The sequence below is a fragment of the Eubalaena glacialis genome, chromosome 13, assembly GCF_028564815.1.
Source record: "Eubalaena glacialis isolate mEubGla1 chromosome 13, mEubGla1.1.hap2.+ XY, whole genome shotgun sequence".
In the NCBI taxonomy this organism is placed as follows: domain Eukaryota; kingdom Metazoa; phylum Chordata; class Mammalia; order Artiodactyla; family Balaenidae; genus Eubalaena; species Eubalaena glacialis.
In genome coordinates, this window is record NC_083728.1 from 68,697,062 (window position 1) to 69,273,777 (window position 576,716).

A 576,716-nucleotide genomic window follows, 5' to 3' on the forward strand; every position below is an offset into this window, starting at 1 on the left:
AATTGTTTTTAAGTAGGCACAACGGACATTTCTGAAACTACCAGCTGCTCACTATTTCCTGTTGCAAATTGGGAGAAAAACAAAGCATATATATTTTAAATCTAGACATAGTTTACGATGCAATAGCCGAATGCTACGTAAAAGATTATTTCTGAAGTTTGCTAAGAAACAGGTTAACTTTGCATAAGGATCAGCAAGTAAAAATTGCCACAAGAACTTTTTTCCCCCTGAAGTCTGTACTGTGAGGCAACTTCATTAGGCAATCCACATTAAGTGGGGGAGATTTCAGGGGAAGCTAATACATCCGTGCAGACATCCTTGTAGACAGGTGTTGTGGAGGGCAAGATCAAACACGTAGCTGAAGAACCCTTTGTGCTTGTATTCCATTTCCAGAAGGCAGATGACAAGTCCACACATCATCTGCGTGCTTAGGTATTTATTACTGCTGAGTAAATCTTCATTGTGTCTGTGTGTGGGTAGTATTCTCCAAGTGGGAATTAGAGCAGATGAAAAACAACCCTGTTTCTAGCGTTTTGTTTTTTTCACAGTACCAAAAAATATGCTTCTCTTTAGAGATGTTTTTTCTCTCCTTTTCATTCTAGTTGAGTATCTCTGAACACAGACAGTACTAACTAAAAATATAAAAAGGAAACAAAATAATTGTGGATTTTAAAATTGCTTTTTAAAAAAGGTTGTAGCCATAAAATAAAGATCAGATACATTTTGTTTGACATTGCTTGGTGTTCTTTCAAGTCCAGAGCTGTGCCTGGTGTCAATAAGTAAATGAAGTAAATAAAAACGTTATCAATCATACTAAATGGAAGGCTAATGAAAAGTTTAGTGTTTTGAAATAATAAATTATGATGGAAGGATTTAAGCAAGAGAAACCCAGCTTTCTGCTCATTAATATCTGAAAGCTGCAAGGAGAACAAATTGAATAGAGAGAAAAAAAGTTTTAAAGTATACCAAAATTTCCCTTTCATTTTTTTAAGGTTTTATCCAATAACAAACCCATTTACCTAAACACCTATTCCTGAAGAGGAGTTTAGATAATCATTTCAATATCTTCTCCCTTTTATTTTTAATGGAAAAATGAAGGAAATTGAAAATCAACTGGTTTAAATGACTTAATGTCATGTAGTCAGTACTGATAGCTCATCAACTTGTGGTTCAGTTTATCTTTTAACTGGGGTGATTATTCTCTGCCCAGAAACCTCACAGAATGGTGAGGCTCTGGAAAGTGTCAAGGGGGTGCAAATGATTTATTAGCATTTGGGGCCAGGATGGAAGTTTCCTAAAAGACACTTTGATACTTTCCTTAACCCCGTTGATGTAAGTGGTAGTTCCCTTTTGCATCTCTGAGCTTCTTTCAGGAAGTAGCAAGGAGTCGAAGTAGAATTAAAGGCCATTCTTAACCATGGCAGGGATGCAGGAGGGATTCTATGACTGTGGTTGGAGGCCTCAAAGCAGCTAAGATCTCTGCCTGTAGCATTGTGCTGAAGAACACCGGTGTAGGAGTCAAACAGACCCAGGTTTGATGTCTGATTTGTTGTTTATTAATTATGAAACCTTGGGCAATGCATTTAACTTCCTGCACCCTTTTCTCAGCTTTAAAATGAGAACCATAAAAGTGCTTTCCTGTGGTTCTCATCATCTGGGTCTCAGCTCCATTGTCACCTGGTAGAGTGGCTTTCCCTGACGTTCTATCTGCAGGGACCCCTCCCCAGCCCCTTTCTATCACGTGACCTTGCTTTATTCATAGCACTTATTAGCATCTGACATTATTTCACTGTTTCTGTTTGGTGATTTAGTGTCCTTTCTTAGTACTGTAAGCCCTTTGAGGACAGGTGTCTTGTCTGACATTTATTTTGATAGAAGTGAGTGCTCAATAGATATTCGTTGGTGAACATCAGGAAGTTAGCATTATGCCTGACCTAGATAACCAATTGAAAAATCATGATCACTACATAGATTGTACTTAACTATGTGCTTAGGCACTGTCCTAAACGTTTTACAAATGCCGAGTTGACTCATTTCGTCTCTGCATAACCCCATTTTATAGATGAGGAAAGTAAGTCACAGAGAGTTATAGTAACTTGCCCAAGATCACACAGCTACTAAGGGACAGAGCAAGGATTCAAAGCCAGGCTCGAAAACAAACTCCTGTAAAGGAGTTTTGCTGCCTTTGAAGAAGAAGATAATGATGTCAAAAATGTTATATTGGTTGTGGGACTTCCCTGGCAGTCCAGTGGTTAAGACTTTGCCTTCCAATGCAGGGGGCGTGTGGGTTCCCGGTTGGGGTTCCATCCCTGGTGGGGGAGCTAAGATTCCCACATGCCTCCCAGCCAAAAAACCGAACATAAAATAGAAGCAATATTATAACAAATTCAATAAAGATGTTAAAAATGGTCCACATCAAAAGGTCTTTAAAAAAAAAGAAAATTTTATATTGGTTGTAAAGTTGTGGGGAGGACTTGGAGCATCGCTTATCCTAATTGGACCTAGATCTTTGTCCTTCTATCTGCTTTGGGGAAAAGCCAAGAACAGGAAAATGCAACCGGTGTCAAGGGGAGGGAGTCATATTTTCTTGAAGTGCGTGGCCCGCAAATCCCAGCCCGTCCCCCCGGTGTCCAGAGAGCTCCCTGCAGCCTCCAAGGCGGGCCAGAACCCTGCCCAGCTGCGGGAGCACTCCCAGGGCCCCTCCCGCCAGCCCTCCCAGGGCCGCCGCGTGGCCGCGCCGCGCCCGGGCCCTGGGAAAAAAGTTTCCAAAAGGCGCTGCTCGGCGCTGATTGGCCGAGGCAGACGCGGTCCCGTGGCGCGGCAGCCAATGGGCGGCGCCGGCCGCGGGCGCGGGCGCGGGGGCTGGGGGCCCGGGGCGCACCGCCCCCAGCCGCTACCGCAGCAGCCGCCGCCGTCGCCGGTCCTCACAGCCCGAGCCGGGTAAGTGCGGTGCTGCGGCCCCCGGATTGGGGGCTTCCCGGGGACTGCCAGCGCCACCGCCACCGCCACGGCCGCCGGGAAACTCTTCTGCCCGCCCCGGTGCCCGCCACGCTCTCGGGACCCCGGGCCGCCGCCGTGCAGGGGCCCTGGCGCGCCCCTCACTTGCGCGTCGCTTCCCGGGTGCTGGACTCGAAAATCGCGCTTCCCTGGAGCCTCCCTTCTTAACTTTGTGCCTTCACACCCTCGTGTCCCTCGCGCCTGGTTCCTCACCCTTGCCAGCTTTCTTTCTGTTTCTGCGCTCGCCTCTCTCCGACCCCGCTGCCCTCCCCCTCCGTCCTAGACTTCCTTGGTCCTCCTGCTCTCCTCGTCCCGGGTCCCCGCAGCCCGGCGGCTCTGCCCTCCTGTTCCCTCCCACCCCGACTCCCCTGGTCTCCCTTCTCGCTCAGTTTTCTGCTCCTCAGTCCTCGCCACCGCCTTCTGCTGCCCCCACCGCCCCTCATTCCTCGTAGCCCCCCTCCCGCCCACGTCCCCACCCGCCTCCACCCTCGGTGCAGGCCTCTTTCCGAAAATCTCCCTCCTCCTCGGCACTTCCCTCCCTTTGGGGACGTGTTTGGAGCGGTCTTCCTCCCTCCGCTTTCCTCAGATCTCTGTTGCAGGACGGTTCAGATTTCCCCTGACAGCACTTTGGGGAAGGATTGGATAAAGGATGAAAACGCTTATTCTACAGCTTGAATGCGGCGGCTGGGCTTACCTGCCTCTCTGAGGTCATAGGAAACCCCGCCATCACCTTGATACTGCTTTTTGGGGAAGCTACATTATCTTCTCCAGTCATCTCAAGTTCGCTGTCTCCTGAGGGCTCGACCTTCCCGATTTCTTTGTCCAGGGTTTTATCAGGTTGTGCCCCTCTCTACCTTTAGGCCCCTTTTAACTTCCTTTCTAAAGAAACGACCTTTGCAGCACGCGCCGGACAGAAATTTCTCATTTTCTATGCGAGTTTTGTTCATGTATTCTAGGATAGGATGGCATTTTTAGGACATGGGTAAGGTACTTTGAAGAGTAATTGGATCCCAGCGACTCCCAGAGCCACTTGTTATCTGACCCCAGCGTTGGTGTTTAACCATTTTTGAAACTTAAAAATGCAGATGATCTATGCTCCTAAAGTGTCAGAGGCCTCTGATTGGTATATTTCATCCCATTTGGTTAATAGTTTCTTAACTTGGCTTATTCTGTTAGGATGTTATTTTTGTTTCCAGAGTGTGTTCTTTTGCTTTAGAATGTGTGAGCCCAGAGAGATTACACTTCCCTTCCTCACAAGATAATTCCCTGACACGAGCGTGCCTGCATATGGAAAGTTTGTGCCTGCAACTGGTACTGTGTTTGCACCTAGTCCTGACATAGGTGCTTTGTGTCTGCCTCGCTCAGCAGTGCCCAGCACTTAGTAGGTGTGGGGAAATGTTTGAAAAGGAACGGAGGAGGGGAATGCCACAGTAGGAAAAGCCCCTTCCTTGGCCTCTTGGTTCAAGAAAATAAAAATTATCCTTGGACAGGATAATTTGTTTTCTTTTCGTCCAAGTTTAAGCTTCTTAAAATTTCAAAAGCAATATGTGCTTACTGCAAAAAACAATATATATCTTAGAGAAGTGTCAGGTACAGGTTCGAATCTCAGTGTCTGCCTTACCCCCATACTGGTATATCCTTACAGACCCTTTTCTATTTGTATACGCAGAGGGAGATACATTTGCAAACAAAAATGGCACTTTCTTAACATATAAACTTTCTTCCATATCAGTACATTTACTTCTTTTTTTTTTTTGAAAATTATTTATTTTATTTATTTTTGGCTGCATTGGGTCTTCCTTGCTGCGCGCAGGCTTTCTCTAGTTGCGGCGAGCGGGGGCTACTCTTCCTTGCAGTGCGCGGGCTTCTCATCGCGGTGGCTTCTCTTGTTGCGGAGCACAGGCTCTAGGCGCGCGGGCTTCAGTAGTTGGGGCACGAGGACTCAGTAGTTGTGGCTTTTGGGCTCTAGAGCGCAGGCTCAGTAGTTGTGGCGCATGGGCTTCATTGCTCCGCGGCGTGTGGGAACTTCCCGGACCAAGACTTGAACCCTTGTCCCCTGCATTGGCAGGCGGATTCTTAACCACTGCGCCACCAGGGAAGCCCAGTACATTTACTTCTTAACTGCACCATTTTCTGATCAGTCCTCTGTCAACAGTTAAGTTCCTCCAGTTTTCCTCTCAGTCAATGATGGTGTACACCCTTGAGCATATGTCCTTGCATGCCTACTGAGGTATTTTCGTAGGTAGATCATTACAGACTTTGAAAGCACCGAGACAAGTCAGACTTGCTGACTCTTGACTAATTTTGCCCCAGTAATGTCACTTCTGCAAAATGCAAAGCCTGCGTCATAATGTAGAAGCCGTGGGAGCATGTGCCAGTCTCTGGCAGCTTCTTTCTTTTTCTCCCTTTCCCTTCCGCTCTTCCATGTGTTTTGATTGGGAGAGATTGGGGTCGGGGTGGAGAAGGGCTGTTAATTCCTGATGGTTTATATGTGTGTGTTGCTCCTGACCAGCTGTGCTGGCTTTCTTCACTCAGAGGAGAGCTGAGAAAGGCTTTGTTTTTTCTAGAGTTTTGAAATCAAAGGTGTGTGTCTCAAGTGTGTTTTCAGACTTTCCTGTTAAGTTTGATCATGGAAAATACCCGCCCCCCAAAAACTTGCTGAAACACTTTTGTAAGAGTAATAGATCTAAGTTATCCAAAATAGAAAATAAGTACTTATTGGACCACTTGATCCTAGTTCTTGCATGCTGTAGCACATACATTTGAGGTGCCCATCAGGTTTGTCCACAGAGCTACTGGGACATGACGGCATGATGGTGTATTGAGAACGCAAGTTAGGAAGACATATCCCTGTGGCTCGGATGCAATAAATGCATGCAGTATCCACTTTTAAGATAGTGGGTACAAAGTTGTGTATACTGTGCCCAAGCATTAACACCTGCCTGACACAGTGCCTTTCAAAAGACTGCGTGGACCAATGAGTGAAACTGACCTCCAGTCTATTGGCAACCCCAGGGAGATCTGGAATTTGAATTCAAAGACTCCCTTGCACTTGGGTCTGGTTTGCCAGTCTGTTGCGCCTATGCAGATGGCCAAGGCATACAATGTTTCTGCTTCAGCTTCCTAAGAAACCAAGTGATTGCCTTGCCTACCTACCCCTTACAGTTAAACAGCTTAAAGAGGGTCAAGTTGTTTGGAAATAATGTATTAAATGCCTAACACACCACAAATAGAAGGTGATGATAAAATTCAGTAAATAATGCTGGAAAAGGGGAACCTTTGCCAGTTGTCTTACCTGCTATCTGTGGCAGGGAGTAATGCACATTAGAACTTTCTGAGACATTTTCAAATGGCCAAAAAAAAAAAAGTCAGGTTTTTAACTATGCTGTTTCATAAGAAAGTGAAGTTCAGCTGTTACTTCTTTCCTCTTAGCCTCTAGCATAGTTTTTCTCTTCCCTAGGGGTGTTTTTAAAATGCAGGGGCTGTAATTAGAGCCACAGTGGAAGCGCCTCCTAAAACATCTCAATTTCATTTCTTTACTGAGGCTTAAGTTATAAGCCTCACTGGCTGTGATAAAGAGTCCTTTTCTAAAACTCATCTGTCGTAAGATTGCAGGATGAAGGTTATTAAATTCCAGTAACTGTATCAGATACTCCTTATCATGTACACCTGGGGAGGGGGTAGTTTCCAACATGGCACCCTGTCCTCCAGCCCCTTCCCATTAATGAGATGCCACTCAGGTGCTGAGGGAGAAAGGTTTTCCCCATCCTGTTAAGTATCTTAGGGATTTACAGAAGTAAACTATAAACTAGCCTTCAGAGGGTCTCTTGCTTCTTTTCCTTAACCTCACATCCCCTTCCAGCGAGTGGCCAGTCTCTATCTTTCCCTGTGTTCCTTCCTTCCACAAGCATTTATTGAAAGCCTGTTATATGCCAGGCACTGTTCAAGGAATTGGGAATAAAAAAGCAAGATGGTGAAGGTCCCTGTGTTCAAAACTGACATTCCAGTGGGGGCAGATAAAACAAAAACAAAACTCATAAAGTGATGAAATAAAACAAAGCAGGGGTTAATATGATAGTGAAGGGCTGGAGGAGGTATTTGGTGGGATGTTCAGATAAGGTCTCTCTGGGGAAGACAGTTCAGCTGTGATCTGAACAGCAAGAAGGAAATCTGCTAGCAGAGATCTGAGGGAAGAGCATTCCAGGCAGAGAGAACAGCCAGTTCAAAGACCCTGAGTGGGAGCAAGCTTGGTGTGTTCAAGGAACAGAAAGAAGGCAGTGTGGCTGCAGCGTAAGCGAGTGAGGGGTAGGGCTGTAGGAAATGTTTAGAGAAGTAGGCGCGGACTCATTACGTTGAACTTGGACGTGATCTTTTTCCAAACATCAGGAAAAGTCAGTGTACATTCATTGTTCCTAGTTCCTCACTTTCTCACCCTCATGTACACAGAATTCCTCCCATGCCGTGCAGTTGAGACTGTCCTCAATATGATCATTAATGGCCACACAGCACTCAGTTACAGTTGCATGGGCTCTGGGCTCTTAACGCTATAGACATTGGTTTGGTGACCCCACACTAGATGAGCTCTGGGCTCATTAGAGCTTGCGGCTTGAGCAGGGATTACCAGAATTAGGTTTACCCTTACCCGTCACCATGGTAATTACTGTTATTTACACTCTAGGTGCTCTATCCTTTGTACTTTCAGCAAACAAGATCTTTCACTCCAAACGTTAATTAGGCCTCTCTTGTAGCAGAAATCCAGACCTAACTGGTCCAACCAAGAAAGGGAGTTGATTATCTCTCCTAACCTTAAATCAGGAATGACTGGACCCAGGTGTCCGAATGATATTGTCAGGACCCAGTCTCTCCACTTCTTGGCCCTGCTTTCCTTTGTTTTGGCTTCATTCTCAGGCAGGCTCCTCCCTTGTGATAGCAAGATGACCACCACGAACCCTAATGGAAAGAGTTTCTTCTCCCCCCTCCCCCCCTGGGCTTTATGGAGATATGATTGACATATAACGTTGTGTAAGTTTAAGGTGTAGCACGTGATGGTTTGAGACGTATATTTTGTGAAATAATTACTACAGTAAGGTTAGTTAACAACTCCAGAGAGTTTCTTTCTTGATAGCTCCGCGAAAGGCCTGGGCCTGGACACTCATTGGCTCAGCTTGAGTTACATGCACCCCTGAGCCAATCATTGGCTAGTTTGGATTAGGCTGATCCTTGTCATTGGTTCAGCTTGGGTTAGGCCCACCTCTGAGCCCGTTACCGATGATGCTGGAGGCATGAGTTCTCCCAGATGCAGAAGATGATGTCAAGTCCATCTGAGCCCCATGGAAGGAGTGTAGAATTGGTTTCCCCAAGGGAATGTTAGGGTGCTGTTACAGAAAGATGGAAGAAGGAATGATGGACTGGGGAAAAAAAAATCAAATTAACAACTTTCTACTCCATCCAGCTTCTCTGCTTTAGTCAAGCTTTCAGAGAAACTCTGTTCCCCAGAAGGGAGTGGGTGGGGACATGGCATGTGTTCTCTGAATTAGGGAAGGGAGAGAAATTTGGAGGAAGACGTGTGAATACAGGTCCTAACAAATGTAGAGTTATCAGTAAGTACTGTGCTCGGATGTAGGTATCATTGTTCAGTTTCTACCAGGGATCCAGAAGTTGGTGATTGTGTCCATGTCAACACTGACATATTTAGCGGAATTATTTGTATATTTAGCCAGATATACAGCTTGTTAGTTATGTCTTGCAGAGTGAGGGGTTGTGTTCATTCTGTTGTCCCCAAAGACAGAACCATGAGCTAGCTTGAGGGGAAGAAGGGACTTTGGAGAGATCTCATTTGGATTCCTAATGACCTTTTGACAAGCTCAGAGTCTTAAATAAATTGAGAAAATAAGCTGTTACATTGAGAGGCTCTATCAGCCGGGAGTCCATAGACTGATAACTGTTAATAGAAATTTGTTCCCTAACCTCTGCTCTGGATAGCTCAGCATCCTCAGAGTCCAGGCCCTTATCAGCACTCCCCTCTGGCTACTGTCTAATGTGTCTCCTTTTCTTCTCATACCCAGTTCTCCAAAATCCCATCTACTTCCTCTTCCTCACCTCCTAGTTACTCCTCCTCCACCCTGTTTACCCCTCCTCCCTGTGTTGAAACCATTCTTGCTCACATCACCAGTGACCGACATTTTGCCAAGTCTTGTGGGTGGATATTTCCCAGTCCTTACCTTACCAGCTTCTCTGTTGCATCTTGGATACTGTGGAATGTTCTCTTTTTTCCCCTTGAAACCGTCTACTCCCAGGACAGCTCACTCTTCTGGTTCTCATCTCTCTCACCTGTTTCTCCTCTGTCTCTGATCACTGTTTCTCTTCCCAGCTTTCAAACACTGGCACTCCTCAGAGATCCATAAATAGTTCTCAATTATCTCGTGGTTCTGTCACAAGAAAAAAGGAAGAACCAGCTACAAACTCATGATTCTTAATTTTGTATTGTTAGCCTGGACTTCACCCCGAGTTTCAGATCCAGTGTTGCATCTCGATGTATCACACGCACGTCCAATTAAAAATGTCCCAAGCTGGGTTCAGTATCCCCTCACCCTAAAGACTTTTCCTTCTGATTCTCTGTCTCTGGTGATGGGGATGGTGGTGGCACCTGGTTGCCTAAGTTAGAACCCGTGAGACATCCTCCCCTCCCCCCCAAACGTAATAAATCAGCAAGTCCTGGTAGGTTTTTTTTTTTTAGTACATTTATTTTATTTATTTTATTTTTGGCTGCGTTGGGTCTTTGTTGCTGCACGAGGGCTATCTCTTGTTGTGGCGAGCTTAGTTGCGGTGCATGGGCTTCTCATTGCGGTGGCTTCTCTTGTTGCGGAGCACGAGCTCTAGGCGCGCGGGCTTCAGTAGTTGTGGCTCGCGGGCTCTAGAATGCAGGTTCAGTAGTTGTGGCGCATGGGCTTATTTGCTCTGCAGCATGTGGGATCTTCCCAGACCAGGGCTCGAACCCTCGTCCCCTGTATTGGCAGGCAGATTCTTAACCACTGCGCCACCAGGAAAGCCCCCTGGTAGGTTTATCCATGGAATGTAATGTGCAGGTGGGCTGTATTTTGTCTGGGTTTAGTTTTAGTTTTTTGGCAAATGTTTTTTGCCACATTTAATCCAGCATAAAGTCTAGGAATTTTTTTTCCCCATTAAAGATCAGCTGTTTAACCAGATGTGGGTAATAATTTTAAAACTTTCTCTTCTAGACATCATGAGACAAGAATAATAATCTTTTCCCCCGTTTTCACAATGGAGGACTCGGGAAAGACTTTCAGCTCCGAGGAGGAAGAAGCTAACTATTGGAAAGACCTGGCTATGACCTACAAGCAGAGGTCAGTTCTCCAAAGTTCACCTTGCTTTTTCTTCCCATAGTGATGGCAGCAACCATTTATTGTGGGCCTACTATGTGCCAGGCACTGTGAAGGGCTTAACATACATCTCAGTTAAATCTCAACAGTGTCCCGTGGAGAAACCATTCTCACCCCATTTTACAAATGAGGAGACTGAGCCTCAGTGAAAGCAAGTCAACTTGCCCAAGGTCAGACAGCCAGGGGAGTAACAGAGCTGGAATTTGAACCCCAAAGCCTACGGTCCTAAGCAAATGGCTCTGCTACTTCCCAGCTTATTTTCTCGCAGGGTTTTATCAGCTCCTGGATGCCGTATCTGGTCTGCCCTTCGTGTGTGGGGAAAGAACTTCTCCCTATGCCTAGCAAAATGGGTTGTTACAGATTTTTAAATTTGAAACCAGTGTTTCAGTGCCCATATCTGGGAGCTGTGTGTGTGTGTGTGTGTGTGTGTGTGTGTGTGTGTGTGTGTGTGTGTTTAATGTTGTTTCTTTTTATTTCTCATGGACTCTTGTAATCTACACAGGGAGGTCTTATTCCGGCACCTCTAATTTCTTTATTCTTAGTTTGATTTAAAGAGAATTTAGGCTTGGTGTTAAAAAAAAAAAAGATATCCTTTGACTTTTAAGGATTGAGAAGGTAGAATTGGGCGTTTGGGATATGGGGCAGGGACCCATGATAGTGGTGTGATAAGTGAGCATTTGTATTATGTCCAGTTTGTACTTGCAAATAAATCTGCAGAGAATACACAATCCAAAGTGTGTTTACTACATGTTGGGCTCCAAAAAGTACAAGTGGAATGAATGCGTGGAGAGTGAATTGGTTAAGAAAGGGCTATGGAGTCAGGCACACCTGGGGGCAGGCCCAAGCTCTGTTTCTGACTTGTTTGACCTCGAGACAAGTCACCTCATCTTCTCATCTGTATAATGAGGACAATGACAGTTTCTGCCTCAAAAGGCAGTTGAATAAAGAGCTGATACATGTATAACAGCAGCATGTAAGTGCTCAGTAAATGATCAGCTAACATCTGGAAATTCTGTAGGGCAGAGAACACGCAAGAGGAACTCCGAGAATTCCAGGAGGGAAGCCGAGAATATGAAGCTGAATTGGAGACGCAGCTGCAACAAATTGAAACCAGAAACAGGGACCTGCTGTCAGAAAACAACCGCCTTCGCATGGAGCTGGAAACCATCAAGGTGAGGGGGCGAGAGGAGACGCATGCAGGTGTGGATGGCGTCCAGCGTTGTGACTGGAAAAGGGAGCCTGCAGACTTGGCCCCGGGCTCACTCCCACCCCCGGGCCTGCCGGGCGCGTGTGGCACTTGAACTCTTGATGCCCCTGATGGAGGCGCTCTGTGAGAGGCAGGTCTCACACATGTCCCACGGCCATTCTTGGCTGTTGGTGACGATCCTGCAAGGCACGTGGAAGGTAGACCTTTCTAGAGTATGGAGTGTCTCTGGAATTGCTGATTGTTATATTGTAAGGCCCAGGGTTATGCTGTCCAGAATGGTCGCCCCTAGCCACGTGCGGCTACTGAGATTAAGTTAATTAAAATAAAATAAATAGAAATTTAATTCCTCAGTCATACTAGCCAATATTTCAAGTGCTCAAAGGCCACACGTCTCTAGTGGGTGTCACTGTGGGACAGAGAGGCTGTAGAATGTCTCCATCGTTACGGAAAGTCCTGTTGGACAGAGCAGATTCCTCAGCCTGGGCACTGTTGACATTTGAAGGCAGCCACCTGATTCTCTTGTGGGGGCCGAGTTTCATACTGTGGGCTGTTTAACAGCATCCTGGTCTCCACCCACTAGATGCCAGTAGCACCCCCTCCCCCAGGTTGTGACAACCAAAAATATCTGCAGACATTGCCAAGTATCTGGGGAACCACTTCTCTGCAGGGTAAAGAATGCCTTTTGGACACTCTGTAGAGCTTAGCAGATGATCACAAAGTGTAACTCTCTGCCCTAGGGACAGCTCTCAGCCCTCACTGCCAGGCAGGGTCACCTGGCCAGCCTCATAAACATCAGACAGGCCTGGACCCACCCCGCCCTGAGATTCCCATTCTCAGGAAGTCTGGGTGGGGCCCCAGCATGTCTGCGTGTCTTGTTTTTTTTTTTCTGTTTAAAACAAAGCTCCTCATATATATTTTGATGAGCCACTGGGAGAACTAGCCAAGGCCCTGCAGTGTGAGTCCCGGGCTAGGTGTGATGCACAGTGGAAGGAGATGTGTCCCTTGCCCTCTGGAAGCTTTGCGGGGAAGACAGACCTAACAGCCGGAAGCACTTAGCGAAAAGATGCTCAGTTATGTGGTACTGACCATGAGATCCTCCTGAGAGAGATTTGGACGGGTTGGAGACAGCGTCATGGAGGAGATGGGAGGGACTTGAGCTGGTGTTTGAAGGTGTGTGTGTGTGTCTAGCCAGCAACTTGGTGTACAAGGGTTTGATGAAGAGTTAATATGGAACTGCCACAGACATGGGCAAGAATGACTGTCAAGTGGACCTTGGGAATCTGGCTTTACTAGCACGTGGGAGAAAGCGGGGACAACAAACGGATTGGGGATCGAGGGGTGAGGAGTAGCAGAGGGAGGACCACGCAGACCGTAGAAACTGAGCAGTGGACTCTGAGCTTTTACTGCGTGGACCACAGAGCCCAAGCTGGCCACCCACGGGTCAGTCTGGCCCATAGATGCTGTTCGCTTAAGCCTTTAGTTGTTTTCACTCAACATTGTATCATGAAAGTTTTCAAGCACACAGGGTTGAAAGAATTTTCCAGTGAACACCTGTATCCACCACCTGGGCTCTACCAATGACCTTTGCCATACCTACATACTTTATTATATATCTATCCATCCATCAGTCCATCTTCCCAATGCATTTCAAAGTGAATCACCAACATCTGTACACTTCCCTGTAAATACTGCAGTAGGCTGTTAACTAGAGGTGAGGGTTTGCTTACAGTTTATTCTTTTGATAGTAAAATTTATATCTTTAGTGGGTTTGTTTTTTTTTTAATATTTAGTATCAACATTCAGAGTTGTGAGGCTTCATGTAAAAACTTAGATTTCCGACTTCCTTTGATCTTCCTTTGGTGGATCTGGCTACCCCAGGCCGGCCTTCTTCCACACCGGCAAAAAGCTGAGTTGTGGTTGCTTAGACAGAGCAAGCCTTCTCCAGTTTGCGCCAGTCCCCACTTCTGTCCTTTCCACCCCAACTCTGACACCGGGGACTGAGTGTCTTTTGCTGCTTACACGTGGCCCACGTCACTCATTTTGTTAACAGCCTGGCCCCTGCCCTTGGCACTGGGGAATCTTTACAGCCCTTACACTGAAGGGGGCTCAGGGATGGGAAGACTAGTGGTATGAACCATCGTTTGGAGAGGGTAGGAGGACGTGCTGACTAAATATCATGCAGTTGCTAAGTAATTAACCACTTCCAGACTGAGCCACTGAACCGGCAGAAGCCCTCTTCATTACAACCACATGGCAGGTTCACGAGACACAGGGTGTGGAGCAGGCGAGGAAACAGAACTACCTTGGAGTGAAGAACTGCCCCCAGCACATATTTCTGTCACCTAAGAGGAAAGTCTTCAACTGAGTCAGACTCCTTGACAAGTGGCTTATTCATTGCAAGTTGAATAAAAAAGCTTGTAAGGGATCCAACAGAGCATCTATTGATGCCTCCATCAGCTGACAGTTTATTATAATTAGCCCCAAATGAAAGCGCAACAGCTTTTCATGTCCCCAAGTTCAAAGGACAACATGTGAATCCTTATGCTGGTGGACAAGCCCAGTAGCTGCGTCTTCTTGGAACCTGTGTTGGAATTTAGGTTAATGAGCTAGGATCCTGCATCCTCCTGTTTTATTTGGGGAGGCACCCAAATCAAGGGTGGGAAGTCATCAGAGCCATGCCTGGGAATTCACCCGTACCTGGGCCTGGTCTGCCCCTGCTTGTCTGAGCCAAGACGCTTCCTGTGCTCATAGCCAGGAAACAGAGTATCAGAGGAGACCGAGCAGAGCAGCGTGAGGATGTGACACCCCTCCCTGTCCTCGCCCTGTAAATAATCTGCCTGTTCTGTGGACCTTCTTCTTTCACCGTGGCTCTGGCCACGCCTCTCTGGCCCGGTCACCATTACATCACTCTCCCCAGTGCCTCCAGACTGTTTCTAGCAACAGCTTTGTTTACTGGACTGACTCAAGAAGAGGAGTTGGCCTGTTTTTCTAACTTTCTAATTAGACTTGGGCCTTTCCTGTGGGAAGTGAGTGTTTTCTTTCATGTTTGTAGATGAAGTAAAGGTGGTAAGGGTGTTTGACGATGGAAAGTAATTTGAGAGAGGAGCCAGAGCCGGAGTGAGTGAGTGAGTGTGTGTGTGTGTGCGCGTGCGTGTGCGTGTGTGCGCACACACATGTGATCGGTTCCTATGTGACCTGGATGGAAGTGGTTGAGGGCAGTTTGGCGTAGTTGTTCTAAGAGCGCAAGCCCAGGTGGCCGGGATGGATCTTGGCTCAGTCATGTGCTTCCAGTTGACTTTGGGCTGACAAAGTGACTGACCCTCAGTTCCCATGTCTCTGAAATGGTGTTAAATGAGGCAACAAAAACAGCCTCCTGAGCCCAGAGGCTGGCACAGAGTAGACCTGTGGTAAATGTTAGCTGCCATAGCTGGGCAGCAGCAGGTTGGTTGAGACGTCATGTGGGCTGTGCCTTGCCTTGGAAAGCACCGGCTAGATAACCCTAAGCTTCTTTTGGTAAAAACAACAGTTTTGTTTTTTTCCTTCTTCCCTTCCCTCCTGCCTCCCTTTCCCTCCCTCCCTTCTCTCTCTCCCTCCCTCCCTCCCTCCTCAGAGGCCCAGAAGTTCCTAACTCCCCCATGCCTCAGGGAGAGTGTCCTGGGTCACAAAGTCAAAACAGTTGTCAAACTGAGTCCATGATCTGACTGTGAGGCACAGGCAACAAAGTCGTTGTGATTCCTGCTATTCTGTCTGTAATCCAGGGATATCACGTGAAGTGCATCGGCATTGCTCTTGTGAATCAGGCTCGGAGAGGTTTATGAGGCTTTCTGTGGCTGTGGACACCTTGCACAAAATGATTGCTTTGAAGATTGTTGGGGGCTGCTTGATACCAGAGGCTGCAGGGACCAGTGTGGGAGGAGGCAGGGTATAAGATGCTCAGGAAGCACTCGGGACTTGACAGCTTGATGGCCCCCTGTTCCCCCCATCATCCCTCATTTGCTTACGAGTCCATGTCTGTGGACAGAAGGTTCTCCTGACTGAGCTTAGGCTTGTCCTCTGGCATCCTGAGTGAGTGTGATGGGAAGGCTGGTCCCACAAAGATCCTAGAGTAAGGGAGAGAGAAATCCCCTAAAGAAATTGGCATGGGACTTCCCTGGTGGTGCAGTGGTTAAGAATCCGCCTGCCAGTGCACGGGACACGGGTTCGAGCCCTGGTCCGGAAAGAATCCCACATGCTGCGGAGCAACTAAGCCTGTGAGCCACAACTACTGAGCCTGCGCTCTAGAGCCCGTGAGCCACAACTACTGAAGCCCGCGCACCGCAATGAAGAGTAGCCCCCGCTCGCTGCAACTAGAGAAAGCCCATACGCGGCAACGAAGACCCAATAGCCAAAAATAAATAAATAAATAATAAAAATAAATTAATTATAAAGAAATTGGCGTGCCGGTGGGCTGTGCAGAGGGGGAGGAATGGATGCTCAGCAGCTAGGGACAACACACATGCGCTGCAACGGAGAGCGTTATGTCCCAGGATTAACCTTCAGTGTCCTAAGGAGATGACAGGGAAGGCAGATAAACATCCTCGTCGGGAGTCTTAAATCATTCACTCAGTGTTGATTCTGTCCTTCAGGAGAAGTTTGAAACGCAGCATTCTGAAGGCTACCGGCAGATCTCAGCCTTAGAGGACGACCTTGCCCAGACAAAAGCCATTAAAGATCAACTTCAGAAATACATCAGAGAGCTGGAGCAAGCCAATGACGACCTGGAAAGAGCCAAACGGTACGTTGGGAAGGAGAAAAGAGGTTTGGGAGCCTTTTGTCTCTGGGTACCAGGCACTGTGCTGAGGGTAGAGAATTCAGCAGTGAGCAAAGCCAGTGCCCTTGTGGGTCCTACAGCCTCATAGGAAATGGGCAACAGGCAGCAAGTGCTGCAAGCCCAGGGTGCTGTGGGAGCATGTGATTGGTTATATTAATTAGTCCCTTGCTGGGAGAATATTAGGCAAGGCTTCCCAAAGGAAATGCCATTTAGGCTAAGACCGAGGGATGCCTAGGCGTTTTCCAGGGGAAGAGTGTGGGGTGAGAACATTTCAGGCAGAAGGACAAGCGTGTGCTCAATAAATAGGCCCTAAGATAGGACGGTATTTCTTAAACTGATGTTCTGAAGTTTAGCAGAATACTAACAATAATAAGTAAGTTATTGAATAACTACTCTGAGCCAGGCACTTTTTTTTTTCTTAAGAAAACGTTTTTTTTTAAAGATTTAGATATAAATTACATACAGCGATACGCACAGATCTTAAGAAGTGTACAGTTTCATCAGTGTGGACAAATGTGCACATGCCCCACACTCCTGTTGAGACACGGGCCCTTGGCACTGCACCCACAGCTCCTTGCATTCTTTTTTGCGGTTGCTTTAGGGACCCCAATACACACGCTCAACTTTTCAGTCTACTTCGTTAATAATGTACCAAATGCAACGGCCTTGCAACCTTAGAGTTTCACTTACCATCCTTGAACTTTATGTGATAGCTGTAATGCGAGAAGGTAAGAGAGTAAAAAGATAGCCTTTTATATTTACCCACAGATTTACAGTTTCTGGTTCATTCCTTCTTGAAGTTTCCCTCTGGTTATCATTTCCCTTCAGCTTGAAGAACTTCCCTTAGGGTTTCTTGTGGTGCAGGTCTGCTGATGGTGAATTCTTCTCGCTTTAGTTTATCTGAAAATGTCTTTCTTTTGCCTTCATTCTTAAAGATATTTCCACTGGATGTGGAATTCCAGGTTGACAGGTTTTTTGTTTTGTTTTTTTTTTCTTTCAGCACGTTAAAGATGTTCTGCTGTCTTCTGGTCTCCTTGCTGGAGGTCAGAAGTTAGTGGTCATTTGAATAGTCACTCCCCTGTATATAATATGGTGTTTTTCTCTGGCTGCTCTCAGAATTTCTCTTTATTTTTGGTTTTTAGCAGTTTGTGATGTGCCTAGATTTTGTATGTATTTATCCTTTTAGGGGTTTGCTGGGCACTTTGGTCTGTAAATTTGTCTTTCGCCAAATTTAACTTTGGTCATTATTTCCTCAAAGATTTTTGCTGCCCTCTTCTTTCTCTCCTGCCCTTCTGGGACACCAACTACACACATGTTGTGTCCCATGTCCTTTTGATATTGTCACACAGGTCTCTGAGGCTCTGTTCGTATCTTTTCCTAATTTTCTTTGTCTTGGTTCCTCAGATTAGATCATTTCTATTGATCTGGTTTCAAGTTCACTGACTCCTTCTTCCCTCCTCCAATCTGCTGTTAAGCCAGTTCTAATAATGTTTTATTTTAGATATTTAAGATCTAGAATTTCCTAGTCCTCTACTGAGATTTCTTTCTTTGCATCCTTGAGCATAGTTATAACAACTTTCTTTAAGATCCTTTTCTGCTAATTCTAACATCTGGGTTATCTCAGATGTTAGATGTTCCAGTGATTGCCTTTTCTACTGAGTTTGGGTCACATTTTCTTGCTTTTCACATGTCTAGTAATTTTGGATGATATTCTGGACATTATGAATGATGTGTTGCAGAAACTATGGATTCTGTTATGTTTCTAATTTGTTTGTTAAGTAGGCTGAACTCACACTCCAAACTCTGTCTCCCTTTGATGGGTAGTAGGTGAAATCTGTTTGACGCTTTTAACTAGGCTGCTTCAAGTCTGCCATGCACATGCATGGTTCAGGGGTCAGCCAGAGGTGTGGGAAGAGTTTATATGCAGAATTCGGGATTCCGCCAAGGTGGTGGATTTTTATCACTGGAGCTATAGACACAAAGCTTATAAAGATGCAGAATTCAGCCACTGCTGTTCCTTCTTCCAAATGTTGTCTCCCTTCCGGTTTTTGCCAGCGCCTTCAGATCATTGTTTTTCTCGTTTCACCCAGAGTCTGTAGTTGTAATCTACAGGATGTTTGGTCTGATACAAGCTACCTTATTATTACCAGAAGTGGGACCTCCTTTTTTTTTTGAATCAGTTTGTAAGAGTTATTTGTGTATTTTTGCTGCTCATCTTTTGTCCCGCATTGAAAAATATTTTTTACAAATAATCTTTTGTCTGTTGACTTTGTGGTATCATTTTTCATACAAATATTTGTCATTTTTGGGTCATCAATTATGTCTTTTATAGCTTCTAGGTTTCCAGACTTCACTAGGGACATCTCCTTGATCGTTTGATTATGCGTGTATTCTCTTAATTTTTTTTGCAAGATTTTTTTATTAATTGTTTTAACTTATGCTTTTAATCTACCTGGAATTTATTTTTGTACCTAGTATACATGTCCCATTTTATTTTCATTAGGTAGACAGCCACTTGTACCAGTAGTATGTGTTAAACACTCCATCTTTTTTCCACTGAACTGAACGCATCTCTGTCATATGTTAACCTGCCATACAGTTGTTCCTTGGTATCCATGGGGGATTGGTTCCAGGACCCTTGAGGACACCAAAATTTGTGGATGCTCAAATCCCTTATATGAAATGGTGTAGCATTTGCATATAACCTATGTGCATCCTCCCATATACTTTAAATTATGTCTAATTATAATACCTAATACAATCTAAAATCTGTATAAATAGTTGCCAGTTAGTGGCAAATTCAAGTTTTGCTTTTTGGAACTTTCTGGATTTTTTTTTTCCTGAATAATTTTGATTTGTAGTTGGTTGAGTCCAAGGATGTGCAACCCACAGATGTGGAGGACTGACTGTATATTCTGGAATCTAATTCAGGATTCTTCTCTCTTTTTTGTCTAACATGCAATTTATGAATTACTACCAACACCATAATGACTTGGTTCCTGTGGCTTTGTAGTATTTTCTGATTTTTGGCAAGCCACTGGCTTACGATCATTTCTACCCATATATCCTTGATGAAAACAAGTCACACTGCCAAGCCCTGTCAAGGGGTGGGAAAGCACATTCCACCCACAATGAGGCCAAAGCAAGGGTGTGGCTACAGGGAGGATGAAGAATTGGGACCAATAATGCAGTCTATCACAAAGAGATAGTACATTCATGTGATTCAAAAATAATATACAAAGGGGTAGAGTTTTTAAATTCAAATTCAAGCAAATAGAAATTTGTATTATTCCCTCCCCCCCGTTTTTTTTCCCACAAAAGAGCATTCTATATACAGAATGTATGTACTATTATACATCTTGCTTTGTCACATAATAGATTTTGGAGGTCATTCTGTAGTAGGACACAGAGGATTCTTTGTTGTTGTTTTTTTCCAAGTGCATAATATTTTATTGTATGGTTGGTATTGTATGATACATAATTATTTATCCATCCCCGCCACGGCTGGATATTTGCTGCATTTCCATTCTTTTGCATTGATAAGTGTTGCTGTAGTGAATGATATGCATTGCTTGCATGGATGTATATCTGTAGAATAAATTCCCAGAAGTGGAATTCTTGGGTCAAAGGACATATGCATATGTGTTTTGATAGTTTTTTCCCAGTTGTTCTCTACATTTGTACCAATTTCCATTCCTAGCACCTATGTGAGTAAGTCTCCATTTTCCAAATAGCTTCACTAAACAGTGTTTTTCAAACTTTGGATTTCTGCCAATCTAATAGGTGACAAATAGGTACATTTCTGAATTATGAGTGATCTTGAGTTCCTTTTCATATATTTAATAACTGTTTTATTTCTTTTTCTGTGAACTCTTTATCTTCTTGCCTGTTTTCAAATTGGATTGCTGGTTGTTTTTTCTCATCAGTTTCTAGGAGATGTTTATATATTTGTTTATGATACGAATTGAAAATGTTAGGAGTTTGTCATTTGTCTTCCATCTTTGTCTATTGCATATATTACTATTGAAAGTTATTTGGATTTCTGTGTAGGCAAATTTATCTGCAGTCCCAGGTTTATAAAGCAATTAGCCTATGTTTTCTTCTTGTATTTTTATGTTTCCTTTCTTTCTTTCTCTCTCCTGAAGATGCACTGGATTCACATTTTAGCCAGATGCTGAATAGTTGAATGTTAAAATCAGATGTGGTAGAGACCCAAATCATCATTATAGAACAAATAAAGTTCTGGAATACTGAAGTTTTATTTAAAAAAAAACTTTAAAACATTACAATTTACAATTTCATTATAAAATTTTAATAGTTATATGTGGAAAATTTGATAGTCTACTGCAAGAACGGTAATTTCTCAGCACCATCAGCTATTTGCTTATTTTGGTCTCTCCAACTGTACATCCGTAAAACCAAATGACTCACTTTTAACTGAGGAAGGAGATGACCTTGTGAAAGGATAACGTTGAAAGACTCCAGGCCTAACTGAATTAACTAAAAAGTAAATATATTCCTTAAAGGGTATTTTGTTTAATATGTGAATGCCAAGATGCCAAAAAGTTCAACAAAGATTAAAATTGATTTAATCTAATTTTTTTAAAAAGTGTCTATGTGTTATTACATAGACACTTTTTTTTTTTTTTTTTGGCTCTGCCACATGGCTTGTGTGATCCTAGTTCCCCAACCAGGGATCAAATCCAGGCCCCTGCGGTGGAAGCACAGAGTCCTAAACAGTGGACTGCCAGGGAATTCCCTACATAGACTTTTTTATTTTTAATTTTTTGTGGTAAAAAATTTGACATCAAATTTACCACCTTAACCATTTTTAAGTGTGCAGTTCAGTAGTATTATATGTATTCACATTATTGGCCAACAGCTCTTCAGAACCTTTTCATCTTGCAACATTGAAACTCTATACCCACTAAACATTAATTCTGCTCCCTGTTCCCTTCAGCCCTTGATAATCACTTTTCTACTTTTTGTTTCTATGATTTTGACTACATTAGAAACTCCATATGAATGGAATCAAATAGGATGTGTCCTTTTGTGACTGGCTTCTTCTCTTAGCATAATGTCCTTGAGATTCGTCTGTGTTGCAGCATGTGACAGGATTTCCCTTTTTTAAGGCTGCATAATATTTCGTTGCATGTATGTACTGCATTTTCTTTATCCATTTATCTGTCAGTGGACACTTGGGTTGCTTCCACCTGTTGGCTCTTGTGAATAATGCTGCAGTGAACAAGGGTGTACGGATACCTCTTTGAGATCCTGCTTTCAGTTCTTTTGGATATGTACCCAGAAGTGGGACTGCTGGATCATACAGTAATTCTACTTTTAATTTTTTACAGAACCTCCATACAGTTTTCATAATGGCACACCACTTTACATTCCCACCACATCCTCACCAACACTTGTTATTTTCTGTTCTTGGGATGGAGGCCATTCTGATGGGTGTGAGGTGATACATAGACTTTTAAGTATTTATTGGTGATACATAGACTTTTAAGTATTTATTGGCTCAAAAAGGATATGTTCTTAGTTATCTAACAGATGTATCTCTTAATATTCATATTTACTGAAAATCTCTTTTCCTGCTTAACTATTTTCAGGTTCTCATAACTGTCCATGAGATTAACAGCTTTCACAGTTTTTATGTATTGCAGCATTTTACTCTTATGATAATAAATATGCAAATACATCAGTTGGCAGAATTTCACCATATAAAGGACATAAAGCTTTTTCCACTCAGGGGACAACTAGGATGCTTACCTTTATTTGAAAGCAAATAGTCACATAGTAACAATAAGTCTCTGTGCTGTGCCCTGCTGATATTACTGACTCGGCCTGATTGTATACAGTCAGGGGGTCGTTGATCCACACGGGTTCAGGAATGCCAGAAATGCCGCTGAAGTTGGTTCTCTGGCATTCCAGAAGCCAGTAGTAGATTTTGACCAAATACTGAGTTTAAATTTTTGATCTAGTTGGAATTCATCTTCGGGTGTAGCATGAGGTGTGGATCCAACATTAATTTTTTCCAGGTGGCTGCCTGGTAGTCCCCAGACCTAGAATTGAACCAACCATCTTTTCATCAGTGATTCGTGATGCCACCTTTATCATAAATTCTCATATGTATTTGGATCTATCTCTGGACCTTTGGCTCTCCTTGGTCTGTCTGGTCTTATAACTGTTTCACTCTGTAGCACACTGTTCACTACTGAGGCTTTAAAGAGCGTGTTCTTTGTATCTAAGGGAGCTAGTGCCCCTGTTCTCTTCTTTTTCAGAGTTCTCCTGGCCCATTTTTTCTTCCAGTTTTATTGAGATATAATTGACATACAGTACTATATACGTTTAAGTGAACAGCACAATAATTTGACTTATATGCATCATAAAATGATTATCACAATAAGTTTAGTGAACGTCCATCACCTCATATAGATACTATATTAAAAAATAGAAAAAAGTGTTTTCCTTGTGATGAGAACTCTTAGGATTTACTCTCTTAACAACTTTCATACATAACATAGAGCAGTGTTCATTATAATTATCATGTTGTGCATTGCATCCCTAGTACTTGTTTATCTTTTAGCTAGAAGTTTGTACCTTTTGGCCATCTTCATCCAGTTCTCCTTCCTCCAATCCCCCGCGTCTGTAACCACAAATCTGATCTCTTTTTTAATGAGTTTGTTTTGAACTATAATTGACCTACTGTGTTAGTTCCTGTTATACAATATAGTAATTCAGTATTTCTATACATTTCAAAATGATGGCCACAATAAGTCTAAGATGTCACCATACAAAGATTGTTACATAGTTATTGACTGTATTCCCCACACTGTATTTTTCATACCTGTGACTCATTTATTTTGCTGCTGGAAGTTTGTACCTCTTGGTCTTCCTCACCTATTTCTCTCCTCTCCCTAACCTCCTCCCCTCTGGCAACCACCTGTTTATTCTCTGTATCTGTAACTCTGCGTCTGTTTTGTTGTATTTGTTCATTTGTTTTGTTTTTATTTATTTTTTAAAATTCTGGTTTGGCCAATTTTTTTTTTTTTTTAAGATTTATTTGTTTGGTTGGTTGTGCCGGGTCTTAGTTGCGGCAGGCGGGCTCCTTGGTTGTGGCATCTGAACTCGTAGTTGTGGCATGCATGTGGGATCTCGTTCCCTGAACAGGGATCGAACCTGGGTCCCCTGCATTGGGAGCACGGAGTCTTACCCACTGTGCCACCGGGTAAGTCCCCATTTGTTTTATTTTTTAGATTACTCATATAAGTGAAATATATGGTATTTGTCTTTCTCTGTCTGACTTATTTCACTTAGTATAATACCCTCTAGGTCCATCCATGTTGTTGCAGATGGTGAGATCTCATTCTTTTTTGTAGCTAACGTTCCTCTCCTGGCCATTCTTGTTTCATTATCACATCATATTTCAAATCAGTCCCTGGTGCCTGTGTCCCCCAGTAAAAACCTGTTCATATTTTTATTAGATGGTGTTAAACTTATTAGGTAGCTTATGGAGAATTGATATCTTTATGATTTGGGGTCTTCCTCCTCATAAATACCATATGTCTGCATTTTGACAAGCCTCTGTGCCCTACAATAAAGTCTTACATGTTTGCTGTTACATGAATTCCTAGCTATTTCATCTTTTTTTGTTGTTGTTTGACATGCCAGCCTTAGGGTCACTTTAACTGGTTCCAGTCTTGTACTCTAAAAACAACAAAGGATGATATTTATTTATTTATTAAATTTATTTATTTATTTTTGGCTGCGTTGGGTCTTTGTTGCTGCGTGCGAGCTTTCTCTTTGCAGTGAGTGGGGGCTACTCTTCGCTGTGGTGCACGGGCTTCTCATTGCGGTGGCTTCTCTTGTTGTGGAGCACGGACTCTAGGCACACAGGCCTCAGTAGCTGCGGCACACAGGCTCAGTAGTTGTGGCTCGCGGGCTCTAGAGCGCAGGCTCAGTAGTTGTGGCACGCGGCCTTAGTTGCTCCGCGGCCTGTGAGATCTTCCCAGACCAGGGCTCGAACCCATGTCCCCTGCATTGGCAGGCGGATTCTTAACCACTGCGCCACCAGGGAAGTCCCAAGGGATGATATTTAAATCAGGCACTTTTGGTAACTTTATCTTCTTTACCTCTAAAGACTCTTTGAGGTAGGAACTAATACGTCTCAATCTGGACATAGTAGAAAGTGCTGAATAAATGAATGATTGATCCTCACTTTGCTGTTGGAGGCGCAGAGGCCCAGAGAGGTTAAGTTGCCCGGGGACACTTAGCTAGTCTTACACGTTAGAGCAAGGTGTTAACTCATGGGTTGCACTTCAAACAGATGCTTCTGATCACCATGAGATACAGTTACGGGGATGTTAAAGGTCTTCTGGAGACAAGCACGGGATCAGTGAGAAAAGTTGCTGACATTTATTGAGCACTTATGTGTGAAACATCTGTTGTGTGTTTTGTGTGTTGCTGCACTCCCCAGCCCCCCACCCCATGCGGAGGTTCTGTTATTACCCCTGCTTTGCATGTGAGGAAACTGAGGGCCAGAGAAAGTAGCTTGTCCAGACAGTTAAACAGATTTCCTTATTGCAGCACTTGTCAGTACTCTCTTTTTTTTTTTTTTGGCTGCATTGAGTCTTCATTGCTGTGTGTGGGCTTTTTCTAGTTGCGGCAAGCGGGGGCTACTCTTCGTTGCAGTGCACGGGCTTCTCACTGCAGTGGCTTCTCCTGTTGCAGAGCACGGGCTCTAGGCGCACGGGCTTAGTTGCTCCGCAACATGTGGGATCTTCCCAGACCAGGGCTCGAACCTGTGTCCCCTGCATTGGCAGGCAGATTCTTATCCACTGAGCCACCAGGGAACCCTGCCAGTGCCTTTAACACGGCATTCCAGTGGCTATCTACACTGTCCAAAAGAAGCAGTTGTTAGGGCAGCTGGGCTGGGGTGGGGCGTTGTGAACTTTTTTAACTTTTTAAGGTAACTGAGGGATGAAGATGGCCTCCCTTAGCTGTTTAAAAGCGTGTTATTACATTGCGTGTGCATTTTAGTGGGATGCTCTGAATGCTGACTGCATCGTGAGTCTCCGGGACAAGATGGAACGTGCCGCATCGTGGCATCTGACCGGGGCCTGTCTATGGTCCTAATTAGGTCCTGGCTCGTTGCTAAGTGCTTTATGGACATGATCTCATTTAACCCCCCGGGACAGCCGTGTGCACCTCGTGAGCTGAAAGGTTCCCACTGTGCAGGTGAAGAGCCAGGTCCTGGAAGGTTGAGGGGCCTGCTCAGCTCTGTGGGATTAGGATGTGCCAGAGCTGGGACTTGCACCATGTGTGCATGACCCTTCTTGCTTCCCAGGTCTGTAGGTGCCAGACGGATACACCGTCTGCTGTCTTGGGCAGCTTTGCTTGTCTCTCACCCAGGGCCACGATCATGTCTCTTGAGGACTTTGAACAGCGCTTGAATCAAGCCATTGAAAGAAATGCCTTCCTGGAGAGCGAACTGGACGAGAAGGAGAATCTCCTAGAATCTGTTCAGCGACTGAAGGATGAAGCCAGAGGTCAGGAGGCCTTGGCTTTGCTCTATGTGTTTCACCACCGTTGTGCCCTCTCCGGGCCTGAGGGTGTCCTGTCCCACAGCATCACCCAGCATTACCTGTGTTCCGAGGGCAGGGACCACACCGGGCAGGCTGAGCCTTGGTCCCCACCCTGTGCTAAGAATTGTCAGATGTCCAACCCTGTAGAGACCCTTTGTGGGTATTTAAGCCCAGCACCCGCTTTATGCTCAGCAGGAGCACAGGAGTTTTGTGGGGAGAAAATGCCTGTTGATGGAATTGCTGGCCAGCCCATTACTTTTGTGACTTAATGGCTGCTGATACACGTGGCTTGGAACTCCAGAATCTCATCAGCGTTTGCTCTTTGGAGGTAGCACTTCCAAGGGTAGAGCTTTCTAACTCTAAGACATTAGCAAGTCATCCAAGTTGGGTCCATAAGAGATTTTGTTAAAGTCCCAATTAATTGTTTATGACATTCATTTTGTTTCTAATATGTAGCCAGTAGAAGGGGTTTAGAAAGAAAAACTCTTTTAAGTTTAAAAGGTAGTTGTTCCCAAATGCCCATCAGTAATGAAGTGCTTAAGTAAATTACATAGATTTATTTTGTGGAATGTTAAACAGTTGTTCAAACAAATACGGTATAGATATAAATGTAGTCATAGAAAGCTTGTTAGGGGACCACTTCCCTGGCGGTCCAGTGGTTAAGACTCCGTGCTTCCACTGCAGGGGGTACGGGTTCGATCCCTGGTTGGAGAACCAAGATCTTGCATGCCGCTTGGCCAAAAAGTTAAATAAATAAAAAAGCCTGTTAGGACATACCATTGAAGGGGGGAAAACACATAGATAGTAGATGTATGTTTCTATTTACGCTTAATAAAAGTTATTCATCTTATATGCTTAATAGATGCACATATAAACTCTATGTGTGAAATGCAGAGAAAAAGGATTGAGAAGATCTCCCTCATGTTACAGTGATTAGGAGTGAGGAGGGGCATTTGAGGACGGGTTGGGAAAGCACATTTTCACTTAGTATTCTGTGTATACCTTGATACATTTGAATTCTCTTAAAACAGTAAAAGCAGTAGTGTATCACTGCCATGATTTGAAAAAAATTTTAAACCTTTTTGTTTTTACTCAAAAGAAAAACCATGTAGTTTTGCAAGCCTTCCGGGCATGGTCCTGTGGGGTTTGCTTCATTCAGGGTTTCCACCTGGAGTTTTTCACTCTGGTGGTTCTTCTTGCTGACCCGTGTCTCCTGTTGACCCTCCCCCTGCCCCATCACTCAAAGCAGGGACTTAATCTGAATCCTTTTCCTGGCCCAGATTTGCGGCAAGAATTGGCTGTGCAGCAAAAGCAGGAGAAACCCAGGACCCCCATGCCCAGCTCTGTGGAAGCTGAAAGGACAGACACAGCTGTACAGGCCACTGGTTCCGTGCCGTCCACCCCCATAGCTCATCGAGGACCCAGCTCTAGCTTAAACACACCTGGGACGTTCAGACGTGGTAAGGAGGATGGAAATCGGGAGGGTTCTCTTGGCTTCACAAAGCTTTCCTGGGTGAGAACCGGGGCGGGTCCTGGGTGAGAGAGAAGCAGGACCAGGCTGTACAGCAGGGAGCAAACTGGGGTGCTCACAGGGGCAGACCATTGTGGTGGGTGGGAGGAGCCTCTTGGATGTAAGACGATAGGGAGTAGTGGAGTCTGTGGCAAACTAGAGAATGGAAGCCTCATCCAGAGGGGCAGCTGCCACTCTGCTTCTACTGCAAGAGGTGTGGGCCCAGCAGACACTCCACTCTTCACCAGAAGCCAGAAATCCTCTTGTCTAATATGAAATCTCCCAAATTAAAAATTTCAGTAACCAAATAAAAAATTTAAAAAGCATTCTATGGGTCCAGCGATACATCATCTAGAACTGGACCCAGCATAACCTGTGCTATGCAGTAAAAACCAAGAAATTTGAGTTCTTCCCCAGCCCCTCTGCTGACTGATTAACTGTGAGGCTCTGATTGGGCCACTTAATAGTAAGTAATAAAAATAGACGATTATCGAGCACTTAGGATATGCCAGTCCCTCTGCGTACTGTGCTTTGTATTTACATATGACCTCACTGGATTCGCACCACGGCCCAAGACGCAAGTAATGCAAGTGCTGTCCCCATGTGATGGATGAGGAGACTGAGGCCCTGAGTTAAGGAGCTGGCCTGACATCACGCAGCTGGCAGATGGCAGGCCGGCTCCCGGGGTTACACCACCACATGCTCCCTGTCCCTCAGCTTGTGCCCAGGATGAAGAGAGTGTGAGGTTCCCAGAATCCCAGTCTAGAGCACACTTGAATAAGCACATGACTCATCTGGGCCTCAGATGTAGCAGGTCTGGGCAGGGCGTGAGATCCTGCGTTTCTAACACGCGCCCAGGTGATGCTGGTCCTGCTGGTCCGTGAGCCCTGCTTTGAAGAGAGAGGAGGCTCTGAGGAGTAGAACCCTTACCAGTGGGGCTTGTTCAGAGGCTGTTAATGTTAATTAACTGTAGGGAATTCCTAGGAGTTTAAGAGGGCTTGTTTTGATTTTGTTTAAAAAGAATAGCAGGTAAAGATAAATATTAAGTATAGTCATTAGATGGCTGCGAGAAGTTGGTCATCAGATGCTCTTGTTATGTTAGGCAACAAACCATTGACCAAAACAGGGCAGCGTTGGGATCAGAGGGGCTTGCTCGCCCACCCCCGGGTTTCGCGTTCAGAGATGTTAGTGCACAGACTTTTGAGTGTGTGTTGGTGTCATGTGTGCATCCTTTTGCACACGCAGGTCTGGACGACTCCACTGGGGGGACCCCCCTCACGCCGGCGGCCCGGATATCTGCCCTCAACATTGTGGGAGACCTGCTGCGGAAAGTGGGGGTAAGATGGCGCTTCCCCGGGGTCCGTGTGGTGTCTTCTATCTTCAGCAGACTTGAGGGGTGACCTTACCTATTGCTTCCCCTCTGGCAGAGGCTTCATGAGGTGCAGGTGTAGCCTGGCTCTCGTGTCCCTTACAGTCGCTGCACTTCTATGGGTGTTGTTTCTGACAAACACCCGGGCTCTGACCCTGAGTCACCCTTTGATCCCCAGCTATATCTTTCTTTCCCTGTACCATTTTCCCTGGCAATTTGGGAGATTCGGGTGGTATCTATGATATTTTTTCTTAATCTGAAAAAACTGAGAAACATTTGAAAACTGCCTTCCCTTTTTTTAATTTCTTAGGGAGTTAAAGGGAAAATCTTGAAAGGCTAGGGCAGAGAACGTGACCCTTATAGGTTTTATGTTAATTCCAGGGAAGGAGTCTTTTGTGCTTAAGAAATCACATAGATAGTCTCTGTAGTTGTTTTTCTTATTTTTAAAAATGATGCCTGGAAAGCCACAGAGTTTAAGTCCTGCCAGTCTGTCATTGACCAGAATGTATGCATTCAGAGTTAATAGAAGCTTGCAACTCGTTTTCTATGTTTTTCCTTTTGGCTTTCGGTTTTTTGGATTGCTGTTATATAAGCAGGTTTTTATGTTTAGTTAGAGTATACAGAAGCCCAGGGTGATCTCAGTACCCATTTGGTTTCCAGAGAGTCTGTTTACAGCGAGGCAAGTCCTTCTTCAAACCTCCTGCCGCTTGGTGCATGTTTTACAAGGTAGCGGAGAGAGTGAATGATTCCAAAAGTTGATTTCGTATTTCTTGTAGGCAGACTTAAATCATAGGTCGGGTTGGGGACTCTTCTGGAAGCTCCTAAATATCTTAGACTACCAGTTCTACGAGTTGGACGTACATTGAATTTGGGGATGGGGTGGGGCACGCTTTGAGATTCTAACACACAACCCAGTTTGACAACCACTGTCTTAAGCTATTATTATGTGTATGGGCTCTGGTGAGAGGCAAGAGTTCTTGTCTTCAGCTTGAGACAGGAAAGCATATTTCTCTCCAGGCTCTGGAGTCCAAACTTGCTTCCTGCCGGAACTTCGTGTATGATCAGTCCCCAAACCGACCCAGTGGCCCAACCTCAGGGTGGGGGAGCAAGAACAGAGACGGCGGCGACAGGCGGCCAGGCAGCACCAGCGTGCCTCTGGGTCACAAAGGGTCAGTACCTTCTGCTGTTCCTCCTCAGTGTCGGGAGAACCCATCCTCTCCAGCCGGGAGCCTCTGACCCCTGACCCCTGACCCATAGCCATTTTTCAAAGTCGCAGGATTATGTCAATGAGGTATTATCCTCTACCCCATCCCTTAAGACAGAGTTAGGTGGTGTCTGCTGGTTCAGGCAAACGGCCAAGGAGAGGGTCATTTTTATTACTTGATTCTGCAGCCGCAGCTCCTGGTCATGCTGTGAGAATGTCCTTTGTATAAATCACTCCCTTGTTTAGGACTCAAGCTTCAAACACTGCTCTGCTTCCCCCAAAAGAGGATTTTTTTTTTAACCTTTAGAACCTTCAGGAAACTAAATCAGCCAGACTAGATGCCTGAAGCCAGTCACCTGATTGGAAAACACAAATCTGACCTCTAACAGCTTCATTTATTTTCTTGCCTGAAGAAAATCAGTGCAGCTTCCAGATTCTAGAATTCTGTAAGGTGTGCCACTATCTCACTGGACCCCAGGCCACGTAAATTTGGGGGTGGTCAGTGGCAGACAGAGGACAGGAAATGAAGAATCGTTCTCCCCAGCATGCACATAACTTCCGGACCTTTAGATATGGGTGTTTTTTTGGAGCGTCTTCTGTGACTGGGCTTTTTGCGTGGCCTTGGGCACGTGAGCCCTAGATAGCCAGTGTCCTTTTCTTCATTTCACAGGAGAGAAAATTGAGACCCAGTGAGACACTGCTCCCGACCTTGATATTCACTCATAACTTGGTGGGCCCCCGTGCTAGCCAGTCTATAACAGCTGTAATGTCCGCCTAATTTGGTTTGCTCTGTCTGAAGGTTGGGAAAACGCCTGGAATTTGGGAAGCCGCCTTCAAATATTTCCTCACCATCGCTGCCGTCAGCCCAGGGTGTAGTCAAGATGTTGCTTTAGGAAATCCACGGAAGCCAAGGCCCCGATGTCTGTGCAGGAGTCATTTTACCCTCCTACCCTCTTTAAACTAGGTTTTTGTTTTTTTTTAAGTTAGTTTGAGAAATACGAGCAAGCGGTCGCACTAGCCAGTGACGGCGGGGGCGGGGATCGCCTGTGGCCCCGGGTGGTCGTCCCCAGGAAATGCCATCTCATAACCCCTGGCCTCCTTGTCGGGGTGTTGCCAGTGGACAGGGGCAAACCGGACCCTCTGGAAATGGCGACGTGGGTGCTGAGGCTGCCCCATCATTTTCAGCAGACCTGAGTCCTGATTGGTCTTGAGAGGTGTTTTCCATGACCGGGGACACCTATAAAGTGGGGTCTGAGCCCATCTCAGGCTCACTCCGGCCCCCACTTTGCTGTAGCTTCTTCCAGAACAAAATCTCCAGTGCTCTTTGGCACAACAGGGATCAGTGCACTGAAATCACATCTAGGGGTGAAGAACAGAACAGGCATGTACCTTTTATTTAAACTGTGGTGTGGTGTACCTCTGAGACTTTTTAATCTGCCTCTCACTGAGGCTTTTAGAGGCATGCTTGAGTTTCAGAGTACGTTTTGTGGGACCAGGTCAGTGGAAACTCTGTGTCCTCTTTAGACCAATCCTGGCTGTAAGTTGTCCTGAGCCCCTCTGTCCTGGCCTGGGGGTGACCTCTGCTTCAGGACCCTTAGGGTCTCTGGGGTGTGATGGCCTTGGTAATGCAGCCCCTAAGAACAGGACTTCATTCAAAGCCTTGAAGAAATAATTGGGGTGACCTTCGGGTAAGATTAAACCACCAGGACTGTCGGTGGGAGGTTCCTTATTAAAGAAGAAACGAACCCAGGATTTCCACACAGATGGCGTGCAGCTCATCCCTGCTGGTTGTGAACGGCCGTCTCACGCTTCGGACGCAAGTAAAAAGAACACATGAATTCCAGCGCGTGCGTGCAGCTTAACGGCCTTCTGTTACTAAGTTATTTTTCCAAAAGAACAGCAAAAATATCCTTGAGTTGAAAACAGAACTTTTCAAATGCTACTGAAATTCAGCAGAGAATTAAACTTGAGTGCCCACTTCGTTGCCCTGGCAACATTCTAGCCTATATCAGTAAAAGATGTACTTTTATTTTTTTAAAAGAACAATAAAATCAAGAGAAACTGATTTTCAGCTAGTTTGTGGTGGTCAGTAAATGCTGCGGCCTTTGTGCTTCTGTGTTTGCTATCTGGTGATGAAAAACTTGTTTTTTTAACCAAGTGACTATGAAAAAAACTACTTTTTTAAAGATTTCCTATCGAGTCAGCTTCTTAGAATTGTATTAGGACACGTGTGTGTCCTGCTCAGGATGTATTAGCATTTGGTCATTCGGTGCGTCCTTGGTTTCTGTAATTCCCCTCTTTTCAGTCTGTTTGATCCCATGGAGTTGGTGTATGGAATCATATGTGTTGAGTGGAAACTTCGCCAGGGATCTCTGTCTAGGACATGCAGGCCAAGGAAGGGACGGGCCCAGGCCTGGTTTTTATGGCCCTCACGCCAAGAAGGGTTTTTACATTTTTAAAGGGTGGTTTAATTTTTTTTTAAAAAGACAAAAATGTGACAGAGACCATGATGGAGGCTAAAATACTCAACTTTCTGGGCCTTTATAGAAAAAGTTTGTCGAGCCCTGCCGGGCGAAGTCTTGTGTTTTAACTCAAACATTCAAGGAACTCGTATTCTTCACATTAAATACGTGCTGTTCTGATTGATAAAGATGTTCTTCCCGGGCATGGTCCTACTCCCTGGGCCTCGAGCCGCCCACCTCCTGTGTGGAGGAGCCCCGCACTCACACTCACTCTGTGTCTCTGCTCTTCTCTTGGCCAGTTGTGGGGTCTCGGACGATTCATCTCACCTCCCTGGGCCTCAGTTTCCCCATTTAATGAAATAATAACCCTGACTTCATAGGGTTGTCGTGAGGATTAAATGAGGCCACCCCCCCACCCCGTCCTTTTTCTCTAGAAAACAACAGAAGAGTCAACTCCATTCTAGTGATTTATAACCTTTTATTAGTGAGGGTGTCCTTAAGTACAGCTGGGGTGCATATAAAACAGCGTGACATTCTTGCTCTCAGCCGTTTGAGCGGCGTCTCCTTTTTAATTCACGTGACTACAGAAGGCACTTGGTCTCAGTGAACTGTGTGCATCTGATGTGTGGGAACCGGAGGGAAGAGGAATTCTCAAACCAGGGCCCACCGGGACGATGGAAGAGTCCGTGGGGCAGGAAGGGCTGGGGGTGGGGACAGTGGCACCCATCGTGGTGACTTTCTCCCCAATTCACGTAAACTAAGTTGCCAGTGATTAGTTACCGTGGATATATTTTTCTAAAACTTCAAAATCTCTGCACAGTTCTTGGCAGAGGGAGTGGGTGTGTCTGTGTCTCCTGTTGGGTTTTTCTCCTTCGGTACATCATTCCAAACTTAAGTTGATGCCCTGAATGCAGGGTGGTGGTCTTTATATTCATCGTGAGGGGTGTCTGTGACGTTTGGAGTTTGAAAATGGATTTAGACGGTGCTAAGAGGAGTCCACTGGGTTTGGTTCTGCCCTGTTTTGAGCAAGTTGTTCATTCACTGGCTTTGGTTCCGTTGAAGTCTGCATCGCGAGCGTCCATATCCTCTTCAGAACCGTCTGCGTTTTCAATAACTCTACGTCCTCCAGACCTTCTCGAGGGAACAAAAGAGGTCTCGTTCCCTCGCCTGTGGGTGTTAAGAAAACACACGTTTCTTTAGTACAGAAATCTCCCTCGAGCTTGGAAGAGATTTTCAGACGGGGCAAAAAACAAACACAAACAAACTCAAAACAAATGAGATGCAAATATTCAGGATGAAGTGAACAAATCCTGACCCGTATGGGTACATTTAATCAGCTGGAATGAGGGCAAAGTATGTTTTTCAAAGCAGGACCATCTGCTTTAAAAAATGTCTGGCTTGGTTGTTTGCTGACCCACAGGATTCTGGTTGGCTGTGGATTTCTGTTTAGAAAAGAAGGAAAAAAGGCAAGTGGGGGTGATGGCCTCATGGGATTATTCCTACACTGTGGAGCAGGGATGAGGGGGACCTGTTGTGTCTGCACCTCCTCGCTTTCAGAAGGAAAAGCGGGGAGGGGTTTAGGTTTTGAATTGGAGGAAGGTGAGAATTACCACCAACCCTTGAGAGGGAAGGAGGTCCCTGCGTGGATGCCAAGGGTGCTGTCTGGTTAAAGGCACCGCATTGCTCTGCTTTTATGGAGCAGAATTCTTGTTCTGAGTTCCCCCAGGGCAGGGATCTCGCCTGTTTTGGGTGCACCATGGCAGGCACCGTGCAAGGCATAGAACAGGTGCTCAATGAATATTTGTCAGGAAAACATTAGACATGTTAATCCAGGGTGTCTTTTAGCCCTAGCTGGTGGGACACCCCTTTCTCTCTGTCCTTCCCACTCCCATCTCCTCTCCTCCGCTCCCATCTCCTCTCCTCCGTCCTGCCGGATGCCCTTTTCCCACAGGGCCTGCCCTGGTCACCTGAAGTGAGGCTTTGCGTAGGAGGGCGGGGCAGGCAGGAGGAGGGAAAATTAGACCCGCCTGCACTTAACCTCCACTGTTTGGAAGGAAAGTTTGCCTTCTTTTCAGCGACCACAACAGATAATGTTGTGTGTTGGGCTCCAGCCATCTGACCCTGTTTGACAGGTCTTCACTCATTTTAGGATGTCTAAGAAGAAAGCAAGTTTTTTGCAACAAAAACGACCCGCTTCGCCACACAAAGGCTGGACAGAAAAGCCACGAGGGTGAGCCCATCCCAGTGAACCCAGCCCGTCAGTTCTTTAGTCAAAGGGGGCAACTCAGGTAAGACAGGAGGCATAAGCAAGGCCCAGAGATTCCTGATCGCTGACATGGGGCTTCCCAACACGAGCCTTCTGGGGTCCAAGGGTGGGAGGAACCCGGGCTGGTAAAACCCACTGTGGACGGTGGATGGTACTTCCCAAGGGGCAGCGATCGGGAATAAATACTTAGTAGCTACTGCCGACTAAAGACCTGGGTCAGCCTCACTCCCATCAGAGGGAAGCTTCTAGGCCTCCAGCTCCTTTTATTTATTTCTTTCTTTTTGGCCGCACCTCAAATGCAGAACTTCCCCAACCAGGGACTGAACTTGTGCCCGCTGCAGTGGAAGCACAGAGTCCTAACCACTGGACCGCCAGGGAAGTCCTCCAGCTCCTTTGGAACTAACTTTCTATCACTCAGTCTCTAGAGGTTCTTTGAAAGTCTCTTCCTTCTTTAGCACTGTGTTCTCCAAGAACTCGGGACAGAGCAGGGTCCCGGCGTGCAGGGCTCAGCAGCCATCCACACAGCTCTCCTCCGTGTCTAACCCTCCAGGTTCAAAACTGGATGGGATGGCCTGGAGCTGGAAACAGTGGCTCAGGCTCCCTTTGTCTCTCCGAAGGGTCTGCATTTGCTAACTAGAGGAGTTTAACTGATCAGTGTGCTTCCTTGATCTAAGAAGTAAATCAGTCGCGCCTGGGTCCCTGTAAGCCCCCTGCGTGGGCACCAGTCCTGAAGCCGGTCTGTTCTGGTTCAGGGGCCTTTCTTGAAGGAACTGGCTTCAAATCCTAGGCAAAGGTTGACACTGGCTATATCTGTCACAGGAAGTAAAGGACCCCTCTAAAATTTTCTTAAAGGGTCTGATCCTGGAGAATTTGGATTCTATTCATGGACTCAGAAACGTATCTAAGGCACTCTTGGCATCCCAGGGATCGGCACAAGAGCGTGAGCACCTGCCGCTTTGCAAGGACTCAGTTTCCATCAACTGGTGGGTCCTACGGCCCAGCCAACCCTAGACTCCAGCTTATCCCGTGATCGGGATGAGCTGGTAGAAAAACTGCTCAAAAGCCATGTCTTAGAGGTGTGACGCTCCTGCCTAAAACTCCTGCCAAGACCTCATCCAGCTTTAAGTATTTGGGTAGCGACAGCAAGGTGGGATTCTCCAAGAGAGAAGACAGACACAAGGCAGGGCTGGCTGGGCCCCTCAAGGAGGATGAGGCGAAAGCCGGGCCCCAAGTGCCTCACTTCACGTGTGAAGATGTTGTCAGGGTCCCAGAGAAGTCGAGGCCTCTTAACCCTGTCTTGTGAAGGCCCCGTGCGCTCCCTGAGTCTTGGGTCTCCATCCGCGGTCCATGAACACGTGCCCATGAGACCTCCAGTAAAGGCTCCGCCTGGACCGCGCCTGGCCCTGTGGTGGCCGGTGTGGCCCTCGTGCACTGAAGATGCAGTTAGCAGCTGGCCCTCGCTCAAGCCCCACGCAACCCCAGTGAGACATCGGGGTTAGAGCTCGTTTCCCTCACATGCGTGTGTGGAAACCCCGCCTTGGGGGGCACATTGCTGGGCCGCGGCCACTGTGACCCTGTGCTTTGCTAATTCTGACTTGTGAACCAGACCAGCCGGATGGAAGCCGTTCTCCAGACGGTACCCAGACAGTGGAGCTGGCACGTCTGCCCAGCACGGTGTCTGAGCCAGACCAGGGAATACGGCACAGCCACGGCCTCATCATTACCAGGGGCCTGTCACACAGGTAAGAGCCATCCAAGCCACGCACAGCCTCTAAACTCTCAGCACGCGGCGACAGGCCACGTCGGTGACACGTGACACGCCAAAGCAGGAGGGAGGAAGAAAGGAAGGAAGGAAAATGGGTAAAGAGATGAGGTCTTTTGTGTCGATGTTCGTTTTGATGAAAGACAGTTTTGAACTAAGATATCTAAGCCTTCAGATTTTGTAGGAATCCCGGGAATTTGCGAGGGCCACAAAAGGGGAGCGGGGGGCAGGGGGTGGGTTGGCAGAAAGGAAATGGAAACCAAGAGACACACACACACGAGCCGCGAAGCTGCAGGCATGATACCTGGTGAGTCATTGCGGAGTTTCCTGGGGGAGGGGGCCTCTGAAACAGAGAGAGAGAGTCCCCCGTGGTTACCATCCTCCCATTCAAGTGCAATTTTAATCATCAATGCATTTGCTTCAATTAAATAATTAAAGGCACTTTTAAGTCACCCTAACGGTGGAGCACCTGAAGCCACGAGCTCTCAGAGAGGCTGGCACACAAAAGGACGAGCCTTTTTTTTCCCAATTAAAAAGAAAATTTCTGTCCTTCAGAGCTTCTCTGAAGAAGTCAGGTGGCTTCCTCCCATTCTGCATATCTGTTCAGGAAGGTAAAGGAATCTGAGTAAGCTAGTCCAGAATAGCCTTGTGGGAACAGAACCTGAACAGACCTGGGCAAGGAGCCCGCAGCAGCCTCTCACTTTAGTATCATTACTCTGTCTTCGTTGCCTTTTATGCCCGTAGCAAGACAGTAGAGGTGGGCACCCTGGGCGGCTCCTGTGGAGATGCCTGGTGGTGTCAGGAGTGTTAGGTGCGTTGGTCGGGCTCTAAGCAGGGCTTGTGTTGAGATTTACCTGCCTGGTAAAACTGTGTGAAACTTGCTCTGTAATTTCTTGCTCGCTGAGGAGCTGGCTAGGCTTGCCCACCTCACTCAAGGCTCTAGTGCTTGATTTTGTGCTTTTGTACATCTAGAGGACTCAAGAGAAGGTGGAAAAGGTAGGACCCGTCTTCCGCTTGTATGTTGTGTGCATGTTCATATTAACTGTAAAAAATGGTTAGTCCGACGCCAGCCTGTACAGCCCAAGAAGGGTCGTTGTCTGGGGCAGCCGAGCAATTGCTGGGGGGTCCAGCAGTGGGGACGCACCACCCCTCACCTTGCACGGGCAGGGGCTCCTTCCCAAATCGCTGTGCTCTGAGCCAGTTGCTCTCTTTCCCCTCCTGAAAGGGGTTTGGGCTTTCCCCTTGTCTCGTGCAGTGGTTCTCAAGAGTCTGGAGTCAAGATGCCAGGTGATTGCAGAGGGTTCCTAGGTATGCCCTTGGACTGCTGAATCACACAGTGAGAAAGGTATTCTCTTTTCCACTCTTAAATGTATCTGATTATGTCAGAAAATCTGTTTGGTGCTAATGTCTTTGTCATTCCCTTTTTAACTGAGAAGTCCGCCTTCAGGTCACAGTCATCAATTTGTGGCCACAATAGCTAGAACTCACTATTGTTTAGTTTTCACTGTTTTAACTTCACTGTGACCTGTTGATGCAAGTCATGCTGGTTTAACAGTACTGGGGTGATAGGTTTCATTTGTAAATCGACATATGTATGATTAAATAGTTAATTTCAAAGAAAACATCAAGTCAACAGAAGTACAGGTGGTAAGGCAAAATGGCAAAGGTGGTACGAGAATGCCTGAGGTTGGAGAAACATCACCTCTGACTCAACGACTGAAGGTTTATTCTGTGCCCAGCACTATCCCAAACACTGGGGATGAATAAGCAGACAAAGCCTCTGTGTTCATGGGCTTGCAGGCCAAGAGTGAGGACAGACTGTGTACGAGATAAGTAAAAGAAACAGCAAGTTCCATGATGACAAGTGGGTAAGAGAGAGGAGAACGGTAAAGAGTAAGGTAGGAAATTCTAGTAACATGGGTGAGTGAACACCTGCAGGAAGGGAAGGAGGGGCCAGCTAGTGCAGCAAGCTGGGGGAGGGGCATTCCAGGCAGAGAGAGCAGCCAGTGCAAGGGCCTTGAGGCAGTGTAGGAGGAGGTGGAGGTGGAGGGGTAATTTAGGAGGCAGAGGACAGAGATCACGTTAGGGCCTAGTGGAACTAACCATTGTGAAGATGTTACTTTGGCTCTGAGTGAGGTGGAGCCCCCATAGAGGGCTCCAAGCAAAGGAGGGACGTGATCCAGCTCCATTTCTGTGTTGAGAACAGACTATAAGGGGCCAGTATGGACGCAGAGAGGCCCACAAGGAGGCTGAGAAAGTTGTCTAGATGGGAGGAGAGGGTAGCTTGGACCAGGGTGGCAAGCAGTGGTTGGATTCTGGATGTAGAGTATTTTTTGAGGGAGAGTTGACCAGATTTCCCAACAGAGTGGATGCAGGGTGTAAAGGAGAGAGAAAAATAAAGAATGAGCACAAGGTTTGTGGCCTGGATTAATGGCAACTTTCAGCTGCGGAGGATTGTGAGAAGAGCTGGTTTTGGGGTGAAGGGGTTCAGTCAGGGCCCAGGTTGGGGTATGTTTAGGTGTGAACTGCCTGTTAGGCATTGAATGGGAGTGTCAAGGAGGTCTGGAATCCCAGGAAGTCTGGGCTGGAGATAAACTAGGAAGTCACTAGCTGTAGATGGAACTTTGAAGCCACCAGGCTGGTTCAGATCACCTAAGGAATGAGCAGCAGTAGGGATGGAGAGAGGACCAGGATGGCGCCCTGGGGCAGGAAGACGGGGTGGGGGGGGGAGGGGGAGAGGACCAGGATGGCGCCCTGGGGCAGGAGTAGGCAGAGGTGGGGATGGAGAGAGGACCAAGATGGCACTCTGGGCAGACCAACAGCAACTGGGCCTTGAGATGAGGTACCAGCAGAAGAGATGAAACATGGCCAGAAAGGTAGGAAGGATACCAGGTGAGGGTGGTATCCGGGAGGCCCAGTAAGGAGGAGTGATGGGCTGTAGCATATGCTGCTGAGTCAGGTGAGGACTGAGGACTGACCACTGAGTTAGAGTTTTGTGGTAACAGCAGGGAAGCGGGGTTGGGTTTGTTCACCTAATGGAATGACTCAGTGAGAGAGAACACATCACAAGGGAGAAGGGTAGGACTTTCAGGAACAACGTCCTCAGTTAAACAAGGAGGGGGTGGGTCTGATGGTGGGGTGGACCTCAGTTGGTGCTGGACAGTTGAGCACAGAAATGGGGGAAAAAAATAGAGGAAATGAGCATAGATGTAGGGAGGTGTGTCAATAGGGAAGTGGAGGCTTGTCTATACTTCATGATAGTTTCCATTTTTCCATTAAACAGGAAGTGAAGTCATCAGCTGAGAGTGAGGATGGCAGGGATAGTAAGTTTAGGGAGAGTGAAAAGCAGATGCCTAAGGGGGGGAGGGCTGAGAGGATGGGGGAGGGCTGAGAGGAGGCCGGGACTGAGAGGAATGGGGAGGCAAAAGTCCAGGCAGCGCTAAGTGAGGTCGGCTTGGTTCTGCGATTTAAGAGTTTCCAGCAGAAGTGGCAGCACACCTGTTTGCTTTTCCACACTGCTTTGAGCTGCAGAAGGTTGGCAGTTGGGTTTAATTTGGGTTGTGTTTTAACCAAGTCTGCACAACACAGCAGGAGGGGAGACCAGAGTGTGGAGGATGTGGGAGAGGCTGACCATAACCATGGAGTCGGTGGGGCTGCGAGAGGATGAGAGGATGGGCCGAGGGGTTGCAGACCCCGGCGGAGACAGAGGGAGTGAGCTAAAGAAAGGTGGTGGCAGGCAGGTGATGGGTGCTTGATGGGCACATTAGGGCTGAGAGTTCCTGGGAATGCCCGGGGAGTGGCAGGGTCCTGGAGGAGAGAAGGTCATGGACTTGAGAGGCTGGATCACCCACCTGCTGGAGGGTGTGAGCGAGTGTGATAGGAAGCACGGAGCTAAAACCTTCAGGGCACCAGGTGGACCAGGGGATGGGAAGGAGCCCTGAGGAGCAGGGGAGCGCCTACCCCCTTCAGGCCCAGAGGTTCAGGGCTGTGGGAGAGAAAACAACCCCAGTCCACTTATGGCAGAGGGTCTGGACTGTGGGCGATGGCCCCCCCGGGGGACGTTGGGGGAAGGGCCACTGCATCTAGTGGGTGGAGGCTAGGAATGCTGCTCAACATCCTACGGTGCACAGGCCAGCCCACGATGGAGAATTATTCAGCCCTGAATGGCAGTAGTGCAGAGAAACGCCGAGTTAGGGAAAGGTGGGGAAGACAAAGTCCAGAAAACAGGTTAAGAGAGAAGGGATTCTGCAGATGTTGATGACACAGTGAAGAAAGGTCTCAGGAGATGGAGGTACTGCCTCCTCCTCCTCCTCCTCCTCCTCACCTGGAGGATGGGACGGGAGCGGTTGTTAGGACAGAAGGGGTGCTGCTCGAGGCGGGGAGGGGCCTGTGAGCTGGGCCCCGCCCACGTCCAGCCCACGCTGGTGCTGCATACATGATGCTGAGCCAGAAAGCTGCGAGGGCTTCGGGGAAAGGGGCTCTGAGCCGCTGTGGAGGTTTCAGGCCGACCCGTGCACCCAGCCCGTGAGGCGAGGCCCCCGGGGGCTGGCCCCTCACCTGAGCTTGCTCTTGAGCGCCGTCACCTCGCGGCCCATGGCCTCGTTGCTCTCCGTGGCCTCATCCAGCTCCCGCTGCAGCTTCCTGCGGTTGGCGTTGATGCGCTGGGACTCCTCCTCCGCCTCCTCCAGCTGCCTCTTGAGTTGCTTGACCCTCGTGTTTCCTTTCTCAGCCTGTCAAGGAGAGGCCCGGGGGTCAGGGGGTTGTGGCGGGGCCTGCGGGGCTGGGCGGGCGCGGGCAGGGTTACCTGCTCCTTGTACTGCTCTGCCATTTTGCGCTCGTCTTCCACCTGCAGCAGGGCCTCCTTCAGCTTCTTGTCCTTCTGCTTCAGCGACTTGGCGGCCACCTGCTTCTCTCTGCGCACACAGGGGGGTGGGGACGGTTCGGATGGGGAGGGCCTCCCTTGCAGTCAGTGTGTAAACCAGACCAGCATGGCCCACGGTGGGCACTTTTCCTGAGCCCAAATCAGGGCTCATCCTGAGACTAATGTTTGTCCATGAAAAGGAATGAAGTGCTGACGTCGGCTACAGCATGGGGGAGCCTTGAAAACATGCTCCGTGAAAGAAGCCAGTCACAAAAGGCCTCGTGATGTATGATCCCACTTTACAAAATGTCCAGAATAGACAACAGAGACGACAGAAAGTAAATCAGTGGTTGGCTGGGGATGGGAAATAGAGGGTGATGGTTAAGGATACAGGGCTGCTTATTGGTGATGACAGCGTGCTACAGTTGACTGTGGTGAGTGTGTGCCTATGAATCGTACACCGAAAGCCACTGAACTGTACACTTTAAATGTGTGAACTGTGTGGTATGTGAGTTATCCGTAGAGCCACCACCAAAAGCAAAAACAATGCAAGGATCCCGACCCTATCTGATGGTCATGAATGTGCTGTGACCTTACAGCTCAGGGACCGTACTTAAGTGAGAAACCTTCCCATGTTTGTGTGTGCTGAAGGGGCTGATGATTTGGATGTTTTGTGTACCCACTAATGTGACATCCTGCAGACACACGTTAGGCAAAGTGACGTGAGCTCCTGGGAAGTCTGGCTGACATCACTGAGGAGTCATGCTGCTTAGAGCAGCTAATGTCTCAGAGGCTTACTCCGGGCCAGGCCAGGGCACAGCACCTTCCTACGTTCTCACTCAGTTCTCCCAACACAGCTGCAGCGCGGGTACCACTGAGCTGATTTCTCAGCCAGAACTGATGCCCAGAGAGACTGACTGACCCCCGACATCCCCGCCACTCACCGGCAAGCCGGCTGTCGTTCGGGCACTGGTCCCACCGTACCTGGCCTCCTGCTCGACCTGCTCCTCTAGCTGTGCGATCTTGGCCTCCAGAGCCGCAATGGTGGACTTGAACTTGGACTTGACTGCCCCCTCCATCTCCTGCAGCTTGCTCCGCAGCTCCTTGTTCTGCCGCTCAAGCTGCTGCCGCGCACTTTCATTCTTCTGGGCCGTGCTGCGCTCCGTGGCCAGCTCATTGTTGAGCTGCTCGGCCTGGGGAGGAGGGTGAAGGTCACCAGGTGGAGGGCTTGGGAAGTGCCAGACGGTGCACTGAGATGAACGGCTCCCCCCCCGCAGTCCCCAGCCTTCGTTGGCCTCCGCGCAGGTTTCTGGAGCTGGAGCACCCAGAAGCCCTCCTCCTTCCCCTCCAGCAGCCAGCTCCTTCTTGGCCATCCTTGAAGACCCAGCTCAAGAGGCAGCTCTTCCAGGAAGCATCCCAGTGCCACCCAGGCGCCCAGGTCACACGATGGGTCCCCAGCGCCCATCATGGAGCTGGCGCTCAGTGATGTCACTGAGTGCTCACTGTTGTAAGGCGGGGGCTGAGGAAAGAGCAGGAAGGAGACGGCCAAGGCCCTTATGGGCGAGCATCGTCTACTGCAGGGAGCCACCAAAGGAGGTGCTGCAGGCGGGGTGCTGGCGTGACCGGAAGGGGAGGGAGTGGACGCTCGGGAGCAGACGTGCCGGGTCCCTACTCTCCCGTCTTCGCGTTCTCGTCCACCCCCACCGGGGCCTGGCACACAGGAGCCTGTCCTGAAGCCGTGTGAGGCCTGGGACAGGGCAGATCTGAGGCGTGTGCTGCCCTGCTCCTGGCCGCCCCAGCCCCACCTGCTGTGTGGCCTTCCGGACTCGGTCACTCATGGCCTCCATGTTGCCTTGCTCTTCCTCCAGCTCCTCCTCCAGCTGCGCGATCCGGGCCTCCAGGCGGCGCTTCTCGTCCTGCAGTGCGTTCCTAAGGGAAAGGCAGCCGCTCTGGGGCCTCCAGCCTCCACTCAGAGGCTTAGAGAGCCTCCTCCCTTGGAGAAGCAATGCCTCAGGTTGCCGCCTTTTATAACTGAGGCTCAGAGAGGCTTAGAGGCTTGTCCAAAGGTACACAGCGGGAAGTGGGGAGCCAACTGGTGTCAGCAAAGCCAGGCCTGGGGTGAGGATCAGCTCCCTCCTCCCCAACGTCCCCAGATGCCCCGTCCCCACCATGCCATTCATTCAGAATGAGTGAAACTGGCTACACCCTCAAACAGGGTGTGAGAACCCCATGACCCCTGTCACAAGCTCAGCTGAACATTCTGTCATTTTCAGCATTGAAATGGGGTCCGGGAGACTCTCCTCTGACTGCCTCTCCCTCATCACCTGAGTCTAGGGAGCCCCCTTTTTCCCCACGAGGCTCATACCTTCCAGACACGCTGCCGGCCAGCTCCTCAGCCAGCTCCTCCTTCTCCAGGTCTGCCTGCTTGCGAGCCCTCTCGGCCGCGGCTAGATCCTGGACGGTGGCAGGTGGGGAGGAGGGAAACCTGCTGTCTGCCAGGAAAGGGCTGAGCCCACCTGAGAAGCCACCCCGTTCCTGTCACCAGGCCCCCAGCCGTCTCTAAAATGGCTCGGCCTCCTCTGAGCTCAGGGGGAGGCCTGCAGATCCATCAGGGAGGAAACCCTGTGTCTTTCCACACCCTCGCTATGGGGCCCACCCACGTGGAATGCTGGACAAGGGTGCACAAGCTGGGGGTGCCCAGGGCTGCTATCACGGCATCCCCATCAGGGCTCTCGCAGCGAGAGGAAGCCTTTACCTCCTGTAGCTGCATGAGGTCTGCCTCCAAGCTCTTGGCCTTCTTCTCATTCTCTTTGGCCGTGGCAAAGATCTCATCCCGGGAGGCGCGGGCGTCTTCCAGCTCTCTCTGGAAGTCCTTCGTCTGAGCCTGCGTGGTCAACAGGCGGGACCAGCTAAGAGGTCCTTACTCACCGAGTCCTGCTGCCCAAATTACCTTTCTGTGCCAACCCTAGGATTTCCCACGATTGACCACAAGGCCCTCAGCCTCACGTGGCCAGCTGGCTGCCTGGGGGCACGGTTCTGGATGGGCTCCGCAGACCTGTCTAAGAAGCGGTGCTGAGATCTGGGCCCCGCAGCCAAACGCCTGATGTTGGCCCCCCCCATCCAGGGCAGGAAACAGCCCCCAAAGCTAAAGGGTGATGGAAAGGCACCAGGTGACCAGGCACCGGCGACAGAGGGAGGCCTGTGTCCTCCCACTGCTGCTGACCTGGCTTCCCCCGCGCGCCCTGCCCTCGGGGCATCACCCACCTGCAGTTTTCGCAGCTGCTTGATGGCTTCCTCCCTCCCCTTGATGGCCGAGTCGGCCTGCAGCTCCAGGTCCTTCAGGTCCCCTTCCAGCTTCTTCTTGGCCGCCACCGCCAGGGCACGTTGCTTTCTCTCGTCTTCCAGTTCCGTCTCGTACTCGTGAAGCTGAGCAAGGAGAGAGACGTGCGCTGCCGGGCAAGGCCGCCCCTAGGATCCCTTCCCAGCGCCCAGGTTTGCACAACCACCTGCAAGGCGGGTTTCTCATCCCCAGGTCGCGGGTGAGAGATCAGAGTCTCCATGAAGCCAGGAAGTGGAGGTGGGAGGAAGGAAGCACGCCGCCCCACCTCCCCTTCCCCCCTTTCCTTCCTCCCCACAGATTACCTGCCTCTGGAGCTGCCTCCTCTTTTCTTCATTCTGCTCGTCCCGGGCCTGGAGATCCCGCTCGAACTGGCCCTTCAGGGCCTGCATGTTGACCTCCAGCCTCAGCTTGGCATCTTCTGTCGCCTGCAGCTCATCCTCGAGCTCTTCCAGCTGGGTCTTCATCTCCTCCATCTGGGTTTCCAGGGCCCGCTTGGACTTCTCCAGCTCATGGACCTTTTACGTAAGGGTTGACGTCATGAAGATGGTCGGGCAGCCCCCGGAGATGGCTGACATCTCATCAAGGTCAGGGAGATGGCTTTTGCCACCCTCAAGATGCATGACCAGGAGTCCAGACCAGAGCCATCCTCTCGGAACCCTTGACTCAGAACCCACCCCCAAATGCAGTTCCCAACCAGGCCCCTTCTTAGCATCAGCCCGAGGGACTCCCTCCAATTCCTGATTATTGCTTAGCGTGAAGGAGGCATGGAGCCCTCTCCTTCCCCCGTGGACTGATAAATAGCACAGAGAGTGGGTGGGTGAAATGCAGACAAGCAAAGATGATGAAGAGCCACTTACGTTCTTGCCCACGTCGTCCTTGGAGCTAACCAGATCCTCCATCTCAGCTTTGAGCATTTTGTTGGTCCTCTCGAGCTCCTCTTTGGCTTCTAAGGCCTCCTCGAGGGCCCGTGCCAGCGACAGGGCCTTGGTTTCCTTTTCCCTGGCTTCCGCCTCGGCTCTGTCCCTTTCGTCCGCATATTTGGAAGAGATGTTTTTCTCCTCGGCCAACAACTGCAACACAGCAGAAGACCCAGAGGTGAGCTCTAGACATGCCCGAGGGTCGGCTGCATTGAACTGCAAATATGGGGAAGAAGCCTTGTGTCCGGCTGAACTTGTCCTGGTGCAGGTGGAAGGAAGTCAGGTGTCTAAGCAAACAGTTTATAATAAGACTGCTCCCCGACTTCGAGGTCAACCTTCTGCAGAGCCAGATACGCTGAATCTCTGTGCTTGGAAATCACTGATGCTGCCCGTGTTGGTTAGAATGTGCTGTGACCGAGGTCAGGGTGACATTTAATCCTCCCAGAGGCCAATTATTCTTTTGTTGTTTCATGGCCACAGTCGCTCGCTCACAAGAGTAGCCTATGAGCCGCGGTAGGGCAATGGTGAGTGGTGGATGGATCTGCACACAGTTCCCCCTCTGCCTGGAGAAGCAGTTCCAAGAACACCCCATACTGATGTTAATCTCATCTTTAGAAAGAGAGAGCAGTATACACCGTAACATCCAAAACCCAGACTGCCAGAATTCAACAAAGACAGGCAAGTAACAGGGACTCCCAAACAGCAGTCAACACAAAAACTCTCCACTGTTTGCGACAGGAAAATAATAAAGCAGGCTCAGACCCTGGGCCAGGTAATGAAACCGCAGATTAGAAGCAATGAGGACAAGCTGTCAGCACAGCGAAGGGATGGCTGGTAGAAGAGGGAAGAATCCCGAAGTACAATCCCAAAACTGATTTTTGGAATAAATCCCAAGTCACTTGTAAACCAAATCATATTTACTAAATCTGAGTAACATGTATTAAAAGTTGGTATTTAGGGGTTTGGGTTATACAGGTGTAGGCATTTATCGGAACTCAGTGAGTGTACACTTAAGATTTATACATTTCATTGTATGTATTCAAGGGAAGAAAAAATATTTTAAAAAATGAACCCTAGTTTTTATATGCAATGCTGAGGTATCAAGGGGGAGATGTACAGATGTCTGTAATTTGCTTTGAAATGCATCCAAAAGATACAAATGACAGATGCAATACACCCTTATAAATAGTGTGTGATAAAGTCTACGTGGTAAAAGCATTAACGATTGAAGCCAGGTGGTGGTGTACAGGTGTTCACGGTATAGTGCTTTCCGCTTTGCTGTGTGCTCAAGATTCTCTGTGATGAAATGTTAGGGAACAGTGGTATTTCAAGGGTAGATACTTTAAATTACTTGGAAATCTCAGCAGGCACTCAATAAATACTCGCTGAGTAAATAAAATCAGTAAACCTCATTCCTTATCGGGGCTAGAACCCAAGGCATGACTGGGTTTCTAGATGGCCCTTATGGTGGTGGGACCTGGAAAGTCACAGTCACTGAGGCTTTGCCACTCTCCTCCCTCTGACCAAAAAGCCCTAACTACTGTTTCACACAAAGCAGGCTAGGCTTCCATCGCATCCAGCAAAGCCTGGATGGGATGCTGACACACACGCAGCAGCCACACTGGATACTCTGCAGACCCGATCCCCCCCAGCCAGGGTCCATGAGCAGAGTGGAGGGCCCTCCAGCCCCTACCTGATCAAACTTCTTCTGCTTCTTTTCCAGGTTGGACACCAGTTGCCGCTGGTTGTCCAAATCAACGACCAGGTCGTCCAGCTCTTGCTGAAGCCTGTTCTTGGTCTTTTCCAGTTTGTCATAAGCAGCTGCCTTCTCTTCGTACTGCTGGGTGAGGCCTTCAATTTCCTTCTGGAACCTCTTCTTGCCCTCTTCCAGGGATTCCACGGTGCTGGCAAAGTCCTGCAGTTTCTTCTTCGAATCGGAGAGCTGAAATGGCAGTGTCCAGGGTGGGGTGAGAGGAGGGTGGTGAGGGATTCCCATCCCTGCGCCCCTGAGAAGCAAAGACCACCGTCTCACTGAAGAAACTCAACAGCAGGGGGAGCCGGCGAGCCAAGCAAAATGGCGCCACCATTCTACCACAGTCACATCGGAGCCACTGATCTACCCTTAAGGGCTCAGGCCCAGAAAAGCAAGGACATGCAGGGGCACCTGGATGTTCAGAGTGGAGATGTGGCGCTCCAGGTTCTGCTTGGCCTCCATCTCCTCGTCCAGCTGGTCCTGTAGGCTGTTCCTCTCATCCTCCAGCTGGCGCAGCTTGGTGGACACGTTGAGCTTCTGCCGGGTTTCTTCTTGAAGCAGCTCCTATGGAAAGGACACATGGAAGTCTAGGGGCCCACCCCCAGGAAGGTCGTACCCCAGGTGCCTCTGGCTGATGTGGCACGATACCCACCTGGGTGTCCTGGAGCTGGGACCCAAGGGATGCCACGTCCTTGGCCAGTTTGATAGCCTTCCCCTCTGCCTCGTTGAGCATCCCCGTGACACTCTCAACTTCATTCTGAGGGTGCCGAGAGACCGGTTAGTCGGAACTTCTAGAATAGGATCCTCATGAAGTAAGAGGAGCCCCTTGTACTCAGTGATAGGCCTTGGGGCATCCACTGCGAAATACCCATGAGCTAGTCACTCCATGGTCACTCCATGGCCCCCCAGGGAAGCACATAGCGTACAAGTTGCAATCTCTGGCTGTAGACTCTGGTTCTAGGACCCTGTTAGAGCCCTGTTAGACTGTAGTTAGACTGTGCTGACTGGGCCCTGATCCCTCTAAATGGATCCTGGATCCTTGCCAAGGTTGGCAAAGATGAAGCAGCAGGTCTGAGGCTCCAGGCACTGAACAGTGGTCTGGACTCACTCACTCCCTAAAGTGGGGGAAGAGACTGCAGGTGGCACTTCCACTTCCAAGGGTCCTGTCCCTCCCACCCCTCTTCTTCACCCCCTGCTCTTTGCCCTTTCACTGACCCTTATGGCAAAACCAAAGACGCAGACACTAAAGGTAAAAAGCCTTCTACCTTTTCTCTGCCTTTTACTCCAGGAGCTGGTATCTCTGAGCAAGTCCTTTCGGAGATACCTGCCCACCACCTGTCCTCTTCCCATTTACAGTAAGGACATAAATGATCTTGACTCCACTCCTTCAGGACATTGCTTGTATTAGGATAGCAAAACCCCTGTGCCCAACTGCATGTGGAAAAATTCATACTTAACGCTGCCCTGCACCCTCATCCCAGGCTCTAGGCGCATTAAATCTTTATCAGAAGTGGAGCTGTATCCCATGAATGGCAAGTCAGGCCAAATGTCTATTCAAAGCTAATTAAGACCAAAGAAAACCAGACCATGTCATTCTTCAGCTTAAAACCCATCAGTGGTTTCCCATCACTCAGAGTAAAGACCAGCATACATATAATAGGGCCTTGAAGGCCCTGTGTCCTCTGGCCACAACCTACCTCTCCAATCCCATTTTGTGCCACATTTCCCCTTCCATTCGGCATCTAGCTCTACTGGCCTTACGTGATCTCTTCTAATTTCCCACTTCCCGCCGGGCCTTTACACATGCTGCTCCCTCTGCCTATAAGTAGATAGACTTCTTATCTGTCGGACTATACATCTTTCTTAGGGAAGCCTTTCCTGACCCCTCCTCCTGCAGCCCAGGCACCCATAGTATTTACACTTATTGCATTATGTGCCTCTGCTTTCCAGCATCATTTTACACTCATTTATGTGGTGATTAATGTCTTTCCCCCCACTAGGCTGGAGTTCTCCTGGGGCAGGGACAGTGTCTGTCTGCTTCCTTGCTCTTGTATCTCAGGATTAAACATGGTGCCTGGCATACAGCAGGCACTCAATAAATACTCGCTGAATGAGTGGAAGAGAGTTTTGAAAGACTAAATTGAATAGGGCGACCATCTCATCTCCCCAAGGCATGTAACTAGAGGAAACGGACTTGCTTTGCCACAAGAGAGGCTCTGTTAGCCGGAAGAGCCTCACCCCTCAGGGGTCGGGCCCAGCGAAGCCCGCCTCACCTGCAGTTTGTGGACCTTGTCGTTGAGCTCGGCCCGGGCCCGTTCCCCGTCGCTGCACTTGGACTGCAGCTCCTGCAGCTGCACCTCCAGCTTCTTCTTCCTGTGCTCCACCTCCTGCTTGGCTTGGCTCAGGACACGCAGCTCTCCCGCCAGGTCTGCATTCTCCTTCTCCAGCGCCTGCTTGCTCTTGTCGAGGTTGGCCTTGGCCTGGCCAGAGAGGCAGCAGGGAGGGAAGCTGTTACTGCCGTGGCTGGGCGAGCACTGAAGATAGGGACCTATGCTGTCGGGGGATCTTTCCTTTCCCCTCCCTCAGTGAGTCCGGGGACCTGTGCCCCCCCGCCTCAGGGGAGGGACACGGCACAGTGAAGAACACACAGTCACCAGTCAGACTTTTTGGATTCCGTTTTCCTAAAGCTCAGAGGTTGCAAACTGGCATCCCCTGGGCTGCATCAACCCTGCCATCCTGTCCTGTTTAATCCATGCAGTACCTTTTAACATTTTAATTAAGAAATACCACATAAAAATCTGGATTCCCAGCTTCTCTTTTTTAAAAATAAAATGTTCTATTTCATGGCTAGGTGGTGGTTACACTAATGAATACATTTGTCAAAATTATTGAACTATACATTTAAAATTGGTGAATTTTGCTGCGTATACCTCTGTAAGTCTGACTTTCAAAAAAACAAACTAAAGATCTGGAAACGGAGGTCTTGCCTTCCTCCAAGGTGACAATCAGCTGGATCTGCATGGCAGCCAGCCCTGTAAATAGGGCAGTCACACTCCACTTGGCCCCAGTCCCCACCATTCCCTATTGTCCATCAGATTTATCATTGAATGTACACTGCCATTTCTGTGAAAGTTTAGAGAAAGTTATTTTATCTAACTAGCTCATGTAGGTGCATGAGTTTCTCCAAGAAAAAAAGCATTTTGGGAAAAAGCAGAAGAAGGGAGGGGCCTTCTCCCAGGGCTGTAGGGAGGAGGAAAGAAGCAGGAGAGAAGTGTGGGTCCCAAGAGCAGAGGAAGCAACAGTGGGCTCACCCTCAGCCCCCAGGAAGGTGCAGTGCAGTATCCAGGCAGCCTCAGAAGCCATTCCTCTGCCCCGGGTGTGACTAAGAGCTGCTGGGACCTCAGACAGGGACAAAGTGCCTCTTAGGGTAACAGTGCAGATTGATGAGCAAGGACCCTGGGGGACCTCACGGGATCTGGGCTCCCCAAAAACCTTTTTCCCAGAATGGTGGCAACACTATACACATGTAAGGGGAGCCAAGATAGGAATGATGTTACAGGTTTTTCCCAACAATCTGAGAAGTTGCTAGAGGTAAAATAGTCCTCTTTTTCAACGCTCCTGCAATGGTGGACAGGCATTCCCAGCCTCTTCTTTCTTATACAGGTCAGACGTGGATGCTATCTGCTGGTGGCGTGAACAACTGAGTCTTTCCAAAGAGGCCAGGCTGTGAATCCGGGGTGTGGCTTCCAGCCCCTGCTCACCTCTGACGGCCACCTGGCTCGGCGCTGGTCAGTTACCTTTCCAGGCCCCACTCTGCCAAACACAGAGTAAGAGGGACACATACACCTTACTACTGTCTGGAGGACTTACTATTTCAGAAGGTGGGAAGAGCCCATTTGGGTTCAGATTCTATCACAATAAAAAATAACTTCTGAACATAAAAAAGGGAAGACAATTAAAAGGGGAAATACATGTTGTAGATTAAAATTAGCAAGGTCTTATTTATCCAACACATATAAAGAACGGACAGAACGCTGAAGATTCATATTCAGACCCCATGTGACAAGGGGACATGAACAGGCATCCTTTTCTCCATTTGGAGCGTGAGGGGTGTTCAGTCTGGCACAGCACATTTCAGCGTGGGGCCTGGAGATCTGCATTTTAGCAAAGGTCACGGGTGAAATTAAATGAGTTAGTGTCCGTAAAACGTTGGAACAGTGGCATGTAATCAGTGCCGTATGAGGGATTGCTGGCGTTATTTAAATGTATGGGAAAATTCTGAGATTCTGATAGAACCGGTGGTGAACCAGCTCATAGAAGAACATTTACTTTGATTGGCGATAGAAACAAATGCAAACTCCAACAATTTTTAGGTAACGCAACAGCCATTTAATCTAGAAAGTGCAGGGCGGAAGCCGTAGCGCTGAGGATGGTATAATTTAGACTCTTAGGGAAGCAACCTGGCAGGATGTCATAAGCTAAAAAAATTCCCTCCTGGGAATGAAACACAAGGAAATTCTCCAAAGGGAGAGAAAGTTCCCAATAGGAAGCATTCAGAGTTGAGCTATTTAACTGTCTCAAGTCCCATATACCCCAAGTAGCCAACCACGGGAGAAAGAAAGATTAGATCTAGCCATTCTCAAACTACACCAGGGGACTTCTCTGGTGGCGCAGTGGTTAAGAATCCACCTGCCAATGCAGGGGACACGGGTTCGAGCCCTGGTCTGGGAAGATCCCACATGCCATGGAGCAACTAAGCCCATGTGCACCACAACTATTGAGCCTGCGCTCTAGAGCCCATGAGCCTAGAGCCCATGCTCTGCAACAAGAGAAGCCACCGCAATGAGAAGCCCGCGCACCGCAACGAAGAGTAGCCCCCGCTCGCCGCAACTAGAGAAAGCCCGCGCAGCAACAAAGACCCAACACAGCCAAAATAAATAAAATAATTAAAAAAAAAAAAAAAAAACTACACCAGGGAGAGCTGTCTTGCTACTCAAATCAAATAATGATAGTCGTCTTCTGATCTGCAGAGAAATGAAGATGGCTAGAAGGTTCTCAGTGTTGTTACCTTCCCAGAAGTTTTGCTAAACTTGGCTTATCCATTAGGGCAGTGTATAGTAGACCCTACCCTGGAGAGGCTAAGAAGTGGGTCCAGAGCCAGACTGCTTGGACTCCCGCTGACTAGCTGTGTGACCTCTAGGTGCTCTGGACCTCAGCTCCTTCATGTGTAAAATGAGCTTCATTGTACCTATCCCAGTGGGTGGCTGTAAAGATTAATCAGCATAAGATACAGTAAGCACTTAATAAATGCTGGCTGCCATCACTCGCATTCGAATCGTTGTAGCTTGTTATTGGTCTCAGTATGGACACTGACATGTAGTTATTTGAAGCTGTTGACATATCGTTCTTGATATTTTGTTGTCACAAAAAAAGCATCGCAACTCACCCTCTTGAACTGCTCCAGCTGCTCCGTGAGCTCCTCCACGGCCTGTGTGTGCTTCTGCCTCATCTCCTGCACCTGGGCCTCGTGGGACCGAGTCTCCTCGTCCAGGGCCTTCTTCAGCATCGTCACCTCCTGCTCCCTCTTGGCCCTGGACAGGAAGAACACAGTGGCTGGCAGTGGAGGAGACAGCGGTTCACCTCAGACAGTACTGTGCAGAAGAACGAGCGCTCTCCCGGGACCTGGAGCTAAGGTCTTCATCATCACCCCTCCCTAGCAGTGTGACCTTGGGTGAGTCACCTAACCTCTCTGGACCTGGAATTTCCTCAAAACGAGGAGCATGCTACCTGCCCAGAATCTCCCAGGGCTGGCAAACAAATACACAAAATACAGCACATGATATTGTTGAAAGAATGCAAAGTGAATTGCAAACTGTTCCGTAAATATTAACATTAGCTCTTATTTACTGAGCATGCACAATATGCCAGGCCCTGACCTAAGTTCTGGGTATATATCATTGCATATAATATTCAGAGTGACCCTAAGAGGCAAGAATATTATCATTTCTATTTTATAGATGAGGAAACTAAAGCTAAGAAAGAGTAAGCAGCTTGCCCAAGCTGTTGAAACCATTGTGTGATAGGGCGAGAATTTGAACCCAAACAGTCTGACTCTGTGCCCATGCTCTGAGCCATTGCACTGGGCCAGTGGGAATGGAGAAGAACATTGTGCTGGCTTTTAGGCCCAGGTAAGTGATGTAGCACAAAACCCAAAATGTGGGAAATAAATCTCCATGTTAGCGCTTGATACAGGGTGCACTCAAAGCACATTTGTGTATCTGTTGAATGAATAAGCGACCTAGTTTCACTAAAGTCAGGCAGTGACTTTCATTATCTGGCAGGTGACCCGTTCTTATGGTGGGTTTTGTTTCTGTGTTTGTTTTTTGGTTGTTGTTGGCTGTTAGCCTGCAGTGACTCTTTAATCAGAGACCAATCTAATAAATATTATTTTGAAAATTTAACACAAAACTTATACACACACAGGAAAAGACAGGAATGAAATCCCCCAAAATGTTAACTGTGGTGGGACTGGGGGTGATGCTTTTGGTATCTACTTTCCTACAGTTTTCAAATCATTCTCTAATTGAGTATATCCTCTGACTGTGATGCAAAATAAGATTAAAAATAAGCATGCTTATATTAGTTAAAGCAAAATACAATCAGGACGATAAACGTAGGGCCTGAGGAACCCCAAGACCCAGGATCTGCTCGGGTTTGCCCCTCTCCACCAGCCGTCGCATCAGCGGGGCGGGGGCCCCTCACCTGAGCTCCTGTTGGGTGGCCGTGCTGTCCAGCGTGTCCTCCAGCTCCGTCTTCAGCGCCTCCAGCTCCTCCCCAAGGTCCCGCTTCTGCTTCTCAGCCTTGTTCCTCGCGGCCCGTTCTGAGTCCAGGTCTTCCTGGAGGTCTGAGATGTGACCCTCCAGCTCCCGGATCTTCTTCAGGGCGTTGTTCTTCTGAGCGATTTCATCATCAAGCCTGCCGGGGACGGATCCCCAGATTTAAGACCCTGGGGTCCTGAGCCCCCTGCTATCCATCCCACAATGTGGCCAAAAATGGCTTTATGGAACCAGCCATTTGGGTTCCATACATATCAAAACATGTTTCGCTCATGTCCCGAGACACAGCAGACCACTTCTTGCCATGCTAGACGGTTTGGAGGCTTATGCAGAAACGTGGTTTCCAAGGGCTGATGTAAAAAAACAGGTCATGCTGCACATGTGCGTGTGTGCATGCATGTGTGTGTGTGTGAGAGAGAGAGAGAGGCAGAGATGGAGACAGAGAGACATAGACAATACAAAGCGCTGTCCCAGACTAGCAAGGTGCCTTGTCTACATTAGGAGCCTAATAGATGCTTTCTGAATGTTAGACAATTATTCCTCCCTGGCAACTACTGTTTATTCTTTCTTCCATCTTGCTCAGCGTCTGAGTTCTGCTACATGCAAAGCTCTTGGCCAGGCACTGCTTGGGGGTGGGGCAGGGGGGATGTTAAACCGGGGGAGGCAGTGACTGTGGGTCAGTGTGGGACATGGGGAGCCTTGTCTGAATGGCACGGAAGGGAGCTCCCTCCTGACCACTGTGGAGCTGCCTCTGGTTTTGCCCACGATGGATGGAAAGGGACCCTCAGGAGGGAAGGCACGAGGTGGCCCATCACCCTAGCACTGTCACATGGCACAAATGGGCTGAGAGAGAGCTGGCCAGGGGATCAATCAGAAAATGGATCCCAGCCTGTCTCTCAAAAGCTGGGTGACTGTCACATGTCCCTTCACCTCCCCTGGCTCAGCTTCCTCCTCAGTGAATGGAGGTAACAGCCGCATACCTGGCCAAGTGTCTGCAAAGATACTGCTTGAGCAGGACTTAGCATACGGCAAGCAGGCTAATACCCATTAGTTGTTGCTGCTGTAATACCCCCAGGGGGAAGCCATTAGAGTGAACCCAGCTCAGAGCTGGGAGAAGGGGGCCCAGAGGAAAGGGTGTGGGACACACCTCACGGGACGGGCAGACTCTGAGGACTGCTGCACGCTGTGCGTGGGACAAGAAGGGGGGTAAAAGCTAGGGAGGAGACACATTCGCAAAAAGAAGGACCTCAGAAGGAGGGGGCGGGGGACAGGAGGGTCCTCCCAGCCTCAGACACGTGGTGTTTGTGGTGCCAACAGAACAGACTCCGTGCACAACCAGAAATCCAGAACTGGGGTGTAGACGACAAAGGCTGGGCACCCAAGAGGCAGACACAGTGGGAGAAGAGAGGATGAGTTTGGAGGGAAGAGAAGAAAGTCCAAGGCAAAGTTCTGAAGGTGCCAGCAAGACTGGGAGGCACCTGGGAGGCCTGGCCTGGGCCACCTAGCATGAGATGGAGGCCTGCCTGGAGGAGGAGGAGGAAGACCGAGGCCCCCGCAGATTGGCAGTGGCCCTCAGGGCACCAGCACACACTGGACATGCCCCGCCAGCCTCGCTACCTGCCCAGGGCCGCCTGCAGCTCCTCCTCCTTCTTGGCCAGCTGCACCTTGAGCTCAGCGATCTGCGCCTGCAGGTCGGCTATCTGCTCGTGGAAGTCGCTGGCCTCGCCCTCCAGCTTCCTCTTCAGCTTCTCCAGCTCCTGCCGGCTCTTCTCCTCCTTCTTCAGCCGCACTGCAACAAAGCCAGGGCCCCTCAGGAGGTGGACACTACCAGAGAGACCCCCCGGAGGACGAGCCTTTCTGCTCAGGCATTTCACATGGAGGAAACTCACACTCACACATCCCCCCACTGGCAACTGTCCCACTGGCACCACTGTCTTGTGGAAGGAAAGTCAGTCCTGGTGACAAGCACCTTCTGGAATTAACGTGGGTGTTCACTAAGGGGGAGCAGGCAGCTGGATAGGGTTGTCCCTTTCCTGCAATAATCCTCCATTCTCAAATTTCCTGTCTGATATTCCTACTTTTAAAATGTCCACTCAAAACATCACTGGGGGACTTCCCTGGTGGCACAGTGGTTAAGAATCCGCCTGCCAATGCAGGGGATGCGGGTTCGAGCCCTGGTCCAGGAAGATCCCACATGCCGCTGAGCAACTAAGCCCATGCGCCACAACTACTGAGCCTGCGCTCTAGAGCCCGCAAGCCACAACTACTGAAGCCCACATGCCACAACTACTGAAGCCCGCGCACCTAGAGCCCGTGCTCCACAACAAGAGAAGCCACCGCAATGAGAAGCCCGCGCACCACAACGAAGAGTAGCCTCCGCTCGCCGCAACTAGAGAAAGCCCGGGCGCAGCAACAAAGACCCAATGCAGCCATAAATAAATAAATATATAATTTTTAAAAAAACCCCAAAAAACATCACTGGGTAGCCGTTTTACCTTCCAGTTCTGAAATCATAGATTCGTGCTTATTTTTCAGCTTGGTAAGATTCTTGGCTTTTTCTTCCTCTTCTGCAAGATTTGTTGTTAAGTCACTAATCCTCTCTTCAAGGAGTTTTCGCTCCTTTGGGGGGAAAGAAAAAGAAATATCGTTCGTTTTTTCCTTTTCTCCAGGGTCTACATTTCACTGTTAGTAATTTCCAGATAAACAGTTGAAAGGAAAGCCCACATTATAACCAAATGCAACCTAGAGTTTTCAATGGGGAAAGAGAAGTTCCTTAACAATAATAATTTCCAAAGATTGACTACTCCTCATCTCAGGCCCCTCCACCCCTCAACTTCATGTCCCAGCCAGGGGGCTCCTCTTTCCTTTCCTACCACAGGCCAGCTCCTCCCAGCCTCAGGGCTCTTGCACAGACGGGCCCATCTGCCTGGGATGTGCCTCTACCTCCTCTCCTTCTAACTGCTTCTCACTCTTCAGGTTTCCACTTAAATGTCACTTCCTCCAGGAAGCCTCCCCTGAATCCCACCCCCCATCCCCTAGTGCTCTGGTCTTATAAGATGGTGAACACCTCCTTCAGGGCCCTGATCACAATGGCAATTAACGTTTGCGTGTATGATTATCTACTTGCTGCCTCACTAGGATACAAGCCCTACGAGGACAGGGTCCTCCTCCACTGTGCGTGCCCTGCACCTGACACGGACTGGCTCGCAGTCGGTGCCCAGCTCAAAGGACTAAAGGTAGTCCGCCTCAGTGGCGCTGCTTAGTGGTTACTGACTAGGGTGACCTAGTCATCCTGGTTTGCACTGGGACGTTTCTGGCTTAGGGGCTGAAAGTCCCACATCCCAGAAACCCTTCAGTCCCAGGACAGCTGGTTCCCCTATTACTAACTGCAAATGGACGGTGAGAATGTGAGAGGGGCCCCTGAATCCCAGGCACATTGCCCGCCCACCCTTGTACAACTTGGGGGTTCCATCGGTCGTGGTGTTTCTGAGACTTGCTCCGTGGCAGCCCTGGTGCTGGTGGGACCACCGGGGACCCCATCCATGGCACACCTGCATCCAGACGGCAGTCACAAGGCCGCCACGTCAATGCTGGAGGTCACTACTTGCTCAGCCTTCAATACTTTGTATCTGGCTAAAAAGGGAAGGTATCTGGAGTCCTCAGCCCTCATGAGCCTGTCATTTTAACAAAGATGCTCAACCCCACTCACTTTTGACAGTTTATTGTTCTGATCATCCATGACCAGAATATCATCCTCCAGTTTCTTGATCTTGGCCTCAGCCGTGACCTTCTCAAGTTGTAGCTTCTGCCTGGCAGCTTCCTCTTCCTCCAGCTGTTCTTCCAGGTCCTTTGTGGGGGAAGGAAAAGAATCACAGCCTTGCTTAACAAAGTCACTCTCCCGGAGCTCTGGGGACTCATGGATACAGAGGCTTAGCCTGATGGCCCCCTGCAGTGCTCTGCCATCTCCTTTCATCACAAAGAAAAGGTTTGGGTAAGCCACTTTTCTTTGTGGAGCCTCAGTCTCCTCATCTGTAAAATGGGGATAGTAGATACCATGGTGGTTTAAAAATATGTCCATAAATTCTTTGATACTCTTCCCTTCAAGAGGTGGAGCCTAATTCTCCTCCCCTTGAGTGTCAGCTGGACTTAGTGACTTGCTTCTAACAGATAATATCAAGAGGAAGTGATGGAGCGTATAAGTCAGAGATTAGGCTATAAAAGGCTTTGCAGCTTCCTCCCTGTTCTCTCTTCATTCACGCCATCTGGGGAAAGCCAGCCGCCACGTTGTGAGGGGTTCAAGCAGCCCTATGGAGAAGCCCACATAGTGAGGAACGGAGGCCTCCTGCCTACAGTCGTGTGAGTGAGCCACGTGCAAGTGAGACCTCCAGCCCCAGTCCAGCCTTCAGATGCTGCAGCCCCGGCTGACATCCTGACTGCAACCTTGTGTGAGGCTCTAAGCCACTCTCAGAGTCATGACTGTGTGAGATAAATGTCTGTTATTTCCAAGCTGCTAAGTTTTGGGGTGTTTTGGTTCTGCAACAATAGCTTACTGATACAATTACCCCTCACACAGGGTTGCTATTAGGAGGAAAGGTGTTTGCACACGAAAGGCAGGGCAGTAGAACTGAGCGGGCTTCCAAGGAGACCTATGTGGGCAGATGGCGGTTTCTCTCCGAGCCTTAGTCTCTTTCTCTGTCCAAAGGGGACATACAACATCAGATGCCCCTCACAGGCCTGCCGTGAGGGTCGAGGGGTTTCGTACCCACCGAGGGCTGCCCCTGCAGTGCCTTACCAGCATCTGCTGGGCCATCTTCTTCCGTTCTGCCTGCAGCTGCTGGCCCCGGTCTTCCTCCTCCTCCAGGCGGGCCTCCATCTCATGCAGGATCTCCTCCAGCTCCTGCTTCTTGGCTGCCAGCCGGACCCGCATCTCCTCAGCCTCGGCGTACAGCTCCGTCTCTGCCTGCAGCTGCTCCTGCAGCAAGTTCTTCTCCTCGGTCAGCTGCGTGCAGAGGGTGGGGAGACGGCCCGTGAGCCCCGCAGGAGCAGGCGTCCTGCGTGCCGCAGCCCCAGCCGGGCTCCCGGCCCGGTACCTGCGAGTGTTTCTGCTCCAGCTCCCTGAGCTCGCCTTCCGCCTTCTGCTGCCGCTCCTTGGTCTTCTGCAGCTCATCCTCCTTGGCCTGCATCTCCTCCTCCTGCCTCGTCACCTGCAGCAGGGGCTTCACCTGCACACAGAGGGTCAGCCCGTCACTTGCTTTCGTGGCACAAGGGAAACACTCTCGTAATAAATCAATCAGTGGTTCTCAGCAAGGGACAGTTTTACCCCACTCGCAGATCCTAACGGGATATTTGGCAATTTCTGGGGACAGTTTTAGCTGTCACAACTGGGGTGGGGAACGCTACTGGCATCTAGTGGGTATAGGCCAGGGATGCTGCCCAACATTCTAGAATGCTCAGGACAGCCCCCCCGACACAGAATTATCCATCCCAAAATATCAGCAGTGCCGAGATTGAAAAATCCTAAATTAGAGCAATGGGAAAAGGTGCAAAGTGAAAGGAGACAGTCTCCCCTCCCCCCCTTTAGTCCCATCCTGAGAGAGAACTGCTGCCGACAAACTGATATGTTTCCCTCCAAAGAGAAGAGGAAAGAAAAATCCCCTACATCCTACCTCCCATTCTCAGCATTGTCCTACACATTAAAAAAATATACCTGAGATCACGCTGCCCAGTGTTACATGCTGCTTTTTTTTTTTTGGCTGTGCTGCACGGCTTGTGGGATCTTAGTTCACCCACCAAGGATTGAACCCAGGCGCCTGGCAGTGAAAGCGTGGAGTCCTAACCACTAGGCCGCCAGGGAATTCCCTACTTGCTGCTTTTATTTTACTAAAAACTACAAGATAATTATCACCCCATGCTGTCCCATCAGCTTTACAACTTGATTTTTAGATAACCATCATTTCTAATGGTTGAAAAATATCCCATTGATGGATGAGCTGCTGTGAGTCAGTCTGCCAGGGCTGGGCATTGAAACTTTGCTCTTGTAGATAAATGCCCTTCATTCCTGATTTTCTTTATTTCAGATGGTTTTCTGAGAAGAGTTTTCTAGAAGTTGGGTCAGTGGGGATGAACATTTCCAAAAGCAGCTTCCCCTCGCTGCTCTTCACCAAGCTGACTCCTAACTCCTGTGTTCAAGCCCTGCCTGGCACTAGGGGAGCCCCTGTCAGACACACTGCGGCTTCCTTCCTGCGCTGACCCCAGTCTGCCATGGGCATTGGTTCCTGTGCTGACCCCATCTGCTTCCCCACTCGACTAGAATATTCATGAGGCCAGGGCATCCCTAGCACCTTGCACGTGTTTGGTGCACAGTAGTTCCTCAATGCATACTTGCTCAGTGAAAAAGGTTTGTGCCCGTTTACACACTCAAGGGCACCTAAGAGAAAGCCATGTCTGTCCCTACAGAGCAAGTCTTTGCACGATTGGCTCATGACAGCCAGCGATGCTGCAAGACCAAGTTGTACCCAGAGAAACAAATAATGGATACACACAACAAGCTGGATGGAGGGATCTCCAGAGAATGATGCTTCGTGACAAAAGCCCATCTCAAAAGGTGACATACTGAAGGACCCCGTTTATATAACATCCTTGAGATGACAAAATTATAGAAATGGAGAACAGATTCGTGCTTGCTGGGGCTATGGAGGGAAGTGGGTAGGGCTCTAAAGGGGCAATAGGTGGGATCCTCACGGTGATGGAAATGCTCTGCATCTGGGTTAAGGTCATGGCTGTAACCCACGTGACAAAGAGGGGGCCTTTCTCAGGCCCGGAGAATCGCCAAAGGGCAAGGTTTGGTTTCGAGCCCTCAGTTGCACACCTGCTGCCAATCACCTCCAGTCCCACATGGACAGCGTCCAAGTGAAGACCCAGGACTGGGAGGGGGTGGGGGGGGCGGAAGAAGGAGGCACTCACTTTGGTGAAGAGCCGCCACCACTGCCAGTTCCGCAGCTTGAGGTAGGCGGCGCAGTTCCTCTGAATCACCTTCATGGCCGTCAGCTGCTGCTGCCTCTTGGCAAAAGCCCTGGGGAGAGGGAAGGGGAGCTGTGAGAAGACCTGCTTGGCTCAACACACACCTCACTGTGTTGTCATGGCATCCCGCCCCGCAGCATCCCGAAAGCAGGACGCTTCTGTTTGGCTTGTGATTCAGTGACTTGTTCAAGGATGTCCCCCATTCTCTCCAACCCAGATTCTCCAGGAAGCTCTGAGCATCAGCAAAAGTATACCATCAGGAGGCCAGAGCCTTTCTCAGTGGACAAGGAAGACCCAAGGCTCACAAAATGCCCTGGATTCAGATCTTTGGTCCTGACAACACCTAGGAAATTGATCTATGCTACACCATTCCTAAGGGGTGTCCTACACCCTCAGCTGTGCCACATCTTCCCCAAAGCTGAGTGTCTGACAAACCTATCCTTTCCTCAGATAATTTAAAATCCCAGACCTGACACAGAACCAGCACTCTTCCTACTTAAGGGCTACTGGGTCTGAGAAACCACAGAACAGTGAGCACCATCCTCTCGCCTCTGCACGGCTGCCATTGTGGCTGCCATCTTGGACGTGGGTGAATTTGAAGAATAAAATTGCCCCAGTTAGTCTGGAGGTGGGAGGGGTGGCAACAAAGAATTTAGTTATGAAAGTTAACAGTTTAGGTCTGTCCCCGGACCAAGAGCTCCCCAGATCTGGCCTTGACCATCCTGGGTCTACTTGACAATGAATCAGCTTGACACAGTCAGGGCTCTGCAGATGAGTGCATGGTCCATACCTCCTGAAGACATATGCCCTGGACAAGAGCTACTCTGCCAGCCCCTGTGTCCTGTTTGGGGTGTGAGTTTCATGGAGGAACAGCAGCCCTCACCCAGCCCCCAGGATTCCCAAAACAGAGCGGGCATCAGGCCTTCTAAGACTTTGCCTTATGAGTCCCACTTGGACATAGGGGTATAGACACAAATACTCTTTCCTCAGACACTTTATCATATTCTCACACTTCTGAAATGATAACCAGCCACTGTTCTCAACCCTTTTCATGCAGTATTTCATTGACCCCCTCATTAAAAGAAGTTTATGAGGCAGGAATGATTATGCTCATTTTCCTGAGGCTCAGAGAGGTAGAGTAACCTTCCCAAGGTTCTTCAGCAAATAAGTAGGGGAGCCAGGATGAGAACCCATGTCTAACTCTTCAGAGCCCATGGTCTTAACCCCTTCCTGCCCTGCCCTTATAACTAGTGCATATATTTAAAGTGGTAGCATTTCTCCCCCCCAAGAAAAGGCTGCCATTCAATCAATGATGCATCTTAGAGCAGATGGCCTCTTAGAATCAGAAAATCAGAACATGAGGCCAGAAAGCCTCCTGAAATTTTGTATTTCTGGTCTGTGTTTGCAGGGAGGCGATAGCGCGTGGGTCTTTACTTTCTGGCCAGGTAGCCGCGACACATCGCCTGGAAAGCCATGATGACGTCGGTGATCTTTAAGTCCCGCTCCTCTTCTAGGTGGGCGAGGACGCCAGTTCGGAAGAAGATTTTGCTCTGCCCAATCCTGTACAAGTTGGGGTCGAGTTCTAGGGCTTTGATCTGCAGAAGGAAGGAGGATGAGAGTTCCCGTTCTCGGCTATGCCTCTTGGCCAGGGGTTAAGTGTGTTTAAGGAGGGTCCCACCCGGAGCAGCTGCGGGAAGTGCCACCAGAGGCCGGGAGGTCTGCAGTTGGATTTCTGGGGCGGGGCTGGGGCTGGGCTCACCATCAGAATGCAGGCCTGCTTCCCGTCCATGAAGCCTTTGGGAATGGCGTTTGCGGCCAGGATCTCATAGCTTGAGACACAGGGCAGGAGTCACCAACCGAGTGCACCTCTGTCATCCGTCTGTCCCTCCACCCAGCCTGTTCACCCCCGTCCCACCCGCCGCCCCACCCATGCCCGGCCCCGGTGGGCTCACCGTTGGCGGAACTCCTGGAAGACGATCCTGTTGGGGAATCCCTGGCGGCAGATTCGGATGCCTTCCAAGACCCCGTTGCACCGCAGCTGCTCCAGCACAAGAAAGGCGTCCAGCTTTCCGGACTGCGAAGATACAAATGGCAGTGAGCCGCCGGGGCCTCGGGGAGCAGCAAGCCCCAAATCTCAGGCCTGGTGACCCACCTCACCAGGCCATGGGGGATCACGGGGCACCAGGTGAGAGCTCAGCTGAGGGTCCTGGTGGCATCTCTCGTACTTGGTGGCACTCGCATCACCTGGGGCTTCCTCCTCGTCACTTCTCCCTCCCTCACTTCCTGTCCATCACCAGTTCTATGGCTCCTACCTCCCAAATATCTCCCCATCTACACACTTCTCTCCACTACCATTGTCACTGCCATCTACTCACCCCCATCTTCTCCTGTTCCAATGATCACAACAGCCTCATATTATCTTCCCACCCCGTCCTGACTCTCTTATCCCCTTATTTGGTTTCTAAAATGTGAATCTGATCATGACATACCCCTGCTTTTAAAAGCCCCCGATGGCATCCTACAGAAGGAAGGCCAAGCTCTGGTCCACCCACAGGAACTCCACAATCTAGCCCCACCCACAGTTCCAGCCTCAGCTCTTCCCAATCCCTGCCTCACACCATCACACGTCAACACAAAATGACCCACCTAGCGTTTCCTTGCCCAGACCCTTCACTTCTCACCTCCACACTTTTGCTTATTCTGGTCCCTCTGCCTAGGATGCCCTTCCCACGCTGCTCTCAGCATCACCAACTTCCCATTCTCTAAGAAGCTTTCTCTGAGCCCTGAGTCTCAAGTGGGAGCCCCGGCTCTTTGGTGTTCTCATAATTTACCAGGTAACATCATGGGTATCAGCTGTCTACCTCTCCCACAACCTCAGCAATACTGACATCTTGGGCTGGATAATTCTCTGCGGTGGGGGACTGCCCTGCACACTGGAGGATGTTTAGCAGCATCCCTGGCTTCTATGCACTGGGTGCCAGTAACTGCCCCCTCCCCGTTAAAAATGTCTCCGGACATGGCCAAATCTCCCCTGCAGGGGAGGGAGGGCAAACAATTGCCCCCAGCTAAAGCACCCCTGTCCTAGATTATAAGAAACCTGCAGGCAAGGACAATAATTTATCCAGCACCGTATCCCCAGCTCCTGGCACAAGTGGAGCTCAGTAATTATCAGCTGGAATAATGGACGAATGAGTGATCTGATACCCTGTGCAGCCACTCCAGGGCTCAAAGTCCCCGGGAGCATTCTCCTTTCCTCCCTTGCCTTCTTTTGCCTCCAGGCTGGGAAATGAGCGCCTCCCACCCACGTCAGATGGAGCCCTCGGGGTGGTGGGGTGGTGGTCAGGCTTTCCTCCAGCGCTTGTACCCTGGTCTGCCTTCCCTTTCCCCGCAGACCCTGATGATGTCCCGGGGGGACTTTCTGACCCCCCAAGAGCCGGGTGGTGGCCTCACCCTCTTCTCATGGTTGGGGATGATGCAGCGCACGAAGTTGGGGGTGGTGTTCCGCAGCGTGGTCATCAGCTTCACCAGCTGCTCCTTGTACAGCTGCCCCACGGTGCGGAACATGCCCTTCTTGGTCTTGGAGGCGCTGGGCAGCGAGCTCTCTGTCATCTTGGCCATCTGGTCCAGGCCCACGATGCGGTCCACTGTGGGCACATGAAGGGTGATGTCGGCCCACCCAGGGAACCTGAACCTCCACAGCAGGCCAGGGGACCAGCCTGGAGGGTTGACAACGCAGGTCCCCTGCTCCCTTGTGGGCACCATTCCCCATTCTTTCCTCTGCCAGCCAACACCTTCCCTCTAGAGGCAGGTAAATGGAGGCACAGGGGGCTTTGCTTTCCAAGTACTATATTATCTATTTCTGAGACCCTGAGAGCTCCTGAGTGACAGAAAGAACAAATTCTCTCTGACATTGTCAGAGACAGAGACATGGGAGTAAATCCTGCTTTTGCCACTGCCTTGGCCTAGCATCATTTTGTGCCTCAGTTTCTCCTTCTATGAAATGGAGTTGATGACAGCATCTACCTCCTAGGGCAGGAATAAGCGAATAAGGCATGCGAAGCGCTTACTTCCCTGCCTGCCTTCAATCCTTCATCCACCAACAAGTATTTATTGAGAGCCTACTGTGTGTCAGGCCCTGGGCATACAGACGTGAACAAAACACAGACCCTGTGTCCCCCCGACCCCAGCTCATATTCTATGGATGTTCTAATGGAAGGAGAAGACAGTGATCACACATGTAGGTATATAATATTTTGGGTGGTGAAGGTGTGCTTAGAAAGATAAAGTACGGTTAAGGTAGGTTGGGAGTGATGGGGGTGATCTCTTAGCGTGATGGGGGTGTCTCTCTGATAAACTGATATTTTTGAGTAGAGACCAGAAAGAAGTAGTCAGGTAGATATCAAGAGAAGGAATATTCTGGGTAGAAGGCATAGCAAACACTCCAACATAGGAATCTGGCACTTTGATAAGTGCTCAACAAAGCAACAAAGAGTGGGTGGTGGTATTATTATTATTATTACTATTATCACCACCAAGACTCTTTTTCTTTCAGAATGGAATGAGAGACTCCTACTGGCCCAGCGGGTGCTGCACATACGAAGCCCAATCCTGGCATTGCTATAAATTTCCCTCAAAGCACAGCTTTTGCTGTATCCCACAAATTTTAATAAGTAGCGTTTTCATTTTCATTTGGTTCAACATATTTTAAAATTTCCCTTGAGAAAATTAACACACGACAACACACTTCTAAATAACACATGGGTCAAAGAAATTTGTTCTTTGACCCATTGTGTTATTTAGAAATGGGTTGTTTAACTTCCACATATTTTCAGATTTTTCAGTTACCTTTCTGTTATTTCTAGTTTTAATTCCACTGTGGTCTAAGAGCAGACATTGTATGATTTCTATTCTTTTCAATTTGTTAAGGTGTGTTTTAGGGTCCAGAGTGTGGTCCATCTTGGTGAATGGTCCACATGAGCTTGAGAAGAACATGTGTTCTGCTGTTGGACAACACAGACTACAGGTATAGTCAATTGTATCCAGTTGGTTGATGGTGTTGTGGAGTTAAACCCCACTGGCATTAGACCCCGCCATTTCTGCTCCTTGCACTCAATTATGCTCCATGTAATAATGTCTTTGTTTGTCTGCCTCTCCCACAAGACTGTGGCTCCTTGAAGGAAGGACTTGCTGAGTTCATCATGAGTCCTAGGTGTGAGGTATGACCCAGGTTGAGATGCTGTTACCCCATCCCAGGGCCTTGGCACCCAGTAAATGTTGGCAGAACTGAACCCCATGCCTAAAGCAAGGGCAGCCAGTCCTGTAGGCCCTAGGCCCACAGGCTTTGTGTCAAGAGTGAAATCTGCTATGGGCACCGAGGTCCAGGAACAAAAGCAGTAAAGCCCACCACCCCTAATAGTCATTGCAGCAGCCGACATGTACTAAGTCCCTACTATGGGCCAGCAGGTGCTAAGTACTTCACCTGGATTATCTATTCTCTAATTCTTAAAGGGAACTGAAGTGTGGTCCCCAAACCAGCAGCATCAGCACCACCCAGGAACTTGTTAGAAATACAAATTCTCGGGCCCCATCCCAGTGAGGAGGCCCAGCGATCATCTGAGTTTTAACAAGCCTTCCAGGAGATCCTGATCCATGGTCAAGCTTGGCCCCACTGATCTAATTGCACCCTCACAATAATCTTAGGGGAGGTAGGGGATTATTATTATTTTTCTGGTTTTACCAATGAGGAGAGTGAAGCTTAAGGAAGTCAAGTGACTTGTCCAAGGTCACACAGCTGGTACATGGCAGAGACTAGAATTCAGTTAAGTCTTTCTGACTCCAGAAGGGGGGCCTCTGACCCAACATGCCTTCTAGGATATTTCCTCCATCAGTGCCTGAGCCCTGACTCAGGACCTTCTCCCTGGGGTCCAGGCGTGGGGTTGAGGGGCTCAGGAATTTGTTGAATGTGTCAATCAGACATCATTAGCACCTGCCAACACTGCCCTCTCCCCCACCGCACACAGGCCCGCCCCTCCTGGGAGCAGGTGTGGGAATCAGGGGCAGCTGGAAGGGGCTGGAGGGAGTTCAGTCCTCCTGCTCCAGCCGGCAGGGCCTTACCGTCCTTCCACAGGTCGGCCACAAACTTGTCCGAGGAGGCATTGAGGAGGGAAGTCACATTGTCGTTCAGCGGGTCCATATTCTTGGTCAGCCAGGCGTTCGCATTGTAGTCCACCTGCCAAGGACCACCCCACCGGTCAGGTGCTCCTGCTTCAGTTATGAACTAAGGGCAGGGCTCCAGTCCTCCTGCTTCCCTCCCGGATCTTCCGAGGTCAGAGAGGAAACATTAGTGGTTGCCATGATGGGAATCCACAAACCTCAATGAAGAGACCAATAGGTCAGAACTTTAAAGGGCTCTGCGCACAGTAGGGCATCAGCCATGGTAGCCTTTGCTAGGAAGGCCTCGTCTCTATCCTTGCCTTCTCCTAGTAAGCCTCCTCTGGCAGCCTCCCTTTTCCAGAGCCCAGCACGATGCCTGTGATTTCCGAAAGGTGTGGAGCTTCACTGGTGGTGAATACCCTCCCCTCACACCCAAAGTTCCCCTCTCATCCAGCGAAGGCTTGACAACAATCTGGTTTTTAAATTAAATTTGGGGACCTCTTTTTAATTTTATTATTTTGACTATGAAATGGAAGGAACTGATAAAATAGCTCTGGTGGGCTATTACAGGATGTGGGTTGTTAACGGTGATGGCCAGGCCTGATCTTAACTGTGTGCCAATAAAACTTTATTTACAAAAATAGGCTGTGGGCTGGGTTTGGCACCTGGGCTGTAGTTCGCCAATCCCTGGTTTAGGGCATTGCTTGTTCCCATGATGCAGTGAAGATACTGGGGAGTCAATAAAATACTCTTTAAGTTTCTGCAAGTCAGACTGAGCTATGTCTTTTCTACATTATCCAGGACCCTCAGGAGCCATAGTGGAAGGTCCTGTACATTAAGAGCTATGACATGATGATGACAATGATGACGGAGGCGGAGGAGGAGGAAGAAGGAAGAAGAAGACAGCCATCGCAGATTTCCCTGGGTGGCACAGGCTGGCAATGGCAAACCCAAGGCCATGATAAAGGAGATTCCTGTTGGACTCAAAAGTGGGTTTATTGGTCACCCCATTCCAGTTGGCCCTTCCTTTTTGGTTTAACTTGTAGCAGGAAGGATTTAGAGTCTATACAAGAAAGAATTGCCTGGCCACCAAGGTTGGAGTATATTAGAGAGGCTAATATAATAGCTGTATACAATAGCCTCTCTAATATATTATATTATATATCTCATATATGTATATAATATACAACATATATATCAGCCTCTCTACTATATTATATATTCTATATCTCTAATATACATGTATTATATATACCTTAGCCTTTCTATTATATGTTATATCTCTATATCTGTCCCTCACTGATGCTTAGACAAATAATGTATAAGACTTGGTTGGGATTTGATTTATACCAGATGTCTTTAGGTTCTGCCATTTGCAAGTTGCTCCTACTCTGAGCATCCTGCCTGGGTCCCCTGGGACAGAGAGACCCCTGGGACATTCAGCTGGTACCTTCCCGGCATAGTGGATGATAGAGAATTCAGTTTTGTCCTTGAGTTGCTTGGGCTTCTGAAACTTGGGGTGGCTGCCCTGCTCCGAGCACAACTTCTCCACAAAGGACTTGTCTGTGGCTTTGGGGAACCAGCACTCCTCGTCCAGCAGAGCCAGCACACCTGGAGGGTTGTTCTGTGGAAGACAAGCAGGGCAGACCATAGCAAGGGTGCCCAAGCCTCAGGCTTGCCAGGAAGAGCTGGTCACCCAAACTCATGCATAGGCTCCATTACTGTATCTACCTACATATAAAGGTGGATTTATGCCCCCCACCCCCGCTCCCCCAATCTATCCTCAAAGAATTATGTGCCCAATGGACCAGCACTAGGGATGGAAGGGCCAGCCCCAACAGAACATGTTTGCTGCTGCCCCCTCGTAGGCAGTACACACACAACATCACAAAGATTTCTAGCAAAGGAATGCATTCCTTTACATATAAATTCACCTAAGGGTTCCTTTGAGTAAAGTGCTTCTCTGTGGCTGAGACACTTTAAACTAAGGTGTCAGGAGCACCGCCAAATCCACACATGCCATTTGCTCTGCTGGAATGGTCTTCACTTTTTGGACTCAGATCAGAGACGCCTTTCCTGACTATTCTGTCCAAAGCAGGCATTCCTAAACCACTCTCCACATTGGCCTTATCAGGGGTTTTAGTTGCTTCTTTTGTTTGGTTTCATTATCTGCTCTTCCAGGAGGGCAGGGACTGCATCCATCTCATTCATTGTTACATCCCCAGCCCCTAAAGGGAGGGCGCAGCACATAGTAGGTGCTCAGTAAATGGTCATTCAATAATTATTTCTTGTGTACCTACTATGTGCATGGTTCTAGGAGTTTGGGATGGGTCAGTGAAAAAACCCAAGATTCTTGCCTTTGGGAATGAACGACTGGGAGAGATGGGAAGGGGAGGGATGGGCGTGGTGGGGAGGGGAGGAGAGAGGAGGAATAAAAAAAGAAATACCTTTGATATGAAAATGTGGGTTAAGGGACAATGTGACTTAGTTCACAAAGATTCAGTTTACAGACTTTCAGGACTCAGTGATGGGGGAAGCCGTGCCCCATGGAGAGAGTGCAGGGTCCGTGTACTGGCTGCGTGCGAGCGTGATGTGGGGCCTTACCGGCCGCTCAATGAGCTCGATGCATGGCTGCAGGTCCAGCCCGAAGTCGATGAAGTTCCATTCGATGCCCTCGCGCTGGTACTCCTCCTGCTCCAGGACGAACATGGTGTGGTTGAAGAGCTGCTGCAGCTTCTCGTTGGTGTAGTTGATGCACAGCTGCTCGAACGAGTTCACCTGAGCACATGACACCAGGGGAGGCCCCGTGAGCATCACGGTACAAGTCAGAGGACTTGGGGCCCCGGAGAAGCTCCGTGCTGGAGAAAGCCCCACGCCAGACATACTTTCCATAAGGCTGCTGTGCCATTTCAGCACCCAGAGAGGTCTCAGGCCCCAGTGAAGGCTGCCCAGGGTTCATGAGGGCTGGCAAAAGTTACTTATTCTCATGTCACATGGTTTTAAGGACACACGTGGTTTTAAGGATCTTATCTCCATCTGCCCAATGATTTATGGATAGAATAACCGTGTAAGGTATTTCATCACCCCGTTTTGCAGATGTGGAAACTGAGGCTCAGAGAGGGAGTAATTCCATAGTAGGTATGTTTTGGAATATCTGTCAATCTCAACATCTTCCCTTTCACTGAGAACTTCCCTCCAACCCATGGGAGTGGGATCCAGGAGCCATGTTACATTCCATGAAGTACTGAAAGACCCGAAAAACAGTGCTTGGCTCTGAGGTGACATGTGGCCCAACTCAGGTAGGAGTCATTGAGACTCAATTCCAAGATTTTGGGTGGAACTGTTGGAAAGAATTGGAACTGGTTGGAACTGAGAGGCAGTCGGAGCAGTGGCAGCCATCTTGCCACCATGAGGGGAGAGCCTGCTTGAGAATAGAGCCAAGGTGGAGGACGGCGGAGAGGGGGAGATGGCAGGAGTTCAGGTCCTGCCTGTTGGATCCAGCTGTACCTCTGGCCTCAGTTTCAGAAACCAATACATTCCCCATTGGATTTCTGTCTCTTACACCCTCAAGGATTTAACCTTAACTAGACAGTCTCCCACCCTATAGTAGCCACCTGCCTTTCTCCAAAATAGTGATTTCTCCAAGTGGAAACTAATTTCCAGAGAACCGAGACTATGTCTGTCGTGAGCCTGCCAAGCTGTACCTCAAAGATCTCAAATCCGGCGATGTCCAGGATCCCCAGGAACGAAGCCCCTTGCCGGTGAGTCTTGTCCAGGGCTTTGTTCACGCGGGTGAGTATCCAGCGGAAAAGGCGCTCATAAGTGGCCTTGGCCAGAGCCTCTACTGCAAAGTCTGCCTGCAGGGGGGCGAGAGGACATGGTTACTCCCAATGGGCTGTGTTTTCACATGAGCCTGGCTGGTGGCCCTGGATTTTTATTTTCCCTCTGCCTATAATCAGTCCTTAAAAAATAAACAAAGAAAAGGAAACTATACCATCTCTACAACCAGCAATGAGGGATGGAGTGGTCAGACCTAGGAATGGCAATGTGAATAATAATCACTTCCTGTCAGAGGGACCTGCAACAAAGTGGAGCCTGCACCATCCCAGTGATCATTTAGAGGCGGTCAGTCCTGCCTCCAGAAAGGGTATACAGTCATTTCCGAAAATTAGTTCAGACCTCGTACCTTCAATTAAGAGCTCAAGATGAGGTCAGGAGTGAGGAACTCTGCTGTTCTTATGCAGTCAGTGTTGTACCTTCAAAACCTGACATAGGACTTTGATTATTCTAGTATTGGATAGATGAGGGATACAAAGATGGATGGGTGGATGGATGGATGTGAAACCAAGTCACGCTAAAACCGAGTTCCTCTGCCGAGTTTATGATTAATCTCTCTATCCAAAATTTTATTCCCTTTCTTGTACTGTACCTGTTCCACTCAGGATTGGAGCAGGGATGGGGGCCAAAACTGAGCAGGACCCTGCGGGGCCTTGACAGGTACAAAAGCCCCTTCATATCCCCTGTTTCTTGTTTGTAGAAAAAGGGCTCCTAAGCCTTCCCTGATTCCCAAAGAGCAGATTCAAGGAGTTACTAATTAGGGAAGTGAGGGAATGCAGAAACAAAGGAAAAGCAGTCAAGAAACAATAGTGCAGGGATAAAACAGAGTCCTAGTTCCTCCTCAAGGGATACACATAACAATGTGAATCTGATACAGTCTTTGAGTTGTTCTGCAGGAACTAAGACCCCCACCCAGGTGGAGGATGGTGACTACATACACAAGTGCATAGACCCCAGACTGGTTGGAAGCAGACGGTCGATGATGAAGATTCCTGGAACATCACCCTGTTACCTCACCACCAACCAGTCTGAAGAAAGTCACGCCCCCTGCAACCCTGACCCCAAATGTTGCCTTTAAAAGCCCTTCCCTGACAGCCACCAGGGAGTTCAGGTCTTCTGAGCATGAGCCGCCCATTCTCCTCACTGGGCACCTGCAATAAACCCTGTACTTTCCTTCACCACAACTCAGTGTCAGCAAATTGGCTTTGCTGTGTGGCTGGTGAGTGGACCCAAGTTTGGTTAGGTAACAGATGCATGGATGGATGGACAGATAGATGGATGGATGGGTGGATGGATGGATGGATGGATGGCTAGAGGGGTGGATGGATGGGTGGATGGATGGAAGATTCTGCAGGAATAAATGACAAGTGCAGGAATAAATGGCAAATGCATCATTTACCTGTTCTTTTGTCTGAGCTTTCTGTACCACATCCCGCCCGACTTTGATACGTGGGGTCAGGATGGATCTGGTGAAATCTGTCACATTAATTCCCATGAGGTGGCAAACTTTCTGAGCAGCTGGATGGAGAAAAGAAGCATATTAAGTGTATCACAAAAGTGCAGGCTTGGAAAAGAAGGCACATAACATGGGATATTTGTGATCTGTGAATACATTGGTTTTTCCTTGGTGAGATGGAGCATGATAGTGAACATAGCATGAAAGAGTCCTAAAAACTGCTGTCATTAGTGACCTCACCCCCAGTGTTTGGCTAAAAGAGGCAATGATGGGACTGGGATGGAAGTGGGCCCCAATTGGGGTCTTAGGGTCAGAACTAGGTTCAAATCCTTGCTCCTTTCCCACTTCCTAGTCATGTGATTTTGGAAAAGCTACTTAGCTTCCCAGACTCTTGCTTACAAAAGGGGTCAGCTATTTGGTACCTTGTTGGGTTGTCAATGGGATTAAATGAGGTAGGTATGAACCTGACATATAGTTAAAATTCAATAAGCATTTGTTCCACCATTCCAAGATATATGTTGCAGCGTATGTAGTGGAAAAAATATTGGAAACAACTTAAATGTCTATTCATAAGGGAGCAAACAAATATATCACAGTATTTTTATAAGATGGAATACCAAATAGCAGTTAAAGCAATGACCTGGCTTTTTCTTTCTCTCTAGACCAGTGGTTCTCAGCTGGGGATGATTTTGCTCCCATGGGACATTGGCAATGTCTGGAGACATTTTTGGTTGTCACACTAGGGGATGCTACTGTTAGGAAACCCTGATCTAGACAGCTGTGAGTACAGAGTAAAAAAAAAAAAAAATTGCAGAATGATGCCTACAGAGTGATATCATTCATGTAAATTAAAAACACACTCACAAAGCAACACTGTATACTGTTTAGATACATGTGTGTGAAATTATAAACATAAGACCAGAAGGGTATGTGGTTCAGTACAATTGTGGTTGCCAGGAGGTTCAGGGACTCAGTTGGGAGAATAAGAGATGTCAGTCTTCTCTATACCGCGTTTTGCTTCATTCTAAAGACAAAGATGTATTTGAAAATATTCACAAATGTCAATTCTGAATGGTGAACATGTGGGTTCTTGCTATATTCATGTAGTTCTGCATAAAAACTTGTTCTCCAAAAAAAAAAAAAAAAAAAAAATCCATTAGCTGCTTCCTTAACGTGAAGACTAGTGATACACGATAGTTTGGATGTATGAGGTGGACGATAAATAGTGTAGTTTTAGAATTTTTTACCATCTCTTTTCAAGGGTGCTCTTTTGGTTTCTCTTTCCCTGAGGGTCTCTCCTCAGAGCGAGGATTCCTTTAACCTGCTATATCTGGGAGTGTAATACATAAGAAACAACTGGCAGCCAAACTGGGAGCTTGGAAAAGCACCCCAATATACAGCCTGAGACGGCGATGTTGAGGCCACAGGTGAGCAAGTTGGGAACCTAAGTCATCCTTTTGCATCAGCCGCCAACAAGCATGGTGGTAGCCAGGCCATCTCTTCAAAACACGAAACACTGCTTATTTGCAGGTAGGGCTGTCAAGATTTAGGAAAAATATAGAGGACGCCCAGTGAAACTTGAATTTCAGATAAACAATGAACATTTTTTAGTATAATTATGTCCCCAATATTGCCTAGAACGTACTTACTATCAAAAGTGCTTATCTGAAATTCAAATTTCACTGGGCATCCTTTATTTTATCGGACAATCCCATCTGCAGGGAAACGTGAGGTCTGTCTCCCCAGCAAGACCGTATATGCCATAAGAAATGGGGTGGTTCCTTCTCATTTCCTGCTGTATCCCAGTGCCCGGCATATAGCAGGTGCTCAAAAAGATTTGTTTAATAAAACAAATGAGTGTGGGGTTTTTAGAAGAGGCACTCCCTAAGGATCCTGTCTGATCCAAACCTTAGTTTTTCCCCCCACTCTCTGACTCAAGAACTTTTCGCGTAGGATCTTAAGCAGTGAAAAGTTTGAAAAAAGAGAGAATTAAGTGATAATAATCTAGTCTAGTTCTTGTTAATGCCCCAGATAACCTCATCCAGAAAAATAACCAAAGACAATGTGACCTTCCCTCCCATCACCAAAGTCATCAGTTATTATGAAAAAGCAGCAAGCACCTGTGTTATCCGGCATGGATGCCTGGTCTGTGTTTCTTTCCTTCTTGAAGACAATATTCCCAAGTTGCAGGACAGATGACACCACCTTCAATATGGCTGAAGTGAGGAGAGAAGAACAGATAAGACACAAGTGCAAATACCAAGGTTTGGAGTCTAAAGGTCATTGAGGACCCAGAGCCAGCCTACACCTTTCCCCTAAAAAGACTCAGTTCTGAGCTTTTAGGAGAAAGCCAAAGCACCCCAATTCCCTGCTAAGAGGGGAGAAAACCTGCCTGGGAGGAGCAGAATATTTCTGGATGGTTGCTAAAAACCTTGCGCTACAGTGGAATACTATGCAGCAGGGGATGGCCATCTATAGCCAGTGGACCAAATCCGGCCCAATGCCTGCCATTGTAAATAAAGTTTTATTGGAACCCAGACACACTCATTCACTTACATATTGTCTATAGTGGTTTGCATGCTTAATGGCAGAGCTCAACAGTTGCCATGGAGATCGTATGGCCCACCAAGGCTAAAATATTTACTCTCTGGCCCTTTACAGAAAATGTTTGTCAACCCCTTCTATACAGCAAGGAGACTGAATGATTTATGACTACAAACAACAAAATTGCTGTATATCTCACAAATACTAATGCTGAACAAAGGACTCCAAATGCAAACAAGAACATACCATATAAGTCCCATTTACAGAACGTTCAAGAACGGGCAAAACTATGCTGTTAGAAGTCAGGATGGTGGTCATCCTTGACTGGCGGAAGCTACTAGAAGGAACAAGATGGAGCTTCATGGGGTCTGGTGGTATTCATGTTCTCTTACTTATAACAGGTACTAGTTACACAGGTGTGTTCAGACACATGGGAAGGGATGGAAGATGGATGGATGGAAGATGAATTGATGGATGGATGAAAGGAAGGAAAATGGATGATAGATGGATCAATGAAGGGATAGATAATAGATGGATGGATCAATCAATGGACTGATGAATAGATAGATGGAGGAAGATGGATAGATGGATGGATGGATGGATGGATGGTTGGTTGGTTGGATGGATAGAGGGAGGATTGATTAATGCAAATGCGTGGCTTTAGATTAACTCAGGTGTAAATTACCCAGGATTTCCAAGAAGAAATCACTGTGTTCCAAGAACAAAACCTAGAGATTCCAGCCTCCTCTGGTTCCTTAGGCCAAATGAGGGGTGACAACCTTTTACAACAGCTGTCCTCACACCTGGCCCAGCTCAGGAGGAGAAAGGCCTAGATCAGCCACCCATATGCTCCCATTCCCCACTGCAAAAATCTACACCCAAAAGATGAACAAAGCTTCTGTTGATAGGGCACAGCTGAGGCAGTTTCTTTAATACAATCTATGAAAGGGGTTTAGTAAACTGTCAAGACCAATACTCACAGTTCTTAAACTGAAAGTCTAAATTAGGATTGCTGGAATGCCTGCAGAGCCTGGGTAAGCAGTGAACCTCGGCACTCAACCTGGGCACTAGTGAAATTTTGGCCCAGATAATTTGTTGTGGGGATATCCTATGCATCATTATAGGCTATTTAGCACATCCCTGGTCTCTAACCACTAGATGTCAGTAGTGCTACCCTCTCCCAAGTTGTGACAACCAAAAATGTCTCCAGACATTGCCAAGTATCCCCGGGGGGCCGACTCACCCCTAGCTGAGAACCACTGGTCTAAATGAACAAAGCAGATTGATGGGGACTGTGGGGACTCAGGGGGGCCACAACCCTGCGTGAAAGGGGAGAGTTGCTACTCCAATCATGGCCACAGGGGAGGCAAGCCCAGAAATGCCAGGCTTCTGATTTTTCCAAAGATGATGGAAACCCAGATTTTTATGTGAAATCTACCCAGGTTTAAAATTAACAACCTTGGGGCTTCCCTGGTGGCGCAGTGGTTGAGAGTCTGCCTGCCAATGCAGGGGACACGGGTTCGAGCCCTGGTCTGGGAGGATCCCACATGCCGCGGAGCAACTAGGCCCGTGAGCCACAATTACTGAGCCTGCGCGTCTGGAGCCTGTGCTCCGCAACAAGAGAGGCCGCGATAGTGAGAGGCCCGTGCACCGCGATGAAGAGTGGTCCCCACTTGCCGCAACTAGAGAAAGCCCTCGCACAGAAACGAAGACCCAACACAGCCAAAATAAATACATTAATTAATTAATATTAAAAAAAAAATTAACAACCTTCATGGCTGTGGAGGCCAGTCTCTCTTGAGGGCTCAGGCACTGCTGGTTTGCACTTTCTGGTATAGATAGCACTGTCACAGAAATAACAAAAGAATTGTCACCACTCCCAGCTCACAAGAGCCGGTGGACAGCAAAGTGCAAAGTGGAGAGGGCTGCCCAGATAGCAAGGGTGGCAAAGGCTGGCAGTCTGGGGCAGTGGTTGAAAGCATGCACTCTAGTGTTAGGAAGTCCAGCTTCACCTTGCTGAGCCTCAGTTTCCCCACCTGCAAAATGGAGAGGGTAACAGCAGTACCTGCTTCATAAAGTTTATATCAGGAGAGATGCTGCAAACCAGGGGCCTGGCCCAGTAGGTGCTAAATAGAAGTAGCCACCCGTAGTGGGTTGACTGGTGGCCGCCCAAAGACATGACCATCTGGAACCTGTGAATGTGACCTTATGGAAACAAGATCCCTGCAGATGCAATTAAATGAGATCACCTTAGATTAAACTGGTGGGCCCTAAATCCAATGACAAGTGACCTGATAACAGAGAGAAGAGAAGATGCACAGGGCAGAAGGAAACATGAAGAAGGAGGCAGGTTGGAGTGATGCGTCTACAAGCCAAGGACTGCTGGCAGCCACAGAAGCCGGGAGAGGGGCCTGGGATGGATTTTCCCTCAGAGCCCCCAGAAGAAACCAACCCTGCCCACACCTTGGTTTCAGACTTCTGGCCTCCAGAACCATGAGAGAATAAATTCCTGTTGTTTTAAGCAAACAAGTTTGTGGTAAATTGTTACAGCAGCCTCAGGAAACTAATACGCCACCCTTATTACTGAGGAACAGGAAACAGGCTTTCCCAACATGTGGCAGACATACCACATGTACACAGGGTGGATGATTTTAGGCGGCATGTGAAACTTTTAAAACATTTCAATAGTTAGGTACTTATTCTAATTTATTTCAAATTGTATAACCAGGACACATACTTAGTGATTGTACACAACTGTTGTTTAGGACAAAGCCCAGAGTGGATGGGGCTATAGAAATCCACCCTATGCATAAAAATATTCAAACAATGATGATACAGATGAAACCCAGAAGTGGCATCAACTGTGAATGACTGACATCTGGAAATGGACCTAGACAGTCCCTGGGAGGATCTGAGGACGACACTGGAGTTAGCTGGCAGGGGTTTGTATCTTGGCCATGTTATTAGCAGCTGTGTGACTTCAAGTCAGGTATTAGCCTCTCTGGGCCCATTTCACCATCTGAAGGCCCATAAAAACACCTGCTTCATAGGGTTGTCATGAGGATTAAATGCATAGCACCTAAACCCGGGCAGTGCTCAATAAACAGTAGTTGCTATGATGTCACAATGATTATGATGGTCTTATACTGTTCCTAGCTCCCTGTGCAATCTAGGGCAAGTAATTCTCCCTTGCTGAAGTCCAGGAACCAGAGGAGACTGGTCACCTGGAACCTCATGCAGCTCCAGGGCTCAGGCCTGACACCACCCTCAGCTCCCCATTTTCCTTTGGCTTCTTTGGGGAGGGTTGAGTAGCCCTAGATTTATAATCAAGGTTGGTATACACACTGGTCTAAGTCCGTGTCCCGTGGGTGTCAGCCATTTGTACACCCTCATCCTAACACTTGTTCTATAGGCATACCATCTGTTCTACTATTTACTTAACATTTTTCTTTACATTCACTTCTCTTTCCTATGATTCACTTAAGTAGAAAACTTTATCTTAAGTGAAAAATCAGCTTCCCTTGCCATAAATAGATGGCAACTATAAAAATAAATATAGGAGGGCTTCCCTGGTGGCACAGTGGTTGAGAATCTGCCTGCCAATGCAGGGAACACGGGTTCGAGCCCTGGTCTGGGAAGATCTCACATGCCGCGGAGCGACTAGGCCCGTGAGCCACAATTGCTGAGCCTGCGCGTGTGGAGCCTGTGCTCCGCAACAAGAGAGGCCGCGACAGTGAGAGGCCCGCGCACCGCGATGAAGAGTGGCCCCCACTTGCCGCAACTAGAGAAAGCCCTCGCACAGAAACGAAGACCCAACACAGCCATAAATAAATAAATAATTTAAAAATAAATAAATAAATAAAATAAAAATAAAAAAGGGGATTTAGGGCTTCCCTGGTGGCACAGTGGTTGAGAATCTGCCTGCCAGTGCAGGGGACACGGGTTTGAGCCCTGGTCTGGGAAGATCCTACGTGCCGCAGAGCAACTAGGCCCGTGAGCCACAACTACTGAGCCTGCGCGTCTGGAGCCTGTGCTCCGCAACAAAAGAGGCTGCGAGAGTGAGAGGCCCGCGCACCGCGATGAAGAGTGGCCCCCGCTCGCCACAACTAGAGAAAGCCCTCGCACAGAAACGAAGACCCAACACAGCCAAAAATAAATAAATAAATAAATTTATTTAAAAAAAAAAAAAAAGGGGATTTAGCACTCTTAGAGGAAAACATAGGCAGAACACTCTTTGACATAAATTACAGCAAGATCTTATTTGATCCACCTCCTAGAGTAATGGAAATAAAAACGAAAATAAACAAATGGGACCTAATGAAACTTAAAAGCTTTTGCACAGCAAAGGAAACCATAAACAAGACGAAAAGACAACCCTCAGAATGGGAGAAAATATTTGCAAACGAATCAACGGACAAAGGATTAATCTCCAAAATATATAAACAGCTCATGCAGCTCAATATTAAAGAAACAAACAACCCAATCCAAAAATGGGCAGAAGACCTAAAGAGACATTTCTCCAAAGAAGACATACAGATGGCCAAGAAGCACATGAAAAGCTGCTCAACATCACTAATTATTAGAGAAATGTAAATCAAAACTACAATGAGGTATCACCTCACACCAGTTAGAATGGGCATCATCAGAAAATCTACAAACAACAAATGCTGGAGAGGGTGTGGAGAAAAGGGAACCCTCTTGCACTGTTGGTGGGAATGTAAATTAATACAGCCACTATGGAGAACAGTATGGAGGTTCCTTAAAAAACTAAAAATAGAATTACCATATGACCCAGCAATCCCACTACTGGGCATATACCCAGAGGAAACCATAATTCAAAAAGACACATGCACCCCAATGTTCATTGCAGCACTATTTACAATAGCCAGGTCATGGAAGCAACCTAAATGCCCATCAACAGACGAATAGATAAAGAAGTTGTGGTACATATATACAATGGAATATTACTCAGCCATAAAAAGGAACGAAATTGGGTCATTTGTTGAGACGTGGATGGATCTAGAGACTGTCATACAGAGTGAAGTAAGTCAGAAAGAGAAAAACAAATATCGTATATTAACGCATGTATGTGGAACCTAGAAAAATGGTACAGATGAACCGGTTTGCAGGGCAGAAGTTGAGACACAGATGTAGAGAACAAATGTATGGACACCAAGGGGGGAAAGCCGCTGGGGGGTGGGGATGGTGGTGTGATGAATTGGGTGATTGGAATTGACATGTATACACTGATGTGTATAAAATTGATGACTAATAAGAACTTGCTGTATAAAAAAATAAATAAAATAAAAAAAAAAAAAAAAAAAAAGGAAATATAGCCCTGACATTTAAGACCTTTCATTGTGGGACAAAAAAGGTCACCTACAAACTTGTGTTTCTTATTACAGTGGATTGGAAATTCTTATGCCATTACTTTCCCATGGAGCGTTGTACTTAAAGTCACAATTATGTAAATCATATTTCTGCTACTTGTTACAGTCTCTGGACTTCTGAGTGTAATTTGTATCTCTTTTAAGGTACCTGTCATGATGTCACTATCTGTTTCTGTATATGGCCCTTTCCACCCCATTAATTGTTTTTTTTTTTTAAAGATTTTTTTTGATGTGGACCATTTTTAAAGGCTTTAAAAAGTCTGAATTTGTTACAATACTGATTCTGTTTTATGCCTTGATTTTTTGGCCGCGAAGCATCTGGGAATCTTAGCTCCCCGACCAGGGATCGAACCCTCACCCCCTGCACTGGCAGGCGAAGTCCCAATCACTGGACCGCCAGGGAAGTCCCGAAAAAAAAAAAAAAAAAAAAAAAAAAGGGATTTAGCAAATATCTGGCCTTCAGCAAGTACTTAATCATCAGTTGTATTTTTTTTTTAAAACAAAGATTAGAAGTAAAAACTGACTCATGTTCCAAATAAAATGAATCATTCTTGCAGAGCTGATGTCATTAAGGAAGGGATGCTGTAAGCACTGGATTCTGAAGTAGGATCCTGGCCAAAATCCACAAACACCACCCATTTGTTATCTCATTCATGGAGCCTTCTTTTTTCTGGGCCCCAAGTTATCTCTGAAGGAGCTGCCCTTCCTTATACGTTTCATTTTGGCAACTGTAGCCATTTTTCTGGGGCTCCAAAGGGGTGTGGGCGTGGGAAGAAAGCGAAATTTTCCACAATCTTGTCCTGGTGTTCCCAAAAGAGATTAACCTTGAGTATTGAGGCATATCTAACCCAGAAGAAAAAGTGTTTCTTGCACAGTATGGAAACCAGAAATATCTCTATGAGCTTTCCTATTCTCAGGACGAAGTGTGTTTCTTGGTCATTGGTTGATGATATTGATCAATATTGGTCCATCACCAGAACTACCTTTCCAGGAAGAACCCAAGTACACCTACTGCCTCAATTACTCCCCCTCCCCTCTGCCTACATGTTCTCAATGAGGCCAACAACCTCTCTACCTCCAGCTCCAAGAATGGAATCGAGACCCCCCCATAACAAAGAGACATAACAGAGCTTTCTACAACCCTGGCTCATTGTGAGTAGCTCAGGAATATGCATGTCAACCTAGGCAATGTGACTCCATTCAGGGATGCAGGCAGGGAATCCACTCTGCTCATTTCTGCTGGACATAAACCCAATGGATGTAAGGGCTGGAGCCACAGCAGCCATTTTGTTGCCAAGAAACTACTGCCTACTTAAAGACAATGTTGTTGCAAGACCAAGTTCTAAAGACATTCTTTGAGTCCCTAGAATTTGCTGTTCCTAAAACCAGTATCCCTGAATTTTTCAGCTCTATGAGTGAATCATTTTCCTTTTTGCTTAAGCCAATTTGGTCACTTGTAACCAAAAGAGCCATAACTCATGCAGCCACCTTTCTAAAACACCAATAAACCACCTAAAGTAATATTAATTTTTCTTCTTCTCCTTTTTTTTTGAGGGAGTGGGGAATTCAGAGAGCAGAAATCTGTCCTGACCAGAGAAAAGTCCCTAACTAATTCCAGTGGTCCTGAGGCAGGAAAGACAGGGCCGGGCCCAAGGACAGCCTCCTCATGTATAGGCATTAGGCAGAAGGCAAAGCCACCTCCTTGTTTTGCACTTAATGAGGCCATGACATATGGAGGAATGGTATCTAACACAGAAATTTTGTAACATCTGAGCAAGAAACTGACCAATAAAACTGTAGAGCATGCACAATAAAAATGCACAGGTTGCTGATGACCCTATAAGACTTTTCACCTGTGGCGCTTGACTAGCAAAGGAAAATTTAAGGGAAAACATCTCTTAGAGCACACGTACAGTGGTTTCAGCAGAAAAATGCACAAGACTGGGGGCTGATGCAACCTGGTGTAATCCAGGCCACACCTCAGCCTTCCCCTCAATGAACATTCCACCCCTAATCAAAAAGGCTAAACATTCCACCCGTTCAAAGGGCTAAAAATAAGATAAAAGGGGGATCAACAACCCTGCGGGGCACCCCTCACTCACGAGGATGCCCACACTCTTCTTCGAGTGTGTAATTTTCACTTCTGCACTAAATAAACTTCTTTGTTCTCTTGCTCCTCGGCCTCAGTATGTGTGTGTGCACGTGTGTGGGTGTGTGCTTATTTTTTTCCTTAGTGCCTTATGTTCCTTGCCCAAATTCTTTTGGACGAGTTGAACAAGAGCCTGGACTTTCGGTAAAGCTTTTCTGGTATCAGTACCGAGAGCAGGCACCTCGCTCTTCTCACCAGCACCCCGCCTCAAGGTGGGGAGACTTACACAGCTGCTCCTCGTCATTGAAGCCCATGATCGCCATGGCCTCCACGGTTTCCTGGAACATCTCATCGTCCTGGGCTGCCGGGATGGGCACAAATCCGTTGGAGAGGAATGTGTAGTTGCTGAAGCCCTCCAAAAGCAAGTCATCTAGAAGGAGAGGAAGACGGGGTGGTGGTCAGGAAGGCACACTTCTACTTTGAACAGGAGACAGGAACCTGGTAAAGGGTCTGGCCCATCATAATTTCTTTCCCTTTCCCAAGACTTGGACAGTTTAAACCTTCCTTCTGCTTCATCGCATAGAAGCCATTACCCACCTCATACAGTGGTGCAGGTTGTGCACTGCCCCAGGGTGCCTGGCAGCTGAAATCCAGCCTTGGCTCCACTTGCTAAGCCATGACCCCTGACAGGACATTGCATCTACCCAGAGGAAGATACACCTTTATCTCAATTGCCCAAAAGTACCCTGCCTTCAGGAACAAAGCTGTCTGAAAAGTTAGATTAATCTTTATCCATCCATTTATTAAACTTTTATCAAAATCACACATACACATGGATTTTAAAAATCAATGACTGAGGTATTGATATGAAGCTCATACTAAGAGCCTGAGAAATGCAACTTGCAGCTTCTAGTCAACACTGATCAAACAGAATTTAATGTGAACTTGACGAGCAGCCCGAGGGAGGAAAAAGGCACCCTCGTTTTACAACCTTCATCAGCATTTGTCCCTGAATCACCCCAGTTTTTCCTTCTTTAATAATCAAATAATTCTCTAGCTGTATATGATTTTACCATATATATCTTTTTGGACATCTAATTAACACTGTGATTTTTGTTCTATATATGTTGTGTAATAGTTGATTTTGTCCTATCTTCACCAAACATGTTAAGCTTAATAAATATATTTATGAGAAAAAAATTAATTACTATCTAAAGGTTTATAATAAAAACACCAATTGCTTGTCCCATCTTTTCTCCAACTCCTACCTTACCCTACAATAACTGCTTTTATCTCTTTTAACTGTTTTTTTCTGGTAGTTATCATTATCTCTCTATATAATAGGCTTACTATATATTACTTTTATATATCATATTAATGGCTACTTCTGGATATGTCAAAATTAGATATTATCTATTGACTTCCTGCTATGGTGGAAAAAGATTTAGTGCTCTTACAATTGCTTTTACAATTTAGCCTCCCTCTTCTCAAACTATTTCTAGCTGAATCAGTAGAAAAGGCTTATATTAGGGATTGGCAAATCTGGTCTGCTGGTTATCTTTGTAAATAAAGATTTTTTTTTTAATTTAATTTTTATTTTTTACACAGCAGGCTCTTTTTTTTGAATTTTATTTAATTTATTTTTTTAAATAGCAGGTTCTTTTCTTTTTTGAATTTTTGAATTTTATTTTTATTTTTTTATACAGCAGGTTCTTATTTGTAAATAAAGTTTTATTGAAACACAGCACTCCCATCTCCTTGTCTATTTTCTACGGCCGCTTTCATGCTACAATAGCAGCCAGAGTTGAGTAGTTGCAAGAAAAACCAAATGATCCCCAAAGCCTAAAATATGGACTATCTGGCCCTTTAGTGAAAATATTTGTCAACTCCTTGTTTATGACATCTATTAAATATTATTCTCTGAAAAGTCATACTCTGTAGTTACATTCCTTTGTTGTTATTCATCCCTTTCTCTCCCAAATTTATAATTGCTTCCTTTTTTCTTATACTATTTGCTTTTATGACACTGTCCAATATATCAAGTGTCCTCTTCCAGATCAATCTTTAATTAGGCTGGATTTGATTATACGTTTGCAGGGAATTCAGCAAGATGCTCTTCTTTTTAAACAAAGGGTTTTCCTGGGTCAAGTCACTAGGAAGCTACTTGATAAACTCGAGGTTAAGTTGACCCGAGACACCAGTTAAGCCTTTGGATTAACTGAAATGCCTGATTAAAGTCACAAGGATTTGAGTCTTTGCCAAGATTTCATTATCCAGACCATGGATACATGTGGAAATATTTGATTCCCCCTAAAAGCCTAACCTCTTCCCACATCTATCATCAAGCATACAAGTGGTTCCTAGGGATCTCAGTTGTTGACTTTATCCTCTCTTGATTTCTGGAAGACCGGAGGCAGAGCACAAAACTGGAACCCAGGTTACCAAACAACAAAACTGTTGACTTTGGTGCCAAAGAGGTGGAAGAAAAATATAAACGCTTCTCTCTGGGCCACACCATCGTGTCTGCACTATAACTGCTAATTTACCTATGTGCCACTGTCTAACATCCATTCCGCCTCCCCGCTTTTATCCAAAATTGCTCCAGATGCCAAGCCAACAAGATTAAATAAGGAACTCTGCTTCCCCTAGTGGTGGAACGTTGCAATACACCTCATCACAGCAAAGGTACCAGCCCACACGTCCTTTTGGTAATATTCTAAGCAAAATAATTAACCCCGGGTCACAAAACTGAGGGGAAGCAAAATTTGTACTGTTCTCCTAAAATTTAGGACTTAAACTTATTACTAGAATGTAGACCATACTATGTACTTGTATTGACTAGTATACTCCTTTTTTCAGCTGTGATTTATATATTCTTTGCAGTTAGTAGATTAACTGTTCTACATGCCTAGAATGTATAATTTCCTATTGGAGTCTGGTATACAGTATATAGTTTTTATGTGAAAAATATTTTCCTTACAACAGAGGACAGCAAACTACAGCACATTCTTATTTTTGTAAATAAAATTCTATTGTAGTATAGCTTTGCCCATTGGTTTAGGCATTGCCTATGGCTGCTTCTGCATTACAACAGCAGAGCTGAGTAGTTGTGACAAAAACCGTGTGGCCTACAGAACTTAAGAGATTTACTATCTGGTTCTTTACAGAAAAATATAGGTGACCCCTGCCCTACAAAAAGGTCAATTCAAAGTTATTTTCAAAACAGGAATAATGAAAAGTGCTTGGTTCCACTGCCCTTCCAAATTCCTTATAAAATCAGAATGCCTCTTAAATACCTGTAAGTTCTGTAAATGTGCAAATATGGCAATTGTCTTTCTCCCTTCCTGGAAGGCACAGATTGTGTCTATTTGGACTTGATGTCGTCCAGTCTAACTGGGCTTGATTAATTAATTATTTAATGCCTAACTGAAATGGACATCTACTATGTCACATAGTAGGTGCTCAGTAAATGAGAATGACTGAACAGAAGCCACACTCACTCACATAAAGGAGATGCTGCCCAGAGATGTGTAGCTCTTCCCCTGGCAGGATCTCAGACTCTGTGTTAACAGCCAATCGATTAACCCTGGATCATGATGAAAGGGAGGGCTGAGATCTCCCAACACACATCCTTGCTCATCACTTACTTCTCATCTTCTCCTTGGCTCCAGCAATCAGATAGTAAAAGATGTGGAACGTCCTCTCGTCTCTGGCTTGGCGAATCGCCCGTGACTTTTCTAGCAGATCTGGTTTGGGAGGAGTTAAGAATCCCAGGGATACCACGTGTACCTCTTGTGGGAACATGACCTTCCTCCCCAATCCTTGTCACACCAGCTGCTGGAGGGGAAATCTCCAGGACCCGGGAGAGGTTCCCTGGAGTGTTCTGAAGAGTCTGATTGCTGGGGCAGAGTCAAGCCATTCACGCCTGGTCCACATGAGTTGACCTTCCAGTTCTGGCTCACAGATCCAAAATGAGACCACTGGGTGCTGCTGGCAGGCCCCAGTGCCGGGGAGAAGTGAGGGGAACAGAGTGGGGAAAAAAGCATAAAAAGACAGGAGTCAAAGGACTCCAGGATGAAAGACTTATGGGAGGGGCATGAAATGAGATGTTTCCCCAGCAGCCATCACCAACTCCTCTTCTGTAGAGTAAGCTGTCTTTAGATATTACAGAGTAAAAATAATTACACCCTCTATGATTTGTTAATCCCTGTGCTAAATGTTTGACGTACATTTTCTCATTTAAACCTCACAAACTATCCTAGAAGCTAAGTGCGAATATTATTTGCATTTTCAATATAGGGAAACTGAGGCCCAGGGAAGCTCGGGGAAGGCTCATTTCCCAGGAGCACAGAGCTAGGAAGTGACAATGCCAAGTGTCTGCGGTGGCCAAAACCACCCCAGACAAGGGGCTGGGCTTCAAGAGCTGGGTACCAGTTCTGGCTGGCTAAGTGACCTTGACCCAGCTGACTAGCTGCCTAGCCTCAGGAGACTGTAAACATGACCCACTAATCAATCTAAGGAGAGCTGTTCTGCCATGGGGGGAGGGGATGGTGGGGAGGCACATGGGTGGTTGGGCTCTTGTACCAGGTGGATTTCCCCATGTAAGAACCAGGCTCTACTTGACTATAACAAAATCTGCAAAACCCTAACCAATGAAGAATGAATGATCACTTCTTCTCTGTGCCCCCAAATCCATTGGATTAGACTGTGTCCCCCCCGCAACTCTGTCATGTCAGGTCATGTAGACTAATTTCTCCTCCCAACGCCTCTTATTATACAGGGTCACAAACTCCCATCTGCAATTCCCAAATCCAGAAACTTCTGAAAACCAGAACTCAGCTGGTGGCCTTACCTGTTCTGAGCCCACACGAGGCTATTTATGGTCTCCTTATCCCCCCGGTAGGAGAATATGGGTGTCTTTTGCTGTATCTCATTTAATCCCTGCCCAGCTCTGGGAGGTGGGGATGGGGCCTGGTCAGTTGACCCCAGCCATGCCCTGAGCCCCCTCTGGGATGCTAAGGAGCACGAGTGGGCACTGGTGGGCTGGCGGAATTCTGATTCCTTAGATTTACAGAAACAGCTTCCTGCTTACTTTGCCAGAAGCAGGCTGTTCCTCTGGGAAAGTTCTGTTTCCATTGATGTCCTATCTGTGGGCTGGAGCTGCCCTGTTCCTAGGAAGGACAAGGGGTCCGGGTTTAGCCTTGGACCCTGGCTCGAAAAGGATGAAGCAAAGTTCTCACGATAGCCGATGCTCAACCAGCGCTTATTCTGTCATGGTTCTAAGAGCTTTACATGAATTAATTCACTTGATTCTCACGACACCTCTATGAGGCAGGTATTATTATCATCCCCATTTCACTGACGAGGCACAGAGAGGTTGAGTAACTAGCCCAAGGTCGTTCAGCTAGGAAGAGGTCCACTCAGAATCAAACACAGGCTGCTTGAGGTCCCCAAACCTGCGGACCACCACACTACAAGGCTTGCTGTTAAGGGAAAACAACCCCAGGGGAGATTTGTTCTGGATGGCACCCAAGCGCCTGGGGAGAGAGAGGTGGCTCTTGTGCCCCCCTCAGGCTCTGGGCAGGAGGTTGGTGGGACCAAGGGTGGGAGTCCCAGGTGGCCCAGGCTCAGTAAAGGATACATGTCTCAATGTTGGCTCCCACGATGTAACCCGTGACGTCAAAGTTGATGCGGATAAATTTGCCCTGCCAACAGGAAAACACAGTTCATGGTGGATTCCCCAGCCTCAGCCCCTCACCCTCATGCTGCAGGCACGTGGGGAGAGAGAAGTCAGGGAACATTCAAGGGAAAAAGAGAAAAACCAGAGAGAGGTTCTTGCAAACACTCAAGAATCTCACAGGTCAGCATCTCCTGAGCTGGGAAGATCGAGGGCCTTATGGCGACAGAGGAACTTAGAAAACACTTTCTCAAATCAATTTCACTTGCTCTTGCAATGACCCTCAGCCCATCATAGCTCTCCCCATTTTAAAGGTGGGGAGACTGAGGCCAAGAGAGCTAGTGGGACCTGCCCAGTGTGGTAGTGCTCCTAAGAGGTAGAGCCATGAGTAGAAGGCACGTTTTGCCACACCCAGTGGCTGGAGGCCTCCCCCGCTGTCCCCCTGCCCAGAAACACGCTGGGCCTCCATGATCAATCAAGCCCAAGTTCATCCAGCTGCGAATTAAACCGCTTCTTTGGGGCAGGTGAGCATGAACAGTGATGCCAGGGAGCCACGCTATCTGAGCAGACCCTGCATAGGAGGCTCTGTAGGCAGGGCTGGGCCATGCCCCCAGCCCCGGGGCCCATCAGATCTCTCCACTTGGAAAAGATGCCAATCCACCTGCCTTCTGCCTCAGCCGAACCACAAAACCAAGGACAGCCAGGTCCCGCATCTGGCAGCACCGGCCCTTTTCCTGCTTTCTTAACAGCTGACAAAGGATCGTATCCTTACCGCCCTCACCCACCTGTGATTACATGGTGGGAGGCACCATCCCCTAGGCTTGCTTGGGCCTCGACAAAACCCTCACTCTTTCTCCATCAGGAAGTGAGACAGACAGTAGGATGATTCAGGACCATGAACGTCATTGCAACTGTAACAGAGGAACCTGCTGGTCCTGGAGCCATCTTGCCTTCCTCCCGAGAAGGCCTGGGGCACCAGTGAGTGGGGACATTTCAGGGATTCACTTTGAATTTGCTCTCATTTACTGACATCCTAGAAACTCTGCACTGGGTTGCGACGCACAAATGCAGTGCTTCTTGGTGCAGCCAACACAAACCCCACAGGGATTCTGGAAATCTGGGGGAGGGACTGGAATTGTTACATGACGGTGGCAGCTACTGCTCTTAGTGGACAGGGGCCAAGGATGCTGGGCATCCTGCAATGACCAAGAGAGTCCCAGACACCAAGCGTTAGCCACCTACCCTATGACTTTCAAATGTCCCACCTGACACTCACAGAGGTGAAAAACCTGTTTATAATTAGCTGAGCCTAGACCCTAATGGTGTTTTAGATAAAAACACACAAAAAATGTTAATGTTGTTCTCATGTAGGAATGTCATATCCATGTAACTCGAGAGCAAATTGTTCTTTGGTTCAGAGCTTTCCAAAGAGTATGTCATCATTCTGGAAAATCCCATCCCATGGCTTCAGTCCCCAGACAAACCTCCCCTTGTCTCAGCCTGCATTTGTAGCTGTCAAGGTCACAGTGATTCTGGATATAAATGCAAGTGTCTGACTAGTTCATTGTGTCTTCATATGTGGTCTGGCCCGAGAACTGATATGCTGAAATGCACATTTTAATTATGAATTGTTTTATTTCTCCTTCATATTATAGCAAGGGCATTGTGCTATTTTTTTTTTTTTAATCTGATGTGTGTAGTAGGTGATGTTATCTATGACTCTAATTTTTCAGGGAAGGAAAGGGAACACTGCATAATTACTTGTAATAAGAAGTGGGTCTTGGGGTTGACAAGGCTGGGGCCCATGCGTGTGAATATGCAGGACACAGAGATACCCACAGAGCAGCTCTACATGGGCGGGGCAGAGGTTTCCACAAAGAGTTTTTCACAGGGTCCCATCTGGTGACTGACAGTTCAGAGGGGCACCCACACATCAGAAGGGGCCTCCTCACTAGTGGAATTTAGATGCAGTCTTTCCTCCAAATTTCCTCATCAAAGTATCTTTCTGGGCTTCCCAGGTGGCGCAGTGGTTAAGAATCTGCCTGCCAATGCAGGGGACACGGGTTGGAGCCCTGGTCCGGGAAGATGCCACATGCTGCAGAGCAAAACGAGGCCCATGTGCCACAACTACTGAGCCTGTGCTCTAGAACCTGCAAGCCATAAATACTGAGCCCTCATGCCACAACTACTGAAGCCTGTGCGCCTAGAGCCCACGTTCCACAACAAGAAAAGCCACCGCAATGAGAAGCCCGCGCACCGCAACAAAGAGTAGCCCCTGCTCGCATCAACTAGAGAAAGCCCACGCACAGCAACAAAGACCCAACACAGCCAAAAATAAATAAATAAAATAATTTTTTTAAAAAGCATCATTCCTCTTAAAAAAAAGAAGTATCTTTCTGACTCTCCTATGGAGTGGAGGCCCCCACTTCTTTTGTACAACAAGATAATTTTTGTCTAAGTGTCATCAACCACCTGTGTTCAGGGTTCTCCTGCCCCCATTAGGCTCAGGTGAGAAAGGCGGGGGGTGGCCCTTGGAACCTGGGAAAGCCTGTGTGGGAAGTCCTGCCTCATTGACTGTTGGCTCCCCAACTAGGCCACAAGCTTTGTGAAGGCTGGAACCACGTCTGAATTGTTTGCTGTCTAGTTCAGGGTCTGCTATACAGTAGGCGCTTAATGAAAATGAGCCAAGCAAAGAGAGAGAGAGAGAATGGTGTGTGTAAAAATGCCTGCCAGAATGATTGTATACAGTGGGTGCATAATAAATGTTTATTGAAACTTGCATGTGCTTGGTACATAGTAGGTACTCAATGCATGTTTTGCTGAATAAATAAATGAGTATTGGGTATAAGTGTCTAGCACTTACTAGGTGCTCAGTAAATATTTACTGAATGAATATGAACGTCAAATTCTAACAGGGAGCCTAGTATATAGCAGATGCTGAATGAATATTTGTTGAATGAATAGTGAGTGAATGAATGAGGGAGTGAGTGGCTGGAGCACTTGCAGGGTTGTAAGGTCAAGACAGAACTGGAGATGCAGAGCAAAATGCTGTTGCAATGCACACCTCCATCCCTTCAGCCTCAGACGTCCCCTGCACACACATACTCTGCATTCTCAGGCAGGAGGTGACACCAGGGGACCCGAGCCTTTTCCAGAAAACCCATGTGGCTTTGCTACTTACAAATCGTGAGGAGTTGTCGTTCTTGACAGTTTTGGCGTTGCCAAAAGCCTCCAGGATGGGGTTTGCTTGTAGAAGCTGCTTTTCCAGCTCACCCTAAAATTCATTCATATCTAGTTATTGGAGAAAGTGACGCAGACACTGACAGCTCTGCCCTGGACAGATGTTGTCACAAAACTCTGCCCTTAACCCACGGGTTGTCTCCTATCCTATCACCTACCCATCTGAGACCCCCAATGCTAATGTCCAGATTTACTCAAGGATTTCAGAAGAGAAACAAATGTCTGAGCTCTCTTATAGCCGGGACATCTGTAAGGACATCACCTAGGAAGGCCACTTTTTCCTAGATAGGGCCTGCTCATCTATGTGACATCATTGCCACTGAGAACTGCCACACTGTACAACACCAGGATGTCATTTACATCATAGTGAATCCATGGAGTTGTGCAGTGCACAACCTGCCCTGCTGTACACGGCAGTCCTGCTGCTGCTTATGTTTGACAAGCAGCTTTCTTCAAGCTAAATCACTACAACCCTTCTCCTGATGGTTTTAGTGCAATTTTTTAAAGTTGCAATTTTTCCTTTCTCAGGACCAGTTTTCTGAAGTCTCCTATGGAAGACAAGTAAGGAATGCGCAAAACCCACCGGAAATACTTCAAACCGACTGCAGAACAAAGCTTCAAAGCAGGTTGCTTGAGCTCCATTCATCAGGTTAAATGCAGCTGAGACTGTACACAGCCCATCGGCCCCCACTGAGGGGGCTCCTGTGCACAAACGCGGTCACGTGATTAATTGTTGCAGGAAAGGGCCAACAAGGTAAATCATGCCAGGAAGCATCGAGCTGCTCTCTGCCTATCCCCACGACACGGCGGCTGTGGACTGGCTCAGCGGCTCTCCCACCCAGCTCCTCCTCCAGGCCGACCCTGGGAAGTATGGGTCCTGAGGGTTTTCTCCTGTTTTCTCTGCTGGTTCCCCTGTCCTCTTTTTCAGGGCAGTTGGGCTGGGCTAAAAAGAAGCTGGGAAAGGTTCAGGAAGGGAAAAGGGAGTGCACAGCTTTCTCCCTGCTCCTCTATGCACCAGGAGGGCATCATGGGTGGCTGTCCCTAAAGGAACAGAACAGGAAGCCACTAATTTACGTGTCTATTTATTCACATGCCCTCCTCCTTCACAGCTCCCAAAGAAGATGAAAGTGTCATCTCTGTGAAAATCCCAGCCACAGTGGAATCCCCATAATTGGGACTTGTGGAAATTTACAATGAGAGCAAAGGGCTTTGCTTGACTAGTAGGAAGAAGACCAATGGGGTCACTTCTGTCAACACAAACTTAGGGTCCCAATATCCCCAGAAAAAAAGGTCCCTTCCTAGAATGGGAGTTCCAGCTGCTGGGGCCAAAAGATCCTTCTCAGGAGAGCTTTGAACATGGAGATCTGGTCCAAACCACTCATTTTATGGATGATGAGACAGTGGCTCAGAGAAGTTAAGTGACTTGGCCAAAGTCACACAGGAGCAGGTCCCATATAAGAAGCCTGATTCTCCTTCTGATTCATCCATGACACTGCCGCCCAGGTCTAACTAAGATGGATTGAGTGTGATCCTAGCACACGCTAGGATCTCTTGATCTGAGGGTCTCTTCCAGGCTGGGACCCATATGCCAGCCCCCCAAGCTCTGAGTTAGAGATGAGTTTACACTTGCAGTGGTTTGAGCAGGGCCCGGTTGTGCGTCGCAATAGCTGGGGCCTTACCGTGCCACCAAAGCTAGTGCATCGTGAACACCAAGACTCCCGTTTCTGGAGCCTTGGGTCAAGCAACCGGCATTCAAAGACAGACACGCACTGCACACACATGCACAGGGACACACCAGTGCACAGGGGACAGGGCTCAGGGGAGATATTTAGGGATGATGGCAGGGAGTGGGGAGAGAGGCATGCCACAGCAGTGCCATTAACTGACTGTCAATCAAGCCAGGGAAGCTTTAGGGCCAGAAGGTCCTAAAAGGCTCAACCAGACGGGACAGACGTCTCCAGGGCCTTCCAGTCAGGGTTACCGGTGGTGGACACATTGGTGGGAAGGGTAATGGGATCCATTCTGAACTGGGGAAATCCATTCCCGGCTGGAGGTCAACCCTGGGAATTCCAATGGGTCCTGCGGGTGGCAACGCGCCCCACACCCCACACTGACATCGGACACCCGCAGGACGGTGTTTCAGTGCGTTTGTAGGTTTGGGTTGTGAAACTCGGGGATCTTGCCCATTCTACCATCAGCTACGGGGCTCAGTGGGTGCGACAGGAGCATGCACATCTAAACACACTCCGTGCCTCCCGTACACACCAGGAAAACACTCCCAGTTACTCACGTAGGCAAAAGATGGGCCTTGCTGTGGTTGAACAATACAGTATAAAACAAATGTCAGTGTTATTTCCATCACACGTACATCAGGGTCTGGAGAATATACGATTTCAATCCCCCCGCTCAGACAGCCTGGATTCTCCAAGATTCTCCAACTAGGAAAGCAGCAACTTTTCTTGGATTCAATTTCCTTTCTGTTCTGCTGCTTTCTTTTCTAATTTCTTAGAGATTCAGACATTTCAAACGTTTTTTAATTGCTGGGGCCGAGGTGCACTCTTTAAAACTGTGTCTCATGAGACGCTGTCTGAGATGTGTTCTCACACACAGAGAAAAAAGTATCTGGTACATAGCAGGTGCTTGATAAAGATCAGTCACTATTATTAAGTATTACTATTACTTATCATCACTATTCTAGGAAAAGGAAAGGCGGTGGGAAGCAGTGTTTAACTGCCATGTGAACTTTGGCGCTATTTGTTCCTATACACGGTGCCAGAGACAGTGTGGGTTTCCTGCGTCTGTTTGAGGGAGGAAGGTTCCCCAGGCTACAACCAGTGCCCACCCGAGATCTCCGAGGGCCTCCAGACAAACTGGTCTCTGTGGCTGCTCCAGTGTTGCCTCCGAGCCCCAGAAGCAAGATCCAGAGTGGCAGGAACCAGTGACACCCCAAGCCTTCTTCAGGCCTCCGCTCTGCCATTCCCCTGCCCCCACCCCAAACCTTCACACAGAGGCACTGGCAGGTCCTTCAAGCAGCCCCATTGCTTGTCGCCTCCTCTGGGACAGACGAGGCAGGGCTAAGACGGAGGAGGAAGAGAGGGATGGACCCAAGAAGGGATGATTCTAGAAACTTGCTCTTCTTTTCCTTCTAAGCCCTTAATCAAACTGCATCATCATGGGTTGATCTGCATGATTATTTGATGACTATCTCTCTTTCCCACGAGTCCAAAAGCTCAGTAGCTAGAATAACAGTGCCTCTTAGCCTCATCGCTGGACCCCATCCTGGCAGCGCCTGGCATACAGTAGATGCTCAGTCAAGGGCACTGGACCAAAGCCCGTATGCTGAGTGACACCAATGTTCCCATCCCCTGGGGTTCCCATCTGAGGGACACATGGAGGAATGACGGGTGTCCCTCAACACTAGGGAATTTACAGAGATTCAGTTCAGCAGTAGTTCTCGATCAGGGGTGACCGTGCCCCCCAGAGGGCACCTAGCAATGTCTAGAGACATTCTTGGTTGCGTAACTGAGGGCAGGGGTTGCTACCAGCCTCCAGTGGGGAGAGGCCAGGGATGCTGCTAAAAATCCTCCAAGGCGTAAGACAGCCCCACAATTACTCAGTCCAAAATGACTTTGGTGCCACGGTTGAGAAGCTTTGATGTCAATCAAGACTCCTCCTCTCATTTCACAGGAAAGGACCCCTCGGGAGATGATCCTGGCTAAAGCGAGAAATCACCTAGACCCAAACGGGCCCACCTAGGAGGAAAAACATCCCTCTGGTGAGCTGTCTGGGGAGGGGCAGTGAAACACAGCCCTGAGTCCTTACAACGCCGAGTCCTGGCCTTCTCAACGGTGCTGTCTCTCCCTCGGTCAGCCCACGAGCCCGGAGGCCCATGTACTAAGTCGTGGCCACAGGGCAGGAACTACCACTCACCGTGATACTTGTGTCCTTCTTGCCCTTGTGGGAGGAGGCCACCACGGCCAGGTACTGGATGACTTTCTTGGTGTTTTCAGTTTTCCCGGCTCCAGACTCGCCTCTGAAAGACACGGGAACAATGACCCACTGGAGACAGCCCCACGCAGGTGTTCTGTGGGTACTTTTCCACAGCTCCGTGCCATTTGCCAGATGGGGAAACTGAGGCTCCCAGAGGGGAGGAGACTTGCCCACCACTGGCAGAGAGCTGGGCTGGGTTTCAAACCCTGCTCCATATCTCAATCCACTCCTCCCGAGAGGATGCGGGAAAGGATGTAGATGAAAAGAGTAAAAGAGAAAACTGAGTTTTCCTACCAAGGTCCAAACTTAGGTTTATTTGGAACTGTCTACTTTTAAAAATAAATACTTCGTTTTCTAGAGCAGTTTTCAGTTCACAGCAAAATTGAGCAGAGGTACAAAGTTCCTATACGTCCCTGCCCCTGCCCCTTGACACACAGCCTCCTCAACCATCAACATCCCCCAACAGAGTGGTACACTTGTAACGATAGATGAACCCACGTTGATGCATCATTGTCACCCAAAGTCCGTAGTTTACATCAGGGTTCACTCTTGGTGTTGTACATTCTATGGGTTTTGACAGCTGTATAATGAAATGTATCCACTATTACAGTATCATACAGAATAGTTTTACTGCAAATTATCTATTTTAAAGACATTATTAGGGACTTCCCTGGTGGTGCAGTGGTTAAGAATCTGCCTGCCAATGCAGGGGACACAGGTTCGAGCCCTGGTCCGGGAAGATCCCACATGCCACGGAGCAACTAAGCCCGTGCACCACAACTACTGAGCCTGTGCTCTAGAGCCCACGAGCCACAACTACTGAAGCCCACACACCTAGAACCCGTGCTGTGCAACAAAGAGAAGCCACTGCAATGAGAAGCCTGTGCTCCACAACGAAGAGTAGCCCCCACTCCTGCAACCAGAGGAGGCCTGCACACAGCAACAGAGACCCAATGCAGCCAAAAATAAATAAATAAATAAATTTTAAAAAGAAAAAAGAAAGACATTATTAGCCTTGTTAGAGATGGAATGATCAGGCAAGAGACTGCCTTCCAGGAAGGACATAAGTACCTCTCAGAGTACCAGGATATAAGGTAAAAGTTTTAGAAGCTCCCCTTACAAAAAAGGAGAAGGAGAAGGAGAAGAAGAGGGAGGGGGAGCGGGGAGAGGGAGAAGGAGAAGAAGAGGGGAAGAAGAAGAAGAAGGGGATGAAGGAGAAGAAGAACTGGTTATCCCATCAGCCACTGGACAGACATAAGCCTCTTCATCCTCTGGAGAACCCCACTCTAATGGTCAGGTGGCTAGCTAATGATCTCAGTCAAGTATCAAAGGATAAACCTGGTTGAAGTAATTCATGCTAAAGTATAAATGACTGATAAGTTTAGATCAGCAGGGCGTTGTTTGCCTTATCAAAAGAGTACTCCTAGAATATGAGCAGTGGATTATTTTACCAAAATGGCCTTCTTGAACCAGCTACCTCTCTTGGCCACTGGAGATCATGGTGGTGGAATTGTTTCATCCAAGGATTCCAGACACTGCCTCTGACTCCCACTATTCTCAGTGAAAGGGAAAGATGACTTCAACCAAATCTTTCCTCCCTTCTTGTCCTCTCCTCTGATTTTCTTTTGTTTTTTGTTTTTCCTTCCTTTGCCTAGACTCTCATTTGCTGAGCTCACTGAATATTCTGAAATGTACTAATTTTTTTTTAAGTCTGAATTTGTCTACCCTGAGGTCGGTTCAAGGTCCTCCACGCTGAACCAGTGCCACCAGCGCTAGTGCAGTGCTTGCCCTTTTTCCTAATTAGGAAATAAAGAAATTAACTTGCTCTGCCAAGGGCCCATTAATAACTTTGCTCATGGCTAAACGGAAGAAAGAGAGAAAGAGGAAGGAAGGTAGGAAGGAAGGGAGGGAGGGAGGGAGGGAGGAAGAAAGAAAGAGAGAAAGAAAGAAAGAAAGAAGAAAGAAAGAGAGAGAAAGGGAGAGAGAGAAGGAAGGAAGGAAGGAAGGAGGGAAGGAAGGAGGGAGGGAGGGAGGAAAGAAGGAAGGAAGGAAGGAAGGAAGGGAGGAAGGAAGGAAGGGAGGAGGGAAGGCGGGAGGGAGAGAAAGAAACATGTGCCCTGAATTGTCAGACACAACCCCATGGGTCACCATCTGGAAATCAAGTGTCTGATCTCCAGGAAGGTTGAAACATCTCTCCACGTCTCACTATGATATTAACACTGTCCTCTCCCCTTTCCTAATGGCCTTTATTCCCAATGGTCACATTATTTCACATGGCCTCAGAGGCACTTTGTGAAATGGGAGCCATGGAGGCATTATCTTCATTTTCTTGAGGAGGACAATTGAGTCTAAAAAAATTTTTTTTCTTTAATTTTAAGGAGAGAATTGACTTTTCAAGGGGAGTGGAGGCCTTATGCTAATTGTTTCACATGTATTATCTCCTTTACCTCCCCTCCCCCAATCCTGAAGGTAGGACATATCACTTTCATGTTATTACAGAAGAGGAACTTTGGGCCAGAGTGGGTAAGCAACTTGCCCTAGATCACACAGCGAGGCAAGAGCACACACAGCATTGAAATCAAGTCTCTGGTTCCAATGCAATCAGGACTCTTTCTATGACATTTCACCAAGTCATTCCATGACACAGGCCTAACCCTCTAGGAACTTGCTTTCTAAGGTCAGAGGAAGGGAATGGGGAATAGGAATTGATATTTCTTGAAGACCTGCTCTATGTTATTGGGCTCAGAGAGGTTGAAGTAGTGTTCTAGGTCATAACTGCTCCTGCTATCACACAGATAGGGAATAGAGGAGTGAGATTTGAACGCAGGTCTGCTTGATGCCAGAGCCCATGTTCTGCCCACTACACTTTTTTTTTACACATGAAATTATTTTCAAACATTATTTAACACAAGTCTTACAAATATATCACATTAGTTGTGGAGGAAGTTAGATATTTTATAACTTCAGGGCTATAATTTATTATTGGCAACAAAAGGCAAAAAACCTCACTGCCAGCATGAGGGCACAGTTTGAAGCAATTGAAATCATACAAGCATTGCTTCATAAACACCAATTTTTGAGTGGCATAGTTTCAGAAAAGATTGATTTTTAAAGGATATTTTAATTATGTTCTAACAGGTGTTTGGAATGAAATGCTATATTGCAGCTATCTGTATGAAGGTTTGGTCAGCATTGATTATTCGGAATGTCTAGCTCTGCAAGAGAGCAAAAAGGAAAGTGGTTTGAAATAGACAAACTCTTGTGGCATATAGTTTATATGACTAGAGGTTGTCATCAAACCTTGAAAATAGTCTTGATGTATTTAAGTGAAAGATGGTGGACGCTAAGCTGTTATAGGAACAAACTATCCGTGTAGCTTATCCTTGGAAATTAAGTTACTGAGTTAAAGTTCTTAGTTTTAAAGACTAATAATAATCCATTTAGATCTTCTTTTCAAATCAGTTTACTCGTGAATGACTGCCATGTATTCATTCTAATTTATCAATAAATTGGCATGAAAAGTTGGAAATTGATCTTTTTTTTTTTAACATCTTTATTGGAGTATAATTGCTTTACATTGTTGTGTTAGTTGCTGCTGTATAACAAAGTGATTCTGCTATATGTATACATATATCCCCATATCCCCTCCCTCTTGCGTCTCCCTCCCACCCTCCCTATCCCACCCCTCTAGGTGGTCACAAAGTACCAAGTTGATCTCCCTGTGCCCACTACACTTTTATTTTTAAAAGTGTGACAAGGAGATAGAATGCAGGAAAGACAGAGCGAAGCCCTTACCCCACTCCATCAAGGAGTTCTTCCATATATTCTGGGAGCCTTCACTTGCCTTAATAGGCTCTTTGAAAATGTGACCAGGAACCAATGAACCAAGCCACTCAGTCATTCACACCTTAGTATGAATTATTTCAATTAGGCTAATGTCAGAACCCTTGATAGACATCACTCCAAACCAAAGGGGCCAGGTTCTGATCAGAGCAAGAGGAAGGAGAGAAAACCTGAGTGAGGAAAACTACCTATGTAGCTGATCCTGAGCCCATTCAGATCCAAGGCAAGAATCAGGACAGCTGTGCACATAGCAACCCCAGATCACTAATGCCCCCTCCTCTTTCCCACCATGATTTCCTCATTCTCCATCTCTGCCTTCAGCCTCTCCCACCTCCTCCCTTTCACAACAAAGACACTGGCATGACCTTGACTGTGGCCCTGGTCTTCTACCTCGCAAGGGCGGGGAAGTGAGACACAGACTCTGGGAATCTGCTTCTCCCCACGTGGCTGCTTGGCTCAACAGTTTCCAAGTTTTACTGATAAAAATAAATTATCCTAGGAGGTTGTGCCAAAGAAAACAACCCAAGCTCCAGGCTCATGGGCATCTGGAGATTGATGTGCTCAGGGCTGCTTCAGAAACATTAATACCTTTGCTTTTCTGACCCCTGGACTCTGGGGATGAAGATGTCTTCCTGGTCTGAGCTCCCTAAACCTTGGTCTTGTTTCTTAGGGGACTTGGTGCCCAGCTCCCTCATCCTGGAGGAGAACCTGGACTCATGACCATATATGGCCTCCTGGCCTTGTAATTACCCCACTGCCAAGTCCTTTTAATCAGTCCAGCCTCAGTGGCTGGAAGGAGCTACCCAATGGCAGCTTAACCCCTCAGCCCCCAGCCAGGCTGGATTCATGGGTGTGTGACCTGTGCAGTCCCATGGGGACCATACTGAGGAGGGCCCTGTGCTTGATTTAATGCTCTGATGTTGCGATCTTGAATTTCTAAATAATTTTTTTAATTAATTTTTTTTTATTGGACTAAAACTGCTTTACAATATTGTGTTAGTTTCTGCTGTACAATGAAGTGAATCAGCTATAAGTATACCTATATGCCCTCCCTCTTAGACCTCCCTCTCCCCCACCCCCCCATCTAGGTCATCACAGAGCACCGAGCTGAGCTCCCTGTGCTATACGGCAGGTTCCCACTAGCTATCTATTTTACACATGGTAGTGTATCTATGTCAAACCTAATCTCCCAATTTTTCCCACCCTCCCCTTCCCCCTCTGTGTCCACATGTCCGTTCTCTACATCTGTGTCTCTATTCCTGCCCTACAAATAGGTTCATCTGTACCATTTTTCTAGATTCCACATATATGCATTAATATACGATATTTGTTTTTCTCTTTCTGGCTTACTTCACTCTGTATGACAGACTCTAGGTCCATCCACATCTCTACAAATGACCCAATTTCATTCCTTTTTATGGCTGAGTAATATTCCACTGTATATATGTAACACGTCTTCTTTATCCATTCATCTATCGTTGGACATTTAGGTTGTTTCCATGTCCTGGCTATTGTAAATAGTGCTGCAATGAACATTGGGGTGCATGTGTCCTTTTGAATTATGGTTTTCTCAGGGTATATGCCCAGTAGTGGGACTGCTGGGTCATATGGTAGTTTTATTTTTAGTTTTTTAAGGAACCTCCATGCTGTTCTCCATAGTGGCTGTATCAATTTACATTCCCACCAACAGTGCAAAAGGGTTCCCTTTGAACAAGGGGCTCAGCATTCTCATTTTGCATGATTTTACAAGTCAGGTAGCTGGTCCAAGCTCCTAGGGTTGAACACCATTTCTGAGTCCATTTCAGCCGTGGTCTGCCATTGGTAGCAAAGCCAAATTGCCTCTGAATCTCAGAGCTGTTCAGTCCCTGGTCCTCATGTGACTCCCACCCCTGCAGCCAGCAAAGTCCTCTGGATTTGTGCTGTCCAACTCCTATACATCCTACAAAGCCCAGTTAAGCACTGCCTCTATTTTGAGTACTGCCTCCAGCTCCCCAGGCAAAAGCAGTGCCTCTTTCCCCTGCAGCATCAATCAGCAGAATAACACAATGGGCTCCAGGGCCAGACTGCCTGAGTTCAAGTCTCTGCTCTGCCCTATGTGACCACGTGCAAGTCATTTAACTACTCCCATGCCTCAGTTTCCTCATCTATAAAATGGGTATAATAAAAGCACTTCTACGATTGTTATGAGGATTAAATGAGTGAATATATAAAACATTTAGAAAAATGCCAGGTATACAAAAATGTTACCTATTGTTACTTTTACAACTATTTCTCTCCTAATGCTTATATATTCTGTTTATATCATTATCTTCAATATTCATACTATCATTAAAATACAAGACATATTTTTCTATTGTTTAAGCCAGGAGTCAGCAAACCATTCTGTAAAGAGCAGATAATAAATACTATAGGCTTGGTGGGGCCTGCATTCTGTGTCCTAACTACTCAGCTTTGCCTTCGTAGCACAAAAGCAAATGTGGAAACAAATGGGAGTGGCTGTGTCCCAATAAAACAATAAAAGAACAGACAGGGACCAGATTTGGCCCACTGGTCAGAGTTTGCTGACCTCTGGCTGAAGTGTTCCAGTGCTTTTCTGTCCATTTTAAAGTTCAGACTCCTCTAGAAGACCTCACCCACCTCTCTCTGATCTCATGTCCCACCCCCCAAAGATGCCCACATCCTAATCTCAGGAATCTGTGAATACCTTACATGAGACAAGAGACTTTAAATTAAATTAAGGATCTGGAGAAGGGATAATTATCTCGGATTATCCCGGTAGCCCAGTATAATCACGTGTCCTTATAAGAGGGAGGCAGGAGGGTCAGAGACAGAGATTAGGAGATACGCTGCTGGCTCTGAAGATGGAGGAAGAGGCCACAAGCCAAGGAATGTAAGCAGCCTCTGGGAGCTGGAAAAGACTAGGAAACTGAGTCAGCAGGTTGTTTTAGCATTTATATACACTTACCTAAGTAGCATTATATCACTAATTTTTGATTATTCATTGTTAAACATCAAATGTTGATTTCCCATTGTGGAAGATGATAATTTAGCTCCTGTTTAACCCTCTCCTCTTTCCCCATAGAAGCAATGTGGTCACATATAGTATTTCCGGCTAGATCAACACTCAGGGTTTGCATTATAAAGATGATGGAAACACTGGACACGGCTGGGCCCCTTTGTCACTGTGATTACTCTTCCTTCTTGCCTAACTTTGATTTCCCCTAGAATTAATAATTACCTTGTCTTAGTGTTTCCCAGTTTTCTATCTCTATACATATCAACCCCAAACTTATTACAAATTTTCTAAATCTTCTCTCAATGCATTTCATTGTCTTCACAATTAAATCGCCACCTGAAACTCTTATTTATCTGGTTCAACACCAGGACCCCCAGGCCTAGCACCTGCTTTGGTGCCAGTTGGTGCAAAATAAGTATTTGTTGCCTGAGTCTGTCCTTTGGCCTTGGGAGTTTGCTGTAAGGAACATTTGGGGGAAGAAAATCTGGAAAAGCACTTTTGAAAAGCAGATAGCAGGCTCTATTTTCAAGACTATGGCAATTAGAATTTCTTAGCACCTGAACTCAGAACCCGTCATTCACAACTCTAAACATGCAGAGAAAGTTGTGGAGCAAAAGTCTAGAAACAATGGGGTTACTGTTACTATCTGTTAATACTGTGAATAATTCTGTTAATAACATGATTTGTTGACATTGCTTTTAATTGAAGGAGATGCTAACTTTCAGTTAGAAGTTTAAAATGTATGTTTGTGTATGTAGAGGCATATGTTTGTATACACACACACACACACACAGAGTCATTCTCGTTGTTCACACTAGTTATGCTCTATGAAGCCACTGCAAACACTGAATTAGTGATCACTGAACCATCGTCGCTCGTAGGGGAAACACACAGGTAGGTTCCTGTGAGCTTCTGGTCCCAAAATTTTCATCAACCAATCACTATAGTATAACTTTATGTGTGTTTCTGTTTAAAGACACATTACTTAATATATTGTTGATTCATTGACATTGAACTCATGGCCAACAGCGCTGTAACTCATGCCTGAAGGAGACTCACCTATACACGTATTTCCTCCATAAGGCACATCCCAACCTTCCTGCCCTTAGGAAAACCAGACAGCACTTCGGCACTACACTTGGTGGACGTTTTAAACAGCAAAATCACTAAAAAAAAAAAAAAAAAAAGCTACAAAAATTCAAAAGCATGGCACTAAATATGCCACGAAGAGGACCCTTGTTTACAGTCTGAGCTGAAACAAGAAGGCCGAGTGTCACCTTGTTCCGCCTCAGCTGGGAACGTGTTCGTCAGGGGACCCAGATTTTAGCTCTGCACATGTCCTCGAATGACCATGAAAGCACCATGAGTATTGAATTAGGGGTACAAATAAATGTTAGCAAGTAGGTAAACCTGCAAATACGGAATCAGTGAATAATGATGATCAATTGTGTGTGTGTGTGTATTTCTTTTACACTTTGTAAGGAATGGAAACAACCAAAATTATGATCCATAGGGGTTGATAAAATAAAATACAGCATCTCCAGGCAGCCACTACTATATATAATCAGACAGAATGCACTCTAAAATACACTGTTGGGTAGAAAAAGCAAGGGCAGACAAGCATATGGAGTATACAACCATTGTGTTTTATGAACTCCAAAGTTCTGGATTCTCTTGGGGAGGGACAAACCCAAGGACCTCTGGTAACACTGGGTCGACATTCTCCCAAGGGATCAATTGTCTGTGGCAGAATCACAGCTGTTCCCTTGAATGGATACGTGCTTTCCAATTTGCCGCAGTCTTCACCACTCCCTATTGCCACTCCCTGCCCACTTCACTCCTTTCTATTACCTGCCAGGCTCTCCTAGGCATTTGCATTTGTAGATCCTGGTCTGGGGTTAAGATGAATATCTCTAAACAGCCAGCTGTAGATTCACTGGCCATGCCTAAAAATGCATTAAGATAAAATACCCATGGGCATGGTTATTATGCATATTAATAGCTACCATTCTTTTTCTGTTACCCTATACTTTCTTCTTTGGTTTCACTTAGAATGTCTGGGGGCTTAGTGGAAATTTCAAATGTAACTTACAAGTAGCACTTGTGTTCATTGTGCATTAACACGTCATCAGGCACTGTGCTAAGAGCTTTTTATGAATTAACCCATTTATTCCTTATAACCACCCTGTGAGGTAGGTGCAATTGTCCATTTTCTAGATGAAGAAACTGAGGCTCAGACAGGGTCAGTGTCTTTCTGTAGATCATGTCATGAGAATATGACAGAGCTGAGACCAGGACTCTGTTCTTTTTCATCTAGCACACAAGCCACCCCCAAAATGAAAACCTGGTCTGTCTGGAGCCAAAATGTCCTCATGTCGCCTTGCTCAGTGCCTCCGAGTGTTGTCACAGCATCACTTAGGAGTGAAAGGGACCCAAATGCCCCACTATCACTTTACTTCCTCAGCCAGGAGAGTCAGCTAACGGTCTGAGGACCCCGATCTCTGGGTGGGTTCACTCCCAGCCCAGGCTCCCCAGGATCCGAGACTGGAGGGGCCCGTCGTTAACCCCTGCAGCCACCAGGTAACCTGAGAAGTCTTCCTATCACAAGGCCTGCACCGATGGGTCAGCAAACTGGGGGATGAGCCAGACACCCTCACTGCAAAGTGTGCGTCAGAATCTCCAGGACCCTCCAGTCCTCCCTGACTCACGCTTCCCGCCCTTCTGAGCTCCCAGTGGGCTGCAGAGGGGCAGCACCCCAGCTCCCTCCCTCTGCTGGTGGAGGCTCAGCTCCCAGACACCCCCCCTCTAGACCCCCACCCAGAGCAGACGGGGGTGCACAGCTCAGACACAGCCACCCCTTCAGCGTCCCCTGTGTAGACGACCCTTGACAAGTGTTTCCAATTCCTGCCAGCTTGCTGACTGGTCCTGCAGCTTCACAGTCGCCCAAGACACTAGATAAAAACACAGGTTTCCCCAGCTCTACCCCCGATCCACTGAGTCAAGAGCTGCTGGGGGTGAAGCCAGGCCATCAGTCTCTTGAACTAATTGCCCAAGACCTGATGTGCAGCCACGTTTGTGGAGAGAGTTCTAACAGAACCCACACTGGAGGTATCTGAGGTGGTTTTATGCAGTTCATGGTCAAGCAAGCAGGGCTCAGCAGAACTCTGGTTGATACTAACCGCGGCACTGCATCAGAACCCCAGCTGCCAATCATGGGCACCTGCACTGTGCCAACATCGTGCTCAGCTCCCCCGCTACACAGCTCCTTCAATCCTCCCAACAATCCTGGGAGGTGGGCACAACTGATACCCCCATTCTACAGATGAGGAGACTGAGGCTGGGAGGCTTAACCAACTTGCCCAAGAACAAATTGCTGGCATGCAGCACAGCGGGAAAGCAAACCTAGATCTGTGCCTCCACAGCCTCACCAGCTAAGCACAGCGGCTACTCTCCTGAGACATCTGCGCCCCTTCAACACTGCACTGTGTTATCAAAAACACCTTTAAAAACCCTGCAGGCCTCTGCCAGAAAGTGTTTCTCCCTCTTCTTCAGAAACAGGGTGGAAGGGATGAGGGCAGGTGGGGTCAAAGTAGGAAGCCTGGTTGGGAGCAAATGCAGGCTGCGGGTGAAGCAACCAAGGCAAACCCCTGGGAAGCCTGCAGTTTTCCAAGAGTCAGCACTGGCCCCAGGGAGAGTGACAGAGGCACCGGGTGGCCTGAGTTGCCTCCTCTGAAGGGGAGAGTCGCCTGACACCAGCATCTCCTGCCACTGAGTCCCAGTCCCCCAGACCCTAGGGCATCAGTGCGCATCCCCAAGTGGCACTCTGGCCTCCTTGAATGATCAGAAAGATCTGCTCTAACCTCTTGTCCATACGCTCACCCCAGCCTGCAAGGCCCTTCATGACCGTGTCCCCGACCACATCCTCCTACCCTCCTCCTTCCTCCCTGCGCCCCACCCACTCAGACCGTCTCTGACCCTCAAAACACAAGTGGTTCCCACTTTAGGACCTTTGCCCTCGCTGTTCCCCACCCGAAACTCCTCCCCCAAATCCTCCTCGGGGCTTGCTCCCTCTCATCACTCGGGTCTCAGCTCATACCCCGAGTGGTTGAGCCAGGGCGGGCAGGCTGCAGCTTTTTTCCTCCAAATGGATGCGCTAAATACGAAAGATGCCAGCCATTCCTCACCCCCTGATGCCACAGTCCACGGTGGGGCAGGGATGGTGGGGCTGTGGCTGGCTCATCAGTGAAGGCCAGCGAATGAGGGTTGGGCCCTCCAATGGCCTCAAGAAATTTAGGTCCAGGTCTCACTATCAACAAAAACTCGCTGTGTGCCTCTGGGCAAATCTCATGACCTCTCTGATTTCCTCCTCTATAAAAATGAGGTAACTGGACTTGAGCAGTGGGTTCTCTGCTCTGCCAGGACACACATGTTAGTCATGACATATGAATATCTAGCTTACAGGGCTTGGTTCTTAGTCAGATATATACATCGGAGTCATATATATGAGTATGTGTGTCTGTATATATAGATATACATATGCATATTCATATACATACATATATATATGTAACCCTCACAACAACCCTATTAAGTACCATTAAGCACCATTATCATCATTCCCACTTCCCCACTTTATAGTGAGAACGCGGAGCCCTGGAGAGGTTAAATTTGTACCTGAAGCTACAAGCTAGTGAGAGGCAGAGCCAGGATCGAAACCCGGGTGGTTTGGCTTGTAACCCCCACTCTAAGGAGGCTTTCAATGACATAACTCGGTGGACAGTCCCTTCCATGGATGAACCTAGATTCTAATGAGACCTGCAGAGCAGTGGAGTCACATTTGATATGGAGGCTGGGGACCAACAGCCTGTAAGTCAACACAATCAATCACAGAAAACGTAAAATTGAAAAATCCCTTAAAACATCCTCAAAGCAATGCACCTGTGGCTTGGTATGCAACGCCCCTCTAAAGCAGCCTCTGTGTATAAATGCCAACTAGATGCAGGGATTCCGAGTGTGCAATACGGACAATGCAGGGGAGAGAATGGGCTCGGCGAGGCGAGATGCTCACACCGTCAGGGCCACAGGGGAACGAGACCAGTGGAGGGACCGGCAGAGTCCCATGTCTATTCTCACCCTCACTGTGGAACACATCCATTGGGTGGATGGTGGTGACCTCACCTGCACTAGATCCGCCAGTGCTTGTTTTCCTCCCGAAGCGCGTGGTTGGTTTCTCTAAGCTATGTGCACAGTATGAGACCCCAGCGCCAACAGCCATGACCACCCCTGACACACACAACTCACGCTGGCCATAACCAGCCTGTCTATATGCTACTGACCCAATTCTCCACCATAATTATCACCCTCCTGCTGCCCCACCCCCTCAAAGCAATATTTGGAATACAAGTGAATGAAAGGGAGATATTATTACGGAGACCAACTTGAATCCACTTTCATATTAAATAATATGAATCATTCCCGATTTTGATGCTCTATGAAAATTTCCTGCAACCCTTGTAACTGACCAGGTGTGTGTGGTGGGCAGGAAGTGCAGGCTCAGTTATCTCTGAGGACCCTTCCTGGCCCAAAGTTCTGGGACAGAGGTTGTAAACAGGTGGCCCACTGGCAAAGCCAGCCCACAAATGGACTTTATTTGGCTGGAGCTCTGTGTATATGTGTTCATGTAAATTAGGTGCCAATGTTTAAAAATTTGATATTTCACGTAAAAACCTAGATTTCCAGCTTCTATTGAAATGTAGGAAAGTCTGGCAACATTGGACCTGCATTCTCCCCTGGCAACAGTGGACAGAAGAGGGGTAGCAGCTCCCCCCCTCAGATGGGCCATTTTCTCCAGTTCACCACACTCGCCACCATTCCCTACTGTGCTACACCCAGGCCTTTTCACACATTAACAGTACTTGGTTGACTTTGATTGGCCTTTGAGTTTGCAACCACAGTCCTAAATGTCCTGTAATACCTCTTCTCAGACAGAAGGCTTTTGTTGGGAGACACACTCTGGCCAAACTGATCTCTCAGTTTCTCCAATAGAACACGCTCTATCTGACCTCAGGGTCTTTGCATATGCTGTAAACTCTTCCTCTCTTTTCCTTATCATCTCTGCATCACTTCTTTGGGAAACCTTTAGTGTTCTCCCCAGTTAGAACTTCTCTGATTTACACATTCTCCTAGTTCTTTACATGTCTCATTCTTCATAATTTTCAGTTTGTAATTACACATTTCTTTAAGTGATTTTTAAAATGTGTATGTATTTTTTTTAGTTCCTGAAAAGGTAGTACCTTCACAGGATCAAACAGTAAATTCAAGCAGTACCAAAGGAAAGTGTGTAATTATTGTTCTAGTGGCTGTCTTCCCTCTTGAGAAGAGGGGTCGTTTATTTTTGGTTCATTCCTATATGCCAAGTACTCACCAGTGGGACAGACCCATTCAATCTGTTGAATAGTGAGTGAGAGAGGAGTGGGTGTAGAGGTGAAGAAGGAAGGAGGGTGTATTAGTTTCCCATTGCTGCTGTAACAAATTATACAAACTTACTGACTTAAAACAACACAAACTGATTATCTTACAGTTCTGGAGGGCAGAAGTCTGACATGGATCGTACTGGGCTAAAACCAAGGTGTCAGCAGGGTTGTGTTTCTTTCTGGGAGCACTAGGGGAGAGCCCGTTTCCTTGCCTTTTCCAGCTTCTAGAAGCTGTTCTCATCCTGGGCTTCCTCCATCTTCAAAGCCAGCAATGGTGGGTGAAGCCCTTCTCACATTGCATCTCCCTCTGACTCCTCCCCTGCCTCCCTCTTCTATTTGTAAGGACCTTGTGATTACATTGGGCCCACCTGGATAATCTACGATCCCTTCCCTAGTCTTAGGTCAGCTGATTAGCAACCGTAATGCCATGGCAACCTTCATTCCCCTTTGCCATGTCACCTGACACATTCACAGGTTCTGGTGATTAGGAGGTGGAGATCTTTGGGGAACCATCACAGGCACTTGTATTGCATTTTGCTTTATTGCAATTTGCAGATATTGTATTTTTTTACAAATTAAAGATTTGTGGCAACCCTGTGTCAAGCATTTTTCCAGCAGCATTTGTTCACTTCATGTCTCTGTGTCATGTTTTGGTAATTCTCGTAATATTTCAAACTTTTTCATTATTATTCTATTTGTCATGGTGATCTGTGATCAGTGATCTCTGATGTCACTACTGCAAAAAGATTGCAACTCCCTGAAGGCTCAGATGATAGTTAAGATTTTTTAGCAATGGGTATTTTTTAATTAAGGTGTGTACAGTTGTTTATATAGATATAATGCTATTGTACACTTAATAGACTACAGTATAGTGTAAACGTAACTTTTATATGTACTAGGAAACCAAAAAATCTGCCTGACTCGCTTTACTGTGATATTAACTTCATTGCAGTGGTCTGAACTAAGTCCACAAATTCTCCAAGGGATACCTGTATTCTGCCCACCACAGGAGAGATTTTCCTGAACACTGAAAACTCTCTGAATGATTCTAAATTGAGTTTAGTATCTTCTGACTATGTATCCAGGTCTTCAAAGAAATCATGACACCAGCCACCAATTATGGCACAATGTGGTTACTAATTGTGAAATTTGAGGGTGATTGTTTAACACATCGTTTAACACAAGCCAAGGCTTCCTCACCAACGGAAATGGCATCTACCTTCACAGAGCTGTTATGGAATTAGATGCGATTCTGTCTGTAAAATATTTAGTTCAGGACCTGGCACACAGTAAGTGCTCAATAAATGCTGGTTTTTAAAAGGGGGTGGTGCAGAACAAGATGGCACCACGTATCACTGGCAGTTTAGGGGTGCCAGCCTCAGCATCAGAACATTTGTTCAACAAATGTTTAGTGAGCACCTACGCTGTGCCAGGGACAGGGCAGGGGCAGGGTGCATGGAACAGCAAACACATCAAAGAGCCCTGTTCTCATGGACTTTTTTCTTTAATAGGCTGGATCTTGACTCTAGAAAAACAAAAGAAAAAGCAGCTCCACTTACGTGCAGAGAATGGACTGGTCCTCTCGATCTGAGAACAGAAAGAAAAAAAAGAGCCATGAGTTAGAATTTGCTCTGAGCTGAGGGTCTGGATATGGTGCCTCCTGGGCCTCCCATTTAAGCTCCTACATGCTGGCCCCACTGGGGGCAACAAGGGGCCAGCTGGGCTCATTGCCCAGGGCATAGGGGATAAGACCAAAGCCAAGAGGGCAGCAGGGCTCTTTTAGATACTTTTCCCGACCCCCTAAAGTCCTGGAGGCAGCCCCAGAAAGATACTGGAGACTGACTTGTTCAGGGGGCAGTGAGAATCCCTGCTCCACCAGCTCTGGAGGGTCCCAGGAGACCCACTCTGCCCAGACTAGGTCACAGACAGAACACCGACTTTGGATCCAGACAGACTGGCATTCCAACTTGGCCACTTCCCACCTCTATGGCTTTGGGCAAATATTCTTAACCTCTCCATGGTTCAGTTTTTTTATCTGGAATATGGGGTAGCGGACATTTTTGGTTCGAAAATCCAGTATCCATTTCCTCTTCTTCCGAGAAAAGCATCCTACGGTCCTTAAGGATCCATGTTCCCTGCCCACCCCACCCCCCCCGCCATCATGTACAGTCTTGGTGGGACTGACCCACAAGCTACCCCAGCCAAGAGGCAACAACGTTTCCTAGGCTATGTCAATCAGAATCTCTAAGCTCAAACTCTGAGCTGGATCAAGGATGGAGAAGCACAATGGAGGCCCTGAGGGGGCCTCACTTCCTGCCCCCAGAGCCCAAACAGCCCCGGTTTCTAACATTTTCTGAGGCTGGCTCCCCACTTTTCCCACCCCATCTGTGAGCTCCCCAATACTACTCCAGAAATCCCTTTTCTAGATAAGGTCTCTGTCGCTTACCACCAGAGAACCCTGGTGGGTGCATAGGGCATCGTGAGATTAAACGTGACTAAGCAGACATTACTGATCACCTTCTGCTCTTAAAGTGGCCTTAGGGGGTGGAGCCAAGATCCCCTATGAGGGACACGGGGAAGGTTAAACACCTCAATCATCAGCCAGTTAACCATAACTGAGAAAGCAGAGCATCACATCCTCTGCTGGGCAATGGTGAAGCGGCAGGCATTTCTTAACTCCATTCCCTGCTCCATCCCCACCATCACAACCCTCAGCCTCTTATGATCAAAGATCTCCCGGGATCTTGTGACATCCTCCTCCAAACCCCTTCTCAGAGTAATCTTTCTGACACGCTGAACTGCCTGATCACTTGCTCCTTAACCCTCTTCCACTTTGGAAGTTTCTTAAAATGTTAAACATAAATTCATCATATGACCCAGCTATTCCACTCCTAGGAATCTACCCAAGAGAACAGAAACATGTGTCTCTACAAGACTTGCACACAAATGTTCACAGCAGCGTTATCATAATAGCTAAAAAGTAGAAACAACCCAAATGTCCATCTGCTGGTGGATGGATAAATAAAATGTGGTCAATCTATACAATGGAACATTATTCAGTCATAAAAACAATGAAGTACCGATACAGGCTACAACATGGATGACCCTCAAAAACATGATGCTAAGGAAAAGTCAGACACAGAAGGCTACATATTGTGTGATTCTAGTTATAAGAAATGTGCAGAATAGGTAAATGCATAAAGAGAGAAGGTAGATTAGTGGTTGCCAGGGGCTGGGGTGGGGTGACTGCAAACAGGCATGAAGGATCATTTTGGGGTTTATAAGCTGGATTGCGGTGATGCTTACATAACTAAATTTATTGAAAATCACTGAATTTTACACTTATCTTGGGAGGATTTTTAGTATGCAAGTTTTATCTTAATAAGCAGTTTTTAAAAGCTGTCCACGGCCCCCAGTGTCCTCAGATGAGGCCCAGAAGGGGCATCCAAGGCCTCCCGTGACTGGCCCTGCCTGCCTCCCCAGCCTTGGCACTTCTATGTCCCTCACTCTTAATTCCCCAGCAACCCCACCCAGATCAACCCCCAAACGCACTCTGTGCCTTTGTTCAGGCTATTCCTGCTGCCTAGCAGGCCTTTCTCTTCTCCCTTCCTGGCCACTTCCCTCAGTCTCGAAGATGACACCTCTTCTAAGAAGCCTTCCACACAGTGATGGAGCAGGCAGAGGCTTGGCTGTAAATCTCCGTCAACGCTCCTAAGCTATCACAAATAGTCAACCTTGTTAGAGAGAAGAAGCCCTAAGAAAAGCCCCCAGCCTCCATCAAATAACCTGACTGCTGCCTCTAAGACCCCCCCAGACAGAAAACCTGGAGCTGTCACTGGCTCCTGCCCATCCCCAAGACAGATGTCTCCACTGCCACAGCCCCTGTGCTGCCCGAGCGCCCTGTCCCGGGCTGGTTTTTTTTCTCTTTGTTTGTGTCACTGCCCCCACAGAACCATGAACCGCTCATAGGCAGAAGTATCCGGTTCGGGACCCCGCTTCCCTCAGTTTCTGGATCCCCAGCCCCTGAGCCCTAAGTCCCTGACACAGAGAAGGTGTAGCTTGGTGAGCACTGAAAAAAGCCAACATGAGTTGGAAGACATGAGTTTCATGACTTCCAACATGAGTTGGAAGACATGAGTTTCTTGATGGGGAAGTTCAATATACACACAAGAAATTGAGTCACTCATTCATTCATTCAACAAATGCTTTTAGGGCATCTACCAGGTATTCGTCCCCATGCTAGACCGTGAAAATACCACATAATAGTATCTACTACTTAGCACATCCTCTGTGTCATGCATTATTTCAAGCATTTGCCTCTATTAACTCATTCAACCCTCATACATCCTATGAGACAGACTAATTTTATCCCCATTTTACAGATGAATAAACTGAGGCACAGAGAAATTTTAAAACTTGCCCACAGTTACACAGCTAGTAAGTGGATGAGGCAGGATTTGGACCCAACACCTACTATTTATTGAACACCTATTATGGGCCAGATACACTTTTCTGGCACTTTCCCTGTGTGGTCTTTGATCCTGACCCTTTTAAGTTTAAGGAAACTGAGGTCAGGTAACCCAAAGTCACACAGCCACTTCAGGGACCAACCTGGGGGTTGAAGCATCATGCGTCAGAGTCTGGGTACTTTCTGCTGTTCCAAATACAGGACAGGGCACAGGAAATGGAACGGGGGTCCCTAGGGGCCCAAGCTCCAGCTGGATTAGGGAAGGCGTTGGGAGACAAGGCAGCTTGGAGAGACCAGCAGGGACCAGTCAAGGGAAGAAGTGAGGCCTCCTTCCCAGGCCAGAGAAGCAGCCTTACCACCTAAGGTCTAAGGTGACAAGAAGGAAACCGGGGCATGAAGTGGCCTCAGGGATGGAAGGATCCGCTTCCCATGAATCAGCGTAGATCCATCCCATCACCGCTGCCACACCTGGTCTGAGAACCATCACTTCAGGCCCAGATCCTCCCCTCCCATCTCCCTGCCTCTGCCCACGCCCCTGCCATTCTCACGGGGCAGCCAGAGGGGTCGTCTTTTTTCTCTTATAAATTTTTAAAATTTTGGTAAAACATACATAAAATTTACCACTGAGACCATTTTAAAGTGTCCAGTTCAGTAGCATGAAGCACGTTCACATTGTTGTGCAACCATCACCACCATCCATCTTTTTCATTTTCCCAAACAAACTCCATACCCATTAAATAATAACTCCCCAGTCCCTCCTCCCTCCAGCCCCGGGCAACCACAATTCTACTTTCTGTCTTTATGATTTTTGACTACTCTAAGTGTCTCATGTAAGTGGAATTGCACAGAATTTGTCTTTCTGTGTTTGGCTTACTTCATTTAGCATAGTTTCCTCAAGGTTCATCCATGTTGCAGCATGTGTCAAAATGTCCATTGTATGGATATACCCCATTTTGTTTATCTATTCATCTGTTGATGGACACCTGGGTTGCTTCCATCTCTTGGCTACTGTGAATAGTGTTGCTATGACCATGGGTGTACAAATATCTGTTGGTGTCCCTGCTTTCACTTCTTTGGGGTATATGCTCAGAAGCAGAATTGCTGGATTATGTGCCAATTCTGTTTAACTTTTCGAGGAGTTGCCATACTGTTTTCCATAGTGGTTGCACCAGTTTACTTTCCCACCAGCAATGCACCAACATTCCAGTTTCTCCACATCCACATCAACACTTAACTACTTTCTGATTTTTGATAACAGCCATCCTGACAGGTGTGAGGTGCCATTGCATTATAGTAGAAAAATCTTCTTAAAAGAGTCAGATCAGCCATGGCCTGGTCAAAACCAGCTGGCTAGTCCCAGTGGCCCCCAGTCTCCCCACCATGGCCTACGAAGTCTGGCCTGATGTGTCCCCACCCAGCTGCCTCATTGGCACCTTTCTCTCCTCACCCCTACTCAGCTCCTACACAGCCACCTGCTCTCACAGAGAACACACGCTTCCCTTCCAGGGCCTTTGCCTGGAACACTCTCTCCCCGATTTTTGCCATGGGTGATGCCTTCCTGTCATCTTGAGGGCTTCCACTCCCCGAGAGGCCTTTTCTAAGTCTCTGTCCACAGGGGTGCAGGCAGTTGCCTCAAGGCACTCAGGCAATTAACGTGTTTATTTCCTTCACATCACTTAGAGCCATCTGCAATGACCTCTTGTGTTTGTCTATCTCCCTGTGCTGGAAAGCAAGCTTTACTGGGGAAGAGGGGGGCTTGTCTGTTTTGTTTAACACTGTACCTCAAGTACCTGGCATATAGCAGGTGCTCAATTATATTTGTTAGATGGATGGATGGGAAGATGGATGGATGGGAGGATGGATGGATGGATGGATGGGAGGATGGATGGATGGATGGATGGATGGATGGATGGATGGATGGATGGAAGGAAGGATGGGAGGATGGATGGGACTGGAATAGCCCATGCCTATGCATCACTGGGGACCAGAGAGGATAGTCATGACCATATCTGGGAGAGGGGGGCAGATTTACATCACATAAGAAGATCTGGTCCACTCCAGGGTCAGATGAATGAGATGACTGTGCAAGCTCCATGAACCCTATGCCCGTCTCCAAACAACCTTCTCTCTATCCCCTCAGATAACAGATGGACATTCTGGTGGCCTGGCTGAGCCAAATCCTCAGGACAAAAAGCAGAAGAGCCAAAAGTCTATTTCATTCCTCTTTCTCACTCTCACTTTTTCCACCTTGAGCTGGTAGCAAGGGCCACAGCTGCCCGCAGGGGCCACGTTCAGGGGGTCTGGGGAGGCTCCCCTCAGGCAAGTCTGACCTCTGAGCCGAGGGCCCAGGGGCAGCCCTCGCAGGGAGAAGGGCCACAGAAAAGAGGCAGCCCCTCCTTTGGCATCAGGACTCTCCATCACCACGAAGTCCCGTCTTCCAGTCCAGCTGTGCTGATTCCGATCAGGCCTACATCCCTGCCTCCTGCTACAACTCGTGGGCTGCTCCACAAACCTCAAGAAATAGCCACATCGGAAACTCCCACACGTGTGCCCAAGGACAGACGTTTAAGTTGGTCACTGCAAGAATATCAGCAAAAGCAAAAGACCAGAAAGAAACCATTCAACCAGTCTATCAACTGCAGACTAGCGAAATACATTTTGGTATCTAAAATCTGGTAGGGCATGGGCGGGGGGGATAAATTGGGAGACTGGGATTAACATATACACACTACTATATATAAAATAGATAATCAACAAGGACCTACTGTACAGCACAGGGACCTCTATTCAATACTCTGTAATAACCTAAATGGGAAAAGAATCAGAAAACGAATGAATATATGCATATGTATAATTGAATCACTTTGCTGTACACCTGAAACTAACACAACTTTGTAAATCAACTATACTCCAATATAAACTAAAAATTAACTTAAAGAAAAATCTGGGGACTTCCCTGGTGGCACAGTGGTTAAGAATCTGCCTGCCAATGCAGGGGACACGGGTTGGAGCCCTGGTCTGGGAAGATCCCACATGCCGCGGAGCAACTAAGCCCATGCGCCACAACTACTGAGCCTGCACTCTAGAGTCCACAAGCCACAACTACTGAGCCCACGTGCCACAACTACTGAAGCTCGCATGCCTAGAGCCCATGCTCCGCAACAAGAGAAGCCACCGCAATGAAAAGCCCACACACCGCAATGAAGAGTAGCCCCCGCTTGCCGCAACTAGAGAAAGCCCGTGCGCAGCAACGAAGACCCAACGCAGCCAAAAATAAATAAAGAAAGAAAGAAATAAAAGACATTAAAAAAAAAAATCTGGTAGGGCCACACAGCGGCACATTGGGCAGCCACTGAAAAGAACCAGGCAGATCGTCATGGACTGACATAGAACAATCTCCAAGACATAGTAAGCTAAAAAATAAAAGGCTAGGTGACATAGCATTACACCTCTTATGTTTTAAAAAGAGGGATATATTTTCACACACACATATACATACCTAAGGTGTACACACACACACACACACACATCTTCAATTACTTGTGTATGTTGGATATATCGTGAAGCTACCCGACACAGCCAACGATGGTTGTCCCTGAGAAGAGGGTCCGAGGGACTGAGAACCAGCACGGGAGGGAGACCTCCCTTCAACTCCATCTCCTTCTGTCCCGCTCGTGGTTATGCTATGAGTATGTATGACCGTTCGCTCATCTCACCAAAAATGGGTGATGTAAAAACAGTCTTTATTGCTCTCAAGGAGCCCATTATGACCATGAAACTTAGGAAAGAGAGGAAAGAAACAGCTGCCTGCCTGCAGCGTCCCCAGCAGCGCCCACCTCCAGAGTATGCGCTGTGCCGCGGGCCCCCCCGAGCTCCTTCTGTGCAAGGTGACCCGTTCCACCCTCACAGCAGCCCCTGAGCTGGGCACTGGCACCACGGCCACTTTACAGATGAGGACAGTACAGTGGAGTGAGGCAACTTGCCCGAGGTCACTGCAGCGGGCTGACCTGTGGCCCCCAAAGAAATGTCCACTCGGAAACTCAGAAGGTGACCTTATCTAGAATAGGGGTCTTACAGATGTAATTAATTAAGGACCTCCAGATGAGATCATCTTGGATTTAGGATGGGACCTAAATCAATGACCAGTGTCCTTATTTATAAGAGAAAGGAGAGGGGAATTAGAGGCAGAGAGAGAAGCCACGTGAAGGAGGAGGCAGGTTGGAGGGATGCAGCTACAAGCTGAGGAGGCCGAGGACCTGGCAGCCGCCTGAAGCCAGAAGAGGAGAAGGGCCTGGACTGGATTCTCCCTCAGAGCCTCTGGAAAGAACCAACCCTGATGACACCTTGATTTCAGACCTCTGGCATCCAGAACTATGAGAGAACAAATTCCTGTCGTTTTAAGCCACCAAGTTTGCAGCCATTTGTACAGCAGCCCTAGATAATGAACACAGTCACACAGCTAGGAAGTGGCAGGCGGGGACTCAAACTGAGGTGCATGACCCCAGAGGCCTTGCTTCCAGGCCACGGCTTTGTTTTGTCTTCCTCAGATAACCCACAGCCATGCGCTGGTGGCATTTCCTTCCAAGATAAAAACAGTAAAACTTTCATCTCCCCAGTACACTCTGGAGAGAGACAGAGGTCAGCATCACAAGAAATGTGTGGAGGGAGGTATCCTGTGCTGGTACAACCGCCAGCTCCTTGGACTGTGCCTCCAACTTCCACCTGGAGGGAGAAGTCTGCTGAGGACCAGAGCAAACTAGGAAACCAACTCAAAACAGATTCAGGGAGGGGCAGAAAGGCAAGACATGGAGGAACCAGCACCCTGTGATCAGCACCCAAGCAGAGAGAGAACCCGCTGGGGCTGGCCCAGAGCCTGCACTATTTTAAGGAGTGATTTTGAGATGGACAGACGGACGGGCTATCTCCATCCATCTGCTACAGGGAGACAGGCCGTCTTTCCCAGCAGCCTTGGGAAACCTACACCCAGAGGACGAGAGATTATAGGGTCAGATGCGCGTCCTGAGGCCTCTCCTCCCAGGTCCCCAGGAGAGGGAGTGGGCTCCAGGGAAAGGCTGGGCAGCTGCCGGGGCGGATCCATGCTGGGCGCTGCCAGGGGACCTCCGGCCTGGGACATTCCCATCGGAAACGCACCGGCTCTGAGCGTGGGAAGCTAACTGTGCCCTGGTTGGTTATGGGCAGGAGGGCTCAGCGTGGGTGCTGCTTGCTGACCCATGCGGAGCCCAGGAGACCAACTTCCCCAGGCTTCCTAGCTGATTCCTTCCCTGAGCTTGAGATCGTGTCTGACACGAGAGAACAGAGTTCTCTGAATGTGCGAAGCAGTTTCCCCCTCAAGCTTTGCACACACTGTTTCTTCTGTCCAGAGCACCATCTTCATCACTTTTCTACCCGCCTAATCCATTCTCTTTTTCTCTTTTTTTTCCCTTTTAGGTGAAATTCACACAGCATAAATTTAACCATGTAAAAGTGAACAATTCAGTGGCATGTAGTACGTTCACAATGTCGTGCAACTCACACTTCTGTCTAGTTCCAAAACATTTTTATCAGTCCCAAATAAAACCCCATATCCTTAAACAGTCACTCTCCATCCCCCACTCCCTATAACCCCTGGCAACCACCAATCCGCTGTCTGCCTCTATGGATTTGCCTATTGTGGACATTTCACACAAATACAATTGTATAATATGTGGCCTTTTGTGTCTGGCTTCTTTCACTTAGCATGATGTTTTTGAGGTTCACCCCTGTTGTAACATGTATCAGAACTTCATTCTTTTTTACGGCTGAATAGTACTCCAGATACTATAGATAGATAGTATCTATCTATACTGTATAGATAGACCACGTTTATGGTTCCACTCATCCATTGATGGGTGTTTGGGTTGTTTCTAGCTTTTGGCTATTGTGAACAGTGCTGCTATGAACATTCAAGTACAAGTTTTTGAGCACCTGTTTTCAATTCTTTGGGGTATATACCCTAATCCATTCTTGAAATGTCACCCTGAGAGTCACCTCCTCTATGATACTTTCTCTGACTCCATACCTCCGTAGAGCTAAGTTGGGGACCTTTCTACTCTACATCCCCCCCAGGGCTGCCATGGACAGTGGTATGAGTTGTACACTGCATAACTCTAAGGGAGAACCATTCACACTGGTCACTGTAGGTTTGTATATTTATTACAACCATCTTTCAGCAGATGGAAGGAAGATGCCTTGAGAAAGGGTACCTTTTTCTAATTCTATAAAGGTATCACCTGGTCTAGTGGTGACCCTGGCTCCCATAGTCCAAAGATTCCCTCCACTGTAGCACTTAACCTCACCATGATCATTGTTTCACCTCAATACTTTTTAGGAGAAAAGGATTATTTGGAATGGTAATGGACCATTTTCCCTTAATATGACAGGCAGAATATTTCTTTTTCATCTTAGTAAAAATTATGCTACTTTACCAAAGAGTAGAAACAATACAAATGTCCAACTGGTAAATGGATAAACAAAATGTGGTCTATCTATACAATAGAATATTACTCAGCCATAAAAAGGAATGAAGCACTGATACAGGCTACAACATGGACGAACCTTGAAGACATTATGCTAGGTAAAAGAAGTCAGTCACAAAATACCACATGTTGTATCATTCACTCCATTTATACTAAATATCCAGAAGAGGTAAATCTATGGAGACAGAAAGTAGATAGTGATGGGGTGGAACTGGGAGTGGGAATGGGGGAGTCACTATAAGAGGCCACAAGTGGGCACAAGATTTCTTTCTGGGATGATAGAAAGATAAACTTAGATTGTGGTGATGGCTGCATAACCTTGTAAATTCACCAATAACTGGTGAATTGCATACTTAAGATGGATTGATTTATGGTATATAAATTACACCACAATAAAAGTTTTTTAAAAAACAATGTTACTTTTACACCACCTCTAAATCAAGAGATCTGATTCCTTAAACATCATACAGATCTATTCATTTTTCAACAGTTACAAAACTGCTTTTTTTCTTAAATAAGTTATTAATTTTTTATTTGGATTACAAAATTAGTACACACCAACTGCAGAAAGTTTGGCAAAGACAAAATCCCCCTACCCTGTGATGGTTAATATTTGGATATATCTCCTTTTCATTATTTTTTATAGCAGTTTAGAGTGATTTACACAATTGATGCCATTCGATGGCATGATTTTCTAGTCCTTTTCATTTAACATTTGACTATAAGCGTTGACCATGTCATACAATCTTTGTTGCTGATATTAAATGGGTTTATAATAGTCTATGGGGAGGCTCCTGTTGCTTCTCAACCTCATCTGGTTACTTCCCTCCCCCACTTACATCCCAGCCACACCGGCCTTCTTGGCACTTCCCTAGCACATCGTGCCCATTCCTGCCTCAGGGCCTTTGCACTGCCTCCTCCTTCTGCCTCTAAAGCTCTTCCCTGGTTCTTGATGTGGCCAGCTCCTTCTCACTTTTCATATCCAAGTTCAAATATCACATCCTCAGATGGAGCCACCTCTGACCACCATGCATTCAGAGCCACTCCCTCAGTTTCTCTTGATCCCATCATCCTGTTTTATCTTCTCCTTAGGGGGGAAAAATAACTCTATAATTTCATCACCTGAAATTTTTTATTTATTTATTTGCTTATTTGACAAAACTGCGTTAATGCTTCTCCTACTGGCCCATGAGTTCCCGAGGGCCAAGGGCTGTGCCTGATCCAGGAGGGCAGGGACCATGTTTGACACACAGTAGGTACTCAGGAAATGCTTGTTGATTTGAATCAGTCTCCACCAATCATTTTTTCTCTCTCTCAATCTCTCTCTCTCTCTCTTTCTCTCTCTCTCTCTCTCTCTCTCTCTCTCTCTCAGAAAGGCAATTCAGATTGAAGCCACAGTCAGCGCTTCTTCCTTTATTCACATATTCACTCAGCAAACAAGTCCAGGGCCCCTACTATGCGTCAGGCACTGGAAACACAAAGTTTACTAAGACCTACTTAGTCTTTGCTTTTGAGAGGCTTATGATCCAGTGCGGGGGTCAGATGGGCAAAGAACTGACTGCAAGATGTGGGCAAATGCCACAATGGGTATATGACAGAAGTGCTACAGAAAGGCTGTTTTAACGCTCCCCGAGAGACAGACAGGACCTCTTAGCTGCTGAGGGGACAACTGAGCCACACAGAGAAGGATGTGTAGGAATCCGCAGGGGAAAAGGCACCAAGGAGGCAGCGCATCCCAAGCAGAGGGCCTGGGCCACAGGAAGTCAGAGATGGGAAAGAGCACAGCACAGGAGCAGAGATGGCAGGGCTGGAGCCCGCATCCCAGCACCACCTGCGCCTGGCTGAGCTGCCCGGCCCAGAGCCCTGGGGTCTGCCTCACCTCACACCCCAGCCCCAAACGCGCCTGTCTTCCCTCCTTCTCCCGGGCCTGGGGGTCTGGCCTTGGATGAGCAGGTGTGCGGGGGAGCTTTCCAAGGACAGAAAGGGCTCCCTGCTGCCTCCCCTGCACCAGGCCTGAGTCTCCCAGGAGACGCCCAGCTCCCCACAGACCAGCTATTTCGGCCTGATCCTGAAACCAGCTCGTGGTTTCTGGCTGGGGAGCCAGAGGCCTGCAGGCTGACCATAAAAGGAGAAAACCGAGCTGGGCCTGAGAGCAGCCCGGGCTGGCTGCTTCCCTTCCTCCCTCCCGCGCCAGGCTGCTGTGGGACCCACGGAGAGGGAGGTGGCCAAGCCCAGGTCCCCGCAGGGTCACCGCTCTCCCCGACCAGGGAAGGACCTGGCCTCCACCAAGTGCAGAAAGGTGGCTCCCTCCCTAATGCCACCCACAAAGGTGGATGCGGAGGGTTCCAGACCCAAGGTCGGTGCTGGGCCTCCACCCTGGGCCCAGCCAGGTGACAGCTCAGGCCCTGCACTTGCCTGCCTGGTGCCATACTCCCCAGGCACTGTCCAAATCAACCCTCACAACCACCGGGATAGGTGTCTCCTCATGGGACAAATGAGGAAACTGAGGCACAGAGAAGTGGGCGCCTTGGCAGAGCTGGGATTTGAACCAGCTCAAAAGCAACTCCCTAAACCTCCGCTCTGTAAGTCCAGGCTTTCCTCTCTCCACCCTCCTCCCCACAGCAGCGTGGGGAGGAAGAGATTCTGGGTGGGCAGAGGTACTCTGAGAGCTTGTGCTGGACCCCAGCAGGACTCTTCCAGACCCGCATGAACCTCTGGCATCTTTAATAGCGGAACTGGCCAGCTAAGGGGGCGTGGGTACCCGAAGACCGATATCCTCCCGGTGGCCTCCTGGGCCGCAGCTCCCACCTCCACTTTCTGTGTCCTCCTCTCTGCTCCAGCCCCACAGCCTCATGTATCCCATCAGCTCCCTTAGGCCCACATGTCACCTCGTAAGGAGGCCTCCTCTGCCCTCCCAGCCTGGGACAGGTCCCAGGGTCCACCTCACAGCTCCCTGGACCTCCCCGACAACACATGTACTTGTGGTTGGATTTGATCAACATCTGCACGCCTCAGTAGACTGTGTCCCCCACCACAAGCCTCCCCACAGTGAGGCCTCAATCAATACTTTTGGACAAAATAGGGAACAGCGAGCTAGATTCTCTCTGAGGCTGGGAGGACACAGAGCCAGGAGGCTGGAGCATGCATAGTCCAAGAGGAACACACCATCACCAAGTGTCAGCCAGAACTTCCCAAATCCACTCCCTTAAGCATATCTGCTTCTCCAACTCAATATTTACTGCTTATTTTAAAAAATTAATTCTCCTTAGCTCTTTCCCATCTGTGTGAGACACCATGGGCAGTCCACAAAATGCTCATCAGAATCAGATGATCCTTCTTCCTCATTTCCTGCCAAAGAACGTGATCTTCTCATGATAACTCAGAGGGCCAACCAGACGGGGCCAGACAGATGGAGCTACCAGCATCCCTCACACCGCCAGGCCAGATGCTGAGCAGAGAGCTGCAGCAAAGTCTCCAAGAGGCAGAGAAGCATGCAACCGGTCCCCTCCCTGGGGATGTGTCGCAGGAACACAGTCTCAAGAGCAAAATGACTTGGAATTACTTCCCGGCTCCACCTCTTAGGCAACTCAGAGCATCAGTTTCCTCACCAGGAAGGGATAAAAACCCACACATTCCAAGGATGTGAAAATGAAATGAGACTGGACACACAAAGAGCTTAAAAATACCCAAGCCCATTCAAAAGCATAATAAGTGCTATTACTATTAGCTTTTTTATCATTACCACTCCATCCTCTCTGTCCTCTACAACAGTGAGCCAGTGAAGTGGTTACAGACGGCAGTGATTCTGTCCCAGGAGGACAGGGTATCAGGCCAAGTTCAACCCTTTCTAATTATAAGGCCTAAGCTAGTCCCTTAGCCTTTTGGGGCCTCAGTTTCCTCATCTGTTAAATGGGGGTAACAGCACTACACTATCTACCATACTGCGTCAGAGAATGTTTCCAGGGTGGCCAAAGGTGATGTTGCCAGGTTTGACACTCAGCTCGGGGGCCAAGCCATTCGGTGCTCTGAGCCTCAGTTTCTTCAGTCCGTCAAATGGGGAGGCTGTCCTGCAGGGGACCGGCAAGGGCCAAGGGAGGCAGGATCTATGGGGCAGTGAGCCCAATGCGCATCGCTGCCCTTCCTGTCTCTGCTGAGCTTACAGGGGAGCCTCTTGGGAGTTGGGGGAGCACGAGCCAGCCCCCTAGCGCCTGCCGGCAATGGACAGAGGGTTCAGACTGAGTGTGGGAACTTGCAAAGCAGACAGCGGAGTTTGGATCACTCCACTCCCACAGACTTCTCCGCAGCCTGAAGAGGGTTCAGCCAAGAGCCTGGGCTGATAAAGGTCTGTAGCTGTTGTTTTTTTTTTTAATCCCCTGAGAGTGGCCATTTGGTGCTAATTAGGTGAGGACACAACACTTCCAGTGACAGATCCTGACGGTTCCTCTCATCCTCAGAACGAAATCTCATCTGCCTGTCACACCGTCCCTCACCCCAGGGACGCACAGAGGGGCGGTGGGAGATCCAAAGTGGATTTTGTCGGGAAAGCTTTGGTGATGCTTTCCCCACACTCATCATGCTAATTTGCTGAAGTCACTAACGTCAGCTTCCCAAGTGCTGGGCCCTCAACACTAACCCCCTGAGATGTAAGGAGACAGCCCTGCAGGAGCAAACAGCCTTCCATGGGGCAGGAGGGGCCTGTGCAGCAGCTCAGCATCACCCACTTGTCCAGCAAGCCCCAGGCTTTGGAGTCTGATAAACCAAGTTCAAATCCACTCTGATACTCATGTGTCAAGTTCTTCACCTCCCTGAACCTCAGTTTCCCCAGCAATAAAATGGGGCTAAAAATAGCACCTGCCTCCAGGGTTGGATTATCTGACCAGTCATGTAAACATAGGTCCACGAGCAAAGGAAGGGAGGGAGGTAAAAATAAAGAACATTTCAAAGGAGTCAATATTTGCTACGTCTTAAAAACTATCATAGTAAATGTCATGGGAAAATTTAAAACTTTGTTGGCTTTCATTACTTTATAGTTTAGTGTTGTTTTTATTCTGGATTACATGTGTGGGCACCGTAATAGTTTCAGGGCTTAATTTAAAGGTTCTAATCTGATCCTGTCTGCCTTGTGGGTTTGTGGGAAGGATGAATGGAGATTATTCCTGGAAAGCCCTGTGCATATAGGAAGCACACAGTAAAAATCCACTATCACCATTATTGCTTCTTTGGAAAAGAAGGTGTGAGAGAATTTCCATCAAAAGATAGTGGGTTGAATTGTGAAAATGACTATACTACCCAAAGCAATCTACAGATTCAGTGCAATCCCTATCAAAATACCACTGGCATTTTTCACAGAACTAGAACAAAATATTGCACAATTTGTATGGAAACACAAAAGACCCTGAATAGCCAAAGCTACCTTGAGAAAGAAAACGGAGCTGGAGGAATCAGGCTCCCTGACTTCAGAATATACTACAAAACTACAGTAATCAAGACAGTATGGTACTGGCACAAAAACAGAAATATAGATCAATGGAACAGGATAGAAAGCCCAGAGATAAACCCACGCACATATGGTCACCTTATCTTTGATAGAGGAGGCAAGAATATACAATGGAGAAAAGACAGCCTCTTCAATAAGAGGTGCTGGGAAAACTGGACAGCTACATGTAAAAGAATGAAATTAGAACACTCCCTAACACCATACACAAAAATAAACCAAAAATGGATTAAAGACCTAAATGTAAGGCCAGACACTATAAAACTCTTAGAGGAAAACATAGGCAGAACACTCTATGACATAAATCACAGCAAGATCCTTTTTGACTCACCTCCTAGAGAAAGGGAATAAAAACAGAAATAAACAAATGGGACCTAATGAAACTTAAAAGCTCTTGCACAGCAAAGGAAACCATAAACAAGATGAAAAGACAACCCTCAGAATGGGAGAAAATATTTGCAAACGAAGCAACTGACAAAGGATTAATCTCCAAAATATACCAGCAGCTCATGCAGCTCAGTATCAAAAAAACAAACAATCCAATCCAAAGATGGGCAGAAGACCTAAATAGACATTTCTCCAAAGACGATATACAGATTGCCAACAAACACATGAAAGGATGCTCAACATCACTAATCATTAGAGAAATGCAAATCAAAACTACAATGAGGTATCACCTCACACCGGCCAGAATGACCATCATCACAAAATCTACAAACAATAAATGCTGGAGAGGGTGTGGAGAAAAGGGAACCCTCTTGCACTGTTGATGGGAATGTAAATTGATACAGCCACTATGGAGAACTGTATGGAGGTTCCTTAAAAAACTAAAAATAGAACTACCCTATGACCCAGCAATCCCAGTACTGAGCATATACCCTGAGAAAACCATAATTCAAAAAGAGTCATGTACCACAATGTTCACTGCAGCACTATTTACAATAGTCAGGACATGGAAGCAACCTAAGTGTCCATCGATAGATGAATGGATAAAGAAGATGTGGCACATATATACAATGGACTATTACTCAGCCATAAAAAGAAACGAAATTGAGTTATTTGTAGTGAAGTGGATGGACCTAGAGTCTGTCATACAGAGTGAAGTAAGTCAGAAAGAGAAAAACAAATACCGTATGCTAACACATGTATATGGAATCCAAAAAAAATGGTTCTGAAGAACCTAGGGGCAGGACAGGAATAAAGATGCAGACGTAGAGAATGGACTTGAGGACACGGGGAGGGGGAAGGGTAAGCTGGGATGAAGTGAGAGAGTGGCATGGACATACATACACTACCAAATGTAAAATAGATAGCTAGTGGGAAGCAGCCGCATAGCACAGGGAGATCAGCTCGGTGCTTTGTGACCATCTAGAGGGGTGGGATAGGGAGGGTGGGAGGGAGATGCAAGAGGGAGGGGATATGGGGATATATGTATATGTATAGCTGATTCACTCTGTGATACAGCAGAAACTAACACACCATTGTAAAGCAATTATACTCCAATAAAGATGCTAAAAAAAAAAAAAGATAGTGGGTTGAACACAGGTATTTAGCGCTTCTTCCTCCCCAAACCATACTAAAGTGACAGTAAAGGGGTTTTTCAAAAACACATGAGCCGTTCAAATGAACAGGAGAGGAGAGAACAGCAGCACAACCTGGGAAGCCAGCAAACAGGATGAGTGATGACAGTCCTAGGAGAGAAGTCTAAGCTGGCGGTGGGGAAAGTGGAGAAGCAGAGCCCCCTGCCTCCAGCCCCAAACCTCAGTAACTGGCAGCCCCGGGGCCTCGGGAAGGGGGTAGAGGAAAAAAAACTCCACAAGGACTGATTGAATGTCTGTTTGAGAAGCTGCTAGATACTCCAGATACCTTCTACACCCCTGCAGCCAAGTGACTGCCCTTCCCACAACCCACAGAAGGGGGGCAGATTTATTCTCTGGAGAGGAAGAAATAGAGGGTCTCTGTCTTGGGGGACACCAGGGACCATACTGACAGCAGGAGGATAACACGCAAGTTTGATCCCACAGTTTGAAACCCTCAGCCTCTTCTCAACTAGACCCTCAAAATGATGGTAGACAGATATTTCCCCTCCAGGCAGAAGATTGCACAAGTCTTCTCTGAAGAATCTCATCAGCCCAAGAAAAAAGACTGAAAGATATAGCAGAAGTGCCCCGATGGAGCAGCCCAGCTTCACCAGCCCATAGCCAAGCTCATCATCAGAAAGCTCCTACTGCAAGCACGGAGCTGCCATCAACTTTTTGGTGCCCATGCATTAAAGCATCCCAGATGAATGGACAGCCAATAATTCACCGGGCATCTGAAGAAAGCCACTAATAAGACAAACATAAATTAAAACAAATAAAAAAGAAAATATGCCTCTTGGAGGAAACAGAGACCTACTTGTGGAAAAGTACCCTCCAAGAAAAGGGACATACATGAAAAAAGAATGTTATAAGAAAGAAACATTCGGGAAACAAAACAAAGCTCTTGGAAATTTTTTTTTTTAAATGAAAGCAGTAATTGAAAACTCAATGGAAGGTTCATAAGATAAAGTTGAGGTAACTGCCCAGAAAATAAATGAGACGAGAAAGAGATGAAAATCATAAAAACAATCTAGGAATTCCATTATGGAAATAAGAAAACATCTAGAAAAAAACAGGAGAGAGAATACAAAGAGAAAGAAATCATTAAGGACATAATTCACAAAAATTTCCCAGAATTTAAGGATGTGAGTTTATAGATTATGAGGGTCCACTCAGTCTCCAGCACAACAGGTGAAAACAGACACATGCCAGATTCCACCATCATAAACAGGGGGATAAAGAAGAGTCAGAAAAAAAAAAAAAAAGAAGCTTCCAGAGAAGGAGAAAAAACTGGTCATACATAAAGGATCAAGAATCAGATTGGCTTTTATCTCCTTAAAAATGAAACTGAATCTCAAAGCTAATGAAGCAATGTCTTAAAAATTAAGGAAACTATTTCTTGCTTAAAAATTTAAACCCAGCTAAACTGTCCCTTAAATATTAGAGAAGCTTCAAGACTTTCAGATATGCAAGATCTCAATTTGCCTCACATACATCCTTTCTTGAGAAGTTACTAGGGAAAGTGTTCCATTTAAACAGGGAGTAAATCAAGGAAGAAGACCTGGAAACTAGGAAACAAGGAATCCACCATGAGAGCATTGAAGGGTATTCCAAGAATGATAAAGAAGATCCCAAATGTCAGCTACCAGTCATAGAGGGTAGCCAGGACAGGTCAGAAGACTCCAGTAGCAATCACCTTCATGGAGAAGCTATCAATAGGATCTTGAACACATAGCTAGACATATTAAAAGGAGATTAACATATTTTGAAGGAAAATTTGGGGTAGAATTAGTGATTAAGTACATAGATAATCAAGTTGGGGGAAAAAAGGCAATTACTAACTCCAGGGAAAAGAATAATTGTACCAGAAAAGCAATCACAAGACAGTGCAGAGCTCAGCTGTGAATAGCATCTACACAGTCATAATAACGTAAACTCTGAATATAGTTTTCATCAAAGTTAATACAAAACTATGTTGGGATTCTATGAGATGGGGCGCGCATGCATGTGTGCTGGGAGGAGACAGGAGGCGCAAAGCAAAGGGGTGACTGAGCTAAATCCTCACGTTCCGTGATGAAAAGTCAACAGGCTATTGACTAAAACAGGGGAAAAATTAAGATATGAGCAATATACTCAAGTTTTTTAGTGATTACAGAGGTAACTATCCAAAAATCAGTTAAAGGGTTGATAATGGTTACCCCTGGAGAAGGGGAAATTAGAGAAGCAACAAAGGAGGGCTATTTTTCTTAATAAGCCTTGAGGAATTGACTCTGAATCATCTTCACATATACCTTCACTAAAAATAAAAACTAAAAATGGAAAAAAGGAACAAGGAATCCCTTTAGGCATGTAATACTCTAGCAGCCTATAGAACGGTGCATATGGAGTGTTACTATTTGTGGGGAAATCTTGGGGAGAGGGAAATAGATATGTATCTGCACACATGTGCAGAAAATATCTCTAGGAGAATATCTAATAAACTAGAAACCATGGTTATCTCTGGGGAGGCAAATTAGGTGTCTAGTGCACAAGGGTTGAAAGTGAGAATTTTCAGCTTTTGAATTTGAATCTATCATCTCTCCAAAAAAAAGAAAAAAATTGGGAAATGTAAAAAGTAAACACGACATCATGTACACATACACATATATAAGCTGCATCTTTAAATGCCTACTTCTCCCATCCTCTTCTTCCCCAGGGGCTTGGCTTCCTTTGGGGAGGGGGTAGTCAGTGAATTATGTCTTATAAATCCCCTCCCATATTCCCAACTCCCCTGTTACTATTCTCAGCCAGAACGCCACCCCAGCTCCCCTTTCCCCTCTTAGTAAGCCATCAAGGCTTGTAACTCCTCACCCTTCTCGGACAACCCCCCCCACCCCCATCCTGACCCTGGTTGGTTCTTTTCTTTAAACAACTCTGAGAGTTCTTCCTTCATTCATCACAAATATTAATGGAGCAGCTACTCCACGCCAGGCACCAGCAAACACGCCAGAGATTCAGTGATGAGCAGGCAGACAAGGATGGAGTTTGTGGGTTTTATGGAGTTTAGGGGTCCTCGGGAACTTAAGCGTCTACGTCACATATTTTAAACATTTCATTCTGTATTCAGTGAACGTGTTCTCCACCCCTTCCCAACCCCACCTCTTCACACTCCATCCTGTTCCACAGAGGACTTGAGGAGGAAGCCACAGCTGCTAGCTTGACGCCTCCAAGATGGAAAGTTCAGCATGATTCCAGCCGAATGACTATACAGCCTGGGATAGCAACATTCACCAATAGAGTCACAAACCGGGCCCACATGTTCCTTCACAAAAACCAAATTCCCACTTTCTAGAGAAAAAAAATTATTTTTCCCAAGCCTATATTTTTCTCCTTGATTTTTTCTTGGGGGGGGAGGGATTTTTTTCCATTGGAGTCTATCATCACTAATTTGCCAGGAAGCACCAGGTAAGGCCAAAAGGAATACATACGTAGCAGCTGTTGATTAACATTTAATCTAAAAAGAGCTTATCTTTTATGGTTCTGTGCGCTCATGGCTGTCATTTTCTCTTGAGGTTTGAAATTTCAAAGTAATTTTATTTTTTAAAATTAATTAATGAATTAATGAATTAATGAATTAATGAATAATTAATTAATGAATTTATGTTTGGCTGCGTTGGGTCTTCATTGCTGCGTGCGGGCTTTCTCTAGTTGCGGCAAGCGGGGGCTGCTCTTCATTGTGGTGTGCGGGCTTCTCATTGCGGTGGCTTCTCTTGTTGCGGAGCAGGGGCTCTAGGCACGTGGGCTTCAGTAGCTGTGGCACGAGGGCTCAGTAGTGGCTCGCAGGCTCTAGAGCGCAGGCTCAGTAGTTGTGGTGCACGGGCTTAGTTGCTCCGTGGCATGTGGGATCTTCCCGAACCAGGGAATGAACCTGTGTCCCCTGCATTGGCAGGCGGATTCTTAACCACTGCGCCACCAGGGAAGACCCTGAAAATTTCTAAGTAATTTTATATTTCACTATATAATTCTGTGTTAAAATATAGAGCCTAAAAGAAATGAAATGTTATCAGCCCCAGAGGTCCCGGTATAGAGTATAACATTGCCCCATGGATGGGAAGTTGTCTAGGGAGATGAAAGTTATCACAACACAAAAATATTCTTCAATGAGACGACTATTTAGGAAATCAGACCCCACTGAAACATCTTTCTCTGGTCTGCATCACTGTTGCCCTCCGATTTAAAGGCTTCACCTTGCCAACTATTGGGTGTCAACATCCATTGTCTTGATACAAACACAACAAAGTGGCAGCTCTGCAAAACTGTTGATTTCCCTGAAGGTGCAATGTCACATGTCCATGCCCTCTGAAAGGCCACAGAAAGTCAGATCAATTCACAACCAAATATCAGAGAGTCATCAGGAAAGGTAACATAGCAGGGGCTTTGAGGCACTGTGCTAAACACCAAATAAGTAAAAGCCCTTGGCAAAACTGGTGATCTCTCCAATAAGTCTGCAAAAATTATCCTCTTACCCTACACTGCAGAAATCAAGCATGACATGAAGAATGGTGTCTTATGCTCTCACATGGTTCTGTCCAAAAAAAAGTTAAGGCAAAAAAATGAATTAATTTTATACTCAATCTAAGAATTAGCATCTAGTTGAAATTACCACCAAATTCCTATTACATGTAAAATAATTAAGCCTGTGTTCATAATTTGCAGTGTCATTTTCCAAGCCCGTCAAGCCCCCTTCCCCCTTAATCTACAGTGCCTGTTTTAAGTGATTTTTTTCTGGAACCAATTATTTTCAGATAGTCAAAACGTCCTTCATTTCATGCCATCCAGCTCAGTTAGTGTATGAAAGTTTTCATAGCAAAATGTTAATGGTGGTGATCTCTGGGTGATAGAATTATGGGTGCTGGTATATTCTCTTTTGCTTAAATATATGTTTTACTTTTTCTAGAATCAATATATAAGATTCAAGTTTTTTTTTAAAGTTACACATATATATTTAAAGAGCACTATGGCAGTGCTTCACTGTCACTCCCCCCTTCCTCTTTGCTAACGAAATTTTCTTTCATTCTGGTATTCAGATAAAATGTGCTTAGTGGGAGCTCCCTCAGCTCCAGGCAAGAACCAGGAATAGTCCAAACCAATCATAAATGTTCCAGTCCTCTTTGCCAATGATTGGTTTAGAGGTTGGCATGTGACCAAGTTTTAGCCAATCAGGCATAAGGGATGCCTGCTGAGAAGCTTCTGGAAAAGGTTTTCCTCTCTGATAAAAAAGAGACATAGAAAAAAACCTAACCCTACACGTCCTTCATGCTTTTGGATGTTATCACATGAGGATGTGATGTCTGGAGCTATGGCTGCCATCTTGTGACCATGAGGAAGTAGCCAAGAAAATCCCAAAAAAGTCTAGTTTTGAGCTGCTGAATTAGCTAAGCCTGAAATCATCAACCTTCAGACTATTTGCTATGTGAGGTAATAAATTTCTGTTGTTTAAGCCACTTTAATTGGTTGCTATGTTTCTTGCAAGCAAAAGCACCCCAAATGATACAAGCACTGTAACTTTGTGATGTTCAGCTTCCCAAAGAGGTGCGTGAACCACCATTTTATACTTTTCCATTAAGGGAGACCACAAAGGATTTTTTTTCACAAAAACACATACGTAACTCCAAGAGTCATCACTTTACAACCTGAGATTGTATCTCCACAACCCTCTTTGCAAGGCTCCATATTCTGGCCTTTGGAGGTAATGGTAGTCTCTCATCTGGAGTGGTCCAGCTTGAGTCACACCTGTGGGGTTTGGCTAACCCTGTCAGTAACCCTTGGGGAACTTATACCTGAGCCCCTCTACCTTGGGGGGCTATATCTTCTAGGCACACCTGGATCTCTGCCCTCAGGAGCTTCCAGAACTGGGCTCCTTTCAATTCCCAACTCAGAACATTCTTGGAGGAAGATATTCTAGGGGTTGCAAAGTCAAACACAGGGGCCAGGCAGTTAACACAAACAAGTGCATCAGGCCAGGTGAGAACTGGGGAACTGGAGAACTCATACCCCCTCTACAGGGGCAGCTGACAGGTGGGATCACATGTTGCCAGACGTTCCAATACTGTCAAAACAACCTAGAAATCTGGCTTTTTATGTACAATCTCCAAATTTTTAAAAGTTGGCAACAAATTTAGGTATCCTTAAAACTCCATGTGGACTAAACCAAACTTATCTGAGGGCTGGATCCAGCCTACCAGCTGCCGGCTTACAACCTCTAGACTATTCACACCTAAAAATCACATAACAATTGTGCACAGCTTTAAAACTGCCAAAGCTCTTTTCTGTTGCCCTTTCCCAAGTGTAAGGAGAGCAGAATTCCTGTATCTCAAGACCAGATCCACTTATACGAGGAGGTATTCCATTTATGGGAAGAGGCAAGAGGAACTTTCTGGAACTATTTCCCATCTTGGTCTGGGTGGTGATTATACAACTGTAGACATGTAAAAATTAATTTTAGGCTGGACACTGAATTTGTGCACTTTTTGCATTCTACTGTATGTATGTTCTACCTCAGTGAAAGTTATTAATGATAGTAATAATAATACATAAACATGGAGGTAATATGCAAAGGTCTTCAGTGTGGAAAAGCCTGCTTTACAATCTTCACCACAAGCTGAGAGATGGATCCTATCACTCTCTTTTCACAGATGAGGAAACTGAGGCTGGAGATGAAAAGACATTTGCACAGGATCCCGCAGGGTGTGAGTGACAGCTGGTTGCAAATCCACATCTGGTTGGCCCAGCCCCAGGGCTGTTCCCCACCCACTTTCTTTCCCAGGTGAGAGCATCCTACCATTTTCCAGACAGCTGGCCTGCCCAGGGCCTCGGGCAGCCCGGGGAGGACAGCAAGCTCTGGAGCGGAAGCCAGAGCGGGCCCATGCCCATATTTGCCCAAGCTATCTGCCCTCCCTTGCCCTCACAGACCGCAAACACAGATGTTCAGCTTGCTTTTTCCCTTTTTCAGTCACAGCCCTCCTGAGGCCCAGCGCTGCCTGCCAAACTCCGCATTCTTGGAGAGAACTACAGTCAGGCAGGACAGGAGGGGCTTGGGGAGTGACTGTAAGCAGCCCTGGTGGGCTCCCTGGAGGAGGAGCTCCATGCACCCACAGGCGGCTCACCTTGCAGCATGCTCCGGTAGGCCGTGTCGGCGATTGCGTAGATGTGGGGGGGCATCTCGTGCCGCTTCTTGCCCTTGTACATGTCGATGATCTTCTCCGAGTAGATGGGCAGCTGCTTGTAGGGGTTCACCACCACACAGAAGAGGCCCGAGTACGTCTGCCAAACAGAGAATCCATCTTATTTCCAGAACCCAGCAGGGATGAGAGCTTGGACAAGCAGCCTGTGGGGTCCGGCCATGAGAACACCCACCACGGCCTGCATTGTCTGAGCACCACCGTGTGCATTTTCTCACTTCATCCTCACAGTGGCAGCCTTAGACAGATGCGCTCAGAGTCTCATTTTAGAGATGGGGAAACTGAGGCTCAGAGTCCTAGTGGGAACCTCTTGGCATCATTGACTCTGGATATAGGGGAAGAGGAGCAAGGGGCAAGACTGGATTTCTAGGGCACCTGTGTTATAGTTTATAAGTTCTGGGTTCAGATCCCAGCTCCACTCTCACCACTGTTGCTTCACCTCCTTGAGCCTCGCGGGCTTAAATAACATCTACCACTTCTGGAGCATCTACTATGCGCCGGCCACTGAGCTAAGCACTTCACAGCCGTCTTCTTCTTTAATCCTCACATCCACCCTGTGACAGGGATACTATGATTCCCCTGCTGCCCATTTGACAGATGAGGAAACTGAGGCCCAGTGAGGTTGTCACCAGGTCACACAGCTGCTGGGGAATTCGGAACTAAAATTGCAACTGCTAACCCCAGAGCTCATACTCTCGACCATAAACAAAGCACACACTCCCTTGTCTGTAACATGGGGATGAACACAGCTGCCCTTAAATAGGAATGGTCCTGACACGTTACAACACAGATGAACCTTGGAAACATTACACTGAATGAAAGAAGTCAGACACAGAAGGTCACGTATCACATGGTTCCATTTATATGAAATGTCCAGAACAGGCAAATCCACAGAGACAGAAAGCAGGTCTCTGGTTTCCAGGGACTGCAGAGACGGGGGAATTGGAGTGACTGCTAGCTGGAATGGGTTTCTTTGGGGGGTTATAAAAATGTTCTGGAACCAGACAGGGGTGATAGTAGCACTACACTGTGAGTGAGTGTATCACTGCCACTGAATTGTTTCCTTTAAACTGATTAGTATGGTGAATCCGTATTATATGGATTTTATCACCATTAAAAAAAAAGTCAGGAATTCCCTGGCAGTCCAGTGGTTAGGACTCGGGGCTTCCACTGCTCGGGGCCCGGGTTCAATCCCTGGCTGGGCAACTAAGATCCCGCAAGCCACATGGCGCAGCCAAAAAAATAAATTAATTAATCTTAAAAAATTGTCCTATATGTATATGTATAGCTGATTCACTTTGTTATAAAGCAGAAACTAACACACCATTGTAAAGCAATTATACTCCAATAAAGATGTAAAAAAAAAAAAAATTGTCCTGCCCTACCAAGCGCAGAGCAGCATGTGAAAATGATCAGAACAGGGGAAGGGCATGAAGATGCTCGCACACCCTGCCGTGCTGTGCCTGGGGGAGGCACTGTCCTGGTTCTTACTGTTCCTTACTGTACGCTGGCCTCTCCCATGGGCTGAGGTCACAGCCCAGGAGGGAGGCACCAACCTGTCACACAGGAACTGCTTTTCCAAACAAAAACGTCAGTGCTGCCCAAGGCTCTGATGGCCAGGAAGCATGTCTTCCCTCCAACTCCCCCAAGAAGTGACTAAAGGAGGAGAAGCAGATATTCCATCACTGGGTTTCACTCAGAGCAGTGACCAAAGTCACTTTCACTTGACCAAAGTCACCCAGCAAGACCCTGGCAGCACTGAGCTCCAACTTGGCCCACTCCGAGGAGTGGACACTGTCCATAAGGCTGTGGACCTATCCCTGTCCTACAGAAACAATAGATCATTTGTTCATTCATTTACTCATTCATTCATTCATTCTGTGTGTGCCCTAGACACTGTGCAAGGCTCTGGGGTTATACTGGAAGACAAAACACACAAGGTCCTGCCCACAAACGGCTTTCAGTCATGCTGGCAACTGGTTGAAGAGTGGGAGCCTCCCTCCAGGGCACCATTTGCTAAGGGACAATGGTGATGAGAGTTGGGCCTGGGCGGAGGGAGAATGATGTTCCTGAAAAGGTACAGGACTGGTGGGGGAGGGAGGGAGTAATCCCCCAGGTTCTCACCACTCCCCAAAAAGGGCAAGAATGAGGTCAACATAAGGCTTATCGAAACATCCATCAGCCACTTATTGAGCACCTACTGTATACGAGGTCTGTGTTAGATGCTGGAGACAAATAAATCAATGATCATTCCTGCCCTCAAAAAGCCCCCAGATCAAAAGGGAGACAAGGACGTTCAAAAATAACATCATAAGAACAAGGATGGAGCCCAGCGTATTATGGGAGCAAGGGAGAGAGGGCCCTAACCCACATGGGGGGTACTCAGAGAAACTTCAGTGGGGAGGTACTCCCTGCACTGAGACTTAACAGATAAGGTGCTAACCAGCTCAGGTATACAGTGGGTGCTCACTAAATGCCTGCTAAATGAATGCCTGAGGGGTCAGTTAATTACAAAGCTTCCCTGGAGCAGGGGCAGTGCTGCCTTCGTCTCTGTGACCCGGGGCCTTGCACTGGGCCACACATAGTAGGTGCTCAATAGACATTCCTTGAACAGGTGGCAAAGCTGTTCCAGGGCAGGGCCTGTGTGTCTTGTTCATCTGTGTTCTGGTCCCCAGCTTGGGGCCTCCATGGAGTAAGTGCCCAACAAACGATCGATGGTTTGAATGAAGGCCAACCAAGCCCTACCTCCTCTTCAGGCCTCAACTCCACCTCCAGCTCCTCGCAGGCCGTGCCCACTGCCACTGCCATGTCCTTTCCAGAATGTGTCATTTACAACCCTAAACACCCCTCCAGGGACCTGGAGGCAGTAAAGGGCAGTGGTTAAGAGTATAGGATTGACTACCAAGGATTTGTTGGAGCTCTCATTCTGCTACTTCTTGGCTGTGTGTCCCTGGGCAAGTCTCTTAGCCTCTCTGAGCCTCAGTTATCCTCATCTGCAAAATGGGCAGGTGTAATAGCAGCTCCTTCATTGGTTTGCTGTGAGATAGCCCTTGTGAAGCATTTAGCACAGTACCTGGTATGTAATAGGGGCTCAATAAATGTTAGTGACCATCCAGTGCTCCCTTTGTTTCATGATAATGAAAACCTTGCCACCTTGGAAACTTCACATGGAATGTCCTCTCTCCCTGGAACACTTCTCCCTGATCTTCCCAGAGCCATTTCCATCTGCTCTTTCAGGGCTCAGTCTAAATGTCCCTCCTAGACTGCAAGCTGCACACCAGCGTATATCTAGCACCCAGCACAGGGCCAGGCACATAGCAGACACTCAGTAAATATTTGCTGAATACAATGAATAAAAGAAAGAAGGGAGGGAGTGAGGGAGGGAGGAAGGGAGGAAGGCATGGCTCTCCCAACTCCATCATCAGCTTCTGAAGGAGAAATATCACCTTCCTCCTGTTTGCCTAGGACACCTCCTGGTGCTATGTACACAGCAAGCACTTAATCCATGCTTCCAGACAGATCTGAATCTCTGTCCAGTGCAGCACATCTTTCCGGGGCACAGTGGCCTGACAGGAAGGACTAGGTAGGCAGTAGCACACCCCACACAGAAGCTGGGCTTCAGAATCTGGACTTTCAGTCTCCATTGCTCCAACTTGGTTGGTCTCACCTGACCCAGCCCACCTGCACTTGACTGTGCTTCTGCTTCCCCATCCCCACGAGCCCCTTTCCAGCTGGTCAAGTTCAGAGGTTTCAACATCCCCGCCTCCCATGTCCCAGCCGGCATCTCAGGGCCCAGTGCCACAGCAGGTCCCAGCTGCAGGCCAAGGGTTTCCCACTTGTGACCGTATTAGGAAGTGACTCCACTTTTTCCCTAACACTTTATATGGTCAGCTGTGGAGCCCTGAGCTCCCAAGGCCTCCGGCAGAAATGAGGAACAGTGGGGGAAGGTGGAAGAGATGCAGGCTTTAAGTCACAGAGGCCTGGTTGAACCTCAGCCTTGCCCTCATTGCCTGTGTGACTTGAGCAAGAGGCCAAACCCCTGAGCCTCTTCTTCCCCATCTATAAAACAATGGATAACCATACTTTCTTTACCAGGTTGTAGTGCAATGTCATGACTTTCTGAACATGTATCCTAGAGAAAGACCTGGTCCACCAAGAATGTGATCTGCTACAGCCTTGATTTTAAAGGGCAAAAAAGACTGGAAACAACCTAAATATCCATCAGTGGGAGACTGGCTCAATAATTATGGCACACTGCCCTTTAAAGGAATACATATGTATGTATACAAATATACATATATTTGCCTCTATATGTATAAAATATTGCTGGAAGGCTACATAAGGAACTGGTGACCATGGTTTCTCTAAGGAGGGGAACCGGAAGGTGAGGAATGGGAATGAAAGGAAAAGCTCTAAAATACCCTCATATACTATTTTATTTACTATTTGCATGTGTTGTCTATTCAAAAAAATGTTTTAAGTCTGAGTGGTTAGATAGTTGTGAACAGACACAAGAAAAAGCCACAAGTAAATAAATAAATAAGAAATTCCCCATTTCCCCCTCCCCCAGACCCTGGCAACCACCATTCTACTCTTTGATTCTCTGAGTTTGACTATTTTAGATTCTCATGTAAATGGGATCCTGCAGGATTTTCCCCTCTCTCTCTGGCTTACTTCACTCAGCATAATGTCCTCCAGGTTCATCCATGTTGTTACAAATGGCAGGATTTCCTTCTGTTTTAAAGCAGGGTTATTACATTGTACGGTGTATTTACCACCTTTCCTTCATCCATTCATCGTTGTAGAATCTATGTTACATATCTGCATCCAGCTCAAGTGTGCCTTACCTTCCTCCCCTCAATTATCGATCAGCCTCAGGGCGAGGACTGGGCCCTGTGACTCAGGCATCCCACAGAGAGGGAAGCAGGGGAGCCAAGAGCACTTAGCGGGCAAGCCAGAGTGTGATCCGGTCCCTCCCCAGGCAAGTCTCGTCACCTCTTTGCCTCGGTCACCTCGTGTGCAGGGTAGGATGTGAGCTTCACTCTCGCCAGAGAGCTGGGACTTGGGACAGTAGCCAGTACAAGCAAGGCCCACATCTTCACTGAGCTCCCTCTGCCTGAAACCCTTGTCCCATCTCCCAGCTCAAGACCAGGGACAGAGCCGACTGCTAAGCAGTTATGAAAAATCCCAGGCAGAGAGAAGCCAGCCAACAACAACATCCAAAATAGCAAGAGAGTGCTGGACCAGGAATCAGAGCCACATGCATGCGCCACATGTGCCATCAATGATCTGCGGCAGCTCAGGCAAGAACCTGCATCTCTAAGATTAGGAGACGGGACCCTCTGGCTTCTACCTCTTCTAGACACAAGAGGACAAGACATCAGCCAGGACCTAAGCAAAAGTGCCTTGTTCGGAATGAGCCTTGCAGAATGGAAGGGAAAGTTCTCTTCTTCATCAAGGGCCAAGTCGGGCACGGCCAGCTGCCTAAGCATCACCTGCCACCCACCTGTAATAAGGGCTGCGCCTTCCACTATCACGCACCGGGTAAATAACTTGCTGTGCCCCCCATCTCCACCCCTGTCCTCCTTTATCTCCTCTGTCACAGACAACAGTTTCTATTTAAGTGATTAAACTGACCAGAAAGGAATGAGACAGGAGTGGACGCGTGGTCATAAGACTGAAAGGCTTTTCATCTAATCTGTGCAGAGAAGCATAGCAGGAATTTGAAGATTTGATTCATTTTTTAATCTGCTGTCGGAATATAGTCTGGGTCTTGGGACCTTCATAAGCCTCTCATTTTTCCTGATTTCTATTTTGGGCTCAAACATCTGTGTCAGAGCATAGCAGGCGAGATTCATATCCAGGCCCATCCCTGACCTCCTTGGATGAAGATGACTCATCTTGGATAGGAGACCCATGGGAGCCCAGCTCCCCTCTTGCTCCCTGCAGACTGGTGTCCTTAGAAATATCCACTCTGTACCAACAGCCCCAGGTTGATAATGCTTCCAAACAAGGAGTGGTATCGACAAAAGGGACTTTCCCTGCTTAGTTAGAGAGCATCTTAGTTAGACTATCCTTAGAGGGCCTTTAGTACTCTGAGCCTCAGCTTTAATTAGCACAACATCCACTGAATGAAGTATGCTCGTCCCATCTTACAGACTAGCATACTTCATTCAGTGGATGTCGTGCTAATTAAATGAGATAAAAAGGAGGCATTTATAGAATTATGAGTTGCTCCCCCATTCCCCCTTGGCTCTTTAAAAAAAAAAAAACCCATTGTAACCCCCTCTGAACTATCCATAAGAAGAATAGATCATTAATTATGGTACATCCATAGGATAGGTCACAAAGCCCATAAAGGGGCATTTTGGGGTTATGAATGAGCAATGGGGATGCTCATCACTGACTTGTATGTAGAAAGAAGAGCAGGTCTCCAGCCTAGGTGCACAGGCTTTTCAATATGTAAACACGCATTATTCTCACAAAGAAACACCGGGAATGCACCAACATCTTATCAGCTGCTATCTCTGGGGGAGGACTGATTTCTGTGTTTACTGTGCTTTTCTGAATTTTCCAAATCTTCTGGAATGAATGTGCCTTATTTTCCTAATTAGGAAAAAAATCTGCAGGACATTTTTTGAGATGACAAGGGAGTTTTGTAATTTTCACATGGTAAAACACAAAGGGAGGACCAGAGGGCCTAAAGATGGAGGTGACTGTTTCCATAAGTTTGCAAAGAATCCAAGAACATCTGTCTGGTAGTAATAAAAATGACCATAACAGCAACAAAACTAATAAAAACAACACCTAGCATGTTGAGTGCCTACAACATGCCAGGAAGCATGCCAAGCGCTTTCTTTTCAGAGTAACCCAGTCTATGAGGCTGGTACTATTCTTGTGTTCATTTTACAGAGAAGGAAACAAAATTTCAGAGAAATTAGATAACTTGCCCAAGGGATTAACATACCCTTTCTGAGAGGCAAGATAGACAAAGGCTGGACTGGGGGACCCTCTGCCCACCAGTTTGGCTTAATGGGGTTACCATGTCCTTCTATATCCTGGGGAGCTGGCCCACCCCACAAGGAACCTGTACCCCTGAGTCACACATCATCTAGTCCAGACTGCCCCACAGAGCTTTCTGCAGTGATGGGAATATTCTATACCTGTGCTGTCACAGGTATACAGCAGCCACTAGCCACAGGTTGCTGTTGGGCAGTTAACATGAAGCCCAGTACAAGTAAAGAAGTGAACTTGTAAGTATTGATGCTTAATTAGTTTACATCTCAATTTAGTTAGCCACGTGTGGCCGGCGGCTACCACATTGGACAGTGCAGGTCTAGTCCACTCTGATCTGCACAGTCGACCCAGAGGAGTCCAGGTCAATCTAGGCGTTCCCATTTGGGACAGGGAAGGCCTCCACCAAGCCTCACCAAGATCCTCATGTCTCCTACCTACTTGACTGCCAGGATGGACCAGCCTTCCCAAGGAGGTAAGAGCTCTTCTTTATCGCCAAGATGGAGGAAGCGCAGGGAACTACTTCACGGAAATCCGCTGAGCACTGACCAAGCGCCTATGAGATCACATGGAATCTTTGGATCTCCTTTACGTGGGGAGGGTGATTGTTCTCATTTTGCAGATGGGAAAACTGAGGCTTCAAGAGGTGAAATAACCTGTTCAATGTCACAGAACTCGGTAGGGCAGGGTGAATGGGAACCCAGATCTGGACGATTCCATCCCACCATGCAGCCTCCCTCAGTGAAAACTTCAGCCTCCCAACCTGCACCCCGAAGACATCTCCAAGCCTCTCCCTTCCCTCAGGGGTGCAGGAGGCCAGCAAGAAGTGACTGGCTGCCCCAAGATACTCACGTAGATGAGTCCTGAGAAGTACCTCTCCCTCAGGTTGTGCAGCACGGAGGCTTCATTGAGACACGTCAGCTCTGCCATGTCCTCCACCTTGGAGAACTTGGGCGGGTTCATCTTCTGGATATCATCTTTGCCGACCGTGACCTTCTTGCCATTCTCCACTAGCTCCACAACCACCTCATCTCCCTTCTCCTCCTTGATGCTGGCCGCCTCGAAGCCCTGCTTCTCCGAAGGGACCCACACCAGCTTCTTGGCGGCCCAGTCAGCCTGGGCCACTGGGTTGTTGATGAAGTTTTTGTCCACAAAGAGGAACTTCTCGTCATCACTGAGCTGGTCCTTCTGCGCCATGGTGCCTGGTTGGTCCCCTGGGGAATAAGGCCACAGGGTCAGAATTAGACCAGAACCAAGCCCTAAAGACAGGTAAAGCCCTCACCTCACCATGTCTGGGAATGCAGTCTGCAGAAACATTCCACAGAGTACAAAGGTGTTCCCCGCAGGATGGTTTATGTTGTCAAAAAATGGAAACAACCCAAAGGCCCCAGAAAAGGATCTCCAGGGGCTTCCCTGGTGGCGCACTGGTTAAGAATCTGCCTGCCAATGCAAGGGACACGGGTTCGAGTCCTGCTCCGGGAAGATCCCACATGCTGCAGAGCAACTAAACCCGTGCGCCACAACTACTGAGCCTACGCTCAAGAGCCCGCAAGCCACAACTACTGAGCCCGCGTGCCACAACTACTGAAGCCCACGCGCCTAGAGCCCATGCTCCGCAACAAGAGAAGCCACTGCAATGAGAAGCCCGTGCACTGCAACAAAGAGTAGCCCCCGCTCACCACAACTAGAGAAAGCCCGTGCAGCAAAGAAGACCCAACGCAGCCAAAAATAAAAACAAACAAATAAATAAATAAATTTATTAAAAAAAAAAAAAAGAAAAGGATCTCCATCATTGCCTGTTGTCCATCAACATGGCATGGGTACATAAACCATTATATTTTCATATAATGAAATGCTATCCAGGGGTTAAGATGCAAGAAGTATGTCGAGGTGTGTTGACACAGGAAGATATCCAAGTCTTATAGTTCACTGTAAAAATAAAAGGGGGGTCCTCAAATGGTTAAATAGAGAGTTATCATATGATCCAACAATCCCATTCCTGGGTATATACCCAAGAGAAATGAAAACATACCTCCACACAAAAACTCATAAGCGAATGTTCATAGAAGCATTATTTCTAATAGCCAAGAAGTGTCAAAAAAAACCCCCAAATGTCCATCAACAGATGAATGGATAAATAAAATGTGGCCTCTCCATATAATGGAATATTATTCAGCCATAAAAAGGAATGGGGTACTGATATACACTGAGCATTAATGAATCTTGAAAACACTATGCTAAGTAAAAGAATCTAGTCACAGAGGACCACATATTATATGATTCCACTTACCCAAAATGTCCAGAGTAGGCAAATCCATAGAGATAGAAAGTAGATTAGTGGTTGCCAACAGCTGGGAGAGAATTAGAGGGTGACAGCAAAGGGGTGCAGGGTTTCTTTTTGGGGTAATGAAAATATTCTAGAATGTACTGCAGTGATGGATGCACAATTCTGTGAATATGCTAAAAGCCATTCAATTGTACAATTTAAATGGGTGAATTGTATGGTATTTAGATTATATCTCAATAAAACTGTCTAAAAATGAAATATAGGGAATATTGTAAAATAGTAGGTATAATAACCCATTTTATTTAAAAATATTTAGAATCCATATAGACAGAATAACTGGAGAAATATGCACTTATCAATATAGTTATGAGGGGATTTTTACTTTTTTTTTTTTTTTAAAGTCGGAAGATATTTACATTTATTTTTACTTTCCCACATCACCAGTCATGGGTATGAGTGGCTTGTATCTCCATCCGGAAAACATAGCACTACCAAGTTACTATTGTATCCAGTGGAGAACTCAATCTTTGGTCACAGCGTAAAGAGCTCCTGGATTTGGTCCCATCAGCCCTCTTTGAAATGACCTAGGATTTTTACTTTTTATGGGTTTTTTTGCCAATTTTTTTACTGTGGTAAAATATACATAAGTATACTATCTTACTCATTTTATGACACTAAGTTCAGTGACATTAAGTGCATTCATATTGTTGTGCAAGTATCACCACCATCCAGCTCCAGAACTCTTTTCATCTTGCAAAACTGAGACTCCACACCCATTAAAGACTAATTCCCCATTGCCTCTTCCCTCCAGCCACTGGCAACCACCATTCTACTTTCTTTTCTTTTTTGTTTTGTTTTGTTTTTTTTTAAATTTAATCTTTTGTCATTATTATTTATTTATTTATTTATTTTTGGCTGTGTTGGGTCTTCGTTGCTGCACGCGGGCTTTTTCTAGTTGCGGCGAGCGAGGACTACTCTTCATTGCAGTGTGCAGGCTTCTTATTGCGGTGGCTTCTCTTGTTGTGGAGCACGGGCTCTAGGCACGTGGGCTTCAGTAGTTGTGGCACACGGGCCCAGTAGTTGCGGCTCGCGGGCTCTAGAGCGCAGGCTCAGTAGTTGTGGTGCATGGGCTGAGTTGCTCCGCAGCATGTGGGATCTTCCCGGACCAGGGCTCGAACCCGCATCCCCTGCATTGGCAGGCAGATTCTTAACCACTGCGCCACCAGGGAAGCCCTCTACTTTCTATCTCTATGAATTTCACTACTCTAGGAACCTCATATCAGTGGAATCATACAGTATTTGTCCTTTTGTCACTGGCGTATGTCACTTAGCATAATGTCCTCAAGGTTCATCCATGTTGCAGCATGAATCAGAATTTCCTTCCTTTCTTAAGGCTGAATAATATTCCATTGTATGGATATATGACATTTTGTTTACCCATTCATCTGCTGATGGACACTTGAGTTACTTTCACATTTTCTCTATCGTGAATAATGCTACTCTGAACATGTGTATACTTTCTATTACATATTTTTGCCATACTTATAGTTTTATAACTTTTATTAAATTTATGATCAACAAAAATAGATACTTTAAAAACACCTTCAAATAGCCAATCCACATAAGAAAAAGATGTTCAGCCTCACTAGTAAATGAAGAAACACAAGGTGAAGCAGTGAGATATTGCTTTTCACCCATAGCTTGGATAAGATGAAAACCACTGATAGTATCCAGTGTTGTCAAGAGTGTAGGGTCCAGGCCTCTGCATACATCGCCCTTATAGATGTAAAGTTCCTAAAATTCATGCACACCCCCTGACCTGCAATTCGATTTCTAGCAATTTAGCTTAAGGAAACTGAGAAGTGCTAACAGATGTATAAAAATGTGCATTGCAGTGCTATTTGGAACAGCAAAACCTGCAAGCAATCCAAACGGCCTTCAGTGAGTGCCTTGTTAAATTACAGAGCATCCAGGCAACAGAATCCTATAATTCCACCCAAAATTCAAGATGTAGACTTATTTATGCCACACAAAGATTTTTCCCTTTCGAACCCTCCTACACTGTTGGTGGGAATGGAAGTTGGTACAGCCACTATGGAAAACAGTATGGAGGTTCCTCAGAAAACTAAAAACCAAATTAACATATGATCCAGTAATCCCACTCCTGGGAATATACCCAGACAAAACTATAATTCAGAAAGATACATGCACCCCTATGTTCATAGCAGCACTGTTCACAATAGTCAAAACATGGAAACAACCTAAATGTCCATTGACAGATGAATGGGTAAAGAAGATGTGGTACATATATACAATGGAATACTACTCGGCCATAAAAAAGAACGAAATAATGCCATTTTCAGCAACATGGATGCAGCTAGAGATTATCATACTAAGTGAAGTCAGAAAGAGAAAGACAAATACCATATGATATCACTTACACGTGGAATCTAAAATATGGACAAATGAACCTATCTACAAAACAGAAACAGACTCACAGACATAGAGATCAGACTTGTGGTTGCCACGGGGGAGAGGGGGAGGGAGAGGGATGGACTAGGAGTTTGGGGTTGGTAGATGCAAATTATTACATTTAGAATGGATAAACAACAAGGTCCTACTCTACAGCACAGGGAACTATATTCAATATCCTGTGATAAACCATAATGGAAAAGAATATTAAAAAAAAGAATGTTAAAAAAAAAAGAAAAAATAAAAGTGATAATTCATAGACAATGCTGGTTGCAGATTTGCACACAATTTTTGAACATTAAAAGACTATAAGTTAATTAAAATGCAAATTATAGATTTGGAAAATAAAAAAATTAAAACTTAACAAAAAGATTTTTCCCTTTAATCTTAACATATTTATTTGTCATTTACATGCTTTAAAATCCTGATTGTAAATGCACAATTCAGTGATTTTTAGTAAATTTACAGAGTTGTGCATTTATCATGATGCTAAATTTTGGACCATTCCCATCATCTCAAAAAGGGTTTCCTCATGCTGGTCTGCAGTCACTCCCTGTTCCTACCCACAACCCTCGGCAACCACTAATCTATTATCTGTCTCTATAGATTTGCCTTTTTGAGGCATTGCATATAAACGGAATCATACAATAGATGACTTTGGACCATGCAAAGATATTTACAATATCTTTTTAGGTAAAAAACAATATGAATAAATGGAATACTCAGCAATAAAAAGGAACAAACCACACAGTAAAACAGACGAATCTCAAAAGCAAGCTCAGTGAAAGAAGCAAGACTCAAAGTCTACATGCTCTATTATTCCACTGATGTGGAAGTCTAGAAAAGGCAAAACTATGGTGACAGAAAGCAGATCAGTGGTTGCCAGAGGCTGGGGAGGCCACTGACCGCCAAGAGGCACAAAGGAAATTTGGGGGTGATGAAAACGTTCTATATCCTGATTATGGCGGTGATTATATAACTGTATACATTTGTCAAAACTCATTGAGCTGTACACTTAAAAATCAGTGAATTTTTAAAAAAATGGTGAGTTATATGTAGATTATACCTCAATAAAGCTGATTAAAATATTTATAATAGAGTAATTCTTGTCATTTTATATGTCTGTGTACACACTTTTAAAAGTCTAGAAAACTACACACTAAAATATTAAAATAGGGTTCTATTTGGTCAAATATGGGAAAAGAGTTGAAAGGTGAATATGTTTAAATCCATGAGCTCATAATGATTAAAAAAAATTCACAGGTCATCCTTGTAAGATGCTGGGGAACCAACCCATTGTATTGAAAACTGGTAAAGAAAAAGGGGAAACTAAAACACTGATGCTGCCTTTCTACAAACTGTTCCTCAAGGTCACTAAATAATTGACAAGAAGTCTGTCTTTATATAAAATGTCAAGTCATTAAATGTCCTCTCAACATGGGGAGCCCATTTGTGACAGATTCTCCATTGTGTTGTCTAGATGTGTTCATGAGACAAGGTGCTGAGGCAACAGACTCTTTATAGGCCGATCCAAGGGCCCATTCCAGACCCTCTGACCATACCTGAAGGAGCTGCCCTGCTCTAGTAACACTTGCTCTCACTCAGCTCCTCCAACCCACCCCATCTCTCCTCCCCCATCCACTGTTGGTTCCAAAGAACTAAGGTGCAAGCTGAGTTAGGATGTACAGCCACCAGGACGTACTGTGTGGTTGATCCCCCTACTTCAGCAGAAAACAATTCATAACTCCTTTGAATTCACCAACATAATCTCCACACTTAGGCCAAGAAATCCCACAGAGATGGAGTAACCCCCATATCCCATCAATGGGCCCCTGGAGCTGGGCAGCCACCTCCTAAAATGCAGACTTTGCAAGGCAAAAATCAGAGGGGCAGTTACTCCCACTTTTCTCTTCTGGGGTGAAAATAACAATAAAACCAAAGGCTGCCAACAAATTCACTCAATCTCAAACTTATTTTAAAGTAAAAATACAAATTAAAAAAAAAACCCAAAAAAAACCCAAAGGCCGATTTGTTCAGAAGGGATGGTTATTTCTCCTGGGAGACCTGATCTAGTAGCTCATTTTTTTTTTAAAAAAGATGGAGGAATGGGTGAATCATTCCCTAAATCTGAATAATCACTTCAGTTATTCCAAAAAGTGAACTAAAGAATCGTAGAGAATGTGCACTGTCCCAGGTTTAACAATCACATTTCCTGCATGTTTAAATTGTTATTGAATTTCTCTTGGGACATAATGAGTCCAACATCCTCCCTTCACCTCACTTTCACTGTTTAAAAAAAAAAAAAATACTACCTTCTACTTAGAAGAATTCCAGCCAATAAAGGTAGAAGAAATGATGAAACTAAAATGTAGCAATTTTGGAACTCTGAATAAAATAATGGGTCTTGACAATGACTATCAATGTTGCTAAAACATCAGACCATTGATTCTCAAACTTCCTTGTGCATCAGCTTCACCCGGGCAGTTGTGGAATCACAGATGGCTGGGCCCACCCCAGAGCTTCCGCGTCAGTAGGTCTGGGATGAGCCCAAGACCTGCATTTCTAACAGGTTCCCAGGTGATGCTGAGGATGCTGGCCTGGGGTCCACAATTTCAGACCCACTGTATTAGATGAAAAGCAGATGGCAAACTTTATAATGGATGGATCGGGCTGGCACCACCTATACCTACTCATTAACCTTAACGTTGCAAAAACAAAGTCGATCAGAGGTTATGTTCCTCCAGAGGGGTTGCCCTAGGAAGTGCCACCACCACCAATGAAATATTCTTACAAAAAGGAAAATGGGGTGGGGTTGGGGGACCGAAGCCAACAAAGCCTCTGGATCTAACACCTATTTAAGGGAAATGCGGGGCACAGGGAACATGCCAAACAAGGTCACAGGCATGTGACAAAGCCCACAAGGTGGGAAAGCATAGGACATATGACTCAGTTTCTTTAACAGGTAAAGTATTTTAAAAAAGGGTAACCTATAGATTAGAAGGGACTTTGGGACCCACAAAAGAAATGGGAGGAGGGTGGGGGTGAAATGATTGGCCTCATATGGAAGGTGAGTGACAGGAACCCAGGGGTACGTCATACTGTTCTCTCCACTTTTGCATATGTTTGAAAATTTTCATAATGAAAAAGTCTAACAAGTACAATAAAAGATGAACACTGATAGAAGCAGAGAAAGAACTCCCCTATCCTGTCAACATGCACATCCACACACAGAGCAAATCAGAAATAAAGGTACATTTTTCTGTCTTAAAAAGCCATGCTTTAGGGACTTTCCTGGTGGCGTAGCGGTTAAGAATCCGCCTGCCAATGCAGGGGACACGGGCTCGAGCCCTGGTCTGGGAAGATCCCACATGCCGCGGAACAACTAAGCCCGTACGCCACAACTACTGAGCCTGCGCTCTAGAGTCCGAGAGCCACAACTACTGAGCCTGCACGCCTAAAGCCCGGGCTCCGAGAAGCCACCACAATGAGAAGCCCGCGCACCACAACAAAGAGTAGCCCCTGCTCGCTGCAACTAGAGAAAAGCCTGCGCGCCCCAAGGAAGACCCAACGCAGCCAAATAAGTAAATAATTAATTAAATATATATATATTTTTAAAAGCCACCCTTTAAATGAAAAGCTTTGAGAAACTGAATGTAATTGTCAGAAAAATAAAAGTTTACTTGACAACCTCTCCAAAAAGAAAAACGGATGAGCTAATCAGGGAAATTTGAACACTGACTCAATATGTTTTATCCTAGGGAATTGGTTAAATTCTTTGGTGTGAAAATGGTACTGTGATTTCACCTATTTAGAGAGCCCTTTCCTTTTAGAGAAGTATTTCCTTTTAGAAAATCGTGAAGGGACTTCTCTGGTGGCGCAGTGGTTAAGAATCCACCTGCCAATGCAGGGGACACGGGTTCGAGCCCTGGTCTGGGAAGATTCCACATGCCGGGGAGCAACTAAGCCCGTGGGCCACAACTACTGAGCCTGAGCTCTAGAGCCCCTGAGCCACAACTACTGAGCCTGTGTGCCACAACTACTGAAGCCCGCGTGCCTAGATCCCGTGCTCCGCAACAAGAGAAACCACCTCAATGAGAAGCCCACGCACCACAACGAAGAGTAGCCCCCGCTCACCGCAACTACAGAAAGCCCATGCGCAGCAACGAAGACCCAACACAGCCATAAATAAATAAATAAATAAGAAAATCCTGAAGTATTTATAGATGAAATGATAAACCTGGGGTTTACCTCAAAATAATCAGGGCAGGGAGGAAATTTAGGTGGAGGCAAGATCGGCCCAGTGTTAATTGCTGGAGTCGCATGATGGGGTACCTGTAGGAGGGTTAAACTCTTCTGTCTACTTTTGCATGATTGACATTTTCCTAAAAAGGAAAAATATCACTACGTAAAATTTATAAAACTATCTTCTACATGTAAGCAATGTCAAAATCACACCATCTCCCACTTGGCTGTATGTCATACCCAGGACAGAGTTTTCTGAACACCAAACAGTGATACTTAACACTCCTGGCCTCCTCACAGGCCCTGGGCTAAATCCTTCACATGCAGGATCATCGAGCGACACCACCACAGCCTTAGGAGTTCCGTTTGATGGTCAGCTCCACCTTACAGACATGGAAACTGGGGCTCAAAGAGGTGAAGGAATCTGCCTGAGGTCACACAGCTAAAATGTGGCAGAGCTGGGATCCGAACCCAGGTCTGATTTGAAGCCTGTGCTCTTCTGTCTCCTACACAACCTTGACGGGCTTGTCAGAAGCTCAGCGGAGTATTTGCAATCAATGAACCGACCCTTTAAGGCACCTAGCACAGTGACCGGCACATAATAAACGTTCAAAATGGGACCCAAATCAGATGAAGTGAACTATAGCTCCACACCGTGATAAGAACAAACCTCACAAACACTTGTGTGAAAGAAGGCAAACACAAGAAGGACATACTGTGCGATTCTGTTTGCAGGCAGAACTTGAAGATGCCGCGAGCTCAGTTCCAGACCATCTCAATAAAGCAAATATCACAATAAAGCAAGTCACATGGACATTTTGGTTTCCCAGTGCTTATAAAGGTTACGTTTACACTATGCTGTCATCTATTAAGTGTGCAACAGCATTATGTCGAATGTCTAATTATGTCAACATACGCACCTTAATTAAAAATACTTGATTGCTAAAAAATGCTAACCATCCATCTGAGCCTTCAGCGAGTCATAGTAGCAACAACAAAACCACTGATCACAGGTCACCATAACAAATACTGTAATGAAAAAGCCTTAAATATAGCAAGAATTACCAACATGTGTCACAGAGACACAAAGTGAGCAAATGCTGTTGGAAAAATGGCACCGATAGACTTGCTCGACACAGATTTGCCATAAGCCTTTAATTTGTAAAAAAACACAGTATCTGTGAAGCGCAATAACACGAGGTGTGCCTGTATATGAGGTTCAAAACCAGGCAAATCTAACCTAAGGTGGTAGATGTCAGATGTTGTAACTGGAAGTGTAGGCCAGGATGGGGGTTTGTGGGGTTGATGTTGTGTTTCTTGATCTGAGTGCCAGTTACATGGGTGTGCCCACTTTGTGGAAATTCACCAGGCTGCATACCCACAGGGAGGTGTACTGTTCTGACATAAAGTATACTTCAATGAAAAAAAATTTTTTTTTCTTTTTATCTTTAATTATGGTAAAATACACATAATAAAATTCACCACCTTAAGCACTTAATTGTGCAGTTCGGTAGTATAAGTACAATCAATGAAAAGTTTTTGAATGGTAGCCAAGTATACTCAAGAGGGCCGGGAGACATGTTTTATTTGTTTCAAGCAACATGACAACTAAGTGGGCTCTTTCTAATTACGATGTTGGTGAGTTGCCTTACAAATCAGGAAAAAAAAGCAAAAACTACAACAGAAAAATAAAAGGACAGAGGAATTCCCACTGCCTAATCTAGGACTCAAAAATGCAAACAAGATCAAGCACAAAGATTCAGTCTCTGTCCAGAAAAAGGAGAGAGGCTGGGTTGCTTCCCATGTCTTTGAAGTCTGACAGTCACGATGTGTGAAATCTGCTTTGGTCAAAAGAAAGAAGGAAAAGGGAAGAGGAGCTTGGCTTCACCCTAGAATGGCGTTTCTCAGAGTGTGTTCCTTGGAACCCTAATCCCTCAAAATATTTGGGGTGGGGTGGGGCAGGATTCAGGGAGGTTGAGACACTCTTCAGAAATCAATTCTGGGGACTTCCCTGGTGGTCCAGTGGTTAAGACTCTGTGCTTCCAATGCAGGGGATGTGGGTTTGATCCCTGGTCAGGGAACTAAGATCCCACATGCCTTGAGGCATGGCCAAAAAAAAAAAAAAAAAAAAGAAATCGATTCTGTGGTCAAATCCATTTGAAAAGCGCTACACATCTATCCACCCCATCATTAAGAGGGAGAACTCCCATCGGGATATCCGAGGTCCTGACACCTGAAAGCTATTTCACTCCTTTGAGCCCATGGCTCTCAAAAACATTTAGCCACAGACCTCTTTTCTCACCAAACACTGATTAAATCCCATAGATTTGTCCTTGAGAAAATGTGGTGAGCCTAGCAAATTAATATTATTAATATTAGTAATCATAGCTGTTGCTCTATCTTATTGAATGCCAGCTATTATCTCATTTAATCCCCTCAAAAAGGCCATGTGAGGCACCATTACCTCTGGTTTACAGATGAGGAAACTGAGGCACAGAGAAGTTAAGTAACTTGCCCATCATGGCACAGCTAGTTATGGTGGAATCTGAATAAAGATATATTTTCAAAGTGATCTTTTCTGCTTTGTCTACCTTCTTTGAAATAGGGAGAGAACTTGAGGACTTAAACAAATACAGACATACACGGGACACACCCTGCATCGGTGTGCGGCAACTTAAAGGCTCCAGATAACTTGGTTTTATTGCTGCAAGGACTCGCCTCAGTGTGCACCCAGAGCCTTGAGTTTTTAAAATTTGGGGTAGTAGACAATCAGGCAAAAAGTGTCAGGTCAGACATTAGGTGAGGCACAGGGGGGAACGCAAAGCAGTTTGCAAGACCGCAGCAGTGATCAGAGAGCACAATTCTCCATGCACTGAATGGAAGGAAAACTTGGTCTGCACCTCCCTGCTGCTAGAGCAGGGTTTCTCTCAACCTCGGCACTGCTGACATTTGGGGCTGGATAATTCTTTGTTGGTGGGATGGATGGTGGGCAGAAGCCACGTAGCAGAGGGGGAGTGGTGGGCAGGCCGAGAGTGGGGGGAGGGGGACTGTCATGTGTAGTTTAAGGCCATTAGCAGCATCTCTGGTCTCTACCCAATAGATGCTAGTAGCACACCCTCCCCGCCCCAGTCATGACAACCAAAAATGTCTCCAGATATTGCCAGATGTCCCCTGGGGGAAAAAATTGTCCCAACCAACCTGGAATGCCAAGTGCAGAAGGTCACATGGGTGGAGTGGGAGCACATGAGAGCAGACAAGAGACAGACACCCAGACAGCCGAACCTCAAGGAGACTCCCCACCGACCTGGTTTCTTCCCCTCAAGCCTTCCTCCCCCACGACCCCCCGTCCAATGTCCTGCATCAGCTCTGAGAGCTGAAAGGACACCTTCAGGATCATTACACAGGACTGATAGATACTACCTCCAGTTCATGATCAATGGCGTTAGCAATGTCTGACACGGCCGAGTGTGTCGGCTCCATACACAGTCCTGTATTCCTCACAAACAACACCCAGCTTCATTCCTTGAGCGCAGACAAGCTGTTTGTTAGCCTCTGTAAGACCACAGGGTTACAAGTCCCCGTTCTGCGCCAAACCTGCTGGGTGACTCTGGGCAAGTTACTCTCCCTCTCTGGGCCTTGTGCTTTTCATTTGGGGATAGAAATATGGAGGGCTGGCTAGCTGTAATATTTTATGATATCTGTGATTCCAGATCAAAGTGTTGAAGTTGAACCAACTGAGAATGTTTAACTATTTTAGCTTGTTTTAGCATCGGTTTTATTTTCCCCAGGGGAACTCAGGGGTAAAAGATCTTGCCCCTTCTGCTTCTGTATTAATGGAAAATGAATAAAATACCCCAGAGCCCAAACAGTAACAGGATTTGCACATCATCAGGCCTAGTTAACAGCTTCCCTCAGTGTTTTACTGCCAAAATTTTAGACCAGAGACACCAACCCAAATGTCCCTGGGGTCAGGTGAGCAATGCAAGGTGACCCAGGCTGGAGGTGGCTGGACAGAGCCCTCTGGTCCTGCCCAGAAATCATGGCAGCTTCTCAACTCCCGCTGGGGTGAGTGAGAATGTGGGCCCTGCATTGCCAGATTTTCAACAGACCCCGAAGTCTGCATTTAGGGATGAAATACCCACGCCTAAAGTTAAATCACTGCACATTTTGAATGCCATGCAGGCAAAATGAAAACCCTCTGGGCCTGATCTAGAACACGAACCACCAGCTGGCGGGACCTCTGCAGAGGAGCAACTATTTCAAGGCCTGGCCCAGGTGTGGGAGGAGCCAAAGTGGAGAGGGAAGCAGGGAGGCGGGTGGGCCTCCCAGATGCACCAGATCTCCAAGCCCCAAACTGTCCCCACGAGTAATCGGGACTCTAAATCTGTCATTAATAATAGGCACAATTATCACTGGGCCCTTTCTATTCAGGGGATATCGGGCCAGGCAGTTTATTATATACACCATCTTGCTATGTCTCCTAAGTGTTCAGCAAGGTGGGCATTATTTATTATTCCTATAAGACTATGGAAGTCCCGGAAGGTAAATGAAAGTAAAGGCTTTTGTTTGTAAAAGTTGGAGCTGAGATTTGAACCCAGATCTGACACCTGATCTACTCTTAGCAAAAAGTCTCTTCCTTGCTTGAACTTCCTTGCATGGACTGGTCCCCATGCCACTCCCCCACCAGCTGCACCCCCTTCTGATACCTGCCTAACTCATTAGAATACTGTTTTTAAAGTACCTCCAGAAGGAAGTTCTTATAATTAGTAAAGCTAAATTATTTTTACCTCCCCAAGAGAACTTGGTTAGCAAGAGGTCTGGTGGCTCTCACGGAGGATGCTTTGAGGATTAGAGAGAACTGGCCATTTCTGGCCCTAAAAGCCCTACTGTGTCTTGTGTCTTGCAACTCTGGCTTACCACAGCTTAAAAGAAATGTAGTCTCCTATATGCCCATTTGAAGTTTAAATTTACAATGTCTTTAGAGGACTGTTTAGCAATATCTATCCATTTTCAATGTGCATGCTCTCTAACTTAGCAAATCACATTGCTGGGAATTTATCCTACAGATAAACTCATGTAATTAGACATAAATAGATACACAAAGATGGTCCCTGAAGCCTTGTTTATGTGGTGGAGTGAAGCTGGTATGTTTCAATAAGAGGTTGTTTCAGTAAGATGCTATCCTTCCACATAATAGAATATTATGCAGATGATAAAAAGAAACACCACAATGTGCTGATACAGAAAGATGAAGATATGTAATCAAGTGAAAAAAAACACCTAATTTACAATGCCAATATTCGTGCAAAAAAGGAAGATTTGACATAGAAAAGTTTTGGAAAGATGTGCAAGACTACATTAACCATGTTTATATCAATATCTAAAGATGGGGAAGAGTGGAGAGGTGGGGAAGGAGAAAGAGGGTCAGGAATTCTACCTGGAGAGGCATTCTACCTGGAGACCAGGGAATGGCTATAATGACCCACAGGGGTCTCAGACACTGGCCCCTTCTGAGATTCTGTATCATTTGCTGCATGCTTCACCAGCAGAGGGAAGGAAGTTCAAGCCTGCATGGGTGAGCAGGAGGCGAGCACTATGGTCCTTTCTTAGGGACTTTGATGAAGGCTGTTCCTCCTTAACCCCCAAATCACTGATGCAACTCAGAGACACCCAACTTCCCCCTGCAGGAACAACGGGCAGCGCTAGCTTCTTCCTCCATCATCTGATCCCTTACAAAAGTTTCTTCAAAGTCAACTATTCAAAACAGAACAAAACAAAAATTTCCTTCAAATTCCGACTTGGCCTTTTCCAAACTCAGCCTTTCCCCCATGGTGTGGCCATAGTTAACTATATTTAAAGGTCAGGGGTAGAGGGAAGAGACCCCTGGGAGCAAAAGAGTCACTGTGGAAGCCAGACAGTCTCCTCCCACTCACAGGTGAGCTCTTAAAGGATGCCCTCGAGACCCTAAATGAATCAAAAAAGGGCCAATAAACCTGGTATCAGTCATGTTCCTGACACAGGTGAGGAAGTGTGTCTGTATTTGAGTGGAAGAAGAATAGGAACTGAGTTTATGAAAAGACATTACACAAAAAGAAAATTAAGGGCAAGTTTCTCGTTTACGGAAAGACTATACTATAGGGTTCCTGGTTCTGCCAAGTACCAGATGGGCTACACTGAGCAAGATCCTTAAGGTTTCTGGTCATGTATGTTATAAATAACCATCCACAGAAGTTCACCAGGGGCCAGACACTGTGCTAAATCCTTCATATGCATGATCCCCTTGAATCCTCCCAAAAGGGCAATCCCTTAGGCTCTGCAGTTAGAAAGAGCTAGGTTTGTAGAATCTTGTCTTCCTCATTGGCTAGTCGAGCTATCTTGAGCAAGTTATTCAGACTCCACATTTGTAAAACAGGGCCAATAATAATAGCATCCGTTCCAAAGGGTTGTTGTAAAGACTTAGAAACGTGATGCCTGTAAAGGATTCAGTGTGTTGTCCAGCAAAAGTGATCAACTAACATTAGCTATTCTCAGGAGCCCCATTTTACAGATGGGAAAACTGAGGTTTGGGAAGGTCAACCTGGATGATTTCTAAATTTGCTTGTGATGTTCTCGGATTCCAGTGGATTTAAAATTGGATGTGGTTTTCCAGAAAAATCTAATGTGTATCCAATTTTAGAATTACATGGTTGTGCCTACAGCATAAAATCCACCTGTTCGGATTCAATACACTGAGGAAAGGAGAAGACAACTTTCCCACCCGAAAAATAAAACTTCCAAATAGGAGAGAGTAGGAAAAGGTAATCCCCCTTTCCTCCCAAATGTCTTCTCCTCCGGACGCCCCCACTTGTTCCCAAATGGGAAGGACAAGGGCAAAGAAATCTCCAGAGGCATGACCAACAAAGCTGCAATACAAGGCTAATTTGTGAGGGGGCCCGAGGATGGCCTCATGGAAAACGCTACCATAAATGGGCATGTTTGCCTCAATCTCAGCCCTCACACAGAAAAGTAAGGATAACAAATCCATAACAAATACCTTGTACGGAATAACACATCTACTTCAGACATGATAATAAAATACACAGTGTTTACGAGCCCTAGAAGCTTCTCGAGGAAGGCCCGGCTAGTTCACGTTTTGGACTCTTGGGATGGCAGCCCACCTACTCTAGTCATCGGGCCAACTAGATGACCCCACCACAGGGGACAAACAGTGCATTTTATTTTAAATTTGCAAAAAGTCAGTTTATGTTTTCTTCAAAGAGATGATAAGCACTTGCCTTACTGGACACATCTGGTCCCATAAGAAACCTGATTCCAACAGAGTTTTTGTTCATGGTAAAGAAAAAAGATGGTGGGGTCAAGGGTATAGAATTAGCAACAGACAGACACAGGAATGGGATCCACCACTTGTTAGCTGTGAGACATTGGGCAAATTACTTAACCTCTCTGAGCCTCAGCTACCTTGTATACTAAACAGGTATCATAATGCTTCCCTTAAAAGGTTGTTGTGGGGCTTCCCTGGTGGCGCAGTGGTTGAGAATCTGCCTGCCAGTGCAGGGGACACGGGTTCGAGCCCTGGTCTGGGAAGATTCCACATGCCGCGGAGCAACTAGGCCCGTGAGCCACAACTACTGAGCCTGCGCGTCTGGAGCCTGTGCTCTGCAACAAGAGAGGCCGCGATAGTGAGAGGCCCGTGCACCGTGATGAAGAGTGGCCCCCGCTTGCCGCAACTAGAGAAAGCCCTCGTACAGAAACGAAGACCCAACACAGCCAAAAATAAATAAATAAATAATAAATTAATTTAAAAAAAAAAAGGTTGTTGCAATGATTAAATGAGATTAGGTCAAACGCTGCTACAGTGCATGGCACATAAGTGCTCTATCAATGGTAGTTTATCTCAATGGGAAAGCACCAAGGAAAGACTGCATTTCCTTCCATGGATCTTCAATATCCTATTTCACACACTGCTATCCAATGACTTTCAGTTCTGCTTCTTTAAGCTCCTTCTCTGTATAAAATGGCCACTTTGGAATTTAATCTATCAATTCTTAATACTGTAGTAAATGCTCCCTTTCTTGGGGTTTCTAAATATTTACTTTTACTTCTTGATAAGTATGGCTTTGAATGGTGCCTTTCCTCAAGCAGCCAAATCCCCACCAGCTCTCAGTGCAGAGAGAGAACATACAACAGGCAGTAGCCACTTTCTCTCACTTTGCCCACTTAGTGGGACATGAGAGTAACATGTGTACTGGATGCTCTGCAGGAAATCCCAGCCCAATCTTAGCGAATGCACCTGCAGACTTTGTAAGCAAATGTGGACTCTGGCATCCGTCTGAGTATTTGAGGCCCTTGGGGTCAACCTGGATGAGATTTTTAAAAATCTGGAGGGGGGGGGGCGTGTGTCTGGAAGAAAATCCAGCTGTAATAAATAAACTGGGTCATAACCAGCCTATCACTCAAGGGTTATCAGCAGGCATCCTCTAGAGGAAAAAATACTCCCCTTTCTGCCCATGTGTTTCTAACTGATATAATGCATTAACAGAACTAAGCAAGCTCCACTGGAAGCCATACTTTGCCTGCCTATGTGATAGGAAATGACTTTTCAGTGAAGCTCAGCTGCACTCTTTTTGTGCCCAGAATAAAAGAAGCCTGGCTGTTCAAGCTGGACCTCTGTGATTTCTAAGGGAGCACATCTCTCAGATTTGCCTCATAACAAGAATCATCTGGGACTCATATATATAGGGAACAGTTTTTCTGAAGATTCTAGTGTAACCGAAGTTGGGCCCGGGCATTATCTTTAATAAGTACCCCCAAGGTGGTACTTATCATTGGTTACCTTGGGAGATGCTGGTTTGGGGGAAATCTAGGATGATGGGGCAGAGAGAAATGAAAATTGTGACCCCCCCAGCCCCAAGTCCTTAAGAGGAGGACAACAGATGCTCCTCACTGCTGCCCAGCCCCTGTAGGATGTCTTCTAGGATCCTTAAACCCTCTACTCAATTTCCCTTCCCCCACCAGGACCACATACTTACAGATCTCCAACTGGGGGGAGAGCGGAGAAGAAACTGGATGGAGAGCTCCTATCTGGCACACCTCCCAGGCAGGGGCATCCAAACCTCCCCGCTTGCCTGGGACGCCTCTCTTTATAGACCCGGAGCTGCCCGCGGGAGGGAAAGGGGAGGCGGCGGAGGGGGGCGGAGTGGGTGTGAGTCCCGCGCTGCTTCCTCCGCAGCGCCACCTGCAGGGTCCGAAAAGCGCGGCTTTGGTCCAGGCCTCGCGTGCACCTGTCGCGGTGCCGGTAGAGGGGCGCACCCGGGCGGGGGCGCAGGGGGCCGCAGGGCTCCCGGGAAAGGCGCAGCGGGCAGCAGCGTTCGGGGCCAGTGTCTGACCCCGGCTCTGGGACAGTCACCGAGACTCCGGGTCCCTAAAGAAAGGGGTTGAGCGGCCGGCGTCTATAGGGGATGCTTGAGAATTTCTCCCTTGAGTCAGTTCCAGCCGCACGGGCTTTAACCGCTTCCTCCGCGTGGGAAGAACTGTGGGGGGGCCGAGTTGACACCTCCTCTCCCCGCTCCCCAGTTTTCTTCGCTCCCCACTACCTGGAAAGGGCCCGGCCGTGCTGCGTGAAGGGTAGGGAAAGGGGATTTTTTGAACTTTGCAAAGTACAAGGCAAGACTCCCCAGCTCTGCTGGGAATTGTGCAGAAAGGGGAAGTTTTTACTTTTCCCAACTTGGCATCCCCACCTCCACCCACAAGCCAAAAAAAAAAAAAAAGGCCCAATTGTTGTGACTTCAGGCCCTGGGTGTGCCATTCGCTGGCTGTGTGACCTCAGGCAAGTCATTTGCCTTCTCTGAGCCTCAGTGTCCGAAGCTGAAAAGTGTGTGTGTGTGGGGGGGGAATGTGTGTGTGTGTATAATTACGTAATTTGCAAGGCGCATGTCAGGATCCAAACAGAATGTGGGTGCCACGGCGCTCCTGAAAGTTCTCTTCACCTGCTCCTCCCCGCCCCAAGAAATTCTTGCAAATGAAGCTGCCTGAAAGTTTCCTCTCTCTCCCTCCCTCTTAGTACCACTCCCTTACCCCGTGTCCGCCCCACCCCCTCCTGTGTGTCTGACACCGTGTCTCTCCATCACCGTTTCTGTCTTGTTCTGCCTTTTTTCTCTATGTCTCCGTCACTCTGCCCATCGCTGTCTCTTTCTGTCCCTCTGTCTCACTCTGTCTCTGGTCTCTGTGTCTCTGGCTCCAGATCTCCCTCCCTCTCTCGCTCTCTCCATCTCTCTCCACTCTGTCACATGCACGCACACAGGCCATAAAAGGAAGCCGCGGCGGTGGGCTGGCCCCGCGCCAGGCCAGGGACCTGCGGGCAGCCGGGCGCCTCGCTCCCCGCCTGGCCCGGCTCCGAGGTTCCCGGCCGGTCCTCCCTACCCGGGCGGGCGGGAGACAACCCAAAAAGGGCAGGCGCAGGCTCCTTCCTGCAGGAATTCCCAGCGCCGCATACCAGCCCGGGGCTGCCGCTCCCCCTGACTAAATATGGTGCCGAGCGGCCTCCCGGCGCCCCGCGGAGGTTGAGTGGGTGGCATCCGAGGCCAGCGGGGTGGGAAGGGGACCCTTCTGCTCCCGGCAGAGCCAGAAGGGGGCAGCCCCCAGTCCCCCGTGGGTCCCAGCTGCTTCCAGCCAGAGGGTTTACAGACAGGGTTAAAGATGTTGGAAGACCCTTACCAGGCTCTGTGCTTGGCACTCGCCCCAGTCTAATCCAACAAACCCTCCCCCAACCACGAGGTCGGGTGATGGTGGGGCCTTTATTAATACCCCCATTTTGCAGGTGAGAAAACTGAGGCCCTGGAGGAGTGAAGGGATTTGCCTGAGCCCTCACTGGGTCTGGAGCCCACTGTTGCCATGATTCACTTCCAAGAGAGACTTTAAGGGGAAATGCCCAGGACAATTAGCCTTGAGACTAAAGACTCCTCTCTGAGGTTAGATAACTAAGTTTGAATCTGCCAGTGCCATTTTCTAGCTATTTGGCCCTGTGCCTCAGTTTCCCTACCTGTAAAATGGGAGGAACATCAGTCACTTCTTCACTTCCCAGCTGTTTGTAAACAGTCCTTGAGATGATCCATGTAAAATGAAGATAGTACACTGCTTCATGTTAGCTGCTATTATTCAAAACAAACATGAAACCAAGCAGAGTTGCACCAGGCCTGGGGGACATCATAATGGTGAGAGCCTGTCCTGCCCACTGTTTCCTGCAGGCTACCAGTCTCCTCTGTAGAGTTCTGCATCTCAGACCCTCTCGGTCCCTTCATCCCTCCAACATCTTGCCTGCTTTTCACCCCTGAAAACATGCAGGCCCAGCTCTCTACCGGACAATGGGCCTAAGTCAGAGAGTCAAAAACAGCCAGCATTCAGTTGGCTGCGACGTTAGGGGTAAAGTTCTTCAGAAAGTGATGAATGCGCTGCTTCCCCACGTGCCTTTTAATGTCTGCACTGTAAAAGGAGTGGAAATTGTCTCTGCGTTAGTACAGAGCTGATGTGGAGCAGAGAATAGGAAGGGGGAAAAACTGAAGTTGATCATCCCCTTCCCATCCCGGAAAGATAATCCAGAGCAGGCCGTCAGAGTCTAACTTGCTGGCCTCAGAGTAAAAACGGGCACTTTTCTGGAGGCATTAACATTGATATTCCAAAGGGGTGCATTTGATTCTTTAAAGAATTTGGTAACTTTTAAAAGAGAATAATTATAATAAATTATCAATAAATGAAGGCTTTATAACAGACACTGAATTGTACTACATTATCTCACCTAATCCTTATAACAACCCTATAAAGTACTTAAACATTTTTTTTCCCATTTTGCTGTGGAGAAACCAGGTTTGGTGAGTGAAATAACCAGCCTATTTAGCACAGCTAGTTAATGGTAGAGCAGGAATCCCAACCCTGCCTGTGTGATGGAGTCCAGGGTAAGGAGATGCGAAGTCTGAGGTCTTTAACTCATCATCTGCTAAGCACCAGCCAGGCGGCCACAGGATTGTCAGTGAGCCTCTCTGAGCCTGTGTTTTCTCAAAGCACAGAAGGTCAGAATCTTTGCCTCAACATGGAAAGTGTTTCACACCCTTCTGGTATACTCTAGAAGTACTCAGGGACAGTGTGTGCACATAATAGTCATTCAATAAATATCTGTCCAATGCAGAAGCTCAGATGTTTGAATCTTCAAAATCAGATGCCTCCATTTTATTTCTCATGGCTCAAAAAGCCAGTTAAAGATAGAGGGGGAAAAAAGTTACCTTCAAAAAACATTACTGTGACTGACTGAGGGCTGTCAAGTAAGTTTCCCTGGCATGTCTTCTGTGAGGCGCTGTGTACTGGGAGTTTCCATGAACTCATGGAACAAGATAGCAGTGGGGAAATTCCACTCTCAGAGTCTTTTTTTTTTTTTAATCAAATAGCTTTGATTTTGCTACTAGGTTCAAAAACTTCCAAAGTGTGATTCCCTCCATTTTTTAATAACATCAAAAACTGGGTCCAAGCATGGCTCCTGCATGTCCTTCACAATTATTTAAAAGTGCATCAGCACTCGAGTCATCCAGCTCAAGATCTGCACAGGACTCTGCCTCCTTGCGAATAAAGGGCCATCTTTCCTGACCACAAGCACGGTTCTGCTCCAACTCTCCTGTGCATAAGCACTTCGTTTCACTCATCATGGTCCCCACGTTTCTCAAGGTTCAAGACTGAATCACACAGTAACTTGCAGTGCTCTTTCCTTTATCACCAATTTCCAGCTCTGGTGTCTTGGTAACTCCGGATTCTCTACCTCTATCAGGAAAGTCCTAAAATTCTCAATAAAAATAGTTTTATAGTTTCTTACAAAAGTGAACATATTCTTACCATATGACCCAGCAAGTCACACTCCTTGGGATTTACTCAAATGAGTTGAAAACCTATGTCTGTACTAAAACCTGTACACAGTTATTTACAGCAGCTTTCTTCATTAATTGCCAAGACTTGGAAGCAACCAAGAAGTTCTTCTAAGTAAGTGAATGGATAAACTGTGGTACATTCAGACGACAGAATATTACTCAGCACTAAAAAGAAATGGGCTATCAAGCCATGAGCAGACGTGGAGGAAACAAAAGCATATTACTAAGTGAAAGAAAACAATATGAAAAGGCCACATACTATATGAGTCCAACTATATGACATTCTGGAAAAGGCAAAACTATGGAGACAGTAAACAGATCAGTGGTTGCCAGGAGTTAGAGGAGAAAGGAGCGACGAATAGAGCACAGAAAATTTTTAGGGCAGTGAAATTACTGATACTGTAATGGTGGGTGGATACATGTCACTATACATTTGTTCAAACCCATAGGCTGTACAACACCAAGAGTGAACCCTGAGGTCAACTATGGACTTTGAGTAATAATGATGGGTCAATGTAGGTTCACTGATTGTAACAAATATACCACTTTCGGGGGTCATGTTGATAACGGGGGAGCCTGTGAGTGTCTGGGGATAGAGGGTATGTGAGAACTCTGTACTTCACACTCAATTTTGCTGTGAACCTAAAACTGCTTTAAAAAATTGTCTATTTTTTTAAAGATAATTTTACCTCACTTTCATTTAAAAAAATTAATGAAGACCACACAATCCTTGCAGAATGGTTGTTACAAAAATGAAATGCCAAGTGGCTGGGAAGCATTGTCCTAAATGCCTTTAAAGGCATATTTTCACAAATGTTAATCATTCATGTACACTTGGCTTCAGGTTAAAAGAACACATCAAATTTTACATAATCATACAGGCATGTGAGTCATATATAAATGTGTTCTTGCACATAATTATAAAGCTATTAGTTTATTCTAAGCAAGCATATATGCTAAGCTTAAATTTATCATCTTCAAACGCCACCTCTGCTCTTGCTATGAGTTTTTACATTGCCAAAGTTTTAAATGTCTACTTTTCCTAAATCCCTCTTCAAGTCCAATTCCCATCCTATTTTTGTATAAGTTTTCTCCTAAAACTTCTCCTGCGTGTCTGGAGGATAACTTCTCCCAACAACCTCATGAAAACCACCAGCAATGATGTACTAATTTAGTTTATGAGTTCATGAGAAGAGTTTGATGGGTCCTCTATGTTTATTTTTGTCTTTTCCTTCCTTGAATTTAAGTGTCTCAGCTCAGGAACCTATTTAAACTACTAGAACATATGGGAATTCCCTGGCAGTCCAGTGGTTAGGACTCGGAGCATTCACTGCCAGGGCCCGGGTTCAACCCCTGGTCAGGGAACTAAGATCCCACAAGGCACGTGGCATGGCCAAAAAAATACTACTACTACTAAATGCACTTTTTCAAGCCATATGTGGCCCCACAGATTATGATACTGTCCCCTCAGAGAATAACACCACCAGCCCCTACCACTGCCACCCTATGAAGAATAATCGTCCCAGGGTGATATGGCCGATGCCAAGTACCCTCAACCTTACTCTGCTCCCTCCAACAACTAGGTTCCTGGAGATCCCGAATGAAGGCCTAGGGAGCCATCGCCAAGCCTTCTTCTGGTTCCAGTGGACATCTCTTGATGACAGAACAGTCAGAGGAACGCCCTTTGCACAAAGGTGAGTTGCTTAAATTTTTTTTTTTTTCATTAAATGATACACTGAAAGTATAAAAGTTGCCTAGGTACAAACCAGTTATAGAATAATGCATACAAATGCGCTATAGACTACATGTGACAATTCTGTTTAGCTTCTATTTTGATGATTTTATATCAGTATCCAAAATGACAAACTCCAGCATTTTTTCTTAACCTAGTCCTGCATGATTGCAATTCCTGAGGTAAACAGTGTCCACTACCAACAACCCTGCATGTAAACTAAATCCTCTGAGAATAATTCAGATATTTATACTCCCCATACAATACAATGGAATTCATAATTGTAATCAGGTACTATAGATTTCATTTAAAAAATGGAAATGAGCCCTTATAATACTTCTACATCTGTATATGTAATTTTAGCCCACCAATAGGGCCTCTCAAAATCCTTTGACTTGTAACGTATGGTTTAAGGCACTTTCTTTAATAATTTTCTTCATTCAGATAAAAATTCTTGGTTAATCTGTAAGGACTGAACCCTGACTAGCACCAAAAATAAAATCAAGTTTCAATAACTTCCAAAAGTAGCACAGAATCTATACCCTGAAAAGAACGTCAATTCTGTCAACTACAGCCCTTATCACCTTCCCTGTGGAAAATGTTTAAGCTAAATGTTGTCAGTGTACAGGCGCCCATGCAGTTTTGTTCTGAATACACCTTATGATTTGTGCCAATCAGGTGTCTACTATAATAGTTTGTTGTTTTCAGTGAAATCAGTCTGAAGACTCCACATTATAAAAATGTCAATAAATATCAAAGTAGCATTTTAGAGATGGCATTATAAGAGCTCTTACTATTTTTCTACCCCAAGAATAAAAATCGCCATTTAATAAGACGTTCAGAGCCCATACAAGTAAGGGTTGGCCCTTTCATAGCTCATCTTGTAATTGCACAGCTGAAGGCCACATGGAGGTTAAACAATGCCATCTTTTAAAAGGTACTTTCTGGTATTTCTCATAAAGCCTGTCTCTTCATGTTTATTCCACATTCTTCACGTAATAAACTCTTTGTTTTACTTACAGCAGAATTAAAAGAATTATTCCCCCACACACACCTTTTAATTAAATCTTCTAGGAGAAGCCAAACTGTACGTAAAGAAGAAGTACGTCGTTACCAAGTTTTAAAGTTCAAATTTAGGTAGTAATTCAGATATTTAAACCTAATTATAAATGGTTATCTGAAAAATAGCTAGTTCCACCCCACAAAACAATCAAACTTTATAGGAATTATAGTTTTTTCTGGTTTTGGTGTTCTTTAAAATTTTTTTTTTTTAAACATGAATGAATTTTCCTATAAATCCACATAATTCCAGCCTGAAGGAAATTTAATTAATGTGCCATGGTAAAGAACAGAGCAGGGAATTCCCTGGCAGTCCAGTGGTTAGGACTCAGCGCTTTCACTGCCGGGGCCTGGGTTCAATCCCTGTTTGGGGAACTAAGATCCCGCAAGCCATGTGGTACAGCCAAAAAAAGAACAGAGCATATGGCTACAAAGACCTGATTATTTTTTTAGAAGAATTTATAGGGTACTAAAAAACCCTTTCATTTCTCAAAAATTTAGGGGCCTTTAAAATCTTCCTAAAAACAACACATTTTCTTTCAAGTCAAATCTGGTAAGCTAGATGACAGAGTTAGCTTTTATTCACAAATGCAGTAAAACACAAGGGGCTAAAGGTTTTGCAGAAACTCACATTTCCACAAAGTACAAATACTAGTGATGAATTCTGGTAATATTAGGAGAATAAATAAGTTATTTAATACATACAAGTTTATCAAAAACGCTCCAAATGGAAATGTCATCTCTTCATTGCGGGAGAAGCGTGCAGGTTTTCAGTGTTAGCACGCCTCCCCTGCTCCTTCTGTAGGTGGTCCTCTGCAATGAACAGAAGCAAAGGTCAGTACTCATCCCAAGTAAAAATGGGCAGCAGGCAGACTTATCTACATATATTATAGGATGTTATATATTTAATATTGTGTGAGTTCCTTAGATGGCTTAGGACAATTTAAAAAAGGGTTTTTTTTAAACACTATTGAAGAATTCAGAAATGTTTAGTACTAGGGACTCACTCTAATTATTCACAATTATTCCTTTTTTTTTTTTAAGTGAATAGAGTACACCCTGGAGTAAACCCCTGGGTAAGTACTTACAAACTTACACTGTATGTAAGGAATGGAATTCACAAGAAAGGACTGTGTATTCAATTAGTATTTTGAGGGATGCCAAAGCTCAACTAAAAAGAAGAAAAACAAAAACAAAAAACTTTTCTTCAAATAGAAATCCTCCCAGCAGCACCCTCTTGCGGCAAGAAGAAAACTAGCATGGTTTACAACTTCCTACCAAAATCAGAAAACCCTCCGAGAAACTGTAGAAAATGTTCTTCAGCCAAAAACAAAACAAGAAAGTTCCATGCAGGTTCAGAGAAGCCCAGAGCCCCTGTGACCACACACTGTGCTCCAGAATAGTAAAGAAAGGGCCCTAGTTATGTCTGATCCATTTCTTTTGTCCTGGGGGAGAGGGTAGCAGGCAGAAGTATTCTCGATTAAAAGAACCTAAAGAGACTTAACATCCAAATGCAACAAAAATGCAACGCACAGGGACTTCCCTGGTGGTCCAGTGGTTAAGAATCCACCTTCCAATGCAGGGAACATGGGTTCGATCCCTGGTCGGGGAACTAAGATCCCAACCAGGGAACTAAGATCCCACATGCCGCGGGGCAACTAAGCCTGCGTGCCACAACTAGAGAGCCCACGCACCACAATGAAGACCCAGCGCAGCCACAAAAAAAAAATGCAATGCACAAACTAAATTCCTAAGAAAACACGAACCCCCCCAACCCTAACCCCCAATTCCCCAAACACTCTTCACAAGTAAAAAAACAAAACCTTTTTAATGACCATTTTGATAACAGGAGACAAAAAAATACAAATTTAGACAAGTTGTTAGAAATATGCAATTGTAGCACCAAAAATGCACACTAGATTTGCTAATTCTGAGGACAAGGTGATGTACACACAGCCTTGCTAGTCCAGAGCAGTCCTCATCCTCAGAGGCAGTGCAGAGTGCTAACACTACCACAGGTCTGGAAAATTCATCCCCCTCAGTGTTAGGCAACTTTGCTGGAAGAACAAGATCAACAACATCCTTAGGGCAAAACCATTTTAGGTTTTCTAGAAAAGTGTTATAAAAGAGTGAAGTATGTCACTCATGTACTTCATAGATGTGCAATAATGTTGAGCTGATAATGATTTTCTCTATTATAAAATATCTGGGCTTTTATTTATAGCAAAAACTACCTTGCTTTCAATATTACAAGCACTAACATCAGCAGCATTAATGAACTGGCTACCATTTCAAAGGTGAGAGTGCCTGTTATATAAACCCTCTTCATTTTTTTTTGTACTTTGAAAGCTTTAATAAAAGAAGTGTTTTCATGATGGCAGGCTTTGGACTTATCTTCAAATAAAATAGAATTTAATTCTAGTGTTTTATATTTCAGCTGGATGACTTTGTGTAGATAGAAGGTATATAATCTGAAGAATAATTATTTTAATACCTTTATAACTTCTCGACGTTGTCAAATAAAACTTATGTATCTTTCACACAATAAGCTGGAGTTGAGAAAGTAAATGGAATGCCTAAATGTGTTACTGAAACATAATGCAATTTGGGGCTAACAATTCTTCACAATTCATTGCACAATGAGGTCCCTGTTGTGCCAGTAACATTTTTGATGATCAAGAAAAATAATTTGCAGTATCACTGTTCTCCTATTAGTGCACTCATTCTCCTTTTTGAGTCTTCCACAGAATAGGTACCCAAAGCTTTGTTGACCTGAACTCGAATCTTTGATGTCTCTGGCACTTTATACAGACAGGAGCCAAGGTAATCCAAGGACTCTTGCATCCTCTCTAGCACACCCTTCCCCCACCCACCCAACTGGAACTAAAAATACCAACGTCATGGGTTTGCTGTGTTAACACGTGTTAATGTGTACAATATCCACTGGTGACAATTAAAGAGAAACTGGCATTATCATATATTCTTGGCAAGTATGTAAAGTGGTAAAGCCTTTTTGGAGGGGAATTAAACAATATCTACTACATTTATTTATTTATTTATTTTATAGATTTCCATCTAATGCTTTTTATTTATTTATTTACTTATTTTTGGCTGTGTTGGGTCTTCGTTTCTGTGCGAGGGCTTTCTCTAGTTGTGGCAAGCGGGGGCCACTCTTCATCACGGTGTGCGGGCCTCTCACCATCGCGGCCTCTCTTGTTGCGGAGCACAGGCTCCAGACGCGCAGGCTCAGTAGTTGTGGCTCACGGGCCTAGTTGCTCCGTGGCATGTGGGATATTCCCCGACCAGGGCTCGAACCCGTGTCCCCTGCATTGGCAGGCAGATTCTCAACCACTGTGCCACCAGGGAAGCCCTACATTTTTTAATATGCATATATTTTGAACCAGCAATTCTACTTCTAGGCATCCACATAAGAAAAATACTAATGCTACCCTGCAATACTGTAAAAGCAAAAAATTTAAAACATACAAAAGTAGGACTTCCCTGGTGGTGCTGTGGTTAACAATCCACCTGCCAACGCAGGGGACACGGGTTCAATCCCTGGTCCGGGAAAATCCCACATGCTGCGGAGCAACTAAGCCTGTGAGCCACAACCACTGAAGCCCGAGCGCTCTAGAGCCCGTGTGCCGCAACTACTGAGCCCATGTGCTGCAACTACTGAAGCCCACACGCCTACAGCCGTGCTCTGCAACAAGAGAAAACACCACAGTGAGAAGCCCGCACACCGCAACTAAGAGTACCCCCGCTCACCACAACTACAGAAAGCCCACGAGCATCAACGAAGACCCAATGCAGCCAAAAACAAAAAACAAAAAAAAACAAAAACAAAAGTAGATCAGTAAATAGTGATTAGCAATAGTACTATGGAATACTACAGAAAGAACGAGGTAGAAGCAGATCTACATAAACTGATAAAACAAGTGAAAAAAGCAAACTGTAGGATAATATGTACAGGAACAGTGCATATAAATTTAAATACGTAGAAATGACTCCTGAAGGACACCCACCAAGCTGCTAACAGCACTACCTTCTGTGGAGGGGAGGGAAATCAAGGCGTTAGGGAGAGGCGATGAGGGAGGAGGTTAGAGGGAATTTCACATTATACTACTGATGTTTAGAGATCTACTCTTGTACCGTGTGTTTTGTTTCGTTTTTTAAGTTCTTGCCAAATAGTAGGCAATAATGACAGTTCCTTACCAATACTTGAAGAAGGAACTAAGAAAACTTCTCCATATTCTTTAAGTGGAAAGTGTACAGGAATGGCGATCAAGGGTGCTGACTCTGCTAAAAATGATCAGCTACAGGCTTTAGATGAGTCAATGAACCTCTTAGTCTTGGTTTTCTCAACTGTAAAATAAGTAGACGGGAATGATTTCTTTTCCAATGTCCCATGGACTTAGAATTCTAAGATATATAGAAGGATAACTCCTAGTAAAGTCAGAACTAACCTCCAAGAGATCACCCTGATTCACAAATATTTTGCTTTCAGATCTTAAGAGACAGAATAAGTATTTAACATGATCAATATATTTTTTTAAACATTCGCAATTATCTCAAAAGGCCATTAAATACTCCTTTCTTTTTCAAAAAATTTATTTATTTTTTATTTATTTATTTTTGGCTGTGTTGGGTCCTCGTTGCTGTTCGCGGGCTTTCTCTAGTTGCGGCGAGCGGGGGCTACTCTTCATTGAGGTGCACAGACTTCTCATGCGGTGGCTTCTCTCGTTGCAGAGCACGGGCTCTAGGCACGCAGGCTTCAGTAGTTGTGACACGTGGGCTCAGTATTTGTGGCTCACGAGCTCTAGAGTGCAGGCTCAGTAGTTGTGGTGCACGGGCTTAGTTGCTCTGCGGCATGTGGGATCTTCCCGGACCAGGGCTCGAACCCATGTCCCCTGCACTGGCAGGTGGATTCTTAACCACTGTGCCACCAGGGAAGCCCAACATGATCAATATTGCTCATGGCAGTTCAGGAAAACTGCAAAAGACAATTTGCACTTTAGATGTTTCTTAAAAGTTTATTTCAACAGTCAAGATTTATATTTGTTCTGGGAATTCCCTGGCAGTCCAGTGGTTAGGACTCCACGCTTTCACTGCCAAGGGTGCAGGTTCAAAAAAAAAGATTTATATTTGTTCTGATAATCAGCTGCCTGAGCCCCACCTATGACTATCCTTAAAAAGAGAAATCAACTCTCAACCATAGTTGGAAACACTGAGCTATAAACCATTCAACTTAGATTATCAAATTGAGGTCCTATTGCTGATATAATCAAAACAATGGAAACCTCATTGGAAGAGTGAGCATTCTTAAAAGAAATATGAGCTATTCTCCTAAGAATTTATTTATAGATAACTATAACGCTACCACAAAGAGTATTCCCCCCACCCCCTCAAAAAAAAAGAATCCTGAAAATGCAAAGGACAACACATAAACCTCTGACTGCTCTATCTATATTCAGCAATCTTGCCTTTTTTCAGTCTTAGAGGCAAAAAAATTGATAATGTGATAAAAAGCTCTTTCTTCAGTACTCTAAGGATCTAATAAGCTACTCCAAAGAGTACAAATCTATGTAAAATTCAAGTTTTTCAACACTTCTTTATAGAAATTATATCTAAGAATTTTGTCTAGTCATCTCCCCACCCCTCGCAAGATTCTTCTTCTGAAAAGCATTGTTTTTCTGAGGATAAATAACACAGGCTAACTATACTGGATATAAATGGAATAAACTTTGACTCAAAATCTCAGGAAAAACTGTTCCAAAGATAAAAACAGATAGGAAGAAAATATACTTGCTGATAGCTAAATGATAAGTCTCAGAAAACTCATACCCATTTACTTTCTTCCATTAGGTTGTCTGCCAAGATTTGGGCTTGGAGGCTGAAGTGAAGACCCTTTCAGAAATGTATTTTGGATGTCATCCTTAGTTCCATGCAAGAAATGAGCTAAAATTCCATACAAAAGAGGTCTATAGCAGGAAGAAAATCAAAATCAATTCAATTTGAATAAATAGGAAAAGCTTAAAAATATCTACTCTTTAAAAGGTAGCCTCTGACACGAAAACAGCCAAGCAATTCACCAGACTTAAAAGAAAAAAGATGCATGGTTATTATCCAAATTGCAAACTGTTCATGCTTTTTCAAATTTAAGTGTACCATTTAACTCTAAAGACAATTTTAAAATCCAGAGAAAACACGTTAACAAGTTAAACCTCACCTAAGCTGAAATACAATTTCAATCCATGCACAGGAATCAGCTTTTTTTTTTTAAACTCCGAAGTCCAGTATAAGATTTCCTACTACCTAACATGGTCTGATACAAAACAACTATTCAATATATACTTACTGGATTAATAAATCCTTGCCTGGGTTCAAATCCTGGCCCTGCCACTTGACCTCAGCAAGATTCTTAACGTCCCCAGCCTCATAAATATTTCTTCCTCTATAAATGAGGATAAGCATAGTCTCTACCTCATAGGGCAGTTATGGATGAAATGAGTTAATAAATGTCAAGTGCTTAGAACCATGCCTGGCACATATTAAATGGTATATAAATGCAAGCTATACAGGAGTCGGGTAAGAACTAATATTTTAAAAGCTACTTTACAGTTTACAAAACACTCTTCTCTCCCTTCATTTTATCCTCACCTTGTGATGTCATAATCATCATCTCCAATTTAGAAATGAGAAAACCACAGCTCACTGAGGATTTGCTAGAGATTGCTTATATAGTCAACAAACTTTACACTTGAACCCCAAGTCCCATATTCTTTTCCTTACAGCATGCTGCCTGGAGATTTACATTAGTGCCCTTGCACCAATGGAGGCTGCTCTGATGACAATAAAGAGTGGTTTTCCCTTGTTTCCAATATCACAGTTGAAAATATCAATTTAATGGATTGTCTTTTTGAGATAATCTATCTACTTATTAGCAGGTGTGATGGTTCAAAGTATGACATCCTTTCCCTTCAAAAGGTGGAGTCTAACTGCTCTCCTCTTGAGTGTGAGCTGAACTCACTTCTCAGGAACTGAGTAAGGCATTAAGTGACAGCACTTGCAGCTTCAGAGTCTAGGTCATAAACGGCATTGTGGCCTCCTCCTTGCCTTCTCTCTTGGTCACTCTCTCTGGGGTAAGTCAGTTGCCATGTCATGAGGACACTCAAGCTGTCCCATGGAAAGGTACATGTAGTGAAGAACTGAGGCCTCCGACAAGCAGCCATGTGAATGTGTCACATGGAAACGGATCCTCCAGCTCCAGCCAAGCCTTCAGATGACTGCATCCCCGGCCAACATCTTAACTGCAATCTCATGAGTGAGACTAGCCACAGAAGCCACGCCCAGATTCCTCTCCACTGATAATAAATGTCTGTTGTTTTAAACCACCAGCTTCTGGGGTAATCTGTTATACAGCAATAAATAACCAACTACACACAAAAGCAATTTTTCCATACCACAAAGAAACCAAGAGAGTGAGTTTCTCTATTTAATAAGATGCCTCAGCTCTTGTAAAAGCTTCATACAGGAATATAAAATAGGTCTCTTTGTCTACTTTAAACCATTGTTTCCCAAAGTGTTAACCGGTCAAAGAAGATTTTTAAATTAAAAAAATTCTGTTTTCCAAATTTACAATAAAATTTACCTAAGATTTAAAATTTTTAAGACATATTAGAAAATATAAAACTACCACATTTAACCTGCAGCTTCATGAATATTAAGGTTTCTTTTTTCAAAAATCCTACTTAAAAAAGAGATAATTGTTTTTAAAGTATAGCTTCACAATGCCTTATTTGCAATTTTGAAAAACAAAAACTCTGAAAACTAATTTTCTTCATAAATTTGGCACAAACTCATTTGGTGGCATGGCTTGACCTAACATAAGGTTATTATACACTTTATCCTACTTTTTGTGAAAATTCTTAAGTTTCACTGAAAAATATTAATGTGACTATTAGTGCTACTTCAGACTTCCACTGGACCCTACACCATATATGGACCACATTACTTTTTAAAATCTGAAAACTTTTCAATGGAAATGTTTTAAAGCAATAAGTGTCTTTCAGAAAGCAAACTATTGGTAGCGTGACACGAGCTGGAAAAGAAAGTGACTGGAGAGAAACGGGACAGACGCCTCCTGAACTGCACGGCGCAGGGCGTGAGGACAGACAGGCGCTCCTGCACAGGCCAAATTGATGAGACTTGCAAAATGACTGGTGGAGAAGTGAGACGGAGCCAGAAGTGCAAGTGAGCTCTCAGGTGAAGACCTGAATGGCTGTATGAGGAAGCTATGAGGGGGGCTTGAAGAGATGAAAATAATGGACTTGATATTTGGACACACGGAGTTTGAGATGCCAGCAGAAATGTGGGTCCATAATTCACAAGCTCTGTAAGATTTAAAGCAGAGTCACCAGCGTGGAGACATCATTAAAGACTCAAGACTACATAGAAAAGTGGGCAGGGGGACAAGAGGAAAAGAAAGTTAAGGACAAGACTTGGGGGAGAGTGCCCAAAATTTAAAGGAACCCTAAAGGAGCCAATGAAGAAACTGTGATGACCATTAGGGAGACAGAAAAACCAAGACAGTAAAGGGTCATAAAAGACAAATGACAAGAAGAAGTGTTTTAAGGAAGAGTTGTCAATATTACAAAACACTGCAGAAACTCAAGTAAAGCTGAGCTTCTCAAATTGGAAATAGATATATACCCACTCTTAGTGCTAGGGGCCTGGTACGAAGTACAGGTGGCATATGATCCCAGAACACTAATTTTACACAAAGATTTGAGGGAGAGTTCAATTTAATTGGCATGTCATTTAAAACATTTTAATGGTAAAAAAATTATATCATGAAGTAGAATGAAAAAATTCAATAAACTTTTAGAAAGAGAAAACATAAGACTTCAAAGGCATTTCTTACTAGGGGAAAGTTGCTTTGATCTATGTTCTCAGGCCTCCTAGGTACAATTTTTTCTGCCATTCAGGGATCCTCTAGAAAAAGTTTAAGAAACACTAAAGTAGGAAAAAAACTAAGAAACTACTAGAAAGTGGTCACTCTTTTTCAAGAGCACAGTTTCAGTATAAACGGTGAGGGGAGGATTTAAAATGCAGAGAAGGCAAAAGAGGGGGTAATAACAAAATGAAAACAGGGGGTTGATCTTCACTAAGTTCAGTGATAAAAGGAGTTGAGAGGTTTTTTTGGAGAGAGGAGATTTGAGTACATTCCCAAGTTGAAGTGAAGGAAGCAGTGAGGAGGAAGAGTTAAATGTGAGGAAGAAAACAATTGATAGAGCAAAGCCTCAGGTAAAAAACAAAAGGATGGATCAAGAAGCCAAGAGACATGACCCTTAGGATGAAGCAGGGGTGCTCAGTCCTCTGAAACCACAGGCATTTAGCACCTACTCACAGCTGCACACCGTGGATGTGTGCTAGACACACACTGGGCCCAAATAAATACCTACTGAATTAAAATGAAATAAAACCACTGCTATGCAATTATGACTCCAATACAACAATATCTGAAAACTTATTTTTAAAAAAACTTCTTACATTGTATTATCCTTTGATTCTTCCAATGCATTTAGTTCACGGATGAGAAACTGTCTGTCCAATGGAACTATGGGTTGACCAGATTCTGGGGGGAAAATCATAAAACACTGATCTTTATTAATGTAAAAAGTAAATAGGATTTTGATAAAAACCACACTTACGAGGTATACACATTTTTCAGATTTTAGAAGAATGATGATGGCACACGCCAAGGCAGATGCAACCGTATGTGATTTTATGACTTTCAGAATAGCTACTTTGTTAAATGCATATTTTAATACAGTTTAACATAAACTTATTTTTTAAATCTCCCAATTTTGAGTTGGGAAAATATTGTTTCTATATACTAGACTTCAGAAGTCCTACTTTCTAAGAAGCCTGTAAATTAAATACACGACAGCGCTGATATCCATTTGGCGGCAATAAATCTAAAAGTACAATGAACACTAACATGAAGTGCTGGCAAGGATACAGGGCAACTGGAACCCTCATACTCTGCTGGTAGGAGAACAAAATGTTGCATCCACTTATAAAGGTAAGCATACACTTACCACACACAACCCAGCAATCCCACTCTTAGCTCTTTACCCAAGACATGAAAACAACGTTCGGCCAAACCTTGTAAATGAATGTTTATAGCAGCTTGACTCATAACTGCCAAAAACTAGAAACAACCCCAATGTCTATCAACTGATAATAGATAAATCAACACAACCATACAATGGAATGCTATTCAGAGGGGAAAAACAACAGCATGGTCTCAAATGTGTTATGCTGAGTGAAAGGAAGCAGATTCAAAATGCTACATCCTGCATGGTTTCACTTATATGACGTTCTGGAAAAGGCAAATGATAGGTACAGAAAACAACAGATCAGAGGTTGCTAGGGGTTTGAGGGTAGGAGAAGAGGTTGTCTACAAAGGGACACAGGGAATTTTTTGAGGTGATGGAAACATTCTATATCGTGATTGTGATTGTGATTGTGGTGGTAGTTACACAACTGTATGAATTTGGTAAAATCCATAGAACTATATACTAAAAATGGTAAAGAATCTTATATGTTAATTTTACCTCATTTTTTTTTTTAAAAGCCAAGACACTGTAGAAACTTGACTATTGTCATTATATTCTATTCTAGGTAAGCACAAGTCCAAGACATCTAATTGATGATATTTTCATATTCTTCTTTTCTGATTATTAATGTATTATATAGCCATCTATAACAAACTGAAGAAAGTGAAGATACTGATATCGAAGATCCTTAAACCAATAAAAATCATCAGTCTTTATTCAGTTAAGGTATTAACATTCAGTTAACATTAAATAAAAGATCTAGAATATTAACAAAAGATCTATCGAATGGAAAGTTCCAGCATCACAAATAAGGAATCCATTCTCTCTTCCAAAATCCACTTCATGATCTCTTTTCTTTGATGAGGCGTATCTCCAAGGCACCAAACAGTCTTAAAGCACAGATTACACCTTGAACAAGGGAATCAAGGTATGTACATGCAAGGTGTTTTGATCATCCTCCCAACCTCATCTCCCCCAGCCCAGAGGCAATGCTGACCCTGACTATTGTGCATATTCTTCCAGTTCTTTTGCTTTCTTTCTTAAGAAATAAAATTTAACAGATAAAGTAAATTTCTTTTTAACTGTTGACTCCCTCCCCCCAATACTATTTCTCTCCCTCCCATCACTAGAATGAGTTTGGAGTTTACCTTCCTAATCCTTTTCTTTTTTTTATTGAAGTATAGTTGATCTCTTCTTTCTTTTTTTATTTAAGTATAGTTGGTTCACAATATTATATTATATTAGTTTCAGGTGTACAACACAGTGATTTGAAATTTCTAATAGATTATCTAATCCTTTTTAGATATCATGCTTTCACATACATTTGTATACAGTGCCTGATCAATACATGGTAGCAATATTTTGAGGCTTTATCTCCAATGTTTTATATTTTTTAATAAAGAATATATATAAAATCTGTGTGTGTGTATTTGTGTGTGTGTGTGTGTATTTTTAAAGCATATACATAGAAAAAAGACTGACAGCACATAGGGTAAAATGTAAAGAACTGTTTACTCTCAATACCAGTAAACAAGTATTTATTGTCAGTGCCAGGAATTATGATTTTTCAAAGTATGCACCTAGCTTAAGTGTTTATTGAGTTATTTTCCCCTACAATACAATAAACCTCACGAGAACTTGTTCAAGCTATGGAAAGAGCCTGTGGGAGTTTTATGTCCCAGTCATGTCCCAGATGATACTGTTTGGTAATGGAATTAGATTTCTAGGCTAAACACTTTCTGAGAATTGGGAGACGGGAAGAGGCAGATTTCATATCAGGTAACTAACAATAAATAACCTCTTACCTGCTATGAGGACAGATGCTGTATACTTATATTTGTTGAATTCCAAATACTCCCGAATTAATTCATTAATTAGAAGGTTTTCATGAGACAATGATGGTCGAGGTTCACTTTCATCATCAAGAGCATTGAAAACTTCAGCTCGAATCCTTGCTTTTAAATGCCCTAATACTCCTCTTTTTTCCAAGGTGTCCTTTAAAACTGTTAAATATAAAATATTAATGCTTCAGTTACAGAAGAAATTTTGTCGTTCTTAGCCAAACTTTGAAGAAAAATGCTTAAAAGGTAAATGGCATAACACGCACTTTCAACCTATACTCTATGACAAACTGAACAATCATCACATTAGCTACCACAAGCCACATTTGTAATAAAAAATAAAGTTCCTAAGTTGCGATGATTTATTTTAATATATTTAAGCAAATGCAAGTTTATCCTTCCAACATCGTCACTGTCAGAGGTTACAGCCTGATACACATTCTTTAGTGAAGAAGAAAATGGGGAGAGAAATATACTTAGCTTACTGGGACCTGAACTTATCTCCCAGTGTCTCATATCTTTTCAAGAATGGTTGTCACTGCAGACAGGTTCTGTATGTCACTAAAACCCTCTGGTCCAGAAAGCAGATGATTAAAGATAACAAGTACACTCCAAAAAGGAAGGACTATGTCATGTCCTTTGTATAAAAACTGATACCCAGAACCCTTGGGAAATGGCCCATTCTGAACAAAAAGGCGGGCTTTTGTTCTGGGGGGGGTTGTTTGTTTGTTAAAGACAATTATGAGTTAATTCCTTAAAACAGTAAGATTTTGAAATTGTAAGCCTACTTAGAAACCTAACATGTAACTTTATCAATACCATCTCAAGGAATCAGGGCTGTATATGCTGAATGTAATCTTTCTTGATAAGCAAGGGTCATTATTACAAATATCAGTAGTTATGATAATGAGATTTAGCTATAAATACTAATATGGATAGGGCTGAATTGGCATCATCCCTTGCAGTGGTCTGGAACCTTTTTTTTTTTTTTCTCACGTTGTCCTTAATAGCTAAATAACAACTCCAGAGAATTAACACATTTCACCCATAGTGCCTAGAACAGAGAGCTGCCTAGAGGCATTATAATACTGTGCTGTATACTATTGGTGTAATAAATAGAGTTTAATACTGTATTATGCTATAAATAAGTACACCACAATAATGACAATTCAGAAAGGGAGCCCAGGGACTTCCCTGGTGGCGCAGTGGTTAAGAATCCGCCTGCCAACACACGGGACACGGGTTCGAGCCCTGGTCCGGGAAGATCCCACATGCCGCGGAGCACCTAAGCCCGTGCGCCACAACTACTGAGCCTGCACTCTAGAGCCCGCGAGCCACAAGTACTGAAGCCCACGCGCCTAGAGCCCGTGCTCCTCAACAAGAGAAGCCATCGCAATGAGAAGTCCGCGCACCGCAACGAAGAGTAGCCCCCGCTGGCCGCAACTAGAGAAAGCCCGCGCACAGCAACGAAGACCCAACGCGGCCAAAAATAAAATAAAATAAAGGGAGCCCAGGGAGTGTATCCAAGTAGGCATGGAGATGAAATTTTTTTAAGCTTTGATAAACAACAAAAACCTGAGTCAGGTTTTTGTTGATTAAAGAGATACAATCCAGACTAGACTTTAACCTTTCTTGGCCCTTATATTTAGATTCATCCCCTCAACCTTTTCTGCAGGTGTGTTAAGAGTAGTTATCACCCAGTCAGACTGTGTAACAGGTCCATAAAAGGAAGGTACAGCTTTATTATGTTGGGATCATAACCGAACCCCTGTTCTCCAATTCCATCTTTAGAAATTAGACGGAGAGATTTTTTTCCCCCCAATTACTCTGTATTTTCACACAGCACAGCCTTGAACTCAGCAAAGAAATGAGAATTAATGAAGCTGGAGTTAGGAAACCCAGCATGTCTCATCACTACCTCAGCGGTAGATCACTAACTCCTGCCTCACTTGTCTTCTCCAACATGAGTTCTATGTCTCAGAGGTAGAACCAAGTAAGGTGGAAAAATGTGAAGTGAAAGTGCTTTAAAAAGGTGAAAGCCCATATAAGATAATTGATTGGCAAGCATTTTCAATGGGTTTCTCTTGAACACTAAGCACATTCAGAGCTGAGGAATGCAGGAAAAGCATAAAGGGCTCCCTACATCTGTGTAGGATATTGCTTGTCTAGAGAGTTCTAGGGTTCCATCATCCTGATCTGCCCTCTATTATCATGTTTATTAAAACACTGTACCATGACAATTTCTTTGGAAAGACCTTCTTAACCTGGTTTATATTCCAAAGTATCTTTAAATCCTCAGAAGTTGCATGCAATATTACAGGTGATATGTGTTTCCTGGGGAGAGAGTTCACCAATTCATGTTAAGTCTGTCCTTGTGGATAGAGGTATGCCTTTTTAATGACTGTTCACCAGTCCTGGGCCGCAAATATACATTTAAATCAATAATTCCTGAATCATATTCTCAAATCATACTCTCCCCACCAAATCTCTAAGAATCACTGATTTAGAGCCTAAATTCCCTGAAAAATGGAACTGGTTTTACTAGCCGGGCAGCAGTATCACTCAGTAACTAAGACCTGCAGGCTTGGTGCAGCTTCTCTAGGTTCTCACTCTGCCTCTTTCTAGCTAAATTACTTTGGTCGATCTGTTTCACCTCTCGGCGCCTCAATTTCCTACTCTATGAAATGGCATAAGGTTGATACACAGAATCAATTAGATAACACAGGGGCTGGGCTGGGCCTGACACATAAGGCTCGATGACTAATAACTATAATTACTATTACTTGTTTGGACATCTGCGTCAAAACTAACGGTGTACAAATGTTCTCAGCTTAAGGACTCGAACCTTTGTGGAACTTTTCCTAAAAACACAGGAGAATGGCCAGGCCAGACACCTTTCTACCTCCACTTTTTCCCAATGGAAAATCGCGACCCACCTCGCAGGTGGTTGTAAAGATGCAATGAGATAAGCAAGCAAATGGTTTAGGATTGTGCTGAACACCAACAACGGTGGTTTAGATATTGTAATCATCAGCCCGGAGGGAAAGGCCCGGCCCACGGCCTCGCCCCCGTCGAGGTCCAGAAAGATGCGCCAGAGACCCAAGGTGCAGAACTATAGACCTCTCAGGTACCTGGGGATCCCGGGACTCCTCCTCCAGCTCAAAGCCGGTTTAAACATTGCCCCTATGCAACCACATCCCCCCCGGGCCCCCGCGCGCCGGCCGCCACACCCTCTGGACGCTACGCAGGCCCTGAAGCCACAGAACGACCCCCGAAAAGGCTGACTAGTGTTCCGCGCACCCTCCTTTCGTCCCATCCTTTTCACAGGCTGAAGGCCGACATAGTTCAGCCGGCAAGCTTCCCATTCACACTCACCCGCCTTCAGCTCGGCAACAGTCGCCATTTTTCAACGGCCCCCAGGGGCGCGCCTAGGCCGTGCGCACGCGCAGCTCCGCCCCGCTCCGCGCCGTAGCCTGTAGCCAATAGGCTCGCCGCTCTCGCCGCGCCTAGTCCCGCCCCTCTCCGTTTACGCTCTCCGTGGCTGGATGGGTGGTGACGGTCCAGAGAGACCCCACCAATCAGCGAGTGCTCTAGGCGGGCCCTGCTGAGGGAGGAGGGAGGGTAAGCCCGGTCTGAGGCAGGTTGGAACCTTACCAGGAGTCCTGCTGGCACCCTAGGGCTTAACTTTAGCCTTCATGATTTGCCCGCTGCTCATCTCTGCAGCCTCAAGTACTAATTGTTAATAGTTACCAGGTATTAAAGTTGAGAATGCATCAGAATCACCTGGAGAACTTGTTAAAACAGATTTCTGGGCCCCACCCCTGGAGTTTCTGATTCAGTAAATCTGGGGTGAGGTCCGAGAATTCCATTTCTAACAAGTTACTAAATGATGCTGATGCTGCTGTTCTTGGGGATCACCCCTTGAGAACCACTGTATTAAGGGCTTACTCTGAGCCTGACACTCTTTTTATTATAAGTGCTTTACACGCGTTGACATTGATTTCTCTATTACTACTACATTTCACAAAGGAGGAAACTGAGTGTTTGAAGACTGCAGAGGCGTAACCAAGGTCACCAGCAAATGGTGGAGGTGAGATTTGAATCCAGGCCTCTTGCTCTTCAAAGCCTGTTCTCTACACTGGCGCTTAATACTGGGCAGTGCACATAAGGAATCCAAGAGCTATTTGTGAAGATGATTGATGAACGAATAAGCTCTAGCATCCCAAGGAAATGAAGAAAAAGGAACAAGGGAATAATGTGCCCAAAACTGAGTGTGAGGTTCTATGATTCCAGTTGTATTTCCAGAAAGGTCAACATTTGTGACCTAGAACACTGCCCTTTAAACTACTAGTCTTAACCCAATAGTAGATTTTGAAATCTATTAGTATATCCCAGTGAACATATTTTCAATGAAATGGAATAGAGCAAATAGAAAACATAGAAGTATTGTTTTTGAAACTTTTGTTTCAGGTCTATATGTGTGTTCTGGTTCCTGGTGTATTTCTTAAAGTGGATGGCAGTGAAAAAAAGCTTCACAGTCATTGTAACCTAGAGGAACCCATTCCTGTTCCAAACTCGATTCATTTTGACCTCGTGGGACACAGATCTGTTCTGTAACCTTAGAACGGTGCTATCCTGTCACACTTCCCTATTCTGTAAAACCCACAGTGCCTGAAATCCTAGCCAGCGTCTGAAGAGATTTACAAAGATTAACTAAATTCCGTAGGCAGAATGTTTGAGCTATTTGGAGAAAAGCGTTTGTGAATATACTGATGAGGAACTCAGAGAGAGAGAGGCAAATAATAATGATTAATAGTGGTAATCATACAATAACTATTAACCTCCATTGCCACTCTGTGGGTGGCAGGCCCTGCTCTAAAAGCTCTACTTTTAAGTACTCACCAACAGCCCTATGAGATAGATACGCATAGAGCAGTCGTCTAAAGTGAAATCTCATTTAAAATTGTAATGATATTGGGTAATACACTGTGTTGGTGACAATGTGGTGAAACAGGTATTATTGAGTTGTGGCCAGAAAGTTCGTTCTGTTTTTTCTGTAAGATGTTACGGAAACACCAGAACGAACTTTTTGGCCAACCCAATGCTATACCTAGCTGGTAGGCAAGGAGACTGGCCCCACCTTCTCAGAAGGCTGTTTGGCATACCTGAACAACCTTTCACATCCTCTGGCCCATCAATTCTAGTTCTAAGAATATATCTTACAGTATACTCATACCCGATTATAAAGGATATGTGTATAAGAATATTCATTGTAGCACTGTTTGCGGTAGACAAAAATATATATATACCTATGGGAATGGCTGAAATAAAAACAACTGACAATGACAATACCAAATGCGGGTGAATTGGCATATATTGCTGGTAGAAAGACAAAGTGGTACAGTCACTTTGGAAATGAGTTTGGCAAGTACTTATTAAGTCAAATATGCACTTACCATACAGCCCAGTAATCCCACTCCTAGATGTTTACCCAAGAGAAATAAAAACTTATGTCCACACAAAAACTAGTATGCAATAATAGCAGATTTATTCATGATTGCCCCAACTGGAAATGACCCAATGTTTTCCAACTGGTGAATGGATATAAACTAGCTGTGGTATATCTGTACCATGGAATATAACTCAGAAATAAAGAGGAACCAAACACTCATACACACAACAATATGGATGAATCTCAAATGCATTGTGCCTAGTGAAAGCAACAAGGCTCAAAGGCTGCATCCTGTATGATTCCATTTATATGACATTTTGGAAAAGGGAAAGTCCTTTTGGACAGGGTACAGAAAGCAGATCAGTGGTTCCAGAGGCTGGGGATGAATGAAGGGGATGACTATGTATAAAGATGCACTAGGGAGACTTTTGGAGTGATGAAATTGTTCTGCACCTCGGTTGTGACTACATGATTGTATATGTTTATCAAAATTCATAGAGCTGTACACTACTGCATGTATACTTCAATCATCTTGACTTTTAAAAAATAACTGGAAATAACAATATCATCAGTAGGGGGATTGGTTAAGTAAATTAAGGTAAATGAAATACTATGCAGTCATTCCAAAGAAGAGGGAGCTCTAAACATATATGTGTAATTATCAGAAAGATGCATAGATAGAAACTTTTAAAAGCACGGTCCAGGAGACTGTGTGTAGTATGTCACCGATGGTCTAAAGAAAGGGAAAATACTATTTGTTTACCTATGAAACCATTCTCCATATAATTAAAAAGCTCATCCTTCTCTGTGATGACCTAGATGGGGGGGGAAGAGGAGGAGGGAGGTCCAAGAGGGAGGGGATATAGGTATGTATATAGCTGATTCACTCCATTGTACAGCAGAAACTAACACAACATTGTAAAGCAATTTTACTCCAATAAAAAAAATTAATACATAAAAATAAAGAGAGGGAAGCTTGGGGCAAAAAAAAAACAAACCAACTCATCCTGAAACTGTGCCTCATAGGATTAACAGAAACTGGTCACTAATAGAAATTCTTGAGGTTATCTAACAGCTTGCTTAAAAACCCCTCTGCTTGTAGCCCACCCTCACTAGGCAAGCTTGCCTTAATTATTTTGTTCAAATTGCATATGCAGCAAGCTTCATGAAGCCTAAACAATAAGATGTTTGCCTGAGTTGTTTTCCAGGAACTTGGAGTCAGCTGTGTCTTGTTCAAGCTCAATCAGGCTAAGACTGTTTGGGACCACCAACCCTAAAACTGGGCCTGTGCGGGTGTCTGATGAATAACCTTTTGATGTCAGAGGGCCAGAAATGCCACCCTCAGATCGTGCTAAGTGCCTCCATTTTTGAACATACATCCCATGCAAAAGCATGTAACTCAGATATGTCTATGTAGAACAGTGATTACCTCACCTTTTCCCTACCTCCAATCACCTTTCCCCATATCTAAGACCAACCTTCTTTTTTTAAAATTAATTAATTAATTTATTTATTTATTTATTTTTGGCTGCAATGGGTCTCCGTCGCTGCACGCGAGCATTCTCTAGTTACAGCGAGCGGGGGCTACTCTTCGTTGCAGTGTGCGGATTTCTCATTGAGGTGGCTTCTCTTGTTGCGGAGCATGGGCTCTAGTGCGCGCGGGCTTCAGTAGTTGTGGCACACGGGCTTAGTTGCTCCGCAGCATGCGGGATCTTCCCCGACCAGGGCTCGAACCCGTGTCCCCTGCACTGGCAGGTGGATTCTTAACCATTGCGCCACCAGGGAAGCCCCATCCTTCTTCTTTATCCCATAAATATCTCAAGCCTCTCGCCTTCAGGGAAGTGGATCTGAGATTTGTTCTCCTGTCTCTTCACTTGACTACCTTGTAAATAAACCCTTTTTTTGCTGCAAACCTTGGCACCTCAGCGTTTTGGCTTGTGGCACATCAGGCAAACAAACCTGGTTCAGCAATAGCTATACATGGCACACATCTGAAAAGATATACGAGAAAGTACAAACAAAAATTGCCCCTGGGGAAGACTGGATAGCTAGGGGTCAGTGGTCAGAGAGAGACATTCTTTAATCCATAGAGTAATTTTGATTTAAATTTTTAATTATGTGTATACATTACTGTGCACAACCAGCTGTGTGCAGGTGAAACTTGATAGCCCTCCTTTTGACCACATTAAGGATCTTGACATGCTCAATTCTTGAAGCGGGGCGGGGGGTAAGTAACACCTCCCTTGACCAATGGGAGCCAGTGAATAATCCATGTCTCAGGTGGACATTTATGAGACATATTCTACATAGTTCCCTAGAGGGTCTCCAGGGGGATTGAGCCCTAGTTGCCCAGAGCAGTAACCAGCTCAGTAACTCACCACTGCACTGATTTCACCTTCTTCCCAAGTTCACTGTCACACTTCCCCCACTCCAGTTTCTCAGAATTCTTCTCCGCAAAAAACTATTTCCAAAATAACTCCTTGTCTCAGATTTTGCTTTTTGGGTTAAACCAAGCTAGGACAATTGAAGGAAATGCAGAGTTCTTGAACGATTCTTCATCATCGCAATGAGCAGTTTCAGCTTCTTGACACAGGATCATTGCAACTGATCACCTCAAGTGCAATAAATGGCAGCTCATGAACTTCATGGAATCTGAATTCACGAGCTCTTACGATGACAAAATGGGAATTTTTTTGTTGCAGCTCGCTTTTTTGCTTGTTATCATTATGTAATATTGTACGCGGATGCAAATATTCAGTTGGCAAAAAAGTTCGTTCAGAGAAGCCAAACAAACTTTTTGGCCAACCCAATATACGTAACTGATGTGTACAGAGAGCATTCCAAACGAGGGAAGGAAGGGTACATAGAGGAAGGACCTGAAATGTCTTCTCGAACCACAGAGACTTGCTTTGGTGTTTTAATAATCTGGTTTCCAGGGTTGGCTGCCTCTTTCTGTAAATAAAGTCCAATTAGGACACAGCCATCGCCACTTTCTAATGTAGGGTCTGTGGCTGCTTTCATGCTACAACAGTTGAGTAGTTGTAAGAGACCACTTGTAACGGGGTCCACAAGCATAAAATACTCAATCTGATCCTTTAATAAAAAGTTTGCCAACTCCTGACTTCTTGTTCTATGATTTTTCTAGGCAAAGAGTATATTATTAACAAATGGACCATTATTATTTTCAGAGCAATATCCATTAATAATAAACAGAGCAACCAACATTTATAAGCCCTTACTGTGTGCATGTTATTTCACGTCATCCTAAAAATACTGGGACTTCCCTGGTGGCTCAGTGGTTAAGAATCCGCCTGCTAATGCAGGGGACACGGGTTCTATCCCTGGTCTGGGAAGATCCCACATGCCTCAGAGCAACTAAGTCCGTGAGCCACAACTACTGAACCCGCGCGCCCTAGGGCCCACATGCCGCAACTATTGAGCCCACGTGCTGCAACTACTGAAGCCTGAGCCCCTAGAGCCCGTGCTCTGCAACAAGAGAAGCCACCGCAATGAGAAGCCCACGCACTGCAACAAAAAGTAGCCCCCATGCGCCGCAACTAGAGAAAGCCCTCACACGGCAATGAAGACCCAACGCAGCCAAAAAACAAAAAAACAAAACAAAAAAAACTGGGAGGCAGGTATATCATCCCCTTTCATAAAGAAACTGGGGTTTAGAGAGTTTATGTAACTTTCAGGTAAATGGCAGAGTCAGGATGACCTCAAGTCCACTGACCCCTGCTCAGCTATTTTCAGTTATCCCGAACGAGAGGCACTTCTTCCCTGCCCCTCCCATTGCCCCCCCTCTTACCACTGGACCTTTGCATATGCCCTTCCCTCAGCCTGAAAACTTCTTCCTGCTCTCTCCTCTCCCTCCTAGTTGATTTCCACTCATTCTTCAGATCTCAGTTTATATTTCATTTCTTCCTAAATGTTCTCTGGCTAGAATACGTTTCTCTTCTCAGATCTATTTTGGGGGCTGGGAGGGGCTGAGAAAAGGGAGGGATATAGAGATAGGAGAAGGCTTCCAAATAGAGATGCACCCCACCTGGTCCTCCAACCAAGGCTCAAGGTCATGCCCCTTCTTGAGGGCAGACCACTTCCAGTGCCTGGTCCATGCTGGAGTATAAAGGTCCAGACCTCGCACCCCAGTTTGGGACAATTCCGTGGGAACCCCTCAACTTCAGAGCTTCCTGTGGTAGGTTGAGGCCTTTCTGGGACCCAGCTTCCTCCTCCCCTCTCCCGATCCCCCTCCCTAGGTGTTGAACCCAAGAGCCCTCCCTAATAATAATCTCACTTCCTAATAATCATCTCACTTCCTAATAATCTCACTCTCCAAGTCGGCTTCTCTGGGAACCTGCCACTCAATCCCAGAGACCAGGGGTAGCTCCAACTGCCCTTGGTCCCCTACCTTCCCCCAGTTCTCTGATGACTCATCACTCAGCAATTCCAGAGCTTAGGGCATTCCCTGAATTGCACCTGGAGAGCGGCAGGAACGTAAAGTCACAGTCATCCTCAGAACGCCCCAGAATTCCCCCACCCTACACCAGCACCATGGCAGAGCCACCTACATAGGCTGGACTGAGACTCTTTGTTTCACGTCTGGTGCCCACACTGGACTGCTTTGAAGGACAGAAACCTTGCCTACATTGCTCCTCTCTGGTAGAACAAATATTTGTAGAATGACTGACTGAATGAAGTCCTGCAAGGTGGCTCATTTTACAAATGAAACTGAGACTCAGAGAAGTAACTGACCCACAACAATTGACTATGAGTGGTGGAGTGGGGATTGCAGCCCAGCCCTTCTCCTCCAGAGGGACTAAGAAAATGGAACCCACGGAGATCATAGGTCCTGATTTCTGCACTGTGGCATATACGTAGTTCTCACATTGGAACGTTGCCATGTAGAATATTTTAAAATGGAATTTTTTGGGGTAGGAAGAGGCAGTGGCAATTAATGTAAGTCCTTTAGAGGAAGTAAAATGAATCTGCCAGGTAAAATGACATTCTCATGCCACTGCTAACAGGACATTTTTGGAGGGATGGATGAGCAATAAATTCAACAAATGCTTTGTTTACCAAGAGGGCTAAGGATTACGGAATTCTTGAGGTAAATCTTGCTGATGTGTTCTATCAGAGGATCCCAGCTGGACCAAAGCTGCTGGTTGAGATCAAAAGAGTTAAGTGTCCCTTACCAAGATTTAGTCACCTCCCTCCTGGTAGGGTGCCTTTTCTTAGGAGCTGCAGGAAAGGCTGTCTGGAGAATGGGGGTGAGGTGGGGAGTGCAGATGGAGTTTTACAAATTGGAGACAGCTACTTTATAGAAATGGTATCCTCAACAGACAAGTCAAGGCATCTTTTGAAAATACGACATGCCTGTACATAAGCCATTCACAGCCCCCAAGACTATGACATCTAAGCTGCTGAGTCAAAGGGATGGGTCTGAATCCCAGGGGAATTCAAATTCTTTCTGATTCATTAAGGAGGAAAACAGCTACTGTCTTTTTTTGCAATATAGTTGCACTGGGCACAGTGCTAAAATAGGAGTGACTTATTTTTTAAATACTTGCCTCTTACTAGACACTGTGTGAGACATTTTGCATGTATCATGTAATTGAATCCTCACATTATCCCAGGAGGTAAGTATTATTGTTATCCTGCTTTAAAGATGAGATGAGGAAACAAGACTTCAGGAGGCGAAGTGACCTACCCAGGTCAGACAGCTGGACTGAGACCTGACCATTCAAACAGTCTGATGCCAAGTCTAAGTGTTGCCAGACAAAGTTTGTGTGCCTGAAGCATAGTAAGGCCAAACAAACCAAAAACGTCAGAGTTTGGAGCAGGGAAAGGTTTACTGCAGGGCCAAGCAAGGAGAACAGGTGGCTTGTGCTCAAAAACCTCAAACTCCCCAATTGTTTGGGGGGAGAAGTTTTTATAGGCAAAATTTGGGGTGAGGGCTGCAGGGTGTGTGACTTTCTACTGATTGGTTGCTGGTGAGGCAACAGGGTGGTACTCCAGGGGTCTTGTGCTCAGCCTGAAGTTACCATCCTCTACCCATGTGGGGGCCATAATTCTGCAGAAGAACTCAAAGATATTTTTATATATATTCCTTGAGGAGGAACCAGGACGCTGCCCCAAGGCTGCACTATTGTTTCTTGACTGTTCCTCCCTTGTTCCTGCATTCCCTCCTTTCCCATATCTGCCCTTTTGGAACTCAGGGAAGGTCAAGGAGACTGAATGAAGCTTATTTCCTACAAAAAAGAAACAGGGGACACAGAAAGGATTTGTACCCAGGAGCCTCACAGGGTCCTGCTCGGTTTCACAAGGTTTCCTGTTTCATTCATACAACAAGTGGACAGACTATTTGATATTCCAGATGGGCTAGACAAACCTATGATGTGTGGTTGTTATAATGAACTTACAGATTCACAAAATAAGGACGTTTTCATGCTGGAAAAGAATGTAGGATAAAGATGCTGTCTTGTCCAAAATGTCTCCCAACTTTCCTAGTCTTTATCTCAGTTAGGGCTTCCGTGTCCTCTCTGAGCTCCAATCATCGTGAGACTACACACACTAAAACTGAAGCAGAGAAGGGTCAAGTACCTTGTTCGAGGTCACAGAGGTCACACAGCTGTTTGGGAGAGGAAAATTTCTCCTTTACCCCTTTGGGTTCTTTTGACTGGTCTAATAATGAAATTGACATAAGAGAGAGAAACAGGAGAGAAACAAATCTAATTTTGTACATACAGAGGTCACACAGGTATAGGACCTAAGAAATGACCAAAGCAGGCTGTTTATAGACCCTTTTAGACAAAATAACAAGTGAAGGTTACCTGCTTTAAAGCTTTTTGGTAATATTTGTGGAGAAGGTTTTGAAGATTTGTATTTGCTCTTGACAAGTACATTGACCCTCGAACAACACAGGTTGTGAATTTCAATTCACAGGTCCACTTAGACATGGACCTGCACGTCCTGCATAGGAACCACATGATCTATGGTTGGTTGAATCCGTGGATGTGGAACTGCAGATACCGAGGGATGAGTGTAAAATTATAAATGGATTTTTGATTTCTTGGAGGGTTGGTGCTCCTAATCCCCATGTTGTTCAAGAGTCAGCTGTAATCTTAAGGAGGCTGTGATTTAGAGTTTGGGCAAGAGAGCCCTTTTAGCAGTTTGCATTTTTATTTTTTTAAATTTTAATTTTTTAAAATTTTATTTATTTTTGGCTGCATTGGGTCTTCATTGCTGCGCGTGAGGGCTTTCTCTAGTTGCAGCGAGAGGGGGCTACTCTTCATTGCGATGCATGGGCTTCTCATTGCGGTGGCTTCTCTTGTTGTGGAGCATGGGCTCTAGTGCGCGCGGGCTTCAGTAGTTGTGGCTCACAGGCTCTAGAGGGCAGGCTCAGTAGTCGTGGTGCATGGGCTTAGTTGCTCGGCGGCATGTGGGATCTTCCCGGACCAGGGCTCGAACCCGTGTCCCCTGCATTGGCAGGCAGATTCTTAACCACTGCGCCACCAGGCAAGTCCCCAGGAGTTTGTATTTTTAAAAGCCCTCAAAAATAAAATAAACTAGGGAATTCCCTGGTGGTCCAGTGGCTAGGACTCAGCGCTTTCACTGTTGTGGACCTGGGTTCAATCCCTAGTCAGGGAAATAAGATCCTGCAAGCCGCGAGGGGGAAAAAAAAAAAAAGTAAATAAATAAATAAATAAAATATCCTCTCTCTTTAGTCTCAAGCAAGTGTGGGCATGGTTTTAGATACCTCCTGGAGTATTTACATTTCAAAGACAAGGTAAGGTTTACGTCTTCAAGGGACATAGAGAGAATGCAAGTTTTCTCCTAAGAGTTTTGGAGTGTATTTGTCTATTATCAGAAGTCTACGGTAATTGCTGTTAAATTTTTTCCGTCTTTCTGAGTGCATAATTCAACTTTAGGCCAATTCACTTTAGAGGAGACAGCCTCTAATATCATACCTGTCAAATCTTGACTATTAGCCTCCAGCTGAGCTACTTCCTGGTCATTTGCAGGAGGGCCTGGGAAAAGTTCTGGCCACCTGTTTTCCTTCATGAAAGGGGATGGGGGTTTAGACCAGGGATCCATAGATCCAAAAGATCTTCTAGAGGATCAAGGACAGGCTGTTGGGGATAAGGGGTGTATAAGAGGGAGGGAAAGGGGGAATTTATGCTAGATTTGGTTTTTAATTTTGTTCTAAATTTAATTTCTGTTCTTTCATCTTATTAAGAGAGTCCCAAAGGCTGGGTGTTATATTTCTTTGTATCCACTTTTTAGTTTGGTCTTTTCATGGGTACCAATGAGACAATTGTTTGAAGATGAGAAAATTGTCAGTTTAGAAGTTTTTCCAATTCAAAGGATCCATTGTCTGGCGAGTAGGGTTTTCTTAACAGCCACCCAACCCAATAAGCCTTTTTATGGCTTCATTGTGGATTCAAGAGGTATTCCCAAGGAGAGTGAAAAGATGCAGCTTTCACAAAATCCAGGAAGTTCATTCCCAAAGAGAATCTGCGAAAGCAAAGCAAAAGCTCAGTCAGGCAAGGTGACATCTCTATCCATCACCCTGCTGTATTGGCTCTTGATAACATTCTTACAAATGCATCTGTGGTACCCTTGCAACTCTGATTTCCCACCTAGGACAGCATTGCAGGATCCTGGTTATCTACACAAGCTCTATTAAAATGCAGCACTGGGTGTGAATGCTGGATAGTTACATGGCCTTGAACAAATTGCTCTACTTCTCCGAGCCTTGATTTTCCCATCCATCAAAAGGAGACTAATCATACCCACTTCCTGGGATGTTGGCTACAAATTAGCTAATGCATGATAAGCGCTCAACACAGTTTTTTAGAAAACTGCCTTTATTTGATTAGTAGTTGAAAAAAATTAACAGATACAGAAAAAAAGTTTAGTCAGCTGGAGAGACGATAGACACTGAATGCCCCCCAAGAGAACTGACGGGAGGAAACCTGAAAGGGTGAGGAAAAGGGGCATTGTGAACCAGAGCCAGACCCCGCCACCCAGGTGAAGCAGGTTATAGCACCTTCTGAAATGTTTAAGTGCCTCAGGCATGAAACCAAATTCCAATTTACTTAGCCCAGCCCCGGGCCAGGGGTACTGGGAAGTGTGGGGCGGAATGAGACACATTCCGGGGGGATGAGACGGCCATCTTTAACTAGAGAAACTGACAGAACGGGAATTTTTTTTTTTAAATGAGAGGGTTTTTTTTTTGTTGTTTTTTAAAAAATTTATTTATTTTTGGCTGTGTTGGGTCTTCGTTTCTGTGCGAGGGCTTTCTCTAGTTGCGGCGAGCGGGAGTCACTCTTCATCGCGGTGCGCGGGCCTCTCACTATCGCGGCCTCTCTTGTTGCGGAGCACAGGCTCCAGACGCACAGGCTCAGTAATTATGGCTCACGGGCCCAGTTGCTCCGCGGCATGTGGGATCTTCCCAGACCAGGGCTCGAACCCGTGTCCCCTGCATTGGCAGGCAGACTCTCAACCACTGCGCCACCAGGGAAGCCCCAGAACGGGAATTTTTTTAATGAATTTTTCATCTGACTTTATTTTCAAATACACTTTCTTTAAAAAAAAAAAAAAAAAAGACACTTTCAGCAGGGATGACAAATATAAGTACTAGGAAATCCAGCTATACAAAAAGAAAAAAAAAGTACTACATCTAGTCTGGGGTAGATACATTTATTTGGGGTAATGTACTTTCAGTGGCACTAATTACACAGTAACTATAAGGTAACTAACATGAAACCATGGAACTGTAACTTTGCCACAGCTGCATGGACTTGGGCCTTTCTGGCTGAGCACATCTTCAAAAACGGGATGCCTACCCCAGAGCTAGGCCAGTGAAATCTGTTAGGAGTAACGCCCTGCAGCGGTGACTCACCAGAATACCTTGCAGCTGACAGACAATAGGCAGGACATGTTAGTTATAAAGCAGTTATAACCACTTTATAGTTATTGTCGTGGTCTGAACGCAGGTTGGAAAAGAATTTCCAGACATAAGGCAGAATGTAAAGAAGATAGAATTTATTAGAGGGAAGGGTCACTGCCAGAACAGCAGGCTGACTTCCTAGTAGTCTGGGAGACTCAAGCCCGAACATGTGCTATTGATCAGTTTTTATGGCCAGAAAACAAAGGAATGGTCCGAGGTGAAAATTTCATTTACTGGTTGGTCGAGGCACATATATCTTCCTTCTATAGGGTGGGAGTGGGACAGGGCAGATGCCTTTCCTTATTTGGGACAGGTCCCGCTGCCCAGGTGGGCATCGCCCAGGTGGGCTCAGGAATTTCATAACCATCACAACATGGTAGGGAGGGAGAGTAAGAGTCCGGTAGAGGGTGTAACGCTGACACTTTTTGAGGCAGGGTTGTCCTTTGTCCTTGAAGCACCCTTGTCCTTGGAGCACCACAGTTATAACTTGAATTAGTGCCTGGTGTGTCAGATGGGAGAGCAGAGGGCTGTTAGAGCGATGTCAGAGGAACCCTGGCAGGCCAGATGGTTTGGACATCATCGATAATCATGGTTGACTTCTAAACACTGATAGCAAGATGACTTCTGATATGTAATCTTAGATAAATTATAGATAAATGAAAAAGGCCAGTAATCAGCCGCTAAGATTAATAAATAGCTCTTCGAAATTTACTGCATGACGGCTGGCTTTGCAGCACAGTTTCCCAAGACAAAGCACCCAGATTTTTCCTTCCTATATCTGGCTTGCAGAGCTGCTCTCATGTCCATTTCAAAAACCTCTCTCACTCCATCTTTGGTCTTTGAGGCACACCCCATCTACCCCAAAGCTCCAATTCTGTTCGCCATATTTCTGCCTTCCTCTAGTTTTCCCGGCTCCTGCCTATCTTGGTTAGTTCCCACCTTCCGCACTCATCCTTCCAAAGGTCCTTCTTCTCCCAAGCAGGATAATGGGACAGAAATGACTACTGGAGTCCATTTTTCTGGGATGTTTTCTGATGAATGTCCGATGTTTCCTGATAAATTTCCCTTTATCAGGGCTCTCAGGGGAGAAACACATCAGTATAACATCAGCATCCAGGTAGGCGAGGGGCCTCTTCCTGCCCACCTCTGTTCCACAAAGCCAATTCTACCAGCTCTCCATCCACCTCAATATCTGCCACGTAGTTTTCAAACACCATGAGTACACACACCTTTAGGAACTGGTCCTTGCTAAACACAGTGACAGAGCACACTGGCCAATAGGGAAGACGGCAATTAATCAAATATTTAATTACAAACTGAATAGGTACTACAATAAAAAAAAAATACAGAGACAACAGGGGACCTGCCCTGGAATGGAGAGGTGGTTAGGAAAAGCTTCTGTCTCAGCAGCTCTGTAACAAACTATCCTAAAACCTAGTGACTTAAACCAACAACAGTCATTTATGTTGCCCACAGATCTGCAATTTGGGCAGAATTCAACCTGGACAGCAAGTCTGGGCTCCACGTGGTGTCACCTGGGGCACCTTGACTGGGATTGGAGAGTAAATTAATTTACGTTAATTTGAGAAACTGCTCCAGAGAAGCATGGTTTCCAGCACAGTTTTATATCTTGTCAGAACAAAGAACATTAAATAAGTCAGGGATACATTTCAATGAAAAAAAAAAACAAAACACATAGGTCAACATGTATATCGCAAGTCAGCATGACCTTGGCACCTGGGAAGGGAGTTTTATCATCAAAGGAGGACCAGAATTGGCATCCAGGAGGAGAGGCATTTAATCTTTATTTTTAACATGGACCTTCTTTTCTTTTGGTCAATGTGTCCTTTTCTCTAATAATTAAAGCAGATGTACAATGTATGTTTGCTGGGCCACAAACAGTCTATTTTAGTTAGCATAAAATTCAAGTTAACTCATGTATAAGCCAGAATGACTTCCCTATATCTCAATATATGAAAATTTCTTTTATTACTGTCTCTGTAGATATTCATAATCTGGACATTTCATGTAAGTGGAGGCATACAAAACGTGGCCTTCTGTGTCTGGCTTCTGTCACTTGATGTTATCAAGGTTCTGGAGGGTTCTCTCGAAGATGGCTCACTCACCTGGCCTTTAAGTTGGTGCTGGTTGACAGCTGGGAATTCAGTCAGGGATTTGGGCCAGGGATCCTAGCTCCTCTCCATCGGGGCCCTTTTGTGGGCTGCTCGGGCTTTCTTATGGCATGGTGGCTGGGTTCTAAGAGTGAACATCCTAAGAGAATCAGGCAGAAGCTTTTCACATTTTATGACCTAGATTTGAAAGTCACATAGTGTCACTTTGATGGTTGTCTCAAGCTCACCTGGATTCAAGTGAAAGGAACACAGACCACACTTCTCAATGGGCAGAGTGTCAAAACACCTTGTAAGAAAAGTGTACCATGGGAGATATAATTGTGGCCATATTTGGATAATAACTGCCACAGCTTCCCTGAGGAAGTGTGACGTTTGACCTGAAAGCTGAAAGATAAGTAGGTGTTAACTAGGCACAGTGGTGGAAGAGCATTCCAGGAACGTGGAACAGCATTTAGAAAGGCCCTGAGGTGGAGCAATGAGCACATTTGAGGAAGTGAAAGCAGGTCCAAGTAACAGGGGCAGAGAGAAGGAGAGACACAAAGTGAATGTGAAGGGGCTGATGGTGGAGGACTTTGTCTGTCATGTGCTTTAAATGTCTTGTTTCTGCTCAGGTTCTCTTGTCCATTCTTCCAGAATAGACAGCACCCTAGAGTACCACTTGGGGACAGTGACTCCCCCACCCGCCCCTTTCAGTGGGGCTGCAAGAGTGGACATAAGACCCAGTTCTCACCATTTAGGACATTCCACACACCCCCATCAGCCTCAGTGATTGGTTCAGGAATGGACACATGACCCAAGCAAGGCCAATGAGCCTCAAACCCAAGACATCCCTGCAGCTACTGGACAAGGGATGCACTCTTTCTCTGGGGGTTGCTAGGCAGGATATAGTTGGAAGTGCTGGGTGTCATCTTTGACTCTGAGTGAGAAGAACCTGACTGAGAATGACACTGTTAACCTAAAATCAGCCAGTTTTACCAGCAAAATGTGTTTATTTGGGAAAAGCAAAGAACCGCAACTCAAGACGTGCAATCTATGGCAAACCACAGGCACCTCCGGAGAACAAAGGGAGCCTGCTTTTATAGGAAAAAGGAGGGGTGGGGAGTTGGGAGGTGCTGTTCTAAATGAAAGTTCATTGGAGGAAAGTAGGTGGCGATGGCTTCTCATTGGCTGAGCTGCAATGTTTCCCATTGGCTGGGCAGTTGCTGAGGGAGGAGAAATTCTTCCTTTGGGCTAGTAACATAGTTGCGCTTCGTATTTGGGAGTGCAATGTACCCTTTTTCCTGTGTGGCGTGGAAATGAAGGTCAGTGCATGCAAATGAAGGTCAGTGCCTGCAAATGATGATGAGTGGTAATGTATGAGAGTTTCCTCTACCGGCCATTCCTGGCTCTAACTTTAGTGAGGTTTCCTTTATTAATTTTCAACGAGAACAAAGAGAAAAGCAGTACCAAGTGATAGAGACTGTGGAGCTCCTGGACCATGATTAAAGCCAAATTTACCACTTGACATTTTAGATACATGAGTCAATAAATTTTGGTTTAAGCTGATTTTAATTTTCGTCACTTGGAACCAAGAGTACTGTTTAAATTCACCGTTAGGATTTTGTTTATCCTGACGCTTATCCTTCCTGGAATGCTTCAGCACTTCATTTGGCCTCTTCCTGAGCTTTTTTTGTGTGTTTGTGATCAATAATTTTTTTTTATTGCTTCTCAGTCTAAATGTCAAGTTAAATTTGTTTGAGATTCAAACAAATTCTACAGAACATTTATAAGAACATTTGTACATAACATTTCTAAATTTTCCTTCTTGAATAAAAATAATATGTAATAAAGCCAATTGTCTTGTTGGTCAATGATTAATCAAATAGAAAATACATGACAGTTTATGGGACAGTTTAAAATGTCCAAATATTATGCCCCTGGAGGATTTGTCTAGATTAAAGATCTCCCTCAGTCCTTTTCAGGGGACAGATGGATCTTGGGCATATTTGGGCAGGTTTTTTTAGAGTATGCTAGAGAAACATGTCAAATCAGCAGCTATCTGTCTGATTTATTTTTACTCCCTCCTTACCCCCTCCACTAAAACAAAACAAAAAACCCTCCTGATTGATGAGACTTTTTAAAATTGAAGTATAGTTGATTTACAATGTTGTGTTAGTTTCAGGTATACAGCACAGTGATTCTGTTATACAATATATCTATTCTTTTTCAGATTCTTTTCGCTTATAGGTTATTACAAAATGTTGCATATAGTTCCCTGTGCTATACAGTAGGTCCTTGTTGGTTATCTATTTAAATATAGTAATGTATATATGTTAATCCCAAACTCCTGATTTATTCCTCCCCCGCTTTCCCCTTTAACCATAAATTTGTTTTCTATGTCTGTGGGTCTATGTCTGTTTTGTATATAAGTTCATTTGTATCTTTTTTTTTTTTTTTTTTAGATTCCACATATAAATGATATCATATGATATTTGTCTTTCTCTGTCTGGCTTACTTCATTTAGTGTGATAATCTCTAGGTCCATCCATGTTGCTGCAAATGGCATTATTTCATTCTTTTTTATGGCTGAGTAATATTCCATTGTGTATATATCCCATATCTTCTTTATCGATTCATCTGTCGATGGACATTTAGGTTGCTTCCATGTCTTGGCTATTGTAAATAGTGCTGCAATGAACATTGGGGTACAGATGAGACTATTTTTTAATGCAAATCAAGCTGTCTTATTGGTAAGAAAATTTAATGTTAAACATAACTGAATATCCAGACACTTGGCAGTTTTAAAAGCTACTACGCCTGTGGCCCTGGCTCCTTTTCCTTATATTCCCATGATTGCCCCAGGGCTGCCACTAGTATACATGGAGGCCTTAAGCAAATTAGAGAAAAGGCCCCTATGGAAGAACAACTTTTAGAAAAAATTATCTCTTTCCATGGGAAGACTCAACCACATACCAAGAAGAACAGAGGCTGAAATTCAGCCCCCAACTACCTATCCAGTGGGAAGCATTTAGTCAGGGCACAGTGCAAAATAGCATGCAAGTAACCTTCACATCCCCTCCTCCATAGATGGACATCACTTTTTAAGTGTTGTTGAGATGACCCAAGATGTTCTGGGTATCACATTCAAGCATTACAATGGTCAGAGGAGAAAAGAGAACAACTTCCAGAATGTCTCCCAGCAAACTGGGAAGAACTTTCCCAGAAACACTTAGCAAAGCTCTCCTTATATTCCATTAATCTGAATTGGATCACACTTTCTAATCATTTTTTAATTTATTGAGGTAAAATTCACATAACCTAAAAAATCACGATTTTAAAGTGTACAAATCAGTGGCTTTTAGCACAATCACAGTGTTGCACAATCATCGCCACTATCCACTCCAGAGAATTTTCATTGCACCAAAAAGAAATTGTACCCATTAAGCTGTCACTCCCCATTCCCCCCTTCTCCCCACCCCAGGCCCTGACAACCACTAATCTACTTTCTATCTCCATGGATTTACTTATTCTGGACATTTCGTGTATGTAAATGGATTCATACAATATGTGGCCTTTTATACCTGGGTTCTTTCATAAAGCTTGGTTTCAAGGTTCATCCAAGTTGTAGCATGTATCAATATTTAATTCCTTTTTATGGCTGAATAATATTCTGTTATATGGATAGACAAAATATGATTTACCCAGTCATCAGTTGGTAAACATTTGGGTCATTTCTACTTTTGGACTATTATGAATAATGCTACTGTGAACATTTGTATACAAGCTAATGTTAAAACACCTGTTTTCAATTCTCAGGCAAATATGGAGGCATGGGATTGTTGGGCCATATGGTAATTCTCTGGTTACCTTTTTGAGGAACTGTTAAACAGTTTTATTGATTGATTGATTGATTGATTGACTGTGCTGCACTGCTTGTGGCATTCTAGTTCCCTGACCAGGGATTGAACCCAGGCCCTCGGCAGTGATAACACAGAGTCCTAATCACTAGACTTCCAGGGGATTCCCTGTCAAACTGTTTTCCATAGAGACTGCATTATACATTTCCATCAACAATGTATATATGTTCCAATTTCACATCCTCGTCAAAGAGGATGTTATTTTCCATTTGGTTTTTATTATAGTCGTCCCAGTGTCTATGAGGAGACATTTCATTATGATTTTTATTTGCATTTTCCTGGTGATTAATGATGGTAAGCCTCTTTTCATTTGCTCGTTGGCCATTTGAATATCTTCTTTGGAGAAATGTCTGTTTAAATCCTTGGCTCATTTTTGTTTTGGGGGTTTTTTAAAATTTAATTTAATTTTTTTATACAGCAGGTTCTTATTAGTTATCCATTTTATACATATTAGTGTATATATGTCAATCCCAATCTCCCAATTCATCCCACCACCACCACCCCACCCCCGGCCGCTTTTTCCCCTTGGTGTCCATACATTTGTTCTCTACATCTGTGTCTCTACCTTGGCTCATTTTTGAATTGAGTTCTTTGCTTTTTTGTTGTTGAGTTGTAAAAGTTTTTTTTTACATATTCTAGATACTAGAGTATTGTCAAATATGGGATTTGCAAATATTTTCTCCCATTCTGTGGGTTGTCTTTTCACTCTTTTGATAGTATCCTTTGATGTACAAATGTTTTTACTTTTCATGAAGTCTAATTTACCTATTTTTGTTGCTGTTGCTGCTTCTGCCTTTGGTGTCATATTTAAGAAACCATCGTCAAATCCAAGATCATTAAGATTTGCCTCTAGGTTTTCTTTTAAGTATTTTATAGTTTTCACTCTTATATTTGGTTTGTTGATCCACTTTTTTTACATACACACACACATATATGTACATATATATTCTTTTTCATATTCTTTTCCATTATGGTTTATTACAGAATATATAGTTCCCTGTGCTTTACAGTAGGACCTGTTTACCTATTTTATGTATAGTAGTTTGTATCTGCTAATCCCAAACTCCTAATTTATTCCTCTCCCACTCCCTTTCCCTTTTGGTAACCATAAATTTGTTTTCTATGTCTATGTGTCTAATTCTGTTTTTGCTTTTTTTTTTTTGGCTGTGCCACACGACTTGTGGGATCTTAGTTCCCCGACCACGGATCAAACCCTGGCCATGGCAGTGGAAATGCTGAGTCTCAACCACTGGACCACCAGGGAATTCCCTCCTTCTGTTTTATAAATAAGTCCATTTGTATCATATTTTAGATTCCACATATAAATGATATCATATGGTATTTGTCTTTCTCTTCTGACTTACTTCCCTTAGCATGATAATCTCTAGGTCCATTCATGTTGCTGCAAACGGCATCATTTCATTCTTTTTATGACTGAGTAGTAGTCCATTGTATATATGTACCACATTTTCTTTATCCATTCATCTGTCAGTGGACATTTAAGTTGTTTCCATATCTTGGCTATTGCAAATAGTGAACACTGGGGTGTATTTTCTTTTCAAATTATGGTTTTCTCCGGATATATGCCCAGGAGTGGGAATTGCTGGATCATTTGGCAACTCTACTTTTAGTTTTCCATAGTGGCTGCACTAACTTTACATTCTCACCAACTGTTGGTCCACTTTGAGTTAATTTTTGTATATGATGTGACTTCAAGGTCCAACTTCCTTCTTTTGCATGTGAATATCCACTTGTTCCAGGACCATCTGTTGAAGAAATGTTTCCCTAATCAACTGACCGTAGATGTATGAGTTTATTTCCAGACTCTCAACTCATTTTTAATTTCAATTTCATTGATTCAATCAATTTCATTGATCTATATGTCTATCCTTATGCCAGTACCACAATGTTCGGTTATCATAGCTTTTAGTAATTAAAAAAAAATTTTTTTTTTAAATTTGGCCATGCCACGCAGCTTGCAAGATCTTAGTTCCCCGACCAGGGATTGAACCTGGGCCCTGGCAGTGAAAGCACTGAGTCCTAACCACTGGACCACCGGGGAATTTCCAGTAAGTTTTAAAATCACGAAGCATGCATCTTCCAACTTTATTCTTTTCCCAGATCATTCTGGCTTTTCATGGTCCCTTGCCCTTGCAATACCATATAAGTTTTAGGTTTGGCTTTTCCATGCCTGCAAAAAAGGACATTGGGATTTTTACAGAGATGGCATTATAATCTATAGATTGTTTTTGTGCAGTATTGCCATCTTAACAATATTAAGTCTTCCAATCCATAGAGACACAATGTCTTTCTATTTATTTAGGTCTTCTTTAATTTCAATGCTTTGTAATTATTAGGGCCAGGAATGAGACAAATAGGGACAGCCCCTATACCCCAGCGCCCACTGAAATTATTCAAACTAGCCAATCCTAAACTGCCTACTCTACCTTTCCCATTTCTTCCCTTTGAAACTCCAGTGAAGGCTTTTGTCCACATTTCCTCCTTATGCCTCTACCTCCTGACCAGTTCTGGTGTTTCCCTTTGTGACCCCTGCCACAATGTGGCATGCTCCCTTTCCTTGGGATCTGAAGGTATAATAAACTATCTTTCAAAGGCAGTCATCTCCTAATCTGTTGGCCTCACCATGCCTGAATAATAATGAAACCTATATTTAAAAACAATCAAATATTGATACAATGTTGAGTAAAGGTAGCAAAAATGACATCCTTGTCTTGTTCCTGACCTTAGGGGGAAAGCTTTAAGTCTTTCATCATTGTATGTGATGGGGTTTCTTATATATCCCCCTTATCACGTTGAAAAAGTCCCAGTTGTTGGAGTATTTTTAGCATAAAAGGGTGTTAGATTTTATCAAATGCTCTTTTTCTCCATCAATTAACATGTTCATGTGGTTTCCACTCCCCCTTTTGTTCTATTAATTTGGTGTATGACATTGATTGAGTTTTTAAAATGTTGAATCACCTTTGCATTCCTGGGATAAATCTCATTTGATCATTATGTAGAATCCATGTATATGCTGTTGGAGTCGCTACTATTTTGATGAGGATTTTTGCCTCTATATCCATAAGGGACATTGAGCTGTAGTTTTCTTGTCATGTCTTTGTCTGGCTGTGGTATCAGGGTAACACTGGCTTCATAGAATGAATTAGGAAGTATCACCCTCTCCTATTTTTTTAAAGGGTTTAAGGGGATTGGTATTACTTCTCTTTTACTACATATTTTTCAGTTATTTTCTTAGTGGTTCCCTGGGAATTATAATTAATGCTTAATTTATAACAATATAGTTAGAATTAATACCAACTTAGCTTTAATATTATACAAAATTTTTACTGCTACATAGCTCCATTCTTCCCTTTATGTTGTTATTGGCACAAATTACATCTTTTTCACTGTGTGCCCATGAATATAGATTTGTAATTATTGTTTTATGTTATTGTCTTTTAAATCACATAGGAAAAATGAGGAGTAACAAGCCAAAAATACATTAATACTGACTTTTATATTTATCTATGTAGTTACCTTTACCAGTGTTATTTATTTTTCCATGTAGATTTGAATTACTGTCTAGTGTCCTTTTATTTCAGCCTGAAGAACTCCTTGCAGCATTTATTGCATGTCAGGTCTACCAGCAATGATCTCTCCCAGTTTTTGAAGTCCCTTTGAGCATATTTAAAATAGTTGACTTGGGACTTCCCTGGTGGCACAGTGGTTAGGAATCCGCCTGCCAATGCAGGGCACACAGGTTCGATCCCTGGTCCGGGAAGATCCCACATGCTGCAGAGCAACTAAGCCCGTGTGCCACAACTACTGAGCCTGCCCTCTAGAGCCTGCAAGCCACAACTACTGAGCATGCGTGCCACGACTACTGAAGCCCACGCACCTAGAGCCGGTGCTCCACAACAAGAGAAGCTACCACAATGAGAAGCCTGCACACTGCAGCGAAGAGTAGCCCCCACTCGCTGCAACTAGAGAAAGCCCGCGCACAGCAACAAAGACCCAACACAGCCAAAAATAAAATAAATAAATAAAATAGTTGGCTTAAAGTCTTTGTCTAGATATTCTGTTTTTTTTAAAAATGTATATAATTGGCTCTTGTTTTGTTTCTCAGTTCAGGATTCAATCAAGGCTATGTGTTGTATTTAGTTGTTATATCTTTTTAATATCTTTCAGTCAAGAATGATTCCTCCACCTTTTTCTTTTTTTTAATGATATTGGCTTTTTAGGAGAGCCCACGTCAGAGGTCTAATAGAATGTCCCATTTGATATTTGTCTCATTGTTCCCTCATAACTGGATCCAGGTTAAACATTTTTGGCAAGATGATACATAAGTAACGTGTCTGTACAGTCTTTCCAGGGCAATGATGTTGGAATGAATTGGATCCAAACATTTTTGGTTGTGATGTCACTTTGGTCAATATTCAAATTTCCAGAAGAAAGAATCTAATTGGCCAGGTTGGTTCACATGCCCATTGCTTGGCCAGAGAGGGAAGGCATTTTGACTGACAGTCTCAGCAAGAATGTTCTCAGTGAGGAGTAGGTAGCTCAGCAGAAGAAAACTTAGATGTTGTTGAAGCAGGGGGAATGGATGCTGAGTAGGAAAAAATGACGAATATCCACTATCCCTCTATCTTTCAGTGATCTCAGCCATTCACTTGACTTCTACTGTTTACTCTATCAAATTCTCAGAATGAAAGCTGACTTCTTTCTCCATTTCCACACCATGTTTACAGCTGTCTGCTCAGAGCCTCTACTTGCATGTCCTAAGGGCATCTAAAGTAAAACTTAATGCCTTCTCCACCTGCCCCTACTCATCCAGCGGAGGAGCTGAATTATCTACAGCTCGATCACCCCCACCAGAAACCAAAACCCAAATTCATGACTCAGCGTGCCTAGTCTTGTGGTTTGTACTTTTGTCGCATCTTTTATAGCCTTTCTCTCTTTCATTCCCACATGTATCATCCGAGACTATGCCCAAAGTGTTGTCTGGAATTACAAGTAACAAGGAAGAAAGAGCTTTTCAGGTTAAACACATTCAGGGAGCATTAGGGGACACAAATTTATTTATCATAGAACTTCTCAGAGCCTTGAATAAGCCAATGTGATTTTTAAAGAATAGATATTCTTTTCTTTTTATTTTGCAAAATAATTCAATTTATGGAAAAATTGCAAGAATAGCACAATGAACTTCCCAATATTTGTTACCTGGATATATTAATTGTTAACATTTTCTTACATTCTCTCCTCTCTTTCTCTCTTTTCCTCTTTCTCTCTCATATCTATATCTATATCTATACCTATATCTAAACCTATATCTATATCTATCTATGAGAGAGAGGATATATTTATATATGTACATATATATATACACACATATATCCTCAATATATATACTCTCTATGTATACTGTCAAATGGTTCAGCAGTAATAACATATATAATTATATCTATCTGTATCTATGTATAATTATTGCTGAAACATTTGAGAATAAGTTGCATACATACGTAAATACTTCACTTTGTATTTCCTAAGAATAAAAACATCTCATTGTTTCATAAATAGTCCATTGATAAATCCATATGATAAGAAAATTCTTATCTCCCACATCAGAGGACAGCGATACAATTTGGGAAGTGCTAGTTTACATTATTTCTATAGGCTCTTAACTCAGTGGTTCCCAAACCTGGCTGCCCATTACCGCCATCATTATTACCAAACAGTAAATGCTTATTGTATACAGATGTAAACATTTCACATGAATGTACTCATTTAATCTTCATAGTAACTCTAAATAATAAGTATTATCATCTCTAGTCTGTACTGAGAAAACTGGGTTACAGAGAGGTTGCCCAGGATGCACAGCCGGTAAGAAACAGAGCTGGCATTTATAGCCAGACTATCTGAAGGGTACAATACACTTCTCCCGATGATTCTGTTGGGCAAACAGGTTAACTACTCCTCTCACTGATATTAAGGCTTTTTGCCTCCTTCCCCTCCAAATTCCAGTTGCCAGATGAATTTACACAAAACACATCTTCTTCTGTTGCTTGTGAGTTAAGGAAATTGTCATTCAATGGAGTGGTTAAGAACCAGGACTTGGAAGTCAGTTCTGGATTTCCATCTTGGCTCTACCCATAATCAGCTCCATGGTTTTGAGCTGGGCACCAAGCATCAGTTTCCTCACCTGGAAAGTGAGGGTTGGATCAGAGGAGGAGATAGGCCAACACTCAGGAAAGGGCTTGGCGATCAATCCATGGCAGCTAATAATTGTGGTTATTATTATTGGTGGTGGTGGTGTGTTATAAACCCCTCAGCCACAAATGGGCAAATTATCATCCGATCTTTGTCTCTGTTTCCTCACCTATAGAGTTGGGCTGTTAATATATTGTCTTCTAGGAGTGTTGTGGGGGTTAGAGAGAGGATGTAGTGTTTCGAACGCTGCCAGGCACATAGTGAGTATACAATGAATGTTGGTTATTACTATTATTTATTCTTTTTTTTATCACTATGCTCCGGACAAAAGGTTCTACTTAGAACAGCTTGAATATGCTCCATTGTTAGCTGCTTCTGTGTGTTTTTCTTTGCTGTGCTCTCTGCCTGGGACACCATCCCCATTTCCCTGTGTCAAAACCCCAATTGTGTCTCCTCCTGTCCCACCAGCAGTGTCCTTGGTGCCAGGGAAGGCTTTCCTTATCCCCCCATTAGGACTTTATTCATCTCATGGGATACTTATTTCCAGCTTTGTATAGAAATCTCTTGTCTCTTCTCCCCTTGAAGGAGCCCCTTTCCCTACCTCAGGTAACATCTAAACCAGAGCAGACCCCATAACCTGTTACCCTAAAGAGACCAGAGCCATTTTTAGAAGGTGCTAGATAAAAGCCTGCTTGGAGTCAGGGAAAAAACCCCACAGATCCCTTTGGTACCTCCCATCTGTCTGTTGCCAAGACTCAGAATAAATGCACTGATAGGGACTGTCTCCCACTGTTTCAGGGGCTGCTGCTGAGTAACCTCCTGTCTAGGGAGAGACCTTACCACACCAAGAGCTTCATCATTGCCTAATGGGGGCCCTCAGGGCTTTATCAAGGACAAGGGAGCTGGGGAGCCTCCTCCACGCAGTGAAACTGATAGAAAGAAACACAATGGGCAGATGGATCGCTACAAAGGCGGATGGGCAAACAAGACACACAGGCAAGAACCTTCCCTTGCATGAGACGTTTCAACTGCTTTCTGGGGAGGCAGATAAAAAACAGTCACCAGAGTCCAAGCCCTCCCACTCTTCATTTGCAAACTTTTAGGCATCTTCCTTAGATAAGCATTTTGGGGGCTCTTGCTAATTCCTGGGGACTGAAATAAACAACAGCTACTGTCCTTCAGAGCCTGCTGGATGCCAGGCCCTTCAAAGGTGTTCTCCCAGTGACTCTCTGCCAGAGTGGCGGGTGTCCCACCCAGCTTCGAGCCTTTCTCTCATGTCCCCTTCTCAGTGAGGTCTACCCGGGACACCCTACTGAAAACTGCAACTCGCCCCCACCTCCACTCCACATCCCTGCATTCTCAGCACGACCCTCACCACCTTCTAATGTGCAGTTTGATTTACTTATTAAACAGGTTTGTTGTCTGATTTTCCTCCCACACTCCACAAGGGGGACAGCCACAGGGTGGGGCTGGGGGTCTTTGCCACTTAGGCTCATTTGGGCATCCCTAGGGCCTACAACAGAGCCTGGAACATTAATACAATGTATGATCTATGAATCGTTTATCATCGTTCATTTATTTATTTTCCTTTTCAAAAATTTGTTTATTTTTGTATTGAAGTATAGTTGACAATAATTACAATGTCAAATCATTGTCCATAGTTAACTGACAATAATTTACAATGTTGTATTAGTTTCATCATTCATTTAACCAGTCCCCTTCTGATGAACACTTGGCTGTTGTAAACCTTCTGCTATTATAAACACACTGCAGTAAACATCCTTGGGCAAATAGCTTTGCACATTTGTGCATTTATATCATAGTAGAGATTCTTCCATATAGAATTGCTAAGTCAAAAGTTATGGAGAGGGCTTCCCTGGTGGCGCAGTGGTTGAGAGTCTGCCTGCCGATGCAGGGGACACGGGTTCGAGCCCTGGTCTGGGAAGATCCCACATGCCGCAGAGCAACTGGGCCCGTGAGCCACAACTACTGAGCCTGTGCGTCTGGAGCCTGTGCTCCGCAACAAGAGAGGCCACGATAGTGAGAGGCCCGCGCACCTTGATGAAGAGTGGCCCCGCTTGCCGCAACTGGAGAAAGCCCTCGCACAGAAACGAAGACCCAACATAGTCGAAAATAAATAAATGAATAAATAATAATTAAAAAAAAAAAGTTATGGAGAGTCTCGATATTAATAGATACTGCCAATAAGTCTTCCAAAAAGGCTGTTTCCATTTATACTCCCACTAAGAGTGCGTGAGAGGGCCCGCTAAGGACTGGTGAAATCGGGGTGGGGGTGGGGAGGATCCCAACTCATCTACACTTGCTGAACCTCTAATATCTGCAAGTGTAGAATCTTAATGTTAAAGGGACGTAAAAATTCATCTCGTTCTCCTTCAACTCCCTTCCCAAGGCAGTAATCCTCTCCAACACAGCTTTGTTCTGAATTCTTTCCTTGTCAGGGACAGGGGTCAAACTTCCCTCCTATGGTTTTCAGGATAAATTGCTACTGACAGGTGACTGGGTCAAAATCTGCTTTCCTATAACCCCACCCCACCTATCCCGGCTCCATTCTCAGGAGCCACAAAAAACTGGGCTAATCCTTTTTCCATGTGACAGCTCTTAAAATATTTGACGACTGTATCAAATCTCCTCTAAGACTTCTCCTTCCAGGGTAAACCTCCCCAGCTCCAGCCAGACACACCCCCTGGATGTGACAGTGTTGACCTGGGGACCCTTTAGGTTAGTGGCCAAGCGTAAAAGCTTTAGGGTTCCCCAGGCTTAAGTTCAAGTCCCTGTTCCCACACTTTCCAGTTGTCTGACCTTGGCTAAGTCACTTCTCAGACTTTAGTTTCCTCCCTTGAATAAATTATATAACAATAGTGCCCACCTTATAAGGTTGCTGGCTGGGACACATTCTTACACACACACACACACACACAAATCTAAAACTATATTTTATGATGGTGTTGGTATAAAGACAAATATAATAAAAGCAGGGTTATATTTATTTATTTTTCTTCTGATTGTAAAAGAATTAAAACATTTTCCTGGGGCCTTCAACGTATTGTGGCCTTAGACTGTGCCTTCTACAACTGATGGATACACGGGCTCTGGTAACTGGGGGGAGTGAAAAAGAGAAAATAGGCCAAGTATATAAAGTTCTTAGCACAGGGCCTGGATCTTTGTAACTTAATAAATGATGATCACAAATTTTAAAAAGGACTGTGCAGAGAACAGAGTGTGACACTGAGAACGTTTCCCCACAGACCTCTTTATTAGTGCCTGTGGGCTTTGCAGACCCAGCTTCTGAACACAAGTAACACAGTCACTGGGCCTGTGCCTTCTCACCTTGCCCGCAAGAGTCTCATGAGAGAGTTTGTAAAAACGATCCAGAGTCTATGGCATTTATGTTGAGAAAAGAGGTGTCTTATCTGCTCAGGCTGCTATAACAAAATACCACAGACTGGGTTCGATCCCTGGTCTTATAAACAACAGAAATTGATTTCTCACAGTGCAGGAGGCTGGGAAGTTCAAGATCAAGGTGCCAGCACAGTCACGTTCTGGTGAGGGTCATCTTCCTGGTTGATAGCTGGTACCTTCTTGCTGCGTCCTTACATGGTGGAAGGGGGCAAAGGAGCTCTCTGGGTTCTCTTTTAATATTTTGTTTTGTTTTGTTTTGTTTTTTGATTTGGCCGTGCCACGCGGCATGTGGGATCTTAGTTCCCTGACCAGGGATCGAACCCGCACCCCCTGCAGTGGAAGCACACAGTCTTAACCACTGGACTGCCAGGGAAGTCCCAAAGCCAATCTTTTTGTTTGTTTGTTTTGTTTTTGTTTTGGGGTCTCTTTTATAAAGGCATTAATCTCATTCATGAGAGCTCCATCCTCACGACCTAATCATCTCTCAAAGACCCCACCTCCTAATACCATCACATTGGGGATTCGAATTTCAACATATGAATTTGAGGGGGGTGAGGGGACACAAACACCCAGACTATACCAAGAGGAAATACACATTTCATCAAAAGAAACCTCTTCAAAAGAGGGTCAAAAAAATCCATGGACTAGTAGAAGATATTTGAAATATATGTAAATGGCAAAGCATTTATACCTAGACTAAATAGAGCTCCCTCAAATCATTAAGAAAAAGACAGTTGATAGAAAAATGGCAAAAGACTTTAAGATGCCCTTGCAAAAAGGAAGAAATCGATATGGCTAATAAATGAAAAAAAAAAAAAAAGTACTCATCTTCATTTGTAATCAGGGAAATGCAAATTGAAACCACAATGAGCTACCACTACATACTCTACCTACAGCACTTTTTCTGGATACATGTTATATTTTACCATTAGCATGTGTTTTTAAAATGTATACAATCACAAGGTAAACAAAAAATTGCAAACAAACAAATAAGTGAAAATTCTCCCTGCCACTGGACCTCCAAACCCCTCCCTCCGAATATGTCCTGTTACCAGTGGCTGGTGAGGCCTTTCAGAGACTGTGCTTGCAGTAGCATCTATGCATAAGCAGCCACCTTTCCTCAGATAATTAGTGCCATACTTACATCAATTAGGGTTTGAACAGGGAAGCAGAACCAGTATGAGTCCTTACAACTCATAATAAGGGATTTATTATTGAGATTAAGTCTTATAAAACTGTGGACGCTGGTGGAGAATGCAATGGGCCTAAAGTTGCTGGAGATCAGCAAGGCCAGCAGTTGGGGGGTGGGGGGAAGCTAGACATGAATTGGAAAGAATGAAGGCAAACTACAACCCATATCTGTTTCTGACATTGTCCTTTTTATTACAGTCATTCTGGTGTGTATAATGGGGTATCGCATTGTGATTTGCTGAAATATTTTAAAGTAAGTTACAGAGATCATGACATTTCACCTTAAATACTCCAGTATACCACTCTAAAAAATTATCACTTCCGTCAGTTCAGAAAAGTTTTTTTTTAATTATTATTTTCTTGATAATTTTCTCTCCTTTGTTTTCCCAGTTTTATTTTTCTCAGATTCTTATTATTTGAATATTGGACCTTCCTTTGTGGTCTTCTAATGTTCTTTATTTCCTCTTCTCTCTGGAAGACTTCTTCAATCTTTTTCGTCCTCTTGTTTCATTGAATATTTTTTACTTCTTAGTTTCTTGATTTCCAAGAGCTTTTTTTTGTTGTTGTTCCCTGAATATTCCTTTTAAAAGATATCTTGTTCTTTACAACTTAAATTTATACAGTGCTGCATATCAATTACATCTTAACACTGGAAAGAAAAATAAATAAATACATTTTAATTTAAAAAAAAAGAGATAGCCTGTTCTGTTCCAGGAATGCTATATCATCTATTATCTCTCTAAGATGTTTATGGCAGCTTTTTAGAAGTTTACTTCATTCCTCTCATTGTCACTGTTTCTCCAAATCCTATTTTCCTGCTTGTTTTGGAGTTGTCTTTCATAATAAAAGCTTTTCTCAGATGACTGGAGTCTTTGGCTGGTAAAATGTGTGTACACATATATTGACAGCATCACTATTCACAATAGCCAGAAGATGGAAACAGTCCAAATGTTCAACTGATGAATGGCTGAACAATGTGCGGTATATCCATACAAGGAAATATTACTCAGCCATTGAAAGGAATGAAATGCAGGTACTTGCTACAATGTGAATGAACCTCAAAAATATTATGCTAAGAGAAAGAAGCCAGACAAAAGGTCACAGAATGTATGATTCCGTTTACAAATTCCATTTGACGATTTTCATTATTCATGGTAGATATGTTCTACAACGTCTCTGGGAACATTTAGTTATTGAATACGGAATCGCTGCTTCTAGGGAAATACAGTTCCTGTGAACCTCTGGTCACATTTTCATGAACCAATCAACACATAATCTTGATTTATATGTGCTTCTGTTTAAAGAAATCTTATTTAGGGAATTCCCTGGCAGTCCAATAGTTAGGACTCCGTGCTTTCACTGCCGAGGGCTCAGGTTTGATCCCTGGTCGGGGAACTAAGATCCTGCAAGCTGTGCAGTGCAGCCAAAAATAAAAAAAAATTTTTTTAATTCTTATTTAATACATATTGTTGGTTCATTAACATTGAACTCACGGCCAACAGCACTAAAACTCATGCATGAACAAAGCTTACCTAACACATGTACTTTCTTGGAACAATAGCCACCGCTTCAGCACTATACCTGGGACTATTTTAAACAGCGAAATCACAAACAAAAGGCACGAAAATGCAAAATGTGGCACAAAATATACCATGAACACTTGTTTAGAGTATGAGAGCTGAAATAAGAAGGGTGTTGCCTCCTTCATCCTCAGCTGGGAACACGCGTGTAGAGCAACTCAAATTTGTTGCTGCTCCACCAATGACCAGGAAAGTCCACAGCTACCAATTTTTTTTTAAGATTTATTTTTATTTATTTATTTATTTTGGCTGTGCCGGGTCTTAGTTGTAGCTCATGGGATCTCTGTTGCAGCATGCGGACTTCTTAGTTGCAGCATGCAGACTTCTTAGTTGAGGCATGCAGACTCATTTGCGGCATGTGGGATCTAGTTCTCCAACCAGGGATGGAACCTGGGCCCCCTGCATTGGGAGCATGGAGTCTTACCCACTGGACCACCAGGGAAGTCTCTCGATTTTGAAATTACAAATAAGTTAAAGTTAACGTAGTAAGACAAATTCAGAAATATGGAATCCACATATAATGAGGATTAACTGCATACAGAATAATCCAGAATAGGTCAATACATAGGGACAGAATTCAGATGGATGGTTGCAGAGACAGGGGAAGAGGGTCCTGGGAAGCAACTGCTTATGCGTATGGGTTTCCTTTTGGGATGATGACAATGACTTGAAGCTAAATAGAGTTGGTGGTTACACAACATTGAGAATGTACTAAATACCAGTGAATTGTTCATTTTGAAATGGTGACATTTATGTTGTATAAATTTCATCCAAAAAAAAATTGACATATCACTCTAAGCAGGACTCTGAACCTCTCTTTTCCCTTTGGTGTGGTGATCATCCACCTTCAGATCGTGGCTGCTCCAAGAAACTGAGTGAAGACAACCCACAAGGAGATAAAACTTGAGCAAACAATACACTAACGTTGTCTTAAGCTACTGAGATTTAGGGATTTTTGTTACTGCAGCATAACTGAGCCTGTGTTGACTATTTCAGAGGTCTAAGCCTGACTGTCATCATTGTGGGAGCCAAGTGGGGTTGGGAGCTTGGAAATCTCGCCATTTCTAGGTACCCTCTCACTTCATCCTCCTGTTTTCAGTTTCATGACTCACTCCATCCTCTACTCTGCCCCTTCCCAAATCTAGACTCTCTAAAACTTCCTGTCTTACGCTGTGGCTGGGAAAGATAGAGTCACCTGCTCTACAGGGTGGAAGAATCCACCCTCTCCTTATACTGACTTCTACACAGTTCTTCAGCTTTTGGTCCCAACTCACCCCAGCCTCCATATATGATGGGCATTTTCAGTTTCTCAGATTCCTCTGGTTTGTCCACTGGGGATTAGCTTAGTTCTTGGCCTCCGTCTCTGTGTTTGGCTAATTCACTTCCCACCCGTTTTCTATCTTCTGAAATTTTGTCAACATTCTTCATCTAATGTTGTTTCCTCTCCTATTCTCCTTTTCCTCATTAGTTTAACCTTCCTTATTCCTCAGTGGTCATTTCAGGGAGGTTATGGGAGGGAGCAGAGAGAAAATGTGTTTAATTTGTCATGACTTACTGGGGTCATGAGTGTTTTCCTGTTCATCAGCTATAGACCAGCATAACCGTTTCTGGTGGGTGTGTAGCCTCCCATTATAGGGACGTATCCTCCCACAAAGGATATTTGGCGATGTCTGGAGACATTTTTGGTTGTCACAATGGGTTTTGAGATGAGGGGGCTACTGGCATCTAATGCGTAGTGGACAGGGATGCTGTCAGACATCCTACGATGCTCAGGACAGTCCCCACAACAAAGAATTATCTGGACCAAATGTCAATAGGGCATTGAGAAACTCAGAAGTTGAGAAACTCTGTTCTAAATGGTTCCTATTGTCTTCAGGATAAAATTCAGACTCCACAGCACAGCCTACAACACCCCAGCCTATCTTTCCTGCTCTCCCCGTGGCTCACCATGCTCCAGCCACAAGCATCTTCCTTCTATTCCTGGAACACACCAAGCTTGTTTCTGCCACAGGACCTTAGCACTTGCTGTTTCCTCAGCCTGAATCTCTCTTTCCCGGGTTTTCTGGTTGCTGACATCCTCACTTCAGGTCTCAGTTCAAATGTCACTTCCTTTGTGAGACCCTGACTAACCCAACTTCCCCTCTCCCCCCAACCCCACCCTCATCCTTATCCGAGGAACAGTCTATTATATTTATTGTACTCTTCAAAGTATCAACTCCTGAAACTGGCTGTTTTTCTTCCTTTGTTTATATTTGTTTATTACTATGTTATCTCATGAGGGCAGGGACCTGTCAGTCTTGATCTTGAGCATTTTGCCTGCACATGGTTTCTGCTCAGGAGATGGACAAAAGGTCTTGTTTAGTGATCTTCAAGTATTTTACTTGTGTTTCTTCTTAAAGAATTTCTAAGAACTCTGTACCCCTTGCATATTTTTAACTTGACATCTAAAATTTTTTTTAATAAATAAATAAATTTATTTATTTATTTATTTTTGGCTGTGTGGGGTCTTCGCTGCTGTGCACGGGCTTTCTCTAGTTGCGGCGAGTGGGGGCTACTCTTCATTGCGGTGCGCGGGCTTCTCATTGCGGTGGCTTCTCTTGTGGTGGAGCACGGGCTCTAGGCACGCGGGCTTCAGTAGTTGTGGCGCGCAGGCTTAGTTGCTCTGTGGCATGTGAGATCTTCCCAGACCAGGGCTCAAACCCGTGTCCCCTGCACTGGCAGGTGGATTTTTAACCACTGCCCAACCAGGGAAGTCCCTAAAATTTGTTTATTGTAAGTTTAAATAGTTGCAGTCTTAATTTCCCAGTTATTATAAATATTGATATTTTAGAATATAATTTTACTTCATACTTTTAAATATACCTATCATCATTTATTTTTAAAAATCCATGAGCATAATCACACACCATCATGGAAATAAATGGAAAATTTTGTAAGAAAAAAAAAAGAACAGGCTTTTAACAACTGGAAGTTTTATTTTACCGTTTTTTTTTCTCCTTGAACTTGTATTTCCATTCTATTTCTCCCACAGACTTCTATCCTAATATTGATATAATATGTGAAAAGTTTTAAAATTAATCACCAGATCATACTTCTCTGCAACAAAATGCTTATGTTATGTTAATATATATGTGTATATATATATTAACGTCCTGTTTCCCTAAGACTCTAATTTTGAAGATTACCCTGTGTTCATAAGGCTCTAAGTGTTAAACGGATAACTAATAAGAACCTGCTGTATAAAAAAATAAATTAAATTAAATTTAAAAAAAAGGCTCTAAGTGTTAAAATTTTTCTCTAAATTATCATTACAACTATTATTTGAATATAATTGATCAAAACAACATAAATACACCACATTATGATCAGTAATTGTTATATATTGAAAAGTATGTTTTATTCTAAATGAGTCTTTTAATGAGATGGATGGGCTAGTTAGTTTTTGGTGTTTCTTGGGGGTGTGTCCATCTGTCTGTGGATAAATATTATTTATTGCTGGAATGGGATAGAGTTTAGAAGAAGCTCTATTCCTTTTTTTTTTTTTTTTTTGCTTTTATAAAGTAAATACTGAGAAATGTTTTTCACATAAACAGGAGACTGGAATGGAAATTTTGTCACAGCTATTCAAGGTCACCTATGTTTTTTAAAAAATATATTTATTTATTTATTTGGTTGCACCGGGTCTCAGTTGTGGCAGGTGGGCTCCTTAGTTGTGGCATGTGAACTCTTAGTTGTGGCATGTGAACTCTTAGTTGCGGCATGTGGGATCTAGTTCCCTGACCAGGGATCGAAACCAGGCCCCCTGCATTGGGAGCGCGGAGTCTTATCCACTGCACCACCAGGGAAGTCCCCAAGGTCACCCATGTTTGAATGCCTACTTGCCACACATCACATTATGATTCATTACCAGAAATTATTTGTAATAATCTATTATCCAACAAGTCTTGCAGTGCCTCCTTCATGTTGGTTGGAAGCAAATAGGAAATCATCCGAATTGCAAAAGGATTTGTTACCCAGTCCTTAGGGGCATTGCCTTTTCTAACCACACACTATTATCTTTATGCTTTTGTTCGGCATCCAGGTTTTTACACCACAGCACAACATGCCTTAGTAAGTTTCAAGATGACTGAGAAGCATTTGCCTTGCTTTTACAAAGTGGAGGAAGGACAATTGTGAAGGCGGGAACACCTTGGACGCAGGCCCTTTCTCAGGCATCTTAGTTCTCGGAGAGAGAACACACAGGAGCTGAGATCTAAACAGATTCTCTTTCTCCTCTATTGAGATATAATTTCATAAAGATATGCTTTATACAGATATAGTTTAATAAAATGCACCCATTTGAAGTATCCGCTTTGATGATGGGTTCTGACATGTATACACCTAATTTCCACTGCATTCAAGACATAGAAAATTTCCATCATTCCAGAAAGTTCCCTCATGTTCCCTTGCAGTCAATTCCCCCTCACCCAGTAGCTCCTATTCCGGGAAGAATGTATACTAACCTGAATCCAATCAAGCCTTTAGATCTAACGTTTACAGAAAATACAGGGGACAGAGGAACACAGTAAACCACGCCAATGAAGAAACAAAAAAGGAGAAATCCAGAACGTGGGGTATGCTACAGTATAATTGTCTTGCTCTCCTCAACAGGACAATGTTTTATATATATATAAGAGTGGGGAGTATTCTAGATTAAAAGACACTTAAGAGACAAAACTACTAAATGTAGTACATGATCCTTAATTGTAGGAAAGTAAAAATTGGATCGGACTGAGAGATCCAAAACTCAGCCAGGCCATTCTTCAGGCTGGGGTAACAGACATGATAAAGCTGGCTGCAAAGGTAACAGAAAATAGTATTTCTTCCAAGGACACTCACAGCTTTAAAGTGCCATAGTACCCCCTCCTCTTTGAGTGACCACTACTTTCTTACTCGCTGAGAAACTTCGTTCTCTAAAATTACAGAAAATTTGCAGTTTGAAATTCTATGAGTACCAATGACATGCCTTTCTCTCTCCTGGAACTCAGACACTGAGAAGCTGCCTTGAGTTCCAAGCCAGACACAGAGCTTCAGATAAAGGTGTTCTGAATACAGTGGTCCACAATTATTGAACGCTGTAGTTTCGGAAAAACAGGACCCTGGGTCCACTTGGCAGTCCAGGCTGATATTAACCCTTTTACTCCGAGACCTCTTTGAGCATATCAAACCCTGCTTCCCAGCTGCTAGCCCTGCTTCCGCCCCTCCCTGCCCAGCCCATGGTCTTGTCGACTGACAAAAAATAAACAGCCTAAAGGTTGAGAATTATGTTTTATTCAGTGGACTTTCTGAGGACTCAAGCCTGGGAGACAGCCTCTCCAGATAGCTCTGAGGGCCTGCTCCGAAGAGGTAAGGGAGGAGCCAGGATATAAAGGAGTTTTTGCAGCAAAAGCCGGGTAGTTGGATCATCAAAAAGTTACTGTTAATCAAAGAAAACCGGGCATCTCAAGTCGATGAATTTAGTGCTTCTCTGTGCATGGGAAGATGCAAGAATCTGAGCTCACTGAAATCATTCCTTTGATAGGCACCTTAACTATCCAGGGCCAGTATCCTGCTTTTCTCCACCCTGAATCCTCTCAGGGTGCACAGTTGGAGGTGGCTGCAGGGGCTGACGGCTTGATGGCCACAACATCCTTTGTTGACTGATATGGCAGGTGACATTCTTCATCACAGTCTATTTTTCACCCAGCAGCCCAAGTGATGCTGATAAAGTCAAGTCACACCAGCTCCTCTGCTCAATTCCCTCCCGTGACCTCCTGCTTCACTCCAAGGATAACCAAGTCATCGCTGGGGCCTACGAGGCCCTATGTGAACTGGCTGCATCTCCATTCCAACCCCACTGGGTTCTCTGCTCTTCCCCAAGCTTGGCTGTCATGCCTCAGCCCAGGCCTTTGATTTAGTGTTCCCCCAAAATCCACTCTCCCTTCGTACATTTACTTAAGTGCCACCTCCTTGGTCCGTCTTCCCTGATCACTCAGTCTAGATATCCACCCTCCTGACCCATACTGTACATTTTTCTACTCAGCATTTAACTATCCTAAGTCATCTATATTAAACTCTGTCCTATTTATCTTGTAAACAGGTAAATCTCTTTCTCTCTCCCACCAGAATCTCAACTCCACCAGAATCTCAGCTCCACAGTGTGGGCAGGGGATTCTGGCATGTTTTGCTCCCTGATGTAGGCCAAACTCCTAGACCAGAGGTCAGTACAATTTTTCAGGTAAAGAGCAAGGCAGTAAACATTTTAGGCTTTTTGGTCATGCGGTCTCTGTTGCAACTACCCAGTTCTGAGGTTGTAGCATGAAAATAGCCATGAAAAATACATAAAAGGGGACTTCCCTGGTGGTGCAACGGTTAAGAATCCGCCTGTCAATGCAGGGGACATGGGTTCGAGCCCTGGTCCAGGAAGATCCCACATGCCTCGGAGCAACTAAGCCCATGTGACACAACTACTGAGCCTGAGCTCTAGAGCCTGCGAGCCACAACTAGAGAAATCCCACACACAGGAACAAAGACCCAAAGCAGCCAAAAAAAAAAAGAAATAATTCCATAGAGTATTAAAAAAAAAAATACATAAAAGGACGTGTGAGACTATGTTCCAATAAAACTTTATTTATACAAACAGGTGGCTGGTGGTAGTTTGCCATCTCCTGCCCAGAACACTGTTTGGCAATAAATATTTGCTGATTGAATTGTGAAGGAAGATAAGGTCATGCTCTTATTCTAGGAGGAAGAAGAACCAATTTAAAAATTTCAGGGACTTCCCTAGTGGTCCAGTGGCTGAGACTCTGCACTCTCAATGCAGGGGCCAGGGTTTGACCCCTGGTCAGGGAACTAGATCCCGCATGCCACAGCTAAATATCCCACATGCCACAACTAAAGATCCCACGTGCTGCAGCTAAGAGCCGATGCAGCTAGATAAATAAATAAATAAATAAATTAATTAATTAAAAAAAGAACTTGAGAGTCTGGCAGGAATAATTGGGGAAAGGAAGGGTAAAAGACAATTTAAAAAAAAATTCAGATCGTGTTAGAGTAGGGGTGAGATGAGGGGATGGTGGCTGCTCGAGGTAAATGAAGTAGGGAAGCCTCTCTAAGGAGATGGCATTCGAGCTGAGGCTGGGCGAGCAGGGAGCCCAGGCTACTTGAAGCTTCGGAGGCTGAGGGTTCCAGGCAGAGGGATCAGCAGGGGGAAAGATTCGGAGGTGGGATGGGCTTGGGGCGTTCAAGAAACAGAAAGCTCTCAGTGTGGCTGCAGCAGCACAGCGACCGAGGACAAAGGGGTTCAAGATGACATTGGGGATGGGCAAGGACCATATCATAGAGGCCTAGTAGGATTTTTTTTTAAAACCACTCTATTTTGCTTCCTTTTTTCATATATTTTTTTATTGTGGTAAAATGTACGCAACATAAAATTTACCATCTTGACTATTTTTAAGTGTATAGTTCTGTGGCATTAATTATACTCATACTGTTGTCCAACTGTCCCCACCATCCGCCTCCAGAACTTTTTCTTCTTCTCAGATGGAAACTCTATACCCATTAAACACTAAGTCCCCATCTCCCACCTCACCCCTGGCAACCACCATTCTACTGTCTGTCTCTATGAACTTGACTACTCTGGGAACTTCATATAAGTGGACGCATACAATATTTCTCCTTTTATGACTGTCTTATTTCACTTGGCATAATGTCTTCAAAGTTCACCCTTGTAGCATGTGTCAAAATTTCTTTCCCTTTTCAGGCTGAATAATATTCCATCACATGTATAGACGACGTTTTCTTTATCTATTCATCTATTGATGGACACCTGGGCTGCTTTCACTTCCTGGCTATTGTGAACAATGCTGCTATGAACATGGGTGTGGAAATATCTTTTCAAGTTCCTGCTTTTACTTCTTTTGGGGGTCTACCCAGAAATGGAATTGCTGGATCACATCCAGTAGGATTTTGTACTAAGCACGATAGGAGGCCGGGGGGGCTTTATGCAGGGGTGTTGCTTCCTTGCTTTAATAGGACTCCTCTGGTTGCTGTGTTGAGCTCTGATTGCAGTGGGGAGGGACAGGGATGGGGAGACCAGGCAGGAGGCTGTTACAGCATTCCAGGTGAGAGACTGCAGTAGCTGGAAGATTCCGGTATGGCTGGGGAGGCCTATATGGAGCAAGTAAATAATTAGATGATTACAAATAGTGAAAAGTCCTGTGAAATAAGTGAACAGCAACATGGTACTCTGATTTCAGGGAAAAACAGAAAGGATCTCTCTGGCATTCTTGATATATGATTCACTCAACTCATGGTCTACCAGGGCTGCTGATGCTTGAAATCCAGATCCTGCATTTTCACCATCAATTTACTTTGTTTGTTTTCATTGAGTGGGTTTGGCCCAGGGCCCAGAGCTGCTGGGTCTGAGGGTGTTCATTACTGTACTTGAGCCACAGGTGGGAAGGAAGGGGCTTGGAAAGAAGGGGAGGGGAAGACTTGTGAGTCTGTGGCTGAAAAAGAAGTGCGGGGAGGGTTTGGTGGTTAAAGCAGGGCTGAGTCTCCTCTCTGACACATTCCAGCTGTGGGATCATGGGCAAGTTATCTCATCCCTCTAACCTTCAGTTTCTGCTCCTGGAAAATGGTATCCTCATTCATTTGGTATGTCGTCTGCTTGCATCTCACGAAGACAGAGATCTTTGTTTTGTTTACTGAAGTGTCTCTACAGCACCTACATGGTAGGCCCCAGTAAATATTTTTATTTTATTTATTTATTTTCTATTTCAAATTTTCGTGTAAGGTATAACTTTTTTTTTTTTTTTTTGGCTGCACTGTGTGGCATGTGGGATCTTAGTTCCCCGACCAGGGATTGAACCTGTGCCCCCTGCAGTGGCAGCGCAGAGTCCTAACCATTGGACCGCCAGGGAATTCCCTAAGGTGTAACTTTTACAAAGCAAAGCATAGCAAACTTAAGTGTCCAGCTCAATAAATTTTAAAATGTGTGTGTGTGTGTAAACCATCTAATGACCACCAGATCAAGTTATAGAACATTTCTAGCTCTCCAGCAGGCTCTCTTGTACCTCGTCCTAATCACACTCCCTAAAGGTAACTACTATTCTGACATCAATCAATGTTTATTAGTTTTTGCCTGTGCTTGAACTTCATCTAAATGGGATCATGAAAAATGTACTCTTTCATGTTTGGCTTCTTTTGCTCCTTATTATGTGTCGTGAGATTTGTCCATAATGTTACATTCATTAGTAGTTTGATCCTTTTTATTTTTTTGCTGTGTCACACCACAATTTATTCATCCTTTTGACTATTGATGGACAGTCAGGTTGTTTCTAGTTTTGGGCTATTTGAATAAAGCTGTTCTGGACATTTTGGGTAGATGTCTTTTGATGGACAAAAGCACTCCTTTCTCTGGGAAAGGAGTGGAATTGCTGTGTCACCCTGTAGTTGTATGTTTAGCTTTAGCAAAAATTGCCAAACGGTTTTCCAAAGTGGTTGAACCAATTTACACTTCCACTAACAGAGGGTGAGTTTCGGTTGTTCCGCATCTTTGCCAAGACTTGGCGTTTTCATTTCAGTCATTCTGGTGGGTGTGTAATCGTATTTCACTGGGATTTTACTTGCATTTCCCTGATGACTAATGATGTTGAGCACCTTTTCATAAAAATAAATATTTGTTGAAAGAATGGATGAATAAAGAATTTGAATAAAAATGGAAAGAAATCTGACCACCTCGTACCCCGCTTAAAATCCACAAATAGCTCCCCATCACTCATGGGGCCAGGCTGAAACCCCTCCTCTAGCCAACAAGATCCTGCATGCTCTGGCCCCTCCTGATCCCTCCTGCCCCAGATGAGTCCCTTCTGCTTCTGTCTCTGATCCCTGCCACCCAGACTGTCTTCAGGTTCCTCCAGGGACTTGCTCTGTCCTGCTTCATGGTTTTCCATAAGCTGTTTTCTTCATCCCAGAACACAGCCCAGGCCTCATGAAACCAGACTCATCACTTGTATCCCAGTTCAAAAGACCCTCCCTCCAGGAAGCCTTCGCTGACTTCCACTGCCAGTAGGCCAGGACCTTTTAAAACCCTCTTACTCCCACTTTTTCTTCCTAGCTTTTATCACAGCTGTAAATACACTTTATGTGATTATTTGATTAACCTGTTTCCCTCCCATTAAAAAAACCACTTTAAACCCCCCCCCGCAAGAAACCCCAAAACTTTAAGCTCCATAAGAGCAGCAACTTTGTCTTGTTTCCAGCAAGACCTGGCATACAGTAAATGCTCAGTAAGTATTTGTTAAATGTATAAATGTCAAAGCAACAGCCCAAAGAGCATTATAACCTGAAAGTAATTATCCCATAAAAACTCACTCACCCTGAGGGGAACCTGGGCCAATAAAAAAAAAATCACAGAAAACAATCCTATCTCCCTCCCTCACTAGGTCCATGGCAGGGCAGTGGTGGTGGTGGGGGGGCGGTCTCAAGTTCAATCACTGTTCCTGTTTTATTTGGTGCAGCTGGTGTGTGTGTGTGTATGTAATGGAAACCATACATCAGGCAGGGGATTAAGGAGGAAAGTTTTGACTCCCAGGCCCCAGGCCCAGCTTCTGTCACTGGCTGCCTGTATATTAAAAAGAGACAGTATGGCAAGATGGTTAGCATTATAGATTCCTCCCTTCCCGATCAGTCACCTTGGATTCAAAGTTTGGTTCAGCCACTTACAGTCTACATAATCCCGGACAAAGTACTCTGCCTCAGTGGGCCTCAGTCTCAACTGCAAGATGGGGATAATAACAGTACTTACCTCTTGGGGTTCTTGTGAGCATTACACAAGTTAATTCATGTTCATTGCTAACAACTCAGCCTTAGGAAGCCCCATGACTGTGAATGCTTGTTAATTATTACTGTATCTCTAGGCCTCAGTTTCTTTACCTCAAAGGTAAGGATCAATAACCTGGTTATTTCCTAAGTGCTGCAGAAAAGGTGGAGAAAATATCAAAGCTGCTTTGCACACAGCTGTTTGGGATGGAGATTGGAGACTTCAGGCCATGAGTGCTCTGGAGTCAGACTGGTCATGGGTTCCAATCCCATTTTTGCCACTTGCCAGCTGTGTGACCTTGGGCAAGTCGCTTCACCTCTCTGAGCCTCAGTTTCTCCACCTGTAAAGCGTAGATTAAATAGAGTATCCACCTCCTACTGTTTCTGCGTCAGCTCTGGAGTCAGCAGGCTGGGTAAGCCCGGTGACGCTGGAGAAGTCACTCAAACCTCTCTGCCTCTTGTTTTCTTCCTTCATGAAAAGGGAGTCATAACAGTGAGGGTGCAATGAGGACGCAGCTACGGTGTCTGGCACTCTCCTGGCTCATAGATGGATCAGTACACTTTATTTCCCCCGGTTGTTTCTATTACTATTGCTGTCGTCGTCGTTGTTGTTACAGCGGGATTTGAAAACTGGTCGCGGGGTCTGGGCACAAAGGTCGCGGCCGCATCTGCAGCGGCCTTCCCCGGGCCTCCTATGAGGGGGTAGGATCGGGCGCCCGAGGGTCCGCGGCCGACCGGCCGGACCAGCGAGGGTGCAGCCTCTCGCTGCGGCCCACGCGGGCCGGACGAGGTGAGCGGGGCGGGGCCGTGCGGGGCGGGGCCGCCGCATCCCCGTGACGCGCCGGCCAACCAGGCGGCGTTGCGGCCCCGGCTCCCTCCGCCGCTGCCTCCCGCCCTCGCCGCCGCCGCCGCCGCCGCCGCCAGCAGCCGGGCCAGTCCGTCCGACGCTGCTCGCCGTGCCCGAGCCGGCCGCATGGCGCTCCGCGGCTTCTGCAGCGCCGATGGCTCAGACCCCTTCTGGGTAAGTGCTCGGCGGCCGCCTGGGCCGCGTGGGGCCGGCGGCGGGGAGCGGGAGGGAGGGAGGCCGGCGGGAGGGAGGGAGGCCGGCGGGCGAGGAGGCAGGCGGGTGGGGGGAAGCGCCGGGCAGGGCGGGCCGGGCCCGCAGCCTCGGGGACCCCTGCCGCCCCGAGCGCCGGGCTCCCCACCCTGCAGCTGGCCTGGGGGCTCCGCTCCCCATCCCGCCCGCGGCCAGCCCCTTCGGGAGTGCTGCTGATGGGGGAAAACTTGGGTGACTCGGCTCCGGGGAAGCAGGGCGTTGGGGAGGGGTTGCCTGTGCCCGGCTCTGGGGCTTTTGGGGAAAGGTGAGGGGCCAGAGCCTGGGGGAGGGGGCTGAAAAGAGGGGCCCTTTCCGCTCTGGGGTTCCCTTTTCGATTAAAAATAACCTGCCGGGGAAGGAGGCGCCAGAGGTGGGGGGTGTCTCTCTGCTTAAGTTCCCCCATCTCCTTTGTGGGTTGGAGCCCCCTTTTCGCAAACACCCCGTTACCAAAGGGCTGAGCTGGGGAAGGGCTGAGGCTGTGGAAAGGGGCTTCCAGCGACTGGGTTGAGGTTTTCCCCCTCCCCACTTGTTTTGCATCCACATTAGTCTCCTGTGGTTACAAATTTTTTTTGTCATCTTTTACTTTCCTTTTGCTTATACTTTGAGGGGAGTTTGGGGGAACAGGGGGAGAATTAGGGAAGTTTGAGGAACAGCCAGGAAAGAAGGTAGGGCTGCTCACCCCTGCTCTGACTTGCCTGACCCTGGGGTCAGGTTTGGGGTGCAGCTGAGGATGCCCAGTATCCTGGTACCAGTGGGCGTGCCATTCCACCCCTAAAACGTGAGGCTCGTCTCTGTGGGGACCCCCACCTCCAGGTTTCTTCTGAACGTCCATTGCTGAGCCTGCTGAGTCTTCGGAGTCCATTCTCTGTGGTTTAATCGCCAGTGTCTTGGGCTTTAGTTTCCCAGTAATGCTATTTGCCTCTTTGTTACAGGAAGCAATCTCGTGTCCCACCATCTTGATTATTGGTAAACACGGAATGCAGTTCTGGACAGGATAGTTTTCCCACTTTTGTTTAGGAATCAGGAGAGGGAAACACCCTTGGTTCTTTGGAGCCAGTGATTAGCATCCAAAAATACCTTCTTGTTCTGTTTTGTGGTCCTCTCCTTGCAGGCTGCATTTGGAGTGTTGAAAAGTCATCCTTGAGGGCCCCGTGGGAAAGGCTTTATTTTTGGGAGGTATCACTTCGTAGAATAACAAAACACTTCTGGGTATGTCTCACATTTTCAGGCCAGTGGGATCAGAGATTTACTCTGGGGCTGGAAATAGTCCAGAGCTTTGCACTCAAGTTCCAGGACTAATTGGAGAGCAGACTTATTTGCAAAGTAAGGTTGTACTTAGCAGAGAGAGGAAAATCTGAGGAGTCCTTGCTCCCTGTACCTGGTGTAACAACAGCAAGATAATTTCTGCAAGAATCAGATGGGGATCTGGTCTAGTGTTGGCTGTGAATACTGGAGTATTTCCTTGTTTATTTTCTTCTCCTAAATTACAGAGGGGAAAAAATAGGCGACCGTAAACTAGATTCTGCACCAGGATGTATTTTATTGATGGCAACTGGCAGTTGATGTCAGGTTTTCCAAAGTCGACTGGGTTTGGGGGTGTCCTCCGTTTATTTAGCTGAAGAAGCTCGTCCGGGGGAAACAGGTGTGTTTTTTCTCCTGCAAGGACTTTTGGTACAGAAGTTGCCAGGTGGTTGGCTTTCCCTTCTGCCAGGCCCTGCATCTTCCCCCAGTCTTTGGCCTTGCAGACTTTCCTCTGCGCTTCCTCCCTCTGGATTTCTGGACTTGCTGGATGTCCCAATTTTTGGAGGTGCCCTGGAACCAGAGTTTGAGAGTAGGCAGCTGGGGCATGAGAACTTCCAGGTAGCAGGAGAAACCAAATGTAATTGAAAGCAGGTGACTTCTGTGTTTTCCAGGGCACACACTTAAGGCCAGGAGAGACTGTGTGACCTTGGGCAAGCCAGTGTGCCTCTCTGCCTCAGTTTCCTCATCTGTAAAGTGGGGGTGGGGGCCCCCGAAGTCTCAACCTCCTGCGGTTGTTTTGAAAAGTAAATGAGTCCATCTGTGCAAGTGGCTCAGCCTGTGCCCTGCACAGAGTTAAGCAGTGGTTATTGTTATTCTTTCCAAAGATGAAGTTGTGTGTTTCGAGTTGCTTGTCCTTCCTTTGGACCCACTTTTTCTTCAGCTGGGGCATGGGATTGGGCCACCCACCCAGTCATGCCTGCCTCCTCCCTTGACCAAGGTCATGTGTTTAGAAATCAAGGCGACTAGCCCACCTGAGACTCTAGTCAGAGCTTTGTTCCTGGGCCAGTGCCTGCCTCTGAGCCCCAGGAAATGGCCAGAAAAACCAGCACGTGGAAATAGCCCGTGGTGAGTGTTTGGCTGACTTCCCACCTTCACCCAGGCAAATGCTCTGGGATGGAAAAAGAGTAACTTGGTTATCTAAATGGAAAATAGGGGCTGAGTTCCCCAGCGCTGGGTTTGCCTTTATTTTTTTTTTGAGGGTGGTTGTAGGGGGGCGGGTAGGAAGGACTGTTTTGTGGCTGATGTTTAAATGATGGTTGGGAAAATGGGCACGGGCCTCCCCTTGCGAGTTAATTTTTTAAAAAAATTTGTTTATTAATGTGTTGCATGTCCAGTGTAGAAAAATCAGAAAATGTCGAAAAGTAAGCGACAAGTCAGTAAGCAGTGGAGTATGGCGGCTCTGAGCAGTGCTCACATCCCTGGGGTTCAAATCCTGGCTCTGCAGCTTGGGCGAGTTACTTCCCCCTCCATGCCTCAGTTTCCCCATGTGTATAATGAGGATGGTAACACGGTACCAAGAGAATCCTTGGCAGGTGCTTAGAATGTTGCTGCTTGGTATACAGTTAGCACTTAGTACATGCGAGCGGTGCAGCAACTGGAATTTTCTAGTTAATTTTTGCTGCTGTACCTGCTGCTGCTGGGGATGAACAGAAGTGGCGGATCTGTGTCATGGTTCATGGAGTCCTGCTAATATTTGGTCCTGGTGCTGATATTTGCCACGGAGCTGCCCCGAACCATCTTCCACCTCAGTAACCCCCTGAATATTCAGTTTAGCTGCTGAAGGGTGGGAGAAACGGAGTATTTTAGAAACCATTTGAAATTCTTCTTGGCGTAAGGTCTGACCTTGGGGTCAGTCTAATTCCTGGCGTAATTAGCTCCCTTAGGCTTTGCAACAATGTAGAATGAACGGATTTATTTTTCCCCCATCCTTCAAATTTTCTGTGGGCTTTTAGACGCATCACTGTGCCTTCCTCCACCTTCCTCTCTTCTTCTCCGCCCCTCCTTCCAGTCTCCTCTCTCCCTTGCGGATTAGAGCCAAAGGGCCCCTGGAACTGATGGGGTCTTCCCCTCCGTCCACCCCACTTCACGCATGTTGAATCTGAGGCCCAGAATGGCAGCGTGACAAGGCGGATGGCTTTGGGAGGAGAAAAGCCATTTGAGAGGCTAGGGCAGGACAAGGGCAGGGCAAGGGCTAGTTCAGGGTTCCTGGGTTCCCCTCCAGCCTTGCAGAACGAAGCCCCAGCGACCCAACAACAAGGAGCAGTGATCTTCTCCCAGCTGGACCGGCTCTGTTTGTGATAGTCTTGGAGGAGCCTCGCGTTTGGAACGCAGTGGTGGATGGAAAATCTTTCCATTCGTGTTCTCAACTTTTTGGAACTAACATCTCCACCTGGGTGTCTCATGGGTGGCTCCAGTTTACCGTGTCCCACATGGAACTTCGAGCCCCCTCACCCCAGCCCTCCCCATCTCAGTTGATGGCAGCCCTGTCCCCAGAGGCTCAGGCCCAAACCCTGCGTCATCCCTGACTCCCCACCTTTGCCTCCCGTTCCACAGCTGATCTGTCAGCAAATCCTGTTGCCTGTTCCTTCAGAATGCCTGCTTCTCACTGCCACTCCAGCTACTGCTCTGGCCAGAGCCACCATGGGCTCAATCCTGCATTTGGATGTTCCCGCCTCAGTGCTTTCCCTGCTGTCCTCCTTGGCCCCTACAGTCTGGTCTCAACCCCACAGCGAGAGGGCTCCTGTTAAAGACAGAGGTCAGATCCTCTCCCCCTTCTGCTCAAGACCCTGCAGCGACGCCCCACTTCCCTCAGGGAAAAAGCCAGAGGGCTTAGAGAGGCTTACAAGGCCTGACAGCATCTGGTCCCCTCACCTCTCTGACCACATCACCTGGTACTTTCTGTCTCCCTCACACTGCCTCAGGGCCTTTGCACTTGCTGTTTCCCTTGCCCAGAATGCTCCTGCACCTTCAAATCCTTGTTCAGATGTCATCCCAGACAGCCTTTCCCTGACTCCCTGCCGCTTCCTTGTATCCCAGTCCTTCTGGCTCCTCCCCACCCCCGCACCCCAACCCAGTACGTACTGCCATCTACACCAGATCTTTTACTTATTTATTTTGTTTACTCCCTGTAAACTCTCACCAAAAGGTCAACTTCACAGGGGGAGGGGTTTTGCCTGTGCTGTGTAATCCCAGCACCTGGAACAGTGCCTGGAACATAGTAGGTGCTCAGTAAATATTTATTGAAGGAATGAATGACATGAAGCTTTGGAGTGGCTTGTGAGCTGGGTTGAAACCTCTTTCCAGAGCCCTTTAAGGGTGAAATAGTCCCTTACCTGTTTGGAATGGATTCTCAGGTAGAACAAGCCTTCCAGCTTCCACATCCAACTGCTTGTATTTTGTCTTGCGAAGGTCAGAACTGAGTCTGGTCCATCTCTTTTTCCAGGACTCAGACCAGGCACACTGTAGGCGCAATTAACATTTGAATTTGAGTGTCTGAGGTACAGGTTCCTTGGGGGGAGTTAGATCTAGCCCACTAGTGTGCTGCTTTGGCTTTATTTTAATGTTGAATTACTGTGATTGCTAATATTTACAGATGGGAAGAACTCACAGAAAAATCTGCATTTCTGACTTTTGAAAAATCAGAAGATCTGATTGCACGAGGGCCCGCGTTTGTACGTGGTGGTGGTCAGCTGGGGCTGCCCCCTCCAGAACAGGCCTGCTGGCCCCAGATTGCCACAGTCCCTGCTCCTCCTTATTGCAGCTTTAATTCGTAGGCCCGGTGTCCGTTGCCTTTTTTCTTCGTGCTTTCTTACCTGGTCTGCTTCCCTCACTGATGGACCCCACCTGGCACCCATAGGCATTTGAGTCGGCAGATCCTGCTTTGAAGCCCGGCCTTTTGGTGAGGTGACTGGGGCCGCTCTGGCTCACTGGTTTGGTGCTGCTCTAGCTTGGTCATGTTGGCAGGAGGGGGATGGATAAACAAATTATCAATGCCCGGGGAATTTGAAGCAAGCGTCTAGTTTGTGATGTTGGCTCCAGATTTTCATGGTGGGATAAGGTCTAGATTTCGTCAGATCTTAATGGTCAGTAAAACTCTAGCCCATAAAAACTTACCTGAACGTTTTGCCAAAAGAAATAAAGGGCTAATGAAATGGATTGAGATAATGACAAGGACTTGAACATCCTGAGGCGAGTGTTTCCCCCAACCTGGCGTGGTAACTGGGACAGCGTCTCTTCCGGTGGAGCTGTGGAACCCCTGCTTCCCTCTTGAAGCCTGAGCAGTGAGGAAGCCAGCGTGGGGGAGGGGTGGTAGGTGTGGAGCAGTTTCTCGTCCTGGGCACTCTTGACCTTTTGGGCCAGATAACTCCGTTGTGGGTCTGCCCTGTGCGCTGTGGGCTGTTTAGCAGCATCCCTGGCCTCTACCCGCTAGATGCCAGTAGCACCTCCCCGCTGTTGTGACAACAAAAATGTCTTCAGACATTGTCAGATGTCCCCTGGGTGGCGAAGTCCCACAGCCATTGGTGGGGAGGAATCCAGAGAAGAAATCTGGGGCAAGACTTTTGCCTCACCCATCCTGCATTTCCTTAAGTTTTTAGGCTGTTGAACGTCTCCCGTAATTGGCTTATTGGGGTTGCTGTGGAGAAGCTTAATGAGATGTTAAGGAGGTTAAACTCCAATTAGCTAGAGAAGCGATTGCAGCCGTTTCCATGCTGTTTGCCGCTTTCCACCCAGGGCTTTTCTCCCCGAATCCGTTTAGGTTGGGAGTGGGGTTTCTGACGGCTCACTCCCAGGGTGAAGTGCTGGTCCTTAGAGGTCAGCTTTGAAGTGCTGCTCCTTCATCTTAAACTGCCCCAGGATAGGTGGACAATTACAAAGTCGAGATTCTACTTAAGTTTCCCCTTGGTTTAATTGTGGGGTTTCATCTCCTGGAGGAGGTTGCCAAGTTCTGGAAAATGGGTTCTAGATGACCTGGGGAGGGCGGCATCCGGTACCCTTGGGGAATAATTCAGGTTTTATGAGGCTTTTTCCTTCCCTCTCAGTGAGTTGTCTCCCTGAGAACCTTCGTTTACCTTTTATTGGCCTCTTGGGTAACTATTGATACTTGCTTGGGGATGCCTTCCTCTCTGGAGAGCAGTTACCAAGTGCCTGCGTTTCCCCGGCACGGACAACTAGAGAGTGGTTTTTACAACACTGGATTCGTTCTCCTGTTCTTCCCGCAACCTTTTCTCACTCGTTCATTTATTCAGTCTTTTATTATTAACTGAGTACCTACTGTGTGCTGACACTGTTCTAGACGCTGGGAATACGGCCATGAACAAGGCAGATGAGGCCCATGTTCTCATGGAGCTTACGCTGGGGATGACCAAAATGATTTTGGGTGGCGGCAAGTGCCGCAAAGACGTGAACTGGGAAGCACTGGGGTACAAGCTATGATAGGGGCATGTCCAGGGAAGGCTTTTTGGAGGAGGTGACATTTGACCTTTGACCTGAATGGCAAAGCTGGCTGTGCAAGGGCTGGGGGAAGGGAGTCTCAGATAGAGGGAACAGCAAATGCAAAGACCCTGAGGTGCAGAGCCCGTCTCATGAAAATCTTGCCTGGAGCATTCTGCAAAAATCCATAAAGCACTAATAAAATGGCTTGTGGTAATAATAAGGGCTTGGAAATTCCAAGGAAGAAGCTCACTGCAGCTTGGCGAGGAGATGGAGCGTTACTTGCTCCCCGATAGTCATGGGCTTTTGATCCATTTAGGTTTGAATGAGTCTCAGGTTTATATTTTTCAATGAGTTTCATCTGTTTCAGAACCTTAGCTGCACCATTCAGATCAAGTTGGGATTCCCCACTAGGATTCCCCCTCCAAAGACTTTTCAGGACCCATTAAGATGATGAGGGGCTTTTCTTGCATGATTAAGATGACTTTCTATAGATTGCTAGAAAACTCTTCTTTTAAAACTAGATGTTGGAGAGAAGTAAGTCAGAAAGAGAAAAACAAATACCGTATGCTAACACATATATATGGAATCAAAAAAAAAAAAAGGTTCTGAAGAACCTAGGGGACAAGACAGGAATAAAGATGTAGACGTAGAGAATGGACTTGAGGACACGGGGAGGGGGAAGGATAAGCTGGGACAAAGTGAGAGAGTGGCATAGACGTATGTACACTACCAAGTAAAATAGATAGCTAGTGGGAAGCAGCCACATAGCACAGGGAGATCAGCTTGGTGCTTTGTGACCACCTAGAGAGGTGGGATAGGGAGGATGTGAGGGAGATGCAAGAGGGAGGAGATATGGGGATATATGTATACATATAGCTGATTCACTTTGTTATAAAGCAGAAACTAACACACCATTGTAAAGCAATTATACTCCAATAAAGATGTTAAAAACAAAACAAAACAAGACTAGATGTTGAATTGGCCTGGAAGATCTTGCACGGTAACTTTTTTGATTGTGCTATTACTTTCAAAAAATTATCTTTTAAAAAAGTTATAACTTTTATAAAAAGTTATAAAAATCCCAGAATAAAACTATATTCTAGAAGAATATAAAGGGAAAGTAACAGTTTCAGTACTTCCTCTCCCTGTGCTCTGTTTGCAGAAGTCGCCATTCATGGTAGTTTCTGGGGTGTCCTTCTAGAAAATTTCAAGCATATGCAAATATGTATGAAAGGTGAGGGGGTGGGGAGAGATTGAAAATGAGTATCTTTTTTTCCTCCCCAAATAGTTTCATGTTCTAAATAATGTTCTGTATCTGGCTCCTTTCACTAAGAAACCGTGTTGATTTTCTTTACATGTTAAGTCCATGCAAATTGAAAGAAAAAGGGAATAATACTTTACAAGCCACACTTTCTTCTGTTACAGGACTGTGCTGTGTATTCACCCAGTCCTCCCTCGGTTGCTGTCAGGGTCCTTGGTTCCAGTTTTCAGTGTGATGAACGGTGCTGCCATGAGCACTCATCTTGGTACTGTATGCAAATAGATGTAAATGACAAAGCGGAGTAAATCCCTACCCCCCCAGAAATTGCTGGGTTGGGGGATATGTGCATTTTGAAATCTGACAGTTCTAATTGTCAGGGGGAGCTGTAGTTTATACTCCCGCTAATGGACTCACCAACATTTATTAAGCACCTGCTATGTTTGTGGCATTTGAGAGCATTGATCAGACTGGGAATTAACCAGGCTTATGTTGCTTCCCTGTGTATGAGAGGGTTTTGCCCAGCGGAGTTAAACCTTACGTTCCAGTGGATTTGGTCCAGAGAATGATTGGTTTTGTTCTAATTTTAAAAAGATATGTTTAAATTTTAAACGTTCTTTAACGTCTTTGTTGTTTAAAAAGTGCTTTTATATCAACAGTTTAACAACAGGTAAAAGTTTTACTCATAATCTAATGCTAATACAACTAATACATGTGAATACAACTAATGCATGCTAATATAACTAATACATGCTAATACAAGCTAATACAACTCGGATTTAATTTTTACATGTAAACTTTCTAGTTTAATTGTAGAGTTTTTTTGTTCCCAAAGTGATACTCCTTGTGAGAAAGCAACATAGAGATATTTAAATAAAGCGTGAACTCTCTCTCTAATCAATAACCAAGCTATACTTCCTGTCCTTTCTCTGTAATCATGGAAATGTTTATAAACATAAATAATATGCTTAAAAATAAAATGGGTTATGTTATAATCATCACTTTTTATTTTTGCTTAACATATGATACATGGCAATACATAGAATCTCTAGTAATTCTTTAGTGAATTGTATAATATAGATTTGCTATAATTAATTCAGCCATTTCCCAGTTAATAACATCGCTTGTGTTATTCCCCATTTTTTGTTTCTGTAAACAGTGCTCCAGTGAACATTCTTGTACATCGGTTAAAATTATGTAAATTTTAGTTTTTAATGGGTATTGGCTGGTTATTTTCCAGAAAAGTTGTAGCAAGTCCATTCCTAGTGACAGGGACTGAGAATTCCCATTTCTCTGCATCCTTCCTGACACTGGACATGGCCGAATTCTGTTAATTTGATGGACAAAAAAGATACCTTTTTTCACCCACGTTTCCCTTAGAAGTTAGAAGCTGAGCATCCTACAACATATTCCCTGGGGATTTGCATGCTCTTTTCTGTGCATGTCTTTCTTTCAGTGTCCTTTTTGTGCATCTTTACTCTGGTTTGCTTTTTCCTGTTAATTTGCGGGGGCTCTCAGTATATTGGGAATCTTGCCCCTTTGTCTATCATGTGTGTTGCACATATTTTTCCATTGGCCATTGTTGGTGTGTTAACATCTGATTCTTGTCCAGATTTTTATGTGGTTTTGTAAGGTTGCACTTGTAGAGTGTGTACTATTTTCTATCCCACATTTTCATTTATCCTTGTAAGAATTTTCCCATGTTCCTGCACAACTTTTGTAATTATACCTTTAAATGTCCAAGCAGTAGTTCCTGGTATTGGTAGACTGTAGTTTATATAATTATTGCCTGTGGTTTGACATTTAGGTTGCTGTTTCCCCCCTTCTTTTTTTTTTTTCTTTCACAGAGAACATTGTAATGAATATCATATGGGTAGTGCCTGTTGACTTACTTCTTAGAACATACTTTTAGGAGTGGAGTGAATATCTCAAATCATCGATAAGGTTTTGTCCTATCTACAGCCTGGCTTGTGTTTAAAAAAGTGGTGGCTCAATTCTAGCAGGGTCTCTCTAAGGGTGCCCATTATTATTGTTGTTGTTTTTATGATTGTTAATAGCAGATGACAGGTGCATATTAATGGCAGTGCCTTCTGCAGTCCCTCTAATCAGCCTTATAAGGCTGGAGACCAGTGGCCCAGGGGAAAGCTGGAGCTGCAGGGTGCTGGGGAAGGTGACCTGGTAGTTACAATTTAGATTATCCAGGAGCCCTATGATAAGGCTTCTTCCTCAAAAACAGTTTCACTCACTCAGGGTTGAGGAGAAAAGATACGTGGTAGTTTAGGCTCTGAGGACTGCAGTTGTAGTGTAATGGGGCTCTCCCTTCTTTTACTTTTGTCCACTGAGATCCTTGTGGTCTAGGTGGACCACTTCACACTTGGTGCTGGGGTCAGGGCTGACCCACTTCCAGCTCATTTGCATATTTGGTGGGGAGGGGTTGGAGAAATGGCCCACCCCCTCAGTCAGACCCTCTTTATTCCCAAAGAGGATATTAGTTGGGGGTGGTGGTGGGGGTCCAAGCATTGGCAGCTGAAGGCATGGGGATACTTGGGCGAGGAGAAGGTGTAGCTCCAAAGAAAGCCAGGGACATACACGGCTGGGGTCACGAGGCCAGGTTCAGGGGCCCGGGTGCGAAAATCGGTCCTGCCAGTTCCCAGTGTGCGACCTTGGGCCAGTCACTTCACTTCTGGGAGCCTCAGTGTCCTCATCTGTGAAGTGGGGATCATGGTCATGCCGTGCATCTCACGGAGTTGGAAGGAAAAGAGGCAAGATACAGAGGATGCTTAGCTAAGCGTGGCAGGCACTCGCTGTGCTTCTGCAGGAGGCTGGACAGGAGGGGACAGTGATGGCCAGTTGGGGGCAGTGGAGTGGGGATTTCTGGTGTGGCAGTTCTCTTCTGGTTTATCACCTCCTTGTAACCTCTGGGCCCACACAGGCCTTGGCAAAATCAGGATGGAGCCCAGCGCGATCTCAGGGATTCAGACTACCGGTCCCCAGCATCTGAGGATTTGGGCTAATTCGCCCAGTTATTATGGGGTGTCTGTAGGGCGCCCGGGTCTGGATGAGGCATGCCAGGGTGTTGGGTGTCAGCTCTGAAATTGGGCTGATGGGTGGGGAAATTCATTCTGCAGATTTTCTTTGTAGTTGAGGATTAAGAAGACTTGCTTAAGTACTTAAATCCATGGCACAGGAGTGAAGGTGGGCTGTGACAGCTGAGACTGCTGACAGATGCATACTTGGGAAGTTCCAGGTTTTCAGTTACTGTAAAGATGGTCACGATTGAATTACTTAAAGGCACTACTTTTCTCTTATGCTCTTCTTTGTCTGACATTATAAGAGGTCCAGTATAAAATGAAACAGTACAGGAACCAGTATAGTAGAATGTGAAAATCCTCCATAATTATGCTCTTCTAGAGATAACCTCTTATTGGCATTTTAATTCTCAGTCTCTTTTCTCCGCACATCCCAAATATAAGATATTTTTTTAAAAGCACGAACGGGATTTTCTGAAAACATTCTTTATGTTTCAGTAACTGTGCATCTTGGATTCAACCCATTTTTAACTCACATATTTACTCTAAGGTGAAATGTCAACATGAGCCTAATTAAGTAATTTGCTAATAATTGTTTCCTCTCCAGGCGGTTGGATAGCCTTGTTTTTTAACTTCTGTGTAAGGGAGATCTGGGAAAGATGTGAAGCAAGGTTGGGTGGGTGTCAGAGGGGCATGTTTTGCACCCTCTTAGATGCCCCTTGCAGGAGACAGATCCTCCGAGGGTCAGTGCCCCAAGACTGTGAGCTGTGCTCAGAGGACAGAGCTCTCACCCCTTGGTCCCATGGCCTGGGCCCATTCAGTCGACATTCTCTGGGTGCTCCTGATTATCCTTGCACTGAACTTGATGCTGGGAATCAAAGATGTGCAGAGCAGAGCTCCCTGCCATCTTTGAGTTCCAGTCTTGTCTGGGGATTGAACAAATGAGTGGAAAATCATAGCTGTGCAGTGCTACGAAAGGGAGCTCTGTGATGTAGTAGGGGGTTTGATCTGATCCAAAGAAGGAAAGGAGAGACTTTCTGAGCCTATATGATGTTATAGGTTTGGCTGTATGTGGCATAGACCCTAAACACAGTGGCTTAAGATAGAAGCTAAATTCTCTCTGGTGTAAAAATCCCAGTTTGGTGTGGCAGCTGTGTCCCTGAGGGTGTCAGGGGCCCAGGCCCCTTCTGTCTTGTTGCTTTGCTGTCCCCAGGTGCTGCCCACATTGTTGACTCAAGAATGTGTACCCCTGGGACTTCCCTGGTAGGCCAGTGGTTAAGAATCTGCCTTCCAATGCAGGGGTTGCGGGTTCGATTCCTGGTTGGGGAACTAAGATCCCACATGTCGCGGGGCAGCTAAGCCGGTGCACCACAACTACTGAGCCCGTGCACTCTGGAGCCCGCACGCCGCAACTAAGACCTGACACAGCCAAAAATAAAATAAATAAATATTAAAAAAAAAAAAAAAAAAGAATGTGCACCCCCATGTCCACATTCCAGCCAGAGCGAAGGGGGCAGAAGGGTGCAACCCAGAAGTCACCCACATCACTCTGTTCACATCCCACTGGCCAGTACCTAGTCATGTGACCACATCTAGCTACAAGGGAGTCCAGGGAAATGTAGTTTCTTTTCTGGACAGGCATGTGCCCAGCTGAAGATTAATTACTAGGGGTTCAGGAAGAGTGGATATTGGAGTACAACTAGCAGTTTGCTACAAAGACAAAAGCAGAAGATAAGAGTGTTCTAGGCAGTGGAAAAAGCATGTACAAAAGCCCCAGCTTAACAAGGAAGGCCAGTGTGGAGCTTGGAGAGAAGGGGGGCTGGCATGAGGAGACAGACATGGACCTCTAGACTTGGATCCTCCAGAAAGTCTTGGTTGCTTGATTTTCTGTCTTTAGCACCAAGGCAGGGCTATTTTACATACAATCCTTATAGGCAGTTTCCTTTCTAAGTGTTGCAAAGAACCAATGACTGAATCAATTCTAGTCTTATTTATTTATTGGCTGTGGTGCACGGGATCTTCGTTGCTGAGCTCTGGGTTCTCTCTAGTTGTGGTGCGCAGGCTCCAGAGTACGTGGGCTCTGTAGCTGCTTCATGTGGTCTCAGTAGTTGTGGCACTTGGGCTTAGTTGCCCCACTGCATGTAGGATCTTAGTTTCCCAACCAGGGATCGAACTGGCGTCCCCTGCATTGCAAGATGGATTCTTAACCACTGGACCACCCGCGAAGTCCCCAATTTTAGTCTTTAGTCCTATTTTACTGGGTGACTTTGGTAAGAATTTATTTTTGTAAATAAAATAACATGCATTGAGGATTAGTCTATGTCAAGTAGTGCCTTCTTTGTAAATACTTTGTTTTAGGCTCATGGTAATGCTGGGTATGTGCTCTTATGATCCCTTATTTAGATGTGGAAACTGAGGGCACAGTTAAACCTGCCCATGTTCACACAGCTGGCAAGGGTTGTAGACAGTGTTCAAAACTTCCAGTTTGACCTCAGTGCCTGCCCTCTTCTCCACTGTCTCACCCTCAGTCTCTTGTGTGTAGTCTTCATGATTTTGACATTTATATCTCACTTCATACCTATTAGGATTGCATTTGGCTCTAAGAAACAGAAAGCATAACTCCAGTGGCCTAGACCTAAAAGTATTTATTTTTTTACACGTCAGGAGGTCTAGTACCTCTGGCGGTTGCTGGCATTGGATTAGCGACCCAGTGGTGTCAGGGCTGACACCATTTTCTTTGTTTTTCCCTCAAGGCCCCAGAATGGCTGCCATTACATGTAGGTTCAAGGTAGGGAGAGAGAAGGACCACACCAGCCTCATTTATCTCTTTTTATTCAGGAAAGTAAAAATCTTCCCTCAAAGCCCCTCTCCTGGTGCTATAGACTTCTGCTCATGTCTCCTTGGCTGGAGCTGGATCACATGACCACCTCTAGCTACTAGGGAGGCAGGGAAAGTGAGCATTTGGTTTTACGCTTCTTTAGCGGGAGACAGCGAGAGAGAAGGGAGTTGGGAAAGGCTGTTGAGGAAGCTAACCAGTAGTGTCTGCCACCAACTTATTTAGTACTTTTCTTTAAATAAGTTCACTTTTTTTTTTAAACCTAAATAAATTTATCCCCAAAGGAAGTTTCATGTCACTTTTGAATTTCTTTGAGGTTGCAGGTTGGTCATATTCTTGTATTTACCTAATAGCTGTTAAATATGTCACCACTAAATGAAAAAATAGGATATTCTGCAAACTGCCTAGATCAGTGCTTCTCTCCTCCAGGCAGTTTTGCCCCCAGGGGACATTTGTCAACATCTGGAAACATTTTTGGATGTCACAACTGGAAGGAGGGTGCTCCTGGCATCCAGTGGGTAGAGGCCAGGGATGCTGCTAACATTGTACAATGCATAGGGAAGCCCCCCAGTAACCAAGAATTATTGGGGCCCAAATGTCAAGAGTGTGAAGATTGAGAAACCCTTGCCCAGACTCAGTCGACATGCTGCCATGTTTTGGGCGAGGCCATGATTTGCTGGTCACTTATCACTGTCTGTGTGATTCTATTTTCTCCCGGGTGACCGTATATTGGTAACACTTTACATCTGTAGCCTGCTTGTACTTTTCAGGCCTCTTCCCACAGCTAATCAGATCTCCAGCAAACCTGAGAAGTATACATGTGGATGTGAATTCAGCTTGTCGCTGCTCCCCAAGTACCTTATAGAAATTGAGGAGGAGGGAACTCATGGACCCAGAAGTGGTTGAAATAAAAACCCTTTTCCGAGGCAGATCCTATCTGAGTGCGTGTTTCAGAAAGAACACTGTGCTGGCAGAGAGGATTTCTCTCATGGGGCCAGGCAGAAACCATGGCCCTTGGGAAAGAGCTGTACGTCCTTTGTTGAGTAGGAGGTTTTATTGCCTCCTCTCTGCCTGGGTTTGGCAAAAACAACCTGGCCTGGGCAAGGGCCTGGGGAAGGAACTGTGGAGACAAGAACGCAGCTGGCAGGTGGAGATTATCAGATCAGGCTGCTGGCAGTTTTGCCCTAGGTGGCCTGGTCAGGTAGCTTGACAGTTACACATCCTCCCGCACCCCCATTAAAGTTACTTGAGTTGTTATGGAGCCGTGCTTAGGAGGTGGGGCAGGGTGGTGATTGCCTCTCTCCTAGGGTTAGCTTGGCTAAGAAGTAAGGGCAGTTTTCATTTCTCCTTCTTGATTCTGGAAACTTAGGAAAAAGCCTCTTGCCATCCTTCATGGTGCAGTAAGATTAGAGAAGAGGCTGGCGTGTTGAGAGAGGCACACCACGTCTCATCGAATTCAGGAGGCCGGCAGTTGTGACATGCATCCCAATTTCAGGGATGCTAGGCTATGAAAACGTGGCCAGCAGAGATTGTAGGATGCACTGATCTCGAGATGCAGACAGATGTCGTGTGACGAAACGTGGGCCTTTGAATTGATGCAATAAGATAATAGTTTCTATTTTCTTTTTGGCCGCGCGGCATGCGGGATCTTAGTTCCCCGACCAGGGATCGAATCCGTGCCCCCTGCAGTGAAAGCGCGGAGTCTTAACCACTGGACCACCAGGGAAGTCCCAAGATAATAGTTTCTGATCCCTCCCTCTTCTTTGTATTATTGCTGTAGGTCCAGTGCTAAGTACAAGTGAAACCACAGCCTCCCTGCCTCATGGAGGCCAGTTGGGAAGATGTTTAGAGGAAAATAGCAACACAGGGAGCCAGTGTAGCCTCCGCTCAGATCCTGGTTCTGCTGCTTGCCAGCAGTGTGACCTCAGTAAAGTGACTTTACCTCTCTCTGCCTGTGTTTTCTCATGTGTGCACAATGGTAGCGCCTGCCTCATAGAGTGGTAAAATTAAATGAGTTACTATACAGTTACGGTGCCAGTCCTATCACTGCCAAGTGCTGTTATTATTACTATTGCTCTCCATCGTTGTTATTACCATCGTCTTCATCATCATCATCGTTAACACAGCAGTCCCTGCTCTGGTCCAAAGTGAAATCTGAGGATCCGGGAGGAAGCAGAGATGGAAAAAGTACAGGCCAGCGATGTAGGCCCCTCGATTGGCCCCCGAGTTAGCCACAGTTGACTTCTGGTCTTCCGGGTAACACGGTCTCCTTGGCCCAGGTCAGGGAGCGTTTTCATTCTGTGCCTCAGTTTCCGCATCCGTAAAATGGAGACTAGTGATAGGACCTGTCTACTCATAGGTTTGTTTCAGGGATTAGACAGGTTGAGACTGTGCCTGGGGCTATTTAAGGACTTTCTATGAGGGTATCTAAACCTCTCCAGAAAAACAAGACCTCCCTTCCACCTTCAGCACCAAGCATTTCTGTGATGTGGGATCCTCCCCTAACCCTTAATCACAGCTCTTAGGTGGTTGCAGATGGTGTCACAGCTCTTGTTCTTGGTCTGCTTTCACATGCGGGTTAAAAACCCTCATCAGAGGGCGTGAGCCTGGGTGGCCAATGCCTGCCCCTCTCTGTTGGTGGCCTCTCCAGGGCTGGAGGTGGCCCCGGCTTTGGTTCGTGACAGCTCGGTCAATTTCAGCAGGATCCCCTGCCACTGTTTGCTCGGCTCTTGCGTGCCTGAGAGCTTCCTGGTTGTCACTGAGAATGGCCCAGCATGTGAAAATTGTTCCTTTTCTTGCTGTTTGAGTTATTTCCTTTGGGCTTGTGCCCATAACTAGGATTGTTGGGTCACAGGCGGGGACAGAGTCTCTGGCTTTTCTTTGCGCGTTTCTGGGTTGCTCTTCAGATAGATTTATTCACCCCTTCTTTCATTTGTTGAACAAGTCTTTAATGAGCACCTCCTGTACGCAGGTGATAAAGGACATGATCCTGCTTTGGGGAGATTACAGGTAGGAGGGAAAGAGAGACACTTAGAACTCAAACGGGAAGTAGTTGATAGTGCAGACGTGCAGGGCATTTGCAAAGCTCTGGGGACTGTGCCAAGCTCTTTATAAGTCCTAATGATTCCGTCCCACAGTAGTGGAGTAGAGACTGATGGGGAAACAGAGGCAGAGAGATGTGACGTCACCCAGCTAGTAGATGGCAGAGCTGGTTTCAAACCCAGGCCATCTGGCTCGAGTCTGGTTGGTAACCCCTGTCCTATGCTGCCCCATAAACATAGGGGCACTCACTGAAGGAAATACACGGGGTTTGGTCCTAGTGAAGAACCCGGGAAGGGGGTGCTTTAGACGGGTAGGCCTCTCTCCTCTGGCATCGCTGGAAGGATGCGAAGGAGCTGGCCTGGCCAAGGGCATTCCAGGGCCAGAACAGCGGGTGGGAGCCCCCGAGGTGGGGAAAAACCTGGGTGAAATTGAAGGACAGTGGGGAGGCCATCACAGCTAGAGCATCAGAGGTCAGGGGGAGAGTATCATGGGCCAAAGTAGGGGCACGACCATGCCTTACAGGACCCGGTAGGACTGATGATCATAACTAACAGTCACGGTGCTCGTTAGTCCCAGGCCCTGGACAAAACACTTTCCATTTAATCCTCAAAAACAGCCCTATGAGAGTAATAGACTGTTATCATCCCCATTTTACAGATGGGGAAACTGAGGCCCAGGGCAGTTATGTGACTTGCTCAAGGTCATACAGCTCATATGTAGCAGAGCTGGGATAGGACCCCAGCTGTTTGGCCCAGAGTCTAGGCTCTCAAGGGTGGCACCATCTCCACCGTGATGGGAGTGTCCCTGGTTGTCACAATAGTGGCCTGTTTGACAGTAGCCATTATGGGTGCTTCCAGGTTAGTGGCCATGGTAGGAGGACTCAGGTGGGCCAGAGTGGAGTCTTTTCTGACAGACTGTGTCAAATGACTTTGACTAAGCCTGGAGCATTCCGGCACATGGCTTTATGAGCTGTTATCCTCACTCAAACAATGATAACGACAACAACAACAATAATAGTGGCAGTAATAATATGGTAGAAGTAAGCAGCAGCAAGTTCAACCCCCAGTGGCCACTCCCTCCCCTAACACTGCATTTTTTTCTTTGATTATTTATTTATTTTTTGGCCATGCTGCACAGCACGTGGGATCTTAGTTCCCCAACCAGGGATTGAACCCGTGCCCCCTGCAGTGGAAGCACGGAGTCTTAACCACTGGACTACCAGGGAAGTCCTGTAACGTTGAATGTTTATAGTCCAATGAGAGATGAGTGGCTCAAAGTCAGAGAGGTGGAGTGACTCCCTCAAGGCCACACAGCCAGGAAGTGGTGGTGATAGGATTCAAGGCCTTCAGCTCCAAAGCTTGTGCTTTTGGCCATCGAGTTGTGGTCCTCTTCAACAGTGCCCGTGATGCTTCTTGGCACGGATGCGGAGCACAGAGTTCAGATTTCAGTTGGGAGTAGAGACCTTGGGACATGGAGATGGGTGAGCCGGGACACTCTTTGCGTTGAAAGGCTCTGGGGCGGGGGACCGTGACAGGGTGTCTCTAAGGGATTGTTTTGAGGATGAGATGGCTTTCCCAGTTTCCTGTTCTTGGCCCTATTCAAGAGAAGGGAATGAAAAGAGTAAGCCAGGAATTTTCTCTCTCGGTTTCACAATTCCTTGGAGCTTTTGCAGCATGTAGGTGATGCAGCACTTTCTTGGTGCTTCATTGGAACCCTAAGTGAACCTCCCCTTTGCTTTGCTTAACTTGTTCAGGCCCTGGCCTGTCCTCCCAGCCCTGTTTGTCACCCAGTCCCCTCCTGGCACTTTGTTCCACTTCTTTGTTCCACTCACACGCCCTAAGCTTGTCCAGCAACTGCCTTCCATCCTGCCGTTCCCCCCTCTTAGAACACCGTTCCCTCCTGTCTCCATATTGGCAAATCTGGGCCCCCTCCCCTTAGATTTTACCTACTTCAAGAAGACTGCTGAGTTCTCAAGTGGAAATAACAACAATGACAGTAACTTCCACTAATAGAGTGGTCACCGGGTACCCGTCTGTTGTCACGTGTGTATTTTCTCAGGGAGGCAGGACCTGTAGCAGTGAGCCAGCCTGCCTGCGTTGAAGTCTGCTTTGGCCACAAGTCTGTGCCACCTTGGGCAAGTTCCTTTACCTCTCTGTGCCTTGGTTGGTTCCTCTGCAAAATGGGAACAGTAGTACCCACTTCAAAGGGTTGGGGGCGAAGATGAAATAATGTGATGTGTGGATTCAGTCTTCATGATGACTCTGAAAAGCAGGTATTATTGTCCTTGCCGTGTGGATGAGGAAGCTGAGTTTTCTTCCCATTCGCTTTGTGAATTAACCCGTCTCTCTTTTCTGGAAGTGTCTTGCCATTTATGTGTATGTCTTCGATGGCACTTAGTACTTTCAAAATCCTTTAGCCATTTATGTACCCGTCCTACCTTCTGGACAAAGTTCTAAGCTTCTTGAGGGCAGGATAGGACGTGGATGTTTCTGGTTCACCCCTGTTACAAAGTGGGGCTTAGGAAATGTGTTAAATGAATGGATGGCAGGTGGGTGGGTCTTGAGAGTCACTAGGTAGTGGCAGGAGTGGGGCCAGATGGAAAAGCTGTTAAGACAGTGGATCAAAACTGGGGCAGTTTAGCCTCTAGGGGACATTGACAAGATCTAGAGACATTTTTATTGTCATGACTGGGGGCGGGGCAGAGGATGCTACTGGCTTCTAGTGGGTAGAGGCCAGGAATGCTGCCAGACATCCCACAGTGCACAGGGCAGCCCCACAGCAGAGAATTACATGGCCCCAAATGTCACTAGTGTGAAGGTGAGAAACCTTAGGTTAGGGGAACAGGTAAAATCTAGTTATAAGCAAGATAACAATGGGAAAAGACATTGCATTAATTTTTTTTTTTTAAACAAGTGCAAACAAGTCCCGTCTAGATGTTTCCTCTTCCTGAGGTGATGAAGTGGGGGGGGTCTATGTATATTTACTAATTTTTTTGAAGAGTGTTAGGTTCTAAGGACAGCATATATAAGGTGAAAACTTCACGGAGTTAAAATGACCCTGGGTCTTATTCATCTTTTTAAAATAGCTTTATTGAGATGTAATTCACATGCCAGGTAATTTGCCCATTCAAAATGTACAATTCGGCAGCTTCTAGTATAGTCACAGAGCTGTACTTCCGTCACCACGACGTCTTGGGGGGAGAGCGGGATGCAGAAGAAATAATGTATAAAATTAGCAGCATCGGAAATTGCTGGCATTCAGTGATTCTTGACCTATATCCAGGGTTGGCAAACTTTTTCTGTAAAGGACCAGGTTGTAAATATTTTAGGCTTTGCAGGCCAAGAGGCAAAATTGAGCCACGCCATTGGCAGAAGGCCAATTGTCATTTTTTACATTTTAAATTAAAAAAATGTGGAATCCATTCCTAGTTTGGGGGCTGTAAAGAAGCAGGCAGCGGGGCAGATTTGGCAGATGTGTTGTAGTTTGCCAACCCTTGTCCTACACAAATGGCAATTCATATGGTTCATCTTAGTTATATATTATACATAATATATTATATACTATATTGCATATTCCATGACAAATGTAATATAAAGTATTAAATGAGATAATATATGACATTGACAAATAAATAATATCTGAAAGAAATATGTAGTGACAGAGTGTGGTGAGTGCCCGAAGGAAACATACAGAGTTCCATGAGGTGGTTAAATGAGGGATTTGTTTGAGCAGGCCTTGGAGGTTGGGCAGGACTCCCTGAGGAAGGGATGTTTCCGCTGAGAATGGAAAGATACCTCTGAGTTGAAGTCAGGGCGGAAGGAACTGGCCGTGTAAAACCCTGAGGCATAGGGTGGTCCCAGAACAGCAAGCCAGGGCTAGACCCAGAGGCTTCAGTGAGGAGTTTTAGGCAGAGTGTGATGGGATCGGGGTTGCAGGTTGAAGCTCTCCCCTTGGCTACTGTGTGGAGGATGGGCTGGAGGAGGATTGGGCCACCTGTTAGGAGACTGGGATGGAATAAACATTTGTCAGGTGTGGGATGAATCGAAGCAATCACGTACCTTCTAGCGGTGCGTCACTTTTTTGTTTTATTATTTCAAGTTAGGATTCAAAAGGATTTCTTATTTATCAGAAGGTCGTGGCTAGGGAATTCCCTGGCGGTGCAGTGGTTAGGACTCCACACTGTCACTTCCGGGGCCTGGGTTCGAGGCCTGGTGGGGGAACTAAGATCCCGCAAGCCACGCTGCAGGGCCAAAAAAAAAAACCAAAATCGTGACTATGTCTTATTCCAGCAAACCCATACGCTCTCGTTTCCTTGATGATCTCTCTACCTTTCAGTGGCTAGCCGAGCACTGCCCAATAGAAATATAACACAGGCCACATATAGAATGTTAATTGTCTGGTAGCCACATTTTAAAAAAACAGGTGAAATGATTGTAATAATATATTTTATTTAACCCAGTGTATGCAAAATATTATCATTTCAACATGTAATTAATGAGATATTTTGTATTCTTTTTTTCATTCTAAGTCTTTTAAATCTGGTATGTGTGGTTTTTAGCACATCTCAATTTGGACTAGCCTCACCTTAAGGGCCCAATAGCCCCAGGAAGCTGGGAGTTACTGTATTGGGCACTGAAGGTGTAGGTGTTTTCTCTTATTTTGTTAAAAATTAAACATTATATAATAATATTATAATATTTATAGAGCTATATATACCTCCAGGAATTACATACTACTTTATTTACTGATTTCCTCCCCCAGGTTTATTGAGATATTATTGACGTACAACATATGTAAGTTTAGGCTGTAAAGCATTTGATACACATGTATATTGTGAAATGATTACTACAATACGGTTAGTTACCACCTCCATCCCCTCACATTAATTACTTTCTTTGTTTTCATTTTGTGGTGATAATTGTTAAGACCTACTCTCTTAACCATTTTCAAGCATACAATACAGTATCTCATCTTACAACTGGAAGTTTTGTACCCTTTGACCAGCATCTCCCCACTTCCCCCACCCCCAGCCCCTGGCAGCCACCATTCTCTCTAGTTGAGTTCAGCTTTTTTGGATTCTGCATATGAATGAGAACATAGCACTATTTTCTCTCTCTCTGTCTGACATTTCACTCAGCATGATGCCCTCAGGGTTCATCTGTGTTGTCACAAACGGCAGGATTTCCTTCATTTATGGTTGAATAATATTTCACTGTGTATATGTATGTGTGTGTGTGTATCACATTTTCTTTACCCTTTCATCCATTGATGGGCACTTAGCTTGTGTCCACGTCTTGGCTGTTGTGAATAATGCTGCAGTGAACATGGGGTACGGATATCTCTTGGAGAGTGATTGCATTTCCTTTGGGTGTATTTTGTCCTGTTTTAAGGACTACATTCCCACAGGAATCCCTGGGTCAGCGTTTATCTTTAGTTTGGTGACTCTCATTGTGTATCTCCAGGTTATCACACTTAACCTGGGCCACCTTGTTTTCCGCCCGCGTGGCTTACGAGCGATTAAGTGAAGCCCTGTTGGTCTTCGGGTCAGGCTGTCCGTGTTTTCTTTAGCTTAAGGAGTAATTTCTAAGGGAATTCATTGTGTCATTGTTTGGAATAGCAAAAGCTTGGCAGCCACCCAAGTGGCGGGCAGTAGGGACTGTGCAGAGGGGATGGGCTTATGGGGAAGAGGGCGACCGAGTAACTTTTTACTGTTTGCCCTTGTATTTTACACACATATGTACATAACATATACGTACTTAAATTTGAGTCATGCGTTGCCTGTTAAAGTGAAATTTAAAGATGGATTAATATTTTCCATCGTTCCCCACTCCCTAAATCATACAAAAGTGTTTCCTAAGCAGCTACCCTGTAGGGGGAGGCAAGGATGAGCCCGGTCCTTCAGGAAGGTGTCAGAAGTGCCCCCCGGGCCAGCAGAACCCAGGGCGTCAGGGAGCACGTGCTGTGGAGGCCGAGTTTGATTCAGAGCAGGACCAGGTTAGGATGAGGTGGGGACCAGGGCCTGCCCGAGCGCGTGGAGGCCCGCAGGAGCGTCTGCTCGCCGGGGGCACCGCTGGCCCTTGCGCCCTGCCGGCTCTGTGCTGTATGAGTTTCCCATGGCTGCTGTAACAAATCACCGTAAACTTCTGGCTTAAAGCAACACAGATTTATTCCCTTCTAGTTCTGGAGGTCAGAAGGCCAGGATGCGGTGCTGTGTTCCTTCTGGAGGCTCTTGGGGAGAAGAGGCTCCTTGCCTTTTCTAGCTTCTAGAGGCCACCCACGTTCCTTGAGTCGTGGCCCTGCCTCACTTTGACCCCTCTGCTTTGGTCATCACATCTCCTTGTCTGACATCTCCCCCCCCCCGCCCCTTTTCCCTTGTAATTCCCTTGTGAGTCCATGGGGCCCACCTGGATAATCAGGATCATCTCCCATCTCAAGATCCTCAACTTAATTACATCTGCAAAGTCCCTTTTTGTCATGTAAGGTAAAACACCCACTCATTCTGGGGATTGGGATGTGGACATTTTGGGGGGCTCTGGCCAGCACAGTTCCTGGCACATTGTAGGGGCTCAGAACATCTTTGTTGGGTGAAAGAATCATTTGGTGAGGCTGGAAATGTGGAAGGGACATAACAAGAGGTGGATCTGGCAGTGACATTTGTTGACCACCTACTGTGGACTCTGGCTCATGGTTAATTGAGTGCATGTTTGCATCATCTCATTAGTATTCCCACTTTACAGGTGTGGAAACTGAGGCTTAGTGGCTTGCCCAGTGTCACATGGTGAGGAGCTGACACTCCATCTGCCTGATAAAGGGTGTGTTTGGGGAATAGGGCCTCTAACCTTGGTAAGGGCAGGGATTCTCTTAAAATGGGGTATCTCAGCCTCAGCACTATTGACATTTGGGGCCGAGTCATCCTCTGATGGGCAGCTGTCCTGTGCATTGCGGACGTTTAGCAGCAGCCTTGGCCCCTACCTGCAAAATGCTCATAGCACACCCCACAGCCCCACTCCAGGAGTGACACCAAAAATGTCTCCAGACCTTGTCAAATGTCCCCTGGGGGAAAACTTGCCTCTGGTTGAGAACCACTATCTGAATACATAAAGCAGATGATGACACATCAGATCCACAGTCTCCGTGCCACTCAGAGTGAAAGTCAGAATCCCGACAATGGCCTGTGAGTCCTGCACAGTCTGTCCTTCCCCAGCTCCCACCTTCCTCCCTGACTGCATCTCCCATTTCTCTTGAATCATATTGGCCTCTCTATTATTGCTCCCAAATGCCAGATGTGTTCCTACGTCAGGGCCTTTGCACTGGCTGTTTCCTCTGCTTGGAGCGCTCTTCTCCCAGATTCTTTTCCCAAATGGCCAGTCGGCTTACTTACTTGTTTCTTTCAAGCCTTTACACACATACGCCTTCTCAGCAAGGCCTTCCCCCTTCTCTGAGTCCTTTTGTTGTTGTTCTTTTGGGGTTTTTTTTTGTTTTTTGTTTTTTGGCTGCACCGCTCGCTCAACTTGCAGGATCTTAGTTCCCAGACTAGAGATCGAACCTGCACCCTCTGCAGCGAGAGCACAGGGTCCTAACCACCGGACCGCCAGGGAATTCCCTCTCTGAGTCCTTTTATTATTTTTTTAAATAAATTCTGTTTAATTTTATTATCTCATCCTTTTATTTTTTTTTAAATATTTATTTATTTATTTGGTTGTGCCGGGTCGTAGCTGCAGCATGCCAACTCTTAGTTGCGGCATGTGGGATCTATTTCCCTGACCAGGGATCGAACCCGGGCCCCCTGCATTGGGAGTGTGGAGTCTTAACCACTGGACCACCAGGGAAGTCCCCCCTCTCTGAGTCCTTTTAATCATCACTCACACACACTATATTTTATATAATACATAGTTTGCGTGTATATATATTTTCTCTAGTTGACTCTCTGTCTCCTCTCGTCAGACTAGACTGTCAGATCCAGGAGGGCAGCCCTTTGTCCTGCTGTTCACTGCTGGGTCCTCAGCACCTACAAGGGCGCTCAGTGGATGGATAGATGCTATCCCTCCTGTTCACTGCTGTGTCCCCAGACATGTTCCTGTGCCTGGCACATGCCTGACCCCTGACAGGTCCCTGGAACGTGACCAAATGGAGGATTTGGTGAAGCTCCAGAGTCTGATAAGAGGAGTCGGCAAAGGGGTCAGGGCTGGATGGAGAATGCAAGGACAAGTGTGTAATTTGCGCATGTGCTCACTGGGCGGGCTGGGGTCAAGGCAGGTCGGAGCAGACTGCCTGCTGCTGACATTCAAAACACCTGTGATGGGCAGCCGTGGCTGTTTTCTTCTGGGTGCTCTAAGTCCTGTTCAGGCAGAGTCTTACTTTTGCATGTCACTCCTGTCTCTGTCTCACCAAAGTATCCAAATCTGCAACTTGGGCAGGAGGGTTCGGTGAGGATTTGGGGCTCTTGCCCGGGCATGGCCAGGGCCTTCCCGGGCGCTGGGGGTAAGACCTGGATGCTGCCCCGCCCCTCCCCCCAGGTTTCTGGGCTTTATTCTTAGCTCTGGTGAGTCAGAGGGGGAAGGAGGGCCACGGCTCTGCCCGCAGCGTGATGCTGGCACCACTGCCTTCTCCACCGCTGTGTCAGGGCTGTGGCCTCAGGCCTCTCCCAGATCTCTTCCAGGACTGTGTGGGGCAGTGGAGGCCCCCTGCCGCCTCTGTAAACAGGATTAATGTCCAGAAGCCCAGCAGGTCCCCTGACCTAACTTGGGCCTCCCAGCATTCTTTTTCTCGGCTTCCCTTTGCTCCAGAGCTGCCCCTTTGCCCGGGATCTCGCACCCGGGAGGGTTCTGCATATGCACTTTGTAGACGGCCTGTCACCTCCACGTCCGCCCCTGCCCCTCCACGGTGGGCCCAGTCGTTGGCTGTGTCCTGCAGATCTCCTTCTTTCCTTTGCTGGGGAGGTTGGCCCCGGCTCTGGAACCAGCCTCTCTGGGTTTGAATCCAGGCTCTGCCAGGTGCTGCCCGGGTACCTTACGACAAGTCTTCTCACCTCCAGTTGCCTCTGTGTCCCTCCCTGTAAAGTGGGAATAAGACAGAACCTACCTCATAGGGTGGTGATGATGATGAAATGGAATGATGCACACTGAACCCGGAACACGGAGCCTGTCGTTACAGTCAGGGCTTGGTAAGAGCTGCCGTCTTATTGCTGCTATTGCTGTGGTTAGTCTGAGTTTCAGCCCCCTGGGTTTGCACCCTGTACCCTCCCAATCCCAGCCCCTGCCGCTGATGAGGCCGCCCCAGGCAGGCTGAGCACTCACCCCCGCAGTCCGAGTATTGGTGCCATTATTAATCCTATTTTGCAGATGAGCGGCCAGGGTGGGAGAGAAGAGCTAATTTTCTGAAGGTCAAGAGCCAAGTGAGCAGCAGCGACTAGATTCAAACCCAGGCCCACGGGTTCCAGGGTCCCCACTCTTGGTGGCTATTGCTGTTGTTTGTATTCCTTTCATTCCCTTTCTCCTTTCTCTCCCTCCCTCTCTTACTTCTCCGTTTCTGAAAAGGTGGACAGGCGCCTGGGTCCCTTCCCCCTGCCTTGTACACGTTTCCTCCGATCTCTGGCTGCTCTGATCCTCTCAGACCCTCAACCTGACACTTTCTGTCCCATCGCTCTTCCCCTTCGTAGCAAGTGGTGTCCTTTGTAATTACGTTTTGATTTGTGACCTTATGTCTTTAAAGGACTGTGAGTCTTAAGAGGGCAGGGTCTGCGCCTGGTTTATTCCCATATCCCCATGATCAGCCCAGAGCTTGGCATGGAGTAGGTACTCAGTACATATTCATTGCATGATGGAATGAATGAATGAATGAATGAAAGCTTGCACTTGTGTTTGTTGATTAGTCCCTTGGCCAGGAACTGAAACTGGAACCTTTTGGGTCATCTCATTTAACCCTCCCGATCACTCTACAATAGGTGGGTCCTGGAATTAGTCTCATTTCACAGATGAAGAAACCAAGGCCTGGCAAGGCCACTGCATTAGGGTAGTGGGGGCAGTTTTGCCCCCCAGGGGCACATTTAGCAGTCTCTGGAGACATTTTAACTGTCACAACTGGCTGTGTATGTCACTTGCAGGTTATGTGACCTCAGTTTCTTACTCTGTAAGAAAACTGTAAAATGGGTTTAAGTATAGTACCTGCCTGCTAGGGTGGTTTGTGAGGATTAAACCTGATGTGTGCTATTGGCATCTATTGGGTGGAGGTCAGGGCTGCTGTTCAACATCCTACAGTGCACAGGCCAGCCCCTCAAAGAATGTTCTGGCCCCAAATGTAAGTAGTGCTGAGTTTGAGAATCCTTGTTTTGGGGCACGTGTCTGTGACCCGGAGGAGATTAGAAGCCAAACCTTGAACCATCGTTCTTAACCATCCCCCTGCATTGCTCACATTGGGTGGATGGGTAGGGGGAGTTGTAGAAGATTCTGTGTCTGAGTCAGCACATTGCTTCTCCATTCTGTGCCCATGAGCTTGGAATCTCCAAGGCCTGAGGACAGCGTTGCCTTGCAAGCTGCCTCTGGCGGGACGGTGGGGCCACTGGCCTCGCCAAACCCTTAGCGCTCCAAGCACCTGGCTGACGGGTGATGGAGCCCGGGAATTAAGAACTCAAGTGTCAGACAGACTCTCTTTGGGTTCACATCCCCGTGTTGCCTGACTCTTCCTGGCTCTGTGAGCCTGAGCCAGTTCTGTAAACTCCCTGGGCCTCAGAGTCCTTACCTGAAAAGGGGGAGTTTTCACATTCCCGACTTTGTAGGGCTGTTTTGAGGTTTAAATGGACTCACACTTGGAAAACACTTAGCACGGGGCCTGGTGTGGCCACTGTGCTTTTATGATAGGCACCCAATAAATATGTGCTCTCTCTTTATTCCTAGCTCAGCATTTAGAAATTTCTACTCTTAAATTCCGGCTGCTGCTATTTATTTATTTAAAGTGTGAATTAGTTTTGTTTTTGTTATTTTTTAGAGGTAATACATGTGGAGTAAAAAAATTCAAACAGTACAAAAAATAATAAAACAAAAACTAGTAGTCACCTTCCTCTCACCAGCTTCAGCCTTACCCCCTGGAGATAATCACTCTTCATGTTAACAAAAATGTTAGCTTTTGTTGTTCTTGTCCCCTGCTAAGAAAATTTCCCTGCCTAGGCAAACGTCTATATACTCTTTTATACTAATTTTAAGTGGGAACAGTAGTACATGCATATGATAAAAAATTGCAAACAATACATTTGCTACGTATTTAGAGGCATCTGCACTGGGATTCAAATTCTTGGCTGTCCATACTGCTTGCAGGCTGTGTGACTCGGCCTCAGTTTCTGTATCTGTAAAATGGGTTTAGTTATAGCCCTGCCTCCTAGAGTTGTTTGTGGTGTAAAGCCCTTAGATCAGTCCTGGCACATGATACTAAGAACCTTACTGACTCTTTCGCTTTCCATAGATAGTAGAAGGTAGCACACGTTTCTTCATTTGCTTCACGTCTTCGCTCAGAGGACATCTTGGCTCAGAGGCCTTTCCTGTCCACCTAATATAAAAGTAACACCCAGTGCCCACCATGATCCTCTGTTCCCTTGATTCTTTGTCAGGTCATTTGTTGCCTAGACATACATAGAGTTGTTTGTTTGTTTGTTTAGTATCTACCTCTTGTGATAGAATGAAACTGATAATGGAAACCTTATTTACCTCTGAATGGTATTGGCACATAGGAATCTCATGATTAATAGTTGTCCATTGAACTTCCCTGGTGACGCAGTGGTTAAGAATCTGCCTGCCAATGCAGGGGACGTGGTTCGAGCCCTGGTCCAGGAAAATCCCACATGCCGCGGAGTAACTAAGCGCATGCGGCACAACTACTGAGCCTGAGCTCTAGAGCCCGTGAGCCACAACTACTGAGCCCGTGTGCCACAACTACTGAAGCCCGTGCGCCTAGAGCCCGTGCTCTGCAACAAGAGAAACCACCGCAGTGAGAAGCCCGTGCACCGCAACGAAGAGTAGCCCCTGCTCGCTGCAACTAGAGAAAGCCCGCGTGCAGCAACGAAGACCCAACGCATCCAAAAATAAACAAACAAACAAATAAATAAATAAATAAATTGATTTAAAAAAAAATTGTCCACTGAGCCTTAGAAACCTGATGGTTGTAAGTTATTGAGACAATTGAATGGGAAAAAGGATGTTCAGGCCCCGGGGGAACAGCCTGGTACTAGTAGGTCCTCATTACTCGATAGTGTCAGAGCAACTCTGCTCACGGATGCTGGTGATGCTGAGCAGCAGCAGTTCAAGTTCATAATCGCATCCCCCGCCCATCCTCCTCTCTGCAGCTTCCCTCCTGTCCCGAGGTCGGCCAGCTGGGTCCAGGCAGGACCATTTCCATTGTCTCCACAGGCCCCAGCCAAGTGAAGCTGTGTCGGCAGGCCAGGGCTGTAGGGGCAGCCCTGCAGAGACCTTAGGCTCTGGCCTAGGGGACACCTGGTACCTGGGCGCTCCTCTCCAGAAGGATTGCAGCCCTGCAAGCACCTTGATTTTAGTCCAGTCAGACCCATTTCAGATTTCTGACCTCTGAAACTATATGATAAGAAAAAGTCTGTGTCATTTTAAACCACGAAATTTATGGTAATTTGTAACAGCCGCTGTAGGAAACTAATACAGGTAATTGGTTCTGAATTTGGTGGTGTTTTGGGGATTCACATCTTCCTCTTGGTCCAGATTCCCTGTGGGTGAAGGCATGTGCTCCAGAAAGCTCTGTTAAAATTCTTATATTGCCCATCACTAGGAGTTGGCGTCAGGGGTGGGGTGGCTCAGTAGTCAGCCTTCCTAGGTTTGAGCCCCAGCCTCATCCCTTACAGGCTGTGTGATCTTAGGCAAATTATTTGACTTCTCTGTGTCTCAATTTCCTCATCTACCAAATGGGGATCAAAACAGAACCTCCCTTCTGGGTGATCATGAAAATTGAGTTAATTCACATAAAGTGCATGGAAGCAATACCTGGCATACAGTTAGTGCTCAGTTAAAGCTAGGCGGTGTTATTATCGATAACAATGTAAGGTGGTCGTATTAAGAGTATAATGCTATAAACGTCATTTATTTTTATTACTGATGTAAGAATTAAGATTAGTGACAATAGTCCTTTATTGAGTGTTAAGATATGACACTGAGCTGTATGTATGTAATTTTATTTAAACTGTAGAATAGCTTCAGGAGATAGGTATTCTTAGCCGTTAGTCATAGGTAAGGCTCAAAGAGGTTAAATAACTTGTCTAAGGTCACACAGCGAACAGAGAAAGAAATTGGACCTGTAAGAAAAGGGACAAGGGGACAAATAGTCTTTTGGGGAGGGGAGGAGGGGTGATTGGGAAAGAGAATAGGAAGAAAAGTGGGTTCCTAAAAGTCACCTGAGGTGGTTATAAATAATAGAAATAATCAACATTTATTAGGGCTTTTAGGATCTCCTGTGGAGGAGAAGGTAGTAGCTCCATTTTGCCGGTGGGCTTTTTGAGCCTCAGAGAAGAACAGTGACCTATCCAGCAGTATGCTACTAGTAATGTCGTATCCCTAAATTCAGTCGTGTCAAGTTCTGAATCATGTTGTTGTATAAAAGTTGGCGTAGCGGATCAGAACTTGTATTACTAGGGTGCTTTGTATTGTAAGTGAGAGCAAATTTATTTCAAACTTGTGTAAAAGTGAATTTATTGGAAAAGTCCAGTGGGAGGGTGGGCTACAGGTGAAGCTTGATCCAGCAGCCCACAGAACACCAAGCATCAGTTTCTTTCATCTCTGCCTTTCACGATGTCAGCTTCATTCTCACACTTGCCCTGATGGTGCCACCCCTTCCTCTCCACTCCCAACTCTTGGTGCTTCCCTTATAAATGGCTGAGACACCTGTCAACCCCACATCCTCACTCCGTGTCACTGGGGACAAGAGAGTATGTGTCCTTGTAGTGATTGCATTGACTGGGATCAAGTGCCCATTCTGGAGCTAATCACTAGCACGTGGGTAAAGGACTCTGCTGATTGGCTGATACTAAAGAGGACCTACCCCTGGAGCTTTGCCCCAAGCATGTGGCTGACTAGAGGATTTGTATACCAACAAGAGCCAGCGGCTGTTGCCAGAGAAGGGAAAATATGTGTGGGGCTTGGACAACATAAACCCACTGCAGCATGGCCTTTGGGAAGATGTCTTATCTCCTGGTGCCTCGATTTCCTCATCCGTGAAATGGGGATAACAGCAGTGCCTCTTCTGAGGGCTGAGTGATGTGCCTGGCCCATCCATGCTCAGAATGTGCTGGTTGTCACTACTCCTCTGAGAGAGAAGGGTGCGACATGACACCACACAGTAGAAATTGTATGAACTAACAAAGCTTGTGGGCCAAGCAGACTTGGACTTGTTCCCCAGATCCTAGAATGTCAGCGCTGGAGGGAGAGGGACATAAATGGGTGACGAAGGTGTCCTGAGAAGAAAAGCCTCAGTTGGGGGGATCAGGGGATGCCCTTTCTCTAAGATTTCCATGGGCCGGGTTCCCGGAAGTGCGGAGCCTGGGCCAGCGCTGGTGACTGTTTTCCAGACTCCCGGAACTGAATTTTGTTTCCCAGTAGTTGGGCTGATTAGCAGAAGCAGGGAACGGTGGTCCGACCAGCTTGATTTCCGAAGCTCCCTGCGTTTGGAGGTGGAGCCCCTAAGGAGGAAGACTGGGGTTAGCTGTCTGGGGTCTCTGGGGTCGGGGAAGTCTCAGTGAGTCGTTCTTCCTTAAGAGCGGCTTTCGGCATTCCCTGTTTCCCCCAGAAACCCCAGATAGAGGGGGCCCCACTGCCTGTCTTCAGGGGTTGTCAAGGGGATTGCACAGAGGATTCATCAAATTCCTGGCAAGTGAGTGACATGCAGGAGGCCTTTGACCCTGTTACGTCACTGCTGTGACAGTGTTGTGGTCAGGGCCACTATTGGCGGGCGGTAGTGGCAGCGGGGATGGTGCAAGTTCACTGTCACAATCGGATTTCCTCTTTTCATGCCCCCCCGTCCTTCCGCCTCCCTCCCCTCTCTGCCCTCTCTGTCAGGGCTGGCCACCTGGCTTTAGCAGGAAGCCGCTGTCTGAAGAATGAACCCCTTCCTTTGCTAAGGGTTTCTCCGACCTCTCCTTCCCCGGAGGTCTGTGTCCTTAGATGCTCCCCAGTCTCCTCTTGCTCACTTCCTAACTTGAACTTTTCTTTGTCCCTTAAGCTTCCTGACTCTGGGCAGTGCTGGGGTTAGTGGTGGAGATTATTATTAATTATTGGTGTCTGCAACTAATAGCCATCACTTACCAACTCTAGACCATGCCAACTGGTGCAGAGGATGGGCCCATTTGATACTTTTTCCAGGCCTGTGTGTTTTCCTGACCACACTGGTAAGGAGATTGAGGCTTGGAGAAGTTAAGTGACCTGCCCAGGTTCACATGAGGTCAGGGCCTGAATTTTAATCCACATCCATCAGACCAGAAAGCCAGGGTCATAGCCAGGTTCTACCTTGATGGATTGTTTGTTTTTGTTTTTGTTTTTGTTTTTTTTGAATTTTTGAATTTTATTTTATTTATTTTTTTATACAGTAGGTTCTTATTAGTTATCTATTTTATACATATTAATGTATATATGTCAATCCCAATCTCCCAATTGGATTGTTTTTTAAATAACAAAGTAGGGGGACTTCCTTGGTGACGCAGTGGTTAAGAATCTGCCTGCCAATGCAGGGGACACGGGTTCGAGCCCTGGCCTGGGAAGATGCCACATGCCACAGAGTAACTAAGCCCATGTGCCACAACTACTGAGCCTGCGCTCTAGAGCCCACGAGCCACAACTACTGAGCCCGTGTGCCACAACTACTGAGCCCATGTGCCTAGAGCCTGTGCTCCGCAACAAGAGAAGCCACTGCAATGGGAAGCCTGCACACCGCAACAAAGAGTAGCCCCCGCTCACCGCAACTAGAGAAAGTCTGCACGCAGCAATGAAGACCCAATGCAGCCAAAAATAAATAAATAAATTAAAAAAATAAATTAATTTTAAAAATTATAAAAAAAAAAGGAGGAAATAATGCTGGCGAGGGGAGACATGGTTTGGGCCGTTTGTTTACTCAGTAACCTTTGGGTACCTGCTGGGTGAGGAGGAGACGAGTCAAAAATAAATACCACAGTCCTGGCACTGAGGTCCTTGCATGGTCCTTGCAGGACAGAGGTATTGACAGACATGTGAGAAAATCATTGCAATGTACAGGGGGTGTCCTGATGGTTTGGGGAGTGAGGAAGAAGGCTTCTTAAAGGAGGTATCTGAGTTGGGTTTTGAAGGATGAATAGGAGTTTGTTACTGTGGAAAGACAATGCAAGAAGAGCTTCTAGCAAGACATATCCCAAAGAACCATTCATTTGACTAGCAATTGGGGAGTGCCTTAAAGGCAGGGACCATGGCCTTCCTGAATCTCCAGTGCCTTGAGCAGTGCCTGACACAGGTTTGATAAATCCTCCTTTGAGTGAATAGTGGAGTTGACACATTGGGGAACAGGGCGGGAGAAATTGTAGAAGAAACAGGTGGGGCTTGAATGTGGAAGGCCTCATGAACCTCAGCAAGGATCGGCTCTGAAAGGTGATCCGGAGCTATTGGAGGTTGTTACCCAATAGCAACAGTTGTGGTCAGGGCCACTATTGGCAGACGGGGGTGATCAAATCTGTCCCACTTAATATCACAAGTATTTAAGCCTATGACTTTTCCCCTAAGGAGGAGAACCTGACTGCTTTTAAACGAAAAAATGGCAGGATCTTCAGTTTCACTCATCGTAAACAGAAAAGGAAGTTAAGCTACAGGGAGATATGTTCCACTATCAGATTGGCAGAGATCAAAAGCTTATAATATACTGTGGTTTGGGAAGTAGTTACCCTTGTACCTTGTTAGGTGCAGTATAAACTGATGGTATCCCTTGGAGGCAGTGTCTGTTTACATTTTAAATGCATACACCCTTTGATCCAGCAGGTCTACTTCTAGAAAGTTATCTTACAAATAAGCTTGCTTTGTGTGCAATGAGGCACTTACTAGGTTCATGGCTTCATTGTTTGTAAGAGCAGCCCAGTGCCCAGTCAGCAGGAGGCTGATGATATAAGGTCAAGTCCATCCATACAATGGAATACAAAGCAGCTGGAACAAAGAATGAGGAAGTGTGCAGAGCAGGATGATCTTTCAGATCTGTTATTAAGAGATGAAAGGAAGGTACAGAGCAGAATGTGTGGAGTATGTTTCTCTCCATTTGATAACAGAAAATACGTATTTATTTTCGTTATAGATGCATAAAATATTTTCTGGAAGGATACACAAGAAACCGATACTATCACCTCTAGAGAGAGGAACTGGGAGGTTAGGGACAAGGAATGGAAGGTGGCTTGTCACTTCTACCATTTGTTCAAAAGAAATAAAATTAAGCTATCAAGAATAAAGTAGATCTGTGGCACCGATAGAGATCAGTTTCTAATGTAAAAAATGCAAGGTGTGGAACTGGTACGTATTATGGTACCTTTTGGGGAAGCAAAGTAGGTAAGCTATATTTGGAAGAATATACAAGGTGTTAGCCATGGTAGTTTTGCCTGTGGGGTAAGAGGGGAGTGCTGTGAGTTCAGGAAGGAGGACTTATTTTTCACAGTGTACCATTTTGTGTAGTTTGGGAAAGTTTTAGCACGTAAAGTAAATGTATTACCCATTAAAAGTAAATTAATACAAAGAGAGACATGGATGAATGCCTGGGTGGATGGGTGGGTGGATGGATGGATGGATGAGTCAGTGGGTGGGTAGTTGGGTGGATGGATGGATGGATGGATGAGTCAGTGGGTGGGTAGGTGGGTGGATGGATGGATGGATGAGTCAGTGGGTGGGTATGTGGGTGGTTGGATGGATGGGTGCATGGGTAGTGGGGGTGGGTGGATGGATAGATGGTAGATGGATGGATGAGTTGGTGCATGGATGGATGGGTGGGTGGGTGGGTGGATGGATGGATGGGTTCATGGCTGAGTGGATAATTATATCTGATGCACATATGGATGCATAGATAAATAAGATAAATTTGGCTGTAGTGGGGAGGACTAAGTGGGGCCCGGAGGGGCTGGAAGCAGGGAATGGCTAGAAAGCTACTGCAGGATTCCAGGCAAGGAATAGTTGGGCTAAGGATCAGGTTATTGAATTGATTCACATAGGAACCGAGCTTCTTGTATACCTAACTGTGTATATTAAGTCCCAGCATTCTTTTCTTAAGATGCCTTTGGAATGAGCTTTTGCTGGCAACTGCCCAGAAACTGCTTTGTATATAATAACCACCAACAGTTTAATCCCCATTTTCGCCATCACCTTAAGAATTATAAGTGGTGTGAAACCAATTAAAATAGTCTTTGATATAAACTGCTCCTCTCCATGCTCATTCTTATTTCCAAGGCTGTCTTCCAGTGCCCAAGTCCAGAGGCATGACCTTTGTCCTTTTAAGGGTTTCTTTGTGTCTAGAAGTTTCCTGGCTAAATCCCTTTGTGTATGTTGACCTTTTAAAGTTTACTTTTCAATGATTCCTTGTTCTTTGTTCTGGAAAAATAACCGTTTCTATCATAGAATAATTAAACCTCTGAAGAACCAGTTTGGGTACTTAATACCTAGGTCTTTCTCTCTCTCTCCCTCTTTTTCAAGTCAAATCCTTTTTTTTAACCATCTTAACCATTTTTAAGTGTACACTTCAGTAGCGTTAAGTATACTCACAGTGTTGTGCACAACTGTTTTGAAAAACTCGGAACATATATTTTGATTGATCATCAAATGTATCTTTAAGTGAAATAAATGGTCTGCTTGTTCCCATCACTTTCTCTTCTGTAACGTTCTTTGATGTGGCTTTAAAACTTGCATGGAGTTGTAAGAATCCAGGTTCCTTGGAGTTCCTTGGTGGTCTCACTTATCTGATTGTGGGAAGGCTGTTGGAACCGGAGCTGTCTGGACGTGTCTGGAGAGCGCATCATCCAGTGGTGGGGAGAGAGTGCTGGGGGGAGGGGGCTGCATGGGGACTGGCCAGCTGGACCGCATGGACCTTATCCAAAGACTGGCTACTTCTGGCTCCTCCCAATGGTTGGAAGGTGGGAATATGGGCCCAGTGCTGCCAGATTTTCTGATTTTTTAAAAGAGACACCGGAAGTCCAATTTTTACATGAAATTTCCTGATTTTTAAATGTTGGCAGCTAACATAAGATTTTTTTTTAAAAAAGCATGCTTAAAACACCAACAACAGTAACAACAAACCATCTGCGAGCCATATCAGCCTGGGAGCCACCTGTTTCAGGCCTCTAATTTCATCCCACCTAATTATGGTAGAGATAGGAAATTGAGACCCCAAGATAGGGTAATAACTTTTCCCAAAGTTGTATAATGGTTCAGTGGTCAGATCAGGACTTGAATTAAATTTTCCATTACGGAAGTCTGAAGTTTATTCTTGGGCAGGTATAGATATACCTGGTCTATTTATGTATGTATCTATCTACTTATCTGTTTGGCGTGTCTCTAATGAAATACAGGTGGCTTGTTAAAAAATTAAAAGTAATTGAAACAAATTTGTTTCTGAGGCTGGATAGCTTAGTGGTTAAATGCAGGAACTCCAGAGCTGAATTCCCTGAGTTGGAGTTTGGCTCCAGATCTTACCAACTGTGAGATACTGGGCAAATCACTGAACCTCTCTGTGCCTTAGTTTTCCCTCCTGAAAAAGGAATGATAAAGTAATTATGGAATTAAAGGAGATAATACATATAAAGGACTTAGAATAGGGCCTAGGACATAGAACTGCAATTTGGATGTTATCCGTGCTACTCCTGCTGCTGCTGAAGGTGGTGAAGATGGTGGTGATGATGGTGGCCATGATGGCAATGCTGATGGTGATGATGAAAGTGATCACGATAGTGGTGATGCTGATGACATTGATGGCAGTGATATGGGGATCGTGGTGATGATAATGAAGAAGAATAGTAGAAAGCTCTTAATTCACAAGACTGTAAAGTAGGAATGATTTATATGACTAAACGACGTGTCAGTTTACAGAATACCCTTTAGGATTCCTTTAAATGGCAGTCTCCATCTTTTGTACAATAATGGAACTTACCACAGGTCCCAGAACTTGTCCGTTAGGTGAGATGAGACATACCTTTGCTCATCATTCCTTGTTTGGAGTCTTTCTGGCTACTAATCTTTCCAGTTTGCCTGTTCTGCCTGGGAGGGCCTCGTTGTTCTTAAACCCCACGGCAGCTAGTTTTGAACTCTTCATGGGCCCCTTGTCCAAGCTCTTGGGGACGTCCTGTTGACCTGTGCCTGTTTGTGTCCTCAGGAGTGGAATGTCACGTGGAACACCAGCAACCCCGACTTCACCAAGTGCTTTCAGAACACCGTCCTCGTGTGGGTGCCTTGCTCTTACCTTTGGGCCTGCTTCCCCTTCTACTTCCTCTATCTCTCCTGCCATGACCGGGGCTACATTCAGATGACACATCTCAACAAAGCCAAAACTGTAAGTCACGTGAGAGTTTATCCTGATGTGTGTGTTGTGGGTGTGTGTGTGCTGGGGTGGGGAATGGTGGTTGTGAAAACTGACATGTTCCTTCTGCTTAATTGGCCCTGAGTTCCTTTTACTGGGAGACAGAATAATAATGTGGTGGATAAAGGCTGGGGCTCTGAGTTCAGACGTGGGTTCAGATACCGGCTCTGCCACTTACTAGCTGTGTGACTTTGAGCAAATTTCTTTTTTCCTTCCAGTTTTATTGAGATACAATAGACATGCAGCACTGTGTACGTTTAAGTGTACAGCATAATGATTTGACTTACATCGTGAAATGATTATCACAGTAAGTTTTGTGAACATCCACCATCCCATATAGGAACAAAATCAAAGAAATGGAAAGAAAATTTTTTCTTTGAGCAAATTTCTTAACTTCCCTGAGCCTCAGTTCCCCCGTGATTATAGTGGGGGTGATAGGATCTATCTCACGAGATTATCCGGAGGTCTTCCTCCCTGACCAAGGATGTCTTTTTATTTTTTTTTAAAGATTTATTTATTATTTATTTATTTATTTAATTTATTTTTGTTTGTGTCAGGTCTTAGTTGCGGCACGCGGGATCTTCGTTGAGGCGTGCGGGCTCTTTGTTGTGGTGCGCGGGCTCCAGGGTGCATGGGCTCCGTAGTTGTGGCATGCGGGTTCCAGGGCACGTGGGCTCTGTAGTTTGCGGCACACGGGCTCTAGTTGTGGTGCATGGGCTTAATTGCCCCATGGCATGTGGGATCTTACTTCCCTGACCAGGAATCGAACCCGCATCCTCTGCATTGTAAGGCGGATTCTTTATCACTGGACCACCAGGGAAGTCCCAAGGATGTCTTTTTAATTTAAAAAAGGTTTTTATCTTGCAATAGTTTCAAACTATAGAAAAGTTGCAAGGATGATACTAAGCACTCCCCCTGCCCTGTATACCCGTTACTCATAGTCACCGATTTTTAACATTTTGCCACATTTAACATTTTAAACTCATCCTTCCCTTTTGCTCTCTCCATATACACGTATTATTTATTTTTTTCTGAATCATTTGAGAAAAGCTAGCATCCACCACGCCCCTTTACCTGTGATTCTTCAGTGTACCTTTTCTCAAAACAGGGATATTCTCTTATATAACAACAGTACAGTAAATTCAGGAAATTTAACATGGACACAATACTTTAAAAAAAAAAACCTGTGTATATTCCAGTTTTGTCACTTGTCCCAATACTGTCCTTTCTAGCACCCCTCCCCCCTCCCCCCAGTTCAAGGTCATGTGTTGCATCTAGTCACACTCTTTAGTTTTCTGTAACTTTGGAAGAACTTTTCACCTTTCTTTGTGTTTTATGACATTGGCATATTTGGAGCGCGTGGGCCAGTTAGTTTAGAGTCAGTTCCTCAACTTGGGCATTGGGACGATGTTCCCTCATGATTAGATTCAGGTAATGCCTGTCTGGCTGGAAAACTACAAAAGGGATGTGGGGTCCTTCTCTGGTTACATCTAAGGCCGCATGGTGTCCATCTGCCCCTCGTTGATCAGCTTAATTTTGTTCCTCTGGTCAGCGTGTCTGGTTTCTCCACTGTGCAGGTACTGGTTTTCCCCTCGTAAGGATGAGCTTTCTGGGGGAGACACGTGAAGGGCATGTATATACCCGCTCCTCACTCCACTTTCTCCTCTTGACTTAGCATGTGTCTCAGTCCTTTTTTAAGCCACATTTCCCAAAATTTATTTCCATAAGCCCTTGGCAAACAGGAAAACTTGAGTGATTTTACTGAAGCTGTCCCCTTGCCTATAATACCGCCGTCCAAACCTGTCTCGTTCAGACCACAATCCAAGCCTATCTCAACATGCTGTCTGCTCCCCTATCCTCAGCTGGATCTGATGTCTTCCTCTTAGACTTCTGGAAGCACTTTGTACTTCTCTTGGGGAACAACATCTCCCTTTAAAATGTAAATAAGATTTTATCCGTGCCTTGCTCAAAAAACCTCTAGTGGTTTCTCATTATAGGGAATAAAACCTGAACGTCCTCACAGTGGCCCCGCTTGGTCTGGCTCCAGGCTCCTCTTCAGCCGTCTCCTACCACACCCACTGCTCATGCCACAGCAGCCGCAATCTTACTGAACACATTCCTACCTCAGGACCTTTGCACTTGCCCTCTGCCTGAATTGTTCTTTCCCTCAAATAGTCACTGTTGGCTCTTTACCCAGATGTCACCTGATGGGAGAGGCCTTCTCTGACCACCCTATCTTACCTGTTTTATTCCTCCTTGTATTACTTACTCCTTTCTGGCATTATAGTATGTATTTTTCAGTTTGTTTCTTGCCTGTTTCCTTCCACTGGAATCGCAGCTCCATGAAGGCAGCGACTTCTGTCTGTTTTATTCTGTTGTATCCTTGGCACCTTGGCAAGTATGTGCCCCACAGTAGGACCCCAGTAAATTTTGGTTGGATGAATATTGTTGGATGAATGGTCATCCTGAGAGGTGCCCTATGCAGGCTGCTGGGGTTACAGATGTAGATAAGCCAGAGACTTGCGTTTTCAGGTGCTGGGGAGAATAGTGACCACACAGAGTTGTGCCTGTGGTGCAGGAGAGATACAGACCAGTGTGGGACGGCCCTGGTGCTGGCTCACCCTACCTAGGGCTTGTGTGTGTTCCAGAGGATACATGCTCTGTATCTGAAGACCACAGCTGATGGTTTAGGGGGTGGCTGGTGCCCCCAAGGCTGAGAATTTTGCACAGGTACTGGGGGAAGTTCCGTTGCTGTCCGTTGTAAGATGTGTATGTACTTCTCTTCCAGGCCTTGGGATTTTTGCTATGGATCGTCTGCTGGGCAGACCTCTTCTACTCTTTCTGGGAAAGAAGTTTGGGCAAGCTCCTGGCCCCAGTGTTTCTGGTCAGCCCAACCCTCTTGGGCATCACCATGGTAAGTAGGGGCTGGCACCGTGGAGACCAAAAGTAGTGGCTGGCATTTAGAAATGAAATGATCTCACAGTAGAAATCCAGAAATACAGCTGTGTTAGGTGAATTTGATGTGGTCTTGGGGGGGGTAGGGAGGAAGGGATGATGGGGCTGAGGCCTAAAGGATGAGCAGGATGTTAAAAAGTTGAAGGGGCTGGGGCCAGAGGATGATCCAGTTGGAGAGAATAGCATGTGCAAAAGTCCTGGGGTCGGAGGGAGAGAGTGAGAGTTGGCCTGTGTGGCTGGGGCAGAGACAGTAAGGAGGGGAGAGCAGGGGAGCAGGAATGGCAGGAAGGGCAGAGGGCTGACCCCAAAGGACCTCGAGCTTCAGGGTTAGTGGGTTTTGTCTTGTTTTTCATTCCTGAAGGTGGGTTCTAAACCTTTTTTGTGCCATGGACCCCTTTCTTCTTTGCCAATCTGGTCTCCTCAGAATAATCATAGAACACATAGGCTTACAAAGGAAACCAATCATACACACATATGTATACATATGAAGATTTTGTGATGTACATTTATATTTTTACTTGAGGTTTAATTTACGTAGGGTAAAATTCACTTTTTTCCTTGAACAATTCATGAGTTTTGATAAACAAATATTGTCAGGTGAGTACCATGTCCACAATCAAGATATGGAACAGCTCCATCACCCCCAAAAGTTCCCCTGGTGCCGCCCCAGCCCTTCCCTCCACCTCTTACCCCGCCCCCCGCCCGGCTACTGCTGCTGTGTTTTCTGCCCCTATCGCTTTGCCTTTTCCAGAATGTCACGTGAATGGAACCATGAAGGCTGGAGCAGTTTGAGTCTGACTTCTCAGGCCCTGCGTTTCCAAAGATCTTTTTTTTTTTTTAAAGTCGCTCAGCGTGTTTGATTGTATGGATTCCGCATGCACTGTTTATCCATTCTTTGGGTGCAGGACATTTGGGCTGGGAAACCAGTTATCTTTAATCACAGTTATCAAAAGATTAAAAAGCAAAATAAAAATATATGTGCTTCTTTATGAATGCATTTCAAATCAAGACCTACCAGTAGCTGTGACTGACGCTTCCTTAATTTCCAAATAGCGATTGACCATACATGATAGTCAGAGACATCTTCAGGTACTTTTTTTTTTTTTTTTTGGCTGCCGCCGTGCAGCATGCAGGATCTTAGTTCCCCAACTGGGGATCGAACCCATGCCCCCTGCAGTGGAAGTGCGGAGTCTTAACCACTGGACCACCAGGGAAGTCCCTTCAGCTGTCTATTTTCAGATACGATTTCTAATGGTGACAGAGCCCCAGGCACTGCTGATGCCATTGTGGTTTGTTGCTTTCACGTGTCATTGGTGGTGCTAATGAGGGAAAGTGAAGCTGTAATTGTTTCCCATCTAAGTTCATGGACCCCTGGGTTCTATCCAGAGCCTGTCCTTGGACCCCAGGTTAAAACCCCCCAGTCCTAAAGGCAAAGGTTCTGAGCAAGGGCATGCCAGGCTGTGCATATTTAAGAGCTGACCGTGGCCTCCAAGTGGAGAATGGATTGTGGTGCAGGAGTGGAAGCTGGGAGGCCAGTAGGGGGTCATCCGGCATAAGGGGATGGAGGCTGAGACCAGGGTGAGCAGCAGGTAAGCTGAGGGCGGGCCTTGGTGGCAGAGCCAGTGTGAGTTGCTGATGGATAGATGCAGGGGGTGAGGGAGATGGGGGACCGAGGAGGACAGATGAGGACAGACAGACGTGTCTCTGGCTCAAGCAGCTGGGGGCTGAGGGGAGGTGCCCTGGGTGCCCGTAGCTCCACGGGAGTCAGGTTCGCGACTGTGACTGGCGTTGGGGTCTGCCTCCAGAGGGCCACCTGTCTGGGGAATGGCCGTGGCATTTCCTTCTTTCAAGGAAACACAGTTTCATTGTTTATTTTCTCTTCCTGATCTCTAAGTCACATGTAAAATGGAAGTCATAGCTCCGGGTATCAGGAATGAAATAAAATCCCAATCTGCCCACCACGGTTGTTCTAATGAAGTTTCCTGAAGACAGGCGTGAGACAGTAGCAGGTTAAGTAAGTTTCCTGATCTGCAAACTGGGGTTGAAAACAGTTGAAAACAGGCTGCACCGAGTCGGTGCGTGTGAATGCCTCCTATGCGGCGGAGATAAGAGAAGCTCAATAAAGGGGAGCAGTTACCACTGCTGCCCAAGGCACAAGAACCAGTCAGCGTCTGGGCTGGATTTCCTGATCTAAATCGAGGGTCGGCCTGCCACCTGTTTTTGTAAATAAAGTTTTATTGGCACACAGCCGTGTCCACTCTTTCATGTATCGTGTAAGGCTGCTTTCACACTGCAGTGCAGACTTGAGTAGTTGTGAAAGAAACTCCATGGCCCACAAAGCCTAAAATATTTACTCTCCGGTCCTTTAAGAAAAAGTGTGCCGATCTCTGTCGTAAACTGAGCTTTCCCCCGACTTTTCCATCCTGTCCTGGGTCTGTACCTGGTCTGTTAGATTCCCACAGCTCTCGAGTTGGATACTGTTACCATCCCCATTTTGCAGACAAGGCAGCAGAGGCTCAGAGAGGTTCGGTGACTTGCCCAGGGTCACCCAGCAAGGCGAGAGCAGAGCTGGGACTGGAGCCAGGTCCTTCCCAGGCTGTTCCCAGTGCTTCCCACTGGCCCGACAGCAGCCCTCCTCCAGGCCGTGCATCTGCCGGGCTCTGGACTGTGGGAGCCTTGGGAGCCTGGCCTTCTCCTGACGACTCCTGTTGTATGCTTTTCTCTTCCAGCTGCTTGCTACCTTTTTAATTCAGATCGAGAGAAGGAGGGGAGTCCAGTCCTCAGGGATCATGCTCACTTTCTGGCTTATAGCCCTACTGTGTGCCCTGGCCATCCTGAGATCCAAAATCATGACTGCCTTAAAAGAGGTAAGTGGTGGCCTCATTTTGCGTCTTCCGTCAGCGTCTCCTGGAAGATGCTTGTTCTTCTGGCTTTTGTGGAAACCATGCGTTTCCATGGGAACCAGGGGATGGCTACTGCATGGGCCCAGCTTCTTTCCTGAGGATTTCCCTCGCTTGTGCAACCTTTGTTCTAGAACCTTCTTTCCTCAGGGCCCCATGCGTCTGTGTAGCTCTCAGGGGCAGGAGCTGCGGGCAGATGCACACCACCCTTTGAGCCTCTGTCAGCGGTAACAGCCAGGCAAGTTGGCTCTCGGTGTCTATTGTCTGGAACAGAGCGGAGCAGGGAGCAGTGGTTGCAGAGTGGTGGCTCCTTGGGGACCCTAGACTCGTCCCCACGTTGCTTTGGTGCTGCTCTGGCTGGGAAGTGGCTCTCGTTGGCTGCCATCCGCTGCTCCTAGGGATTCTGAAGAGCGTGCTCTTTCAGACTGTCACGTTGTTCCCTGTCACCTTCGGGCTAATCAGGAACTGGCATCAGGCAAAGGAAGGAAGAGCAACTGAATGTTTATTGCGCACCTGCAGTGTACATTTCAGGCAGTCTTTAATAGTGATGGCAGCTGACATTTATTGAGTTGGTGTTTTCAAAGTGCCGGGCCGGGGACTGAGTCATTTCCGTGAATAATCTTACTGGCTTCTCACAATTACCCTGACAGGGTCTCTCAGCTTCAGCACTAATTGACATTTGGGGCCCGAGACATCTTTGTTTTGTGGGGCTGTCCTGTGGTTGTCGGATGTTTGGGGCAGTGCCAGTAGCCTCCCACTCCTGAACAGAAGTGTCTCTAGACACATGTTCCCTGGGAGGCAAAGTCACCCACACTTGAGAACCACTGGTCTGTTTGTAGATGGGGAAACTGAGGCACAGAGAGGTTAAGTAAGTAGACAAAGTCCCACGGCCAGAATGAGCAGAGTCAGGCTTTGAAGGTAGGTCTGTTCTACTCCCAAGCCTGGGGCTCCTCCCCCGTGTCGGCTGCCTGGACCAGGCAGTGTGGACCACACTGTGACGTAACTGCTTGTCTTCTATTATCTTGCAGGGGGTAGGGTCAGGGTGGGAAAGCTTGCCGTCAGGCCTGCAGGCTGAGAGAGTGGGCCTTCTGCTGTCTGCTCCCCCGGCCTCCGCAGGTTGCTTCCAGAAAGTGATCTTTTCTTCCTCCTTCCCTCCCTCTTGTTCAGGATGCCCAAGTCGACGTCTTTCGCGATGTCACTTTCTACATTTACTTTTCCCTCGTGCTGATCCAGCTTGTGTTGTCCTGCTTCTCAGACCGCTCACCCCTGTTCTCCGAAACCATCCACGATCCCGTAAGTGTGATCACAGAGACACGTGTGTGTGCATGTGTGTGTGCAAGAGAGAATACACAGTGCCAGCTAACGTTGATTTGAGCCAGTATCGTCCATCTAGGAGCTCCTTCTGTCTTCCCTGAACACCTGGCGATACGTGACATTATCCTCTCCACTTTACCGATGGAAAAACTGAGCCATAGACGTGGCTCGGGGGATTTAAGGAGGGAATCTGATTCATAGTTGTTAACTGCTGTGTTTTCCAGCCCGTTGTCTCATTTGGTTGGCGTAGTGGTTTTAGACAGTGTGAGTGATCTTTTAAAAATCTGGAAATTTCATATAAGTTCTAACTGTCCAGATTTTCTAGAAAAATGAGAAGTTCTGGCAGCAGTAGGACTGTTATCCCCCATGGCAGCGGTTGGCCAGATTTGAGGAGCATTGCCCTGGTTTCCTACCGCAGTCCTCACCACTCCCTGCTTGATTAGACAGTCTTGCTTCCCTCACCTACGTACGTGCCTGGCCCCTGGGGGGTTTGAGTTTGAGACCCTGGGTCTCTTCTGTCCGCTTGAGGGAAATCCTGCTTGTGTAGAAGGATCTGAGTGGGCGGGGTGGGGATGGCCGCCCTTCTGCTGGTAGCAGGAAAGTGAACACGGTTATTTATCACCCTTGCCTGTCTTCTTTTTCCCTCTCTGCCTCCGTCCATCCTCTTTGCCTTCCTCACTCCTCCCCTTTCTTTCTTCCCTCCTTCTGTCTAGTGCCGAGTGCCAGGCCCCAATCTGGACACAGGGCTGTAGCAGTGAATAAAGCAGAGTTATTGCCACTTGAGGTTTGTGTTTTCACGGGCAGGGGCACAAACAGTAACCCAGGAGCCAAGTATATATCCTATCAGTCAGGTGGTGGTAAAGGCTGGGAAGAAGAAAGCGGGGAAAGGAAGTGGAGATGATGGTTTGGGGTCGTGTGTGGTTTTGATAAAAGCCATCAGGGAAGCCCCCCCCACCCCCACAGGAAACCTCATTGGAGCAGAGACCTGAAGGAGCGAGGGAGCCAGGCAAGCAGATACCCAGGGGAAGAGGTTCCAGGCAGAGGGGTGGCAAGTGCAAAGGCCCTGGGGCAGAGCTGCCGTGAATGTCGCCGGAACAGCAGGAAAGGCCAGTGCGGCTGGAGAAGCGAGAGGCAGGAGGGGGCTGAGGGATGGCCTCTGAGAGCTGGGACAGTCACCTATGGGCCGGGTGGGCTGTTTGGATTTTATTCTGAGAGGGATGGGAAGCCTTTGGAGCATTCATTTGATGCTTTGTTCATGGTTAGTCAGCTGCTAACGGATGAAATTGCAGTGGGAGCAGTTTTCAGCTGTGGTTCTGCTGGGTTTGGCCCGAACCTCAGCAAAAGGCTGAGGCTGCTTTTGTGGGTGATGAAAGGACCTGTGGGGCATCAGCCTGGAGGAGGCGACGGATGCTCCCAGTGTGAGCTTCAGAAACCCGTGCCCTAGAGTGTGTTCGGAGAGGCCCCATTTTCTCATCTCCCTGCTCTGGGGGGAGCTGGGTTGGAGAAATTAGAAAAGTGTGTATGTGTGTCTGTGAACGTGTGTATATATGTGTGTTTGTGCACACAGGTGTGTGTGCGTGTGGTGTGTGTACGTGCATGCACATATATTTATGTTTACATGTTTTGCATGTAGATGTGTATGAGTGTGTGCATGTGTGTGTTTTTGTGTGTTCATGTGAGTGTGTTTTGCATGTGTATAAAGTTCACAAGGGCAGCAGCCATGCGTGAGCACCCAGGGGATCCAGCCCCCGCCTGGCACAGAGGAGGAGCTAGGATGTCTCCGGCCCTCATGTCTGCTGTTCATCGGTGTTTGTGTGCACGGGTGTGGGTGTGTGACAGTGGAGTGTTCCCATCAGAAACATTAGATGTCAGGCTGTTCTGTGGAGACGGGGATTGCACTGAACAAGTCATACCCCCCTGAGTGACTGCAGACCCTGGGGTGCTCTGGGGGTAAACCAAGCCCGGGGGAGGCAGACAGGCCCACGTGGGGATCTCCTGACTCTTCAGGCTCCCTGTGGGGCCTGAGAAGCAGCCTCTCCCACTGGACGGTCCCTGATGCTTTATGGGGAATTTCTGATTTCTGGTCCCCTGTGGGATCTGGATAGAATTCCTGTCTCTTCTCTCCTGGGTGTGTGTGCATTGGGGTGTCTCACAGAGCTGCCTTCCTCCTCCCATTGTGCTTTCTGCAGTTCTGGGGTGTGGGTACCCCGACTCTTCTCCCAGCTGTTCTTTTTCTCTTGTGGGAATCGAGGCTCAGAGAGGTTGTCTTGACTTACAGCCTGAATCTGATGGTGGAGGCAACATGGTAATGGAAGGAGAGCCTCATTTTGGAGTCAGGCAGACCCTGGGCTTTAATTTCACCTGCGTCCCATTTATTCTTCCAATAGATATTTATTAAGCACCGTTTTTATACTGTGCTTGGTTCTAGGGACACAGCAGTATGTGAAAAAGTGTGGTTCATGCCCTGCTACGCTTATCTGTTACTTCATAACAAACCACCCTGAATTTAGTGGCATAAAACAGCAACAGTACTTTGTTATGTTTCATGGGCCTGGGCGTTGGCTGGGCTCAGCTGGGTGGTTTTTCACTCAGGGTCCTTGTTCACGTGTCGGGTGGTTAGCGCGTTGGCCTCTGGCTGGAGCCTCAGCCAGGGTTGACAGCCCCACCTGGTCTCCCCGAGCTGCCTGGGCTTCCTCACAGCGTGGCGGCTGGTCTCTAAGAGTGAGCGCGCACGAGGTGGAAGCTGTGTCACCTTTTAGGACCCAGTCCCGGAGTCACATAGAGTCACTCCTGCCGCCCTCTTCTGATTGAGGCAACCACGAAGCTCTTCTGGGTGCAGGGGGTGGGCGCACACAGGCCCCCACCTCTAGATGGGGGAGCGGCCAGGCCTCATTGTAAGAAGAGCGTGTGAGATGGCAAGTGATGCCTGGCCAACTTTGGAAAATACCGTCTACTGCATGCCCCCAGGAAGCTGTGGTCCCGTTAAGCAGGTCAGCAGACTGTGTGACTACAGTTGAGATGAAGGCTGGGAATCAGGTTATGTGACTTTTGGATCTGACTTTGGGCAAGTCGCTCCTCCTTTCAAGACCTCAGTGTCCTGTTCTTGAAAATGGGTTGAGGCTCGATTTGATGCTGGCTGCGCCCCGCTCCCTGCCCCGGAACGGAGGCCTGTGATCTGGGGAGGAGGACACTGCTAGGTGTCACCTCTGCTGTCTCCCCCCGTCACCCTCAGGGCTCACATCACAGTGGAGCCTGGAAGATGGGGTGGGTCCAGTCCCTGTCGCTGTCCCGCCCTCACAGCAGCAGTCACATGTCACCTGTCCTCAGAGCGAGCAGTCAGCCAAGCCCAGGGTCAGGCGGGGCCAGCATGGGGGCCGGCAGTGCTGACCTTCTCCCCCCTGCTGAGTCACCAAGCTGCCGTCCTCCCCAGCTGGCCCCGGGCCTGATGTGTGACTCAGAGCTGCGTCCTGGCCCTGCTTCCTGGCAGGGCTGCTCCCCTCGGTGCATCAGGTGGGGCCGGGCTGAGTGGGCCTCGCTGGCTTTCTGAGGCTGTCACCTGTCCCCGGCCTCTAGTCCTTTTATCTTGCTGGCCCTGAGGCTACTGCTTAGGGTGCAGGGAGGGGGTTGCCATTGGCAGTTGGGGGCATCAGGGGCAAATGTGGCAGATAGTAGGCCCTCACTTCTCAAAGTGGGGTCCTCAGACCGGCGGCATCAGCATCCCTCAGGTGCTCGTTAGAAATGCAGAGTTTCAGGCCTGCCAAGTCCTGTTGAGTCAGGGTCTCATTGTCACCAGATCCCTGGGTGGTTCATGGTTGAAAAGCACTGGTTTAGCAAATTCTTAAAAATTGCTCAGCTCATTTGGTGTAAGAGGTACTTTTAGTCCTGTTCATATTTTACTATGAACATTTCAAATCTACAGAAAAGTTGAGACACAGCAAGTACTCCTCATCTACCCACCAACTATATTCTACAAGTTAACATTTTGCTAAATTTGCTTTATCACCAATCTGTCTAGCCAGCCAGCCGGCTAAGATTTTTGGTATTTAAAAGTGACCTTGAAATACATTAGTATCCTTCATTCACACACTTCACTGTGCAAATCATTAGCCAGAGCTCAATATCTCTTTATGGTTGGTTTTTTTTTTTTTTTTAAAGTAAATTTACATAGTGACATTCCTGAATCTTAAGTTACCATTTGATGAGTGCTGACAAATGAGTAACTCAAACCCCTATTGAGATACAGAACATTCCCAGGACCCCAGAAAGTCCCCTCCTGCCCCTTCATGGTCAGTCTCTACCCCTTGCAGCCCAGAGGCAACTGCTGGGCCTAGACTGTTAATGAGAGCATTGAAAACTCCATTTTTAATTCCTTTCTCTGTTACGCTTTCGGCCATTTAGTGATTTGGTGTTGTGCCGGGGGCTCCGCTGGGCTCGGAGTACCTAGAAACGAACAGACATTGACCACCCCTTAGGAGAGATGGAGGAGGAGACGGCGGGCAAATAAGCTGCTGCTGCAGGATGGACAGTGGGGTTCCAAGACAGGGAAGTGCTGGGGGCTGCGGGTGCCCGAGGAGCAGTCCTGAACTCAGCCTGGGATGCCAGAGCCAGCATCTGGAGGAGGGGATGCCTCCGTCAGGCCAGTAAGGTTGAAGGCTGGAGGGTGGATGGGAAGGTGCTCCTGGTGGTGGAAGCAGCATGTCCAGAGGTCCAGCGGTATGATGGAACTTGTGGGTGTTTGGGAACTGCGTGGACTTCTGCTTGGTTGGGTCACAGGGGCCAGGGACCTGAGCATGAAAGATCAAGGGTAGAATTGGGTGTCACCATATGGACTTAGAATTTTGATCTGATGGAAGGTTTTTCAGCTGGGGGGGTGACACACTCAGGTTGGAAGTGTTTTGGAGTATCCCTCTTGCTGAAAGGAGGATGCATGAGGCTGGTGACACTTAGGAAAGCCATTGCGAGAGTCCAGGCAGGTTGAGAGGAAGGCTGGCCTGAACAGTGACCCTGTGTGTAGCAGAGCATCAAAAACCAGGAAGAGAAATCGGACAAGTTCATGGGAAAAGCACACATCGTGTGTGCTGCAGTAGAAGAAATTGTGGTCCTGCGCCCGGAGGAGCTTTACACAGCTGAGAAGCGGCAGAGCCAACAAAGAACACCAGTGTAACATGCTGTACCAACGGATTTCTTACTGTTGGACGTTTAGGTGGTTCCAACCAATAATAATAATAGCAGCCTTGTGTTAATAAATAAAATTAACTTATTTAATCCTCACAGCAACCCAACTTTGAGGCGGAACTGTGAGTCTCCCCCCATTTTACAGATGAAGACACCGAGGTTCAGGGTGGTGTAGTGTCGCCTGAGTTCACATGGCTGGATTGGGAGTCCTTCCACCCGGTGAGCCCTTCACATCTGAGCCTGCATCAGCATCACCTGGAGGGCTTGTTAAAGCACAGATCATTGCCAGGTCCCACCCCCAGAGCTTCTGAGTCAGTCGGTTTGGGTGGGGCCTAAGCCTTTCTATTTTTAACAAACCCCCAGGCACCGTGGATGCTGGTGATGGGGCCGGGTTTCAGAACCCCTGGTCTGAGCTACACTGCTGCTCACGCGTCCCTTACTGCTGGAGTAACTGGCAGAAAACTGAACTAAAAGTAGAATCAGAACCAGAAAAGGTGGGTGGGTACCCAGAGAGTTTCTGACAGAAAGGCCAGAATGCTGAGGGCCCAGACAAAGGTCCTTAGAGTGCCTGTGGGAGGTCACGGGTGACCAGTTCTCAGAGAACCCGTGCCTGGGGGCTGTGTACCAAATTAGTTTAAACCTCATAGTTTCAGGCCAAATTACCTGCACCAGGTAGAGATGCCAAAGAATGCAGCTCTCTGCATGAAGCTCCCTGCTCCTCTTCCTCCGCTTTCAGCCAGGGCCTGTCTGAATTATTCTTGTTTCTAACCAAATGGGGGATCAGTTAATAATCCTCCTTCCTCCTGGGACAGGAGTTACTCCAGTCTCAGAGGCCAGGAAACCCCCAGCCAGCAGACCTGTCTTTTCCACCTCGAGAAGTTCTGCTTGGTTTTGGTTGAACGGAACGCTGCCTGGATCCCTGTCCAGCGACCTCCTTTTTTTTTTTTCCCCCTTCTTTCTTATTTTATTTTCGTAATTTATTTTTGGCTGCGTTGGGTCTTCGTTGCTGTGCGTGGGCTTTCTCTAGTTGCGGTGAGCAGAGGCTACTCTTCATAGTGGTGTGAGGGCTTCTCATCGCGGTGGCTTCTCCTGTCGTGGAGCACGGGCTCCAAGGCGCGCGGGCTTCAGTAGTTGCGGCATGTGGGCTCAGTAGTTGTGGCTTGAGGGCTCTAGAGCACAGGCTCAGCAGTTGTGACACATGGGCTTAGTTGCTCCACAGCGTGTGGGAACTTCCTGGACCAGGGCTCGAACCCGTGTCCCCTGCATTGGCAGGCGGATTCTTAACCACTGTGCCACCAGGGAAGTCCCTTTCCTTCTTTCTTTAATTATCAGTTCTTGACTACTTCAGAACTCTAATTGTCTGTTATCACACGAGGCCTCTCATGTCAGATAGGGACTTCTAGAAACCGGCTCCCAAACTCATGTAACTTCTTATCTGTGCTGGTGACAGGACCCGCTGTCTGCCCGATGTGACTTCTGATAATCTGAACATCTGTATCTGGATCCAGAGGAGGGAGGAGAGCTGGGGAGACGAACTTAAGGAGGCTCCTGGATTGTGCACATTAGAAACTGAAGTGTTCATGTTGCTGATCCAGCCTTACTGCATCTGGAGGGTGCATTTTCTCGCAGGGGCTGGGATTTTTACTAGCCAGAGTGAGGATTAGTCTCTCCCTGCTGGGCCGTCATTTCTTATGGTCTTAGGGGTAGGACTCCATTTGGGTACAGTTGGGTATAAAGGGAATGAATTCACCTTCAGTTACGCAGCCGACAGGTTGCTTCGTTCTTCTCCTTCAGTTTTATTGAGAAATAATCAACATACATCATTGATTAAATTTAAGGTATACAACATTGATGGTTACCACAATAGGTTTAGTTGATAACACCTATTTTCTCATACAGGTAGAATAAAAGGAAAAGAAAAAAGCAGTTTTTTTTTTTGGTTGCGCTGCATGGCTTGTGAGATCTTAGTTCCCCGACCAGGGATTGAACCCCGGCCCTCAGCAGTGAAAGTGTGGAGTCCTAACCACTGGACCTCCAGGGAATGCCCAAAAGAGCAGTTTTTAACTTTATAAATGTTGAGATGAAGATTGAATAACTCCACCTCTCCTTCCTCATCCTCTCCCCCCAATTTTATCATACTTTAAATTACATCAGTAATTAGTGTTTGCATCATTATAACAATTGTAAATATTGTTCACTGTAGACTTGTTTGAATTCTGTGTTTACATGTCCCTTTTTTTTTTTTTTAAAGTATAATTGGCCTACAATGCTGTTAGTTTCAGGTACACACCATAGTGATTCGCCATTTCTATACATTTACAAAATGATCATGATAAGTCTAGGTTGCTTTGTTCTTGACCCACAGCTGGGCTTGCCTGATTTTGAAGCAATGCCAGGATTTGTGAGGCCCCTGTGTGTATAAGCCTGACACCCTGACAGTTTGCACTGGGCCTTGTGCAGGTTAGAAAAAGGCATCTGGCCCGCTCTGGGTGGATGAGTTTGAGAAAGGCCCTGCGTCCTTTCAGCCGATGCAGTCCTGCCACCCCCAGGCCCAGGACCAGCTGCACTTCAGCCCCCACTCGCCCCCTCGGCTGGGCGTCTTTGTGCAGGGCTGACTCTGCGTTGATGCCAAGACTGAAAGAAGGCTGGATTTGGAGGCAGAAGGCCCGCGTTTGAGTTCTAGTTCCTCCCCTTAAGAATCGCCATCTTTGGTGTCGTGAGGTCTGATGTAAGCAGGGGTCAGCCAACTTTTTCTGTAAGGAGGCAGATAGTAAATATTTTAGTCTTCGTAGACCACATGGTCTCTGTCGCAAGTACTCAGCTCTGCCACTGTAGCTCAGAAACAGATGTGGACAGTACGGAAATGAATGGACATCGCCGTGTCCACATAAAACTATTTTGCAAGTGGCCGGACTGTGGGCCTGACTTTGCCAGCCCTGATGTGAAGCGTCTGGTACAGTTCTTGGTGTGTCACGGTCTACAGGAAATGGCGGACTTGTTACTGTGTTTACCATTAGTATTCATGTTAATACTGCTAATGTCATTGCTTGAGCTTTTACTCTGCGCCAGGAGCTGTCGTAAGTACTTCACAGGTTTTATCTCATTTAATCTCATCATCACCGAGTAACTTGGCCCAGGCGCCTCAGTTAGTAAGTGGCAGGGCTGGGATTCAAACCTCCCTCTAACCACCTTGCTTCATGTTGCTTCACCCATGGACGCCCCCCACACCTGGCTCCCACCCCTGCCGGGACCCTGTTTTGTTGTTATTGTCACAGCTCTCACCATGTATAGTTGTATATTTATTTGCATCTTGGTTTGCTTACGGTCCCTCTCTTCCAAGGCGAGAGGCAGTACTGGGCCGGGACCTCACTGTCTCTCCTGGCATATAAGCAGATCCTCCCTCATTATTTGCTTAAGAAATAAATGAGTCACTGCCAGCTGTGTCCCGCCCCATCCCCTTCTCTGCCAGCACCTTAGCTTTTCACAGTGGGTGGGAACTGGGCTGTAGTTGAAGTGTATTTGCGATTCCCTGACAACCCACCCACTTCCGGAAGAAAAACCAGCCTACAAAGCAAATACCACCACCTGCTCCAGGAATAATGCTGCGGCCTTAGGTTGGAAAAATGAGGTCCCATGGACCTCATTCCACTTGTCCCTCCTTGCAGTCCCATGAGGTAGGCTGAGCAGTGGAACTGACCGCTCCCAGTTCCCAGATGCGAAGACTGAGACTTTGGGGTGAAAGGACTTGCCCAAGGTCATTCAGCTAGAAAATGGCATAGCTGGGATTTGAACCCAGGACCATCTGGCTTTAGGTTGGTTTAGAATGTAGGTCTGTGGGCCAGCTGCATCTGATTAAAGACATACTGATGCCAGGTCCCCAGCCCCAGAGAGAGTGATCTAGTTGGTCTGGGCTGGGACTCTTGGCACCTGTGTTTACAAAGCTCCCCAGGTGATTCCCGGGCTGGTAGGACCGGAACCTCCCCATGCTTCACGGCCCCCAGAGTGAAACCTGGTGGTTCTCAGCCCAGGCTTCTTGTTTGACTCACTGGGGAAGATTTTCATGATGGAAACTTTCAAATGTGGACAGCATGGTATAATGACCGCCATGGACTATTTACCCTGCATTGCATGTAAACATTTCAATATGTATCTCTGAAAGATAAGGAATTAAAAAATTTTAATAACATTTTATTTTGAAATAACTTGACTCACAGAAAGTTACAAAAATGATAGAGTTCCTGTATACCCTTCTCCAACTTTCCACAATAATATCTCAGAGATAAGGATTTTAAGCAGTGCAACAATAATACCATTATATGGCCTAAAAACATACTAATTCTTTAATATCATCAAGTATTCCAGAAATCCACCATGGTTGCAAAGTGGTGCAGCCTCTTACGTGATATCATTCCTTCATTTGTTAGCGGGACCATTTTATGCAAAGACGCTTCCTCATCTCTTTAGTCACCCTGTGGTGTCATAGACAAATGCTTGTTTCTTTCTTCTTTCTGTTTTCAAAACAACGACTTGGTTCACTAGAATCTTTTCATCAGCGACACCAAGAGGTTTTTCTTCTTTTCCAGTATCAAGATGAACTTGTGTATTTAAACGTTTGTGATGTGTCTCAGTCCTTTTGACTTACTATCTGTATTGCAGCTCAAATGGTCCCTTTCTGGGCTTGTGGGAGCCACTTCTGGTTGCTTCTGAGGCCTTTTACCAACCCTCCTCCCGTCAGGTGTGACAAGATGTTCTGGGCTTATCTTGTACATTTCCTGCCCAGCCACTTGGTCAAGGAGACTCTGGGAGTTGAAAACAAAAACAAAAATAAAAACTCAAGTGCCTGGACCCACCCCAAACCAGCTAAATCAGAATCTCTGGGGGGTGGGGCAGATATGGTATTTTCTTTTCGAGTGCCCCCAGCCAGGGTTGACAACCACTTGGGTAGAGTGTGTTTGTTCCCTCATGGGGCTCCCCAGCATCTTATCTCTGCAAAATGCTGGAACGCAGAGCAACATCCTCGGCTAATAATCTCATCACTGCCTGGTGACCCCACCTACACTAACACTTGTGTTTCAGGATTTAGACCTGAATATATTGGCCCTTGTGTGCAGTCTCAAAGGCTCTGTGCTGATTACCCGTTCCTTGCCTGTGTGGCATTGAACTGGAGCTCGTCTTTGTGGCTCTGGAAAAGAGGTTCTTTGAAAGTTTGCTTAGAATCTGTTGATGATTTCCTGTTGCTCTTGGGATGGAGACCAAAGTCCCTTATGTGGCCTCCAGCGTAGACTGAGCACAGCCTCCAGTGTAGACTACTCAGGCCCCCTCTTGGTTCCTGGAGCTGGCTATGCTCCCCTCTACCACAGGGCCTTTGCACACACTAGTCGCTCTGCTGGGACTGCCTTGCCTTTCCCCTTCACTTAGTTATCCTCTCCTCACTCTTCAGACCCCAGCTTGACCATCTTCCTCAGGGGCGCCTTCCCTGACCTCTGTCAACTAGATCAGCCCAGTGAGATACCAGTGATCTCACTGGTAATATTGACTTGCCTTCGGGGTATGAACCTTGTCACAGTTGTGGTTTTGTATTTGTCCACGTGATCGTTTGATTAATGTCTCTCTCCGGACCCTGACTGTTTAGGGCTCACAGTCTGTCTCCGCTGCTTCTAGCTGTTGGCACCCCGGGCAAGTCTTTTCATTTCTCTGCCCCTCAGTTTCTTTAACTATAAAATGAGGATGATGCTTTTACCTACTTCGTAGTGTGGTTATGAAGATTAAATGAGATAATTTGTGTAAAACATTTAAAACAGAGCTAGCTAGCAGAGAGTGTTAGCAGGTGGTGTTATTGCCCTGGTTTAGTGTTATGTCTGTTCAGATTTGTGTACAGGTGGTAGGCACATAGTAGGTGCTCAGAAAATATTTGTTGAATGAGTGAATGAATGAATGAATGAAAGAAATAGGAATACTAGTAATACCACACTTAAGATTCTGTGAGGATATGAGATAATGCTAGTACCTTGTTGAGTGCCTGGCACATTGTAGATGCTCAATAAATATTTGTTGAATGAACAAATGAATGAACTAAAGCAGGGACAACAGTAGGGCCATGTTTGTTGGGTTGCTGTGGGGATATAAGATAAGGCAGGTATGGGACGCATTGTACCATTTTTACACATAGCAGATACTCAGGAAACAGTTGCCGGGTAAAACTGGAGGAGCTGCCAGGTGTTTCTTTCCAGGCCACTGGTGCTCAGGAGGGAAGCCCTTTCAGGGTGAAAATCAGTGGCATGAGAGTGGCCGCTGGTCCACTGGGAGGAAGAGCAGTCAGCTGGCTGCTCCCTGCCTAGAGCTGGCGTAGATGAGAAGTTTAACCGTTCATTTCCCCTTTGCTCCCCACCCTGTGCTTTCTCTCCACTAGAATCCTTGCCCAGAATCCAGCGCCTCCTTCCTTTCCAGGATCACCTTCTGGTGGATCACAGGGTAAGTCCTGGTCCCCAAACCTTGGGCGGCTGCTGGGCCATGAGTGTGCCACTAGGGCCCCTGCTATTCCTCCCTTGCCCTTTCCGATGGGGCTGTGTCCTGAGTGTGCCTTCCCTGGGCCGGGGTCTCAGAGACACTCACCCTGACCCCACGTTCATGTGATAAATGCATAAACTTAAACAGCTTGCACCTCTGTGGACGGCTTGGCCTGGGCCAGAAGCTGCACGCTCTTGGCTCAGCTTCGGATTTGGCTGTTTTTTTGCATTAGGTGTAATTATTGTCGTTGGCATTGTTTCCCCCCATGAGAAAAATAATGCCCGTGCACCGTAGGAAAAGCGGGTAAGAGCGTGGACCAACAACAACGGAGCACCAGAGGCAGCCGCCGTCCACAGCTCAACACACCCCCTTCTCGCCCTCCTTTTATTTGCACATTGTTTTCTTTACATTGTCAGCATCCTACTGGGGATTATTAAAATCCCTCCCCCTCCCCCAAGCATTTTTCCTTGTCTTTATAAACTTTTTACAAACATTGTGGGTTTTTTTTTTTAATTTAATATTTGTCTTACTTAACTGTTTTTCAGTTGTTGTTAAAGAACAGCGCTAGGACAGTTGGTGTAATTTGAATATGGACTGTAGGTCATGCCAGCCAGGCTCATATTTCTGATTTTGGTCATTGTACTCTGGTTATATCAGAGCACGTCCTTTCTCTTAGGGGGATTCACACTAATATTTCAGGGTAAAGATGTGTAGAGTCTGCAACCTACTATGAAATGGTTCAGAAAAAAGAAATACTTCATTTTATTACGCTTCGCAGACACTGTGTCTTTTACAAATTGAAGGTTGGTGGCAACCCTGCGTCAAGCGAGTCTGTTGGCGCCATTTTGGGGGCAGCATTCGCTCACTTTGTGTCTCTGTGTCACATTTTGGTAATTCTCACAATCCTTCAAACTTTTTCATTATTATTATATTTATTATGGTGATCTGTGATCCAAGATCTTTGATGTTATTACTAGGATTCGCTGAAGGTGCAGATGATGCTTAGCATTTTTTAGCAATAAAGTATTTTTAAGTTAAGCTCTGTATGTTGTTTTTTTTTTAGATATAAATGCTGTTGCACATTTAATAGATTATAGGATAGTGTAAACATAACTTTAATATGGGAAACCAAAAAGTTCCTGTGACTTGCTTTATTGCAATATTCACTTTATCATGGTGGTCTGGAACCGAACCCACAATATCTCTGAGATCTGCCTGTATGTGTTTGCATATGTATGTATCTAGAGACAGAGGCAGATACAGCACACTTAAAATGTTAACAGTCGTGAAATAGGTGAAGGGTAGACAGGAATTCTTTGTAAGATTCCTGTGATTTTTCTCTGAGTTTGAAATGTTTCAAATAACAAGTTAAAATATTAGGTTTGCTTTTTATCATGAAAGTATTCAAACCAGAAAGACTAGTCTAATAAACCGCAATAAACTCATCACCTGATTTAACGATGGTTAATGCTTTGTCATATTCTCCTTAAAAAAATTTTTTTTAAGTAAATTAGAGCCATCATGCTATTCCTCCTAAATATTCTGTATGTATCTTTAAAAATGAGACTGTTTTTCCTGGGTGACCTAACAATAATGATTTAATGTGCCCGCATGTCCATTATTCCTTATTGAGATATTCCTGAGTTGCGGCCGCCTTCGGTCGCATGGCCGTGGTGGCAGGGAGGGTCGTCGTCCTCCTCCTTCTGACTCTCATCGCCTCCCGCCTTGTGTTTCGGCCACAGGATGATGGTCCAGGGCTACCGCCAGCCCCTGGAGAACACTGACCTCTGGTCCCTGAATAAGGAGGACACGTCAGAACAAGTTGTGCCCGTTTTGGTAAAGAACTGGAAGAAGGAATGTGCAAAGTCCAGAAAGTAAGTGCCAGGCATCCTGCCCCGGGGAAGCTGGGCACTCACTGGGGCGACCCCGAAGCTCCATCTCTCCACCTCTTACTAGCTTCATGGCCCTGGGCGGGCTGCTTCCCTCCTCCGAGCCACGGTTTGCTCATCTGCAGAATGGGGTAGAGTGTGACATGTAGCTAAGGCAATTTGGGGAGGAAAGAAGAGAGAAAGATGTCAAGTGGGAGAATGGTTTTGTTTGCTGTGACCCTTGGCGAGCGTGTACCTGGCTGTGTGACCCTGCCCTCCCCGACTCAGTCTCATTTTCCCTGCTTCTCTCCAAGCATCTGGCATCCTGAATGTTCTCACTGTTTTAAATGTTTTGGTTCAACATGCCACGTCAACTGCTTCTTGAGGTGTTCAGCCTAAGAAGCCCCATTCGACAGTGATTTGGGCTGTACTGGATTTTTTTTTTTCCAACAGCCTTTAATTTTTGGAGCAGTTTTAGGTTAACAGCAGCTCTGAGCAGAAGGTGCAGAGGCAGGTGCACCCCTCCCCTGCTGTCAGCATCCCCCATCAGAGGGGCACATTGGTGACAACCCATGAGCCCACATTGACGCAGCATTGTCACCCCGAGTCTGTGGTTTACATCAGGGTTCACTCTCGGTGTCCAGGATTTCAGACTCGCCGACGAGAGCTGCATGCCAACCCCGAGCTCTGTCATCGGGTTATTTGGGGAATCAGGCCAGGGCCTCCCCAGCACATACCTTATTTCATCAAATCTAGGACGTCATCAGTTGTGCGATGCATCATTATTTTACGCACCAGTGAGAAAGAGAAACGGCTGCCGATTAAACCAGGACATGACATTGACGTAAGACGCATCCTGCGTCCAGAGGAGCCAGAAGAGAAATCATGAGGGATTTGGTGGCAGGGGACGGTGTCATTACTTCTGTTGTCATTACGGGGTTGGACCTGTTGTCCACCTTGGAGAGCTGGCTGACGAGAGCCCAGCCTGGTGTGTGGCCCCGCAGAGCAGCTGGCCTCCCAGGAGAGAGGCCCAGGCTCTAGGTCTGATTCCTCACCCATTGCAGGAGCGCCCAAGTTCCGGGTCTTCACTCAGGCCGAGGCTGTGGATGGGAATGTGGGACATCCGTGCTGGCCACCAGGACATCAGCGGAGGACTTGTGACTCTGTGCCGTGGCCCGTTCGGGGTGGCCACGGACAGGGGAGAAGTTGTCCTTTGGGAGGTGGATTGAGCTTGAGCCTCTGTGGTTGGGCGTTGTGAGGAGGTGGCTGGTGCTCTGTGCACACACGGCTCTGGCTGGGTCCCATGTCCGTGACCCAGTTGGAGGTTCTCAGGCAGAAGTGGGGTCTCTGGTTCCCTTTGGCCTGGCCTGCAGCCTCCTTCCTGATGAGAGGGCTGCGTCCTCAGCTTGAGTTACCCGAGCCTCGCTGACTGCTCGGCTCTGCCTCCTTCCCACGTTGGGTGGCAGGGGATGCCCACCGTGCTGTCCCCTGGGGCTCACCCAGTGAGCCGGTTGCTGCAGATGTTGTAGGAGGGGCTGGCAATGAGGCTTCGTGGGAAGAGGACTGGCCGTACAGCATAAAGCTCCATCACGGGCCTGGCCCTTCGTTGATTCGTTCAGCAGATGCAGTTGATGACCGCTGATATGCTGAGTGCAGTTTAGGCCCTGGGGGTTCAGAGAGTGGAACAAGATAGACAGGCTCGTTGTTTGGTGCCACTTGCATTCCGTGTGGGACACAGGGAGTTGGGAGTCAAACACAGACTGTTGGGAAACTTTGAAGAGCCTTAGTGTGATGAAGAGATTAAATGGGAAAGTGAGGGTGAGAGTGACTGCGGGAGCTGATGCAGGTTTGGTGGTCAGGGATGGCCTCTCTGAGCAGAGGTTCGTGTCAAAGGAGGGAGTGAGCTGCGTGCAAATGTGGGGACAGGGCTTTCTGTTTCACGGAAACAGCTAGTGCAAAGGTCCTGAGGTAGAGGTGAGTGTAGCATGCTTATGGAGCAGCAAGGGGCCCCGTATGGCTTGAGTGGAGTGAGAGGTGGGGAGAACAGGGGGAGATAAAGTAGGAGAAGTGTTTGCAGGGATCTCATAGGCTATGGTACTGGCTTAGGGGTTGATCCCAAATGCGGTGAGAAGACTGGTGGGTTTTACACAGGGCAGCAGCATGCCCGGAGTTCTGTTTTATATCAGCCAGTTAGGCTGTGCTGGGGAAGGTGGTTTGTGGGGCGAGAGTAGGGGCAGATGGGTCAGTGGCTCTGTTCCCAGAGGCGTGAGCCACATCCAGCCCTGTGACCCACATGGGTGGGGAGGGGAGAGTCCTGTGCTCTGGGCTGCTGGGTGCCCCAGGGCTCCCGGGGAGCAGGTGACCGCGGCCTGGGCAGGAGGGCTGCCTTGGCTTCTTGGCCTCGGGTCTCAACCTCCCCCCCTGCCCCCAGTTCTTCTCCTCACCTCTGAGTGACTCCTCTCAGGAGTCAGGTCTGAGCTGCTTCCCCTGCTCCCCTGACCTTTGGGTTTTAAAATCCAGTGCCTCATTGGTTTTCATTAGATGATTTTGAGTTTAACAAAATGGAGTGGAAATTTCTCAACTTAACGGCCTCCCATAGGTTAAGGCCATTTTGGACTGTGGTTCCTGCTGGAATGACTATAAAATGGTTTGGTGGCTCTGGAAAAGACTTGGGCAGTTTTTTTTTTTTTTATAAATTTATTCATTTATTTATTTATTTTGGCGTGTTGGATCTTCATTTCTGTGCGAGGGCTTTCTCTAGTTGCGGCGAGCGGGGGCCACTCTTCATCGCGGTGCGCGGGCCTCTCACAATCGCGGCCTCTCTTGTTGCGGAGCACAGGCTCCAGACGCGCCGGCTCAGTAGTTGTGGCTCACAGGCCCAGTTGCTCCGCGGCATGTGGGATCTTCCCAGACCAGGGCTCGAACCCGTGTCCCCTGCATTGGCAGGTGGCTTCTCAACCACTGCGCCACCAGGGAAGCCCTGGGCAGTTTTTTAAAAAAGTTAAATAGTTATGATACCACCCCACCATTCTACTCCTAGGTGTACACCCAAGAGAACTGAAGACATATGTTCATAAACTTGTGCAGGGATGTTCATAGCAGCTTTATGTGTGATGGCCAAAGCTTGAAGCAACCCAGACAACCATTAACAAGTGAATAGATGTGCAAATCACGGTGTAGCCATGCAAGGGAACACTTCTGAGCAAAACAGGAGAATGAACTATTGGTACACTCAGCCGCATGAAAACCTTTCAATTATTATGCTGAGTGAACGAAGCCAGGCAACAGTACCTACTAGGTGATTCCATTTATATACAATTCCAGAAAATGAAAGCAAGTCTGTAGTGACAGAAATCAGATCAGTGGTTGCCTGAGGTAGGGGGAGGTAGTGAGATGGGAGGAGAAATTACAGAGAGGAGAGCTCTTGGGGGTGATGGGCGTGTCCATTATCTTGGTTTCCCTGATGGTCTGACAGGTGTGTAAATCTGTCAGAACTCATCAAATTGTACACTTCAAATGCGTGAACTTGATTTTACATCAGTTATACTCCAATAAAGCAATATATAAAAAAGCAGTAGTGTTTAAAGAAAGGGTGACCATTTTACTTAATTTTCTCTATTTCATAAAGGAGTGCAAACAGCAAATAACAAACAAAAACAAAACAGAATGCTCCAAAATACAGATGTTAAGCTATGGTTCCCAGCCTTTCAGACCCATTACCCCCTTGAGTAATAGATATTGTAACACCTCCTTAAATGTACTTTAAGGAAATATATAAAAATAACCCACTCATGTATCTTACTTTAAAAATCAACAAAGTGTTCTTTCTCAACTTTAACAGAAACTAAAAGGCAAGGGATTTGTAATAAAACATCATCCATGTATGTCTGTGTGTAAACACTCAGGCGCACGCTAGAATAGAGAATGAAGAATCGCTGAGTGCTCCTAAGTGGAGCCTTCTCTGTGGCAGCAGCAAATCCCGACCGACCCAGTCTTGCGGTTCTGGAGACCAGAACCATCATCACCCTCATGGACAAGGTTTTGCAAAGTGGTGATTCATGCTTGGCAAATTTTTGAACAGAACTTAATTTGCACTCTGACTGCATTTCTGGAAAAAATCAAGGTATATTTAAACTTGCAAAAAAAAAAAAATACACTCTGTGTATGGATTTATGCCAAAGATGGAGTTAGAGTGTAGATTTAGGTGATTTTGGGACTTCCCTGGCTGTTCAATTGTTAAGACTCTGCGCTTCCACTGCAGGGGGCGTGGGTTCGATCCCTGGTCGGGGAACTAAGATCCCACAAGCCGTCGGTGGTGGCAAAAACAAACAAATAAACAAACAAAAACCCCCATAGATTTAGGTGATTTTAGGCAGGCTCTTCACCTACATGGATGCCTGGTAGGATCTTCTTCCTTTGGGATGGTCCTGTACTCAGAGGGTCTGGTTTCTGGCCCAGTCATTGTGACATCAGAGGGTGAGAAACCCCCTTGACAGCCTGTTTTTGAGAAACAAAAAGCACTCTACGACAACAGCAACAAAAAGGGAAAGAATGATCTCGAGTCATTTGTATTTGTGCTCAACACAGTCAAAATCCTGCCAGGGCTATACTTTTCCTTGCGGGGCTGGAGGGGTGGGAGTGGGGAGGTGGCTGCCATGCCCATCTGTGGTTTCCAAAACTTATCCCGTATATTGTGAGCTCTAAGGAGAATGAAAATGTGAGTTAAGGGTGTAAAATCCATTCTCTGCAATTGTAGGTCAAACCTGCCCTTCTGTGTTATACTGGGTATTATGGATCAAAGACAATGCTCAGAGTACATCCAGAAAATTTAGTTTTAATTGAGCTATGATCTTTATAAGTTTGAGATTTTTGCCTTTGCCTCAACATTAGGATCTTATTTGTTTAACAAATGACAAACAAAGCCTGCAGTAGCTCCTCGTGGCCCTTTGATTGGTTCACGCACCTCCCAGTCTGCTCTCTCAGCCCTGCTCTGGTTACTTGAGGTTCTTGGAAGGGCTGCCTCACCTCTTTTCAAAATCCCTTAGTTCCAGGCCTTGCTTATCCTGTTCCCCCTGCCTAGAGCACCCTTTCCTTTCCCAAGTGGACTCGATCCCTCATCATGCAGGTCTCAGCTTTGATGTCCCCTCCTCCAGGAAGCCCCCATGATAGTCCCCCTCACACGGCTGATCCGTTTCTCTCACGGGGCTGCTCGATGGTGGGGCTCTCCCCAGGGCCCGGCCCAGAGCAGGGCATTCGTGGAGGAGAGAGCAATGGGCACCTTTGCCCATATCAAAATCCCTTGGGTGAGCAAGTTCCTTTTTCTTCCCAGCCTCCAGCTTCCCCACCCCTTCCTGTTCCCCTGTCCTGAGCAGTTTTCTTCTGACTCAGACCTTCCCTCTCCAACATTCCTTTCTTTCCCAGCCAGACCATTCAGGTGCCCTGCTTTCTTCCTCACCCTCCAGGAGTGCCAGCTTCCCTTGGAGAGCTCTTGTTCACTGTATATTTTTTCTCTCCTGACTCGGCTGTAGCTGGTCCCTTCCACTTCTCTAGACCCCTTCCCCCAAGGCCTGAGCCTTCCTCCTCTCTGCCCTCCTGAGACCTTCTCTCTGGCCCTTTGGCCGCCCATCTCCTGGCCAGAGAAAACAGCCTGGGTCACTGGCAGCCCAGGCAGGCCCAGGGCCAGGGCCCAGCTTAGGACGTGGTGCAGAAAATGAATGCGGAGGGGGGAATGACTCAGCCACTGCCTACCCCCCTGCCCTGCCTTCTTGTCCTCCTTTCCAAGAGGGCATGTGCGTGCTGAATGAAATCATACTAAAGATCCCCGCCAGAATCCCAGCTTCAGGGGAAGTCAGTTAAGTGAGCAGGGAAAGAGCTTACGCAGTGACACTGACAGCACGAAAAATAGAAATAATCCTCTGTGGTTGGTGGAATGACACACACCCCCAAAAAAAAGATGTCCACATCCTGATCCCCAGAACCTGTGAATATGTTACATGGCAAAGGGACTTTGCAGATGTGATTCAGTTCAGGGAGATGGGAGACTATTCTGGGTTATTGGGGTGGGCCTGATGTCATAATCACGAGGTTCCTTATAAGGAGGAGACAGGAGGTGAGAGAGAGAAGACGCTGAGTGGCTGGCTTGGAAGGTGGAGGCAGGGGCCACGTGCCCAGGTGTATGGGCTGCTTTTTTTTTTTTTTTTTTTTTTGGCTGCGTTGGGTCTTCGTTGCTGCGCACGGGCTTTCTCTAGTTTTGGTGAGCGGGGGCTACTCTTTGTTGTGGTGCACGGGTTTCTCGTTGCGGTGGCTTCTCTTGTTGTGGTGGCTTCTCTTGTTGTGGAGCATGGGCTCTAGGCGCACAGACTTAAGTAGTTGCAGCATGCGGGCTCAGTAGTTGCGGCACATGGGCTCAGTAGTTGTGGCGTGCGGGCTCAGTAGTTGTGGCTCGTGGGCTCTAGAGCGCAGGCTCAGTAGTTGTGGCGCATGGGCTTAGTTGCTTCGCGGCATGTGGGATCTTCCCCGACCAGGGACTGAACCCATGTCCCCTGCATTGGCAGACGGATTCTTAACCATTGCGCCACCAGGGAAGTCCCTGTAAGCATCTTCTAGAAGCTGGAAAAGGAGGAAACAGATTCTCCCATGGAGCCTACAGGCCCACCTTAGATTTCTTTTTTCTTTTTTTTTTTTAATCCGTACAAATCAAGCATTTTATTTATATAGCAAGGAAGCACTTCTTTATTCTCCATTTAAATACCATACTTGAGATTTAAAATGACAGTTGGCAGTGTACTACAGGATGCTAAATAAGACTTCGTCCATATTGCTTTGGATATCTTGATATTTTGTTATATTTTCCATCCTCCATTGGAACAATTAGTTCAGCTTCCTAGAAACATTTGAACAGTAGTTAGATGTTTGCCCAATAACCCAGTACCCTCCAGGTTTTTGAAGTGAAGAATGTTACTTGTGCAAGTCAGAATCTGGTACCAGTTAAATAGTGACAGCTTTGCCAATAAACAAGAATGTGCTCTTCCATGGCTAGGAAGGGAGACTTCCACAGCTGACAGGTCCCAAAGATACATGGAGCCGCCACCTTAGATTTCTGACCTCCACAACTATGAGATGTTAAATTTGTGTTGTTTCAAGCCATTGAGTTTGTGTTAATTTGTTGCAGCAGCCATAGGAAGTTCTACAACTTCACCCAGAGTTTAGATTTTATTTTGGATGTAGTGGGAGGCCAGCAGTGGAGTTGAGGTTGGGGTGATGCACTTTAGGAGGATCCCACTGGCTGCCGTGCAGGACTTGGTTGTTAGGGAACAAGAGTGGAAGGAAATGGGGGGAGTGGCGAGGAGGCCCTGGCGATGGTCACTTGCATGGGTCAGAGTCTGTGGCGATGGAAAGCATGGATGGATGACTGCACACATCCCGGGAGTGGGATGGACACAACACGTGCCTGACTGGAGCTGGGAGCGTGGAGGGGAGGGGTTCAGGGATGATTCCCATGTTTCTGGTCCTTTCCTGGGGTGAGGAGCATCGAGGGGAAGGATACGGACTTGACAGAGCCCAGACCAGTGCCCACGGTTTGGAGTGGGGACGGAGGAGGGAGCCAAGGCAGGTTGGGAGGCTGTGGTCTCCAGGAGGGCGTTTCAGTTGGTCCAAATGGTCAGATGTGGCTTAGATGGGAGAGGCAATAATCCCCTGTGATTAAACGATGTTCAGTGAGCTCATGCAGTGGACGATTGTGTCGGGTGGACGATGGGGATGAAGCTTGGGTGCACATTTCGGGGATGGAGCCTACGTTTGGCCTTTTGAGGATGTTGCTTTGACTGCATTTTGGAGAGGCAAGCTGTATGTGTTGGTGCGTAACAGGTCACCCCAAAACGTAGCAGCTTTAAATAAGAATGAACATTTACTATGTCACACAGGGTCTCTGGGTCGGGGATCTGGGATGGGTCTAGCTGTGTAGTTCTGGCTCAGGGTCTGCCATGGCTGCAGTCCTCTGAAGGCTTGACCAGGGCTGTGGATCTGCTTCCACGTTGCACATGGTTGGTAAGACTGTGCTGGCTGTTGGCAAGGTCTCACCGTGGGGGCTTCTCCAGGAGGCTGGTGGAGTGTCCTCCTGACCCGACAGTTGGCTTTGCCCAGAGTCAATGATCCATGAGAGGGCAAGAAAGAAGCCACAGTGTTTTCTGCAACCTGATCTTGGGAATGACACTCTCTCTCCATCATTTCTGCAATATCCTATTACAAGTGGGAGGGGACTTCACAGGGGCATGTATGAGGGTTCCGATTTCTCAACATCCTTGCAGACCTTGTTGTTATCTGACTTTTTGATGATAACCATCCTAGCGGGTGTGAAGCAGTATCTCATCCTGGTGTTGATTTGCATTTCCCTGATGACTTAAGATGTTAAGCAACATTACATGTGCTTATGCTGTTCGCATGTTTTCTTTGCGCCTTTTATGGTTGGGTTGTCTTTTTCTTGTTGAGTTGTAAGAGTTCTTTATTTGCTCTAGTTACAGGTCCCTTATCAGAGTTTTGATTTGCAAATATTTCCTCCCATTTTGTGGATTGTCTTTTCACTTTCTTGGTGGTGTCTTTTGAAGCACAAAAGTTTTTGATTTTGATGAAGTTCAATTTTTTTCTTTTGTTGTTTGTGCTTGTGGGGTCGTATTTAAGAATCCATTGCTAAATCCAAGGTCCTACAGTTTTGCCCCCTCTGTTGCCTTCCAAGAGTTTTATAGTTTTAGCTGTATGTTAGGTCTTTCATCCATTTCGAGTTAATTTTTGTATATGGTGTGAAGTAAGGGTCCAACTCACTCTTTTGCCTGTAGCTATCTAGTTTCCCAACACCATTTGTTGAAAAAACTATTCTTTTCCCATTGAACGGCCTTGACAACCTCGTCAAAATCAATCAGGTTTATTTCTGGATTTTTAATTCTGTTGCATTGACCTCTGTATATGCTCAACCTCATGCCTGTCTTGATTATGGTTGTTTCATAGTAAGTTTTGAAGTCGGGAAATGTGAATCCTCCAACTTTGCTTTTCTTTTTCAAGATTGTTTTGGCTATTTTGGATCCCTTGAGTTTCCGTATGAATTTTAGGATCAGCTTCTCCGTGTCTATAAAGAGCCAGCTGGGATTCTGATAGAGATTGCACTGAATCTGTAGGTCATTTTGGGGTTGGCACTTTTCTGTGCCCTTTACCTATATTAAGTCATGTATAGGTGAGGTAGGTCCTACTATTTCCCCATTGTACAGATGAGGAAACTAAGGCCTAGAGAGTTTAAGGCACTTGCCTAAAGTCACACAGCTGGCCAGGATCCTGAGTCTGTGGTCAGAATCACCGTGCTAAGCTGCTTCTCTGCAGCGACTGGTTTTCTTTGGCTAGGCCTCCCTGTGGGGGGGGCCTTCTCCGGCCTTCTCCTGGCCGGTGGGCTGAGTGCCTGGCAGACCCCACAACTGCTCCTTGCTCCTCGTGTTCCAGACAGCCGGTGAAGATCGTGTACTCCTCCAAGGATCCTGCCAAGCCGAAAGGGAGTTCCAAGGTGGATGTGAACGAGGAGGCTGAGGCTTTGATTGTCAAGTCCCCCCAGAAGGATTGGAACCCGTCCCTGTTCAAGGTGTTATACAAGACCTTTGGGCCCTACTTCCTCATGAGCTTCTTGTTCAAGGCTGTGCACGACCTGATGATGTTTACCGGCCCAGAGATCTTAAAGTAAGGCGTCCTCCCTCTCAACCGGGCAGCTCTTCACGTCCTTGACCTTCCACTTGCAACACCCTTCACCTTCCCTTAGGGTCACGTGGCATGCTCCCGAGGGCACAGGGCCAGGCCTCTACATCCTTACCTGCTTTGCCTGATGCTTTGCTCTAATACAACCATCTTAATTAAGGCCACGTTGGTTGCAAGTAACAGAAACCTTACCAGGCTCCCCTGAAGCCAAAAGGGGGAAGATAGAGGATTATCTTGGGAAACCAAAAGCAGGGAAATGTCAGATTGCATGAAAGCTGCAACCTAAACCCAGAAAGGAGGTCACCTCTCTGTTTACCTCCCTCCCTCCCTGCTTCTGTCTGTCTCTTTGGTGCCACATGTTTGTTCTCTCTCCCTCCCTCCCTCCCTCCACCCCTTGTGCTCTCTACTTGGTCACTTTTGGGTGATGAGGCAGAGCAATCAATGCGAGAAGCCCGGGGCTGCGCGCCCTGCCGTGATTACTGCCCCCCCCGCCCCCCCGCATGGGCATCACCACGTGGGTTGGGCTTCCCATCCATAAAACTGGCGTTGAGAGTGCCTGCCTTGCCTGGCTCAGGAGAATGTCACCCGCGGAAACCAGAGGACTTGTCCCCACGCGCACGCATTTCGCGGTCTCTCACATGGGGCTCTGTCCCTGCTGCCCCACAGGTTGCTCATCAGCTTCGTGAACGACAGGAAGGCCCCAGACTGGCAGGGCTACTTCTACACGGCGCTGCTGTTCATCAGCGCCTGCCTGCAGACCCTCGTGCTGCACCAGTACTTCCACATCTGCTTCGTCAGCGGCATGCGGATCAAGACCGCCGTCATCGGGGCTGTGTACCGGAAGGTGGGCCCGCGGCTCCCGCTGCCGCCGCGGAACCCCTGGGGGCGTGACCGGGTCACCTCTCAGGCCCAGCTTCTGGAGCAGTGGCATGATGGTGGCCTGAGTGGCCGCGGGCGGCAGGGAGTGACCGTCAGGCCTGAGAGCTTAGCAAAGCTGATCCCAAGGGCGAGCCTGTGGCATGTCCGGGAGCCCCAGGGTCAGCTGAGGGTAATTGGATTTCTTAGATGGCACTTGATTTGGGGAGATCCAGGTTTGAATCCTTGCTCTGCTGCTAATAGTCTGTGTGTGAACGTATTCTAACTCTCCATTTGAACGGAGCAGATGGTATGTTCCTTGGGTGATAGATACTCAGCAGGTATCTGGGCACGGACAGCCTTAAAGGACCTGGATTACCTCCTCGGTCCCTTCATTTCTTAGCCTCTGGGCCACGTAGGTTAAGAAGAGACTATTCAGCAGGTAGTCGGGAAAGATGGACTTGATCGTTGGCTCTCAGCCCTGTCTGCAAGTTAGACTCACCCAGAGAGCTTCAGAAACTTCCAAGGACCAGGCTGCAAGCCAACCAACTAAGTCATGATCTCTGAGGGTGGGACCCAGGCATCCGTATTTCTAAAACTCCCCAAGTGACAGCGTGAAACCATCGAGAGCCAGGATGAATTTGTCCCTCCAGGGGATGTTTGGCGATATCCGGAGACATTTTTGATTGTCATAGCTGGGGGTGGGGGCATCTAGTGGGTGGAGGCCAGGGATGCTGCCGAACATCCTAAAATGCACAGGACAGGCCCTCAGAGAATTAGCCTCAAATGTCAGTAATGCCAAGGATGAGAAACCCTGGCTGAGACCTTGGTCCTTCAGGGTGATCTGGGGGCCAGCAGCATCAGCATCTCCCGGGGGCGTGTTAGAAATGCAGAGTCCCTATTCCAGTCCTGCGAAATCAGAAACTGCACCGTAACAAACTCCCTGGGGGTGCGTACACACGCAAGTGTGTGAAGCCCTGGTTTAGGCGACCTCTGAGGTCCCTTCCATACTGAAGAGCTCAGGATGGGGAGGCAGTGAGTGCTGTCGATAAGAGAGTGGGCTTTGTGATGAGACACATGGGCTGGGAAGGCAGATAAGCCGCCAGGAGAGGAGAAAAGAGCAGTGAGTGGCCTCTCGACTGTTGAGCTGTCTCCTTCCTCCACGTGGGCCTGGAGGGGAGGGCGCTGGGCTGTCGCCTGCCACACTCACCCTCTTTCCCTCTCCTTTGTCTCCAGGCCCTGGTGATCACCAATTCAGCCAGAAAATCGTCCACCGTCGGGGAGATTGTCAACCTCATGTCTGTGGACGCCCAGAGGTTCATGGACCTGGCCACGTACATTAACATGATCTGGTCAGCCCCTCTGCAAGTCATCCTTGCCCTCTACCTCCTGTGGCTGGTGTGTGTTTGATGTCATTCCCGTGGCGTGTGGGGAGGGGCCTCCTTGTGTGGGCATTGGGGGCGAGCGAGTGGGTGTCAGTGATAAGAACCTCTGTAGCTCACTGGCATTTCTTGCCGTCATTCACATTTTATTTTCTGGCCTGTCAGCCAGTTCCTGGATATTTTATTCCTTTCTTCAGTTGTTGGGTTATGTTCTCTAGGGTGGCATGGTATTCATTTGCATTTGTCTCTTCTTGACAGTGTATGTAGTTAACAACCCTATAACATACACATTGTATTTCTCCCTCTGTATCCTCCCAAATGCTGACCAAACTCATTTATACACAAGTCCCAAATTATGTTGGTTAAGAGTCTCTTGGTTGCAGGAGATAGAAATGCATCTTAGAGTAATATAAGCAAATAAAGGGAATTTTATGGGTGCATGTAAATGAAAAGTCCAGGGTCTGGCTTCAGGTAGGGATGGATCTAGGAGTTCAAACAGTGCTGTAAGAATTCAGTCTCATACTCTCATCATTTCTTAGCCCTGTGTTTCTCTGAGTTGACTTCATTCTCAGTGGGATTTCTTCAAATGGCTTCCATAGTGTTGGGCTTATATCATCTTCACAGACAGTGGTGCCAGAGAAAAGAGATTCCTTTTTGCATTCCTCTTTGTCTCACCCGGGTCCCAGGGGGCACTCTGATTGGCTTGGCACAGTCCTGTTCACATCCCTGAACCAATCACTGTGAAATAGGCAGAGTTCTCTGATGGGCCACCCTGGGTCACATGCTCTCTCTCAGTGTGGAAGGGGTGGAGGTGTGATTGACAGCCCTTCCACATGGGGAAGGGCAGTTCCCAAAATATAAGATGACAAGCAAAGATGCTTATAGCCTAATATGTGCCTTATTCTGTTCTACCCTTGGGCCTTTGCACGTGTCTTTCCTTCCACCATGAATTCCCTTTCCTCCCACCATGAATTCCCTTTCCTCCCACCATGAATTCCCTTTCCTCTTTCCTCCCTACTGATGGAATCCCACCCAAACTTCAAGGCTGTGACAAAATGCAACTTCCACTGATTCTTTTTCCCTCTCGGTTAGGTGGACTTCTTCCATCTAACAGATGTCTTGGGGCATCTACTTGCCCAGAAAGTGCTGCCATAGAACACTTCTTTTAGAATTGCCTTCAGGGTTGGTCTGTGATCCACTACAAAATTGCTTTATTTTAGATGAGAGTTGCTGAATGTGTTACTGATATCTGGGGCCGGATAATTCTTCGTTGTTGAGGGCTGTCCTGTGCATTGTAGGATGTTTAGCCGCATCCCTGGCCTCTCTCCATTAGATCTCAATAACACACCACCTCCCCTCCCCCACACTCCCACCATCGCTTGTGACAGTCTCCAGATGTTGCCAGATGTCCCCTGGGGGAATAGTCCTCCCTGGTTAGGAACCGCTGCTTTAGACCAAAACCAGGATTTCTCTATTTGACAATCAAGAACACGACATAAGATAATGGGGGACGGCGTGGCTCTGAAATCAGGCTGCCTGGGTTCAGATCCTGCCTCTTCCAGACCTTATTACTTAATGTCTCTAAGTCTTGGTGTTCTCATCTGTAAACTGGTGATAATAAGGGAACCTCATCATAGTGATGTTGGGATAATTGAATAAATTAGCACAGGTAGTGTTCCCTGAACAGTAACATGGTACAGCGACATGCTTGGTATCTTTCAGTTACTATGATTTGCTCTCAGAATTGATTCCCAATGCTTTAGATTGTTGGTAGAAATCACCTTCATGCTTAGAGGTGGATTAATCTTCACTGGGCAGAGATCCATCACAGAAACAAGCAGTAGCAGCATTTTTTTGGTAACTGGGACTGGAGACCCCGAGGGTGACTCCTTGAAAGGGACTAACACGCTTACCCTGTAGTTCCATCCGTCTGTCTCAGCTAAGCAAGTGTGCACTGGACGGACTTCGTAAGCTGTCTCTTTTTATTTGTGTAACTTGGAAGTTGAAAAATGTTGATCTGTATCTTGTCTCAATCATGACCACTTAACCTTTCTGAGATGCAGTTTCCTTATCTGCAAATGGGATAACAGAACAGTCTACAGGCTCTTATCTACAAGTCCCCATATCAAAGAGCTCTGAAAATTGAAAGTTTTTCTTATTTGGTGGCAAGACTTGACTTGAACTGATGTGTGATTTATAATTTTGATTATCCCTCTCATGGGAATATTCCTATTTTGCTACTGAAAATAATCATTGCATTTGCTTCTGGAGCACTGTGCCAGGGCCCTGTGGAGGTGTGATATACAGGCATATCTACCTGTGTCAGGGGTCCCCGAGACCCCACCAGGTTCATGATTTGCTAGGAGGACTCATAGCTATCATTTATTACAGCAAGATTAGCAAAGTTCGGAGGGAACCAAGGACAAGCTTCCAAGAGTCCTCTCCCCCTGGAGTCACACAGGATGCACTTAATTCCCCAGCAACGAGTTGTGACAATTGTGACAGCACATGTGACATGTTACCAGCCAGGGAAGCTCGGGAGAGACCCTGTGCCCGGGGTTTTTATTGGGGGCTGGTCACACCGGCAGCCTCTGCCTGGCACAGACCAAACTTCCAGACTCCCAGAGGGAAAAGGGGTTAATCAGCAGAAACCATATTGTTCATGCAAACAGTTTAGGCGCAGTGAGTCACGCTTATCAGTTCTGAGAATGGTGGGAACTCTCCCAAAATCCAAGCACCCAGGCGCCAACCAAGGACCTTTGAACAAGGTAAGCCGTCAGGTGGGCCGTGTTCACTGTTTTCTGCTCCACATCCTGTTACCTTTCTGAAATCCTTAAGTTCTCATTTGCAAAACTCAACCTGGTCCCAAGGGTTTCAGAGAAAGGACTGTGGCCTTGAACGTTCTTACAGGGTTTGTGGGACCCCAAGGGATGCTCCCGGAGAAATCTGAAAAGTAATGCGGCTACACGGGGTGGCTCAGCCCGTGGAAACCCCGTGCTAAGGCCTTTGTTCTTGTTCGTTCCATAGAACCTGGGCCCCTCCGTTCTGGCTGGAGTGGCTGTGATGATCTTCATGGTTCCCCTCAATGCAGTGATGGCCATGAAGACCAAGACCTACCAGGTAGGGGGTGTGTCTGCACAGGGCTCCAAGCTGCACCCCTGCCTAAGGCCTTTCCACTTGGGTGTTAGTTGAGTTCCTTCTGCACAGGCCTTGGGGGTCTCAGCCTTGTCTGCCTGTGGGAATCCCCTGGGGAGCTTTAACAAATGCTGATGCCTAGGCCCAATTCCGGGGATTCTGATTCATCTAATGTGGGTGAGGCCTGGGCATTGGGAGTTTTTAAAGCTTCCCAGGTTATTACATTGGGTCGCTGAGGTTGAGAGCTCCCGAAATAGTTAGACCTCATGGGCCACTGACTGAAGTCCCATCTGTGAGCCTCCAAGAGATTCCTTATTTCCCATAGGTGTATTCCTTTCTGTGTGTGTGCATTTTCAAGAGCTGAGTAAAAATCACCCCTTGCTTTTCTCCCCATTTCCTTATGCTGGTTGCAGGGTTAAACTCTTTATTTTCAGAGATACTTCGTATTTTTAAAGTTTTTAAATACTCAAGTAACAGAGTGAATGCCTTTTCATTATAAAAGAAAGTTCAAATAATACAAAAGTATATAGATTAAAAGGACACGTCCCCTTCCCTGTCCTTTTCTTTTTTTTTTTAAATTAATTAATTTATTTATTTTTGGCTGTGTTGGGTCTTCGTTGCTGCGCGCAGGCTTTCTCTAGTTGTGGCGAGCGGGGGCTACTCTTCCTTGCGGTGCACAGGCTTCTCATTGCGGTGGCCTCTCTCATTGTGGAGCACGGGCTCTAGGCGCACAGGCTTCAGTAGTTGCAGCACGCGGGCTCAGTAGTTGTGGCTCGCGGGCTCTAGAGCGCAGGCTCAGTAGTTGTGGCGCACGGGCTTAGTTGCTCCGCGGCATGTGGGATCTTCCCGGACCAGGGCTCGAACCCGTATCCCCTGCATTGGCAGGCGGATTCTTAACCACTGCGCCACCAGGGAAGCCCCTCTTCCCTGTCCTCTTAACCACGGTGAACACATTGAAGCAAATCCTTCTAGAACTTTTTATGTGTTTATATAGAGATCGGACTAACTATATAGTTAGGCTTGGTGTGTATATGTGTGTGTGTGTCATGGTGTTATCACTGTATATATTTTAACACAAACGGGCCCGTTTGGCAGAGTGATTTTATCGTCCGACGCCATGCCTGGGGGATCTTTCTGCAGCATGCCATGTGGTCTGACTTCATTGTCTTGAACTCGCGCCTGATGGTCCATAACAGAGACAGGCCAGAGTTCATTCCTCTGCTCCCCCACTGATGGCTATTTATGATGTGCCTATGGAATTTCAAATGAGAGAGCTTGGCCGCGCTGGTGATGCTGAAGGAGAGAAGAGTTCCAGGACGTGGGGCTGTTGGAATGAGGTTTGGGGAGGAGGGAGGAGAGGCGTGGGAGGGGCATGGGGCTGTGTCGCCTCTTAGCCTCTTCCCTGAACGGCCCACCTCTGAAACGGCTTCAGTCTCTGGCTTTGACCTCATGTTGCTTAAACTGTCCTCTTCTGTGACCCAGGAATGACATAGCACTTAATGATAGCGTTCTCGTGAGCAGGACTAAATGCACTTGAAAAGTTTAGAAAAGTGCCCAGCGTGAGGAAAATGCCAGGTGGCATTAAAAATGCTTAACAACTGTGCAGCATGGGCACCCAAATGGTCAGAACCGGTGCTGGCTGGTACAGAAACACTTCAGTATTTTAACAACCATGTACTGCCTGAAAAGCAGTAAAGAAAATAAGAAAATGGAAGAAAAAAAAATATCATCTCTCGGTTTAGATCAGCAGAGTAGGGCATGTGCCGCTTCCTGCCTGGATACCTGAAAGGTTTTTCTTGCCTGTCTTCCTCCCTTCTGAATTTAAGAGGTTTCTCTGATGTCAAATTTAATGTGATTCGAAGCAGTTTTTTTCCCTTGAAAAAAGAATCCTTTGGAGTGCTCTCAGGGTCAAGAGTTAGGGTTCATAGGAATTGCAGGCCAGCTTTCCCACCCTTAGGACGGCCTATTTTTAATAGATGGGGTTGTTGAGTGTTGGTCTGATGCCAGGGCCAGAAGTGAGCAGCCAGCCCCCAGGTGTGGTTTGGAGACAATTGACTGCTCCTCTCTTCGAAGGTGGCCCACATGAAGAGCAAAGACAATCGGATTAAGCTGATGAATGAAATTCTCAATGGGATCAAAGTGCTAAAGCTTTATGCCTGGGAGCTGGCATTCAAAGACAAGGTACTGGCCATCAGGCAGGAGGAGCTGAAGGTGCTGAAGAAATCTGCCTACCTGGCCGCTGTGGGGACCTTCACCTGGGTCTGCACACCTTTCCTGGTGAGTGAAGCCAAGTTTATCCTGGCCCACATTGTTTGATGTTTTATTGTGTTGTCATGCCTAAATATTTTTCAGAAGTCACTGTTTCAGCAAGTCAGCAAGACCTTCTCCAACCACTCCTCTTTAATATTGCCACTCCCACCTTTTGTTTTATTCACAGCATTTACAGCTTCCAGCCCAGGGATACTCAAAGTAGCTAGTTCAGGAACTGTTTGTTACAGGTTCACGATAAGATGAGAAGTTTCTGGTGGAATGTAAACCTCTGCTGTCTGCTTCCTTCATCGAGAAAGTCTTTTTTTTTTTTTTTAATTAATTAATTAATTTTATTTTTGGCTGCGTTGGGTCTTTGTTGCTGCATGCAGGCTTTCTCTAGTTGCGGCGAGCGGGGGCTACTCTTCGTTGTGGTGCGTGGGCTTCTCATTGCGGTGGCTTCTCTTGTTGTGGAGCACAGGCTCGAGGCGCGCGGGCTTCAGTAGTTGTGGCGCGCAGGCTCAGTAGTTGTGGCGCACAGGCTTAGTTGCTCCGCGGCATGCGGGATCTTCCCGGACCAGGGCTTGAACCCATGTTCCCTGCGTTGGCAGGTGGATTCTTAACCACTGCGCCACCAGGGAAGTCCCGAGAAAGTCTTGCTAAGAAAAAAAAATGTCAGCTGAACTACATGCGTGCTTGGTGCCATAGTTGAGCTACGTTATGGTATCAGCTCCTTATCTACTGTCATCTGGTCACAAACCACGGATTGGCAGTGACCTGTGGACCACACTTCAAGTGGCAATGCCAAACATACTCTGAAAGTCACTTATTATTTCATGAATTGTCTTCCTCTCTCCACTAGAATGTCAGCTCCAGGAGGGCAGGGATTTCTTCTGTTCACTGCTGTATCCTGGTGCCTAAAATGGTGCATAATAGGTGCTCAACAAATATTTGTCATTCACTGAAAAAAAATTCAAACTGTACAGAAAGTTATGAAATGAAAAGTATATTGTCCTCCCTTCCATCTGTCCCTTTCCTCCAAAGTGACAGTTTTGTATGTCTTTTTAGGAAAAAAAATTATACATACAGATATTTTTAAAATATTTGTAATATATTCAAATGGACTCATACTTACGTGGTGTTCAAGTCCCACTGACTTGATATGTAACCTCTCAGTTCATGCATTCAGATCTGCTTCGTCTGTTTTAATGATGTATGCTTGTCCAGAGCATGGATGTGCTGTAGTTGACTTAAACCATCTCTCGTTGCTGGCCTTTTAGGCTGGTCCCTCTTCTTTGCGGTTATGACCCACACTGCCCTGAATGTTCCCATATGCATATCTTGGGGTACTGTAATGGGTCTGTCCCTAGCTGGCCAACTTTGAAAAGTTTAAAGACAATAGTGTGAGTTAACTATTTTCCAAAGCTGGCCCCAAACCGGGAGACAGTATGGACTGTGGAAACCTTTTAAGCTCAGTTGACAGTTGAGCATGGTTATGGAGGACTTCAGATCATGCCCCCCATGTTTATTTTTTCTCTCTGTCTTTGTATTATTAACTATGTCATTCTTTTTTAAAAATGTTGTGCTAATAAGTATTACTTAGCTACGTTGGCAAATATATATTCTTATGGGAAGTTCCTATGACTAAAACCACACATTTTCATAAATTAGAAACAGAATTTTCTGTTAGGCTGCCATCCGCTTCATCACGGTGGAGTTGCAGGTGGAATGTTGAAGGAAACTCCTGCCTTTTCAGTGTTTGTCAAAGTGTATCCATTCTGACACTGGATTTTGTTAGGCTCAGCTTAATGTTTCCCGGAGTCTTAACCCGCACACAAGGCAGTGTGGTGGAAATCAGTGATGCTCAAACTTGTGTGGGCCTCCCAGTCACCTGGAGGGCTTGTTACAATGCAGCTCACTGGGCCCCACTCAGAGTTTCAGATCCAGTCGGTCTAGGTGGGCCCTGAGTGTTTGCATTTCTAACATGTTCCCAGGTGCTGCAGATGCTCTTGGTTTGGGATCCACGCTTTGTCCTCAGCAGTGGGGCCCATGGACCAGCAGCACCGGCATCGCGGGGTTGCTTATTAGAAATGCAGATTCTCAGGCCTCACCCCAGACCAGGCTAAGACAGACCTGAGTATTCGCAATCTCCCCCTGGGTGATTTGTATGCACATTAAAGTTTGAGAAACGCTGGGAAAAAGGAGGAGTGAGCAAACATTTTCTGTATAGGACCAGCTCGCGAATATTTTGGGTGTTCTGAGCCGTGCCATCTCTGTTGCAACTGCTCCTTTCTGCCGGTGTAGTGCAGGAGCGGCTGTGGATAACATGGAATGAATGGGTGTGGCCGTGTTCCTGTAAAAATTACTTTACAGACACTGAAATCTGAATTTTATACACTCTTCATGTGTCATGAAATATTTTGATTTCTTTTGATCCTTTAAAAATATAAAATCCATCCTAAGCTCATGGGCCCAGACACAGATGGGTAGACCACAGGCCATAGTTGGCTGAGCCCTGGCTTAGAGGAATGGAATGATTTGCTGAGAGTCAGGACCCCTGCTGAATTCTCCTGCCAGCTCATGGTGTGACCTGCAGCAGTCATTTCACCTCCCTGCCTCTGGGTTTTTGAGCGTGAAAGATGAAGGGGTTAGGCCCCAGGGATGTGACATTCGGGCCCTGCCCTCCCCCGCCCCCATACCACAGCAGACACCCCCGGTCTGTCGTGGTGCTCTCTCCCACTGAGTTATGTTCGAGCAACCCTCCAGGTGACCGCTGCCAATTGACTGGAGTTGGCCCAAGCAGCGACGTCTCTTAGCTGTTCTGAGATTCTGTGTTCCCTAAGATCCCCTCCGGCTCAAACACACCAGCATTCCAGGCTGGAAGGGTCTGCTGTCTCATTCTTTTCATACTCCAGTCTCTCCAGCTTTCCCCAGGTCCTTAGCGACTCTCTTGGTTTTTTTCAAAAGTAAAAATATAAGACTGGATGGTATAGAGGATGTTCGTTCTATTTTTTTAAACTGTTAAATAGTCTCTATGTATTAAATACAACTGCTAAATAGTCCTTATTGTATATATGATACATTTTAATTTAAAAACAGAAAGTAATGCATTCGCATGGTAAAAATAGTTAAAGCTGTTCCAAAGAGGGTCTGCAGCTGAGTTTCTCAACCCCAGCACTGCTGACATTTGGGACCCAATAATTCATTGTGTCTTTGTTGTGGTGCTGTCCTGTGCATTGTAGGATGCTAAGCAGCATCCCTGGCCTCTACCCACTAGACGCCAAGTGGTACCTCTCCCCCCCACCTCCCCAGTTATGTCAGTCAATTTTTGATTGTCTCCAAACATTGCCAAATGTCCCCCAGTTGAGAACCACCAGTCTGCAGTGAAAGGCACTGCTCTTTCTCTCCGCAGACCCCCATCACCTAGCTTCCTTCTCCATACCACTTTCTGTTGTGTATTTCCAGAGAGAGCCTGCATGTATACCAGCATAACATTGACTATATGCAATAAATGTAATCAGACTTAAACATCTCTTTTATTTACTTTACTTTTATGCAAGTGATAGCAAATCACACAGAAATTCAAGGCATTTGGATTGCATTTTTTAAAATAGGAAAAGATCTGCAGTCAGAAGGGTCAGGCAATAAGGTTTAGTCGGTGGGTTGTGTTACACTTAGGACGAAGGGGACCTTTCCCCCTTTCCCCGTAACCCTTTGCTCTGTACATCAGATCCTCTGACAAAACCTGCAGTTTCCAGCTTGTCACCCACACTGCTAACCCTTCAAATATCATCTCCTGCCCTGGCTTCCGTTAGGAGGCCACAGCAAGAGATGCTTAAGAGTGGGACTGGCTTTTCTTGACCTTGAATTTGCCATTAAGTTTTTGGGTGATGATGGGCTTCCAGAGACGGTGTTGGTTCAGCTGTTTGGCATGAAACAGATGAGCCCAGGGGTCAGTCAGGGACCTTGGCCCTGACTGAGACACTGAAGCCTCTGACTACATTAGGATAAAATATGTGGCCTTCGGTTCCCTTGGAAGGTGTTTGCATGTGCTTTCCACTGGTGAATTCCTGCACTTCAAGGATGACGTGGTGTTTACCCACTGGTAGGTGTGATGGAAGACAGAGGCCTGGGGAGGTCAGGCAGGAATGGGGATGCCATGTGGCAGGATTGATGGGACTGTTTTTCTGGAATATAGAGCCTGGCATTTATCATGTCCTCATGTCCACCTAGTGCACTTTCCTAAAATAGCATCCCTGTCAGTATTTAGCATTTGCTCTCTTGGAAGATTTGTGAGCTTCTTGCCTTTTCTGTGCCCTGTATGTCTGTCCCTTCTTTGAATAATTATCATTCCATACGCTTTAGAATAATTACCTGTTGTGCAGTTCTCTGCTGACCAGAACATACATGGACCTTGTCTTTTTTTGCTTGTATCCCTAGAACATAGAGGACTTGGCAAATGGTACCCACTCACTAGGTGTATGTAGAGGAATGACTGACTAAATGAATGGACAGAAGATTTGAATAAACTGTATTAGTCAGGAACTATCTTGCAAGTGGCAGAAACCTAACTTAGGTCCACTAGAGTAAAAAAACGAAAGGGAGATTTTTGAGTCACAAAACTGAAAAGTCTAGGAAGGTGCTGGTTTTAAGCACAACTGGGGTTTCAGGTGTGGCTGGACCTAGGTGCTCCAGCGGTAATGTTGGGTATAATTCCTCCTCTGTCTCCCAGCTCTGCTTTCTCCATGGTGGTTTCTTTGTCAGATGGGAACTCGCCATGTGATTACAGTTGATTCTGTCATCTCAGTAACCACAGTAACCAAGGAGAGAGCTGCCCTTTTCCCATGAGTTCCTGCAAAGCTGTGGGGTTGAGTCTCATTGGTTGCGGTTGGCTGCATGCTTGTCCCTGAATCACTGGGGCCAGGGAGCAGGGATGCTTGGATTGGCCGGGCCAGGGAGCAGGAATGCTTGGATTGGCCGGGCCAGGGAGCAGGGATGCTTGGATTGGCCAGGCCTGGGTCATGTGGCTTCTTTGGAGATTGGGGTCGGGTCCGGTGTGGGCAGTTCATCTGTGGCTGAAGCTCATGGACTGAGGTTGGGGGAGGTTCAGCTCCCCAAAGGAAAACTGATGTGTTGTCACCAGCAACAAGAGTGGATGCCGACCAGGCAGAAGGAGCAGATGTCCTCATGAAGAGATGGCAGATTTTTAGGGGTTGGGCTGGGGAAGTTGGTTCCGTCATTTGCCCCATTTCTCAGCATGGGGGGAGGCTCTTTTAGCACTCAGAGGGGGGCGGTAGTTCTTCCTTGTTTGCGAAGGATTTTTCGCACCCTGGACCCTCCCCCTTTAAGGCTGTAGCAAACCCCAGCTCCCCAGCCGCCTCCACACACTTGCAGACACTCGTGCTAGAGAGACCCTGGTGCATATCTGTTCCCCACTAGACCGTGCATCTCAGGATCTCCAAGGCTGCCTCACACAGTGCCTGGCACACAGTAGGTGCCCAATTAATAATTGATGGATGAATGAGTGACCTCTGCTTCCTGGAGAAGTGGATGATGTGGATCTGACGAGGGCCACGCGATGTTTCTCCCTCTTAATGCGCTTCCTGTGCTGCCAGCAGCAACCCTATCAGTTGGGCCAGTGGAGCTGGGATATTCTGGTGGTGAGATGCCTGAGGCCTGATTTTCTCTGTTGCTGAAGAGACACCCTTGAGTGTGTGCTTTCTCGCCCTTGGGCAAATCCATCCACCTGCCTACCCATCCATCTACCTACCTCTCCATCCATCTGTCTACCCACCCATCCATCCACCCACCCACAAACATTTCCTGGGTATCTGCCATGATCCAGGTGCTGTCCTAGGCACTGATGATAGAGCAGTGAATACTAAAGACAAAAATCCGCACGCTCATGGGGTGTTCATTCATTCTAACTGGGAGAGACAGATAATGCACACCAGGCATGATAAATATATAGTATGCTAAACTGTCATAAATGCTATGGGAAAAAAAGGTTCTGGTTAGAGTGATAGGGAGGGCTTGCAGTTTTTAAATAGGATGATCATGGGACTTCCCTGGCGGTCCAGTGGTTAAGACTTCATGCTTCCACTGCAGGGGGCACGGGTTCGATCCCTGGTCGGGGAACTAGGATCCCCCATGCTGCACAGCGCAGCCAAAAACAAACAAACAAACAAACAACAACAACAAAAGGGATGATCAGAGCCTTCACTGAGAAGGTGATACTTGAGTCTTAACCTAATGGAGGTCAGGGGCCTGACCAGGGAGAGGGAAGAGAGAGAGGCCCTGAGGCAGGACTGTGTTGCCCCAAAAAGGAATAATCGTGGAGGCAAGCGGGGCTGGAACAGAGGGAAGGAGGCGGGAGAGTGGTAGGAGAGGAGGGCACAAGAGTTCAGAAAAGGGACGTTTATGAATCAGGTGGCCCCTGGAGCCTGAGTCAAGACTTTGGCTTCTGTACTGAGTAAAATAGACTGATTTTGGAGAGATTATTATTTTTTTAATTTATTATTTTTATTGACATATAATTCACCACTTTTATGTGTACAGTTCAGTGGTGTTTAGTATATTCACAAGGTTGGGCAACCATCTCCACTGTCTAATTCCAGAGCACTTTCATCACCCCAGAAGGAAGCCCTGTACTTACTGGCAGTCACTCCCATCCCCCAGTTCCCCCCCATCCCCAGGCACCGACTAATCTACCTTCTGTCTCTGTAGATTTGCCTATTCTGGATATTTCATTTAAATGGAATCATATAACACGTGTGGCCTCTGTGTCTGTCTCCTTTTACTTAGCATCATGTTTTCAGGGTTCATCCATGTCGTAGTGGGCGTCAGCACTTCATTCCTTTTTATGGCTGAATACTGTTCCTCTGCGTGGATGTGTTTAGAGAGTTTTGAGTGAGGAGAATCTCTGGCTAAGAGGCAAGTGCGTCATCACTACCTGGAGGAGGGGACCTGTGTGTGCAGCCATCCCAGGGATCGGGTGTCAGTGGCTTTTTGAGCATCTAACCTCCCTCTTGGCCAAGGATCCTGGAAAATTTCTATGTCTTCCCTCAGGGTCACCTCGCTCGTTAATGTCAGAACCAGAACAGGAACCAGCCCTGCTTTCCAGTGCCTTGTTCTTGGGACCCAGTTAATAGACTCTTTGGAAAAATAGTCCAAGGAGTTTGGACCAAGTCCTGAAACAAGAAATAAAACAGCCACTATCTACTGCATTTTACTGTGCCCCAGGTACAGGGCTAAGCACTCTGCAGAAGTGCCTGATTCCTTGCTGCCAGAAGCCCTGCGAACACATATCATGATCCCCATTTTATAGATGGAAAAACAGAGGCTCCTTTGGAGAGCTGAGGTGACATCACAGCTCAGGGTCACACAGCTGATAAACAGGCAGAGCTTATGGATTTAATTTTTAAGATGTAGGACCTTTTAATAGGTAACAAAGAAATGAGGCAGCTGAGACCCTGAAAATACCCTGGACCGCATCCACACCAGAATCTTGGCCACTCCGCAATCTCCTGATCGCCAGACATCTGCCCTGAGCTCAAGAATGAGGTCCCGGGCAATTTGTTTCCCCTAGGGAAAGCCTTTAATGGCCCTTGGCGCCTGGGACTAGCATGGGGTAGAGACTTTTGCCCATCTGCCAGGGTGCACGGTTTTCCAGATTGCTTTGGTGGTGTATACCAGGTGATCTCAGGGGGGATGTTATTAGCCTCCTCCGGCAACACCTGGCACTGCTCGGGGGCCAACAGGTGGGCGGGGCATGGAGATCCACCTGTTGATCTTTTCCCTCCTAAGCCACGCAGCCCAGCCTTGGATTATTCAGGGGTCCTTCCTTTTTCCTGGCAAGGGAGGTGAGGTGCTGCTGTCTCAAACAACCAAACCCAAATTCCGATTGCCTGGGAATTGAAATCCCAGGCCCCACTGCAAGGCTTAAGGCAGGTCTGACTTTGTGGGGAAGGGAGTAGCCTTTGGGGGACCCTTGGCTGTTTGTTTTCCTTTTTTCTTTTTTTTTTTTTTTGAAAACCTATGTTCCTTTCCTGGGGGTATAAAACCCTATACTCTGAGATGGAAGGAGCTTTCAACAGTAGCACAGATCCTCCACATCCATTTCACTGATGAGATGTCGGAGGCACGGGGAGAGGAGGTGACTTACGTGAGGTCTCGGTGCTCCGATGTGCCTGGGGTCATTCTAGACCCTGAGGATACAGCCGTGTACAAAAGTCCTTGCCTTTATGGAGTTTGCATTTCACACTGCAGGAGACAGACAATAAATACCTATAATCTTACAATGTAAGGTAGTGATAGGTGTTATGAAGAAAAATAAACCAGGATAAAAGGATGGAGGGAAGTAGCAGGGCTGTTTTGGGTAGGGCAGCCTCTTGGAACGGGAAGAGGGAGTAACCAGGCCACCGTCTGGATAGGAAGGTCGTTTTGGGCAGAGGGAACTGCAAGAACAAAGATCCGGAGGTGGGATCATGCTTGGTGATGTTGAGGGACCCTGAGAATGCCATCCGGTGTCCCATGGAGAATGTTGGTGGGAATGGCCCGGACTTTTGGCTTCTGGTCATTGGTTTATCCAGTTCGTTCTCTGGGTGTTTAGTGAGTGCCTGCTCTGTGCTAGACACTGTTCGGGCATTTCTGCTGCCTCCAGAGGCCAGTCGTCAGCCGCTGCAGCTCACACCAGGAGGCTGGAGCAAGTTCCCCGGGCGCGTGTCACTGCTTCTGTGACTGGGACTCTGACTTGGCCTTCTGCTTGCAGGTGGCCTTGTGTACGTTTGCCGTCTACGTGACCATTGACAAGAACAACATCCTGGATGCCCAGAAGGCCTTCGTGTCCTTGGCCTTGTTCAACATCCTTCGCTTCCCCCTGAATATTCTCCCCATGGTCATCAGCAGCATCGTGCAGGTACAGGCGAGGCTGGGGAACTTCAGAGAGGGGGTCTCTGGGGGAAACAAAGCAAAAGGGCATGAAAATCCCCCTGGATGCAGCTCCCGCTGGGCAACCCGTCCCACTGTGGCCGGGGGGCTTATCAAGGCTCAAGACTAGTGGCCTTCATGCTTTTTTGGTCCTGCCCCAAAGAGAGACATACGTTTTACTTCTCGACACACACTCGAGTGTATGAAACAAGTTATTGCAGCTAGGCTGTCCTAAGCTCTGCAAGATTCTTTCTGAAACATTTGATCCTCTTCTATTTTGATCGAGTCTGTTCCACCCTGCCCTACCTTATCCTGTTCTGTGTCTTCAAAAATGCAGCTTTTGACCCACTAAATTGGTTTTGCAACCCATTCACAGGCCTTGGCTCACCATTTGAAAAACCCCAGCTGGCCCCCCTATAATCCCCCCAGCCCCTGAGGTGGTTCTGTAACGAGAGGGAACCGCTCAGTCACACTTGCACCATCTGAAGCTCCTGCACTTTGCTGCCGACAGCGTTTGTCACACTCTTCTCCTTAGCCTTGCACATTTTCCCGTGAAAACCTTTTCTTAGCCACATAGACAAATTAAGATTAAGATTTGGTTGTACAAGCCCTGGTCAAGGTTTTTTTAAAAAAATAAGCAAGTAAAACCCCTTCTTATTATGAACAATTTCAAATATACACAGAAGTGGAGCGAATAGCATGAGAATGCTGTGTGCCTGTCACCCAGATTCAACATTTTGCCACAGTTACTTTGTCTGATCGTTTTTCTGTCTTCCTCCTTCCCTTCATTCCTTTCTCTCTTTGCCGAAGAATTTTAAAGCAGATCACAGACCTCTTGGCATTTCACCCATAAATACTTCAGCATGAATTTCTTCTTACATAAGTATAACACCATTATCATACCTAACAAAATTAACAGTAATCTCTTAATACCCAGTTCATATTAAAATTTTTTGGATTATCTCAGAAATGTCCTTACCATTGGGCTGTTTGAATCAGGACCTTTGCTTTTTTTAAAATTTATTTTTGTTGAACCATAATTCACATTGTGTTCAACGTGTACAACGTGGTGATTGGATCCGTGGATATGTTGCTATACCGTTATCGCCATAGCGTCAGCTACACTCCTGTCACGTGCCACGATTATCATTTCTTTTTTTGTGGAGGGGAACCATTAAGTTCTAGTCTCTTGGCAACTTTGAAGTTTATTATACAGTATTGTTGGCCGTAACCACCGTGCCATGCATTTGATCTCCAGGACACGTTTATCTCCGAGTCGCAAGTTTGTCTTAAACGGGGACATTGCCTTCGGTTGTTTCTTAGGTCCCTTGTCAGCTATGATAGTCCCCCGCCGTCTTTTTTAATACCGGTTGTGGGCTTTTAAAGGAAAGCAAACAAGAACCAAAACGCTTTTTGTTTTTTATTCTAAGGTGTAGGCACTGCAGAACCTTCAGAAATAAGGGAGGATGTGGGCCCCTCCGCACCCAGGGGAAACCACTGTAAGTTAGCCTTGGTCTGTTTTGCAGAGATGTTTTTCAAAATAACTACACCTTGTTGTTGCTTTCTGTGTAGGCGAGTGTCTCCCTCAAGCGCCTCAGGATCTTCCTCTCCCACGAGGAGCTGGAGCCTGACAGCATCCAGCGATGGCCCATCAAAGATGGTGTGTCCTAGGAGAGTGGGCGGATGTGGGGTCTTACCTAGTCTTCCCAGGAGGGTGAACTTGCACTTCTGTTATCTTGCTTTCTTGCTGAGAGGCAGCCTCCCTGGGCGAGGTCCACCCCTGAGGGCCGGGTTCCAGGGCCTGGGCTTTGATTCCATACTGGGCAGATGGACGGGCAAATCAAGGATGTTGGAGATTGACCAACCCCCTACCCCCATTAGCTGTGCAGCCTTGGGCAGGTCACTTCGGTGCTCTGAGCCTCACTTTCCCCACCTGGGCAATGGAAATGAAGGTGCCTTTCTTTGGCTGGGTGTTACATGGATTTTTATTGGTAGGTTTGTTTATTTTGTAGCTTATTAATTTATCCTTCCCAGTCAACCCCCCTGAGCAGGGATTTCCAGGCACTTAATAATAAATATTAATAGCACTAATGGTAGTGACCACTTTTGCTGAAATGACACTCCCGCCACGCGCGTCCCGTCCTAAGGACGTCACCGTACTCACCCGTCCGTTGCTCACTGCAGCTCAAGGAGAGGTGCCCCCACCTACAGATGAGGAGACTCACCTGGGTAACTCTCATGGCCAACAAGAAGTAGAGTCAGGATTCACACCTGTGGCCCGTCAGCAGACTCTGTGCTCTCACCCACTGTACAGCATCTCCGCACTGAGATTTATTGAGCACCTACTATGTGTCAGTCATTGTTCTAAGGAATCTGTTTTGCATAAGGTTCTCCTCATCACACCCCTGTGAGGTTGATCCCATTATCAATCCCATTTTACAGACGAGGAAAGTGAGGCACAGAGAAGAAGTTAAGTAACTTGCCTGTGGTTTTCCAGCTAGGAAGTGGCAGCACGGGGATTTGAACCCACACAGTCTGGCTCCCGAGCCCAGTAGATACGGTCAGAAGAGGGAATGTGTGTATATATCGGTAATAACGTGTGAGCGGTGCCTGGCACCTAGCAGGCATTCAGATGTCCTCAGTGACGTGAAAACACCCCAGCACAGTGCCCACCAAACGAAGATCATGGTGGTCGTCCCTTCACCAGTATGTGTGAGAGGCGGTCGGCCTGGGGGCCGGGTTCCTCAGCCTCGGTACCACTGACATCTGGGGCGAGATCACTTTGCTGTGGGGGCGTCCTGTGCATTATAGGATGTTGAGCAGCACCCCTGGCCTCTACCCACTAGATGCCAGTAGCACCCACCCCAGTTTTGGCAACTAAAAATGTCCCCAGACATCGTGTCCCTCGGGGGTCAAAGTCACCCCGAGTTGAGAACCACTGCTCGCTGGAATCTCCCTCCCGATGTCCCTGGCCCGTGGTCGTCCAGTTTCTGCTGTGTGAGGACCGAGTCACTTCCCCCTTCTCACACACACACATACACAGATGTGAACACACACACGCACGCACGATGCGGAATGATGCCATCTACCAGGGTCAAATTTCCCTGCATACACAGGGCTGAAATTTGGGGCATCCTAGGAGGTTTCGAGCTCTTGAAGTTGTTCACAGCTCACTACAGGAGTCACACTGGAAAACCGCTGGGCCTCAGCCCAGGCCTCAGCCCCACTTCCTGCCCTGACGGCAGTCTCCCGGGCGGTTAGACTTTATGTTTACCCACATTCTCTGGGTGCCAGGTGGGGCCCCCTTGGCAGCTCCAGGCCACGTCTTGCAGCCTCTAGCTTGACCGACTCAAGTGGCTTTTCTTAAATTCCTTAAATAGCACCTTCCAGCTTCCTCCTTGTTCTCTGTTTCAGGGGGGTGATGGGGGAGGGAGAGGTTAAGTTAGGTTAACCAGTAACTTCCTCTCTCCACAGTTGTTTCTTTGATGGGTGGGGGAATTTATTTCTTCATTTGACAACTTAAAAACACCCCCATCTTCTCTCTAGATGGTTTTAAGTTGGCTCATAATTGAGTCAAAAGTTGTTTTTGTAAGTGAGGGGCATGGAGTAAAAAGAAAATAAGGGGAGCGAAAGTAGATGAAGGCAGAGGTGCTAGAATCACAGAGGGTCCATATGACGCAGGCTTCGTCTTAAGCACCCTCCCCTCCTCTGCCACGATTCCCGACTTCCTGTTCCATCCCTGAGTTTGCACAGTTTACAGTGACCTATGTTTTAGGAAGACTGACTTGCTGTGATGTGAGCAGGGTGGCTGGAGGGAGCGGGGGAGAGGGGATGCAGGGAGGTGAGTTAGGAGGCTGCCCTGGAATCCAGGAGTTTCAGGGCAAAGGACCCCGCTTTGAACATAAAGGAGGGGCCCCAGAGGTGTAGTCAGGGCCCTGGGCCAGCCCAAGCTGATGGGCAGGCGTCTGCATGAGGGCACCGCTTGTGCCGCGTGACCTTGGCTTCTTTTCGACCCACCCAGCCAGAGCTGCCGGAACCTCCCAAGACTGAGTGAGGGAGGCCCCCAGGGGTCCCCCGACCTTTCCAGATGGTGCAGCCTCCTATCTTTCAAAGGCAGAGCCCTCTCGCGGTTTCCTGCTGCTCTCTGGGTCTGAGGCCGCCTCCAGAGCTGCTGGTTGAAGTTCTTTAGAAACGGTGACTGATGTAACCAGATAATGCCTAGCGTGAGTGGCTAGCAGCTGGAGTTGAACCACTTGATTAGGAAAAACAAAAAGTAAGCGCCTGCTGTTCACGCTCAGGCCGTGGCTTCATCTACGCCTGACATATTGTCTCTGGTGCTTTCCAGCTGGGGCCACAAACAGCATCACCGTGAAGAATGCCACGTTCACTTGGGCCAGGAGCGACCCTCCCACGCTGCATGGGTAAGTGGGACGTGGAGAAAGCCACGGGGCTCTGGGCAAACACAAGTTTGAATTCCAGCCACGCTCCAGCTCTGTTACCGTGAATAGGTCACAGCCTTTCTGAGCCTCAGTTTGGCTCGTCTGTCAGATAGATCCAGTCACACCTGCTTGGGCTTCAGGGAGAAGCAGCTGAGAGTGTGCCTGGCTCAGAGAGTTCCCTCAGACTGTAGGTGACAGAAACCTTGTACAGATAGCAGATAGGTTTAGGCAACAAAGGGAAATTTCTGGTTCACATAACTGAGAAGGTTCCCTTTCAGGGACACTGATCCAGGGGCTCAGACAATGCCATCAAGACTTTCTCCATCTCGTCTTTGTTCCCCTTCCATCTGTGCTGCTTCCTTTTCAGACGTCCTCCCCCCTCACGATCCAGATGGCCCCCGTTGACTCTAAGTGTCCCTCCTACCTCATCAGGAGCCCCACTTGCCTCTTATTGGCCCAAGTTGGGTTATGTGCCCCGCCCTGAGCCAGTCACTGGGCCAGAAGAGACTGAGTGCACCGATCGGCCAGGCTGGGTCTGAGGCCGTGATGCCGCCACTGGTGGCAGGAAGGCTTGGGTCAGCTGAAAAGAATTCTTGTCCACTCTCATTTGCTATCAGGATGGATTGTTCTCCATCCTCTCCAAGGTCCCCCAGCTGCCTGGCTTACCCTTTCTCACACCATTTCCACATCTGGGACCCTGCCCACCCCAGTCCTTATTTTTCCAAATCACAGCATCCAGGGAATTGACCTGATTCCCTGGGCAACTTGTCAATTGCCTCTGATTTCTTTCTGACTGGAGGCCTTGCCCAGGGGCTCCTTTAAGCCTCCTTAAGGAGTCCCCCAAACACAGGGCCAGATGGGACATTTTTAGGGGCCAGGTTTATCCTCCATGCCCCTGAATAATTGCTCCCTTAACTGGGTAGCCAAATTACTGCTGTTTTTATCTGGGAACGTGGGGAAGGGGCAAGGGTCAAACTCTCCAGAGAAAAGAATCTGTGTTAACACCTCCCTTGATGGGACTGCTTGTTTAGGAAGTTCTTTCTTATGTCTAACTTAACTTCTGTCTGCTTCAATTTTAGCTTTTCTCTCTAGTCCTGCTTCACAACTAAATAGTCTGTACCTGTGCCCCCATCCCTGCCTCCATCCTTCCAGTCTCAAAGACCTTACCTTCTTGTTCCAGTCACCCTTCCTCACCCCTTGAATCCCCCACAAATTTCTCCATCCAAACCTTTTTTCTCCTCAGCCTATAAAATATTCCTGTCTCACCTGGACGATCACAGGAGCTGCCTCACTGGGCTTCCTGTTCTGTTCTGGCCCCTTAATCCATTCCCCTCCCGGCACAGAACAAAAGAACAATCAGTGTGACCACGCAACAGGTACACAAGAATTAAACAATGGCAGCGAAATCCATCAGCCTTTCCACCAATATGTTGAAATCATAATAGCAGTGGCTGGAAGGCAGCCGATGTAGGTGAACCCAAGGAGGCCCTGGACGTACCCGCTCTTCCCCGGGTAGGTGGAATCCCAACTCCGACTTTGCTGTCCGCGTTGGAGGGGCCAGTCTTTCTGGCAGTGCTGAGCCCATTTTACTGTACTTCGATTACTGTTATCTGCCATAGGGCGATTTCTGTAGAGACGTGTTTCTGAAACTCAGATTCACCCCCTGCATGGCTCCCAGCTGGGAAGCGTGTCCTTTGAGGCCCTCTTGGGTCTGGCCGCCACCCACCCACCTCTTCAGGACTGGCCTTACTTTCCCTGCCTCATCTTGTGTCATCGACGTGTCCACCCCTGATCACGCCTGTGATTTCACACCCATGGGCCTTTCCTCAGGCTGTCCCCTGGGTCTGGGGCACGCTCACTCTTCCTCCAGAGTTGGTTTTGGGGTGTCCTCTCCCTTGGGCACCTGCATCACGCCCCCAGGCAAAGCTGATCCCCTCTGCTCGGCCCCCCTTATTGTGGCTCAGCCCCTCGGGGCTGTCCCGCGGGATCTTTTCTAAGATGCAGGTGCATCCCGGCACCTGTCATGGGCCTCAGGTGCAGAGGCCTCTGAGACAGTTCCCTGAGCTAAGCTCGTCGTAGACGCGGCGGGAGGAGTTTCCAGACCTCGAAGGCTCGCGACAGCCCTGCCTTCTGTCACTCTCTCCACTCGGGGTCCATCCAGCTTGGGCAGGCCGAGCACCCCCAGCTGAGCCCCAGGGCATGTCGTGTCGTTTCAGCATCACTTTCTCCATTCCGGAAGGTTCCCTGGTGGCCGTGGTGGGCCAGGTGGGCTGTGGGAAGTCGTCTCTGCTCTCAGCGCTCTTGGCTGAGATGGACAAGGTGGAGGGACACGTGGCTATCAAGGTAGGAGGCCTGGGTGGGGGTGGGGTAACTAATGGCCAAGGGGAAGGCCAAGGGCAACATTGTGTTCTCTTTTATGATGACCTTGTTAATCAAGTGGGAACAGCTTCATTCTTTCTCCTCTTCTCTCTGCCATCCTAGGAGGCAAGATTGTGGTGTCATTTATTTCCTGCTGTGTCTCAGCACCTAGAATAGTGCCCGGCATGTAGTGGGCACTCGATAAGCATTTCCTGGAGCGTGGTCTGCAGCAAACTCAAACTCATCTTGCAGGATATTTGGGGAATAAAGAGTCCTGGGCTCAAACAAGCTTGGGAAATATTGCATATTCTGATTCCCTCCCTCTTGGAGACTTATAAGAAACATTAATAAAGTAAAGGCTCTGAGAAGTTCTGCAGGGAGAAAAAACCTATTTAACTTTGGTTAATCCAGCGTGTCCCAGACACATTTGCGGGCATCTTTTTGTTGTCTGTGTAGCAACTCCTTAAATCCCTAAAATTACTGTCTCCTGGAATCTACTTTTGGGGATGCTGGTTTGTGCCATTGTTTTCATTTCAGAGCAAAATCCTTTGCTGATTATATGATGCCCTTGAGCCTAGTGTGCCTTAGAGAAAGCGTATATTACAATAGTTGGGTCCAGACTAATGACATTTAGCCGTTGTTTTAAGAAATGACCTGTCATTACTTTCAAATATACATTATAAAGTAAGATTAATGGGCAATGTGAACTAGGTTAATGGAAGAAAATTCCAAATCACGGTGGGATCCACATTGCGTTCTGTTTCACTAACCCTGGGTTTCCACAGCTGCAGCCCTATTGATATGTCAGGCCAGGTAATCTCTGCTGTGGAGGCTGTCATGTGCATTGTAGGATGTTTAGCAGCATCCCTGACCACTACCCACTAGATGCCAATGGCAGCCCCAAGTTGTGACAGCCAAAAGTGTCTCTAGACATTGTCAGATGTCCCCTGGGGGGGCAAAGTTGCCCCCAGGAGAGAACCACTGTTTTAAAGTAAAAACGCCTTAAATACAATGATATGATGGATCTAAAAAGTGAGGGTGCTTGAGTATTTGGTTTGATAAGGTTATAGATTTATTTGTGACTGGTTATTTTGCCTTGGTAAGGGGAGTGTTAGAAATGTGTCTAAAACGTTTATTTTTTTCTAAATATTTTAGTTGGTAGGGCTTGTGCATACTGTGTCTGAATTATCTGTGGGTTGTACAGTGAGGCTTTGTGACAGTTTAGCCCCAGAAGAGTTGGGTTACCTGGGTTCCATTCCCAACGTTGTCCTCCTAGAATCCCTTTATTGAAGAATCTTTGATGGCTCCCCTTTGCCTTTCCAGTGAAGCCCATACTCTTCACTAGGACCACCAGCCCCCCTGCCTTCCCCTGCCTCCCAGCTCGTTCCTGTCTGTCTTCCCCTCACAGCATGTTCCCGTCACACCAGGCTTCTTGTTCCTTGAACTTGCCGAGTTCCTCTCATCTCCAGGCCTTTGCACGTGCTGTTCCTCCGACTGAAATGCTCTTCCCTCTTCTCTTTATCAGACCAAATTATTTTCACCTGTCAGTGCTTGTTTAAAATTTTTTTTCAATTACTAAAATAAATGAAACAAATGCCCTCCCCCTAACCTTTATTCTCATGCCACTCTTGACACCTTACATTATGTGGAAATAAAGACAACAACTTTGGAAATGGACAGTTTTTATACAGACATCCTTGGTTAAATTTCATCAAGGAAATTTCCTCAAGGACTCCTTCCCTGATGTCCCAAACTAAGTCTCCCTTTTTATTTTATTTTATTTAAAAAATTTTTTAAATTTATTTTTGTCTGCGCTGGGTCTTCTTTGCTTCGTGCAGGCTTTCTCTAGTTGCAGCGAGCGGGGGCTACTCTTCATTGCGGTGCACGGGCTTCTCATTGTGGTGGCTTCTCTTGTTGTGGAGCACGGGCCCTACAGTGCGTGGGCTTCAGTAGTTGCAGCGCGTGGGCTCAGTAGTTGTGGCGCATGGGCGTAGTTGCTCTGCGGCATGTGGGATCTTCCCGGACCAGGGCTCTTACCCGTGTCCCCTGCATTGGCAGATGGATTCTTAACCACTGTGCCACCAGGGAAGTCCCTAAGTCTCCCTTTTTAAAAAAAAAAGTATTATTTTTTAATTGATGTACAGTTGATTTACAGTGTTGTGTTAGTTTCTGGTGTACAGCAAAGTGATTCAGCTGTATGTGTATATATATACTCTTCTTCAGATTCTTTTCCATTATAGGTTAAGTCTCCCTTTTTAAAGGACTTTTTAAAAGTCTCATGTTTTCCTCTCTTAGCATTTACCACAACAATAATCAAACCATTTTTTTTTTTTTAATCATTCAGGTACTTCCCATTCTTGGGAGTTAGGAGGTTTTTGTTGTTTATTTTAAAATTTATTTTATTTTTAATTTCTTTTTCAATTTTTAAAATTGAAGTATAGTTGATGTACAATATTTTATAAGTTACAGATGTACAATATAGTGGAGCTAAGTGTTTTGTTCGCTGCTGTAGGCATTCAGTGAATAGTTACTAAACATGTAAGTGTAATCTCATCAACGAGGATTTCAGCTCTCGAACTCCTAATGTTGGGGCCAGTGATTGACCTAGTATGGGCTCTGATCCCAGCCCTGGTGCCTGTAGTCCTTTGGGACTCAGCTTCCCTCTTGTTAAAACCATAGATGTGATGAAGATGTCTTGTGAAGCAGGGCCCTCCTGGTGGGTGGGTAGGCCGGCTGCTGTCTTGTTCACCAAGTCTGTCTGTCTTGCTGCCTTCTCCGCTTTCCTCCTAGGGTTCAGTGGCCTACGTCCCCCAGCAGGCCTGGATTCAGAATGTTTCTCTCCGAGAAAACATCCTTTTTGGACGCCAGCTACAGGAACGGTATTATAAGGCTGTGATAGAAGCCTGTGCCCTCCTCCCAGACCTGGAAATCCTGCCCAGTGGGGACCGGACAGAGATTGGTGAGAAGGTCAGTAGGCTTCAGCATGGCCCCCTGTATCAGTCAGCTATTGCTGTGTAACAAACAACTACAAAATCTGAATGGCTTATGATGTTAAACACTTACTCTCCTACTTATGGGTGAGTCGACTGTGACTGGTGACCCAGGCTGGGCTCAGCTGGGTGGCTCTGCTCCATGTTGCCGGCCAGCTCATCCTGGCTCCAGGCTGTGGGTTGGCTCAGGTCTGCCCCACGTGGCTTCTTGCTAGGGCCTAGGTGAGGGGGCAGCAGCTCCACAGGGGGAAGCTCTTCTAATGGCGGCAGCAGAAGCCCAAGAGAACAACAAAAAAAATGTGATGTCCCTTAAAGCACACTGTCCTTTCTACCCACAAAGCAAATCACTTGGTTGAGCCCAAAGACAAGGGACCAGGAAGTGCACTCTACCTTTGCAGTCATGTGACTTTGTCACATGACCAAGGGCACTATACAGGGAAGAGGGGTGTCAATGATTCAAATGTCCACAGTTCCTTTCAAAACTGTGATAATGGTAAAAATAATACAATAGCTAACACTTACTGAGTAATTACTATGAGCCAGGCACTGTGCTAAACATTTTATACGTATTTTGTCCTTACAGCAAGCCATGAGATGGGATTTACTGTTAACCCTATGTAATGGTTGAGGAAAAGGAGGCCAAAAGACTTGCCTGAGCCCCTTCCCACCTCAGGGCCTTTGCATGTGCTTTCCCCTCTGCCTGGCTGGCTCACTCGAGTGCCCCCTAGTGGTTACGTGTGTGCGCTCGGGGAGTGTGAATGTTCTACAGCTGCACCGAAGAGCTTTCCCATCCTTGCTTTTAGTTACAAGCCAGTGGCTCCACCAGCTTTGCTAGTTGGTGAATGATTTCTTTTATTTGAGGGAAATCTGCAGCTCCTTGGAAAGAAAAAACAAATTACTAGGGTTTTCTGGGTTTTCAAGTAGAAAAGGAGCCTGAGTTATTGGTAGTATAAGCAGAAAATAACTCAGTGAGAACTGAGTTTAAGGATACAAATGCATCTCCTGGAATCCAAGGGCTGGAATGTGGTGGGGCTCACAGGCAACCTGGGACAGGCAACCTGGTTCCTCCTCTGTCTTTTGTCTCTGCTTTTCTGCGCAGCTTTGTCCCTTTTTTTTCACAAGTGTCTGTTTCTGCCACTTGGAGACTCCTCACTTTCGCTGTTTAGGTCCCAGTACCAAATTCTGGAGGGAGAGGACATGATTGGCTTAGTTTGGGTCTGGTGTCTGCCCTGGGCCAACAAGCTGTGGCCAGAGGGACCCTCAAAATGAACCTGGCTGCCAGGACCCCACCTCAGAGCATGGAGAGGGTGGGCATCTCTTGGGAGAGGGGCTGGGCAGTTAGCCCATGTCCACTTTGATTCCAGCCAGATACGGAAGTCATGCTGGGTTATCTGTTGCAGGAGGGCTGTGTGGGCTGTGCGCCCTGGTTCAAATTAGAAAATGGTGCTCTTCCTGCCGGCAAGTGGGACACAGGCTGGATTGCAGCACCCCCAGGGCACAGCCTGCCTTGACTGTGTGGCTTCACCAGTGAGTGATCCAGAGTAAGAACCAGACTCCAAGATCAGGAGCCCTCCCTGTAGCTAGCACTGTTTGGTGCCACCAGCCTCCCTTTCCCAACTGTGCCGAGTGCCCTGCTCAGCAGTGCCCGGAGGCTCAGGTTTTCTCTTTGCCTGTTTTACAGTTGAGGCCGAACCCCCTGCCGGGACTTGAACCCACTTCGGAGCAGGCGTGATCTCACGCCTTTGCCGCCTGCTCCATCCGCGGGTGGCGGGTGCAGCCCTGAAGGGCCTCCGGCCACCGTCTCCTGCATCCCGAGCAGGTGGCCCCCTCTGTCTGTCTCTGCTTCCCAGGAGGCCCACCATTCTAACGTGTCTCTCCCCAGGGCGTGAACCTGTCTGGCGGCCAGAAGCAACGCGTGAGCCTGGCCCGGGCCGTGTATTGCGACTCCGACATCTACCTCTTTGACGATCCCCTCTCGGCAGTGGACGCCCACGTGGGGAAGCACATATTTGAAAACGTGGTTGGCCCCAAGGGGATGCTGAAGAATAAGGTACCTGCTGCACGGGTGGCTCGGGGTCTGGGTCTGGCCGTCACTCTTTGGTCAAGTCGCAGTGTGTCCCCTTTGGGATTCCTTAACTTAACTGGACTCGAGAACATGTTTCTAATCCTTCCCTTGGCAGCCTTCCCGGGACAGCCTTCTTGCTCTTGTCTTTATAGGCGGATGTCCTCGGCACTGACTGGAAGTCATTGCCTCCACTTGGCCAAAAGAAGACTCTCTTCCTGATTAAATAACGGGGGGTGGCTTCGCAGAGGGAAATCCCACCCCAAGATCCCCTGTCAGCAGGGAGGCTGCTTTCCCTTCCCTGCTGAGATGGCCATGGGCTAAGGGACAGAGGTTTGAGCAGGAAAACTGCCACCACACCTTAATGTGACAGGAAACAGTTCCTTTCCTCTTTTATTATTTTTTAATTTATTTGTTTAGGGGAATTATAGGGGAGGGAGGTTAACTGGCTCTTCCTCCCCCTCCCCCATTAAAAAAGTAAGACATGCCCATGGGAAAAATGTAGCAAATTCAGAAAACCACGAAGGAGAAAAACAAAAGCAGTTATGCATAATCCCCCCACTTAGAGATTTTTGTATTTCTTTCCAGTCTTTTTGCTGTGTATATAAGCTTTTTAATAGGATTATCACATCATGCCTAGATATAGTAAACCTCATGCCACTTAACGTGTTGTAAGCATTCCCATGCACACCACAAAAATTCTGTATAATTTTTAAATATTAAAAAAATTGTTTTTGCTGTTGTCAAAGTAACATATGTCTATAGTAACAAAACCAGAGAGTATGAAAGTATATGTAAAGTTACAAAAATGATTCTCCCTCATCCTGCAGCCCTAGCTCCTCTGCGGAAAGCAGGGGCCAGCAAATCTGGCCTGCTGCCTGTTTCTTGGGCAGCCCACCAGCTAAGGATGGTCTTTACGTTTTTAACTGCTTGGAGAAAACCTGAAGAAAAATATTTTGTGACAGGAAAATTGCATTAAACTTACATATCAGCTTCCATAAATAAAGCGTTATTGGATCACAGCCAGCCCATCTGTTTATGTCTTGTGTATGGCTGCCTTCAGACCTGGCAGCGACCAGAGGGCCCATAAAGCTGAAAATATTTACCATTTGACCGTTTAAGAAAAAGTTTGCCAACTTGTGTAAACAGTTTGATGAACATCCTCCCAAACTTTGAGATAGTCAGATAAAATGTATACACATGTACAAAACTCTGTACTCTTTTCGGGGAGGGAGAAACTTGAAAAAAATTCAGCTACTGCCTGCACATTTTTTGCAGCAGTGTCATTCTTTTATTCATCTACACATGCATGGTTCCCTCCTTCCCTCTTCTCCAGATCTTTGTTCAAAAATAACCTCCCCCATAACCCTTGTTAAAATTGCACCGCCCCTCACCACTTCGGTATCCCTTCCCCTTTGCTAATGTGTGCTCACCGTCCAGCACACAGTGTTTTACTTACGTCGGTCATTTCTCCCCCGACCCTGGAATCTGGGGCAGGAATCTTTGTTTCCTTCCCTGCTGCCCCCCGACCCCAGCTCCCGGCACATGCGTGTTGAATGAAAGCACGTGCGGATTGGAATGCTTCGGCACGCTTGCATCCCAGGCGCGTGTCCAGCCTCAGAGTTGAGATCTGTGTCCAGGTGGGCGGAGGGAGGCGGGGAATTTCCCTCTCGCGCGCATGCGCTGATGTGGCCGTGTCTCTGCCCGCAGACGCGGATCCTGGTCACGCACGGCATCAGCTACCTGCCCCAGGTGGATGTCATCATCGTCATGAGTGGTGGCAAGATCTCCGAGATGGGCTCCTACCAGGAGCTGCTGGCCCGGGACGGGGCCTTTGCCGAGTTCCTGCGCACGTACGCCAGCGCCGAACAGGAGCAGGGGGAGCCCGACGACGGTAGGGCCGCGCGGGGCTCCGGTGCGGGTGGTGCCTTGTCCAGCCCCAGTTGTCCCCTGGAGGTTCCCACCAACCGCCCTGGCAGCTCATCAGGGCATCAGATGGGGAGTTGGGCCAGGCCCCCTCAGGAACCATCTGGAAGGACTTTCAGGGCTGAAGTGAGAGGGGGCCCCAGTGCTTTATAGCCGGGTCAGCAGAGCTGGATGCAAGTCCCCACTCTTTTCTGCGATGAGGCTCTGTGCCTGTTGAGTTTCAGGGTCTTGGTGGCAAAAATGGAGGTAGTGATAATTACAGTCCTCCTGGCTCCCAAGAGGCTGTGAGAAGCCAATGGCATATGTGCCATAATCCAGGACAGATGTGAGGGTCATGAGGCCAAACGTGGTGGCTGAGCCTGCAGGCTGGAAGTTGGCAGGACCTGGCTTCGAACCCCAGCTGCTGCTCTTTCCAGCTGTGTGATGTCCGGCCGTTGCTGATAAAGCAGTGTAACAACAGAACCAACCTTCAGGCACTTGGTGTAGAATGAATGTGCTAGATTACTGGAGCCTTTGGCACGGTACCAATGACAGCTGCTGTTATTACTTCCCTGGGAAGAGTGCCCCTCTGATGTCCTCATGCACTTGGCATCTACCAGGTCCAGGTAGACCTGCCCGCTTCCCAGCCACCACACCCGCTCTGTCCTCCCAGGTCAGGACTCTGAGAGCAGGGATAGTCCCAGAGGCACGCTTTGAATTCTGGGCTGGGAGCTCACCCTGTCTTTATTTGAAGCAAATGGGGTGAGGCTTCTGAGAATCCTGTTCTCTCTCTTATTAGTTGGTTTAAAATTCAGGGAATTGGTTGGCAGCCTTTCCAGGCTCCCCTGTGTTTATGTCAGATTGGCATCTGGAATGGATCCTCTGCTGGTCCTCCTCGGAGCCTCAACCTGAGTTAATACGGAGAGAGAAGAGGTCACCTGATGCCTTTTCTGCTTTGGTTTCAGCTGTTGCTAAAAAGAGTGGAACTAAAGAGAGGTCACCTGTCCTACTCCGATCTCCCTCTTTCAGGAGCTAATTACAGACTCCCTGAGCCTCTGGGGTGTGTTTGTTACATGCTTAGTCCCCAAACAGGTCTCAGATTGGCTCTCCCCCGGGGTGGGGCTGCAGGACTGCCTCGTTGCACAACTCCTGTGGGCAGGGTTGTCATCGAGGTGTCTGTGATGTAAAGACACACAACAGCGAATGGTTGTTGACTACTTACTGGGGCTTCTGTCCTCGACAGGGGTTATCCTTTTGACTCCTCCTAACAACTTTTCATGAAAGAGGTAGGATTTGGTTCCCAGTTCACTGGTGAGGAAACTGAGGCTTAAAGAAGCTTGTCCCTTCTATGCCTGGGGCAGGCGGGTCCCTGTCCCTGTGAATGGGGCCAATCACTAAGAAAGCTATTTACTATTCATTGATTTAGTCATTCAGTAGGTGTTTACTGAGCACCTAATATGTGTTAAGCGCTTGTGTTATTTTCCTAGGGCTACTGTAACAGAGTACCATCAGCTGAGTAGCTTAAACAACAGAAATGCCTTTTCTCACAGATCTGGAGGCTGGAAGTCTGAGGTCAAGGTGTCAGCAGGGTTGGTCCCTTCTGAGGGCTGTGAGGGTTCCATGCCTGTCCCCCAGCTTCTGGTGGTTTGCTGGCAATCTCTGGCATTCCTTGGCTTGCAGAAGCATCACCCCAGTCTGCCCTCATCTTCACATGGTGTTCTTCTCCTTGTGGTGTTTCTATCTCCAAATCTCCCCTTCTTATGAGGACACCAGTTACATAGGATTAGGGTCCATCCTCATGAGCTCACCTGAACTTATTACATCTACAAAGACCTTATGTCCACGTACAGTCACATTCCGAGGTACTGGAGGTTAGGACTTCAGTATATGAATTTAGTTGGTGGGGGGAGTATAATTCAGCCCATAACAGTACCGTTCTAGGTTTTGAGGAGACAGAAGTGAACAAAATATAGGCAAATCCTGCCCTCGTGGAGCTCAGAATCTAGTGGGAGAGAAAGGCAGTAAGCAATCGGCAGATGAAGATGGTGTCATGCAGCATTAAGTGCTGTGAAGGAAAGCACGTAGGGTAATGGGCTGGGGAGTGATGGGGGTTCGGGCAACTCAGGCAGGGTGGTCAGGGAAGCCCTTTGTGGGGAACAGTGTTCTGACACAGGGAACAGCACAGGCCTCAGCCCGGCGTGAGCTCGGTCTGTTCAAGGAACAGAGAAGAGGCCAGTGTGGCCACACCGTGGTGGGCAAGGGACAGGGTGGGAGACAAGGCTGGCGGGGGTGTGGGTGGGTACCCTTCGGGGCCTTCAGGGTGAGGAGTTTGGGTTTTGTTCTCTGTGCAGCAGGAAGCCACTGAATGTCAGAAAGGGGAGGGCACACAGCAAGAGTGCACACCGTCATTCCTCTGTGTTAGAGTTTGCTGGAGTCCTCGTAGTTTTTAATAAGTCCCTTATTGAGATATAATTCACACACTGTACAATTCACCCAATTCAATGATTTAAAAAAAAAAAAATGCTAGTACTTTATTTGTGCAGCCATCACCGCGATCAATTTCAGAACATTTTCACCCCCCTCAAGGAAACCTCATACCCATTGGCAGTCACTCCCCATTTCCTCCCAGCCCTTCAAGTCCTAGGCAACCACTCATCTACTTTCTTTTTTTTCTTCCGGTTTTGAGACATAATTGACAAAGAGCACTGTGTAAATTTGAGGTGTTCAGCATGATGATTTGACTTACATACATCCTGAAATGATGACCACAATAAGTTTAGTGAACATCTGTCATCTCATATAGATATGAAATTAAAGAAATAGAAAAAAATTTTTGTCCTTGTGATGAGAACTCTTAGTACTTACTCTCTTAACAAATTTCATATGTACACACAGCAGTTTTAATTATATTAATCATGTACGTTATATTTCTAGTACTTATTTGTCTTATAACTGGCAGTTAGTACCTTTTGGCTACCTTCATCCAATTCCTCCTCCCCGCCTCCACCTCTGGTGACCACAAATCTGATCTGTTTTTCTCTTTTGGTTTTTTTTGACGTATAATTTACCTGCAACACTGTGCTAGTTCCTGGTGCACAATATAGTGATTTGATATTTCTATACATCACAAAACGACCGCCACACAAGTCTGCTTTCTGTATAGATTTGTCTTACTCTGAACATTTCATATAAACAGAATTCTTTAACGTGGTCTTTTGTGACTGGCTTCTCTCACTTTGCCTGATGTTTCCAAGGTCTGTCTGTGGTAGCTTGCATCAGCACTTCATTTCTTCTGATTGTTGAATTGTGGACACGCAACGTTTCATTCATCAGCTGATGAGCATTCGAGCTGTTTCCACTTTTTGTCTATTATGAATAGTGCTGCTACAAACCCTAGGGGTTTTAAAAGAAAAGTATTTTCTTTTGCCAGTGCAAGATAGCTGACGCTCCCTCCAGCATTTAAACTCCAGGTTGGAATGAGTTTCTACATGTTCATGCTCCTGTGGTTGGAAGGTTCTGCTGTAAGTCTAAGCTGCTTTCCTCTTGCTGCAGAGTCTCCTTCCTCGGATTGTCTCTTAGCCCAAGTCAAGCCAAGGTCACACGATGGGTGGTGGCAACTTCAAGATCACTGTATTTCACCGGCCTGCTTGGTGGGCTGCATTTAGGCAAAAATAACCCTCTATGCTTTCTAAAGTGACGTGTGTGGGTTTATCTGAATCTTTTTCCCAGAATGAGGTCTCTCTCTCCCCTTTCTATCCAGCTGAGCAGGGACTGTCCTTATATCTTGTTGAGTTTTTTCCCTTCCCTTCCTCCCCAGCCGCCCGCATATCCAAAGCAGGTTATGCAGAATATGGAATGCTGCCAGTTAAAAAAATTTTTTTGTGTGCACGTCAGCACTTAATTTAGTGGTGAAAATACCATCCACCACCCTAGCACCACTGTGGGGTTATTTCCCCAGTTCAGCCACCCAGCCCCAAGCTGGGCAGGTCACAGAGGTCCTCTGCCCGTGGGTCTAAAAATCAAACGCCCTCCCCCCTTTCTTTCCACCTCTGTGGAGGGGCCCCGGCGATAAGGCTTGGCGTCAGGGTCCAGTCTTGCTCAGCTGTAGTCATCTCTGAGTGCCAGTGACCTTGGATTTGTTTGAACCACATTTTTGGCTCCTTCTAAAGGGAAACTTTTGTTTCCTCATTGGATTAATCAGGTGTTTTTTAGAACACGCAGGCTGAAGGACAAGTGTTTGCTGTGAGGGGATTCTTTCTCCCTGGGATGGGGAATAGGAGCTAAGCTTGGGGTTAGGGGAGACTGACCCCTCCCCAGGGATATGCATGATCCTGTTTCTAGGATACTTTTTGTTTGTTGGTTTTGGTTGCAAAGAGAGTTACAAAGTAGTTCATTAACCCTTGTACTTGGAAGGTATAGAACATTTTTATTTTCTCTGGTTTCTTTATTAGGAACCTAAAACCTAGCATGGCGGTTTTCAGTAGAGAACATTTGTGCCTTCCGGGGACACTTGGCAGTGTCTGGAGACATGTTTGGTTGTCCCAGTGTGGGTGGAGGGGGACGCTCCTGGCATCTAGTCGGGAGAGAGCAGGGATGCTGCTAAACAACCTGCAGTGCACGGGGCAACCCCCTCTGTCCCCCAGGAGCGGAGAATCACCCAGCCCACGATGTCAGTAGAGCCGAGGGTGTGAAAGCCGCTCTGCTTTGACTTCTCTCTGTCCAGGTTCTTCCCTTGTCATCTTGGGAGAAAGACTTTGATTCCAACGACCTGGCTGCTTTTCAGAACCATATTCGAGACATCTCTCAACCTTGTCACTCATTTTTTTCCCTTTTTCAGATTTTTTGGGGATTTTTTTTTTTTTTTACCTGATTATAAAATCAATATGTGCTCCGTGTAGACAATGGCAAAGTGTAGAAAAGCTCCAAGAACCAGCAAAAAGAACATCCTTCTGTTCTTGCACTGCCCAGAGGGGAACTGCGTTGGCATTTGGCCTCTTTCCCACCTGTCTTTCTAGCCCAGGACCTTTTCCCGGAGAAGAGTAGGGTCCTAGGGTGTGCTTTTGTCATCAGTTCTCCTGTCCCTCTTTTGTTTCTTAACGTCAGGTCCCAGGCACCTCCCCATGTGGCAGAAGTCGGTTGTAAGCACCGAACGGCAGCTGGAGAGTCTGTCAGACAGATGGGACATTCCTCCCCGCTGCCCTCAGTGTCCGTGTTTCTTCCCCTTTTGAGTCTGAAGAACTTGCAGGGCCGAGGCGGGAGGATAGGGCTGGGAGATGTAGCCGATCGATTCCGTTTTTGGTCAAAAACCAGCCGTTGACTGTAAAACAGTGACTTGAATTCTTCCCTCAAGGGGGAGGCTTGCCTGCTGGCTCTTGCCCAAGCTGAGTTCCAGAACCTTCTTGAGAATAAACAGCGAGACTGAGAGGTGCCCGCCTTGAGGGTCAGTGGCTGGCTGAACACACGGCCCGGGCAGCGCTTATGTGGTTCAAGGGCTGGGGTGGCGCCTGGCTTACTAGTATCACAGGCCCATCCCTGGTGCTTAGAAGCACTCAAAGAAGAGTTATTGGGTTGCAAGTTTTATGTCTTTGCTTCTTAATTATTTTATAGCACCCTCCCTCTCCCCACCATTCATATTTTCTCCTTACCCTGCTTTATTTTTCTTTGTAGCATTTAACACTGCCTAACAGTATATTCTGGATCTACTACTTGATTATCTCTTTTTCTCCCTTGGAATTTAAGCTCCATGAAGGTTTTTTGGTCACCTCTGTATCCCCAGGGCTGAGAACAGTGCCTGGCGCATAGTGGATACTCAGGAAATGTGTTAAATAAGTGACTGAATGAGTTGCATCTTGATTGTTCAAGGCATGCCCTGCGTAACCATCGGACATTAACACATCTGTGTATACATCCCAGATTGGAAAGAACCATGAGCTGATATTGCCCATTTCTCTCAGGGCTGGTTTAGAAACTACCTTTGTGGGTTCAGGCTAGGAGATGGCACCACTGTGGCCGATATTGTGCCCCCCTCTGGCATTGGAAGGTCGGCTCTGCTCGTTCACTTGGCCATTCATTTGTTAATCCGTCCATCTGCTTATCTGCTGTGTGCCACGGGGACATCTGGTACATGAGCCACCATATGAAATGGTGCCCCTTGGATTGTGCAGTGCACATCCTGTACAACCCCACATGGCCATCGGATGCACCAGGTGCTGGGAGTAGAGTGGTAGATAAGACCTAGGAATGGTCTCCAGAGCTCACAGTATGATGGGGGAGACAAACACTAAATAATCAAGGACATCATCGTGCTAAATGCGGTGCTGGAGGCGAGCCTGGGGAGCTGGAAGAACCCTGAGATGGGGTCCCCGTCCCAGCCTGGGGGGTCCAAGATGATATCTAAGCCAAGTCACCTCCTCTTCCCCCTTCTCTCCACGTGGAGCTGGCTCAGAGCAAGGTGCTCATGTCCTTGAAGAAGCAGAGGCTGTGGGCTGGTGAGAGGCCTGTGCCATCTCCCAGCTGGCACGCCTGCCCTGCGCTCTGTAATACTTTCTCTCTCTCCCTCTGGTGCCCGGAAAACAGGCGTGAAGACAGAAGGTCTGTCTGCATTTTTCTAGCTCTCTTTATGTTTGAACACTTGCAGCTTTTAGAGTAGGGGGCTGGCCCAGGCACTGTACTTGTCAGGGATGCGCCCAGAACACGTGGGATGGGGAAACCGAGGCACAAATGCAGCAGGTCCCTCAGCTGTCCTTGCCCCTCACCCTTAAGGAAAGACATTCATCCAACCCCTCTGGGCATTAAAGTGGGGGAACTCAAGGATAGGGAGTCTTACCTTGGTACTTAACGCTTTCTTGGGTCTTGTGAATTCCCAGGCACCAATGTGATGGATGAGGAGGAAGGTCAGTGACAGCGGGGTTGGAGTTGGCTGTGCTTGCAGAATGAGGCTGCAGATGGACTTGTCCTGCTGCTGCATGCCTGGGAAGGGACCCTTGAATGTCTGCCTTTCCATCCCTTTCCATCATTCATCCAGCATTTATTGGGCACCTGCTCTGTGCCTGGCTTTGTGGTTGGCCCTTGTGGATACAGTTCGAATCTCCAGATTTCTTACAGGCCGGCTGAGTGACCTTGGCTAAGCTTTACCATCTTTGCAGGTCAAATGACCATGACCAGCATGCCTTGAAGGAGATCCTGGTTGCGAAATGCCTGGCACACAGTAGGTGGATGATGAATGGTAACAGTTTGATTTTAACGACCCCACCCATACCTCCTGGGCATGATCAAGACCCAGGCAGGCCAAGACAGCACCAGGGTGATGGCTTCCTGATGGAGTAGCTGCCAGGTGGCTGGGGCACCGGAGGTGGGATGTTTCTAGAAGAACTTCAGCAGGAAAGGCTGCCCTGGCTCCCTCTGGTGACAGAAAAGTGTGAACTGGCCACCAGAGCAGACCCATCCCTCCTGTCTTCCGTAACCGGCACGTGTGGCTGAGGGTCCAGACAGAGGCCCCTTTTGGAAGCCACAGGAGCCAACTCCAGCCAGTTAAACAAGGGTGTTTACAGGCAGCTCAGAAATCAAAGGCAAAACTGAACAAGCAGGACTCAGGCAGTGGGAACTCTGGGCATGAGACTCCTTTAGGACAGAGCAGTTGGGCAGATCTTTGGTCCTGGGGCCACCGACGGCTGAAAGTGCCGGGGGGAGGGGTTCTGATAGGCTGGCCTTGGGCAGGTTCCCCCTTGGCTGGGGAGCCTGGGCATCCTGGCAGACAGGCCTGGGAGACTCGGGGGGATGGGGACTAAGCCCCTGCAAATTATGGCGTGGTGCAGCACACATGTTCGGTTCCCCTCCTAGGACTCTTCTGTCCCTCCCTTGCAGACGAGAATTTTCCAGCTGCCCCAGTTGGTGTATCACCTGTGGGCTAATTGGGTGGAGAAGACGGGGAGGCAGCCATGGAGGCCACTGTGGGGGCCTCTACTGTGTGGGAAGCAGGAGGAGGAGGGAAGGTTGAGGCTCCCAGAGGGCCCCTGGGCAGCTGTGCAGGACAGAGGGCTCTCTGAAGCACCCGCCGCAGGACAGGTGTCTCTGGGAGTGTTTTAAAGCATCCCCATCCCTGCACAGAGCAAGACAGTCAAGGCCGGGCTTGGGCCCCAGTGCTGTGCATGTATATGAGCACTGTCTGCATGCGGCTGCATGGGAAGTCCTGCTTGTTATCACTCTTCTGTTTGTTTTAGGCTTTTTTTCCAATTAAAAAAAAAGATGCTGATATTTAAGGAAACATTTAAAGCAGTGATTCTCAATCCTGGCTGTGCCCCAGAATTATCTATGGGACATGTTTTAAAATGCAGATATAACAGTAAGCGCCTCATCAGCATCTTACATTTACCGAGCACCAGGCACAACCTCATTTCGTCCTCCCGCTAATGAGGGTGGGTGCTGTTGTTGCTCCCATTTTGCAGATGTGGAAGTTGAGGCTCAGAGAGGTTCATTGCTTCCGCAGTACCCACAGCTGGGAAGTGAGAGAACACTTCCCACACGTCCCAGCTACCTGACTGTGCTCTCAGCCTGGGGGTTGGCCTCCCTGGCAGAGTCAGTGCAGGGACCTGGCTGGCCCAGGGCATCCTGGGTGATTCATTCACAGCCAAGATTGAGAATCACCAGCTCAGAGCTCCTCCCATCAACCCAGGAATGACCCCCAGCCCTGGTTCCCTTCCATCTTCTGTTTCTTCCTGTGGCTGTCGCCTGAGAGAGCCTGCCTTTCTGGATTCTGCTTTAATTCATGTCACATCAGCATGTTCTCAGGGTCACTGCTGGCTGCGTATTTATCCCCTCATATAACTTCTGTCCTGCATCCCCTCCTCTTCTGGGGTCAGTCCTTTGGACCCCTACCTTATGCTTCTCTCTCCTGCTTTCTCTGTCCTGGCACCAAAGAGTGAGGAAATCAGTGCAAAGTGAGCGGTAATAAATGTATCACTGAGTTGTTGGAAGATTAAAGGAGAGACTGTATTTCAGCACAGCACAGTGGCTGATGATAAATGTTAGCCACTGTTCTTAAGGTGACGGTGATCATTGTTGATGCTGGGCGGATACTTCCTGGGATTGGGGCAGATATCCGGCTGGTATGGTGCCCCGTGGTGGCTGTATCAGTTGTTGAAGTGTTGAAATAGTTCCTTATTACTGGAAAAACAGCCACTGCCCTAGCAATCCCAGGTACCCCTTACCCTGATCTTCAGGCCCTCCCCTTGATCCGGCAACCAGAGGGTTAACTCTTGGCTGGGGGCATCTGGGACTCTAGTGTCTGATGCCCTTGTCAAAACTGGTTGTCATTTATTTTGGGTTTCACCCTTGTTTGGGATGCTTGGGGACCAGAGGACTGTGCCCTTTCCCCTGAGTGGTTCACTGTGTCCTGGCTCCATTATCCGAGCTTCACACAGCACAGATGCCATCACCAGAACTGGATTTTACTGGTCGCTGCTGGCACAGGGCACTTGCTCGGGCCCAGGGCCCTTGAGACGGTTGCAAAGCACCATCCCTGCCCCAAGGAAGCTGGCTCCAATATCTCCTGCAGCCCAGCTGGGCAGCCTGTCCGTGGCTGCAGCAAAGCAGGTCTTGCTTTCTGAGCTTCCGGGAGGCCAGGTTATCTGCCATCTCCCCCCACAGTGACAGGTTTTGGTGTCCAGCTCTGAAAGCCACGATTCCCCCTCCCCGCTTCTGCCAGGCTTAGCAGGTGTTGGCAGGCCAGGGAAGGAGGTGAAGCAGGTGGAGAACGGCATGCTGGTGACGGACGCTGCGGGGAAGCAACTGCAGAGGTAAGGCGGGGGGGTGGGGGTGGGGACACCCTGGGGATTCTCCCGGCATCACGTTTCTGCCCCCTGCCTGGGGGGGGAGAGGAGGGAGAAGGGTGCCCGCGGCGAGGCTCACCTACCAAAAAAGGCTTTCAGCTTCTGCCTCCCTCCCAAATCCTTGGGGGGGGGACTTCACTTCCCAGGAAACAGAGGCCCAAAGGGGAAGCCTGGTTCTGTTCCTGCGAGGCGGCACGGCTCACACAGGCCTCACGATTTACCCATCCGTCTGCGCTTCTGACACTCAAGCTCCCTACATGGTGTGGCTCTTTTGCTCAAGTCACGCAGAGGGGCCTGGAACGTTCAGGCTTTAAGAACCAGCAGCTGATTCAAAATAGAGTAATAGTGACGGCTGCGTTTTATGTCCTGTTAGGAGCCAGGCACAGTGCCAAGACCTGTACGGTCTGTGGACCTGGAGGTAGTTACTGTCATCTTCCCATTTTACGGGTGAACAAACTGAGAGCTGTCCATAGGTCATGCAGCTGCAGAGAAGCTGAGCTTGAATTTGAACCCGAGTTCGGCCTCTGAGCTAGTGCTCCTAAGTTCTACACTTCGGTGCTTTAAAGAAGGTTGCTTTTGGTTAGATCATTGGGTATTTGGAGGAGCGGCATTAACCTCCCTGTGCCTCAGTTTCCTCAGTTGTCAAATAGGGTCTTTGGTGCACTCACCTTGTAGGGTTGTAGGAAGGCTTGTGTGATTCGCTGCCTGTGAAGCCATCAGCACTCAGTAAATGCCACTCAGTTATTATTTGGGTGAGCTGGGGCCGCCTGGGGTTACTTCTTTTGGGGTGGGGGGATTTCACAGAAATGGGCTGGGAAGGAAATTGGCACAAGCATCTGTGCCCCTCAGAACCCTGCCCATGGTCCCCTCCTGGGCCTGGCTTTGTATCATACACGAGAGGTGGACATACTTCCTTCCTTCTCTGCTGGCGCACCAGTCCCGGTGGTGAGCTCGGCGTGTGTGTGTGTGTAAAGCACTTAGAACAGTGCCTTGCCCGGAGTCAGCCGGGGGGTGAGGGGACACTGCCCCGGTCTGTGCAGGCGGCCAGCATAATCAATCTAAGAATTAGCTGAGATGAGGCAGGCGCCTGCAGGCTGTCCTGGGACGTAGGGGCAGGTGACTGCGAGAGAGAGCCACAGGTGGACTGAGCAGAAACACACAGAACACTGGGTATTCGTTTTCCATTGCTACATAGCAAAGGATCACAAGCTTAGCGGTTTGTCATCTCAGTTTCTATGGGTCGAGGCGTCCAGGCACAGCTTAGCTGGCTCCTCTGCTCAGGGTCTCTCACAAGCTGTAACCAAGGCATTGGCCAGGCTGGGGTCTCAGCTAAAGGCTTGGCTGGGGAAGGGTCGGCTTCCAAGCTCACGTGGCTGTCGGCAGGACTCAGTTTCTCAGTTCCTAACTGGCCACAGCCTGGAGCACCCCTCCATTCCCAGCTCCGTGGGCTTCTCCAACCTCCACACTCGCTTCATCAAGGCAGGCAAACCAAGAAGGCAGTAGAGTTGATGACCAAGGTGGAAGTCGTACCCCATCCCTTTGCTTGTGTAGGTCTGAGCCGTGTACGTGTACACACACACACACACACACACACCCCCCCATGTCATTCCCCAAGCATATACCAAGAAGGCAGTAGAGTTGACGACCAAGGTGGAAGTCGTACCCCATCCCTTTGCTTGTGTAGGTCTGAGCCGTGTACGTACACACACACACACACACACACACACACACACACACACACACACACACACACACACACACACACACACACACACACACACACACACACACACACACACACACCCATGTCATTCCCCAAGCATATACCTCCTCAGGGAAAGAGACTGCCCCAGGGAGGAAAGCGCTCTAGCGGTGGGCAGGAAATGCTTTCTGAATAAAGTCCGCATAAAGGACCGGTTCTTCCATGGGGCCCTGAGGCCAGACCCTTCCCCTCTCGGGGTCACCTATGTAAAATCAGAAGGGTGAACTAGTTTGGTGCTTTGGGGGCCCACCTCTGCCCAGGGCCACCATGCGGTTGACGCCGGTGTGCCTTGCTTCCCCAGACAGCTCAGCAGCTCCTCCTACAGCGGGGATGTCAGCCGGCACCACACCAGCACCGCAGAGCTGCAGAAGCCCGGGCCCGTGGAGGAGGACACCTGGAAGCTGATGGAGGCAGACAAGGCTCAGACTGGGCAGGTGAGGGCGACGGCCCGCGTCGCTGTGCGTCCGTGGGGGCTGGGCCCTGTGCGGAGTGCTGGGGTCGTCTTAATTCATGTCTTCCTCACAAGGAGCCTCGAAAGGTACTGTTTTAAGGGCCGGAAACCAGACCGGAGGGCCTAGGTGACTTGCCCCAGGTCACAGCTGGTGCGTGACAGAGCTGGGATTTGAACCCGGCACTCAGACTCCAGGGTTGGTATCTGTAGTCTCTGCCGTCCTGACCACTGCCTCCTTTGAGCAGCTGGGGCCCTTGTTAGCCGTAGGTGACCCAGATGCCTTAAATCAGGGCTTCCCACCCCACGGGGTTCAGTTGTGTGTGCCTTGGTTTCAGGTCATCACAGACTCAGCCCTATAGAACATTAATTATGTAGTCAGAAAAAATTGTTTTTCACTTTTTGATTTCTATTTTTGCCCTTATGATTACAGGCAGATCCTGTTTTATTGTGCTTTGCTTTATTGCACTTAACAAATACTGCATTTTTTACAAATTGGAGGTTTATGGCAATCCTGTGTTGGACACTGGTGCCATTTTTCCAGCAGCATTTGCTCACTTTGTGTCTCTTTGCCACATTTGGTAGTTCTTGGAATATTTCAAACTTTTTCATTAGTATTATAATTTGTTGTTATTACTATATAAAATATTATATTGGTTATTATTATACTGTATTAACATTATATTATGGTATCTGTGATCTTGGATGTTACTACTACAACTCACTGAAGGCCCAGATGATGGTTAGCATTTTTTAGCAATCAAGTATTTTTTAAATTCAGGTATGTACATTGTTTTTTTAGACATAATGCTATTGCACACTTAATAGACTACAGTATAGTGTAAACATAACTTTTATATGCACTAGGAAACTGGAAAATTCATGTGACTCACTTTATTGCGATATTTGCTTTATTGCAGCAGTCTGGAACCAAACCCATAATGTCTCTGAGGTGTGCCTGTATGTCAGTGAGAAAGTCTCGGCTGGGGTTTTGTCTTTAATACCTGTCTTAGTCCCTTTGGGCTGCTGTAACAGAAGACCATGGTAGAGGTGGCTTAGAAATGACATACGTTGGGGACTTCCCTGGCAGTCCAGTGGTTAAGACTTCATGTTCCAATGCAGGGGATGTGGGTTCAATCTCTGGTCGGGGAGCTAAGATCCCACAAGCCTTGGGGCCAAAAAACCAAAACGTAAAACAGAAGCAATACTGTAACAAATTCAGTAAAGACTTTAAAAATGTTGCACATCAAAAAAGAAAGAAAGAAAAATGACATACATTTATCGCTCATAATTCTGGATGCTGGCAAGTCAAAAATCATGGCACCAGCAGATTCAGTGTCTAATGAGATCTTCCTGGTTCATAAATGGCCATCTTCTTGCTGTGTCCTCACATGACAGAAGGGATGAGGGAGCTCGCTGGGGCCCCTTTTATAAGGGCACTAATCCCATTTATGAGGACTCCACCTTCATGGCCTAATTGCCTCTCAAAGGCCCCACCTCCTAATACTGTCACATGGAGGTGGGGGGATTAGGATTTCAACTTACAAATTCGGGAGGAGACACAAACATTCTGTCTATAGCAGTAACAATCACAAACTTCTCTTTGTAACAAGGAGAGCAGGTTTCAAGCTCTTGTTTTACTGTGTTTGTTTTTTTTTTTTAATTAATTAATTTATTTATTTATTTATTTTTGGCTGTGTTGGGTCTTCGTTTATGTGCGAGGGCTTTCTTTAGTTGCGGCGAGCGGGGGCCACTCTTCATCGCGGTGCGCGGGCCTCTCACTATCACGGCCTCTCTTGTTGCAGAGCACAGGCTCCAGACGCGCAGGCTCAGTAGTTGTGGCTCACGGGCCCAGTTGCTCCGTGGCATGTGGGATCTTCCCAGACCAGGGCTCGAACCCGTGTCCCCTGCATTGGCAGGCAGATTCTCAACCACTGCGCCACCAGGGAAGCCCTTTACTGTGTTTTTTAATGATCATCTGTTTTGGGCAAGTGTCAATTTTCTGTTTATGGTAGTGATGCAAAGTTTATTTTTAAAATTAAAGTGGTCTTTTTTTTTTTTTTTAATAGGGAGTAGTGTTTTAAAAATAAGTTTAAAAAAAGTACACAAATAAAAACGAACCTATGAAAGGTGATACGGGAACGAGCAAGGTTGGGGCACTGTTCTCTCAGATCTACCTGGACACATCCAGAATTTCCCGGGCCCTCTGTTTCCAGCTCCTTACCTCATCTAGGTCACACCTGTGTCTGGGGGCAGAGGTGGCTGTAGGGTGTTTTCCTCCCTTGCTCTTAGTGACCCTCCAGGGAGCCAGAGAAATGACCTAGAATCAAGGACTTGAGAAGGAAGGGCCAGAGGTGCCAGGCCCATTTAATCCTCACTTAATCCGCACACCACCCAGAGCAGGTGCGTCCTGCCAGTATCCGCATTCTACATGCAAGGAAAACAAAGACCTGGGGGCTTGTAACTTGCCAAAGTCTGAACAGGAGCGGAGCTGGGCTCAGCCCACCCCAGTCACTTCTGTCTCCCATGCCCACCTTGTTCCTCTGCTCATGAGGGAGGGTCCCAAGTCCTGCAGAGCAACTCGGGGTCAGCAGGCAGCTCAGCTGCATGAGGGGGCCAGGTGGTGAGATAAACACGTTCTTTATTCTTACACCCCCTCCCCACTCTTTCAGTTTGAAGAACAGAGACTTGGAAAATAAAAATCAAAAGGAAACACTCAGCTATACCTTGGACCTCTGTTCTTCCACCTGCTTCCTTTTAACCAGACTGCACCTCAAGCAGATGATGTTTATGACCCAAAATTCAGCATAAAAAGCCTGATGTGACAATGAGCACACACACAGGGAAAGATACCTGGAGTTTGTTGAAACCACGCCAAGCGGGTTGGGTGTGGGACTCGCCCAAAGCACATTGTCCCTGTCTATGGTGTTCAGCCACCCTTTGAGTGGCTACACGTAATTACATAGCCCCCATGCTGGGCTCCATAGGGATATAGGAGTGAAAGAAGCCCCCAGCTGTCACCTGGTGGAGTTGGGGAACGGGCTGAGCAATGGGAGGCCAGTTGCGATTGGGAGGAATTGGTGTTGGGTGTTCAGAGGACTGGGGCTGGGGGGGATGTGACACTTGGTCGTGGGTGCTAGGCAACACGTCCCATCTTCCCATTTTCTTCAGACTCTTTGATGGCTTCCTGATGGTCCTGGAGTAAAAATCGGAATCCTGGACAGGATCTCTCAGGCCCTGTGTGGTCTGGCCACTCCCTGTTCTTCAGCCTCATGTTGCTCCAGCCATCCTTTCCTCCTTTCAGGTTCCCTTCTACGTCAGGGCCTTTGCACATGCTGGTCCCTCCGCCTGGAGTGCCTTTTTTCCATTTTCACCTGGTTAATTCTTTGATGTCCCTTCCTTAGGGAGAACCTCCTCTGATACCTCCCCACCCTGGGTTAGGTCAGGATGCCCAGTTTTATACTCGTATGAAATCATGTACCACTTCCAGCCCTTCTCTGGGATTATGCATTTATCTGGGCAATGATTTGATGAAAGCCTGTCTTGCCGCTTGACTGGAAGCTCCATGAGGGCAGAAACCTTGACTTTGCTGCTGATGACTTCTTTGCCGAGGAACTAAGGGGGAGGGGGTCGTAGGCATGAGCACAGGTTAGGGGGCTGGACCACAGGGTCTGTTGAAGTTCCTGACCTTGGGTGGGCATGGCTGGTGGGTGCATTCTGTAAGATGCCTTCTCTCCCTGGTCTCAGGTCAAGCTCTCCGTGTACTGGGACTACATGAAGGCGATAGGACTTTTCATCTCCTTTCTGAGCATCTTCCTTTTCCTGTGTAACCACGTTGCTTCCCTGGCCTCTAACTATTGGCTCAGTCTCTGGACTGATGACCCCATCGTCAATGGGACCCAGGAGCACACGAAAGTCCGGCTGAGCATCTATGGAGCCCTGGGCATTTCTCAAGGTGCGCCTCCCTGCCCCCCACCTGCTGTTGGCACTTGGAGCCACTTCCATGTCTTGTTACAGGATTGAGTCCCCCAACTTGTCAAGGTTTTGCAGACCCACAAACCAAACACACATGAATAGTAACTATCACATAATAGACACTGAGGTATTTGTAGAATGAATGTTTCTCAAATGCTCTGTTTCGTGTGACCCTAGGAGACAGAGGGGAGGGGAGCTCCAATGTGCCCATTTTACAGATGAGGAAAGTTGAGAAATAGAAGGCGACCAAGGGCCCTTGCCCCTCGTTGTTCTGGCAGGGTGATGGTGTTTCTGTAAAGTCTTATTTGTGGACTTTTGCCTGCTGCCTAAAGGTGGGAATTAGATTATACTAGTGGTTCATAATGCAGGCAGTGTTGTCCTCAGAGGACATTTAGCAATATCTAGCGATACTTAGAGTTGTCACAGCTTCAGAGTAGGGGTGGGTGCTACTGGCATCTAGAGGCCGGGAATGTTGCTAAACATCCTGCAGTGCACAGCACAGCCTCCACAGCAGAGGATGTTCCAGCCCCAGATGTTAATAGTGAAGAAGGTGAGAAATCCTGCATATACCCTTCCTGTGGTCCCATGAAAGTACCTAGACACAGCAGCGTTAATAGTCATAGCTAATGTTTACTGAGCACTTACTTGGTGCCTGGTTCTGTTTTAAACACTTTAAGGTGTTTTAATTTATTTTACTTTTGCAGCAATCACATGAGGTAGGAGTTAATATTTTCCCCATTTTAGAGATGCAGAAACTGAGGCCCAGAGGGGTTAAGTAAGTTCCCCAAAGTCATGAAGCTAATACATGGCACAGCTGGCATTGAGCAAGGCAGTGTGGCTCAGAGCCCATCCTCTTCACCACCACGCTACATGGTCCCTGAGCTGTGTGTTTATGTGCTCATAAAAATGATGTTTTTATGATAAATAAGTGTATACAATAAGTGTGTACATTCTGCATTTTGAGCACTTCTTGTGTACCAGGCACATTGCCAGGTGGGCCCTTTACGTTCAGCAGTGCTACAAGATGTGTCATTGTCCCCATTTTACAGTTGAAGAAACTGAGGTGCAGAGAGGTTAAGTGACTGAAGGAAGATCCCATGGCTGGTGACTGGCAGTGATAGGATTTGGCTCCAGAGTCTGTTGTCCTAGCCCCTGCCTCCTGGCTTCCTTCTTTGATCAAGGAGACCAAGATCGAAGCCTCTCCATCCCTGTGAAATCACCTCTCTGAACAGAAAGGGTGCCCTACTGTGGCTTGTTTGGAGGGACCATAAATGTCTCATGAGCTCCAAGAGATGGCTTTGAAAAAACCCGAAGAGCAGGCATGGAGTTCTTAAATTTCTCAATCCCTAAAACTCCCTCAAAGGGCTAGGGTCTGTGGCCTCCAGATTATAATTAAGAGAAGATAGAGCACAGAGAGGGTGTGATATTGACCTGGACTCACAGCAGCAGTGTCCGTTCCAGAGCTGTGCTGTCCAGTATGGTAGCCACCGGCCTCATGTGGCTATTTGAATTTCAGTTCATAAAAATTAAATAAAATTAAAATATCAGTTATAGAGTTACACTAGCCATATGACAAATGCTTAATAGTCTCATGTCGCTAGTGGCTACCACATGGGACAGCACAAATACAGACCGTTTCCGTTATCACAGAAAGTCCTGTTGTACAGCGCTGGTCTAGAGGATGCGGCATACAGATTAAGAGCATGACGCTGGAGCAGGCTGCTGCCATTGGAACCCCAGCTCTGCTTCTGATTGGCTGAGTCTATTGAGGGCAAAGGAATTCACCTATCTGAGCTTCAATTTCCTTACCTGTGGCATGAGTACTAATAGAACTTATACAGGGTCCTCATACGGATTAGATGCATGTAAAACTCACACAGTGAGGTTTGTGCATACTAAGTGCTCGATTAATAATTGCCACCATCATTATTGTTATTAGAAGCTGGGAGTCCAGGCTGCTTGGTCCACATGGTCACATGGCCACTCATCCCTGCCCTCAGCTCGGTCCCTCTCCCATCGTGGAATTTAACACGAGAGTGTTTGTAGGTATCACAGTGTTCGGCTACTCCATGGTGGTGTCCGTTGGGGGCATCTTCGCCTCGCGCCGCCTGCACCTGGACCTGCTGCATAACGTCCTCAGGTCGCCCATGAGCTTCTTCGAGCGGACCCCCAGCGGGAACCTGGTGAACCGCTTCTCCAAGGAGCTGGACACGGTGGACTCAGTGATCCCGCAGGTCATCAAGATGTTCATGGGCTCCCTGTTCAATGTCATTGGCGCCTGCATCATCATCCTGCTGGCCACTCCCATGGTGGCCGCCATCATCCCGCCCCTGGGCCTCATCTACTTCTTTGTCCAGGTAAGAGGTGGGGTCTTAGGGTCCAGGACGAGCCCAGCTCTGTATCACTCTCCATGTGAGCACACGGCTCCCTTTGTTTTATGTTTCCTCAGTGTGGGGCTGTGGAGGATGTGCTGGAGGAGGGTTAGATTTATTTTTGTCAGTTTTGAATACCTAAGTTGATTGTTTTTAGCTTGCAATAACCAAATATCCTTTTTTCCTAATAATAAGGGTTTTTTTTTTTTTTTTTAAACCAAGTCGTCTTTTTTTTTTTTTTTTTTAATTAATTTATTTATTTATTTATGGCTGTGTTGGGTCTTCGTTTCTGTGCGAGGGCTTTCTTCTAGCTGTGGCAAGCGGGGGCCACTCTTCATCGCGGTGCGCGGGCCTCTCACCATCGCGGCCTCTCTTGCTGCGGGAGCACAGGCTCCAGACGCGCAGGCTCAGTAATTGTGGCTCACGGGCCCAGTTGCTCCGTGGCATGTGGGATCTTCCCAGACCAGGGCTCGAACCCGTGTCCCCTGCATTGGCAGGCAGACTTTCAACCACTGCGCCACCAGGGAAGCCCAAGGGTTTTTTTTTTAAAGCTGTAAGTTATAAAAGAAAATAAGCTATAGCCATAAAGGCATCTTTATTATTAAAATTCCTTTAAGTATGAAATTCTTTAGGTCCTAAGCCCCCTGCAGATAATGAAGACATGAATAACAGCAACTTAAATATTTTTTTCCCTTGTAATAGAAATCTTGAGGTGTAGGCTATTCAGGGCTGGTGTGGCAGCTCTATGAGCTTGTTAATATCCCAGACTCCTTCACTGTGGGTTGTTTTGTTTTGTTTTTTTTTTTGGGGGGGGTGTTGTTCTATCGTCTTTGCCTTTCATTCTTAAGTTGGTCTCATGGTCCAAGCTGGCTACTGGAGCTCCAGCCATCATATTTGTATTTCAGAAAGTAAGCTTGAAGAAAGGGAACAGGGCAGCAAGGGAGCATTTGACAGCTGAGTCAACATCAGCTGTGGTGCTTCCAGTTGACAGATGAGCATGTTGAGGCCCAAGTGGTGGAGCTGGGAATGTGAACTCATGCCCGATTCGAAAGCTCTGGCTGGTAACTGCAGTGCTGCATTGTGCTTTCCTGCCTCTGAGAGGTTAGCTGCAGCACAGTTGCTAGTGGGGGACTGCTGTTTAGATGGGAGCGTAATGACTGCTGCACAAAATAAGAGTAAGAAACCACGAGGTGCTCCATACCTCAAACCGCACTCTGTGTGGCCTGTTCGTTCCTGGGAGGCCTTGGCCCAGTCAGCCAGCCCCCAGACCCTCCCACACTGTGGCCCAGTGACTGGTGAGTGTGAACAAAGGTGGAATCAGAGCAGGTCCCGGACCCTCGTGGTGTTCTCTTTAAATTGGTGCCAGCTTTCCTGGAAAGTCATCCAGCTGCATTTACCAAAAATGTTATCCAAGTTCATACCCTGGCTGGACAATTTCCTGAAGGACCCAATTCAAGAGAACAAAATGGGCCAAATGTGACGTTTGAGGCAGCTCAGATATCTGCCAGTAGCAGGGCCTTGAGCACACCATGGAACGACTGGGTAATGGAATGTTATGTGCCTTTAACGGGAGAATTAGGAAGACACTGTTGCGACACCGACAATTTTATTTTTAAACAACAAAGCGAATGAAGTTAGCAAAGGACCAACTTGTCAGCACACTGTCATTATAACTAAGACGAAGTGCATAATGTGTGTGGGCAGGACTGGAAAGAGAGGCACAAAAATGAAAACATTGCCTTTCTAAGGGTTGAGATTATGGGAGAATTTGGTTTTTTAATGGCTTTTAACTGAGTATATGCTTGTCCTGTAACCCAGCAGTCTCAATCCTCAGTGTATATGCAAAAGAAGAGAATCTATCAAGCAAAAAAAAAAAGCTAGAATGTTCTTAGCATCTTGATTCATGACAGCCCCAAATGTCCATCACAGGAGGATGGATACATACATTGTGGTATATTTATACAATGACTCAGCAGTGAAAAGGAATGAACTACTAATACACACAAGGAGGATGAATCTCAGAGATACTATGTTGATCGAAAGAAGCTAAACACAAAAGAGTACATTTGTGTCATTGTGTTTTTATGAAGTTGAAGAACAGGCAAGTACGATGTGATAAAAGTCAGAGTAGTGGCTATAAGGGGTATTGACTGTGAGAGGACACAAGAGAATTTTCTAGATTTTGATCAGGTAGTGGTTATGCAGGTGTAGATAAACATAAAATCCATAAAGCTGTAAAGATTTAGTGCACTTTCCAGTGGATGTAAGTTGCATCTCAAAAAGTGGCTTTTAAGGGTATATGTGTGTAAGGGTATGTATTCTCTCTCTCTCTCTCTCTCTCTCTCTCTCTCTCTCTCTCTCTCTCTCTCTCTCTCTCTCTCTCGGGAAAACATCTAAAAGGTTATACACTGAAATCTGAATGGTGCTTATCTCTGGATTGTGGACTTAATGTAATGTTTATCTGATCTTTCTGTCTATATCACTCCAAGATTTTAAAAAATGGATATACATTACTGTTTTAACAGCAAGTCATTTTTAGAAAAAGGAGTGTAAGAGGTAAGATGATGTGGAATTCTGTTTGGGCTTCCACATTGCTGGAATAAGGCATTTCTGCCCGTGGAATTGTTTGGCATCCATGAAAATTACCCGGCACACGTCTTAGTGTCTTGGCTCTCAGCCCGCTGCCTGGCACAAGGCAGGTGTGTGTCGGGCAGTTATTTTCACTCATGAGACCAGGTAATGTCTTGGTCTCTGGAAGAGTAAGGTGAGTCCACGAGGTGGATTATGTCTCCTGGAACAGAGCTAAAAAGAAAGCTAATAATTATTTTTTAAAAATCAGGCTATTCCTTAACAAAAATAAATCTCAGGTTAGCTTTTTAGAGGAAATAAAATTCTGAGGACATGACAAGTGGAATAAATTGAGCAGGTAAAATGTTGTAGAACTGTTTCCACCCAGGATGAAAGAAAGCCAGGGAGAGGAGGTGATTCCAGGAGAGGGTAATGGGGACGGATGCCGGGGGGCCTCGAGCCAGGCAGGAGGTCTGGATTTCATTTCACCGCCAGAGGAAGAGATGGCATCTGACCGTGTGCAGGGATTGTCAGAACCACTGTTCTGAGATGGCCCCGGTTGGTGTGGTCCCTGGGTGAGTTTTCAGAGTTTCTGGAGCCCCAGAAGGCTGTCCAGCTTGTGGTTCAAGTGACCACGTGAGCTGCCATCCAGAAAGAAGTGGCTGACCTTGGAGGCCCTGTCAGAGCCACCTGTTCTGTTCAGTGCTCTCCGTGGAAGGTCTCTGCCCCCAAAATGGCCCAGGGCACCCGGCGCAGGCCAGGAGGCAGGAGGCCATGTCCCTGAGCACCCGGTGTCTGCTTGCCAGACTCCGCTGTTGATGAAGCAGCGTTACATCTGCAGCTCGTCCAGGAGAATAGAGGTGTCTTCAGATGACCAGTCCAGCCTCTGTCACAGCTCCTCAACACTTCTAGTGAGCGACTCCATCTTGTTCCATCTCTAACGAGCTGAATGCCCGGGGTGAGGGCAGGAGCAGAGCGGATGTGGTCCCTGTCCATGGGGACGGGCGGAGGCAGGGTTTGCGCTGAGGTCTGGTTGTCATAAAGCCACACTGCGGCGTCCATAAACCCTAGAGGTCAGTGGTATCAGAGGGGCCATGCAGTGCTGAGGTTAGCACTTTGACGGGGTTCACATCCTAGCTCTGCCGCTTCCTAGACACGTGACCTTAGGGAAGAGGTTGTCTTTAGTTTACTCATTGTGAAACTGGAATGAGCACCTCGTAGGTTTTTGGTGAGGATTGCATGAGCTGATATATGTGAAAGAACTTAAAACAATCCTAGGATGCTGGGCTCCACGTAAGCGTTAGCTATTATCATCATCACCACCACCGGCAGTATTGTGGGCGCTGTGCCTGCCGTTCGCCAGGTGAGTCAGGACACCCGCTGAGAGCAGCCCAGCTCCCACATTTCGCCCCTGGAAGGATCCAGACTTTCTCCAGCGCAGCCCTGGGAGGCTGGGATGAGGGACCCTCGCCCACTCCCCGTCTGTTCTCTCCCACAGAGGTTCTACGTGGCCTCCTCCCGGCAGCTGAAGCGCCTCGAGTCGGTCAGCCGCTCCCCGGTTTATTCCCACTTCAACGAGACCTTGCTGGGGGTCAGCGTCATCCGCGCCTTCGAGGAGCAGGAGCGCTTCATCCACCAGAGCGACCTGAAGGTGGACGAGAACCAGAAGGCCTATTACCCCAGCATCGTGGCCAACAGGTGGGCGTGTGGCCGTGGGAGGGGGCGGGGGGAGCCTCCGGGTTCCTGGATGAGGGTGTGGAGCCATAGACTCGCTGCGAGGAGAGGACAGTATGACCATTAAAAGCAGAAAGGAGCACGGTCAGCACGCAGCTCCAGGGGCATTGGAGTACAGGGACAAAGAGTTCTTCTGGGGTCAGAAGATACTGCAGGAACCATCATTTAGCTGTTGTCCTGGTGATACAGGACCATCAGTGACGGCAACCTCAGCTATTGAGTGTTTTTGTGCCATGCTTCTCATCACACCACCCCCGTGTGATGAGTATTGGAAGCAATTTACTTATATTAGGTTGAACCGTGTGAAATTGCCATTTGGGGGATCAAGAATGATTAAATATCATCAATCAAAAAAAGGGGTAGAAGTTTGCTAATTATTGACGAATCTGGAAAAATACCCTCCTCACTTGCTTACATCCTGATGTATTTTTTGAGATGTGGGATGGAAAACTCTGGAGAGGGGTAATAGCACCCTGGAAATGACCCACTGTGCACAATGTAATCCCATCGTGTAAGACTGGGCAGGGAGATTGTGAATTACTGGAGAGAACCTTGCCTTCCCTTGAAGAATTTTTAGGGAGTTTGTCAAAATCTGCGTGTGTGTGGGAATAGCTCACACCCTGAGGACCAGTCACGTGGATCTTAACGCTGTAGTGGAAAAAATATTGATAATAGTGTCTTTTCTAGAATGCTTTACATTTTAAAACATTAAAATAATGTTCCTATGTGATATCTTATAAAAGTTAGCTTTAAACCAGTAAACCTGTTTATATTTTAAAGGTAAGGTAATACATTTTAATGTTTCTGAAATGAGGGTGATCTGGGTCTGGGAACCCTTTGGCTGTGTTGACAATGGTGGTTTATTTCTCACTCCCACCTCCTCCTCTCCTGCCAAGAAGAAAGTTATTTTAAATCAGGGGGTGCCTCTTACAGTTGATGATTTCTTAGTATTTAGGAATTTTCTGGGACATATTTTTAAAAAACGCACACACAGGTATATTTTAAAGGTTTCAGTGAGAAAAAGTTGGTTCTTAAAAAGGCAGGCTTCAGTTTCCTGGAAAAGTCACTTCTGGACAACTCTATTTTAGTTCCTGGGGTTGCCAGATTAGTGAGGAATTCCTGAAATCGTGTCCCTTCGGCCCTCCTTCCCCATGTCCCATGAGCAGGGCAAACGAGACCTCTCTCAGGAACTATCGGGGAATTATTTCGGTTAGCAAAGTGGCCACCTCCCCCCGCCCCCCCAGCTGGAAATCAAGTCCCTGAAAAGCTGACTCTGGGTGTGTGTGTGTGTGTGTGTGTGTGTGTGTGTGTGTCCCCCTCTGCCTGTGTTTCCACGTAGGTGGCTGGCTGTGCGGCTGGAGTGTGTGGGCAACTGCATTGTCCTGTTTGCCGCCCTGTTTGCAGTGATCTCCCGGCACAGTCTCAGTGCTGGCTTGGTGGGCCTCTCGGTGTCTTACTCACTGCAGGTAAGAGGGGGTGCTCTCAGGTGGATTTTCCAGTTCTCTTAATGGGGAGCCAGTTGTCAGGTTTTGGGGCCTTTGCTTTGGATCTCTGTGGGAGTGGGGGAGACGAAAGGGGGCCAAGTAGAGTTTGAGGAGCAGGTCTAGAGCCCAGTGACCGACTGGCGCAGGAGAGAAATCAGATGTGCGGCCCTGCTTCCCCCATCAGCCAAGGAGAGTCCTTGATGGCATGAGAGGATGCCCCTAGCTACAAGAGAAATGTACTTAATCCTATAAATTTCCCTTGAAGCACTGCTTTAGCTACATCTCCCAAATTTTGATACATTGTGTTTTCTTCTTATCATCCAGTTCAAAATATCTCTTCATTTCCTTTCTGATTACTTGTGTGGCCCCTGGGTTATTTTGACATGTGGTGCTTGCTTAAGAGACACAATGTAGGAAGTCTGGCTACAGTACGTGGGTTTGCTGTTTTCTGTACCTTTGTTATCTGAAACATTTCATAATTAATAATGACTTCATGAAAATAAAGCAACTCTTGCTCACTCTAGAAGCTCCATGTGCCTCTTCCACTCACAGGTCACCACATACTTGAACTGGCTTGTTCGGATGTCATCCGAGATGGAGACCAACATTGTGGCTGTGGAGAGACTCAAGGAGTATTCAGAGACTGATAAGGAGGTAAAACAAGCCCCTGGCCTGACCTCTTGGCCATGATCTTCGGTGTGGCTTTACCCAAAAGAATCCTTTGAGCCCTACCATGTGGGCCTTCAATAGGCAACCTCTGTCTGACAAAAATAATCTTCTGTTATTTGTTATGTATTTTGCGGGGGGGGACTTACATTATGGAAAATGAATCATACTAATTTTCTCTTTAAATAAGTTTAAAAATTAAATACAAATGAGTCGTTTAAAAATATTAAAAGTCAGGAACAAGAGAATCAGTACATGGATATTGCAAAAATCATGTTATTGGTAAGGAATTGACCAAAGTTTGGGAAACCCTGCATTTATTTAACCCAAGTCCTCACTTTATAGGTGGAAGAAAAAGGCACGTAGGGAGGGACGATGGCTGGTCCGAGGTCACACATGGTCCGTGGGACAGCTGGGAGTAGGACCCAAGTCTCCAGGCTTTGGTGTCATGTTTCCCCTAATAACTGCCTTATTCTGCCCACACACCACCTCCGAATAGCAGTAGTGGTGTTAATAATGGTAATAGCAGTGATGCTTGGAGATACCACCATCCCCACTACTATCAGTAATAATAGTAATAGGGACACACATATTGTGCTCTTGTGGGGTGTCAGGGCCTGTACTAAACATGTTACATAGACTAATTCATTTATTCTTTACACAGCCTTATAACTCACATTCTGCTGTTATCCCCATTTTGCAGGTGAGGAAATGGACAGAGAGAGGTTAAGTTGCTTGCCTAAGATCACATGGCCGGTAAATGGCAGACCCAGGATTTGGGTGTGTGCCTTTATGCCGCACTTTATTCCAAGAAAATGCCCCTTGGGAATGAGACCAAAGTGACCCTGGTTAGACTCTGTCTTGAGGATTTACAGAGGTGAACTACGCCAGGTCCTTTAATGCTCTGACTCGGTGAACCAGGGCCCACTTCATCAGAGAGCATCTGTCAGAATGGTGTGAGCGCCCCCTGTGGAAATAAGAGCACATTACACCAGGAGTTTCCCACCCTACATTGAATTTATCTATTTATTTATTTTTAATTTATTTTTATAAAAGCTTTCGAGATGTAATTCATATGCCATGCAGTTCACCCGTTTAAAGTGTGAAATTCAATTTAATTTACTTTAAAAAATATTTTACTTATTTTACTGCTTTTAATTATTTATTTTTATACTTTTAGAATAAGAGCATATTTGAAAAAGACCAGAGAAAGATCACCAGAGTCCTACCACTATTAAAATATATGTATTTACTTATGTGTTTATATATATTATGTATGATATTTATTTATAGGTAGAAAGCTCCACCCACTTCTCTCCAGTCCCCTCTGTGTTAGCATGTCCCCTTATTTATATAAAGGGTGTAAAAAAAAATTAATGTAAGAAGTTTATGGGGGAGAAAGGGTGGACTTTCTCTTTTATTGCCCTCACCACTCCTCTCCTTCCCTGAAGATAGCCCTGAGCCTGGCCCAGAGCACATCCAGGTGTAGACCTCAGGAAATGCTGAACTGAACTAAGCAGCTTTTCAGAAATAGGGGCTGTGTGACCCCAGGCAAGTTGCTTTCTCTCTCTGTGTTTCAGTTTCCTCATGTGTAAACTGGGGATAGGAAAGACCCCACTCGTGGGATTGCACTGAGGATTAAACGAGGTAGCGTGATAGAGTGACCTTCAAGTGTTAGCTGCTGCTTTTACTGTCGACCTCCAGACCTTAGAAGCCATTGGAGTATCTCACCTTTACCCTTGTGTCTGTCTAGAGAGGACCGCTCATTCATTGATTCAGTCCATGAGTGTTTATTGAGCACCTACTATGTGCTCTGGGCCCTGGGATATAGCAGTGAACGAATAAAAGAACCTGTCCTCATAGAGGGGATTTCTAGTGGGCGTGGGTGACAGAACAAGCAAATATGTACTTAAAATGCTAGGAGGTGGGTAAGTGCTCTGAAGGAGAATGGAGGGGGGGAGGGAAGAGACGGGCCCAGGGCTAAGAGGGTGGTCGCATTGACCTGAGATCTGTAGCAGGTGAGCAGGTCCAGAGGGTAGTTTGGGGAAGAGCACTCCAGGCAAAAGAAGCCGCAAGTGCAAAGGCCCTGAAGCAACAGGTGTGGGTGTTCATGGAACAGTCCAGAATTCAGTGTGGGGAGCATAGTGAGCGAGGGAGAGGGCCGTGTGGTCAGAGGGGTCATGGAGGCCGCTCACACAGAGCCTTAGGGCACATGAGATGGACTTCAGACCCCTGAACCCCACCCCACCACCCACTGTGATTGCAGGCTCCCTGGCGAATACAGGAGATGGCACCGCCCAGCAACTGGCCCCAGGTGGGCCAAGTGGAGTTCCGGAACTACGGCCTGCGTTACCGAGAGGACCTGGACCTGGTTCTCAAGCACATCAACGTCACCATCGATGGAGGGGAGAAGGTGGGCGCACTTTGACCCCCACCAGTTCACAGTCAGGCGTAGGTTGCCACCAGGCAGATGAAATGAGCTTCGTCATTTTCCCAGTCTGTCCCTGTCCCAAACCACAGGGTGGAGTGGCCTTTTGGGGAGGGGCTTATGGAAGTAAAAGCTGCTCAGAAAGTGTCCCAGCAGGGTTGCAGACTGGTAGCCCGAGGGCCAAAGGAGGCCCACAGATACGTTTTGAAAGAAATCTAAGTTGCAAATGTTGAAAAATCTGAAATGTTTTATATAAAAATCCATTTCCTGCTTTTCTTGAAAGATCAGAACATCTGGCAACACTGGGCCCATCCTCCTTGCCTGGCTCTTTCTAGACAAGACATGAGCCTCCCAGTTCACCGACTGGTCCCTTCCTGCTCCATTCATGTGCCCACTCGGCCCCATAGGCATTCGAGTTGGCAGTCTCTAGAACAGAAAGACGTCATCGTCACTACTAGGGATGGCTCAAGGGACATGTGAAATGGACAGAATTTTGGAACGTATTGCTGTTCCTGGAAGACATCCTTGCCCTGAGACCAAGGGTCCTTCTGGCCGTTTGCCAGAAGACAGTGTTTCATCTCTGAACATACGGATTTGTTAAACTTCCTACCCCAAGGCTCAGAATGTTCTGTTCCCATGAGAGAATTTCTCCAACTTATAACAAGGGGAGGAATAGAGTGGGCGGTGTTCTCACTGACGCTTTATGGCTTATGTTACATCATGAGACTCTGCTCTGTGAGTTGCTGTCAGAGGGTGGAGGAGCTGGCCTCTCCGGAGCCCAGATGAGAAGGGAGAGTTCTAACTGGAACATCAATCATTGGCCATTAAATGGGGAGCCCAGTTCCCTCAAGAGAGGATAAGTAGAGGCCAGCTCGTATCCCTAACCTCTTTTTGCTTACTCAGCTGGGATGCAGGGGGATCTGCTTGAACCTTTGAGATATTTCAACAGCTCAGATATTTCACCAGAACAACCTGATTATTACTTAATATTATCTTGAGTTGAAAATAACTAACTTATAAAAAGAGCTGATTATAATTTTAATTTCTAAAAAGAGCTGGCAAAGAGAAGGGAGTCCTCCTTGACCTTTGGCCAAAACAGTCCCTAAAGGAATGTCTCTGGGAAGCTGCTGAGGGTGGGGGCTATGGTGGGAGGTGGGTTGACCAGATGACTGAATTGCTCTGGGGCTGGTACTTAAAATGAGGGCACCATGGGGCAGGAGGTAACCCCAGATAGCAGCATTCCCACTTCACCCTGGGCCCTTCCTGTCCCACAGGTTGGCATCGTGGGGCGGACAGGAGCCGGGAAGTCATCCCTGACCCTGGGCTTGTTTCGGATCAACGAGTCTGCCGAGGGAGAGATCATCATTGACGATGTCAACATTGCCAAGATCGGCCTGCACGACCTCCGCTTCAAGATCACCATCATCCCCCAGGTGGGGCCGACGGGCTGGGCTGGGTCACGCTGAAAGCGATGTGTGTGTATTTTCAGGACAAACCTACCTTTATTCCTACTTTGTTACTTTCATGGTTTTTTTCTTTTTACTGAAATTATGCTATGTTTCTTCACGGAATCTCCTCTTAGCACATAAATAACAGTGGGACTTAAGCAGGTTTCATTCATTCCTTCACTCCTGCCACCCAGTAGGCAGCTTCCTGAGCATCTCACAGGATCCAGTTAAGATACCGGCTTCTCTGCCGGCTGTCGGTCAGCACAGGGATCTCTGACCCTCCCAAGAGCTAGGCGAGAGAGATGAATTTTCTAGACTGATGCCAGTAGGTGGTGATTCCTTAATATGTTGCCTTTTAGTGTTGTTTTGCCTTATATTTGTTCTAAGGTTCTTATTTGGAGGCGGGATGGGGAGGAATCCAAGTACCTTGCAATTAGGAATTGCCCATGCTGCATCTCCCTTCCCGAAAGTTCCCAACACATTTGCATATTGAATGCTCTGGGAAATCTTGCAAGAAAGAAATCTATTTTATTTCACTTAACCCAGAGTTTTCCAGGCTTTTTTCCCCCATTATTGACATCTTCAGAAGTGGTCATTCCAAGGTACTCTGAAACCCCATTTTGAACAATTCTGGCAAGAACTTTCTACATTGCGCCTCTTTGCCCCACCCGTGTCCACCGTGACGTGAGCCTCATATGTCATCTGCCATCTTCCCTCCGAACAGGACCCCGTTTTGTTTTCGGGTTCCCTCCGCATGAACCTGGACCCATTCAGCCAGTATTCGGATGAAGAGGTCTGGACGTCTCTGGAGCTGGCCCACCTGAAGGGCTTCGTGTCGGCCCTTCCCCATAAGCTGAACCACGAGTGCGCAGAAGGCGGGGAGAACCTCAGGTAGGCGGGGGTGAGGCCCCAACCGGGTCTCCTCGGCTTCAGCTCTCCCTCCGTCAGGGCGTTCGTAGGTTTTGTCCATTTCCATCTGGTTCAGACCTGGGTTTGAGTCCCAGCTCTGCCACGTGAGCTGTTTGTCTCTTAACCTCTTGGGGCCTCAGTTTCAGTATCTAAAATGGGTTTCAGTCTAGGCTCATTTTACCATGAGGTGTAACCAGGATGGCCAAAACGCTTCCTTGCTTACACCAGGTCCATTCAATGGAGAGTGGCTATCAGTTGTTAAACTTTGGAAAGGCTTCTCTTCCAGTCAGTAAATAGCACTGCTCTGAGCCCTCCCTGTCCCCACCCACTGCCCCAGCTGCCGTGGTCCGTCTCCCAGGCTCCCCAGGATCCACCCATGATCCAGCAACTGAAGTGTTAATGCCTGGCACAGCAGGGATCCTGTGCCTCTTTCACTTATCCATCACCATGACAACCAGGCACCAAACCTGAGGTGTGTTCAACAAGAGCCGTGACCGCTCACACACTGGGGTGGTCAGCCAGGCGGCTCTGCTAGTCTTGGCTCATGCACGTGGGTGGTGGCCGCTGGCTGTAGGCAGATCTATTCGGCCTCTACTGGGGGCAGTTAGATTCTGCCCCGTGTGTCCCTCATCCTCCAGCAGACCAGCCCAGGCATATTGTCATGGTGATGGCAGAGGTGCAAGAGTGAGCAAAGCCTGGTGTGCATTCCCATTTCAAGCCTCTGCCGGCCTTATGTTTGCCAGCATCCCGTTGGCCAAAGCCAGGCACGTGATTGAGTCCAAAGTCCGCAGTGAGGGGCCCTACAGAAGGCATGGATATGAGATCATTTTTGCTACCTGTTATTTTGGATATCACCTCTGAGCCCTGTGTTGAGAATGATTCTGAGCCTGCTTCTAGCTCAGCGGGAAGACCGTCTGATCGATTAGTGATGTCTGCCATGGGCACAGATGTGGGGAGTGGAAGCGCTCTCCTGGTCTAAGCAGCACCCAGTGTCTCTTCTCCCTTCTCTCAGTTCAGGCCTAGGCTCAGGGTCGGGGTGGTTTTGACACTGTTTCCTGGTCCTTCTCTCCCGGTCAAGCGTTGGGCAGCGCCAGCTTGTGTGCCTGGCCCGGGCCCTGCTGAGGAAGACGAAGATCCTTGTGTTGGATGAGGCCACGGCGGCTGTGGACCTGGAAACGGACGACCTCATTCAGTCCACCATCCGGACGCAGTTTGACGACTGTACCGTCCTCACCATTGCTCACCGGCTCAACACCATCATGGACTACACGAGGTGATGACCTGGCACAGAAGGCCTCCGGACCTTGTGGTCCACCCCCGTCACCCGTTCATTCATTCATTCATTCAACACTGTCCTTATGCCTAGTGACAGCCTGAGCTGGTGGAACCTCTTTGTCCTGGTTAGTACCAGGCATTTTTTGACATCACTCAATCATTTATTCAGTCAACACGTGTGGAGTGCCTGCCACATTCCTGGCTCTGTTCCAGGCACTGGGGACTGAGCAGGGAGCTGTCAGACAGGGAGCCTGCCTAAGGGACCTTATAGATTAGTTGGGGGCTGGGTGCAGAGACAGACAATAAACACAGCAACAAATAAAAGGGAATTGTGCTGGGAAGGAAATATAAAAGGCGATAGAGTACTGGGGGTAGCATCACAGGACATTGACATTGACTAGAACTGGGGTTGAGGATGGGCAGCCAGGTAGAAGGCTACTGTAAGAGTCCTGGCATAGGGTGTCAGGGGCCTGACCCAAAGCAGGGACTTTCCCAGATGGGCTCTTGGGGCACAAGGTGCCAACCCCTTCCCCACCCCTCATGTCTGCATCCCCTCCTTGCAGGGTGATTGTCCTGGACAAAGGCGAGATCCGGGAGTGTGGTCCCCCCTCCGGCCTCCTGCAACAGAGAGGTCTCTTCTACAGCATGGCCAAAGACGCTGGCTTGGTGTGAGCCCAGAGCTGGTGCAGCTGCTCAGAACTGCAGGGCCGACATGCCAGCAGCCAGGGATGAGTTGGCATCCTTGGGAACCCAAGCCTCGCATAGACTGAAACCAAAAAAAGAAAGAACCAAAACACACAGAAAGCAGCCACCCTCTGGCCCCCTGCCTGGAATTGGCTGTGAAGAAACAGGAGAGACACAGGGATGCGGTGCCCCCAAAACACGCACATCCTTGCCTCTGTTACCCCCACAGACGCACACACGTTCTCACGCCCCTGGGAGGGCACATGTGCTCTCCGTGCTCTGTGGGGTGGTTTGGGCCGCCAGACTTGCAGAGCAATCGGTTGCATAAAACATGCTAGTGACCAAATCCAGCCAACTGCCTCAGATCTCTCCAGCCGAAGTCTGTGGGTTCCAAGCTTTGGAGAAGCTCCCTGGTCCCCGACACCTCTCTGTCCTTGCCTGGCTCTACCCAGATGCTTGTTTCCCCAAGGCTGCAGTTTGGAGGTGAGGGGCCTGGTGAAGATCATTTTCACTCTCGGGCAGTGACCTGCGGGCCGTGGACGTGCTTCTCACCAGCCATCTCACCACCCAGGTCTTCTGAGTGCTCAGATGTGGGAACCAGTGTCACAGCGCTGCCTCCACCGGGACTTGCTTCATGGGCCAGAGGCCGCATGTCTCCCAGCGCTTCTCATTGACGGGACTGGGCTGGCCTCCGGGTGACCTGGCCCTGGAGCTCCAGGCCGGGAGAGCTCTCTCAACGCCGACTTCCCTGCTTGACTGCTCACCTCCTCACCCGCTCCCGTCTTTGCCTTGCCTTCGTTCCTCCCTCTTTCTACCTGTAGCTAGAATGGGTTTACGCCTCCAGGTGCCGAAAGAGAAGACCTGCTCATGGTTATGCAGCGTTCAAAGCCAGGAGCGCTGGTGCCTCCAAGTGTGAGCAGTTGGTACTGAAAAGAGCCCCGTTGAGTCTCCTCCTTGTTCTTAGATTCCAGTTTCTCACCCGGGGCCTCTGGTTGGCTGTCAGGGGCGGCAGGGTGGAGAACTTGACTTATGGTTACTGAGTCTCTTCTGGGACAAGAAAAGAACCCATTCGTGAGTGTCAGTGATTTTCTTTTTCTTTTTTTTTTAAGTACTGCTCTAGGGAGAAAAACAGTCTCAAGACTTAAATTTCTTGGGAGGAAGTACTGGGCCGAGGAGCGGCATCCCAGGGAATGGCCATGTTGGCTCAGCATCTGGTGGTTGGTCCCTGTGTTCCTGGAAGGAAACGGGCAAGTGGGGTCCTTTCTTCAAAGCCCTTTAGGTCCCTTGATTGGTGACCAAAGTGAGACCGAAAAAGCAAAGAGAGGTCACGGCTGCCCCAAGATTCATGCTTGCTATGTGAATTACGTTGCTGACTTCAAGCCAGAGAAGCATCTTTCTTCTTTTAGGTGGAAATACATATTTATTTTTTGTAAGTTAAACCATTATTTCACATTAGATAAACCAAGTGTTTCTTGGGGATCTTTTTGTAATGACTTACACTGGAAACGTGAACATTTGCAAATAATTTGCAGTAAAAAAAAAAATATTTTATTTCTTTCTAAACGACTCTTCCATTTTCTTTCTAGCAAAGGTTCCTGCCATCTCTCCAGGAGTCGGGATGGGGCACCCTCTCATCTGCTGCTGTTCTTTCTCCTTGGCGAGCATGTTGTTTCTAGCGGGAGCTCTTGGAATTGGGAACCTAGAGATTAAGAATCAGGTGGGGTTTGGTGGGGAATCGGCGTAGCACGGTGGACAGGGTCCTGCCCTTGTCATCTGCAGGCTGTGTGACCCTAGGCAGGTCACTTAGTCTTCGTGCCTTGGTTGCCTCGTCTGTAAAATGGGGCTGATCATACCTGCCTCCTGGGCTTGTTGTGAAGATGAGCACTGATGTGTGTGTTACGTGCATGGCCCAGGTTGGGTTCTAAGACACAGGCAAGGCAAACATCACACGTGGCAAGAATTACCCTTGGAAATCCCTTTGTGGTGTTAGGCCAGGCTAGGCTATGCTGCAGTAACAAACTAGCCATAAACTCTTGGGACATGAATACAAGGGTGTATTTCTCATATATTTCTTGATGAGGATCAGGCGCCTCTCCTTTGGTACAATGACTGACAGATCCAGACTGTTCTGGTTTTATGACATCGCCTCTCAGGGGCTGGCTTCTGGGTCACCACAGCTGGGGAAGGGAAGTTGTGGACGACTCACACCCACTGTTAAGTGTCTCAAGTGTCTCAAACCAGAAGTGACACAAGTCAGTTCCACTCACAGCCTGTTGGCCAGAATTAGTCACATGGCCCCACCAGGCCACAAAGGAGGCAGGAAATGCAGGGACGCATAAGGAAGGAAGCCCCTCCCTGTGGTAACTGATGTCATTTCTGAGTTTTGGATAGTGGGGGAGGAAGACCGGGGTGTTGGGATCTGAGTTCGTATTGGTGAGTCTGCATAGTGAGGAATGCCAGGATTTGGGGAGCACACACCCCAGAACCATGCTCCAAGGACACACGCAGGTGGAGCGGCCAGCGCTGGCTGTGTGTCCCCTACCCGCCCCCTGCCTCTAGGCTGCCTTGTCTGAGGAGCTGGGAGGTGAAGGTGCTCAATGAAAAGCAGCTGCGAGGTTGTCACCCTTAGAATGAGAAGCACTTGGATGTGCCCTGTGGGGAGTCGATTTTAGATGTGGGTGTGTTTCTGTCTCAGGGCCTGGCCCTGAGTATTAAAATCCTGGGTCAGATGCTAAACGAGTGTGCGATCGGCGTGTGCCTTCCACGTCATGAAGAGGGGCGGGTGCAGCATTAACCCTGAAGAGGGTGAGCCAGGGCGTGGAGGGGGGTGGGAGGGGGCCTGCACACCTGCTCTTCCAGGTGAGTGCCCCAGCGCCGTGGAAGGAGAAGGGGAGAAGCAAGCTTTGTTGTGCACCTGCTGCGTGCAAGGCCCTGGGCTCAGCGCTTTGCACAGCTCTCCCCGTGGGAAGGGAGCCCCGGGCCAGAGAGCATCCCCAGCCATGCTCGCCTGCTCACCTCGCTGCTGTTCTTCCAACCTCAGGGTCCTCTCTCTTTTCCCAGACGTCTGCGTCACCTGCTCCTTTCCCTGTTTGACAGGGGCAGCTCTGTGCAAGCAGGGCTGTAATCTCTTTATTTCTTGCTGAAGGCTCATCTCTAGAGCAGGGCATGTGGCACGTGCTTAGTGACTGCATTCTCCAATCTGGGGCTGTGCTGTCCCTGTGCCGGGCCAGGACCCAGAGTGAAGTCACTGGGGCCCTAGAACTTGCCCTTCCAGAGAGTTGCAGCTTCCTTGCTGGTACAACTGGGATCTTTGTAGCCACCTGGCCAGGTGGCTGTGAGGATGAAGACAGCCATGCCTGGCCCTTAGGATGCCTTCATACGTGGTGATGCCATCCATGCATTCATTCGTCTGTTCATCCATCCACCTATTCATTCCCTCCATCCATCCATCCAGTCATACAGTCAGTATCTATAGATACCCTCCTATGCGCTGTGTACCATGCTGGGTGCGAGGGAAAGCACAGCCAATACAAATGCACAGATATCTCGTCTCAGTTCAAGAAGGAAAGGAGCCCTTTCCTTCCCTTCTGGTGGGATTCTAGAGTGGAATTCAGCTCTTATCCATGAGCGATGTGCTAGAGCTAAAGAAATGTGCGAGAGGCAGTGTGGTACAGTGGTTAGGACGTGGGCTCTGGCACCAGCCTGCCTGGGTTCAGATCCCTACTTACTTACACTCTGTCTCAGTTTTGTCACCTGTAAAAGGGGCCTAATGATAGTACCTTCCTCAGCAAAGCATCCTAGTAATGTGTGGGGTGACGTACCTGCCCCCTCCGATTGTGAGGATTAACTGGGTGAAAGGCATTTAGAGCAGGGTTGTGTGTTTGCAGTGACCAGTGGGACTCGGGTGAGGTTTAAGGACCTACCGAGAGAGGCACTGACCAAGGAAGGTCTGTACATAGCTTTCCTGCCTCTTAGCTGTGCTCACCCGCCAGCCAGGCCCTGCTGGCAGGAGCCATAGCCAGGGGATTAATGGCCCGGGTGGCCCACGGGCTGGTGTCCAAGGAGCCATGGGGTGGGCCCAACAGCAGCCTTGTTAGCGGGCTCTTGCGGGCGCTGGTTCCGCGGCCCACACTCTGCTTCCTGGCAAAACACCTCCCTCCATGAAGGAGGCTCTTGTGGCCCTGGAACAACGCCACGTGACCATGCCAAGCACACAGCTGCCACCTTTGCCTGCAGTCGCTCTGCCAGGGCATCAGCTGGCTCGGCTCCAGGAGGAGACATGAGAAGCACTGTGTCTGGTCCCTTCCTGCACCTTGCAGTAGGACAGACACCCACACGAGATGACTTGGACTTTGGTGTTAGGCCCAAGGGGAGATCCCCGCTCTGCCACTTACTAGCCAGGTGGCCTTGCCAGGTCACGTCCACTCTCCGAGCCTCAGTTTCCTCATCTGCAAAATGGAGCAAAATCACTAGTAATGATGGCATTTTGTTGGCATAACAGGGGGCAGACAAGGGATGCAGACCCCTACCCCATTTTGAAGGTATCAAAATGAACTCTGGTCACATCTTGAAAAGGGGAGGCAGCCATGACTGGAGCTGGATTTAGATTCCTCTGGGCTGAAAACCCTAAGTCAGGATGGACAATCAGAAAGTCCCCATGAGGTTAGGAGGTCAATAGGCACAATGAAAAAGTGTATACAAAACAAAGATAACAACTCAAGCCTTAAACTATTCAAAGGAATATAGAAAAAAAAAATGTCCCCATGAGCTGTCTGGGACAGGGCAGGCCCTGTGTCCGGGCAAGTAGGTGTGTGTCCACAGGCCTCTCCTGACACACCAACACAGCCGTTGCCCAGGTATTGGTGCATTATTGATGGCGGACTCAACTGGCAGTGTCTGCAGACACTTTTGTCACAACTAGAGGAGAAGGTGCTCCTGGCTTCTAGTGGGTGGAGGCCAGGGATGCTGCTGACATCCGACAGTGCGCAGGACGCCTCCACGTGGAATTGCCCACCCCGCATATCAATAGTGAAGAGGTTAAAATCCTGTTGTATCTACCCTCCTCTGGCCCCTCAGAGGCCCGTAAACACAACAGTATCGAGAATAATAGCAAACGATTATTGAGCACTTACTTTGTGCCCTGCTCGCCTCTGACCCTCTCTGATATTGTGCTCTCCCAGCTGCAGTGCCGGGGGTCAGTGCAGACCCCTGGGCGGCCATAGTTAGGATCTGGGGATTCGTCTCATTTCTCACGCTGCCCTTTTCAGCTGTGTCCCTGTGACCTCAGGCTTGGCTACTTCAGGCTCTCACCTCTTTCCTGGTGCCTGAAGCCATTTTCATTAGAATGCTGATCGCTGTCACAAACGGGCCAAGCCTTGTGCGCTGTGTACTGACCTTCATGGAAGCAAGCGCTGGACCTTGACCCACCCCTGACCTCGGCCTTCCAACAGCGTCTCCCCCACGGCGCCTGGCGGGTGGAAGTGTGACCAGAAACGCCCTAGGTGTTCCAACAGCTGCTGGGGCAGATTTAGTCCTGAATAAACAAATGGATGAAATGCACCAAATCCTGAGCAAATTCTCCCGGTAGGGCCCAGGAGACCTGTCTCTTCTCATCTCCCTTTTGGAATTGAACTGTGTGCTGGGCGAGGGCTTGTGCCCGGAGAGGCCCTTCCCTGGTGTGGGCTGTGGCTTGTGCATCCGTTCAGACATGATGCTCCCTGGAGCTCATGCACGAGGGTGGAGTAGCGGTTCTCAGTCCTGGCTGCACGTTGGAATCATATGGGCTGGAGACCACACCAGTGGTTGTGAGGGCAGGGGGAGGTGGGTGTGGTTAGAAAATAGCGATTTGAGGGGTCCACGTGGAGACGGAAGCAGTCAGCATCCCAACTGTGGTGATGGATGCAGGAACCCGTACGTATGATGCAAAACACACACCCAGTGAGTACAAGTAAAACGGGGGAATCTGAACAGGATTGGTGGATTGTACCAATGTCAATTTCCTGATTGTGATATTGAGCTGTCGTCTTTTAAGATGTTACTGTTGGTTTCTCAGGTGAATTCTACCAAACATACAAAGAAGAAGTCACACCCATCCTTCTCAAACTCTTGCAAAAAATTGAAGAGGAGGGAACACTCCCAAAGACATTCAATGAAGCCACCATCACCCTGATACCAAAACCAGACAAAGACACCACCAAAAAGGAAAATTACAGGCCAATATCTTTGATGAATATAGATGCAAAAATTCTCAACAAAACATTAGCAAACCAAATCCAACAACGCATAAAAAAGATCATACATCACGACCAAGTGGGATTCGACAAAGTGTGATTCACCCAAGTTCACAAGGATGGTTCAACATATGTGAATCAATGTGATACGCCATGTAAACAAAAGAAAAGACAAAAACCTCATGATCATCTCAATAGATGCAGAAAAAGCATTTGACAAAATTCAACATCCATTCATGAGAAAAACTCTTACCAAGGTGCATATAGAGGGAACACGTCTTGATAATAAAAGCCATTTATGACAAACCCACAGCCAATATAATACTCAGTGATGAAAAGCTGAAAGCCTTCCTGCTAAAATCTGGAACAAGACAAGGATGCCCACTCTCACCTCTTCTATTCAACATAGTATTGGAAGTCCTATCCACAGCAATCAGACAAGAAAAAGAAAGAAAAAGGTATCCAAATTGGAAGGGAAGAGGTAAAACTGTCATTATATGCAGATGATGATATGATATATAGAAAACCCTAAAGACTGCACACAAAACTGCTAGAGTTGATAAATTCAGCAAGGTAGTAGGATACAAGATTCACATACAGAAATCAGTTGCATTTCTTTACACCAACAATGAAATATTAGAAAGGGAATGTAAAAAAAAAAAACCTTTTAAAATCACAACCCCCAAAATAAAATACTTAGAAATAAACCTCACCAAGGAGGTGAAAGACTTATATGCCAAGAACTATAAAACATTAAAGGAAATTAAAGATGATTCAAAGAAATGGAAAGATATCCCATGCTCTTGGATTGGAAGAATTAATATTGTTCAAATGGCCATACCACCCAAAGCAATCTGTAGATTTAATGCGATCCCTATCAAATTACCCATGACATTTCTCACAGAACTAGAAAAAAATAATCCTCAAATTCATATGAAACCATAAAAGACCCAGAATTGCCAAAGCAATCCTGAAGAAAAAGAACAAAGCAGGAGGCATAACTGTCCCAGGCATCAGACAATACTACAAGCCTACAGTAATCAAAATAATACGGTACTGGCACAAAAACAGACATATGGATCAATGGAACAGAATAGAGAGCCCAGAAATAAACCTGCACACCTACAGCCAATTAATCTTCAACAAAGGAGGTAAGAGTATACAATGGGAAAAATAGTGTCTTCAGCAAGTGGTATTGGGAAAGTTGGACAGCTGCATGTAAATCAATGAAGTTAGAACTCATCCTCTCACCATGTACAAAAATAAACTCAAAATGGCTTAAAGACTTAAACATAAGACATGACACCATAAAACTTCTAGAAGAGAACATAGGCGAAACGTTCTCTGACATAAATCGTACCTATGTTTTCTTAGGTCAGTCTCCCAAGGCAACAGAAATGAAAACAAAAATGAACAAATGGGACCTAATCAATTTACAAGCTTTTGCACAGCAAAGGAAACCATAAGCAAAATGAGAAGACGACCTGCAGAATGGAGAAAACATTTGCAAATGCTGCAACCAACAGGGCTTAATTTCCAAAATATACAAACAGCTCATACAACTCAACAACAAAAAAAATGAAACAACCCAATCCAAAAATGGGCAGAAGACCTAAACAGACATTTCTCCAAAGAAGAAATACAGATGGCCAATAGGCACATGAAAAGATGCTCAACATTGCTAAATATTAGAGAAATGCAAATCAAAACTACGAGGTACCACCTCACACCAGTCAGAATGGCCATCATTAAAAAGTCTACAAATAACAAATGCTGGAGAGGATGTGGAGAAAAGGGAACCTTCCTACAGTGTTGGTGGGAATGTAAGTTGGTGCAGCCACTGTGGAAAACAGTATGGAGGTTCCTCAGAAAACTAAAAATAAAATTACCATATGATCCAGCAGTCCCACTCCTGAGCATATATCTGGACAAAACTATAATTCAAAAAGATACATGTACCCCTACGTTCATAGCAGCACTATTCACAATAGCCAAGACATGGAAACAACCTAAATGTCCATCAACAGATAAATGGATAAAAAAGATGTGGTACATATATACAGTGGAATACTACTCAGCCATAACAAAGAATGAAATAATGCCACTTGCAGCAACATGGATGCAACTAGAGATTATCATACTAAGTGAAGTAAGTCAGAAAGAGAAAGACAAATACCATATGGTATCACTTATATGTGGAATCTAAAGTATGACACGAACCCATCTATGAAACAATCATGGACATAGACAACAGACTCTGCCAAGGGGGAGGGGGGGTGTGGGAGGTTGGGGTGAGCAGATGTAAGCTTTTATGTATAGAATGGATAAACAACAAGGTCCTGCTGTATAGCACAGGGAACTATATTCCATATCCTATGATAAACCATAGTGGAAAAGAATATTTTTAAAAAGAATGTATATATATGTATAACTGAATCACTTTACTGTATAGCAGTAATTATCACATTGTCAATCAACTATACTTCAAAAAAAAAAAGATGTTATTATTGGGGGAAAAGTAGTAAAGGGTACACAAGGAGTTTTCTGGATTATTTTTTACTGCTTGTCAATCTACAATCATCTCAAAATAAAAGGTTACTCTGTAAAAGGTACACACACCATTGTTCCAGCCCCAGCCCCAGGGATTCTCATTTTATTGGTCTATGGTGGAGCCTGGGCACATGCAGTTTTTTGGAGTCTCCAGGTGAGTACAGTGGGCAGCAAGGGCAGAGAGCTGCTGTCGACTTTGGCTCCAGGGTAGATGGGGCTGGATGAGCCCTGATCAGGCCAACCTGCGGGTTGCTGTGTCCTCTTGGGTCTGGGGTGATCGGGCATTTTCTCCTCCCAGAGAGCAGAGGGGGGTCTAGACTCAATTCCACGTGGCCACTGATGACCCCGGGTCACTGTGTCTCCAGGACCTGGCAGACTCTCCGGGTTGGTGGGGCGGGAGGAGGATGCAGGGGCTGGGCTCAGACCAGGCCTGATTCCTGCGCCAGCCTGTAAAATAGGCCCCTCTGGGCCAGCAGCTGGGCCGGGCTGCCGCTCTCTGCCACCTGCCCCTCGTCCATGACCAGCACCCTGCAAGGGAGAGGGACACAACCAGCTCTTTGGATCCCAGCCCAGGGTCTTGGCTGCTCTGAATGCCCAGCGTGTCTGCTCTGAGCGAGTCTGGCCTTCCACGCGGCTTCCTGACCCTGACGGCCCAGTTGGAAGCATCTGCTGGGCATGTGTCTTCGGGTTTATCCTTCCCCTGTGGGCATCAGTCTTGCCACCTGTACAACGGGCACTTCATAATCTATTCCAGTGCCCTTCCAGCTCTAAACCCTGATGCTTTCCTCTGCCTGCAGGGGTACCCTGGGGGCCAGCTGCGTGAGGTGGGGTAGGAGGGCTTACCTGGCACAGTCCAGCACGGAGCGCAGGCGGTGGGCGATGAGTAGTACCGTGCACTGTGCAAACCAGCTCCCCAGGGCGGCCTGCATCTGGCGCTCCGTCCCTGGGTCCACAGCAGCCGTGGCCTCATCCAGGATGAGGATCTGGGTTTTCCGGAGAAGGGCACGTGCCAGACACAGGAGCTGCTTCTGGCCCAGGCTGGGAATGAGGGGGACAGGCCAGATGTTTGCACATCAGGACTGACCTGCAGGGGGTGCCCACAGATGTGTCCTCATGGCAGCTGCGGGAGTGGGGGATGTGTGCCTGTGGGTCCCTAGTCTACAGAGCTGGTAGGAATTCCCATCCTGCCATTTTTGAGCAGAGTGACATTAGGCAAGTCATTGAAACCCTCTGGGCCTCAGTTTCCCCATCTGTGCAATGGCTATCTCTGTTTCTATTCTATGGTCTTCACCATGTGCCAGACACATCCTATATGCTTATGTATATTAACTCATCTCATAAAGACCACAAAGGTAGGTATTATGTCAATAAGTCCTTCCTCACTGGGTTGTGAGGATAAGACAAATCATATAAAAGCCATGCATGTCACAGAGTAAGCCCTTCTTTTACTCCAGTTACAGATGAGGAAGTTGAGGGTCAAGGTCACACAGTCAGTGAGCCCCCAGAGCCTGGAGACTCAAGGGTGTTTGGGGCTGTTTCCTGCCATGTCCAGCTTCCTCTCAGAGTAAACCCTTTAGGGAACCAGGGCCTACTACGGCCATGTGGGTGTCAGGTGCCTGGGCTTTGCTCCAGACTCACCACTTATGGGCTGGGTGAGTTGGCAAATCTCAAGCCTCAGATTCCAACTCTGTGAAATGGGATTAGTGAAAGTGCAGCTTTGAGGATTAAAATGAATATTGAAATGAATATTTCTTACATGCCAGGCACTGTTTCAACAACTTTACACATAGCACTCATTTAATCCTTGCACAGATAGGCAGGTTCTAACTATTATTCCCATTTTACAGATAAGGAAACTGAGGCACTGAAGATTAAGTAACCTGCCCAAGATCCTACAACTATGTCTATGCTCCTGGCTACCAAGCCCTGCTGCCCCTCTAGTGCCATTACCACCCACGGTCCCTTACCCTAACATCTTCTGGGTCAGGTGGGTTTTAGAATCCAGAATGTCTTGACTTTTAAAAAGGCACACACCTGTACATCTATGTTCACAGCAGCACTATTCACAATAGCCAAAAGGTAGAAACAACCCAAGCGTCCATCAATGGATGAACGGATAAGAAAAATGTGGTCTATCCATACAATGGAATATTATTCAGCCTTAAAAATGGAGGAAATTCTGGCACATGTTACATCATGGATGAACATGGAGGACATTATGCTGTGTGAGATAAGCCAGTCACAAAAAGACAAATACTACAATATTCCACCTAAATGAAGTACCTAGAGAAACAAAGTGAAATGAGGGCTGGTGGGAGGGAAGAATAGAGAATTGTTGTTTAATGGCTACAGAGTTTAGGTTTCACAAAATGAAAAAGTTCTGGAGGTTTATTGCACAATGATGTGAATGTACTTAACACTATGGAATTGAACACTAAAAAATGGTTAAGATGATATGTGTATTTTACTACAATTTCTTAAAGCTTTTAAAGGCGTACACCCTATGTTACTTGACAACCCCAGTGAGCGTGGGGTTAGCGCCCAATATCAAACACAATATTTTTGCAGCAAAATAAATGCTGAGTGAGATAAATACAGACCAGAAGTAGCCTCGTGTCAGTAGAGGTTGAGTTTTGCCACCAAATAAATTTAGAAACAAATTTAGGAAAAAGAATATCTCTTGATATTCAGAGATTGTGTTGGAGTTTGGAATGGCTGATGAGGGATGGGATTTGTACTGTGATTAGGAATAGGATGGGGCTGATCATCCTATGTGGGGAGGTGACTTCCAGGGCATATTACCCTGGAAGGGGGGGAACTTGGCCACACCTGCCTCTCCCCCAGCACCTCACAGGGTCTGGCTGGGGTGCGGCGACCCTACCTCAGGTTGTCGCCTTGGTCGGCACACTCGTAGTGCAGCTGGCCGGGCAGGCTGGCCACCGCGGCTCTGAGCTGCACCGTCTCCAGGGCCGCCCAGATGGCTTCGTCCGAGTGCTCGTGTAGCATGTCGAGGTTCATTCGCAGAGAGCCGGGGAACAGGATGGGGTCCTGGCCGGGAGGGACAGTGGGTCAGAGCCGGGCCAGCCATGCCTCCCACCTCTCCCCCTCCCCCCACCTCTGCCCACCCCTCCCCAGGCCTCACCTGGGGGATGATGGTGATCCTGGACCGAAGTGTGTGCAGCCCCACTTGGGCGATGGGGACCCCGTCGATCCAGATCCCGCCCTCAGCCGCCTCTAGGAGCCGCAGCAGGCCCCCGGCCAGGGAGGACTTTCCTGCCCCTGTCCTGCCAACGATGCCCACCTGCCGGGGGATGGGGGAGTAAGGCCCATTCCGACCAGGCCTGGCCAGAAGAAGGCAGGCCATAGCCCACAGGGTTCCTGGGCATGTCTTTGCTGGATGTTTCCCCTGCACCCAAGACCCATCCATCTATCCATCATCCTTTGAGCATCCATCCTTCTATCTGTCCATCTGTCCACCTGTCCATATATCCATTCATCAATCCATCCAACCTTCTGTCTGTGCATTCTTCTCTATCTTCCCCTCATCCTGATACACCTCTCCCATCTTTTCATCCACTTCCCTACCCTTCCTTCTATTCCATCATCCTTCCCCTTCCTTCCATCCACACCCCCTCCATCATCCCTCATCTTCCCTTCCATCATTCTGTTTATGTCCCATCCTTCTATTAATCCCCCTTCCTTCTACCCATCCCTCCCTCACACTTCCTTCCATCCCCCTCCTTCCATCCATACTCTCATCCTTCCCTCTATCCTTCATCCTTCCTTCCACACACCATCCTTCCATCCATATTCCTATCCTGCCTTCCATCTCTCATCCTTTCTTCCACTCCATCCTATCCATCCATTCATCCTTCCATCCATGCCTCTTTCTTCTTTCCATCCAGCCCCCAATCCCAGCCATCCATCCTTCATCCTTCCATCTATCTGCCCATCTTTCTATCCATCCCCCATCCTTCCTTGACACTTGGTGGGGGTTCAACACTCTTTGTTTAATAAGTGAACGAAGCATGTGTGTCACCCATTGTATGACAGGCACTCTTTTAGGCACCAGGAATACAGAAATTAAGGAGTCCTTGCTCCAAAGGGCTCACCATCTGGTCTTGGAAATAGTGCACCTGAGTAAACTTAAATACAGTGTGATGAACAAGCACTCTCTATAATCAGGCTCTGGCCCTGCAGCAATGGAGGTAAGCATGGAGGTGCTGCTGTTCATGTTGCCTGGGATGGGGGTTGATGGGGTAATCAGAGAAGGCTTCATGGAGAAGGAGACACTTGAGTGGAATCTTGAAGGATGACTAGGAGTTCAGGGAGGGGGAAGATTCCAGGTGAACCACACCAACTGCTAGCCTGTAAGCTCCTCGAGGGCAGCACCATGTACCCACCTGGCCCAGAGGCTGCTGCTCCACAAGTGTTGGCTAAGCCCTGGCAGGGCAATGAATGAAGTGGAGAAAGGGCCTTGAATGCCAAGCTCAGGAGTTTGGGCTTTACCAGAAGGAAGCTGGGAGAGAGAGGAAAGTCTGGAGCAGGGAAATGACATGCTCAAATCAAGATCACAGGAGAATAGATTGGAGGGGTGAAACAGGAAGCTGAGGGCCTGGAGCAGTGGAGGGGAGGGCAGGGAGGAAGTGTCGCCAGGTGGGGAGGGCAGAGAAGGATTCAATGAAGCAGCCTGACTAATCATCTGTAAATGAGGTGATATTAGGGGTGTTGTCAGAGTGAAAATGCAAATAATAATGAATAAAAGCATTGGTGAGCACTTTTGTAGCATTTGCTATGTGCCAAGCACTGTTCCAGGCAGTTTCTATGTATTAACCCAGGTAAACTTCTCAACAACTCTATGAGGTTGACATTATTATTCCCATTTTACAGATGGGAAACTGAGACCAAGGCATGCAGTGACTTGTCCAAGGTCAGCCATGGCAAAGCAAGGAACTGAGCCCATGCAAACTGGATAAGTATGTGGAACATTCAGCACCTCACCCAGCACATAGTAGGTGTTCAACTAATGATAGAGAAAGAAGAAAGAAGTTGGGGTGATGCCTCCTCATCTGGGACACCAAGGTGGGTGGGTTTCACCAAGATGGAAGCAGGTTTGGGGAAGATGATAAGTTCCATTTAGGGTGTGGTGGGTCTGAAGACTGGGGGACCTGAGGTGAGGATGTGGAGCAGGCAGCTGGTGCTCAGGACCTGGACCCTGGGTGATGCCCAGCCTGGCCATGGCCATGAGGCCTCTCCAGCTGCCCTGTGGCCTGGCCACCACAAGGAGAAAGTTGTAGGTGAGCCGCTCACCTTCTCTCCTGCATGGATCTTGAAGGACACTCCCCGCACGGCCAGCGGGAGCTCGGGTCCGTATCTCAGCCCAAAGTCCCGGAACTCGATCTGCCCCCCACGAGGCCAGGGGGGCTGGGCTGCACAGGTGGCCGGCCTCCAGGGTGCCTAGGGCAGGAGGGGACACTGGGTCAGAGGAGCCTTTCTCCAGGCTTCTCACAAAAGGGCCTGCCTCTCTGGCCCTCAGTTTCCTCTTCTGTAAAGTGGGCTTATTTACTGCTATTTTACAGGGTTGTTATGGGGCATGGAATGCACCAAGGCTAAAAACAATATTTGGTATTGTGAAAATAAAAAAATAATGGTGTTGGCTACTCTTTATCTATTGTTGTTATTAGCCATTATTAATTTTCAAATAATATTCTCTCTTTCGCTAGTAGAGGTAGACACTCTCCTTTTTCTTAGTGAAAAGGGCAAGTCTGTGCAGTGGGGAGACCAGTGCTGCAATTGCTATTCCTGTGACCTTGAACAGGTCACTCCACTCCCTTGAGCCTTGGTTTCCCCATCTGTGAAATGGGGCTAATTAGAGTGGTGGACATGTATGGAGTGTTTGCGGTGTGCCAGACACTGTATGAAGTCCTTTATTGTGGGATGACCTCCTAGTACACCCAGCACTGTTATGTTGCTGCTATGTTTCTCTGCTGTTCCTGCTATTATGTTTCAGTAGTGCTATCGTGTTACTGTTGTGATGCTGTTATGTTTCTATAATGTTGCTATCAAGCTGCTGTTATGTTACTGTCATGTTGCTGTTACTCATGGTCCCCTGTCACTCAGAGTGCCCTGCCTTGCCATTCAGAGGAACCAGGATTTGACCTCGTCTCAGACCCTACCCTCTTAACCATTACTGCCACCTTGGCTGTGACCCCAGTCTACAGTGGTGGGGACTCTAAAGCCGGTGGCAGATGTCAACATGGGTCCACCATCCTCTGCTGTAAGTCCTGGATGGTGCCCACCCCCCCCCCCATCTCTTGCCCATCACCTCCTTGGGCGTCTGGGCGTAGTCCTTCAATCGTTCCACCGACACGATGCTGCTCTCCAGGTCTGTCCAGCTGCGAACAGCCCACTGCAGCGTCTGGGTCACCTGGTTCGAGAAGACACCTCAGGACAGCTTCAGCAAGGCCACCCCACAGGTGAGGCAAGGGCTGGGAGGCGGGACCCGGGGCAGACAAGGGGGCAGAATTTGGCTGTAGCCACAAGGATCCCTCTTTTCCTTTAGTTGAACTGGAGTATATGGACCAGAAAGGAGCCCTCAGACATCAGCTTATCCAACCCTTCTTGAAACAGGCAGGGAGACAGGACCAGAGAAGGTGTGTGGCCCTCTCAGGGACACCCAGCAGGATGCAGCCCAATGACGTCCATTCAGAGAGGTTTCCCTCCACTTAACACTGATTTCCCACTTGGAGCCACGCCAAGCTCCTCCCCAGGGCCTGCTCGCCTGCCTGCTCCAGCCCTGCCCCCACCCCTTCCCAACCTCATTTCCCTCCAGTTTTGTCCTCACACTCTCTCCAGCCACACCGCTTTCTTGTTGTTCCTCTAACACACCAGTCGCGCCCCTCCCGCCATCCCAGGGTCTTTCCTCCTGCTGTGCCCTCCACCAGGACTGCTCCTCCCCTTCCCCTCCCCTATTCCCCCACTTCCTTTAGGCCACAGATCTCAAGCCCCTTCTCAGAGAGGTCTTCTGGGCCATGCAAAAGAAAAGCACCCTCCCCCCAATCATGTTCCATCCTGTTACTTGCTTTATTCTTAAGCTTAGTTGCCTCAACAGTAAAATAAGGACAGTAATAGTACCCCTGGTGGGGTTGTGGGCAGGATTAAATGAGCTAATATTTATAAAGCTCTTAGAACAATGTCTCATTCATAATGAATGCTACTTACATATATGTATATATATATATTTTTTCCTTTACAGATGTCATAACCTGACATTAAATATTGTTATTAATAGTTAACAAAACGTTAACAATGCACTGGAAATGGACTCTGTCTACTTCATCTCAGTGAGTCTTTATAGTATCCGAAGTGAAGGGATTACTGCCCATTTTTCAGAGAAGGACACCGAGGCTCTGAGAGGGAAGAAGAGTTTCGCCCGAGGGCCAGCCCAGGCTCTTGCAGAGCCGTGTCTTCCTCACTGGTTGGTAGTTTGGACTCAGGTCCTTGAAGGTCCCACTGGCAGAGGTCTGTGTCCATTCTGCCCGCACCCCAGAGCCCAGGTTGGGGTGTCGGAAGTACCTGCAGGGCGGCCGAGACAGAGAAGCCCACGAGGCCGGGGCTGAGGTGGGCCTTGCTCAGGACTGCGCACAGGGCGGCCGCGAACACCAGCCCGTTCCCCACGAGCTCCAGGTTGGAAGCGAGCCACCTGCGAGGGGACAGGTAAGAGTGGGGTCAGTGGGGCCTCTCTGCGGTACCTGCCTCCCTGGGCACAAGGCCTGGACAGCGTGCCGGCTCGAGTGCCCATGGGGTCCCGGCAATGGTCTCCTCCACACTCAGGCCCCACCTGAGCTCGGAGGGGTGGGGGTGGGGGGGCCGACGCTGTCCTGTCTCACCTGCGCCCAGCTCAGGGCCTGGCACACAGTAGGTGCTCAAGTAAGCTCTGCCATGCTGCCACTCTTCTGTCCCCAGGCTATGCCAAGCCATGTCCCCCGTGTTCCCCCTGCCTGAATCCGACCTCCATCTTCACGTGGCCAACATCTTACCCTCACACAAGCCAGCTCAAGCACCACCTCCTCAGAGAGCCCTCAGGACGACTCCTCCCTTTTATCACTCTGTATAACTAAACTAGTTAATCAGTCCTTGACTGTCGGCCTCCATCAGCAGGCTCATGAGCTCCATGAGGGCAGCAACTTTGTCTTTTTTTAAATTAATTAATTAATTAATATTTCATTTTTGGCTGCGTTGGGTCTTCGTTGCTGTGCTCGGGCTTTCTCTAGTTGCAGCGAGTGGGTCCCACTCTTCATTGCGATGCTCGGGCTTCTCATTGCGGTGGCTTCTCTTGTTGCGGAGCACGGGCTCTAGGCACACGGGCTTCAGTAGTTGTGGCACGTGGGCTCAGTAGTTGTGGCTCGCGGGCTCTAGAGCACAGGCTCAGTAGTTGTGGCGCATGGGCTTAGTTGGTCCGCGGCATGTGGGATCTTCCCGGACCAGGGCTCGAACCTGTGTCCCCTGCACTGGCATGCAGATTCTTAACTACTGCGCCACCAGGGAAGTCCAGCAACTTTGTCTTGTTCATGGCTCTGTCCCCAGGACCCAGCATAGGACTGAGCATGTAGTAGGTTCTCAACAAATATATATTGAATGGATGAGGAAATTGAATTCCTACTTCTTTTTCCTTTTATTGAATTCCTACTTGACCATTCATTCATGCATTCATTCAGCAGATATGTATTCAGCACCTACTGTGTGCCATGCATGCTGGAGATGCTGGGGACACAGCTGCAAACCAAACAGATAAAAATCCTTGTCTTCAGGGAAATCTGGGCTTCACTGAATATGACACCTAATCCTCTTAACAACCCCACGATGGGAGGACTGTTGTCCCCATTTGACAGATGAGGACACCGAGACTCAGAAGGGTTAGGTACTTGCCCAAGTCCACACACATAACAAACGCCGGGATTTGAAGCCACATCTGCCTGACTGAGGGTCTGCCACTTCCTAGATGGCTGACCCTGGGGGAGTCCCTTCACTTCTCCGAACCCCAGTTTACCCATCTGTGGGATGAAGTAACGTCTGGCTCATTAGAGTTGCGAGGATTAAATGAGATACACCCACCATATATGGCGCAGAAATCATTGACCCTTCCACAAAGTAGGTGCTTCCTAAATGTTTGTAAGGTCCCTCCTGCCTAGGCTAGGACCCCAGGAAGGGGCAGGGCAGGTCACCCAGAAGGCATATGGCGTTGAGACACTGCCCACAGCTACAGGGCCTCATAGCCCCAGCTGGCTGGGGATCTGGGCAGAAAGAAGGAAGGAACTGACATTTATTGAATTCACACCTACTGTGTGCTTGACCCTCTCCACACTCTGGCACCAGACTGACTGGATTCAAATCCTCACTCCACCATGTATTTGCAGTGTGGCCCTGGGCAAGTTCCTAAATCTCTCTGTGCCTAAGATTCATCATCTATAAGAGTCTCTGCCTGGTGGAGTTGTTAATAGGATTAAATAAATTAATCCACAGAGGATGCTGAGCACTGTGCTGGGCATGTGGTAAGCACATTACAAGGATTAGCTATGAGTGTATTTGTTTAATCTCAGCAGCCACTCCATGAGTGCAAACTCACTTTGACAAATGAGGCTCAGAGAGGTTATGTGACTTGCCCAAGATCATCCAGCTAGTAAGTTGCAGAGCTGGGATTTGCACCTGTGTCTGTCTGTGCTCAAAGCTTGTGTTCTTATTCTTGCTTAGTACCGAAAGGAGGCTGAGGATGCTTATGTAGCTCCTTTGTCACCAAGGCAACAGAGGCTGGTCTAGTGGCCTGGCAACAGAGGCTTCTTCCCTTTTGCTGACACCTGTACTTCCTGCCCACCTGCTGTTGGGGATCCCTCAGGCCAAGTTCCATCTGCTCACAGTGTGAGCCATGTGCACCCGTGGGATCTAGGCTCTGCTTTACCCTTGACTCGCTGTGTGACCTTGAGCAGGCCACTTGACCTCTCTGACCACACAGTATGACCTTAGGTCTCATCCTCTGGGGACACAGATGGATTATAGGTTCTTCTCTGCCCCCTTCCTACCTGTCAGCCACCAGCCGCGGGAAACTGACTCTCTGGCTTTCATCCATGTGTGCGTCGTTCTGAGCCACAAAGCGGCCCTGGACCCGGAAGGCCCTGACCACTGCTCCGCCCTGGAACGTCTCGGCCACATGGGAACACACGGATGAGTACCTGGCTGATTCCAGGCGTCTGAGCTGGCACGAGCTGGCCACATACAGGCTCTGAAGTGGGACAGTGGGGAGCAGAGAGATTACAAACACAGAGAGACAGTTTGAGAAGCATTGACATTTACCAAACTATTCCTTTGGTCACAGTGATGAGCTCAGGGATGACACATGCCTCATGAAGGGCCAATCAGAATCTTCCCTGGGATGGATGTACGAATGCTGAGCTGGAGAAAAGGTTGCTTTGTGTTGGGGGTTGCTGAGGTGGGAGGCTGTGAGTACAGGGTTGCAAGGGGGCCATCAGACCTGCCCCCTGGAAAAGGAGTGTGTGCAAAATTAGGCCAAGCAGAGCTGAGCCAATGATTCTTAAATGTTAGCATGGATCAGAATTACCTGGAAGGTTCATTAAAACCCAGATTTCTGGGCCTCAGCTCCATAGTATCTGAGTCAGTAGGTCTTGAATGGGGCCTGAGAATATGCATTTCTAACTAGTTCCCAGGTGAAACTGATGCTGCTGGTCTGATACCACACTTCAAGAACCACTGAGGGAAGATATGGAAAGAGTGACAACGTCCTAGTGAGAGCTGACCCCCTGCACCCTGGGAGCATAAGCCATTAAATTCTGTTCTTGTGTTTAAGCTAATTTAAGTTGGTCTCTGGTTCTGGCAACTGAAAGAGTCGAGCCTAGTACAATGGTCTTTGAGAGCTTGCAGTGCCTTCTTGGTTTCAGATCACTGGAGAAGAGAAAGCTGATTTCAGCAACAGCAGCAGGATAAACTGTTAGATGTTAAGAACTTTGATGTGAACATTTGGGAGACAGAGATGAGAGTAAGTGTTAGAAACAGACTGTGGTGTCTCTGTCTCTGAGAATTCTTCTAGGGGCAGCTCCTAGATGTCCAGCTGGGCAGAACCTCTTACACTGAGTCCTGCCCAGGGACAGGGGACTGGTGGAGGTGACCTCGGCTGGCCCCAGGAGCCTCTCCAACCTCCCCTTACCTGAAACCCAGCATAGAGGAGCAGCAGCGGCAGGATGGCCACGACAGCCAGCGGGGTGGTCACCGTCACCACCAGGCCAACTTCCAGGAGTCCGAAGGCATACATCAGCAGAGACCGGACTTTGTCTGGGATGTCCACATCTACTATGTCTGTCTCTTTGGAGAAGCGGTTCAGCAGGTTCCCAATGGGCGTCCGCTCAAAGAAGCCAATAGGAGACTGTGCTACGTCCCACAGGAGCCCCCGGAAGAGCAGGCTGGATGCCCGGATCCCGCCTAGGAGCACTGTGGCCATGGAGGCAAAGAGCCCGATTGCTGGGGAGAGAGAAGGGGGTCAGGGCATAAGGGCTGGAGAACACCATCACCCTGTGGTGGCTATCTTATGAACTGGCCACCCTGATTTATCCTTTGATGGGACCACCATGCAGTGGGTTGAATAGTGTCTCCCCCCAAATTCATGTCCACCAGGAACCTCAGAATGTGACCTTATTTGGAAAGAGGGCCTTTGAAGATGTTATTAGTGAAAGAGCTTGAGGTGAAATCCTGGATTTAGGGCGGCTTCTAAATCCGATAACTAGTGTCCTTATAAGGAGAGGAGAGGACACACAGAGACACAGAGAAGAAGATGATGTGAAGACGGAGAGAGAGACTGGAGTGATACACCACAAGCCCAGGAATGCCAAGGATGGCTGGCAACCAGCAGAAGCTAGGAGAAAGGCATGGGACAGTTTCTCCTTCAGAGCCTCCAAGAGGGACCAATTTTTGCTGACACCTTGATTTTGGACTTCTGGCTTCAGAACTGTGAGAGAATTAAAATTTCTCTTGTTCTAAGCTACCAAGTTTGTGGTCATCCGTTTTATGGCAGCCCTAGGAAACTAATACACCCCCTTCCTCCCAATGCCAATCTGTGTGCTTGGAATGGAGCTAACTTCACTCTCTGTTTCTGGGGTGGGGCAAATTTCATCCCCAGCCAATCCGAACCACTGCAGTTGGTTCAGGGGTGAACACATGACCCAAGTCAGGCCAATGAGACCTGGGACTTTGCTGGGACTTTTGGGAAGAGGTACTCACTTTGTGGGATACTATGTTAGCACCAGGGGAAGTAGCCTGCCTGGGCAGGAAGCTATCATAGAGGAAGAAAATGAAGCTAATCTTCCAGCATTTGCTGGACCCCTGGATCCAGCCATACCTCAAGCTAGTTACCTATGGATTCCAGTCCCACAAGCCAATAAATTCTCTTGTTGCTTAAGCTAGTTTGAGACATATAGTTTTAAATAGTATGTTATACCTATATAGTTTGTAGCTATATTAACCTCAAATAGAGCAGACTTTAGAGTAAGCAAAGTTATCAGGGATAAAGAGGGGCATTACATAATGATAAAGGGGTCAGTTACTCAAGAAGACATAACAATCCTTAATGTGTATTGCCTAACAACAGGGCATCAAAATATGTGAGGCAAAAACTGATAGAACTGCAAGGAGAAATAAATGAATCCATTATCATAGTTGGAGGATAGAAACCTCCAGGATAGAGGTTAGAAACAGGATAGAAAGCCCAGAGATAAACCCATGCACATATGGTCACCTTATTTTTTATAAAGGAGGCAAGAATATACAATGGAGAAAAGACAGCCTCTTCAATAAGTGCTGCTGGGAAAACTGGACAGCTACATGTAAAAGAATGAAATTAGAATGCTCCCTAACACCATACACAAAAATAAACTCAAAATGGATTAAAGACCTAAGTGTAAGGCCAGACACTATCAAACTCTTAGAGGAAAACATAGGCAGAACACTCTATGACATAAATCACAGCAAGATCCTTTTTGACCCAGCTCCTAGAGAAATGGAAATAAAAACACAAATAAACAAATGGGACCTAATGAAACTTAAAAGCTTTTGCACAGCAAAGGAAACCATAAACAAGACCAAAAGACAACCCTCCGAATGGGAGAAAATATTTGCAAATGAAGCAACTGACAAAGGATTAATCTCCAAGATTTACAAGTAGCTCATGCAGCTCAATATCAAAAAAACAAACAACCCAATCCAAAAGTGGGCAGAAGACCTAAATAGACATTTCTCCAAAGAAGATATACAGATTGTCAACAGACACATGAAAGAATGCTCAACATCATTAATCATTAGAGAAATGCAAATCAAAACTACAATGAGGTATCATCTCACAACGGTCAGAATGGCCATCATCAAAAAATCTAGAAACAATAAATGCTGGAGAGGGTGTGGAGAAAAGGGAACCCTCTTGCACTGTTGGTGGGAATGTAAATTGATACAGCCACTATGGAGAACAGTATGGAGGTTCCTTAAAAAACTAAAAATAGAACTACCATACGACCCAGCAATCCCACTACTGGGCATATACCCTGAGAAAACCATAATTCAGAAAGAGTCATGTACCAAAATATTCATTGCAGCTCTGTTTACAATAGCCAGGACATGGAAGCAACCTAGGTGTCCATCATCGGATGAATGGATAAAGAAGATGTGGCACATATATACAATGGAATATTACTCAGCCATAAAAAGAAATGAAATGGAGGTATTTGTAATGAGGTGGATGGAGTTAAGAGTCTGTCATACAGAGTGAAGTAAGTCAGAAAGAGAAAAAGAAATACAGTATGCTAACACATATATATGGAATCTAAGGAAAAAAAAAAAAAGGGTCATGAAGAACCTAGAGGCAAGACAGGAATAAAGACACAGACCTACTAGAGAATGGACTTGAGGATATGGGGAGGGGGAGGGGGAGGGGTGAGATGTGACAGGGTGAGAGAGTGTCATGGACATATATACACTACCAAATGTAAAATAGATAGCTAGTGGGAAGCAGCCGCATAGCACAGGGAGATCAGCTCAGTGCTTTGTGACCACCTAGAGGGGTGGGATAGGGAGGGTGGGAGGGAGGGAGATGCAAGAGGGAAGAGATATGGGAACATATGTATATGTATAACTGATTCACTTTGTTATAAAGCAGAAACTAACACACCATTGTAAAGCAATTATACTTCAATAAAGATGTTTTAAAAAAAAAAGACATAAGGTTGGATTGGATTAAAAAAAAAAAGACAGCCTCTTCAATAAATGGTACTGGGAAAAGTGGACACTACATGCAGAAGAATCAAACTGGTACATGCAAAAGAATCAAACTGGACTACTTTCTCATACCATATACAAAAATAAATTCAAAATGGATTAAAGGCTAAAACATAAGACCTGAAACCATAAAACTTTTAGAAGAAAACAGGCAGTATGCTCTTTGACATTGGCCTTAGTAATATTTTTTTGGATATGTTCCCTCAGGCAAGAAAACAAAAGCAAAAATAAATAAATGGGACTACGTTAAACTAAAAGGCTTTTGCACAGTGATGTAAACTATCAAGAAAATGAAAAAAATCAGCCTACTGAATGGGAGAAGTTATTTGCAAATGATATATCTGATAAGGGGTTAATATCCAAAATATAAAAATAACTCATACAACTCAACATCAAAAAATCAACCCAATTAAAAAATGGGCAGAGGATCTGAATGGACATTTTTCCAAAGATGACATACAGATGGTCAACAGGTACATGAAAAGATACTCGACATCACTAGTCATCAGGGAAATGTAAATCAAACCACAATGAGATATCATCTCACACCTGTCAGAATGGCTATTATCAAAAAGACAACAAATAACAAGTGTTGGTGAGGACGTGGAGAAAAGAGAACCCTCGTGCACTGTTGGTGGGAATGTAAACTAAGGCAGCCACTATGGAAAACTCTATGGGGATTCCTCAAAAAATTAAAAATAGAACTACCATACAATCCAGCAATTCCACTTCTGGATATTTATCCAAAGAAAATGAAAACACTAATTTGAAAAGATATATGCACCCATATGTTCATTGCAGCACTATTTACAATAGCCAAGATATGGAAGAAACATAAGTGCCCACTGACAGATGAATGGATGTAGAAGAGGTGGTATATATACAATGTAATATTCCTCAGCCATAAAATAGAAATGAAATATTGCCATTTGTGACATGGGTGGACCTAGAAGGTGTTATGCTAAGTGAAATAAGTCAGAGAAACACAAATACTGTATAATTTCACTTATACGTAGAATCTAAAAAACAAATGAACAAGCATAACTAAACAGAAACAGAGTCATAGATACAGAGAAAAAACATATGGTTGCCAGAGGGGAGGAGCAAAATAGGTGAGGGAGACTAAAAGGTACAAATTTCCATTTGCAAAATAAATGGGTCAGATGTATGAAATATATAGTGTGGGGGAATATAGTGAATAATTATATAATATCTTTTCATGGTGACAGATCGTAACTAGACTTAGGTGGTCATCATCTTGAAATGTAGAGAAATATCAAATTGCTATGTTGTGTAACAGGAACTAACATTGTGTTGTATGTCAATTATACTTCAAAAACAAACAAACTCATAGATCAGATTTGTGATTACCAGAGGCGGGGGAATGGGGCGAGGGGGAACTGGCTGAAGGCTGTCAAAAGGTACAAACTTGCAGTTATAAGATAACTAAGCACTAGGGGTGTAATGCATAACATGATAAATATAATAAACACTGCTGTGTGTTATGTATGAAAGTTGTTAAGAGAGTAAATCCTAAGAGTTCTCATCACAAGGAAATGTTTTTTCTATTTCTTTAATTTTGTATTTATATGAGATGATGGATGTTCACTAAACTCACTGTGGTCATCATTTCATGATGTATGTAAGCCAAATCATTATGCTCCACATCTTAAACTTACACAGTGCTGTAAGTCAACTATATCAACAAAACTGGGAAAAAATATTATGGTATAGAACTCAGGAAAAAAAGACTCTGTGGTATTGGTGAAAGAATAGACAACTAGATCAATGAAACGGAGATGAATAGGTGGAGTACAGAGAATTTTAGGGCAGTGAAACTATTCTGTATGATACTGTAACAGTGGATATATGTCATTATACATTTGTCCATCTCATGGAATGTACACCACCAAGAGTGAACCCTGATGAAAACTGCAGACTTTGGCTAACTAGGATGTGTGGATATAGATTCATTTGTAACAAAGGCACCTCTCTGGTGGGGGGATGTTGGTAATGACGGAGGTTATAGATGAGTGGGGAAATCTCTGTACCTTCTGCTCAATTTTGCTGTGAATGTAAAACTGCTCTAAAAAAACAAATCTATTTTTTAAAAAGGAAGAGAAGATGGGAGGAGATGATGGTGGGGATGTGATGCAGGGCTCTACCTCCTCTGGGGGATGGGGGTGGGGCAGTGGCAGCAGCGTGGGATTGGGGTGGGGTGCTGGAAGTCACCAGCAGTCAGACCTTGGGGCTGTCCTCAGCTTGGGAGAGGGGCAGAGTCCAGCAGACCTGCTGCCCCACCTAAGTGCTCAGCTGCACCAGCATCTGGAGGCCAAGATTCTGCCTTTGCTGATGAGGCTGGGAGAGACTCTGAGGCTTCTGTAAAAGTAGGGATGTGCCCTGTCCCCCACTTCCCCAGCCCCATCTTAAGGATGCAGGTCTGTGTTTGGACCCAGGACATTTGCACAGATGTTCAGGAAGGACAGGGTGAGCCAGGGAGGTATGGGCGAGGGAGCCCTGAGAAACCCTCGGGTGCAGCTGGAGGATGGAGAGTGAGGAAGGCTGGCAGGGGTACCTTGGAGGCAGCCCAGGAGCCCAAAGACCCAGCCCCGCAAGGCTGCGTGAGTCTGCCGTCCGTCCACGGTGGGGTCGTCTGCCCACAGGCTCAGCCAGTAGCCACGGCAGAAGGAGGCCACTTGCTGGCAGAGGAAGAGGAAAAGTGCGTGGAGGCAGAGTGGGGTGCCCACAGCTCGTAGGTAGGTCAGGTACATGGTAGCCTTCACCTGTAGCACACGTAGGAGAGATGGGGGCAGAGAGACACCCCAGGGGGAGAGAGGAAAGGCCAGGTGGGGCTCCCAAAACTTGCCAGTGGGGCAGATGGAACCACCATGCAGTACCTCCCACCTGGAGCATCCTCTCCCCTCCAGGCCCGCCCAGCCTCAGGACCCCCTTCCTCTATGGCTCCCAGATGGCAGTGGGAGCCTTAAAGGGGACAGGCTGTGGCACTTTCTGAGTTTGGAGTGATTTATTGAACACCTACTATGGGACAAGCATGTGTCTCCATCCTCATCATAATTCCCACCTGACAGATAGGGAAACTGAGGCACAGAGAGGTTAAGCCACTTGTTTAAAGTCTGGTTCCTACAAATCTGAAATTCTCCATGCAGCTGCAGCCAGAGTAAACTTTTGAAAACATCCACTTGCTGTTGAAAACATCTTATTGTTGCTAACCTGCCCTGGACTTTCTCTTGCTCTGAGAAGAAATTCTAAACCTCTTGTACACTCTTTCACCTTACCTTCTACGCACTATCCGCTGGTATCATGGGATCCCTTTCTTTTCTCTGGCACCCTAAGCTCCTTCTCACATCAGAGTCTCTGCCCCTGATGTTCTCTCTGCCTGGAATGCTCCTCCCCCTGCTCTTTCCATGGCTACTTCCTTCGCATCCTTCAGGGATGTCAAATGTCACTCCTCAGAGCATCCTATCCAAGCAGGTCCCTGATCCTTGGTCGGTCCCTGTCTCATCACTTTCTTTATTTTGTTTATAGCATTTATCACTACCTGATATCACCTTGCTTATTAGCATATTTGTTTTCTGACTCACTCCCCTGCCCCCCACCACTAGCCTGCAAGCTCCACCAAGGCAGAAACTTTGTCTGGCACACAGTGGGGGTTCTGTAAATGTCTTCTGGATGGATGAGTAGGTGGATGGTTGAGTGGGCGAATGGGTGAGTAAATGGGTAGATGGGTGGGTGGATGAATAAATGAGTGGGTCTGTAGGAGGGTGGGTGGATAAATGAGTGGATGGATGGTTGGATGGATGGATGGCAGGGTGGCAGATGGGTGGATGGTTGGGTGAGATGGATAGAAGAGTGAGTAGATGGGTAGGTGGATGGATGGGTGAGTGGGATGGATGGGTGAATAGGTGGAAAGGTAAATGGATGGATGAATGAAGGAGTAGGTAGGTGGGTGAATGGGTGGGGGATGGGTGGACAAAGCAGCATAGGAGAGAAGAAGTAGTACAAGTTTCAGATTCAGACTGTCCTAGGTTTGAGTCCCAAGTTGGTCACTTGCTAGCTGTGAGAACACAAACAAATGTCTAAACTCTTTAAGAACCCAGTTTCTTCATCTCTAAAATGGAGCTATCACCATCTGATTTTAGGGTGGTTGTGGGTATTAAGAAGTATGAAGTATCTAGAATCTTACGTGGCACATAGTAGGTGTTCAATAAAGGTGAGTCGTCCCCCCAGCCCCATCCCCCCACCCCAGTGCTGTATCTCTTGGGAGGTCCTGAGTTCCCGGGGGCAGCAGTGGCAGTGGATGTGGAGGGGGGGAGGGAGCAGCGGGTGGTTACCCTGCCATATTGCATGCTGTCCTCTCCTTTTGGCTGTCCTGCCCCCTCAGGATCATCTAGGGGAACCGCTGTCTGGGCCTCTGAAGTGGCGCTGTCCTTCTCAGGGACTAACTTCATGGACCTGTCATTTAGAGGAAATGAGGACAAATCAGTGTCTCTCTTCGTGGGGTGTATATGCCTAACCCTCATGGCCACTGGAAGCCACTGAGCCACTCACTCTCTCATTCATTCATTCAACTAATGTACTGAGCACCAACTAGGTGCCATGCCCCTGTCCTCCCTCTGTGGTGCCCAGCTAGATGCCACCTATCACCCCAGAGTCAGGCAAGCCTGTTCTTCCGATGCCATCTCACTGAATGAACTTATTTGCCAACTTTGGAACTTGGTTTTCATTTTGGTCTAAGCTTTGCTGCAATCATTTTGCACCTGCTGTTTATTCTCAGATTTGTCAGTCCAGGTTTGCAGGAAGTCAACTTTGCACAATTCAGATGCTGAAGACTTTTTGAATGTTCCTTTTATCTGTGGCTGAGTAGGCTGACAACCTTAATGTGAATTACCATCTGCTAACTGTGAAACCATGGGCAGCTGACAATCCCTCTGTGCCTCAGTTTCCTCAGGTGTAAAATGGGGATAATCTATGTCTCTCTGTCTGCCTATCTATCTATCCATAAATCAATCTATTTATTCACCTATCCATCTTTGTGATATTGTGATTTATGTTAAGAAATATATATTTGGTCTTTGACCCCATCCCTGGCACAGAGTTCCTAAAACCCTTGTAAATTCCTAAGTGATAAGAGCCCTAGGAGCATCTTTTGTTCTACTGAGGTGACTCTGGGTGGGCTCCTGGATGGCTCCTGGTTGGGGGCTGGTCACCAGAAAGACTAAGCCATGATTAGAAGCTTGGAATCTGCAGCCCCAGCCCTCATTCTCCAGAGAGGGAAGAGGGGTTGGAAATGGAGTTAATAATGGATCATGCCCACACGAGGAAGCCTCCATAAAACCCCAACAGTATGGGATTTGGGGTGCTTCCAGGTTAGTGGACACATCCACATACCCAGAGGTTGATACACCAAGCTCCACGGGGACAGAAGCTCCTGCATGTGGGACCCTCCCAGACCTCGTCCTGTGAGTCTCTTCATCTGGCTGTTCTGTCTCCTTTGTCACATCCTTTAATAAACTACTAAATGTACGTGTTTCCCTGAGTTCTGTGAGCTGTTCTAGCAAATTACTTGAACTCGAGGAGGGGGTGATGCAAACCCCCAATTTGTCCCCAAGTAGGACAGAAGTTGTGGGAACCCTGGAGACCTACTACTTGCAATTGGCATCTGAAGTGGGGGGAGCAGACTTGAGGGACTGAGCCCTTAACCTGTGGGATCTGACATCTCCAGGTAGACAGTGTCAGAACTGAGTTGTGGAGAATTGCTTGGTGTGAAGGTTTGCGGGGGGGCAGGGGGCACCCATCTGGTGTCAGAGTGAATGTTGTAGTTGTGTGAGAGTAATGGAGAGAAAGAGGGAAGACTAGCAGGTTTTTCCAATACAATATTTATCTACCTACATCTATCTGTCTATGAACTCTACCTATCATCTATCTATCTATCTATGTATTCATCCATTCATCATCTATCTGTTTGTCTATCTGTCACCCTATTTGTCTACCTACCTACTTACCTCTCTACCTATTATCTACCTATCTGGTCTTACTTAGGATACTGTGCACTGTGAAGACGGCGGGCCGGTCCAGTACGTGGCCCAGGAGTACTCTGGCTGGCTAGCTGGGATGGGAGGAACTGGGGCCCAACCTCAGGGACCGAGGGCCCTCCAGCTCCGCCTGTAGTTCCCTAACAAGCTGGCACTTAAGCTCACACTCTCTGGCTCCCAGTGGTCTGTTGTTCTGTTTCACAAGGTCACTTTCCATAAAAAGGGAGAGCACAGGAGTCCAGCTATGGCCTGGCTAAAGGGGGCTTGAGAAAAGGGGAGAGCAGGCCTCCTCCTGGTGACCCCCACCAGCACCAAGTGATGCTGATGTCCTTCAAAGCATGAATGACAGGGCCTGGCACGGACATTAACAACTATGGCGTGGATCCTTCTTTGGAGCTGGCCCTGCCCCACTCCAGCCATGAGACAACTCTGACAAACTTTAGGGGATTCATCACATCTGAGGAAACTGGTCATCCTGTGAACAGAACGTGTGGGGACTTAATCATTGTGGCTAATTGATTGTCAAATAGTCTCTGGTGAGTTATCCCACAGCTGAGCCCCATGGTGGGCTTAAGCAGATGTTCAGTCCAGAATGGTTGTGGCCGCCCCCTACCTGCCTGAGATGCAGGTGGTAACACAGCCGCCTTGCTTCAGCCTCAGCTTTTGTGCCCTCCCCAAGCCCTGCACCAGAGCAAACTCACCTCTCTGGTCCACCCTCGGGCCTCGCACCTCCAGCAGAGCCTCTGCGGTCCTTGGCACTGGCCGGGGGCTCTGCTTCTGCAAGGTCAAGGGAGCCATGTCACTCGATGGGGGTCGGTACCTTGGGGTCCGGATGCCAGTTTTGACACCCACTGGCTGTGCAGCCTTCACTCGCTGAGCATCCATTTTCTCTGATCTGGCTCCTTCTCCCTCTCTCTATCCTCTCTGGGTTCTTCCAGGAACATTATTCATTCATTCACTTATTCACTTGGCAGATATAATCAAGCATCTGCTATTAACTTGGGGCTGGGAAACAGCAGTAAACACTGCACATAGTCCAACAGCTCGGGTCTCCCCAATACCCTTGCATAAGCAATTCATTGTGTCTGCAATGTTCTTTTCCAGGTAGCTCTCACCCAACCTCAGGTGTCATCTCCCCCAGGGAAGGACCCTCCTGCCCACCATCCCCCAAGCCGGGAGGGTTCCATCTTCAAGCACCAGGAGGTTGACACCGTGAACCAACACTTAGGGTTTTTACCAGGGTGAGCCAGGGCTCAACAGAGGAGGCAGAGCCTGGGGCGGGGGACCTGGCTATGAAACCCCCTCTGTCATGCAGGGGCAGCACACAGCCTGCAGTTGGAGGTTCAAAGCCCAACACTGCCACTTATGAGCCAGGTAGACTTGGACAAGTTCCTTAATTTCTGGGCCTCAGTCCTCATCTATAAAATGGAGCTAAGTACAGTACTGACCTCATAGGGGCTAAGTGGTGATTAAATGAGTGAATGGAGGGGCCCCTGGCTGTTCTTTATCACTCACTGTGGCTGCGCTTGGATCACTGACTTCACTTCCAGAACACTGTCATTTTTCCAGTGGGCACCGTGTTCTCTGGATTAGTAGAAGCCCTAGCTGGCATGTTGGGGGCCTCTGGCCTCAAGGCACCAAATGACCTCTTTGCTCAGTCTCTGTAGCAGTTTCAAGCACAGACCCTGGAGTTGAACACACCCAAGTTCTAATCTGGTGACCTCGGGCAAATTATTTAACTCTCTTTGGCCTGAGTTGCTCATCTGAAAAGTGGCAGTCATAATTGCAGGTGTCTCCCAGGGGTGTTGTGGAGACCAAATGAGACAATGCATGTTTACAGAAGCACTTAGTATAGCCCCTGGCTCATAGAAGGTGCCACTGGCTCTTACTGGGGGACGGGTGGCCTTGTGGGAGAGGCATCTGCCTCCAGGCCTGGGACTGCAGGGAGGGTGTGGCCAGAGTGCTCCACTCTGGCCAGTGGGATCTGTGGAACCTTCTCCCCAAGGGTGGCAGAAGCCAGGCACAGAGAACCAGCAAAGCCCAGCCAGTACCTCCTTCTCCTCCATCTCCTGGCTGTCTGGCTCCATCCAGAAGGCCCGCCAGGGTCCCCTTCCTGTGCAGAAGCTCCTGAAAGGAACCCATTTCTGCAATGGCCCCATCTTCCAGCACCACGATCCAATCAGCCTGGGGCAGGACGTGGAGCGCATGGGTGACGAGAATCCGTGTCTGGGCAGGAAGGGATGCAATTTACACTCGTGCGCTTGACCACTGTTCCAGAGCTGGGGGAATGGGCCGGGAGTGTCCTGGGGCTCAGAGTGGGGAAAGCTCTCCTTCTTGTGCTCCTGCCCTTTTTCTCAAAAATAGCATGTCCCAACAGTGAAATAAAGGGACTCCTTCAACCTGTCTCGAAACCAGAAGACACGGAGTTCAACTGAACCTGGCCAATGACCTGAGGCAGAGCTGTGGTAGTTTAACCACAGACCCAGAAGCAAGAAATGACTGCTCGGACTTCCCTGGTGGCGCAGTGGTTAAGAATCCGCCTGCCAATGCAGGGGACATGGGTTTGATCCCTGGTCTGGGAAGATCCCACATGCCACGGAGCAACAAAGCCCATGTGCCACAACTACTGAGCCTGCACTCTAGGACCCATGTGCCATAACTACTGAAGCCTGTGCACCTAGAGCCTGTGCTCCGCAACAAGAGAAGCCACCACAATGAGAAGCCCGTGCACCGCAACGAAGAGTAGCCCCTGCTCACTGCAACTAGAGAAAGCCCGTGCAGCCACTGCAGTGGATCTGTGAGCCACTGACATTTGGGGGTTGTTATGCAGCACTGTCACAGCAAAAGCTGACCATTACAAAGAGGACCATTGGATTCATGGAGGATGGTGGTGAGCAGACTTGGGTTAGGACTTTCTCTGCCTTTGCTTTATGCCCTCTGAGACATTTTCCCAAACTTACCGTTCCCTGGAGCAGCCCATCAGGCCCGATGACCTGGTTGAAGACATGCTGGCCGACATGGGCATCCAGGGCTGCCAGGGGGTCATCCAGCAGGTACACAGCAGCCTTCCTGTACACAGCCCGGGCCAGGCTCAGCCGCTGCTTCTGGCCCCCAGAGAGATTCATGCCCTGTGGCCACAAGAGAGAGACAGGGACCTGCATCTACGCCTGCTGGGTGAAGCCGGTGTGACGGGGGCCAGGTCTGCTCATCAGAGTGAGCTATGGCTCATGGTGCCTGTCCTCTAGGGCCACCTCCAGCTTGAAACACTTGCTCTCAAGCCAACATCCCCCCAGCTTTCACCCTGCCTGGCTTCTCCCCTTTCTAGACAAGCTTCCTGCACTCACTGCTCCCTCCACTGGAGTCTGGCTTCTGTTCCCATTTCTCCACTGATACAGCCTTCCTCAAGGACACTGGTCACTCCCCTGTTGCCTAATCCAGCGGTAGCTTTTCAGTCCTTATGTTCTTATTTTCTTTCTTTTTCTCTTTCTTTCTTTCTTCCTTTCTTTCTTTCTTTCTTTCTTCCTTCCTTCCTTTCTTTCTTTCTTTCTTTCATTCCCTTCCTCTCTTCCTTCCTTTTGTTCTTTCATTTATTCATTCATTCCACTCATATTTACTGCATGGCTATTATGTACCCAGCAGTGTTCTAGGCTCTGGGGAAACAGCAATGAATCCCTGCTTTCATGGATCCTTCACTCTAATGAGGGTGGGGTGGGAGAGAGATAATCAATAAACAAACACATAAAATGTTATCACCTGTCAGATGGTGTTATACACCATGAAGAATAATAGAGCAGGGGAAGGGTGTAGGGTGTACTGGCATGAGCAGGGTTGCTGTGCTGGGTAAGGTGGTCAGGGAAAGCCACTCTCCACTCAGAGACTTGATGGGATGAACCATGTGAACTCCTGAGAAACAGCTTTACAAGCAGACAGAACAGCAGGTGCAAAGGCCCTGAGGTAGGAGCATACTTTGGGCGTTCGAGGAACATCGTGGAGATCCATGTGGCTGGAGAGAAGCAGGAAAAAGGGAGCATGATGGGAGATGAAGTCGGAGATAACTGGGGTCAGATCGTGGGGGCACACCTCGTCAGTGATGGTCAGCACTGTGGCTATGACTCTGAGGGGATGGGGAGACCTGGAGGGTTCTGAGCAGACAAAGGACATGAACTGACAGGTCTGAACAGAATCCCTTTGGCTGCTGCACTGGGATTAGCCTATTAGGGGTGAGGACAGAAACAAGGAGGGCAGCCAGGGGCTCCTGCAGCAATGTGGGGAGAGCTGATGTGGGGACCGGAACATTCTGGATCTGCCTCAAAGGTGGATCCAACAGGATTTGCTGATGAATTAGATGTGGGTGTAAGAAAAAGAGAGGAATCGAGGAGGACACCAAGGTTGTGGATCTGAGCTCTGGAAGGACGGAGCTTCCATCACCCAGGATGGGGCGAGCTTCGGGGGAGGAGGTAACGGGAAATCACATTTGGTTTAGGATGTGACACAGCTGGACAGACGTAGCTGGCAGCAGGCACCCCCCTCCTTCTGAATCCCCCTTCCCTTGGCTGCACGATGCCTCATCCTCCTCCCTAGATGTTCCTTCTCAGCTGATCTCTCTGGCTCCTCCAGACCCTTTCCAGGGCCCTCTCCTCTTCCCTAGAGGAAACCTCACCCGTTTACTTAACTTAAACTTTCACTTTTCCACTCTCAATTCCCTAATCTGGGGGTCAGCAAGTGTTTTCTGTAAAGGACCAGAAAGTAACTATTTAAAGTTTTGTGGGCACACTGCCCCACCCCCACTGCCCTGGTCTCTGTCACAACTGCTCATCTCTGCCCTTATCATGCAAGAGCAGCCATGGACCACAGGTAAATGAATGTGCATGGCTGGGTCCCAATAAAACTTTATTTACAAACCCAGACGGTGGGCCAGATTCGACCTGTGGGTCATAAGTTGCCAATCCCCGCCCAACCCATAGCTCTGGATGCATACATCCTGTTTATTGGACATCTCTGCCCAGACCCTTTGGTGAGGTCCAGAGAGGGGAAGCAATTTGACCAGTGTCACCCAGAGAGGCAAGGCAGGAGCCTGGGTCACCTCATTCCCGGTTGTTGGAGAGCCCCTCACCACCAAGCCCTGCCACGTCTCCCAGCCTCTCCTCGGTCTCTATTTTCAACCATTCACTCATTAATAACTATTTATTGAGCACCTGCTATGTGCTTGGCTCTGAGCTGGGCCCCTTTTCTCCCCTACCTCCCTGGCCTCCCCCCAGTGACCCTCTCACCACACCGCCCACAGGTCAGGGTGGCAAATGGCCCTCAGCTGCCATGCCTCCCTGGCCCAAGAAGGCCCTGAGACCCTCACCTGCTCCCCAGTTTGGGTGTGGACTCCTGCAGGGAAGCTGCCCACGTCTGGCCACAGGGCACAGGCCTCCAGGACCCTCTCCAGCCACGGCAAGTCCAGCTCCTGCCCGAAGCACACGTTGTCTACCACGGACATGTTCTGGACCCAGGCCTCCTGCGGCACGTAAGCCACCGGACCCTAAAACACAAGGAGGCTGATGGGGATGGAGGAGGAACGGTGGGAGCTGGGCTCTTGGTGGTGGTGGAAGGCGGCAGGGAGCTTAGCTGTGAGACGGGGAACAGGGAGGAGCAGAGACGGGGACATTCCAGCAGACAGGCAGGGGTGCGGCCTCACCTTGATGCTCACGGACCCCTCCACCTTTGACAGCTCCCCAAGGAGGGCGGAGAGCAGGGAGGACTTTCCTGCCCCCACTGGACCGACGACAGCCAGCAGGCAGCCCTGGGGCACCGTGAGGTTGATCCTGGCAACACAGAAGGGGTGACATGTCCCTGGGTAGGATTCAGCCCGAGTCTGCACAGAATTGGTGAACCCCAGACAGAGCCAGCCTTGGCTGCTGGTGACACACCTGGGGTGGGAGGGTCGCTAAGAGGATGTCTGAGGGCCATCCTTCCCTCTCCCGATCCCTGTCTGGCTATGCGAGCAGCCATCCTGCATGTGATCGTACATGTGCCCACATACATGCACGCACACGTGTATGTGCACACTCACTATACCACACGTGCATGCATGCATGTACACAGATGCACACATGCAAGCACACATAGGGCACATGTGTCTGTGCACACATATACTACATAGACTGCACACACACAGATACACACCCTCACACAAGTGCACATATGCACACCATACGTGTGTGCACACAACATATACACAATCCATGCACACACAAGTGCATGCACACACACAAACATGCTCTCACACACGCCCGTGCACACACACATCTGCACACACTCATGTACACCCATGTGTACACATGTACCCGCACTCACACAGGGTTTATTGGGCAGGAGGTTTAACCAGCATCTCCTCTTGCCCAGGTCATTGCTACAAGCTCCTCACCGCTCTTCCTGCTTCTGCCCTCGCTCCCCGCCCCTTTCTGTGTCGTGCAGTCTGTCCTCCATGCAGGGGCCCAAGGGACCTGTTCAAACCCAAGCCGGCTCATGACACTCCCCCGCTGAAGCCCCCGGCGGTTCCTGTTTCACTCAGGGTAAAAGCTGAGGTCCTAACAATCATGAAGGACAGACACCCAGCATCCCACTGCTGCGGCCATGCTGACTTCCTGCTTCCCAAACACTCCTGGGGGGATTGTGCCCTGCAGGTGACACGTGGCAATGTCTAGAGACACTTTCAGTTGTTATACCTGGTGTGGCTGCTGCTGGAATCTAGTGGGTAGATACTGGGGGTTCTGCTAATCATGCTACAGTGCACAGGACAGCCCCCATGACAAAGAACTATCCAGCCCCGAACATCAGTAGTGCTGAGGTGGAGAATCCTGGGTCCAGGCATACTCCTGCCTCAGGACCTTTGCGCTTGCTGTTCCCACTGCTTAGAAAGCTCCTCTCCCAGACATGTGCAAGGCTCATTCCTTCCCCTCATTTGACCTCTGTTTAAATGCCAAGCCTTCCCTCACCGCACACGCCCCTCCCTTGACATCGTGCTCTGTCTCCCGACCCTGATTTCTCATTTGTGCACCCCCCCAACCCCCGATCAGAACATCAGCCCCAAGAGCACAGGGTTCTTATCTGTTTTCTTCACTCTATTCCCAGTTCCTAGAACAAGGCCTGGCACATAGCAAGTGCTCAATAAATACAATGAAATGAGCAAATGACAAGAAACACAAATACGGCCCCGGGTGTTTTCTTTCCCTTCACAGGGGGTTTTGGGGTTGGCTGGGGTTTTCTGCCACAGAGACCCAGCCAAATAGTTGGGGGCTGGAGGTGACAATGACCAGTCTGACACAGGAGGCACAGAAGCGCCCACAGCTGACTGGGCCGGGCCTTGGGGCTGTTCTTGGCCAGGCCTCCCTTGGCATCATCGTGACCAGCCTGGGGACCAGAGAGCCATCTCCTCCCTGTTGGGCGAGGCTCAGATGCCCTGTTCCCCCTCCGTGGGCAGGAGCTCTCCCTTTCCCAGCTTTCCCATCCTCCCCCACTTCGTCAACGGCAACAGGAAGGTTGTTACCAGGGAAACCACCTGTACCTGTGCAGGCAGGGAGGGCTTTCCTGGGACCAAGCGAAGGTGCCTTCCTGTATTCTGATGTAATCCTCTCCAGTGGCTGCAGGGCATAAAAGACCAGTTATAAGAGATGCTCCCGGCTGGCCCCTCCTCTAAGAGACCCCCAGGCAACAGGAAATCTCTTCCACTAAACAAACTGTCCCTCCACTCACTGGCTTGTGTGTGACCCTGTGGTGGTCATATTCTCTCCCTGCCAGATGGTTATACAACTCAGGGGTCGGCAAACCATGGCCCAGGGGCCAGATCCTGTCTGCTGCCTATTTTTATAAAGTTTTATTGGAACACAGCCATGCCCATTCATTTACGTAGTGCTATGGCTGCTTTCACACTACAAAGGCAAAGGTGAGCAGTTACAACAGAGAACAAAGGGCCTCGGAAAGCCTAAAATATGTACAATTGGGTCCTTCACAGAAAAGGTTAGTGGGCTTCTGATACAATTTATCACCTGATCCGGGACTCTGGAGAGTGAAGGGAGTGTTATTAATTTCACTGGGACCACAGATGTAACCAGGGACATATGGTCTCCCTATGTCCCTGGGTCTCAGATATTTTATCTATATAATGAGGGAGGAGCCAGATTAGTGGTTTTGGACACTGAATACACATTTAGAATCACCTGGAAAGATTTTTTAAAACAGAAAGCTCTCCATGGCTCAGCCCAAACCAATAAATGAGAATCTCCATGGGGGTGGGGCCTGAGAATCTTACATCTAATGAGCGGTTGACACCCGTTGACACCCCCTGGACTGGATGGTCTCTTAGGGGAGGGTTGCAGACAAAATGCAGGACGCCCAGTTACATCTGAATTTTGGATAAACAATGAGTACTTTTTTAAGATAATTATGCTGCCACATATTGCATGGGAGCTACTAAGACTAAAAAAACCTATTTTCTGAGCATGCAAAATTCAAATTTAACTGGGAGTCCTATGTTTTTCTTTGTGAATCTGGCCACCCTACTCTGGGGTCTTGTCCTTTCTTAATGGTCTGGGGTGTGGGGATGCTTCTCCATTTTCCCATCTGTAAAATGGGTGGGTCGTAGAGGTATCCACCCCATAGTGCTGTGGTGAGGAGAGAGGGGGGTCACCACTAAGTAAAGCACTTTGAATGTGCTGGCTCGTGGTAAACACTTGGCCAACGTTAGCTGTCGGGTGTCTGTGTTAATCTCACTGTCACACACCTTTGGGGGAACAGCAGGGACTGAGACTGCGGGGGGCGGTATGAGGCTCTGGCCGCAGGCAGGTGACCAGGTGTGTCAAAGTCATGACTCAGATAACCCTCAGGGGTCTCTGGTCCAGGGTCCGTGGGGCCCTCCTGTGGGGATAAAGGCACGACATCACGGACCCTAAGCTATTTATTGGACAGCTCCTGAGACCGGGGACCTGCTATCTTTTGGTGGCCCTCAGGGTGATCCTGGTGGAGGTGGGGTGACACAGTGGGGAACAGAGCCGGCAGTGGGGGAGTTACTGCCCAGGGCCACACAGCTGGGCGAGGCAGACCTGGGATATGAATGCAGAGCCCACCTCTGAATGCCCGCATCACACTGATTTGGCTGAACAAAGCTTTGCCCAGCTGAAAACGTGCCCAGAGCTGTGAGGAGCCTCAGAAACAGCAATTTTGGGTTATTTAGAGGCCTCTTTGCCGACTTCTGTGGGGTTTTTTCCTAATAATAATTCTAACTAAAATGCACTGAACGCTGACTTTGTGCAGGGCCCTGCTCTAACTGCGATGCTTCAAAGGACTCATTTAACCCTCACAACAATCCTATGCAGAGGTGCTGTGATGATCATCATGTCCATTTTGCAGATGGGAACACTGAGGCTCAGAGAGATTAATAACTGGCCAAGGTCACCCATGTTGGGGTCAGTGCTGAAGCCAGAATTTGGATTCAGGCACCAGTGTCACAGGATATACTTCTAATCACCATGTGGGTGATTTCTAGGTAAGCAGCTGATGCTTTCTTAGGTACAAGGGGAGAGTCCTTACATGGCATCTGTTTCCTAGTCACACGGCCAATGGCCTGGTCTGCACATGCCAGCACATGCCGGCAACCCCTCAGCTGGGATCCTGGCATTCCATCTGTGGGAAGGGGGAGCCCTGCTGGTTCCCTCATCCCTCCCACCCCCTTCCTGCTGAACTCAGCTCTCACCACATCTGCAGGACCTTGAGTCCACGGCCTCAGGGTCAATTTCTTCCAGGCAGAGGAAGGCAGCCAGACGGTCAAAGGACACCCGGGCCTGGAAAAACCAAAGCCCTAGGTCAACTGTGCCATAAGGGGAAAAAAAGAACTCAGATGTCGGGTGTCTGGTGCCTCAAGATGGTGGGAAAGCTTCCGGACTACCGAGTCCTACACATTTGCAAGGCACCAACACAAAGCTTTCTAGGTCACGGAAAACGATGCACATGAGGTTGGCACAATGAGGTAGTGGTGACCTCCCACCTCCTTGCTTCCATTCTGCAGACCAGGCCCGGGAAGAGGATGGTGGCTTTTCCAGTTGGCAGTCATCAGGAATGATTGCAAACTTTGTCCACCTGGAGGCACCCTCTCCACTCCCAGCCCCAACCCCATCTTCCGTGATGAAAGGATAGTTAAATAGGGATGGCTCAGCTGGACCAATTTTCTCATTTTCATCACACAGTGTGAGTGCAGACAGTAGAGGAAGAGAAATGAAGTGAAATTGCTTTGTATAAAAAGGGAACCAGACTGAATTCTTGCATGTGGAATTGCTGGAAAGGTGAGGCTGCCTATTTTGAGGATGTTTGCTGGCGTCTTCCCGCTGTTCCCTGTGCCCTCCCGTCTCTTTCCCTGCTTCGTTTCCTTGCCCCGGCACAGCCTGCTACACCCCTATAAGGCTCCTCCAAGACGGCCTCCCCTTCCTGCCACCTCACCTGGACGACGGAGTGGATGGAGAAGGGCAGGAAAGCCTGGGCCTTGTTGAGAATGTTGAGAACCGTGAGTGTCACGAAGGCCTTCTCAGCGTCCATGGCATTCTCCTCGGCCACCAGAGTATGGATAGCAAACACAACCAGTGCCACCTGGGTGGGAGACACAGGAGGTGACATTGAGCTGCTAAACGTGGCCAGGAAAGGCAGGCCAGCTGTGGTATCTCCAGGGGTCCTTGTGGCCACAGCTGCCATGTGGGAATGGGTTCCCCTCCACCCAGATCTCCCCCCAAATTCTTCTACTGATGAAAGGAGTTGCATGCGTGTGACCCCTGTTCTAAGAATCAGAAACTCTTGGTTCCAGGCTTTGGGGGACACCACAGTTTTCCATCTTGGTGGCATTTTTGTGGTTCTAGACATGGGTGGAACTTGTGACTCTAGACTCTCTGGGAAGATGACTCTGAAGTTGCAGGTATCAGCAGCCATGGAGGGCTCTAGGTCCTGGTGGCATTTGTAGTTCCGGATGTCACTAGGGGGTGGTTCTGTTCCAGGGGTTGGTGGTGTTTTGGTTCCAGGTGTCGTTGATATGATGATCACACTAGGTGATGGTCAGTCGGTGTGATGGTGACCCTGTGATCCTATATGGGGAGCCCTTATCCCCACCCCCAGCACTCCCTCCCCCAGTCCATGCTCTGCAGGGAGACCAGAGTGACATCACCAGAAACGTGGACACTTGGAAGGACACCAGAGACACAGAGAAGAGGAGGCTGGAGGTCCTCAAGGCGCCCAGCTCCTGGGCCCGGATGCGCAGGACTCTGTCCAGAAAGGCTCCCTCCCAGCCGTGGTACTTGACCGTCCTCACGTTCCTGAGGATGCAGCTGGTGAGCCGTGCCCGAGAGTCCTTCTGCCTCATTTGCTCTTCCTGGGACCAGAGGGAAGAAGAGAGGAGGGGACAGGGACAAGTCTGGAATTTTCCTTCTCTGCAACCGCCGCAAGCCGCCACCACGCCCACCCCACACCTCTCTCCTCCCCACTGCCCTGCACCAGTGCAGGACCCAGGACCTGCAGGCTTCCCGCCCCCTTTCTGCCTGGAGAGTCCCTTCTTCCAAATGCCAAACCTGATGGTGGTTCCTCTTCTTGGTGATGAAGAAATTCAGAGGGAGGAGGCTCAGGAAGACAGCGATGGCGGTGAGGGCAGAGGGTCCTAGAAGCTGGAGACAAAGGGCAGGATGTCACGAGACAATTCCAGAAGCCCAGCTGTCAGTACAGGGGTTGGGGGAGGCTCAGACTTGGGCCCTAAGGCAGGGAGGTGTCAGAGAGTCCAATGAGGGCAGCCACCAGGTCGTAGAGACCAGGACTCATGGGCTCCTTAGAAGGAAATACCTGTGGAAAATGGAGTCCATCTTCGTTAGGGAGGGGAGAGAGGGGGAAATGATGCACCTCACATGATGGAGTGGGGGCAGGGTCATAGTCAAGACAGGTCATGCACCTAGATGGGCAGGCAAGGGCGGTGCCTGGCTAGAACAGTGAAGACAGACTCTGGAATCGGGATCTGGGTTCAAATCCTAGCTTTACACATACTGGTGTGGCCTTGGGCAAGTTACTGACCCTCCCTAAGCTGCAGTTTCTCACATTAAATGGAAATGGAGCTGTTCCCACTGCCTGTAGTGAGTGCTGGTGTCATACAATCAATGATTATCCCCTGACAAGGGTTGCCAGATTTAGCAAATAAATATATTTAACTGCCTGCCCACTGAAATGTGAATTTCAGATAAACAGCAAATAAGTTTTTAGTATAAGTATATCCCATGTCATGTTTGGGATATACTTATAATAAGAAATTCTTCTGTTTATCTGAAATTCATCTTTAACTGGACGTCCCGTATTTTGTCTGGCAGCCCTACCCCCCAGCTTTGTGACTTGGGACAGTTATCTTCCCTCCCTCTTTCATTTCTCTATCTGGAAAATGTGGAGGTGGCGAGAAGGGTAAATGATTTTTAAGTGGCTGTGATGTGAGATTCCTCCTGAGGTCATTTGGGCCCATTCTCTAGACAAGCCCCACCCCCTCTTCAGTCTGTGGGTCTCATTTTCCCCTCTCAGACCCTAAGAATGTTTACTTTCTAATCTTGATGCCCTAGCAAGCCCGTGTTTCATTTATGCAGCAATTGCGCCTCCCAATGGCCAAACGGAGAGATGCCCGGAAGGCAAACACCTGCCTACAGCCAGGGCTGGGAGAATATTCAAAGGAATGTGAACAGAAGGTTAAATAAACTCTCTCTGGCAAAAATGCTACAAGATGCTAACTGTAGCAACCCCGATTCCTACCCCTCCCCCTTTACCAGGGTCTCATGGTGACTTTCTGACGTTAGGACCACCTGCCAAGAGTCAGGGAAAGTGATGCGTGTGTTGTCTGCAGTTTCACTTGAGTCATGGGTCGGCCTGCTTAACTGCCCTGCATTTTCCCCAGCGTCCTTCCTCCCTTTCTCTCTAATAATAACAGCTAACATTTATGCACTTGCTGAGCACCCTCTGTATGCTAGGTCCTAGACTGCAAGGTAGCAAGTCAAAAAGTATCCAGGCCCCAAGCCCTTATGGTGGGGGCACTGGAGGCAGTGGCAGAGGTACAATAATGATGATAACACACAGCTGGTATTCTGGAGCATTCCACACTCACTCACTATCAATATGCCGTTGATACATCCACCCAGGGGCCTGTGAAACACAGCACATGGGCCAGATCTCTCCACCTGTTTATATGCCAACCTCAAGCCGTACAAAGATTGTTAATCGTTCTTACATTTTAAAATGACTGAAGAAAATCAAACGAAGATGATTTCATGATATGTGTAAATTACATGAAATTCAAACTTCAGTGTCCATAAGTAATTTTATTGGAACACCACCAGGCCTGTTTGATTAGTATTGTCTGTGGCTGCTTGCGCACTAGAAGGGCAGAGTTAAATAGTTTTGAGAGAGACCCTATGGCCCCTAACGTCTAAAATATCTACAATCTGCTCCTTTACAGAAAAGTCTGTGAGCCTGGCACCAGCCCACATGGAGCAGAGCTGAAGAAGATCTTCAAATGAACTGCCCCACCCCCATGCATAACCAACAAGACAATTAAACACCTATAGGGTATAGCTGTGTCCCAGATGCTATCTAAGTGCTTCATAGGTATTAGCTCATTTAATTCCTCAACAACTCAAGGGCTGGGGCACTTTGGTTAATCACAATCCTCACTTTGCCAATGAGGAAATGAGGCACCGAGAGGCTAAGTTACTTACCGGGAGGTTTCACAACTAGCAAGTGGTGAAAGCAGGATTCGAACCCAGGCAGTCCCACTACAAAGTCTGTGATTTTAATTAAAAAGAAAAAAGAAAATCCTGCACCACGAAACAGATGTAAGAAAGTTAGAAAAAGTTCTGATTTTTTTTTTTTTTTTCCTGGTTGGCTACTTTATGCTTTTTGAAAACCAAGTAGTAAATTCTTTCCCCTAAATTTTCTTTCCATGTTTTTTGTTGTTGGTAGTGGTGGTGGTGATGGTGCCCTACCATTACTGGTAACTTCAAAACGTGCCTAATCTGCCCACTTGGTACCCCGATATCACACCCAAAAAGTGCCAATGTCATCACCATCATCATCATATAGACGAGGAAACTGAGGCCCCGAGAGGTGAGCATCCTGCCCAAGGTGAAGTGAAGGTCATCCTCGTCTAAGACTTTGCTCATTACGTCAGCCCGCAGTGTGCAGATGGAGATAGGATTAAGGAGGAGAGGAAGGAGGAGGATTCAACTCAAATCCCACCTCCCTCTGCCCCAGCACACCTGCCAGAGGTAGAGAAAGCAGATGACGATCCAGATGAGCGGCAGCCACAGCCCGTTGAGGTAGGTGATGCTCTCGGACAGCCGCTGCACGTCCACAGACACCAGGTTGACCACATCCCCCACTGCGCTGGCCTTTCTGGAGCTGCTGGACAGAGCCAGGACCTGGGAGGGGCAGAAGATGGAGACCTGAGTCAGGAAGGAGGGAAGGAGGGGGTGAGGGGCAGTTAGGGAGGACCATGGAGGCAGGGAGACCCACGGAGGGAGGAAGGGCCCAGGAGGGAGGGAGGCCCATGGCTTGGACTGAGCAAGAGAACAGCCACCCAGCAGGCCGGGGTCTAAGCTGTGCTGCCCCTGCTGGCTGAGGCAGATTTCTTTACCATCTGAGCCTCAGTTCACTCATCTGTAAAATGGGCTAATAAAATCTCCTCAGCTAACCTCCCATTGTGAGACTCCAGGGAGAAGACAAAAATGAAAATACCCTGAACCCCCTAAAGCACTGGACTAATAACAATTAATAACATACTACATAAAAACCTTGGATTTATGCTGATAATGGTGGTCATCTGCTGAGCACTATATCCTAGGCACTGTGCTAAATAAATTAACAGTTTCACCATTTTCCGTGATGGGGCACATCAGACAACTGTATGGAGCAGGTACTGCCATATTTCATTCAATCTAAAACACTGTGGATAAAGTACTCTCTATTTTTGTATCACTATGGGAAAAAAATCAATGCCAACTAAATTAAAACATCTTGATTTCAGAAGTTAAAAAGAGAAAAAAAAGTGAGACTAGAATCAATGAGATGCAGAATTATTAACCCCATTTCACAGCTAAGGAAACTGAGGCACAGAGCAATTGACCAATTTGCCCAAAGCCAGAGGGCTCGTAAGTGGCTGGGCCAGGATTGGAATCCAGGATGACAGAGGCACGACATGGGCTAGACAGGGTGTTAGACTGACCCCTGCAGGCATTCAGTGTGCCTCTCAGACACCAAGCTGGTTTTCTGGCAGCCCCAAATTTGCCCTAACTCTGGGGTCACAGTGGACCCCTTCCAGCCTGTTGAATGCTACGTTCTACTTGCAATCCTCTCTCTGCTGAGTGTGTCAGGGAAGAAGTGAGGGGTTGAAGTGGTGAGCTGGAAATGATTGAGTGTAGAAATTCTGAAAAAAAATCTTCAAATCTTTACTGAGCACCTGCTCTGGGCCTCACTCTGAGGTGAGTACTGTGATCAACAGAGGCAGGGCACTTGCTCTCTTCAGAGTGGAGTTTGAGCTGGGGAACAAAATTAAATAAAGATTTACATAGTTCATCCTTTAATAGTAATTATGATGAGTGCCATGAAGGAGTGTTTTAAAATATAGGTTTTATCATTATTCAGGCATGGCAAGCCCACAGATCAGAGAAGACTGCCCTTGACAAGAGGGTTTATTATACTCACAGATCTCAAGAGGAGGGGGCATCCCACGCTATGAGGGGGCCACTTGGGGAAGCACCAGGATGCTGCAGGGTTGGGGGGACCACAGGCAACAGCTTGTTGTGGTTTTCATGGGAAGGTCAGGCAGGGTAAGCAGGCTTAGGATTGGTTAGTGTGAATAATTCCACCAGGCTCTGGGCATAGGAGCTGGGTCTCATTGTCTGGTACCCTGCCCTGGGGCGATTAGGGCAGGGGATAGTGGCCTAGAGTGTTAGGGCCCAAAAAGGAGGCAGTTGGGGTGTGAGCTCTGGATCGGTTGGCTTGCATGTGAAAGAGACGCTTTCAGATGAGTCACTTAGCATCTCTGGGAACTGGCTGACCCTGGGAGGAACAGAGGGGCAGTCCCTCCAGAGTCAGCAAGACCCCAGATGTCAAAGCACCAGATACAGAAAATAAGAAGACACAGTTAAAACAGAAGCAGCCCAGAGGGCAGAGTGGAGGGGTATGACCTCATCAGGTGATGAAGGCGGCTGCCCCAAGGGTGGGGATGGGAAGAGCAAAGCCTTCGGGTCACCTTCCTGCAGCCTCAGCTCCATGTGTGGACTCCCAAGACTGGACAGGCTACACCAACTCCAGTGTGCTCGGGGGATGTGGCCTGAAACTCAGGAGCCACTCACACGGCCCTTTGCCCCCTTCTTTCCCAAGTGACAGCTCAGGTGTGAGAGAAAGGGGCTTACACAGGACTGGGTTGCCCTTGCTCAGATGCTCCAGACCCCAGAGGGGCCAACATCTCTTAGAGCAGCAGCCTCACGGGTTTCGGTTCCAAGGTCCCCCAAGGGGACAAGAATCACTGCACAGAGAGAAGCCCAATGCTATGGCTTACCTCCGGGTATCACAGTTCATTGGCAGAACTTCCAACCCAGATGCAATTTACCAGTGGGTCAGGGGTCATTTTAATTGCAAGCAGTGTTACCTGGTAAAATAGCTGACAGTCCACCTTTATCCAGTTTCCACACAGCCCGAAGGTTAGCCCTTTATCCTCAGCGGGGGCGAGTGTTCACTACATGAAGAGTTGTGGAAAGGGTGCCCAGGCAGTGGGAACAGCAAGTGCAAAGGCCCTGAGGTGGGAGGTTGTTAGGTGTGCTTGAGGAACTGAAAGAAGACCTGTGGGGCTGGAGGAAAGTGAAAGAAGTGTGAAGGAAGTGTGTGATGTAATCAGATAGGAGAGGTCCCAGGGTCAGATCACGCAAGGCCTTATAGAAATAGCCAAGAAGGTGAGGGTGTAGTGTGAGCAACTGTGAGTAAAGTGATGCATGAGTGTGGTTTTAGGCACTGATGACAGTAACGGTTCAGGGACATTCCTCTTCTTGGCTGGAACATTTGTCTGTAAATTGGGACAGGATGGAGAGAGAGGAAAGGCCACGCCTCTCCCCTGGGGCTCACCTTTCTGTACACCAGCCCCGTGATGGCAATTCGCAGCCTCATCTGTAGCACCTTGAGTCTGTACATGTGCTGCTGCTCGAACAGTGTTTGCAGGCAGGCGGAGAGGAACATCAGCATGGCGAGAAGATAGCCCTGCCAGGCCGGGGTCTTGGGGTCACCAGTAAACTCCAGGAAGAGGCTGGTGAGAAAGGGCACCCATGGCTATTGCCTCTGCCTAAGCTTGGCTAGGTCTGGAGGACCAGACAGTATGGGGTTATTTTTCGTTTTCTACAAAAATGGTTGCAATCATTTCCCCCACTGTCCACGCTCATTTTCAGCGTGACTTGTGTCTCCTCCAATCAACAGGTGGAGTTTTTACCCCCACCTGTTATGGGCTGAACAAAATTTATATGTTAAAGTCCTAACCCCCAGTACCTCAGAATATGACTGTGTATTTGAAAATAGGACCTTTAAAGAGGTGATTCAGTTAAAATGAGGCCGTTAGGATGGGCCTTAATCCAATACAACTGGTGTCCCTGTAAGAACAGGAAATTTGGACACACAAGGAGACACCAGGGGTGCATGTGCTCAGAGGAAGGACCACGTGAGGACACAGCGAGAAGGCAGCTGTCTGCAGGGCAAGGAGAGAGGCCTCAGAAGAAACAACATTGATCTTGGACATCTAGCCTCCAGTAACGTGAGGACAAAAACTTCTGTTGTTTAAATGGGACCTAAATAAACTTAAAAGCTTTTGCACAGCAAAGGAAACCATAAACAAAACGAAAAGACAACCTACAGAATGGGAGAAAATATTTGCAGACGATGTGACCGAGAAGGGAATTAATCTCCAAAACATACAAACAGCTCATACAGCTCAATATCAAAAAAACAAACAACCCAATCGAAAAATGGGCAGAAGATCTAAATAGACATTTCTTCAAAGAAGACATACAGATGGCCAAAACGCACATGAAAAGATGCTCAATATCACTAATTATTAGAGAAATGCAAATCAAAACTATAATGAGGTATCACCTCACACCGGTCAGAACAGCCATCATCAGAAAGTCTAAAAATAATAAATGCTAGAGAGGGTGTGGAGAAAAGGGAACCCTCCTACACTGTTGGTGGGAATGTAAATTGGTGCAGCCACTATGGAGAACAGTACGGAGGTTCCTTAAACAACTAAAATTAGAGTTGACCTATGATCCAGCAATCCCACTCCTGGGCATATATCTGGAGAAAACTCTAATTTGAAAAGAAACGTGCATCCCAGTGTTCACTGCAGCTCTATTTACAATAATAGCCAAGACATGGAAACAACCTAAATGTCCATTGAATGGATAAAGAAGATGTGGTATAGATATACAATGGAATATTACTCAGCCATAAAAAAGAATGAAATAGTGCCATTTGCAGCAACATGGATGGACCTAGAGATTATCATACTAACTGAAGTAAGTCAGAGAAAGACAAATATCATATGTCACTTATACATGGAATCTAAAAAAAATGATACAAATGAACTTATATACAAAACAGAAATAGACCCATAGACATAGAAGAGAAACTCATGGTTACCAAAGGGAAAAGGGGTGGGGATAAATTAGGAGCTTGGGATTAACATATATACACTACTATTATAAAATAGATAACCAACAAGGACCTACTCTATAGCACAGGGAGCTATACTCAATATTTTGTAATAAGCTGTAAGGGAAAAGAACCTGAAAAAGAATATATTTACATATGTATGTACAATATAACTGAATCGCTTTGCTGTACACCTGAAACTAACACAACATTGTAAATCAACTGTACTTCAATAAAAAAAGAAAAAAGAAATAACAGTAGAAAAGATAAGCACCAGAAAAAAAATTTCTGTTGTTTAAGTCACCCAGTTTGTAGTACTTTGTTATGGCAGCCCTAACAAACTAACATGCCACCTCTTGAATCTGGGCTGGCTGTGCAACCAGCTTTGGCCTCACAAGAAAATGCAACTTTTGCTTTGTCTTGGAACCCTGCCAAATGGCCCTGTGAACAAGCTGGAATTAGCCTTTTGAGGATGAGAGACCACCGGAGCAGAGACAAGATGTCCCAGCTGGGACTGTCTTGGACCAGCCAGTCCCCAGCCAGCCCCACAGGTGACTGCAGACAGATGAGTGAACCCAGCCAAGAAAAGAAGAATCGCCCAGCTGAACCCAGCTTGAATTGCTGACCCACAGGATCATGAGCTAAAGAAGTGGCTTTAAGCCCCTCACTTTTGAGGGGCTTTGTTGTATAGTAAAAGCAAACTGATACAGTCAGGCTAGAATTCACCCGTTTTCCCTCCCCAAGGTCAGTCACTTTCTCGTTTAATTGGTCCTTCCTGAGTATCCTTTTCACCCACCCTCAGTGCCCTGAGCACCAGAGGTCTAGGCACAGGCAGAAGAAGGGCTGAAGGTCCCCTGGCCCTGGAAGGATGCCGTTAAAGGGACCACCAGCCTCAGCGAGGCACCCAAGGCCTGGACCTACCTGAGGAGCTTGGGCACCGTGAACCTGAAGACATCACTGATGATGAGGCTGAGGGTCCCCAGGAGAAAGGTGGAGCGGCCCACCTGCCAGATGGCCCTCAGCAGTGGGCCCCTCTTGCCCCCTTGTTGCTGTAGGAGGGTCTCCATCTCTGGGGTCTCCGCACAACGGTTTCCTTTCCTTTTAAATGCTGTCGCCTTGGTGTGCCTTAGGGGAGAGGAGAAATCAGCTCTGGGTCCTTGTAATAGACTGAATGTTTGGGTCTCCCCCACCCCCACCTCACCACCACCCAAATTCACGTTGAAACTAATCCCCAGTGTGATGGTATTAGGAGGTGAGACCTTTGGGAGGTGATTAGGTCATGCAGGTGCAGCCCTCATGAATGGGATTAGTGCCCTTATAAGAAAAACCCTGGAGAGTGCCCTCAGGTGTAACCCCATTTCATACATGAAAAAACTGAGGTTCAGAAGGTAAACTTGTCCAAGGGCACACAGCTGAGAAGTGTAAGAACTGGGATTGGATCCCAACCTTCAGAGCCCAGCACTTTTTGATCCCTTACGCAGCCCTCCCCTTCTTCCACAACCAGCCAGCCCTGAGGTAGTTTAGAACTGGTTCAGAATGGGTTTAGAATCACAGATGAGGTCTGTGGGCCTGGCACACCTGGTCTGAATGAAACCACAGATGGAAGCTCAGGCAGCCATGATGCCTAAGATCCCTGGCCCGTGATCATCATCAGAGGCCACAGGGAGAGGAAGGGGGGAAGGAGGGAGGAGGGAGAAGAGGAGGGGAGGAAGCCAGAGGGCCTTTCTGGAAGCAGGCTGGTCCTAGGCCATAGGGAGAGGCTGGCAGTGATGCAGCTACTGACAGCGCAGTTGCTGTGTGGCCTTGGGCAGGCCGCTCCCCTCTCTGTCTTCATATGCAAAAGGATGGGGCTGGCCCCACTCTCTGAGTCCCTTCCAGCTCTGACAACCTACGGGGTTATCAGAATTTCAGTGCTGTTTTCAGAGCTGGGACCCAGGGCCAGGCACTGGGATCAGCCCTTTACACACACAAGCTCATCAACTCCTCTCGACCTCCCTGCCCCATGGGTGTCATGGGGTCCCCATTTTACCTCGGAGGAGACTGAGGCTCTGAGAGGTGGTGACAGGTGCCCGAGATCACACATCGAGGACGGAGCAGGGATTTGAGCCCAGATCTTGACTCACGATTCACATAGAGCCTCTTTGTGAGCCCCACACCCCCCACCCAAAAATTAAAAAGAAAAGAAAAAGAAAAAAAAACCCTTGATGAGTGCAGGTACCCAGGCCCTCATTAACAAGATCAAGGTCTCACCCCTCACCCCTTGACCCGGCTTGTTGTTTAGTTTGGCATCTCTGGAGAGTTGTGGCTTGGCCTCCGTCATGAGCTGGGCATGCCTGCCGCTCACGTCTTGGTATTTGGGTCTTGAATGCCAAAAGGATGTTACCTTCTTATAAAGGCCACCCCTGACCACCCCTCCCCATCGGATCCCATCATGTAATTCATTGCCTTCATAGCCATGTGCACTGTCTCCAACTCTCTCCTTTTCTTATCTGTTCTGTTAGAACTCCAGGTGGGTGGACTTTTTTTTCCCATAAAACCCTTCAATGGTTTAATAAAAACTCTCCATTCCTAGACACAGTCTTGCATGGCCTGGCCCCTGCCCACCTCCCCACTTCATCCTGGTCCTCTCTGGTTTTCTTTTTTCTTTCTTTGTTTTTAAATTAATTAATTTATTTTTGGCTGTGTTGGGTCTTCGTTGTGGTGCGCGGGCTTCTCATTGCGGTGGCTTCTCTTGTTGCGGAGCACGGGCTCTAGGACCACAGGCTTCAGAAGTTGTGGCACTCGGGCTCAGTAGTTGTGGCACACGGGCTTAGTTGCTCTGCGGCATGTGGGATCTGCCCGGACCAGGGCTCAAACCCGTGTCCCCTGCATTGGCAGGCGGATTCTTAACCACTGTACCACCAGGGAAGTCCCTCTCTGGTTTTCTTTCAGCTCCTTGACACATCCACAACTTACCTTTCTCAGGACTTCAGCACAGACTGTCCATGGTCTGGAATGTCTCTGCCCTGCTCTTCCCAAGGCTTGACTTCAATTTCAACATCACCTCCTCAAAGACACTTTCCCTGCTGGCTCCAACTAAAGTAGCTCTGGTCCTCTATCCCAGTCCCTTGTTTTTTGTCCCAGCATTTACTTCAACTTGCAATTATCTGTCTTCTCCACCAAAAATCAGCTTTCTGGAACAAGAGGCCACAGCTGTCTTGTTTACTGCTGTATCCCCAGCATCAAAACAGGGCCTGGCACAGATCAGGCACTGAATCAAGCACTCACTACCTGGGAATAGACTGAACTTTTCAAGATCTCCTCGTGACACTGGACTTAACCTGTTGGTTGCTTTTACTAGAACCGGGTGCTAGTCTCTTGGGCCAGTTTTAACAGATATGAGTTTCCTGTTGTCCAGCAAAGCAAACCGCCTAGCCCCACTCCACCTGAACGAGTTGAAGGATCAGTGGTGTGCCTGGGCCTCATTTTTCAGAGAGGTGGGTTGAGACCCCGGAAGTCAGCCTTTTTACCCCCAAGGCCCAGCCAGCAGTGTGAATACCCCTCCACCACAAGCCGGATGTCCAGTCCCTCCCTCCCTCCCCCTCAAGAATCCTCTCAGCATCTCCTCAGGATGGAGGGGAGGGACAAATCGCAGCAGGCAGTCCAAAGGAAAAGTGGTATTTTTAGCACAAGAGGCTATAAGGAACCAGTCTTTACCACCTGGTTTGCTAAGAAATAAGCAAATGTTAATTTTCTACCCGTCTTGAAGCCTACCCCCGCCCCCCAGCCTCCCCTTCCGGTATTTGCAATTCAGCCATTTTTCTAACCCTGCGCTCACCTCTCTCCCTTGTCACCTCTGTAGCCCTGAGATGTGGCCTCTCCTTGGCGCCCACAATTTGCCTGGGGTTGGGCCAGGTCGGAGGCAAGGCCAGCATGGCGTCCACGCCGCGCGCCTCGATGCCAAATGTTGGGTGCTGGTCCTGACTCGGCTGGTGCCGCACACCCACTGGGCTGGGCGACCACTGGGCAAGTGCCAACCAGGGCCACCCCCCCCTCCGGCCCCGCCCAAAGTGGAACTCAGGTGGGTAGGCTTTCTGCTTGTATTTTCTTTTTACTTGTATTTCCCCCAGCACCTAGTTCAGCACCTGAATGCATAGGTGCTCAATAAATACTTGTCCAGTGAATGGGAAAAAACAGATGGAGTGATGTGTGCAAAGGGCCTGCTGCTTGATATTGATAAAGATTTGTGGAAGGAAGGAAGGAAGGGAAGGAGGGAGGGAGGGAGGAAGGAAATGATTTGGTTTGGTTGATAGAACCTGGCCTTTGAGCAGGAAAACCGAGGTCCAAATGCCCTTCCCTCTGAGCCTCAGTGTTCCCATCCATAAAATGGGGTGGGTGAAGAGACCACTGCGAAAGCCTCTTTCCAGCTGGATGTTTTGCTCTGTTCTGTTCTAGCTGCTCACCCCAAAATTCTGAGTCACTGTGTTCAGCCTGCAGGCTTGGGAACAAACCTCTTCCTTTCTAGCTGGTCTCACTTTCCATCAGGGAAGGTCTCTAGACTGGTGGCTGGTCTTTGGTCTGTGGTCCCAAAGCCATTTAGTGCAGGACCCAAAAATGACCACAGGCCAAGGCAGGGGGTGAGTGGCCAGGTGTAAGCTGGGGGATATAAAAGGGAGTGGTGGCGACTGCAGCTCACATGCCCTGTTCAGTGGGGAAGCTGCTACCCAGATCCACCCTCCTGTTGCCATGCAGGGATGTGGCCCAGTACTGCCATTCTACTTTAAGAGAGGCCAAAATTCCAGATTTTCATGTGACATCTCCAACATTTTAAATGTTGGCAACTTATTAAAAAACAAAACAAAACAAAAAAACCTTAAACAACAAGAACAACAAGACACCATGCTGGCCAAACACACCTGTGACCGACTTGGCCAGCAGACAGATTGGTCTGTGACCTCTTAAGATGACGTCCTCTCCCTTCCCCCGAAGGTTGCAAAATATTTTAGTAATAAAACCAAAGTTCTCTTGGTGTGTAATCAGTCAGCTTAGAAAATGCCTGAGCCAGATCTCTGTATAACACTGCCATCCTCCTCTCTTCCTGTCAGTTGTTCACGGATTCTCAAACTGTTCTGGAGAATGTTTCTATGTGCTAGCTCTAACACTGGGTGACTATCATTCCCAGGCTGGCAGGGGAGGCCAGAGCTGGGAGAGGGTAGACAAGACCTCCAGGGTCCTTTTGAATTAATTCTGCCACTCAAAACTCACTTAAGCTGTGCTTAAACTCACAGTACAGCAAGATATGCCTGGGGTGAGAGCGAGAGCTGCTGTTTTGATTTGCTCATATTACTTACCCCTTTTGAAAAACATACTCCTTTCCTTTGGGGAGCAGCTCCTCCCCTCCCTGTGTGGCTCTGAAGGGACCACCAATTACGGGGCCTGCTCTCCAGCCATGGGATTGGCCCCTGAGAGGAACGTGATTCAAGCCAGCCAATAAAAGGCCTTCCTTGGGATTTTCTATGTGGATGGTAGTAGGGGTTGCTGAGTTGGCATGATACAGCACAGGCCTTATGGAGAGACCAGTGCCCAGACAACAGCTGAGCTGAGAGACGGAGGGAAAGAATTTGGACATCATGCAAGTCCTGGATCCAGCCACACCTGAGGCCAGACCTACCTTCTCAGCTATGTGAGCCAGCAGACTCTGTCTCTCTCTGGCTCCTTCTAATTTGTGGGATTTAGCCACCTATAACAAACACCACAAAATCATAGAGTATGCAGGGGAACCCTGTAACTCTTCCCACAGAGCTACTTTTGTCTGTGCCCTGAAATACCTGGCTCCAGGGAGGTCAAGCGACTTGTCCAAGGTCATCAACCACTCGATGGCAGGGCTACATTTAACCCGGGTTTAATTAATCCTATTTGAGAGCTTATTTCTCTAGACCAAAGTTTCACAAACCAGGTTCCTCAGGCTCTGAGCACTTCACAGAAGTTTCCAGAGATGCCAGAGAGGGCAAGAGTGAGGTAGAGTGGGCAGGACTAGAAAGAGATTGAAATCCTCTGGATAACTGATATTGCTGGAACTTTTACCATTTTTAAGAAATTCGCTAAGTTCTTTTCTATAAATCTTTTTTTTTTTTTTCATCTCCCACAAGCTATGAGCTAGGGCTAATGGTATCCCCCTTGAACATATAAGAAAACTAAAGGACAGGAAACTAATCACTCAGGTTAAGTAATAAGTGAGTAGTTGCCTGCATGTTATGGACCATACCTACCTCTCCACCCCCAGTCTTAAAATAGTCCTTCTGTTCCCTGCCTCCATCCCACCATCCGAGCTTCCTTCTGGGAGCCTAGAGAGGCTCCCCCTCTGTCAATATCCTTTTGGAACCTGCAAAGCACTCTGGGAGGAAAAGCATCTTGAGCCCGACCTGCTAATGCTTAGTGAGGTCAGCTGACAGGGAGGGGACCGTGGCGGTGGAGCCTGGAGTAGGGGCGTGGTTGTATTTGGGGTCAAGTGATTTGCTAACCAAGCTTCGGGCTGAGCTCCCATCTTCCACACACTCACCGCTGGGCTGCACTGCAGTTCCTTGTCCATTCTTTTTCAAGCTGGGAAACAAGTTCTTCTGAGGAGTTTTCTCTCCCAAGCGACCAGAGGTCTTTTGGTCCCAGCGGCCTCCAGTAGCCCCTCCAAACTAACCTGTAAAAGAGGATCACCAGAGCAAGCGCCTCCTGTGTCCACCCCTGAAGGGTCCTAGCTTGGTAGCTGTGTGACCCTAGGTAAGTCACTTTACCTCTCTGCACCTCTGCTGGCCCCTCGGTACAAGGAAAGCAATTTACCTAACTGCACTAACACTGGAGGGCACTTCTCGGTCTACAAAGAACATCTCATTTAATTCTCACGTGAGCCTATACAGTAGATTACTATTGATCCATTTTACAGAAAAGAAAGAAAACAGAGGCTCAGAGAGATTAAGTGACTTAACCAAAGGGTGACCTGTGACAGGGGAAATAAACCTCCCTAGGAGTCAGAAGTCCAAAGTTGAAAACTATTACTGTGGAGGAAACCTGAACTCCTCCCTCAGCTTTAAATGTACCCATTCTCCTCCTCGGTCACTGCTCCAGCCACCTGGCCTCAGGACCTTTGCACATGCACGTCACTCTGCTTAAAACTTTTTCCCTGCCACTTCTTACTTGTCCTTCACCTCTGGCCTAGACCTGATTTCCTTAAAAGCCCACTTGATGACCCCCCACACCCAAGTCCAGGTAGAATCTCCCATTGCAAGATCCTCTAGTTTCCTGAGCTTTTTCTTTATAATGCTTGCTGCAATTATCATTATTTAATTTTTCAGTCTGATTATTTATTTAGTCTTTCTCCTCCACTGGACAGTAAGCTCCATAGGGGCAAAGACAGTACTTGCCTTGATTCTCCCTCTTCTGTATCCTCACATCCTGGCTCAGGGCACAAGATTTGTCAAATAAACATCACTACTTTTCAGCCCTGTGACCTTGGGCAAGTCAGTGCCCAGCAATGGACCTCAATTTTCTCACCTTAAAATAGGAGTGTTTCCCAGCGCTTGGGACTGGTATATGAGATGACTGTAGTTGGTGCATTGTTGGAGGAGGTCGAGAGGATGTGACCACTTGTGAACCCGTGACCTGGACCCAGGCAATCTGAGCCTCCTCCCTCCCCTGTCCTTGGAATGTACATTCCGACCACTGGTCTCACACTAGGAGCTACTTCAAGAATGCAATAGTTAAGTGTTATACCATCTGGACGGTGTATATGTCTGAACCCTGTTAAGGCCTCTGTAAACTGTTGAGATTCTGGTGGGCAGGTGCGGAGAGCTACTCATATTGCGGCGCCCAAGACAAGCCTCATATGTAAGTTCTCTTGCTTGTTAACCCTGCCTCCTACCAGTCTGGAGTGGCTGCCTCTTTCTTCCATCTCTCCAAGCCTACCGTCTACTGGGGACAGTTTTCAAACCAACACGCACACACAAGAAATTAACGACTGCAGACTTCCACAGCAGGAGTGTTCTTAACTTTTTAGGTCTCTTTCATCTTTCTCCTGACACCAAGGAGAAGGTCTTGTTTGGAGCTGGTCTTGATCTCCTCTTTGAGACTTTTCCGGTTCCCTTTTCTAATGCAGAGCAAACTCAGGCAAGCAACAGTTTGGATCCAGAAATCATTCACAATACTTGGTTTTCACTAAAATTATTTTTGGTGTTCTACATGGCAAGGGATTCTAGATTTTTCTGATTTTGGTAGAGATAGAAAGTTTCCTTTTCAAAAGGTTATTAAAGTAGAAAAAGTGAGTTGATTTAAAGAAAATTCATTAAGTAAATAGAGTATGAGTGATACCCCAATAAGGCAAAAAGCTTGAAGAATGGTCCGTAAGTACCTACATTTGGGAAACAGAGGGCTAGATTCTCTCTGGAGAGTTTAGCAGATTTCTATGCTCTTTTCACCAATTCCACACCCTCAGAGTATCCTATTCTTCATTTATTTAACAACCACTTTATATAATACTCATTATGGGCCAGATCCTGTTCTAAGTGTTTCACAAACCTTATCTCATTTAATCCTCAAAGCCCTATGAGGTAGATGCTATTATGATCCTCATTCTACAAGTGCAGAGACTGAGGCAAAGAGAGGTTAAGTAGCTTGCCCAAGGTCACACAGCCAGGAAGTGGTGGGGCTGGGATTCATATCTAGGTGCGACTGTGATCTGACTGTGGTGTGGTCAGGAGAGGGCCCAGTAGGTGGGCACATCCTGGTGTGCTGACCCTGGGGAAACATCTGTCTTCTCCACCAGCCTGGGAGCCTCTAGTGAGTAAAGAATTGGTGTTGTACGTCCTCATCCTTGGTGCTTAGCACATAATAGGTGCTTATTAAATGTTGGTGGAATGACTAGATAGAGATATGATTTTATTGAGTGCCTTCCATGTACAAGCACTAAGCACTTTACATTTAATGAAGGTAGTGCTGTTCCCATTTTACAGAGGGGAAAACTGAGACTCCGAATGCTTGTGATATGGCCAGCTAAGAGACAGAGTCAGGATTCAAACTCAGATCTCACCCCAGTGAGTGAGTGGGAATGGGATGTGGATGGTGGACACACTAAAATCTGAGAAGGAAGCATGGAGGCTGGGATGGAGAAAGCCTGGCTGACCTTGGTAGGCTTCGGAGGAAACCTCCTGGGGCAAAAGCTGTGATGACAAATAAGAGGAGCAAATGCAGGTGAGTGGGAGCACCACCCCAGCCCCTTCCCTGCTACTTTACTTACCCAGAAACCCACCAGAACATGGCCTTGGAGGGGAAGGAGGCCCCAGCCTTTGGACATGGATTCTGCAAAGACAAATGATTTAGAAGGGGGAGGACTTGGTCTCATAATCCATGGCCATATGTGGTAAGGAGAACCAAGGGCAGGAAGACAGGATGAACTGACCACAAGCTTAATACTGAAAGCACAGACTGAGATGTCCTGCCTACTTATCTACAGTAGATACCAAAGGGCATGGTGCTTCCTAGCAGGCAAGCCAAAAAGGGATTCGGCCACAGGACTGAAAGTGCCTACAAGGTAAGAACGAACAGTTGCTCAGAACAACTTTAGTAATACTGAGACCAAGAAGTTCTCAAAGCAAGGACCATGCATGACACAGACAAGATGTCCTCAACAATATCCTTCAGTGAATGTGGAAAGGAGGTGAAGAGGAAGTGAGATTTTACCAGCAGCTCCAGGAAGACCGCACAGATTTATACTCTTCATCAATAGGGCATGAGAGTGCCCATTTTACCACATCTTTGCCATCGCAGCTTGTTATCAATTTTTAATTTTTTTTCTGCTACTCTCACTGGAAAAAGTCCTATTACAGTTTTAACTTAATTGTTCAAACCGTTGAGCATCTTTTTAGATGATTTCTCAGCTCAGCTGTCTTTTTCTCAGAGAATTCTTTCCTGATTTCACAGACTTATTCAGTGTTACCTGTTGTAAACTCTCATGGACCATGGACTTCTCCTGCAGAGCATTTCTACTGGGCAAGTCACTTTAATCTTGAATCTTTACAACCAGTCCCAGTTGCAATTTTCCACACGTTTGTGTAATTGTGTGATTAACGTCTACTTCCCCTACTTGGGTGTTAGCTACATGAGGACAGAGACATCGCTTGTTCACCATAGGTCCTCAGTACCGAGCTGGGGCATAGAGCATGTTGGCAAACTGCAGCGCCCAGGCCAAATCCGGCCCACTGCCTGTCTCTGTGAATAAAATTTTATTGGAACACAGCCATGCTCCTTTGTTGACATAGTGTCTGTGTCTGCTTTTGTGCTATGAAAGCAGGCTTGAGTAGTTGCCATACAGACACTGTATGGCCCACAAAGCCTAAAATATTTTCTATCTTGGACAGAAAGAGTTGGCCAACCCATGGAATAGAGTAGACATGTAATATGCTTTTGGCTGAATGAATAAAAAATCAAAGGCCTGTGCTCTAGTTTAACTTCCTTCCATCACTTGGGGGGGCTGAGATGGAACAGAAGAGGGACAGGGACAAGCAAGGCACTGGGTTGGAGATGTGGTGACTTACAGGCTGCGGGGGCCTTTTAGGGAAGAAGGGCGGTTGATCGGCGAAGCAAGACAGCGCAAACTCTGCCACCACCAGAGACAAGTACAGGTAGGTTGACAGGTGGCGGAAGGGGTCACTCTGGAAATCCTGTGGGAGAGAAAGCAGAAGACCCACTGAGTCTGGGCTCTTGAGGAGCAGAGATTGGGGAGGGTGTGGGGAAGGGGAGAAGGGGTGGAGGCTGAACAGGGTTTCTGATGCTGGGAGCAGTGCCCAGGCAGGGGGCCGGAGCCGCCAGGTTTGAAAGTCAGAACCCCCAGCGTTCCTGGGCTTCTCGAAAACACCTGGCTTATGCATATTCTGTCCATACAAATGGCAGGCGGGGTGTTTGCCCTTAGCCAGGTGACAACTGGCTTTAGGCACCGGGACATGAGTTGAAGGGACACTTTGCCTTTCTCCTTGTGCAATAAAGGACCCCCTTCCCCTCCCCCCACAATCTCCCGTCCCACTCCCTTGTGGCCAGTGTTCTCTGGTTTAAGAAGGGAGCTGGTTTCATGGAGCATTTACTCTGCCTCAGGCACATGCTGGAGTCTTTACATGCACTGTCTCATCAAGTTCCTCCCGACCCTGACCCCAGCTGGGGTTTACCTGCTCTGTGTTACTCGTTGGGAAACCAAAGCTCAGGGGAGTGATAGCACCTTGATCAAGGCCACACAGATGATCTGATCCAGATCATGAGCTTTTGCTGCAGTGCCATGATTGCTTTCGCATCCCTTGCCCCTTCTGGCCAGAGAACGCTAATTTTTTCCCCCATGCTCAGGTATGGGGTTTATGCAGAACTGATTCCATCCCAGGGGGTGGGCAGGTGATGGAGGCCTGACTAATGAGTACCATCTAGTCCCCTGGCTACTGATGGAACATAAGTCTGGAGCAATTGGGGCTCTTCTTGCCATCCCACTGGAAAATGAAGCAGAGCCAAGGGACAGAGAGAAATGGAGATCTGGTGGTGTTATTTAAATGTCTGGACCCTCTATGCCTGGCAGGTCCCAAGTCTATGAGCTAATAGATTCCCTTGGACTTTTTTTCCTTAAGCTAGTGTGAGTTGAGTTTTTGTGGCTTAAAACAAGAGCCCTAGCTTCAAATCATAATTTTTCTACTAAATTTTTATTTTTGTTTTTTGGGGGCAGATAGTAGACAGTCTGATATTCCAACTACATTATTCCCCATAGTGTCATTTTTACCATCGTTTCTACTGGAAAGTTTGTTCTGAATTTGGGTGAGATGGACTTGGCTCTGCAGACCTGAGCTGCATAACCTTGAGGAAGTCACTCACTTCTCTCAGCCTTAGTCTCCTCATCTTTAAAACAGGACGATTAGAATCTTCACTGGATTCCTGATGTCAAGTGCTTGCCACAGGGCCTGGCACATGGAGCTCCAGAGCATAGGTGATCCCAATAGTATTATTTCTATGCTGTGTTCCAAACAGCTAAATGATAAGTCAACTGTGGGAACCCATCCTTTCATAAATCAGTGGATGGCCTGTGGAATTTTCCCATTAGTTACAAAAATTGCTTTGTAAAGAAATCTGTCCTTAAGGACAGAAGGTGTTTCTCTGCCTTCTACTTTTATGAGCAGGACAGAGTAACCATTTGGCTCTTGAAATGATGACCAGCAGCCTCTGATGGGTTTCCTTATCCGACGTCTTGGGTGAGTGCGCCAGCTTTGCAAGTGGTTGCCAACTGGGAGATTTTGCCCCCAGGGGACATTTGCCATTGTCTGTAGACACAGGTTACTGTAATGGGGTGGTACTACTGGCATCTAGTGGGTGGAAGCCAGGGATGCTGTGCAACATCCTACAGTGCACAGGACACCTCCCCCACTGCCCCCACCCAAAAGAGAATTACGTAAAGGGTGCTGAGGTTGAGAAACGCTTGTTGAGGTTATACATTTTTCTCTGTGCAGCTCATGCCCTCTAACATGGAAACGCTGCCTCCCAGGTAGGGAAACAAATATGGGTGAGTGTGCAAAATGAGTGTGTAAATATGGATGTATGGGAGCACGGGTGAGGGTGAGAATAGGTGAGAATGAGGGGAAACGTGCAGGTACATGGAGTCAGAGTGAGTGCAGGTGTGTGCTGGAGGAGGCCATCCAGAGGACGTGACCGCTGGCTGACCTGTGAGCTGGACCCAGCAATTGGAGGCTCCTCACCCCTCCCCTGTCCTTGAAATGTGCATTGTGGCCACAGTGTTCCTGCACTAGGAACTACTTCAAGGATGCAGCCTTCCTTGAAAGAGCAATGTGTTGATGAGACCCTCTGGACAGTACATGTGACTGAACCCTGTTAAATCTTCTATAAACTGTTAAGATTCTGGCAGGTGGGTGCAGAGATCAACTTCTCTTGCATCGCCCAAGACAAGCCTCATAGGTAAGTTCCCTTGCTCGTTAAAATCGTCACCTACTGATCTGCAGTGGCTGCCTCTTTCTTTGGTCTCTTCTGGCCCTCCGTGTATGGGGCCGGTTTCTAATTTCACCCGGGAACCCCTGAGGTTTCAAACCAATAGTGTTTCAGTGCCTACGCAGTGTGTGTGAGTGTGTGCATGTGGGACATTTGTGCCTGAGTCCTGTAGGAGCTTGAAGGCATAGCCACACCTGGGTGGCAGCAAGTGTGAGTGGACGTGTGCAGGCGAGTGTGTGTGTTTGTGTGTTTGTGTGTGATGTTTCAGAGTCTGTGGTTGCGTGATGCGTGAATGGGTTCATACAAGTGTGTGCAAGTGAAGTGTGTGACTTGAGTGTGTAAGACAATGGGAATTTGTGTTGCTAAAAAGGTATGGGATGATGGGAACTTCTATGTGAAATGTGTTTGTGTGTCACTTGAGTTTAAGCACTTATGGTGTGTGTGTCTCTGTGTAGAGAATAAGCCATGGGTGGAAAGGCAAGGAGGAAGGATGGGACCCAAGGCCTGAAACTGCCCTACTGATTCCCAGGTGGCCCAGGCCCCCACTTACCCCTTGCGAGGCCTGCTGGGCGGTGCTGGTGGCTGGGAAGAGAAAGCAGAGCAGCCAGTACCCAAAGAGCACCCCGGACGCCTGGACCCCCTTCTTCCTCTCAGCGTGGATCAGGAACATGGCGAAGCTCTGGACCAGAGAGTCAGGTGGGAGGTGGACAGAGGCAGGGAAGGGTGGGGGAAGAGAGGGTAGGGAAGGAGCCCCGCTCTGCCCCATGCCCTCCACCAGGGCAGGAAAAGCAGCAGCTAGGAACAAGCCAGCAGGTCTGGGGATGTCATTTACCATTGTGGTGAGCCACACGGTGGGGTGTATGAGGAACTCTAGGGCCTGGGGTGTTCCCTGCCGGATTCTCCAAAGAGTCACAGACACGCTGGAGGTACACAGGATTATGAGGGCGAAGCCAAGCACCTGGGGAAACAAATTTGGATAAGGCTGGGGGTGGGGGGGAAGAAAGATGGCGGCCAACTGGACGGTGACCCCAGGTCCAATTGGACAGTGGCTCTGGATGGGGCACTGTAACGTACCAGTGTGATCACTGAACAGTGCTGACGTGAAAGAAAAAGCTGTAAGGGGTGATGCAGCTCAATCTTGACCTGTAACTGTCATATAAATAATGCACCACAAGGGCCCAAGCCAACTCGGTGGTATCCAAAATGCCAGCGGTGCTCCCATAATGCATGGGAGGATGCTTTAGGGATGAAGGAACAGCATGAAATGAAATTTACTCTCTAGGTGAAAAAGTTATACCCTCCTTAAGTCTCTTTCCCTCCCTACTATTAAATCAAGGAGGAACTCTCTGTTGGGACTGGTATGTCTCCAGGCCTGCTCTAAGACGCATTGGTCTCTCTTTTGAACAAGGGAAATCAAGAAAGTGGGCAGGGGGGAGGGGCAAGATGGCGGAAGAGTAAGACGCGGAGATCACCTTCCTTCCCACAGATACATTAGAAATACATCTACACGTGGAACTGCTCCTACAGAACACCCACTGAACGCTGGCAGAAGACGTCAGACCTCCCAAAAGAGCAATGTGGATGAAAGGCTCTTGGTGCTCCAGCCAGGCATCAGGGCTGTGCCTCTGAGGTGGGAGAGCCAACTTCAGGACACTGGTCCACAAGAGACCTCCCAGCTCCACGTAATACCAAACGGTGAAAATCTCTCAGAGATCTCCATCTCAACATCAAGACCCAGCTTCACTCAACGACCAGCAAGTTACAGTGCTGGACACCCTATGCCAAACAACTAGCAAGACAGGAACACAGCCCCATGCATTAACAGAGAGGCTGCCTAAAATCATAATAAGGCCACAGACACCCCAAAACACACCACCAGACGTGGACCTGCCCACCAGAAAGACAAGATCCAACCTCATCCACCAGAACACAGGCACTAGTCCCCTCCACCAGGAATGCTACACAACCCACTGAACCAACCTTAGCCACTGGGGACAGATACCAAAAACAACGGGAACTACGAACCTGCAGCCTGTGAAAAGGAGACCCCAAACACAGTAAGATAAGCAAAATGAGAAGACAAAAAAACACACAGCAGGTGAAGGAGCAGGGTCAAAACACACCAGACCTAACAAATGAAGAGGAAATAGTCAGTCTACCTGAAAAAGAATTCAGAATAATGATAGTAAAGATGATCCAAAATCTTGGAAATAGAATAGACAAAATGCAAGAAACATTAAACAAGGACGTAGAAGAACTAAAGACGAACCAAGCAACAATGAAAAACACAATAAATGAAATTAAAAATACTCTAGACGGGATCAATAGCAGAATAACTGAGGCAGAAGAACGGATAAGTGACCTGGAAGATAAAATGGTGGAAATAACTACTGCAGACCAGAATAAAGAAAAAAGAATGAAAAGAACTGAGGACAGTCTCAGAGACCTCTGGGACAACATTAAACGCACCAACATTCGAATCATAGGGGTCCCAGAAGAAGAAGAGAAAAAGAAAGGGACTGAGAAAATATTTGAAGAGATTATAGTTGAAAACTTCCCTAATATGGGAAAGGAAATAGTTAATCAAGTCCTGGAAGCACAGAGAGTCCCATACAGGAGAAATCCAAGGAGAAACACGCCAAGACACATATTAATCAAACTATCAAAAATTAAATATAAAGAAAACATATTAAAAGCAGCAAGGGAAAAACAACAAATAACACACAAGGGAATCCCCATAAGGTTAACAGCTGATCTTTCAGCAGAAACTCTGCAAGCCAGAAGGGAGTGGCAGGATATACTTAAAGTGATGAAGGAGAAAAACCTACAACCAAGGTTACTCTACCCAGCAAGGATCTCATTCAGATTTGATGGAGAAATTAAAACCTTTACAGACAAGCAAAAGCTGAGAGAGTTCAGCACCACCAAACCAGCTTTACAACAAATGCTAAAGGAACTTCTCTAGGCAAGAAACGCAAGAGAAGGAAAACACCTACAATAACAAACCCAAAACATTTAAGAAAATGGGAATAGGAAAATACATATCGATAATTACCTTAAATGTAAATGGATTAAATGCTCCCACCAAAAGACACAGACTGGCTGAATGGATACAAAAACAAGACCCATATATATGCTGTCTACAAGAGACCCACTTCAGACCTAGAGACACATACAGACTGAAAGTGAGGGGATGGAAAAAGATATTGCATGCAAATGGAAATCAAAAGAAAGCTGGAGTAGCAATTCTCATATCAGACAAAATAGACTTTAAAATAAAGACTATTACAAGAGACAAAGAAGGACACTATATAATGATCAAGGGATCGATCCAAGAGGAAGGTATAACAATTGTAAATATTTATGCACCCAACATAGGAGCACCTCAATACATAAGGCAAATACTAACAGCCATAAAAGGGGAAATCGACAGTAACACAATCATAGTAGGGGACTTTAACACCCCACTTTCACCAATGGACAGATCATCCAAACAGAAAATAAATAAGGAAACACAAGCTTTAAATGATACATTGAACAAGATGGACTTAATTGATATTTATAGGACATTCCACCCAAAAACAACAGAATACACATTTTTCTCAAGTGCTCATGGAACATTTTCCAGGATAGATCATATCTTGGGTCACAAATCAAGCCTTGGTAAATTTTAAAAAATTGAAATCATATCAAGTATCTTTTCCGACCACAACGCTAAGAGACTAGATATCAATTACAGGAAAAGATCTGTAAAAAATACAAACACATGGAGGCTACACAATACACTACTTAATAACGAAGTGATCACTGAAGAAATCAAAGGGGAAATCAAAAAATACCTAGAAACAAATGACAATGGAGACACGACCACCCAAAACCTATGGGATGCAGCAAAAGCAGTGCTAAGAGGGAAGTTTATAGCAATACAAGCCTACATCAAGAAACAGGAAACATCTCGAATAAACAACCTAACCTTGCACCTAAAGCAATTAGAGAAAGAAGAACAAAAAAACCCCAAAGCTAGCAGAAGGAAAGAAATCATAAAGATCAGATCAGAAATAAATGAAAAAGAAATGAAGGAAACAATAGCAAAAATCAATGAAACTAAAAGCTGGTTCTTTGAGAAGATAAACAAAATTGATAAACCATTAGCCAGACTCACCAAGAGAAAAAGGGAGAAGACTCAAATCAATAGAATTAGAAATGAAAAAGGAGAAGTAACCACTGACACTGCAGAAATACAAACGATCATGAGAGATTACTACAAGCAACTCTATGCCAATAAAATGGACAACCTGGAAGAAATGGACAGATTCTTAGAAATGCACAACCTGCCGAGACTGAACCAGGAAGAAATAGAAAATATGAACAGACCAATCACAAGCACTGAAATTGAAACTGTGATTAAAAATCTTCCAACACACAAAAGCCCAGGACCAGATGGCTTCACAGGCGAATTCTATCAAACATTTAGAGAAGAGCTAACACCTATCCTTCTCAAACTCTTCCAAAATATTGCAGAGGGAGGAACACTCCCCAACTCATTCTACGAGGCCACCATCACCCTGATACCAAAACCAGACAAAGATGTCACAAAGAAAGAAAACTACAGGCCAATATCACTGATGAACATAGATGCAAAAATCCTCAACAAAATACTAGCAGACAGAATCCAACAGCACATTAAAAGGATCACACACCATGATCAAATGGGGTTTATCCCAGGAATGCAAGGTTTCTTCAATATATGCAAATCAATCAACGTGATACATCATATTAACAAATTGAAGGAGAAAAACCATATGATCATCTCAATAGATGCAGAGAAAGCTTTCGACAAAATTCAACACCCATTTATGATAAAAGCCCTGCAGAAAGTAGGCATAGAGGGAACTTACCTCAACATAATAAAGGCCATATATGACAAACCCACAGCCAGCATTGTCCTCAATGGTGAAAAACTGAAACCATTTCCACTAAGATCAGGAACAAGACAAGGCTGCCCACTCTCACCACTATTATTCAACATAGTTTTGGAAGTGTTAACCACAGCAATCAGAGAAGAAAAAGAAATAAAAGGAATCCAAATCGGAAAAGAAGAAGTAAAGCTGTCACTGTTTGCAGATGACATGATACTATACATAGAGAATCCTAAAGATGCTACCAGAAAACTACTAGAGCTAATCAATGAATTTGGTAAAGTAGCAGGATACAAAATTAATGCACAGAAATCTCTTGCATTCCTGTATACTAATGATGAAAAATCTGAAAGTGAAATTAAGAAAACACTTCCGTTTACCATTGCAACAAAAAGAATAAAATATCTAGGAATAAACCTACCTAAGGAGACAAAAGACCTGTATGCAGAAAATTATAGGACACTGATGAAAGAAATTAAAGATGATACAAATAGATGGAGAGATATACCATGTTCTTGGATTGGAAGAATCAACATTGTGAAAATGACTCTGCTACCCAAAGCAATCTACAGATTCAATGCAATCCCTATCAAACTACCACTGGCATTTTCCACAGAACCAGAACAAAAAATTTCACAATTTGTATGGAAACACAAAAGACCCCGAATAGCCAAAGCAATCTTGAGAACGAAAAATGGAGCTGGAGGAATCAGGCTCCCTGACTTCAGACTATATTACAAAGCTACAGTAATCAAGACAGTTTGGTACTGGCACAAAAACAGAAATATAGATCAATGGAACAGGATAGAAAGCCCAGAGATAAGCCCACGCACATATGGTCACCTTATCTTTGATAAAGGAGGCAAGCATATACAGTGGAGAAAAGACAGCCTCTTCAATAAGTGCTGCTGGGAAAATTGGACAGGTACATGTAAAAGTATGAAATTAGAACACTCCCTGACACCATACACAAAAATAAACTCAAAATGGATTAAAGACCTAAGTGTAAGGCCAGACACTATCAAACTCTTAGAGGAAAACATAGGCAGAACACTCTATGACATAAATCACAGCAAGATCCTTTTTGACCCAGCTCCTAGAGAAATGGAAATAAAAACACAAATAAACAAATGGGACCTAATGAAACTTAAAAGCTTTTGCACAGCAAAGGAAACCATAAACAAGACCAAAAGACAACCCTCCGAATGGGAGAAAATATTTGCAAATGAAGCAACTGACAAAGGATTAATCTCCAAGATTTACAAGCAGCTCATGCAGCTCAATAACAAAAAAACAAACAACCCAATCCAAAAATGGGCAGAAGACCTAAATAGACATTTCTCCAAAGAAGATATACAGATTGCCAACAGACACATGAAAGAATGCTCAACATCATTAATCATTAGAGAAATGCAAATCAAAACTACAATGAGGTATCATCTCACAACGGTCAGAATGGCCATCATCAAAAAATCTAGAAACAATAAATGCTGGAGAGGGTGTGGAGAAAAGGGAACACTCTTGCACTGTTGGTGGGAATGTAAATTGATACAGCCACTATGGAGAACAGTATGGAGGTTCCTTAAAAAACTAAAAATAGAACTACCATACGACCCAGCAATCCCACTACTGGGCATATACCCTGAGAAAACCATAATTCAGAAAGAGTCATGTACCAAAATATTCATTGCAGCTCTGTTTACAATAGCCAGGACATGGAAGCAACCTAGGTGCCCATCATCGGATGAATGGATAAAGAAGATGTGGCACATATATACAATGGAATATTACTCAGCCATAAAAAGAAATGAAATGGAGGTATTTGTAATGAGGTGGATGGAGTTAGAGTCTGTCATACAGAGTGAAGTAAGTCAGAAAGAGAAAAAGAAATACAGTATGCTAACACATATATATGGAATCTAAGGAAAAAAAAAATGTCATGAAGAACCTAGAGGCAAGACGGGAATAAAGACACAGACCTACTAGAGAATGGACTTGAGGATATGGGGAGGGGGAGGGGTGAGATGTGACAGGGTGAGAGAGTGTCATGGACATATATACACTACCAAATGTAAAATAGATAGCTAGTGGGAAGCAGCCGCATAGCACAGGGAGATCAGCTCGGTGCTTTGTGACCACCTAGAGGTGTGGGATAGGGAGGGTGGGAGGGAGGGAGATGCAAGAGGGAAGAGATATGGGAACATATGTATATGTATAACTGATTTACTTTGTTATAAAGCAGAAACTAACACACCATTGTAAAGCAATTATACTTCAATAAAGTTTAAAAAAAAAAAAAAAGAAAGTGGGCAGACCTGGGCACACTGGAGAAACTATTGAACATTTCAGTTAGTCTCAAGCAGGGGTCAAACTACCACTTGCAGGCTGAGTTTGGCCTCCTGCCTGTTTTTGTATCACCTCTGAGCTAAGAATGGTTTTGACATTTTTCAATCATTGAACAAAACTTTAAAAAGTCTAATATGTCATGACATGTGAAAATTATATGAAATGCAAATTGTAGTGACTATAAATAAACTTCTATTGAAACACGGTCACATCTATTTGTTTACTGTTGTCTGTGGCTGCTTTCCTGCTGCAAGAGCAGAATTGAGTAGTGGGGACAGAGACCACATGATCCTCAAAGCCTCAGGCATGTACTATCTGGCCCTTTAAGGAAGAGTGTGCCAACCCTGGATAGGTGGTCGGCAACAGGTCAAAAATTTACAAGGTGGTATGGGAATAAATGAACCTTGGAGGGCATTCTTGTAGAAGTCTGGAGAACGGGAGGATGAGCAGAAAAGCTCACACTTGCAATGCCAGTGTTTTTCTAACACTGTCAAATAAATACATAACAATTTTAAGAACTGTTCTTTAGTACCGCCAGTGGGGAAACACAAAAATCAATGCATAGCTGTTAAACATTTAAAAGGTTCATCCTAGCATGGCCCTAGAATCACCTTGTGTATTCCAGGAGTGTACACTGCACACTTTGGGGAATGCTGGGCTGTGATGGCCATAAACTGGATGTGTGGGTGTCCGGGGGTGTGTTTGTGGATGTATGGTTTTTATTATTACCAGATCTGTTTGGGAGAATCTATTCCACTGAGTTTCCCTCTGTAGCCTCTGGGGTATTGCTCTGTTTGATTAACAGGGTCCCTTCTTGTCCCCACGCTGTGTGCTCCTTGATAGAAGAAGTGTCTACTTTGGGGTCTCTACCAGGTTCCAGCCTGTTCCCCCCGACCCCCTACCATTGTCTGGTTACAGGCTCCCAGGGGCAGTGGCTACCATTTTGGCCTTGAAGAGGCGGGACATCTGGAGGTAGCCCTTGTCATGGTGGTGGATGTAGAGGAGGTGGATGGGGCCAAGGACCCAGAGGTACATAGGGGGCACCCAGACCCCTGCCGTTTTCAGGAAGCACAGGCTCAGCAGGCGGGCAGCGGCGGGCTGGGGCTCCGTCTGGTTCCAGACCTGAGGGAACACCAGGGTGACTCTTATGATGGTACAACGCAGGGGTCCCAAACTCACCTGCTTAGGGGGCCAGGCAACTCTTTGGACCCCTAACATTTACATGAAAATGTGCTAAGCACTCTTTAGAGTACTTCATAATTCTCAACTTCTTTAGCCCTAACCCCAGTCTTATGAAGTAGATGCAGTCATACTGATTTTGCAGATGAGGCAGCTGAGGCCCAGAGAGGTTGAGTAAGTTGGGTGATGTCACCCAGTTGGACAGTGGTGGTGCTGGGATCTGAACCAAGGCAGTCCGGTCCTAGAATCTAGAAGACCTGGGCTCTCTGATGAGTGTTGGGCACAGACTTATAACCACTATAGGAGGTAGGTATTACTGTCCCCATTTCATAGACCAGAAACTGAGGCATGGGGTTGCGGGGTGGGGGAACAGACTCCTTCAGGCCCACACAAATAGGAAGTGGCAGAGCTGAGTCCATGCTGGCCTGTCTGACCCCGAAGCTTGTTCTACTGGAGGTGGCCATCTGTAATTCTTATCTCAGACCTTCTGCTGGCCTTCCCTTATCTGAGAAGTGTGAATGTGAGTTTAGAAGACGCGGCTGCTTTAATTCTCCCCCTACTGCATCACTGCCACCCTCCCACTAGAACCCTTTGATGAGACAGGAACCAGAGAGGGGTGGGGCGGGTCTAGTAGGCCCCTTTAACATGGCTGGGTTCTTTGGGGGACCAGCTTGGTTAAGGGGGTCGCCCCGCCCTGCGGTTAGGCTGGCAGGTCTCCTCCCCTCCCGGCCAGGAGTTTGGAGGTATCTCCCCTCCCCTGCCCAAGAGATCTCTCGAGCCCGAAAAGGAGAGTGGGGCGGGATGGAGACACTCACCTCCGGGCCCGCGCACGGCTCGCCAGGAGCGGCCATCGGGCGCCGTGCGTCCGTCAGTCAGTCTGTCAGACTGTCGGTGGGTCCCTGGACAGCTTCCTTGGCCGCGTTCCGCCGTGCAAGGGGCGGGGATTCGAGCGCCGGGATTGCGAGGCCCCGTGCAAGGTCCGGCCGCGCGGTGGGGGTGGGGCGCGAAGGGGTGAAAGGAGGCGAGGTGGAGGGGCGCTAAGGGAGGCCCCAGCAGGCAGCGGGGGAGGGGATCCCGGAGCCCCAGAAAGTGCAGCGGCATCCCCATATAACCCCCCTTCCCCCGGAACAAATGTCGTCGCAAGCTTCCCGAATACTGTGGACCAACAATTCCAGGAATTTATCCTGATGTGAACCCAACAGGTGTGCACATGTCCAACAACCGGCATGGGGGATGGGGGCACCGCCTGGTTAGTAAGAGCCTCAGTCTCCTCACCTGTGGGATGGACATTGTCTGCCTCTAGGGTGGGGGGAAGATTTTAAGATGACCAACAAAGTGTCTAGCACAGTGCCAGGCACACAGTAAACGCGCAAGCGGAGTTAGCTCTTATTAGCATTAGTAGTATTATTTCATCCCTAGGTTACTAAGCCGTGGTTCAAAGCGCCATTGCAGAAATATATTTAATACGGAAATATGGTTGCTAAATGCTAAGTGGAAAAAAGAGATTATAATACAAAATAGCCTGTGATATGTTTCCGAAGGAAAAAAGTATATGCTTAAGTTGGGGAAAGTGGGGAAGGAAGTCAAGTCATTTACCTTCTTCTTCTGGGTCTTAGAGCAAGGTGTGTCCCCAGCCACGAGTTCTTTTGGGAGATGACTCTATGTAACATATATGCATAGACAAAAAGATGGAAATGCTCTAAAGCAGTGGTCATGGGAATCCTAATTTTTCTTTTTCCTTGCTTTCCCTTTTCTATTTTCTTTCCTTCTGCAATGAGCATGTATTCCTTTCAAGATAGGAAGGAAAGACTCAGCTTTTTCAGACCGACAAGCACAGGTGCTCAGTTTGAGTGAAGAATTCAAATCCTTTGCACTCTCCATGCTGCCCTGTTACTTCTTGTCCTTTTTCCCGCCTCCGGCAGGGCTTCCACAGCATGGGTTCCCTGGCCTTTTCCCCTTTTCTTTTCTGAGTTTCTCCAACCCTGGTCTGGCACCTAGGCAGTATGCCTTCAGCTGTCCTCCTGCCTGGGAGTTCTGGAAGAGCAGCGACACAGAAACTCAGGGATCTGTCTTGAGGCTGAGTGTGGATGGTCTGCTGTTTACATTCAGATCGCGTCTGTTTATTTGAGGTGGTTTTGGTGGCGGCTGATGGAAATTATGGGGAGGCTTGAGCCCCCTCTCCCTGAAAGCCCCGCTCCAGCTGGCATTGCCACAGTCCTAGTGCTTTATTTCTTTATATACCTGAAGATGAATTTGAGGGGAATGGTGAAAGTTTGAGGGAGAATGGTTAGGAAGGCAGGAAGAACACAGAGGAAATCAGCAGGTGAGCCAAGAACAGAACCCGGGCATCCCAAAGCCTACTTTCCAGCTCTCTGAACAACACATGGCTGTGTGCGGAGCCCTAGATAAGTCCCTTTCCCTCTCTGGGCCTCGGTTTACCATTCTGTAAGATAAGAGGATTCCATAGGCCAGCATTTCCTAATCGATGGCTTTCACCCCCCTGGTGATTTGCTAAGACAAACCAGGGATTTATGTTAGGGAGAGTAAAGGGCATCTGTTTCCATTGTAATGATAAATAATGAACCTCAGAAAATAAAACCATTATTTAAATAGTTTCTCTTTATAATTGAACAGTTGAGAATCTCACTGTATTTGGAGTGAGAATGCAGAGTGAGAAGCAGAAATCTGATGCGCTCATGATTGAAATCCTCAGTGGGTGTATCGTTGCATTGTAGCCACTGTGAAGGTTTTGACCATTGTGTAGTTTAAAATCACTGTGATTCATAATTGTATTATATTGCTTGAATTTTAGCCACAATGGCAAATTTCAGTGGGAAATCTTCTCTTTTACCTCATCATTTAGAAACAAAGTATTAAAAACTATCCAAATAAAGCACTTGATGTTTTCAGGAGTAAAATGGAAGACTTTCAAATATCAGGTCAGAAAAGCAATTTTTGTCTATTTTGATGTGGTGACTTGTAGTTCATCTACACTATGTTATACACTCAGTCTTAGGACAAAATATAACGTGCTGATTTTTGAACTTATTTGCAGACAAATCATGCATCGTCTCACAGAGCTAGTTCAAAGTAAGTCAAACTGCATGCATCTCTTGCTTACTGGGGGAAAACCCTCAAAGTTTGTTTCTATACAAATGTTATTAGAGCTGGGATTAAATAAAATTTAAATACCTTTTAAATATTATGCTGAACTTAAATGACATGTTTTTCTTTAAAAAAAAACTAATTCATCATTTATCACGGAAAAATACACCAGTTGACACAAATCCCTAAAAGGGGTTTGAGATTATACTTGTGAAATTTACTGTCAAAAAGATTCGGGAAAGTTGTTGGATACTTCGATCAACAGTCTCTCGTCCTTTCCAATTTCAGTGCTACTGAATTCCAAAGTAGGGTTTAGCTTTGTAGTTTATGACTGTACACACACACCTTGCAACTGCACCTGCCAGACGGTGCGCGGAGTCCTCCAGGCCTCCAGAGGGCACAAATGGTCTCGTTTTGTTGCTGAGCATGCGCCATAATTCTTTTGCCTGGGGGCGTGGGCTTGGGGCCGGATCGCGCACGCGCGGCCGGGTCGGGGCGGGGACTGGGCTGTCAGCCGCCCGCGGAGGAGGAAGCCGCGGGCCGCGTGCGGTTTGAGGGGCGGGACCTGGAGGCCTGCGGAGGGTCTGGCAGCAGAGCGTCTGGCAGCAGAGGCAGGGCCATGCGGGAGCGCCGGGGCGTGGGGCCGCCGGGGTCGGTGGTGGTGGTCGCCACCGTGGTGCTGCTGCTGAGCGGCGTGGGGCCGGCGCGCGGCTCCGAGGACATCGTGGTGGGCTGCGGGGGCTTCGTCAAGTCGGACGTGGAGATCAACTACTCGCTCATCGAGGTGAGCGCCCGCCCCGCGGCCCGGAGCTCGCTGTGTGACCCCGGGCCAATCGCTCAACCTCTCTGAGCCGCGGTGGCCTCGCCTCTGACACCAGGCAGTTGCCACCAGCCCCCCACTCTGGGAGTCCTTTCCTTTTTAAAGGCGCCGCTCTCCGCGGGTTTCCACCAACTCCTCTCCAGTCGCGCTGGAGTGGGGGTTCTTATCTTGGGGTCAGCTACGGAGTGGGGCCGGGGGCGGGGCCCCGAAGGTATGTGCACATGGGTGTGAGGGACATTTTTGGTGACGATGATGGTGGTCTAAAACTTTTATTAGGTCACGCAAAACTAAGGATCCTGCAAATCAAGACCCCAGATTCTTCAAAACCTAAACTCCAGATCCCCAGAATCCAGGCCCCAGATCTCTTAAAACCCAGTCTCAGCAGGACCCAGACCCCTTAGGTCTGATAACCCCAGATGCTCAAACCCCTAGGAACCCAGACCTCCTGAAACTCAGATTTCTGAAACCTATATTCCAGAACCTAGAGACAGCAAGTCTTACCCACACAAGAGAGAGTCCCCGCAAAGTTCTAATCCACTGCTCCTCCAACCCCCCTGGGGAGCTTTTAAAGAGCGTGGATTCCCATCCCAGAGATCCTGACCCAGTAGATCTCTCTTGGCATCTCTGGGGCTGGGAAACTGTATTTTTAATTTTCCTGGTTTCCCCCATGGGACCCCTTTTCCTCTGAAAATGGAGAGTTGTCAGCTGCCTGTACTGGGTAGTTATTGGAATTACACTAGAGATTTGTGCAGAAGTCTTTTTATTAAGTTGCAAAGCCCTGTTCAGTTAGATGATTATTAGCCTAGTGGAATTATGACCCAGAAAGCTTGTGAAGAAGAAGGGAGATAGATGGAGATAGGGATAGAAAGTCACTTACAGGACAGATGGGAAGGGACCCGAGGGAGGGCTGGCTTCCGTTTCAGGAGGGTACTGATGATGGGGCAGAAAAGGGAATTTGAGAGAGAAAAAAGGAAGTGGCTGAAAAAGAGAAGGGAGTGGGGACTAAGACCCCAAAGGCTGTCTGTCTGAAAGCACATTGAGCTGCTTCTGTGCTGGTAGCTGGAGGGCTGCGGTGAAGGGTTGGACCAGTGTGTTCTACAAAGTAGGTTACTGAGGATTGGGGGAGGGGGAGGAAGTAGATTCACATCCCACTAGCTCTTTGACCTGACCTTGCTCCAAGTCCCAATTTTTATTCCTGTAAGATGGTGTTGGGTGAGAGGCAGCGGAACCCAGCATCATGTATTTTCTAAAGAAGTTAATCAATCGTCACCTTCAAGACGATTGGTCTTAAAAAGTCAGGCGTTTAATGAATCTACCCACTGACAGTGGCAGGGCTCCTAGGATCTCTGGGTGCCCATGCCACCTCCCGGGTTGTGGGCACAGGACATTCCAGAAGCTGCCTGGAAAAGCTTTGCAACTTGTAGTTTCCTGGGGCTCCAGGAGGAAAGTGAAGGCAGTAAGGGGCACTCCCACCCCAAACACTAATAGTGACCTTGAGAGCAGAGGGCGGGTTTTGTGACCTAGTATGAAATGTGTTCCCTGAGCCCCAGGGCTGCCTGTCCAGGTGGTCTGAGACACTCATTCTTTCTTAATTTCTGATTGTGAAATGAGGTGTTTCATATGTGTAATGTATATTGCCATTCTGTGCCCTGACCTGTGCTTTATGAAAGAAATGTAAATAAGATATTTCGCAATCATTTCTTGATTGTGTTTTCTGTGTCCCAGTAAAACTACCTTCACTCTTCTCCAGCTCTCTTCCCTTCTGGGTGTTTTTCCATCATATTCATTCAGTCAGTAACTGTTGAGTGAGCCCCGGCATGTGCAGAAGCCTTGTGTCTGGTGGGGATATTCAGTTCAGTGAACAGAGCAGACAGAAATCCCTAAAAAAGAAAAACTATGTTGGTTGCTAATTCTTTTAACAATCAGGAGATTTCACATTAAAAACTGCATTCCTGATTTCTCTGGAAAACCAGCTGATCTTTGGGCTGCAAAACTTGGCTTGGGTTAAGTAGCGATCTGTCTTTAGGTGAATGCCCCTTGATAGGACTTCCATGGCCCCTCTGGACAGCTGGATTTTCAGTCCCTGCTTTAAGTGCATGCATCTGAATTTCTTTATGGCCTGTGAACAAGTTTGAGTGTTTATTGAGTACTTACACTAAATAAGACACTCACCCAGGCGCCATGGAATGTAAGCCGTGGTCACTGCCCACGGGGAGCCTGCAGTCTGTACGTAATTTCACTGTGTTCCTTTCCTAAGTGCACGCGTTCTGAGTCTGCTGCTTTATACATCTTCTTAGCTGGTGTGACCCAATTCTGTTATCATAGTTACAGATTATTAACATTAAAAGTTTCTAGATGGATGTTACTCCAAGCATTGGGACTCTTTGGGGTAAATAATACAGATCCCTGGCCCTCACCTCAGACCTTCTATTTTAGAAACAGACGTGGGGCTCAGAAATTGCATTTTTTTTTTAAGGTACTTTACAAAAAATTGAAGTATAGTTGATTTACAGTGTTGTGTTTAGTTCCTGGTGTACAGCAAAGTGATTCAGTTATACATATATATATATATATATATATATATATATATATATATATATTCTTTTTCATATTCTTTTCCATTCAGGTTTATTACAGGATATTGAAAATAGATCCCTGTGCTATACAGTAGGACCTGTTGTTTATCCATTCTATATATAACAGCTTGCATCTGCTAGTCCCAAACTTCCAATCCAACCCGCCCCAGGAATTGCATTTTAACAAGCCCCTTACTAACAGCAAAATTTGAAAATTTGTTTTAGACCCAGAAACAACGTAGAGACAGACACTAAAATAAACTGAAAAGCATTGAAAAAATATGACTTTGGGAGGTAGTTTCTAACCTGAAAAATATCAAATCACATTATTTTGGGGACACTTGTCTTATTTCCCTCTGTCCTAATGCCCAGTGTTAGTAGCTTCATATGGTAGGTCCTCAGCAAATGCATTTTGACTGAATGCATTCAGGTGCATTATATGTAGCTAATTCTCAACAGTGATATTATGACTTCTCTTTTCTTTCCTTCCTTTCTAGATAAAGTTGTACACCAAGCATGGGACTTTGAAATACCAGACAGACTGTGCCCCTATCAATGGTTACTTTATGATCCCTTTGTATGATAAGGTAAGAGGAGAGAGTACTTTAGTCTTTTACAATGGGAAGTTGTCAGTGTGACCCACAGGGCTGCGCTAACTGGGAGAGTGGCTTTCCCACATGTGCAAATACTCATGTTTTGTAAGTTGTAAGTGGAGTATGGTAATTCTGGCCAAATTCTGGCCAAGCTTATGAACTGGTTTGATTGAATGCAGTGATTCTCAATTCTCCAGGGACATTTGGCAACGTCTGGAGACATTTTTGGTTGTTACAACTGTGAGGGAGGGAGAGTGGTGCAGTTATCTCGTCAGTGGAGGCCAGGAATGGAGCTAAACATCCTGCCATGCTGTACGGGACAGACCAAATGTCACCAGTGCCAAGGCTGAGAAACCCTGATTTAATAGAACCCTTTACTTGCAAGTAGCTTAAAATATCGTTAAAAAGAATTATACAAGTAATATGTGAATTCATGAGCTTTGTGGAAAAATATCAAGGTGTTTAGAAGTATATGAAGTAAATTTTATCTTTTATCCCCCAAACCCCCGTCCCTCTGTAGTGATAACCTCTGATAAAAGTTTCAGTGTGTATCCTAGCAGATGGCTTTCTCTGTATTTAGAGTTGTACAGATATCCACGAATATACATGCATGTGCATATATGCAGATACACAAACACATGTGCACATAGATGGGTATCCATGCATACCCGTTCTCCCACCTCTCATCCTCCCCACATTTCAACTTTTTATTTGGAAATATAGATTCACAGGAAGTTGCAAAAGTAGTTAATATACTGTGTAGTTTTGCTTTTGATTAAAGAAAAAAACAAATGGACTCAAACACTAGGCATTGTTCTGCAATGTGATTTTTTTCCCCTGTGGTGACGTTTTGGCACACTTTGGACATCGGCATGTATGGACGTTCCTTTTAACGGCGGCACACATGTCAGAGGCAGGCCAAACTAATTTATTCCCAATTTCTCTATAGACACAGAGGCTTTTCCCCAGTTTTTAAAATTATTATTACTAACCACACAGCAATAAATATTCTTGAACTTACATCTTTATGCACAATCCATAAGATTGATTTCTAGAGGTAGACTAGTTGGGTCTTGAAATCTGCTTTTTTTTTTTTTTAAACTATTAAAACATTCTCAAGGAACCCTTCACTCAAGGGTGTATGTAAAATCTAGTTTTAAGAAATGACTTTAGTTCCTGAAGATCTGGCTGACCCTGGCAACCTTAGTCATATGAGGGGTTAACAGGAGACTGGATTAATAGAATGTTTGGAATCAAAAGACCAAGAGCAGCTGAATACAGAGTCTTTGTAACTCTTTGATGGGTTAAATGGGAGGTTCGGGGGTTGAGATTGCAGCACATGAAGGGAATCAAGAGCTCACTACCATTTACAAGTACAAAGTTTATGCTTGGAATTCCATTTCAGGTGTGAAAATTCTAGATAATAGGCTAGCACTAAACTAAATTAAACTAGTTGAATAGTCATCAGTTCTTAGTCCTTTGCAGTGATTTTTTTTTTCTCCTTGTAGGGAGATTTCATTCTGAAGATTGAGCCTCCTCTAGGGTGGAGTTTTGGTAAGTTAACAAATAACCAGGTATACTCTGTAAAGGATTAGGTTATATGCTGAATATTAATTTAAATTGACAGAGTGCATAGATTGTTAAAATATTAAGGATTCCTTTCTAGTGTGGAAGAGGGTTTTTTTGTTCTTTTTTTAACCGCCTCGCCCCTATTACTTTAGAGTAGATTGGATTTACTTTAGATCTACCTTAAGATTTTCTGTCATATTTCTTAAAGTAGGCATCTTTTCTTGTACCTCTCAGAAAACTCCACTTTAGCAGCTTCGTTCATTAAGTGCCAGTAGAACTTGATGAATATAGAGGTCAGGAGTGGGGACGTTGTTCCTCTTCCAGGATGGCCTCTTTCTTAGCCCCCTCAGTGTTTTTAAAAAAAATTTTTCAGAGAATTAATGGCAACATTAAACATTGTGAGACTTGACATAAAAATCCAGATTTACTTCTCTTAAGAGATCAGAAGATCTGACAACCTTGGGCCTTACCAGCTCTGTGACGACCTTGGACGAGTTACTTCCGCTGGGTCAGCGTCCGTCTTCTCACTAGGGGTCAGGAGAGTAGTAGTACCTGCCTCACAGGCTACTGGAGGGTTAATGGACCAGTGTATTTATGTGTTCAGAATCGCTGGCACATAATTGGCAATTAATTAGTAAACACTTAAAAGCAGTCTTTCCACACACGTACAAGCAAAAGCTCCAGACTTTCCTGAGGTGACTGTCTTTTAGCAAAGTTGGAGGAGTGGGAGTGGGCTGGATCAGAAGAAGGGGTTCTGCTGTGACGTGGCTGGTGTTTTTGGAGAGCGGAACCTTGACGTTCGGTAGAGGGTGTGTGACCCCAGTTCCGTAGCTTGGGGGGAGACGTGGAGGGCCCAGTTGTTCCTACCAGGCCTGCCTGTGAGTTAGAAGGGGAAGAACTGAGTCCCTGCTGTCACAGCGGCAGCGACAGCCAACTCGCATCTGGGCGACAAGCTCTTTCTCAGTTCACGGCCGGGGGTGCCTGGCTGGTGCGGTCCAGAAAAGCGGAGGGGAGTCAAAGCCAACCCACGGCCAGAGAGACGACAAATCGGTCAGCGAGGTCACAGATCGGTGGCTTGCAGGAGTGTTTTGTTTGAATCCCCTCCCTTCTTGTCAGTTCTTTTTCTTTTAATAAGCTTTTTAATTAAATTATAGCATACTTTCTGAAAATTGTACTCATCACAGGGATATTAGGCGATGAATTTTCACAAAATGAACACACTCACGTAACCACCACCTAGATGACAAGACAGAACCTGACCAGCACCCAGAAGTGCCCCATCCCAGGCACTTGCTAATTGCGCCGCCCGGCCTAAAATTATAGATTATTTTGTCTGTTTTGAACTTCATGTAAATAGAAACACACAAGGTACGTTTTTGTGCCTGGTTTCTCTCTCTTGACAATTTTCACAGAATTCATCCTTATTATGTGTTATTATGTGTTAGTATATTAGTTCATTCTACTGCTGTGTGAATATCAAGTGATTTACCCCCTCTACTGTTGGTGGACATTTGGGTTGCGCCCCAGTTTTGGCCACTAGGAGCAGTGCTCCTGCGAAATCCTTGTACATATCTTGTGGTGCACACATGTCTACATTTCTGTTGAGTATATAACAGGGTGGAATTGCTGGGCGATAGACTTTTTACATGTTCAGCCCTAGTAGAGATTGCCGGACAGCCAAGGTAGATGTCACAAAACTTTGCTCTACCAGCCGTGTGTAAGAGTTCAGACCTCCACATCCTCACCAGCACTGGCTGTCAGTCTCTTTCATCTTAGCCGTCCTGGTGGTGGAGTGGTGGCCTCTCATTGTGCTTTCGATTTGCATTTCCTGATGGTCCATGAGATTGAGCACTTTTTCATATGTTTCCTGGCCATTTGGATATCCTCTTTTTGTGAGCTGCCTGTTCAAGGTTTTGTCCGTTTTTCACTGGTGCTTTCCCCTGTGTATGTGCGTCATTCTTCATTTTACCAGAAATTCTCTTGACTGGTCCATTTTTTCCTCTGCTTCTCACTTCACGGTCTTCCGAACCTTTTAAAAACTCAACTTTAACCCCTATTATGATGAACTCTTCAGCTTTTTTTTAAATTTGACTTAGTTGCTAATATTGAAAAATCAGGACACGGCACATAAAATCCAGATTTCCAGTTGTTCTTGAGAAGGTGGAAACTTGGGCAGCACTGGGTCACGTGGCAGTAGTTGGTAGAAGCTGTCGCCCTTTTTCCGTTTGCTGCAGTCCACACTTGGCCAGTCTGCTGACTTCTAATCCACCGTGTTACTATGGACATTGGAGTTTATAGTTCTGGTATAATGTGGCCGAACTCCTGTACTTGGTCAGGAGACAGATGTGGAGCCAGACTTTTGGGGTTGAATTTGGGCTCTGTCCCTCACAAGCTCTGTGATTTTAGGAGATTCCTTAACCTTCCTGTGCCCCACTTTACCCCTCAATCGGCTGCAGATGTTACTACCTACCTCTAAGATAGTTGTCAGGATTAAGTGTACTTAGCTCAGTGCCTGGTCTGTGGTGGGCGTTCAGTAATAAAACTCTTTGGCACTCACTGGATTTTCCATGGGACTCTGAGATACAGCTCAGCTGCAAGACTGTTACAAAAGTATATTATACTCTAAACTCTGGTTCCCTTTGGGGTGGGGAAGTGGGTGTCAGGATGTAGGGGTGGGAAGGAGACTTTTCCCTGTGTACCTCCTTGTGCCTTCGGATTTCAAGCCATGTGAGTGGCTCAAAAGTGAATACAGTGAAAGTTAAGCAGTTCAATGTGTTTTACGCAGACAGTTTCATCCTGTCCCAGAACTCAGCTTGCTCTTGTGTCCTGTACCCTGTTCCCCCCTCCCCCTGTCATTGGGCAGAGCCAACCACCGTGGAGCTCTACGTGGATGGTGTGAGCGACATCTGCACGAAGGGCGGGGACGTCAACTTCGTGTTCACGGGCTTCTCCGTGAATGGAAAGGTTTGGCATTTGTCACGTTTGCTCTGTGGTACATACTGGGTCTTCTCTTACCTTTAAAAAAGCAAGACGTTTTTAAACTGGGGGCTTTGAGCCCACAAGGGACCCACAGATAAGCTTCAAGAGGGCCTGGGAGCTCAATGAAATTGCATGTAAAACGTAGCGGGTGTTTTTAGGGGCCGGGTCTAGGTTGCTGGTCACTCCCCTGTCGAAGTATAGATGCCAGGATGGCTTTTTAGAGGGACAGGTTCTCAGGGGAGAGTTCCCCCTCCCTGCACCCAGCGCCACGGTTGAGATGCGCATATTTATTGCCGTCCTTTTCTTCATGGTGGGTTTATTCTCCTTTCCCTTGACCCTGAGAGTGAGGGCCTTTGGTCCCGGCTTTTTGTGTGGGTTTCTTGTTAGAGATGGGGACCTTGGGTGTTTATTCTTTCGCAGTGGTTTGTAAAATAACTGTGCATCTTTAATTGAAGGTGTCTTAGAGTCAATGAAACAAAGTGTCATTTTACTGTTGCTGTTCCCTCTCCCTGTCCCGAAGCCTCCCTGGGAAGGGTATCCACAATCTCTACCATCATTTCCAAGGAAACTTGACCCAAAGAAGGTCATGGACTTCGTGTGGGGAGCAGGAGCAGGATGGACAGTGCGGCTGGGAGGAGAACGTTGCTGCCGGGCGGCTCCTAACTCCTCCTTCTCCACGTCAGGTTCTCAGCAAAGGGCAGCCCCTGGGGCCTGCAGGAGTTCAGGTGTCTCTGAGAAACACAGGCACAGAAGCAAAGATCCAGTCCACAGTCACACAGCCTGGCGGAAAGTGAGTCATGCATGTTACGCCCTGCCCCGAGGCTAGAGCCGGGCCCTGATGTGGGGGGAGCTTTGGATTTAGGGAGACCTGGGTTCAAATCCTGTTTCGGCCTCTTAACTTCAGACAGGTTCCTGCCCCTCAGGGCCTCAAGTTCCTCATCTGTAAAATGGAAGTCATTTGACCCATTACATCTAGCGTTGATCCAATGATTAAATACGAGATAAATAAAGCACCTGCTGCAGGGCCTGGCACATGGTAGGCCTTCATTTAATGGTTGGGACTGGCTCTGGAGCCCGACAGCCTGGGTTCGAATCCTGGTTCTCCCATTTGCTAGCTGTCTGCCCCAGAGCAAGTTACTTAACGCCTCTGTGCCTTGGTTTCCTCATTTATAAATGAGGATAATCATGGAACCTACCTCTTAAGTTTATTGAGAAGATTAAATTACGATATTATCATTTCAAACTGTCTGGCATAGAATATGTGCTTAATAACTTAGCTCAATACAGATTAGCTCAATTACGATTTTTAAAAATCATTTTATCACTATTACATCACAATCATTTTGTAGTTGGAACTAATGACTACTTAATTAACCTTGCTGAGTCAAATTTAAAGCATTTATGTAATGGATTTATATTGTTGAGTTGTAAATGTTAATAGATGTGCCAAGATTAATATCAGAATAGTTCCACCTGGTAATGTTGAAAGCACGCAAATCGCCACTGACTACTTCAATACACAAATCTGACTAAACTGCAAAATAGAAGTTTGTAATGAGTCTGTCAGGACATCATCCAATTTTTAAATGATGATTGTTGAAATTATATTTCAGTTTTGAAAAATACTTACTGATGCCTCTCCAACCCCCTCCCCTGATCTGTAGGGGATCAGAGGAGGGGGTTGAATGTGGGACTTTCATTTTCTCTAGTTTCAGTAATTTGCTGCTGACCGTGCTGGGAAAAGTGACTTGAACTTTCCGAATCACTTTCCAAATCTCTTTCCTGTGCACTAACTAAACTGACAGTAACGTGCAGAACTGGGATGCTATGAACGTGAAGTAGAGGCTGAATCTTACCCAGACCAAAATCCAGTGGCAGTGTCAACTCTTTTGTAGCAAAGTGATTTCCAAGCTCTATCCAGTTATTACAGGCAACATTGGATGTAATAAAACACCACCACAGAAGAAGAAATTGCATGAAATTTTTGGAGTTCCTGTCGCTGGAATTAGCCCTTTCATGGTCCGATGCTTTGCAAATCTGAAGGGCTAAATGTGTCAGAATCCTGGTGGTAGTGCTTCCATCCTCAGCTCATCCCCCTCTGGTCTTGGTTTGTTCACAGCTGCTAGAATCATCTTTGTCAGCTTCTGGTTTCATCACAGTTGCTTTGTGCAAGAACCCAGATTGGCTTCTATTTGTGTCTGATAACAGGTCTTAATAAACTCTGGGGTAGGAGTCAAGCTCATTGTCACCTGCCCTCCCCTAACGCTTAGTGTCATCTTGTGTAAGCGTCCGTCTCAGCCTATCGGGTCTGTCCTCTGTTCTTTACCCACCTCTCGTCCCTTCCCACTTCTTCTGCTTTGGATGCTTCCCTTCTCTCCTGTTCATGCCTCTCACTCTGTCAACACACACTTGAATGTTCTGTGACTGATCCTTGCTGAACCACAGGGACTGGTTTTTAGGCCAGAACTTTCTGGGGTTAAGGGAAACATCAGCCTTCCTTCCCATTAGCACACGAACCCCTCTCCTTGCACACAGCCAGTGCCCAATAAGTGTTGTCTGATGAGGATTTGTACAGCGAAGGATTGAATTTCATTTATGCTCATTTAACTGGCTAAGGGCAAGTTCGTGATAACTCAAACATTATTTTCTTATGCTTCCAATAGTTGTCCTAAAATTAGGAGTGCTCGGGTTGTTGGGAGAAAGTGAAGTGGTATTTTGTATTTCTTAGGTTTGCGTTTTTTAAAGTTCTTCCTGGAGATTACGAAATCCTTGCAACTCATCCAACCTGGCCATTGAAAGAGGTGAGCATTTATTTCAGTTATGTTGATGGCCGTGCCAACAGTGTGCTGGTTTGGGGACAAATGTAGAGGTTTTCAATTCCAGATATGAAATGATTTTATGGTCTTTCTAGAAGTCGATGGAGAAAAACAATGGTGCTGCTGATTAGTTTGGTGGTACTTATACAGGAGAACTCCCTCCCTGTAGCAGATGTTGCTTATATTGGTTTCAGTTTTAGGTAACAACATTGTCATCCTGCTGTGAAATTGGTCTGTTATTAACAGTAGCTATTTTAAGCTAAATCAACACCAGAAGGACCTGATGAGATTATTTTATTGTTCTTTTTTTAGTCTGTAACAACAATCTATAAATATACTTAACAATTTAGAAACTCTTGTACATGTGCCCAAGGAGGATGTATAAGAATGTTTATTGCAGCTTTGTTTGTAGTAGCAGAATACTGTAAACAACCTAAATGTCCCTTAAGAGGAGAATGGATTGTGGTTTCATCACACAATAGAATTCTGTATGTCAGCAATAATGAATGAATCAGAGCTACGCATATCAATATGACTTGCTTAAAAGCATAAAGTTGAAGGGAAAAGGCAAATTGCTGAAGGATAAGGAAATATGATACTGTTTATATAGTCATTAAAAACACTTATGATAATACCACTTATGGATACATTCACATGTAGAAAATTATAAAGACGTGAATGGGAATGGCAAACAGTATATTCATTATGGTACTGATGTTTGTAGAGGGAGGGAGGAAGGGGACGTGGGCATCTGCAAGGGTCTAGAATTGTATTCTCTTTTATTCTTTAGCTGGTTGGAACTTATATAGGTGTTCTTTGGTATAGATCCCTATATCTATTTTTTGTTTGACTGAAATAGTTTATAATAAAAGATCAAAAAAGGAAGAAAAATACTAAGTGAGGTTCTGTAATAACTGTGAAGAAACAAATTGAAGTTAAGACTTAAAGAGCATTTTGACAGGTTAGTTTTTATATTAGTTTTGAGGCTGCGTCTCATTTTTTTGCTAAAGAAGCATCAGTATTTCAGTTTTTACCTTGTAAGTTTTACGCATTTATAATTGATGATATAGTTTCACACCTAGATATGTCTGTATTCTGTTTATGACTTTGTTTTCAGGATTTTTCTCTTCTGGGCAACATTGAAAAATATTTCATTTAAAACTCCATAGCTTACACATTATAAATAGAATACATTTTAAGGTTTGCATTGTTTGTTAATTGTATACATAAAGGAATATGAGTTTATTCATGTAAAATTGTGTTTTAAAGTAAAGCAGGCTGTTAAAAGTCAGGATAATGGTTGCCCTTTGGGGGAGTAGTGACTGGAAACGAGCATGAGGGGGGCTTCTAGGGTGCCGGTTCTGTTCTGTTTCTGGGGTGCCGGTTCTGTTCTGTGTCTGGATGTTGGATGCATGGTGAGTTTGGGAAAGTCACTGTGCTGGACGCTCAGACTGTGTGCAGTGTTCCCCATGTGAATTATACTTTGACAAAGAGTTTAAAAATACACACATACATACCATTAAACGTGGAAAAAAATAAAGCATGTTCATTAAAAAAAAATTGGAACATACAGAAGAGCATAAAGGAGTGGAAATGGAAAATCTGGAATGTGGAAAACTGTAAAAGAGGTACATTGTTACCATCTAGACGAAATCACCATCATCTCCATTTTGCCACAGTTCCCTTCACTTCATTTTGCGAATTAAAAAACAGTTGTTATGGTACTACCCGTGCAGTTTTGTGTGTTGCTTCCCCCCAGTTAATATTTTAGTGTCAGCATGTCCTCGTGTTGTTAAACGCTTTGTGAGTGTTTATTCTTTTGGAAGTTGACGTCTTCTCTTGTAGGCGAGCACCACTGTACGAGTAACGACCTCCAACGCCAATGCCGCGGGCCCCCTCATAGTGGCTGGCTACAACGTGTCTGGCTCTGTCCGCAGTGATGGGGAACCCATGAAAGGGGTGAAGTTTCTTCTCTTCTCTTCTTTAGTAACCAAAGAGGTACGCAAAGAAGAGTGAAGAACAAGAGAGATTGTGGGCAGGGCTGGGGGCATGGGAGATCACAGACTAAGAATACACGGTTTAAAATGCAGATCACTCAGACTAGAAGACAAACGTATGGTTACCAAAGGGGAAAGCGGGTGGTGGGGAGGGATAAATTAGGAGCTTGGGATTAACAGATACACACACCACTACATATAAAATAGATAAACAGCAAGGTCCTACTGTGTAGCACAGGGCATTGTATTCAATATCTTGTAATAAGCTATAATGGTACAAGAATCTGAAAAAGAATATATATATGTGTAACTGAATCACTTTGCTGTATACCAGAAACTAACTCAACATTGTAAACCAACTATACTTCAATTAAAAAAAAATTAAATAAAAAATAAATGCAGGTCAAGGTTGATTTATAGTTTCAGCATTTAAGAACCTTGTGTTTCTCTGTTGACTCACAAGAAATTGAATGTCTGCACTGGGAGGCAGTGGAATTCATTGGAAAGTGCACTGGCTTTGAAATCAAACAGACCCAAGTTCAGACAAATCCCAGCTCTGCCTCTGACCAGCTGTGTGAACTTGGACCACTCCGGTTTCTTACCTGGAGGATGGTGACCATTTTTAACTTTTCAAACTTGAATGTAAAGATTTTACATTCTGCTATGTCCTCTGCTATGTCCTAGGTTTCAGAAATATATATTTTGTGAAATAAAACTTATGCAAGTATTTTTAAAGCGTGGCTATTTGATAATAATCAGAACTTGTAAGTGGAAAAGGAAGTCATTTTGGCTTTTTTCTCCTGGCATAGGATGTCCTGGGCTGCAACATCTCCCCAGTGCCCGGGTTCCAACCCCAAGACGAGAGTCTGGTGTATTTGTGCCACGCGGTCTCCAAAGAAGACGGCTCCTTCTCCTTCTATTCGTTGCCGAGTGGGGGCTATACTGTGGTGAGTGAAGCCGACTTCTGTTCTGTTTATGTTTGGGACACTTATATCACAGGAAGAGTCAGTGCCATTTGGATATCAAAGGACTGAATGGTTGGCCTGCAGTTCAGTGAACATTTTATTTAGCAGTTACTGAAGATGTAACTCTGTCCCCTCAGTAACAGCTGGGAATAGTGCAAGTCTTTCTCTTTTAAATCCGAAACAGTTATGATTAATAGTGTCTCTTTGCCTACTTTGAACCCCTGGTTATTTGTGGGCTGCTGGATTGAGTATTAATATTGATGGTTGAATCATGTTATTGGCTCTTGGTAATTAACCGACTTTTCCTTCCAGATTCCATTCTATAGAGGGGAGAGGATTACCTTTGACGTTGCTCCTTCCAGACTTGACTTTACAGTGGAACATGACAGCCTGAAAATTGAGGTAAGGCCTCTCTGTTGGAGTTCCCATCCCTGGGCACAGGTGTTGCAAACGTGTTAAAAAAAAAAAAAAAGTTTATCTAGAAGTACCGTTGGAAAAAACTGAATGTTGTACTCTCTTCCACTTCATTCTGGGATCCACTAGATCCTTCACCTCTCTCACATAATGTCTTTATCTTAGAGAATCAGAGCCCTATTTACATCTACTTCATTCAATGAAATATATTTACCGAGTGTCAGTGACATATATTTTAGGTACTATTCTAGCGATGGGCATATAGCAGTGACCCAAAGAGGCAAAAGTTCCTGTTTTTGTGGAGTTCATGTTCTAATGGCAGAAAGAGACAATATACTTACAAATAAGTAAATAAGAAAGTATATGAGAAAGTCTTTGTTCTTTAGAAACATAAAGCAAGAAAGGAGATTATATAGTTTCAAGGTTAAGATAGGGTTGAGGTCTCATAGGTTGTTCTTGGGAAGGCCTTAGGGTGAAGGTGACTTTTGAGTAACAACCTGAAGGGGAAGAGGCAACGAACTGTACTTACATCTGTGGGAAGAGTGTTTAAGACAGGGAATGGCAGGTGCAAAGGTCCTGAGGCAGGAGTGTGGCCAGAAGGTTTAGGGAACCCCAGAAAGGCCAGGGTGGCTAGAATGGAGCGAGTGAAGAAGGGAGGAAGAGGAGAGAGTGTCAGAGACATGGTGGGGTAGGTTGTGCAGGTCCTGGTGGGCCATTCTGGGTGACAGTTGGCACCACTGAAAGGTTCTAAGCAGAAAAAGAGGTGTGTCCCCTCCAGCTACCATGTTGAGAAGAGTCTGCAGGGGGCAAGGTGGAAGTGAGGGACCAGTTGAGTAAGTGAGAGCTGACAGAGCTTGGACCGCAGTGGAATGACAGGTGGGGTGATGGATGGGGTGATACAGGCCCTAAAATAGACGGTAAGTGTGTTTTTCATCACAGTTCTATCTTTAATTACAGACGTAGAAAATGGTTACTGTAGATAATTTTCTAGATAGAGCAAATCCCCAAAGAAAACAGCAGTCTTTCATAAGTGGACCACCCAGTGTTACAGTTATTGAAAAAATTAAATTTAATCGTTTTCTTTTAATGTTACATTAGAAAGTACTGCGTTAAAGTAGCTTAAACTGGTGGGAGCTAGCGTTTAGGTCACATTCTCAGTGGGGTTCTGACTCTGCCTTTTAAGATTCAGTAAAGCATTTGACTGTAGCGCTGTGCCCTGGAGTGGGGATGGAAGGGTGAAGGTCAAGTCCTTAGTGCTTCAAGGGGCTTGCACAGAAGGATGGGGGCAGGCGAGTGGGGAAAGACATTTCCCAGATCACAACCAAATGCAAGGTTTTAAACAGACATGAATGGAATTTCAGGGAGTGGCTTGTAAGCTGTATGAGGTCGGGACCCTTGAGTCTTATTCTTTACTGTATTCCTAGCACGTGATTTAGTGCCAGGTACGTGGTAGGTGCCTAATAAAAGTGATTGTTGAGTGAATATATAATTTAATAAGTGGGTTAACCACATCTTTTTAGAAGGATCAAGAAGAGCTACCTGACTAAAGAGGAAGCCATTTTATTTTCTTAGAGCTCAAATGCTGTTGCATATATGCGTGCATGCATGCATCCATCCATTCATTCAGGAGTCATTTATTGAGTGCCTACTGTGTACCAGGTGACAAAGACAGAAAAGGTCCCTATCTTCATGAAGCTCACATTCTAGTGGGAGGTAGACAAACTAGAAGAAATCAAACAAGGACATACCAGATACTGGGGAGGTTTTTGCTGAAGCCTAGAGAGTAGGTTAGTGTGATGGGCAGCAACTGGCTGGGGCGTGAGGCAGGGGCTCCCGAGAGAGGGTAGTTAGTGAGAGCATCTCAGAGGTGGTGACAGTTTGAGCTAAACCTGAAGGACGAGAAGGGGCGGCCTCTCCCCCATCCTCTGCAGGTGTGGGAGGAGATCCAGGCTGAGGGAGCAGCTGGTGTGAAAGCCCCTCGTGGGGAAAGCATGCAGGAACCCAAGATCAGGGTGGCTGGAGCCCAGCTGAGTGCAGAGAGCCAAGCCCTGGCCCTCACAAGTGAGGAGGGCCCAGACACATAAACCAAGCGGAAGACAAGACGTGGAAAGGGCTGCGGGTGGGTGAGCTGGGAGGGAGCTGGCTGGCATGGGGCACCAGGAGAAGCCAGTGTAGGCGGGGTGCTGAGCGGCGGCGTGAGGGGCATGAGGGGGGCTTCTGCTGCTCAAGCACATGACAGCCTCCTCCCTGTTCTTCATCTTCTAGCCGGTGTTCCACGTCATGGGATTCTCTGTCACTGGGAGGGTCTTGAACGGACCTGAAGGAGAGGGTGTCCCAGATGCGGTGGTCACCCTGAACAACCAGATCAAAGGTGGGCAGACACGTTGGGCCCTGGCCTGTTTGCCTGGGCTGGGTTTTGCTCACAGAGAGGAATGGAAAGGAAAGAAAATCTTAACGACTCTATGAAGACATGCCAGCTTTTGGTCTCGAGTGTCCCTGTGTAGATGAGGGCTACACAGTTGTTTTTGTCTCATCCTTTGTCGGCCTGTTTTTGTTTTACAGTCAAAACAAAAGCCGATGGCTCGTTCCGTCTGGAGAACATAACAACCGGGACGTACACCATCCACGCCCAGAAGGAGCACCTCTACTTTGAAACCGTCTCAATCAAAATCGCACCCAACACGCCTCAGCTGGCTGACATCATCGCCACAGGGTAAGGCGGGCCTGCGGGGCCTGGAAGGGCCGGTGCTTACGTTGGCGGCCAGCGGAGAACAAGACCACCTTCGATCTGACCGTGCATTTCTGCCAAGGGTCCACATCCAGTCTCAGACACCTATGGAGAAACTCAGGCTGGCTTCTTTAGAAAGATCATAGCTAAGTGTTATAAACTGAAGGTGCTTAACTGTTAGCTGCTTCAAGAAAATCATCTTGCTTCAAAGTTAAAATGGGTTCAAGTTAGAAGAAGATCTGTTGTGCCTGACTTCACATCTGTGAGGCCTGCCTTGGCTTCACTGGAAGATAATGTAGTCGGTTGAGAACGTTTGCTGTAAGATGCTTCGGGTCGTTGTCACAGTTATTCCCACTTTGTGTTACTTATTGTGAGTTGTGAGGGGATATCCCGTGGTTGAATTCCTATAGTTTCATCAAGTAGTGACACTGTCTAGTGCAGAGAACCCCGGCCTTGGAGTCAGAGTTTGGGTCTTTCTCTTATCCGTGTGTCACCTATAGAATGGGGAGGCTGCCATCCCTCCTTGGCAATAGGTGCTCACTAAACAGTAACTTAACGGGGTGGCGGGTGGTGAGCAGGGTCTGCGTGGAAAGAGGCCTCTCAGAGCAGCGCGGTGCGGATGGGGGCATAGCACTTGGTGTTGCTGGAGTGTAAAGTGCTGGGTGGATGAAGGGAGCAGATGTCAGAGGGCCTCCTCACTCCCCATTGGAAGACGGGGATTTTCTCCACCAGGGAGAAAAGTCAAGGGGCCGGTGAACGGTGTGAGCATGGAGGTAACATGGTTAGATTTTTGTCTTCAGTGAGACACTGTGGTGCCATGGCTGGGGGGAAGGCCTCGAAGGGGACAGAAGAGGGTGTGGGAGGCCTGAAAGCAGAGTTAACGAGGGCCTGTCTTATGGGGAAGTCAGGGACAGATCGGGAAGATGTCTCGGGGTTCCCAGCCTGAGAGGCAGGATGGCCGTCGACGGGGAGAGGAGCCAGTTGGGGATGAGGCGTCAGTTTTGGCCGCGGCGGTCCATAGGTCCACTAGGTGGCGCCCTCCACCAGGTGCTTGGACAGATCGTAAATCTCGGCGTAAAGATCGTAAAGACTCGGTGGCAGGTGGCAGCCAGAACCTCGAATGTGTAAGAGCAGGTAGAAGTGGATCAGTGGACCGGAAATAGAACGTCAGCCTTCGAGGGGCGGCCTCAGGAGAACCTGGGGCGGGGGTTTAGGTGTGACCTCCCGACGGTCCTGGAGGTCCAGGAGCTGAGCCCTGAAGACATGCTTTATTGGCTTGGTCGCTGAGGAGGTGACCGTTGTCTGTAGGCAGGTGGGGGGTCCGGGTCCGAGGTTCAGTGTTGAAAGGCAGGCGAGGAAGCAGAGCACCCGTGGAGCCTGCTGCCGTGTGTGTCGTGGTGGAGCCTCAGGAAGTGACTCCTGGGCTGCAGTTCTCCCTGCTTCCCTCATAAACAGTTCTGAGCAGCGACTCCAGGAGAGTCACCGTGATAAGTGCTGGGTGTGTGCAGGGAACCAGGCTAACGTCACAAAGGCAGGGGTCCAGGAGACAGACTGAAGACGAGGAGTCAGTGATGGTAAGTTGGGGTGGGTGTGCAGGAAGAGCTCGGGGACCCCGAGGGGACTTCGTTTAGGAGGGGTGCTGTGGAAGCCAAGACCTTCGGGAGGACTGAAAGGTAGCCGAGTGGAGGGCTTGACAGGCAGAGGGGAGAGCCTGTGCCAGGGCCTGGAGGGGACAGGGGAGCTCTGGGGTCGGGCTGGGGACAGCCAGCGTGGCTGGGGGCAATGGTGAGGCTGGAGGGCCACGTGGCCTTGTAGCCATCTTGTGGGGATGGGCTTCTCCCCAAGTGCAGTGGGAAACCATTGACGAGTTTTCATCAAGGGAGCCATGTGGATCAGGGCATTTGGGAAAGTTTTTTTTTTTTTTTTTGTCTTTTTTTCTCCCGACTGCTATGTGGAGAGTGGATTGGAGGAAAGCCAGAGTATAAGTGGAGGGCGTAGATGGGAGGTGTGACAGTTGTCTGGAGGAGATGGTGACCGGTGGGACCTGGGATCCTGCTGGCGGGGAAGGGAGGAGGCGTAGGTGGATTTGATGAGTGATATGGAGGCTTTGTGCATCAGAGCCCAGGTTTCCTAGTTGAGCATCTGGGTAGATGGAGGAGGTGCCATTCAGGGAGATGAGGAAACGTAATTTAATTTTATATTTATTTTCTTCTTTAAAGTGGAATATTTGGGTCAAAGAAAGTGAAACAACATCTGTTGAGCATCATTGGAAAAATTCATCATTTTCCTTTTGGCCCGTTTGCCTTTTAATTCATTGATATTTCTTACTCTTTCTGTTTTTCCATTTTAAAAAAATTATTTGCTAATTTATTTGAAAATCAAACTCTGACTTCTGTCTAAATGGCAATGAGAATATAGTTGTCTCACGATGCACCAAAATTACTGATTTCTCTTCATTAATGTATTAAATCCTGATGAAATAATTTATTGACACATCAATTTTTAAGAGCTTCAGTATAACAAAACACTGTCTTACTGGCTTTTTAGTTCTTTTTCTAAACTAAACCAATATATATTTGAGGTTTAGGGTAATTGGACACTTATCTTTAATTGAGAATACGAGCTAAAACTGATTGTATGGTTAAAATATTTAAAACTTAGGCAAAGAGGTTCAACTTAGAATGAATAAGGGGACTCCCCCCCCCCCCGACATGGACACAAATGAAGGGAATATGGAAGGTCCTTGAGAATAATTCCATCAGTAGTCCCTTCCTATCCATTTTCTCTGATAGTACACAGTAGGGAACCAAAAGGCAAACCTTTGAATCTAGATCAGGGGCTGGCACACTTTGTCTGTCAAGGACCAGAGAATAAATATTTCAGACTTCACGGGCTGATAAGGTCTCTGTGATGAAACCCGCTACAGACAGTTCATAAATGAACGGGCTTGGCTGTGTTCCAGGAAAACTTTATGTGTGGACACTGACATCGTAGTAGCATGTCATTTATTATGTCATGAAATAATCTTTTGACTTTTTTTTTTTCCCCCTTTAAAAGTGTGAAAACCATCTGAGCTCATGGTCCCTCCCGAAACAGGTGGCTGGTGTGACTTGGCCCGTGGGCTGTGGCCTCTTGCCTCTCACTGCCCAGCCTGAGCCCCTGTGGCTGGGCTGGTCACATCCCTTTAGGGAGACGGCTGTGCTTTCCTTCGCTCCCGGACTTCACACACACAGCGTTCCACCGCCTTCTTGTTCCTTCTGCTGTTTTTTCTTTGCAGCAGAGTGGGTGTGCCAGCATTTAGTGCACCCCATAATTATCCAGCACTGAATCCGGCATTTTTTATTCTCCTGTCAAAAGGCACAACTGATTTTTTATCTAAAGTGATTCTCTTTAAGATTAGAAAGTATAACCTTTAGGCAGTTGAAGAAGCGATTGTGGCCTCCAGCTGTGGGACATTATTACACTTAAACACACCAACTGACTAAAAATGAAGACGGTCACTCCACGGACGCTGGGCTTCGTTGCTGTTTATTAGCGAGCGGATGTGCCTTTCATGTGCTTCTGGAGGGGCGCCTTGTAGCACTTTACGCACTGCTCATTGCAGTCTCCAGTCTGAGCCATTACCTTAGTAGGGCTTTTCACTTATAAGTTGCTTCTGTGGCTCCTAGCTCCTAAGGAGTTCAGTTTTAGCTCTGCATTTTTGTTTAACTTAATTACCTTTCCTATTCAGATCTCTCAGATTGCTTTTATCTGTGCATTATATATAATCACAGGCGAGGAAGGCGTCTTTGATAACCCTGCCTTGTTTTATCCCCTGGGTAATAACACACTTTCATAGGCAGCTTACAGCTCTTGCTTTTAAGGACTAGTGCACATTCTCAGTTCGAGGCGGCTCCACTGTCAACGACCCAATTATCTGAAACATTTTTATCATCCACAGATTGTTTGAAAATTGCTTCTGCAGTGGGGGATGGCCAGATGTCACCCAGAACATACAAACAGCCCCACCCCGGGCCCTCGCTCTGCCTTTTCCTTATGCAGAAAGAGGTCCAATCTTCTTTCTAAAGGTTGCTTTTAAAACTGGAGTCATTTGGGCTGCATTCCTGTCTCTTCATTAAGATCATACTAGTCTTAGGGACGAGGGCTGAAAGAGGGATGCATAGTTTGGGTTGCTAAGCACCTTTCCTGTGATAATTGAGTTCTCATGCTGGAATGAATGGTCCCCTTGTTGCAGGTTCAGTGTCTGTGGCCAGATATCAATCATTCGCTTCCCTGACACTGTCAAGCAGATGAGTAAATACAAAGTTGTCCTGTCCTCTCAAGACAAGGACAAGTCTTTGGTCACCGTGGAGATGGATGCTCAGGGATCATTCTGTTTTAAAGCAAAACCAGGGACCTACAAAGTCCAGGTATGACGAGTTTTGTTCTATTTAAGATATTTGAAAAAACACCAATGATTTAAAAAGGGTTATCTTAAAATGGGGTTTGAGAAGGAGCATTTCCATTCCCAACTTCGTATTCTGAAATCTTTACATTCCTGCATGTCACAGTTAGTAGAGCAGACAGGCAACTGGTTTGAAGGTGATGCAACAGGCCTTTCTCTTTTCCAGTCCTGATGTTTATTAGGGGTTAGTATCAGGCTGCCAGTCACGCCTCCACCTTCTCAGGCTTCTGGCTGCTGTTGAATATCCATGGGTCCCCAAAGGAGATCACAGTGAACTCTTTATTAATGGCAGCTCAGTAACATCCACAGAGCATGACTTCTGGACCCTGAGGCCAAACAGAGCTTCCCTTTTCCTGCCTTGCTGTAAATTGAAGACGCTGGGCAGGCACCACCTGATTTCTCCATCCAGGCAGGTGGAGAAGCAGGGGAGACCCTGGCTTGTAGTCTCACCGCCAGGGTGAAGGCCTGAGCACTGGTGGGGGCAGTGGGCAAGAGATGAGACAGAAGTGGAGGTCAGGCCACCGGCCCCGTGGGGTCTCAGGCTCTCACCCATCAAGTCAGGTGCTCCCTGGGGAAGAGCAGGGGAGGGGGCTGGGAAGGGTCCTTCTAAGACTTTGCTCTCCTGTAGGGCCAGTGGGATCGGCCCCCCCCCCCGCCCCCGCCGCCGCTATGGAGATGGGGTGGGGGCACAGCTTTGCCCCGGCTTCCACGAACAGCATACTGTGTGGGTTGGCAGTTCCTTTACCAGCCAGCCAGCGTCTTGTGACGTTGGACACAGGGACAGGCCTTTAGAGGCCCTTTCAGAGGCATGATCAGGCACTTTTCCAGGGAAGGGCAATTCCAGAATGTGATCTCTACCAGGGATGAAGAAGGCGAGCACCGCCTCCTCTCCCAGTCCCTCTGTGAGCTTGAGAAAGGCACACAGAAGTGAGGGAAGAAGAAATGGCCCAGTTCCACTGTTGGTCATCCACGTGGCATCCACAAGTTCACAGCTCATGTCACGAGTGACCTCAAGCCAGGATCAGGTTCTGGGATTTAGTATGGTCTCCAGCTGGGTGCACACGATCAATGACAGCTTTGCGTGCCCCGATACGCTTTTGTGTACACCCTGGCACTGCTGAAGGCTAGTGTTTTATGTCTGCTTAGAAGTATGTTTTCTTCACACCGGCTGTATGCAGATTTGTTGTGATTATAAAACTAGGCCTAGGAATGAACCTTCGTCCTACAGAATCCGTTTAGCCTTGGGCCCAGGTGGATGTTCTGGTGCCATGTCGGCCAGGGAGCAGCGGCCCTGATGCAGCCGCTGACCTTGTTCTGTGTGTCCCGCAGGTGATGGTTCCTGAGGCGGAGACCAGAGCGGGGCTGATGTTGAAGCCTCAGACGCTGCTTCTGGCTGTGACTGACAGGCCTGTGATGGACGTGGCCTTCGTGCAGTTTTTGGCATCGGTTTCGGGGAAAGTCTCTTGTTTGGGTAAGATGTCAATTGAAAGCAAGAACAGATAGGTTCAAAGAAGTAGGTGGGGAGAGGTGGGATTTTGGTGAGCTTTTCCTCATTGGGCTGCATTGAAGGTAAAAGCAGAAGCTGCTCCAGGGGAGTGGTGTCTTGAGAGTCTGTGTCATGTGCAGTTCTTTCTGAATAATTGCCGCAATCACCATAACATTTCTCTTTGAGTAATGCTGCTTTGGCTTCCAAAAGAACATGTGGGTTTCTTTTTATTCCCCTCTGACTCTGAAAGGAAGATGGTAGTTGGGCCCAGGTTTCCATCCCAGCTGTCACTTACCAGTATGAGACTGTAAGCATGCACTTGCCCAGCCTCAGTTTTTCTTCTGTAAAATGGGAATACTACTGCTCTCAGGGGGTTTTAATGAGGCTTACATGCGGTCATGTAGAGAGGCAGTGTAGCACAGTGGTTAAGATCATAGACTCTGGAACCAGACCACATGGACTTGAACCTTTGCTGTGTGACCTGGGGTAAGTTACTTAACCTCTCTGTGCTTTGAGTCCCTCATCTGTAATGTGGAGATGTTAATAGTACCTACCTCACAGGGTAGTTGTGAGGATCAAATGAGTTACTGTATGTATAGCCGTTGGAAGTACCTGGAACACAGCAAGAGCCATATAAATCTTTGCCATTATTCGTAATGATGATTAGTTATGATGATGATAAAGGGCCCAGTTCTATACCTGGTATGAAGTGGATTTTCAATAAAGTTTCATCACCTTTGTCTATTTTTCTCTGGCTCCTGTTGATGCTCCATAGATATTACTTCCCCCGATGCAATAATTGCTGGGTGGCTTCATTGTTTGGTACCGATGACAAGCATAGGGGGAGACTTCCTAGAATCAAGTAGATGCATGTTAGCTTTGAAGGAACCTCCTGGCACTGTCCTTCAGGAGCTAAGGGGTGGGAAGCAGCACACAGAGATTGAGGGTTCGAACGGGTACTACGGTTCACAAGGCAGTCAAGTGAGGCCCCCGCATCTTTTCTCTGCAGACACCTGCGGTGACCTGCTGGTGACCCTGCAGTCCCTGAGCCGCCAGGGCGAGAAGCGGAGCCTCCAGCTCTCCGGCAAGGTCAACTTGATGACTTTCACGTTTGACAACGTGCTGCCCGGAAAATACAAAAGTAAGAACCGAAGGCAGCACTTCCTGTCTTTCTACACTTTCTAGAAACCTGCTCTCAAGTTGCGTCCCAGCTGTACAGTTGTACTCGTTTAACTCTTCTTTGCCTCTTGACCTTGAATGTGCATTATTTAGCCTTGGGCAGTAATGCAGGAGTTGAGGCTTTATGAACTAACGGCCACCTCATCAGGATGACCCACACACTTCTTCTCATGCCATCTTATTTCTAAATGCCGGAAAAGAGTGTGAAATAATTACACTGACGTGTTCTACCACTTAGCAGCTGTGTGAGCGAGGCAGCTTTCTTGATCTCCCCGAGACTCAGTTTCCCCTTCTGAAATAGGAGTCATAGAACCTTTCTGCGGAATGTAGGACTCATGAAATCCAGTATGTGAAGCCCCTTGCACAGGGCCTGGGAAGCAGAAGGTGCTGGCGAATGTTGTTTCTCTTTTCTCCGCCTTTCTTGAGAAGCTCCCATTGCTTGTATTTTTGCTCTGTCAAGAGTTTAGCTGGGAGCTGCTGGCAGTGAATGGCTTATAAAGTAGGCTGATTTTTCTGGGGAATTTTCTATTATGTCAGGTGTTGGCAAACTATGAGCTGAGGGCGACTGCCTGTTTTTATGAATAAAGTTTTATTGGAACACAGCCACACCCACTTGTTTGTTTATCGTCTGTGGCTGCTTGTGTGCTGCAGAGGCAGAGTTGAATAGTTGAGACCATGTGGCCTGCAAAGGTGAAAATATTTACTCTCTGGCACCTTACAGAAAAAGTTGGCCAATCCCTGAATGTCTTACTCGTAGCCTGCTCTTAGACCCAGTTGAATTTCTTTCTTGGTGATTTTAATGGCCATTGGTTTCAGTTTTTCTTTAGCAGTTACTTATTCCCAGTGTGACCAGCTCTATGTGTATACTGACACACACACACACATATTTGTTGGTATGTATGTGTATAGAGGCTCACACATAGAATCCATTAGCACTGTTTTTCTGGGGGCATTCAGGGAGGCGGTGTGCTCTGTTCCCACCTGGGTGTGTGTTGTGTCCTTTGCAGTCAGCATCCTGCATGAAGATTGGTGCTGGAAGAACAAGAGTCTAGAGGTGGAGGTTCTGGAGGACGACGTGTCAGCGATTGAGTTCAGGCAGACAGGCTATATGCTGAGATGCTCCCTTTCTCACGCCATCACTCTGGTAAGCGGGGCTTCTGAGGATTCTCGTATGTGGAAGGACACTCGCCTTTTGGAGAGCGAGAAGGACTAGCATGCCAAGAGTACTATCAGCATAGATAGTCAAGGTGGAGCCCCTTTCTGCCCCTCGACTCACCCGCCTATTATGGAAAGCACCATGAGGAAGTATTTTGAGTCCCTTAGTGGAAAGATGCCTTTGTTTGGGAGATTTCCTTGTCCTGGCTCCACGTTAAATTCTAACTTTGACTAGTGATTTGGGGAAGCCGTTGACGTAGTGCAAAGCACGTGGGCTTTGTAGCGTCGGGCAAGTTCATTTAGTGTTTGTGAGCCTCAGTTTTCTCCTCTAAAATTGAGATCATAATACTCACTCCCCAGGGGCATCGTAAGGTTTAAGTAAACCTCTTACGTATTTGAAGTTTTCCTGGCCGTACACTGCTATTATTTATGAACAGGTGCAGCTGAGGACAGAGTTGGTTTTTCTCTTGTAGTCTCTGCAGCTGGATAGGCAGTGTACGCAGTGGGTTTCAGGAAAGGGGGCACCTGTGTACACCTACGTAGACCCATTTGTGAACTTCATATAATTTTTTGACTTCCAGCAATGGCAGATGTCACTGTCAGGTCCCAGTGGAGAAATGGAGGCAAATGGCAATTAAGTGGCCGCTTATATTAGACACCAGAGGCAGTGAGACTGGTGTCTCCAACGCCAGTTGAATGCTCTAACCACTTAACTACAAGTGCTCAACAAACAGCTTTGTTACGAGAGATGGGTTGATTAATATCCAGTTGAGAATGAGTAACAGACATTTAGGAAACCGTTCCTTCCCTTAAACCCTCCAGTGGATTTCCATTTCCCTTAGACTGAGATCCATCTTCCTGAACGATGGCCAGCCCTTCGCTAACTCGTACCTTACCCCTTACTCCTCTCCCCCTCGGTCACTGGGCCGCGGCATATGGCTGCCTCGGCCAGTTCCACACCAAGCTCGGTCCCTTCTCTGGGCCTTTGCACATACTCTTCTCTGCCTGGAATGACGTGTCTTCTCCACAACTGAGCGTAGTTGCTTTTTCTCATCACTCAGGCTGCAGCCCCAATGTTACCTGCTCAGGAGGGGTCTGATCTGAGGCCAAGCTGAACAGGCCTCTGCGGTGGTCCCTCTCTATCCTGCTCCCTGTTTATTTCTCTGTAAGCTCTGTTCCTTCCTAGCTGAAGTCTACTGACTTCTTTGTTGACTACCTGGGTTTTCTCTCTTCCCATATTAGAATGTAAGCCTCCCTGAAAACAAGAGCCACGGCAGCAACCAAGGCCCAGCCTGAGTCTGCCGCATAGCAGGTGCTCAATAAATATTAGTTGATTGAATGAAAAAGATCACGTTTTTGTTGGAAGTTTTGGAAGCTTTTTGATTTTCCTGTGGCACCCAGCTGCTCACATGATTAATGGGCAAAACAGATGACTGGTTCAGAAACAGAAATATTATTAATCATCCCTGTGTCTCCATCTCCCCTAGTAAGTCATTGTATTGGCTTTGGTCCCTTAGGAATTTTATCAGGATGGAAATGGACCTGAGAACGTGGGGATTTATAACCTCTCCAAAGGCGTCAACCGATTCTGCCTGTCTAAGCCCGGTGAGTCTGGAAGGATTGATGTGCTATGAGTGAGAGAAATGGAAAGGCACCAGAGGGTGGTTTTAAAGGCGTTTTTCCCTATCTCGGTTCAGTTTGCATCAAGCTGTCAACTTTGGTCGTGGTTAGCTCCTCTGGAGGCAGCAGCGTTTTTTCCCAAAGAAATGGAGGTGGGGGCTGGCACGTGTTCCCGGGCTCTCGGGTTGGAGTTGGGGCCAGACCACTGGGCCCTTTTCACTTCTAAAAGCATTGCACCATCAGCCCATGACCTCTCCTGGTGAGTGATCTTTTTAAGATAAAGATTGGATCATCTCCCGCCTTGCTTAAAGTCCTTCAGTGGCTTCTCTGTCTGTTAATGGCTTTATTGAGATGCAATTTGCAGACCATAAAATTCACCCATTTAAAATGTGTACAGTACAGCGATGTTTAGTAACTATACCTAGCTTTACAACCATCATTTTAATCCAGTTCAGAACATTTGCATCACCTCAGTAATATCCTTCCTGCATGTTTACATTTAATCTCTATTCCCAGCTCTAGGCAGCCACTAATTTATTTTCTGTCTCTATGGATTTGCCTTTTTTGGACATTTCATATAATGAAATCATACAATACTGTTATTTTTAGGCTTCTTTCACTTAGCATAATGTTTTTGAAGTTCACCCAGGTTGTAGCAGGTATTAATAATTTGTTGCTTTTTATTGGTCAGTAGTATTCCATTGCGTGGATATATCACAGTTTGTGTATCCATTCACTAGTCGGTGGGTTTTTGAACTGTTTCCAGCTTGGGGCTATTATGAATAATGTTGCTATGAACATTTGTGTACGAGTCTTTGTTTGGACATTTGTTGGGTAGATACCTAGGAATGGAATCATAATAAATTTATGTTTAATTTTTAAAGAAACTGCCAAATTGTTTTCTGAAAAGGCTGTATTTGCCATTTGATATTCCTACCAGCCATGCCTGAGGGTTCATGTTTTTCCACATCTTTTCCAATATTTGTTACTATCTTTTTGATTTTTAGCCATCCTGGTGGGTGTAAAGTAGTATCTCATTGTGGTTTTATTTTGCATTTTCCTAATGAATAATTCAGTGACTTCTCTTGGTTCTCAAGATAAAATACAGTAATCCCCACTCACCCATGGTTTCACTTTCCACAGTTTCAGTTACCTGTGGTCAACTGTGGTCCAAAAATATTAAATGGGAAATTCCAGAAATAAACAGTTCATAAGTTTTAAATTGCATGCCATTCTGAGTAGCGTGATGAAATCTCTCACCATCCTGCTCCCTTCCAGCCCGGAGATGTGAATCGTCCCTTTGTCTGGCACGTCCACGCTGTATACATTACCCACCCATTAGTGTACGTAAAAACATAACATGTAGAGGGTTTGGTACTGTCTGCGGTTTCAGGCATCCACTGGGGGTCTTAGAAGGTATACCCCACAGATAGGGGGTACTCTTGTACAGAACCCTTAATCAGACCTTGAACTCCTGTGTAATCTAGCTCTACCTGTCACAGTCTGCTCCAGCCACTCTGTCCTGTGTTTTAGTCAGGATGCTGTTGGCTGCAGGTAACAAAATCTATACGACAACCCCTAACAAGTGGGGTTAATTTGGCTCAGTAACAAAGTCTGGCAGCATCAGGCATGGGTTCAGCAGCTGGTAGATGTTAGGGTTGGTGTCTTCGTGATTCTTTTAGCTCTTTCCCTGGTATTTCTTACCTTGTGTTTTCAAGGTGCCTACTGTTGCCCCAGAAAACTTATGTTTAAGGCAGGAAGATGGGGAGAGGGGCGGGCAAACATTTTCCATGCCGCATCCTCCAGGAAACTTCATGTCCTACTGGCCAGAACCGTGTCACAAGGCCACTTTTAGCTGCAAGGGAGCCTGGGGAGGTTGGATTTGCTGCCCGAGGCTGGGCGCATTTTCACCCTAAACGTAAGCAGGAAGGACAGCTGTTAGGGAGACAGCCAACAAGCCTGTGGTTCAGATGCTGTGCTCTGCCCCAGTGCTTTCCCTGCCCCACCCCCTCTTCACCCAGCTCTGCCTGCCTGCCCATCACTTCTTGGTTCCGATGTTACTCCCCAGGGAGACTGGCCCTACAGTGTCGTTGGGAGCTCCCTGCTGTGCTCGTGTCCACAGTGCCCAGTTCCTCCCCTGCCCATACCCGTCACACCTGTTGTGCACGTGGCTGTCGAATGCTCTCTCTCTGTAGATGGCAAGCCCCACGAAGGCAGGGACCGTGTCTGTTCCCACCGTGTACCAACACCTGGCACACTACCCGGCCCGAGTTGCCCTGTCAGTGTTTGTCAAATGAAAGAACAAATAAAATGAATGAAGAAACCTAGTAATTTTTTTTCTACTCGTAACTGCATTGAGGCTTGATCAGTGTGACAGAAACAGCAGAGGTGATTTGAACTAATTTCATGTTTTGGTCGGTCATATGGCCAAAATGTTGGTTAAAGACCATTTGGGAGAATCCATTGTTACACTTTGCTCCTTCCTGAAACTATTCTTCTGGCAAATGACATCCTATGCCCCTAATCTGAGTGTACCCCGCGTGAGCTCATGGCGTGAAAGTGTTTTTACAGTTGTTCCGTAATTTTCTGGGCCTTCCCCTGCCCCATGCCCCCTCTTAGGAATATTTATAGGAAGGAGTCCAGGCTGTGGCTGTCTTTTGGGTCTTTAACAGAATCTGTTAAGTAGAAAATTCTCAGTCTGATTCGCAGTAGAAATGTACTTCCTGTTCCTCCTCGTGCACGTGTCTGTTAGCTTGGTCTGTGTAGACTAAAGTGCTGTGACTTGTTAAATTATGCAAAATGAAAATCCTTGCTTTGTGAGTGGGCCTTTAAGTGGATCAGGTCATTGGTAAGAAGCCATCGTAGGCAGCGGAAAAGGCATTTCTGATCCCGTGTTGCACATCCATGATAGGTTGTGAGTGAGAGGCACCGCCTTTGGATTTCGGATGTTGGAATTGCTCAGCATAATAGACGCTCTTCTCTGAAAATTACTTTTGATTTCCTGGCTGCAGGCGTGTACAAGGTGACCCCTCGCTCCTGCCACCGGTTCGAGCAAGCGTTCTACACCTATGACACGTAAGCCGGGCGCCGACTGCTCCGGGGTGTCTGTGTGTCTCCTGTGGAGGAGAGTGAGTGTGACTCTCTTCTTCACTCATTGCTGAGAACACGGGAGTTTTTTGTAATTTTTCTGGAAGCGGTAAGGTTAGGCATGGAAAAGAATTTCTAGACAAGGATTTTAAGACAGTTGGGTAAATTACTGAGGAAATGAAGGTAAGCTCTCTTTCCCAAGAATTCTGTAAACCCAGGATGGAAGGCTGTGGTTTGGAAGTGGCTTAAATACAATGTTTGTTGAATCTTCCAGCCTCAGTGATGAGAATTTCTCAAGCTCAAGTCTACCATTTTTCTATTTTTACAAATGCTTGTGGGTTTCACAGGGAATTGGAGGTGTAAAGTTTTGGCGTGGAGAATCAGTTTACTCTTAAAGACACTTGTATGTATTTCAGGAGTTCTGAAGCGCTAAGAGCAGTGTCACAGAGTATATTTCAGGGTCAGGAAGGTCGCCCATAAAGGATGTTGTTTGTGATCCTTTGAGAACCATGAGGTGATGTGGTGTTTTCTTTCCACTTCTCTGATTTATAGGTCTTCACCCAGTATCTTGACGTTGACAGCCATTCGCCACCACGTCCTTGGAACTATCACCACTGACAAAATGATGGATGTCACCGTGACTATCAAGTAAGGCTAGTGTTCCGTGCTGGGCTGAGCACGGGAGGGTGGTGGACCAGACCTTCTCTAATGGACGCTCTGAAAATTATTCTTGATTTGTTATCTCTAGGCATACGTACAAACGGTCTTCGCTCTTATACTTATGTGACATAGCTGTAAATTCACAACAGCCTTGTTCCTTTCCTTTTATGACTCAGGAATTAACTGTGGATGAGGAAGAGTCTCCTGACAGCTCGTTTCAGTGTCTTAAATTTCTGTTTGAACTCGTTACACTTCCTGTCTTTGCTAAGGAAAAAAATAATCTCTAGTTTGTTCACTGTATTTCAAGTGTTTTAGCAAATTCGAAAAAAATTGCCTATTTTTCTTTAGATCCTTTCTCTAAGGCTTGGGAAATAGAGATGACACCTTATATGAGAAGGGTCATGAGAGAAAGTGTATGAAAGGCAGTGCCTCACTGAGGGTCAGGTTTGTGTGAATGTCACCTTTGAGAGGAATTTTTGCTGTGTGGTCGGTGCATCTGACACCCTAATTTTCTCAAGAAAGGAAAGAGTTTTGACAATATAACCATCTTTGTCAAATAGAATGGAAATCTGAGTAACTTCCTCCCAGCTTGCCTTATTTGAAGTTGCCTTTCCAGCCGTGTCTCCATCTTTCTGTCCACCCGTCCGTCCGTGAAGAAAATATGTATGGGAATCCTCAGTGGTTAGGCACTGGGCGTAGGCGATAGCCCCTGCCCTCGTGGAACTTACAGTCTCATGGGGGCAGCAGACAGTAGTCCAAGGGTCAACATACAGAACTGTAAAATTACAGCTGTGATAAGTGCTTTGACTTTGACCTTGTCAGGGGGTTGAGGTCCATGCAGGAGAGGTGGGCTTCTGGGGGCCAGCCATGTGAAGGGTCTTAGCTGTGTCCTGTGGACACTCTGACATATTTCAAGTAGAGGGATCACTTTCTTTTTGTTTTAAGAAGGTCCCCCTGGCTGCTGAGTGGAGAACAGATAGAAGAGGCGCAAGAGTGGAAGTCGATCGAGGTGGGGGCAGAGGCTCTTGTAGGAGTCCAGGTGAGGGAGGATGGGGGCTTCAGCCAGGCGGATGGCGGTGGGGATGGAGAGAAGTGGACGGGTTGGAGAGTTGTCAGGGAGATTGAGTTGAAGGGACGTGGCAGCAGGCTGACCACGTGGGGTCAGGGAGGGAGGAGTGTCAGGGGCAGCCCGTGGTCTCTGACTGAATTGATGGGATACCTATTTACCAGGGTGACATGGTTTCTAGGAGAAGGCCTTGCTACGTTTGTCTTGTGGGCCTGGCACTTTGCCTGGTGCTGGAGCAATGTCTTTTAGTATTTTCCTGCTTGGAAAGTATGAATTACTGGTATGACTAGAAAGTCATATTCTTACCAGTAGTGACTCCATGTTACATTGTTTTCAGTCTTTATTAAGTTTATTTTTGTAACCTCAGAAGGGTTTTTGTTTGGTTTGGTTTTGCTGAAAATTATGTGAAATGCATCTTCCAGCTGGACATGGCCGGGGGCGGGGTCCCTAATGGGGGTCTTGTGCTTCCCGATCCAAAACCAGATTCCTGGTGGTAGCCCTCCACAGACCTCCTCTGTAGCCTTCCCTGTTTCAGAAGTGGCAGCTCCGTCTTTCTCGTTGGTCCTTGACTCTTCTTTCTCTTGCATCCCATACCCAACCGATCCATCTGCAAATCCTCAACTGTACAATCCTCGGTATCCAGGGGGTTTGGTTCCAGGACCCCCCGTGGTTACCAAAATCCACAGATGCTCAAGTCCCTTATAAAATGAAGTCGTATTTGCATATAATCTATGCACATTCTCTTGTATACTTTAAATATACTTTAAGTCATCTCTAGATTACTTATAATATCCAATGCGATGTAAATGCAATGTAAATAGTTGTAAATACAATGTAAATGCTATGTAAATAGTTGCCAGCATGTGACAAAATCAAGGTTTACTTTTTGGAACTTTCTGGAATATCTTTTCCCCCAAATATTTTCCATCTGCGGTTGGTTGAATCCTCGGATGCGGAACCCGCGGAAATGGAGGGCCAACTGTATATCCGTCATCCAGTCCTTTCTTAGCACCTGGCCTCTATACTTTGGTTCCACCCACCCTTGTCTCCTGCTGGGACCGTTGCCGCAGCTTCCTGTCTGGCTTCCGAGTTTTGGCTGTTGCTTTGTAACAGTGTGTTGTTCATGGGGAAGTCCGAGTGATCTTTAAAAGTGGAGACCCTGTCATTCCTCTGTTTAAAACTCCATCCCCCCAGGGTCCACACCAAGGTTTGCCAAGCCCTAGTCTGACACCTGATCTGGCTCTACCTGATCTGGCTCTGCCTGGGTCCCTCTGCCCAGGCCTCCCTGGTCTCCTCCTTGCTGTCCCTTGAGCATGGCAGGGAGCTGCCTCCAAGGCTCTGAGAGACTTTGCACTTGACACCTCCTTGCCTGAGGCCTCCTCACCCAGAGCCGAGTGGTTTGCTCTCTGCCACCCTTCCTTCAGGTCAGCGTGGTGTCACCTTATCAGAAGGGACTTGGCTGAGCCCCTAATAAAAAGTAGCACCCCTCGCCTCCCACCAGCTCTTTTATCTTTCCACGCTGCTTTATTTTTCTTTATTGTACTTATCACCTGACAACATTTTTCTGTTGATTGTCTGCCTCTTCCCACTAGAATGTGGATTCCACGAGGTTGGGGAATGTTGTCTGTCCTGTGTACAGTCTCCCCAGTGCCTGGTTCTCTTGCAGAGTATGTTCTCAATAAAGGTTGAAAGAGAGAAGATGGTGGTGTGGAAAGGACTCCATGTCCTACGGGAAATCTGATAAGTTTCCTTCAAGTCATAAAGTCATTTGTATTTCATCCCAGCCCAGATCTATGAGATACGTCCACCATGGCAAAGAAGTTCAGTTTTTTGTTTTTAAAAAGCTATTAGTTTATTCAAAACAGGAGAAGACTGTGTTGGTGGCTTTATGAGGTGCTTGGGTTTTTTTTACTGCTGGATCTCTGCTTGCAGAAATGTCCGATTCCCACTGACTACAGGGATACCTGACTTTGTCTTCTGGACTGCTCCTTCCTTTCTTCCAGATCTTCCATCGACAGTGAACCCGCCCTGGTCCTCGGCCCTCTGAGGTCCGTGCAGGAGCTGCGGAGGGAGCAGCAGCTGGCCGAGATCGAGAGCCGCAGGCAGGAGAGGGAGAAGACCGGTGGAGAGGAGGGGGTTGAGGGAAGGACCAAGCCCCCTGTGCAGGAGATGGTGGACGAGTTACAGGGCCCCTTCTCCTACGACTTCTCCTACTGGGCACGGTAAGCGCTCTCCGGCTTTCCCTGCAGGGTCCTCTGTTCTGATGTCCTTCCTCATGGGGGGACAGACCAGCCACATTGAAGTATCTTACTTATTTTAGGTCTGGAGAGAAAATCACTGTCACACCCTCGTCTAAAGAGCTGCTCTTTTATCCTCCTTCCATGGAAGCCACCGTCAGTGGAGGTAAATGTCAGCTCAGCGAGCCGATGACACACCTTTGCAAGTGTTTCTTTCCCTGCAGTTAAAATTTTATTCTGTGCTGCTGTTATAGTGAAACCATCTTTGTAAGGCACCTTCAATCCCCTTTGGCACATAGATCTTACTACTTGTTGAGTGAGTGAATGAACGAGAGGTCTAAATCAGTAAACGTGACTTTCACTATTAGAATTGGGGGATCTTTTTGGAAAGGGACTCAGTTTTCCTTGATGTTATCAGGTTGACACCAGAAGCGAGATAAAAAGCAAAAGCATCAGTTGTTGAAACGTCTGAAATGTCTTTGTGTGTCCGAACTGTTTGTGATGTTTATGTTTTTTGGTCGGGGTTATGGGAGGGTCTTTTGGGGACTGGATAACCAGAAATGATTGCTGGTGGAATATTTAGGCTACCAATAGCTTTTCCCAGCATCGTGGGTTCATTAAACCCTGGACGTTTCTGTGTTTGGAAGGAGAGTATTGAAGGGCGTGGCTGTCCAGCAGGCAGCCTGTCCGGGGCAGCCTTCCATACCGGTCCTCTGAGGTCCAGCCGCACAGGCTCTGACCTGCAGTAACAGCTTCTCTCCCCACCTGTGGCCTGTGAGAGCCAAGGGAGAGGAGCAGGGGAAAGCCAGCTTTGTTGGCTGTACCTGCTAACATTCCTGGCAGTTGAACAAGGCCATTCATCAATGGTGAGAGGCTTGGGCCACTTGCAGTCACTGAGGATTCTGGTACAGTCAGCAGCCTCATTGGAGCTGGCTTCCAATATCTCAGTTTTAGGCCCTTCTTTAATGGGAAGCCCCAACCTAATCTTCGGTTTATCTCTTCCCTTTTTAGAAAGCTGCCCAGGGAAGTTGATTGAGATCCAAGGGAAAGCAGGCTTATTTCTGGAAGGCCAGATCCACCCAGAGTTGGAAGGAGTGGAGATTGTCATCAGTGAAAAGGGGGCTAGTTCACCCCTAATCACAGTCTTTACTGACGACAAAGGTGCCTATAGGTAAGGCCGTGACTAAGAAACATTTGCTTGGGATCAGTCGGGGAGCCTAGAAAGAAACTGGGGAGCCAGGTTTCCTTGGGGCAGGTGATGCTTCTTCCAGGATTTGAAGCAAAGCCATCTCCAGTGTTTCTTTTTTATTCAGTGTTGGGCCACTGCACAGTGACCTGGAGTATACCGTGTCCTCGCAGAAGGAGGGCTACGTTTTGACTGCGGTGGAAGGAACCATAGGAGACTTTAAGGCTTATGCCTTGGCAGGCGTGAGCTTTGAGGTAACACTGTGTGCTTTTAAAGAGCAGCTTTATGGGGTATAATAGACATACAGTAAGCTGCACGTAAAGTGTATAATTTGACAGTTTTGACATATGATGACCCCCATGAAAACACTACCACAATCAAAATGGTGGCCACATCCGTCACCCTCCAAAATTTCCTCATACCCTTGGCAACCCCTCTCTCCTGCCCCTCCCCACTGCTCTGATCTGCCTTCTTTCACTATGGGTCATTTCGCATTTCCTAGAGTTTTATATAAATGGAATCATTCAGGATGTACTCTTTTTTGGTCTGGCTTCTTTCACTTGTAATTAGGAGATCTGTTGACTTTAGCTTGTGTGCATACCTTTTGGGAAGTATTTTAAGCTTTCATCCTTGACTGTGTTCTCTGTCGAAGGATGCAGAATGTCTTTCTCTCTTGCCTCAGTCCTTCTTGGGAAGAAGCATGCTGTGTGATGGACAGAGTGAGTCTGGAGATCCTTGAGGCTGAATATTTTCAACATAGAGGCCAAATAAATTAAAATTCTATATTGCAGAATGCATTTTAAACCAAACTGAAAGATAGTCAAACTGGGAAGAAATATCTGTACTATAAATAACATTCCCCGTTTACCAGGGACTCCTAAAATCTATAAGAAAAAGACAACCCAACATGGGACTCCCGTGGTGGCACAGTGGGTTCAGAATCTGCCTGCCAATGCAGGGGGCACGGGTTCGAGCCCTAGTGCAGGAAGATCCCACATGCCGTGGAGCAACTAAGCCTGTGCTCCACAACTACTGAGCCTGCGTTCTAGAGCCCGTGTACCACAGCTAACGAACCCTGTGTGCCTAGAGCCTGTGCTCTTCAACAAGAGAAAGCCCACGCTCGCCGCAACTAGAGAAAGCCCGTGCGTAGAAACAAAGACCCAACGCAGCCAAAAATAAATAAATAAATAAATAAATTAATTAAAAAAAAAAAGACAACCCAACAGGAAAAAGATAAACCAAGGATATGAAAGGCAGTTCACAGAAGTCATCTAAGTCACTCATAAACATACAGGAAACACTCGACTTCGGTAGTGACTGGGGAAATGCAAAGGAAGTTACCATCGAAACACTGGGTCTGGGGTGAGATTTGCAATAATCAAGACAATATCCATCTTGGCGAGCACGCATTTCCCACACATAGGTAATTTGTTGGAGCTGGAAATGGTTACAGCCACCATGGAGGGCAGTTTGGGGGTGTCTTTCTGAATTTCGAGTGCACACATCCAACAATTCTCCTAGGAATTGACTGTTCGGAAAAAGAAAAACTTAAAAAACTTAAGTGCACAAAGATACACACGCTCAGGGACATTCAGACCGTCTCTCCTTTTTCATCACAAAACTCGGTGGCTAGCCTGTGTGCCGTGGTTGGCCGACCTCTGCTTTAGAACGATATGCAGCTGTTCCGAAGCAGCGAGGCTGATCGGTGGGGACTGGTGGACGAGGGCAGCCGGGAAAGTGGCTGAGGGCAGAGAAAGCAACTTGCAGTTACAGAACCGTACAGTTTAGGGCCCCCGCCCCAGCCCCACCAGATCACTTATGAAGTCCATCAACAGCAGCCATAATGCTGATAAGATTTGTGTGGGCACAGAGTTCTGGAAGGCTGCACACCGAACTATTAACATTGGTTACCCTGGGGATGAATAGGAGACCTTTTGTCTCCCCCAGTGAATAACCCATTAAGGATTACCTCTTGACTTGTTCATGGCTAATATGAGTTAACCTTGCTCTGGGGTTCCTTTTTCCACCCCCAGATAAAAGCTGAAGACGACCAGCCCCTCCCTGGGGTCCTCCTATCCCTCAGCGGTGGTGTGTTTCGTTCCAACCTCTTGACTCAGGACAACGGCATTCTGACCTTCTCAAACCTGGTAAGGTGTCTGGTAGTTTACTGCCTGCCTGACTCCCCCATGAGAGTGCCGGGACACGCGGCCTTGACTTGTGTGTTGCTTGACAACGTGAGAACAGAAAACCAGCCTGGAGTGTTGTATGTTTCTTCGGGGACCAGACGTAATTAGAGGATTGCTCTCACTAGAACTTAATGCTGCTGATTCGTGTTCCCTTCTGCACAGACTTCTTGTTTTCCGGCCACCCCCTTGTCACTGAGACAGTGTAATTAATTACCCCGGCCACAACGGCTCCTGTCTTAGACATCCCTTTGTTTTACCACAGGATCGCGCTGTTTATAATGCCGAGTCTTGTTCAGGGGGTGAGCTTGTGTTTCTTCTGCAAAGCACACTCCCCGTGGTGGGTGGATAGCACCCAGTTTTCACTGGGGATGTAGAATGAGGCCCTGAGTGGTGGGCACTCAGGAGTGCACGTCAGTTGGCCATCTTGTCAGTCCTGGGAATAAAGTGACTGTTACAGGGATGTCGCAAACAGGCAGTGAGGTGTATCTGAAAGATCACATGCTGTGCAGTGATGCGCACCCAGCTTCAAATCTTCCATCTGCTACTTACTTGCTGGGTCATCTCAGGCAAGTTACTTGACCTCTCTGACCTCCGTTGCTTCCTTCATAAAATTCAAATATGATTTCTACCCCACAGAGTTCTTGTAGGCGCACCATGATGACAGCTGCTGTTAGAATTGTAATTGCTGTCACTGTAATGATTTATTGTAGAGTTAGAGTTACCATTTCTGTGTGTCTAGGAAGCCATGGAGCTCTTGGGCCTAATTCTGGTCCATCATGACTTCAGCCGCCCCCTTTGAAGCCATACCTAGATTTGCAGCAGAGGCTCAGTTTGTGGTTGTCTCTCGGCAGAGCCCCGGCCAGTATTACTTCAAGCCCATGATGAAAGAATTCCGGTTTGAGCCATCCTCCCAGATGATCGAGGTTCAGGAGGGGCAGAACTTGAAGATCACCATCACCGGCTACCGCACGGCCTACAGGTGGGCAGCCCCACCTGCGCCCCTCTCTCCCAAGCCCGGGCTATGGGATCACACTCACGCTTCTGTTCTTTAGAAACTCATCCCAGTCTTCATATTGATTTTATTTGGAAGACAAAGGACATAAGATATGAGGTCCACAGGCTCCTGACTGCTGCCGTTTTCTTCTAATATCTCCAACGAGTGTCCCCCACCCCCCTTTTTTTTTTTTTTAATTTTAATTTTGGCCATGCCAGGCAGCTTGCAGGATCTCAGTTCCCTGACTAGGGATCGAGCCCGTGCCGCAGCAGTGACAGTGCTGAATCCTAAAAACTAGGCCAACAGGGAACTCCCTTCAAACGAGTGATTCAGTCACAAAGTTCCTATTTTGAAATTGGCCTGAGGGACCCTATTTAGTTCCTAAAAATTTTCATTTTTTTAAAAAGTTTGAAACTTGAGTTAACATTTTGAAAAGGAGGAAATGCATTCACTTGAGTGAAACTTGGAAATCCTGGAAAGAGTCTGTACAATGTGAAGTTTCCCTCCTATCCTGGTCTCCGAGCTACCTGGGTTTTCCAGTGTTTCTGAATACTTTCAGAGACGGTTTATACAAATATTAGTAAATATATTTATACACACGCACACATATTATACACATTTACAAAAGCACTCGAGGCAAAGATCGATTAATCAGAAGGAGTGGGTTTAGAAAAACAGACCATTTTCAATCGAACATAAAAACGGAATGAAAGGGGAAGTGACTTATTTTCATTTTATTGGATGCTTCATTATTTAAAGCTTAACAAAAAAATACAATAAAGTGGAATAAAATAAAGCTTAACCTTTTTTAATTACAAGTTTCTGGAGCATCCCTTAGAATGTACAAGAAGAGAAATTGATGACAGCCTTTTGGCTGGCCTGAGCCCTCCGGCAGGAAGGCTTGATTTGCAAGTGACACAGCCAGAACTGAGTTGTCTGGGTCATTTGGGGCACAGTTCTCCATTGAAATATTTTGCACCGTAAATTGTTAGTAAATGCAGGACACTTTCCCTGAAATCTTTTGTGTGCTTCAGAAAACCCCAAGAACGTCATGTTCTGTTTCTTCTCTCGTACCTCTAGTTGCTATGGTACAGTTTCTTCCTTAAATGGAGAACCAGAACAGGGTGTTGCCGTGGAAGCAGTGGGCCAGAACGACTGCAGTATTTATGGAGAAGACACCGTGACGGACGAAGAAGGGAAGTTCAGGTTACGTGGATTGCTGGTGAGCCTTTGGACGTGTTTCATTAGTGGCTTTTTTCATACCGGGTTCAGCGGTGCCTTGTGGTGCCCCCGAGACTGCTAGGAATGGGGTCAAGAGCATTGCCAGGGCAGCGTAGGGTTCTGGAACTCTTCCCAATCCCTATTGTAGCTGACATACTTACCTTTTATGTAGCTGATGTACTGGGTTGGGGGTTTTGTAGCGAAATAAAGGTGGAAAACCATGGGTTTGGTGCACCTTTTGCCTAGCATGGGTAGTGTGGCTCAGGCCAGGGCTCTCAAACCAGATGCCAGTGGCGCCAGAAGACAAGTGTGAAAGGCTGGAGGATGCTGGGTGCCTGGTAGGGAGCGGTGCGGACTGCGGGGCCCTGGAGAGGGTCTGGCCCACGAGAAGGGGGCAGCTGCCACTCAGCTCCAGCTCTACACAGCTGTGTGGGAAGACAGACTCAGGGTTGCCAGATCGTTTTGAGTTTGTAAAAACATGAAAACTTCTGATTTTTAGATGTTAACAAGCAATTAAAAAAAAAAAACCCACAACTTTGTGCAGGCCAAATAACCGACTTATTTGTCCTTTTGGCTGCTCAATTGCAACATTTGGTTCAGAATTTATGGTGCCTTTTTCCTCACTTTTACTTGCGCATCCATACGTTCATTTGCTCGTTCAGCAGACACTAAGTAGGGTCACCGAACGAGAATGTGGGTTGATGGCACCCACTGGACAGGGCCACTTGGATCCAGGGTTTGGTCCTCAGCCTTTCGGATTCACAAACTGGATGTTCTTAGTTGACCCCAGGGATAGTCGTACACATGTTGGCAACTGACTGATGTTTGCCTGAATCGCGTGAGCTGAGATGCAGATCCGTTTGCCAGTTTACTTAGGTATGTTGGGGCGATGCTGTCCTTTCCCAAAGGTAAGAACATCCACGTCCATTGTCCGCCCATCCCCACTCGCAGATATGGGGAAGTCAGGTTAGGAGGTTGCCTGGTGAGTGAGGAGGGTTCAAAAAGCTGAAGGAGGAAGATGGGCTTGGGGAGGACTGGAGAGCGTGTGTTCTGATGGCCCAGCCGGATGCGCACCCACGGGTGGGCTCCCTGTGCCCTCTGCCCACCATTCCCCGTCTTCAGTCTCTTCTCATCAGACTCGGCGAGACAGCGGCGCTCTTGCTCCCGCAGGAGTCTGGATGGCCTGACTGCGACGCTCCCTTCTCACTCTCCTCTGCCCTTGGAGAGGCCCACCCTCTGTGGAGCGTGCTGCCACCGGGACACTGCTCCCTGCTGTCCCCCAGGCCTGCTTTCCTCCCTCGTAGCAGTGGTTCCAGAGAGCACAGAGTGGTGGCGGCAGCATGGATGTCCCCTGCCGCCGGGCCGGCTGTAGCCAGGGCCCTGGGAGGGGCGATGGGTCCTTAGAGCCAGCTTCTCTGTCTCCCGCGTTCAGTGCATGCCCAGCCTTTGAAATTTTGTCCTTCGTGGGCTGCACTAATGCCTTTCTCCCTGGGTTTGAATCCTGCCTCCGTCATTTCTTAGCTGTGTAAGTTCAGGCAAGTGTCTCGTGCTTTTTATGTGTTTCATCGTCCGTAAAGTGAAGATGAGAATAATGTCTACCTTCCAGGATGGCTGTGAGCATTAAGTGAGTTAATACACGTAAAACACATGGAGCAGTGCGTGACACACTGACTCCGTAAGTGGTAAAAGCAAGAACAGACAGCACCTTCCCCTGAGGTGGTCCTCACCAGAACTGCCAGCTTAGGTGTTTGTTTGCAGCTTTTCTTGGTCTAAGTTAGCAGCAGGAGGAGGGCCTGGCCTGCGCCTGTGCACTTCAGTCTGCCTTCCCCTGGCCGGGGCTCTGGGACTCGATGTTCCAGGCTCACCTCCCTCTTACGGTTGCAGGAATGCAGATTCTGCATCACCGTGTTGGTTCTTCCCAGGGTCTTACTGGCCCAGACATGTTTCTCTAAACTCACCAACTTAACACATTTTATTTAACTAAACCAAATATAGTTTTCTTCTCCACGACAATAGATTTCCGTTTTAAATGATGCTGCCCCACACCCTCCTCGTAATAGGTGTTAATTCATTAGCGCTTCCAGTGTTGTTTAGAGTCGCCCCCTTGTGGCAGCCCACGCCTTTTTTACGTGCCAGGCCTCGGATTCTGGAGGAATAGCCTAAGGCTAGACGTTTCCCATCAAGGGTTTGGATTTGAGTTTGCCAGTCTCCCAGAGGACGCCAGGCTGGAGAGCCCTTGTTGAAGATTTCCTAAGGATTTCAACTCCCATTAGAATTCATTTCCCCAGTTGATCTTTCCGGGCAGTGTACTTGTCAAGGCATCTTGACAAGTGAGAAGCTGCATCCCTAGATGTTGCTGCCAGAGGCTGAAGGTGAGTCCCGGAGTCAGCCGGCCAGGAGCGAGGAGTCGGGCCGGTTAGGATGGGAGCAGCTGTCCGATGGGCTCCTGCCCGGCCGGGCATGGGCATGAGGGGGCAGTGCCCGTTCTTCCCAGCTTCAGCAGTGCCCGTCCCTTCTTTTCTTTACAAATTGGTATGCATGTCTTTCCTTTCTGAGGTGCAGGAAAGATATTTTGAACCAAACCCAATGCTGCTGGTCCTCACTGAGCTATAAAGTGAATTAATACAGTCACTATTGGTGATCATAAATTTGATTGTTCTTGTTTTTTTAATAATAGCTTTTTGTCTCTGTAAAGGTACCGTGTGCTCATTATAAAATAGTTCAAGCAACATATCAAAAAGGATGAAATTTTGAAAGGGAAAAAAAAACAATCACCCTTAAGCTACCACCTGGAAGGGCCCCTGGTTAATGTAGAGCAAATGCCATTTCGGACACTGCTCTGCCCGCACACAGAGAAGAAGGTCACAGTGCACACGATTTTAGGAGACCAGGGCCGTGTTATCCTAGCTAACGTATAGATCAACAGTTACGATCTCAGGGTTGTCCCCTCTTGGATGCACACGGTCAGCTTTGAACTTGGCCCCAGCTCTAGATCCTAATGTGTCATTGGTCCAGTGCGCAGTTGATGATCAGCAATTGGTTGTTTTAAAAGTTTTTAAAACCCCGCTAGTATAAGTGATCTGTCATCCTTTGCAGAAAGATGCAGATCTTTTCTTTTAATAAGTGTGTAAGAAAAAAAATAGTTCAGAAGTTGACAAACAATGGGTTCTTTATACTCTTAAAGCCTTGCTTAAAGCTGAATTTTGTCTGATTTGCAGCCTTCCGAGAAGGCTCATATCTTGAACTCATATCTTTCTTTATCAGAGTTGCAACTAGCCCATACAGCAATGTAAGAAACAAACAAAAAACTTCATTTCTTCAAGGCAGTTTACTTCCCTCTATTGGAAAATTGTCATAATGTGCTGGCTTTCTTAGAACAAAATACTGCTATCTGCCAAAAAATTATCTAAGTAAATAATATACATCCTTCATGTGTGCAGTGTCAACAAAAAAAGTTTTTTTAGAAAAGTGTGGGGTTTTTTTTTGATAAACATCATATATGCCTATACATTTGAGGAATAGAATAAAATGTATAAAGAAGAAATTTGTTTTAAAAAAGGAAAAACCTCAAATCCCACTTCCCAGAAATAATACCCCTTTGGGAATGTCATTCCAGATACCATTCAGTGCACATACACAGCTAGAGGGGCGGGCTGGGCAGCAAGGAAAGAATAATTTTATCAGAAAAAGCATATCATGCTTGCAATTTTGGAATCGGAAACCACATTTAATTTCCCTTGGGTAGGAGAAACTGAATGGGGTTTGAAGGAATTGTAGAGCTTCAGGAAAATGTTTCTGCATCAGGGTGCTTTTTCAAGGAACTCTTAAGAGGGTTAACAGGCCACATCCTAGGAACTGAGGTGGAACAGGAAGGCGCCCGTCTGATGGGGGCCTGCAGGCAGAGCAGGCTCAGATCAGGTCTCGTGACAAGCCCCTTTCCAAAGAAGTGACTCCTGTGTTTGTTTGCAGCCAGGATGTGTATACCACGTTCAGCTCAAGGCAGAAGGCAACGACCACATTGAACGGGCCCTGCCTCACCACCGGGTCATCGCGGTATGACATGAAATTCTTCAGTGGAATCGTGGCATGATTGCTTCCCTGATCAAAAATCCTTCAGCACTCCTCTCGCTGTCTGCCTTTCATCTGTTTCGGCCGGGGTGGGGTGGGGGTGCTTTAAATCCTAATTAAGGGCCCTCTTGGAATAGTGTCATCTTCACAAGCAGCATTTTCTTGGGCTTTTAATGAACAGCATCGCTGTCGTGCATCCAGAGAAGAAATCCGAGCTGTTGTTTCCCCACTTCCCCTGCAAGTTCGGATCATTATTCTGCAAGTTAAGGATCTTAAGGGCTAAGTAGCATTTCAAATCAAGGGAGGGTAATAAAGAGAACATGAGCTTAATTGGTGACGGGGCCGCCCACTTTTCTTATGTTTAGATGACCTTGTTTTCCCACCAAGGAGAGCCTCTTGATCTTTAAGATCACGACTTAGCTAATTGATCCCTAAAGAGGCAGCCCCCCAGGTCACAGGAAGTGGCCTTGGAATCATTTGCAGTGAGGTTTTCTTCCATGGAATAGGTCTTGCTCGCTAGAGTAGAGGGCTTGGGTGGACAAGAGGGCCTGTCTCTTGCTGGCTTTATTAGGTGGCATTAGGCATAAAGATTATGAAGGGTTAGGAGGCCGGTGGGGCATTTGGAACTTTTTGGCCTAGAAAGTGAGTTTTCTTGATGTCTTTATGGCATCTGGCATTTTAAATGGTTGTGATGGCTACGTCTTATAATTTTGTATTTCCCTGCCGTGGGGACTTAGACCAGGATCACAGGCAGTCATGTGGACTATGGTCCCACATATGAAAAGGTCACGAACGGGGGCACACACCCACCCAGACGGGGCAGCTGGAGCTTGGCTCCTGCCAATCCCTGCCAGGCAAGAACATCTTTCCCCTTTTTCAAGAGAAGCTGGGAAATCTGGCTTTTTTTATATGAAATTTCTTTTTTTGAATGTTGACAAGTCATTAAAAGTTAGAAAAAAAAAAACTGCTTGTCAAACAAAATGTGCCCATGGGCCAGGTGTCGCCTATCTCCTGTCAGTTTGGGACCATAGACTCAGGCTGCTGGAATGGCAAGCTTTGCTCTCTGAATACAAAGTGAAATCAGCTAGGAAATAGCTCCTAGGAGATCCCCCGGCTGGGGTAGAAGTCCCCCTTCCAGCGTCCTCAACCCCAGCCTTCCTTCTTTCTTCCCAGGTTGGGAATAACGACATCGATGATGTGAACATCATAGTTTTCCGGCAGATAAATCAGTTTGACTTGAGTGGAAATGTGATCACTTCATCCGAGTATCTTCCTACATTATGGGTAAGGCCAGATTTTTAAGGTTCAAGTACTCTGTTCTTTCCGGCTTCAAGATGAGAGGGAGCAGGATATCCGGGCCTGTCTAGCGCTTGCTTTAGCTGAGGGTTGAGGTTGAGATTTAAGAATCTTCAATCCCAGCATGCCTCTGGGGGAATGATTCCTGATTGCTGGAGAGAAACGTGGTCCAGTTTCAGATCACTGTTTTGCCAGCCGTGTGTGTCTTTGGAAGCATCACAGTAGAAACCTAATGAACGAACAATACGATCTGGAGTCTAAAACAGAAAGATGGTTTTAGGGCAAAGCACCTTGTCACTTTCTAGATTCTGTGCAGGGTTGGGGTGATAGGCAGTGGACCTGGAGTCAGACAGTCCGGGCTGGCTCCTGTCCCACAGTTACTCACCTGGCTGCCTCGGGCACCCCCTCATTCCCATGGGCCTCTGTCCCCTGCTCTGTGAAACCACGGAGTTGGACTCAGTGGCCTCTTAAGGCCTGCTGGAGCTCTTAACAGAACCCGCATGTCTGCAGTTAATGAAGAAGTGTCTATACAGTACCCTGTGATGCCTGGAAGGATGTTAATGAATCGCCATGGGGATGTATTTTTCAGAGGCACACGTAATATATACAGTGAAGCATTTGACTTGAGTGAGAACATGTGCTTAAGTTAACTCACCTCAGCTGCCCTTCAGGGGCTGCGGGCATGTTGCCTATGGGCCTGGTGGGTGATGCCTGAGTGTGAAGAGGGCTGGGCAGGGATGGGGAAACTGGAGGGAGGGGATGGCGCCAGGGCTGTACCTCCCGTGTCTCACGCCCCATTGTAGATGGTAGTGGGAACAGGCAGTGAACCTGGGCTGGAGAGAAAGAAAGGCCGCCAACAAAGCACTGAACTGCTTCTGGAAGCAGCCAGAGAACCAGACGCAAAATGGGAATGCGTTTCAAGTTTAAGGAATACCTGTGGGGTTGAGGTTACGGCATGTGGGAGGCCACGCCAGGTGGGCAAGGCCGGCAGTGAGGAGGGCTGGGTCCCAGGCTCTACCAGGCGATAACTGTGCGACCTTAGGTGACGCAGGCTCTCTGAGTCTCCATGGGGATGACTACCATGCCTGTTTAATAGCCAGGATTGGTGACGATGTATGTGAAGTGCCTGTAGCAGGCCTGGCATGTTATAGACACGTTAGAAGCTATTCTCTTTAATATTACCACTACACTATTTTGAGTGTTAATGTAAGTTGTCAGAATCTATTTTAAAATCTTAACATCTCGATGGAGTTAGAGTCTGTCATACAGAGTGAAGTAAGTCAGAAAGAGAAAAACAAATACAGTATGCTAACACATATATATGGAATCTAAGGGAAAAAAAAAAAAAAAAAGAGGTCATGAAGAACCTAGTGGCAAGATGGGAATAAAGACACAGACCTACTAGAGAATGGACTTGAGGATATGGGGAGGGGGAGGGGTGAGATGTGACAGGGTGAGAGAGTGTCATGGACATATATACACTACCAAATGTAAAATAGATAACTAGTGGGAAGCAGCCGCATAGCACAGGGAGATCAGCTCGGTGCTTTGTGACCACCTAGAGGGGTGGGATAGGGAGGGTGGGAGGGAGGGAGATGCAAGAGGGAAGAGATATGGCAACATATGTATATGTGTAACTGATTCACTTTGTTGTAAAGCAGAAGCTAGCACACCATTGTAAAGCAATTATACTTCAATAAAGATGTTTAAAAAAAAAAAAAAAAAATCTTAACATCTCGACACGTGTCACGTCACTGGCACCTCAGATGCGTTAGGAATGGCCTGTCGGGGGTGGACGGTAGCTCTTTCAAAGATCCATGTCTCCAGAGATCCTCTCCCCACAAGAGATATGCTGACCCGAGGGTGTCTGAAATGCAATGTTTATCGTGTTTTCAGTTTAAAAAGCACGCCCTCTTTGTCTCTGCTCTCCAGGTAAAGCTTTACAAAAGTGACAACCTGGACAACCCGATCCAGACGGTCTCCCTGGGCCAGTCCCTCTTCTTCCACTTCCCGCCCCTGCTCAGAGACGGCCAGGTGATGCCCGCTCCACTCTGCTTTACGTTTTTGTCATAGTGGTTGCACTTTTCAGCTAAGGAAACACAGTTCTCCCATTTTCCCCCCTTATACCACCTTGCTGGCACAGTTGATGTCGTGCTTTCTGAATCAGAGGTGGTGGGGCTCTCTAAGGATTATTTTTTCAGAATTAGCTCTTTTTCTATTTACAAAAATAATACACATTCATGGCAGGAGATTGGGGAGGGGGGTGGAAATCAGACATAATCCCGTCATCCAGAAGTAACCACTGTTAATGTGCTGATAGGTTTCCTTTTGGTCTTTTTTTGATGCATGTGTATATGTGTGTATAAATATAAATACACATATATATTTATTTATTTTGATAATGCAAAGCTGGGACTGTTTTGTACATTGTTTTGTAGTCTTTGCTTGTACGTTGTTTTGTAGTCTTTGCTTTTCAATGAAAACTATATCACAAATATTTTCCCCATCGTTAAATCTTCCATAGCATGATATTTAACGGTTGTACGGTAGTCCATGATAGAGGAAATACCATAATCTATTTAACCAAGGCCTTAATGTTCATCACTTACTGATTATAGGATGTTTCCTATCCATTTTAATTGGGCAGAGCAAGCTATCGTGGCTGGCGCGGTGGCAGCAAACTTTGCAGAGAACTTGGTCCCTTTCCGGGGCACTTAGCCTGAGGGTGTGAGTAGCGAGCCTGTGAGTGTGTGGTCCCTCCCCCGGCTTCTTACCACTTGCCACGGGGATGATACTCTATGGCCTTTTCCGGCGTGAAATGGCTGTGAAATAACGAAGCAGGTTGTGATGGAGTTTGGGGTCTCCTCCCCACTTCTCCAGGTGCCCTTTGTAATCGAGCCACTTTCAGCAGCACAGCACCGTGGACACAGACTCCCCTGGGCTCACAGCCTGCTTGGTACCCTACAGCTGAGAGACCCTGGGCACGTCATGCTTCACTTCTTCAGGCCTTGCTCTCCCCATCTGTGAAACGGGGGCAATAATCCTGATCTTGTCAGTGGTTGAGAGCAGAACAGGCATTTGCCTAATGTGCTCATGGCACCGGGCCCCTGGTCGGGGCTCAGCACACCAGGACCACGACCGCCACTGGAACCACTGCAGAGACGCTGCGTCTTAGAACTCGCCAGCTAATGAGCCACTTAAGAATCGTCCCTTGAAAGTCAACCTCGTTTTAGATTAAAAACAGTCTTCCTCAGTTTGATCATGTGCCCCCCTCATCAGAATTGACTCATCAGAACTGTATGTGTTTCATAAAGTCAGATTCTCCAAGGACCACCGTGGGTGCAGTGGTTGGATATGCTTGTAAAAACGAGCTCTGAGCGCCTCTTAAGAGATGTCGGGGACGCGCGGCTGTCACTGCTGGAATAGCCTGCTGAGGCCGCCCCTTGGGATTTAGCAACCTAGGCTTGGAGGTGTAAACTTGGGGATTTCTTTAGAAACGTAAAGTCCTTTACATCACAGTCATACGTTAGGAGTTAGTTTTCTTTTGCTTTGCCCCAGCTGTCCTTTATGAAAACAACAACTTCTTCCCTGTGCACAGAACTACGTGGTGCTTCTGGACTCGACGCTGCCCAGGTCCCAGTATGACTACGTCCTGCCGCAAGTGTCCTTCACGGCAGTGGGCTATCATAAACACATCACCTTGATCTTTAATCCCACGGTAAGGAGGAGGGAGTTTCTGGGTGTAGGGTGTGAAGAATGGTTCCAGGTACCACTGAGTGCTTTTCAGAGCCCATCCCGTGTGGGAAGTTGGTGGGAGTCATCATCCCTGATGTGAAGAGAAGGCTGGGGGCTCGTGCGTAGCAGAGCCCGGACTCGAACGTGGCTCTTCTGCTGGTTTCTGGCTCTTGCTCAGTTAACTGGCCCATGATCTTACCTGAATGGGGGGTTCCTCCTAGTTCCGCTCAGCGGAGACTCGGTCAGAAAATGCCAAAGAGACGAGCACGTAGGGGAACCATTTGTCTCCGAGTGGAGGTGCACGGTGACCCTAGGGGAGGGAGAGGGCCTCTACGGAGGACGCTGGGGCTGCAGCCTGGGACACCTACCAGGGCTCGCCAGGACACTCCCTCGGTCCAGGGAGCCACGTGGGCGGCCTGGGCAGGACAGAGGTGCCGCTTGGTGGGGGCCGAGCAACCAGGCCTCGTAGCTGCTGCCAGGAGTGTGGTCCCACTTCTGAGATGGTGAGAGCAGGGCCATGTGCCAGGGAAGGGATGGCCTGGCAGGGTGTCCTGCTGGTCCTCACGACAATCCTTCCATGGGGAGGTGCCATTCTTCCATTTTTTATGGAGGCTCAGAGAGGCTGAGTGACTTACCTGGGGGTGGTCAGCAGATCCGGGTTTTACCACGTTCCAGCCGTCTGCTGGACAGCTCAGCGCCATACGCTTATGAGGGCCGTAAGTGCGCTTCGCTTTATCCCGTGTTGAATGTCAGTACCGACAGCCACGTTGTTGATGCTTGACCCAGTATTTCATGCACTGCTGACCACTCTATCACGCACCTCATCTTGTTGAACTTTCACAACATTCGCCTGCAGTAGGTGCTGTCTGTATTATCCCCATTTTATAGTTGAATCAACTTAGTCTTAAAGTGACTGCCCGAGGTTACACGGGAAGACCTGGCCTGGAGCCTGGACCGCGGTCCTCAAGGCTTCTCATAATCACTCTACTACTTCCCACTGACTTCAACTTCTCCTTAAGGATTTACTTTAATGGAAAACGGTTTGGGATCTAAGACATGTCAAAAAATGTTGGAGTAGGCAGTTAGGGATGGAAATCTGTTCCTGCCCTTCTGTTTATTAAGGGACCATCTCACTCTGCCTCACTCATCTCAGGTCAAAAGGCCCCTCAGTCATTCTCCAGCCTACGTGTTCTCAGATATTTTGGTCTTGTGAGCCCTTTATACTGTTAAAGTTGTTGCGAATCTCAAAGAGCTTTGATTTATATGGGTTATATATATATTTATCATATTAGAAATTAAAACTGAGAAATGCTGAAAACACAAGAATCCATAAGCCACACGTCCCATTACCTGTCAGAGTCATGACATCATCACATTTGCAGGCTCTGGGAAGGTCCACTGTACACTTGTAAGAGCATGAAAATGGCACGTAATATCTTAGTATTATTATAAGAATAGTTTGGACCGTGCAGATCTCCTGTAAGGGAGGCCCCTGGGCTGTATCTTGAGAACCAGTGCTCTGGCTCGTTAACCTGGTTTATCATCAACCGAAAGTTATCTTTTAATTTATTTGTTTCTGTTGTCAGGGTGGAGTGGACTAGTTAGGATATAGGTTCATTTGCTATTACAGAGACCCAGCATTTCAGGGGCTTTAGCAAGAGGGAAGGTTCTGTCTTAGGTCAGCACCAGGAGTGAGCAGTCCAGGGGTCATATGGCAGCTCCAAGGTGCCGGGGCCCCCAGCTCCTTCTCTCCTGTGGCTCTGCCATCCTCCAGCACGTCGCCAACCTTCCGAAATGGCGCACTTGGCTGGAGGCTGTCTGGCCAGCAAGGAGGGAGGGCACACCACTTCTCTCCGAGGGTACAGCCTAGGTGTTGCGTCGTCACTTCTCTTCCTGTGCCGTTGGCCAGAGCTGGTTCCAGGGCCCCACCTGGCTGCGAGGGAGGCTGGGGAATGTGGTCTGTTCTGACTGGCCCAGATGAAAGTCAGTCCTTCCACTGTAAGGAAGCGTGAATGGCCCCTGGGACCCAAGCGCTGCCTCTCCTCCTCACTGGGTATGACCTCTGGGACTAGCTTGCTGCCCACTGTGTCCCCAAGCCTGGAACAGTGGGTTCTCGATGCCTCCTTGTAGGAAAGAGTCCCTGTGTGTGGCTGGGACTCAACAAAATGAGACCCTTCTACTTTTCAACCACAGGGGTCCCCTGCGGCCCGCAGCTGTTTGTCCTGTCAGTTTAGACAGTGAAGGGTGCGGGGGTGAGTAGCACCTTGTTATTGGAATCTGGTTATTCCGGAGCTTCAGAGAGCAAGTGAGGAGAGTTTGTGCAGCAGAAGATTCACTTGAGATTTATCTGCGTCGCTTCGGTTCCTTACTTTGGGTACTGAGTGTGCCGGGGGTCCCAGGGGAGCCGGCTCAGAAGCCGGGCAGATCAGGGCTGTGGATGGAGCACTGGTGTCTGGGGGTGACGGTGCTCTCGGTGTTTGCAGAGGAAGCTGCCCGAGCAGGACATCGCGCAGGGATCCTACATCGCCCTGCCTCTGACGCTGCTCATCCTGCTGGCTGGCTACAACCATGACAAGGTAGGGGGTCCCGAGACCTCATGGGCAGCAGATGTGTCGGGGGGAGGGATCCCTCATGACTGGGACGTGGCAGTGGAAGAACATCCACTGTTACAGAGGTTACAGCATTTTAGGTCATGTCTAATCCCTAAGGCCTCCTTGCAAGGCCATAAACCTCTCGTAACAGCTCTCCTAACCCTTAAACCTGGAGTACTTCTGGGTTTCTGGTGACCGTCTCTAGTACAAAGACCTGCCCTGGTCTGAACTGAGATCTGCCTGAGAGCACAGAGCAGGTGGTGACGGGGCCTGGGGAGGGAGGGGCGCGGGGGAGGGTCTCTGATGTCCCACTGGACGGAAGTCTTCTCCTGGCGTCCCCCTCTCTCATACTCTCTCTCTTTCCAGCTCATTCCCTTGCTGTTGCAGCTGACAAGTCGCCTGCAGGGAGTCCGAGCTCTCGGCCAGGCAGCCTCTGACAGTAGCGGCCCGGAAGACGCTAAGAGACAAGCCAAGAAACAGAAGACGAGGCGGACGTGAGGGGAAGAGCCTGGGAAGTCTCCCTCGGGACAGGCCTCTGGCGTGGAGGACACGCTGCCTGTCCCACCTGCCCCTCGCCCGGCCCCGGTGCCATGCCGTGAATGGACCCTCCTGTCACTCTGCTGAGCACAATTGATTTTCTGAGTTGAAGATAATTTATTATTATTATTTTTATCAAAGAAGTATTTAAGCTGCGCCGGTGGTGTGCGAATGTAATCCTCAGTCTTCTGCTTCATTTGCAAGAAGACTTCTAGTAAATGGGGGCTCTGTCCCCCTAATCAAGCACCTGTTGCATTGACTTTCCCCTTAACTTCCCTGTGCATTTGAGGTCCCTGCTAGAAACCACACAGCCCATGTCTGCTACTGGGAGGGTGTGTTAGGAGGTAAAACTCAATAAAGTTGCCTGTTTGTTTCTGTTGTAGGTCATCTCAGGTGTAGTCCTTGGATGACATGGGCCTAATGCTGGGGTCACCGACAAAGCCGCCTGGAGGGGCACGTGGGTCCTGAGTGAAGGCGAGATGACACACGGCAGCTGGCTTTTGGCCTCAGCGGTAGGAAGACAGGGGAGGAGGGGTTGTGGCACAGCGAAGAGCCCCACCCCCACCTGATCTAAAGGAGCCTGAGGTTCTTGGGGGCTCTGGCTCCCCAGTGCCCTGTGGGAACATGCGTTCATTTTTCTAGAGAAGCCAGGAAGACAGGAGTTTTATGTGAACTCTTCCACGTTTTAAATGTTAGAGACAAACAAAATGCATACGTAGGATGTGTGAAGCTTGAAGGCTGCGGGTTTGCATAAGGGATCCACAGGAATGCTCACCATTTGAACAGCATTAGTTTAATTCTTATAGGAAGTAATTAAGTTAATAAGTTATATTGGAAGCGGGGACATCCATCCATCCAATGTTTATTGAGTCCCATGTGTGACAGGCACCGGGGTACGAGATGAGCTGAGTAGACGACGGTATAAACGGAGCTGGATGAGGACAGGGCCCCTCTGCTTTGTTCCTCATCATGTCCCCAGCGCTTGGTGTGGAGTGGGCATTCTAAAAGGAACAAATGAGTGAATGTGTGCGTGCCTGCAGGAATGAAAAAGCACACGGGCATGGGGCCCCGCCCCCCGAGCGCACGACCCAGCCATCGTTGGGTGGAAGACAAGCCAGCAGGTGGATGAGGGCTGTGCGGAGAGCTGAAGGCCTCCTGGTGGAGGAGGCTCACGTGGCCGAGGGGTCACAGAGCAGAGGTCCGATCCCACCTGAGAGCTAAGGGAAGCTTCCCAGGCATGATGTTTAGGCCAAGTCTGGAAGGACCCAGAACGGAAAGAGGAAAAATAAGGCAGAAGGTCTTGTTGGGTGCCATGACCAGTGCAGACAGTCAGCTGGAGGGTCCCCGGCCCCTTGGTGGCCACCCGAAGAGCGGCTGTGTTTCCAACCAGCGACTGTTGAGTGTTGGCCATTTCACGGGTGTTACTTTTTCACCGTGAAAGGAAATAAACTCTTAGAGATCCGGGACAGTTGAGATATATAATCCATTTCTTGGAGTGTGTTCTAACTCTTATTCCAAGTGGACACCCAGAAACATCCCTTTTAAATGTTAATGGGGCTTTTTATTGACACAGTGTAAAGGTTAAGAGCTCGTGAAAGATACGACTAAATGTCAATATGTTCCATCCAGTTCCAGGCGCTGCCATTAAGTGGCAGTCTTCCCCTGTCACTGCTATATGTCATCCTTGGTGGTGGTGGGGCTTCTAAAGGGCTCCGTTCCTGGAAAAGGCTGCTGTCTTTCTCGGTCCATTTGGAAGTTGGGCCTACTCTGTTGCCTGTAGTTGTCTTCATTTGCTGGCAATCTCAGGACAGCTCCCCTGATCCCCCTGTGAGGTGTAAGTATGAATAGTTAGAGGCTTTTGAACGGGGCAAAAGTTATATGAGACAGATTTTTTTTTTCCCTGAGAAATTAAAAATGTCTAAAATGGCGTTTCCCTGAAGACCTCCATTGCTTGCACATTTTTTTGCTTATTAAAGTAGCCCCAACCTCAGTGAGGACACCCCGAAGACCGATAGAGAAGTGCCCTTCTAAGGTGCTGGCTTCACCTCAGTCTTTCCTGGTTTACTTGTTTGGAGTGTTATCAACCAACCAGCAGGGATGGTTGGAGTGGGGGGTGGGAAGGGGTGGGTGTGAGGAATGTGTAGTGGGGAGGGGCTGGTGGCTGCAAGAGAGGTGGAGGGAAGAGGCGGTCCTTGTGCCCAACTCTCAGTGGTCTGTAAGGAAAGAAGATTCGTGAAAGTAGGGAAAAGTGAATGATTACCTCCCTGAGTTAAGAGCACTCGCGGAAAGACTAGCCTTTCTCAAGTGGTGACCATGTGCCAGGTGCCATGCTGAGTTGTTTCATGCATGAACTGCTGGGTCCACATGACCTTATGACACAGGTATGTTTTCAACCCTACTTTACAGAGGAGGAAACTGAGACTTAAAGATCTTGCAGCTACCAAGTAGCAGAGGTGGGATTTGAACCCAGGTGCAAGAGTTCTTGACCACTGTGCTCTCTAACTCCTGCTGTACAAAATGAGTCAGTGCATTTGTGTGCCAGGTTGTCTGGGAATAATTCAGGGGTTTAGAAAGTGAATGTCGTCTGCCAGAGATGTGGGCATAAGCTGTGATAAATTTAGTCAAGGCACAGTGACATGCAGCCATGTGTGCAATGGAGCGTCGGGCCATAGCACTTTTAATTGTTCCGTCAGCATTGTTTCTAGAACCAGAGTTATGTGACTAAATGCTTAAATCCAATTCCCTAAACACAAATCCAAATCCAGTGGGTGAGATTCCCCTGTCCTCAAAAGCTGGAGCAACCTGACGAGGCGAGTTGGGAAGGATTTTGGGGACAAAGTTTGCATAGTTGCATTCCGTTCTGTCTAGGCTGAGTGTTCATTGGGAGTGAGGACTGTGTCTCAATCACCTGCATTTCCAGTCCCTCACACATGGCGGGTGCCTGAGGTAGGGAGCCAGCCTCAAGATCATCCCCCCGATGATCCCCACTGCCTTTGTGTGTGGTCCCCTTGCACAGTGAGTCAGGGCTGGCACTCAGACGTGGGTGATGATGTGTGCCTTCTCAGGCAGGGTCATAAAGGGCATTGCACAAACATGGAAACAACCTAAATGTCCATCAACAGATGATAGCGAAGATGTGGTGTATATATACAATGGAATACTACTCAGCCATAAAAAAGAATGAAATAATGCCATTTGCAGCAACATGGCTGCAACTACAGATTATCATACTATGTGAAGTAAGTCAGAAAGAGAAAGACAAATACCATATGATATCACTTATATGTGGAATCTAAAATATGACACAAATGAACCTATCTATGAAACAGAAACAGAATCACGGACATAGAGAACAGACTGGTGGTTGCCAAGGGTGGGGGGAGGGAGACAGATGCACTGGGAGTTTGGGGTTGGTAGATGCAAACTATTCCATTTAGAATGGATGAACAACAAGGTCCTACTGTGTAGCACAGGGAACTATACTCAGTATCCTGTGGTAAACCATAATGGAAAAGAATATAAAAAAAGAATGTATACAGTGTATGTGTATAACTGAGTCACTTTGCTGTACAGCAGAGATTGGCACAGCATTGTAGATCAACTCTACTTCAATAAAAAAAAATTAAAGGGCACTGCACTTCCCACTGTGGCCCTGGGGGAAGCCAGCCGCCTTGAGTGAGGGTACACAGGCAGCCCCCGGAGAGCTGAGGCCCCTTGACACAGCCAGTCCAGCTTGCCAGCCATGCGCTTCAGGGGCCCTGGACATGGATCCTCCAGCCCCAGTCAAGCCTTCGGTTGACTGCAGCCCCAGCTGACGTCTAACTGCTGCTGCTTCAGAGATCCCCAGATGACACTGCCCGGCTGAGCTCTTCCCAAATTCCTGACTCACAGAATCTGTGAACATGATATATGACTGTATTAGGCCTCTGAGTTTGGGGGAAACTTGTTATGCAACATTAGGTAACTGGAACAGTACTCACTAAAGGTCTGTCATGAATGGACAGTGACTGAGAGACTCCCAGTAAATCGATGCATTTCTACTTCTATTAGTCAAGGCTCTTTTGGTCTCAAGTGACAGGCGCCCAACTCCAACTAGCTTAAGCAAAATGGGGCAATTCACTGCCCATGTAGTTGAGAAACCCAGGAGTGTCTGGCTCCGTGCATGGCTGGATCCAGGGTATGTCTTAGCCTCCCGGCTCTGCTTCCCTTTGTGTGTTGACTATGCTCTTCCCTCCATCAAGGCTCTACGCCAGCTCTCAGTGATTACCTCTGAAAGACCCCTTTGCTGGAAACTGACAGACATTGAAACCGGGTCCTTGGCTATTTGTTCAGTCACTGCCCTGCCTGAGGCAGTGGCAGGGGCAGGTGTGGAACGGGCTCCACTGTGAGTAGAGTTTGGGAAAACTGGCTTTTGACTTCTGATTTTTTCTGCTTCTGTGGAAGATGGTCACCCAGCAGCGTTGGGCCTATGTCATCCCAATTTGCAGACCCAACAGAAAGAGAACTTCCATCTCACAGACCCTGTGTCCATCTGGGGAAGGTGAAGGAGTGATGGGCAAACTGCTCATGGGGCCCTGGCCAGCCCTGAGCCACACCTCTGTCCATGCCATGTGAAGCTCCTACAGGGGGTTGCTGTGTTTCCCAGAGAAATGAGGGATCCCGGGTGGGCAAAACCAATAGACGTCAGCTCCACTCCCTTCAAAACTTGATGACAAGGCCTGGTCGAAGTCACCCATCATTTTTGGCTTTATCTTTTCATTAGCAAATAACTGTGACCTTATCATGACATGCCTAGGGGAGGGGAGAAACTCATCTTCTTGTGGGCCTACTGTGTGGAGTGGGGGAAGGTATGAGGGGACCCCCTCCCTCCCCCCTTCTCAGTGGGAGCGTTTATGCTTCATGATACAGTGGTAGGATCGTGGATGGATCACGACCATTGTCACTACAGCCCTTCTGCTGTCCCCACACCTGGGGTTGTTTACGATGCTGCCCGCTTACATACCCTTCCGGATGAGTGACTGTTTCACTGTTCCACCTTGTGGATGAAACAGCAGCCCATCTTGCATTTGCTTTTTGGAATTTGAAGATTCTATAAAATAGATGAATGCATTGGAACAAGTGGTCCCCAAGTCTGTGCGGAATCCATGCCTCTGGGGACTGATGGCTGCCCCTCCCTGTCTAGTCTTTGCAGGGGAGGCGGCTGGCAAGAGGAGGGAAGCTGACAGCTGCTGCATTTTTATCCTGTTACTGCTCTTGGAGCCGAGAGGAAGAGATGGCTAACTGCCGCTGAGTGATCAAACTCGAGATGGGCCTCTCTCACTTCCTTTTCATGGGCCGGGGTGGGCGGGAATACAGAGAAAGAACATTTTGTTGCCTACTAAAAATGCTTCTTCCCTTGTACAGTTTTGAGAATGCCTCACCTAAGTGATGACTGATACTCAGTTAGTGATGGCAAAGAACTGATCACATATGAAGATGAGGTCTAATACTGACACTGGTTGGGGACAGGGGTCAGCAAACTCTGGCCCCCAGAGTCTATTTCTGTTTTGTAAATAAGTTCATTTGTATCATTTTGTTTAGATTCCACATATAAGTGATATCGTATAATATTTGCCTTTCTCTGTCTGACTTCACTTAGTATGATAATCTCTGTGTCCATCCATGTTGCTGCAAATGGCATTATCTCATTCTTTTTTATGGCTGAGTAATATTCCATTGTGCATATATACCACATCTGCTTTATCCATTCATCTGTTGATGGACCCTTAGGTTGCTTCCATGTCCTGGCTATTGTAAACAGTGCTGCCATGAACACTGGGTTGCGTGTATCTTTTTGAAAAGTTTTCATCTTTTCTGGATATATGCTCAGGATTGGGATTGCTGGATCATACGGTAGCTCTATTTTTAGTTTTTTAACGAACCTCCATACTGTTCTCCACAGTAGCTGCTCACAGACATGGAAAACAAACTTATGGTTACCAAAGGGAAAGGGGGGTGGGGGAAGGATAAATTAGGAGTTTGGGATTAACAGGTACACACTACTATATATAAAACAGATAAACAGGGACCTACTGTATAGCACAGGGAACCATATTCCATATCTTGTAATAACCTATATTGAAAAAATATATATATATAAAACTGAATCACTTCGCTGTACACATGAAACTAACACAACATTGTAAATCAACTATACTTCAATTAAAAAAAAAAATTACTAATTGCCAAAAAAAAAAGACCCCAAAACTATGCTCCCCCCACCCCTGCCAAATCTGGTCTGCCACTGTGTTTGTAAATAAAGTGTTATGGGAACACAGCCACACCCATTAATCTACAAATTGTCCGTGGCTATTTTCATCCTACAACAGTGGAGATGAGTAGCTGTGGCAAAGACTGTAATGCCCCACAAAGCCTAAACTATTTACTATCTGCCCCTTTATAGAAAAGGTCTGCTGACCTCCAGTCTACTGGGTACTTTGTAAAGTTTGATTTTGGGGAGAGTCATTAGTTCATTCAACAAGCATTAGTTGAGTATCTATGCTGTGCCAGGCCCTGCTCTGTGTACTGGGGGTTAGTGGTGAGAACATGCGGCCGGGCCTCAACTCTCCGGAAGCAAAATGCTGACGGAGGAGAAGGACATGAAAGGGGTGAGTGAGAACTTCCTGGATGAGAACGTGTTGTAAAAAAAAGAGGGGAAGAGGGCAACGGGGTAGAGGGTGATTGGTGTCAGGGAAGGCCACTCTGAGGAGGTGCTGTTTGAGCTGAGACCCGAATTAGAGAAGGGCCCTGTTCGGCAGAGATCGGGAGGCAGAGCTGCCCGGGTGGAGGGGACAGTAATTAGAAAAACCCTGAGGAGGAAATGAGCTTCACGGGTCTGAGGAAGAGCCAGGAGGTCAAGCCCTGGACGGTGTGGGGTAGCTGCCGGAGAGACTGAGTGGAAATGGCCAGTGAGATGGGGGAACCCAGGAAAGGGTGGTTGGGTAAACAGTTGTCAATGCTCCACCCATTCATTGATGGATGAATGAATGAATGGTCATTAGAAATAATGTTGGTCATGATCCATCCACATGACTCACATGGAGACCACGTCACCAATTCACACTTGTCTTCTGTTTAGGATGAACCATGTGAAACTGCCATTTTTATAGGTCAAAATGGTTGACTAACCAACCATTATACATGCGTACTGAAATTAAACAAGTAAATGGATAGTGGATATGGGAGCCAGGTTTCTCATTGTTGGAGTGGAAGGATACAAGTAAGCAAAGGAGAGAAAACTAGACTGATCCCTGTGGTGATGGATTTCTCATTGTTGGAGTGGAAGGATACAAGTAAGCAAAGGAGAGAAAACTAGACTGATCCCTGTGGTGATGGATTAGAGTTGGAGACGTCAGTATGAACTCACATTTCATATAGACACAGATGGTTGCATATGGAAATATTTATACATATGTGCATACACACAGGCTAGTAACACACATATGCTTCCTTGCTCTGCCAGCTGAGCAGGGCTAGAAGCAATGAGAGCTTAGTAGCAACAAACACCCAGTGCCTAGATCTCCATTCTCTAATAACACCCCTCTCCAATAAAAGGCACCGGGGCTCGGTGGAGAAATGTCTGATTCTAGGACTCGGGTGGGAAATATATAAGATGAGCTGGGAGCATCGTATAGTGTCAGAAAGTAAGGAAGTGATACCGACCAGGGTTCTTGGCCTTCCTTAGTCAATAGAAATTGATGAAAGCCCAGACAAGAAATTCAGGCAGGGCTTTACGGGGGCCCCTGCTGCAGCAGCGGGAGCAAAAACAAGTAACAGTTTACCTTGCTTACTCTCTGAGGTGGGGTGAGCTGGTTCCTTATATGGGGTGAGGGTAGGGGTGTGTCCAGGGATTGGGCAGGAGGGGTGGCTTAGGTGTTTTGCCCACCCCTTTGGTGTTGTGTGCAGGGGGCATGCTCAGTACCCTGCTTTTGCTCCCGACACCCTGTTTTTGCCTCTGGCTCTTCAGAAGTGGCAGTTGGGTTTTTGGTCTTTTTGTATCATGTTGTCCATAATTTGCCCCAACTGTGCATGCACACATCTATTTTTAGTCCCTCATAGTTTCTTTGTATTTTGTTGCTCGAGGATTGTCCAGGTACAAGCACTGCAGCAAAGGGTCCCAGCCTGTCTCAGAAGCACTAAGCAAAACAAGACAAATCACCCCATTGATGGGGGGGATCTCAAAGGGACACAGGAGCCAGCTGAAAGAGCTCCCATAGTCAAAGCTGGAACAATTTGACCAACAAAATAAAGTAGTACTGGATTATAACTCAAAGTATGGAATAAATATCCGTGGTTCCATACTGATATAAATCAATGACTGAATAAATAAACGGCCCAGAAAAAGGACACTAAGTAAGAACTAAGGAAATCTGAATAAATTTGGACTTTAGTTAATGATAATGCATCAATATGTGGGCATATGGGAACTTTACTATCTTTACCATTTTTCTAGAACTATTCTAAAATAGAAAGTTTAAACATTTATTAAAAAAAAAAAGGTCGAATGTGGCAGTGCCATATGCTCAACCTAGTAGTGTTTTTTCTGGTTTAGTTTGTGGGCATGAATTCATATTGTGCCATTTAACCTCTGTTGCCTGAACTTCAGCATAGCCAATGACCCCAAGAGACAAAAAGCCCAAGTTAGGGATATGTCTTGGGGCCAGGAAATGGCCCAGCATCCAGACTGCATGCATTGGTTACCTGGAAAAGCCAAGGAATAGGATAGGCAGGGGTTGGCAAACTATAGCCCGTGGGTCAAATCCAGCTGGCTGCCCATTTTTGTCAATAAAGTTTTATTGGAACATAGCCACGCCCACTTATTTACATATCCTCTATGGCTACTTTTGAGTGACAACAGCAGAGTGGATAGTTGCAATGCAGATCACACAGTCCACAAAATATCTACTACCTATGTGGCCCTTTAAGGAAAAATTTTGCTGACTCCAGGATAGGGGACACAGTTCTGTCATCATCCTTTAGCAGGAAGGGCAAGGAATCCCCATCTCAGGACAAGTCGGTCTTTTTAACAACAGAGCATACAGCTGGGCAAAGCCCAAGGCTCACTTCCTTGGGACTGAAACGGATCATTAATATTGAATGTTTATATCCTACTTGCTCCAGATGATTCCATTTAATTTCTACTCTCTCTCGCAACAGGGCTCTCACGTGCAGGGGTCAGGGCTGTTTGTCTTCCTTGGCTTTCTGAGGCTTCAGAGCATATTGATTCTGCAGAATGCACATTTCTCCGAAAAGAGCGTCTCCCTACATGACAGGAGATCACACATCGCTTGTTTCCTGTCCCTTTCATTCCCCTCTGAACATGATAGAATCTTGATCCCAGCGTCACCGAGGGACCCTCGTGTCTCTTGGAAGAAGGGCTCCTTTTGCTTGCCTTCTTTTTAAATCTCTTTCAAGCCAGTGAGGCAGAGTGGAAAATGTTCGCTGGCTCTGGAGGCAGACAGGTCTGAGAGCGAGTCGTGCCCCTGTTATTTACTGGGCTGTGTGACTTTGGACGAGCTGCCTAACTTCCCTGAGCCTGTGGCTGTTCCACAGTAAAATGAGGAAAAGGGGGCATTACAGGGCAGTTGTGAGGATTCAGGAAAGTGATGCTCACAGAGCACCTGCTGCAGGGCTTGCTTCCTGGTATAATCCCTTCTCAGAGGCGGGGCTGACATTCAGCTGATACCCACTGGTGTAGCTGTGCCCATGTTTTACAGCCAGCCATTGGGGTTGGTCACAGTGTTCTGATTGGTCAGGCCCATGCCATGACAGATGTTCAATATTCTGAAAAGCATCCCTGAGTAGAGATGAATTCACCCCTTCCTTTTAGAGCTTCAGACAATTACATTGGTCTACACTGGTGCAGACACTGTAGGAGTCTTACCCAGATCCTGTTTACCTGGCCAGGGCACCTTTCCCCAGCTGCTGTGAGTGCTGGCTGCTAAGAGCTCACAGCTGTCTCTTCTCTGGAGAACTGCCCTCTCCAGATGCAAGCCACCTTACCCGGGAGGGGATGCCTTGCCCCAGTGAGTAACTGACACAGCAGTAGGGATGGCTGGCCCCTGCCTCACGGTGGTGCAATCTGTGCTCCAGAGCTCCCTGTGGGATCAGGTTGAGGGAAGACGTTACATTCTTGCTCGGCTCTTTCCCCTCTGCTTCCTGGGGCCCTCACTTCCCTTCTCCTGAAAGCCCCCCCTTAAAAACTCATATCTGCCCAAGTCCCTGCTTTTGGCTCTGCTTCTAGGACACCTGGCCCAAGGCCATCAGTGACCTGCTGCTACAGATCCAGATCTTTCTGCAATTGCTGGAATAGTGGTCAATCATTGGGGGCCCGGTGAGGAAGGGTCTGAGCGGCCATGTGCATGGAGCTGGTTCGGTGGGGTCTGCAGGCGGGCAGGACCCCATGGGGGATGTGACTCAAGGGTTTTGTCAAATATCTTTATCCCCCTGACAATGCAAAAAAATGTGGGCTCATACTCCAGCGTTTCCCCCACGCCACACTGGGCCCCTGTGGTCTGCTGTGCTGTCAGCAGGTGTTGCACTTCGGAGGTGTGTGTGTGTGTGTGTGTGATGTGTGTGTGCATGCATTTATATATGGGGTTGTGTGTGTGTGTGTTTGTGTGTGTATGTGAGCTGAGGTTACGAGCCCCCCTTCCGGCTAAGTGCCCCTGCCTGGGCTTGCCTTGTCCACCTGTTGCTCTGGGCCCCTCAGGTGGTGACCAGCTGGCAAACAAGGAGGGCACTGGGATGCCTTGCTCACTGGGACTCTGGACCAGCACCCACCATATTGGGCCTTTTGGCCTCTGGGGCATGACTTGGCCTCTGCTGGCTTTGAAGGCCTGCCAGAGACACACCATCTGGTCTGGGAAATGTTCTCAGCCTGGGCACAGCCCACTGACCACTGCTGGTCTGTGACTTCTCTGTCCAAGAAAACAGCCCAGCCTGACCTGAGTGGATGGGACCAGGGATGGGGCCACATCTTGGGAAAGGCTGCTTTGGGTGAACCTGGTCCTGCCACTAAGGTGCAGAGGACATTAAGTCAGTTACTGCCCCTGGCTCCATCCTAAGCCTAGGGGAGAGCTAGTCTCTCCCTGGGTTTGCCCAGGCTGGACCACCTCTGCCTGAGTGACGAGTTGGGAGAAAGACATTAATGTTTGGAGCAGTGTTGCATTAGTCAGCACTCTCGTTTGCAAGGGTTGGAAACACAGCTTGTTCTAGCTTAGGCAAATGTCTCCAGAATCCAAGGAAGGGCAGGATGTGCTGGGCTTCCAGAACACTTGGAACCATTGGCTGAGCCCCTGCTTCACCTTAGGCACAGAACTAAGGACTTTATAGTATTTTTCTCATTTGATACTCAAAACACACTGATGAGGAAACTGAGGCTCAGTGCAGTTAAGCGACCTCCCAAAGTCACACAGATCATAAAGTGTGTCACGCCAAAGCCTGAGCTCTTAGCCACCAGGCACTTTTATCAGTGTATTCATTAGAGTTGGCTAAACTGCTATAACAAATAGACCTAAGCCGAATGGCACATACACAATGGAAGTTTATTTCTGATTCACGTTACTGTGAAGGGTTGTCTCGGGTGAATGGGGAGGGGTTGGTTTATGTTATGCACAATTGTTTGGGGCTCACAGAGTCTCTGCCGTCTCCAACATGTGGCTTCTAAGGTCCCCTTGGAGACACAGCATGGTGGAGCATGCATGGTAGGATTTTATGGGCCAGAACAGGAAGTGGCACCTCACTTCTGTTCCCATTCCACTGACTTGAACTCAGTCATGTGGGTCCACCTAGGTGCAAGGGCTGCTGGCAGATCTGGTTAGCTGTGTGTCCTGGAGGAAGGGAAGGACCAAATCTGATGGGCAGCCTGCAGTCTTCCCCACACTGCATAAGTACTGCCATTATTTCTTGCTCTCTTCTAGTCCTTGTCCGTAAGTAGTTTTCCTACTCGAGCCAGAATATATAGTCTAGTTCTTACCTGATTTCTTTCATTTATCATAATCCTTTTTCTGTGTGGCTCCACTGAGTTTTCATAACAATCATGATTATAGGCTGTGTACTCCAACTGTTGGACAGTTAAGCTGCTCCAGGTTTTTTCAGATAATAAAAACAGTAAACATATTTATGCAAAAAAATCTTTGCTACTGGTGAATTATTTCTTTAAATCTTTAGGAGTGGGAATTCCAAGGGTAATGAGTGAGCATTTTTACAGCTTTTGACCTTTACCATCTCATTGCTTTTTAAAGGGTTTGTCGCCATCCACAAGGAAACTCGTCATCTTACCAACACTGAGTGCTATAGTTTTTTCTAATTTGGTTGTTGTAATCTGGTTTATTATGATGACCTTTTTCAGGTCTTCAGTCCTTTAGGGGAGGAAGTGTTTGTGAGTGTGTATCTGGCCTAATTCATCCCTTCTGTAATTTTAGGGGTTGAATGAAAGGGGTTGCTTCGTGGACCAGGGACTAGATGCTGTCCATCTGTCACCTCTGCTGGTGTTAGCATCCTTGGTGACTTGGCCTTATTTTGTCCCACCACAGAAAAGCTCCGCTCATGTGGCAGGGAACTTGGAGTGAGTGAGAAAGAACCTTTGTGGCACTAAGCTACTGATATTTGGGGATTTAATTGACACTGCAGTACATTCATTCTAGCCTGACTAATATAGAACTTTCCGTACATTGTTTATAATTCTCTCAACTGTCTTACAAAGCAGATATTCGTATCTTCACTTATCAGGTGAGAAAACTGAGGTTCAGGGAGGTCGAAAAGCTCTCCCAAGATCACCCAGCTGGTAAGTGGTAAATCCAAGATTCAAACCCAGCTCTGACTGGTTGTAGAGCCTGCTTTCTTGCCCCGCCAACCTGGGAGTCTGAAGATGTAAATCAGGATTGAGGAGGTGGGGGAGGAGGAAGGTAGCAGAACTGACGAACAGGATGACATGGAAGTGAATGTCAGTACAGCCCACCTCCTGCCAGAACTTCAACTGTGTAATGTAACAGATTACACAATGAGTCCGGCACTTGGAATATTTTCAGATGAGCCGTTCTGGAGCATTTGCTAAACATTCTGGATGTGTCTTCAAAGACCCCCTTCATATTTCATGCAGGCAGGCAGAGCAGGATGATAATGCATGCTAATGCCCCTTCAAGGGAGTCTGGGAGGACTGCTCTCTTTAGTCCCTCATTAAAGCTGCATGTGCACTTCTAGGGAATGATGGCCAGCATCTGGACCAGATGTCAGAAGGGCCACAGCTGGGAGGGCCCTCAATCCTTGGCCAACTGGCTTCTTCCCAGTGAGGCTTCTGGGCAAACTTCCCTTGCTCTCAGGATGAAATAAATGCTAATGTCCCCAGCATGCCTCCCTTCTCATGAGGACGACTTTTACCTTCTTTCCCATCCCTGACATTTTGAAACCCTAGTGGGGTCCTGCCTCCACCTGCCATTGATTGACTTGACACCAGTGTCCCCTGGCCACAGGTGACTGGCCCAGAGTTTGGCACGTCACCCAAGCTGGGCCAGTCGGGGCCCTTCCCTGGGATTTTGAACTTGGAAAGGGAGAGAGTGTCAGTCTGTCCTTCTATCGGGTGGAGACTGTGAGACATGAGGCTGGGGGCTGTCGGGAGCCTCATCTCCTGCCAGCAGGAGGGAAGCTCACCTGCTGGGAGAAGGAAAAAACTGACAGAGTCAGAGATGAAGAGTGAGTATGTTGAAATTCAAGTGCTTGTTTTCAGTTACACTTGTACATGCCGCTCTTCCTTTGATTATAGTCTAATGGTGATGGGTGCAGCCTCTGGAGCCAGACCACCCAGGTTCAAATCCTGGCTCATGGCCTAGGTGTGAGACAGACTGTAAAATGAGATAAATGAGAATACCTGCCTCATAGCGTGGTTGTAAGGAATAAGAGATACATGCAAAGTGCTTGGAATAACACCTGGGAGGTATTAAATGCTACATAAATGTCGCTACTCCTTCTTTCTCCTCTTCCCTTTTCCTCCCCACCTCCTCCTCCTCCTTCTAATAATAATAGCAACAACAATAATGTTATTATTATATCTACAACTACTAATAATTTTTATTGAGATATAATTGACATATAACATTGTGTAAGTTTAAGGTATACAGCAAGGTAATTTAATATTTTTGTATACTGCAAAATGATTACCACCATATTGTTAGCTAACACCTCTATCACATCACATAATTACCATTTCCTTTTTGTGGTAAGGCTGTTTAAGATCTACTCTCTTAGCAACTTTCCAGTATATAATACAGTATTATTAACTCTAATCACCATGCTGTACATTAGATCCCCGGAACATATTCATCTTATAACTTATCTCCTTGACCAACTTCTCCCCATTTCCACAACCTCCCAGCCCCTGGTAACCACAATAATATTATTATTATATCTAATAATAGTATTAACAATAATATGCCATTATACAATAATAACAATCTAATAATATACTACTACTATTAGTATTATATCTAATATCTAATAATAATATTATTGTATTTAATAATAATAGTAATAATTAGAGACTCTTCAGTATCTTACCAATAAGTTGGGCTTCTTACACCTACAATAAGAAGCATTGAGAGACTCGAGAGATGAAATAGTCCTTCAGAAGTTGGTGGGGCTGATGCTGGAACCAACTTGATCCTTCACTGGGTGCAGGTTCTGACAGTCAAATATGCTCCACCAATGACCGGAGGGCTTACAGCTCCCCTTTGGACAGGAAATGAGGGCTAGGTGGGCGGGCCTTGGAAACAGGAAGAGGCGGGACTTCTGCCTCAGCTGGGAGGGAGGTAGACCTTAGGCTTACGCTGTGTAGGCTCCAAACTTCGGAGCTTCCTGGGTGAAATTCAGAACTGGCCCGGGACACGGAGGGCCAGGAGACACTGCGGAAAGCGGCAGCCGCTCCGCATTGGTAGGTGGTAGGTGGCGGTTTTCACAAGCAGGAGAATTTATTATACAAACGAGGCTTGTCTCGGATGCCGCAAGATGAGGTGGTCTCTGTACGCGTGTGACAGAATCTTCAAAGTTTAGAGAGGCCTTGACGGGGTTCAGTCACGTATCCCGGCCAGATGGTCTCCACGACGCCTTTCTCAAGGCTGCGTCCTTGAAATGGCTCCTAGTGCAGGAACAGCACATTCCAAGGACAGGGGTGCGGTGAGGAGTCTCCATTGCCCGGGGCCAGCTCGCGGGTCACCCAGAGGTCACATCCTCTCGATGACCTCCTCCTGGACGCTGAGCAGAAGAAACAGCCTCCCTGCAGGGCTGAGGTGGCCGAATGAAGCGAAATGGGGGCAGGAACTGAAGTTTGCACTCCTGGAGTCTTTACTCAGCCTGCTTCACTTACCTGTACTCTCTTTTGCTTCTTATTCTGGCTGGAAGTTTCTCGTCAGCTTTTAACACCCAGAGTCCCCAGAAGCCGCCACATGGCTCCACCATGTGGAGAGCAGAATCAAGAGATGGAGAAGTTGATCCCATAGTATCGTTTTGGACTCCTGAGTCCTACTGTACCTGAACCCCTGGACTCTTCAGACGTGTCAAACAATGAATTCACTGTTCGCTGAACTGATTCCAGCTGCTTTTCTGTGGCTTTGCAAGGGAAAGCGACCTGGCCAATACCACCTCCAAAATCAGCAGGCGAGAGTGAGATGCCAGCTATTTTTAAACATTTGAGACAATCAATTCAAAGCTTAAAAGGAAAAGAAAATCCCAGGGCTGAGGACTCGTAGCACAGGTCCTGGAGAATCACTCTGAACCAAGCAAGACTGTGGACTCTGAGCTGCAGTCAGCAGCCTGAACCCAGGCTGGGCCAGGAGGGGAAGCAAGGACGGCGGACTGACAGGAACGGCAGCAGCATAAATCAAGGCTCCAGGACTGGTATGTGTATTTCCTTGGAGGAGGAAGCACAGCGCAGTTGATGCCTGATGGATGAGAAGGGCTCAGCCTGAGTCTGAGGGACCCTGATTGTTCAGGAGTGCTTCCCTTTATGCAGTGAGGTTCTTGTTGAAAAGATGGTGGAAAAGAGAAGTTAAGAAAAGTAGGGTTTATTTTCCAGTTGGTTTTTTTTTTTTTTTTAATTTTGTGTGTTTTTGGCTGTGTTGGTTCTTCGTTGCTGCGCACGGGCGTTCTCTAGTTGCGGCGAGCGGGGGCTACTCTTCTTTGCGGTGCGCGGGCTTCTCATTGCAGTGGCTTCTCTTGTTGTGGAGCCCGGGTTCTAGGCGCGCCGGCTCAGTAGTTGTGGCTTGCGGACTCTAGAGCGCAGGCTCCGTAGTTGTGGCTCACGGGCTTAGTTGCTCCGCGGCATGTGGGATCTTCCTGGACCAGGGGTTGAACCTGTGTTCCCTGCATTGGCAGACGGATTCTTAACCACTGTGCCACCAGGGAAGTCCCTCCAGTTGGTTTTTGTACTAGCCACGGTTTCATTTGTTGAGCCCCTACAATGTGCTGGACACTCTGCTTGTTTCTTTCATATGCAGTATTTACTCATTCCAACCAGGCCTGCTGTGTACAGCTCTTCATATCGGGTACTGCACAACTCCTGGGTGAACAGCACTCCTTGGAATTTTGCAGTGCATAACCTTTGCAGCAGTATGGGCCAGTCTTGTTTCCAACAGACTGTAAGCTAGTTGGTGTTATATCTCCGTTTTTTAAAAAAATAGTTGAGGCACTAGCCACAGAAGGGGTAGGTGTGTTGCCCAAGATAACATAGCTTGTGGGTGGGAGAATTCTAACTCAAACCCAGGTCAAGATAACTTACTTTCCATTGTATCACTTAGCTCTCTGTGAGTTAAAATACTCTCTAGGATAAGTTTAGTTGCTTCTCATATCTCAGACTTACTTGGAATGTGGACCAGTGGAGTCATATTGTTCATATTGATGCCTCCAGTTCTTAGCAAGGTACCTGTATCCAATGGGCAAGTGCTTGTTGAACTGAACTGGGACTGAACGGAGTGCCAGGGCTCCATGAAGAAAACCTCATCCAGGGGGCTGGACAGAGGAAAATGCACTTAGAGGAATGGATGTTTTCTGGTTTCTAGTAGAAATAAATCTAGCAGTACGTTTTGAAGTTGATGATGAAAGGGCTGATTTCTGTAGACATCACCAAACCCTGAGAACTTTTCTGGGAGCTGTTTAGTGTCTTGATGGAGTACACAGCCAGGTCCATCTGGCTATGTAGTGGAGACTTGTTTATCACTGGTGTATCCTTCCCTGTTCCTAAAATACAGTAGGGATTCAACAGTGTGTGTAGGATGGGATTCAAAAAGAATCATACTTTTGTTGGGAAATGCTTCTTTGAGATGCTCAGCTGGGGGAAGATAAGGGCTGGGAATTGCAACTTAACCTGAAGATAGAAAAAGCCATTTGTAACACAAAAAGGATTTACCATTTCTTCTGGAATTGGCCTTCAGGTGGGGCTATGTTTGACTTGTACTTTGTTTTAAGTAAACTTGAATTAAAAGCAAACATTTAAAAGTTAGAAGAGTTTACGTTAAAAATCCTGCTTTTGAGCTCCTCTTAAAAATCAGAAGATGGACCCACACTCTTGCAGGGCAATGATCAGCTGGAGGTGAGAAGCAGCTGCCCCCTTTAGAAGAGTATGGGCTGCCCAGTTCACCACAGTTCCCCCACTCCCTATTGTGTTATGCCCAGACTGCCTCCATCATTTCTGCTGCTAACTGGTCCTTATAGATGTTTGAGTTTGTGATTCTTATTTGTGAGTCTAGGCTGCAAGATCAGCCGTTTTGGTTTTTATTACAGCTTGTTTTTTTTTTTTAATCATCTAAAGAAGGACTCACATAGATTCAATAGTTTCTCATCCGTTTTTGGAGATGGGGAAACTACTGAGTCCAAGTAGAAGTTAAATCATTTATCTGGCGTCACATGGCAGGACAGTGCTGGTCCTGGAAAGTCCAGTGTCTTTCTCCTTGTGTACCATGAGAACAGCTTCTACTGCCCTTTCTGACTTGGCCACTGGGGAACTCAGAGCCACATTTTCAGATCCAGTTTAGGAACTGACCTTCTGGCCTGTGTATCTTTACCTTCCATCCTGCTCTATTCCTGTCTTTCTCTCTTATTCTAAATTATTTTTCTCTAGTCCCAAGTTTAAATTTATATTCTATAGTTTTGTCATACATATTTCTTGGAGTCTACTGTTAAGTTCGATGTGGGTGGTGAATGAATAAACAAAATGTCATGAATTTTAAAAGTCCAAGAAGGGCCTGCATCACACCAAACTTCAAGCTGGATGACTTGTCATAGACTCAGACTGTGGCTCTGTCGTGACCAATTACCAGTTTTTGTTTGTTTGTCTCTCTTTAGCTCTTTGCCAACAATACATTTTGCTTTCCTGGCATCAAAGTGGCCCAGGCCAATGCCTTCAGCCTAGAGTGGCTCTGAGGGGTCGGTCTGGTGTTAGGAGGGGGTTGGCAGACTCTGTCCTCAGACAGGCCGTGGGGGTGGAGATGGGGTAGGGGCAGTTTCACTACCTGCTTGGCTTCTGGGTCTTGGTTGGAGAGAGAATTCCAGGCTCTGCCAACTTCTGTTCTGTCTCCCACGGTCCCACCAGTGTGGCCATTCCTGCAGCGGTCTAGAGAGAAAGTTTCCAGCCAGGAGTTTTTGGCTTGTTTGATTTTGAACTTGTTCCCTCACATCCCTTTCCCCACCTCACCCTGTTGTCCATGGACATTTTTAAAAGAAACAGTTGCGAGACAAAATCAAGTCCAGAAATTCAAAACAGAGGAGCCATTTTTATTTATCTTGGCTGTTCCAGGGTAGGGAAGGGAACTCATATTTTGGAGCTTATTCTGTGCCAGCCAATGTGCTATGTTAGCTTGAGTGCCTCCTTCTCTTTGATTTCAGAATAACTTAGAGATGGATGATGCACAGCCTGATTCTGGCTGACTTTTATAACTGCCTCTCTCTTCCTTGCTTCCTCCAGCTGAACTGGCCTCCCGTCACCCACCCCCGGCCTGTCCCCTCCCCCGGCCCCCCTCCGTCCCCCCAGTACAAGCCCAGTTCTCCCAGCCTTTCTGACTTCGCACGTGCTGCTCTCTGTACTGGGAAGTCTTGTCCCTCCTGGTCTTTGCTTGGTTGACTCCTTCACACCCCCACGTCTCAGCTGACATATCCTTTGAAGCCGTCTCTGATACTGAAGTAGGTGATTATCTCACAGAAACCTCTTTCTTCCTTTGCTGCACTCTTCAACTCTTTTAATACTTTTTATACTTGAATTTTTACAAATATGTTTCTTTCATTATATCATAAGTCTGTTTCTTCCATTATAAGTTTCATATGATGGAGTCGTGTGTCTTGTGTTCTGTTTTATTCCCAAGTGCCTAGCACATAGCAGGTGCTCAATAAAAATTTGTTGAATGGACATTGAATCCCACGATTTGAGTGTTATCAATATTGTAATTATTATTAGTAACCAGGTGCTGACTCTGTGCCAGGCACTGTGTTGGTTTTTCTATATCTAGCATCTTTATTTAATTCCACAGTGATCCCAGTGGGGTGGATTGTATTATCCCCATTCCTCAGAAGAGGAAACAGGTTCAGTTCCTTGCTCAAGGCCACCCTATTAGGTAGTGATAGAGCTGAGATTCAAACTCAGGTTTTCTAACACAAAGGTGTGTTCCTCCCACTCTGCCCCCGTGTTCCTCTCCAGAGGAGGAGTCCTCGTATTGCCCGGCTTACTGTTTGACATCCACTGAGGCATGTGAGTCCTGGGGAAGAAGGGCAGAAGGGACAGGCTTGCCAGGTGGGAGGCTGCTTTGGATGTCAGCTGGGAAGGCTGATGTGGAAGTCGGAGCAGGCATCTTGCTCCACATAGCTGGGCTGGTAGGGCGTGTGTGTGTGTGTGTGTGTGTGTGTGTGTGTGTGTGTGTGTGTGTGTGTGTGAGAGAGAGAGAGAGAGAAAGAGAGAGAGAGAGAGAGAGAGGGAGGTCTCTTCCTCTTTTTATAAGGACACAGTCCCATCCAATTAGGGCCCCACCTTTATGACCTCATTTAAACTTAATTATCTCCTAAAGACCTTTTTTCCAGATACAGTTGCGTTGAGGTTAGAGCTTCAGCATATGAAATTTTTGGGGGAGGTGGGGGGGGGAAGACACAATTCAGCCCATAGCAAGTCTCCAGAGCGCTTTGGGGAGTCCAGGCTTTAAGGCCAGATAAACGTAGCTCCAAACCCTGCCTGGCCCTTTCCTAGCTCTTGGACCCTATTTTTCTAGGTCTCAGTTTCCTTCTCTGTGAATTGGGGTTACCACCATCCACCCTCCTTGCTTCATAGGGCACTAAGTAACAGATGATGTAATGTGTAGAAATGCAGTTGTTTTATGTGTACTTATTGTCATTATCTCTATTCTAGAGCAGGCCGACTATAATTCTTCTCCCTCTTTTCTTCCCAACCTTGAGTAGTTTGGAAGTTATTTTTAAAAGTCTTTGAAATGTCCTTTTCTGTATTTGGCAAAAAAGCAAAATGGATATTGATAGCATTGTCACCGCTGACGTCCCCCTCCCCCTGGCTGCCTGGCTGGGGGAAAGACTCTGGCAAAACACAGAGGTTTCTGTTGAAGCAGCTGGTTTGTTACTGTGTGAACATTTCCTGCAAGACCTGACCAGCTCTCCTTTAAAGCAGTCTCTCCTTTTCTTGTTCCTTCTCTTTTCCTGCCAGTGTCAGGTCCTCTGTGTCACAGCTGGATTCAGAAATCCAGGCAGCAGGAGTCGGACCCCAATCTGGCCACTTCCAGCAGAAAAGCCCTCCAGTGGCTTCTTTTTGCCTTAGAATAACATCCAGATTCTTTATTGTCACCACAGGCCCTGTGTGGTCCACCTGTCACTCCCCCTCCTTCACTCAGCCCCACTCCTGTGGCCTCCCTCTGCTCCTCAAATGTGCACATTCTTTCCAGCCCTAGGTCATTTGCATTGGTTTTTCTCTCCGCTTGGAACTCTATTCCCCTCTGGTCATGGATGTCTCCTTCCTTGACATTTCTGCTCAAGTGTCACCTTCTTATAGGGCCCTTCCCTAACCCCCCAGTTGAAAATAAATCCCCTTTGCTATTTGGTCACAGTTGGGCATAACCTCAGTTAGGGTTACCAGAGAAAAACGGGGTTCCCAGTTAAGTCTGAATTTTAGATAAACATCGAATAATTTTCTAGCATTGCATGGGACATACTGTACTAAAACGTATTCATTGTTACCTGAATTTCAGCTTTAACTGGATGTCCTGTATTTTATTTGCTAAACCTGGCAGCTCTGCCCTCAAGATCCGTGTTGAACAAATGAACGAAGCTCTCCGCACGGAGCCTGGCACACAACAGGCACTGAGTGCATGTTAGGCATCATCTTCATCCTCTTCCTCCTCCAGTTGCTTCTTGGAACTCAGTCTCCCTGCTCCTTCTTCCCTCTTTGGAGATGGACGAGAGAATGTTTTCTACCAGAGGGCCATTGCCCACCTCTTTAGAAGAGCATAAAATAGTCTCTGCTGCGGCTTGGGGATCTGATTGCGGTGGTGTTCGGCAGGGAAACGCAGTGAGTTATCACAGAGCATTCCCTCCAGCGCTGGGTCATACAATTATTTATTGCAAGCGTTAAATAATAAATGGAACAGCCTGCCCAATGGTAAATCTGTCATGTTTGGTTTCAGCCAGGAGTTGTGATGGCTCCAGAATTGCTGCCCATTCCTCTGCCTCTGCCTGCCCTCCAGAGGGGCAAGGCAAACAGCCAGCTCTCTGGGGGGAACTCAGCAGGGCTGATTAGACACCTGGATGCCAGAGGGGGTGGTGGGGGATGCTCAGCCAGGCACGGAAACAGGCAGGTAAGGTCAGGCTGTGGCCGGGAACCCGAGCCGGTGGATGAGATGCTGGGTAGGCCTGGCACAGGCAGTCACGCTGCAGCCCCCGCCATGGTTCTCAGGGTGGCGGGGCTCCTTGTCCACGTCTCATGTCATCTCCAGTATTTCCCCTGACGCTCATGTCAGCTTCACTGGCCAGAGCTGGCCAGCGTCTGAAAGTGGCGTCAACATTCCGCCCCCGTTTCTCAACTGAGCGGTGGTGGATGAGAGAGGAATGAGCATGTTAGATACTCAGATGCAGTGATGTTTCCCGAGCCTCTGACATGTGCTGAGGCCCTCTGCAAACATTCTGCCATTTAACCCGGCCTTACAATGTGGAACTCAAATATGTGGGTTCGTGAGCCAGACGGATCTGAGTCGGGATCCTCTCTGCACTCCTAGAGCCATAGTTTCTTGAGCTGTAAAGTCGGGGGAACGATGGTTGCACCTCCTAGGGTCATGTGGCAATGAAATGAGCTCATAGAGGTGAAGGGCTTCGCACAGTGCCTGGGACCTGGTGAGTGGTTGCCAAATGCCACCTCTAATGGTTAATAATGGTCCAGAGAGGAAAGTAACCTGCCCAGAACCCCAGACAGGGCTGCCCCGCTAAACCACGGGCAGGGATAAATCACATCCCGGAGTATGGGGTGAACAGTGTTCTGGTCACACAGCCACTGAGTGGTGAAATTAAGGCTCCAACCTGGGGTTTTATGGCCCCCAAATAATGCTCTTTCTCCTATCCCAGACCTGCCCTAGCCCCTGTAGGGTGGTGGGGAGTGCAGCCCACATGCCTGACCCCAACCCTCATAGCCTGGGATTTGTGGTGTCTCCCAGTGGTGAGGGGTGGAGCTGGAACCTGCCATGTGGCTGTGCAGAGTGGGACCACGTAGGATGCGTTTGGCTCTGAATCACTGAGAACCCGACTGGAAGTGGCTTGGGCAACAGTGCAGTTATTGCCTCACAGTAGGTGACCCTGTGATTGGTTCATTCAAGGGTTTTGTTGTGTAATGGCCGATCCAGTCTCTTTCCACCATTCTGCTCTTTTGCCTTCCACAGCACATGGCTCTTGTCCTCAGGGGTGCCCCTCATGGTCTCAAGATGATACAGAAAGGGGAGAAGAGAGCCCAGCCCTTCCATTTGTCCCTTTTATGATCACTTTCCCAGAGCCCCCCCAGCTGACATCCCCTTGAATCTCATTGGTCAGAACTGCATCACATGCCCCTTTTTAAGCCAGTCACTGGCAAGGGAAGTAGAATTACCACGATGGGCTTGGATCAGTGGTTTTCAAAACGTGGTTCCCAGACTAGCCTCATTAGCATCACCTGGGAGCTAGTTAGAAATACAAATTCTAGACCCTTTCCCCACACTTCCACCCTCCAACATGCTGAATGAGAAACTCTGGGGTGGGGCCCACAATCTATGGTTGAATAAGCCTTCCAGGTGACTCTGATAGATACTAAGTTTGAGAACTTCTGGCTTAGACCAGGGATCTTTTCCTATCAAGAGCCAGATAGTGAATATTTTAGCCTTGTGGCCTTACAGTCTCTGTAGCAACTGCTCAGCTCTGCTGTTGTAGTATGAAAGCAGCCATAGATAACACGTAAACGAATGGGCCTAGTTATGGATGCTGAGATTTGAATTTCATATAATTTTTATGTGTTAGGAATATTTCTTAGGCAGCTTTTTCATCTTTCTACTGAAGACAGTCTTCATTGTTCTGAAAAGCCTGGACATGTGTTCTCATACCTGAAACTCCAGCTCATAATCCCAGTGGTGTCAGAGCCTGGGAAGGTAACAGTGTGTGTGTCCAGGACACCGTTTCAAGCTTCCTGCACCTTCTTTATGATCCTCTAAGATGGAAATCCCTACTCGCATTTTATAGATGAGGCAACTGATAACTGAGTTTCAAAAGGTTACAGGCCCAGCATCTAGAGCTACTTTACAGCTTCCCAGTTCTGTGAATTTTCTGCCAGTTCTCTGGGCTACTCCCTGGAGGGTCCGCAATCCATGGTCTGGCTGCTGGCCTCCCTCTTTCCTTAGTAATAATAAAAATGCTGATAGTAACAACAACAATAATAAATAGCTACCATGAGATTGAATGTTTACAGTCTTCCAGACACCATCCTAAGCACTTTATATACGTTACCTCCTTGAACCTATATCAATATTGTAGGCGAAATAACTCAGGGTCACCACCAGTGAGTGGGGGGCTGACCCAGTTTTGAACCCAGGCTCTTGGGCCCCAGAGCTCAAGCTTGATTAATTACTAGAAGGAGGCCCGATATTAAAATAGAATCAAAATAAATATACAGAAAACTTTAACTCTGCCATTCTTCCCCCATCCCTTGCCTGAAATCTTTTGAACATGAACATAATGGTTTTGCTTTGCTTTTGTTGCTTTCTACCTGGATAATTGAGGTCCAGTACTCCTGTTAAACAAATATGCCTCTAAATTTTGGAACTGCTATAGCCCTCCGTAAATACAATGATGGATAGGAAAGGGGATTGCATTGTTGTTTTCCTTTCTAGTATAGAGAAGAGAAAATTGAGGTTTCTGTGATTTGTCATGTCCCCCCAAAGCCCTAACTACCAATGTGAAGGTATTTGGAGATGGGGCTTTTGGGAGGTGGTTTAGATGAGGTTTAGATGAGGTCATGAGGGTGGGACCCTCATGATGGGATTAGTGCCCTTATAAGAAGAGAAAGAGACACCAGAGCTTTCTTTCTGTCCACCATGTGAAAACACAGCAAAAAGGCAGATGTCTGCAAGCCAGGAATAGAACTCTCACCAGAACCTGACCATGCTGGCACCCTGATCTCAGACTTCCAGCCTCCAGAACTGTGAGAAAATAAATATCTGTTGGTTAAGCCACCAAGTCTATGATATTTTGTTATGGCGGTCCAAGATGACCAAGAGCAGGGGAGTCTTATCCTGGCCTGTCAGGATTATCAGATCTCAGAATAAAGGGTGAAAGGTGACAGCTTCAAAGCTTCTCACTTCCCTGCCCTCCACCTCTCGTCATCGTCATTCCCTCCTGTTCAGGATGTGGGTGCACCTGGTGTGGAGTTGAGAGGGGTTGGAATTCATGGGAGGAGACTTGAGAAGTTATAGTAAAAATAGCATCATAGGTAACTTGCTGTATTCAAGGCATGAAACTGTAGGTACCAGGAAACCCTGATTTAAGTGAATAGGGGATATTTTTCTCCTGTAACAAGATGTCTAGAATTGGGGCTTTGGGGATGGTTTTTGGCTCTGGTTAGCATCCCCGGGGGGCCTCTCCTGGCCTCCCTCTCCTGGTTCCAAGATGGCTGCCATGGCTCTAACCTCATGTCCTCCTCTGACCAGATCCAAAGGCAGGATAGGGAGGTGATGGAGCATGTGAGTGTTCATGTAATTTCTCCTTGTATTAGTTATCCATTGCTGCATAACAAATTTCTCCAAAATTTTGAAGCTTAAAACAATAAACATTTATCATCAATGGCCAGGGATTCAGGAGTACTTCGTGTGGGTGGTTCTACTTCAGGGTGTCTTGTGAGGTTTCAGTCAAGATGTTGGCTGGGACTGCAGTGTTCTGAAGGCTTGACCAGGGCTGGAGGATCCATTCCAAGATGGCTTCCACACATGGCTGGCAAGTTGGGTTGGCTGTCAGTTGGAGGCCTTCACTCCTCTCCATGTGGGACTCTCCATGGCGTTGCTTGAGTGTTCTCACAACATGGCTGCTGTGTCCCCCAGGGCCATCTGAGACTGAGCCCAAAGAGGAAGCAGCAATGCCTTTCATGTTCTAATTTGGGAAGTCACATATTGTCACTTCTCTTACTTTCTATTCATTAGAAGTGAGTCAGTAAATTTAGCCTTCCCTTCAAAAGGAAGGGAATTGGTCTCCACCTTTTGAAGGGAGGAGTATCAAAGAATTTGTGCACATATTTTAAAATCACCACACTCTTTATCAACCTCTTTCTTATCAGAGAGGGGTCTGTCCCAGAGGACCTCCTCCCTCAGATGCCCCTTATATTTCATTGGCTAGTCCTGGGTCACATGACCACTCCCCAGAAAGGACAGGACTGAGCCAACTTTCCTGAGATAAGAACCTCTAAGTAGAACTGGGGTTCTTTTAGCAAGAAGAACTGGAGTGGAGAGGATGGCTTTTGGGTGGCTGTCAACAATGTCTGCCATAGTACTTTACACATTTGATCTTTAGTTCTCCTAATAACCTTACAAAAGTATGATTACTACCCATGATTTGCTAATAAGGAAACTATGGTTTAGAGAAGTAGGTAATTCCCCTAAGGTCACACAGCAAATAAGGTGGGAGAACCCAGGCCCATCTAGCTCCAAAGCTTGTATTCTTTCCACTGTGCTGCCTCTCCCATCACAACAGTGGTTCTCAACTGTGGGGGGGGGGAGGGCGTATTTTGACCCCCAGGGGACATTTGGCAATGTTTGGAGACTTTTTTAGTTGTCACAACTGTGGGTGTTATTGTCATCCAGTGGGTAGAGGCCAGGGATGCTGCTGACCAACCTAGAGTGCGCAAGACACCCCCACAACAGAGAAGGATCTGACCCAAAATGTCCATCCTGCCAAGGCTGAGAACCCCTGTAGTAGAACAAGTTCTGGGAGGGCAAGGATCGTGCTATCTTTGCCATTTCTGAATCCTCTCCACTCAGCTTGATCCTGGGGCACTGTAAGCGCTCAATAAGCACTGACTGAGTAAACGAACAAGTGAGCTTTACCGAATTCCAGAGTCAAAGTGTCTTAGACTTGGGGAACTGCAGGGTTGTGGGAGGTGGAGAGTGACACTCCCCACAGCAGACTCACCCAAGCCTCCAGCTTCCCCTGGTTGCAGGAGGTCTGGTGGAGACATTGTCCTGCCTCTGAACTTGGTCCAACACAGCCTCTGCCCCCCACGTGTGAAGGGGAACTGACCGATAGATGGTCAAGCTTGGTCACCTGTTCATCTCTGATATCACAGAAACAGTGGGACCGAACAAAGAAACACTTCTCTGAATCTACCCATTTCTAAATGGACTAGCCACTGAGGAGGAAACACAATGATTTTATTTCTCACTGCCCTTCGTTCCACACTCTGCTCTTTGTAGGCAGTTGCTGGTGCTTCAGGGCAAAGATAATGAAGGTTCTTCCTTGTATCAAACTCCTTTCCCTGGGAGACAGAGCCCTGGCATCAGCCTAAACAGAAGGCCTGGGCTCTGGGAGCCTGGCTCGGAGGTCCAGGGTTTCCGTGCCCATGCTTCCCTGGAAATAGGCTGGACTTGCAGTGATTAACAATTATCTTGTAATTGGCATTTCAATACCTGTTGGCTTCTTCATTGGATGTTTCCATATCACATCAGGTTATGAGAGAAAGCAGTGTTCTGTAATGGCTAGACAAGACTGAATTTTTTTTTCCCTAGAGGTCAGTTTTTGCAGCAAGGAGGGAGCCTTGAATTGACTCAAAACGTGTCCCTGGCTTGGCACCGCAAGCAGAATAGTCATCTTATCCTCACAAACACTCCATTCTGCAACTGAGGAAACCGAGGCTCAGAGAGATTATGTGGCTTGTCCAGATCCCGTGGACAATAGGTGTAGAGCGGGGATTTGAACCCAGGACTGTCTGTCCACCCGCCACTACCCTGCAGTCTCCAAGTCTCAGGACAGTCTGGCTCAAAAGGCCACACTGTACTCCCTCGGCCTTGCTCTTGTGGTGACCTGCACCCCTTCTTCAGAGTCTTGGCTACTGCCAGAGGCTGGATGTTTGTGTCACCCCAAAACTCATATATTGAATCCCTAACCCCCAATACAGTGGTGTTTGGCAGTGCGGCCTTTGGGAAGGGAGTAGGTCATGAGGGTGGAATTGGTTTAAACACCCACGTCAAAGCAAAGAATTCTGGAAGAACGCGTCTCAACTTAAGATGTGTAACGAATCCTGGTTGGGAGAGGATTGGACTCTCCCACCTCCTGTGTTATCTTCATCTTTCAGCCACTAACCCTCCCATCTTCATGTGAACTTTTGTCTGACAGAAGTACTGGCATGGTATTTGCTCAAAAGAAAGAAATTTAAAAATGAGGTCTAGTCTAGAAGCCCATATCCTGAGAAAGGCCAAGCAAATTCGAGTTAATTAGCATGTGAAGGTGTTCGCAACACTGGTGGTGATTGCATTATAGTACTGACGTGCATTGTCACCTGGTCACACGCCCTATACTTACACAATGTTATATGTCAATTATATCTCAATTAAAAAAGCTACATTAAACTAGGAAAAAAGTTAAATAAGATTACATTTGTGAAGCCAAGTTTGGGGTTCCACTGGGAAACTGCCCTGTCTTCCTCACCGTGTAAATCTCCATCAGCTAAATAAAAGTGGTCACAGCTCCATGGCTGCAAAGCTGACTTTTCTTTCCATGTGAACTTCTCTTTAAAAGACCCCATGCAAATCTAGAAAGATGAGGGGCAAGCCAAAAATTGATTTTCTTGAAACGAGGCTACCAAAGCATACAACATATGAGTGACAATGAACATATATTTTCACATTGTTCTCCTCATCCCTTTCTCATTCATGTCTTTCCTTGGTCTCTTCCCATGGACCTGCACGGGCCTTTCTCCAGCTTGCTTATGGGAGATGTGGATGGAAGAGAGAGAGCTGGTCTGTGGTTCCTCACGGCCCAGTCACACCCCTTTCCTAGGTTTTGGGTCGTCTGCTGTCACGTGCCCAGCTGGCAGGGAAACTCAGTTTTCCTCTGACTGTGCTGAGGCTCTGATTTTGGAGGAGGCTGAGATCAGACTGAGCCTTTGGGGTCCAGGTGGGTAGGGTTCTGGCTCCCTGGGCGCTGGCAGGTGCCATCTGGCTGTCCTGGGAGGGCAAGAGAAGTGGTCCCCACCTTGTCAAGTGTCTGAGGGAAGAGCTGGCTGTCGGGCTGGGTGCCTGTCAGGCTGGGAGGTGGCCGGACAGGGGCAGGTGCAGGGTGTGCTGGGGAGGCATGGCCAGCTGTTCCCAGGGCTCTCGGTGAGTCTGCCAGGAGGCTGTGTCTAGGCAGCCTCTGTCTGATCCCGCCTTCTCTTCACCCACCATCCCCTCACTGCACCTCCCTGTCCTGAGACTTCCCACCAGGCTGATGCAGGGGCGTGGTGTTGAACAAAGTCTAGATTGGCCGTGTGCACAGTACTGGGTTAGGCCTCATTGGAGAAAGAAAGGCAGCTTGTGTTATTCTGCTTGGGCTGCCATAACGAAGTACCATAGACTGGGCAGCGTAAACAACAGAAGTTTATTTCTCACAGTTCTGGAGGCTAGAAATCCAAGGTCAAGGTGCTGGCTAATTTGGTTCCTGGTGAGAGCTCTCTTCCTGGCTTGCAGATGGCCACCTTCTCGCTATGTCCTCACATGGCAGAGAGAGACATACACATACACACACACAGAGAGAGAGAGAGAGAGAGAGAGAGAGAGAGAGGGAGATCTCCATTAACCCCACCATGAGGCTCCACCCTCATGACCTTGTCTAACCCTGATCTCCAATAGCCTCATCTCAGAATAGCATCACATTGGGGGTTAGGGCTTTAACATTCCAATTTTGGGGAGGGGGCACATTCAGTCCACAGCATACCTCCTCAATCTCAACCCTGCTCTGTGTGCAAGAAGCTACCAGTCTTTCCTGGAGGCCTAATGCCTTGATGAAATATGAGAAAAGCTCCCCAAAATATACACCCAGGGAGTATGGGCCCTGCAGAGGTCATTTCATCCAGGCCCGAGACCCCAGCCTGTCAGAAGCTAGAGGCCAAGGTTAGGGAAGGAGGCAGGAATCTAGGAGGCAGTCAGGGGAGAGGCCAGACTCCAGTGGAACCTTGAGTGAGAGGGGTTGGGTATATGAGGAGGGGCACTGTGGGCAGGAAGGGCCCAGGAAAGGACTGGATGGTGGTGGGGGCAGGGGTGTAGAAGCTGGTTTGGGTGAGGACACAGTGAGCCAAATAGAGACCCACTGGGCAGGGACAGATGCACAAATGCTTCCCTGGCTTGTCTCCCCTGGAGAACGCAGCAACATCCACACACCTCTTCTCCATCTAGGTGGGCCTCGGGTGTGGTCAAGAGCAGAGGAATGAAAGCCAGGGTTTGAATCCTGGCTCTGTCTCTTTTTTAGCCACATGACCTACCTGGGACAAGCCACTGAGCTGCCAGAGCCTCAGGCTCCTCATTTGTAAAATGAGGGAAATAGTCTTCATGCATTGCATGGTGCTCATGAGAGTCTTGGGTGATGATGATGGATGAGAACGTGCCTTGTAATCAGTAAAGACATTTAGCCACATCCCCTGAGCATCTGTTATGTGCTGGCCCCAGTACCAATTGCTGGGAGTCTGCAGCAGAAGAGTTTTTGGTGGGTGCTGGACAGAATGGGCAGGTGGGCTCATGGCTGGAGCCCAGGCCTCCTCTGCCACTTGTCTGCCCTGGGCCGGAGTGAGCAATGCCCACCTCACCTCAGGCTTATTATTCTCAGTCCATCAAATCCATCTGTCTATCTCATCCATTTCTTCATCCTTAGACTTAGGGAATTTCAGGTTTGGAAGGGATTCCCTTTTTGCAAGTAAGGCGACTGAGCCTGAAAAGGGAAGTACTTCTTAGCATAAATGTCTGAGCCACATTCCCTGGGTGGGTCCTGTGCTGGGGATTGAGTTGAATCAGATTTGTCTCTGTCTCCATGTGTATCAGGCCTGGTTCTGATATGATTTCTTCTGCACCTCTCAAACTCCCAGGCTATCACACACACCCCTCCACCAGTACCCCACCCCAGATCACCTCTGGTGGGAAGGTTAACAATTGTGCTGCTACAACCTTCCAAGAGAAATTACTATTCTACCTTCCTCCCACCATGGAGCTCTGACTGCCAGCCAGCCAGCGGGTGAGCCAGCTCCAAAGCACAGGTTAGAGTCTGATTCCAGGGTCCACTCTTGGTATCCACTCTGCTAGGTCGTGTTCCTTGGAAACAGACTGTGGGATGGGGACTTGCCTGCGGGAAGTGGACAAGGGAGTCACACCCGTGAAGAAGGGAAGCAGGATTAGGTGAAGGGAGCAGTTGGACTGTGGGGAGGTGGCAATGGAGGCCTCAGCTCATCCCTCTCAGAGCCCTGAAGCTGAGAAAGGCTTTCCACCTGGTGCCTGACACTGACCCATCATGAGATGAGGACTGCTCCCTGGGGGTGTGACCTTGGTCGAGGCAGCTGTCTTTGGCCAAGGGAGATTTATGGGGAGGGCTCAGTGGTGAGACATTGAGAGCCAACACCCTGGCAGCTGGGAATGGTCTGTGCAGCACCATGGGGTGGCCACTACAGCTCCTCCCCTTCAAAATCACTGTCCAAAATGGAGACTGAACCCACGTGTATCCAGGACCCCTCGCCTCTCCTGCAACGGCCCCACCCTCCACATGGCTTTGGTAGCGGCTGCTATGTTCTTCCATGTTGATCCCCTGGCCAAAATGGACTGGCTCAGAGGAGGGCACCTCACTGAAGCTGGCCCGCTAAGATACCTGTCTTTATCGCCACTGGTGACTGGTCCAGTTATAGGCACTTGCACTAGCCTGGTGTGGTCAGAATTCTTCCCTGGGAGTGGGGTGGGAAGAGGTTTCTGTTGTTAATCAGTACTTCCCTGAGGATGGGAGGCCCACAGTGTGAAACTTGGGAACTTTGGTGGTTGGAGGGGAGGCCAGTCTGCAGTGGGAGAGATGAATCTGATGTGCAGGGGGAAACAGAGATGAAAGACAGGGACATGTGAGCCCTGATGAACTCCAGCATCCTGCTTCCAGCTGTTCCTGAAGCCTACATTCTTTTGTACCTTTCCCATGGTTTGGTTGTTTAGCCTTTTTTTTTTAAACTATCATTTTAATAAGTTACTCCTTTTGTTTAAGTCAGTTTGAGTCACTGGAAACAGTGACTCCCAGTACATGTAAAATTGTAAAGAGTTGTTCTTTTGAAGGTGGTTTGGTTGATCATAATGAACCCTTTTGTCAGCTCCATAAAGTTCCAACTTAACAAATCCCTCTAGGTGTGGCTCTAGAGATAGGCTGGGGAGCCCAAGGACTACTTCCAGTCCTCAAATGTATTTTGTTCGATTGGTATGGTGTTTAAAAAATCCAGTTGGAATGAATCATCTAATAATTGGGAGCTTTATATAGCATCTGGCCTTTTATCTTCTCTTAGTGTATTAGAAGGTCGGGCAGCATTGGGCCCATATTTCCACATGGAAGCAGGTGGTCGGTACAAGATATGCAGCAGCTGCCCCCACCTTTCTTAATGGGGCATGAGCTCCAGTTTGTCACAGACCCCACCATTCTCTATTGCTTTCCATCCCTCCCTCTCTTCATTTATGTGACCTGCATGTATTCTGCAGGCATTTTAGTGTGTGGTTCCTCTTTGTATATGGACTCCCTGAATTGTGTGGCCTTCTCTGACCCTGTCAAACTTCAGGTTCCTAGAGGGAGACAAAAAAGATACCACACATTGTGGAGGGAACAAATGAAGTAAAGTAGGTGAGAGCTCTCAGAAAGCCTAAAGCTCTCTGAAATCACAGAGCTATAGAAGTGAGAATTATCATCATTATTAATAACAACTGAAAGGACAGGAGACAGGGAAGTCAGCCCCCACTCCACCACCACCCCCCAAGCCCATAAGGGTATTTGTGCCGTCATGATGGCATTTATCATTGACATTGACAGTTATTATTAAACTATGTCAACTTGCAAATGCAAAATGTTAACCAAACGAACTAAAATGAGCTGGCAGAAATAATATCTAGGCGCTGTCTACCTTTAACTTTTCTTTCTATAAATTGTTGTGGCATTTCTCCAGGGCTCAGATCAACAAGGAAGAAAAGAAAGAACCCCTCTGGCTTATTGAAGGTGTTACTTGTTATTCCAGCTGATATCCTGTGTGTCCCACTGTCCCCCCTGTCACTGCTGATGTGACGTTTTAGACCTTGGAGACCGTACATTGCTGGCCAACTCCCTCCCCTGGACACATTTATTAAAAAGGGGTGAAGTGTCTCTCCCTTTGTGCCTGTCTCCTCCGCACACTAAAGTTGATTGACTACAATGCATCCTTTTCAAGCTCAAAGTGCAGGCAGAGGTTTGATGAAGCATCTTGCTGCGATCCGCAAGTGGGCTGTACTTTGAAAACATGATGGTTTTATATAACTGTTTGTGTCTGTGGCTGCCTCACAACTGCTGATGCCAGAGTCACTGTGGTGTTACTTCATGCATGCCCAGGACCACTGTAATCTAGCCGACCTCCCCCTGGTCTCTTCCCACTCTGTGACCCCCTCCCTGCCATATTTATGAGTGTGCCGTGTGAGCTCACGCTTCCATGCTGCTCTTTTGTCCAAAATGTCCTCTCCTGCCGTGACTTCCTGCAAACACCTCATCTTTCCAGACTTTCTTTGATGATTAAGGAGCTTCAGCACCTGAGTCTTATAATTCTGAAAATCATCTCCTAGTTCCCACGACCCCAGATGCAACAGTATGGCTTAGGGGAAGAAGAATGGCCTTTGGAGAGAGGATCACGTGCGTTTGAGTCCTGGCTCTGCCAATTACTAGCTGTGCATTTTGGGGCAAGTTACTGACTTCTCTGAACCTCAGTTTCCTCATCTGTAAAATAGGGATAGTGATAGGACCTAAATCTTGTTGTGAGGATTAAATGTGATACTGTATAAAGTGTACCATCATCACAGTGCCTGGCACATAATGATTAATAGGAGCAATTAATCTAGCTTTTGAGATGGATTGACCCCAGGCAGACGCTAGAAACCTTTTAAACTGAAATCCCATCTTTTTACTTCTAGGCTCCCTTTCCCTAAAAGGCAAGTGCAGAGAAGGATCTAGCTGATTGATGTTTTTTGCTTACTCGAGGGCTTGTTACCCTCCTATGGCTTTGTGTTAATTTTGGGATAAAGACCAAAATCCTTAATGTGGTTTACAGTGTCTCACATGGCGAGGGGCCTTGCTCATCTCTTTAGCCTCATATTCCACTTCTTCTCACTCCCTGGGAGGGGCACACTGCCACAGGGCCTTTGCACAAGCCGCAGTCTTCTGCTGACCCACCTTAATCCACATTACCTACCCGTTAACTCCTTTTCACTCTTCAGAGCCCAGGCACTTCTCCTGGAAGCTGTCCACAACTCCCTGTGTATCAAACCATATCCCTTCCTACAGAACACTTACTCTGATTTCTGATCCATTTCACATTCATTTTTGTGTTTATTTGATTAATGTCTGATTCTTCCACTGGATCATGAGCTCCATGAGGGCAGGGACCAAATCTGTGCGTTGCTCACTGCGACATCCCCATAGCACTTATGTTAAGCAGTGGCCGTAATGGGCGTTCACTAAATAATTTGTTGAATGTACAGGTGAATAAATGACTGTTGTTTTAAGAATGTGTGCAGCCAAGATGTTTGCTTGGAACCTCAAAGTCGTAATCTTGAAGAAAGAAGGACCAAGAGATAAATCACTGGAAGACAGAAAATAGCATGATAGAACTGGGTTGCTTCTGACATCTGGGGAATGGACCGTTAGAGAGGATTTGAGAAGGAAGTAAGTGTGTTTAGTGCTCATGGTTAAACTGGCTTGTAACTCGGGGACTAAGTTTTATTTGAGAGTAGGGCTGCTGCTGGTGAGGTGGTTTCCATCCCTTGTAAATAGGGTGTTGATGATTGAGTGGACTGACCCACGTTAGGGTCTTACAGGGTTTAAGGAGAACAGCCCTTGCCTCCTAAGTTCTTGACTTACTATCACAAACACTTCTCAAACAAGCCAAACATTTATTATCCCCAAAACACTGCAAACCTGTTCTTGATAAACAGATTTGGAAAATACAGAAAAAAAATGAATAGAAAAAATAATTAACCAGCATTCTACCACCCAGAGATAATCATATTAACTTTCTGTGCACATGTTTCTGATTTAAAAAAAAAATGTGTTTCTCTGTGTGTTTTATCTATACAGCATTATAATCTGATTTTTTTCAATTAGCAAATGTATCATGAATAGAAAATGCCCAGGAAAGCAAGTGTCTCCTTCCTCCTGTGAGGCTTGATGTGACAGTATTAGCCTTATTCCAGGAGGTTGGGAGTCCCTGAACTGCAGAGTATCTGATTAAGGTGTGAACAGGGGCTTTGGGAAGGATGGTGAGGTGAGGAGACAGGCAATGGTGCAAACAGAGGCATAGACTCATGGAGCACTTGATGTGACACATCCCCCAGACACTCACCAAGAGATTTTGGGTGGAGAATATGTGTAAGGACCTCAAAAGCAGGGTCATCCTGCTGATAATCTGGAAGGTAGGGTCTTGGAACCATTGACATTTTCATTTATTCACTCAGCAAGTATATCTTGGGTGGCTAACATGTGTCAGGTGCTGGGGATTGAAAGGAACATAAACATGGCTGCATTTGAAACTTACACCATCCCACTTACACATGTAAAATGTTTGGCACAGAGAAGGAGCCCAATAGAGGGCAACCAGGGAGATTAGTATTCATCCCTTTTCCAGAATCTATGGTTGGTGATTATTCCTATGTTGCCAAATCACTGGAAGGGGCAGAGAGCTAAATGGTTGTGATACTTTGTGTCCATACAGATGATTGTTGCAAAGATATGTTGACTCCCTTTAATACGTATGTAACTAGTTGAAAGCGAGCAGCTTAAGGGTGCAGTATCAATAAAACTAGCTCTGACACCATTAGCTCTAGCTCTGTTACATTATCAAGAAAACTTTCCTTGGGGCTTTGGGATACCTTATTGCTCACTCAATCACATCGTGGTCCTTAAGGACCAACTGGTAAGCCAACTTTTTTTACCTGTTGTTTTTTTTAATCACCGCAGGGAAATGATAGCAAGGCATTGGGAAGGGAGACTTTTCATACAAGATGAAGTGAGCCAAGCTTGGAAGATGACACTTTTATTTACCTTACAGAGGAAGTGGAATGAGATGAAGGGCTCTGCTGATCAGCAAACCCAAACCATTCTCCCTTCTGCCCGGACAGAGAGCCTTCTAAACGGGTTGGGTTCTGTTGCACTTAGCAGCTCTCATTTTTCTGTGGCAAGGAGTCTGGAGTTTGGAGTTGGAAGGTACGCATGTCATGGCCAATTCCAGTTAGATTTGATTCCAGGAAAAATGTTTTTAATCCATTAGGCACAGAGTCTTTCTAGGATCTACAAGTTTTTCAAGTTGTACAAAAATGTTTAAGACTTGAAAAAAAATTATTGGCTCCAAAATGTGAAGAGAAAGCAGCAATATTGAAATTAATGAATATTAAAAAAAAACTTCCCGCAAACTGTGCTACTTTGTCAATATTGCTAATTGTTAAATTTAGTGTTCATAGAGATTTCATTACATCTGAAAACTCTGATAGATTAGAATTTCCCACTTTCAAGAGCCTCTGAGTATGCAGATTGCCAAGAAATCACATGCAATCAGAAATTAAATAAGCCACTTATTGCCAAATAATTTCAGAAGCAAAATTTAAAAATTCGCTCAAAATGTTTTATAGCAAAAAACCCATTTAACGTAAGATATAGGCAAATTTGTAATATGATTGAAATGCTGTCTAGTGAGGCCTCCCAAAGTAAGTGTGTTTAGGGTCTATGAAACTCTTAAAAAGACCTTGGCATTCATCCTCCCTCCTCTCCCACCTATAAAATAGATTAGACAGAAGGTATTTTTAATGGTGGCTCTTTTGTGAAGTGTTTGACCTTTATGGTAGACTAGATTATTGTTCAGTAAATATTCATTCTCTCCTTTACCTCACTGATGTTCAGCGAGATCATGTGACTTTGCCTTGATGAGGGCTGTAGGGTACTTCCCCACCCTTTGTTGAATTGGCCATGTGATATTCTTTGGCAAATGGGATGTGAGAGGACCTAGCTCTAGCAGATGCCTAAAATGTGCTTGTGTGATAAGGCTTGCCCTCTTGTGCTCCTGCCTTCTCCATGAGAACAGCATGCCTTAATCAGTCACTGGTCCCAGAAGAATGAGAGACACGTGGAGCAGAGTTACCCCAGCATAACTGTAGACCTGCAGCCTCAAGTAGAGTTGCCCCAGCCAACCCACAAAAGAATGAATGAGAAGAAAATGCTTGCCAAGAATTTGCGGTTGTTTGTTTCACAACATAATTGTGGCCATAGCTGACTGATACAAGCTCCTATACACAGAGGCACTTACTCATGTTTCTGACACAATAATGGTTTGTTATTTTCAACTATATTGCTAGTTACTTGTTATTTTCAACCATGTTGCAAGGGTCATAACTCTAAAAATTCAAAGTTCAGCTACTTTGCACATGTTGTTCCCTCTGCCTGAAAAGTTTGTCTCCCTGCTCTTCATGTAGATGGCTCTTTTTTTCATCTTTGTCTCTGGCTTTAAATATTATTTCCTTGGAATGATCTCCTCTGATAAATTATTTAAGTTCCATCTGTGGTGGAGCCTGCAATTTCATATTCAAACATCCATATTCCCTTTTCTTTTCTGAAATAAAGCCTTGAATTTTTTTCTTCTTTTGGAAAATATCTCAAACTTAGAGAAAAATTGCAACTATAGTACAAATAACCCCCTTCCCACTCCCCAGATCATTTGTGAATAAATTTCTGACATGATGCCCCTCATCTCCCAATACTTCAGTGTGCATTTCTTGCAGTAAAGGACCTTCTCCTACATAATCATAATACAACCATCAAAATCAGAAAATTAACATTGGTACATTACTACCATCTGATCTATAGACCCCATTCAAGTTTCACTGACTATCCCAATAATGTATTTTGTAAAGGATCCAATCCAAGATCCTGCATAGCATTTAGTTGTCATATATTATTCTGGAAGGGCTCCTCAGTCTTCTTGTTACTTTCTTGACCTTGATACTTTCGAAGAGTACAGGCCATTTATTTTGTATAAGGTCTCTCATTTTTGATTCTTCTGATGTTTTCTCATGATTAGATTCAGGTTATACACCCCTCAGGCTTCAACATCTCATGCCAGGCAGGCCTCTGTCCCCTGTCATGGATGCTTACCTTGTTTGTTTCCATCTAATGACTTTAAGACTGAATTTTTGAGGAAGGAAGGAAGTCAAAATTCTGATTTTAATCAGGGTGACATGAACTCAGCTGAAAAACCCCACATTTTCTAATCTCTCCTGAAACTAGCTGTGGCCATGTGATTTAGTTCTGGCCAATGAAATGCAAAAAGAAGGGTAATATGGGAATTTTCTCAGAGGGAGGGGTATTCCTTTCTTTGCCTAGTCCTGTTGGTCTGGGATTGGGATGCAGTGGCTGGATCTCCAGGTACCATATATGACCATGAAGACAAGTCCAACTGAGAAGTGATGGTTCCCAAATTAAGCCCATGGCTTAAGAAGGCAAATTAAGGAGAATGTGGCAATTGGTTAAATATGAGGCGTAAGGGAGAAAGACTCAAAGATGATGTTCAGCGCTTGGCTTGGGGAAGTGCATGAATGGTGATGATATACACTGAGAAAGGGAGCCCAGAAATGGGAGTGAAATTATTTGAGAGGCAGGATAAATTCATTTTTGGACAAGTTGAGTTTGAGGTACGTGTCTAAGAGACATGTGATAGAGCTCTTTAAGGTCAGGGACACTGGAAACAGATTTCAATACCAGTATGGTAGACAGAGGGATCAAATCATGATTCTGTTCATTGGTGGGAAGGGAAGCTAGAGGGGAGACCTTGAGCATCTATTTATTCTCAATGCTGGCCATGCTTCCTGTTTCCTGAGCACTGACCATGTGTCAGATACTCTGGAGACTGGGTTCCAGGGCTGACAATGGCTTGGAGCACTGGTACAAATCACTGGATTCCTCATTCTAGAAGGGAGCATTGGGGGCAAATCCTTCCTCCAGATCTTTAGCTAGTTTACCCCTTCTGCGAGGAGAAGTCTAGATTTTTTTCCCCAACCCTGCTGTCTCCTTTTCTGGTGAATATACCTCACCTTATCCTAACTACAAACCAAGCCTGTGAGGAAGATCCTGTAATATTATTATACCCAGGCTTAGAGAGTCAAGTTGGCTGAGGTTACATTGGAACCCAAGTAGTCTGACTTAAAGAGCGTCAGTTCTTAACCTCCATGCTATACTGCCTCCTAGCAGCTCAGGCCTAGTGAATTTTTACTCCTGGTGGTGGTTCAAAGTTTACAAAGTGCTTTCACATCTTGATATGATTTGGTCCTCACAACAGCTCTGTGGAGCAGGTGAGGCAAGTATTGTTAACCCCCAATCGGAGATGAAGGTACTAAGGACTGGAAAGATTAAAGGACATGCCCAAGGTGACCTGCCCATGAATGGCAGAGTTGCATACAACTTTTGATCTTCTAGTGCCTTACAGAGCACTTTTCCCACAGTACCATCTTACTTCTCTTTATTAGTATCTTTGAAAAAGGTATGCCCTTTATTTAGGCACTCTTAGCATCTCAGAAGCACATAATACCATAAGCTGACATTGTAATACTCATTACTTTGTTAGAATGTACCCAGGATTTTGGTTTTATTCCTGTTTGGTGAGGCCAGCAGATCAGGAGATGATTGCCATTGAAAAGAGATTTTGTTACTTACAGTTCCCAAGAGGAAGGGGTGTGCTATGCCATGCAGGGCCACGTGGGGAAGTCCCAGGGTCAGTCAGGAGGCAGAAGGAGCAAGGGGAAAGCATGGGCCTGAGCATTTATTGTGGTTTCCGTGGGTGAGATAGGTAAGTATCCTGAGCAAGTTCAGGATTGGATAATCTGAGTAATTTGGCAGGCTCTGGGTTATAGGGATGGTTGCTAGTTGTCTGATACCTGGCCCTGGTGTGATTTAGGGCAGAGGGATAGTGTCCCAGACTGCAGGAGTCTGATAAAAGGAGGTGGATGGGGATGTGGACTGGAGATTGGCTGGTTTGCATGTCAAAGGCATGTTCAAAGTCAAGTTGTCTTCTCTCTCTAGGAATTAGCTAGCCCTGGGAGGGGCAGTCCTTCCCTGGGTCCGGACGGCCCCAAGATGTCAAAGCATCGTAAAATATAGAAAAACAAAAAACATGATGGATACAGTTTCACAGATGGGAAGTGGAGGCTCAGTAGATAAGGGAATTGGCCTTGGTCATCTGGTGTCCACCCTCCCCGTGGCCGTGGTGTTGCTAATCCATAACTCAGCAGTGGCAGAGGCTCTGTGTGCAGTGAACCACTTCACAGCTGGCTAGTTGGGGCAGAGGAGGGTCCAATGATCGAATCCCCCCAAGCAGGGAACAATGTAAACCCAGACATTCCCCCAAACTGGGAATTATCAGGAAGAAAGTAAAAAATGGAAGGAATTACAAAGGCATTCCACCATGGTTCTTGCAACAGGTTGAGCCAGTCTTTGTAACTTCAAATTCACAAGGATATTGCAAAGAGTTCCAACCGTATTAATTAAAATGGCTGGCCCTTTGGGACAGGGTCCTACTGACACCAAGAAAACTGACTGTTGCCTGTCTTCTCTGGATTGTGCAAGGATTCAGTGTCATAATAGACAACCTCAGCCAGGACTTTAAAAAGCAGAAAAACTGCAAGTAACTGATCTTCATTAATTGGAATTGCATGTTTGGTGAAAACGTGTTGGAGGTTGTCTTTATTTCCTGGTCAGTCACTTGTGCTGACCCTCTTTGTTCTGCAGGTTGTTCTGGGAATAGGGTGCAACAAAAGCTTTTCTGATACGAGCAGTCCTGCCATTCCAAGATCTCTGGTGCCAAAAGGGATTTCTGGGGAGAAGGTTCATCAATTTGCATAAAGAACTCAGATAATTTTCTAGTAGGATGCGGGTCAGAGAGGCTATATAGCATAGTGTTAAAAGCTTGGGCTCTCTTATCAGACTGCTTAGTTCCAAATCCTGCTTCTGTTACTTATTTGCATGTGATCTCGGGCAACAAACCTCCCAGTCTTAGTGTTCTCATCTATCTCAACGTAGGGCCAGGCGTGGAATAAGAGCTTAATAAATACAGTAATTATAATCAATTACTCACTCCTCTCCCAGTCCCTTCTTTATGAGATTTGGAAATCTATTTGGATGGATGTGAATGCCTAATGGCAGCTAACGCCTAATGACAGAGAAGGGAAACGAAACTCTGGAAATAAAATTACCCCGAAGGAGGAAGATGTCCTGGCTGCTGACCCAGTTTAACACTAGACTAAGAATAGATTAGGATGGTCCCAAGTCAGATCTTAAGTGTAGGACCCTGAAGGCCTTAGAGAGGAGCATATGATGAAAGGTTTAAGTGTTTGCGTATAAGTTCAAAGAGCTGGAACCCGGGAGCTGAAGTGTGGAGGTGGATTATTGGGTCCTATATAGGGACTGGACTATGTGGGTGTCGATTGTCACAGCGCAGACACCCCAACTGTACTGAACCGGCTTTCAACAGTGACACCTTGTGGAAGCCTTGGGGATGAGGGGAGATGAAAATGGGGCTGCCAGTGAATGGATCAAACTTCTCAGGTTTCTCTTTGCCTGGAGTTTCAAAGTGACCCTTGGATTAACTAAATCTTTGGATTTTGGACCGTAAGAACGGAAATCTAGAGGGAGATCCTGGCCTTCTTATTCCTATGAGCATGGTAAGAAGGCATGAAATTAATTGGAAAAGTAAGAGATGTGACTGTTTCCTGGGTTAATAAAATGGTCATGTCTGTTAAACACATGGGAGCTCATTTCACCCTCATAACATATCTGCAAGATTGTGTCATTATCCAAATCCCTGATGAAGGCTGACCAGGCACTGCGTACACTGATTCCTGCCTACAGCTCTTATCTCTTCCCCTAGTACCTGCTGAATTATTTGCTCTGATCCAGCCACGCTGGTCTCCATTCTCTTCTGTGAACAAGCCGAGCTCTTTCCCGCCTCAAGACTTTAGCATTCTCTGTTCCCTCTGCCTGGAATGCTGTTCCCTAGATCTTCACATGACACATTCTCATCTGTTGGGCCTCACCCGAAATGTTACCCTTTCAGAAGGTGTTCCCATCCACACCCCTTCCTCCATGTTAATTTCCATCACATCACTCTGTGAGATGATTTTTGTTACTTCATGGTTTGTAGAGTTAGAGGCTGTTCCTCCCACCCCCCACCCCAGCCCCCCACCCCCTGGGCTGGAATGTAAGCTCCATAACAGTAACTTTGTAAGTGTTGCTCAAGATCACATCCTCACTGGCCTCCATAGTGCCTGCTACATAGTAAGTGCTCCACAAATATTTGTTGAAAGAATTCATGACTCCTTATTTTACAGATGATGTGTTGGGGGCACGGAGAGATGAAACAGCTCTTTCACAGTTACACAGGTAGTGGATACTCTTAGCGCTCCACCCGTATCTCCCAACCCTTACCTGTTACGTGTGCACTGGCTAACCAAATGCATTTGCGTTTCTCTGCCTGAAGACTTTCTCTGGTTGTAACCTTCTTTACTCACTTGAGTAACAACATGGAAGAGCTGGGGATTTTACACCACCCTCCCCGGAAGCATCCCTCCAACAGGGACGGTGGGAGTGGGTGGATAACTACACCAGCCCTGTCCCCCCACCGTGCCCCTGGGTGAGACTGCTATGAGACGTGCTCATGTGTGCAAGAGCTGGCTGTGTGCATCTTTCCCCAGCTCCGTGTTCAGTGACATCATGCGGGTGGTTTGAAATCAGCCACGGTGGGAAGATTTACACCATAGCGATGGGCAAACACTACACATCAGGGCTTTTCACTTTTTTCCAGAGAGTCAGTCATTAAACGCTCACCAGCACACAACTGGATGTGTTCCATGCTGCCTCCCAGACTTTCCCATCAGGATTAAGCTCCAGTCATCCAAAGTGGTCACTTGCTTGATAATTTACCCTCTCGGGAGCTTTCTCTCCCCTGTCTCATTTCCCCCTCCTGTTTAATTTACCTCCTGAATAGACTACTTGCACCTGGACCTCAGGGTCTGTTTCTGGGGAAGTCCAAACTAAGGCAGGATTTAAAACCAGGCCTGTCAGACTCCAAATCCCTGCGTGTTTCACTAACACCCGCCACCTCTTGTGTCTTCCTCGTTCTTTCAGGGCGGCAAATATCTTCTGGTTGTGGAGGGGCCTCTAAGGAGTGAGACAAATGCATTATATTGATGCAATTAACTGGCAATTAAGAAGTTATCCTTCTTACATTAAAGGTTGGATTAATTAGGTAAAACATGAGGAAATCTAATTTACTTAGTAAATTATTCCTTATATAAAAAAATGATTTTAAAACATAGTCACGGTTTCCATAAAACTTGTAGGCACCAAGATGGATTTTATTGCTCTCCTGTGTAATGATCCACATCATGCTTCCATTTCATGCTTGTTATAATTGACTGTTTATGGTTTCTAACTCTGCTGAAAGACTGGTCTGAATATTCAAGGACCTCACCACGTGGTTTAACAGATTTGACACACTGATGGTGTTAGTTACAAACTAAAGGGGCCCTCAGAGACATGTTAGGTGCTAACTAATAGACCCTCAGCTGAAAAGAGGCCGAAGGAGAGTAGGAAGAGCTTAGGCTTTGGGACCTTGTATTAGTCAGAACACTTTTGTTCACAAGTGAGAGAAATTCAGCTCAAATGGGCCCTAATGCTTCAGGAAATTAGGAAAGAAAAAGAACTTCATGCTTCAGGAAGTTGGAAAGTTCAAGGATGTAGATTTAGCTTCAGGCATGGCTGAATCAGGGGTTGCTTGCTAAAGAAGTCTGTCTCCTTCACTAGAATATAAGCTTCATAAGGACAGATGCCTTCTCTGTTCTATTTGTTGCTGTATTCTCCATCATTTAGGACAGTGCCTGGCACAGAGTAATAATAACAACAAATATTTACATAGCACTTTGTAAGGAGATAGCAATATTCAAAGTGATCTACACATATCAACTCATTTAATCCTCTCAACCCAATAAAGTAGATAGTATTAATGATGTTCCTCATTTTTCTACATGGGAAACTGAGAACAACCCTCAGAATCCACTAACCCACTCCCACAAATTCATCTAGCCTGGAGATTTTATGGCCTTGATCAAGACGTAGCTTCCCCTGGGGTCTTTTTTTTTTTTTTAATATTTATTTATTTATTTGGCTGTGTCAGGTCTTAGTTGCAGCACGTGGGATCTTTGTTGCTGTGTGAGGGATCTTTAGTTGTGGCATGCAGGATCTTTTAGTTGCGGCATGCAAACTCTTAGTTGCAGCATGTGGGATCTAGTTCCCTGACCAGGGATTGAACCCGGGTCCCCTGCATTGGGAGCGCGGAGTCTTAGCCACTGGACCACCAGGAAAGTCCCTCCCCTGGGGTCTTTAAAGTTAGACAATAGGATATTCAAAATCGAACCTGTCTTTGTAACAGAAAATTTGAGATGCTCAGAAATAACCAGGATTCCTCTGTAGATGTCATAAAGAATTTATCACTTTGGCAGAACTGGATCCAGGTTTTGTGGGGCCTGAAGCTTACACAATTTGGGGATCTCTCTGTAGGAAAAAGAATATAAAATTATGAGTATAAAATTAGACACAAAAGAGAATATTTGTTTGGAATGAGAAAATTAATCAAAAGGCAGGTCTGGAGCCTTTGGATATTTAAATTCCATTCTTCCGAGTTCTCTGTAGGTAATGAATCAGAAGTGTGGACCTGGAGGGGCTTTATTCTTGCAACCTGGCTTCCCCTCCCTCCTAGCGCCCTCCACAAGCCCAGCACGCACAGGGACCTGGGGAAGGAAAGGGCCTGAAGCCTCAGCTTCACTAGCTGTATGGTAAATTCACCCCTCTCTCTGGAGAAGTGGACAACAGAGTCTTCTCTGAATATTGAGGAGAAGGGCATGTGTGTGTCCATGTGCATGAGATCTAAGTTGAGTACACGAGAGCCTAGTTTAAATTTCCTTTGAGGGGAGCTTGAAGCTTTGGGTTGCTCCCTCTCAGACAATATGAAACCATTTCCCAAGGTTGTTGTATAATATTCTGTCCTAACCTTTTCCTCCATCATCTTGCCTGACCCCAGCGTTTGTCATCTCGTGCTTCACACACACACACACACACAGCCAGCAGCCCTGCCAACAGAAAGTGGCCAGCTCCCCAGGGGCCAGCCCTTGGCAAATCCTCTGCCAGTGTCTTAGTACAATTCTGTTCATTATCTGAAATCTTTCCATTTCTAGGCTGGTGTCCTTTTATTGTTTGTTTTTCTCTTTGCCAAGACTAATTAAAATGTGATGTAGAATCTTTTTTCCATACCCAAGTATGGATAGGGTGCCAGGTGTCAAACGCCCTGTCTGTATTTGATTTGGAAGCTTCTTCTGACTTCAGATGTGGACTGTTATAGCGGCAAGGGATTCATGCAAAGTGTTTCCTCAGCAGGTGTGAAGGGCCTGATGGGATGGGAACCAAAAACAAACCAGGTCCCCAGAGTGGACATCAATTACTCATGAACATCTACCAACATGGAAACAGCATCCACTGATTCTGTATTCTAAAAATCCTTGTGTGCATGTGTGTGTGCACCTACTGTGTGGCAGGGACTGATACAGTGGTGATGAGTTAGCGTGTACATTAGTTTTCTAGGGCTTCTTTTCTTCACGGTTCTGGAGGCTGGAAGTCCAGGACCAAGACCAAGGGTTCAGGAGGTTTGGTTTCTTCTGAGGCCTCGCTCTGGGCTTGCAGGTGGCCTCCTTCTTGCCGTGTCCTCACATGGTCTTTCCTTTGTGCATGCGAGCCCCTGGTGTCTCTCTGTGTGTCCAAACCTCGTCTTCCTAGAAGGACACCAGGCAGATTGGATTAGGATTCCACCCTAAAGGCCTCACTTTAACTTAATTGCTTCTTTAAAGGCCCCATCTCCAAATACAGTCACATTCTGAGGTAGTGAGGATTCGGGCTTCAACATATGAATTTTGGAGGAACCTGTGTCATGTTCAGTCCATGACACCGTGGATGGCTGGAGAGGGCCCACCCTGCTGCTGACCATGCTGAGAACTGGCTGGACTTGGACAGGGCCGCTGCCCTCCATGCCTTTCACCTTGTGAACGGTGACCTGATTAGTGCTCACCTGAGCTCCTCGTCCTTCAGTCCCCGATTCTCCAACTTCCCCAGCACCACAAAAGGATAATATATCTGTGTTATAAGGCAGTGGTGAAGAGTGTGGGTTCTGGGTTTAAATTTAGACTCTACCTCTTATTAGCTGAGTGACCCTGGGCAAGTCATTTCACTTCCACTAATCCCATTTTCCCTTTCTGTAAATTGGGGGTTAATATAAGCACTTACTACCCACATTGTAGAAAGGCTTAGGTGGATTAATGGGCATAGCACATTAAACACTCACTGAGTGCTAGCTACTATTAATAGGGTTATTTTGGTTGCGAAGGACAGAAACTCATTGGAAGTAATTTAGGCAATAAAAGGGGAATTTATTCACTCTAATAACCAAATCTGGGAAAGGTAGGGGTACAGTTGAGCATGAGGGCCGCTGGAACCCTGCAGTAAACCATCCCCATGTCTCTCAGATCTGTTTTCACTGTGGTGGTTTTGTTTATTCAGATTGCCTTTCCATACTTGGCTAGAACCATGGCTCCAACAACCTTCCCTATTTCAGGATGGAAGAGACCTTCTTACATGTTTACGATGTGAAAAATCCCGGAGAAGGACTCTGATTGGCTCAGCTTAGGTCACATGGTCATGCACCCACATGGCCAGGTCAGGGGCTAAAGTACAGGTCCCAGGGTGGAGTCAAGATGGCGGTGTGGAAAGACGTGGAGTTTGCGTCTCTCCACAACTAGGGCACCTGCCGGATGCTGGTGGGGGACCTCAACGCCCAAAGAGATGGGAGGAACCCCTAAGCGAACAGGACATGGGGGGACTGAGGGGTGAGGAGAAGTGGAGGCTGGGGACAGGACTGGTGCCCCTGAGGGGTGGCTGAGAGGGGGGAGGGGTTCCCACACCTGGAGAGACCTTTGGGGGCTTGGATCAGGGGGCATTGTGCCCAGAGTTTCCCCTGCCCAATTGCCTGGGGAAGTCTTCCCAGCTCTTGGTCTGGGTCCTACACCCTCAGAGACCCCCCTCTGGGCTGCGTTGGTCCTGGGGACGTAGGAGGGAGGCCGGGAGAGAACAGGAGAGACAGTCTGGAGGGGCCCTCCAGGACTGGAGGGTGGAGGGCGTTTGCCCCACCCACTCCAGCCTGGGAAGCCTGCTGGGCTCCCAGGTGGGGTCCCCCACCCTCTGAGACCGGAGGTGCCGAGGCACGCCTGGGCCCCTTCTGTTCCTTGAGCCTAAGCCCCACCCCCCACAGCCCCCAGAGTCTTTTCAAGCCCTGTGGGTCCTGAGCATAGGCCCTGCCCACTGCCCAAACCCCACCCCTGCTTAGTCACTACCCTCAACAGCCAAGGCCTTTTCCACCTTTCTTTTCTTTTTTTCTTCTCTTCTTTTTCACTTTTGTGGTTCTGTTTTACCTTCTGGTGTTGTTTCATCTATATTTTTATTTTTATATTCTTTCTAACATATCTGTTAGTTTCCTAGCCTAATTTTATTTTTTTACTCTTTGTTATTGTTCTCCCCCCTTTTTTTTTTCTGCCGCCCTGCACGGCTTGTGGGATCTGGGTTTACGAGCCAGGGGTCAGGCTGAAGCTCCTGCGGTGGGAGCTCTGAGTCTGAACCACTGGACTAACAGAGCACCTCAGACCCCAGGGAATATTCATTGGCGTGAGGTCTCCCGGAGGTCCTCATCTTGTCGCCAAGACCCAGCTCTACCCAACAGCCTACAAAATCCAGTGTTGGAAGCCTTAGGCCAAACAACCAGAAAGACAGGAACACAAACCCACCCATTAAAAAAAGAGATGGCAAAAAAAGTCACAGATGAAGGAGCAAGATAAAAACATAAATGACCAAATAAATGAAGAGGAAATAGTTAATCTACCCAAAAAAGAATTCAGAGTAATGATAGCAAAGATGTTCCAGAATCTCAAAAATAGAATGGAGGCACGGATTGAGAAAATACAAGAAATGTTTAACAAAGATATAGAAGAGCTAAAGAACAAACAAAGAGAGATGAATAACACAATAACTTAAATGAAAAATACGCTAGAAGGAATCAATAACAGAATAACTGAGGCAGAAGAATGAATAAGTGAGCTGGAAGACAAAATGGTGGAAATAACTGCCAAGGAGCAGAATAAAGAAGAAAGAATGAAAAGAATTGAAGACAATCTCAAAGACCTCTGGGACAACACTAAATGCACCATCATTCGAGTTATAGGGGTCCCAGAAGAAGAAGAGAAAAAGAAAGGGTCTGAGAAAATATTTGAAGAGGTTATAGTAGAAAACTTCCCTAACATGGGAAAGGAAATAGTCACCCAAGTCCAGGAAGCACAGAGAGTCCCATACAGGATAAACCCTAGGAGAAACTCACCAAGACACATATTAATCAAACTAACAAAAATTAAATTCAAAGAAAAAATATTAAAAGCAGCAAGGGAAAAACAAAAAATAACATACAAAGGAATCCCCATAAGGTTATCAGCTGATTTTTCAGCAGAAACTGTGCAGGCCAGAAGGGAGTGGCAGGATATACTAAAAGTGATGAAAGAGAAAAACCTACAACCAAGATTACTCTACCCAGCAAGGATCTCATTCAGATTCGATGGAGAAATCAAAAGCTTTTCAGACAAGCAAAAGCTAAGAGAATTCAGCACCACCAAACCAGCTTTACAACAAATGCTAAAGAAACTTCTGTAGGTGGGAAACACAAGAGAAGAAAAAGACCCACAAGAACAAACCCAAAACAATTAAGAAAACAGTAATAGGAACATACATATCTATAATAACCTTAAATGTAAATGGATTAAGTGCCCCAACCAAAAGACACAGACTGGCTGAATGGATACAAAAACAAGTCCCATATATATGCTGTCTACAAGAGACCCACTTCAGACCTAGGGACACATACAGACTGAAAGTGAAGGGGTGGAAAAAGATAATCCATGCAAAAGGAACTCAAAAGAAAGCTGGAGTAGCCGTACTCGCATCAGATAAAATATACTTTAAAATAAAGATTGTTACAAGAGATAAGGAAGGTCACTACATAATGATCAAGGGATCAATCCAAGAAGAAGATATAACAGTTACAAATGTTTATGCACCTAACATAGGAGCACCTCAATACATAAGGCAAATGCTAACAACCATGAAAGGGGAAATGAACAGTAACACAATGATAGTAGGGGACTTTAACACCCCCACTTACACTAATGGACAGATCATCCAAACAGAAAATAAATAAGGAAACACAAGCTTTAGATGACACAACAGACCAGATAGATTTAATTGATATTTATAGAACATTCCACCTGAAAGTGGCAGAATACACTTTCTTCTCAAGTGCACATGGAACATTCTCCAGGATAGATCATATTTTGGGGCACAAATAAAGCCTCAGAAAATTTAAGAAATTGAAATGGTATCAAGCATCTTTTCTGACCACCACACTATGAGATTGGAAATCAATTACAGGAAAAAGACTGTAAAAATCACAAATACATGGAGGCTAAACAGTGTGCTACTAAATAACCAAGAGATCACTGAAGAAATCAAAGGAGAAATAAAAAAATACATAGAAACAAATGACAATGAAAACACGATGACACAAAACCTATGGGACACAGCAAAAGCAGTTCTAAGAGGGAAGTTTATAGCAATTCAATCTCACCTCAAGAAACAAGAAAAATCTCAAATAAACAATCTAACCCTACACCTAAAGCAACTAGAGAAAGAAGAACAAAGACAACCCAAAATCAGTAGAAATAAAGAAATCATAAAGATCAGAGCAGAAATAAATGAAATGCAAACGAAGAAAACAATAGCAAAGATCAATAAGACTAAAAGCTGGTTCTTGGAGAAGATAAACAAAATTGATAAACCCTTAACCAGACTCATCAAGAAAAAAAGGGAGAGGACACAAATCAATAAAATTTGAAATGAAAAAGAAGAATCACAACTAACACCACAGAAATACAAAGGATTATAAGAGAGTACTACACACAACTATATGCCAATAAAATGGACAACCATGAAGAAATGGACAAATTTTCGGAAAGGTACAATTTTGCAAGACTGAACCAGGAAGAATTAGAAAATATAAACAGACCTATCAAAAGTAATGAAATTGAAACTGTAATTAAAAATCTTCCAACAAACAAAAGTCCAGGACCAGATGGCTTCACAGGTGAATTCTATCAAACATTTAGAGAAGAGCTAGCACTGATCCTTCTCAAACTCTTCCAGAAAATTGCAGAGGGAGGAACACTTCCAAGTTCATTCTACGATGCCACCATCACCCTGATGCCAAAACCAGAAAAAGATATCACACACACACACAATTATAGACCAACATCACTGTTGAACATAGATGCAAAAATCCTGAACAAAATACTAGCAGACAGAATCCAACAACATATTAAAAGGATCATACACCATGATCAAGTGGGATTTATCCCAGGGATGCAAGGATTCTTCAATATATGCAAATAAATCAATGTGATACACTGTATTACCAAATTAAGGGATAAAAACCATATGATCATCTCAATAGATGCAGAAAAAGCTTTTGACAAAATTCAACACCCATTTATGATAAAAACTCTCCAGAAAACGGGCATAGACGGAACCTACCTCAACATAATAAAGGCCATATATGACAAACCCACAGCAAACATCATACTCAATGGCGAAAAACTGAAAGCATTTTCACTAAGATCAGGAACAAGACAAGGATGTCCACTCTCGCCACTCTTATTCAACATAGTTTTGGAAGTCCTAGCCATGGCAATCAGAGAAGAAAAAGAAATAAAAGGGATACAAATTGGAAAGAAGAAGTAAAGCTGTCACTGTTTGCAGATGACATGATACTATACATAGAAAATCCTAAAGATGCCACCAGATAACTACTAGAACTAATCAATGAATTTGGTAAGGTTGCAGGATACAAAATTAATGCACAGAAATCTCTGGCACTCTGATACACTAACAACGAAAAATCAGGAAGAGAAATTAAGGAAACAATCCCATTTACCATCCCAACAAAAAGAATAGAATACCTAGGAATAAACCTACCTAAGGAGGTGAAAGACTTGGACTCAGAAAACTATAAGACACTGATGAAAGAAATCAAAGATGACATAAACAGATGGAGAAATATACCATGTTCTTGGATTGGAAGAATCAATATTGTGAAAATGACTGTACTACCCAAAGCAAGCTACATATTCAATGCAATCCCTATCAAACTACCAATGGCATTCTTCACAGAATTAGAACAAAAGATTTTACAGTTCGTATGGAAACACAAAAAACCCTGAATAGCCAAAGCAATCTTGAGAAAGGAAAACAGAGCTGGAGGAATCAGGCTCCCTGACTTCAAACTATACTACAAAGCTACAGTAATCAAGACAGTATGGTACTGGCAGAAAACCAGAAATATAGATCATTGGTACAGGATAGAAAGCCCAGAGATAAACCCACACATATACAGACACCTAATTTATGACAAAAGAGGCAAGAACATACATAATGGAGAAAAGACAGCCTCTTCAATAAGTGGTGCTGGGAAAACTGGACAGCTACACGTAAAAGAATCAAATTACAACACTACCTAAAACCATACACAAAAATAAACTCAAAATGGATTAAAGACCTAAACATAAGACCAGACACTATAAAACTCTTAGAGGAAAACATAGGAAAAACACTCTTTGACATAAACCACAGCAAGATCTTTTTTGACCCACCTCCTAGAGTAATGAAAATAAAAACAAAAATAAACAAGTGGGACCTAATTAAACTTAAAAGCTTTTGCACAGCAAAGGAAACCATAAACAAGATGAAAAGACAACTCTCAGAATGGGAGAAAATATTTGCAAATGAAAGAATGGACAAAGGATTAATTTCCAAAATATACCAACAGCTCATGGAGCTCAATGTCAAAAAAACAAACAACCCAATTAAAAAATGGGCAGAAGACCTAAAGAGACATTTCACCAAAGAAGACATACGGATGGCCAAGAGGCACACGAAAAGGTGCTCAACATCACTAATTATTAGGGAAATGCAAATCAAAACTACAATGAGGTATCACCTCACACCGGTCAGGATGGCCATTATCAAAAAATCTAGAAACAATAAATGCTGGAAAGGGTGTGGTGAAAAGGGGACCCTCCTGCACTGTTGGTGGGAATGTAAATTGATACACCCACTATGGAAAACAGTATGGAGGTTCCTTACGAAACTAAAAATAGAACTACCATATGATGCAGCAATCCCACTACTGGGCATATACCCTGAGAAAACCATAATTCAAAGATGTACCACAGTGTTCACTGCAGCACTGTTTACAATAGCCAGGACATGGAAACAACCTAAATGTCCATCAACAGATGAATGAATAAAGATGTGGCACATATATACAATGGAATATTACTCAGCCATAAAAAGAGATGAAATTGAGTTATTTGTAGTGAGGTGGATGGACCTAGAGTCTATCATACAGAGTGAAGTAACTCAGAAAGAGAAAAACAAATACCGTATGCTAATGCATATATATGGAATCTAAAAAAAAAAAAAAAAAATGGTGCCGATGAACCTAGTGGCAGGGCAGGAATAAAGACATAGACATAGAGAATGGACTTGAGGACACGGAGGGGGAGGGGGAAGCTGGGCGAAGTGAGAGTAGCATTGATATATGTACACTACCAAATATAAAATAGATAGCTAGGGGGAAGCAGCCACATAGCACAGGGAGATCAGCTCGGTGCTTTGCAACCACCTAGAGTGGTGGGAGGGAGACTCAAGAGGGAGGGGATATGGGGATATATGTATGCATATAGCTGATTCACTTTGCTGTACAACAGAAACAGAGTATTGTGAAGCAATTAAGATGTATTAAAAAAAAAGATGTATTAAAAAAAATAAAGTACAGGTCCCATTAAAGCTTCTTAGAGCAGGGGCTGCTTGGTAGATTAAAATAATGGGTTCTTCCCGTGTCATCTCAAGGTTCTCTGTACTGTGCCTGGCAAGTGGTAGAAATTAAACAAATTCCCCCTTTCCCCTTTCATTCTGACCTTCATGCCCAACTTCTATTATACAAAAGAGTAATCCAGAAAAGAAAGTCAGCTCGGCTGAAGAACCTGAATAGTGAGGAACACTACCTCTTACAGGACGTGAGGTAAGAATGATGGCCTAGGCTGGTATAGGCTCCATATGAAATCTACCTGAAACTCAAGTCAGGCAGATATATCCCTTCCTGAAGACAAGACAAATTTTAGGCAGTGATTCACATTTACGTTTGGAGAACTAATTGGAAATAGGTGTTAAGAGCCTCGGCAATTGTTCATGCCCTTTGACCCATCAAGTTCGCTTTTATGGTGTCAGGAACTGTGAAGGGTCTGAGCTATTGCCCTGTGTGCAGGCTAACAAGTTATCCTGTTAGCTTGTTTCATGGATGTGGGCAGAAGACATGAGACTGCTCCGTCAGAGGCAAAAGACTTCATTGTTCATGGCACAGCAAGAAGCATGTGCTTCATGTTTGTGCCCATTCCCCTGGACCCCAAAGTCCCTCAAGGGTGACATGGAGGTGGACCCTGTTGGCTGCCGTGCGTGTAGTGGGTTTGCATCACAGCTGAGGCATCCCAATCTCTTCATAAAGGGGCTGCCCAACCTTTGCTCTGGAGGGAGGCATTATCTTTATAGTCCTGGTCAGCCAGTGAATCTGCTTTCTGCCCCATTATCTCTCTCTTCCAATGCCGTTGGCTATACAGATACAGACATCCTTGTGAAGATAGGTGGGAACAAAGGCTGGTACAAGATGTGCAGAAATGTGAGAGATGCATGGAGAATTGTCTCCCAATAAAGAGAATCTTTCCTAAGAAAAATATATCTGAAACATAAGCAAAAATTTATTCATAAACAACTCAAAGGTCCAACATTAGGTGGGAGGTTAGGCAGACTCTTGTTGGAAATATTCTGCTGTTTCTAAAAATGTTCTGAAGCTTTTGGAATGGCAAGTGGAAATGTTCAACTTAAAATATAAAGCGAAAAGTTCAGGCTGCAAAATTGAGTATATGTTTTTGTTAACTATGTAGAACAATCTATTATAGAAAACAATTGGGAGGGAGATTTGCTAAAGTCTTGTTAGTCTTTCTCTGGGCAGTAAGTCTAGGGGTAACTGGTTTTTTTTCATTTTGAATTAAATTTTTTTTTTCAGTTTTCTATAATGAACATGAATTACTTTTATAATAGGGGGAAAAAAACCAAGGTAAATTATTTTTGAAAGCAGTGCCCAGCATTCACAATTTGGCAAAAACAAGGGAAGAAAGCATGAAATAAGTGTGGAAAAAAAGGTTTCAGTTAAATTAGATGTCCAATTAAGCGATTTGCTTGTCTGCAAAATATCTTTTTGACAGACAATTAGTTCTGGGCAAGTCAAATGTTTCAACAGTATGTTCTTATGGGGCAATTAAAGTAATTCATATTTGATGTGCAGAAGTGTTGTGGTAATTGGGAAACTTTCCCAAATGGCATTTGAAGCTGGGCTCATTGTACTTTATTTTTCTTTCTTGAAGTTGTCTTGACTGGAGAAGAAGTTAAGTCATTTCCTTGACAAGCCATCTAGCTGGGTATGCTAAGGAGGCTGGTGGATAGTAGGGCAGAATTTTCCATTGGTTATAGGAAGTTGTGTTGGGATCAGACTATAAGGATCAATGTTAACAGCATTTATTATAGTATGAACCATATAAATAGTATCAACAACAATTACACAATGCATATTTTGAATGTTTATACTGTGCCAGATATTACACTAAGCACTCTGTATATTTGTTAATTTCTGCAACTGTCCTGTGCAATAGATATGATTGGGGTTTCCCTATTACAGATGGGAAACTGAGGGTCAGAGAGGTTATGTGACTTGTCCAAGGTCATACAGCCAGTAAGTTATGTTGCTAGAATCTGAATCCAGTCAGTCTGACCCTTAAGCCCTTGTTCATAAGCTCCTGGACGTATGTGCTGGAATTTCTTGGAAAATAATAATATTTTATACTTTTCTCTATACTTTCCTGGATAAGGCAATCTGACTTTCCTCTTTTTTTTTTTTTTTTTTTGATGTTTAAAATATACTGTTCTTTTATTTAAACTTGGTTCAGTACATGGACAGAAATGTATGGAGACAAAAGTTTTATGTAAATACTTAATATGAGGTAAAGATTTTAAAAGTCTAAGCATTGCAGTTAATTGTTTGTGATGGTTTCATGTAGTTCTTTATAAATAAGAAATAATATTTAAAAATGAATATCAGAACATGTCAAAGTAATCTATATATAATCAAATAACAATCAGACAATTTGAAGGCAAATTATTCTAAAGTGCTTCTAAGTTTCACCCACTCATGTCTCTGACATTTCTTTTCCTGTTACGAAATGTGACAAAAAGATCCTTGGAAAAGGGAAGAAAAAAGATTTAAAAAAAAAAAACTTTTTGAATTTTATTTTATTTTATTTTTATACAGCAGGTTCTTATTAGTCATCAGTTTTATACACATCAGTGTATACATGTCAATCCCAATTGCCTGATTCATCACACCACCACCCCCAGCCCCCCGCCGCTTTCCCCGCTTGGTGTCCATACATTCGTTCTCTACATCTGTGTCTCAGTTTCTGCCCTGCAAACCGGTTCATCTGTACCATTTTTCTAGGTTCCACATATATGCGTTAATATACGATATTTGTTTTTCTCTTTCTGACTTACTTCACTCTGTATGACAGTCTCTAGATCCATCCACATCTCAACAAATGACCCAATTTCGTTCCTTTTTATGTCTGAGTAATATTCCATTGTATATATGTACCACTTCTTCTTTATCCATTCGTCTGTCGATGGGCATTTAGGTTGCTTCCATGACCTGGGTATTGTAAATAGTGCTGCAATGAACATTGGGGTGCATGTGTCTTTTTGAATTATGGTTTTCTCTGAGTATATGCCCAGTAGTGGGATTGCTGGATCATATGGTAATTCTATTTTTAGTTTTTTAAGGAACCTCCATACTGTTCCCCATAGTGGTTGTATCAATTTACATTCCCACCAGCAGTGCAAGAGGGTTCCCTTTTCTCCACACCCTCGCCAGCATTTGTTGTTTGTAGATTTTCTGATGATGCCCATTCTAACTGGTGTGAGGTGATACCTCATTGTAGTTTTGATTTGCATTTCTCTAATAATTAGTGATGTTGAGCAGCTTTTCATGTGCTTCTTGGCCATTTGTATGTCTTCTTTGGAGAAATGTCTCTTTAGGTCTTCTGCCCATTTTTGGATTGGGTTGTTTGTTTCTTTAATATTGAGCTGCATGAGCTGTTTATATATTTTGGAGATGAATCCTTTGTCCGTTGATTCGTTCCCTTGTATGTTATTTGTCATTTTTCCCTTGCTGCTTTTAATAATTTTTCTTTGTCTTTAATTTTTGCCAGTTTGATTACTATGTGTCTCAGCGTGTTTCTCCTTGGGTGTATCCTGTATGGGATTCTCTGTGCTTCCTGGACTTGGTTGGTTATTTCCTTTCCCATGTTAGGGAAGTTTTTGACTATAATCTCTTCAAATATTTTCTCGGGTCCCTTCTCTCTCTCTTCTCCTTCTGGGACCCCTATAATGCGAATGTTGTTGCGTTTAGTGTTATCCCAGAGGTCTCTTAGGCTGTCTTCATTTCTTTTCATTCTTTTTTCTTTATTCTGTTCCAGAGCAGTGAATTCCACCATTCTGTCTTCCAGGTCACTTATCCGTTCTTCTGCCTCAGTTATTCTGCTATTGATTCCTTCTAGTGTAGTTTTCATTTCAGTTATTGTATTGTTTATCTCTGTTTGTTTGTTCTTTAATTTTTCTAGGTCTCTGATAAATATTTCTTGCATCTTCTTGATCTTTGCCTCCATTCTTTTTCCGAGGTCCTGGATCATCCTCACTATCATTATTCTGAATTCTTTTTCTGGAAGGTTGCCTATCTCCACTTCATTTAGTTGTTTTTCTGGGGTTTTTTCTTGTTCCTTCATCTGGTACATAGCCCTCTGCCTTTTCATCTTGTCTATCTTTCTGTGAATGTGGTTTTTGTTCCACAGGCTGCAGGATTGTAGTTCTTCTTGCTTCTGCTGTCTGCCGTCTCAAGATTTTTTTTTTTTGACATTAAACTTCTGAGCCTCAGTATCTTCTGTCTATTATCCTTTATGCCTGCACAGTCCAAAGCCCATCTCTGGACCCAGGTTGGAGTTTTAACAGCCTGTGCTGGCAATGGATTGGATCCTGTGGCTGATGAGCTGCCAGAAAACCGAGAAAACAGCTTTCTGGGCCAGTTGGGAATCATGCATCACAAAGGCCATGTCAGTTTCAGTGGCAAGAGAAATAGTCTGCTTCTTGATGGAAGAGTAGCAAAGTTAGTTCTGAAGGCTGGGAAGTCCAAGATCAAGATGCTGGCTGATTGGTCTCTAGGGAGAGCACCCTTCCTAGCTTGCAGACAGCTGCCTCCTTGCTGCGTTCTTACCTGACTTTCCTCTTACAGCAAGTAGGGTATATTGAATTTGCTCAATTTGAGAGAAAAAAGCTGAGGCACAGAATGGACAGGACTGCCCTAGGCACATAGTGAAAGAATAGGAAAATTCCATTTTTAAGATAGCAGGGGTTTTATATCTATACTCTTTGTAAATTTAAATTGATAATATCTTCTATATTCCATGAAATTGGATGAGAGGTGAAGTGGTATATTTGCCAAACTCTTCCAGTTACATGCTATTGTTCCCTGCAATGTCAAAACCCACAAACAGACTTGGATTTCAGGTATGGCTGGATCAAGGTACTTAAATGATGTACTTTGGAATCTCTCTGATCTCTAGCTCTCGGTTCCGTTTTCATCTATGTTGGCTTCATTCTCAGACAGGCTTTTTTCTGTGTCATCAGCAGCTCTTGACTTATCTCTTACTGGCCTAGTAATCCCAGGGGGAAAGGAACTTATTATTGCCAAGAGACTTGACAGAAGCCCTGGGGCTGATTCTCATTGGACCATAATGGTCATGTGCCTATCTCTGAACCAATTATTCCATGAAACTAGAGGATGGTGATTGGTCAGTCTGAGTCATGTGCTCACCCTTTGTCGCAGGGGATGGTGTCAGTCCTACCTAAACTACATGCATGAACAGTGAAAGAAGGATTGTTCCCCAAAAAGAAAACAGAAATGCTGTAACCAACAAAGGAGAATGGATGCTGATTGGCAAAAATAACGGTTGTGTCTGCAGTCAGCCTAAAATACCAGAAAGAAACATATAAGGAATAAGAAGAGCTGGTGTCTATTCCTGGCTCTGCCACAAACTGGCTGAATGACTGTCATCAACTACTCTCCCTCTCTGGGCCTCAGGTTCCCTACCTGTAAAAGGGGCTAGCCCAGAGATCTGGTGTTAATTTGATTTGCAGGTAGCAGGCAGTCAACAGACAAGATGTTCTCATTGCTGCCTTATAGCTCTCCTTTAGAATTTCAGCTTCTGTTACATGTCAAAGATGATTGTTCTCAATGTGAGGAAAAGTCATTTTATTAAACCAGGTGTGTACATGGGTAGTTGAAATCAGCACTTGAAAGGATTTTGTTAGGTTCATTCCTTGAGGTTTGAGATTGGGGTGTGCCAGCTTTGTTATTTTTGGTCATGATGTCTCAGCTGCTCCTGGGGAGAAGACACAGCATCTACAATAGCAAATTTAATCTGCAGATGTTAAGTGGCAGTTGGCCGATAATGTTGGAATTTTTGCTTCTGGTCTCCATCTAAAGGATAATTTGTTTAGTTATGACTGTTTTAGTCATAGGGAGGAAGGAAGGAAGGGAAAAAGTTTGGGAGGAAGGACAGCTAGCATTTATGGAGTCCCTTAATAACTGCTTTCATTTTTACTATCACCCCAGGTGATAGTATCTTCATGTTACAGGTGAGGAAACTGACCTTAAGAGATATTGGGCTGTTAGCACGTCAAATTCATGTCCTTTTTTGACAGTCATTCAGCAAGTGTCTACAGAGCTCCCACTATGTGCCAGGTACTATTCTAAATGCTGACAACACAGTAGTGGCAAGAGAGACATGCTCCCTGCACTTACAGAGCTCACATAACAGTTGGGGAGACAAACAATAAATAAGTCAGTATATAAAGATTTTCAAGAGTAAGAAGTATGCTGAATAAATCAACACTGGCAACACTGTGGTGGAGAATGTCTGAAATGAGGAGTGCCATTAGATGGGGCGATCGGGGAGGGCATCTGGGAGAATTTGAGCTGAGATTTAAATTATGAGAAGCAAACAACGGGGCGATGGCCTGGGGAAAGATGTCCAGGCAGCGGGTAGAGCAAGTACGAAGGCCCTGAGACAGAAATAAGCTTGGGACAGGAAAAAGGGCACTGTGGCTGGAGGAGAGCTAGTGACAAAGGATGGTAAGCGATGATGTTGGGAGACTCAGGCAGGGGCCAAATCACACAGCTCTGGGAGGCCAGGGTAAGGGGTGGTTAAGAGAAGGTCATCGTTATTTTTTCATTGTTTTTTTTTTAAACATAGATTTTTGAGGTATAATGTACACATTGTAACCTTCATCCACTGTAAGTGTACAATTAAATGATTTTTAGTTGTTGATATTTAGAGTTGTGCAACTATCACCAAAATCCAGTTTTAGAACATTTCCATCACCATCATTATTCCTTCAATTGTGCTTATGTTTAGCCTTTACATACCAAAGCTAATTATTAGAATCAAAGAACAAATTCTTTTTTTCAAGCTTTAATGAGATGTAATTGACATACAACATTGTATAAGTTTAAGGTATACAACATGATGATTTGATGCACTTGTATATTCAGCCATGTTGCTTACATATTCATTCATTCTAAGAACAAATTCTTTTGATGTGCTGAAAAAATCATTTGGTTGAAAATGGAAGGGTCAGTCCAAGCACTTCAGTTGCAAAGTATTTTCACTGCATTCAATTTGGATCTTACGACCACTCTAAGAGGTGAATATCACTAGCTCCATTTTACAGGTATCGGGTGGTTGTGCAGAGGGCTTAAGTAACCTGCCCAAGATCACACAGCAAGTGGCTGAGAATCCAGGACTTAAACCTAGTTTAGGCCTCCTGACTTGAAATTTTAGTGCTTTCTTCTCAACAGCCAACTACTATGTTGCTGATTTCTGATCATGGTAGATTATTAACCAGTTGATTTCCTGACAAAATTGCATCCTATGTCCTTTCTCTGCCTCATGGGGCACAACCAGACACCATCAAGGCTGGAGATGAAAGATTCAGCTGCAGAGTTTGCATGAGTTCCTCCAAGAACAGATTCCCCACTGTGTCTGCACAAGAGGTCGGATGCTGGGAAGACGGGATTCGGGAAACAAACAGAAACAGGCCATCGCAAAGGCTCTCTTGTACTCAAGGAGTGTTGGTAGGAAAGTTCAGATCATCTCTTTTGGGAGAATGTTCTTTTCTGTAGGCACTAGAGTTATTCCAGGGCCATGCGCATGGCCCTCGTTCAATCATGAAAGGAGCCAAGTTCATCACACTGTCTGGAGCCCTCTGAGATTTGAGTTCTTTAGGCTGAAGTGTCCCCCTCGTGGGCAATCCGTGTGGGAGTCCCTGCAACGGGGAGGATTCAAGGGTGGGAGCTGGGTTAGAGTTAGACCCGAATAGCCACAGAGTGTGGAGGATATAAGTGATTGTGTGCTGAGTATTGAAAGCAGAATTTACAAGATGCTGTGTTAGTTCCTCCGAGAAACAGGCTCTAGTATGCGATCAGACATGCATGATTTTTATTAGGAGAACCACCTGTGACAGAAAATGGGGAGGGAGCCAGAAGAGGCAGGGAGAGCCCCCGGACAGCACAGCAAGTCCGACCTCCAGTGAAGGAGAGAAAGGAGGGGAGTCAGGGTGGCATCACTATAGGGGAGTCCTCAAGCCAACTTTGGGGACAGGAGTCTTGTGTCTCTCAGGAAGAGTGTCCCTGCCCTACTCAGTCACCCCAGGGGGCAGCCTGTGGAAGCATACGGATTTCAGATCACAGTAGCCCCTGGTCAGTTTCATCCCCTATAGTGGGAGGTCTGCGAGACTCATTCCTAGGGCCACCATGTGATGGCCCGTGCAGCATAGGGCTGGCGGGAACGTAGATTTGGCTCACTACTTACATTAAAAAAGTAAGTTGCCGGCATTCAGTAATCTGTATATTTTACATTTAAAAAACCTGTACTTTCTACTTCTCTTTAAAAAATAGTGGCAGCCTGGCAACATTCAACTTCCATTTTCACAAGTCACCCAGGATGGAATCCTTGCTTCGATGAGGCATGTGCTCTCCAGTTCGCCTCAGTCTCCACCCAGCCCTGTTTTCCTGTCTCCAGCCTTCTTCATTCATATGTGTTACATATCTGCCCCCTGTGGGCCTTTAAGTTTGCAACCTGTGCCTTAAAGACACCTGAGAAACTGAAATTTGAAAGTCAAGTTCAGGCATGGAATCACATGGGTCAGAGCAAATTTGGGAGTCAAGGCTAGAGGCTGACCAAACAACAATAGAGCAGGGCGTCAGCACCACAGAGCCGATGTGCCTGCTGGAGAAGCCACGGGCGGCCCGGGCCCATAGCAGAGGAACCGATCCTCATGGAGAAAGCTTGGTTGAGATGGATGTTTGAGCAGCTAAGCACTCTGCCTTTGTGTCAGGTCAGTCCCGGAACCACCCTCCACATGCTCACACTTGGTGGGAGCTGTGTTTCACCCCAGCCTACCTGCTCAGCAACTTGGACCATGATGGGTTTAGGTTGTTTTTATTTGCCCAGCACCCTCTTGTTTAGGAAGCACTCCTCCCTCCTTCTGTGTGGTTCAGCAAGGCTGCCAGTTCCTAGGCATCTTTCTTCTCCTAAAAAAGTCAGGGCAATCTGAGGCTGGGTTCCCCCAGGAGAAGGCCCCTGAGATAAGGATTTGCATGTAAGTGGTTATTTGTAGGATGACTCCAGGAAGTCATGGATGTGTGTTAGGGGGCTCTAGAGCAACAGGACCAGTAGGAGATTAATTAATTAATTAAAAGGAATTGCTCACACAATTATGGAAGCTGACAAATCCTGAGATCTGTAGGATGAGTCAGCCAGCTGGAGACCCAGGAGAGCCAATGTCTCAGTTTGAGTCCGAAGGCAAGAAAATCCTGATGTCCCAGATCAAAGGCAGTCACGCAGGAGGAATTCTCTCTTGCTTGGGGGAGGGTCACCCTATTCAGTTCTATTCAGTCCCTTACCTGAGGCCCACACACATTAGGGAGGGCAACCTGCTTTACTAAGTCTACTGATTTAAATGTTAATCTCACCCAAAAACATCTTCACAGACACACCCAGAATAATGTCTTACCAGCTATCTGGGTACCCCATGGCCCAGTCAAGGTGATACATAAAATTAACCTTCACAGGGAGAAATGAGACAATGGAATTTAAGTCAATAAAGAGTGCGGTAATGAGAAAGCTATTTCTACAGGCACTGGGGCTCAATCCTTCTGGTGAGCTCTGGTTGACAGTGTGGAACACACCTCAGAGGTTCCCATCTGAGTGGTGAGGAAACTGAGATATTCATCTTCCATTTCTTATCTGACATGTCTGAGGCATGCTCCTGGTGGGGGGTTACTTCCTGGAACTTCTGGCTCATCTTGTCTCGGCCAAGAACAAGCCTTCAGGTGGTGAGTCTCAGGGGCTTGCAGTGGCATGCCTTCGGCTTGTATGGGGGTGACAGGGGTTCAAGGGACACGGGTGGGCATTGCCAATGTCTGCTGTGCTGGGCAAATGGCACATGCCTGGTCAACCACAGTGGCCCTTCTATCTAGCAATGTTGACCATAGGGCAGCGCCTGGCCTGAACAGGGTCCATCAGGATCTCCCCTGGGATTAATTTATCATGGCTCCTAAACAGGTAGGATGTGAATATGGAGCTGTCAGCATCTGCTTTTCCTCGCGCATAGGGAGAGATGGAGAATAAGGATGAGCAAAGACAAATGGAGAAGAGAAATGGGGGAGGGGAGGGTGCATGCCTCAGTGGCAGTGAGTCCTTTCTCTAGTCCCTGGGGCTCTGGTTCTTTCCGTAAACTACGCCAGCTGGATAAACCAATGTATTCCTTTTGTGATGAATTGAGTTAGAGTTGGGTTTCTGGGCGTGAAATCAGGAGCCTTACAACCAGTTATGGCAGGGTGGAGGGGGCAGAGTGAGAGAGAGATTGGATTGAGAGAGAGATTGCCCTGGGCCTCAGAGCTTTCTCTACTTATTAGCTCCCAGTGCCTGAGATTTAAGATGCTGGAAGGAAGATGAGTTTATGGTAGAAATCTGTAACTGACCATTAACTAGAATGGCACATCTAAGCCCCTGTGTCTGACCAATTGTTAGGTCTTAATGAAACAGCAATAAAGAAAGAATTTTTACTTTCAGCGCCTAATTAGCCATTCTTTTCCTTCCTGACTTTTGACTTTATGACTCTAGCTTATAGGATAAGATTTTATTGTACTCAAGTACAAATTAAGGCCAAACAAGGACTCTCCCATGTTTCTGCTTCTTCAATTTAAATTTATTTTTTGTAGGGTGACACACAGTACTCCATTAAATGTCACGTGTAAGAACTGTAAATTTTTTGAAGAGGGAAAGAAGCAAGCTTTTATCCATTGTGATCTGTGTTCTAAACACTACGAGAACTCATATTAATTAAAAAAATAAATAAATTTAATGCTGTTGTTTAGTTGCCTAAAAAAAAAATAATTTGTCTGAAGTGCTCTAAGAATAGGCACTCTAAAATGTGCAATGATAGAAAATAACAGTAGCTGCCATTTGTTAAAATTCTATTAGTACCGTGCTAGGTCCTTAACATTTAATATCGCCAATCATCCCATGAGGCTTTGAGGATGGTTGATCTCCAATTGCCATGTGAAGAAATGGTGCCTCAGAGAAGATTTAACCAAAGTCTCAGAGAGAGAAAAGATGGAGCTGGGAGCCAGTTTGCATTAAGACCCTTTGAACTCCAAAAATCTGTGTTCTTCCCACTTGTAAAGGGTGTGTTTTGCATGTGCTGTGTATGGGGGTGGTGTATGTGATGTGTGTTTCAGTGCTAGACATCGTGTTGGGTACTGCACATAGTAGGCACTCAGTAGCACTTTTGTTTGGATTTAGAGTGTGTGGGTAACTGAAGCCTCGAGATCAAGGGGGAATTTATCTTTCCACTGTGTCTGAGCAAAGAATGTGTTAGGTAAACTAATTATATTTGTGTCATCATGGAAATTGTATTTGTGTCCCTATAGAAAACAAGTATTCTTATTTCTTTCTTTCTTGAAATTCAAAATAAAATAAAGAAGCTTGCTGACATCTACCCTAAATCCTCTTTTGTAACAAAGCAGAGTGTAAATAAGTCCATGAGAAGAGATTAACACTATCTTGTATTTGCACAGTACTTTACAGTTTAGAAAGCATTTGCTTACTGTGTCCCTTTAGATCGTCCCATAGCCCTGTGACGTGAGAAGGAGAGGTACTAGGATACCCATTTTACTGGTAGGGAAATGAAGCTTTGGAGAGGTTGGGTAACTTGCCCCAAGGAGATACAAGAGTTAGGTGTCAAAACCAGGATGTGAGTGGGGTTTGTCTGATTTACAGTTCACACTTCCTGAACAAGATTTTGGAGTGGTGTAAAGTTCTCTTCAGAGAAACAACCATTTTTCAGGCATTTATAGCCCACTTTAGCAGTACTCAGTTGCATTCCTCTGATCTGTATGCTAATTTTGTATACGCCTTATCTCTTAAATAATCCAAGGGTACGTGTGTGGATGCTCTTTGACTTGAAATCCTGTGTGCTTAGAACTAATGGGGTTGTAAAACATGCTCCAGAATTTACGCTTCCCTAATTCATCCTGATTTCTCCTACCATTCCATATTAGCAGGGCCACCTCACCCCCTGCTTCTGCTCATTATTTTCCAGAGTGAAAGCACAAAAAGCACAAAGTTAGCTTCTCTCAATTTTTCTCCAGGGTGTTGGAGCCCAGACTGGGTGATGGGAGAGAATGGGGGGTGGGGAGAGGAGGGATTTGAGCTGGAGAAAGACATTTTTAATTTCCTCTTGTTCTCTCTAGCTTGGGAAGTTCTGTGTTGCCTGGAGGGTATATATCCATTTTATTTTATTTTTATTTTTTACAAAAAACAAGGTGAGATTCTGTCTTTAATTGGAGTAATTAACCATGCTCTAAAGATGGGTCAGCTAAAGCAGAAATCGGTGGCCAATTGCTGTGGTTCAGGATGAGCCGGCAGAGAGCTAATGCCAGCTTTATGTCTGATTACAAAAGTCATACATGTTCATTATAGGGAATTTGGAATCTAGGGAAATTATAAAGAAGAAAACGCTAAGTTTTATCTGTCTCTTGTCAGCCATTGGGCTGTTTGGTCGACCAAGAATTCATTACTGTTATAGACATTCATTGCTCAATAGAATTATTTTATCAGAAGCCTTTTCCTTGATGGTGATAATGCTAATATTTATTGAATGGTTACTCTGTGTGGAGTCTGGGCTAAGAGTGTTATATAATCTGATCTCATGAATACTTTTATTTTCACTGTTTTCCAGGTGAAGAAACAGGTTCAGAGAGATTAAGAACTTGCCCAAGGTCACACAGCAACTGAGTAGGGGTGCTGGAGTTTGGGTTCAAACAGTCAGACTCTAGAGTCCAGGGTCTTTATCACTTTACCATCCATGTGTTGTTCAAGGGACAAAATGATTCACTTTTGGTTTTCAGGAGAATGCATGGGAGGGAAGGAAAAGTACCAAATGGAGAAACAGAGCAGGGAAACCAAACTCCATTTGATGGTCATGGGCTATATTAAAAAAATAGAGCAAAGCTGATGGTTTCACTTGTGTGTTGCCCCTTCCAAATAGCCACTATTGGAGTATGCACCTTCTCCTGATGCTGCCCTCAAGACTAAGAACATGGGCAACTTTTTTTGCCTGTAATCTTTAGAATTAACAGCATATTGGTCCTCTGAGGGTGGGTTGGATTTTTAAAAAACATTTGGAAGTCATTTGTGGTTTTCAAACTTTTAAAAAAATACCCCTAAAAGGAAAGGAGAATGACTTCAAACTCTGCAAGTATAGCCCAAAACAGTCTCTCCAAGGGTGAACATTTCTTTGAAGTTTCATGTTTTATCTTAGATATTTGTGAATTCTGTATTCTACTTCGTGCTATATCTATTTTAAGTTACTTACAGAGTAAAGTCTATTGATGCTACAAGGAAGACGGTCATGTTTGTTCTGTAGCTTTGAATGTTCCAGGGATACAGTAGGGTTCCCCTGGGGTACCTGTGCCCCAGTTTGAGAACCATGGCTCTATTACAGGGAGTCTCAAACTCTGATCCCGGGGCTGCTGGTTGTCCCTCAGGGCATTCTCTTTTTCCCTCACTCTTTTAAATTCCAATGTTTAGAATAGTTTAAATTTCAGAAGAGAAATAATGTAAAAAGTATGGTAAATTGTCTCTCTCCTATCCCCATCCCCCAGCATCTCAGTACTCCCCTGAGGTAGCCAGCTTCCAAGAGGTTCCCCAGTGATTCCTGCCTCTTGGCATTCACACCCTTGTGTGGTCCCCTCCCATATTGTAACAGGGTTGGTCTTTGTGACCAACAGAATGCTGCGGAAGTGATGGTATGTCACTTCTGAGGTTAGGTTATAAAAGACTCCAGCTTTGTTCTTGGGCTCTTTCTGTCTGTCCGTCTCTCTTTCTCTGTCTGTATCTGTCTCTCATCAGTTGCTTCAGAGGAAGCCAGCCACCGTGTTGTGAGATCACTCAGGCACCCTAGGGAGAGGTGAGGAATTGAGGTCTTCAGCTAACAGCCAGTGAGGACCTGTGGCCTGCCAGCAGCCACATGAGTGAGGCTGGAAGCTTATCTTTCAGCCCCAGACAACACTCCGATGACTGCAGTCCTGGCTGACATCTCCCCTGTAGCCATGAGAGACCCTGAGCCAGAACCTCCCCAGCTATGCTGCTTGTGGATTCCAGAGCCACAGACACTGGGAGATAATAAACGCTTGTTGTTTTAAGCTGCACTATTTTGGGTAATTTATTATACAGCAATAGACACCTCATAAATCCCACCTTAAAGAGTTTCTTACATTGTTTCTAGAATTTATATACACGAATACAAGCAAATATAAATACAAATTCTCCTTTCCCTCTTTACTCAAAATATAATCTGCTACACATACTGTTCTATACCTTGCTTTTCTTAGTACAATATTTTGGGGAGATATTAGTGCATAGAAAGAGTATAGAGAAACCTCTCTCTCTTTTTTTTTTTTTAGCAGCTGAATAGTATTCTATCAAATGGCCATACTATAATTTGTTTAGCCAGTTTCCTATTGATGGCATTTCCAATGTTTTGATATTATTATGTTTTTGTGTATAATCTTATGCATATGAATGCAAGTGCATTTATAGCATCAATTTCTAGAGGTAAAATTGCTGGGTCAAAAGGGTAATTTTGTAATTTTGATATTGTTAAATTCTCTTCCATAGGGATTGTACCAAGTCACCTTTTCTGCCCATCCGACCCAGCAATGTCTGAGGGTCCTGTCTCCCCAGAAGGGAAGGGAGAGCTGGTTGGATTTGAACTGATGCAAATGTGAAATCCTTCAGTTCCAATGAGCTGATGAAGTGTCCCTCCAAAGACTATTTTACTTAGGACTAAGGCAACCTTCCAAATTTTAAGTGTTTTCAAAATTTGGTATTTATAAATGAAACCACTGTGTTCTCTGAGTTTGCTGAGGATACAAATTCAGTTTTCTATTATGACTGGCTGCCACGTAGTGTCAGCAACTGCCCAGGTAGAAAGTGGGAACAAGAAGGACACATGGTCATTGGAGTCTCTTTCCCTGAAAAAATGAGCTGCCCCAACGTGGCAGCTTGAACTCCATTCAAGAAATGGAGTTCTGGAGAACTCCAGAAGTATTTTCAACAATGGCAGCATCATTGGAGTAAGTAGGTACCTTCCCAAGGTGACAGTATTTTACCGTATTTCCTTATTTATAAGGTACTGTTGATTGTAAGTTAGATCATTGATTTGATAACAGCTCTTTGGGGGAAAAAGAAACCCTACATTAAATACTTACATTGATTGTAAGATGAGTGTGTTTTAAAAATGATGAAATGTTGAAAAACATGTAGCTTAGATTCATGGAAACGCAGTCACTCAATTCAATTCTATTTGGTTAAACCCAAACCTGTATTGGGTGCCTCTCCCTTACTTCTCTCTCTCTCTCTCTCTCTTTTTTTAAATTTCACACGGAAAGGGAGTAATTAAGTCAATCCAGATCTGAGGAAAACTGGTACAATGGGGCAGAGTGAGCCTGTCCTGGAATCAGACAATCCTGGGTTTGAATGCTGGCTTTTACAACTTAGGACCTGGGAGATCTTAGGCAGATTACTTATTTCACTGTTTTTTGAGCCTTGATGCTCTCATCTCTCAAGTAGAGATATTAATACCTGTCTCAAGGGATGCTTATGGTTACAAGTGCCAGAGCCCAACTCAAGGTATCTAAAGTGCAAAGGAATTTACTGGGAGGATACTGGGTTAGTTCATTGGACAAGAGGCCACGGAAAAGCAGCATGGCCATTGGGCTTTGGAAAACTGGCTCCAGGATTGATGCATCTACAGAATTGTTTTTGCATCTCTTGTGTAGAGCATGAAATAAATGTGAAGTTACACATCTCATTGGTCCAGTGACAGGAATGAGACCGAAGTTCTCTTCGTCCCAGTGTCCAAAATTCCAAGCAAAGAACCATCTGGTCCTGCTTGGGTGATGTGGCTGTCCCTGGGTCAACTCTGATCACAGGAGGTGGGGGTGGGGTGGGGCTCTTCTTAGAAAAAGATGATGGGGCAGAAAATACCATAACTATTCAAGCAGAGGTACTATGAGGATCAAATCTCCATAATACACCTAGCCCATAGTAGACGCTCAATAAATGGCTAGTATTAATAAGAATGAAGATAGTAGACACTGGTTGGCAAACATTTATTGAGTGTTTTTTGCATGTCAGGCACTATATCAAGCCCTTTACGTGCATATCTCATCAATAAAACTTTTGCATTTTTATTCCTTATCACTAGGAAATCCTTCTCCCCCACCCCCATCCCCAGCACCATTTAAAAATCCACAAACCATAACTGACTCTCTGAGGGTGGCAGACATCAAATGAGAAGAGGGAAGCTTGAGTCCATGTTTCCTGCCTGGAGATGAGTGAGTTTCTGTTTTCTGTGCATGAAGGAGAGACTGTTGATGTTGGATGACACTAAACTTTTAGAAGTTATTGCACCCCCAGTTGGAAGCAAAGGGGCCACAGTGAATAAGAAATGCTTTTGCTGCTTTTTGGGTGAAGGGAAGAGAGCCTGCACATCTGCTGGGGCGGCTCACCCACGCTGCCTGCCTGGGTCCAGATTTCTGGCATCGATATGACTTCTTGGCTCTCTTGAGCCCTGGATCTGCTTCAAAGTTGGAAAGCCCCAAGACTTCTGGGCTCTGTAGTTACTCTGGGTTTTGGAGGATAGTTTCTCTTACTAGCAAAATCATGGTGGAAATTGATACAGATGAAGGAGATACACCAGAGTTTGGGGTAAACCTGCTGCTGGTTGATGATGTTGGTGGCAGTGGGGTGGGATTGACTCTCCAAAGAGCTTTGGCCCCTCTGGGGCTGGCGGTTCTGGGTGAAGGAGATTTTCTTAGTCTGTCCTCTGTCTGGATAGTCTCTGTGCTGGATATTTAGCATTTGCCCCTCCAGACCTACTCTCCACCCATCCTTCTCCTGCTCTGTACCCCAGGAGGCTGACCTTTGTGGACTGCATCACCCGAGCTCCCTTACCCTCTTGTGGCTGGTTGGGTTTGGCCAATAGAAGACCCCCATAGGATAGTAGAGGGTGGGAGGAGAGAGAGGTTGGGGGATTTATTCCTCTGGCTCTTCCCCGCTGAGTTGCCATGGGTTGGCTGCCTCTCTCTACTGAAGGTCGCAGCTCCTGCCAGGCAGCTCTCTCCAACAGCTATAGCTACCCTCCTTGGGTTCCATAACTGTTTCATCTTCTTCCTCTTCTGGGGTGGTACTGGCTCCTCACTCTTGCTAGTTGTGGGGTACTGCAGCATTTCTTTTGGGTTTTCCTAAATCTTGCTCAAAGCTCTGTACATAGCCCTTTATTAAGAACTCTTCTTGATTATACCACTTGAGCAAGCCATGTGTTTCCTGCCATGATCCTGATTGATACCATATCCCAGAGAGGGGAGTCAGCTCATTTATTCATTCAGCAAACCTCCCACTAACGCTTACTCTGTGCCAGGACTTGTGCTGGGGATTTAAACAATAAGATATGATTTTTTGTCTACGTCTCTGAGTTCTCAGTTGTTCACCCCACAAAATGACTCTAAAGAAAAAAAGAATATTTTGAGGAGAGTCCTGAAGGACCAGCCTAGGAAAAGGGCCCCAAACCAAGGTTGCCGTAGAGGGCTATACGGCGGCAACTCCACCAACAGCATGTGTTGGGGATGGGCTGGTCTGCAGACCACAGCTGTCCTTGCAGAGAATCCATGGAAATCCAATAGGCCCCATGCTTTTGCATCAGGAGGCAAATCGCAGGAGGAATCATCTGATTGGCTGTGCCCAGTCCCATGCTCAGTCACATGTAGGGTGACAAACTGTCCTGATTTTCCTGGGACTATAATAATTTTAGCACTGAGAATTCTTCATTCCACAAAACCTCCCAGCCCCCTGATTGAGGGAAGGAGACTCTGTCCCCTCTGGCTTCTATTTCTCAAGACTGCACACGATGGAGGTTTGAAGGACATTTCAGGCCAGAATTTGGATATTTTCAGGAACCAAGTATGACTGGAATGTTGGGGCGTTGATCAACCAGTTAATTCATGTATTCAATAAATATTTACTGAGGCAACTATTATGTATCTGTCTCTATTGTAGGGGCTGGGTATAAAGTGGTAAACACAATGTGGTCCCTGCCCTCATGGAGCTTACAGAGCTGGACATTAATCATAGTGAAACAAATAAATGTATAATTACAAATTATGATAAACGCTATGAAGAACATAGTGGAGCTATGAGAATGTATAAATCATAGGGTATTTTGACCTTGGGTGGGTGCTGGTCAGAGATGGTCTGGCTGAGGAAGTGACTGGTAAGTTGAAACCTGAAATATGAAGAGGAATTAGCCAAATAATGGGGTGTGGGTGGGTGGTTGGAGGAGGGGTACAGAAAGCCTGAGGCCTAGTAACAGGGATCAGAGATAAGGCAGCTCTTTACAACCCTGTCCTGAAAAGTCCTCCTAGACCCCCGCCAGTCCAACCACCACCTGCCAGTGAGGCCAGCAAGGGTGAATTGTGTCAGGAGTGAATTCTGTACAAAGAAATAACAACTTGGAATCCACATGTATTTGTTAGCAAGTAACAGAAAACTCAAATGGTTAAAACAACTCATTTGGGGAATTATTATCTTGCATAAAAAGGAGTTTGGAGGTAGGATAACTCTAGAGTTGGCTTATTCAGTATTTCAGTCACATCATCAAAGACCTGGGCTCTTGCCATCTTTCTGCTCTGACTTATAGAGTGTGGCCTTTGTCCCAGTCTTTTCCTCTATTGGTCACAAGATGGCTGCCATAGCTCCAAGATCACATCCTCACACAACAATGTCCAAAGACCAGAAGAGAAAATTTGTCTTCCTGTATCTCTTTTTAACAACAGGAGATACTTCTAAAGGCTCCCAATAAAGCTTCCATCAACCCTCTTTGGTCACAATTGGTCACGTGCCTATTCTTAAAGCAATCACTAGAAGGGGGGTCAGTATTAGTATGATTGGTTTAGATCAATCAAGATTTACTCTTCATGGCTCAGGAGGGATATAGCTTCTCCTGAATCATGTGACTGTTCAGTACCTAAAAAATTGGGGTTCCCTTAGCAAAGAAGAAGGGGTTCTTTCTTAGATAAGCAATAGTAGCATCTACCAAAGTGTAGGAAAAGCTTGTGGGGTGTGGTGAGTGATGAGGCAGGAGACTGGGATGGTTCCAGAATATAGCATCCTGGTGAACTAGGCAATCCAGAAATTTCCAAAGTGACTGTCCCAACGTCATAGAGTCAGTTGGTGTCAGAGGAATCAAGATGCCTCAATGGAGTCATTTTCTCCATAAAACCTTTCTGCTGAGACCGATGACCCTTAGCTGTAGAGACACCTTCATTGAATCAGTGACAACCAAGGCTTCCTGCATCAGTGACAGTGCCTAGAATGGTGCTATCCTTGGGCTTTGCATCTGTGAAGCACTCAGCAATGTACAAAGCATTTCCAAGTCTGGACTCATTTCCCCTCAACTTGGTAATGGGGAAACTGAGGTTCAGAAAGGTGAAGGGACTTGCTCAAGTTCCCAGAGCTGGAAAGTGGGAACACCTGGACTCAAGCCCATAGCTTTTAACTGAAGGTTCTTGTGTTCCACCCTCCTGCCTTCTAGGTAACTCCCAATGGTCCTCAGGTAGATCCTCAATCATGATATATTGACAATATGAATGAATGCAAAAGAAAAGGTTAAAAAAAGTTGTGCAAAGATAAAAACCCAGTTGTGACTCTCCTTGTGGACCCATGAATAAAGCAGAGTTATGAAACGGAGACCTATGAGCCTCCGAGCAGCACGCCCTGGGTTTATGGGGCTCTGTCAGGCCCCTCTGACAATGCCGCGTATTTACCTTGCAGGTGAGTGACTTCATTTCTTGTTCCACATGCATCACCAGTGGATAATATTTATGCAGATCAGAAACCATTTCCCTTACTTTATTTTGTCCTGGGATCTTTGTATCCATTTGATTTTCTACCTTTTGACTTGACACTGTTCTTCGTGAGACCGTGGTGTGGGACGCATTTCAATAAACAATGCTGAAGTGACAGATTTTGGCTTTAAATGAAATTGTGTTCCATAAAGTGGGAGACAACGGCTTATAACTCACCATCGGCTACAGACATTTCGGCGAAAGTTATCTTTCATGCTTTGATCTCCACTGTATCATTTTACTGAGTGGCCTCGTGTGCTCTATCAATCAAACCCACTGACGATGCAGGAGAATGACATTTAAAATCAAATGCAAGTCATAGATTCATCTGCCCAGGAGGAAGAGATATGTGTCGTGAATCCTCGTTTCAATCTTCTGTGATTACAACTGAATTAGTCTTTGAAAAATCCAGAGGATGAAGTTTTCCACTTCCCAATTTTCATATTATTATTATTTTTTTAAAGGGGGGCAGCATCAGATCAGTATGGAGGTAGACGAAAATGATTTAGCTGTGAGATCACACGCTTGCCTTCCATCTGACTGTAGGTTAGGGCCTTTTCATATTCCTCTGATGGGGATTTTTCACATAGGAAAGGATGTTAAGAAGAAAGATGTTTTCTAACAAGAAAACATTTAGACAAGGAGGCTGTGACCCCGCTCACTCATTCTCGTCTGCTTTCTCGGCACATGTGGGTGGGAGGGAGAACCAGGAAGGAACTGTGAGCTGCTGGTCTCTTTTCTCTGTTTGAGGAGCTTTGCACAGATTGTGTCATTTTATATTCACATATCCCTGTGAGTAGGTCATCCACAACCCTGCTTTATAGATGAGGAAACTGAGGTCAAGAAACGTGTGCAAGGTCAGTAGAGCTGAGATGGGATCCCAAGTCTACATGATTCAGAATAACACGCTTTTAGAAATTTTGAGAAGGAATATCCTTGTTGATTGCCCTCTCTCTCTGTAACCTTAGCGCCTGGCACACTGTAGGTGCTCAAGGGCACTTGTTCCGTGTCTAAACCAGGAGTCAGCAAACTTTTACTGGAAAGACCCATGGTAAATATTTTCTGCTTTTCAGGCCATAAAGTCTCTGTAGCAACTACTCAATTCTTTCTTGTAGCTTGAAGGTTGGCATAAACAATACAGAGGCAAATGAGAGTGGCTGAATTCCAATAAAACTTTATTTATGAACTCTGAATTTTATGTAATTTTCGCATCATGAAATAGTACCCCTCTTGTTTTTTTTTCTCGGTCATTTAAAATGTAAAAACCATTCTTAGTTTGCAGCCCATAGGAAAACAGATGAAATGGATTTGATATGCAGACAGTAGTTTGCTGACCCCTGGTTTACATAATAATTACTGTAATCATTCCCTACTTAGTAGGTGCCAAGAAATATTGTATCTCAAAGGTCTAGTTCGGTGCCTGGCACAAATGTTCTTTCTCCATGGGGGAAAGATTTATTTTGAGGGGGTTCATAGCCTTCTCTGCATTTTAAGGAGAGCCCAGACCTTGTCCTGGCTGGTTCCTGGGACTTTTCTGATGTAAAATCTGGGGAGGAAGAGAGCAGAGATGGCTGCAAAGTGGAGACAAAAGGGTTAAGTTAGTCTACTTGACAAGGGTTGAGAGACACAGTGTTGGGGGAGGGCAATAAACTATCAGGTGTTTGGGGGTCAAAAGAGCTCTTTGGGGGTTCGTGGTGTGGGAACTGAGGAATGCAGGAGAACTGGTGAGGCAGGAAAAGGGGACTTTAGGAGCATTATTAGGAATTGGATCTCCTGTTACAGACATTCTCACTGGGGATTGAATTCCCCCACTCTTTTTATTTTTTTTTAAAGAATCTGTGGTTTTGGGACATCCCTGCTGGTGCAGTGGTTAAGAATCTGCCTGCCAATGCAGGGGACACCAGTTCGAGTCCTGGTCCGAGAAGATCCCACATGCCATGGAGCAACTAAGCCCGTGTGCCACAACTACTGAGCCTGCGCTCTAGAGCCCGGGAGCCACAACTACTGAAGCCCACGTGCCTGGAGCCCATGCTCTGCAACAAGAGAAGCCACCGCAATGAGAAGCCCGTGCATCACAATGAAGAGTAGCCCCCGCTCGCTGCATCTAGAAAAAGCCTGCACACATCAACAAAGACCCAATGCGGCCAAAATTAAATAAATAAATTTATTTAAAAAAAAAAAGAATCTGTGGTTTTGGTTGCCCTAACAATGGGAGGTGGAGGAGTTACTCAAAATGGGAGACAGTTTTATTAGATGCAAAAAAAACCCCAAAACCAAAAAAAAACAACCTTATGGTATGCTTGATTTTTGAATGGTCTACCAGGCATTCATATAGGTTAGAAACCTATTTATGATTGTCCAAATTCTGGAACCTTCTTCATACAAACATTGAATGAACATTGAAGTGTCCAGGAGCGTAGCTCCAGCATAAGTCAAGAGAAGATCACACTTTGTTCTGTATGGAGTGTTGTCAAGAAGGAGTCGCCATTTTGGAAAACCCTGACACTTGTAGTTACTCCACTGTGACACACACCTGCTGTTTCTGTATTTGTGACTGTCGCATTCAGTGATTCTACACATAGGTGTGAGTATCTGACTACCTCATTCAGTCCCTCCATTTCAAAATATCAGCAAAAACATCAGGGCATTGGACCTGATGGAGCTGAGAACCCGTGCCCTGTGATATTCTTCGGGTTGGTACATGGGGACCTGCTGTTAAATTACTTTCAAGTTGCTAGAATATGTTCCTTGAATGCAGAGACTGGGCCCCTGATTATATTAGGGACACAAAAACATCAACTGTGGGCACCTGGCAGAATGAAATACACAGATGCTTCCTTCGGGAGCGACTGCTTTCTTACATCCTGTTTTCCTTTTGTTTGCAGGGTAAAGCCAGACTCCTTCACCTCCCACATCAGTGCTGCATGCTCTGGCCAGAACTTTTTTTTTTTTTTTTTTAAACATCTTTATTGAAGTATAATTGCTTTACAATGGTGTGTTAGTTTCTGCTTTATAACAAAGTGAATCAGTTATACATATACGTATGTTCCCATATCTCTTCCCTCTTGCATCTCCCTCCCTCCCACCCTCCCTATCCCACCCCTCTAGGTGGTCACAAAGCACCGAGCTGATCTCCCTGTGCTATGCTGGCCAGAACTTTTAAAGTGCTTCTAACTTTCCTTTAGCTCAGTTAGAAGAGCACTTTTTCTTCCCAATCTAATTACGGTTGGAGATGACCATCAGTTCAGGCTGTGCCAAGCCCACCCGCTCTTGGGTACTAAGGCGCTTTCTCCCTCCCTGGAAAGTGACTGTTGTCAGTTTTCTCCTTTAGGCAGCTTGAGCCATCCTTCCCTTTACCCAGTAGGACCTTGATAAAACTGGCATCTCCGGCCCTTCCTTTTATGGTTGATTTTTATTCTCCATGTGCCCAGAGATATAGTAAATGAAAAGGTTGGCTGGGGCAGGGCAGACTTTTTATTCTGATGGAAAATTCCATGAGGATTTTCTATTATTACAGTAGAGTGTGGTGGGTGAATCCTTGAATCAGACTACCTGGGATCAAACTCTGCCTCTACCACTTACTAGAAGCTGTGTGACTTTGGCAAGTGAGTTAACCTCTCTGAATGTCACTTTTCTTATCTGAAAAGGGTGTAACCAGGCAAGACCCTATGGGGCCTTCCTGGGGCAGAACCCCCCCTTCCCCCCCCCCCCACGACCACCCCGCCATGTCCTTTGCCTGCCTCTTGTTTCCTTTACCACAGAAATCAAAAGCACCCTGGGATAATGATGCCTGCTTATCGGTAAGCACTCAGGGCTGTCTCTGAGACAGAGGTGCTCAGGCAGCTGCTGGACAGGATCCGGAAGCCGCCACCAGCCAGGGGCCCATGTGCCGCAGGTGAAATGCCCACTTGGGACTGCCATCCCATCTGGGGTGCCAAAATTGTTACTGAATCAAACTTGGGTCCATTCACCCATGCACAGTAAAGCCAATCTGCTGACACCGGACTGTGGTGAAGGAAAGCACAGTATTTATTGCAGGTGCCAAACAAAGAGTTCAGGTCTTTTGAGTATTAGCTGCCTGCATTCCTTGTTCGACGGCTGCAGTGCTTTCCTTCACCACAGCCTGGTGTCAGTAGATTGGCTTTACTGTGCATGGGTGAATGGACCCAAGTTTGGTTCAGTAATAAGGGTAGTGATAGTACTATGAGAATTAAATGATACAATGCATAGAATATGCTTAGCAACCAGTACCTGGCATAAATTACCCACTCAGTAAACATTAGCTTTATAATGTCAATTACTGTTTATCAGTATACAAAATAAAGCTCTAAGATTTCAAAGTCCTGTTCTCTTAAATGTTCTCTAAATTATTCAGGCAAAGAACTCATTTCTTTGTGTGTGTGCAAACTTAATATCCCTTAATAAATTTTTCCAAGTTTTGTATGTTCTCAGGGTTATAATCCTGTTTGACCTTTCCAATACCAATAGTACATGTCTGTGATGCATGCTTTCTTTCACTGTCCTGATTGCCTTTCCCAGGCTGGGCATTGGAAAGGAGAAATGTTGGAGGGAGGACCAACCATCCGTTACTGTCTTAGTCAGTTTGGGCTGCTAACGAAATACTGTACACTGGGTGGCTTAAACAATAGGCATATTATTTCTCAGAGTTCTAAAGTCTGGGAAGTGTAAGATCAGAGTGCTGGGAGATTTGGGGTCTGGTGAGATTCCTCCTGGTTTGCACATGGCCATCTTCTCATTATATCCTCACGTGGCAGAGAAAGAGAGAGCTCTGGTCTCTTCCTTTTCTTATAAGTGCACTAATGGCATCATGGGGGCTCCACCCTCATGACATCATCTATACTTAATTACCTCCCAAAGGCCCCACCTCCAAATACAATAATATTCAGGATTAGGGCTTCAATATGTGAATTTTGGGGAAACACAAACATTCAGTCCGTAACATTTCCTTTTCCAAAACCCCTTTTTAAGCCCTCTCTGTCATCCTTGCTGTCCCCATTTGATGGATGAGGACATTAAGACTCTTAAGACATGCTTTGAGTCATCCATGGCTGCACAACTTATAAGTGCCAGCTCCCCAAAGGACTGCATTTGGTGTGAGAACAGAATTCACCACCACATCATATCCATCCAAGGTGCATAAAGCCTTATTAATAATAAGTGGGGAGACCCAGCTTGACCTTGAGATTTTTCTGTGGTTGTGCTTCAGGTTCGTTTGATTCCCAGATCTACCACTCAGATGTTCAACAAGTTCCATCACCTCTGGTGCTCAGTTTCCACATCTATAAATGGGAATAATAATAGTGCCTTTTTATTGTTGAGAGGATTTTATGGCATTAATGCAGGTGAAATGCCTATCAAGATCCTGATAGAGTAAGTGTTCAATGCATATTGGGCATTATTAGCTAAGATGCACAAGCAGCAGTGGTTTGGTTTTTATTAGTGGATAACTTTCCTGTCTGCTGTCATTTAGGGAGAGCAGAGTCCTAAGGGGAGAATTCACAGGTCAGGAGGGTCTTGGGGGTTGGTGAACGTTTCCATCTAATGTTTCAAAATGGGAAAACCTGGAGATCCCATGAAAGCCCCTGATGTCTTAAAGCAAAAAATGGACATGATGAAGGAGGAAAAACTCAAGGAAGTGGTCAAGGAAGGGGCGGGGAAAAAGGATTCATGGAGTGCTCAGCAGGTGCCAAGAATTTTCCATTTGTCGCATCACCTAATTGCAAAATCACACTGCAAGGTGGGTGATATTAGCCCCATTTTACAGATGAGAGAAAAGGGACCAGCCAAGTTAAACAACTGGTTCAAAGTAGCACAGCTCGAGAGGGGTGGAGCCAAAATTAGAACCCATGGCTGTTCAGACTCCAAAGCCCATGTCTACATATTGACACAGACTTCCCGTCCAGCTAGCCCAGTCAGGTAAACTGAGGCACACAGTGACAAGGGGGCTTACGGAAGAGATGTCCTGCCTCCTCCTTAGATATCTCCCCCTTCCCATCACCAGTTGCCACCTATAAACTCTTTCAAACTGTGGTAATGGTTTTGAATTTTCCTGTTATCTTGATTTGGTATGAGAAATTTGGGATTTCCAAATTGACAGAGAAATCCGATTTTAAAGATGCTGGAAGGCAAACATCAGTGAAAAATCAGAGGAACAATGTCAACATCTGTCCCTGTGAAAGGAAATCGCTGAGGTTCTCAATTTACAACCAATCAATCTTGGAGGCCAGGGTGCTTGCAAATTTAAAGGCATGTTGCAGCTATAGGAATGGCTACTTAATTTAGTTTGCATGCCTATGGGATTTTTCATTGTTCCTAGTTAAAAAAAATTCTTTTCTGAATAGGGAATGCATGTGGCAAAAAAAAAGTAACAGTAAAAACAAAGTGTACAACGCAAAGGAAGTCTCCTTCTCATCCCAACCACCAGTTCCTCCTCCCCAAAGGTAACAAATGTCGCTGGCTTCTCTTGAAATCTTCCAGAAGATACACTCTTTATATAGAATAATGTATGGATGTATGGTCCCCTTCCAATTTAAAAGCTATAAATGATAGCATAGTGTACACATTATTCTGCATCTTGATTTTTTTCACGTAATAAGGTGTCTTTGTTATGTATCTTTGTTGCATATCAGTACATCCAGAGGTGCCTCCTTTTTTCTAGTGGCTGTGAAGTATTCCAGCATATAGATATGTATAAATTAGTTAACCAGTTCTCTGAAGGTAAACATTCAGGATGCTTTATGTCATTTTCCACTACAACCTATGCTTGTATGTACATTGGTGCAGATGTATGTGTTCAACTGTAGGATAAGTGTTTAGAAGTGGAATTGCTGGGCAAAGAGGATATGCGCTTATAATATTATGTCTTCTAGTTTAAAAGGAAAGTTTTATTCTTTATCTTGGAGGGAGCATCACCTTCCTCAAGGAGATCAGATTGATGGAGCTTAGTGACCACTCACAGATGCTGCGGCCGCCTTGCTCCTCCCCAGCTCTTCTTCAGGCCAGAGAGGTGGAATGATGTCTGTTTGCTACATCTTGAGTTGCTAGGCTCAGAGATAAACGACCACATATTTAGAGTTACCCCAGTCCACGAGGTCTGCTGTGTTTCTGAATCCTACAGTTTCCTTCTTTTTCCTAGATCCACACCAGCCCCTTTTTACTCCAGTGCTAGACTCAGTCTTGTCAAGTCAAGGTTCACCCAGACTCTTCTGGTTGAAAACCTAGTCTCCTGGGTATACAATCAATTCAGGATTCTTAAGTCATCCTGGGTTTTAAATCTTAATCAATTCAAAGTTTCTCCCATCTTTCTCTTCCCTCTTTGGTGACAGGCTTTGTGCTGGGTGCTGTGCCCCCAGCCTTCTATGTAGGACCATGGAGGCATGCCTGCCCAGCTCTCAGGAGACTTGGCTGCTGACAGCTCACAGCTGAGTTGTGCCTCTGGCTGAAGGAAGCTACCCAGTTTCAGGAAATCCTCCCTCTGCCCTATGGCATCCACAACCAATGATTGATTCTTAAGGGCTCCAAAGGCCATGTCCCTTGCCTTGATTTGGGACATCTCTGAAGGGATGCCCCAGTTTCAAGGTTCCCCATGGGATTGCCTCTGGTGTCCATAGCAACTGCTCCACCTCCTTCTGCCTGCTGCTCTTTCCTTCCTTACGGCTGATGCTCCCTAGTAAACCTCCTGCACACAGATCTCCATCCTTGCCTTTGTCTCCCTGAAAACCCGACCTGTGATGGGCTTTTAAACATCACAGTGGGGCGTGGGTGTTCGGCAAAAGGGCCACCCTCTGGCCTGCCGAGGAACAGAACTTGTGTACAAGTGCCTCCAGGGAGGGGCAGTGTTCCTGTTGCCCACAGGGGTTCTATGTAGTGTGGGGGTGGAGGTGGCCCTGGTTCTACCTGAATGCGTCTCCTTTCAGCCTGGTCCCACTTGTTTGCTTTGCTGCCCAGAAGCTAAAGAGTGTGGTGTCTTTCTCACCTGAATATTGTCCTTTTGCTGTAAAGGGTTGGTTGACTCAGCAGGTCTGCGGTGTTTGAATCCTGTACGTTCCAAAGGAAGGTCTGGCCCTTGACTGGCTGCTGGGAGATAACCTCTAAGTCCTTGGAATATTCTGCCTGATAATAATGTCTGTGTTTAGTGGGGCCTTGGGACGTGCCAGATAATCTATGCCAACAGTGTGATTTATGGGGAATGCCTGTTTTTGTACGTCTCATAGGCTTTGCCCTCTGAAGGGGTTGGAAACTGAGTAGCTAAGATCAGCCGTGAGGGCGGGTGCTCCATGCGTATGTGACCCTCAATAAAAACCCTGGACAACAGGGCTTGGATGAACTTCTTTGGTTGGTAATACTTTGTATGTCTTGTCATACATCCTTTCTTGGAGAATCAGTTGCTGTCCATACAATGCCCCTGAGAGAGGACAGCTGGAAGCTTGTGCCTGGTCCCTCCTGGACTTGACCATATGCACTTAGAAACATTTTTTTCTCCAGCTTCATTGAGGTACAAATGGTATATATCATTGTGTAATAATTTAAGGTGTACAATTGTGATGATTTGTTGCACAAATATTGTGAAATGATTACCAAATAAGGTTAGTTAACACTTCAGTCACCTCACATAATTACTTTTTTTGTGTGTGTGTGGTGAGAACACACGATCTATTCTGTTAGCGACTTTAAGGTATATAGTACAGGATTGTTAACTATAGTCACCATGCTGTACATTAGATCCCAAGAAATTATTCATCTTACAACTGGAAGTATAACATTTGACTAACATCTCCTCATTTCCCCATTGCAGCCCCTGGGCCACCATTCTACTCTCTGTTTCTATGAGTTTGGCTTTTTTAGATCCCATATACTAGTGATATCATGAAGTATTTGTCTTTCTCTGTCCATTTATTTCACTTAGCATAATGCCCTCAAGATCCATCCATGTTGTTGCAAATGGCAGGGTTTCATTCCTTTTTTATGGCTGAATAACCTCTCTCTCTCTCTCTCTCTTTGTATCTATCTCTCTCTCTCTCTCTATCTCACATTTTCTTCAGTGGACATTTAGGTTGTTTCCATGTCTTGGTTATTGTGAATTACGCTGCAGTGAACATGCACGTACAGATATCTCTTTGAGATTCTGATTTCATTTCCTTCAGATATATAACCAGATACTCAGAAGTGGGATTGCTGGATCATATAGTAGTTTTATTCTTAATTGTTTTGAGGAAACTCCATACTGTTTTCCATATCGGCTCCAACAATTTACGTTCTCACCAACAGTGCACAAGGGTTCTCTTTTTTCCACATCCTTGCCAACATTTATTATTTATTCTCTTTTTGATGATAGCCATTCTGACAGGTGAGAGGTGATATTGTGGTTTTGATTTGCATTTCCCTGATGATTAGTGATATTGAACACCATGCCATGTATTTGTTGGCCACTTGTATGTCTTCTTTGGAGAAATGTCTATTCAGGTACTCTGCCCATTTTTAAATCAGATTTTTTTCTTTTTGTTATTGAGTTTTATCAGTTCCTTGTATATTTTGGATATTAATTATATGATATATAATTATATATTTTAGATATTTGGATATTAACCCTGTATCAGCTACATGGTTTGCAAATACTTTCTCCCATTACATAAGTTGTCTTTTCATTTTTAAAAAAGTTTTATTTTTATTGAAGTGTAGTTGATTTACAATACTGTGTTAGTTTTAGGTGTACAGCACAGTGATTTAGTTTTATATATATATACAGATATATATTTCTTTTCAGATTCTTTTCCCTTAGACGTTATTACAAAATGTTGAGAATAGTTCCCTGTGCTGTACAGTAGGTCCTTGTTGATTATCTATTTTTTTTTTTACATCTTTATTGGAGTACAATTGCTTTACAATGGTGTGTTAGTTTCTGCTTTATAACAAAGTGAATCAGCTATACATATACATATATCCCCATATCTCTTCCCTCTTGCGTCTCCCTCCCTCCCACCCTCCCTATCCCACCCCTCTAGGTGGTCACAAAGCACCAAGCTGATCTCCCTGTGCTGTGTGGCTGCTTCCCACTAGCTATCTGTTTTACATTTGGCAGTGTGTATATGTCCATGCCACTCTCTCACTTCGTCCCAGCTTACCCTTCCCACTCCCTGTATCCTCAGGCCATTCTCTACATCTGCGATTTATTCCTGTCCTGCCCCTAGGTTCTTCAGAACCATTTTTTTTTTTCAGATTCCATATATATGTGTTAGCATATGGTATTTGTTTTTCTCTTTCTGACTTACTTCAGTCTGTATGACAGACTGTAGGTCCATCCACCGCACTACAAATAACTCAATTTCATTTCTTTTTATGGCTGAGTAATATTCCATTGTATATATGTGCCACATCTTCTTTATCCATTCATCTGTCGATGGACACTTAGGTTGCTTCCATGTCCTGGCTATTGTAAATAGAGCTGCAATGAACATTGTGTTACATGACTCTGTTTGAATTATGGTTTTCTCAGGGTATATGCGCAGTAGTGGGATTGCTGGGTCGTATGGTAGTTCTATTTTTAGTTTTTTAAGGACCCTCCATACTGTTCTCCATAGTGGCTGTATCAATTTACATTCCCACCCACAGTGCAAGAGGGTTCCCTTTTCTCCACACCGTCTCCAGCATTTATTGTTTGTAGATTTTTTGATGATGGCCATTCTGACTGGTGTGAGGTGATACCTCATTGTAGTTTTGATTTGCATTTCTCAAATGATTAGTGATGTTAAACATCCTTTCATGCGTTTGTTGGCAATCTGTATATCTTCTTTGGAGAAATGTCTATTTAGGTCTTCTGCCCATTTTTGGACTGGATTGTTTGTTTTTTTGATACTGAGCTGCATGAGCTGCTTGTATATTTTGCGGATTAATCCTTTGTCAGTTGGTTCATTTGCAAATATTTTCTCCCATTCTGAGGGTTGTCTTTTCGTCTTGTTTATGGTTTCCTTTGCTGTGAAAAAGCCTTTAAGTTTCATTAGGTCCCATTTGTTTATTTTTGTTTTTATTTCCATTTCTCTAGGAGGTGGGTCAAAAAGGATCTTGCTGTGATTTATGTCATAGAGTGTTCTGCCTATGTTTTCCTCTAAGAGTTTTATAGTGTCCAGTCTTACATTTAGTTCTTTAATCCATTTTGAGTTTATTTTTGTGTATGGTGTTAGGGAGTGTTCTAATTTCATTCTTTTACATGTAGCTGTCCAGTTTTCCCAGCACCACTTATTGAAGAGGCTGCCTTTTCTCTATTGTATATTCTTGGCTCCTTTATCAAAAATAAGGTGACCATATGTACGTGGGTTTATCTCTGGGCTTTCTATCCTGTTCCATTGACCTATATGTTGGTTTTTGTGCCAGTAGCATACTGTCTTGATTACTGTAGCTTTGTAGTATAGTCTGAAGGCAGGGAGCCTGATTCCTCCAGCTCTGTTTTTCTTTCTCAAGGTTGCTTTGGCTGTTCAGGGTCTTTTGTGTTTCCATATAAATTGTGAAATTTTTTGTTCTGGTTCTGTGAAAAATGCCCTTGGTAGTTTGATAGGGATTGCATTGAATCTGTAGATGGCTTTGGGTAGTAGAGTCATTTTCACAATGTTGATTCTTCCAATCCAAGAGCATGATATATCTCTCCATCTGTTGGTATCATCTTTAATTTCTTTCATCAGTGTCTTATAGTTTTCTGCATACAGGTCTTTTGTCTCCTTAGGTAGGTTTATTCCTAGGTATTTTATTATTTTTGTTGCAATGGTAAATGGGAGTGTTTCCTTAGTTTCTCTTTCAGATTTTTCATCATTAGTGTATAGGAATGCAAGAGATTTCTGTGCATTAATTTTGTAACCTGCTGCTTTACCAAATTCATTGATTAGCTCTAGTAGTTTTCTGGTAGCCTCTTTAGGATTCTCTATGTATAGTATCATGTCATCTGCAAACAGTGACAGCTTACTTATTCTTTTCAGATTTGGATTCCTTTTATTTCTTTTTCTTCTCTGATTGCTGTGGCTAAAACTTCCAAAACTATGTTGAATAATAGTGGTGAGAGTGGACAACCTTGTCTTGTTCCTGATCTTAGAGGAAATGGTTTCAGTTTTTCACCATTGAGGACAATGTTGGGTGTTGTTTTGTCATATATGGCCTTTATTATGTTGAGGTAAGTTCCCTCTATGCCTACTTTCTGGAGGGTTTAATCATAAATGGGTGTTGAACTTTGTTGAAAGCTTTTTCTGCATCTATTGAGATGATCATATGGTTTTTCTCCTTCAATTTGTTAATATGGTTTATCACATTGATTGATTTGCATATATTGAAGAAACCTTGCATTCCTGGGATACACCCCACTTGATCATGGTGTGTGATCCTTTTAATGTGCTGTTGGATTCTGTCTGCTAGTATTTTGTTGAGGATTTTTGCATCTATGTTCATCAGTGATATTGGCCTGTAGTTTTCTTTCCTTGTGACATCTTTGTCTGGTTTTGGTATCAGGGTGATGGTAGCCTCGTAGAATGAGTTTGGGAGTGTTCCTCACTCTGCTATATTTTGGAAGAGTTTGAGAAGGATAGGTGTTAACTCTTCTCTAAATGTTTGATAGAATTCGCCTGTGAAGCCATCTGGTCCTGGGCTTTTGTTTGTTGGAAGATTTTTAATCACAGTCTCAATTTCAGTGCTTGTGATTGGTCTGTTTATATTTTCTATTTCTTCCTGGTTCAGTCTTGGAAGGTTGTGCTTTTCTAAGAATTTGTCCATTTCTTCCAGGTTGTCCATTTTATTGTCCTATAGTTGCTTGTAGTAATCTCTCATGATCCTTTGTATTTCTGCAGTGTCAGTTGTTACTTCTCCTTTTTCATTTCTAATTCTATTGACTTGAGTCTTCTCTCTTTTTTTTCTTGATGAGTCTGCCTAATGGTTTATCAATTTTGTTTATCTTCTCAAAGAACCAGCTTTTAGTTTTATTGATCTTTGCTATTGTTTCTTTCATTTCTTTTTCATTTACTTCTGATCTGATCCTTATGATTTCTTTCCTTCTGCTAACTTTGGGGTTTTTTTGTTCTTCTCTCTCTAATTGCTTTAGGTGTAAGGTTAGGTTGTTTATTTGAGATGTTTCTTGTTTCTTGAAGTAGGATTGTATTGCTATAAACTTCCCTCTTAGAACTGCTTTTGCTGCATCCCATAGGTTTTGGGCCACCGTGTTTTCATTGTCCTTTGTTTCTAGGTATTTTTTGATTTCCTCTATTATTTCTTCAGTGATATCTTGGTTATTTAGTAGTGTATTGTGTAGCCTCCATGTGTTTGTATTTTTTACAGATTTTTTTCCTGTAACTGATATCTAGTCTCATAGCGTTGTGGTCGGAAAAGATACTTGATATGGTTTCAGTTTTCTTAAATTTACTACTGCTTGATTTGTGACCCAAGATATGATCTATCTTGGAGAATGTTCCATGAGCATTTGAGAAGAAAATGTATTCTGTTGTTTTTGGATGGATTGTCCTATAAATATCAATGAAATCCATCTTGTTTAATGTATCATTTAAAGCTTGTGTTTCCTTATTTATTTTCATTTTGGATGATCTGTCCATTGGTGAAAGTGGGGTGTTAAAGTCCCCTACTATGATTGTGTAACTGTCGATTTCTCCTTTTATGGCTGTTAGCATTTGCCTTATGTATTGTGGTGCTCCTGTGTTGGGTGCATAAATATTTACAATTGTTATATCTTCTTCTTGGATTGATCCCTTGATCATTATGTAGTGTCCTTCTTTTTCTTTTGTAATAGTCTTTATTTTAAAATCTATTTTGTCTGATATGAGAATTGCTACTCCAGCTTTCTTTTGATTTCCATTTGCATGGAATATCTTTTTCCATCCCCTCACTTTCAGTCTGTATGTGTCCCTAGGTCTGAAGTGGATCTCTTGTAGGCAGAATATATACGGGTCTTGTTCTTGTATCCATTCAGCCAGTCTATGTCTTTTGGTTGGAGCATTTAATCCATTTACATTTAAGGTAATTATCGATACGTATGTTCATATTACCATTTTCTTAATTGTTTTGGATTTGTTATTGTAGGTCTTTTCCTTCTCTTGTGTTTCCTGCCTAGAGAAGTTCCTTTAGCATTTGTTGTAAAGCTAGTTTTGTGGTGCTGAATTCTCTTAGCTTTTGCATGTCTGTAAAGGTTTTAATTTCTCTGTCAAATCTGAGTGAGATCCTTGCTGGGTAGAGTAATCTTGGTTGTAGGGTTTTCTCCTTCATCACTTTAAATATGTCCTGCCACTCCCTTCTGGCTTGCAGAGTTTCTGCTGAAAGATCAACTGTTGCCCCTATGGGGATTCCCTTGTATGTTATTTGTTTTTCCCTTGCTGCTTTTAATATTTTTTCTTTGTATTTAATTTTTGATAGTTTGATTAATATGTGTGTTGGCATGTTTCTCCTTGGATTTATCCTGTATGGGACTCTCTGCGCTTCCTGGACTTGATTGACTATTTCCTTTCCCATATTAAGGGATTTTTCAACTATAATCTCCTCAAATATTTTCTCAGTCCCTTTCTTTTTCTCTTCTTCTTCTGGGACCCCTATAATTAGAATGTTGGTGCATTTAATGTTGTCCCAGAGGTCTCTGAGACTGTCCTCAATTCTTTTCATTCTTTTTTCTTTTTTCTGCTCTGTGGTAGTTATTTCCACTATTTTATCTTCCAGATCACTTATCCGTTCTTCTGCCTCAGTATTTCTGCTATTGATTTCTTCTAGAGAATTTTTGATTTCATTTATTGTGTCGTTCATCATTGTTTATTTGCTCTTTAGTTCTTCTAGGTCCTTTTTAAACATTTCTAGTATTTTCTCCATTCTGTTTCCAAGATTTTGGATCATCTTTGCTATCATTACTCTGAATTCTTTTTCAGGTAGGCTGCCTATTTCCTCTTCATTTGTTTGGTCTGATGGGTTTTCATCTTGCTCCTTCATCTGCTTTGTGTTTCTCTGTCTTCTCATTTTGCTTAACTTACTTTGTTTGGGGTCTCTTTTTCACAGGCTGCGGGTTCATAGTTCCCCTTGTTTTTGGTGTCTGCCCCCAGTGGCTAAGGTTGGTTCAGTGGGTTGTGTAGGCTTCCTGGTAGAGGGGACTGGTGCCTGTGGTCAGGTGGTTGAGGCTGGATCTTGTCTTTCTGGTGGGTAGGACCACGTCCGGTGGTGTGTTTTGGGGTGCCTGGGACCTTATTATGATTTTAGGCAGCCTCTCTGCTGATAGGTGGGGTTGTGTTCCTGTCTTGCTAGTTCTTTGGTATAGGGTATCCAGCACTGTAGCTTGCGGGCCGTTGAGTGGAGCTGGGGTGTTAGTGTTGAGATGGAGATCTCTGGGAGAGCTTTTGCTGTTTGATGTGACATGGAGCCGGGAGGTCTCTGGTGGACCAATGTCCTGAACTCGGCTCTCCCACCTCAGAGGCACAGGCCTGACACCCAGCTGGAGCACCAAGACCCTGTCAGCCACACTGCTCAGAAGAAAAGGGAGAAAAAAAGAAAGAAAAATAAAATAAAGTTATTAAAATAAAAACTAAAAAAATTTATTAAAAAGAAAAAAAATTAAAAAGTAATAAGAAAAAGAAAAAATAAATGGACAGACAGAACCCTAGAACAAATGGTAAAAACAAAGCTATACAGACAAAAGCACACAAAGAAGCATACACATGCACACTCACAAAAAGAGAAAAAAGAAAAAAAAATATCTATATATAAAAAAAAAAGCAAGAGAGCAACCAAATCAATAAACAAATCTACCAATGATAAACTCTAAATAGTAAACTAAGATAAACATAAAACCAGAAACAAATTAGATGCAGAAAGCAAACCCCAAGTCTGCAGTTGCTCCCAAAGTCCAGCACCTCAATTTTGGGATGATTTGTTGTCTATTCAGGTATTCCAGAGATGCAGGGTACATACATCAAATTGATTGTGGAGATTTAGTCTGCTGCTCCTGAGGCTGCTGGGAGAGATTTCCCTTTCTCTTCTTTGTTCGCACAGCTCTGGGGGTTCAGCTTTGGATTTGGCCTCGCCTCTGTGTGTAGGTCGCCTGAGGGTGTCTGTTCTTCGCTCAGACAGGACAGGGTTAAAGGAGCAGCTGATTAGGGGGCTCTGGCTCACTCAGGCCAGGGGGAGGGAGGGGTACAGAATGCAGGGTGAGCCTGCGGGGCAGAGGCCAGCGTGACATTGCAATAGCCTGAGGCGCGCCGTGTGTTCTCCTGGAGAAGTTGTCCCTGGATCAGGGGACCCTGGCAGTGGCGGGCTGCACAGGCTCTTGGGAGGGGAGGTGTGGATAGTTACCTGTGCTTGCACAGAGGCTTCTTGGTGGCTGCAGCAGCAGCCTTAGCGTCTCATGCCCGTCTCTGGTGTCCATGCTGATAGCCGCGGCTCACGCCTGTCTGGAGCTCGTTTAGGCAGTGCCCTGAATGCCCTCTCCTCGTGCACCCGGCAACAATGGTTCTTGCCTCTTAGGCAGTTGCAGACTTTTTCCTGGACTCCCTCCTGGCTAGCTGTGGCACACTAGCCCCCTTCAGGCTGTGTTCACGCAGCCAACCCCAGTCCTCTCCCTGGGATCTGATCTCCAAGGCCCGAACCTCAGCTCCCAGCCCCCACCTGCCCTGGCAGGTGAGCAGACAAGCCTCTCGGGCTGGTGAGTGTTGGTCGGCACTGATCCTCTGTGCGGGGATCTCTCCACTTTGCCCTCTGCACCCCTATTGCTGCGCTCTCCTCTGTGGCTCCGATGCTTCCCCCCCAACCCCCGTCTCCGCCAGTGAAGGGGCTTCCTAGTGTGTGGAAACTTTTCCTCCTTCACAGCTCCCTCTCAGAGGTGCAGGTCCTATCCCTATTCTTTTGTCTCTGTTTTTCCTTTTTTCTTTTGCCCTACCCAGGTACGTGGGGACTTCCTTGCCTTTTGGGAAGTGAGGTCTTCTGCTAGCGTTCAGTAGGTGTTCTGTAGGAGTTGTTCCACATGTAGATGTATTTTTGATGTATTTGTGGGGAGGAAGGTGATCTCCATGTCTTACTCCTCCACCATCTTGAAGGTCTCCCCGATTATCTATTTTATATATAGCAGTGTGTACATGTTAATCCCAACTTCCTGATTTATCCCTCCCCCGAGCCCCCTTTCCCCTTTGGTAACCAGAAATTCTCTTTCCATGTCTGTGAGTCTCTTTCTGTTTTGTAAATAAGTTCATTTGTATCATTTTTTTAGATTCCACATATAAGTGATATCACGTGATATTTGTCTTTTTTTGTCTGGTTTACTTCACTAGTATAATGATCTCTAGGTCCATCCATGTTGCTGCAGGTGGCATTATTTCATTCTTTTTTATGGCTGAATAATATTCCATTGTACTTATATATACCACATCTTTATCCATTCATCTGTCAATGGACATTTAGGTTGCTTCCATGTCTTGGCTATTGTAATTAATGCTGCAGTGCACACTGGGGTGCATGTATGTGTTTGAATTATGATTTTCTCTGGATATATGCCCAGGAGTGGGATTGCAGGATCATATGGTAGCTCTATTTTTAGTTTTTGAAGGAACCTCCATACTGTTCTCCATAGTGGCTGTACCAATTTACATTCCCGCCAACAGTGTAGGAGGTTTCCTTTTCTCCACACCCTCTCCAGCATTTGTTATTTGTAGACTTTTTGATGATGGCCATTCTGACTGGTGTGAGGTGATACCTCATTGTCATTTTGATTTGCATTTCTAATAATTAGCAATGTTGAGCATCTTTTCATGTGCCTTTTGAGCACAAGGAATTAAGGCTATTGGGGCTTATATATTAAGGGACTGGTCTTTTATTTCTCATTGATTTAGGTAACATGAGGCTGGTGTGTCCTTCTTTGAGGCACCAAGACATGTGAAGGGTTTCATTGGGAGTTCCCAGGCTTTCCAAGATTTTTGAGTCCCGAGGGTCTTCTCTTTGCTTGGGTTTTCTGCTTCCTGTTGGGGTGACAGGAATATATTTGGGGTCCCTGATGGATATACCAGCCCCCTACTTAAATTTTCCTGCTTGCTTCCAGGATGTAACTCCAGCCCCATCCCTTGAAGATGAATTTTTGATTTACCTGATGTTTTTGCAGAAATCCCTTTCTTCCTTTCACTACATGGTGTTTGGGAAAAAGTCAACTCCAACATTTAGTAGGTTTGCGAAACTGGGAAAAACCCTTCATCTTTTTGAACTTTAATTTTGTACTGGATGCTATTTTTTTATTTGTCTGACTTGCTCTACCTTTTTCTTCTAGGAAAGCTTTCTTCTTCTTGTAATTTTCTTCCCTTTCCTTTTATCCTGTGGTTCTTTGGGGGTAACTTATATGTGCATTCATTCATTCATCACATATTTGTTAGGTGTTTTCCATGTGAAAGGCCCAATGCTAAATGCTAGAGAACAGTAATGAAAAAGATAGGCCTAGCCCTAGGAATTCATAGATATATATGCCAAAACTTGGGGGAGTGTGTGAAAGGTGATATTGTAAAGGCAGCAGTAAAGCCCGGCAGTGGACCCATTGTGGGAATGAACCACTTGGAGTAGGGTGAGGTGGGGAAGTAAAAGCTTACAGAGGAGGAGATTCTTGGGCTGGGTCTTGCGGGGTGAATAGGAGTTTGCCACATGAACAGGGATGGGAGAAGGGCATACCAAGCGACCCTATAGAGGAAGTCTGTACTTTTGCTTGTTCAGCATCCATCTGCTTCTCTTCCAGTAAGAGCAAAATTCACTTTGGGCAATCACTGCTCTACAGAGTTGATATTTAGCCAACACACACATGTATGGCCACAATGGTTATTTATAGCCAGCATCCATTCTGACTAGTGGGTTTCTGTGCCATACTAGTTGTTAACTGTTTTGAATATCACGCCTCTTTCCCCTATATTTCCAGACTATGATGTTTGTTAGGGACTGTTTCTCACCCACCCTTTTAGGGGTAAGCATGTGATTCAGTTCTGGACCAGCATCCTAACCACAGTGATTGATTCAGTTATGGACCAATTGGTGTGACCCAAGCCAAGCCAATGAGCACTGTCCCTGAGACTTTTGTTGGGACCGTCTGTCTACTGGAGTTGCTAAGTTGGTAGAATGTAAGCTGAAAGTTGTTGGGAAGAGCTAGTGTATGGAACAGACTGGGAATGAAGCCAACACAAAGGAAATAAAGAGCTTGGAGATGAAGTTCAGATTCCTGTTTGTATCATCAGAACTCCTGGATCTAGCTATGCCTGAATGTACCCCTGGGTGTAAGTTAATATGCCATTTGCTTACGCAAGTTTGGTTTGCGTTTTATTTGCATTAGAAAAAATCCTGACTGTCGCAAATCACTATGCAGTCAACTGCATTTATTCTTAAGTCTGAGATGTTCACAGTGAAAATTGCAACAAACTCTTTCTGAGACATCTACTGGAAGCATCTGCCATTTTCTTCTGTTCTTCAAATCTATCCAAGAGACAATTTGGCTTGGTGTGGAAGCACAAGGGATTTAGAGGCAAATAGATATTTCATTTACCAGTTGAGTGATCCTCTGTTTTCTCATCTTTAAAATGGGAATAACACACAAGTGTGGGGGGTAAATAAGTTAATGTCACCGTGGTAACATACTAGCACACAGATAAATATAATTCTGTCTGTCACATGTAGAGAGGGGTGGAGAACGCTTTGGCAATCACTTCTTCCTGGTGCACCTTGCCGGCTCTACAAAGGAAGACAACAATCCAGTCCTGTCGCTCTCAGCCTTGATGCAGGAAGTGGTGAACCAGCTCTGTGTCTTGGGTGAGCCACCCCACCAGCTGGGGAGATAATGAGTTCAGGGGAAGCTGAGGGGAAGTTCTTGTTGAGTTGCTCGGCACCTCCAGCACCCTCTAAGCCTTCACTGCAGCTCTTCCTATATCTTTTGGCTCCTGATGACAGTTGCTTATGAAATGCAGGGCTGGGCTCACTGCTGCAGGGAGAAGATGGGTGCGGGAGTCCTTGAGAGGAGTTACCAGGGCCCAGAGGACCGATGGGACTTCATCCATCACACAGAGAGAGTTCAACACCAGCCCTTCCCAGGTTGAATCTCACTGTTCCTCCTCCTCCCTCACTGTCTGCTATGGACTGAACGTTTGTGTCCCCCCCCCCCCCACTTCATAAGTTGAAGCTTAAACCCCAGTGTGATGGTATTGGGAGGTGAGGTCTTTGGGAGGTGTTTAGGTCATGAGGGTGGAGCCCTCATGAATGGGGTTAGTGCCCTTATAAGAAAAGACATGAAAGATATAGTCTCTCTGCTCTGTGGGGACACAGCTAGAAGGCAGCTTCTGTAAGACAGGAGGAGAGCTCTCGCCAGAACCCAACCATGCTGGCACCTTGATCTTGGACTTCCCAGCCTCTAGAACTGTGAGAAATTAATGTCTGTTGTTGAAGCCACCCAGTCTGTGGTGTTCCATTATAACAGCCAAGCTAGGAGAGTGTTCTTGACCCTGCATTTCAGACATGGTGAGGTTGGACTCCACACCCGAGAACTTTAGTCCAGGGGGATGAGGAAAATGGGAGGGGACAGTATGTAGAGGGATGTAAATTATGCTCCCCCAAATAGGGGATATAGACTTGAACCAAGTGTCACAATTTTTCTGATTCCACTTTGCCTTTTCTGTGAGAGTTCAGCTGCTTTCAAATTCCTTTCAGACAGCACTGAGAATCCTGAGGGAGTTTTCTTTGTGTTTTAGAACACAGCAGCCTCTTACATATTCTACCAGAAATAATATTTTGTCCACCAGCTGTTTTCTCAGCCTATTGTTTATTCTTCACTCCCATTCCTTTTCTTCAGAAACTTGTCCTTCCCAGAGCCCTGCAAAATTCAGAACCCTGCATATATGATTCTTTTGGCTCTGGTCATGGCCAGTTGTATCTACCAAAGGGCAAATATGGGATCAAAGCTAAGCCCTGTGGACTCTCTCCCAGGAATTTGGAATTTAGAGTCTGAGCTCATCACTGGTGGGTGCTTGAACCTGGAGGGGATGGAAAATTGATGCCAGTACAGGCATGTCTGACTTATGGGCGCCTGTAGCAGAGAAAATGAGTACAATGGGTATGGAGAGACAGGGAAGGAGAGAGGGAATAAAACACATAAACAGAGACATAGGAAGGACAGGTCAGGCAGTCTTAGAAAGACATGGACAAGCTGTGTTGGCTCCTGCTGGCTTTCTACCATGAAACCTTGCTGTATTTCTTTGGGTTTTGTGGGGTACCCTGTGTTATGGGTTAAATTGTATTCCATCAAAAGATATGGTGAAGCTCTAACGCCCACCCCCCCCACCCCCCCAGTACTCAGAATGTGACCTTATTTGGAAACAAGGTCATTGCAGATGTAGTTAGTTAAGATGAGGCCATACTGGAGTAGGGTGGGCTTCTAATCCAATATGACTCATGTCCTTATAAGAAGAGGGTAATTTGGACACAGACATAGAGGAAAGACCAGCATGTGATGACGAGGCAGAGGTTAGAGTGACGCTGCCACAAGCCAAGGGACGTGTGAGGCTGCCAGGAGCTGGAAGAGACAAGGAAGCCTTCTCCCCTAGAGGCTTCTGAGAGGGCATGGCCCTGCCAACACCTTAATTTCATGCCTCTGCCCTCCAGAACTGCGAGAGAATAAATTTCTGTTGTTTTAAGCCACCCAGTTTGTGGTACTTTGTTATGTCAGCCCTAGGAAATGAATGCACTCTGTACCCTTCTTGAAGTGTGTTCTATGCCTTATAATGAGATTATCTCAACTAAGAATCTAGGTCCAGCTGCCAACTTGCAGTAACATCACAGGATAGAGGAATATATTGAACCATCCCATGAGTGAGCAGTCAGCAAAATCCAGACTGGATAACTACAAGCCAGATGTCCTGGGTCCTTCCACAGATCAATTGTAAGGTAAAGAAAAGGATAGAAGGGAAACCTGTAGATTAAAAGAAACTTAAAAAGATGCATCATGAAGAGAAGAGCCCTTCACCTTGGTGGTATTCTTTCCCTAAATCCACAGCTCCCATCTAATCATGAGAAAAGCATTAAACTGAAATTGAGGGACATTCTACAAAATCCCTGACCAATACTCCCCCAAACTGCCAAGGTCACGAAAAACAAGAAAAGACTGAGAAACCATCAAAGACCAGAGGAGCCTAAAGAGACAGGATGAATAAATGTAACGGGGTTTTGTTGTCTGTGCTTTTTGTGTCTTATCCAAAATATCATTGCCAAAACCAATGTCAATTCACAATAGCCAAGATGTGGAAATAACTTAAGTGTCCATTGATGGATGAATGGATAAAGGAAATGTGATACACACACACACAGAAACACACACACAGAGGTATATTATTTAGCCATAAAAAGAAGGAAATTTTGCCTTTTGCAACAACATGGGTGAACCTGGAGGACATTACGCTCAGTGAAATAAGCCAGACAAAGACAAATCTACCTAGAAATGGTGGATGATACCTAAGCCTCAGCCTTTGTGTCTGGGGAACTGCCTTCTTCAGAGAGAAGGAGGTCAGGGGGTTATGGGGAGACGTGAACTAGTTGTGTTCCTGAGTTTTACCAAATAAAGTAGAATCTAAGAAGAAAAAAAAATCTTACTTTTATATTTCACTTATATGTGGAATCTGAAAAAGTTGAACTCATAGAAACAGAGAGAAGAACAGAGGCTAGGGGGTGGGAGAAATGGGGCAATGCTCATCAAAGGGTACAAACTTCCAGTTATAAGATGAATAAGTTCTTATAAGTTCCAGTTATAAGATGAATAAAGTACAGCATGGTGTTATAATTAATAATACTGTATTTTATACTTGAAATTTGCTAGAAGAGTAGATATTACATGTTCTCATTACACACACAGATGGTAACTTTATGAGGTGATGGATGTGTTAATTAATTGTGCTAATCATTTCACAATGTATATGTATATTAAATTAACATGTTGTACACCCTAAGTAGCTACAATTTTATTTGTTAATTACACCTCAGTAAAGCTGGAAAATAAAAGAAAATAATAATGTGGTATTCTGAATGGAATCCTGAGACAGAAAAACAACAATAACAACCATTAATGAAAAAACTGGTGAAATCCAAACACAGTCTAGGTTTTAGTTACTAGTAATGTTGGTTCTTTGGTTTTGACTAATGTACCACAGTAATGCAAGATGATAACATTAGGGGAAACTGATAGTAGGTGAGGGAGTAAATGGGAGGTCTCTGTACTATCTTTGTAGATCTTGTGTAAATCTAAAATTATTACAAAGTAAAGTTTATCTATAAAAGAGAAAAGGCACATCAAGTTTCAAATTGGGTCAGACTAAACTATAGTGTCGAAGGATGCACATGTGGGTGATAGAACTATAAAAACATATAAGGAAGGGATGACTGTATAAGTTGGGACAGCATTAAATGGGGAAGGTCTGTGATCAGGATGAAGGACACGGTGGGGCTTCTGGTGGGGTTGGAGCTGGCAAACTTCTCATTCTTTACCGATGAGAGGTAGTTGCAGAGATTTTGCCTTACAATAATTCAGTAAGTCACCAATTTGTTTTGTGTGGTTTTCAGTGTTTTATTTTCCATTTGAACATGTTTAGACAGTGGATCCCCCTGAGAGCTGCTGAGTTGCCCTCTGCTCTATCCATGTTTACCTCTGGCTAAACTAATAGGATAGCATCCTAGCTGGTCTCTGGCTCACTCTGGTTCTGTCCATCCCAGGACTCTGGTCCCTGTAGCCAGAGAGATGTTTTACAACTGCCAAGCTGGTCATGTGTTGGGTGTCAAGTTGAACCATTAACTGAACTAATCCAGAAGCCATAATACCTTGGTCCTTGTTGACACAACCCTGTTTTTTCAGGTGTCAGGCAACCATATACCTAGGGAAGGTGGGGCTTGTCCTCAGCCCCAGGGGTGACTTGTGAAGGCCATTCCCCTGTGCCAGTGGTTGGTCTAGGGATGGGCATGTGATCTGGTTCTGGCTGATGAATGAGAGGGGTAACTCTCTGACAGCTATAAAGGGCTCCCTGATAGAAAGAGAGCTACGCAAGGAGAAAGAGTCCCACCCCTCCTTCCTGCCTGAGATGTGTAATGGGGCACAGCCCAGCTGCCATCTGTGACAGTGAGAGGAGACCTTGCCACAGAGGGAGGATGGCAGAGCAGGACAGGAGCCTCTGGGTCTTGCTGACACTGTGGAGCAGCTAGGCCCATCTTGGAAATAAATAAATGAGAATGTCAACTCCCCAAGCAATTCACACAAACTTCCAGGAGAGTTTTGGACCCACCAGGATGGATGCGTAGTGAGCTTTGACCCTCTCTGATTTAGACCAACAGGAGGCTTCAACGGACATGCAAGTTGTACTTGCTCACATATTTGTTTTCCCTTCTGCTGCCCTTGATTATGAGACTTTGAGGCTTTGAGCCTAGGGAGAGTGTCTGCTTCCCCTGAATTTCCTTAGCCTATGTACTGTGCTTAGTACAAATATTGGTCACATGTATTATACCACTCAGAGTAGTGTTTGAATGAAGAGAGAGAAAGACTCAGAGTCTGAAGTCCAAATAGGAAGGCTGGACTGAAGAGGTGGAGGATAAGCATTATATAGCATTACCATCATCACCATCATCACTATCATCATCATCATCATCATCATCATCATCATCATCATCATCAGTTCCATGGGTTTGGTGCTCTGTACCCATTTCACAGATGAGAAAACACAGTCTGAGAGCAGTGCAGTGATTTGCTCAGTGAACATTGGGCAGGGCCAAGACCAGAACAGTGAGCTTCTGGGTTCACAGGCTGAATCGATCTCTAACTAACCTGATGTAAACGGCTTTTTCCTCTTTTCTATAATGAAAGTGTGTGGTGGCAGATGGAGTTAGGTGACCTCAAACTCAAGTACCTGTATTCTAGCTGCAGCTTTCTACAGTTATTTTTGAGCCTTGTTTTCCTCATCTGAAAAATTGTGTATTACTCTTCTATTGCTGTGTAAAAATTACCACAAACTTAGCAGCTTGAAGTAATACTCCCCGTTCCTCCTATTTATTAGCTCAGTTTCTGTGCATCAGGAGTCTGTGCACAGATTAGCTGGGTCCTCTGCTCGGGGTCTCCCAGGCTGCAAACCATGTATCAGCTGGGGTTGCAGCCTCATCAGTGGCTAGACTGGGGAAAGACCTGATTCCAAGATCACTTAGGCTATTGGCAGAATTCATTTTCTGTGGTTGCAGGACTGAGTCCTTGTTTTCTTGCTGACTTCTAGCTGGGGCCTCTGTCAGCTCCTAGAGGCTGCCTACATTCCTTGCCATGTGGTATTCTCACAACGTGGTGACTATTTCCTCATAGCCAGCAAGGGAGTTCTCTCTTTTAGTCTGCTAAGATGGCATCTTATATAATAAAACATAATCAGGGGAGTGACATCCAGCACCTTTGCCATATTCTCTTGGTTAGAAGCAAGTCACAGGTTCCACCCACACTCAACGGGAGGGGACTGTACAAGAGAGTCCTCTTAGATGTGTCTGTCACAAATGGGTGTCACAATCAGGAATTGAAGCCCAGGGACCATGCCTGGCACATACAGGGACTTAATGTGATCATGCTTATTAATATGTAGAGGGGGTGGACAGATGCCAAAGCTGAATTCTGTTCAGGTATTTGTCAAGGACCAGTCCTGCCCATGCACAACCCTCTGGGTAAACCTCCTTTGACTTGGGACTCACCTTAGCTATGAGAATCATTTTTGGAACTTGCTAGCAAAAATTAGAGCCTAGAGAATTCTGAGGCAGCTGCTTCTCAGGCTTCAGGCAA

At 46.4% G+C, this 576,716-nt stretch overlaps 6 protein-coding genes, 2 non-coding genes and 1 pseudogene across 23 annotated transcripts; 3 read left to right on the forward strand and 6 right to left on the reverse strand.

Moving 5' to 3' along the window:
• Positions 1–2,849: 2,849 nt before the first annotated feature.
• NDE1 (nudE neurodevelopment protein 1) lies at positions 2,850–32,153 on the forward strand. 2 transcript variants are annotated; one of them, XM_061208077.1, is made up of 9 exons: positions 2,850–2,940; positions 10,236–10,361; positions 11,416–11,569; positions 16,230–16,378; positions 25,832–25,968; positions 27,285–27,464; positions 28,760–28,851; positions 29,901–30,052; positions 30,887–32,153. In XM_061208077.1, exons 2-9 carry the CDS (start codon positions 10,279–10,281, stop codon positions 30,978–30,980), a joined length of 1,041 nt encoding a protein of 346 aa, XP_061064060.1. In that variant the 5' UTR covers positions 2,850–2,940; positions 10,236–10,278; the 3' UTR covers positions 30,981–32,153. The 2 variants fall into 2 exon arrangements, with proteins under 2 accessions (XP_061064060.1, XP_061064061.1); XM_061208078.1 differs by lacking the exon at positions 30,887–32,153 and adding an exon at positions 30,758–30,876.
• Positions 32,154–33,007: 854 nt separating this feature from the next.
• On the reverse strand, positions 33,008–159,406 carry MYH11 (myosin heavy chain 11). 5 transcript variants are annotated; one of them, XM_061208074.1, is made up of 43 exons: positions 159,334–159,406; positions 142,156–142,517; positions 134,215–134,371; positions 110,572–110,599; positions 95,621–95,723; positions 93,981–94,001; positions 91,632–91,724; positions 88,415–88,478; positions 86,421–86,519; positions 83,060–83,203; positions 74,871–74,966; positions 72,694–72,812; positions 71,162–71,314; positions 70,062–70,235; positions 68,908–69,081; positions 67,419–67,533; positions 64,755–64,948; positions 63,257–63,378; positions 63,064–63,133; positions 62,739–62,899; positions 61,248–61,356; positions 59,375–59,506; positions 59,077–59,283; positions 57,994–58,131; positions 56,780–56,903; positions 55,902–56,073; positions 54,211–54,423; positions 52,895–53,039; positions 49,722–49,928; positions 48,101–48,205; positions 47,860–48,012; positions 47,389–47,637; positions 45,636–45,848; positions 45,081–45,293; positions 44,703–44,864; positions 44,194–44,322; positions 43,804–43,892; positions 43,244–43,367; positions 42,423–42,631; positions 41,382–41,490; positions 41,135–41,307; positions 36,882–36,920; positions 33,643–33,716 (listed from the first exon to the last, which is right to left on the reverse strand). In XM_061208074.1, exons 2-42 carry the CDS (start codon positions 142,498–142,500, stop codon positions 36,890–36,892), a joined length of 5,838 nt encoding a protein of 1,945 aa, XP_061064057.1. In that variant the 5' UTR covers positions 142,501–142,517; positions 159,334–159,406; the 3' UTR covers positions 33,643–33,716; positions 36,882–36,889. The 5 variants fall into 5 exon arrangements, with proteins under 5 accessions (XP_061064055.1, XP_061064056.1, XP_061064057.1 ...); XM_061208075.1 differs by lacking the exon at positions 33,643–33,716 and adding an exon at positions 33,964–33,991; XM_061208072.1 differs by lacking the exon at positions 36,882–36,920 and having other exon boundaries at positions 33,008–33,716.
• On the reverse strand, positions 144,050–144,176 carry LOC133104551 (small nucleolar RNA SNORA25). Its single transcript, XR_009703614.1, has one exon. It is a non-coding gene; the product is annotated as a small nucleolar RNA SNORA25 (small nucleolar RNA).
• Positions 159,407–166,568: 7,162 nt separating the features above from the next.
• On the reverse strand, positions 166,569–181,398 carry CEP20 (centrosomal protein 20). 7 transcript variants are annotated; one of them, XR_009703216.1, is made up of 6 exons: positions 181,341–181,398; positions 177,930–178,127; positions 175,553–175,637; positions 171,845–171,981; positions 170,216–170,365; positions 166,569–166,813 (listed from the first exon to the last, which is right to left on the reverse strand). XR_009703216.1 is itself a non-coding variant. In XM_061208566.1 (5 exons), the coding sequence occupies exons 1-4, from the start codon at positions 181,366–181,368 to the stop codon at positions 171,849–171,851; spliced, it is 444 nt and encodes a 147-aa protein (XP_061064549.1). In that variant the 5' UTR covers positions 181,369–181,398; the 3' UTR covers positions 166,569–166,813; positions 171,845–171,848. The 7 variants fall into 7 exon arrangements, 5 of the variants coding, with proteins under 5 accessions (XP_061064549.1, XP_061064551.1, XP_061064550.1 ...); XR_009703217.1 differs by lacking the exon at positions 166,569–166,813 and adding an exon at positions 169,597–169,703; XM_061208566.1 differs by lacking the exon at positions 170,216–170,365.
• A 12,679-nt stretch (positions 181,399–194,077) lies between these two features.
• On the reverse strand, positions 194,078–223,612 carry LOC133104217 (transforming protein RhoA-like; annotated as a pseudogene).
• On the forward strand, positions 223,536–355,072 carry ABCC1 (ATP binding cassette subfamily C member 1 (ABCC1 blood group)). 2 transcript variants are annotated; one of them, XR_009703455.1, is made up of 32 exons: positions 223,536–223,658; positions 260,989–261,165; positions 263,981–264,106; positions 266,877–267,014; positions 268,215–268,340; positions 279,946–280,007; positions 281,786–281,917; positions 291,395–291,625; positions 292,307–292,484; positions 293,732–293,893; positions 296,905–296,997; positions 299,086–299,289; positions 308,030–308,176; positions 309,760–309,847; positions 312,533–312,608; positions 314,843–314,969; positions 317,775–317,951; positions 319,857–320,024; positions 321,747–321,930; positions 331,645–331,735; positions 333,832–333,964; positions 337,726–337,933; positions 340,000–340,310; positions 344,392–344,591; positions 345,967–346,093; positions 346,664–346,765; positions 349,044–349,190; positions 350,480–350,638; positions 351,378–351,544; positions 352,641–352,835; positions 353,401–354,004; positions 354,093–355,072. XR_009703455.1 is itself a non-coding variant. In XM_061209642.1 (31 exons), exons 1-31 carry the CDS (start codon positions 223,611–223,613, stop codon positions 353,507–353,509), a joined length of 4,593 nt encoding a protein of 1,530 aa, XP_061065625.1. In that variant the 5' UTR covers positions 223,536–223,610; the 3' UTR covers positions 353,510–355,072. The 2 variants fall into 2 exon arrangements, 1 of the variants encoding a protein (XP_061065625.1); XM_061209642.1 differs by having other exon boundaries at positions 353,401–355,072.
• Positions 288,864–288,994, reverse strand: LOC133104548 (small nucleolar RNA SNORA24). Its single transcript, XR_009703612.1, has one exon. It is a non-coding gene; the product is annotated as a small nucleolar RNA SNORA24 (small nucleolar RNA).
• Positions 355,073–362,268: 7,196 nt separating the features above from the next.
• ABCC6 (ATP binding cassette subfamily C member 6) lies at positions 362,269–423,965 on the reverse strand. 4 transcript variants are annotated; one of them, XM_061208776.1, is made up of 31 exons: positions 423,655–423,965; positions 422,600–422,782; positions 415,228–415,353; positions 414,946–415,074; positions 411,965–412,090; positions 410,668–410,729; positions 407,947–408,078; positions 402,330–402,533; positions 399,837–400,014; positions 396,974–397,135; positions 394,268–394,360; positions 394,012–394,071; positions 393,156–393,302; positions 392,416–392,503; positions 390,232–390,307; positions 388,363–388,489; positions 388,030–388,206; positions 385,640–385,807; positions 384,731–384,905; positions 383,381–383,456; positions 380,979–381,099; positions 379,202–379,409; positions 373,517–373,827; positions 372,378–372,577; positions 369,877–370,003; positions 368,627–368,728; positions 367,612–367,758; positions 365,444–365,602; positions 365,183–365,349; positions 363,145–363,339; positions 362,269–362,829 (listed from the first exon to the last, which is right to left on the reverse strand). In XM_061208776.1, exons 1-31 carry the CDS (start codon positions 423,688–423,690, stop codon positions 362,721–362,723), a joined length of 4,371 nt encoding a protein of 1,456 aa, XP_061064759.1. In that variant the 5' UTR covers positions 423,691–423,965; the 3' UTR covers positions 362,269–362,720. The 4 variants fall into 4 exon arrangements, with proteins under 4 accessions (XP_061064759.1, XP_061064758.1, XP_061064760.1 ...); XM_061208775.1 differs by having other exon boundaries at positions 393,868–394,071; XM_061208777.1 differs by lacking the exon at positions 422,600–422,782 and having other exon boundaries at positions 393,868–394,071.
• Positions 423,966–426,454: 2,489 nt separating this feature from the next.
• LOC133104509 (BOS complex subunit NOMO1) lies at positions 426,455–478,531 on the forward strand. The gene is made up of 31 exons (XM_061210352.1): positions 426,455–426,728; positions 429,838–429,927; positions 431,442–431,487; positions 434,366–434,466; positions 435,165–435,271; positions 437,210–437,282; positions 439,143–439,295; positions 440,104–440,241; positions 440,572–440,661; positions 442,939–443,044; positions 443,236–443,386; positions 447,636–447,810; positions 449,175–449,316; positions 450,341–450,472; positions 451,518–451,654; positions 453,183–453,270; positions 456,297–456,360; positions 456,925–457,020; positions 460,102–460,320; positions 460,419–460,501; positions 461,347–461,506; positions 461,649–461,775; positions 463,555–463,668; positions 464,559–464,686; positions 465,782–465,923; positions 469,892–469,975; positions 471,164–471,274; positions 473,219–473,320; positions 474,885–475,004; positions 477,505–477,597; positions 477,979–478,531. The coding sequence occupies exons 1-31, from the start codon at positions 426,564–426,566 to the stop codon at positions 478,108–478,110; spliced, it is 3,669 nt and encodes a 1,222-aa protein (XP_061066335.1). The 5' UTR covers positions 426,455–426,563; the 3' UTR covers positions 478,111–478,531.
• Positions 478,532–576,716: the final 98,185 nt, after the last annotated feature.

Excerpts from the sequence above, each read along its gene's own strand:
- NDE1 (XM_061208077.1), top strand. The coding sequence starts at position 10,279 with ATGGAGGACTCGGGAAAGACTTTCAGCTCCGAGGAGGAAGAAGCTAAC. Across the intron at positions 16,379-25,831 it reads GACCTGGAAAGAGCCAAACG|GGCCACGATCATGTCTCTTG; the intron begins GTACGTTGGGAA and ends TCTCTCACCCAG. Across the intron at positions 27,465-28,759 it reads ACCTGGGACGTTCAGACGTG|GTCTGGACGACTCCACTGGG; the intron begins GTAAGGAGGATG and ends TTGCACACGCAG.
- ABCC1 (XM_061209642.1), top strand. The coding sequence starts at position 223,611 with ATGGCGCTCCGCGGCTTCTGCAGCGCCGATGGCTCAGACCCCTTCTGG. Across the intron at positions 281,918-291,394 it reads GAATGTGCAAAGTCCAGAAA|ACAGCCGGTGAAGATCGTGT; the intron begins GTAAGTGCCAGG and ends CTCGTGTTCCAG. Across the intron at positions 312,609-314,842 it reads GACCCTCCCACGCTGCATGG|CATCACTTTCTCCATTCCGG; the intron begins GTAAGTGGGACG and ends GTGTCGTTTCAG.
- CEP20 (XM_061208566.1), bottom strand. The coding sequence starts at position 181,368 with ATGGCGACTGTTGCCGAGCTGAAGGCGG. Across the intron at positions 178,128-181,340 it reads TGTTGCCGAGCTGAAGGCGG|TTTTAAAGGACACCTTGGAA; the intron begins GTGAGTGTGAAT and ends TATATTTAACAG. Across the intron at positions 175,638-177,929 it reads AGCATCTGTCCTCATAGCAG|AATCTGGTCAACCCATAGTT; the intron begins GTAAGAGGTTAT and ends TTTTCCCCCCAG.
- MYH11 (XM_061208072.1), bottom strand. The coding sequence starts at position 142,500 with ATGGCGCAGAAGGACCAGCTCAGTGATGACGAGAAGTTCCTCTTTGTG. Across the intron at positions 91,725-93,980 it reads AAGGCCCATCTTTTGCCTAC|GGTGAGCTGGAAAAGCAGCT; the intron begins GTGAGTAACTGG and ends AATGAATTTTAG. Across the intron at positions 86,520-88,414 it reads GGGAGCCAACATTGAGACAT|ATCTGCTAGAAAAGTCACGG; the intron begins GTATCCTTTACT and ends CTCCCAAACCAG.
- ABCC6 (XM_061208775.1), bottom strand. The coding sequence starts at position 423,690 with ATGGCCGCTCCTGGCGAGCCGTGCGCGGGCCCGGAG. Across the intron at positions 410,730-411,964 it reads CTAAAAGGCCCCCGCAGCCT|AATCCATGTCCAAAGGCTGG; the intron begins GTAAGTCACCAC and ends TTGTCTTTGCAG. Across the intron at positions 381,100-383,380 it reads CCCGAGGGTGGACCAGAGAG|GTCCATGAAGTTAGTCCCTG; the intron begins GTGAGTTTGCTC and ends TCTAAATGACAG.
- LOC133104509 (XM_061210352.1), top strand. The coding sequence starts at position 426,564 with ATGCGGGAGCGCCGGGGCGTGGGGCCGCCGGGGTCGGTGGTGGTGGTC. Across the intron at positions 440,662-442,938 it reads ATGACAGCCTGAAAATTGAG|CCGGTGTTCCACGTCATGGG; the intron begins GTAAGGCCTCTC and ends TTCATCTTCTAG. Across the intron at positions 469,976-471,163 it reads CTCACCACCGGGTCATCGCG|GTTGGGAATAACGACATCGA; the intron begins GTATGACATGAA and ends CTTTCTTCCCAG.